The 554485-nt window shown below is 48.5% G+C and overlaps 59 protein-coding genes, 1 long non-coding RNA gene and 2 other non-coding genes across 90 annotated transcripts; 31 read left to right on the forward strand and 31 right to left on the reverse strand.

The window, feature by feature from the left end:
* Positions 1-1925: 1925 nt before the first annotated feature.
* LOC120897225 lies at positions 1926-23148 on the forward strand. Of its 2 annotated transcripts, none has more exons than XM_040301910.1 (5): positions 1926-3419; positions 16290-17124; positions 17209-17346; positions 17432-17658; positions 20509-23148. In XM_040301910.1, the coding sequence occupies exons 2-5, from the start codon at positions 16351-16353 to the stop codon at positions 20918-20920; spliced, it is 1551 nt and encodes a 516-aa protein (XP_040157844.1). In that variant the 5' UTR covers positions 1926-3419; positions 16290-16350; the 3' UTR covers positions 20921-23148. The 2 variants fall into 2 exon arrangements, with proteins under 2 accessions (XP_040157844.1, XP_040157843.1); XM_040301909.1 differs by having other exon boundaries at positions 1928-3419; positions 20506-23148.
* Positions 23149-34479: 11331 nt separating this feature from the next.
* LOC120908511 (probable nuclear hormone receptor HR38) lies at positions 34480-38028 on the forward strand. Its single transcript, XM_040319563.1, has 6 exons — positions 34480-34880; positions 34961-35047; positions 35131-35967; positions 36057-37481; positions 37547-37684; positions 37758-38028. The coding sequence occupies exons 1-4, from the start codon at positions 34850-34852 to the stop codon at positions 36365-36367; spliced, it is 1266 nt and encodes a 421-aa protein (XP_040175497.1). The 5' UTR covers positions 34480-34849; the 3' UTR covers positions 36368-37481; positions 37547-37684; positions 37758-38028.
* Positions 37156-39744, reverse strand: LOC120908506 (pachytene checkpoint protein 2 homolog). Its single transcript, XM_040319548.1, has 3 exons — positions 39491-39744; positions 38746-39422; positions 37156-38657 (listed from the first exon to the last, which is right to left on the reverse strand). Exons 1-3 carry the CDS (start codon positions 39541-39543, stop codon positions 38050-38052), a joined length of 1338 nt encoding a protein of 445 aa, XP_040175482.1. The 5' UTR covers positions 39544-39744; the 3' UTR covers positions 37156-38049.
* A 481-nt stretch (positions 39745-40225) lies between these two features.
* On the reverse strand, positions 40226-50996 carry LOC120908496 (ATP-binding cassette sub-family A member 3). Of its 3 annotated transcripts, XM_040319526.1 has the most exons (8): positions 50647-50996; positions 46240-46360; positions 44013-46140; positions 43188-43933; positions 42751-43083; positions 41338-42671; positions 41075-41269; positions 40226-41009 (listed from the first exon to the last, which is right to left on the reverse strand). In XM_040319526.1, the coding sequence occupies exons 1-7, from the start codon at positions 50824-50826 to the stop codon at positions 41102-41104; spliced, it is 5010 nt and encodes a 1669-aa protein (XP_040175460.1). In that variant the 5' UTR covers positions 50827-50996; the 3' UTR covers positions 40226-41009; positions 41075-41101. The 3 variants fall into 3 exon arrangements, with proteins under 3 accessions (XP_040175460.1, XP_040175450.1, XP_040175469.1); XM_040319516.1 differs by having other exon boundaries at positions 40226-41269; XM_040319535.1 differs by lacking the exon at positions 50647-50996 and having other exon boundaries at positions 40226-41269; positions 46207-46322.
* LOC120908513 lies at positions 47865-49829 on the forward strand. The gene has a single exon (XM_040319577.1). The coding sequence runs from the start codon at positions 48686-48688 to the stop codon at positions 49514-49516; it is 831 nt and encodes a 276-aa protein (XP_040175511.1). The 5' UTR covers positions 47865-48685; the 3' UTR covers positions 49517-49829.
* Positions 50997-52224: 1228 nt separating the features above from the next.
* Positions 52225-54149, reverse strand: LOC120896466 (zinc finger imprinted 3-like). The gene is made up of 3 exons (XM_040300602.1): positions 53920-54149; positions 53735-53853; positions 52225-53676 (listed from the first exon to the last, which is right to left on the reverse strand). The coding sequence occupies exons 1-3, from the start codon at positions 54043-54045 to the stop codon at positions 52323-52325; spliced, it is 1599 nt and encodes a 532-aa protein (XP_040156536.1). The 5' UTR covers positions 54046-54149; the 3' UTR covers positions 52225-52322.
* Positions 54150-54469: 320 nt separating this feature from the next.
* LOC120896302 (serine/threonine-protein kinase rio2) lies at positions 54470-56471 on the reverse strand. The gene is made up of 3 exons (XM_040300307.1): positions 56307-56471; positions 56085-56226; positions 54470-56007 (listed from the first exon to the last, which is right to left on the reverse strand). Exons 1-3 carry the CDS (start codon positions 56370-56372, stop codon positions 54557-54559), a joined length of 1659 nt encoding a protein of 552 aa, XP_040156241.1. The 5' UTR covers positions 56373-56471; the 3' UTR covers positions 54470-54556.
* Positions 56472-56726: 255 nt separating this feature from the next.
* LOC120893944 (Golgi-specific brefeldin A-resistance guanine nucleotide exchange factor 1) lies at positions 56727-64671 on the forward strand. Its single transcript, XM_040296235.1, has 7 exons — positions 56727-57038; positions 57206-59575; positions 59640-59848; positions 59917-62068; positions 62131-62400; positions 62473-62587; positions 62658-64671. Exons 1-7 carry the CDS (start codon positions 56937-56939, stop codon positions 63845-63847), a joined length of 6408 nt encoding a protein of 2135 aa, XP_040152169.1. The 5' UTR covers positions 56727-56936; the 3' UTR covers positions 63848-64671.
* On the reverse strand, positions 64656-65405 carry LOC120894366 (UPF0235 protein C15orf40 homolog). The gene is made up of 2 exons (XM_040296933.1): positions 64999-65405; positions 64656-64926 (listed from the first exon to the last, which is right to left on the reverse strand). The coding sequence occupies exons 1-2, from the start codon at positions 65288-65290 to the stop codon at positions 64724-64726; spliced, it is 495 nt and encodes a 164-aa protein (XP_040152867.1). The 5' UTR covers positions 65291-65405; the 3' UTR covers positions 64656-64723.
* Positions 65406-65409: 4 nt separating this feature from the next.
* Positions 65410-67467, forward strand: LOC120894008 (glyoxylate reductase/hydroxypyruvate reductase). Of its 2 annotated transcripts, XM_040296450.1 has the most exons (4): positions 65410-65525; positions 66168-66367; positions 66437-66604; positions 66692-67467. In XM_040296450.1, the coding sequence occupies exons 2-4, from the start codon at positions 66300-66302 to the stop codon at positions 67419-67421; spliced, it is 966 nt and encodes a 321-aa protein (XP_040152384.1). In that variant the 5' UTR covers positions 65410-65525; positions 66168-66299; the 3' UTR covers positions 67422-67467. The 2 variants fall into 2 exon arrangements, with proteins under 2 accessions (XP_040152384.1, XP_040152301.1); XM_040296367.1 differs by lacking the exon at positions 65410-65525 and having other exon boundaries at positions 65683-66367.
* On the reverse strand, positions 67454-68124 carry LOC120894278 (U6 snRNA-associated Sm-like protein LSm3). Its single transcript, XM_040296817.1, has 3 exons — positions 67970-68124; positions 67782-67889; positions 67454-67713 (listed from the first exon to the last, which is right to left on the reverse strand). Exons 1-3 carry the CDS (start codon positions 67985-67987, stop codon positions 67534-67536), a joined length of 306 nt encoding a protein of 101 aa, XP_040152751.1. The 5' UTR covers positions 67988-68124; the 3' UTR covers positions 67454-67533.
* Positions 68125-68622: 498 nt separating this feature from the next.
* On the forward strand, positions 68623-69972 carry LOC120894207 (probable H/ACA ribonucleoprotein complex subunit 1). The gene is made up of 2 exons (XM_040296697.1): positions 68623-68800; positions 69118-69972. Exon 2 carries the CDS (start codon positions 69128-69130, stop codon positions 69800-69802), a length of 675 nt encoding a protein of 224 aa, XP_040152631.1. The 5' UTR covers positions 68623-68800; positions 69118-69127; the 3' UTR covers positions 69803-69972.
* On the reverse strand, positions 69902-71178 carry LOC120894134. The gene is made up of 2 exons (XM_040296575.1): positions 70843-71178; positions 69902-70748 (listed from the first exon to the last, which is right to left on the reverse strand). The coding sequence occupies exons 1-2, from the start codon at positions 70847-70849 to the stop codon at positions 70042-70044; spliced, it is 714 nt and encodes a 237-aa protein (XP_040152509.1). The 5' UTR covers positions 70850-71178; the 3' UTR covers positions 69902-70041.
* Positions 71179-91867: 20689 nt separating this feature from the next.
* On the forward strand, positions 91868-94170 carry LOC120896893 (sodium-independent sulfate anion transporter-like). Its single transcript, XM_040301400.1, has 3 exons — positions 91868-92300; positions 92373-93104; positions 93180-94170. The coding sequence occupies exons 1-3, from the start codon at positions 91979-91981 to the stop codon at positions 93956-93958; spliced, it is 1833 nt and encodes a 610-aa protein (XP_040157334.1). The 5' UTR covers positions 91868-91978; the 3' UTR covers positions 93959-94170.
* Positions 94171-94654: 484 nt separating this feature from the next.
* Positions 94655-122610, reverse strand: LOC120896733 (gonadotropin-releasing hormone II receptor-like). Its single transcript, XM_040301113.1, has 9 exons — positions 121634-122610; positions 105076-105266; positions 103187-103414; positions 100931-101132; positions 100035-100188; positions 99753-99949; positions 98342-98485; positions 97069-97349; positions 94655-95749 (listed from the first exon to the last, which is right to left on the reverse strand). The coding sequence occupies exons 1-9, from the start codon at positions 121842-121844 to the stop codon at positions 95546-95548; spliced, it is 1812 nt and encodes a 603-aa protein (XP_040157047.1). The 5' UTR covers positions 121845-122610; the 3' UTR covers positions 94655-95545.
* A 7539-nt stretch (positions 122611-130149) lies between these two features.
* On the forward strand, positions 130150-135934 carry LOC120894886 (rab3 GTPase-activating protein regulatory subunit). The gene is made up of 5 exons (XM_040297742.1): positions 130150-130520; positions 130612-131395; positions 131468-134498; positions 134861-135058; positions 135310-135934. The coding sequence occupies exons 1-5, from the start codon at positions 130445-130447 to the stop codon at positions 135538-135540; spliced, it is 4320 nt and encodes a 1439-aa protein (XP_040153676.1). The 5' UTR covers positions 130150-130444; the 3' UTR covers positions 135541-135934.
* A 9424-nt stretch (positions 135935-145358) lies between these two features.
* LOC120896393 (lysosomal alpha-glucosidase-like) lies at positions 145359-149016 on the reverse strand. Its single transcript, XM_040300461.1, has 3 exons — positions 148721-149016; positions 147921-148664; positions 145359-147838 (listed from the first exon to the last, which is right to left on the reverse strand). Exons 1-3 carry the CDS (start codon positions 148839-148841, stop codon positions 145920-145922), a joined length of 2784 nt encoding a protein of 927 aa, XP_040156395.1. The 5' UTR covers positions 148842-149016; the 3' UTR covers positions 145359-145919.
* Positions 149017-149654: 638 nt separating this feature from the next.
* Positions 149655-167651, forward strand: LOC120903663 (histone-lysine N-methyltransferase ash1). Of its 5 annotated transcripts, none has more exons than XM_040313610.1 (8): positions 149655-151563; positions 152919-153328; positions 153402-154194; positions 154756-163069; positions 163138-164264; positions 164353-164559; positions 164827-164901; positions 165171-167651. In XM_040313610.1, the coding sequence occupies exons 2-8, from the start codon at positions 153084-153086 to the stop codon at positions 165336-165338; spliced, it is 10929 nt and encodes a 3642-aa protein (XP_040169544.1). In that variant the 5' UTR covers positions 149655-151563; positions 152919-153083; the 3' UTR covers positions 165339-167651. The 5 variants fall into 5 exon arrangements, with proteins under 5 accessions (XP_040169544.1, XP_040170339.1, XP_040171178.1 ...); XM_040314405.1 differs by having other exon boundaries at positions 149655-150102; XM_040315244.1 differs by having other exon boundaries at positions 149655-149878.
* Positions 167652-192817: 25166 nt separating this feature from the next.
* On the forward strand, positions 192818-249824 carry LOC120898810 (activating transcription factor 3). 4 transcript variants are annotated; one of them, XM_040305170.1, is made up of 7 exons: positions 192855-193105; positions 194669-195245; positions 215819-215950; positions 232798-234323; positions 238567-238692; positions 241829-242032; positions 242128-249824. In XM_040305170.1, the coding sequence occupies exons 4-7, from the start codon at positions 234183-234185 to the stop codon at positions 243943-243945; spliced, it is 2289 nt and encodes a 762-aa protein (XP_040161104.1). In that variant the 5' UTR covers positions 192855-193105; positions 194669-195245; positions 215819-215950; positions 232798-234182; the 3' UTR covers positions 243946-249824. The 4 variants fall into 4 exon arrangements, with proteins under 4 accessions (XP_040161107.1, XP_040161104.1, XP_040161103.1 ...); XM_040305173.1 differs by lacking the exon at positions 215819-215950 and having other exon boundaries at positions 192818-192946; XM_040305169.1 differs by lacking the exon at positions 215819-215950.
* LOC120898809 (ATP-dependent DNA helicase DDX11) lies at positions 249792-253007 on the reverse strand. The gene is made up of 3 exons (XM_040305168.1): positions 250914-253007; positions 250639-250836; positions 249792-250572 (listed from the first exon to the last, which is right to left on the reverse strand). The coding sequence occupies exons 1-3, from the start codon at positions 252780-252782 to the stop codon at positions 249904-249906; spliced, it is 2736 nt and encodes a 911-aa protein (XP_040161102.1). The 5' UTR covers positions 252783-253007; the 3' UTR covers positions 249792-249903.
* A 135-nt stretch (positions 253008-253142) lies between these two features.
* On the forward strand, positions 253143-254753 carry LOC120896177 (splicing factor 3B subunit 4). Its single transcript, XM_040300123.1, has 2 exons — positions 253143-253215; positions 253416-254753. The coding sequence occupies exons 1-2, from the start codon at positions 253182-253184 to the stop codon at positions 254606-254608; spliced, it is 1227 nt and encodes a 408-aa protein (XP_040156057.1). The 5' UTR covers positions 253143-253181; the 3' UTR covers positions 254609-254753.
* LOC120896176 (histone acetyltransferase Tip60) lies at positions 254750-257120 on the reverse strand. The gene is made up of 5 exons (XM_040300122.1): positions 257003-257120; positions 256561-256690; positions 255662-256483; positions 255416-255578; positions 254750-255341 (listed from the first exon to the last, which is right to left on the reverse strand). Exons 1-5 carry the CDS (start codon positions 257042-257044, stop codon positions 255125-255127), a joined length of 1374 nt encoding a protein of 457 aa, XP_040156056.1. The 5' UTR covers positions 257045-257120; the 3' UTR covers positions 254750-255124.
* A 440-nt stretch (positions 257121-257560) lies between these two features.
* On the reverse strand, positions 257561-272863 carry LOC120894499. Of its 3 annotated transcripts, none has more exons than XM_040297126.1 (10): positions 272579-272863; positions 267412-269200; positions 267157-267342; positions 266831-267085; positions 261032-261217; positions 260690-260953; positions 260334-260603; positions 260005-260268; positions 259721-259927; positions 257561-259586 (listed from the first exon to the last, which is right to left on the reverse strand). In XM_040297126.1, the coding sequence occupies exons 2-10, from the start codon at positions 269007-269009 to the stop codon at positions 259328-259330; spliced, it is 3489 nt and encodes a 1162-aa protein (XP_040153060.1). In that variant the 5' UTR covers positions 269010-269200; positions 272579-272863; the 3' UTR covers positions 257561-259327. The 3 variants fall into 3 exon arrangements, with proteins under 3 accessions (XP_040153060.1, XP_040153058.1, XP_040153059.1); XM_040297124.1 differs by having other exon boundaries at positions 257561-259589; XM_040297125.1 differs by having other exon boundaries at positions 257561-259589; positions 272832-272849.
* An 8509-nt stretch (positions 272864-281372) lies between these two features.
* On the forward strand, positions 281373-283234 carry LOC120894267 (homeotic protein female sterile-like). Its single transcript, XM_040296753.1, has one exon. It carries the CDS (start codon positions 281575-281577, stop codon positions 283048-283050), a length of 1476 nt encoding a protein of 491 aa, XP_040152687.1. The 5' UTR covers positions 281373-281574; the 3' UTR covers positions 283051-283234.
* Positions 283235-285004: 1770 nt separating this feature from the next.
* LOC120897629 (titin-like) lies at positions 285005-286494 on the reverse strand. The gene is made up of 2 exons (XM_040302641.1): positions 286227-286494; positions 285005-286080 (listed from the first exon to the last, which is right to left on the reverse strand). Exons 1-2 carry the CDS (start codon positions 286351-286353, stop codon positions 285674-285676), a joined length of 534 nt encoding a protein of 177 aa, XP_040158575.1. The 5' UTR covers positions 286354-286494; the 3' UTR covers positions 285005-285673.
* Positions 286495-296047: 9553 nt separating this feature from the next.
* LOC120896947 (E3 ubiquitin-protein ligase TRIM37-like) lies at positions 296048-300023 on the reverse strand. Of its 5 annotated transcripts, none has more exons than XM_040301484.1 (5): positions 299833-300023; positions 298726-298798; positions 296826-297896; positions 296553-296744; positions 296048-296492 (listed from the first exon to the last, which is right to left on the reverse strand). In XM_040301484.1, exons 3-5 carry the CDS (start codon positions 297875-297877, stop codon positions 296243-296245), a joined length of 1494 nt encoding a protein of 497 aa, XP_040157418.1. In that variant the 5' UTR covers positions 297878-297896; positions 298726-298798; positions 299833-300023; the 3' UTR covers positions 296048-296242. The 5 variants fall into 5 exon arrangements, with proteins under 5 accessions (XP_040157418.1, XP_040157419.1, XP_040157420.1 ...); XM_040301485.1 differs by having other exon boundaries at positions 299803-300023; XM_040301486.1 differs by lacking the exon at positions 299833-300023 and adding an exon at positions 299386-299503.
* Positions 300024-300451: 428 nt separating this feature from the next.
* Positions 300452-301417, forward strand: LOC120893972 (probable ribosome biogenesis protein RLP24). Its single transcript, XM_040296233.1, has 2 exons — positions 300452-300653; positions 300739-301417. Exons 1-2 carry the CDS (start codon positions 300573-300575, stop codon positions 301243-301245), a joined length of 588 nt encoding a protein of 195 aa, XP_040152167.1. The 5' UTR covers positions 300452-300572; the 3' UTR covers positions 301246-301417.
* Positions 301418-301551: 134 nt separating this feature from the next.
* On the forward strand, positions 301552-304673 carry LOC120893965 (neither inactivation nor afterpotential protein G). Its single transcript, XM_040296225.1, has 5 exons — positions 301552-301747; positions 301815-302017; positions 302080-302319; positions 302381-303588; positions 303655-304673. The coding sequence occupies exons 1-5, from the start codon at positions 301588-301590 to the stop codon at positions 303788-303790; spliced, it is 1947 nt and encodes a 648-aa protein (XP_040152159.1). The 5' UTR covers positions 301552-301587; the 3' UTR covers positions 303791-304673.
* Trnad-guc lies at positions 303867-303938 on the reverse strand. Its single transcript has one exon. It is a non-coding gene; the product is annotated as a tRNA-Asp (tRNA).
* LOC120893974 (stress-associated endoplasmic reticulum protein 2) lies at positions 304634-307157 on the reverse strand. 2 transcript variants are annotated; one of them, XM_040296236.1, is made up of 3 exons: positions 306956-307157; positions 306463-306540; positions 304634-306385 (listed from the first exon to the last, which is right to left on the reverse strand). In XM_040296236.1, exon 3 carries the CDS (start codon positions 306342-306344, stop codon positions 306150-306152), a length of 195 nt encoding a protein of 64 aa, XP_040152170.1. In that variant the 5' UTR covers positions 306345-306385; positions 306463-306540; positions 306956-307157; the 3' UTR covers positions 304634-306149. The 2 variants fall into 2 exon arrangements, with proteins under 2 accessions (XP_040152170.1, XP_040152171.1); XM_040296237.1 differs by lacking the exon at positions 306956-307157 and adding an exon at positions 306703-306891.
* Positions 307158-308261: 1104 nt separating this feature from the next.
* On the reverse strand, positions 308262-308920 carry LOC120893973 (40S ribosomal protein S23). Its single transcript, XM_040296234.1, has one exon. It carries the CDS (start codon positions 308865-308867, stop codon positions 308436-308438), a length of 432 nt encoding a protein of 143 aa, XP_040152168.1. The 5' UTR covers positions 308868-308920; the 3' UTR covers positions 308262-308435.
* Positions 308921-309234: 314 nt separating this feature from the next.
* Positions 309235-312593, forward strand: LOC120893964 (exonuclease 3'-5' domain-containing protein 2). Its single transcript, XM_040296224.1, has 6 exons — positions 309235-309776; positions 309850-310326; positions 310403-310540; positions 310628-310950; positions 311021-311561; positions 311633-312593. The coding sequence occupies exons 1-6, from the start codon at positions 309571-309573 to the stop codon at positions 312420-312422; spliced, it is 2475 nt and encodes an 824-aa protein (XP_040152158.1). The 5' UTR covers positions 309235-309570; the 3' UTR covers positions 312423-312593.
* A 1552-nt stretch (positions 312594-314145) lies between these two features.
* On the forward strand, positions 314146-318189 carry LOC120893967 (sodium-coupled monocarboxylate transporter 1). Its single transcript, XM_040296227.1, has 10 exons — positions 314146-314676; positions 314749-314908; positions 316061-316126; positions 316198-316249; positions 316390-316457; positions 316538-316692; positions 316755-317004; positions 317078-317458; positions 317530-317711; positions 317787-318189. Exons 1-10 carry the CDS (start codon positions 314471-314473, stop codon positions 318052-318054), a joined length of 1788 nt encoding a protein of 595 aa, XP_040152161.1. The 5' UTR covers positions 314146-314470; the 3' UTR covers positions 318055-318189.
* Positions 318190-319262: 1073 nt separating this feature from the next.
* LOC120893968 lies at positions 319263-326767 on the reverse strand. Its single transcript, XM_040296228.1, has 4 exons — positions 326156-326767; positions 324920-326032; positions 324393-324847; positions 319263-319369 (listed from the first exon to the last, which is right to left on the reverse strand). The coding sequence occupies exons 2-3, from the start codon at positions 325823-325825 to the stop codon at positions 324401-324403; spliced, it is 1353 nt and encodes a 450-aa protein (XP_040152162.1). The 5' UTR covers positions 325826-326032; positions 326156-326767; the 3' UTR covers positions 319263-319369; positions 324393-324400.
* LOC120893970 lies at positions 319477-320876 on the reverse strand. Its single transcript, XM_040296231.1, has 2 exons — positions 320032-320876; positions 319477-319958 (listed from the first exon to the last, which is right to left on the reverse strand). Exons 1-2 carry the CDS (start codon positions 320854-320856, stop codon positions 319521-319523), a joined length of 1263 nt encoding a protein of 420 aa, XP_040152165.1. The 5' UTR covers positions 320857-320876; the 3' UTR covers positions 319477-319520.
* Positions 320946-323387, reverse strand: LOC120893966. Its single transcript, XM_040296226.1, has 2 exons — positions 321840-323387; positions 320946-321779 (listed from the first exon to the last, which is right to left on the reverse strand). The coding sequence occupies exons 1-2, from the start codon at positions 323259-323261 to the stop codon at positions 321333-321335; spliced, it is 1869 nt and encodes a 622-aa protein (XP_040152160.1). The 5' UTR covers positions 323262-323387; the 3' UTR covers positions 320946-321332.
* Positions 326768-327050: 283 nt separating the features above from the next.
* Positions 327051-331158, forward strand: LOC120896461. The gene is made up of 5 exons (XM_040300593.1): positions 327051-328241; positions 328322-328767; positions 329140-329170; positions 329593-330489; positions 330559-331158. Exons 1-5 carry the CDS (start codon positions 327354-327356, stop codon positions 331018-331020), a joined length of 2724 nt encoding a protein of 907 aa, XP_040156527.1. The 5' UTR covers positions 327051-327353; the 3' UTR covers positions 331021-331158.
* Positions 331159-331267: 109 nt separating this feature from the next.
* Positions 331268-333375, forward strand: LOC120893969. The gene is made up of 2 exons (XM_040296229.1): positions 331268-332746; positions 332813-333375. The coding sequence occupies exons 1-2, from the start codon at positions 331931-331933 to the stop codon at positions 333272-333274; spliced, it is 1278 nt and encodes a 425-aa protein (XP_040152163.1). The 5' UTR covers positions 331268-331930; the 3' UTR covers positions 333275-333375.
* Positions 333376-333441: 66 nt separating this feature from the next.
* Positions 333442-335304, forward strand: LOC120893971. Its single transcript, XM_040296232.1, has 2 exons — positions 333442-333789; positions 333970-335304. Exon 2 carries the CDS (start codon positions 334031-334033, stop codon positions 335258-335260), a length of 1230 nt encoding a protein of 409 aa, XP_040152166.1. The 5' UTR covers positions 333442-333789; positions 333970-334030; the 3' UTR covers positions 335261-335304.
* A 1169-nt stretch (positions 335305-336473) lies between these two features.
* Positions 336474-338160, forward strand: LOC120895749 (putative nuclease HARBI1). Its single transcript, XM_040299338.1, has 3 exons — positions 336474-336829; positions 336896-336973; positions 337262-338160. The coding sequence occupies exons 1-3, from the start codon at positions 336587-336589 to the stop codon at positions 338015-338017; spliced, it is 1077 nt and encodes a 358-aa protein (XP_040155272.1). The 5' UTR covers positions 336474-336586; the 3' UTR covers positions 338018-338160.
* Positions 338161-338201: 41 nt separating this feature from the next.
* Positions 338202-341356, reverse strand: LOC120895748 (angiopoietin-2-like). The gene is made up of 5 exons (XM_040299337.1): positions 341281-341356; positions 340174-340514; positions 338981-340102; positions 338651-338914; positions 338202-338584 (listed from the first exon to the last, which is right to left on the reverse strand). Exons 2-5 carry the CDS (start codon positions 340512-340514, stop codon positions 338395-338397), a joined length of 1917 nt encoding a protein of 638 aa, XP_040155271.1. The 5' UTR covers positions 341281-341356; the 3' UTR covers positions 338202-338394.
* Positions 341357-342190: 834 nt separating this feature from the next.
* LOC120895750 lies at positions 342191-352362 on the forward strand. Its single transcript, XM_040299339.1, has 3 exons — positions 342191-343141; positions 348299-348427; positions 351593-352362. Exons 1-3 carry the CDS (start codon positions 342748-342750, stop codon positions 351712-351714), a joined length of 645 nt encoding a protein of 214 aa, XP_040155273.1. The 5' UTR covers positions 342191-342747; the 3' UTR covers positions 351715-352362.
* A 1443-nt stretch (positions 352363-353805) lies between these two features.
* On the forward strand, positions 353806-355435 carry LOC120894846 (proteoglycan 4-like). Its single transcript, XM_040297693.1, has 2 exons — positions 353806-353968; positions 354055-355435. The coding sequence occupies exon 2, from the start codon at positions 354063-354065 to the stop codon at positions 355395-355397; it is 1335 nt and encodes a 444-aa protein (XP_040153627.1). The 5' UTR covers positions 353806-353968; positions 354055-354062; the 3' UTR covers positions 355398-355435.
* Positions 355436-355535: 100 nt separating this feature from the next.
* Positions 355536-357750, reverse strand: LOC120893948. The gene is made up of 4 exons (XM_040296204.1): positions 357687-357750; positions 357288-357630; positions 356878-357185; positions 355536-356817 (listed from the first exon to the last, which is right to left on the reverse strand). Exons 3-4 carry the CDS (start codon positions 357158-357160, stop codon positions 355628-355630), a joined length of 1473 nt encoding a protein of 490 aa, XP_040152138.1. The 5' UTR covers positions 357161-357185; positions 357288-357630; positions 357687-357750; the 3' UTR covers positions 355536-355627.
* On the forward strand, positions 357469-358046 carry LOC120893950. Its single transcript, XR_005738165.1, has 2 exons — positions 357469-357527; positions 357592-358046. It is a non-coding gene; the product is annotated as an uncharacterized LOC120893950 (long non-coding RNA).
* Positions 358047-358237: 191 nt separating this feature from the next.
* On the forward strand, positions 358238-361709 carry LOC120893949. Its single transcript, XM_040296205.1, has 2 exons — positions 358238-358253; positions 358515-361709. The coding sequence occupies exon 2, from the start codon at positions 358759-358761 to the stop codon at positions 359833-359835; it is 1077 nt and encodes a 358-aa protein (XP_040152139.1). The 5' UTR covers positions 358238-358253; positions 358515-358758; the 3' UTR covers positions 359836-361709.
* On the reverse strand, positions 361700-364716 carry LOC120893947 (zinc finger protein 418-like). Its single transcript, XM_040296203.1, has 4 exons — positions 364173-364716; positions 363512-364103; positions 362469-363439; positions 361700-362398 (listed from the first exon to the last, which is right to left on the reverse strand). Exons 1-4 carry the CDS (start codon positions 364348-364350, stop codon positions 362157-362159), a joined length of 1983 nt encoding a protein of 660 aa, XP_040152137.1. The 5' UTR covers positions 364351-364716; the 3' UTR covers positions 361700-362156.
* Positions 364717-365135: 419 nt separating this feature from the next.
* Positions 365136-375840, forward strand: LOC120895385. Its single transcript, XM_040298696.1, has 7 exons — positions 365136-367206; positions 367295-367377; positions 373540-373774; positions 373906-374057; positions 374130-374742; positions 374817-375398; positions 375523-375840. The coding sequence occupies exons 1-7, from the start codon at positions 365272-365274 to the stop codon at positions 375742-375744; spliced, it is 3822 nt and encodes a 1273-aa protein (XP_040154630.1). The 5' UTR covers positions 365136-365271; the 3' UTR covers positions 375745-375840.
* Positions 367455-369835, reverse strand: LOC120895386 (general odorant-binding protein 69a). Its single transcript, XM_040298698.1, has 3 exons — positions 369532-369835; positions 367865-368141; positions 367455-367789 (listed from the first exon to the last, which is right to left on the reverse strand). The coding sequence occupies exons 1-3, from the start codon at positions 369625-369627 to the stop codon at positions 367689-367691; spliced, it is 474 nt and encodes a 157-aa protein (XP_040154632.1). The 5' UTR covers positions 369628-369835; the 3' UTR covers positions 367455-367688.
* A 6016-nt stretch (positions 375841-381856) lies between the features above and the next one.
* LOC120908400 (bumetanide-sensitive sodium-(potassium)-chloride cotransporter) lies at positions 381857-410541 on the forward strand. 3 transcript variants are annotated; one of them, XM_040319351.1, is made up of 9 exons: positions 381857-382015; positions 401728-402266; positions 402883-402997; positions 404538-405854; positions 405924-406725; positions 407155-407199; positions 407354-407430; positions 407508-407937; positions 408181-410541. In XM_040319351.1, exons 2-9 carry the CDS (start codon positions 401881-401883, stop codon positions 408432-408434), a joined length of 3426 nt encoding a protein of 1141 aa, XP_040175285.1. In that variant the 5' UTR covers positions 381857-382015; positions 401728-401880; the 3' UTR covers positions 408435-410541. The 3 variants fall into 3 exon arrangements, with proteins under 3 accessions (XP_040175285.1, XP_040175287.1, XP_040175286.1); XM_040319352.1 differs by lacking the exon at positions 381857-382015 and adding an exon at positions 384371-384435; XM_040319353.1 differs by lacking the exon at positions 407155-407199.
* A 2407-nt stretch (positions 410542-412948) lies between these two features.
* On the forward strand, positions 412949-450816 carry LOC120893465 (gonadotropin-releasing hormone receptor). Of its 2 annotated transcripts, none has more exons than XM_040295386.1 (6): positions 412949-415214; positions 429050-430018; positions 437103-437286; positions 445560-445768; positions 445867-445992; positions 449605-449802. In XM_040295386.1, the coding sequence occupies exons 2-6, from the start codon at positions 429077-429079 to the stop codon at positions 449761-449763; spliced, it is 1620 nt and encodes a 539-aa protein (XP_040151320.1). In that variant the 5' UTR covers positions 412949-415214; positions 429050-429076; the 3' UTR covers positions 449764-449802. The 2 variants fall into 2 exon arrangements, with proteins under 2 accessions (XP_040151320.1, XP_040151319.1); XM_040295385.1 differs by having other exon boundaries at positions 412951-415214; positions 445867-445997; positions 449605-450816.
* Positions 450817-450819: 3 nt separating this feature from the next.
* LOC120893464 (RNA polymerase-associated protein CTR9 homolog) lies at positions 450820-455063 on the reverse strand. The gene is made up of 4 exons (XM_040295383.1): positions 454778-455063; positions 454587-454685; positions 453586-454518; positions 450820-453504 (listed from the first exon to the last, which is right to left on the reverse strand). The coding sequence occupies exons 1-4, from the start codon at positions 454817-454819 to the stop codon at positions 450982-450984; spliced, it is 3597 nt and encodes a 1198-aa protein (XP_040151317.1). The 5' UTR covers positions 454820-455063; the 3' UTR covers positions 450820-450981.
* A 13395-nt stretch (positions 455064-468458) lies between these two features.
* On the forward strand, positions 468459-469532 carry LOC120894592 (GS homeobox 1-like). Its single transcript, XM_040297278.1, has one exon. It carries the CDS (start codon positions 468508-468510, stop codon positions 469513-469515), a length of 1008 nt encoding a protein of 335 aa, XP_040153212.1. The 5' UTR covers positions 468459-468507; the 3' UTR covers positions 469516-469532.
* An 8015-nt stretch (positions 469533-477547) lies between these two features.
* LOC120896880 (prostaglandin E2 receptor EP4 subtype) lies at positions 477548-480706 on the forward strand. Its single transcript, XM_040301384.1, has 5 exons — positions 477548-478294; positions 479326-479542; positions 479630-479813; positions 479898-480166; positions 480244-480706. The coding sequence occupies exons 1-5, from the start codon at positions 478002-478004 to the stop codon at positions 480496-480498; spliced, it is 1218 nt and encodes a 405-aa protein (XP_040157318.1). The 5' UTR covers positions 477548-478001; the 3' UTR covers positions 480499-480706.
* A 61-nt stretch (positions 480707-480767) lies between these two features.
* Positions 480768-487704, reverse strand: LOC120895648. 2 transcript variants are annotated; one of them, XM_040299172.1, is made up of 6 exons: positions 487116-487704; positions 486837-487036; positions 484657-484992; positions 484051-484565; positions 483260-483982; positions 480768-483185 (listed from the first exon to the last, which is right to left on the reverse strand). In XM_040299172.1, exons 2-6 carry the CDS (start codon positions 486898-486900, stop codon positions 482742-482744), a joined length of 2082 nt encoding a protein of 693 aa, XP_040155106.1. In that variant the 5' UTR covers positions 486901-487036; positions 487116-487704; the 3' UTR covers positions 480768-482741. The 2 variants fall into 2 exon arrangements, with proteins under 2 accessions (XP_040155106.1, XP_040155105.1); XM_040299171.1 differs by having other exon boundaries at positions 486837-487704.
* Positions 487705-487974: 270 nt separating this feature from the next.
* LOC120898624 (glycerol kinase) lies at positions 487975-494779 on the reverse strand. The gene is made up of 11 exons (XM_040304709.1): positions 494627-494779; positions 492592-492973; positions 492250-492508; positions 491638-492182; positions 491388-491552; positions 490846-490937; positions 489725-489838; positions 489554-489645; positions 489320-489416; positions 488931-489076; positions 487975-488852 (listed from the first exon to the last, which is right to left on the reverse strand). The coding sequence occupies exons 2-11, from the start codon at positions 492658-492660 to the stop codon at positions 488764-488766; spliced, it is 1668 nt and encodes a 555-aa protein (XP_040160643.1). The 5' UTR covers positions 492661-492973; positions 494627-494779; the 3' UTR covers positions 487975-488763.
* Positions 494780-495569: 790 nt separating this feature from the next.
* LOC120898623 (non-canonical poly(A) RNA polymerase protein Trf4-1) lies at positions 495570-515139 on the reverse strand. Of its 3 annotated transcripts, none has more exons than XM_040304706.1 (7): positions 514578-515139; positions 510234-512873; positions 501326-501504; positions 500786-501232; positions 500572-500706; positions 499742-500472; positions 495570-499651 (listed from the first exon to the last, which is right to left on the reverse strand). In XM_040304706.1, the coding sequence occupies exons 2-7, from the start codon at positions 511037-511039 to the stop codon at positions 498827-498829; spliced, it is 3123 nt and encodes a 1040-aa protein (XP_040160640.1). In that variant the 5' UTR covers positions 511040-512873; positions 514578-515139; the 3' UTR covers positions 495570-498826. The 3 variants fall into 3 exon arrangements, with proteins under 3 accessions (XP_040160640.1, XP_040160641.1, XP_040160642.1); XM_040304707.1 differs by lacking the exon at positions 514578-515139 and adding an exon at positions 514291-514492; XM_040304708.1 differs by lacking the exon at positions 514578-515139 and adding an exon at positions 513279-513428.
* A 301-nt stretch (positions 515140-515440) lies between these two features.
* On the forward strand, positions 515441-526934 carry LOC120902447 (vacuolar protein sorting-associated protein 72 homolog). 2 transcript variants are annotated; one of them, XM_040311203.1, is made up of 5 exons: positions 515441-515689; positions 515768-516201; positions 516274-516460; positions 516539-516959; positions 526822-526934. In XM_040311203.1, the coding sequence occupies exons 1-5, from the start codon at positions 515556-515558 to the stop codon at positions 526840-526842; spliced, it is 1197 nt and encodes a 398-aa protein (XP_040167137.1). In that variant the 5' UTR covers positions 515441-515555; the 3' UTR covers positions 526843-526934. The 2 variants fall into 2 exon arrangements, with proteins under 2 accessions (XP_040167137.1, XP_040167128.1); XM_040311194.1 differs by lacking the exon at positions 526822-526934 and having other exon boundaries at positions 516539-517086.
* LOC120902409 (protein unc-80 homolog) lies at positions 517892-538334 on the reverse strand. Of its 3 annotated transcripts, XM_040311132.1 has the most exons (35): positions 538085-538334; positions 535762-535946; positions 534782-534808; positions 533716-533736; positions 533494-533639; positions 533265-533418; positions 532983-533193; positions 532533-532894; positions 532274-532467; positions 531800-532199; positions 531607-531719; positions 531291-531308; positions 530779-530929; positions 530622-530718; positions 530279-530560; positions 530009-530206; positions 528904-529249; positions 528732-528828; positions 528221-528665; positions 527961-528151; positions 527533-527890; positions 527302-527467; positions 527027-527220; positions 526800-526943; positions 526610-526730; positions 526335-526530; positions 525692-525861; positions 525046-525613; positions 524416-524976; positions 524184-524349; positions 523026-524110; positions 522447-522595; positions 521069-522386; positions 520836-521004; positions 517892-520764 (listed from the first exon to the last, which is right to left on the reverse strand). In XM_040311132.1, exons 2-35 carry the CDS (start codon positions 535903-535905, stop codon positions 519677-519679), a joined length of 10050 nt encoding a protein of 3349 aa, XP_040167066.1. In that variant the 5' UTR covers positions 535906-535946; positions 538085-538334; the 3' UTR covers positions 517892-519676. The 3 variants fall into 3 exon arrangements, with proteins under 3 accessions (XP_040167066.1, XP_040167082.1, XP_040167074.1); XM_040311148.1 differs by lacking the exon at positions 531291-531308 and having other exon boundaries at positions 528221-528644; positions 528904-529192; XM_040311140.1 differs by lacking the exon at positions 531291-531308.
* On the reverse strand, positions 525950-526021 carry Trnat-cgu. Its single transcript has one exon. It is a non-coding gene; the product is annotated as a tRNA-Thr (tRNA).
* A 483-nt stretch (positions 538335-538817) lies between the features above and the next one.
* Positions 538818-541174, reverse strand: LOC120902440 (trichohyalin). The gene is made up of 2 exons (XM_040311180.1): positions 540389-541174; positions 538818-540303 (listed from the first exon to the last, which is right to left on the reverse strand). Exons 1-2 carry the CDS (start codon positions 540942-540944, stop codon positions 538904-538906), a joined length of 1956 nt encoding a protein of 651 aa, XP_040167114.1. The 5' UTR covers positions 540945-541174; the 3' UTR covers positions 538818-538903.
* Positions 541175-545338: 4164 nt separating this feature from the next.
* Positions 545339-547957, forward strand: LOC120902467 (myosin light chain alkali). 2 transcript variants are annotated; one of them, XM_040311225.1, is made up of 6 exons: positions 545339-545454; positions 545904-545934; positions 546032-546340; positions 546434-546520; positions 546861-546998; positions 547503-547957. In XM_040311225.1, the coding sequence occupies exons 1-5, from the start codon at positions 545452-545454 to the stop codon at positions 546911-546913; spliced, it is 483 nt and encodes a 160-aa protein (XP_040167159.1). In that variant the 5' UTR covers positions 545339-545451; the 3' UTR covers positions 546914-546998; positions 547503-547957. The 2 variants fall into 2 exon arrangements, with proteins under 2 accessions (XP_040167159.1, XP_040167168.1); XM_040311234.1 differs by lacking the exon at positions 546861-546998.
* Positions 547958-554485: the final 6528 nt, after the last annotated feature.

Below are 554485 nucleotides of genomic sequence, written 5' to 3' on the forward strand. Positions count from 1 at the left end.
TTAGACTGTCTTTATTTTTTTTTTTACTGTAATTCTGTTTTATGTGATATGTTCGGCCCGAGGGCTCCCGCAATGCATCAAATGCATCCCTACACTTTGTGATAATGGTTAGTGTGTATCGTGTTTGTGTATCTGTTTTCGGGTGCTACAAATCGAATACAGTGAATGATCGTGAATGATCTTTGCCACGGTGATCTACGAAGAGAAGCTGCTCTTGTAGTGCCATTTCACTGTACATTTACTTTACCTGATTCGGGTTCGGAGTCATCACCGCAATAAACGGATGCGGATAACACACGCAGCATATGAACCATTTTGTTTCTAGACAACTCGTCGCTTCGCAGGTTTGAACGTGTAGTAATGCCATGCGTGTTTCGATGTGTTATCAATAGGGCAGAGCGCTCTCACGTAACCTAACGCATCTGCCGTAGTGTCCCCATCACTGCGAACACAGTGTCACATATAGGTGTGTGAATCACGGGTCACACACTGCTTGTATGGGTTTGTGAGGTGTTTGAAATCGAAGCTTGAAGTGGTTTTAATTAGCCCAATGCCGGAAATGACTACCTCTACGAATGGTAGATAAATCGAACGAAGCTGTCGTGGTGTTGGGTATCCCTCAAGCCCATAGAGCACGTGCGTTACTTTAAATTAGCACGCGGAACACACCCCCTCGATCGATCGGACGAAAGCAGCCCGTGTGCATCTCTCGTACGATCGCCTTCGTCGACGGGATGGCACGAAATTCGGTTGGGCGGGGGGTGTTTGCTTCCAACAATAGACTCAAAACAACCATTATGCGAGATCGATGCACAGGTAAATCACAAATTTAGCCCACACTGCTGTTGACACTGTGCTGTGTACCTTGCCAGAGCTTGACGTTTGGGCTATTTAAAGGACACGCCCAAGTTCACTATTGCACACCTGTACACGCTGGCAAGTTATTGGCGCGCGTGTCTTACCATCCATCCTTTGCCGCGCATCTTTTTGCCAACAGCAGCAGCAGCAGAACCAGAGAAAACCAAACAAAAACAAAACCAGCTGAGACGATGTCACGATGTGACCTGGTGGGCTTACATCAGGACGGTACGGTGGTCCCGTAATGGGAAAAAGGGACGGCCCTGATCGTTCGCAGAGCGCGACGACGGCAAAGGGCGCGATAATGAACAGAAGCAGTGCTCAGGCGAAGTGGTGCACTCTTTACTCCCTCTTTCGTCATAATAACCGTTGTCTACCGATAATGGCCAATGCTATTTTCACAAACCTCGGCCTCTGCCGCCGCCACCACCACTGCACCGCTCGGTGGCAAAAGGGCATAAAATGCAGTGTCGCGCCCGGTTTAAGCGGCACTGATAAGCGGCCGCACTTGGCCAGATGCACGATAAGCATCACTCTTTTCCTCTCTCTCGCTAACTACCTCTTTCTTTCTTTCGCTTTCTCTCGTTCTCTCTCTCTCTCGCTCTCTCTCTGACCTTTGTTGATCGCATTCGAGTTGGGGTTTTCGCGATTGGACAGCACTTTCACGCCACGAGTGTGCCGGCTGCTGCTGATCCTTAAATTTAAACTACAACCTAAATCCTTGGCGCGGATCTTGGCGCAGAACTCGCTTATCTAAGCGCAAGATAAATCATGATGACATTGTGGGCGATGCACACACAGAGTGTTGCCCTGTCTTACTATCGGCTATGCATCGCAGCACTGTATGCAGTTTCGCCGAGAGTATAGAAGAGAGCGGTGAGAACATAAATGCTGCTCTCATGTGAAGGAGAAAGGAAAAAAATCATGTTTTATGGGTTACTTTGGAAGAATATTACACTAAATTAATGAATAATTACCAGAAGATGTAGAAGAACAATAAAAAAAGGATTTTATAGAATAAATTTACAACTGCAGTTGCAGATATTATCGAGAAGCATTCAAACACACGAAACGGAACCCTACAAATGTCTACGCGTTTGTCAGACTGTTGGCCGTTTCTACTCACTGATTCCCGTGGACGCTCACCTTTAGCGAGAGCGGACAAGTAGGCAACGACGCAGAGAACGAGAGAGCCACCACCCCTATCGCGCTCAGTTGGAAACGCTGTGCTGTATGCGATCGACAACGACCGCGGGGCCCTGTGCGCAATGAATGAAGGTAGTACCATTTAATTCCTTCGCTCGGCGCACCGAGGCATGAGTCTTCGATAAACGGTCGAAGCAAATGGACGTAGCTCGCTCTTCCCGCAACCATCACACGGCACCAAACACGACACAACAGCAACCCCGGAAAGCTGCTGCTGTTACTGCTACTGCTATATTACACACTCCCGGTCGTCTCAGCCTTTAGAGTTTGTGGCCTCTATCCCTGCAACGTGGTTACGGCGGAACAACATGAGCAACAGTGTAGGGGTCGTACAATTGCTCGCTAAGAAGGCGTCCTGAAGCAGCTACATCTGTGCCGTCCATTTCCTTCTAAAGTGTGTGTTGTGAAACCGTCTGTGAAGGATCTGCTCCGTACATCCTTCCTTTACACAAATCAAAAAAACGGGATGATACGATGGTGGTGGTGAAAGCGTGTGTAAGAAGTGAGCGTCCATTGTAAGAAGAAAAGGTCGGAAGTCACCGCAGGGTGTGTTCCGAAGGGCTCAACAGCTGACTGTGCAAAGGGAAGAAGGAACGGTGAAGGTGTTTGTGCAAGGATCCTTTTATTCCTCGTACAGAAAAAGAAAACACGCAGAGGAACAGTGGGTGAAACAAATCACGGCACGCCAATGAAAGTGAATCGCGGCAACTTGTTCCCGACCGATCCGTTCTAGCTCACCTTTCAAGTGCGTGACGTCGGCTGGTTGTCCGCGTGTTTGTGTGTGTGTGACGTGGCTTGCCTAAATTCCGTTATTTCTACTCCCACCGAAAAATCACTCAGCCGGGACACACAGCTGACTGACCATCGCCGGTGAACTTCAGCTAAAAATAAACCAGTGCTTTCCCCCCTTCCCCGCCATCGACTTGGTTGGCAACAGAGCAGTGCGTGTGTGCGATCGCAGCTTCAGTGCCGGTTTCGGGCGAGTGTGTCGTCGCCTGTTGTTCAACGGTTTCCTAACTTGCGTGTTTCGATGCATCCATCGTTCCGGCTAGCCGCGTTCCTTCCACGGGACAAGGCCCGAAAGAGCAAGTGAGCCCGACAGTGTAAGTGTCCGCGCCTGTGCGTGTGTGTGTGTGTGTTTGCGTATGAAAGTGTGTGCATAGTTTCGGGGTGTTTCACGCCGCCTGCTAGATTGTTAGGCGTTGTGTTAGGCAAGTGTCTGTCTGCATTGCTGAACGATTTCTGGCGTGAAGAAGTGCCCACTTCAAGTGAGTTTACCCGTGTGAGCTGACTTCTCAACGCGCAAAAGGCAAGGAAGCAGCAAACCCCGGCCCTTCTAGTTAGCCTGTCCTACGGTAAGTACCAGTAATAGTTGTAAGACCGAAGAGAAAACGCATTCTAACATAAGGCAAAACCTCGGTTTCTAGAACGAACCTAACACACTTTACACATTGATTTGCCTATACAAACATACACGTTCAACCTCCAAGCTGGCGTTCCAGTTAAGCTGCCCACTTTCCCCACCCCTGTTCAAAAGGAGAAGCCAGACCGAACACTAATCCAATTCGTCCCTTACAATTGGGCCACCACACCGGGAGTACACCACCATGCATGCACCAGTCAATGACATCGTCGTGGGCCTAGGGGTCGATGCAATTTATGCTTTCACCACGCACACACACCGCACACCTACGCCAATGCTCATCGCGAGAAAACATGGCTTCGCCAAGACGCCTACGGAAGATTAAAGGGGACACCGAAAACCAAGCACTCGGGACAGGCTTTACAGAATATATGTGTACTGGGCAGTTGAATTATGAATGAATGGTGGTACGCGTTTAATGCGCCGCGGAAAGAAAGGGCAACCGAGTGTGTTTGGTGAGCGCCTGGCTACAATGTTGCATCGGTACGCGTTGCCATGTGTGCTACAAAAAAGGCCTCGGGAGGATGATGATTATGTTGCGATGCGTAGTAGGCATGGTGGTGGAGGAGGGGCGCTAGTACCTGCAGGCTGCAGCGCATATTTATTGATCGCAGCCCGCACTCGCCTAGTAAAACGATCGCGATCCCGATCCCTGGGCACAACATTGGGCCGGGAAGTGGAACAATCTGCAATTTTGCCCTCTCTTGGCCATGGGGATGGGGGGGGGAGGGTGAGATAAATGAATGGCGATAAATTGGCACCATTTTCACGGACATTTGTTAAAACCTCCGCACGAACGTCCCTGGGTACGAATCCGCCTCCTACAGGAACATTATATTAAACGTACCATTTTGCTCAACGGGGCACCATGATTTACACATTCTGACCCCTCTTATCAGTTGTGCAATTATTTATTGGAATACTCCCACTTTTTCCCCTCCCACCATCACTCTGTGTGTGTGTGTGTTGTTTCTTCTTCTTCGCTTTCTTGTGATATGAGGCTCCTCTGCTACGGAACAGGGAAATTGTAAACAATCAATAAAAAGCCTCATCACAAAACCGTTAATTCTAATTGCCTGCCCGAACCTGATAACATGGCGTGTTACGACGGCCTTATTACTATAGGTGGGCACGAGGTGTGAGAAGATTTGTCGAATTCTCGATTGAAGACGATCCTTCCGCGGGGGCCCACGTCTACCAACGCTCCCGAAAGGTCATCGGAGGTGTAGTGTGGGGGCAACATTGATGCAGCCAAAGGGCCTGACGCGCCACCTTCTCGTACATGCTCGACTGTTAAACACAAAACGCAAACAAGCGCGCGCACAAACACACCCCACCCGTAAAAAGAAAACAAACGCGAACGAAAACTTATCAAACACACAGACACACACAGAGGCGAAGACAGCACAAGATTAAGAAAACAGTAAACAGCAAACAGGCGGCAGAAAGGTCACCACCATCACCGGTACAAACACTATTCCCCTGCGAGGTGGTGTGGTCGGGCCGGGCCGGGCCGGAGCCACTCTTGTATCATTCAGTGGCCGAGTGATTCACAGCGTGAGTGCGGTGTGTCGTTGGCGTATTTTTGGAAACAGGGAAATTGTAGTAACTCCGATTAGACGCCAGCTCGTTTCACGATTGGCAACTGGGTGTGCTTCAAACTCGGCTTTTACTACGGACGCCACGAATTGCCGAAAGAAATCGCAAACCTACACGCACCTTATCACTTTCGATTGCCAGTATCACACGACACAGGCGCAGGGTGATGGTGGTCTGGTGGCCGGGAGTGCAAGCAGAGCTTGTTAACGAATTCTAGCCGTATGTCAAATTTCACCTCAGTGTAGGGCAGTATACTTGTGCTCCTCTTATCTAATCGAAGCAGGCAGAGCAGTAATACAAAAGTAATTTTGGTGAGTTTGTTTTTTTCTTTGCTTTTGTCGCTGCCACGCTACTGCCCGGTCACCGACCGGCTCTGTGGCATGAAATTTAGGTAACGTAAATATCGGTTGTCAGGTCATGGGCAATTTATCTCGCTGACTAATCACCGCGCATAAAAAGAAGACAGGGGGGGCGGAGTGTTGGGCGACACGCAAACGATTAACGTCTAAATTGATGTGGTTTTGTTGGGGGAGGTAACCACAGCGCACAGCGGTCTTTCGCGCACCTAGCAACGGCTCACTAGACCGTTTGCACATTATGCCCGAACCCGAAACCTTGCAAATTGTGAGTGACATTGCGAGCTGAACTTGAAACATCAACGGATGCGCGTGTCGCCGCCGTCCGCAAAACTGTACATCTGCGAAAAGATGTCCCGAAAGAAAGCTCCTCCACTCAGCTGTTCACTCACCGCTAGAGCTGTCAAAGTGGTGGTGCGTTTGCCCCTCACCGTACGAGCCGTTTTTATAAATAATTCATAGACGCCAAAAGCCCCCGCCATTGTTGCTCCATGTGCTGTCCCCCACGCTCGCTCACTCGCTCGTTCGCTGTCACGATCGTTCGGTGGCTCGTGTGCGCGAAAGGTGTGCGCCAAACGCTTCCTCGTCACGCGACAAGCACGCGTAACCTAGTGTCGATCACGGTGGCGTTCGCAAGCGTCAAGTTCTTGGGGCTAATGGGGAGCGAGAGAAAAAAAACGCCGCCCCCTGGGACAGGTCATCAGTTCATCGGCTTTATCAGCCGTCTGGACAGGAACGGAACCAGTGTACACGTTACCTCTGTCACCCTGTTGGTGTTGATAACCTTACCATGCGTACAGAGCGTGTTAGACGCTGATTTGGGACCGAGCTGGCCTCTTTGAATGGCTTTAAACGTGTATCAACGTTTACATTTATAATTCGAGCTACTATTCCTGCGTGATCCAATAACTGTCACAAGGACAAGGTGGTGCGTGCAAGTTGGCCCATATGTAAACTATTCTGGTTGGTAGTGCCTTCTCAAGGACTGACACACATCCCCGCCGCTGTTCAAGTACGAATTCTGTTCTTATGTAAGACAATAACCATCATTTATTCTAGACAATTCTGACGTCCTTGCCAATGTGACAAAACTTCCGCCAAGAATGCCATCAACTATCAACCGTACAAGGATGTGTGTGTGTAAGGTGTAGAGGTTTCGAGCGACTTGCTCAGCTCGATCGAAGGCAAGCCTCCGCGATCTTTTAATGTCCCCGTGGCAAAACAAATGTGTTTGCGTGTGTGTATGAGCGCGTTGTTATTGTGCTTGTTGGTAGTTTATATTCGCTCCCTCCTCCCTCCCCCTCGAGGTTCCATTTTTGCAGGACATCCCAACCAACCGGGGGCGCCCACCATCGCCATCGCCACTTATCAGCGATTCCCGGTGACCTCTGCCTTTGGGGCTGGTCGCAGTACCGGTGACACTAGATTGCTGAGTGGCGAACGGGGGAACGAATGGATTGAAAACGGGGCGCGCGCGAATCCAGTGTCCATGCCGTGAGCACGATGCATTCGAATGCACGGCCGTATCATTTACACCCCCCGACGGGTCATGCAATGCCAAACCAGTAATTGATTTCGCTCCCGCTTGGGCACAATTAATGAGCGAGTTTGTTTTGAACAATAAAAAGCCTATTATAATTATAGATCTTTACCCGAACCCGAAATACTGCCAGAATGCAGTCGACAGCTTTCCCTCGTTAAGCTGGCTGCAGTGCGGGTATCACACCATACCATTAAGAGCTGCGCTGGAAATAAATGCTCGATCGCATCGGTGTCGTTCGCTTCGCCTCGAAAAACTCGTTCCTGCTCCTCTCATGATCTGGCCGGGGCGATAACGAAATCGATGGGTCTGCTTCAGATTTCAAGCCACACACGCACACACACACCCGCTCAACCTCAGCCAACGACGACCGGCGGCGGCAGTTCACGTGATCACCGCATGCACCAGCCAAAAGAGAGCCGAGGCAACGGCCCAAAACTGGCCGGATCATAATTTCCAACGATTGTTCCACCAAAATCGGCCCAGTGCGTACAAGCGGAGGGAAGCAGAGGACGGTCGGCACAGGCCGTTTCACCAATTAGACCGACCGAACTTGCTCCGAAACCCGCCACCACGGGAGACGCGACTGGCCGAACGTGTGGAGCAGGAACCAGCACCGTCAACTGGTCAAAGTGGGCAGGCGGAAGGGAGACTCGATCACAATTACTACTCGATCGTGGTGAGTGATGGTGGTGGTGGTGGTGAGCAGCGCGACTGTTGGCAGCGAAAACAGTCCGAATTACATAAACGATGGCGCCAGCGAACGAATGACCTGATCCGTGTCGTGTCAACTATATCGCCTCGTGGCAGAGCGTGGCACCAAAATGAAGATCGCCTGATGCCGATCTCAGTAGAAACCACGCTTGTATCGTTTCAGGCTATTTCCGGGGATCCAATAGCCAGACAACAAGTACCGAAGTACATTATTTCTTCAGTTATAGATTGCTGATACAGCTTGGCTGGAAAAATAGTTCAACCAGGGCCCGTGTCAAGCCAGTTCTGCGTGCGTAGGAAGTGGAATGCACCCAGGGGACTGTGTTGAATTCCCCCCCGTAGCTTCTCACCATACCAGTCTGCCTTTTTCCCACTTGAACGGCAGCAGACTTTACGTCTGACAATATGCCTGAGCGATTGATTTACGACATCTTACTATTCGATGACTTTACTGCGGAGCAGAGTACACGCAAGAGGCAAAAGATACGCCCTTCGTTGGGGTAGATTGGCGATGCTGCGCTATTAGCATATTGATGAAAAACGTCCAAGAAGGCAATTAACTTTCTCGTTGCCGTCCCATGTCTAGTGATGGGTTAGGGTGGGAAAAAATCCGGAGTCGACTCCGATTCGACTCCGACAATTTCGGAACCGACTCCGGAAGGTACGCCCACCACTATCCCGAGTCGTTCGAAATCATCTGAAGCCGTCCGGAATCGACCGGAGTCATCCATAGTCGTCTGGAGTCATCCGGAGACATCCGAAGGCATTCCGAGTCGTCTAGAGTCATCCGGAGTCATCCGGAATCTGCCACAGCCATACGGAATCTTTCGGAGAACGACTCCAGACGACTCCGGATGGCTCTGGAAGACACCGGACGACTCTGGACAAGCCCCGGACGACTCCGGATGACTCCGGATGACTCTAGACGACTCCGGGCGACTCCGGACTACTGAGGACGACTCCGACTTCGGACGGAACTAGTGGTTTCCATTTTTCCATAATCGGAATCTGACTAACAATAGTCGGAGAGTCGGATCGGAGTCGTGGGTGCTCTCTAGAGACCACATCACTACCCATGTCCCACTGTTTACCGTCGGCAAACGGTTCCCTTCTTTTTGCTGCTCTTGTACTGTTTTCCAGAGCGGGCTGTAAATGCAAAAATTCAATCATGTACAAATATAGAAATGTATATCAAAATCTGGCATGACAAGCGAAGAAAACACTACACCCCAATAGCACAGAGAAACGGGGGTGTTGGTGTGCGGGTGTGTTGGCATCCCGCAAACACACCCAATCCGCTTCCCGTGTGTGTGCTAAGTATATCTCTCCCCCGTATCTGTTTTCTGCACACACCCACTCGGCCACATTCCGAAGCACATTTGGTTTGGGTGCTATTTTTACGTGAAATGTTAAAAGGAAAAGAAAGAAAACTCAACCCCACCGACAACCACCTTCAAGCCGTTATAGCAACCGAAAGGTAGCCCCCCCCCCATATGCATATGCAAAGCCGTTGAGACGGTGTAAGCTGCGCTTAAATCAAACAGCTTGAAGTAGGAGAACGCTTCCAACGTGGGGTAGATTTATGCATGTAGAAGACTACCACCAGGCAAGACGGCATTTTTCCAAGACCTACCAGAAACTATATGTCTCTTGACTTCTCTCGATCTGTGTGCAGGAGGCGATTGTTGGAAATTGGAGTGATCGTTTGCGGTGTTGCCGCGTATTGAGCAATCCTTCATCCGGAGGTTCCAATTCCACGGGGGTCCCTAAGGGTTTTCCGCTTGCATCCCACCGGTTTTGTCGTCCAACATGCCGGTATGTACCGGTGTCACCGGTATGCAGCTCTCAACCGTTTCAAACTATCTACCTGACAACCACACACACACACACACACACACACACACACACACACACACACACACACACACACACACACACGCATGCACACATTGCGTGGGTTTGAAATGTTTCGATCCTCGATCCGGGCTCAGAAGCGAAAGGAAACAGGTTTCCCACCCGACCGTTGTTGCGTCTAGCGGGCACAAAAAATCCGAAGAAATAGATTGTCCAATTCTATCGGCACAGCATCACAGGCTTAAACAAACCAGCAGTCCCACAGCATCAAAAAGGGAAGCTGGAAAAGCGATTCAACGATCGTAAAACGGGACGCCATTAGAATGCATTCTCCGATGATGCGGTCGCTTTACCTGCGCGCGCGAGCCCCTTCAAAAGTGGTGCTTCATCCCTCGGCCTGCGACCTTCTTACATACGGTTACATTGACGGATGCTACCATGCCGTACCATGCGCCGTGCGCGTGATCATCACCGTCCCCGACACTGCGACTCGCCGAGCAAAGCGCGAGGCAATCGCACGTGTGTGGAAGCGTGGTGCCCCCGATGCCACCGAAGCCGTGGCCCGATCGGGACAGGATTAGTGGCGACGGGGTTAAAAAAAGAAATTCTACATCGTAATCTATAATTACCACCACCCGCCACACACACACACACACATACACCCATCATCAGCATCGGACAGTTTGCCGACTGCGCAGTAGTAGCGCGGACTGCATCGACTGACTTAGGAAGTGCACCGGCGTTTCGAGGGGCACAGAGATAAGTAGTGTACGCGTCATGATGGTAGGCCGCCACTATCTTCTGCTCAATGAAGCCTTGCCTGCGCGCACTGTTGTTTGATGCAACAAGGATCCTTCTCAACAAGGGAAGGATGGCGCCCAAGCTTTAGGGATGCGCGGGATGCCATAGACCATTCGAAGCCCCATTCGCTGACAGCTTCTCGAACTATTCTTCTTCCCTTTTTCGCTCTTTGACGTCATTCCGTCTTTCCCGGTACTCGGGCGCGTCTTCTAGTCAACCGGAACACTTTGACACACTTTCGGAATATCGCTGGGGCTGGTTCGAAGGTTAGTTTTGTGATTAAACTTCACCTCCTCTCCGGTATGAGCGTATGGCGTCTAGTGCAGACCCGAAGGTGCAGGGTCGTAGACCCATTCTTTTGAGCAGGCCCAAGTTTCGGTATACACCCGTGCACCCGTGGTAGAACAGTGCGGAACAAAACGTGTTTGTTGTGGATCGAACGATAAGCGCCAAACGTCAGAGATAAGCGTCAGCATCAAGCCCCGCTGCGTATCAGCGCGCTGATTGTACTCGTTGGCGTTGGACAGCCCATTCCAGGGGGAATGCTATGTGGGTCAAGGTGTTAGTATTTGTGCGAATGGAGATGTGTTGGGACGACGTCGTGGAAAACTCCCAACAGCTGTCAAAAGTAAAACAATCCTGAGCGGTTCCAAACATCCCACCCCGGTCCTTTCCTTTGGAGTCACTCACGACAAAAAGGATCTTCTCTGCAGAAATAGGCTCTCGATCGTATGACTTGCAACTCCGAAGCTCTTATCATGGCCGTCATGTCGGAAGTGGTTGCAATTGTAATATGAAATGGCAACAAAGTCTTCGCCTCGTGCAGCAGAATGTGTGCGCAAGGCGCCACCAGGCTCTGTTATGCTCTGTGCTGCACACTATCGTCGATCGTTGCGGTTTGCTCGATGCCGTTTTCACAACGCTCACCTCCACACGGTGATGAAACAAGGGCGCGATCATGTTTCCTACCTAACAGCCCATAAAAATAGCTCTCAATCGACGTGCGATAGAGACAGCGAGAGAGTGTGTGTGTGTAGCTATGCTGAAAGATTCGCACGAAGCAAAGCGAACGGCAGGACGCGTGCCAAAACACGCGGGTAGAGCGAGTACACACCAACAAAACAAACTAATTAAGATAAGATTGAGAGTCGTGTTTAGGGCCTGGGGGACATCAGGATGTGTTGGGTGAGTGACCATTGGCGGCACAGGGAACTCCGCAGAGGGCGCTGAGCCATTCGTCACAAGTTCAGCAGACACACGGAATTTCGGAGGTACGGAAGCCCATGCGGACATTCTGATCACTATGAGGAGCAGTGTTGGGCACGTTTGATGGCATGGTGTGCGAAAACCCGAATCGATCACCGCCTGCTCCTTCAATGTACAACAAAATGAGGTGTGAACCTTTTCGCATCATCACCAATCTAGACGACACAATGGAAGACGCCACCACACGGCTCAAAGTCTGCAAAGCGATGGTTATATTTTTAGCGAAACGATGAACCGTGGCCAACACGAACGCAACGACAGTTGCCCTAGTTGCCCATGTGAAAGGCGCGTGATAGCGGCGGATGCAACTATTGACACACTGCTACCACCCACCAGATCCTCATCGTAAAACGGGGGGTGGGAGTGAGGTACTAGTTGAGCGTGCCCGATCATCATCGGGGTGTCGTCCAAGATGCCTTTCTTGGCCGCTCTGCTTACCACGGCTGTACAAGTAAACAACGGGGCCATCCAAAACCGGGCAACAGTGTGACGACGGTGCAGGTCATTTGCCTCTCGATGATTGGATCGGAACCATCAAAGTGTAACAGGTGTGTATGTGTGTGTGATTGGTTGTTCCTGATAGTTGTCCGACCTGCGTTACATGAGATATTACGTTGGCAGACTCCAGGCTCCGATGACTCCGGGAAGGCAATAGGATACAGTATCGGTTGAAGTAACACGTTAAGTAACATGGCGCATTGCGCAACCGATCGAGCTAGATCGATGATGAGATGATGATCGCATGTCGCGGTAGAATAAACTCTCCAACCCCCATGCATAAGAAGATAAGTCGCTCGGCAACCCATGCATCTGCCACTTGTGCGGGCATACAAACGATTCTGAATTTATCATACGTCATTCGGCCTGAAGCCGAATACAAATAATCGAAACGCCGAACCAAATTCGCAAATTTGTTTTTTGCTTATCCCAAACAAAATTGCTCCAATAATCCGCGCATTTTGCTGCGTTTGACGTCAAACCGTGGACAGTGCCGTCCGGGCATTCGGTCAGATGCGGTTAGACATTATGCCGTGGTGGTGGATATAAGCCGACTGGATCGTAAAACAAGCAAAACTGAACCTTAAATTGCTCCCCGCCCATAGCAAATCATCCCCGTCGGTTCCCCGGTGCATCCCACCCCACTGCTTCAGACCGGTTGCAGAACCGACCGACCGTTGATAAGACCCGCCGTTGTTACTCGGTAGGTCGCGACCTCAACTCGGCTCCTCGGCTCGGTACGATCTGGATGGAAGTACGGTGCCGTGGGCAAACAAACATGAAGGGCGGAGCGGGCGGGTCGGGAAACGAGCTTTTGATAAGGAAATTGCCCACCGCTTTTAGCGAGCAACCGTACGTTTTGGGGCGCACAGTTTTCGAGGGCTTGCTCAGTTGAAGCCCCCGGGGGGAAGAGGAAAGGACGACACTCATTAATCACACACACCCCGACAATCCGGGATCGGATGATTCAAATGGTCTCTGGCGCACGACGCCCGAAGATCCCGGAGCCTACCATTGTTCGCGAGGAATGTAGCGCTGTCAAAACTTACCGGTCTGGGCGCGATAGGAGAAAGTGTAAACAATAGGGCGGGCTCTCCTGCCGTTGAGACAAACAAGCGTAGAACACTGATCCTGTGGCTGTGTTTACCTTTCCCGTTGTTAAGCCGCGCGATAAAAGCAAACACCTATCACACCGATAACCTCGTTTCGCACTTACACAGTGCTGTCGCGGTACTACTGCTGCAGCAATCGGGCGGTGTGGCGGCTTAAATTTTGTCGGCAAAAAGGAAGATCTTCGGTCGGCACTTGGCAGAACAATCGCACCCGACCCGAGGGACATGCGACAAATCCGATAAGTCCAGTAGAAACAATTCCAGCATTCTCGCCTCAGTATGCACACAATAACCCTTCGACACTCGACACAAATCCGCGCGATGGTTACTAGGATCAGATGGCTTTGCAGTCCAACTGACCACCAAACGGTGTATTGAAAAAAGTGAAAGGTGTGTGTGCCTGCATGAAGACTGCACTGCCTACTTTGGATGTCTCCTTTTAGTGACTTTCCCCACCCGAGTGGCCATTACTTCAATCGCCATCAATTGGAGTTGTCCATGGTTTGAAGGGGGCATGACCTTCCGTCTTTTCTGTGACTGTGAAGTAGATTGTAGTAAGCGATAGAGAGGGCGAGAGAGAGAGAGAGAGAGGGGGAGGGAGGGCAGAAGAACCGTTTAGTTTTGTGTCGGAGGCCGGTGTCCTAAAAACGACGATATATTGAAATAAATTGTTGCGATGCATTCGTGCGCGGCGCATTGCGGGTGCACCTTTCCATGCTCTGCGTGCTCAGAATGGTGCGTCTCCGAATGCTGTGCACAGTGCTGGGAAGGAGGAAAGGTTGGCATGGCAACTCCACACGATTGTCGCGCCGCCGATGAGACTGCGAGAGCTGGCGAGAGGAGCTTGCCGGATCCGATGTCGGCGCCGTACCGCGAAATGGAAACCAACCCGAACGGTGTCACCTTACTGTGAACACAAGCCCCTCCCCTCCTCCCCTTGCATACCGTTTCCAGCGCATTCCAGCGAAAAAAGGGAAAATGCAAGCATCTCCAACGGAAAAGCCAAAGTCTAGGGAGATTGTTTTTTGTTTGGGGAATTTGAATGTAAAACCCTACCGACTCAGTCTTCCAGCACTGTCACGTGTGGATCGGCTCGATGCACATGTCAATTCCTCACGGTGGCATGGTCCTTGCGAGTGCGCACGATAACCTTGCCTTGGAGGGAGCGCTCGAGTGATGGAAGCAAGAAAACGAATAAGAAAACAGCGAAAGTGCATCTCAGCAGTAGTACCCGGCCAGTAAACACAAGCAATTCCAACACGCTCACACACACATAGCCAGAGCCAGCCGTCCATTGCCGATCCTCGTGATCAACGCGGCGGTGGAAAACCTATTTATGGCACAGACTGTAGGCAACACATCACCACCACCACCACCACCACCACCAACTCTTTTGCAAATATGCTTATCACACCGTCGGTTTGTGGTCGTCGAACGGTGGCCGGTTGTGCGCTAATCATCTAATCACCGATCGACAGCGTATCATCACAAAACCGAGGGTTTGTGCGAGGATCGACGGCAGCAGCAATAGTCCCACGCCCTCTACTATACACACGCGCGGGCTGCCAAACGGTTGGCGCAGTGGCGCGCCATCACCTCTGGCGCCATCTCAAATCAATATTGCTGCTGTGGGGTGGAAAATTCCTCCGCTCGGCAACGAACCAAACAAAACACTTTGTGCCAGAGATCCGAGTGATCTGATGAGAGTGAGTTCTCAGTCGGAGGGATTTGGTTCGGGTACTAATTAATGAAATTGTCAACACGCACGTGGCACACATTGGGGAGGACAAAAAGAGGTCACCAGAGGAGGAGGAGAAGGAGCAGCAGGACGTCCCTCAGATCGTGCGTGTTTATTATTGCAGGAATGGTGTGATTTTCTAAATATACATCTACACATCTGCACATTATATCACATGTTTCTTCTTGCCCGGGTCATTGAATGGGCGACACGCGTGGGACATTTTTTGTCTGATCACACACACAGATTTTTGTTTTTAGCGGGAAAGCGCGGATTTCCGAGCGCCATAAGACACCCGATCGCTCAATGACGTGCGTACGGACAGCACGATCTACGGGCAGCAATCGGTGGGTAAACAAATAAATCACCAGAATTGGAAGCGTCATCCGGCCATCATGCATCTTGGGGCCTATCTTAACCAAACAATTTACCCCAGACCGAGCTGTTGTGCTGTGCACTGAAGCTTGTTGGGTAGGACGAGGAGAAGGAGCCAGTCGGGAGATGCACTTCCGGAGGGACAATTAATGGGGGCGATGTTTCATTCACTTGTCGTTGTCGTATGACGCCGTACGCAGAGGCAGCATGCATGCGTGATTCTTATTGGAAATGGATGTCATTCATTCCGAACGCCCTCACACCGGCTGGTGTCGCTCTTATCGTTCTGGAAAGAAGCTGTCAAAGGCTCTAAGGCATATTGTTGAAACGATGCACATCCCTCCATACCTTGGAGAATCGTACCGGACCTTGAATCGTACTTGATCATCTCACCCTCGGGTAGTTCTTCCACGCTGTGACCGTGCCCTACTTTACGCTGCTCCATCGCCATCGCGGTTTGAAATTCATTTTGCTCCCATCGACTCGAACGATTCAGCCGCATCCATTCAACGGAGGTTGGTTGGTGGTGGTTGTTGCAGTTTAAAAATAGATCTTTGCTCCACCTCGCACTGCACGTCCTTTAGTTGACTTTTGCGTGTGTGTTTTTTTGTTTGTTAAAAGATCGCATTTGCCAAGATTTTATCCTTTTTTGTGTGTCTCATCAACTCTGTCGAGCGGATGCATCTTTGTAGTGACACAAGTGGCAATGGCGTGACGTTTTACATACTTCTTACCTTGAACATCCATTATCCAAAATGCTCCCTTGAGGATGTCAATAGTCTCTCTCTCTTTCTCTCTCCAACTGCCTTAAATCCAAGCTGCCTAACCTCATAAATAGATTCCTGATCGTAATTGATTCTATAAATAGTCCTCCTACTTTGTTTTCCCATCACAAGCTGTCGGCAAATCGTCCTAATAACATATCGTTTCTCTACTCTCTACTCCGCAGACCGTCAAAACCGTTACCGTTCTTCTGCAAGCGTTACTTGGCCGCTTTCCCGCTCGTCTGAATGCCAGCGTTTGCCGAAATGTTAGTCTCGCAAAGCCCGCCGGTGTACAACCACTCGCTACAGACACCGGACTACAAGCCGGGGGGCGGTGGTTCATCACCCGGCTCCGACGGTAACACCAACGGCGGTGGCGGTGGTGGTTACTACTACCGACCCACGTCACTGCAGCTGACCCAAACACAGACGAACGGGGGACCACCGCCCTTCCAGCGGCAGCTGACGCCACCCTGCCTCAGTCCAACGGGCAAGCAGCTGCCAACGTCACCCCGTCGCTCCTGTCTGGTGGTACGGCCCGGGGACGACGCAACCACGCCGGAAGAGTCGGAACCACCGCACGCCGCCATGAAGCTGCTCACGATCGGCGAAGAAGACACGGGCTGCGCGCCCGGAGCCGGTCGGCACAAGAAGAAGGTCGTGTTTGCGGACGACCATGGCGGCCAGCTGACGCAGGTGCGCGTCATGCGCGAACCCTCCTACATGCCGCCGATCTGGAGCCTGCAGTTTTTGGCCCACGTCACCCAGGGCATGATCAGCCCGGTGCCGCAGGAGCAGTGGGTCGTCGACTTTGTCCAGCCGGCGAGCGATTACGTGCGCTTCCGGCAGAAGCTGGACGAGCGGAACGTGTCGCTCGAGAACGTGATCATCAAGGAGACGGAGCAGCTGATCGTCGGTACGGTGAAGGTGAAAAACCTCTCCTACCACAAGGAGGTCATCATCCGGTCGTCCTGCGACAGCTGGAAAACGCACGAGGACACCTTCTGCACGTACAGTGTGGTAAGTGGGAGGGAAATGAAAATCCCGACAAGCACGTAATTCATCGATCACTCTCTCTCTCTCTCTCTCTCATACTCGTTCCAGGTTGGCAATGGGGCAGCCTCGGCTTATCTGATATTCGATACCTTCTCCTTCAAGCTAACTCTTCCACCTAAGTCCAGACGGATTGAGTTTTGTGCCGCGTACAAGTGCGACGGCGTCGAGTACTGGGACAACAATGATGTAAGTGGGGTGCGCCCTTGACATTCTCCCTATGTGACTCAATCGTACTAATCGATTACGTGACCAAAATCTTCTCCTCTTCCAGGGCCGCAACTACTCGCTCACCAACCGTATCGCGCCCCGGGAAAACTCGGGCGCCTTCCTATCGTCCTCCTCTGCCAGCGCCTTCAACAGTGCCGCCCCGAACGGGCGCAACGGGCTGGCGGCGGCGGCGGCGGCTTCGGACGGCTTCATCTCCCCGTACGTCGACCCTGGCGCGGTGCTCGACACCTGGAGCGACATGAGCGTGGAAACGCAATCGGGGCCATACTGGTAAATGCAAAAATGCCAACTCTCGGGCACAACTCGGGCCACCAAACAGCAAAAATAGACAGCAACCAAAAGAAAACCGCTCTCCGCGCGCGCACACACAAACCATCCACCACTCACCACCACCACCACCCCATCCACCCAGTACCATCCACATCCCGGCTGGGACAATTGCGTCTTGAGCCGCGGGACTAAGGGGAACACAGGTTTGCACACCATGCCATGCGCACGCCATTCAGTAGAGTGTTGTTGTCAGCCGCCTCGGAAGTCCCGCCAGGATAAAGGAAAGCCCGTAACCGACTGCGTGATTGTGTGTGTGTGTAGACGACAACGTTCGCGTAATCCTTTTAGCAGGATCGTCAACAAACTGATCAGACCACTGTTGCTGCTGCTGCTGCTGCTGCTGCTGCTTTGCAAGAGAAACATTCCGCCATTCCGATGGCAATTTCCAAACATTTGCAAAAGCGAGATAATGAAACTAGTAGAGCTGCGGGCAGTTGTGGGCAGCGGTGTGGCAGCGATACGCGTGACTTTCTTGAAAAAAAGATGGACAAATGGTTCTCTTCCAAAAACGGGCAAACAGAGCAACAGAGCGGGTGGATGATGGTTGGAGTATGAGTAATCCAATTGGCAGATAAGATAACAAAACAGTGCGCGATCACAATTCAAACCTCCTGCATTAGTCACAGGGCATTAAGGTCTCTTAAGTTAAGCGGCAGAAATTGGCAAGGCTAGTTGCAAAAATCTAAGTGTATTCACACTCTCCATATCTCTCACCTCTCCGGGCGGGAAAGGACGGTATCATTTTGCGTGACAAGTGCACTTGCCCCCTAACCAAACCCATAGTGTGTAACCGGACAACGCGAAAGGACTCGCAGGAGACAAAAGGCTGCATCGTGAGACCGAGAAAGAGAGAGAGAGAGAGAGACAGAGAACGGGAGAGAGGGAGAGCTAAACATTTAAACGGTTTCTAGCATAGTGTGCCGGCTTAGTAACCGCTTCAGTGTGTACTTGGTTGGAGCGTTTATTCTTCATCGTAATTGTGTGTGTATGTGTGACCGGACAACAAAAAAGAAGGAAAAACATCAATGTGTGTGTGTGCGATTGTGGATCGAAAAAAAACAAATTCTCAAACAGAGCGAGAGAGAGAGAGAGCAAGGTGGAGAGAACGAGGAGCGGGAGACTAACGCATACTACACACAAACCACGCTCACACATTCGTACGCAATCGAAAGTGAAAGTGATTTTGCTCTGTTTGAAAAAGGTAATTTTTCAACATCCAATAATATTACCACCACCACCACCACCACTACCATCCTGCCATAATACATAGGCTTAGTCACACTTCCTGCTCCCCGCTCCTCGTCCACGCTCCACGTCGTTGTTTCACTGCTTGTTTGGTGGCCATCAATTCACCAAATACACATACAACCCGACTCTCACATACACACACACGCTTAAGTATTGGGACAAAACATTTCAAAGGGGTAGAGTAAAGAATGAAGAAGTAGGGGGTAGAAGATCACTTGCGTGTAGCTTAATTTCGTAACAGTTGGTAGCTTAAGATACTCTTAAGAACGCTTAACGAGACCTAATGGATAGAATGACGGTTAGTTATGTAGCAACGTTTAATGAAGAGATCACAAGTCTAGAAGGGGCGACACATTTCCTAAGCGGGGGTTCCCTCACTAACGTTACACATTACCTAATATGCATGCGCAACCGCGATCACACACTAGGTCAAGAGGTCGTATTCGTGTTCGTACGCAACGCCACCCAGTACGATCGTCGCGTGAGCGACGGAGCAGCTCAAAACCGGTTCTCCAACGTCCTTGGCGTCGGTCGAGCGGCCCATTCGAGCTCCTGCCATTGAGAGCTCTCCGAGATCTCCATAGCAACTTGCAAGGGTTGAATGATCTCGTGTTATTTTTTGCACTACTACTTCCGTTTTGGAGCAATCGGCTTCACTTCCGCCTGCAACTCACCTTGACAATCGAAGTGAAGTGAGTGAGCGAAATGGAGAGATGTTGTAGTTTGCGAGCACCACTCGATAACGAGGGATTTAAGGAGGAGACACACTCCAAATGTTTGTGTAATCGTGTGACTAACAGCACCGCTGCGCCGACGCTTCCATACAGAGCAGAGCGTGATCACGTGATCACTCTCCAGCGGGAACCACTCGCCACTCGAACAGTCAATGCCCATATCCCATCCTTTTGTCCCATTTTTTTCCCTGTGTTTTGGCCGATTAGCTGCCATATCGATCCCTTTCCTTCCTCCCGTTCCTGATCTCCCGCCCTTCCCCCCTCCCTCTTTTTCCACAGTCGCTTCCGGTGTTACTGGAGCAGTGTGCAGTCGGCGTTCAAGTGCTGGGTGCCTCCCCCGCAAGGAAAGGTCAAGAAACCGAAAGCTAACCCTTCACGTAGACGCTAGTAGAGAGTCGCGAGCAGTAAGTGACGCTAAGTGCCCTCCACCCTCCACCGCTCCCTGGTGTGTTCTCATTCGAATTATCTCATCGTCCGGGGGAGGAGACCGGCAATGCATAAACCTCACTGGCTCATTTTCACCTGACAATCCCATGTTGCTGTTTGTGTGTCGTATGTGGATTTGGGTTGTGCCGTGAATGATCACACCCATCCAAAGTGATCATTTTATACCGGGGTTAATATTGTTCATATCTGTGTTTGTGTTTGAGTGCCTTTTTCCCTTCTTTTCCCTTTCCCTTGCGATGCACAGCTCCACCAAACAAAACACACTACCCTCCCCCAACAACCCCCGTCCAGCGTGTAGCGAGGCGAAATTTATGTTTTTTTGGTTGTGTTTTTCTCTTCTCTCGGCATCTTTCTGCAGCAGTAGTACGTTTGACTGCTCGCTGAACCGTTGCTCCAACAACCGTGACACGGCGGCGATGCAGGACGAGCCGACGACGACGACTACCGGTCCCTCTCCGCAGATGAAGCCGATCAGTCTGAACATGCCCCCGTATCCACCGGAAGGGCCGCTGGATCTGCAGGCGGCCGGTGCCGGCGAACGGCGGGCCAGCACGGGAGAGTTTGCGGTGAAGCAGGGCTGCAATCACCATCACTACCACCACCAGCAGCATGCTGCTGGCACGAAACCGATCACGCCGCTGGGACGCACCGCCAGCAATGGCAAGCTGTTCTACATACGCGAACGGCACGAGGGTGAAGATTTGCTTGCCAATTTGCTCCGCTTGCGCAAGCTGATGATGGCGGGCGGGAACGAGAAGGCCGGACTAAACTGATAAGGAGGAGGAGGAGGAGGTGGAATCTGGTCCTCGGTTCCTAGTGGTGTTGGATGAACAAACCCATTTGCTAAGGCCACTAGGAAGAAGTGAGCAAGGCCAGGCGGCGAGCAGCAACGTTTTTCCTTTTTGTTTTGTTTTGTTTTGGGGTATTTGGGATGATCGATCGTCCACGATCGTGTGAACTTTAAGGCCGCAGCATTAGCTTCATTCCTCTTCCACCATACAACAAACAACTCCATATTGTACATATATACATTATCTCTCGTCCGTCTATTCTTAAACGATAACGATCGAATCGAGAGAATGCACCAAAACACTTACTGAAGAATACTCACAAAATTGACATTTGCAATCGGGACCTGGATACTGACCGTATGTATGAGCACGCGCGTGTCTGTGTGTGTCTGAGGGGGTGCGCGTTTTTAACCGTACCAGGAAAAAACAGGTTTAGGTTTACAATTTTCTGTTCCGTTTCGATTAATCAAGGGAAAATTGCAATAGAATTTAGAGCCGATGCTTCCGACATCCGCGTTTGACAGAAGGCAGAAGTATGCAGCTGAGTGAGAAAGAGAGTGATCCCGTTTGGGGGGGGGGGGATACTGCAACATGGATGAACGAATTTGGAAGAGGACAAATACGCTAGAGTGATAATACGCTTGTCAGACGGGCAAGCGGGTGATAAGAGCCAGGAGACCGAAGAGAGGAAAGGGAGAACAGATACGTAGGGCCCCCTATTTGTCGAATAGCTGGAATACGGAGAGACGAAGAATCATCGATCGGGGACGAAGGGTTTTGGGCGAGACAAACCAGGCAACGGCACAGAAAAAGAAGAAGAAGAAGAAGAAGAAGAAAACACGAGATAACAATACTAGTAATTTAATGTTCATATTTACATACGGAAACTAAAAGACTGAACGTGTCCACAAAGTAAATTAAATCTGGAACAAACAAACAAAAACAAGGATGTGTACGAGTGTTTAACAAAAATGGCAAAAGCGAACCAGCGCGCGGTGGAGCGGAGGCTGGAGAGGCTGGGCTGGGGTTCGAGGCGCGTAGAGCGTTCCGCCCCAAATCGGGAGACAGATCAGAAAGGCATGCAACCGAGTGAAATTAGTACGATTCGATTCGATATTATATGTGTAGGATGCGAAGCACAAATCATCCCCATCTTTTGTACAACCATGTAGCGTTGCAGTAGGAACGGGGACAAACAAACTCGTGTCAAAAGACGGAACGAACGGAGAACTTAATAAAAGTTTTCAACATTGCGGTGGTTGTGTGTGTGTGTGTGGCCGATACTTCGGCTGCCAGACACCAGAGTGGACCTAGTGAAAAGCTTCGTTTAGTGGCTTCGTTAATTTATGTATACAAACAGTAGTGTTAGACTCTATCCTCTACAACAACCAAGGACGGGGGAGTTGATTTTTATGTTTTATGTGTTAGTAAGTTAGTAGGTTAGTGTACATTTTCTGCGCACGTCTTGCACCGGCTTGCGGTGTAGTACCGTGGAGGGGGGACGGCCGTCGCCTTTCGTTGCTTGTTAGAGTTTTTGTAAGGCACAAACAGTGATTGTAGAATAACCAATTTATCGTTTAAGCAGGATGAAATGGAGGTAGAAAAATGGAAAGATCAAAGACAAGAAAGATCGCAGGAGAGGGGAGCGCTGTTGAAGCTAACGATCGCCATACCCGACGCAGGGCCGCGACTCATTTCAATCCAGCGCTGCGATTCGAACAACATACTAGACTTTGTAAAGCTGATCCTACGTAGAATATGTTTAGAGAACGTGTATACTCCCCACTAATCGGATAAGACTTCACATGCTGCTACTTTACCTTAGAGTGTAAACCCGTGCTTTACTAGAACTGTACGCAACTTGAACGAATCCTATCGGTGGTCCTGGACGAAGGGGGACACTACGTAAATGATGAGATTGGTAGAGCATGTGTTAGTATCTCTGCGTTTGGCTAGTGTAAGTGTTAGTTCGCGTATCCTTCGGCACAGCCAGTCTGTCGCGAAGATCTTGTGTATATAGATAAACATATTGTGAGGCACACACACACCCACTCCCCAAAACCCCCAGGGAAGGGGGGTGGTAGTGTGTTATCTGATCGTACATTATTAGTTTCGTAGTGCGTAGAGCCGGTAGAGTACATCGTTAACCCACTGTTTCATATGAATAGATCACCTCGATCGCAAATAAACTGAATAAGAATTTAAGAAAATGTGTGTGAGTCCAGGAATAGGAAGAAACATGAGAATATGAACCTGATCATTGTAGATAAGACACTTGGAGTGGTAAGTATTTGTTGGTACTTTTCTATGATTCCATTAAACCGATCCGATCCGACTATGTGTGTGCTAAGTATTTGCGAAAACTCCTTCCTCCCATTGATGTTGGTCCATATTGGGCTTGAACTCACGACGAGCATAGCACGACGAGCATAGCTGTTAGTTGACTGTCCTCAAATAAGCGCCTCTCACAGTACCCCAAGCTGTTGTATTCGATCATCCAAATTAGTGATGGGAAAAATGATGTTTTGGTCCTAATCGATTCCAACTAGCTCCCAAGTTTTCTGGGATCGATTCCGGAATTGGCTTGGAAATCGGAAATGACTCCGGAATCGGTTCCATAACCGACTCCGTAGTAGTTTTGATTTTGAGCTCCTACTGCTAATCCACATGTCATGATCTAGATAAACGAGCAGAAACGTTGTAGAACTTATAGATCGTTCCGGTGAATTCAATGAGTATGCTCAAGTCCTGTCTATCGGGAGATTTAATGGTCCACACCTAGGCTTAACCAATTCTAGCGACTAAGTAATAAGGGATGGTGTTAGGAATAGTTTATATTCAATTCACTTACCTTCGCTTCTGCCTGCTGTAGTGTAAACGGATTAATGCGATCGCTCCCTTCGTCAGATCGGTACACATTCTCAGTCTTGTTCCATTTAATAAGACCTACTAACTTACCTTCAGTGCTTGAGAAGCGCTGACTATGGAGGTTTTTACACACTTTATCTCAAGACGGAGAGACACTTTCCCGAATCGTTCTTAAATAATGCCAAGACTACGGAATGATTCTTCAAAACGTTGATATTTCCTGAATTTAACGGATGCAATGCGACGAACCTGTGGCACATTTCTCGAACAAATTGTTCCAAGGACATGCGGTCTATCAATTGTTTACACATATAAATCTGGTTGACATCAGTTTCCTGGAAACGCTGAATTATTCTTTTCCTGTTTTTATAAAAATAGACCATTTAATCAAAGGAAAGAAAGTAACATTTTCGAATAATAATGTAATTAAAGACACATGCGAGAACATTAGTTTAAACAAAACTTTATTCTTTACTCATGGAGTGTATAACGAACTGTTGGCTCGCTGACGGGTCGGTTGACTAGCTGGTTGGCTGGCTGGATGGCTGGCTGGTTGGCTGGCTGGTTGGCTGGCTGGTTGGCTGGCTGGTTGGCTGGCTGGTTGGCTGGCTGGTTGGCTGGCTGGTTGGCTGGCTGGTTGGCTGGCTTGTTGGCTGGTTCGATCGATTATGCGTCAGGTTAGCAATCAGGTTGCTGTTGCCGGATACGCAGCACATTGGTGTTGCGTTACTGTTGCTGGGGAGCGCGTGCACACGTGGCAGTAGCTGGGCACGTAACTCCTCCGGCGGGTGAAGACGCGTTTAAGGTATCGCTTTGCGATTCGCCTTTTCTTAGAGTTTAATGCTCTATCGATGGTCCCTATTGTTCTTCTGCAGTAAATAACGAGGTAAAATGTGAACGTAAGCATTGTTACGATGGGATTCAGTGTTCCTCCCGGTATACTCCACTTCCAGTAATCGATGTTGCTGAATTGCAGAAGCTTAACGTTGTTTCAGAATCATCCTATTAATGACATTGTTGCCAAAGGTTATTGGTATTTGGCGGTATTGCTGCTTGGGCACTCAATATGATTCCGATGTAATCGAAGGTGTTTTTGATGAGAAGGTGTATCGTTCCCAATTATAACTGTGCATTTGGAGAACTCCCATGGATCAAATAGATCCCATGGATTGTTCTATTGTTAGGAACGCATTTGCTCCGTTAGCTGATGCTGTTACCATTATTCAGTAATATTAGATGTTCAGCTACAGCTCTGAAGCTTGTTCTGTTTCTAACTAGGATGTACTGGGAATGTCTATCACGGCGCCTTGTTCTGCTAGTGTGGAACGTATCAAACTCATCTCGTGTGGTGCTGTGAGGAGTTTACTGTTGGTAACAGATTCGTGTACCCAAACTGCTGTGTTTTGGATGAATTCTATGAGGTGAATCATGCCGTTGATGTTAAATATGGGCTCTTGATAGCTTCAATGTCAGTAGAATGCGGATGTTTTCTCTTAATTATCTCGTCTTTGGAGTTGGTGAGGATTGCAAACGTTTGTTAAACTGCTCTCATTGATTCTAAATTGGAGGTCGTTGCCGTCAACCAGCTTGTTCATTGTTGCGTTAATCAGACGCAAATATTCAGCGACCTGGACTGCCAGTTATCCACTTCCACGGTTGACCGATGAGTTCGATGCTTCAGCTAAGTCAATGTTTTGGTACTATTTGTATAAAGTTCGAGTACAATTGTTTAATCTTCACACGATTTAGTTCATTAAATGTAATTGTTAGTTGTTTCGCATATCCACAGATGGGTTTTTAGTGTGTTAATATATTTTTCATGTTCCGAAATGTATTCTACATGATTTGGTTTTGACAAAACAATAATAGTTGCCTATTTAAATACGTAATTTCTATTTCTTGGCCGTAGCTTTTCATTTTAAGTAATGCTAATGTTGGTAGGATTAGCGATGATTGCTTTTTTCCTTTCTTTTTATGATTACTTTAGTTATTGGTTACTTCCGTAATGACAATAAAATGATGATTTTGATCGTTAAATTTGTTTTTGTTGTTCTCGACTGTTATGTCTATTGGTACTGCCCTATTGTTATTGATATTCATACATGTTTTCGCATTGAATCTGGGATCTTATGTTTTTTTACACCTTTCTTTACGTAGACTGCCTTCTCTGTCTCTATTTCTGATGGGTTTGCCTTATTGTCATTGTATCTTTACATGTCTCTATGGGTGTTTTGTATTTTTTTAAGATACTTTATTGTAAGCGTTCTTCATCTCTTATGTTGAAATGTGAAAATGGTTTTATTCTGTTGTATTCAATCAGTTGAATAATATTTCTTTAGCGGCGAACCCAATAGCGGAGTGTGCAGTTATCGTTGTATAAGGCTGTTACTATGTTCACTAACTCTGGTGAACTAAAATCTCCGAATGTTTGTTTGTTTGTATTGATCAGTTCTTTAATGGTACTGTGCGTTTGCTCTACTTGGCCATTGGATTCGGAAGAGAAAGTTTGTAGCTGAAGGCTTCTTCTAAATGTAGTTTCTAAATCACAAATTATTTTTCGTGGTGGGCTAAATACGCTAGTGTATTTTGAGACGGCGTTTCGGATGTCTGTAGGATTTCTTGATGGTATCTGAAGACATTTGAAAAAAGCGCATAATTGTGTTTATCAATTCCATGATTGTGTTGTTCGATTTTCGTTAAATCTTGTATCCTGAACCTCAACGGAGTAAGACGCCTTTCTGAAGCTCATCCGAAGCCCCTGTGCTAGTGTTAGGGAACCGTATAATTTCCCTAAAGTGGTTCCGGTACGCCACGAAGCATCGAAAGCACGGTTCGTGTACGTGTACGTGTGGATTGCTGGAAGGTTGCTGGTAGCTGGTAGCTGGTAACCTTTCAGCAGCGGGAACGGGCTGTGTTTCCGCATCCCTCCGGAACGCTACCAACAATCGACAGTACGGTTTTTTTTATTGTAAAAATAAATAAAAGTAAAGTTGTTAGCAGCACGGCTCGTCTTCTTGTTAAAGAAGCGAATGAGCTAGACCTCAAAGTCTTTTTATATAAAAATAAAAAAAGAAAGAAAGAAAAGTCTTTTTGTTCGGATAGATGGGAGGCTTGTCCTCGCCCCTTTTAGGTTGCGATTGGTGGCGCCGTGGCTTCCAGATTTTTGGCTAACGGTTAGCGCGTTAGTTTAGCATTACATTAATTATCTGATTATTATAGTACGGTACCGAGCACAATTGCGTATCTCGAGTATCACACGTATAGCGGACTCCTATGAAAACAATAGTTTACACTGCCGGCTTCGAGGGTTGAAATATATCGGCACAGAGGTTTGCATTAATGTTTTAGAGTTTGCCTCTAAAATTAATTTAACTATTTTATACGATTCTTACTGAATTTAACACAGAGTTTTTAGATTTAGAATATATTTTTTTTAATTGAATCAAACCGGAAGTTCGTTTTTAATTTTACTTTCGAATCTTGGAGCTCGAATTGATCAGCAAACTGTTATACCGCTTAGGTCCGTCAAATTGTCAAACTCGTCTAGTGGCCCACTGTCAAGCTGTCAAGCTGTCGTGTTGTCATAAAAAATAAGGCGTCCTTTTGTGAAGGTTAGTTTTAATATATATCTTTCGCGAGGTATTATTATAATTAAAATTACATTATAAGTGTAATAATTATAGATGATTATTAATTCGTGTTTTAATGTATATTCCATACAGGTAGCTCGCAACAAACGATCGACAGCACGGTTCTTGTACGTGGTCGGATTGATGGAATGCGCATCTTTGACTCTATTTTGTGTTAGAACAAAGTGTCCATGTTGGCTAAAGAGGCTGTTCTATAAACTTAGAACGATCCATAGAAGGAATACACAACTCACCGCCAGATGAAGACTTTGTCTGAACGACACCGCAACGACATCGAACGATAGCGAGCAGCCTAGAAGAGGAAGAGATTCCACTCGAGCACTAGATGAGAATTCTTCCTAACACCACCGCTGCATCACGTTCGGAGAGTGTTCGGTACGATCAGGCTTAGCTACGAGATAGGAGAGCAAGTGTTTAAGAGCGCCTCCAACAACACAAATTGCTCACACCCACGGAACGCCATAAAGTATCGACAGCACGTCTCGTCGCCGTTTTAGGGTGGAGGAGAGGCTTGTTCACGCGGTTTTCGCTTGCCATTGGTGGCTGCCGTGGCTGACGATTTTCAATAAACAAACAAATATTTTGGAAATCGATTGATCCGTTTATCTGTTATAAAACACCGGATCAAACTTTTTGAGTGCTTCGAAAATGAGCCAATGTACCCGCAACTCATTAGAACTGTAAAGAGCGAAATCATTGCTGAGGCACGTGAGATCCTCATCGTGGTTCCGGTACGCCACGAAGGCCTCAAAGTTTTTTGTTATATAAAAATAAACAAAAAGAAAGAAAGAAAAGTGTTTTGGAAAGAAAGAAAGGAAGAAAAGCAGCTGTCTGGTAGCTGCAGCTGCTGGTTTTTCATCGTTCCGGTACGCCACGAAGACCTCAAAGTTTTTTGTTATAGAAAAATAAACAAAAAGAAAAAAATAAAAAGTCATAAAAAATGAAGCGTCCTTTTGTGAAGGTTAGTTTTAATATATATCTCTCGCGAGGTATTATTATAATTAAAATTACATTATAAGTGTAATAATGAAGACTTTGTCTGAACGACACCGCAACGACATCGAACGATAGCGAGCAGCCTAGAAGAGGAAGAGATTCCACTCGAGCACTAGATGAGAATTCTTCCTAACACCACCGCTGCATCACGTTCGGAGAGTGTTCGGTACGATCAGGCTTAGCTAAGAGATAGGAGAGCAAGTGTTTAAGAGCGCCTCCAACAACATCTAAAATTTGTACCTCCGTTTCAGAGAATAAAATAAATTGCTCACACCCACGGAACGCCATAAAGGATCGAAAGAACGGCTCGTGGCCGTTTTAGGGTGGAGGAGAGGCTTGTCCACGCGGTTTTCGCTGCCGATTGGTGGCTGCCGTGGCTGACGTTTTTCAATAAACAACCCGGTACATAGAAGGACTAGGGGAAAACTTATCCACGATCGTAAGAAACCAAAAACCAGAGCCGTCCAGTGAACGAACATTCCAATTTTTCACACTATCTGTGAAAGAAGATAAATAATTTATAATTGACGAAGAATTAAATTCCCACGATTTTTCCATTCTGCCTGGTATCTACAGAGCAGAAAAATGGACAAGCAACAGTCGCTGTACAGATGCAACTTTCACCGACCGTGGCATAATGTCAGAAGAAGTACCTAGCACGTAAAGATATGTTAAAACAATATTTGGAGAACAATGAGACAACCCCGCTAACGGAACAAATTGAAGAAATGGAATTCCTACGCGATCATTTGGTAGACGACTTAGAAGGGGATGCAAAGATTGACACCATTGGTGGCTATTTCCGCACGACTTATCATAATGGAAATACTTATTAGGGCAGAATGCCAACTCTACTCAAAAGAGCACAGTAATAACGAGTAACTAGGTTAAGTCGGATACCGATAGTCGGTATTTGACCCATTAACTATAAGCAATCGCTTGCTTTCTAACCTAAGATTTAAAAAGACGAACAGCACACACTCCGAAACTCATCGAAGAGATCCGCAAACATCAATGCCTATACAATGGAGGGAATTATCGAAAGCACTTACGTTGCCGACTATCTGGACAGCTTCAAGACGGAAGAAGAAGCGGCGTGTCAGATATCGCTTGATGTAAGGGATATTTTTAGGAACGGCGGATTTGAGGGGAGGAACTGGACCTCTCCAATTCTTAAAGAATTGAGAAAGCTCCGCTCCAAATCCGCGGAAATACTTGACCGATCCAAAACAGTTCAAACCCGGTTGCAGCTTGCTCAAGAGCACTACGACTGGGCAGGTGAAAACCTGAACAAGTGGCGAAATGTACTGTGGTTGGATGAGTCCAAAGTGAATTTGGTAGGTTCGGATGGGAAACGCTGGGTGCGTCGTCCATTGTATACCGCCTTCCGGCCACAGTACACTGTAAAAACCGTGAAGCACGGCGGAGGCAACATCATGGTTTTGGGATGTTTCTCTTGGTACGGTGTCGGTCCTATCTTTTGGATAAAATATATCATGGACCAACACAGATACTAAGACATCATCCAAACTGTCATGCTGCCTCATGCAGAGTGGGAGATACCACTGAAATGGCAATTCATGCATGACAATGATCCGAAACATACCACAAAAGCGGTTAAAAAATGGTTTGTTGATCACAAAATTGACGTCATGAATTGGCCTGCACAATCGCCTCGAGGGACGCCGTCGAGCCTATTGTGAAAGCCGACGGAACAGTAGACGCCGTGAACCCCGTAAAAGATAAGAAAGCGCGAGGTAGAATAATATTACTGTTAGAACTGCATAATTATTACCATGTAAAGGATACACGAGCAGCTCAAGAAGCGTGGAAGAAGCGTTTGAAGAAACGGGCTTAGCGCGAGATCTGCTTTATAAGCTAATAAGAACCGACTCTGAGAGCTGTGGATCCACTGAACAGTATGCGAACAAAATGATTTCTATCTGCCGCCAATTAAACGCGATCGGTTTCACGATCGCAGAACGTTTGGTTTGGTGCGCTTCTCCTTGCTGCGAAAAAATTGTATATAGTGACATCTTGGGAATTAAATAAAAAATGGTCTACTCACGAGTTAGCCAAAAGCTTGGTTCAAAGTACCAGCTTCGAAAGTACAGTGCAGTGCGCGTATGCGCTTCCAAGCTGGAGTTTCGATGAATTTCAACATCTTCTGGACACGATAGTTTTGATCGTCAATAGAGTCGGGCTGTGCGTCGACGACAGTCAAGTTGGACTTGTGAGTGCCGCATGGAAATGCTTACAAAGGCAGAATGCCAACTCTACTCAGAAGAACATAATGCTATCGAGTAGTTAGGTTAAATCAGCAACCGATAGTCGGTAATTGACCCATTAACTATAAGCAATCGCTTGCTTTCTAACCTAAAATTTAAGATTTAAGAAGACGAACAGCACACACTCCGGGGTGGTTCACAAAAACAGTGCATTGTCAAACACAGAAAAGGAGTTTTTTACCTCAAAAGTTTTTTGAAAGGTGAACCGTTGACCACAGTGCAAGCTTGGTCGGCATTAGTGGAAAGATAAGTATCTTATCAAAAAGAAGCACGCGAACGAGCTTATTTTGTTTTCTAAGATGAAAAACCCCAACTGGGTGAGAATTCGCCCATTGATTAATTGTGGTGCAACGCACGCGAAAATGCTAGGGCAATTGGATGTAAGGCCTTATGGTTGGGGCATTTTGTTCGCACAGTTAATTGTGTACAAATTAGAGGGCAAAATGCAGAGGGAATGGGAGTATGTAGTCGATAACCCTGAGTCTGGTTATGACGAGTCGCTTGTTTAAAAGAGAGGTATTGCGGTATTGCACTTTATGATCCTCTTGGGCTGCTCGCGATGTTCGTGATTCACGGCAGGATCTATGGCGAACTGGCACGCAGTCGGATGAGGAGATTAATGACACGCAGTTGAGAGATTGGCGTAGCTAGATTGATCAGCTTTCGGCTATAGAAGACCTGCGCATTGGCGAATGTCGATGCAAGACGGCACGCGAATGCATGCGTCTTATATTCGAGGATATTCGACGATGCGGGAGAACCTTAGTGTACACTCATCGGTCGGAAAGCTAAGGAGGTGCCACTGAAGCCACTTACATTTCCTAAATGAAGGCCGAACTTCGACTTTGATGGAATCACAGCGGTACAAGAGCAGAGACACGTCAGAAGAGATACGGCAGGTAAATCTTCACGCGAAAAACTGTAACATCTGGCTACTACCTATCCGGTATGAACGTGTTTGCCGATTGGAAAGGCTACAAAGGACGATTGGTTGGATTGTCCGGTACGCAGGTAACATTCTGTAGAAGCAGACACAACTCGAGAACTATCCGAAAGAAGTTCGCATTCTTGCCATGGACGATGGCGATGGAAAACTAGGAAGAAGAACAGTATTATATGCGAAGCCACATTTACCATCTATTGCCGGTTGTAGACGGTGAAGGCGTGTTGCGATTATGATGGAGGATAGGTTCAGCGGCTGAACTAAAACTTTCGCCTTACAGGGTTTCCCACGATTTATTGGTTGGTTCCCATCAATTTTTGGTGGGTTCCCATATTTTTTTTGTGCGTTCCCACGATTTTTTGGTCGTTCCTTAGAATTTTTTGGTCCAATTGTATTGATATCCAATCGGAAAATACCAATAAATTATGGGAACGAACCAAAAATCTATGGGATACGACCAAAAAATCGTGGGAACGCACCAAAAAATCATGGGAACTGACCAATAAATCGTGGGAAACCCTGTATTGCTGTTTTCGCACTACTCCAACTATTTCAACACACCTAGAACTACCGACCCCAAAATGATCGACGGGCGAACTAGAACGAGACAAACAGTGGTAGCACGCTTTAACCGTCTTCTGATTATCTGGTGGCCTACTACGCATAATCTTTTCTACTACAGCTTTCGTCTGCACCTATATTTTGCGTCTCTCTCACTTATAAGCAATCGGTTGCTTTCTAACACAAGGTTTAAGATTTGTTAATAAAGCACAATGTCGTGAATGTTACAAACGGGTCGCGGACCATTTGCAGCATCCATAGCATCGAGGAATGCTACCATCCAGACGCTACCTGTTTCTTTTTGTTTGCGCCCTTCTTGATTTTTGCTTTTGCTTCGTGCTGCTCTTCGCTCGTGGATCAGCAGTTTATGACTTTAGCCTTGGGCAGCAGCAACCGGCTTGGCTTTTCATTATTCTTTTTTTTTTTTTGTTCTTCATTTATACCTGCGTGCCAGAAACCCTCCTTTCCCTATACTCTTCCACTTTTAGCATCCCTCTCGTAGTTTGACCCAACATGCCCGATCCCAACCGATGCCATCCTGCCTTTGCTCTATTTTTTCAAGCCTCTTCCTTACTTTTTCCATGTCCCACGTCTATCTGTTTCGTCGTTTTCGCATACAGTCCTCATCCTCGTCAAAGATGGCTGAGGTGGCGAGGGGGTGTTTTACGATCCTTTAAAACGTAGGTTTCGAGCAGATTACACGGCGTCGAAGCGACCAAAAAATGCACATTTAGTTATGCCACACGGATACGAATGCTAGCGGTCAAAGTATCGTATGATCGTGCAGCACAAACAGGATATTCATACTTCACCTTTACAAGTTGGCGCGAACGATAGCGTGTGGCTTATAAGCGAAAGACGCTACTCGAGGGCCGGTCGAAGACTTCCTCCCAACCTCACCTCAGCATCGCCGGAAGGCAACGGATGACGAGCTTCGCGGGTCATCCAGCAGCAGGCAATTCATCGTGGCCGTCGATACGTACTCCATCCGGCTGCGTCCGATCGCGTCTGGACTGCAAAGGTGTGCGTTTTCGTGTATCCGTGAGCAAGCCTCGGGAAAGATAAGCGGCTTGGTGTCGGATTGGTGACCGTCTTCATCGTGAAGGTACAGTAGCCATCTACCAGACCAGGTACAATGCTATGAGCAGATGCCACCATTATCACCATCACACACACATGTACACAAACTTATTTCGAATATTTTTTGAGCGGCAGGAGGGCACTATTATTTGTTAAAAGGACGCGAAGTCAACTGTGTTGTTAACACGCGTTGTTTCAGAATGCTATTGGCAGAATCTGAAATCGTACATGAGGCTGGTTCGCTTTCGCTCCCCAGACGTCAAACCAGCAGTCAATCAACGACTGTCAGTCGAGGGGTAGGCCACTGTCTTATTTCAACTATTTTGAAAATGAGGCGGTGCTCGGACACCAATCAAATAAGACCTACAAAACCAAAGTAGAACGTCGATTATCCGGGGACGGATTAACCGGCGGGCGGCTCAACCGTGCGCATAAAATTGACAGCTCTTCAATCGTGACAAACATTTGCAGCTATAGTCAAGTTCGCAAACAATTGTTTTTTTTTTTCAAGTTGGTAAACAGGAAATATTTGTATACGTCTCAAACCTCTATATTTTATGTTATGTGTAAATTTCATAAATCTTAAAACACCTGTTTTCTATCCGAATCTACAATGTAGATTAGCTTTTCTATATTTTATTTTTTTGACAGTTCATATGACATTTTACGTCAAGGTTGTTAGAACGAGACGGCAATATTTTAATACGGTACTTAAACTAAAGGTACGATCTCTGCCAAGGTGGACATATTATACAGATGGGATTTTATATATTCTACGTATGATTGATTGTTTGATTTGATTAAATGTTAATTAAAACTGTTTGACAGTCAAGGTATGCTCAGCATAGATGGATATCGAACATCACAGACAGAAACAATGTGTCGTTTTCAACAATATGTTTATGTAATTTGTTCCACAGTGTCTGATAGTGTACCCCCTTGTATAGTCCGAGCTCACTAGTTGAACTTCGAATCCCTGCCAACTATTGAACTTGTGCATTTTAGTCGGCACCGTTTTCCATACAAAAATATCTGAATTTATTGAATGAATCTTGTTCGATTGATGTCAGAGCGTCGCCTCATTGGCTGGAAATAGAAAATGGATCTACATTTGTGACAGTCCTACCCCCGTGGTTTTTGACAGCCAAAGCAGCTTTTTGACAGCGCCATTTGGTGAATGGAAGAAGTTTGTTGATCAATTTGCAACACCCATTCCTGCGTGTTTTGCTGCCGTGAAGAAGCCCGAAATTTTCCAATGTGCTAGCGCCGTCGCCTAAAACGCTTTGCTTGCACGTTCTGTACAAAACCCCACCAGCCGAAAAGTGCGACCACGGGCAGACAGCAAGCGGAAGTGTGTAGGGTGCCCCATTTCGCGCCCAGTCTATATGGTTGGTGCTGCGGCAGCACGGCACGGACGCAGCGGCGGGCGGATGCATTCTGTCTCGCACTGAAACCAAAACAACCCTAGCAACAGCAACGTCGCTAAACCCACACGGTGCAACTGCATTTGGGCGTAACACAAAGTATGGACAATTGCCACAACTATGCCACCACATGTAAGCCGTGCTCTAGCGCTTTCGCATTTCGCTGTGATGTTTTGTATTTACGAGTTTCCCCGCTTTTTCCTTCTCCACAGCGAAAAAGAAACGAATCCCCATCTCGGACGATATACACATCATAATCAAAAAGTTCCGAGACAAGGACAAGCACGATGAGAAGCCTTGTGAGTGTGTGTTTCCAATGGCCGAGTTTGCGTGGCCTAACGTTTGCTAATTTGGCCCGTTGTCTATTTTGTTTCCCTTGTAGCTACGTCAGGTGACCATGACTATGACGACGAGCACAGCATGGACTCGGAGGAGCTGCGACGCGTCCGGCACCAGGAACCGTCCTCCTCCTCCACACTAGTCGGCATCGCGTCGAACAGCAATAGTAATAGTACAACCTGCCCCAGCGGCAACTCGCTACAGACGGTTGGGGTGGCCAGCAACCACACGGTGCAGGTGCAGCTGCAGCCCCAGCAACACATCATATCGCTAGGCCAGACGCACACCGGTCTGGTGGCGAGTAGCAGCAGCGGCAGCAGCAGCAATGCCAACCTAGCATGCCAAAGCAGCAGCAGCAGCCAGTCGGAGGACATCAAACTCATCCTTCGGAAGCTGTCCAACATCGAGGAGCTGCTGAAGGTAGTTGCCGAACAGAGTCTAAGTCGTCTGACGACGATAAAGCAAGAGACTGGCGCCACACTGACGACTGCATCCGGTGGACAGCTGACGGCGGTCGAGGCGAATCAAGTAATTCAGCAACACCATCATCAGCAGCAACAGCCACAGCAGCAGCAGCACCATCAGCAGCAGCACCAGCAGCAAACGGTACCCCAGGGTGTGGAGCTTGAATCGTGCTTCAAGTTCCCGATCCGTACGCTCAAAGAGCTGATCGAGCTGAACAAGAGCATCTGCGGCGACGAGTCGCTGTACAACAAGCTGTTCGAGCATCTCACCAAAATAAGACTGGACTGTGACCAAAACATCGTCATCAACGCGCTAACGTCGATCGTCAGCGACGAGGTGCTGGATGCGGTTACGTGGGACACCGGCAAAAAGTTTAAGCTTTCCTCGGTCGTGCTGTTTAGCGATTCGCTGTACGGTGAGCATAACACATTACGGGAGAGGGCATTGCGCGTCGGGCGCAGGGCATTTGTTTTAATATTATCTTCCATTTCCCTTCTCTTGTAGTCGCTTGGTTTAAGGACAAGATGAAGTACGACGAGTACGTGACCGAGATGAAGGATGCCATCGAACGGTCGCACAAGCGGCACGCGAAGGTTAAAACGAAACGAAACCAACAGACCAACAGCAGCCACCAGGGATTGCAGCAGCAGCAACAGCAGCAGACACAGTCACTGCAACCGATCCTGCACTCGCCTTTGGGGACGAGCAACAGTGCCAGCACGACTGCCGTCGTCGGCGCTGCACCGCCCGGTACCGTCAGCTCGATCAGCTGCGACAATAGTGCATTAATTCTCAAGGTAGATTCTCTCGAATAGTAGTGAACCGCGTGTGCGTACGGTGCAGCATCCCAGGGCAGGGAGTTTAAACGGAACCAGAATTTGTTTGGACACTCCCCCCATCCCATTCATTACCCACCATCCCCTTGCGGTGATTGCGACACTCTGCACCGGTGTGTGTGTGTTTTTTAAAATAATGTTTGATTGTGTTTCACAAAACTATAATCAGACAGCCTACGGCAAATAGCAAAGCGTTGATTATTAATTCTATTTTCTCTAACATTCATTATTGCACACATCTGCAACGAAATGATGCTGCCAGTGTGTGTGTACGAGAGTGTGTGAGAGAGAGAGAATATTAATTTAGTTGCAATCTAGTGGATCACGGATCTAAGGGCAAAGTAAAGCAAAGCATGCTTAGAAGCGATCAGTGTCGACAAAAGGAGTGTGCCACCAAGGTTGCCACGCGGAAATGGCATCGGGATCGAAGAAATGAAACTCGGTTTCCCTTTTCATTAAATATCTGCAGGGCGCGCTGCAATAGTCATAGATTTGTTTTGTTTTGTTTTAGATACGTACTGTTTGAATGTTTTTTTTTTCCTTTTTCATGACCCCCATCATAGACCCCCTCCCATTTACAAGGTGTAGTAGAAACACACAAAAAACACGGGGAAAGGGACACACAACAGGGATACACATTTGGAATGAGCTAAGAACTAAAGCACTACCGGCGGCCCTCTCTCGCCATGCAACGGGCGGGAGAGGGAGCGGTACGTACACAAACTAAGTTTAACGTTTAGAAATATGAAACGCTGTAAAACAAAACCTTACGAATAAAACAAAGCAAGAAAGCACCACCCTCCTCCCTCTTGTGTCTAGCGGGAGCGGGCCTCGCACAGCATAATCAAAGCAACCGTTGGAATGGTGAGCCACCGCTAGAGTGGAAATAGGTGAGAGTGACACACTTACGGCGAAAATGAAGCTCAGCTTCGAGGCTCGGTTTTGTAGACGGCCTGCCGAATACTGGACGTATCCGTTAAACTTCGTCCCACTGTCGTCCGGCACGCGATTGTCGGCGTTCTGTTCGCGCTGGTTACCGTCCGAACCGGCAGATGTGAGAATTTTTCTACATTCCTGTTGCATACTGCTTTTGGTAAGCTTTCTACACCTTGCAGTTGCATTTCCAATCCCCATTTTCAATGGTGTTTGTTTAAATAGATCAACAGCATATCTACGTTTGTCTGTCTGCTGGCACGACGAGCCGTTCAGGAGCAGCAATGGTTGCACTATACGCTCATCATTTGGCAGATCCACTGCCTGCTGGCGCAGTTATACCTTTGGCATGCAATATCGAAGGTAAGTAAGATCCGCTGTAACTTGTGTAACATTAATTTTTTAATAATATTTTTTCTTTTTTTCTTCTTTGCAGTACCATCATGTAGCAGAGCTGGTACATCTGATCCCACTTTGCCTTGCCCTGCTTCCGCTGGACACTTGCTATTCGATAGCATTTCATGGTGGTTTGGGCGCAGTTTTCAACAGCCTTTACCGGACAGCGTTTGTCGTTCATCATGCTGCCGTATGGTTGATGCCGCTGCTCGGCTTAACGTGTGCGGTCCACAGGGAGTATGCTGATTGTATTTTTATTTCCTAACAAAATCTGCTTTAGAACAACAACACATGCTTTCATAATACAGCAATGGACGGCCATTCGTATGTTTTCACCACTTGGACAAGCATGATCCGTTTGACTCTTTCTCGGAAACGTCCGTAACCTCTTCGGCGGCGGAACGATCCTTGGCCAGTAGCAAGCGCTTATCGTTGCGCACCTTACGGATGGCTTGCCGCATAGCGGTTAGAAAGTTTAGCACGCTTTCCGTTTCCTTCTTCACGTACAAGGCGTGCGCAAGGAACGGAATTTTGCGCAACGTGCGCCCGCTCAGTCCTGCCGACAGCTTCACGACCTGCAGCAAAATGTCCAGCATGGTGCTGCTCGGTCTAGCCGGATCGGTCGCCTGCTCGTAGCTCGGTATACCATCCGTCGTGTTCGCCGCCGTTTGCGACAGTCGCCGGTTTGAAGTGTTCGCTTCCTTCTCCACAATACCGATGGATTGGAGGTTGTACAGTGCCGAGCGATAAATGTCATAAATAGCTGGCTCCGTCGGATGGCCAATGTACTGCACGAAGTCGGCTCGATCCATGAATGCTGCATCGATGCTGTCCGTCAGGTTGGATGTGGCAAGGATAAAGACGTTCGGGAAGCGACGTAACCGATCCAGCTGCGTTAGCACGGCGTTCACCACCCGTATACTGTCGCTCGGTTCGTTCGCTAAAATGAGAGGAAAATCAGAATGGTACGGTGGGAACAGGAATAGCAACCTGTCAATTACTGCCGCTTTCCACCGTCGCTTACTTACAGGAGATCCGATCCCTGGCGTACGCGATCGATTCAATCTCGTCCACCAGCACGCAAACCAAGGATCGTTCGTCCTCCAGCAGGGCAACGATTTCGCTGAACACCTTCTGCACCAACTTGCCGCTCTCGGAAAACCAGCGCGAAAACAAACTGTGACTGTTGATCTCCACCAGATGGGCATGTCGGTACTGCTCGTTCAGCCGTATCGACAGCTTCTGGGCGATGGCTTTGCACAGGCTCGTCTTGCCTGTCCCCGGTGGTCCGTGAAACAGTGCCAGCCGGTTGCATGTGATCAGATTCTTGTCCACACCCTTGCGTGCGAAGAGCATCGACGTTTCGGCAAACGCCAGCACGCTGTCCTTTATCCCCTCCTCGTAGATCAAACTCTCCCACAGGCCGTGCAGTTCGCGTGCCGGCAGCAGCATGTGGTGTGAGATTTCCATCTCCTCCGCACAGTGGGTAATGGTTTCCGTCACACCTTCCTGTTCCTGCAGCACGTAGAAGTTAAACTGGAGCGCCGATCGCGGCGTGTACTGGTCGACGTCGGTGCACACCTCCACCTGCAACACGGACAGCACCGGGATGGTGAAGGTGGTACCCATGCGAATCGTTTCCCGCTCCTCTATGATGTCGTGCACGTGCTGGTACACTTCACAGCTTTGCTGCGACTTGTTAAACCTGAGCCAGTGTGATAAGAGCAGCTTTACCTTCCATTTGCATTTGGTTGCGGATTTTGCATCACTTACCCGCGGGTGCAAGCCACCTCTATCCTGATCGTCGGCGCAGATATGTCGTTCATATTGACGCGAGTTATGTATAGTAATGGGTCTAGGTGCGACTAACAACCACTTTTGATGCCTAACAAATCAACAAACGTACAGTATTTCCAATGCAGTGGAACCGCTTTACAGACAGAGCGTACCTGCCTGATCACAATACCAACGGCGATGCTTACCCGTTTAGCCGTTTCATGACAACGGCCATATTGAAATATCGTGACACATGTCATGCATTGTCGATTTTTCCCCTCATGCCACAGGGTGGCGAAAAAACTACAAAAAAAGAAAAAATCATTTTTGAACACCTATAAAACGTAATTTTTACTCTTTTACAATAAAAGGAGAGGTATTCCGGGTATTCCTACAGGTCGAGCTGCCACACCACAGAGCGAAAAAACAACTTTAACGAAAAAATGGAAAGCTGTAATATAACGCATTGTAACGCTTCCTTTTTCGGTTGAACGATTTCCCGGCCCACCCAATGGCGAGCGAAATCCTAACGAAATTGCTGCTAATATGCTTCTGTACTGCAAGACATCAATTTAACACAAATTAAACTTAAGTTTTCCTATAATTTTTATTACATTTAAAAGAATAAAACTCACAATAACAAGCGTTACTTTTCGGTTGTCATTTTTTCCGTTACGGTTATTTTTCGGTGTGTCTGGCAGTGGCCTAACGAAATTGCTGTTAGTATAGGGGTGAACGGGGCAAAATGGATACCCTTTATTTAAGCATTATTTCACAGCAAGGATACATTTCCAAGGCTCAAAATTTATTCATTTTATTGAGAGTGGTGTACGGCGGCATTGAATGCGAACAAGACAATAGATTTCTATTGGTATGATCACCATGAACAGATGAAAAAGGTATGGAGAATTTAACAGGTTCGAGACGATGTTTCTCTTGTTTGTTCGAGATTTCTGACGGTGCTTTCCCATATAAATCATATAATGAATAAATAAATATACGTCCGTTTGTGTCGGATGTCTTGTTCGCTTGCTGCCAGTAAAAACGGTGCTGAAGCAGTATGTAACACTTGCAAAATATTAAAAATTCTGCTAATTCAATGAGATTCACAGAGCAGTTCAAACGATTGTCTATTTCAGGAATGTTTTTGAAGACATATATTTGAAAATGAATTATGTTCGTTTTATTCTCGATTGCTCGCCTTTTATCGTAAAGCTGCAATGAAGGAATGCCTCGCAAAGGGATGATGAGAATGATGATCTTTGGTTTTGTAATACTTTTGGATTTCCGTTCTTCCCAGAGTGTATAGGGATCCAGCGAACCCATACAAAATGGATGAATGGTTCTTAAAATTACTGGTCCACGATTTACAGTGCACCGATCATGCGAATTATTGCAAACATATTTAACCGTATCATTTGGGCATCATTAAAGTCCATGCCAACTTGACTCTGAGAACCATCACCACCTGGTCCTCCAGACACTTTGGTTCGAAGCGGAAATGGCAGGGCACGTACCGCGACGATGCTTGCTAAGCGCAAATCATCCTCGCGGCACGTGCCCTGCCTTAACCAAAGCGTATCACATTGGAACCAACTAAAATCATCGTTATGTTTGTCTACTTTTGGGACGAAAATTAAGAAAAATGTCCTCCAACGATGTTTCAGTAATCGAGTAGTACGAGATGTAATCCCCAAATTCCTCTTTCAGCGCAAAGGCTTGCTCAAACAGCTCGGAGAGTGCGAGAGAACGACTTACGATGAATTTCAACAATCCCTATGAAAAGCGAGAAAACAAGACGTTAGCTATCGTTCGTCGAGGCTTATTTAGCTCTTGGCTCTTACCTGATGGCCTTCCTGCAGCGATGCATTGAAGCGCTCTGTTACCGTCTGACGAATCTCCTGCTCGGTATTATTGCCACCGTCCGCTAGGGAAACATTCAGCTTAATCCACAGATTGTACCCATGCCCATGCCGTTTCTTCAGCTCTGGTATGGTTCCTACGCAACGGAGCCGCCCGCCAACCATGATCGACAGCCGATTGCACAGCTCTTCGCATTCGTCCATGCTGTGCGAGGTGAGCAGGATGGTTTGATGTTTACGCTGTATCGTTTTGATCGTTTTCCACAGGAAGCGGCGCGACTTTGGATCGACACCGGTGGTCGGTTCGTCCAGCAGCACCACCGACGGGCCCCCGAGCAATGCCAGTATCGTGTTGACCTTACGTTTCGTACCACCAGAACAATCACGCAACGCGTGATCCCGGTACTCCACGATGTCCAACTTTACCAGCCAGCTCATGATATGCTTGTCCCGTGCCTCTATCCCTTTAATTTGTGCAAAGTAATCGATCACCTCGTACACGGTCATAAAATCGAGCAGCACATCGAACTGCGGACAATAGCCGTACTGCCTGCGATACTGAAGCGCGTCCGCGGCCTGCACTTCGCATTGCTGGAGATAAATTTTCCCACCCGTCAAGGGTAGATTGCGCGACAGCATTTGGAAAACGGTCGTCTTGCCGGCCCCATTCATGCCGAGCAGTCCGAAGCACTCGCCCTGCTTCACGGCAAAGCTGACCGATTTCACCGCCTCGTGGTTGGTGTAAATTTTCTGCAATTCTTGCACCACGATAGCGTACTTCTTACCGGCGTCCGTTACCGAACCTCCTCCGTCCACCAAGCTCCTGACCAACTCCGTTTCCTGCGTCACATCGTCCGCGTTCACTGTCGCGAGGTCTGTTTGGTCAAATCCATCCGTGGACGAGCGCTTTCCCGAGCTGGGTGATCGGTCTTTCGTCCTCGACATCGTTCTGCTAACCTGCCGATACACTTTGCGCACACTTTGGCTCGCGGCTTCGCTACTCGTCTTCACCTTTTCGCGCGTGTAAATGTTTTCCACCACCTGGTTCAGGATAAGCATCTGTAGCGTTAAAAGTACCGGTGATATAATGTAAAACAACGTTGGCCGGATGCGCGGGTTGGCAAATGCGTGGCCGTCCGAATGGGCCCTGTTCTGCTCGGCGGATAGGCGCTCGTATAAGATCAATTTTTGATTTTCGTACACCACTCGGAGCGAGTGTTTCAGGCCGAATTCGGGCACGACATGCAACACCGTAATCCAGCCACTGTTATTTTTTATATCATCGTACCCGTTAGAAAGCAAGAAGACTCCTCCAACTGTTGTGAGATGGAATAAAAAAGGATTAACGGCACCATAGTGCAATTGCAACAAAATGTTGTAAAAATCCTTATTTACCTCCAACAATCATTAGATAGCTCATAATTGTAATTGCCGTGTTGGCGTTATCCACACACTGGCTGATGATATAGATGACCGGCAGGGCGATCACGCCGTACACCACCAACGTCCAGAATATCTCTCGCTCGGACGATTCAGTGAACGCATCGGTACGATCCAACAGGAGTACCAGCGCGAGCACTACCAAACATTCGGCCAAATGTATCGTCAGATCGAATGCGTACGTGCTGGCCCAGTAAAGATATCGGTTAATGTTTTGCAGCTGCCGGAAGCCGCTCAAATGCTCTTGCAACGGCACTTGCAGATACATCAGCACGTAGAAGTAGAACGCTGTGGGAGTGGTGAAGGTTAAACAAAAACATGCTAATTATATTCCCGTTCGTTTCGGTGGTTCGTTTCGGGGGGGCGGTGAAGGCCCCGCATTTGATTATTACCGATCGCAATCAGCTCCGTGAAATAGTAAGGCGTCTTAATGTCGATAAGCTGCTTGCGCGTCGAAGGAATGTTTCGCGTGTGGACCGTCGCGTCTGCTTCTCCTGCGTAGTAGCGCAGCAGCACGGTCGTGGTCACCGTTTCGGCAATGCCGGCACTGTGTAAGAGATTGTTGTTGTACAGTACCGCCACATGCACACCGTCGGCTGTAACGTTACATTCGATTCCAACCACCAGCCGGTCGCGATACGTGGTGTAGTCTTTATCGATAAGTTCCTGAAGCGCATCCGCCAGTGCGTAGTTTTCCAACAGCATCATCCGTACGCCATTCACTGGATGCCGTTCGAGGTCCAATTGGATGGCTTCTCGATCCCAGAACTCGTCGTCGCGATCACCGCGGTTCACTACTAGCACCCCGAATGCCTGATAGATGGAGTCCGCCGTTAGCGTTACCGCTGGGAGCGCTTTCGCTGCGTCGGTAATTCCGGACGTAAGCGTGAAGCAAAGTACCGTCACTAGCGGAGGCAGCACAGCCAGCCAACCGTACACGTGCGTGTTGCATTTAATGTGGATCCACTTTTTGCGCCATATTGCCATGAACGTATTCCTTGCCTCCGGGAACGTTAGTTTGGAGGGATGGAGTGCTACTTCGATTTCTATTAAATTTTCTGCCGCGGGACTCGTCGGACTGTCCACAAAGTCGACACTCTCGGGATGATGTTGGAGCTCTTTTCGGCGGTTGCTGGAACTGGAGGAATTGTAGATATAGCAACAAATTGTAATTGCAGCATTCAAAGGCGCTTCAAAGCAGCGATCGCTTAACATACTTCAGAAACACTTCCTCCAACGTTGCGTTGGCCATATCGATCGTTTCGATGCCAAGTTCCTGTTGGGTCGCCTCCAGCTCCTTTAGCAGCGGTGCGTACTTGCGAATCTCATCGTACGGCAGCGTGGCAGCAAATATTTCCTGAACCGTATCGCGCACAGTTGCGTTCGGTATGAGTTGCTGTATGCGTTGCCACGTTTCCCGCTTGTCGAATGTCGCGCCCTTTAGTAGCTTCAGCGTGTATCCTTTGCCATACTGTTGCTTCAGGAAAAGGGGCGATCCGAACGCTACCAGTTCGCCCTCCTCCATGATCGCTACCCAGTCGCCCAGCACGTCCGCCTCCTCCATAAAGTGGGTCGTCAGCAGGACCGTATGGTTTTGGCGCAGGTCCAGCAGAATGTCCCAAATGTCGCGACGCGATTCGGGATCCAGTCCGGACGTCGGCTCGTCCAGGATGAGCAGCTTCGTGGCACCGACGAGGGCGATCGCTAGGCTAAGCCGTCGCTTCATCCCACCGGACAGCGTGTGGACAAGCGCATCGCTTTTATCAAGCAGATGTACTTTTTCCAGCACGAGCTTGGCCTCCTTTTCCGCTTCCTCCCTACTGAGCCCTCTCAAGCAGCCGAAAAACACTAAATGCTCCAAACAACTTAGGTACGAGAAAAACACATCGTGCTGGGGACAAAAGCCAATCTTATGCCGGTACCGGTTAGCATCGTGCTCACCGTCGACAACGATCGTGCCGGACGTGCGCGGTACCATGCCGGTAATAATGTTCATCGTCGTCGTCTTGCCGGCCCCATTGTGCCCGAGCAGCACGGTGATGCTGTTGGAGTAGATGGAAAGGCCGAAATTCTTTACCACCACCTTTGCCCCACTCTTGCGGCTGTGAAACACTTTGGTCAGGTTGGCGATGCGCACGACCTGCTGCGTGTCAGCACCGGGCGCTTTGTTCGGCTCTGGTCCCTGATCCTCGAGCTCTAAATCGACAATGTTCGAGTTTTGTGCGGAATTGTTCAGACTTTCCGCTGTGATTTGGTTTCTACTGCTAGACCCGTGCCCGAGTTTGAGCGACCATCCGCACTGTGCCGGCAGGAAGAACCCCTTCGGCTTGGGTGTACCGTACCGGCCGGGGAAAACGTTTGAAACGTAATACCACATCAAGGACCAAACCAATGTACCGATCAGCTGAAAGCAGTATACCCACAACAGGCTAACCGGGGGCACCCCGGGATAGTCGGTCGTTGCTACATCACCGGCCCCGAACAGGTGACCGGACGATTTGAACGAGTGAAATATCGTTCCTCCATAGTACAGGCCGTTGGCGGGAAAAATAATACACAGCCACATCAACCCCGAGCTAAAGTGGGCCATTATCAGCGGTCCAAAAACGACCACCGGTACCACGGCCGTCGCAATGGCGGATGTTTCGAGCGTAGTGCTAAGAAAGAAGTTAAAAGTAACTAAATTAGCCACAAAAAACGTACCCAACAGGTACAGATAGACCACCTGTGCCGCGTTCGCATCCCACGTTCCATGGGCAAACGCTATGGCGTAGCACACGTACAGCACCGCACTTAGCTGGACAAAGTTGATCAGAAACAGTGCCACCTCCTTCCAGTAGCTTTGTAAGGTGGCTATTTTTAAAAACTCATTCATTCCATTCCCCCGATCTTCCACGATCACGAGCAGCAGAATGTACGTGCTGGAGGCTACCATCGTCACCATCATAGCTATGGTCGCGTCCAAGATCTTGGTCGGTTCCTGTGGCCCTCTGCTATCGTCCACGGGAACATGCCCGAATGCCAGCGCGAGTCGTGGCGCGTGCTCGTCTTGTTGACTTGCGTGTTTTTGCCGGTACGCCATGTCCACGTATGATTGTTCGACCGCATTCTGCAGCGCTAGAAACCCGCTCTCGACGTACTCGTTATCGCGCTTCTGATAAGCGGACAGCACATCTCGCGAGTAAACCATTTGCGTGCGAAAGTTGTTGTTTTTCGTTCGTACGACGTACTGCAGTGGATCCCCGCCGTGCTGGGAAAGGTTCTGAAAGCTCACGCCAAAACCAAGGTACGGGTCGCCGAGCAGTGTAAACTCCATCTCGGTATCACTATCGCAAGGCACAACTCCTGTGATAATAGAACAGAAAAGCAGATAAGGTCGGGCTGATAAAAGATCGTCGTTCGGGCATTTACAATCAGCTCTAAACATGTATATATGATCCATACGTTCATCCGCAATGAACAGCCGTTGGCGGACGGCTTCCATGAGAGTTTCGGTCTGCTCCGTTCGCGGGGTGTAGTAGATTTTGTTGATCAGCTCACCGGGAAAGTAGTCAGCCAAATCATCCTGCCAAATGAGAAAAACAAAACAAATTAATCCAATAAATCAACTGACAATCTGACGATCCTCTAACATCTAAATGCAAAAACCTAAATAAATAATTTAAAGAAACGTGTTAGACTTGGTAAATCGAATTGGAATTCGGCTCGAAAATCGATTCCAGCGAGCTTTATGACATTCGAATTCTTGTTTCTAGTGTCTCGCTGCGAATCTGAAATGGTATTTTTTGTTTCATTTTTTTCTGTTCGAACAACTTAAACGCTTGCTAACACGTTGAAAGCAAGTCTGGTTTTGATCAGCTTTGCATTTAGGGTAACTGTACCAGTTTTCGGCAGTGTACCTATTTTCGGCATAGTAGCTAAAAATGTGAAATTCTGCACAAATGCGGTAAAAAATTTCACAAAATACAATTTTGCAGTGAAACTGTACTTATTTGATATTCACATACGAAGTTTCACACCATTTCATTTCGTATTTTCCAAAATATCAAATAAATTGTGCTTTTTTCGGCAGCTTTGCTGTCAGCCAATCGTTCGGCAGGTTTTGTGATTAAGAGAATCAGAACAGTAAAACAATGAAAAAGTGATGTATATTAAAGATTTTATGCTTATTTAATTTATTCTAACTTGTTCGGAATTTTAAAAACACGATAAACAGGTTATTTTTCACTTTAAATGCTGCCGAAAATAGGTACACAGTAAATGTTCATTTTTGACAGCTCAATGTTGTGGGCTCCTGCCGAAACTCGGAACAATAACACACTTTGAATTTGGCTGAATATTCCTTTTAAAATTGATCAAAACACTACAATGCGTATGTCTACACATAATATGACCTTTCTTGTACCAAATATCACCAATTTTACGTTAAACAATGCACTAACTTAAGAGAAAAATAAATATTTGTAAGCCAGTTCGCACCGTACGCTATAACCATCAAACTGTCAATGGCTGCTCTGTTTAAACGTCGCATCAAAATGGCTGTCAAATCGGGCCAAAATAAGCAACATAAAATTATTAATTAAAATGCTTTTTAACACCAATCTTAGGAAAGTAAGAGTGTTAAATTGCTTTAAACATTTTTTTGTACATATTCACATTGGTACAAACATTTTCTGACCCGTATTCGCGCTGCCGAAAATAGGAACACAGCCTGCCGAAAATAGGAACAAACTGCCGAAAATAGGAGCAAAATCAATGTTTGCATTTTCGCGAATATTTATGAAAAAAGGATTTGAACCGGCAAATAAAAAATATTGTAACATACTATGATAGTTTATCAACCAGAATAACAACACTTTCAAGAAAAATAATGAAAAATATTGATGTGTGAGCAATTTTTGTGAAACTGCTGCACTAGCCTGCCGAAAACTGGTACAGTTACCCTAATTGAAAATGGGCTTTTATTTACGTTTGTTTTAGCTCTCTGACAGTTAGAATCCTCTCGCTACAGAGTCTACTTAGATAGAGCAATCCGAATCCATTTTTTGAGCCACAACTTTTAAAAGATGGTACTGCCAGTGCGTTGGCAACGATCTCGTTCAGCCGTCTGATAGAGCCGAAAAGGTGTTGCGAACGTATCCAAGTTTTACAATAATGCCCCCCTCCTCCCTTCACGATTCTAGTCAGCTTTTTTTATATGTAGTTTGACAGTTGGAGGCTGAAAACAAAAGTAGCCTGCGATTTTCAGCCTGGATCATTTTTGCCGCTAGAGCAAGCATTTGATTCGATTACCTGCTCTAAAAAATGGCCAAACAAGGTGGTGTTTATGTTTTTTTTTTATCCGAATCCGAAGGCAGCCTTAACTGACTAATGTTCGCCCACACGACCGTTCTGCCGCCCATCCGATCACCATCTGTTGCCCGTTTTGCCCGGGCGAACATTCGCTGTTCGGCGTGGGATGCACGATCGCTCACTCAGGGGCGCACAGTGGAACGCACCAGACCGAACCAATCCGGCAGCAATGCTTCAATGCTGCTGAACAGTGATCACATTGTAGTAACACCTTCTTCTCGCTCGCCTCCCCGCCAAAAGAAGTTGTTTCGCCGTTTTCCAGTGAAAAAAGAAAGGTGCCAAAGGAAAAAGCGTGTGCAGAAGTGCATTGTTTAGTGTACGTGTGAGAGAGTGTTACAGCTTTCAAATATTGCGAAAGTTAAACTGCAAGCCGTCGACGGCCAACCCAACTAGTTCATCCACGTTCCGTTCGTTTTTCATGGATCCCACCCCCATACTGGCTCGATCCGCGGTGTAGTTTCGCGCTCATACCCCGCAGCTGGTGAAATCCTCAATCCCACTTCAGTCGCTGCAGTTGTGTGTGGCGCAGTGTGTACCCATGGCGCAGCAAAAGTTCTTCTCCGGCCTGACCGAGGGCATGATCAAGCGGGCCGCGGGCGAGCGGCCGGACCGCCAAAAGACACAATTCTACTGGCCTGACGAGGACGCCCCCGATTCGGCAGCACCCACAGACACGGCCCCCTCACTCAATGGTCGCCCACACCAACTGAGCCGAAGGTCGTCGACGGCGAGCAGCGGTAGTACTGCCGTCGACTCGCCCGCCACACTCCACTATCGTCGCCGCCAATCAATTGGAGAGCCGATTGAGCGGGACCGCCATCCGAAGCACGCCGGATCGAACATCCAGTTCTATGACGGTGTTGGTTCCTCGTTCGCCGAGCTGGAGCGCACGCGGGCGCACGAGCGTCACCGGATCGAGCAGTTTCTGCGCCAGCAGTCAGAGGAGGAGACGGGCGGGGAGGCTCGGGCCAAGCGTCTCAGCACTTTGCAGTCCAATATCGCGTTTTACGACGACTGCACGTCTGTCGCGCTGCCAGTAGTGAACGGTAGCGGCGGAGATCGGCGAACGCACACAGAAGGCTGGGAGCGAGCGGACAAGCAGGACGTATCGGAGCTCAGTGAGCTCGATGATTTTGATGACCGCAGCAGTTACCGGTCGGGCTCGGTCTGCTCGTCCACCACCAGCGGTTACCGGCGGTCGACGTCCGTGATGCCCGAGCACAAGCGCAACTCCCAACGGCATCTGCGGTCCAGCATTAACTTCCACAACGGATGTGCGACTGCCGACGACCGAGAGGATACGCGGAAACCGGTCACCGTGCGCGAGTCGGCCACGGCCCGCGTGGTTGTCGGGTTGCCGAACCTGTAACCTCGCTCTCCCTGCAGCCAATTGCTGTAGGGGTGGACAGACCCTTGCCACTCCCCTTCCCTCGAGCTGCTGGGTGAGATGTTGCCGGCATCCTGGTGAGGGGGGCTCCGACACCATGCTCGCCAAAACAGCAAGAGTTGCACACCAGAACCTGCCACTGTGGATTGCTTTGTGGAACAGACGTTCATGGATGGCGACATAAACCCCTCCCTCCCTCTCTCTCTCTTTCGCTCTCTTTTTCTCTAAGCTTTGCTGTTAATAAACTGACAAATAAACTTTAAGATTACATTAACAAAACTAGCGACGCAGATTACATTTTTGTGTTTTGTTTACCATTTCTCTAACAAAGCTCTCTCCAATCGGTTACATTCGAAAGTAAGGTTTGCCGCTGTCTCCTCTGATTGTTAACTGGGTCTACCTTTTTCTTGTATCGATGTAACGATCGGCAGGTGATGCGATGTTGCTGATCAGCTGGCGTCTCTTCTCTCTTAAAATACAACATTGACCCATTTGTATGCGTGGTTTATCAAATTGGCTCTAAACTCTACGAGCATTTGGCTCTATCAGACCCCTCATAGCTGAGATCGCGCTTGAGGCGTTTGCCTGGACATTCGTTGAAGTTGTTTATTTTATACGTAAACATTGATTCGATTGACTTCAATGAGCACATTTCCGTTCCGTTTAGAAAAGATTACAGTGGGGAATATCCGGTTAAAAACGTGTCATGCTTGCAAAGCGTTTTAATCGCATGAGTGGACAGTTTTCATCAAAGTGTTTCCACAGAGCCCATTTGGTAGAAGTTAGTTGTTAGATTCTGCGCTTAATTCATTCACAAAATGCAAAGCTCATGAAAGTGGCGTCACCCTACATGAACCATCCATCCAGAGCAGAGTACAGTGGTACTAGATGAGTGTAACGGGATCAGGGCGTTGTTCTATATAAAGCAAAGCTCAGCACTAATCATCACCATTATCAGCTTTGTTTCCATGGGCCAGTATCGATCCCCTCATCTTTGCTTGAATATTCGATTCGCATCAACGTTGGCATCGGAACAGCATGTTTGGTTAAGTGGTGTTTTTATGCGGCCACAACTCTATAATTAAGCAACGACAAACTGTTTTATGACTCACCTGAAGAATAAGGTCATTTCCCGAGCTTTTGGTTCCAACGGAGGATCTTTTGCCGGTCGGTACAGCTACGATTAACACTGTGCACAAAATTGGCAAAAGACTATTGACACAGTTTCGTACCAAGTGCCGCCGCTTTTCCTTCAGTCCCATGCGAAGGAACAGCATCAGCAGTGGATTCATGGTGGCTATTTATTATCGATGCACATGGGTAAACATTTAAATATAGTTCACATTACCACACACCCGCAGAAAAGTTAGCAAACACATTTCAGATTCTTGATTGACGCAACAAAAATGCGAGGTGAACAGTATGGCCAAGCGATAGAACAACATGCAAGACAAGCATATTGCTAAGGCAGTGCTCTAGAATCTGTCGTATGCGACAACCGACAACGTCTGCCAATCTGTCGCCCAGCATTGTTTGTTTTCATTTTCAAGCAGCTATCAGTACACACCAGCATCAAACAAATCTTTTATAAATCCTTCACAATTTTCATTACATGCGCAAATACATACTTCTGGTTGCTTCCAGATGTTTTGGCGATCGAGTTTTATATGATTTGTATGATATTTACGTGCATTTGACATGTTTTGGACCAAGAGACATACAGTTTGTTCCCGAGTTATGCGGTTTGTGCGTTCCCGAGGAATCCGCATAACGCGAATTTCGCGTTTTTCAAACAAAATACAATTGGTTACTCGGAATTTTGTTTTCAATTTAGTAATTTTATACACTTTTTATTCATTATTAATTTATTAATTTTATACATATATTCTGATATATTCTGATATTAGAAATATCAAAATATTCTGATATTTTTTACTTGTAAGTGAATTAAATTTATTAGCAAAAATGCAATTTAAAGTGCAGTCGAAAATTCTTCAAGCAAATTGTCCTGATTTGTCACATTTAGAAAACCGCGTACAGGCGGTCCCCGAGATACACGGCTGGGGGACCGAAAACGAGCACAAAATACCTCGTATCTCGAATTTCCGCGGAAGTCGAATCTCGTAATTTCCAGCCAGGTTATTACTCATTTTTGTATATTTCTGCAAGTAGGGGGCGGTTTGAGCTACTTTATTAATTATTTGATATGATACTGACTGAATACAACAGTTTCAAACCTTTTGAAATAAAGAGAAATTATTTTGCATTCGTCAATTTATGAGTCAAATTAGTACAATTTGTCCATATAACTGTCAAATTTAGAAAACAGCGTATCTCCGAATCCTCGTATAAGAGGTACCGTGTATCTCGGAGACCGCCTGTATCTCCAATTCCACGTAAGTCGAGAACCGCGTAACTCGGGAACAGACTGTATATGCAAGATGTACCATGGACATGTTTTACGAGGTATATACGTTTAACTTTGTTGATTGTCGTATCGGACATCCGGTGCTAGAGCACTGCCTAATGGGAAATGCCAGCTCCGCCGTTTGACAGCCGCTTTTCATGAATCTTTGTTTCGTATAAAATAGGCAACAGTTGCTTTCACGTAAACTACAAATTTTTATGATGTAGCCAGCGCGACGCGGGCAGGGCGAATGTAGATGCCGTTTTCACAAGTCTTCCAAGGGTTTACTTTGAAGAGGGGTAGCTTTATTTTTTTAGGTGCTTTTTACAATTATTTCATGCATCATTTGAATTGCTGTATGTCCAGTACATATCCGAAAACCTACAGCTTCTCTCCTTTTTTGGCCCAATGGAATTTCATATTGTGCTTGCGGAGCGAGCTAGCGTCGCTACAACGGAAGTCACAGGTGGCGCATTCGAACGGTTTCTCGCCCGTATGCAACCGCACGTGCGTTATTAAGGTCGATTTTCTTTTGAAGCTCTTGGCGCAATACTTGCACGTGAAATTTTTCGCCTCACTGTGCACCACCTCCATGTGCCGATCGTACGAGCTTTTGTACGTGAAGCCCCGCCTGCACGTATCGCAGTGGTACTTCGTCTGGCCACGGTGAACGGTTTCGTGATCCACCAGCATGATGCGTTTGTTAAACCGGCGCCCACAGTACGAACAGCAGTACCGGGACTTCCGTGCCCGGTGCGTGTTATGCGTGTGCTTGTCCAGCTTTGCCTGGGAGGTAAACTGTCCATCGCACTGCGTGCATTGGTACAGCTCAATGGAAACGCCCGCATGTGCCGTTTCTAGATGCTGCAGCAGCTCGCGATGGTACTTGAACTCGGTACGGCAGATGGTGCATTCGTTCGATCCTTTCGTCTGATTCGCTTCTTTGCATTCTTTCGACAAAGATGTTTGATTTTTCCGCGGGAATTTTTGGAGTGTATGCAAGGCACGATGATGGCGGGCGGAGGCAAGCGAATAGAACTGTTTGGGGCACCGATCGCATCGATGCCACTTTACGTCGATCTCCTGGTGTGTTTCATGGATGTCCTCCGGCACTTCCTCATTGTAAGGGTATTCCTCGTTGCACACTGCACAACTCAATGGGTTTGTTTGCTCTTCGAGCAGATTGTCAGCGTTTAACAAGTGTTTAACATTTCGCAAACGATGCATTTTTCTACGCTTACACGACTTGTGCTTTAGCAGCTGTTGCAAAAAGGTGAAGCTCTGATTACAGCCACCACACTGATACTCTTCACAGCTTTCCCGATGCTGCTCTAAATCGGTCTGCGACGCGAATACCTCCGAGCAGTACAAGCATCCAAAACGGTTACCAGGCAAGGAGCCATTCCAATCGTTGTCGCTGTATAGCGTCAACCAACACTTGCCACATCGTGAGGATAAGGTATCATCTTCATGGGGCAATTCTAGCTGCTCCCTGATAGGGCGATTGGAATCGAGCGATGGTTCGCCGGCGGAATTAGTTTGTTTATCATCATTTTGCTCGTATGCAACCGAGTCCTCGTCTTCCAATTGTTCGTCCACTTCGTACAAATATTCTTCGTCGCTATATTCGATTTTCTCTATGCAAAGGCCAAGTACAGTTGGTCCGGCTGGCACGTCGTTATCATCTTCCGATTTGGCATCATTATCCTGGTGGAATTGTGCTTCGTTTTGCTGCCTGAAAGGAGAGGTGATGTAAAACAAAGATGCTACCGCTAACACGCAAATAAACCTACGATTGAAGGGCAAGGAAAAGCTTGTTGTTGCTTCGCATTTCACTAATAATGCTATAGACGATGGCGATGTTGTTTTCGCATTCCACACAAATATTCGTATACGCATCCGACGGATGAATCTGCAAATTGAAATTACATACGCATTATGTTCAGCACTTCGCAACAACAGGGTAGCTCTGACGCACCTCCATTTCTAGCAGAGCTAGCACTTTGTTACGTTCTTCTTTGCAAATGAATGCGTCGAAAAAGCATCTCGTGGATGGATCCTGCGCCAAACAAAACCGGCAAGTGGTTGGGAAAATTTCCGCCATCGTAAAACAACACAAACTCAAAGCACGCCACAAGCGTTGGGTACAGCTGCATGCAAAATTTACTTTCTGCAGACAGCGCTTCTTTCCGAAGTTGATTGGTTTACAGTCAGATACCCACATACGCGCGTTTTTTAGCTTGACAGCTGTCAAAGCAATTTCTACCGACATGAGCTGTCAAATTTCAATAAAAAATTGTTAAAAATGATATGTTTAGCAGAAATCACATGGAATAAGTTTTTTTTACGAAACGACTGAAATTTATCAAATTTACTCTTTTATGAAATGTATTTTGTCGCTAGAACGAGATATTTGAGGAACGTTGATGTTTTTGGAATGTTAACCGCGGTACTCGAGAGCAGACTGTGTCAGCCTGTCAGTTGCTGTCGGCTTCCCATGTGTCAAACCATGGATTTCAAACAAACTGTTTGATTGTTATATATAACTGGGTTATTTATTTATATGTTTGAGCCATCAAAACTCAAATGCATCATTAAACCAATATATTAGTACTCTAAAATTCCCAACCGCGATACTCCTTCATGATCGCATTGTTATCCTTGCGCATCCGCCGGACCGCGCTGGCCTCTCCCTTCGGTACGAGCCGTTTCTTCATGTCCTTCTTTTCGCGCAGCTGAATGTCGCCCTTGGTCCGTTCGCTGATTATCGTTGGCGCGATCGTACTGGCTGTGGTAGAGTACGAGCGGACACTGCGCGCATCGTCAAGCAATTTGCGCACCATCGCCATGCGGTACTGGCGCGAGTTGGTATCGATCGTTGCATCTTCCGGCTCGCTCTCCGGATCATCGGATTCTACATGGTCCCGGCCAGCGGCATCCGGCTGCACCAGTGGCTCGGCAGGAAAATAATCCTCCTCTTCCTGGCGCTGCTCGATGATGGACTGATTTTCCGGCTCGATCTCTCCGTCTTCATTGCGATCAGGCATTTCCAGCTCGCCCTGCCCTGACAGCGACTGTAGATAGCTGAGAATGGCTGCATTGTGCTCCTTCTTTTTAGTGTCCTTTTGTGGCTTTTCTTCAGACAGCTTTATCTCTTCCTCCAGCTTGCGGCGACACTCTTCGAGCTCTTTCTCATCCACAGCGGGCTGCTCGTGTTCTGTTGCCTCAACCTCAGCAACCGTACTGCCAGTGTCTGTATCTTCGTCCTCAGTGTCTGTTTGTTCGTCATCAGCATTGTCTGGCCTGTTGCCTTCGTGATACTCCTTGAAAAGATCCTCCTCCATTTCCTGCGTGAACCCGTATCCCGAGCAGAGCACTTCCCGATCGAGCTCGTCATCCCGCTCCAGATCGCTGAACCGTGGATAGTCCTCACTTTCGTACCCGAACTTCTTGCGGAACAGTTCCCGCACACCCTGCACGTCCCGGTCGAAGTACATCTCGGCGTTCAGGTGAGAGGTCGAAACCATCTGCGGAAAATCGATCAGCACTGGGCGCTGGTCGTCCGTTATCATGATGTTAAACTCGTTGAAATCGCCGTGAATGACGCCACAGTTGCCCAGCCGCACGATTAGATTCATCAAATCGTCGTACAGTGCCTCCACGTTGCCCACCTCGGACACATTCGTGAGCGGGTATCCGTTGACCAGCTCCATGATGACGCAGTGCCGGTTGAAATCGATTGGTTCCGGTACGGGAAAGCCACGCTCGTGCAGCGCCTTCATGTAGGCAAACTCGCGAGTGGCCGAAATACGCGACAGATACAGCCAGCTCATGGTGCGTCGCTTGCCGTGGTAGTCGCGCTTTTCACGCACATTGCGAAAGCACACACGGCCGAGCCGGTGCAGCTTCAGACACAGTGACTTGCCCTCCTCGTCCACCACGGTGTAGATGTTGGACTCCTTGCCGACGCCGATCTGATTGCCAAACCCGGAGATGGCTCCGCGCAATGTAAGGGACTTTAGAGCCAGATAATCGTACCCCAAGTTCGTCAACCGGTATCCATCAACTGGAAATGTAAGCAAACACGGTTATGATACGTACAAAGACCAGCTACATAGCGGAGGGGAAGTACACACTACTTACATCGTTTGCCTCGTTCGTATGAGAGAAGTTTATGCTTGCACAGTTCGCGCAACAATTTGTGGATTCCACCAGCCTTGAGACTGGCAATAGCCGCCACCAAAACTCCCGGCACAAGCTCGTGGTTCTTCATGCCCATCTCAATCTGCGCAGCAATGGTGGGAATGCAATGAACAAAACAAATGGCACACAATTTACCCACACAAACCAAAATCAACGACTTACCGCTGTTAGAATACGGAAATCCTCCTTTGTGAGGTACCGAAGTATTGTTACATCGAGTTTTCCCATGGTTTTCCCGTCTCGCTATGTATTTATTCCGTCCAGTTTGGGGAGATTTCTTGCTTCCTCGTGCTTTGCGTTTCTGTTTACGTTTTGCTGTCACAAGGAATGTGTCACATAGCCAAGATGGTTGCAAACGAGATGGCTCATTGACAGAGGTTTATATATACGTGATCAAAATGAAAATAATTCATCTTTGCTATTTGTTCATTCACGATCTAACTTGAGGCAGCTGCGAAAGAATTAACCTTTTTTTAAATTACCATGATCCATAAAAATAGCATAATTTTTAATCATTGCTCAACAATTCGCGGCCGGCTTGTCAACCAGTCGTCTGCTGGTGACATTGCTGTGCTTTGTTGTGGAAAAGAAAGACAGAAAGGGAAAAGGGTGTGTTGCAGATGGGAGGGCAACAGGCGGGAGAGAAAAAATAGTAAACGTCACTACTGTGAGTTGGAAGTTATGGTGGAAATAAGAAAAAAGTGACACCGATTCGTTCTATCCAAGCAAATTTCGCTCGCTGGTAACTGTTTCGCGTTTCGCGTTGGCCACCTTGCTGGCATCCAGGGGAAGATGTCACCGCCCGGGAATGGAATATTCGTCGTGCGGGGTGAAATGTCCACCCTGACGACGGCAATGCGCCGCGGGTCCAGGTGGAGCTTCAACACGTATCAGGTAGGCGCAGGGGCAGACTTGCAAAGGGGAGGGGGGGGGAGGGCTCCTGCCAGTCACCATCTGGAACGGTCCTGTGCACCCGTGGCGCAGTGGAATGCTGACCACGAACGGACGGGAGCGTTGTTTTACCGTAATTACACCCTTTCTCGACCGTCGTTTCATTGCAGGACGACGATAAGGATGTGCTGTTGAAGAGTTTCCAGGAGCTGAAAGAGGTGCTGCTGCAGGTGGAGGATCTTCGGCTGGTGGAACCGAACGTGTTTCTTTCGCCGTTTCTGGACGTGATCCGGTCGGAGGAAACGACCGGCCCCGTCACCAGCCTCGCCCTGTCGGCCGTGAACAAGTTCCTGTCGTACGGGCTGATCGATCCAACACACTCGACCCTGGCGGCCACGGTGGAAAACATTGCCGATGCGGTGACGCACGCACGGTTCGTCGGCACGGACCAAACGTCCGACGGGGTGGTGCTGATGAAGATCATACAGGTGCTCCGTACGCTGGTGCTCAGCCCGGAAGGCAGCGCCCTGTCGGACGAAAGCATGTGCGACATCATCCTGAGTTGCTTTCGGCTGTGCTTTGAGCCGCGCCTCAACGAGCTGGTGCGTCGCACGGCAGAGAATGCGCTGAAAGATATCGTGCTGCTGCTGTTCATGCGGCTGCCCCAGTTCGTCGAGGGTGGAAGCTACAACACGCTCAAGACGCTGAAGATGCGCTCCAGCTCGATGGATCAGTCGGGCAAGCGAAGAAAGTACAGCAAGACCAGCATGAAGGAGGAGCAGAAACCAGCCGCCGCCACTGCTGTGCCGAGCACGAACGTGGCTGCTCCGGTGGTTCCGAAAATCGTGACGGAAGACCCCACGAACGTGGCCGGCTCGGGAGAGGAACCGGTCACGCCAGTAATGCTAACGGCACCGAACCGTCTCAAGCCGATGCCACTGTCCACTACACCGGCCACACCAGCGGGTGTTATCGTCGATCTGCAGGGAACGATATCGCAAACGCCTAAAGCTCCTCTCCCATCGGAATCGGCCGAACGGCAGTCGGTTGCATCGGCGGAAGATGGCATTTCCAACGCAGAGACCGAGCTGGAAACCGTTACAGCGCAGGGCACAGAGGAGGGTACCACCGCCACCGACCCTTCGTTTGTGAACTCCGTTGGCGTGCGATTCACGTCCCAGCAGGCGGAAGAGGACGTTCCGCAGGTGGCGAATGGGGCCGCCACCGTTACACACCTCCCGTACGGATTGCCCTGCATACGGGAGCTGTTTCGGTTTCTGATTTCGCTGTGCAATCCCATGGACAAGCAGAACGGTGACGTCATGATCCACATGGGCCTGACGCTGCTGACCGTGACGTTCGAGGTGGGCGCCGACAGCATCGGTCGGTACGATTCGCTGATCGCGATCGTGAAGGACGACCTGTGCCGCAATCTGTTCGCGCTGCTCGCGACGGAGCGCATATCGATCTTTGCGGCCGGGTTGCAGCTGTCCTTTCTGCTGTTCGAGTCGCTCCGATCGCAGCTCAAGTTCCAGCTCGAGCACTACCTCACCCGCGTGGCGGACATGATCATGAACGACAGCCCCCGGATACTGTACGAGGCGCGCGAACTGGCGATGGACAATCTGCTGCAGCTGTGGCGCATTCCGGGCTTTGCGGCCGAGCTGTACATCAACTACGACTGCGACCTGTACTGTTCGAACCTGTTCGAGGACCTGACGAAGCTGCTGTCGAAAAACACGCTTTCCGCCACGCAAGCCATCTACAGCATCCACACCCTGTCGATGGACGCGCTGCTGACGATCGTCGAATCGATCGAACGCAACTGCGCGCAGGCGAAGAACGGCCAGAAGCCAAAGTACATGCGCCATTCGCGGAACAATTCCTACGCAACGGCAAAGATCGTGCTGGACGCCGGCGCGCCACAAGCCGCCCGTGAAGCCGGTGGCCAGGTAGCGCTCGAGCTGGAGGAAGGCGACCCGGAAGAAGGGGCCGGCAATACCGAACCGGCCGTGCTGGTGGAGAATATTAGCAAATTTCTACACTCTAGTCAAAGCGATCGCATTAGCCGGGTAGCGGCCGGGATCGGTACCGATGCATCCGGGGGGGAAAATCCCAGCACCGCTGCCGAGGGTGCCTCGCTCTCCGAAGCTGTGTCGCAGAAGCTGACGCACGAAGAGCTGGCGGCAATAAAGCGCAAAAAGCGCTTGCTAACGCAGGGAACGGATCTGTTTAACCAGCGGCCAGAAAAGGGCATACAGTTTCTGCAGGAGAACGGGCTGCTGAATCCGGTGCTCGACCCGCAGGAGGTGGCACAGTTTCTGCGCGAAAACTCGGGCCTCGACAAGAAGATGATTGGCGAGTACATTAGCAAGAAGAAGAACGTGGAAAGCCGCATTCTGGAGGTGTACGTGAAGTCGTTCGATTTTGCCGGCCTGACCATCGACCAGGCGCTGCGGTTGTATCTGGAAACGTTCCGTCTGCCCGGCGAAGCGCCGTTGATATCGCTCGTGATGGAACATTTTGCCGACCACTGGCATGTAAGTGGGGGAAGGAAGAAGGGTTCAAAGGATTTGATGCTATATGTACGCTTTTGTCTTTCAGGAATGCAACAACGAACCGTTCGCCAATACGGATGCTGCTTTCCGGCTGGCGTACGCAGTGATCATGCTCAACATGGACCAGCACAATCACAATGCGAAGCGGCTGAACGTGCCGATGACGGTAGAGGATTTCCTGCGCAATCTGCGCGGATTGAACGGAAACTCGGACTTTGATCAGGAAATGCTAACAAAGATTTATCACGCAATAAGGTAAATTGGAAGGGTGTAAAGGGAACTTCAGTGAACTCCAATAACGATTGAATTTTTCCTTCAAACAGAAACGAAGAAATCGTAATGCCCGCGGAACAGACGGGCCAGGTGCGTGAGAACTATCTGTGGAAGGTGCTGCTGCGCCGCGGTGCCACGAAGGACGGCATTTTCCATCACGTGTTTGGGCCCCAGCATGATCGCGAGCTGTATCGCGTCATCCAGGGCTCGACGCTGGCCGCCCTTAGCTTTGTGTTCGACAAATCGCTCGACAACGCATCGCTCTACCAGAAAGCGATCGGAGGATTCATGAAGTCGGCCGCCATTGCGGCCCACTTTCAGCTGCACGGCGATTTCGATGCGCTCGTGCTGACGCTGTGCAAGTTCACGACGCTGCTGACACCGCCGCCGAACGATGCGCACGAAATTACGGCGAGCGTAATGTTTGGCCAGAACGTGAAGGCGCAGCTGGCGATGCGCACCGTGTTCGGGCTGATCCACGAGCATGGCGATTGTATGCGCGAGGGCTGGCGGCACACGATGGATGTGCTGCTGCAGCTGTTCAAGCTGAAGCTGCTGCCAAAGGCGCTGATGGAGGCGGAAGACTTCTGCGAGGCAAGCGGCAAGGTGACCCTGCTGCGCGAGCCCAACCCACTGCCGAAGACGGAGGCGGGTCTGTTCAGCTCGCTGTACTCGTACCTGGCGAACGACGGGCAGCGGCAGCCATCGTACGAGGAGCAGGAGGTGATCAAGCTGTCGCGCAAGTGTGTCCGCGACTGCCAGATCGAGCAGATCGTGAACGAGTCCAAGTTTCTGCAGCTGGAATCGCTCGAAGAGCTGATCGGGTGCCTGCTGGCGATGATCGTACCGCCGGAAGCGCACAAATCGACCGCCCTGGCGTACGGCGAGTGTACGGTCGTGTTTCTGCTCGAGCTGCTGGTGAAGGTGCTGATACAGAATCGCGATCGCTTGCTGCCAGTTTGGGGCCGGGTGCAGGACAAGCTGTACACGCTGCTGGTGGGCGCCTCGGCGCACGAGTACACCTACCTGCTGCAGCGTACGACGGTGGCACTGCTCAAGCTGGCCATCTACCTGATGCGCAACGAGGAAATCTGCTCCACCATCCTGCAGAGCTTGCGGATGCTGCTGGCTCTGCGGCCGGCCGTTATACTGGCCATCTCGAAACCGATCTCGATCGGCATGTACGAGCTGCTGAAAACGAGCGCCCAAAACATCCACACCGAGGCGGACTGGGTGATCGTGTTCACGGTGCTGGAGTGCGTCGGGGCCGGTGCCGTGCCGCCGGAGTGCCACGCGGTCGAGCAGGTGGCAGCAGTGAGCGGTGCCAAGTCGGACGGGGCCTTGAGCAGCGAGGAAGACTCTGGCCTGCCGGACCGGGGCTACATTTCCGACTCGGAGCTCAGCTCGACGGCCACGATGCCGCTGGTGAAGACGGCGGCACCAACTCCACCGCCGGCACCGCTTCCCAGCAGCCCGTCCGCGGGCGATGCGTGGATAATGGTGAACAAGGACGCGATCGATCTAGTGTCCGGCGGGTCCGGCGGGCACTCGCCGGGGACGCCCGTTCGACACTCGATCCAGTACCACTGCAAGCTGCTCGAGCACTCGCCGTTCGCGCTGGTCAAGTGTTGGGAAAGTTTGGCGTTCATCGTGCGCAACGTAGCGCACATCACGCCGTACAACTTTGAGAGCTGTGTGCGCTGCATCCGCACCTTTGTCGAGGCTTCGATGGGCCAGACGCATCAACATCACCAGCAGCAGCGTGACTATCAGGCAGCCAAAAAGAAGCCCGGATCGGGCAAGGATCGTCAGCGGAAGCTGCGGGATGGAGCCTCCCACCAGGGGTCCGGGTTGTCCTCTTCGTCGTCCTCCTCGCTGGCCATGGACAGCAGTGACAGTGAGTCGGAGGAGCTGCCCGAGCGTTACCAGTCGATATCGATTCAGCTGCTCGATCTGATGCACACGCTGCACACGCGCACGGCACAAATCTTCCGCTGGTGGGCCGAGGAAGGTGGTGCCGTGCCACAGTGCTCTTCGCTCTGGTCGCAGGGCTGGTGTCCGCTGCTGCAGGGCATCGCACGACTCGCCACCGACCAGCGGCGCCAGGTGCGCACCAGTGCGATCACGTGCCTGCAGCGCGCACTGCTCGTCCAGGACCTTCAGACGCTGACTGGGCTGGAGTGGGCCGGATGTTTCAAGCAGGTAGGATAGAAATGCAGCCCCACTTTGTGTGGTCTTTTAGTTACCCCTTTCCCTGGCTTCAGGTGCTGTTCCCACTGCTCCAAGAGCTGCTGCAGGAAAAGGCAACCAGTCCGGTGGAGGTGTCGCTGCTAGAAGAATCCCGCATCAGGACGGCCACCATCATGTCGAAGGTGTTTCTGCACCACCTGACACCGTTGATCGCTTTGTCCAACTTCCAGGAGCTGTGGCTCGAGATACTGGACTATTTCGAGCGGTTCATGACGGCTGGCTCCGATATGTTGTACGAGGCAGTGCTGGAGAGCCTGAAAAACATGCTGCTTGTTATGCATTCGGTACGCACGGACTGACGCGCCTTACTGCCAGACTACTTGAACTTAACGTTGATTGTTACTGTTGCGTTTTAGGTATGCGTGTTTCACAATACCGACGGTGTTACCCATTCTATGCTGTGGGACATTACCTGGCAACGCATATCCGGATTTCTGCCCAACCTCAAGGATGAGCTGTTCAAACACGAAGGTAATGCTCTTTTTGTTCGCAGGAAGCTATGTTTATTGACTGTTGCTTTTTTGTCCTCTCGTTTGATTAGCCGTCCGATCGTCGGTTAGTATTAGTGGCGGAACAGGAGGAAATGCGAGTACCGGAGCGGCAAGCCCTACTGTACCACCCTCCCATACGACGGCTCCAACGGCTCCACCGTCACTTGCAGGAGAGCAGCAGCACATCCTGGAAGGTGGTCAGATAAACAACAGCTCCGCCGTTGGAGAAAGTATTAACCCGCGCGTCGTGCTACATCCGATCCCCGTATCGACCGCAGCGACGGGGTCTGTGCTTTCGGCCTCTCCTCCAAACTCTTATATTCCGCAGCTGCAACAGCCACAACCAATGCCGGTCCTTCCTGTGAGTCACTCCGTACCGGCAGTTGAGGTTCATCGTACTCCAGTGCATCGGGTAGCACCTTCAAACAATCTGCTAATGAGCAGTACCGCTACGAGTGATTTTAATGCACTTCCGATGGTGTTGCCACGTGTCTCAACGCTACCATCACCGACTGGAGCAGCAGAATCATCGATCACGGGGCTAGTGGAGCCTGCCAATCTACTCCTTTCGTCCCCTGCACGAGATGCTGTAACGCAGCCGCCGCCAGTGGTGTCCGCGCCTCCATCAGTTGCGCCAGCTGCATCGAACATAATTGAACTTCCCGGAATCGTAGGCACATCTTGTCCACCACCACCAGCACCACCGCAACAGTTGCCAATGGAGCGACGGGAAGAACAGGGACAGAGTGAAACAGGAAGCGAACGCGCCCCACTCGTCACCGATGTTGAGACAGGCAACGTTCCGATGAGCCATCTTCTGGCCGGTTCGCAGTACCCTTCGCTACAGCACGTACCGATCGGGATTGCGCAAAGCTTTGCGCCGATCTTCGTACAACCGAACCCGGCTCCAGCGGAAGCATCCGACATCTACTCGGACTACATTAATGATCCCTACAATCTGACACTGCAAATTGACAACGGAGCGCCGGGTAGCGCCCCTAGTAGTAGCGTTACTGCCCCAGAACCACCACCACCGCAATCGTCAACCGCCCAACCGGACTCGTTGTCAAGGACGCTTGAGGACGCGAAAACGGCTGGCCCGATGCTGACGGGCTCGACGACAGTGACAGCGACGCCGTCTGCCCAGCTGGCGAACGTGTTTCAGTCGGCGCAATACTTTAGCTTCCCGGCCAGTGGCCACATACCGCCCGGCTCGGAGATGCTTTTCGGGGAACCGTAAACACGCCAGACGGGTTGTACTACCGTGTACCGGTGTTCTATTCTTTCTATCGAACATTCCTACCCGACCCAGGTTGCCCGGTTAGGCACGACAAGTGGCAACTTTTAGCAAACATTTACCTTTTACTCCACTCGTGGAGAGCTGTATTGATAATCTGGAAGGCGTCTGGCAATTGAGTGAGACATACATACGGGCTCTCCGGTACTAGGGTAAGCGCTAGCGGTTGCTTTCCACAACGTTTTAAGTAAGCGCTTTGCTACACCTTCCTTCGAGCAGAAAGCTTCACTACGTCTCAACACAAGGTATTTATTCGGTGTAGATTTTGAAACATTCACCCCCCCCCCCCCCCCAGCCTCGTTCTCTGTCTGTTAAACACTAGCATTTAAAGTCGTATCGTTTATAACGCTAACCAGCCTGCGCGGCCCATTCTAGAGAGGGAAGGAAGGAGGAGTGTTGTAAAGGCTAAGCTGTTTGATTGTTGTTCAATTTTAATTCCACTGTTTGTTTGTTCTAGGTTTTTTGCTACTTTACTGTTCGTTCCAAATTCTCCTTCTTTTATTGTAATGTTATAGCGGAGAACGGAGAGAAAAGCACCATATTATTCGCAATAGGGGAGCAGAGGGTGCGTAGAATGCAGGAGCCTTATTTAGCCAAGCTCTGGTATATGTTTTTTTAATCCTAACTACACAACCTATTCCACCATTTCTAACGAGGTTACGCGCGCACGTGCACACGTCCCTAAGCAGTTTGTAACAAGATGGTTCAATAGCAAAATGAGATCAAACTTTAAGAAATAAATATATTACAATTATTATAGTAAAAAAGCATGTGTCTCTTTATTTATTGACGTTCAAAAGCTACCCTGAACCTTAGCAGTTACACACCGGCGGATGCTTCGTTGCGAAAAATCACCAACAACTGTTCCGGGCTGTGCCGACAACCGGCCTTATCGAGCACTATCGTCTTCTGGCGAGATTTGGATCCTCGATCGAGACTGATATCGCTTTTCCGTAGGTCGAGCAGTTTCGACAGATATTTGATCAGTTCCGTGTTTGCTTCACCATCGATCGGAGGAGCGGCTGAAAACGGTGGAAAGGATATTCAACTTCAACGAGGGCCACGGTCAACAAGCATTACACAGCATGACCTACCTATCTGACAACCGATGCCTTCCTCACTCACATCCGTGATACCGTTCGTCTTGGCGCCCGGTTTGGCCAGTATCTTAACGATCAAGTTGCCCGTCTTTCCGTCTACCAGCACAGGACCGGCGGCTGGGGCCGGTTTGACCTCATCTTTACTTGCTTTTGAATTTTTGCCGGTACCACCACCTTTGCCCGGCTTCTTGGACATACTGCTAACACTGGCCGCTGGTTCCGTCCACTGGCGTGCGTAATTCGACGGATTACCGAAGATTGCTTTCAGGCGCTGGTACTGGAGCATTCACGCGGGCAGATGGTACACGTACACGTATTTTGTTTACAAACAGCTGATTTTGACGTTTCTTAGAAGTGAGGAGATGCTTAGCGGTTCCGATTGGGCCGGTGAAAAGGGGTTGGAAACTTTCACTGTTTTGTTGATGTTAAATATATTAATCAATTTCCATAAATTCTTCTGCCTTGCAAGCTAGCCGGCAGGTACGACAGGGTAGTTTTGGAACTCAAAAGCGTAGATCGATGTAAGTACGTTTACAAAACGCCATAAATACACCTTATCAAAGTGAAAGTGCCCATATATGTTCGGGGCGGGGGAAATGGTTGGCCTGGCATCACCATGACATTGATTGGGGGTTGCTTTGTTGCGGGCTGACCTCATTCGTCATTCAAGACATTATCAAGGAGTTACAGAAAGTGCGCACCATCGATTGGCTTGAGCGAGGACCATCAGAACCACACGCTCAAAGTGCCATTTCCATTTAATTGTGGCAGGAGTTTTACGGTGTTTGACTAGGATTTAGGAACCATTGTGAGATAAAGTGTAGCTACAATTATCAGTCGCGATGCAGCTAATAGAAGCCACCTAGACGATTTGTTTTCCGTGTGTCATTTCGCAAACTGTTCAACGCGGTTCGGCCCTTTTCCTGAAAGGGCCGTTTTGCAACCGTAGGCGCAGTAGCGTGGTGTGGGGCAAGTGTACACAAACCTTACATAAGGCACTGCCTGAAGCGAGAGAGAGAGAGTCATATAGACAAACAAACATCGATTGACGATCACGATACGATCGCATCGAGACAATCCGTCCAGTGTGGCCAGCTAGGTTCCTTCCCCCGGGAGTGTGTTTGAACGTACGGTGCCGTGAAATGAATCCTGTGTTTCGTCAGCTTTCCGCAGCTCTTTCGAGTGGCAGCTTGAGAGGTACGATAAGATTAGGCTCGAACGATCTACGACAGCTGCTCGCCTTCACCGCTAGACCAGTCACTTGGGAACCCCATCGAAGGTACTGCTGCTTTGAGATGAAACCGAAAGTGTACGTAACGCGGAACGATTACGCCAGAATTGGGCTGGACCTGCTAAGGGAAGAGTAAGTGACTTGAAATTGTTTCCTTTCCGTTGGCTCCCTTGCTTTACCTGAGCTTCAATCTCACCGCAGATGTGATATTTCACTGTGGGATGAAGGCTATCCGGTGCCGAGGGACGAATTTCTTAAGAATGTTGCAGGGAAGGATGCGATCTACTGCTCGCTCAACGATCGCATCGACAAGGAGCTGCTCGACCAGGCAGGGCCCAATCTTAAAGTCATCTCAACCATCTCCGTCGGGTAGGTGGCTGCTGTGCTGTGTTGGTGTAAGATTCCAACTGACAATGTCAATGCATGCCTTTTGGATTGCCCCTCCGCCGTTCACAGGTACGATCACATCGATGTGAAGGAGTGCAAGCAGCGGGGCATCCGGGTCGGCTACACACCTGACGTGCTGACGGATGCAACGGCCGAACTGACGGTGGCACTACTGCTGGCAACGGCGCGCCGCATGTTCGAGGCCAACAAGCAAGTGCACACGGGCGGCTGGAAGTCTTGGTCGCCGATGTGGATGTGCGGTACGAGTGTGAAAAACTCCGTCGTCGGCATCTTCGGGTTCGGTCGCATCGGCCAGGAGGTGGCCAAGCGGCTGGCACCGTTCAAACCGTCGCGCATCCAGTTCACCAGCCGGACGGACAAGTTTCTCACGGCCGAGGATCTGAACGTTACGCAGGTTCCGTTCGATGAGCTGATCGAAACGAGCGACTTCCTCATCATCGCCTGCTCGTACAACGTGGAAACGGCCAACCTGTTCAACGATGCCGTGTTTTCGCGCATGAAACCGTCGGCCATACTGATCAACACCAGCCGGGGCGGAGTGGTCGAGCAGCACGATTTGATTCACGCGTTGCGGGCGGGCAAAATACAGGCCGCCGGGTTGGATGTTACCACACCGGAGCCGCTTCCGCTCGACAGCCCGCTGCTCACGCTACCGAACGTGGTGGTGCTGCCCCACATTGGCAGTGCGGACATCGAGACACGCATAGAAATGTCGCGCATCACCGCCTGCAACATACTGGCCGGACTGAAGGGCATCCGAATGCTGTCGGAAGTTTAGGGAGCTAGGGAAGCAGGGAAATAAAATACCGATTTTCACGCATCAAGCTTCGGTTTCGGGTCTGTTATTACGTTCTTAGCCACAGGGAAGGAGAGGGAGGGTTACAAAGCGTCTAGCTGCCCACGCGCATCGGTGGCGACACCAGGATGACGCCATCGCCGCGCACAAACAGCATCGGAATGGTGCGTTTCGTAGTTTTGTACACTTCTTCGTACGTTTCCTCGTCGATTTCCACCGTTGTGACGGTTTCTTCGGCATCACCCAGCACCATGTTGAGATGTTGATCGAAAGCCTGCACCGGAAAGGGAATGGTTAATGCTTTATGATATGCTATAAACGAACCGATTGTTAGTGGCTTACGTGCAGTCGACCCCGCAGTTCACGTTCGTAGCGCATTTTAACGTAGATTTTCTCATCCAAGCTGAGGCGAATAAGATCCAGTGGTTCCTTCACAGGGATGATGGGCATCTAGCAAGGGGGGAAGATAACGAAAATCCAACAATTAAACGACCTGAATTTTACGAGGAATGAAAGTGTTTCATTCAAACCTGTTCCTCTTCGGCCATTTTTATGCTGGAATAGAGTTGGAGAAGCAAAACTGTACGATAATGCAATGAAATGCCGCTAATTGCCTCTGCAAATTTGTCTTCTTTTCTGACTGAGACGCCGATTCGACGATTGGCAATGAAGTTTGAAGCGTAAACAAATCCCCCGTACACCCGTACAACATGGCGAGGGTTTTTGAAGTTCGAATATCGCTGCATCTCGCTCATTATCTCTACCCTTTCTTTACTTGCCCACAGTGCTAGTTTCAAAGTAAGTTTTTGTACCCTGTTCTCCCACTTCACTTCAAACAATTTATCCACCTTTGTCTATATGCCTTTCGATGTGTTGATGACAATTTAGGCAGCGGTCTAATGTTGTTGCGCGCAACATTGTTGCTCGGAAACATATCGCTGAGGTGATCTATGAATGTCGCTGGCAACATATGGTTACGACCCAGTGTCGTGGTACAGTCGTCAACACATACGACTTAACAACATGCCCGACATGGGTTCAAGCCCCGAATGGACCGTGCCGCCATACGTAGGACTGACTATCCTGCTACGGAGGGAAATCAATCCAAAAAGAAGAAGAAATGAGCGATGCAGCGATATTCGAACGTCAAAAACCCTCGCCATGTTGTACGGGGGTGTTGGCCTAATCGTGACAGTTGGCACATGTGCGTTTGACATTCGGCGTCGATGTAAACATGTGGTTCGTTGTTTAGAAAAGGACAACGTGCCATGAAAGTGCGAGCATCGTAATTTACAGAGCAGCAGAATTTCCAACAAAATTGAATACAATTGACTCAAGAAGGATCGTGTGTTTGGTAATTGGTAAGTATTGAATGTGGGCAGGCTTCGTTGTTTCGTTGAAATTATGGAAGTTTTCCCAAAGCCGGCTTCAATCGACTCATTGGTATGTTGTTGTCAGCGCTTGGGGTGTCCTTAGATTTCACGTAATATGTTGACTTTTTGGCCAAATTGTAAGTGCATAAAGTTATTTTCAGTAGTACTGGCCTGAAGGTAGCAATAGCACATCCCAACATTCAAAGCGAAGCCAGTTTTCGTATAAGAACAAGCTCGAAAGCAATCGCATCACTGAGCCTAACCTCACTTTATTGATTCGCTTGTTTACCTGTCCGTCGTTACAGTTTGTTCACTATGAGTTTCCGTGGCCGTGGTGGTGGTGGTGGCGGTGGTGGACGAGGCGGTGGCGGCAGCTGGGGTGGTCGTGGCGGCCGAGGAGGTGGCGGAGGAGGCCGTGGCGGGTTCAACAACCGTGGCAGCTTTGGCCAGCGGGACGACGGTCCGAAGAATATCATTCCCCTCGGGTACTATGACTACCCCTGCCAGGAGGATCTCGTCGCCAAGGTGGAGGTGGAAAATGTACCCTTCTTCAATGCGCCCATCTACATGGAGGGCGAAAAGCAGATCGGCAAGGTGGACGAAATCTTTGGCAATCTGAAGGACTTTTACGTGTCGATCAAGCTGAACGACAACATGAAGCCGGACGGATTCCAGCAGAAGCAGAAGCTGTTCATCGATTCGGCGAAACTGCTGCCGCTGGCACGCTTCCTGCCTGGCAATCAGACCCGCCGACCGGCTGGCAGGGTCGGTAAGCCCGGTGGTCGCGGAGGCCGTGGTGGTAGAGGTGGTGGCGGCGGCTTCGGTGGTGGCCGTGGCGGTGGTGGCTTCGGTGGTAGAGGCGGTGGCGGTGGTGGTTTCCGTGGCCGAGGCGGCGGCGGCGGCGGTGGCTTCGGTGGTGGCCGTGGCGGTGGAGGTGGATTCCGTGGCAATCGTGGAGGAGGCGGCGGAGGTGGAGGCAATCGGTGGTAATCGGTACGAGCGCTTCATCTGCCTAGTGCGTAGAGTCCCCCCAAACCCTAAGTGTATCATCATCCCGCATGGTACCACTGTCTTCGTAAGAAATTTGTGTATAAGTGCTTAACGTTTAAGGCCGTGGAAATATATGTGTTTCTTCCGGATTGTGAAGAAGTATCCTGAAAGATGCGACGGCAAGATTGAGTGTATTGATTCTTATCTTTACTCCATTTCGGGGACCATCCGTCCGTTGATCAGGAACAATCACACCTACAGACAGGGCAGCACTTCTTCTCCTCCAGCCACCGGTCGATACACTGGCCGTGGAACTGATGTGCACACAGCGCTAAACTTTTGCCTGATGCTGCATCGATATGCTCCAGACAGATGGGACACAGCACCGTGGGCGGCATTTGTTTTGCTGTGCTGAGGAGACGATCGTCATCGTTCCCATATCGCGCTACAACGTCCGAGCTGATGATGGCGGGCGGTAAAAACGTGGCCATAAATCGGATCAGCTCATACTCGCCGTCGCAACAGAAGTCACTGCGAAGCTTCAGCTCGTCCCGATACTGATGCGTGCTGGCAAAGCAATGCCTACTGAGCATGTGCTCCGATAGGCTGCCGGTGGTGTACGGTGGTCCCAGCAGGGCGGGCGACTTTTCCAACCGAAAGCACACACAAACGGGACAGTGTACGGCAGGGACATGCTCGACCCTCGCCGGAGGATGAGAATCGCGCGAATGCTCGTACAGTGCATCCACGGTCAGCCGGTCCAGAGCGCAGTAGGGACAGGTGTAGATACCGATCGGATCGTACTGATCTCTGTTCACCTTGCGGGCATACTTGGCGAGCAGCTCGTCGTACGAGATCAACCGCTGCAAAGGGTGGTGCTGCTCCGTGCAGGAGGGGCTGGACTTTGGACACACCAAACAGCTGTAGGTGCGTCCGTTCAGGAAAACTGGAACCGAAACCAGAAGGACACGAAACGCTGGTTGAATGGTGGGTGTTTTCGGGGTACAGATGTTACTGATGGCTGCATGACAGGTACTTACGATTCATTGTTGATTGAATAAAAAAAGAACGTTCCTTTCGCTAGAAAACACACGCTTGATGTGTGTGGTGTGTGGCTAGCTGGTTGGATGCTGGCTAGACTTATGGCTGGTCGAACGCGCTCGGTCGGCAATGGGCAATGCATTGATCCGTACAGCTGATAACGATAGTCAGTTACGGTTACGGGTTGACGATGATGCGCCCACCGCGTACACAAACGAACGAAAGGCGCGTAAACAAAACCATCCGCATGCTAGGCGGCGTACAGTGTGTAACGCATTGAGCGCGCGTGGCACGGCAGTTGCGTATTTTAAATCGCTTCCGCTTGGAGTGTGTTTTTATTCCATCAGAAACATGATAATAGTCACGGATTATAAGCGGCTGTAAATGTGCGTGTAATAAGCTTAAATGTGGTTTTGTTAGAATCCCAATTCGCCACACACAAGACGTCAACGATTACACGCTGATAAGAAGCAATCGAGCCAGCCATAACAAAACCAGCAATCAAAGTGCTGGGAAGAGCGTGTAATATTCGTGCAAATTTGTTATTTCTAAATTTTAATCTACGCACCGTGTGCATTATTTTTCCCGTTAAAAACAAACTGCTGGACGTCGAGGACGGTTTGTTGTTAAATGGCAAATATTGGCTTTGAATCAACCGAACTAATTGACTAGTTTCCCGATAGTGATTGATTGACTTTACGCTAGTTGCAACGGACGAAATACTGTGAATGCAAACTCATACCAAACAAATTCACCACATTTCCCCTACAGCGTGGAGGAGAAATTCACCACCACCTGGGGAAATTGTAAGGCATCTCCATCTCCCATCTGCATTTCACCAACCACGCAGCACGCGAGAACATTTGAATTGAATTGAATGAAGCGCCATAACGCAACTGCCTGCAGTGTCAATAAGTAAAGCCACATAAGCAAGTGTGCCTTGTAAGTAGTGATTTTGGGAATGGGAAAGCAAGGGAAAGCAATCCAATTCATCCCTCGAATGGTACTTTTAAATCACTCCTAAAATCACGTGGGATTTGAATTCAGTTTATCGCACCCCAAACCGCGTGGGTCTATCCCCTATTGCGTTGATCTTCTACGCAACAATTATTTATGCTTCACCGATAACTTCACCCACCACCCAATCGATAATGTAAATCGGTGTTTTTATTTGCGTTTTCTTTTCCGACCGAACGGTGCACCCGATTTCTGCGAGTATTTGACACGGCACACACAGCAACTGCCTTCGTCGCCGCGATATTTTGGGAATTGAAGCGATCACCGGCCGGGCAAGTGTGTTGAATAAATTTAAAACTTTTCGGTCGACGATGGTAGTCGACTTTGTACGAACCGTTTTTGTCAGCTGATGTGCTTGTGTGAATGGAAGAGGAGCGCGCCTTTAAAGGCCAGTGACAGGCGAGCCTGCTCCCAGTCTGATGGATGGTCAGAATAAGGGAAAACGGAAATAGGCACGAGATAACAATCGTTTTTTGAAAATTGAGTGCTTTGTTAAACTTGAAAACGGTTTTCAAATGCAGTTTAAAAAGCTCCTTTTTCCTCCTTTTATCTCTCTCTCTCTCTTTCTTTCTCTCTCTTTCTTTTTCTCACTCTTTAAGTATAACTTTGCTGCCTCACAAAAGTATGAGAGTAAATTAAGTAGAAAAATCTTCACCATCATCACTTTAAAACGTCGTTTACTATCGTCCATAAAAAAAGTCGCTGTAGTGTTGTTTGGACGGGTTGCACGTGGGCAAGGGTGCGCTTGCTCAGGACCATAAAATCCATTTCCTGTCGTCAAATGCCACCCTGATGCCATCCGAGAAAGTTGTTTGGCAACGGATGAGCACACATGCTTGCATGGAAAGCATCCAAACCCCGTTCCAGATGGCTAAGGTTTTCGGGATAGTTTGGCCCTTTTTGCATCTGGCATCTGGAGACTATCGGAATGCAAAAAGAAGCCTCACATTGCATGATTTTTCGTTTTCCTTCCACCGTTGTATGAGCCTCTTATGAATGTTTTGACGTTCGAATGGGGGAAAAATCGTTCAAAATTGAACTGTTACGGCGTCGGTGGGGAAGATGAGTTTGGGTAGAACATCCCAAGTATGATGGTGCACACTGCTACGAGTAGATAATATGACCATGTTACGATTTGTGTATGTTTTTTTGGGGCTTACAAGTAGACGATTGCATCTCTTGAAACCGCCCCGTTACGCCTCCTGTCTGTCAGTAGTGTGATAAATAAATAGTTGAAACAATTCCGACACATCAACCCTCGCTCCAAATCCACTCAGCTGTGAGATATTTAAACGAGCTTCCGCTTGCGCTCCGGGGCATACGGGCAAGCCGGGCGGACGCACTTTCCGGATCAATGCGTACGTGTTGAGCTAACGCTTAAAGGCGACCGCGTTTAGACTGGTTGGCTATGGTGTCTATCAACGTTGCCGAAGAAGGTCAAAACGTCGAACGACGACAGGCCTGACAGGCCGAGCATATCCTGTCCCTTATGATGGAGGCACAAATAAGGCGTTTCCCACAGCGCCAACCGTCCCCCGTTCATCTTCTCGCTCATCTATCCCGTGTATGATTTGTGTTAAAGTCAAACTACGCAACAAACAGCCTAAGGAAAAGCGGAAAAGCCAACAAAAAAAAAAAGAATAAATGTCGTCGGTAAATATTGACCGTCCGGGAAGGAGAAAACGGAGATGGTGCGATGGTGTGCCCGGATCCTTTTTGGACATTCTTGGGGCCATTCTTTATGTATCCATTTAGGGTGTAAGCCGTGCGCTTGGAGGTAGGCTCGATACGGACGGGTTGCGGGTCGAAAGGTAGCTCGAACGGTGAACAAAACCCAGCCACCCAGGTTCGGATGGCCGAGTAAGATAACGTACAATCAAGCGAAGCGGCGTTGGCTGGTAGCTGGTTTTATTTATTTGGCTATTCTTTTGAGCTATTTGCTTTGAGAATTCGTTTCGGGAATTGCGTTGCTCGGCTGGGATTCTACCCCACCGGGGGGAAGATGTCCTTGGAGTCGGATTGTTGCTGGCAGGTAGCCAGCAACGTTCCGCCAGTCCCACCACACAGAAAGGCCGTGAAAATGGCATAGAAATGTTTAGATCTCGCAAACTTAAACCGAAAGCGGTGCATTATTTACGCTAACGCCTTTTCACTTCCGATTTGCTGTCGATCGTTTCCGAATTTGTGTCCTCCCTAGGGGACAGGGGAAGTGTTTTCGCTCGTTCGTTGTCAGCGTGTCCATGAAATTCGAGATTTGTAATCACAGTGAGTGTGCAGAATTTGGCTGGATTGTTGGAACGAGTTACGGTCACGTGCTGGCAAGAGACGCGAGAGAGAGTGTAGGCTTCTCCCCACATGTCTAGTCGGTGGCCTTGATTGTTGGGTTCGGTGGCTCTTGTTTCGGGTTGCCCAAACATTGGAAGCTCTTGCCGGTGGCAACTGTAGCCAATAGTCAGGTTCACGCAATTGTGTAAATATGGTTTCACGCGAAAGCCCACGTACCCCGTCAGCTGGTGATTGATTGATACAGCATCGCAGCACTAGGTACGTTAGGGTGTCCGTTACCTTGAACCTGCTGAAAATGCGAGCAACGAAGAACTTGCTGGAGGCACGTATCACTACGATTTATGGCATAATGGTTTGGGTGTTATTTTTCGCTCTAAAAGAGATAGCAAGACAGGAGCAATGCACTTCCACTGTAAAAGGGATGGGCGGATATCAGATCCCGTCCATCATACAGGCCCGATGTGACGTGAAGTTGACGATTCAATACACCCGTGCAGCCATTGAAAGGCTCTCGAATGAACGGCTGTGTATAATGAAACATCCAGACAGGGCTTCGGCGAACGTACAAAACGGAACGAACCGATCCCCAACAGCAGCAAAGTCCTGGCAACAGAATGGACATCGCAATCTGCGATGGAAATGTTGAACGAAACTCGGTCAGAAGCCGAATGATAACGATGATGGTGCTTGCGAACCCCTTCCGACACACGCGTGCTGGGTTGGGAATGTGAATCGCTCCGCACCTGGGCAGCATCCGGTTACTGTGCGGCAGATAAGGCAGCACAACTTTTTCCGTTGAACTTGCCCGAAAGGAAGGTCACAAGTTGCCTTCTCGGAATCGAAACACTGCCGAAACATCGTCTCAATATTAAAGACAGGTGTGCAGGTGATCGGGAAATAAGGCAGCGCACGGTTCGAATTTCACCTCAATCCTTTGCTGCTCCAAAAAGGTATCTAGCCCAAAAGTAGGGATTATTGTTTTCTCAAGAAGGTGTAAATATTTATCATACCCAATGCCAAGTGTAATGCTGTGTGCCCTCGCGCAGCAGACACACCCTCAACGGATAAGATTAATTTTATTTGTTTATCACAGCACAATGTCAATTGATTTAGGCGTGTGTAATCAAATACATTTGGGCCGTAACGAGTGCGAGTATAATCAGTTTTCCCTTTCTCCCTTTGGCTGCGGGAAGGGAGATGATGCGCGGATTGCATAATGTAGGGGCGCATTCGTTCAACCGAACCCGTACGCGCGCGCTGAAGAATAGCGCCAAAAGTTATGCAATATGCGTAACAAATTAGTTTTTGCCTTTTCACGCATAGCTTGTTGCTGCCGTACTGCGTACGCCAAAAGCAGGGGGGAAACTGTTCAAACAACCATGCCACCGTAGCATGTGATGGAAAAACCATGAAAAATTGTCCCCCCCCCCATCTGACAGTGGGATCACCTGTTTTGACGCAAAGCTCACGTCGTTTGTCTGGCGATAGCGTACTGCTTTCCCTCAACGAGAGCATCAAATTCTCTTCATCCCGGCCGTGGCGGCCGCCCGTTCGTTCACCCGTCCCAATATAAAGCGTATGATCTTCTTTCGGGGATCTTATGAAAAATTGCAACCTTCCCCCTCCCCCCCCCCCCCCCCTCCTAGAAAGTATGTGCATACGTCAAGCGCCACAACGTAATCTAGGGAGCGCTCCCTCTACGTCTGTGTGTTTGGGGGTTGGAATGTGTCAACCAGCTCACACTCCCGCCACCTCCGGTCGCTCTTTACCGTTGCGTGTTGTCGTTGTGTCTGTAAAGAACAATTTATCACGTTTGTTGCGCGAATACGAGCCGTACATTAATTAGTGTACCGGCGTGACAATGGCAAAGAAATTGTTCTCGTTAGGTATTTGGAGGCTGAATGGGGCTTTCATTGCTTGTACTTAGGACTTTTATATCGATGAGAGAAAGAAAGAGAGGGAGGGAGAGAGAGAGGGGAGGAAAAGAGATAGGGAGAGAATTTGCTCATGTTTTTCCTTTTTTGGGCAACGTGGCGATTTTAATGGTGACAGGTCTCGTTAGACTGAGCGTCGTACGTTTATGTTTCACCGGTCTCGTTATTTCTTTAATGATTTGAAGTTGTATGAAAGCATCATTACACTCATGGTTGAGTGTCTTTTTTGTCGCGAAAGACCTGCCAGGCCTTTCTAGGTACTTGGTTTACTTAAGAAAAGGTTTCTAGTAGAGATTTCACCCAATATTCTGGGGTAAGTTAGCATTGCGGAAACAATTCAATTGCTTTTTACTAATTCTCCTGCATTCATCCGTTGGAAAATCGGCAATTTAGGTGGAAACTGTAACACACACACTAATACACAGCATAACGTTGACCGATAGGCATGAATTATGATGACATTTCAATTCTGGTCTGCCGCCACATTCACTTGATAAATGGTGACGTCTATTACCTTTTGCGCGAACGTTGGTCCCGGTTAGAGGTTGCGCGACCCACAAAACTCATCCGCCATCTGTGGCTGCTCATTTGTTTTATGCTTCCCGCGTCTGGCGCGTGTGATGCTTTATGTGAGCATAACTCACGTTCCTTGCCCTTCCCCGACTCCTTGCCCACCGGAAACCATTCCGCGTGTCAGTAAGTAGGCGGGGGGAGGTACACAAAAAACAAGCAAAAAAACACACACAATTAACTATACCGGCCGAACACATGACCGGTGGAACATTTTAAGCACGTGAACACATTTTTCACCAACACAAAAAAACACACAACCAAAACCGGTGACAAATATTTGCTTGCGAGTGCATTCTACATTTAATGAGCTTTATGCTAATTCACATTCGTCAGGTGTGTGCTGGTGTTGGCTTTCTCTCTCTCTTCGCGGCATCTCGTCTTCGTCTTTGCAGCTTTTTCGGAAGGAAATGTGCCGGAAGGTTCATCTTCATGGGTCATTTGCAGCACGGTGAGTCCACTTTTTGCCGTTCATTTTCATTCTCCCCGGATCACCATAAAAGAAGGCGAAGGCGTATAAAAATTAATAATCGTCGTAAATGGGCTCGTCGGGGAATTGTAGCTAAAATCTGAAGTGACCTTTTCCGTTTTTGTTGTCGCTGGCAGGGGACGGTGAAAGGCGATAAGAATGGATTGATGCTTTACCGGTGGTGCAGGACGTTAAAATGCCATTTCGATGGGCTGTGCTTAATTTGGGGGCCCCTTTTTTTAGAGGAAATCATTCGACGGCATTGATCAAGTTGAATGCGCATTCGTGGATGGATTTTTGTAGCTCTTAAGCTAATGGTTTTGCTTCAATTCCATTTAAAAGCATCAGCTCACTTGGGTTTGTTGTTGCAAAACACTGTTTAGATCATTTTTGAATGCCATGGCCCTAAATCAGCAGTTTATCCATTTATTCCGGAAGCGCAACGAGCAACTCTTTCACCTTCCCAGCACATTGTTTGAACGCCAGCTCGAGAAACCGGCACGGTACAAAGTTTTTCCCTTCGACTGCAGAAACAGGAACCAGAAATGCATAACGGCGCGTGGCTCAATTTGTATTAGAAACGCTTTTCCGGTTGCCGGGCCCCGACCTGTATGCTATGAAATAAGAATTTTCCACTGCTTATTGTTGCTTTACTTTTAACTTTCTCGTTTTTTCCACCTCTTTTAGTTCCTTTTAGTCCTCTAACCGGCTTTTTTTGCCAGCTTGCTTTACCTTTTTGAACGGGCCTGCCATCCTCACTTTCGTGGGTTTCGTTTTTACATCCCCCGGTTTGGGTCGGCAATCCTTTCGGGCGGAAAACAAGGAATTGGTGGTATTTTAAGTATTTTCTTCCGGGAACTATGCACAGCAGAGCAGAGGAAATTTGCTGAACGGTGAAAATCCAATAAAAGCCTTACGCGGTTGTTAGTCTCCGAGCGTACCGCGGCCATTCGCTCGACCGACTCAAGGTGGAAGGCATAAAACCATCACCATCAAAGCTAGAAACTTTATTCCCACGTTCAGAAATAGAAAACAGGATAGAGTCTGTTTTGATGTTCTAAACAAGAAACGAAGCAAGGGCGAACAAATTCGCCAAAAAGGTAATTTGTTGTGTGCCGCTTACAGGTGATGGAATGGTAATAGCTCTGCGAAGGCAGGACGTTTTGCTTTCTTTTGCTGGAATTTGGAATTTGCCAAAACAAGTACGATTAAAACGTTTATTTTAGTTCCCTTGTTTGCTCTCGACATAAATTGAGACTTTCTTGTATTGAATGTCATCGAGCAGGATCGTTCCCAAGAGATTCCTTTCCAGTAAAGGGTCACACTGCACAAAGGGTCACCCGAACGGCTGCCGGTCGAATGTGTTGCCGGTCGATAGAGGGTTATAATTGGATTTAAAAACCACCGGATGTCGAACAGCCCAAAACCGTGGACGCTTGTGTCGTGTCAAGGTTGGAGGTAAATTTAACTTCCTTTCATTAAATCGAACAAAGTGGAAAATTAAATCCATTCCGCTCGATGTATCCCGCCCGACCGCAAAACACCTTCGCCAGTGCAAGGATCGATTGACCCCTGGATTGTGGTCGTACCAATGGTAAATCAGATTACGCTTTGCATGGTTTCGCAATGGAGGTTGCGTGCGGGGAAAATCCCACCAAAATGAAAAACCACCAGCGCAATCCGAAAGCTTTTTTCTTCCGCTCCATTCGCTCCAGAGACTCATCGAAAGCTCATTTACATTCTATTTATGCTTTCGGGAGGGCGCATCACAATAACAATATGCTCCCGGGAAACACTTCTTCGTCCTAGGGCAGTAGTCCATAGCAGCAAAAGGTTGGAACAAGATTGGCCGACGATGAAGTACTAATTTATGTACGATCTGTTGTAGAGCCATTTTCATCCCGTCGAACGGGGCCGACGAGTGACACACCCTCTGCGCACGGTTGGCTGAGCTTGCTAAAGACCGAGCTAGATAGTAAAATGATTGAAAATCACGTGTGGGAGGTTGGGGGACGAGTGCTCTTTAATTATCGACATAGACAAGCACACACGCACACGCACGCAGGCAACTGTCTAGAGGCAGAGCCCTGAAGCTACCATAATTAAGGTTGACGGTGTGGAAAGTGGAAAAGATCATCTGCCGACGATCATTCGCGTGTGTGTGTCGGTGATGGTGATGGGAGCAAAATGGGAAAGATAATAGCTAACCGCCAAGGTCAGAGAGGCAAAAGGTAGCGGTAACGGTGGGAAAGTAGACGAAAAAGAAACAGACAATCACAACACACCGACGTCCTTTCCAGTGGACGGGGGGCGGCGGTGGACAGAGTGTTGATGCGTGTGTTTGCGTAGGAGTTTAGTGCGTAGACGAACGAGGGCGAACTTTTATCAAAGGACACTGATTGATCAAAAAGGGTGTAGAATGGGAAGCATCCACTGCTTCCAATGGGTCCAATAGGGTAGGGTAATGGTTTGTTTTGTTTACCTTTTGCCTTTTGCCACCCGAAATGTGGTTCGCTGGGGGGGGAAATGGACGTGGAGTGTTAAAAAGGTTCGGTTGTTCGGTGGAAAAACGCCATCGGTTTGGGAATATTTAATGTTTCACTATTTTGTTGATGTTTGGTACGATTATGAGACGCTTAGAGAATACATGAAGGCAAGGAGGAAGGACCGTTGTGCCTCATCAGACACAGACCGGTACTGGCTGTACACTGGAAGACATCGCCAGACTGTGGCCGTACTGTATGAGCATACAAATGGTTGTGAAGTTTCATCACGAACGAATGATATTTAATTACGCAATGGTGGAGAGATGCTTTGCAACTTTTCATTCCAGCTGAATGCATACACATTCAATTGTTTGGAAGGAAGCGAATGTTGAGCGACGTCTCCTGCAATGCGTGAAACAAGATCTCTTCCTGCCTTTTGTCTGCTTCGTTAAATGTACACGTGAACGGATTAAAAGTTTTCACCACTCCTCTTAGTTCGCCAAAGAGGATGGCTCTTGCAGTTGAATCCAGCAGAATGCGACAAGGAGACGATTAAAGCAGCTTTCGAATCGTATTTTTCATGTTCGGCTTTCGGTATCATGTTCGGCAAACCAATCGACAAGGTATTTGGCCAAGCGGTTTGTAGGTACAATTTCATAGCAACAAACAGGCGAATCTACCAGAGACACTATGACCGACAGACGCAATTTAAGTTCATTTGTGTGGCAGCACCGAAGCACCGAATAATAAATCCCCATTGTGCATTGGTACTCATTTGGAGTGCTTTTGTTGCTCAAACGTTGCTTTTGAATCATGGATGTTAATCTGTATGCAAATGTCACCCGTGATGGGAAGCGCTGTTGTGATAATGTTCTTTTTAAGGTACGGCAATTGCTCCGCACTCTATGGCAGATTAATTGTGTGCTGGAAATTCAACTTGCTTCGATCGTGTTGCGTTCTGCAATCGAAGCAAGCGCCTAAAGTTATGCAATATTTGTTCACCAACCTCATGTACGCGCGCGCCCGAAAGTTATGCAATGTAGTGAAACTTATCTCGAGTGAACATTCCCTAGCTAAGCTTTTTGCACATTTCTTTTACCTTTCCAACGCATGTTTCAAATGTTGACCCACATAACGAGAATGAAAATTGAATATCTTGAAGCGTGCAGGGAGTTCTTTCTCGGAAACCATTCGCATGGCGTCGGCGACAGCTCGATACGATTTCGACGGCTTCATCAGACCGCGTACAATCAGGCTTTGTGCCGTTTGATTCGATTTGTGCTCGTGTTGGGTGCCACAAGGCGAGCACAGGAAGTGGCCCGGTTTAAAGAAGAAAGAACAAAAAAACCGAAAGCAGATAGAGCAGTAGGAGCATTTTTTTGTGGTTTTATGCGCATGCATGAATTGTGGTTTATGGAATTGAAAAAGAGAGAATCGAACCGAAATGGTCATAGAATGATGGTGTGCCGAGTCTGCAGTGCGTGTGGCGCATAAGATTTATGTCACTATTGGCGGTGGTGTTTGCGGTTTTTTGGGGAATGTCATAAAAACAGATGAGCCAGATGAGGTTTTGACTTCACTTTTTTGTTTTTTTGTTGTTGCACCAACATAGGCTAAAATGTTGTGGTTTTCGAAAAAAAAGCGCAAGACATACAATTCATGCTCAATCGGTAGCGGCAGGCAGCATCGAAGCGAATACGATACCGTACCGTATGGCACACACACCGTCTGCGTAATGTTCATCGTGGGAGCAATATTCTAGGAAAAAAAAAACGCACACACCGTATGTGTTTGTATAATCAGCACAAACTCATGATTCAGCATTCAACGGCTTCTGTGGAAAAAAGCGCTTTTTGAAAAAAGACAATTTGTTTCAATAATGGCGTTCCATCTGATACGATTGATACAAGCTGCTAACTGTCAAAATGGGTAGAAGTTCAACTTGTTGATTGGGTTTTATCGCATTTTTGTCCCCGTTTCGATCAGAAGCCAGTATGTAAATGTGTGCAGAAGGATGAAGGACGTGAATGTACTGAATTTGTATCTTCCCCCAATCGTTTCATTGATCCCTGAGAGCTATCAGTGTCTGGCTGTGTTGGTAGAAGCGACGTGTTAAATGTATAGTCCACCATGGTCTACTGGTGGAGATGAGAATCCATAAATAAGTAAAAAAAAACCGTCAAAAATGTTTGTGTCAGCCAATGAAAAAGTTACTCCTTTTTAAAAAAATGATCAAAATGTTAAGCAGCTAAACGGTAAAAACAGAACTTCGGCCTTTGCCTGCGCTAGACACTGAAGCATACTTAACGAGCTTTCGTCTGCGTTATCCTTACGCTCTAAACCCAGATCCCTTGCCACCCATAATGCAACATGTATGAATTTCGGTCGATTGTGCTTGTCTGATGGGGCGCTTGAAAGCGTTGTACAGTACACCGGTATTTACGTTGTATCGACGGCGTGTTTTCCGTTTTCATTCGCCGCTTTCTGTTCTGTTTTTATTTGCCTTTCCAGTGCTGCACGATGTACGTACTTCGCTCGTTATGATACCGGCCGAAAATACGTCGAGTCGAGTGCGATTTCCCAAATGCGTGCATGGTGAAATATTCAAATTTATGCTACAACGCCGATCAGTGCCATGGCGTCGTATTCACCGGGGAAGGAAAAGAATGAAAATTATACATTGGCAGTACATTGGGAAGTACAATAGAAATTTACATTACAGGTACGGAGGGGGGCAAGCAACGCGTAGCGTTGTTCGAAGTTGTTGAATGCCGGCACAGCTGTTTGAGTCTTTCATTGGATTTTTAAGCATCGGAATACTGAAAAGCTTTCTAAAAAAAAAGAAGTCCTGGACACACTTTAAATTGGAATTACGTTGAGCGTGTGCAAAAGCGTAAAGAGCGTGTGGGTTTTCGCTTCATTTCAGGGCAGCAACGCGAGTACACGTTTTCCTTTCATCACAATGAGGTTGGATTTGGGTTTTGATAGACAAACAACGAAAACAGCTTGGGGAAAATCGCGTGCTAAACACTCGACGCCGCGTCGTGTTATATTGTGATAGAACGAAAACAACGAATAAACGATGCAACACAAACACTCCAAGGCAGCTCGATGGAAGGCTCTGGCCACATTTTCGATTCGGTTTCGGGCCACACCAAACGACGGGAGTGCACACACACACACACAGCAAATAAAAGCAAGCAAGCCCCCCAAGCCACTGTGAAAACAAACGTGCCCTCCGTTCGATGTGGTGATACTGCTCCTGCTGCTGCTGCAAGGGCTAAATATTTAATAAAATACAAGAGATTTACTTTACGGCACTCCTCTACCCTCTACGGGAATGATCATCATGTGGTGTGCGGTACGTCAGAGTGAGAGAAACAATTCCTGCTCCTTTTCTAGCACCCGAAAATCGTCTATTTCGCTTACATTCGACCGGTTCGCAATAAAAACTGATATCCACATTCCGATCGCTTGTCCTTGCTGGTGCTTGGTACATGATTGCCGTTTAAAGCAGGCAGGCCAAGACATGATGGTTGTTCCTGGTTGGTGGTCTGTCCCATTTTATGGCCACACGTTCCAGCGATCGCAAACACGATACTTTACAGTGCTGGGCTACGATTGACCGGATCGGGAAGGTGGTGGGGTTAAAGTAAACTAGTGATGGGTAAAGTTGGCAAAAATCCGGAGTCAACTCCGAAGCGACTCCGATAAAATCGGAATCGACTCCGGAAGGTAGGTCCGTGCTGTAATATCCAGAGTCGTTCGGAATCGTCCGAAATCGCCCGGAGTCGTCCGGAATCGCCCCGAGTCGCCCAGAGTCGGTGTCGTCCGGAGTTGCCCGGAGTCGTCCGGAGTCGCCCGGAGTTGGAGTCGTCCGGAGTCGTTAGGAATCGCCCGGAGTCGTCTGAAGTCATCCAGAATCGGCTGCAGACTGAGTCATCCGGAGTCGTCTGGATTCGGACGAGGTTGGCTTGTATAGGAAGTACACGCGCAAAGTGAAAGACAAAAAAACTCAAAGAAAGGAAATGTTTAATTACAGGCACATTAAACCACACGGCTCCTATTGACTACGGACGATAACCGACTCCAAACGGCTCCGGACGACTCCGGACGACTCCTAACGGCTCCGACTCCGGACGACTCCGGAAGACGCCGACTCCGGGCGACTCCGAGCGATTCCGGACGACTCCGAACGACTCCGAACGACTCCGGGCGTCACCGGGCGACTCTGGCCGATTCCAGATGACTCCGGATGACTCCGACTATGGGCGGATCTAGTGGTTTCATGTTTCCGGAGTCGGAATCGGACTAACAATAGTCGGAGTCGGATCGGAGTCGTGGGCGCTCTTCTCACAGCGCATCACTAAAGCAAACGCGCGCAAGTAGTGCTCGAGGGATCGAGGGAATCAAGTGGTGGACCGATTGGAGCCGTGTTTCCGAATGAAAGAAATAAATTGCAATCCAACACCAAACCAGCAGGAATGACAATCGAATGGTGTATTTGAGAGTTGTGCGCTACGTGTTGTTTCTTCGAACGACAAAGCACTATTTGGCACCACTTTCCCAAACGGCCCATGGAATGGTCAGTACATGGGTGGATGGGTGGTGTTGGTGGGATTCGATTTCATTTTCAATTTTTGACAGCGGGTCAACTTCCGGGCAACGTGTTCGGGCAGAGGTGCTTTATGGCATACCGGTTCTGTGTTATCTTATCATGTTCGTGTGTGTGTGTCTCTCTCTCTTTCATCCATCGTCCACTTTCAATCGTTTTGGGGGAATGTACTTATTACGCTTGATCATGAATCATTGCGTAGGACACAATGCGTAGGGAGGCCATGTTGCAGGCAAAACACGTGCCGCCAGTTGGCACGTGCAATGTGTTGTTTTGAGATGAAGAAATTGAAGCAAGAACAAGCTTGCTTTTGGGGCATTTAAGCATTTCTTGTGCTTTTCTAGCTGTGTTCTGGTAGTTGCGTCTTTTACACTGGAGCGACATGGGATCGAATCTCTTGGGGGGAAAAAGCGAAACAAGTCAAGCGAAATGTTATGTTGTGCAAATTTGATCTCAAAAACTTGAGTGTAACACAACTGCATCCACCCCTTTTCTTAAACAACTTCTCGCTGCCTTCGCCTTCATTGTGATGCACTAATTAACGATTCATATTCTAATGATGCTCCAAGGACGAGCCGTTGCTAGGAACCGGCTGATGCGAGCTGATGTTCCAGGTGGTAAGCTTAAAATTCCACCCAAACATTGCATCAGCAGTAGCTTCTTCTTCTCCCTCGGGAACTCGCTCTCGCCTGCGGGATATGTAAACTAGCTGTAATGTCGAACAAGCAGCAGATGCTTGCAGAAGTTGGATACCGGATACCGATCTTTCCTTTATTGTCCTTATAGTGCAAAACAGAAAATCTTAAGATGCGTTGTGCCGTTCCTACTACCCACGCAAGGTGCCCACACAGATAAAGATGCGACGAGCTTGTCAGTCATTTTTCCGTAGCTAAGGAGCTGTAAGGACATACAGACCCCGGACCCTGGGCGATGACGCTTCCGAGACTAATTAATTTATACCAATGGTCTGTCACGTTTGAGCATTACAGCGTAATTATGGTTAAGTTTCACCGAAAAACCCAACCCAATGGTTAGGGTTTTTCTTCCGGATGGGTTATTCATGAGCCCCCGTTCGTTTGGCAGCTCCCGGAACACTTTGTGCCAGTGGCCTGACACACTTCGACAGAAATGCTCCCAATAGTAGGAATAGAGCAGGAGATGACTGCTCTCAACCCGTCCGTGACGCATCCGGCCCGGATTCGGAGACGCTTCCCGGGCAGCCAGCCGCACCACCAGCCAAGGAGTTAAGCCCGCGTTACAGCGGATGTTTAGCGTGAAAGTTGATTAACTGCCTCGTTTTTCGTGGAAGCGAAACGAACTAAACGATGCGTCAGAGCTATCGAAAAGTGGGAGGGGAAAGGGGATATAGTTTCCGGTTTTTCTAGCGAAACAAGTTTTGAAGACTAAATGCTGCTCGATATTACGCGGAACTGTTGACGGTCGGAACGGATAAATTCAATATCCTTTCGACCAGGGACGTGCTCTGGCCGTCACACCGTTTTGTTACTTTTCCTTCGTGCTACAAACGCTTCGCTTCACAGTATTAAGAAATCAATCGCTTCTTTTCCCCCCTGATATGAATAATAACTAAACCGGTCTCCGTAAGTACACGGTAGAAAGGAAAGTTTTTAGCACTTAGCAGTTGGGATTGCTTTTTTGTTTTTTGTTGGTATGCTGTGTATTTTACTACCAGCGGGACCGGACGCAAGCAGAATGTAATGGAAAGGATCGAGAGATTTGCAGCGAGCAAAGTTCTCATTTTACACACCCTCGACTTTGAAATCTGATACAAAAATCGACAGTATGGCGGCTGTGTAGCGAATCCGAAACAGAGCCCTTGGGATTGGGAAATTAATTTCCCGTAAAGTGGACGGGGAGTTTGTGTTTTTTCATTCGTCACCGTCACATAGGTATGTAGGTAAAAAAGCCCTTGGGTTTCAATCTATGTAAATTACTAAATCCCACTTGCAAACGCTGGCACAGGTCGGGTCCGAATTTACTGTCCGTCGCACGGGCAAGCAGCTGCAAGTGTCATGTAGAACGGACAGATCGTAATTAAATTTGTCCTGTATTTCTTGTCCAGTAGGAAAAGGGAAAGGATCTCAATAATTAGTGTTGTTAGCATCCAAAGTAAGTAGAGGTGTACATAATTAAAGCTTGGCGTGTTTAGCGCACGTACGCAGACATGCTGATTAATGCAAAAGGATCTCGTGAGGTTGAAAGGCGTTTTTGTACAGTTGGTTAAGGTTTGAACGAGTCCAGGAAGCGCTGGAGCGCCTGTAGGTATGTAATATGTGTTTTTATTTTGATATAATTAGCTGGCATGTTTGTATTGATGCAGATGTTTGATTTAATTACTTTACTGTTGATTGTGCTGTGCAGAAACGTAAGCAGAAAAATCAACATATTGCATACTTGTAGGCGTTAAATAAATAAACCGAGATGTTATACACATTGCATACCTGCAGGGACAAAATTCTTGAAATCGTACCTCCATATCGTCAAGGAAATGAGATGGATTTGTTTGCTTCAGGCTTGAAACGAGAAGTGCACTTTTGCATATTATACCATCCTCCTGTACAAGAGCTACAAGACAACAAGACAGGCAAACAGAAAACGAGAGCTCCAATAATCTCAGCAGCCCGGTGGGGTGCCAAATGGGGCTGATTTTACAAATTAAATAAGCTAGCCTCATCCAGCCCCACGGAAATATGATATCTTGCTGCGTGCTTGCTCTCGACGCTTGAGCACGCGCATCTTGGCGAAGTCCTTGGCAGCTTGGCATCACAACCATAAAACAAGCTTGAATGTTTGGCCTTCCAAAGCGTAGCCGGGAAGTCTCATGGAGTGCTACGACTGAAGGTCACAGCACAGCGGTGCGGGCTGTTCGCCTAGTACTCGACACGTTCGTGGTGGAGTTTGTAGGAAAAAGCCTCTCTTCTGCAGGACGACAGCGGGACGTGGCTTTTTCACTTGCCTTTCCCTTACCACTCCACCAGCCACGAGGAGGGAGATTACAGATGCAGGCAGCCGAAAAACGAGATTAATTAGTGGGATAAGGCAGTCAGTCAGTCGGCGTCCGGTGATACGGTGGTGATGGTGGCAGTACTTGACATGCCGGTACAAATCTTTGGCTCTCGAGTGCAGGACACTTTTTTGGTTCCTTCCTGCTCGGGACGCGTCCAACTTTTAAGCCATTTCATGGCAATGTTTGAGGGTGGGGTTCTTCCAGAAACCGTTCCAATGCGCTGATGCTAGAAACATCGAAAGAAGAACATAATTTCCCATTATCCATTAGTGCCGCACGGTAACCGGTAGCTGCGAGGGTTTAGAGCGCTTTTGCTAATGAAAATGTAGATATGTCCGTGTAGGTGCCGGTATCCTTGAGCAGCAAGATGGGGGGAGGGGGGCCAGATGACGTTACCAAAAAGTTGCTCTCAAATGACAAGGGTCTTTACTCAACTTCACGGTGCGAGCCGGAGTCCCCGTTAGTATGTTCAATCTTTCGAACTTTGTGCCTTTCTTTAGCCAAGCGTTCGGGTGCACACGGCAGCACGCTTGTGCTTGGGTTGCTGAGTTGCTGGAAGGATAATATCTGTCCATTGCCGGGTAGGTACAATACCGTTCGATGAGCGTTTTTACACTGGACCCAAGTCATGGGACGGCTTTGTGTCAGGTGACGGGAGCGGGAACGGTACGAGCGTTCGGGCGTCACTTTCAGAAGGTGTACACCTTTGCCGTGTCGTCGTGTCGTCTGCGGGCTGCGTGAGTGGGGATAGTTGAAATGCTTGTAATGGTAGCACTTTTTAGCCGCATAATGACTGTAATTGCGCTGGAATCTGTATTTATGAACTTTCTCGTTCGCAAGATGTTGCAACCTTCTGTTTTGTGGGTTGTGGGAGGCTTAAGCTTGCCACGGAGCAAAAACAGTTGCTTTTGGTTGGTGTGTGTGTGTGTGTGTTATCAGCACAAGCATTGTGGTGGTGGAAACGAGTTGTGCTGTTTTTAAACCCTCAGCATTGTGTGAAACCAATTATGGGCGGTGTTTTTGTGATGTTTTTGCCCCATCACCGTCGGCATGAAATTTGAATTGAAAATGTGCACTGCGGCAATAATGCAAAACACGAGATAAGCTAATCCGTAGTTGAGTTTGAAGCGTTTTTCACAAGAAATAAGCATCAATATTACCACCAAGGTTCTGATTTTATAGCCACGAATTAGTGAGAAATGTGGTGAAATATGCTTCGCTAGCAAACAGTTAATAAGCCGCCATCGAATCAAAGTTTGAATGAAACTTTCAATTGCTTTATGCGGAGCAAATTAATTATCGATAGAATTGTTTCACTTTGCACTGTTTGTTCTTCGTCCGTTTTTTCCATTTTAATCGTTTCGCTGCATTTTCCATTCGCAAGCACGGTCGGCCTTCGGGCTCGTAGAATCTAATTTAAACTCTTTGCTTTGCTGGTGTCCTTTTCGATAGCTTTTCTCAGGCTCCAAGCTCTTCCATCGTGCCAGTTTGTAGTGAGCGATCGTTCGTAGAATGTTCCCAGCGCAGTGCTGCTTAACGACAGCCACGGGAATAGCTTTGCAATAGCAATAACATAACAAATTCTAGCACACGTTCGCACTCGTCGATAATGTTCCCACCTCTGCGCAAGCATCATCAATTAGTGCAGCGGAAATTTAAATGTGAACTGAGAGGTAAGATTGGAATTGAAATCTATTATTGATTCCATGGCGGATTTGCTACAGCGTGATGGCTGTATATGGCTGTAGCCGTGCGGGATGAAATAAACTACGAGTTGTTTATTGAACCAATCGATTAGGCAAATGTTGGGATGGTGGAAGCTATTCCTACGATTGAGTGATTTCAAGTACCGGTTATTGTGTCTGCCACTTTTCGCCTCGTTTGTAGGTACGTGCGAGGCGCGCTACATAAAACACTGATGATGTGTTTTGTCTGGTACGTTCCCACGAGAGTATAGAGCAAAAAGGACAGACGGTCAACACTGATTCGGGACTGTAGCGTCAAGGGTAATGTAATTTAATGATGTTTTTGCATTAGAATTTACGAGACAATACAACCATTAAGTCAGTTATGTCTACAGAGCGTATTCGTATTCGTTGATCGCTGCAGCCGACAACTAATTGCTAATTGTCGGCACTCTGATTTGGGAAATGGCATTTATGACCAAAACCATTGCTTCATTCTATCCCATACAATATGCATCAACCTACAGTACAATATAAATATGCTAATAAGCCGAAAAGGTTAAGGTTGTGCACGATACACGCCACATTATGGAAATGATTAGAAGCATCGAACAAACCCCCCAAAATCGCTTTTTGGGCGAGGGGACTCGTTTCGCAAAACACATTCCGGCCTGTTGAATTGGAGTTCGATATCGCTGGAATCGTTATTTATTGGACAGCCGGTAGCTTTCGTTGCCGTTGACAGCCGATCGATTTTCGAACGAATCGTACCCCTGATTCGTAGCCACCTTCAGCTGTCACGGGAAGTCGTTTATCCTTGTCGGATGGAATAGCACGGATAAGGAAGAATGAAAAGTGGCACACGAGCGTTCTATTTATTTAAAATTCAAACGCTGTTAGACAAAACATGAAGACGAATCGTATTTTTGAATGAAAAGCTACGTTTCTGGCAGTTTTGTGTGACAATTTTAAGGATAAAAAGGCTTTTAACAAAAAATAAAACGAGTGTTTTGATGTGCAAATTGCACAATTCTAATATCTGTATAATATAACCCAACGTTCACAACAAACCCACGACAAAATATGTTTATTTGAGACTTCCACTCCAAACAACATCTCCCTTGAATGATCCCCTTTTGTAGTAGGCTATGACTACGAAACAGTGGATTTTTCCTCAGCAGAATTTCGCTTCCTAAGCGTAGTAGCCCTTCTCCCTTCTTTTGTAATAAATCTGTTCATAGTTAACCACCAAGTTGGCTTTTACTTGCTCTCCGTTTGAACTGTAACACCCATACACCGTAATGGGCATGTCGGTGTAGTGTCGTGCCTTTTACAGCTGTACTACTAGACTGCCTGTTACAGATGGCTGCAATACTCCAACCTAAATGACGAACAGCGCCATTTTGTTGGATTCATCCCAAACTCATCGCAACCGTACAGTTAAGGTTAAACTGTAAGAGTTTCATCCCCGCGAATCCACCATAGTTGCGAAGGAGTTTTGCAAAAGCACTATATCCACAAGTACAGAGTAGACAAGCACGCTATTGCTTCGGTACCGCATCTCACCGCGTCACCGCGAGCCTCAAGAGGGGATGATAAGCATATCTACGAGAGCAGAAGGAAGTCGTAAATTGAGCAGCTCTTGCAACGATGTGATTGGGGACTGCACTGCCCCAACTGGGATGAGCAGGCGAGGAGAAAAAGTTGACGGCCCTAACCTGCGGAGAATCGGGGTTCTTTCCTTTAGCACGAGACACTGGTACCAGCACGGAATTAAGTGTTTTTTTTTTTTGGTTGCGTTTATCCACTGAGCACGTCCGTTTGTCTTGATAGTTCTAAACCAGCGGTCGGCCAACTTTTGAGATAAAGCGCTAACCTTGCTGAATGATCGAGAGCCGCGGATCAGGAGAATGCAGAGAAACAAACAATAACAAAATAATTGTTAAATTATGAATATTAAGCATTACAATGCGGTAATATTGTAAGTTTTATGTGATTATGTCAACCAAGCCTTTCCTATTATTAAATAACCGTGTTTGAAATTAATTTCAAAGATTCTTCAGTTGATTTCCGGCAACATATGCAAATGATCGGCAGGATGCAAGTGCATCCAGAATCTATTATAATGCTTTACCAACAAGTCAGACATATTGATAACTGATTCCTTTTCTTTTAAAAGCTCCCTGTCAATTGTTCAAATTCGCTAAAAAGCAATAGCGTTAAATCGTCGTAATATTCGTTCCTAATTTCAAATGGAGATAAGCAATGTCATGTAGAAGCAATGCTAGTGTTACATACGTGCAGTGTAACCCTGAGTTCGACTATATACATTAGGCAAATCTTTCCGCAGGCCGGTTTTAATGATGCGACGGGCCGCATTGGGCCGTACTTTGCCGACCGCTGTTCTAAACCAACAACGCCTCTCTCCGTTGGCTCGCTCCTCTTTAACCTGTAGCGAATTCGAGGGAGAGGATTGCTAAGAGGGCATCCACACGCTACGAGCTAGCGTACCGTTCCGTTCGTATTTGTAAGGAGAGTTTGAAAAGTACGGTGCGCCACACGAGCCCGGTACGTATGGAGGCCCGCTAAGAGTTCAATGTGTGGGGATGTGAGAGTTTAGATGAATACCTCCCGAGAGAGAAATGCAGAACATTCCAGAACCATTGTTTGTAGAATTTCTTCCCTTTCTGCCCCGCTGCGTGTCTGAAAAACGCGTTGAGACTTCCAGTCACTGCCTGAGCGAACGTTTTTGGCGCAAACAGCTGTTTAACCCTAATTACAACCGTGTGCGTGCGTGAGTGGAGATATCCAACCCCGTTGAGTAACTCAATCAGTTAATCCCCATCACTCACCTCTGTATCTAGCTGTGCAGCTCGCCACGGGCTGATAACAGGCTGTATCTTTGTTGTGTTTGCTTTGGCTTTGCGGGGTACGATCTCAACGATCTGGGTCGCTGGAACACCACGTGAAAGATGCGCAGATCTGCTGCTCGCTCCCGGGGCTGTGGAGTTGTTGCGCGTCGGTCGCGAGTGTTGCTTCGTGCGTATGGAGGAGGCGGAAGAATTGCGTGCTCTACGGCAGGAGCCGTCGGGCAGAAGGATCACCATTGGCCGGGAAGATCCGAACGATCGGAAGGATGACAGTCACACAACGACGACGAGCAAGCGCTGGGGAACGTTGCTGGAGGGCTTGAACCCCAAAAGACGCCTGCCAATCCTGACCTGGATCCGGAAGTACGATGGGGCGGACGCACTGTCCGATCTGATTGCCGGTGTGACGCTCGGGCTGACGATGATCCCGCAGAGCATTGCGTACGCCACAATCGCCGGCCTGCCGTCCCAGTACGGGCTGTACGCGGCCTTCATGGGTAAGTAGCTTAAGGTGCACTTGCGCCAGGCGGAGACACTTCTGAGACACCTTGTCGCCCTCTCCCGGACAGGATCGCTCGTGTACGTGTTCTGCGGCACGGTGCGCGAGGTGTCGATCGGCCCGACCAGCCTGATGTCGCTGTTGACGCTGGAGTATACGGCCGGCCGACCGGTCCAGTACGTGATCGTGCTGGCGTTCGCGGCCGGTCTGGTCGAGCTGGCGATGGGCGCCTTTCGGCTCGGATTTCTCGTCTGCTTCATCTCGGTACCGGTCACGTCCGCGTTCACGTCGGCCACCGCCCTCATCATCATCGGCGCCCAGCTCGGCAATCTGCTCGGGCTGCCTCGGACCGTGGACGGTGGCTTCTTCGCGACCGTCTGGAGTGTGCTGTCCCGGCTGGCGGACAGTGCCACCGGCGACACGCTGCTCGGGATTGGGTGCATGGTGCTGCTGCTCGCCTTGCAGTATCTGCCCCGCCTGGTGCCGGCCACTCGCAGCAGACCCGTCCACCGCGCCCTCTGGTACGTATCGCTCTCCCGGAATGCGCTGGTCGTGCTGCTGTCGGCGCTACTCGCCCACCATCTTGTTACCAGCAACACGGACGGCGGCAAAGCGACCGCTCCCTTCCGCCTGTCCGGCAGGATAGAGCCCGGTATCCCCGCCTTCGAGTGGCCGGTCCGTGACGTCACCGTGAACGGTACGACCGTCACCTTTCCGCAGATGCTGGGCGAGCTCGGCAGTGGACTGGTGCTGGTGCCGCTCGTAGCCGTCCTCGCGAACGTTGCCATCGCGAAAGCATTCGGTAAGACTTATCCCCCTCTCACCCAACTCTCTCAATGCCCCTCTCTCTCTCTCTGTCTCTAAAACACACACACAGCGTCCGATGGAGTGGTCGACGCCACGCAGGAACTGTTCGCTCTCGGGCTGTGCAATGTGATCGGTTCGTGCTTTCGGGCCATGCCGACCACCGGTGCGTTCACCCGGTCCGCTGTCAGCCATGCCAGCGGCGTCCGCACCCCTCTCGCCGGCCTCTATTCCGCCCTGCTCACCCTGCTCGCGCTCGGCGTACTGACGCCCTACTTCTACTACATACCGCGGGCCACCCTGGCTGCCGTGCTGATCGCCGCCGTCGCCTCCATGCTCGATATGGGCATCGTTCGCCGGCTGGCCCGGCCGCCCGCCCTCCGCACCGATTTGCTTGCCTGGACGGTGTGCTTTGCGGTTTGTCTGGTACAGGGCGTCGAGGTTGGTCTGCTGTGCGGTATGGCGGTCAGTCTGCTCGAACCGCTCCGCCACTGGGTGGGCGGGAGTGTGTCCACCAGTGGCATGACCCTGGCCGACAGCGCCACCGTCCACCGTTGCATCCGGCCCGAGGTTGGGCTGCTATATACGGGCGTGGATCGGTTGCGTACGGCCGTGCTGGCCGAGGCACGTCGCCAACCGTCGCTACCACTCGTGCTCGACTGCGAGCGGCTGGTGGTGCTCGACTACAGTGCGGCACGTGCGCTGCGCGAGCTGGCGGACGAGGTGGCTCGATACGGGGCGGGTCCGCTGGTACTGGTCAACGTACGATCCGGCTGGTGCCGTGCGCTGGAGCTGCATCAAACCGACGAGGGATATGTGTTTAAGCGCCCCGAGCCAGCGTCTAACGGGTGACCAACCTCAACCGCTTGAAGGTATCCTTCATCCCTCCTTCATCGCATTAAATGGAGTTTTTGTTCCAAAGAGGATCTGAGCTGTAGTCGTTCGCGATGTTCAATTCTTTTGTGTTCAAAATTAAATGTACGAGCTTTTGCTGCTTTTTATCTAAACAATCGTGTTATTTTATAAAGAATAAAAATTGGTCTTTGCTCCGCTGTAAAATTCAAGCCATAACATGCGTTATTCGTTGAGCTATTAGCAGCTTCAACTGCTTACAACTCTTTACGGTTTGGCGAACGGCGCTAAAACTCCTAAAGTTATGCAATGTACATGGCAACAGAATTACCTTCACAGCGCCTCGTTGACACAAACGTGAACACACTGCTCTCGGAAATGTTATTAAATAATCGTTGTAATTACATAGTGTTAACGATCAAAGTTTATCGATTTCCCCCCCTTCGGCATAGTTCCGCACGCGCGCGTGTCGGCTTCTGCAAAAACCCCGTTGCGTTAACTGGATCCATGCTGACCTTTACCGCACGTGTTGGGTGTAATTTGTACCGGGATGTACGTTCGGCAGTGTTGTAAGCCAGCTTTCATTATTATTATTATTACGCAAATTGCACCAAACGTAATCACGCCGTCAACCAACGCGTCGTAATGGAAATGAAAGTTTTCTTTCTCGCAAAAAAACAGGTGAGTACCATCAGGTTGGATTTAAATTTTGTTTTATTTCTCAGTATGTTTCGATCCTCTCGGAACGATACGATGCAAACTGGGAACAACTTTGTGCACTTTTGCTGCAGCTTATCGTAACACGCAACAATTCAAATGACACTGGCGCACGCTGGTGCGCACTGCTGCTTGCACCAAACATGCTCATTCCATCTAGCAGGAATATCTAGTTGATTGGATTTAAATTTCACTTATCAATTATCCATCGAGTTTGTACATTTACTATGTTAAGAGCTATTCGTAGGAAAAACGTATGCACTCCAGTTCAGCTGTATATAAATACCTATGCACACGACGGTCCTGCGGTTCTGGGTTTCGTGACACGACGTCTGCGTGTACCATTCCGATTTCATTTTCCGGGGCTTTTCCCTCTAATCGTAGGCTATCATTCCGTTGCTGCAAAATGGGGCTATGGTTTTGCTTAGCGTAGTAAGTTTGTATCTAGGTTTTCACTCATCACAAGTCACGTTTCGTCCTGCCATTCCGTCCTGCCATATCGCTGCACGCAATTCCTTTTTAATTGTACTTCATCCACTCAAACTCCTGCCTGAAACCTTCCCTTTATTCCTTCACTTTACGCCCATCACCGGCCCTTTATTTCTCCTTCTCGTTCGTTCAGCAATGTGAGTTAATAAAATTTGAAAAGTTGTTTAGCATCTGTTAACAATTCACATCCGCCAGCTAACACTAAAGCGGGTGCGCGGGTGAGCGCAACCCGTCTCACACCTGCTGCTCCATGCGTGCCGGTATCGACCGGTGATGCTGATGGCGGGCGTCGATGGTTTTAATGAGCCCGTTGCGTACGACTACCACCGTCGCGATCGCCAGCGAGTCGTACTGGGCGGCTCACCAGCAGCGCTGCGATCATCATCGCCAGCCGCCCGTGTCCAGGCTGCGGGTCAGTCCACACTCCACCGAGGAGTCGAGCTCGTGCGGTGTCGGATCGGAGTAGAAGGACGGTCGGGACAGCATCAGCGAATGCTCATCAGCCAGCATTGCGAACTCGCTGTAGCTCGGCTGGCATCCCTTTCCACTGCCGCCAGCCCAGTAGCCACCGGGCCGCGCGTTGTGCTGCGAACGAAAGCGAAAACGAACCATGCGTGAGCGGGATAGTTATGTTAATTCAGCCCTCTCCCCTCCCTCAAAAACCCAGCATGATGTGGTCCTGCCACGTGAGTCCACGTGGAATGTCTATTGCCAGCACCTCCCACGCCATCGACTCGCAGACCAGCACCGGAGCGTGTGAATCGGATGGTCCGAAGAAAGGAAAAAAAAAAAACCCGTAAAAAACGACTTCAATCAAAGTCCACTTGAGCTTAGAAGTGGCGAAGAGAAATTAACACACAAATTGAAACTGGTTTCTTTCATCTTTGTTTCGGTTTCGGTGGAATGGAATTTGCACAGGCGAGGCTCGTTAAAGAACTGTGGCGGTGCACACTGCGTAGAAACTTCAGGCTAACGAGGTTTTAAAGCAATTGAAGCTGTGCTTTACCGAAATAGAATGACATAATCGTACTTTTTCTCTGATCTGAAACTGTTAAACGCCTGAATGTATGCAAAATATCCGTTAAGTACATTTTATTCTTCCTTATCTTTTTAAGAATACTATCTAGGGTAAGGAGCTTTTGGATCTCTTTTGCCACTAGACTCACGTTGCCATTGAAGTCCGTAACACGTTTCATCGATGAATGGATTATACAACGAAGAGACAAAAATGCTTTGCATACATTTAGGCGCGCGAACATTAAACACGGACGAACGTTGAGCTAATCGCAGATATATTGCAAATATTGCAAAGATGGTAAAGATATGAAAAATGCGTTTGAGTGAGTCTAAGTTGGGTATCACAGTTTCAGCTCAAATTCAATCAAAGTACCTAGAGCTAGAAATGCTATTCTCGCTCTTCATTAGCTATGTGCAAACAGCTCGTAACGTCCAGTTCCGAGTACGTTGTGTTTGTTATTTCATCTGCTGCGATTGCTTCATTTTCCACCGTATCTTGCTCGATGAAATGGTACGGCACTTCAGGGCTCCCGTATCGATGCGAGTTCGATCATCTTGCGGGCACACGGGCACCCACGTCCGATGAAGAAACCAACCAGCTGCCGAGTTGCGAGATTAGCAATTGTAGAAACATTTACATTAACAGCACAGCGGTGAGTTCGAAGAAGTGTAATGAACCGTGCAAAAACGTCATAAAAGTGGAGGTGAACAAAAACAAAAACACGTGAACCAGGAAGAGCCTGGTGTGTCGTATTAGCTCAATCAAATGCCGTCATCGTGCCTTTCGGAATGTTTAGCTATCACACACTTACGCAGCAGATAGCGTAGGAAAAACAAAATGAGAAAATAAAAACACACACACACACACACCTACATCCCACACCTACCTCTTTTCCGCCACCCTTGCGATGGATTCCCAGTAAACCGCTCACCGATGGTCCTGTTTTGCTTCCTGTCGCTGACGTGTGCTTTGCCGTGTTGTTGTGATAGTTGCCGTTGTTGTTGGCGGTGTTGTTGGCAGTGTTGTTGCCACTGCTGAGCCGATTGTAGAAGCGGGTCGTTGCCGTCGTAGCCAGGCCGGAGCCACCGGCAATTACCCCGCTAGTGCCGGGACCGGCTGCACCCGCACCGGCGCCCGTCCCACCGCCCGTCGAACGCAGCAGGGATGCTGTGCGCAGCGAAGCCCATGGATGAAAGTAAAACAAAGTAAAACAAAAGAAAAAAACAGTCGAAGGAAAAAAGGAAGAGCGCAATCAGTAACAGTCGTTGTGCTGGTGGTGCTGGTCGATTGATTTTGTGCACAGTGGAGCGAGTTAACGAGCGGAAGGAGAGGAAGCTGCTAGCGTTCGTGCCCGAAAGGCTTCTTCGAGCTAGTTCCTCGAAACCCCTATCGGAAACTGGCTGGGAAGAGTTTAATCGGTGGCGTCAGATAATAGTGCCACTGTGTAGTTGTTGGGCCGTTGGGCATGAAACGTAGCATTAAAGCATAGCACGAGATCGAGTTTCCTAGAATCTTTGGGGATGACATACCAACCTAAGGGCTGTTGCCAGGCCGTTGAAAGAGTGAACACTTAGCTTCCCGAGCCACTCATGCGAAATGGGATGTTAATTACATTGCTCGAACAAATTGCCCTCAATAGATACAATATGTAAATTGCATTAGTTATGTGGAGAATCGAATTCCGTTCAACACATTAGCCCGATCATAAATTAATCGAGAATTATTGCTCCCGCAAGCGTTAATCCTGTGTATCAAAACATTCCCGTGGCATCACAACAACATGTACTGCAAACTGTGCACGGGACTTATCGCGCAACACTGAGTGGGAATGAAGTATAATAGAATCAATGCCAAAGCTAATGTTGTGACACATTCTATCACAAATTGGTTGGCTTGTTTTTAGTGTGCTAATCCATTGCTAATTCCAGCCACGATAGCACTTATGCCACACTGTGGCTGCTGTCTGACAACAGCATTGCAATCACGCACATACACCGACCGCTGTGCTCCATTGCCATCATTGCACAGCTTGAGTGCGTTGCAATCGTACCAGTCCTAGCTAGCGCCCAGAATGGAGACGCCCAGTAGCTCACGAGCGCACACGCGCTGTGGTGTGCACGCTTTTGCGGGACGATTTTGGGTTATGCCGAAGTGTGTACCTGTCGGTTGTAGCAGGGCAATGGTACCGTTTTGGTTGAGATGGTTCATCGTTATGCTCCGATGGTCCGCTACCAGCAGCTCATCCTTATTGTCCCGGCCGGTCAGACGGTCCGAGTGCGGTCCAATGATTCCCGAGACGGCATCTGCAATGAGAACGGGCGTTTGATAGGATGCATCACGGTGCCGCCCGATGTGCGGCAAGGAACGGGGATCTCGCTAATACTGTACTTGTTGCAGGGGGAGGGGGGATACAATCTACTATACAATATCGGTCTAAATGCAAATGCAAATCATCCAACGGTGAATAATGCGAACTGATTTGATTAGTGGATGCAGATTTGGGTAAATATTCACGAGCTGCTCTAGTTTGTGTCGCAAGTGGGTGGGATACTAAGAGACGAGGAACAAAAAGAAAGAAAAAAAAGACACCATGCATACCATGCGTATTCTATTCTACTTCGCAGGCAAGCTCGATTGATTAGTCGGAATAGGGTGGTGGAAGAGAGTGAAGCTAATCACTAGAGAGAGAGAGGGGGACAGAGAGTAGCACGGATAGTTCCGCATAGGATAGGTGATTAATGAACTGGAACTATCGATTAGGTTTATCACTAATACACACTTAATGCCGTTTAAAACATGAAAACTGCAATCAATTTAGCAAATGCGGAATTAATCTATTAATTACACAGGAGCGTTTTGTCGAACGCTTTCGTTCCGCACGTTGCTGACTTCCAGGCGCCGATAGAACGCCTAAAGTTATACAATGTGTCTTTCAATTTATGTGCGTACTTTGATTTGCAATCGTCGATGGGATTGTTTGAAAGTTTCTCATGAACTGTTCATTGAAATTATCCTGGCAATATGTGGTCCTGATAACCCTGGACAGTAGCAGGATAGTCCCTTGAACTGTTTTTAGCTTCCACTTCAAGGTGGAATCAAATTGCACCGTCCTAGCGATGAGTGTGTGTACAGTTGTAGAAAGCTGCATTATTATTGGGAACGTCTGCACATAGACACACGAGCTGATAGGCGAGTTCGAATGGACGGATCTAATATCCTGTTCATAGTCGGCGGCAAACAACATCCTCGTGCGAAACATTCTTCATGCAATTTTCTAACCATTTCCGTCGCAGTAGAAAGCAAGCACACTACCACAGTAATAACAAACTAAATGAGATGTTTTTCAAGAATACTCATGCAAAACCGAAGGTTCATTTGTGGATCCCATCGCTGTTGGCATCTCAACCCTTTTCCAAGAAAGGGAATTATAGTCAGAACATACACACAGTTTCCAAAATCTCGGACGGGAGCCGTGGCCCCGCCCCTTTCGACGTGGGAATTCTAGGGTCTGTTCTATGGGGAAGCATAGCACGTGCACTCGCATGCAGTCCCACCACCGCCCGTACGTACCAGTGGAGCGTCGCTGGGCTGCATTGGGTGTTTGGGCGCCACCGAGCGTGTTGCGGCGTCGACAGGGTAGCCGACACTTCATCGCGTACGAACCGTACACTAGCGGGTTCATGCACGAGTTCGAGACGGCCATCAAAAACAACCCGTCCTGGACGGCCACGTCCACCTTGGCGGCGCTTTCCCGGTCGAACATGTACCTGGAACGAACCAGCACCGGAAGTTTACCGTTAACACATGCTCCCATTTTCACGGGACCCGCCCAACCCTAACCAATGTACCTACCAGAGGGTCATCACGACGTACGGCGTCCAGCACCAAACGAACACGACCACAATCGTGATGGTAAGGCGCAAGGTGCGCTGCCGGGCGCGTTCGATGTGCGTTAGGTCGTTACATCGCAGCCGCATCGTTCCGGTGGAGTTGGAATCGCTCGTCTCTGTGTGCGAAGGGTGGAAATCGGAAATGGGAATACCGTTGTAATTAACTTCGCGAAACTCGTAAATGGTTTTTATAGCGTACATGGTGTTTCTATGGTTACAAAATTGCATATCTTTAGGCGCAGTATTTCTAAAACTGTGAGTGAGCAGCAGAAACGCCTAAAGTTATGCAAATGTTAATCAAATGCACTTTTTTTAATTATTATTAAGGGACTTTCGTTGCGCTTCTGCTGTAAGCAATAAATAAACATGTTGTTTAGTGAATTATTTACAATATTCGCAATGTGTGGATAAAGAGCAACATGAATGGACTAGAATTTGCCACTTAAATATCCAAAAAGATTAAGGCAGCAATTGAAACGAGCTAATTGAATGAGCTTTTGTGCTGTAACATGAAGCCCTCACAATACGGAGGCACTACAGCGCTCACACGTGTAGATAATACAGTTTATCTATGTAAGTGTGTGTGTGCGTGTGCGTTCTTCGTTCCGCCAGTGCAACCACTCGTAAACTTGACGCTCTTCACCGTTAGGTACGTTCGTGGTTTTAAGCACACTTGAACCCGTGGTCGAGTTTCACCCACGCCGCAGTGTTGGCATGAGCTACTCGCATGAACTAATCGTACAGAGGGGGCCCGGTGGAAAAAACGACAGAAATTGAAAACAGTGCGTGCTACCGCTCGCACTTTGAAAGCAAATAGGAATGTGAGCGTTTTACGTTGTGGACCCCTTAACGACTTACCCTTCTCCCGCGACCGGTTGGAGATTTCGCACAGGATCACAGTGTAGGCGCCACTGATGATCATCAGCGGCAGGAAGTACATGGCTATCACGCAGAACAGGTTGTAGGCCGTCTCGAGCCCTGGCGTAGCGAAGAAGCCGAAGGTGACGCACTGCGTAAACCCCGGCACCTGTGGATGTTGCTGCACGCGGAAAATGATACTCTGAAAGGGTCGAGAAGAGGTACAGAGTGATACAGAGAGCTGAACAAGCGGGAAACTCCGGCGAAACCCATCGACGTGGGATGTGAAAGTGTGGGAAAATTAGCTACTCGAAACGCAAGCAAAAGGATGTATTGCGGGTGACGCGTACGGTGATGGTTTAGGATGAAAATAAAACCAAAGTGAAACAGGACAGCAGCCCACCATGGTGCTCGTTCCAAACAGTGGCAGACAATGTTCATTTGTTTCGTTTTGCGGAAATGGTAAGCAACTAGGTACTGGAGGGGGCAGCAGCACGTACGAAATTCGGCACGACCCAAAATCTTATCCCGGTCCTTGATGATGAAGCACTTTCTGTCTTTTTTTCTCTTTCCTTCTCTCTTTTGTTGCAAATGCGATGCTGACCCATTACGTGCGTCTCATGCTTGTACGCAGCAAATGTACGCAGCACACGACCGAAACTCCACCACGACCAGGAGGACGTTTCTTCACAGAACACTCGACATTGTGGCCGGTGACAGAAGGATACATTCGTGCGGGATATTCATTTATATTCGTCTGTCGCTTCATACCAGTCGTACGAAGCTTGCTCTCGATAGCCAGTCAACAAGGGATTTTGGTCGGCCGACGTGTTCGGTTCGGAATGACGGGGACTACGGGACCATTGCATTAGACCTTGTAGCGTAGTGTACACTTGGTTGAAAAACAGAGAGCCCCATTAGCAATGGGACACAGCATAAGCTCTAATAATAACGGATATATTTGCCCCGTGGCATCAGGCGAAGGGGGCAAAAGCAGTTCAATTTTGCGACAACGGCCCTTGCCGAAGACGGCTGGCTGTGCGTACAGAAAAAGTATTGCAATGCCGGTGCCGCTTGCACACGCCATACACACTAAGCCAGCCTGTCAGAGAGCTTGCGGTTTTGGGAGCGTGTTTTATTTCCATCTTATTCCCATTTGCAGATGAAAAACGATCCTTTTTTTGGGGACTCCGGCGCACTACAACTGTGCCGGGGCTTGTTGGTCAGATAACTTTGTTTCTACCGAACGGTTGAACATACTATTGAGGTAATGAGTTTAATAAATTGGCATTGGGAAAGTTTTTTAATTACCTGCCCTGACCGACCGAGGGAGAGACACAGCGGCAAAGCTCGTTTTATGACTCTCGTCCGAAGCTTTCGCCATGTCCGAGCGAAGTTTAATTGGATTGTTCGTGCGGGATTTTTCGCTGCAGGTTTGTTTTGTTTTTAATGAGACGGGTCTAGTGTTGGTTTTTACTTTAGCGACAGACACCCATTAACTGTTTTTTTTTGCGCATTTGAAGGTTTTGTATTTCGAGAAGGCAACAGACCGAGATAAATCATCATGGTTGGTAGACAGGCACAAGGCTCCGGAACGAGCAAATGAAATTAATCGTATGAAGTTCAAATTCATTCCCCATCAAACATTCTCTAATGTACGTTCAAGTGATGCCAATTCAAATTTGCTGTAAATGCCATGTACAATCAAATCATTATTCCGCTTTGACGTCCTTGACTCGTGTGGAGTTCACAGAATGTGTCAATAAAAAAAATGAAATAAACACATATTTTCCCGAAACGGCGATTGATTGATTGCGCAAAGCATTTATTACGTGTGAAGTGACAGCTGTGCGCGTACAAAGCAGAAGTTCGACCGAATCCAGAATAGAAGTACAGCAACAGGAGTAATAATAGCTGCAGGGAGCTGCTAAAAGTGAGTCTGTAAGCAGTAAGCTTCATCCTTAGTCGGTTTGAGGCGAGGAGGATGGAAAAAAAATAATAATAACGAGCGCCTGTTTTCAACGAACTGTCGAGTGTGACGAGCAAAGCGATTGAACTTTGGGATAGCACAGCCGGGACGAGTGATAAAGTCAGATAATCGGCACAATCTCGTTACAAACTCGCTGAAAGGGAAATGCTACAGTCTCGTCGTCGCTGTTGTTGCCACTTTAAACTCTTGCATTACAATAAATGAAACCAAATCCTTTTACGGGGATGGCTCGGGGATGGTTTCGTGTGTGTGTGCAGCAGACCTACCTGTGGCATCGCGTTGACGAACGCGATGAACCAAGCGCCTCCGAGCATGATTTTGCCCCGCTTCCGGGCGGCCGACACGCGCAACGGATATATCACAGCAAAGCAGCGGTCGAGCGACACGCACACCAGCACGTTCGAGCTCAGATACAGACAGAAGGCGCGCATAAACAGGAACACCTTGCACGCGACGTTCCCGGCGTGCCACTGCACCGTGATGCGCCATCCCACCTGGAAAGACGGGAGAGGGAAAAAATGAAGCAAATTACAGACACACACACACACACAATGGGTACTGTAACGAGGAGAAATGGTTTTGCGTGAGTGGAGCATAGACAAAAAGAGCAAGAGGTGAAGAGGGTTTGGATGTCAAAGGAGACGAAAAGTGAAGCTGTAAGAGCAGAAAAGTAACACCGATCCTTCGTAGAAGCACGCCCCTTGCGAAAGGGCACATGGCCGTGAGGTCAAGGATCATTTCGGAAAGGACATTTCGATTATTCACACTTTTTTACATTTTGCCCCATCCAATTCAGTAGGGTAAACACATTAGCGAAACTAATGCAAAGACACTGAATTACAAATGGTTTTGTGATCGTGGAAAATCATCATCGCCAAGTGAAGCGTAACGTTCGTGAATGGTATTGTGTAGCTCAATTTAATAGCTATTGACATTCTTTTTTTCTGATTAAATTAAGTTGTGTTGTCATTGCAAATCAAAAAGTAAAAGGAAATAAGGTAAAGCAGCAGCTTTTCCGAACGGATACAAAAGGGAAAATGGCAGGATGCTTCCGCCACTGATGATTGATTGTGAAAGAGGAAATAGTTTGCATTGACTAGACTAGAGGCAGCACTTCCGTAGGGTTGGTTTCCGATTCCGATGGCAATGGTTGCAGCTGTAGCATTACAAGACGGGAATGGAATCGTATTGCCGTGACATTTTACCCGGCTGCAAATGTTGCACGAGGAAATGCAATTTCAGTCTGCCGTGTGAATCCGCTGGGTTGTAAAATGAAAAGCGACAATCAAACCAAATGTTTTGCCAACGAACGAGTTGCTCATGTGATATGAATTCCTGGATCTTGAGACTGTGTGTGTGGGTGTGTATGTGTGTATCGTTCGATGAAAATAATTCCATTATGTTCGCCGGAAGATACCCTTCTTTGTGTGTATGCACGTTGAACATGAACATGTGATGCAGCAATCCACCCACAAATTACGCTTGCGTAGGTAGACAAACACTCGACATTCGCTTTTGCAATTACTATGCCTCTAGGCACCAACAAACATCAGAGGAATGATGAATGGCGACGTCACTGCCGGACCGAGATGATGTGCTGATACAATATTAATTTATTTATAGCATAATCAATTACGGTGGCTGCTTCCTTTTCCGTTGAGTTTTCGTAGAAAATCGATTCTAGAATTAGGCGGCGTACAATCTTAGGATGGTTTGGTACGCTACACTACCTAGTAAATGAATTTCTCCATCGGAAAACGCATTTACTAACAGATGATGTTGATAGTAGAAACGTAAACATATTAACAAAACTAATCTCGGTAGAGCGATGCGTTGAGTGAAACTAAACGTATTTCTATCGTAACAAATATGCGAAAGCAAACAAATACTTTCCCAAGCGCACGAAGCTTTTTGCGCACACAAAAAGGAAACATGCGTTTGCATTTTAATGTGCGAATCGTGTTTCCATCTCGCACACCCGTGTTTTCACAACACTCATACACACACACATGCTACACGGTACGGTTAGTTTAATGCGAAAAGCACGTACCCGTGGTTATGCCACATTCAATCAAGGGGCCTTTCCCGAGCTTTTCCCCGTTTTGAGTAATTGGTGGTGGTTTCGCCACCAGCCCCACTGAAAACTTTCACTTACCTCCAGTGGAATCATGATGAACGCAACCATCAGATCGGCCACGGCCAGATGGCAGATCATGAGGCTGACGCGGGACCGGCGATGGCGCCTGGAGCGGAACAGTGTTATGACAACCGACAGATTGCCGCCGGCCGCTATCACAAATAGGACGCAGTACACGATGATCACGGCCACGGTGGAGTCGGTGTGCCCTGCGAACGAGAAGATGCAAGTGTGGGGTTCAGTGGTGGTGGCGGTTTTTGGCGTGCCCCGTTGCGGGGGTAAACTCTGCTGCAACTTGAAACGTATGCGCCACCGAGCGCAACAAGCTGTCTCGTCAGGCAGTGCTAGGGAAGGGGGGAAATCGGTTACAGCTTATGACAATGTTGCCCCAGTGAAGGGTAGGGTCGGATGCCGGGTTAGAATGTTTACTCCGTCTCACAGCGACAGACACGGCCTGTGTGTGTGTAGGGAGTGGACCAGTCTGAAGTATGTGTTTGCTGTTTGCTCGTCTTAAATATCTATCTCAAACAGTTGTCGGGTAAACTAGTCAGGAAAGAAAAAGCCTTGGGGAACTTCTGGAAAGATGGGTCGGATTAAGCAAAGCCATAAGCGGCTCACACGATCCGGTTCTTATGGTGTGTTGGCAAAGCCATTGCCAAGCCTTGCAACAGCTTATGGACTGTGGATACGAAAGAGCTGTGCGATAATTCAGATTATGTTGTTTTTTCAGGAGCAAGAACATTTTCATTACTAGTGTATATGATGACTTCCAATCTCGTGCTTTATCCGTTCCCAGAAATCAACCAGTAAACTAATCATTGCAACAATTCATTTGTATTTACACATTGTTGAAAGTGCCTGAAAGTATGCAATTTCCGTTACAAATCTAGTCGGTTAAAGTTAGTTATCGTACGTCCCGTGTTGCCATTCCCTTGCATGTATTTCACGCCTTGCTGATTGACCTTTCGTGACCACAAGTGGCTTTTCCAACTCTAAAGCACATGCTGGAACGAAGCCATGTTTGTTCTGGATGCTTTGTTATCCCCCACCAACCCTCTGTTGTGTAACTAATCGTGCCTGAAAACGATCTGCTCGGCTCGGAGCGTAAAATTATGCCTTTGTAAATAACCTGTATCGTTGAGGAGCTATTAGCCCGGAATGCATTTAATTGACTCTCTATCAGTTCCTGTCAATCGTTTTGTTATGGCTCAGATCGGGTTACACGAGCAAAGCTCAGTGAAAGAGGAATAGTGTTTACCTTTTTATCCAAAAACACTGCTCAAAATATGCTGAGAAACACGACATGTGTGTATGGGTGTGAAGTCGATTGGAACAGCAAAAAAACAACAGAAGTCAATCAGTGTGCAATAACGTCGATATGATCGAAAAAAAACTCATACAAACATGGTTTGCGCAATTTCTTTAGCATCAACTTTGGTTCGGCAAAAAGCAGCAAACTTGATACTGAGCCCTCCTACGAGATAAGATGAGAAAAATGCCTGCCGCTGGGTATGTTATTTTCCAGCATCATACTTTAGCCGCAATCGATGGGAGCGCACTTTAGCCTCAATTGATGTTTTTCTTACCTGAAATAATATGGTCGATTCAATAGCAACCGTGCGGCTGGTTTAAACCACTTTACCGGGAATTTCAGCATATTTCGATTGCCTCGCCATAGAAACATTCAATGGTCGTTGGCCACCTTGGCGACGCTATCAATCGAGAGGAATGTTTGATTTGGCGGTTCGCTTCCCCGTACTCTGGACGTGGACGTGTTTGATGGCGTTTCAAATGTATCTGATTCAGGATAATCATTTCCAATTGCTTCGCATTACTTGCAATTTTCCATTTCTTGGGCCATCGAACATTGTTTGCTTCTCGGTACGATCTGGGAGATACACGATAAGTGTTCCGATGAAAACAAACCTCACCGTACTGACAGGTGTGTCTGTGTGCCTTGTTAAAAGTGTAAAACAAGGTGCCACAAAACAAAGCCAGCGTAGCGCGGTAAGTCTTTTGTGTTGCGGATTGCATACTGCTTGGAGAAAAGACAGGCGCCTTACGGTATGCAATGTGCATGGCAATATTATCTAGATAGGATGTGTTTCTTTTTTACAGTTTGCTCGTCACTTTTATCAAAGCTGTCAGCTGGAGTGATTTTCCGGTTTGATTTGCTGATTGGGACCTTTTTTTATTCTTTTTATAACTAACAGTATTAAACGTGGCATATACAACACCGTTCACTAGACAGGTGTCACTGTTCGCACTCTTTGGCGGAGCTGCGTTGCAGGATTTTCTATGGGAAGAACGTAATTTATTTTTATTTATAAGATTCTCAAAAGACACAGCTTGCCCAACGATAATGGATCGTGACTGCGGAATAATGCCCGGTGCGTGCCGGATGTGCCTGAACTACGAACGGAAAGCATGACATCATACCCGCAAAGGTTAGGGCGAAATAGTCTAGCGGTGCTACGGTTTGATTCGTAGCCAGTTACAGTATTCTGCGTGGGCAAACCGAATGATAGGAAACAGCTAAACAGTAAGAGAGCTATCATCACACCTGTTTTTATGCTTGCCGAAACATCACTTCATCACTTGAAGTTTTTTCAGATGGTAAGATTTTTTGTTTGATACATTTGTGCTATCAATGGAAGCTTGATTTTCAAAAAAAAAAAAAATGATGCGATATCAAGCAACAGAAAAGTTACTTTCCATCCGTCTCCATTCGGAGTCGGCGACCATCAAAAGATGACAAGAAAGTTCATTATTTCGAGCAGTAAAGTGTGGGCAATTAGCTCTCGATGCCGTGAGTTCCATGGTTCAGGTTCGGGTGCGGGTGTGTAGATTGCCATAGTCACTGATGAGATTTGCATAATTGAAAAGCTTCATCGGGATTGCACCAAGCAAAAGACACAGCTTCATTCTTTATATAAGTTTGCGGAAGAAATTTGCGCCAGAAATGTGTAGAATTCAAAGAAAACCAACAAAGACAAACGATGACCACCAGCTCGCAAATGCTATTAGTCTTTCCATTTCGAAGTCGTTATTTGCCTTTTGGCACCTCGTAAATATCTTCGCCTCGTACCAGCTGACCGGGAAAAGATCAATGATTCTCTTCATCGTTTCCATTCGGTTGGATTGATTTGTGGTATTGGTGAACAAGCGTTTAATTGGGTTATTGCTACAGGTCGTGTATCAAGCTATGGCTTCGCCTTTGCGCACCAGGAAACCAGGGGCAATTATTTACCCTGATGGAGAACAGTCTGTGATTAGTGGTGCCTGGTGCTATTCACATTTAGTGTTGTTTGATCAGTGTCAGTGTGCCTCAACTTTATTTGCCCGTGGTAAGCGGTTTTCCTATGTGTTGTTGTATTTAACGTACGCTTGATGGTTTGTATACGAATCGTCCGATTTTGTATCCCAACCTCAGGGTAAAAAGTTTTGGAGGTACCTTTTCTTTGGTAGAATTCACCCTAACAGAGTAAAAATAGCACAAAATACACACACACACACACACACACACACACACACACACACACACACACACACACACACACACACACACACAAAATGATTTAAAACTTTAAGAATGTGCGTGTGTGTGTGTATGTACAAACGGACCAGCGATGAATAGAGTAATTTAAGCAGGAGTAGTGTGAATCCCGCAAACTGCTAAAAATACTTTTATGCACCATGTTCAAGAGTGGTTGAATCGTTCAGCAAATTGCATTAAGTTGCATAGGAATAAAAGTTTTTCCCGCACAAAGTTTCGGCATACAATTTATTGCAGTTGAATTGAACAAGCATATTGAAAAAGTTAGTGCCACACTCCTAACACTCCATGGCAGACATAACATACACTATGAGAGAGAGAGAGAGAAACGCTGTGAAAAGAACAATATTTTCCACATGTTGAGGTGCCTTATTTGATTAATACATTGTGCATGTCCCCCTAGCCAGAGCTACATGAATTTAGGGATGGATTTCAGAGGATTTCGTTTGCATTGAACGACCCTAAAATAACAAATCCATGCACAAACAAAATAACATTTAAACTTCATCCTCCGGGCCGCCGATAATGCTTCAACGATAATGGCACAAAATACAATACCCTTGATCACAAGCACAATTTATCGTCGTCATCTTAGCTGATCCTTGGACAAAGACTTTTTTTTGATGCGTTAACGAAAAGCTGTCGATTTTCAACGCGATTCACGCGATTGTTTTTACCCCCAGGCACACCGCCATCGATCGACCGTTTTCTAATCACGAAGGTAAATGGAAAGTTTCGCTTTTTATTTGACTTGTACGCCCCGTTCGCGCAATGTGCCCGGCATGCAAAGGTTCCTCCCTTTTTGCCGCGCGAAAGAATTGTTGTTTGCTCGCTCACGTCCTACACACTTCTGGCCCAACAAATTCTGCGCAAATTTTTATCAAAGTGTCACGAAAAAGAGCAACATGTTGGGTTGCGGAAAAGGAGCGAACCTCCGAAAAAGGAAAGTTTGTTTTTGCGCTTCTCCACTGCCCGCGCGTATGGAATCCGCTGTCAACATCGGGTGGTTCAGCACAGCTCACCTAAGAAAAAGTGATGAGTAGGTCGCAAAAGAAATTAAACTCTGTGAAAAGTGCGTTCGAAAATACCAAGTAAAATAAAATACTTGCTCGCTCACAAAATTGATACTTCGCTTCGTTGCGTTGAGTTGCGTGTGTTTTGGCGAGAAATGCTTAGAGTTCCACGGGGTGTATTACGCGTTCGTGATGGTTTGGGGCGTTGTTTGCTTTACCGCTTGAGTTTGGTGGCGGTTCAAAGAATCATAACTTTATTTTGCCATTGCTTTAGCCCACTGGCACGCAGTCATCTTGTTTTGGTCGGCGGTGATAAACTGTTCCGCCAGTAGATTGATGTAGATTGAAGATAAATTTTTCTCCTTCCCAAAATATAGCCCCGACCAGATAGTACACCAATCTCGCTGCGTGATTTACGAAACTTTTTGCACCGTTAGAGCACACACACATACACTTTTAGGTCACGCAGGGTGTACCCAGCGGTTTGGTGGGGAAACGACTGAACTTTAAGTGCTTTTCGGTTTCAATTTGGTGTACGAAACTTAAAGTGTCTAGAACGTAGCCAGGTTTCGGAAAGCCCTTGTGCCCAACACCATTCTGCTTGCCGAGGGTGCTCTGCATGGTCGATGATTGGTTGGTTCCTCCTTCGACGGTAAATCGTTTGATATTGGTCGCAAGTTCAAGCCGGCTCAGGACGTAAATTGTTCGGGTTTGTTTTGTTCGTTTTATGGCGCGGACAAACTCTCCAAGCCTCCAAAGCTGCAGTAGAACACACGAAAGCGCAAGGAGCGCATTTGTTTCGCCAGCGGGAGTGAAGAAACTTGTCCCATTCCGTTTAGAGTAGCGATGAAAGCGATAAAAAGTACCCGGAGTGCGACGAGATTTTCAAACACTGAACAATTAATTTTCATTCGCCTGGTCGCTCGGGATAAATTGCTACAATTTCTCTTCATAAATTTCTGCAGTTGGCGATTGTGCTTCCAGGCAACGTGGCTATTCACAGTGAGTTGCTGTGGTACAAGTGAGCCGTTACTTCACTGCCATTTGCACAGCCGGAAATGACAAAAAGTTGGTCTCTCTCCTCTTGGTAACAGGTTCGTTATCATCGACTTGGCGCGTACTGGTCTCAAGAAATCAAGACACAACTGCAAACCTGGGCAACTCATACGCCCTGGGCCCTGTACAACATCAAAGGAAAATCTCCATGGTACGTCCATGGTTTTACAATTACGTTTTCCATAAGCCAGGGGGGAAACATTAGCAGATTTCGGAAAGCTCTTTGCAGATATTATGAAAATGCTTCCTGCATGTCTTTTCCATGTGTTCTACAATAAATATTGCAGTAAGAAGTTTTTTGGATAGCTTTGAAATGCTTCAACTGTGCAATTTTTACGTAGGATTGTTTTCAACAAACCTGTACGTTAAATGCAAAAATGATCCTCACTAAAATATCTGAAGAGCACGCAATGATTTTAAAACTATACTATGCTTTCGATGCTTCAAATGAATTTCATACAGTGCTCTTTTGAATAAAGCTTTATCAATAAATATACTCCCAAGCTAGACGAAATTGCTTGTTTCATGTGGTGATCGGACAAAATGTAGGGATTAGATTTAAGTCTGCTTAATATTTTCCCCAACTACCCACAATTTAATAGAAATGAAATTGGTCAGCGAATTTTAATTACACACTAAAAAAGCTTCCCACCGCATGCAGAGCATATCACACATGCGGAACCATACGCCACTTGACAAAAACACGGCACAACCGCTAACGAGTTTGGGGGCTTTAATTTGAAACCCCATCATCATCACCCCCACCCAGCCCTACTAGTACGGTGCGAAAATGTATTGATAATGTTGCTGGCAAACGGGAAGCTAATCGGTTCGGCCGGGTTTTGTTTGGCATGCGACCAAACGGTTGCTGGCGACCAAAACCTAAAACCGCGCCAGTTCGTGATCGAAAATCGCTCGGCAGTGTTGCGTGCCAAACGACGGTTAATTTATGGCCATTTGCATCACGTGTCCAAACCCGGTTGCCAACCGAATGCGAACCGAATGGCCGAACAGCAGATAAACTTCGCCCACGCGAGAACGCGAGAACGTTGGCCCGGAACGTGCGCTTTAGCAAGAACCCATTACGTCCAACACTTTGCGGAATTAGTTTTACACTTTGAGATGAAGCCGGTCCGTGTGGGATTTGTGCACTCTGTACACCGTGAGTAACTAACTGCACAGTGCCAACCGGCAACGGCTGAGGTGTGACAGCGTTCTATGCGTCGAAGTGAACCACTGAATTAATGCGAAAGGAAATTAAGACAAAATTTACGGTCGTACATTTCGCACTCTAAGCGCGACACAAGGTGCAGAGTACAGGAATTTGCTCTCGTTGCGTTGCAACTTTCCTCTATTCCAGTAGCGAAAACTCATCTAAAACTGCGAATAAATGAGCTGCATTTCAGCATGGAGTAATGCGCAACACTGAATAGTTTGTCAACGACAGTGTTGATGAGTTTACTGATACTAGATGCTAGAACTGCTACGCAACATTAGCATCTGTTTCATTAGATTGCAAACATTTGCTCCAGCTTCCAACCAGTATTAACGAAATACATTAACCATAAATGACATGCTTTTGCTTAATGAACGATTCCTCTGCGAGTAACAACGTACCATTTCCCAATCGGCTAAGCCAGACGGACCGCTTTTTCACATTAACAAACGCGAACACAACAATTTCCATGTCCCGGTGCTGGAGCAGTCTGCCATCGAAATCGGAACCACAGCATCCAGCATCGTACACGCCGACTGTCCCGGCGCGAATAAGGGTATTTAATTAAGAACAGAGAAACCAGGCTGATGCTGGTAGCGCCACATACGCACACACACACGCCCGTTGGCACAGTTGGCAGCGCTTGGCAGTCGTTTGGGGAGCATCATTTCAGCCCTTAATGGGTTTGTCGCTTGCACACGGGACAGATCGGAGAGTTGGTTTCATGCTCCCCGCGATTGCGCGAATGGACAATTACAAAGCCAGGCTTTTTGTGTGAAGGAAATATTTTTTCTAGCCGATAAAGTAATCTGTTGGATTTTGTTTATTTGCTCCCCTGCGCGGCAGATATTCTGTTAGTGAAAATGACCAGATGGTACATAATGGCGAAGGCCACCGTTGTTGGTCATGTTGCTCCAGTGGGAGAATGTATTTTTTACGTACTCGGCAAGGTTTATTCCAATTACGAGAAATACGATTATTTGAACCTTGTGGCTCTCTTGCTTTTGTGTTACGTTGCCATTGACAGGACGTGTAAGCGTACGGATTATGCAGTTTGCTTTTAAGTACTTTGAACGTATTTACCCTTTGAAAGAAGCCGGATACCAGGGAGTGGTCCTGTGGTTCAGTAATGCCTGTTAAATAAGGCAACGTTTTTATTTACAGAGAAACCAATAAAACGAAACATTGGAAGATTTATATCAACAATGCTTGATGCTTTCTACACATTGCATACGTTGCCATGTGTGTTGCTGATACATCTCATCCTAAAAGTATGCAACCTGTTCAACAAACCCCCATGTAATCCGGTATTACGAAGCTTGTAAGCTTGATGAGGTTGCTTGTTTTGCTTTCGATCGAACAAAAACAAAACCAATCAATTTTCACCGCTAAAGCTCCCCCGACCCGAGAAATCAATTTGCAGTGCAAACCTTCGGTTTCTTAATTCGTTTGAAACTCATTTCTTGGAAGTATGTTTTTTAAAACTCTTCCAATTCGCTGCTATTATTAGAGTGATGTGCACTGGTACGATTTGGGATACGATTTCGTTTGAGCTGGTAAAATAAACACCACGCTCCGCCGGTTGAGCAGACGGTGTTGATGGTGGAACACCAATATTTGTATTTCATGTAACCGGCTCCCAGGTCTCCCCGCTTGATTGATCATACACGTGTCTTGTCTTGAGCTTGGTGGTGATAGAAAGCATTTTCAGAACTTTGCATCCAATGCGGGCAGTTGTTTTGCACGAACGACTGTTAATAATTTATGAGCCGTTTCAATTGATTAAATTGTTCATCGCTTGGGTGCACATGTGTGCTTAGTGGTTGCATTTGGGGATTAATGATACACGTATTTCACGTCCGGGATTTCAATCATGTTTAGTTCGATCCAGGACATGTTCCGCCTGTTACGTTTAATAATCTACGAGGTCTTTGTTGTGATGTCGTAGTGATTTGACAACATCGTTTGAATAGATTTCATTCCGAGCTCCAAGCACAACTGAAGACAGTGATTGTGTGCGTGTATTCGTTATTGATTGAAAGTTTATACGCTTCATTTCGCCGGCTCTGGTCGTTGACATCTTGGACGGTGCTCATCGCTTCCCGGGTCACGTTTTGCGCCTATTACATACTACACTAATGGGATAGAGAAGTACGAACAACTTATCACCCTGTCGGAGATGATGATGCCATGTTGTTGGTAAAACAAGTTACAGACAGCCGGCCGGGTAGATCAGTCTACCCTCGGAGGAGCGATGCTCATGTTACAGCTCCAAAAAGTTAGCACTCCGTTAACTCTTTCATGCAGAACTTTGTAGATTGAGATGTCACGAAAAAGAAAAAACGCGACTAGAAAGGTAACCTTTAAAATTGAAGGCTACAGGTTTGTCCCGCGAGCATTACCTACAACTCGTACGCCAGTTAGCAGCAGCGGTACTAGAACGTACAGCAAAATGGTACGATATCGTAACTAATCTGCTTTGCTTGACATAGCAGAGGCAGAGGATACAAAAAAACACCCATCAGCCGCTATAAAGTACGGCCATGGCATCTCTTCATGTATAATATGTTTAGACAGCGTCAGAATGGAGGCGCTCGCGAACAGAGATGTGCCCGGTCGGCTTGCAAAATCCCAAGAGTGCGGCTACCATTGCTTCGAAAAGTCAACCCAGGCACTACTGCTTCGCTTTTGAACTCGGCCCGGCCGAAAGGTTTTTTGCCCTTGTTTTCTTACCCTTGCTGCTTATTCAGCTCATGTTCATCTCAGCCCATGTCATCAGCTTTCAACCGCAAGCTATGCTTGGCAGAGAGGTGACTACTAAACGGATCACTAAAAGGATTAGAATGTGCTCTCGCACCGAGAAGACCAGACCAGAAGAAAGCGGCGAAATAAATACGGTACCGGTAAAAGTGGTTGTTCCCTTTCGGTTGTTTCGCCTTTCCCGGCTAACGTGGGTCTATCGGCATTGGACCGGCGAACGAAAGTGAACTGCTACTACCATGTCACGTAGAGCTAAAGAGATTTTCCACCACCTTAGCAGCACAATGCAGCACAAGTGATTTTACAGTGGCCCCCGCCACCGGCAAGTGGTAGTGCAGCTTTTCACCTGTCGCCGACAGGGCGAGGACGAGATAGGGAGCAGATGGTAAGAAATGGAAACTATTATTTAAAAACCCGAACAACCACTCCAACTCATCTCAGGAGGAGAGTCTTGAGTCAGGTTGGCAAAGAAAGTACTGTAGCGCCTGAAATTGTGCAATTTTACACGTCGCTCTGGTAGTTGTTTCTTTGGTTTGTACGTCTGCTCTAACAAGATGCTAGCTTCGAGTCACTTCAATGCCCCACCGGTGGTGAGCTAACGTGATTAACTTTTTGTTCTGGTTGGTTGTTGACGGTAGCTGGGTTTTTAGTTCATTTGTAATTTAATTATTATATCATATTAGCCAGAGAAGTTTTCCGAATGGAATAAACCGTTTGCATGGATAGTGGGAAAATGAATAGCCATTCGGAATAGCCATAAACAATGACTGGTTTTATCTTCATGTACGCTTATTAATTTTATACACGCAATTTATGTTGAAATACATTTTTGTTGTTGCTCTTTTAAATAACAATCCCAAACCCAAATGAACAATGGTAGTAAATTCGGTAAATGTAAATGGAAGATGCGGAAAAGTGGAACTCGTTTGCGAACCAATGCTTTACCTTTGTGTGAAAGTGCATTGTGAAACACAATCAGATAGAAGCGAAAAAAGAAAGATGACGAGAAGCTTAACCACAGGTTGGCATCGTTAGCATCATATACGACCAAAAATCTCTTAATTCTTACATACTGTGCCTGTAGCCCCACGTGAAGGGCAAACATTTCAAACCACACGAAAACTCTGTTTGTATTTCTCTATTTCTTTTTGGTCGCTCTCATCAAGAGCAATTCAACTCGAAAGTTATGCTACATGGCAGTGCCCTATGCCCAAGGCTGCACGAGCCACGTGGGTCGTGGGTTATTTTGTAGGTTCGAAAAAAAGAAACCAGCAATGCAAATGTTTTTTTGTCCAAATGATCCTTTGACCTTTCATATTTTTGTTTGCTTGTGGTTACCTTTGTTTAAATGGTGAGGAGTGTGGTTTCGTGCAATTCCGTGTTAGAACACTCTTGGTTCTACCATCCTTTGGGCAGTGAGGAGACAGGCATGGGAAAGGATGCCGGCCCACTCACGGACACTTCATTAAAGTCATCGCTCGGCACGACTTGGGGTGTGGTTTTATTAAACATTTGCCCAGGTTTGCTCTCCACTCGTGCCATACGCCTCTTTCAGTGTTTGCACAAAGCCTGTTGATTAAACACAGCCACCAGGCCGCATTTAAAGGTTCTTTTCTTCGTTCTTAAACCGCACAAAGCAAAGCACAAAGATGAAAGAAGTAAGCTTCCTTGTCAGCGGTGGCACATCGATCGAACAGTGTGTGTGTGTGTGTGTGTGTGTGTGTGTGTGTGTGTGTGGTTTTGGGGTGGTACGTTTCTGTGAATAAAGCTCGGATGTTTATTAGAATTTTCGTCGGCTTACAAGAATTACGCCAATGAGTGCTGCTGGAAGAGCACATACACTCACTCATGCTAGAGATTGCCAAGCCATTTCCCAGCAGACAGCCGATTATGATTGTCTAAGACAAACATGAAAGCCATGCATAAAAAAAGCTGCAAAAAATGAGCAACCAAAAACAAAAAAGACACCCTAAAATGGCCCGCGGCGCTAATTTCTTTTCATTTCATGCCTCGAGTCTTAACGCGCCAAAGACTCACAGCGCAATGCTCCGAGGCCCTGGCTGGAATGGGTGGCAAAATCGAGCCTGACGAGCGAATCTGGCTGAAGCTTAGCTTGTCATTTTAATTGCGAAATGTGCTCGAAAAGGATTCCGGCCGGAGGCGTAAAATTTAGCTAATGCATTGCAACGCGCTCAAGCACCGAAATCGTTGGCACGGCAGGCAGATGAGTCTTGGGTTTTTTTCTCTGTTGTTGCTTCCATGGAAGGGGCAACAATGGAGGAAACTGTTTTTTTGTTTTCTGACCGCAGTTGATGATGGTTTTTTCTCTTCTTCTCCTGAGAACTTTTCCCATTTTTATTTGGGCCGATGAAAGAATTTAATATTAATGCGCCTTTTAATTGGAGTGAAAGGGGCCGAGAAACTTCAATTTGTAAAAACTGGCTTGCCGAACAATAGAAAATGGCTTCATTAGCATGCAAGTTGCGGCGTGCGTCGGATGGGGGCAAAATGAGCAATTTACCAAAAATAAAGAAGAGTAATAAAACAGGTTTTTTTTTGGTAGTAGCTAAAGGATGTTGCTTCTGTAATGTTCTGGGTAGCATCTGCGTGCCTAACCGAAGGTGAATATTTCTACTTAGCAGAACATTCTATACATTTTTTAAATTTATTATACATATTAGTTACATTTCCATCCCATGTTTTGTTCTTCCTGCTTTTCCAAACCTTCATGGGTAGCTTTTCCCGCCAGGTTCAGCACGTTTGCCACCTTTCACAACAATTCACTGTCAGCACCAAATAGAGCAGTTGATGCTGAGAACGCAAGTCTCAGTAGAACGGGCGGAAACCCTCTTAAAAATAAATTATCCTCTAATGGAGGTGTAAATTAATTCTATTAATCGCCTCAACCTTTGCCATCACGCTCTTTAAATCCACTCGACGGTCGGGCACGTTCTCGAGGCTGCAGAACAAGTTGACCATAGGAAAAAACAGTGTAGCATCGTGCGTTTAACGCCGTGCCGTGTTGCACAGTGCCGCTGCTCCCCTCTAGGTTGCCATAAAAATTAAACGTGCTTCCGAATGGTGGCGCGGCTCTTGAGCAGATTTATTCCGTACCGATAAGGAGGATTGGAATTATCAAACACATTTGGCTTCGTTCTTACGGCAGCCGCCGGCGGCAACGAGGTTTACTTACATCAGCATAAAGCTGAAACCGCAAAAGAACGTGAGGATCATCGGAGTGATAGACGAAAGCTTGCGTCCGTGTGTGTGTGTGTGTGGTAATATAAATAATCTAAAAATAACACAAGCACACACACTCATGGCTGTTGACATTCATTTCGAACCAGGCAGATGGGTTATTGATATGTGTTAAGGGGTGGCGCACTGTCTGCCGCCCGGTCCTGACAGCTCGATGTATCCCTTTTAGATCCCATAAAAAAGGTTTCATTACATCCTGTGTAAACTTTCTGCTCGAACCTCAAACGAGCAGGAGGGTGATGGTGGGGCGGCAAATAAAGGAAAAAAAACACGATCCAAATAAATGCTCCACCTGCAAAAGCAAGCACCTACGTACAGCAACCTCCCTCTAGGATGGGGTTGTATCATGTACGATGAGAACATGATCGTGCTTACCTTACCGTTCCGTGCACTAACTTTATCTTTCCCCCGTGGTGTGTGTGTGTGTTTGCCTTCTAGAAAGGGATGTGTGTTGTGGTTGCGAGCCTGTAATACCACATGATAAATGCACCCAACGCATTTGTGGCAAGGGCCGTGTGGGAAATGGACCGACCATAAGTCTTCATCGAACGTTAGTCGGTAGCGTAGAGTCCGTGGCTGCTCTTCCGAATCAGCCTTAGCTCGGCTACATGCTTCTTGTACACGCAGGCCCAATGTACCTGCATTAAACACGGACCTTCACGTCGGAAAGGGTTTAGGTAGAATAGCATTTGAAGATGGTGTTTGTTTGTTTTTTTTCATATACTTTCTCAGACCAGCTGTGCTCATAGCCGGAATGTGAACATATTTTATAGCACACCGTTTGACAGCCAGTATGCGACCCGTGGGAGTCCGGGACCGATCGCAGCAACTCAAATAACGCTGGCCACCGCTCTTTTACTTCCCATGGCTGGGCGATAAGTATCATCTAATACCGATTGATGGTGCACTTTATGGCATAATCTTGAGACAGACCGGATTGCCCCTATCGGCATGAACACTCCCCGGGGGCGTGAGGAGATGGTACGTGTTTCATTCGCTGCGCTGTGTCTGGCCTCTGTGGCAAGGCTGGGTGGGTGTAAACGAGCCCACAGTATATTTCTTATTAATTTCAGGGCCCTTTTTTCGTTTGATCCCTGCTGGTAAATAAAACTGACGTCATGATTTATGACTGGCGTGGTTTTAATAACCTTCCGCCTTGCGGGCCTCGCGAGCTGTAAGGTTGTACTCATTGTGCATTGTTGGGAGAGGGCGAGGGATGTAGCATGCAACAGTAATTCTTGATTGCTTTTTTTTGATGAATTTCGTCGCAAACAATTGCATTTTTTTTGGCGCCCGAAAGGGTCGAGAAATGTGCAAAGAGTTACGGGCGTATTCTTTACGCGCAAAATGGTCAATTGAAGGTTAAGTTTAATAAGTATTTGAACACGAATTGTATTTCTTGGAGGCAAAAGCATCTCACATGCAACCTTGTTATAGCTGCTTCACGTCAGAAGAAAACATAAAAGGAAATGAAATGTTTGTGTACTGTGTTATTCACCGAAAATGAAACGAAACTTAAATAATAGATGATTGCTATTTAATTGTGATTGAGTTTTCCGAAAACTCCGGATGCTCTTTTCATCCGGAATTTGTAAGCAAATTCGGAGTATAATTTTGTCGCCTAGAATGGAGGTGGTGAGATCCTACAGGATGCTGTGGGACGTAATTGAGATTCTCGCTATCGTGCACCCGCCACACCGCATCGATTTCCTATAAATCGAAGCCATACTGCTGGTCTGGTGTGGTGTACGTTCTATGATAGGATGCTTCGGTGTTGACGTAAACGATTTTCTTATCCTGCACAGTGATCAGAGCATTCCCAACTACCCCCGTATGCGGTCATGTGTTTGATTGAACGTGCCACCCACAAGGTTGTTGTTGCGCACGGCGAGATATCGAACGCAAGCAATCCAATCGCGGTAAGATCGAAACTACCCATTAAAGCGAAAGCCTCTTGGAAGGTGGGTTTCTCCCACAGCCTTGAACAGCTTCCGTCTGTTACATCCGCTTGCCAGATTTTGATAGGGAGCGAGCGATGAGATTTCGATTTGAAGAGAACCGTTACGGCAAGCAATTCTTCCCGATTGGTGTCGGATGTGAACCGTTACGGCGGCTTCGGGGACAGTTTTCCACTGGTGATGTTTTTCCCGAATGAATTTCAGCCCCAGAAGGGGAAAGGGTTCAAATGCGATTAAATGTTATCACCAGCTACCCAGCAGGCACAACCAGTGTTGGATGGTAAAACGGAAAGCCACAGCCGTTAGGACTGGTTGGCTAGTTGTGTCAAACAGATTGCATAGCTGCGGGCGCTTTCTCTTGCTGACTTTGTGCGGGTAGTACGTCGATTGAACGCCTAAAATAACACAGCATTGTCTCACAATTAGACAGTTACGCTTGTTAACCCATAGTATCACAGACGGAGCTACTAAGATCAATGCTAATTGATACGATTACAATTGAAATTGCAACCCTGCCATGCCATGAACCCTTTTCCGTGCAAACACCGCGAGCAATATGCTGTGCTTTACATTTTAACGAGCTTCGATTCACTTTGTCTACTGGGTATTTAAGCGGAACAATATTCACACCGCACAATCAATGCTGCAATGGGTGATTAAGCATATTGGCTAAATAGAACGGTAACTATGCTTAAACCGATGGCACACCAACTACCTATTCAAATTCGAAATCTCACATCACACCATTTACGTGGAACTCAACAAACCTCGGGGCTTGGAGGTATATATTTGGGAGCGTAACTGGGGAATGTTTGGCCCTATCATTCAAACCGATAAGCGGTTGATTTGCACCCACGAGTTTTCCACATATTTTCAACGCAACTAATTAGTGTGGGCGTGTAATTGAAATTCCTGTTGCGTTATGTACGGGTGTATTGTGGGAATCAATTGCTTATTCCAGCTGATTGGCATTATCAGCTATTCTATAATTAATGCCGTTGCAATTGTAATTGATAAACAACTTCATTACAAATCATACTGAAAATTGGATGAACAAAATTCCAAACCATCTGGGTAAACGTTGTGAAAACTGTTTGTTGCACATCAATCAGTTCAACTGTGTCCCAGCAGCAGGAACGATTCAAAACCTACCGAATCTCACTTTGAACTTTGCCGACTTTGGTGCCGACTCGGTCCACCGTTTCACCTTTGCCGAGGAAAGTTTGTCCCCGCTAGTTGTTAAGCGAACTAATTTGTAACCATTGCATGGAACTTATTGTTATTGCTCCACACCGAGCTCATAAACCTCTTGGCGAAATGGTGTGGTGCGCTAACCTTTACCGCAGCGGAGCACCGAACGGGTTGGATCAGGACGGGAAGGAAGGTCGTATAATTTATGCCCTCAAATAAACTACAATGTGTACGAACAATCGGCTCCGGACACGATCGCAGCAGTTAGTGGCGACCTTTTAAACGCCCGTAAAGATTCGTAAACTTGTAGTAGGACATTTCCAAGATAAGACGTCCTCTATGCCTTGTTCCCCCCTTTGTATTGGAGTGCTGCGCTGGCAAAACGCACGACTGCGGATAGAGCGTTTTATGGTTTCCTGCAGTACGGACTCCACTCCTATCCCATATCCGAGCCGATCCGTTCCATCAGCCATCGTGAGTGAAATGTTACATGCTTGGCATCAATAATTTGCAGACTGACCCGCAAAACCGCGTCACCATGCTGTCATACCGCTATGGCCCTCGTTACCTGGCGCTGTGATGGTGACTTCGGTGCCATTCTTGTCCAGCCCGCCGAGCAGTCCGGTACCGTTCGGTGCGAGCCCCCCGAACCCGCCCAGTCCGTACGGGTTGGCGCCGGAAAAGTTGGCCATCGCGGCCGCACTTTGAAGATACTCCTGCAGATATTCATGCTGGAGGGAGATATCCATGATGTTGAGTAATCCGGCTGCCAGGTACATCCAGACTGGTTGGCTGCCTCCGTGCGGCAGCGAGTTCAGCAGCGAGCGCACAAATTCATACACACCGCGATGGGGAGAGCAGCTTCCACACCAAGGGGGCGGTTGTGGTGTTAATTTTCACTTGGTTTAGTGTAAATTGCTCACTTGCAACACCGGGATGAAGAGGCCATTCCACACTTTGCAAGATGGCCGGTGGGGAATTCTTTGGCAAGAGCACAAGCGACACGCACGGTCGCTGTTAGGCATCCGGCATTCATGCCACCATCGAAAGGGATGTTAGACACTTTATGAAACACTCTCGCACACAAACACACTTACACACAAACACCGTCACCACACAGCACTGAAATTGTGGTGGCACCGATGCCACACAGCCTACTCTGTTTTGATACCATCAATCGACCGAACGATAATCACTTTTCTCCCGCAATTGCAATGCGATTAAATCGATCCGTTTGCCCTATGTCGAACGTAATCCTACTGCACTCACTGCACCGAGTGGGCACCTCGATCGGAGGTCGATGATATGCCGCAGCATATCATGCTGCATCTGCAATCGAAACCACACAACGACACTGCACACTTCAGATACACTGGCAATGGCATCGTACTGCAGCGCTTCCGTTAACTTCCGGGAGGTTTGAATTCACGCGGGAAAGCAACGAACTAATCCGCTCGGATTGCATTTGAACGGTTGAGGCTCCTTCAATTTAATCTTTCTTCCACACACGACACAACACACGAGCTGTTTCGGCCACGGTCGAGACGGTGACTGAGCTGGCCATTGAAAGGTGTCGCAAGGATGAGCACCGACTGCGGGCTGGATGCTGGATTGGCTCCAGCCTCGGAAAGCCTTACCCGGCTGGGGAAATGGTACTCACAGGCAGCCACCGTTGGCGGTACATCCTGCGGCAGTGATTCCCCTGTTTTGCTGGCGCATGCGAAGTAACCATTTTAGCCCGAACAAGGAGGCAGCGAGGGGAGGGAATGGCACGAGTTGCCCACGAGGGGAAGGCTAGATTTATGTTCTAGCGTTACAGAAAATATGGGCCGCTTTATACTTTCCGGTCGGCCGTTTCCATTGCTGGCACAGACAGGCAACTGTTGCTCCGTTTTACAGCTTACTTCCCCTGGCCATCCTTCCCACTCCACCAGCCATTCAGCTTCATTATTGGCCTATTGTGTAGGGTGAACGATTGTAGGCGAACGGTCCTCAAGTTTGATCGAAAACATCGTTTAAGCCTCGTTCACACACAGACACACACACTCACATACACCCTGTGGCACAGATTGATTGATGTTGACAGTGGAGTATAATCTCCGCTTCCGGGTGTATTTAGCCGCATCACAGCAGCAAGCAAAAGAAGGTTTGCTCCTCGGCACACTCGGAACGGGCAACAATAAGCCGGCTGTCGCTGTATTTCCTTTCCAGGAAACGCAAACGCTACACCCAGTCCATGGTACGCAGTTTTCTAGTCTGATTTTTCCTTACTGCCCCGAAGGAAATAAAACCCTCTCGCCTCCCCCCCTGGGAAGCATGGACAATGCTTGCTGCGAAGTACCACCGGCAAGCGGCTTGTGCGTTTCCTTCCGTTGCTTTCAAACTCACTTGACAATGGTTGGCAGCTTTTATTGTTTGCCATTTGAAACGAGCAGTTTGCAGCGGTTTGTTCCAATTGATTCACCCATTCGGCCGTTGCTACTGCGAAGGATTTACCGCTTATCGATACCGAGCACCATACACGCACGGTCGAGTCAGTCGGCATCGAATGACCTAATAAAGTGTGTCTGTGTAAAATCTCGATCTGGATAGCGGGAAAAATCAAAACCGGGACCATAGTGGACCATCAGCCATTGGGCAGGGTCGTCGGTCGCCCGTCGAGTCGAGTCGAGTATCGGAATTCGAGATGCGGTTGCCGTAAGGTAGTTAGCTTTTACGTGATTGCCTCGTTACGTTCCGATTTGTTGGTGCAGGATCTTGGGAGGAAGCCGTCGCAAGCTAATCGAATGATATTCGTACGATGTGGTGTGTGTGTTTCTGTGTGCGTATGATTCGAATCCGAAGAGCTATAGCGGTTGGTATAACGTTTGATGGCGCCAAAATTTATGCAATGTCATTCGCGTGGCATTACAGCACCAAGCTTAACGGAAGCCTATCAATCTTTATTAGCGAAAACGGTTATAGTACTGATTTGTGACTGTGTGTGTCTATGCTGAGGATGAGTGGAATACAAGGAAAGGTAATATAGATGCTGAGCGGTGTTAAAACGTACTTCATCTTATAGCAAAATAGAGCAAAACGCTATCAAAAAAGAGAAGTTTTTACGAAGGCAAAGCTGTGACCACATAACGATTGAATTTCAATCGAAATGGATGCAGTCACGAAGCATATATAAACAAATCGGAGAGTAAAAAAATAGCATTACCACAAACACGTGTGAATACTGTCAATGAACCCAATTACCATCGTACGCCGTACGCGGAAGCCACAGCGCGATGAATGCAATTCGAATGGTACGTTTTAAATCTACTATAGATTGCGTATTTCAATTGGATTCTTTTTTATCGTCTCTAATGTTGTTTAGCGCTTTTCACACCGTACAAAGCATGGTCTAGCATGTTTCACTCGGGTATAGCGTTTTGTGTCAGCGTTGAAAAACAAAATTAATTCAACACCATCAACATCACGCAGCTTGCGGTTGGTACCGTTTTTGCTTTTGGATTCTGTTCGTTTTTGACGTCATTTCGTCATGACGTCATTGCCCAATCACCTTCGACTAGGGGGTTTTTAGGCTGGGAAAATTGCAAAATTGTTCGATTTTCAATAATCACTTTACAATTCCATCAGCGTAAAAAATCGTTTGAAACATGTACTAATTGCATACCTCTAGGCGTTTTGTAGTGTGGATTGCCTACATGCTTGACAGTTCAGGTCAGTACAGGAAAGCAAATACCAACCACTCTTATCGTTTGCTTACAGACAAGCAATGCAAAATCTACCTAGATTATTGTTGTTAAATCTCGCAACAACTTCCATTCCTTGAAAGGGATTTAACAAAATTCCCGAAACAAATGCTCGGAACCAAATACCACTGGCACAAATATGGTGGTAGCATCTTGGAATGAATTACTTCAGAATCCTCATTTGAAGTTGTTAGCAATAGCGAACAATTGTCTCTTAGTAGCCACCATACCCGGTGCAATGATATTATTTCAATGATAACAAGCTGGCGCATAAATTGGTGCATATGGATAATTATTGTACGAGCTTCGCAATATTGATATGACCATCGATGCCTCAGTTCTCGCAAATGGTTGCACCGATAGCAGCAAATTCAATAAGTTGCTGATGTAGACATTAGCAGCTAGTCAACACACCAACTGGACACTAATTAATGAAAACTAATGATGTACCGCTGACACATCCGCTGAACACTCTGACACTCTAGTCTACTGTTACTGCCCAAAACTATTCGACGAACAGCAGAGTTTCGTTCGTAATTGATTGTTCATCCAAATTGAAAGTCTGAATCCTATAAAACGCTTAAAATGTCGTAAGCTTAAACACAAATACTCATACTAACACAGCTAGATTCGTCTTCGTTACGGAGTGGGTGTGGAACAATGGACGGCTAAGTTCACTGTACCTGCCATCTGTCCATCTTGCTGCCGAGATTGTTTCACCCATTTGCATGCGAAAACCTTGCTAACTTGTTGCTATGCTGTCTTCGGCAACCGGGGGTTTGCTTTTGAACTCTTCGTTTTTTGTCGATGCGCAGTGATCTGAAAACGTCTACATCTGATGTGTTTGAGGCAAGCTCTATGGCGAAAGTTCAATCATCAATAACATTGCCATGCGCCGAGGCGTAAGGATGTAAAGGGTACATATGAAAAGGTCAACATTAAGGCACTAGTCAATGCAAAGTAACACGAACAGCAAACACAATGGTAACATTAAGGGGTAGTGTTTAAAATGCCGCTATATATTGTTCTCACGACAAACGATTGCATACTTTCAGGCTCTTTTTTTGATTAAAAACGCCTCAACGCATGCAATCTTCGGTTTTTGTTGAGTTATTTCCTTTATTGTAGGTACGACAGTATTTAGTTTAAAGCATTACAGTGGACGTTTCATCGTTTGAATTGCATCACATTCAATTGAGCGCACTATAGAGCGACGGCTCGAGTTCAATCCAAAACATCTTCCCACGATACTGTAACTCATAATTTCACGCTAATGATGAATTTCCAACAAAAGTCATCGTTGCTTTCATTGAACACCTCCACATTCCATTTGGCGTTGCGACTAATGCTGCAACAAAGCAAGGTTCTGCCGAACACAACCCATTCAAGCATAGAACGTTGTTGGCAACGTGCTGGCGTTCGATTGTTACGAAGTGCTTCAAAGCTGCCCGCTTCGCAGGAAATGAAAGAGTAATGAACTATGCGGGGGGGTTCTTTAAAAAACAAATTGTTCAAGCCTGTGCAATAACAGGTTTAAAAGAAGGTAAAGGTGAGTTACAATTCCAAACATTCGCCGAACTGTTACCGCACGTTTGTATGTAATGTGAATAGCCGAAAATGTGAAGGAAAGTTTAACAATACAAACAATTCCTGGAATACGTTTTCCAATACGTATGTATGCTAAACATTTCATAATCATTGATAACCTTACCCAATTGTGCATGCTGTGTTGGTTGCATTCCAATGCGCTTCGATGAAACACGGAGCAGCCATCTGGTACAAGACAAAAGTTATGAAATTTGATGGAAAATTCCTCCCGCTCAGCATGTTGCGTGAACGAAAAGAACGAAACTGATCACCGAAATTCCTGTATCGAGTAAGGATGCATATGGACCCTTTGTAAGCTTATAACTCCGCCTCAAAGTCTGCAATCGTTACAACAAAACGCTCGCGAATAGGACCAGTTTGCAACAATGCTTATAAAACTGAGAAAATCGTTGCTATTCTTGCAAACTTTAAAATTGTCCAACTTTAAAAGGACCATTTCCTAGAGCTTGTTTAATAATGGGAACGTATAAAGTAAGTTTGTCAAAATTTAAGGCTTACCCGAACAGAACTGTACCTTGAAAGAGAAGCACAATTTTTTGAAGCAAAATCCTTAATTCTTCTAGTTCCCACATTCTAGCTTTTAACCAGCTGACTATCTATTCAATACAGTACAAACGACAGTGGCCATTCAGATTGTGTTAGTTCCCAGTACTCTAGCACCAACACGAAGGTGGGAGGGGAGAGATTGCCATTGATTGCCGGCACAGCACAGGCAGTTCCAGAAACTCACGCTTCAACATGTTGCATTACTCACTATTTCGACAGGGAAATTGAAGAGGCGTATCCGATTGGAACAATAACTCCCAGCATGATCACACTATGCGTCGGAGGTGTTTGGTACAATGGTTTATAATTTCGTGCAGAGCATATTTCATTAACAAAGACATTGTGACCACGTTTCCCCCACAAACTGCAGACTATTTTCCAGGTAGTGATATGCATCCAATAGATTGAGTTAAACGAAGCTGCACAAATCGCTACACAAAGCTTCATGTGATGTTGTGTACGTTGCCCGGGAAGGATGAATAGGATATGCACCAACAAACCGCAGCGCATAAATGCTTCAATTTGATGTGTACATTGTTGCACACTGCCGCACACAGTGGCTAGAGATATTTACTTAATTTCTCAAATTAAATTAACTAGCTTTCGGCTATGTTTAAATCAATAGGCCAGTCGATACGAGTTATGGGGATTGGTTTTCAGCACAACATTCTAGCACGTTTCAGGAGCACCCATTCAAAATTGGTATTTTTTTCCGGAAATCAAGCGTGAACGGACGCTAACAAATCGCTCGTAGGAGAGTTGGCCTTATCGGCAGTGATCACTGTATCGTAGGTCAACCGTACCATGGACGGTGTTGTAGCGTAGGAAGTAGCGATATTCCCGAGTCCGGCCGGATATTGTGTAGCTTTATTCAGTCAGTCTATCTGTTGCGACCCACATCAAATTAGCCTATGCTTGTTCCATTTCCTTCTTGAATGTGCCCTAGAGCTGGATGGGTGGCGCCTTAACATTCGATGGACAGTGGACTTCATTCGTATATTTTGTATATATTTTTATCCAGAAGAGCAGAAATCGTTCAAGTTCAAGAGCATAACGGTGCAGCGCTTCGTGTTTTGGAATGACTTCGTCAAGGGTCCTCCAACGGCTGTTTGTTCCGGAAAAGCACCGACCAGTTTTTCATCGTAACATGGCTACGCATTCCATCTACTAAACACCTACGCTAAATCAGGACCGTCAGGACCGGCAGTTGGATTGCGCGAGCTCACAGTGAAATTTAATTTACATAGTTTAGCAACAATCTATTCCGCCAATTGGCTTCACTTGTTGAGATGAGTGTTAAAGAGAGAGAACTCGCATTTACTTTAAACGATTGACGGTTTTAGTAGAAAGATGCATGGAAAGAACGGCTTCTCAAACACATTTGTATCATTAAAAGTTTTGGTTTCGGGTTACACAGAGTAAAAGAACAAATTTAGGACGCATAATAAACGCATAGAATTGACTTGTGTTGCTGGGAACGTGTAAAAATAGACCTTCTTTCGAAGAGTCCGGATGTTAGTATTTTCCTAGAATGGCGCAGTAGAAACCATATAGTTGTTTTTCATAACGTAGTGACATTTTTTTCTATTATTAAAATCAATTTACTTGTGCGAAATTCTCGGAAAAACATTTCCTCTCTTAGAAGAGCACAAAAAATTGTTAAAAGCTGGATTCGATTCGAGAATGTTTTCCTTCAACACTTGTCACTATTTGAATGCGATTTTTGTAACCATCGAAATAAGTACATTCAATCTAGAGCAGTAGATATCAAAGTCACTTTTATTCATGGATTTCAATGCTATTCATTTAGCACCAGGCGTCTCCATTAAACTGAAAGCGCGCTTCATTCACAATTGAGCTATAAAGATTGTGCTATTTAGAAATGTTTCACTCAAATTCTTGGTCTTTGTTTATTGGTAGTAAAATTGTAACATAATCAAATATTGTAGATGCAAAAAAGCCTTTTACATACATGAACATCTTATTCGACAAACACAGCTATAAAAAGCAACAACATACTTCCGTTACAAGCCAGGCCCGCAAAAAACATCGAAAGGTTAAGCAAAGTAAAGGGCATTTGCAAATAAACCGATCATGGTTTGCATATATATACTGACACGCACATATTATACGCACAGCCTGGCACGTGTTTATTGGTTCATCGTCTGGATGTAATTTTAGCATTCCGAAAAGAAACTGGCAAATAACAAGTTTGCGTGTTGTGTTCTTCACATCCATTACAAGTCAAAATACCGTCTACCACGATACAAATATAGCGCATGGTAAACAGCCACAAAGAACTGTTCAAATAAATAAAAAAAAATTGATCAATTAGAATAGGCTTCGATGAAATAATACATATACGTAGATTTTGATGTTATTTGATTGAATTGAATAAAAGACAGGGTTTCACTGAAAAAGGATACATTTAAACAAATAGGCTGCACACACTCGTGTCGATTTTCCACTAACTCATTCGTATCATAGTTCACGGAAAGCTAACACGTTGTTAAATTATGTCTTCTTTGCCACTGCCCACGTCTTTCATCGAGATGAAGTGCATCCATTGTATATATTCCTCGAACTTTGTTCACCAGTCATGTATTGTTCAGTTCTTTGTTATTTTGATTTTCTTGTAATTTTGTGCAAATATGCGAAGCTCAATATTTCAAATGAATTGTGCTCTTTTAACGGGAGTACCGATGATAGGAATTGTGTGGTGTGATGCTATCGGGCAGCTAGTAATAACTGTTGCTGGGCATACATTTCGCAATACTTTGGCCGATTTCTGAAATGGTTGAAATTACTGAATCATATCGATATTTTTATGGTAGGACCGGGACCAGGATAATTCATTTTAGGGTTATTCCAGCTTGTTTCCTTCAGACTTTTCTGATTTGTTCAACTGTCTTTTGTGAAAAACCTGTACACACATTTTCAGTTGCACATTCAAGCCGATACGAGCTAGATACACCTTGCTTGAATTGTCGCATTTCGTTTTACAAATTGCACAATTGAAAAAATATAATCTTTATTGCGCTGCACGTGTTATTTATGTTCTAATTTGAACTAACCACGTGGCGGTTTTCAAATCCCGTAGGAGCGCGATTTGAAATCAATGGCTGCTGTCAAAGCAAAGTACCCGTGGCCGCTCCCACTGTGACATTGCTGTCAACAAAGCGAACTGTCAACACAACGAAACTGTTTGCGTAAATAAATTAGCTGTGCGATAAAGAATTTGCCCAAAAACATTGCATTTTGGAGCTGGAGACAGCTGTATTGCCTCATAGAAAGCTTCTAGAAAAGTGTACATATTTGCTAATTAACGAAGCACAACTCCTACTGTGCGCTTTGTAATTGGACTGACGGTGAAAGTGATTCGTCACGCTGCAGCTTTTGTCTACGATAGAATGATTGTTGTGAATAGTGTTTCCAAAAGCCAATGAAAGCGGGATCTAGCGCAGATCCAACGATCCTCCAACATGTCTTGCGAAGTAAAGGTTCTCGCCAGCATTGATAACCTGGACGAGGTGCAGGAACAGTTCGGTTTGAGCTCAGGTAAGCTGAGGCAGCGCAACAGCAACAGCAACAACAATTACAAAAATCGACATGTTTTGATGTTTCTTCCATAAATGAAAACTCTTCACAGAAGAAAACTGGCTGAATGCGATTTCCTACTCCCTGTCGCCTGCCGGAGACATTCTCGCCCTTGGGCACGGATCGATACTGGTGGTGCTAGCTTCCCGCTGGGATCGGCAACGGCAGCTCAATGTGTACAAGACGGCCTGGCGAGGGGCGATCGATAGTCCCAGTTGCATCATCACCAGCGTGCTCTGCACGCCCATCGTCGGCCAGGGCCAGAGCTCGCAAACCATGGTCGACTTCAGTTACATCATGGTCGGACTCGACGATGGGCAGGTGCTGTTTTATGGCGAAAACGGTACGCTCATCCATTCGCAAACCTTCCACCAAGAGCCGGTGCAAGCGATCAAGGCGCAGAGCGGCAAACATATCAACGAGGAGCTGTACGTCCAGCATCCGTCCTGCACTGTGATCTTGCAGGGGGCGCAGGTATTTCCGCTGCTTCGCAGCCTGCGCCAGCAGATCAATCGGTACGGCATCGGCAGCCCGAAGGTGAACGAAGCGCAGGAAACGATCGCTTGCCGCAAGTGGAGCTACGAGAAGGGCATGACGATCGTGGATGCCGTGGTCGTGGGGCCGCAGAAGAGCTGCACCTACGATCATCTGCTGACGGCCAGCCTGGAGGGAGGTTTTTTCGCCAAATATCGCCATGCGGCACCGCAGAACTCGCTCATCATTGCCGCGGGCAGCAAGCCTTACGTTGGGTTCCATTACGCCAAGGAAGGGTTCACGCAGCCTGTGCTGGCGGATGTGGCCCGTGCGGTGGCTAGCAAAATCAAATCTGCCTTGCCGTAAGTATTTTAAGCCTGTTCAGCACACCCGCAAGCACAACTGATTGTCATCCTCTCTTTTCCCGTATCTAGTTCCTGGTTGGGTGGTGGTGCTTCCGCCCAACAACAAACTGCCGCCGAACCACAGCTGCCCCCGTCGGAACCGTTGATTTGCCGGTTCGGATTGTGTGATTTGCAGCGGAACGCATTTGCCGTGTGGCTTGCACCGAACTACCAGCTGGCTGCCGTGGCGGACAATCTCGGGCGCGTGATCCTTGTCGACTGCCAGCGCGGCATTGCTTTGCGCATTTGGAAGGGCTACCGTGATGCGCAGTGTGGGTTCGTCGAGGTAGCGGAAAAGCTGCCGAAAGAATCGTCTTCGGCCGCCCCCGGTCGCAAGATGGACCGCCGGAAGGCACTGTTTCTCGTGATTTACGCACCCCGCCGATCGGTGCTCGAGATATGGTCGCTGCGTGCCGGTGGCCCCAAGGTGGCCGCCTTCAGTGCGGCCAAGAACGGGCAGCTCATCTACAACACCCACAGCCAGATGGGAGTGACCAGTGGGGCAAGCAAGGTGAAGTACACTGGGCACGGGTGTACGTTTTTCGATCCGTCCGACAGCAGCCTGAAGGAGATCGTGATACCGTTCCACTGTGCGCTGAGTGATTCCAAGTCGAAGCTGGCCAAAGATTTGCATTTGCTGAAGCGACTGAAGGTGTGCCTGAAGTCGGGCGACGGCAGCGAGTCGGAAGAGCTGGAGGAAATGACCGACATGTGTCGATGCTTCGAGACGGACGAGGTGCGGCAGCAGTGCGTGGAAATGTTGGCCAAACAGCGCAAGATTCGCCCGAAGCTGTTTGCAGCGGTGGTGGACATTTTTGCTGAGATTGCGGTCGAGGAATCGATCGTGAACAGTACCCTTGGCGTTTCGGAAGCTTCCGCAGGCGGTGACGATGATCAGCACGGTGATGAGGAACATCAGGATACGCGGTCCATCTGTTTGCCGGCGGGCAAAAGTCCGCTACAAGTGATGTGTGAAAATTATCAACGACTAGTCTTGTTTTATCTGCATCTGCACGGTGATAGGCCATCGATCGAGGATGGTAAAGCGGTCCAGCAGAGAAGTCAGGAAAAGTCGCTCGATGGCAATGATACCGAAGAACCCCACCCCGAATTGGTTGATCAGAAAGCTGACGCACAAAGCACCATCAATTTGCAACTATCCGATCAGGAGCTAACGGTGATCGAGCAGCTGATCGAGCTGATTCGGCTGAACGAAAGCGAAGGATCGCAGGCGGGGCAGAACGCCACCGTGGCAGGCAGTGCAGCATCGAAAGGCGTCAAGTTCGACGAGAGTGTCAGTTCGGGTGGGCGTAATTCCAGCTTCATGGAGTACCTATCATCGTTCAACGTAACAAACGAGGATCTTATACTGCTGCGGGATGAGAGTTCTCATGCAACGCTTGGCAAGATTATTTTCGACAAGCTGTATCGGACAGATTCGAGCCGGCTAGCTGGATTCGTGGAGGCGTCCGAAGCATGCGGTCTGATGCCCGAAGACTTGCTGCGAACGTTTCTCGCCTACTGGCTGCGCTTGCCGTTCAACTACAGCGACATGTCCACGCTGATCGAGGATTTAAACCGGTTCAATGCCGTGCTGCACCAGATATGCTTGGTGGCGCGTGATCGGATCTATTTCGAGAACAACGCCATTTGTCTGTGGTGGCAGTCGGTGCGTGAATATCTGCTGGAGTCGCCGTGCGCGTTGCGCGGTTTGCTAGCCGCGCTGATGTGCCGCAACGAGGCGCTGCGCCACGAAAGCCGCCGACGTAGCGATGAGGAGGAGCTTACAGCGACGGAACAGTTCGAGCAGGTCTCGCAGGAAGCGTGCCAGTGGATGCTGCTGATCTACAAGCTAGAGGACGTGGCTATCCTGGGGAAGATTCTGGGCGAAAGTGTGCGCTGCCGCAATCCGGGCTGGCCGACGCTGAAGTACCAGAAACCGGTAGTGAGCCTGAAAGAGATTCTCACCGGCGGCAAGGGCATAGTGTCGGAGCTGGTTGCGAAATGGATCGCGTCGACGGGAATCGATCCGCCGATGCTGGTGATCGAGGTGCCACCGGAAGCGACGGAGCTCGATATCAAGGCGGAGGAGTCTTCGCCCGGCAAGGGCACCGATCCGGAGAAGAGCAGCCGGCGGGAACGGAACCGGCGATTGGCGATGTTGAAGGCGAACCTGCTGCTCACGTCCGAGTACGGTCCGTCGAAGGACGGCGGCGGGGAGCAGGAAGAGCTCGATCCGGTGCTGTACAATCTGAACATTCTTCGGCTACATTTCCCGTTCAGTCTCGATTCCGGGCAGCTGCTGGCTCAGCTCGCCTGGGAGTACATCGGGGCGTGGAGCAGAAACATGGCGAACGTGGCCTGCCTGCAGGCCGGACTCGCCTCACTGAAAGCCATCCCGCGGCTGCAGTACTCCATCAAGCACGGTCTGTGCTGCATGATCTGGAATGCGCATTTGAAAATCCCGCTCGAGGCGACGAAGAAGCTGGTGAACAAGGTCGGCCGGCTGCCGAAGGAGAAGCTCTGCCTGCAGGACATCGGCATCAGTGATGCGCTGGTGCCGCAGTTTCTGGAGTGCTGTTTGGAGTTTTTCGACCAGTTTGGCGGCAGCCTCGATCACGACAAGCTGGAGCTACGCTTCGAGGACCTGCTGCAGGACGGGCCGGTACCGCTGACGACGCTCGCCACCCAGCAGTCGTCGGCCAATATGGCTTTGCTGCGGCTGCACCAGGAGCTGACGACCGTGCTGCTCATACTGACCTCGTTCAGCGTGCGCTATGCGAACAAACCGATCCAGCAGCTGTTTGACGGGATGTCGAATCAGGCGTTCTTTTCCGAAATCAATCGACAGCAGAACGCGACCAATGCGCTGCCGAAGGCGGACCAGCTGTTGCGGAAAACGCGGCTCGAGTTTCTGTGCCGCACGGTGACCGCCACGATGGAGCTTATCCACGAGGACATGGAGACGGTGTACTACGCGGACCATAACGGGTGGATGGACACGATCGAGCGGCTGGCCGGTGCCTGGGAGCTGGAGTTTGGCGACATTCGGAAGCATCAGGTAAGCGTGCAGGGGGGTTTACCATTAATTAAATCTGTTACTGCATTGAACATAATTAAACTGGTGGGTGGATAAATTCAATGCAAAAAGTCGAACCAATGTTCTGGGAACCATGCTTTGTTCTTTTGAAAAGTGATTCGTAAAATAATGCCAATTTGTTTTTCATGGCTTTTCAAGCGCTTGATTCAGATTATGCGATATTAATTACATGGTCTCCCTCAAATGAAATTAAATATCTTTGCCCACTATTATGTGTGCCTGTGGGTGCAAACCCGTAATGATAATTCCCCCCTTGAAATGAATGCAAATTCAAACGGGTTGAAACGGGTCGTACCTCATTAACGCTGCACAATGTGTTTCAGATAATTGAGCTGTACGCGTACGGCTGGGACACATATGCGCACGAGCTGCTGGAGAACGTCATTCCGGACCAAACCTTCTCGAACCTGCTGCTAACGATAGCGGGCCGCCGACTGGCATTGTACACCAAAGCGAACCCGACGGCCTGGGGCCAGATTGCTGCCGTCGGCCCCCTGCTCACCGACTATCTCGATACGCTTGTAAGTGTTGGTCAGGTTTACTATCTGAATCGGTGACGTGGAAGTTGCCCAGCAGGAGATGCTCTTCCTGCTTTTCTGTTGACTGATATATACTACTACTACTACTATTCGAACTTATCTCTCCTTCTCTTGCACAAAATTCCCCCCGCCATCTCCCGTTTCCCATCACATCACACTCGTGTTTCCTTCGGTCGGCGGGCGGGCGGTCATACCATTTTCTCTTGTGCACCCCACTCTTCCTCCCCATACAGGTAAGCAATAGCAATTACGGACCACCGCTGCGTTCCGTCGAGACGGACGAGACCGTGCTGGCGACGGCAGCCGGCAGTGATTTGTTCATCGAAAAGATAACGAAACTAACGGAGAAAGCGTTCAACTGTCTCTCGGCGCTGGCAGTCAACGCGAAGGGCACGGCCAAGGAGCTCCGCATCGCCGGGCTCATCTTTGACGCTTGCGCCACAATCAAAGATCATCGACATTAGCCAGCAGCAGCAAAAGTGAAAAAGTGTATGTGAGGGAGAGAGAGGAAGGGAGGGAGCGACAGAATGATAACCCGCGCGCCAAGCCACGTGATATTGATGTTCGCTGCTGTTTCTCCGCAGATTTCTGTCCGACTCTAAGTGTAAATAATTTTAACCAATTTACTAAGAACACAAAACCGTACAGGCACCGCGAATATGGTGCGAGGATGGTGCGAACGCGCTCGCGGGCGTTCTGTTTGGTACCGTCTGGGTTTTGCGCCGCCGTTAGGAACGATTCCGGTAATCCTTTTTTTATCCAACCTCTCCTCCATCCCAACTTGTTGCATAAGATAAATAATGTCTCGAAAATGTTAATAAAAAGCCTTGTTGACTTGAACAGAACGTGCCTTCCTAATGGACGAGTTTTCCAACATTGATTCTATCCGAAGCTGACGGTTCCGGTCTGGCAGCAGTTTCCTTTCTATTTGCCTACCCACGGCTTCCCAGACATTCAAGGCGAGAATGTATCCAGTTGCGATTAGTATCGTGATAAAGCCTCAGAAGAGGAAAGAAAAAAAAGCTTGATTAAACTAAATACTTACCTCGATCTCGGTTTGTATCTTGGCCATTGGGGCGGCCATCGGAAAAAAACGCTTCAAGCAGACTTCGCGGCAAACCCTCGGGAGCTGTGGCGCTGTGTGTTTCCAGGTTATTATTTTCTGTGCTGCAACCCGCTGATTCAATTATGTGGTAGCAAATATTTGCATTTTCCTTTCGTGCCAGACGACTGTGCCGCCGTCCCGGGGTCGACACTACGACACGGCATGGCATACTAAGTTGGTGGCAAACTAAAATGCCGGTTTGATGGCCATGGCAAGTGTTGACCAGCGAGCGTTTCAAAGGGAAAATAGCAAAACTCTGTCGTCGTGCAGCACACAATGTTGTCCAGAGGCTGGTGAAGAGTGAAGAGTTACAAACATACGTTGGAAAACAGTAATTAATTAACAATTCCGTCATCAGAGGTGGTTTGGTGTGTGTGTGCGGTAGATCGTTTGACGGAAATAGGAGCAAAGGGTTATCTGTTAAGATGCGTCGCTTAAAACGGAAGCTGGAAATAGCAGCCACTTTGAAGCATTTCCAATATGCTTCTCAGGGTTATTTATTAATTTCTATTTTCCAATTATTTATTTTTAGTTATTTTCGAAAGCTCACCCAACGTCTGCCATTTGCTAACCGGAAAAAGGAACGTCACAAGGGGTAAATGAACACGTTATGCTTGATGATTGCAACAAATAGCTTTCTAAATCGAAGCATTTTTGGTGATAAATCTCATCGCATTCGCAAATTCGATTATAACATGTAAATCAAGCCCGAAGTGTGCTAGGTGAGAGCAGAAGTAATCAAAAGCTTTCAACTCGAAACACCACCACCCATCGGACATTAGCGATTCGATTGGCATGGCGGAACGATTTGCCTGGTAAATTCAGTGAAGCCAAGGCTACGGGCAATATTTGGCAGTTAAGCAGTTAAGAAGGATCGAGGATAAGGGGGTAACAAACCGTGACCGTGCGATGGCGTGATTCCAGCGGCCTTTACCTCTTTTCTGCAGAAGAAATTACGCATTAAGGGCATTCAATAGTGCCTTTTCTCATTAATCAAATGAAATGCTATCCCATCCTTAGCGAGAGTGGAGTGCAAGGGTGTTTGCCCACGCGGGCTTTTCCCCCATCGGTGGCATTCACTGTCCGATACGTTCATCTGTCCGGAGATTGCCCAGCGAAAAGAGACACTAAAAATACTTACCACTCCTCCCGCACGAAGACTCGCAGTAGCCGATGGTTTCCATCCAACGCACGTCCATCTTCACGCACTCCGTTTCAGTAATAGTTGCCCTAGTTCGCGGTAGGTGGCGCTACTAAAAATAACTACTAACCGTCCGTTCTCGGAAGGGCACTAAAAAGCAAACATCAATAGGCTAACCGTCAATGACGTTTTAGATGTTTAGATGTGTGTGTATTTCTTGCTTAGTGATGCAGTACATTAATCAAATAAAAGCGATTAGTATCACTCTTTCGCACGAACGAGCTTCAAACCGTGGGCAGGACGAGCACACAATCACACCAACGTTTCATTACCCTCGGGAGGGGGCAGGCAAACGGTTAGGGTGTTTTTCTCGTGAAACTTTCCGACGACAACCCAGCGGGAGAAAAGTGAAAGATGTTAATTTCCGCATCGGTACCCCCCCTTTTCCCACAAGACAAAAATGCCTCCGGTTGAAAAATTAACAAGTATAAAGAAAGTTTTAAAATTTCTTCTGACCACGTCCGCGCGCACCCACTTGCGCGTCACGCAGTGTGTTGCGCCGGCGTTCGCCGCTCTTCGCATTATGCGCTCTGATGAAGCAACAAATTGGACGTTTTGGCGGCTGCTGGTGCTGCTGGTGCTTCCTGTCGCTGTCGCTTTTTTAGGCAGAGCAGGGCAGTGGGCAAAGGGAAATGTTTGCCGAAGCCAACAGCTCTCTTAAATCAACAACGCGCTGGTTCGATATAGATGTTACTGGCGCTGGTGGTCCGCCTTCTCCTCCAACTATTATCGGCTGCTCGTGCCTCATCCTCATGGAAAATACATTAGCCACCACCGTTAATGAACGTCACTCACGCAATGAATCAACGCGCGCGAGAGGAAGAATTCGTCGTTCAACGTCCTCCCCTCGCATTATTCGCTTACCTGTTGTGTATGCTGGGGTGGTCCTGGCTGGGGTGGTCCTGGCTGGGGCTCCTTTGCGGTGTAATGGGTTGAACTGTTGCACTAATTAAGCGTTAAATCGAACCCCCCTTGCGAGCGAACGTCACCATGGGAGGTAGTTGGTTGTGTGCAATCAACACCGCAAACGGCACCGAAATCGAACCACAGCAATCATGAGCCATCACGTTGGCAAGGGCGGTGGGTAGACGCAACCGCAATCGGTAAAAGGATGTGGTACGCATCAGTAAGCAGCAACGCGCTTGATTCAGTGGAGTCCTTTTATCTTTAACGGGGAGAAAGAGAGAGAGAGAAAGAGAGAGAGAGAGAGAGAGAGAGAGAGAGAGAGAGAGAGAGAGTTGTTACTGATTGCAGGTAAGGCAACAAGTAGTAAACTGACCAGAAACGTTTGTTTCAAGAGAAAGCCTACTTAGTCATCTTTAATTGAAGCGTTCTGTCAGCGCCTAAATGTAGATAAAGTTTTCAACTCGTCACTGCAGGAGAGTATCTTTTTTGTCCCATTGCCAGTGTTTTAGTGCATTTAGTGTGAAGTATGATGGAGACAAAACGCACTTAATTGCACAATTATTCACACATTGTTATTCATGAACACACACACACACACACACACACACACACACACACACACACACACACACACACACACACACACACACACACACACTTTTCGCAGACAAAAAACTTTAAATGCACCAACTGCCAAGCATGCAAAAAATAGAAAATTGTATTAAAAAAAACCATCAAATTGCGAACGAAAGCAATGAGAAGCAAATCTATAACGGTGTTTTCATTGCCAGCTTTTGAGGGGTCACGTCTCGTTTCGGATGGGAGATGGGTCGCACCGCGCTCCATATTTTATGGTCACGGGGTTTTGAGTCCTTCATCCGTAACAACTTCCGCAACATTGCCTTGAATAAAAGCATACAGGGAAAGAGAAGCATGCTGGGAACGACGGAGTGCAAGCAAGAAGAAAGAGAAAAAAACGGTGACACGTGGACCACCTACATGTGTGAGGATGAAAATAAGCTGAATTATGAATTATGGAATATGAATAACGCGTACGTGCGATAGGAAAAGATGGAAAAACCCGGCTCCATGAAAGGGAAATTGGGGTGAACAGAATGAACCCAAAAAAAAAAGAGAGAGAAAGAGCAAAGTGTGTGAGAAAATTATGTATTTTAAGTTATTTTTGTGCAGACAGCCAAGAGGGCAGGGGCAACAAATGATTTATTTTGATTGAAACACGGAACGCGACGGTGCGCACTAATGGACGTTTTGTTTGCAGGATGCATTCACGGCAGCAGGGCAATAAAAAGGACACATTGAATGGAGCTTTTTGTCGATGAACTCTGGAAAGCACATTAACCGACAGTCAAATGCTAGTGTACAATGGAAATAAAGCACAACATGCAGCAGCAGTTGACAAAAGGAACAACTCACCGCATTGCCAGCAGCAGACAGATTGTTTCGCTTTACCATCTTTGTTTTATGGTAAATGCTGTTTTATGCTTGCAGATTAGACTATTTACATTCTGTACACTTGCTACTGCGGCTGGTGGAGAGGGTCATGAAATATTCATGCTGCCTTCGTCAACATATTCTAGCCTTTGGGGGGCGTCCTACACATACCTTTCACTTCGCATCGATGGCAGAATCATTCATCCCGTCAACGACAAATTCCGGTTGATTCGCTGTTTACTTGTCGCTGGCTGATGCTTCTGTTACGGTTTCCGGTACCGGGTTCGAACACACACATACAGATATGGCACCCGAAGGCACTGCAGCCGGAAGCAAAAGTTCCTATTGCTTGACAAATAGCAGCTGCCTAGTGAGCTAAACACTTTCCGTCCTAGACGGCAACTCCGTCGTCTTCGTCTAGGTCAACCAACCTGCCAAAGGTTCACGATCCGGCCATCTGTGTATCCAACTGTCGCAACAGGAAATGCATGTAAATTTGGTTCAATTTACACCGCGACGTGCTGTTTTGTCGCAACGCGAGCCGGCAGCGGGCATGGTGCGAAAATCGTTTTACGTAAGACAGATTGCATACCTTCTGGCGCTTTTGTCAGCTTGACGACCGCGAACACGTCGGTTCGATTCGGTGTGTGCAGAATAATTTTCGTGCAATGAAAAAAAAATGTAGTGCAGTGGTTTCTGTTAGGATGGATAATTGAAAAAGGAGCTTGAAAAGAGAAACCTTTTGATGTGTGGAAAACTATTCCAATAATTACTATATCATGTATGAAACACGAAAGCTGAAATTATTTGATTAGTTTGGTTGAAAATTTCAACATGAACCGTTCTAACTGAAGTTGAAGGGAAAGTGCTAATTAAAATTAAAACGTAATTATTATGCATTCACACGAAAGGGGAAGTTCACGAGGCTGTCGAATAGAATGTGTGAAACATTTGGTCCACAAACTTTAAAAAATTCCCACCAGACGGCATTGTGCCAAACTTCCAAACAATCTAACCTAACTGAAAACTAAATGATACCTCAAACACCACACCATACAAAGCTTGTGTTGCTGGGCAGAAGGTATGAAATTAATTTTCCCATCATTGTGTTTGTTTTGTTCTTGTTGCCATTTTTAATTCAGTTTCGTTTTACCTTATCTGTTGACATTTGGCCTCCCCTCGTCACAACAAAAAACACTCAATCCCTTAAGGATCAAAGCGATAGAGAAAGAACACACACACACACACACACACACACACACACACACACACACACACACACACACACACACACACACACACACACACACACACACACACACACAGAGAGATGCCTGTTAAACTCGAAACACATGGCGGCCACCAGCCATGTGCTGATACAACGCGTCCTACCAAACAGTACAAGTTAATCCAGATGGGAAAACCGTATCATGTGTGGCTGCCATTCGTTCAGCGTCGCTTCCTCCTCCCTGCTGCCATTCCATCTGTTTGGGACAGAGATAACGGAGCGTGAAAAATGGTGAAAACTGTGCTTGCCAAAAGTTTCCATCCATCCTCACTGCGGCACAAGGTAGGGAAATTGGAGGAGTGTGTTGTGTGTCTGTCGGGCAGAAAATGAAACACATTAAAAGTGAACAATTTAGAATCCCTTTGGTGTGTGTGCCAGGCCCCGCCGGCACGGTTTAATGGGAGAAAGATGATATTATTTATCGCGATGGAGCCTATTTTTGTTTTGCACATTTGCTACCCTGACGACATTCATTTTAGGACTTTGTGGCGAAACGTGGCATTTAAAAATGTGGCATATTTTCAATACATTTTTGTTATGTTTTTAAATCAACCTCGAACACATCCATTCCTCACCTTTCGACATAACGGCCTCAGCAGCTCATTATGCAGCACAGCATTCCGCGTCTTCGCAGCGCTCGCCTCTCATCCACGTGTGATCAAAGCAGGCGTGTGAACACGCAAAACTTAACGAATGCGCCAGCGGAAACGGTGATGGCAACGATTTGCATAAATACGCTTCCTAATTTCACCATTCACCACGTTGAGCACTGTTGCTCGCCATTGTATACAGACCGCTCGTTGCACGCTCGTTTTCGTCCTCAAACCGGCACAAGGCACGAAGCGCCATCCCGATGTGTACAGACTGCCCTATCCTATCCTAGGGAATGTTCCAAAGCAACACCAGAACTGGAAGAAACAAATGCCACAATTCAGCAATTTTGAGGCAGCAAAAAGGGTAAAGTTCCATGCCCTGTTCCGCTTGGTGCGCGACATACCAGCGGTTTTGCCAATTATCACCTTTAATATGTATGATCTCCGCCCCCCATCGGGAACGCTTTATGAAAACGCTTACGCTTTGATTTGTTCCGCTTTGTTTGAGTTCTTTTTCCGCAAACTGGGTGGATCCGTACACCACCAGAGGAAATGAAATAAATGGAGAAAATCTCTGAAAAGAATTATTCATTTGCTTGCTCCCGTTTTTCCCTTGCTGTAATTATGAATTGTCATTAGCGACTGTCTATTTTTAAAAACCAACAATGTGCTTTTCGTTTCGTGTCTCGTGATGCGTTGCGATGTCAGTTTCCAGCCATGCCAAAGCTTCGTACATCTGTGCCAATGTGAAGCGGTGTGTACGTGATGGAGGAAAAAAAACAGTGCGTTACTGTAAAACAAAGTGTGCAACGCGAGTCTACATTTAGGCGCTTTTCGTGAACAGTTTTTAAATCCTTTTGGTTTAATGCGGAAATGAGTTTGGCGTACGCGAAATGGAAATGCTTTTAAATGGGTGATGATGCTGTTGCATTGCTATGTTACTTTGCTCGTTATTTTTCAATGCAAATGTTTTTTTTTACCGAGCAGTAAAAAGCGTAGTTAGCTAAAAACACTGTTTCTGTATAATGTTTGTATTCTTATTGCGAAGTTTTTGGTAACGTATTATGATGTGCAATGCATTGAAGTACCTTCCGGGAAATACACTGGAATGCCCCCTTTTTGGAATGTTGCCATGTACATTAGTTTCCAAATGAACCTACCACAGTAACAGCAGCATCGGCCGTATCGTATATGCAAATTCCACACGCTTGCAACATCAACCACGGTGAAACATACCAAAGAGCGCAAACACAGCCTCAAATACCTCACGCACGAGCGGCTACACACGCAAGCTTTGGCTGACTTTAACACAATTCGTCGAATATCGAATCCCTCGGTGGAAGTATGCGCTTTACGCTCAGGGTTACACCACAACCTGGACCCACGCATCCACACACACACACCCACACACAATCTAAATAATGCAAATACAGCTCATGAACCGAAGCTGATGAGCAGCATCCCGTCAAAAGGCTGTCTGTCCTGGGTAACGATGTCCTCCGCCGAGTGTACTAATAGCGAATTAATATACCCTCCGGGCACCGGCGTCGAACGAGAGCTCAGTATCGTTCGTGGAAAAGCTGCTCCCACGTGGTGGGTTTCAGCTGTACCTTATCACCGTAGTTTAAGTAGTGCGTAGTGCGTAGTGCGTCCTGTACCTTCACAGCCACCTCAGATTCCTGCCATCCTGCATCCTTCAGCGGTCAGGTGCGAAGGTATGCAATAAAGGGAGCACAGGAGCGAAGGATACACGTTATTTAAATCCTAAACATTGGCGCAAAAAAAAGCACCCTCCAGTGGCATGCAAGGGGAACGGATCGTAAAATGCAACACATTCCACGGTGGGCGAAAAATGAGCCCTCAAAAATGAACCAATTATGAGGGCGGATCTGCGGTGCGCTGTGGGTGCGTTCGTGGTATTCGATTAATTTCCGCTAGATGGCATCAAATCCTATCACGTTACGCCGCGCTGGACAACGCGTCCCGGGGTCCGGACAGCAGGAAGGACAAGGACCTTCGCAACAAGACATCGAGACCAAAAAGGCAACGACAAGGACGACAGCGTGACAACCGTGGGCTGCGCTTGGGTGGGTTTCGTGTGTCTGCCTTGTCTGAGGGTTTACGGTAATGGTGTTGAATGAAGTCCTTTCTACCAACAGCAAAGAAGAGCAAAACAAAAAATCCCCACGAAGGACAATATGACTCAAAGATGCGACTTCCAGAAGAAGAAAAAAACATATTTCATTCAGATTTCTCAAATTACAAACGGTTTTTCTCGTCTGCCTTTTGGACCCTTTTGTGGAAGAAGTCGGCAAAAAAGTTTCCATCTTTGTCGAAATTGCCCAACCACCCTTTGTGGGCCAGAGTTTTGCTCGTCGTTTGTTCGTTATTTCATTCCTCTACTAGCTAATTTAGTATATTTTGACTTTGCTTACTGTTCTAGGCACGAAACGAGTAATTTCCATCGCTAAAGTAACCGTCAATCGAACGCGCGTTCCAAGAATCCCGTGATCGAGATCCGTCTGGAGTACCTTGACGGATTTCCACCCTTCATTAAAGTGGATGTTCAAAAAGAGAGGAAAAAAACCAGGTCCCTCCAGACTCGTGTGCACGAAGGCCGTACCGTAGTCGGGTTCGAACTTGAACTTGTCATCCCATAGTTAACGTTTACTTTCATCCAGTCGCGGGGCTCTAGTCTAGTCACTCCTCACGCGGCTTATTCCCTCCAACCCAAAAGCCAGTCGCCGACCCACTTGTTGCTTTTGGACACGGATAACTTGCGCGAGACCCGCGACAACGACACGACCAACAGCCGAACGCACACTCAACTCCCCTCGCACGGTTGCGAGTGACGTTCTCCTTCGCCACGTGGTGAGTCTGCGCACAACGCTGGCGGTGCGTAATACGCGCGCAAGGGGAACATTCATTCAACTTGTAACCTTTGGCCATCCTCAACGCCCACTTTGCGCCAATGTCCGCACAGCGATCTCCGTTTGGTCGAGCAAATGTCCAGCCGTTGGCCCCTTTTGCGTAGGGATGAGCATTGCATTGCAACAGTGCCTTCTTCTTTGCGGTTGGATGGGGCGTTGGGGTTCTGGGGAAGTGGAATAGATATTTAAATTTTTATGAACCCTATATCGAGTGTAACGGGTACGCTTCGGTATAAATTAGCTAACGAACCATGTTGCTGAAGGCTCCCGGTTTCGTTTGGGTTAAGGTAGGTATCTTTCGGCGAACGGTGACGGTTCAGCGTCCCTGGAAGGTGCTGACGCCTCGGGCGTTTTAGAGCTGGGTTTTGATGTGTGTCCATTTCGAAATCCCGATAAAGCAACCCGACTACGAAGGTTCCAGCACAACCGTGAAGACAACTGTGTTGTTCACGTTCTGCCCAAACGGTCAGTCAATAATACGCCGTGTCTCCTGGGAGCTGGTGGAAAACTGCTGAGGATATTCACATAAATAATGCATGCGTGTCCGATCGTACGCTGGACGCAATGACGGTGCTGCTACTTATCACAAAATGGTGATGTTAATTTACTCCAAAAACCTTCAACGGTAAAATTTATATAGCTTTAATGAAACGTGTTTCGTCTGCCTGATTAATGCCTGAACCTCAGTTGCTGGAAATGATGCAGGGGCTCTTACGCCGTCAGTACACTTCAAGTACGCATTCAACGTGCGACAGCCATAACGCTGCCTTTTTGCATATGCCATTCAAAAGTAAAGCTTGCTGGGGCTTTAGTATAAAAAAAAGACTTTATTTCACTCGAATAGATGGTCGTTCATTCTTGGAAGTGCTTTGCATGTTAGGCGCCTCTTTGCACTACCTGCTCGTTTAAGGGCCTCCTTTAAGGTTAAGTGCGGTTTGGATCAGAAAATGAAGCATCGCGCGAGCGAACAAAAGAAAAAAAGTCCACTAGCTGTTTCAATTAAATATTTTTCTCACAAAAAGAACATCTGAGCGGATCTGCGGATCACCGGAGAAGAGTGGAAGAAAAAAAATGTGCGAAATACACAGTATGTACTGTACACTTTGAGATAAGATGAAGCCTGGAAGTGGATTGTGCACGCTGAATGCATAATAAAATTTCCAATTACCATAACTGTGTGTGAGGGCGTGCGCGACTGTGTGTGTGTGTGGATGACAGGACACGGATGCACGGCGTTCAAGTACAGGAATCTTGAAGAACAATCACCGCGCTGCTGTTGGGGAGGGCACGAAAGCGGCAGAGGAATTTTACGCCCTCCCATACTAATCCTTCGCCTCGCGCTTAGTCCGACAGGACGGGTGTCTCTCGTTAAACGTCGTCCCCGCCGTACGGATCCTCCACCGGCCCCTTGCAGTGTTCATTCACGTACTCCACCCGCTTGTCTGGCTGGGCGCAAAAGTCATAGCCAAGGTCAAACAGCAACGGTTGCGTCGTGTTCGGATGCCCATACAGCTGCACGTTGCCAATGGTAACGTTCAGCGTGGCACCATCGGAGCAAGCGAGCTGCTGCGCCTCCGGGCTAGTTACCGCCGCCTTAACACTGATCGTAACACGCTCATCCAGATCGACGCCAAAGTCTAGCCGAAAGCCGGGCAGGAACAGTACCCGGCCCGCCATCGTACACCTCCACCGGCGGACATTGCACTCGAACGCACCGACCAGATACAGGGGCTTCAGGCGGGACAGTTCCGCCGTCAGTGGCACCGCCGTTCCGTTCTCCAGATCCACCAACTCCTCCACAACGTGCCGCATCGGGACGAGATGCCCGGGGCGCAGAAACATCGGCAGATCGGACTCAACCACCGCGTACTGGAGCACATCGTTTCCCGGCATCTGCTGGCCTGCCCAAAGCTCGTAGAACGTTTCCGGAAAGTAGATGGCGATCTGTGTCATCTGGGGAAGCAGTACCGGCGCGACCAGGAGCGCCTCACCGAGCATAAACTGCTCCCACAGGTCCATCGTGTAGTTGGCTGCCTCCTCATAGTGGTAGAACATTGGCCGCAGGTAAGGGGCGTCCTCCAATAATAACAGCGTGTTCAGGTACTCGAGCAACGAGAACCGTCTCCTCAGTGCCGCATGCATTATGCGCTGTCCGAACCGGGTGAACTGGTTCGGTGTACGATCGGCCGCAACGCGTAGCAGAGGCAACAGTGAGCCGAACTGGTACCACCGGATGCAGAGCTCCTCGGACACGCTGGAACCGTTGGTCAGCGGTGCATTGCCACAGATCGGGGTGCCGGTGAAGCTGATGCCGACGATCGATAGGCCTATGCAGCGGTCCACCTCACGGCGCAACGAAATCCAGCTGGTGGAGATGTTGGCGGGAAGATTCGCTGCACGAGTGTGTATGTCATAGGCGGACGTTACAACCAGCGTGTTTGATGGGTCAATCTTTCGCTGGATCGCATCGAGCGCACGGACACCGATCATGTTGTGCTGGGAAAGGACGAGCTGGGAATCGTCCGACAGTAGCGTGTTCCACGGTAAAAGATCTACCAGCGTGTCGTTCAGTTGATCGGGTTGGTAAATCAGTTGCTTTACACGTGGCAGAGTGCTGTTGCGCTCGTCACGAGGGTTGGCTTCCTCCAGAACATACCCATCGGCTTGCAGGTTAAGAACACGCTGCCACTGTGCGTCCAACCAGTCGGTAAGATTCGCGGAACGGCTTGTTCGCCAGTCCACGTACACGGCAGTCCTGTTCCTCACACGACCCTGATAGGCGAGCTGATTCCCCGGGTGTCTCAGCAGTATGGCTTTCTCCCTGGCATCAATGAAGGTGGGATTGCCTCCGTAAGCTACGGTGAGAACCAGAGATGGAACGAACTTCTTGCCGGCATCTCGCAGAAGCTGCAACATTGACTCCGTATCCTTATCAAGAACCATCGTATCGGACAGCCAGAACATGTCGTTATGCAGACAGTGAGAATCGAACATGATCGTGTCGTTGAGCAGCAGTTCCAAATTCCGTCGCACGATCGTAAGATTGCGCTTCACCGACTGATCGCAAACGTGCACGCCGTACGCCCAGTACGGTGGGGTGTATTGGTTCTGAAGGATAGCCTTCGCCTGTCCATAGAGCAGGGAAGGCGTTGGTCCGGGCAAAAACTGCAAATCGAAGCTATCGCCCAACTGTGCACGTACGATAATGAGCCGGGAGCCTACGATTTCCACCTCGGTGAGGCCGGGCGCGTTAAACATCAACCCATTGAAGAGTTTCAGCTTTGCATCTGAAGAGAGACACGGACACTGTGTTACTACTTACAAGGCACTTCCTGTTGGTATCGAGCCTCCCCTCGCCCAGTCACTTACTGTAACCCATCACGATCGGCACGGTGGATGAGTTCTGCGTGTTTAGTAGTAGATACTTTGACCCAGGTTCGAGATAAGCCCGACCCAACCCAAACAGTATATCCGCACCGAGGTGCAGTGTCCACTCGAGAAAGTCCTCCGTCACGACCAGTGGTCCACGGGCCGTAGAAAAGATCACTTCCTGGTCGATCTTTCGCTTCACCTCTATAAAGAACGTAGGACTGTACACCTGTACCTGCAGATCGGCTGTTTCTAGTCCGAGGGAGACTTTCGAGGACATTGGAGCATCTTGGGTTGCGTTTATCTTTGAAAGCAGAAACCGAAACCGACCTCCCGTTTCCTCCGTAACGCTGACATCGAAGCGTACCTCACGCAAAGCCGCCTTATCGTACGAAGTAACCGGCCTGTAAGGGGACAGAATGGCCGGTTCTCCCACACTCCACTCGCTTCCGATGATGTACTGATGCTCGGACGGTAGTGAGTGATAGCAGGTGGCCAGACTGGTGTAACAACAGCCCAGCAGGTGGCACTCATCCTGCGTCAAGTTGCTCGGATACCCGCAGGGGATGTGATACAGCGTCGGATGGCCACAGGTACCGATGATGTCGCGCTTGCCACCGTGGCCGATTTCCTTCGAGAAGAAAAACAGATACGCAAACGCTGGTATTACGACGCTGGCCAAGGCAAGCACCACAAACAGGCGTATCGTTTTGTTCAGCAGCAGAATGTGTATTAGAGCTGGCCCTGGAAGCAAACGAGGGACGTTGATGGGATGCACGCACTAAACTGTTGAGGCTTACTTTTATCGAACTCCGGAATCGCTGTCGTATCGTAACCCATTTCCGGTGGGAAATTGTTTCCCGAACCGTACTGGCGTGACGTTTTTGTGGGGGCGGAATTTCCATCCTGCCGACGGAACATGGTTAGGTGTCAGAGGGGTGTCACTCACAGCTCGGGGGAAGATTAACGGGATATTATTGCGGCGTGTGCTTTAAAAATTCTATCAATCAAAGGCAATCGGTCGCTTCTGCACGACAGGTAGACGACGACAATAAACTAGTCACTAGCAACTGTGATTGGGTATTAATTACTTCCATTCGACAGATACTCACACCGACCGACCGTCTTCAAAGATAAGCTGCTATCAGCGCGGAAACATCACAACGATAAGGGACGGTACTGATGAAGTGGGACCGTTGCCGGTGCTGCCCGTTGTGGAACGTGTGTGGAGAAATATACAGGTGGAGTATCGCACAGGAAAGGGATTTTACATAGCTTAACAGCATGATCACATTTCAAATTGTTGAGGAGCATTTTCTCTTTCGTTGATGTTAATAAAACGTCGCAAAACATCGCAGAAGCAAAGAATTATGAAAAAAGCTGTAAATCATCAGATTCCAGGCAAATTTTGAATGAAAAGATAATCTTCACATCACTTTCCATTGAATTTTTGCAAAAGAATCCGTTTAAAATCAATCGATGCAGGTGATTTTTTAAATTTATTCTTGGATCCGTTACAACGTCCCTTTCAATATGGCGCGAGTGCACCGCCACACAGCTAACCAATGAGCTAACCTGTCCGTCACGAATTTTGCGCGTTCTAGCCTGCTTGCACGTTCGTACGTATGCCTCTGTGTGTGTGCGTATGTGTTGGCGCGTGTGAGGGAAAGAGCGCGCGTATGCTGCTGACAGTATGGCACACACAGCGCCCGTCCCGTTGGTGTTGGTGAGATCGGCTGCACTCGTTTGACTGCGCGCTCAGTCTGACGGTGGAAATGAGAAAAAATATTTTCCATCGCGAAAGTCGCGCCGTGCGAATCGGGAAAGAAAAAACCGCGATCGGTGCAGCAAAAGCGGTCGAACGTACGTAAAACTGCATTCGAAGCCGTTCCCAGCACTGCAGGTTAGTGATTGTGCATCGTGCGAGAGTGTGCAGTTTTGTGCGGAGTTGAGAAAAGGTAAAGAGTTACAGCACAGCAGCACAGATTACAGTGGTTTTGGCAGCGGTCGAGTAGAAAGAAGAAGAAGAAAAAGAAGGGAGAAGAAACAACAGCCCTTCGTCACCAGTGTGGTCCGTCGAAAATGGTCAGCAGGATGGGATGGAAAAAAGCCGATTCCATCACAGACGGTGTGATGCGCTAGGCCTACTGTTTGTGCGGAAAAATCAACCGTGTGAAATATGGTGAGCAAAAGTGGTGGTAAGCAGAACAGGGCTCGAAGGGTCGCCGTCACAACATGTCCCATCATAATTCTTGTGCTCTGACGACACCAATCGGGAGGGTGAGATAATTACAAATCCTGCTTGCGGTGCAGAATACAGAAGAAGTTCATAAAAAGTGCATCGAAATCGACCGAAAATCGCGCGAGCAAAGTGTGCGGCAATCGAATTCGCATGTTGTTCTACCGCTCGCCCGTGTGTGCCCGCAGTGTGGTGTCGTCTTGACGGTGAGACGCCATTTTAGAATTGATATTTATACGTACACAAGGGGGAGGGGGGAGAATAAACGGTTCAGCTGCATGCCGTCTGTCGTCGTCTGTCGTGCGTAAGCGAAACGGGTGGTGAGCGCGTGTGTGTGTGTGTCGCTCCCGCAGTCGGTTGCATTTTACAATAAAGTGTCCGCGGAGTGGAGTGAATTTCGCCGTGAGCAAAAAGCCTGACGGCGGGCGTGATTTCCGTGCGGGGTGTGTGTGCGATGCAGTTCAGGTGAGCGAGTCGCATTATGGCGCTGCTCGGCCGAACGCACAATTTGGGATGCAGTTTTTGCAGCAGTACGGCGGGGTGAAAGTGTGTGGCAGATAGTGAGCTACAGCGCAGGAAGAAGATTGGCGAGTGCGAGCGCGAGTGCGTGTGTGCGAGAGCGAGATGAAACGACAAGCAGCAGCAGCAGCAGCAGGGTCGTTCGCTTGTCGCGATTGAGTGAGCGTGTGTGCGTGAGATAGAGAATCCCCCTTCTGTTCGACGGAGATGCGAGTGTGTGTGCGTGCATGTCAGTTGTGTTGGGCCAGTTGGTGGTTTGTTTTGTTTCGCAACGTTAGAAGCAGACGGGGCAGCAGCAGCACGACGCATCTCAGCTCAGTGCCACGAAGCCCGGCGGAGGAAACCCTTTAAACAAAAAAGTCGTGAATGAAGAAAAGCAAAGCGGGATTTGTGTCTCTGTGTGAGCAAGTGTAAACACACATCGGGAGCTACTGAAGAACGCCAGCCGATGTTTTGATCTGAGAGCAGCAGCTGTCATACAGGCTGTGCCCTCCGTAAGACGCGTTCGGAATCGATCGTGGAGGGATTTGCGTGCATGAAATCGGTCAGTGTGTTTGTCGTTATCGCGAGTGTCGCTCGCAGTGTGCTGTGAAATAGATCGTAAAACCGTCAGTCAGTCCTTGTGCGGTGCGAGAAAATAAGCGCGCAAAGGCTGGTAATGTTTTGGTTGCTCCCAAGAGTGGTGTGCGTACTTGCTGTGTGTTGTCATCAGGCGTGTGCGCGTGTGTTGGTGAAATCTAACGCGCCAGTCAAAACAGGCGCCTTCTGCTGCACACCACTACCACACTGACGCAGTAGAACTGTGTGTGTTTGGGTGTGTGTGTGCGTGCGTGTGAGTGAGTGTGTGTGTTTGTGCGCTGGCACTGATTGATGTTCCATGTGCGGGTACGTTTATGTTTTTCCTACTATCCGTAACCCGTATTATAAACATTCCCCGCGCCAAAGATATTAGAGAGTTTCGTGCGTTTTTTTACTACCCTAATTTGTGTATTAAAAATAGATCTTTTTTTTATTATCTGCCGTTTGAAACATGGTAATTTCACCGACGAAGCAAACAGTGACCACATTCCTTCACATCCACAGCACAGCACACGCACACACTGCGCCCTACCAAGCCAGCCCGAACCCGAACCCCGAGAGAGGAATCGTTCACCCCAAAACGTGTCGTCATCACCGTCCACAGCCACAATCCCCTTAACTGTTATTATGACCCAAATAGTTTCCCACCGGTTTCCCACTGGTTTGAAGAAGTTGGGTTTGGAATTTATACGGGTTTTTGTGTACGATCGTGTGGAAAGAAAGTACACCGTTTGGTGTGCGTATTAGCATAACGTAAAGAAATGCGGACAAATCGAGTGAGTGGACGGGTGCTTGCGGCAGAGTGTAGTTGCAGAGGCATTTGACAATTTCTGCTGGTCTGTCTAAATGTAATTTATTTATGTTCTACCCTTCGTTATGTGGCTGAAGACAACCCGTCAGTTTGTGTACGTGTTCACTCGTTGCTCTTCAGTGAAGAAGGCACGAGATGTGTTTGTAAACCAAAACTGAGTAACAATTGTGTCAGCTGCGAGAATGCCCAACCACCAGCCGCCTAGCCTAGAAACTCGAGCGAGGGTGGCTACGTGACGTAATCCAAGGACGAATGCTTATCCTCGACATCTCTCATCGGTCCTCTCGCTGCTTGGTCCTCGACCTTGAGCACCACACGACCTATCGTGGCGTGGCCGCCTCTCCACGCTCTTCGTCGTTCCCGGGGGAAAAAAAGATTTATGATACCGTCTTCGACCCGGTCGGTCCCTTTTACCACCGCCGACGGCCGGACAGACACATGGAAAAAGAAGGCCCGCCACCGCCGGCTACCTGCCAAACGAGACGCATGGGCGGGTGCTGGGCTCTTGTAGCTGGAAATTATGTATGATGTATGAGGCACACAGTATCGGTGGGCTTGCTGGTCGGGCGGAAGAAAGGACACAACGTGCAGGACAACATATCTTTAGAAAACACTTCCAACGCTTTCGGAAGATAACTTTCATTGAGTAGGGATCACTTTCCTTTAGCAGATTGCTCGGTGTCATAACATAGCATCCATCATGCCCGAAGCGTAAAGCAGTTTGGATGGAGAAAAAAGGGTCGCTTCAAATAATAGGGATTATATCGGAGATTTATTGCTAAATTAGATTTAGATATGGTTACTCTAAGGTATTAATTTGTTTTTGTTTTTGGTTTTACTTTCATTGCAGATGCAAACAGCTATTACGAATTTAAAAACACAGTGAAGCTTTTAGGAACTGCTTGTGAATTGAAGTGAAATAAGCGCAAGCTACAGAGAAGCACTCGTGTGGCGAAGTGCTCGTGTGTTCTATTCTATTCGCAAAACTAGCATTTTTCCACAGCCGCCCAGCAAAATGACCATCGTGAAAAGCAATACAGCAGACGCGGCTGGCACCAATCCGGCGGACAATGCCAAATCGCCGCTCTCTTCATCGTCATCGTCCTCTTCCTCCTCCGACTCGGACGATGGCTCGGACTCGTCGAGCGATTCCGACTCGTCGTCGGCGTCCACGAGCAAAACCAGCAGCAAACAGAGCAGCGGCGGCGGAGGAGGAGGAGGAGTGCCACAAGAAAAACCACAACAATTTAGTGTTATGAGGTACGGCGACAAACGGAAAAAGACCAGTAAACGAAACAAACACTAATAACATTGATTTGACATTCCCCAACAGTTCCGATAGTGCCGGACTTCGAATGAAAATAGCCATTCCTCGAAGCCAATCGAACGCGACACCAACGCCTTCACCGACGGCGTCGCTCGGTTCCAACCATCAGCACCAGCAGCTGATGCAACAGGACAGCCTTCCTTCTGGTGGATCAGCAGCAGCTGATCGAAGGCAGAAAAATGCGGAAAACGTTCTCGGCGGCGAACGCGCATCGCCCGCGGGGCTAGTGCTACCCGCCGGATCCTCCACGAAAGTGGATTCGTTCAAGGACGGCGCCACGAAGAAAGGATCCAATACAGCAAAGAGTGCCATGGTGGCGGCGGTGGAGGCGAGTTCAACTCGCGCTAGAGCACCTCCAACCGCCCAGCAGCGTGTGTCGAGCGAAGGCGGTGGTAGCAAAGCGTTAACGGCAACGGCTGCCTCGCGCAAGCAGGGCAGTAGAATGCTGCCCGACGACAAACGGGAAGAGCGGGGCAGAACGATGCACACCAAGGCTAGGAAGCGACGGTCGTCGTCGGGCAACGATGGCAGCAGTGCGGGTCGCACGAAGAAAAGCGTCAGTGAAAGTGATTCCAGTTCGGCCAGCTCGTCCTTCTCGTCCTGCACGAGCAACAGCGATAGCGACACGAGCAGTACCGCTGGCGACAACAGCAATCATCATCATCAGCAGCAGCAGGACGATAAGGCGAAGCAAACGGTGGGTGGGGGACGCCATGCAAGGACAGCGTCGTCAGCGGCGGTCGCGTCTGGGAGTGCTATCGCAGCTGGCAAAAAGCAGAAAATTCTCAAGCGAAAGAAGGTATGTTTTTGGTTTTATGCGTACCGGAGGGAATAGGTCAAGCTTGAAAAAAACTGGAGCAGTTTATCGAGAAGTTTCTTAGACTTAGATGCATTCTTGCGGATCTGTTGGAGGACGTGATTTGGGTTATTGTTTAATGTGATTTTTTTAAATATTTAATCTTTGATAAACTCAACACAATCATGATAAAATCTTAAATGAGTGCGCTATTAGTTAAAGCCATAAAACATGTTTGATTTGCCTTTGTGTGGCTGTCATTTCAAAACCACAAACGACCGTGCGATGAACTCATATTCGGATGCATGCAGTTTTGTACGTGATGATTTAATGACCGCGCGGCTTTTTAAAATCACATAACGGGGACACATATGCAAATGATAAAATGTGGTTTTTCTCTCAACATTTGTTGCCTAGAATAACCTTTTATGAGTTCAGATGAATTCATTTTAGGTGAAACTAACCAAAACAGGAAAAACGAATCGATTTCTCGCATTTTTATACTTTAAATGTATTTTCCAATCGATGGTTAAAATAATTCCTCTTCCTTTCTTTTCGCTCCAGGCAAGCCGAACCGCTACATCCAGCAGTAGCGATGAGGAGGACGAGGAAGATCTGCCCAGCGGGCGCAGCGGGAGCAAGAGCGGTACGGCGAACCGGACAAACGAGTTCACCTCGTCCGACTCGAGCTCCTCAGACGAGGACGGCAAAGCATTCGCGGCAATGCGCACGAAAGCAAAGAGCTTACAGTCGACGAAGGGCAGCGGGAAGGACGGCAATGGCCTGCTAACGTTGACCGATGGCAGTGCGGGAGGGCTGCTGCTGAACCGGCCACCCCTCTCCACGTCCACACCGGCCAAACAGCACGGTGCGTTTCCACCGACACTCGGCGGTGGCATGTCGTCGGCCGGGGACGGTGGACTGACGGCCGAGGGCGGTTCGTGCTCGAGCGACAACGAGCTTCCGGCGCTAGTCAGTGCAGCCATTCGTCGGGTGGAAAGTGGTTCCGATGCCGAAAGTATCCGGGGGTTGTCCGCCCCGACGCAACAGTACACGTCCAGCCTGTTGCGGGATTTTGTCGTGAAGACGCAAATGCTTGGCACGGTTGGTGGGAGCGGCGCGGGAGCAATGCCGGCGGGTGTGAGCGGATCGGCTGCCAACAGTGCCGGTGGTGGTGGTGGTGGTGGAGGTGGTTCGCCATCCTCATCCTCCTCGTCCTCATCGTCGTCAGGCTCGTCCTCGTCGTCTTCCTCTTCCTCCATGGAGGAAGGGGCAGACCCAGCGATAGGAAGCGCCGGTCCAGGCCCGGGAGGTGGCGGTGGTGGTGGAGTGGCAGCATTTGAGTTGGATGTCCGCAAAATTAAGACTGAATCTCCCGTACCTTCAACGTTGCCGCCTGCCTCGGTGGGCCGTAACACTCCGCTAGTAAATGGGCTTACCACCGGGGGCATGAAAACGACGGACCTGCCGGTACCAGCCCCGGCACCGAAACGTCGCGGTCGTCCTCCAAAGTCAAGCTTGCAAGCAGCACCCGCCCCGCCACCCGCAGCCCGACCGACCGGTTCGTCCCGGTCGGTCACCATTCCGACCGTTAGCGAGTCGCCCGACTCGGGCATTCTGTCCACGCACAGCTCCACCGGTTCACCGAAGACGGATAAAACGAGATCGGCGTCTCACCTGCGATCGACGGTGGGAGCTACCGGTTCGTCCACCTCATCGCGCCGCAGCAAATCGGAAGCACGGGGAAGCGCTTCGAGTGCGTCGAGTGCCATACTGTCGGCCGGTGGAGCGGCGTACGCTGCCATCTCGGTCCTACCCGCGCCACCGGGAGCCGCCGGGAGCGGAAGCCGAACGTCCGGCGCCGCCGCGTCGTCCTACGCGCTCACCTCCTGTCTCGATCGCAACACGTACGCTACCGAGCGCGTCCTGTATCCTCCCCGGGGGCCGAAGAAACGGGGCGTCGGGAGACCGCCGAAGAAGGACACGGCAGCGCATCAGCAGCCAGCCGGCGCCGGACGGGGAGGCCCTGCGAACGATCCGGCCGCCCGGTCGCAGCAGCAAGCCGAAGATCGGCTCGATCCGCACTGGCAGAAGATCGATATTAGCAAAAAGTTTCACGAACCTCGGCTCAGCGGGTACAAGAGCGACGGTGGCCATTCGACGATCTGCTGCAGCAAGCGGCTTGCCTCGCAGAGCGGCTACATCAGCGACTATGGCGGCGTTGGAGCGAGCAGTGGGCGCAGCCGGCTGTCCGGCTACAAGTCGGACTTTAGCTCTCGCTCAAGGCGCAGCTGCAGCCGGGCGGGAGGCTACCGCAGCGACTACGGGCGGGCGAAGAGCTGCGGCTATCGCAGCGACTGCAGCACGCGGCATCGCAAACAGGTGCGGCGAAAACGGCGCAAGAAAATAGGCAGCCATCAGCAGTCGCAGCAGCAGCAGCACCATAACCAGCACGACCATCAGCATCACAACAACAATCTCAGCGATCGGAAAAACTACAACGCGTCGAGCGATGGGGGCGGCGGCGGTGGCAGCACCAAATCGGCCAGCGTTGGCGAGCTGGAAATTATGTTCATGGCGGGGCTGACGCTGGGCAGTACGAGCGACGAAGATAGCAGCAGCACGAGCAGCAGTACGAGCAGCAGCAGTGCCGAGAGTCGCGAGAGCTTATTCACGGACCATTCCGGTGTGGATCGTGGTGCGAACAGCAGCAGCGGAGCGGACAAGGTGAAGCGAGCAACGTCTGGCAGGGGAAGGAAAGCGAACGTCGCTACCACCAAACCGAACGCAAAGCTTCCGCGAACGCCCCGAAAACCCACCCCGCCGAAAACTGTCGCGAAAGGGCGTGGAGCAGCAAAAGCACCTCGAGGCAGACCGCCCTCCAGCACGACGATCGATCGGAGAAGGAAAGCGAATCACGCAAAGCACGGCAGCAACAAGCTCGACTCAGACGATGAGGACGAGGACGAGGAAGAAGAGGCAGAGTTGGTGGTAAAGCGACGGTTTGGTGACCGCGTCCGGACCAAACCACTGCAGCCCGCCCCGAAAGACCCGCCGACGAAGCCTTCGGTCGCTGCGACTGCTTCCGTCGCGCTGAAGCAAAAGTCGTCCGCGCTGGTGAAGAAACCGGGCCAGCGTGGTCGACCACCGGGCGTGAAAAAGCAACCGGGTGGGACGGGAAGTACGGCCACAGCCGCCGCCCTGCCCGCCGGCAAAACGCTCGGAAGTTTGGACGTTCTGCTCGCGCCGAAGAACAGCACCGCTCCGGTGCTGCCGGTCAACAACTTCGACCGGGTAGTTGCATCGATGAGTGGCAGCAGCAAGCAGCAGCCCGGGTCGAGCGAAGCGAAGAAATCCTCCATCTACACCTTCTCCAGCACGACCGTCGCGCCAAAGAATGCTTTTGCCGCGTTTCTGCTGCGTGGTGCGGCGGCCGACGATGCCGCCAAGGACGACGCGGAGGAAGGTGGCCGGCTGCTGGGGGTCAAGAAGCTTCCCCTCTCGAAAGCGAACGTGATCAAGAACTCGGAGGAGTGCAGTCGGCGGTTTCAGAAGTCCACGTCCTCGTTTGCGCTCGGCGGCATTGCCGGTTCGGTCGACCTGCTGGCGCGCATTGCCGACGGGACGATCCCGAAAGCATCGCCCACCAAGTCGGTCTGCTCGAAGCGCAGCCGAAGGAAGAGCTGCGCCAGCGATCGGCTGGAGGTGATGTCGGTCAAGAGCTACGGTGTGATCGGCAGCTGCGGCAAGATACGCCAGCGGCGCCTGAGCACGATGAGCCGGTGCAGCAGTCGTTCGGCCGGCTCGAGGCATGCGGCGGCCAGGATGAGGCGGCGCAAGAAGCGGCTACGTTCGATGTCGGTGGCACCCGGCACTACGGCGGAGATGGTGAGCGGAGGTGGCGGTGGTAATGGTGGTACTGCTGGTGGTGCGGCCAGTTCATCCGGGCTCGATTTGAAGCTGAACGTTGAGATCGATCGGCTGAGCGAAAGCTTCAGTGGCATGTGTCGCATTGTGGGTGGAACGGTTAACAATGAAGCTGGTCAAGCATCGTCCGGCGCTGGCCGATCAGTCAGCCCACCGGAGGAGGCAACGGCCACGAATGCACCTGCCGCCGCAACACCAACATCGGGCAAGGGGCACCAAACGAAGCGCTCGGTGAAGAAACGGAAAGCGTCCGAGCATGTGACGGACTCCCCCTCGACAGCGGGTGGGGCAAATGCACCGGGCGGTGGTGGTGGAGGTGCCGCTGCGTTGGGCAATGGTGGCGGAGCCGGCGGTGGTGGTGGTACGGGCAAGCGGCGGAACAAGAAAACCGTCCCAACGCAGAGCCCGGACGATCACAAACTTCCGCTCAAGAAACGGCACTACCTGTTGACACCGGGCGAGAAAGGCAACAACAGTGACAACAACAGTGGAGTGGATGAAGTGAAGACCGGTAGTAGTGGGGGTAACGGTGGTGGTGTTGGTGGTAGTAGCGCTACTGCCGCTGGAAGTAACGTTGATAGTGGGAATAGTTCTACGAGTGGCGCTACGGGGTCCGGTTCCGGGTCAGCAAATTCAAGCTTCACCGGCAGCCATACCGTGTTGAACCCGTGCGCCTTTGCGAGTGGCGCGAGATCATCGGCCAACTCGGCAGCGACTGGGTCTTCCATCTCGGGTGCAGCCACCAAGGCGGTGACGCCCAAGAAACGGCATCTACTGAAATCCCCCGAACCCGGTCCCGTCCCGACCGACACCGAGCTGCAGCTGCAGATTAAGTCGAGCGATTCTCCGCTGACGATCGTGAACGGAGGTGGAGCGTCGGGCACGGTGGGCGATGCAGGAAGCTCTCCTTCGGACGGACATACCGTTGGTCGAAAGGCGGCTGTTGATGGCGCTGTTGGTGGAAGTCCCTCTAATGCTGCTGGACAAGCGAATCCTCCTGTGGCTGGAAGCAAGAAAAAGACCAATCGCCAGCAGGAAGGATCGTCGATTTCGTCCTCGACCGTCAGTCGGGAGCGGCAAGCAACGGGAGCTTCCGGTCAAACTGGCACAACGAGTGAAAGTTCAGCCGGGCCCCAACATCGTTCAACGCCACCGGCACGGCCATCGGTTATACAATCGTCCGGATCGGTGCATCCCGCCGCATCTTCCGGTGCGTACTCCGCCTCGTCTGCCGGACCACCGCCGGGAGTGTTTGAGCCCACGGTCGATCTGGAGCTGGTGATACCGCCACCCTCCTCCATACCGTCGCTTATCGCAAAGGTTGAAATGCTCGATTCGCCCCGCTTGGGTGGCAAGGACGCTGCTGCTGCCGCCGGTGCCATTGGGTCCTCCTCCTCTGGCCCCTCGGGCAATGTGGCCACCAAGCTGGAATCGGAGGAACTGCAGGTGCTGACGGCTGCCCAGCGAAAAGCGGCCGGGCTGGGAGCGGGCAGCGCATTGCTGGCGACCATCTCGACCGCGTCCGCCTCCTCTGAGAAGGTGCTGGAGAAGCTGCTCACCAAAACCGGCGCCCATCATCTGCTGATGAAGAAAAAGCGCAAAAAGCCCAATCGCACTGGCTTTCCCACGGTGAAGAAGAAGAAGAAGAAGCTGCCCGAGAATGACCCTCTGGATGATGGGCTGTCGGTGCTGGATTTGAAGCCGGAAGTCGGGCCGGATCTGTTCGATTCGTCCAACCTAACGCGCCACGTACCGTCCGAGGCGGAAAAGACGCGTATGAAGGAAAGGCAGCAGCAGCACCACCCTTCTACGGGAAAGCATGCGGCGTGCGATCGCGTACCGAAGGAGGGCGAACCGACGGACTGCTTTATCGAGCGACACACGGGCGTTGGGCGACCTCGGCTGTCCGTGGTAAGCCTGGAGAAGCTGCAGGGCAAGCTGCCTCTACCGGGAGGAGGTTCTCGCGACGTTGCAACGACGCCACCGGCGACGGGAGGCCGTGGCCGTAAGTCCGTGATAAACCCACTGGCAGCGGAGCATCAGTTGGCGGCACATCGCTCGAGAGGACTCAGAGACGAACCATCGGCAGCAGCGGCCGGCACAGTAGGTCGCAAAGGCAAGAAGAGACAGGAAGTACCGAAGCCACTGCCCGAGACGGCAGTCGGTAAGCGTCAGAAGGCTTCGATGGACACGGAAATCCGATCGGCAAAGGAGCGAAACCGTAGCAAGAGTGTGTCGGTTGCGTCGGAGCAGCTGCCCAACATTGTGCGGCTGAGCGAAACCCTGTCCAAGGGTGCCGCGGCTAAGGAAAACAAGGAAAACAGCCGTCTACCACCCGGGAGGCCTCCTTCGGCAGCAAAGCGAGCCGGCAAAGAACCCGCCACGAGTGCGGAAACATCGCCGCAGGATGATGCCGCCGGAGTCATTCGTCGAACGCGCAGCTCCTCGGTGGCGCTGGATCCGTCCGAGGTGAAGAAACTGCACCACCATCACCACCACCACCACGAAGCAGAGCACGAGTCGGCCGGAAAGGGAGCGTCCCAGTCCAGCACACCGGTGCGTCCCCATTCCGGCGGAATTGCCGCACTGCACAACGAGGACTCGACGTCACTGGACTCGATGCCGCTGCTGAAGCGCCTCCATTCGCGCTCCATCTCGCGAATGCAGTCGGTCATCACGCCGACGGTGGTGATCGAACCGATTGCCACCTCGCCGAAGACACCCGGCCGACCGAGGGGCCGGCCGCGCACAACCTCACCCATTACGGCAACGGAAACGCCCAACTCGCCCACCGCCACTGCCGGACCCGGTCGTGGACGGCCTCGGACGGCGCTCGCCCTCACTGGCAACCCTTCGGCAGCGTCCATGCAGCGTACGCCCGCCTCTCCGCTCTCTTCGCCCAGCCCGACGGTGGCCGCGGCCGAGCGCACCGCTGGCAGAAAGAAGCAGCGACTGGACGGTCGCAAATCGGTGCCTCCCGGCCTTGCCGAACCGATCGAAAGCGCTCGTCTCGCGACCAGAGTGACGGCATCCAAGTCGGTCACGCCGACGCCTCCGGTGGGAACCGTCATTCCGACACGGTTGAAGCGCGGCAAAAGCGATGAAACGCTGCGAGCCCAACAGCTCGAAAAGCCCACCAAGAAGCCGCGAAAGGAGCTGCCGGGCTCGGCCGAACCATCGCCGGAAACGGCAGCCCATCTGTCCAAGCGATCGGCCATCGCGTCTCCCATCGTCGAGCCGGTCGATCCGGAGGAAACGGCGCACGTGCTGCAGCCGGCCAGCTCGACGGAGGAGCTGGAGCACGATCCGCTCCCACCGGACGAGGGACCGTCGGATTTCCTCCGGCTCACCGACACCCCCTCGCCGACGTCTTCCGGTGAAGCGCGGGAGCTTGCGATGGGTGGTGCTGCGGCCGGTGGTCGTGGTGCCGGCACGAGCAAGAAGCTGCCCCGCAAGAAGTACATTACGGCGGGCCTGTTCTCCGACTGCTACAAGGACGACGGTACGACGGGCGGGGAGGGCCGTTCGGGGCCGAAAACGCCCCCGGAAACGCTGCTCCCTCCGCCGGCCTACTGCGAGCGGTTCCTGCGCCGTACGGTGCGCGACTTCCAGCTGCCGTACGATCTCTGGTGGCTGCAGGAGAACGGCAAGCTGCCCGGCCGCAACTCGGTGCCGAGCTGGAACTATCGCAAGATCCGCACGAACGTGTACTACGACGTCAAGGCGAACCCGTCGACCGACAACAACACGCAGTGCAACTGCAAACCGGACAGCGGCTGCCAGGACGACTGCCTCAACCGGATGGTGTACACGGAGTGCGTGCCGGAGCAGTGCCCGTGCGGCGACCGGTGCCGCAACACGTGCATCCAGCGGCACGAGTACGCGCCCGGGCTGGAGCGCTTCATGACGGAGGAGAAGGGCTGGGGCATCCGGTCGCGGGAGCGCATCAGCAAGGGCACCTTCATCATGGAGTACCTCGGCGAGGTGGTGACCGAGCGAGAGTTTAAAGAGCGCATGCGCACGATGTACCTGAACGACACGCACCACTACTGTCTCAACCTGGACGGTGGTTTGGTGATCGACGGCCATCGGATGGGCAGCGACTGTCGCTTCGTCAACCATTCCTGCGCACCGAACTGCGAGATGCAGAAGTGGTCCGTGAACGGGCTGTTCCGGATGGCGCTGTTCGCTATGCGTGACATTCCGCCGAACGAGGAGCTTTGCTACGATTACAACTTCAGCCTGTTCAATCCCTCCGAGGGGCAACCGTGCCGCTGTGGCTCGGAACAGTGCCGTGGGGTGATTGGGGGCAAATCGCAGCGCATCAAACCGATCCCGCTCGGTTCTTCGGGTGGCGGCGCTGGTGGCCCTGGAGGCACCGGTGGCCAACGAAATGCTTCCGAGGCGGGTGCGGACACAGATGCGAGCAAAGCGGCCGGAGCAGATGGTACGGCGGGTGGAAATGGAGCGAGTGGAGCGCTGGTGGTCGAGTTGAGTCCACGGAGTGCGGCCCGATCGCGCAAACGGCAGGCGAAGAAGAACCAACCGATTGTGCACCTGAACGGTACGCCTCTGCCCACGTTCCATCCACCGTCGGTCAAGGAGCGGGCACTGATCGCCGAGCATCATTGCTTTTTGCTGCGCAATCTCAACAAAATCCGCCGGCAGAAGGAACGAGCCGCGACACTCGCATCGGCCGGTGGCGGTGGTAATGGTGGAGCAGGTGCAGCTGCGACAGAGAGCGGTGGCCAGGGAGCGGCTGCGGGAAGTGATCAGACAGCGGGCGGGTCGGGTAAACCGTCGCTTGCGTCACAAATCTCCGCCTTGCGCTGTCCGCGCAACATTCGCACCCGTGGACTTGCCTTTGTCGAGGACGATCCGGAGCTGGAGAAGACGGCCCGCATTGCGGTGGCGCTAAAGGATATTTGCACTGAAATTGCCACCTTGAAAGGTAAGTCTTGCGAGTCGCGAGAGAGTGAAATACAATGGACTTATGGTGCTTTTCCCCCCTTTTTTTAGATGATAAAGGAGTGCCGTTTATCAGCAAACTGCAGTTGCCATCGAAGAAGAAGACGCCCCTGTACTACGAGCGCATCCCGAAACCGATCGATCTGGCGCAGATCGAGACCAACATCGAGCAGGGCGTGTACCGCATGCCGAAGGTGTTCGAGGAAGATCTGCTGATCATGCTGAGCAACGCGATCAAGTACTACGGCATCAACTCGCCGGAAGGGATCGCCTCGGAAGCGCTCAAATCGCACTACTACACCTGCAAGCAGCAGCAGGTGCCGAAGCTGCAGGCGTACATCGGCGAGGAGAACGAGCTGCTGCGCGGGTTCGTGCCGAAGAAGGAACCGGCCGAGGATGCGGTGCCGCCGAAACCGAAGCGCGGCCGTCGCCAGGAGCAACCGGAAGACATTATCCGCTGCATCTGCGGGCTGTTCAAGGACGAGGGTTTGATGATCCAGTGCTCCAAGTGTCTCGTGTGGCAGCACATCGAGTGCACCAAGGCGGATCCGGCGGTCGAGAACTATCTGTGCGAAAAGTGCGATCCGCGCGAGGTAAACTACGAGATTCCGCTGAACGAGTTCACGGAGGAGGGCTACCAGTACTACGTGTCGCTGATGCGCGGCAAGCTGCAGATCCGCCAGACCGACACGGTGTACGTGCTGCGCGACATCCCGATGTCGCCCGATCCGAAGAACCCGAACGCGCCGGTCCGCAAGCACACGTACGAAACGATCGGCAAGATCGAGTACAGCGAGTGTGACATCTTTCGCGTGGAAAGCCTGTGGAAGGACAAGGAGGGGCGGCGCTTTGTGTACGGGCATCACTATCTGCGGCCGCACGAGACGTACCACGAGCCGACGCGCCGCTTCTACCCGAACGAGGTGATGCGCGTGCCGCTGTACGAGGTGATACCGATCGAGCTGGTGGTGGACCGGTGCTGGGTGCTCGATCCGATCACGTTCTGCAAGGGCCGGCCGGTCGACAGCTCCGAGCCGCACGTGTACATCTGCGAGCTGCGCGTCGACAAGAGTGCGCGGCTGTTTTCGAAGATTTCGCGCCACTCGCACCCGGTGTGCATGAAATCGTACGCGTTCCACAAGTTCGAGCAGAAGCTCAAGATAGCCAAAACGTTTGCGGTAAGTAATGATGAGTGTGGCGGCTGTGCAGCGGCGTACGTACAAAGGACAAATCACTGATTTATTGTGCTCTTTTACACATCAACAGCCGCATGATCTTGGTTCGCTGGCTCATCTACTGTCGATACGGGACAAGCAAAAGAAGGGTTCGAAGAAGGACGAAGGCAGTGGTGGACAAACGGCGGCCGGATCCGGTGCCGGCGGGTCGTCCGGTTTCGGTGGAGCCGGCGGAAGCCATTCCGGTGGTTCGAAGAAGATGACACCGATCATACAGCTGTTGCCACCGCCACCGAAGGTAAGTTGTGAGACAGTGCGCGAGCACGAATCATTCCGCTTAATCTCATACATCTCATCTCGTCATCTCATTTGTAAGGGTTTCACGATGTAATTGAATCCTTTTAAAGGATCATCTTCATTCACAATCAGTCATCATCATGCCACTGCCACTGTTACATTGCCCGCTCATACCATTGTGTTTTTTATATGAAACGCGTGGCGTCAACCTTTCCTTGATTGTTATTTTCTTCTTTCTCTCTATTTGTCTCTCTCCTGTATTTCCAAGACTGGCTTGAACACAGACCGCAGTACCCTCGCGGTTCAGCCTCCGACGGGTGGGGCAAAGCCGACCAGAACAAAGGTTCATACATACATAGTTCGATAAAGTAACGCTTTTTTACACATAAAAATGACAATTGGCTCCTTAAACAAGGATTCTAGACCAAACTATTGATCACCAGCTTCTTAGTTGTGTGCTGGTATAAATAATAATTGCTTTCGCTCTTTCAATAATGGTGGTCACTGGCGATCCAAAGAAGAAAGCCGCCTTTTCTGCCACATTTTAAGTGTTTTCCCCATCAAAATAATGTTTACATTTCCTATTTTTGTTTCCTTTACAAAACCCCACAGACGCTAGCGGAAAAGCGCAACCGACTGGAGCAGGTACTGGCACGGCTGATGCAAAAGCTAACGCTCAACCCGAACGCCCTGCCGGTGGTGGACATATCGTACCTGCTGACGGGACGCGGGGCACGACTGCGACGGACCAACAACTCGACGCCGGTGCCGATTATTTGAGAGTGGGTTCGCAAGAGGAGAAAACGGCGTCGCAAATGGAAGCGTTGCTACGACTGAGCGTCGTACGGTTACGGTTTTCAGGCCGCGTTCGTGGATTTTCTCCTCGCCGCCAACACTACTGCCACAGAATAATGGACCGACGGCATTACAAACAGGCGAGCCGGATCGCCCACGGGGTTTCCGCAGTAGGGGGAGAGTTTCCGCTGCCGAGGAAACCGCGCTGGACGATCAAGGCTCGCGGAAGCGACATGCAGCAGCAGCAGCAAGAGCACCAGCGAGACATGTGCATGATTTTATAAATACTTTTACTTTGTTGAACTATTTTTCGACCCTCGTCAGTATGCTGACGGTGGTGCTCTTGCGCATCGTTGCGGTCAAGCTCGAGGAAGCTGAGCTATTGGCGAAATTCGCCGCTATACTCACACCTGCATACGTACTATACACGCTATACACATGCAGCACATACGACGCACGCGGGATAGATGGTACACCCAACATACTCATACAATGCTTACACTACACCACCACTCCATGATGTACCTTTATGTTTGTATGTTATTTGCTATTTATTATTGTTAAATGCTTCTTCTTATTCATTTTAACGCGGATACACTATTTTTTTATCCGCTATAGGGGTTAGGTTTGTTGGCATTTTTTTTCTTTTCTTTTACGAAATCATTTCCTTCCCCCCCCCTCCCCAAAACATGATTGTGGACCGCGCGCGCTCGAGAGAACGGACGGGCGTAAAAGTGGGGGGGGGGGCAAAAGTTCGGCGCTCTGTTTGGATTTGTTATTTATTTGTACGAATGTAGACATAAATCTGTCCCGGATTATCTGCGCCTGAACTTTGTTTTGTTTTGTTAATAGAGTGCTAGAGGAATTTGTTCGAATTATTATGCATAGATGATTATAACCATTACGACTACGATCAGTAGTAGAATAGGGAGAAAGAGTATAGAATCGATCAGATCATGCAAGATCGATAGTATGAAGTTTTTTTTTCTTCTGAATTCTTTAACTTTAACTTTCTCCTGTACCTTTATCTTTGGTTTAACTGTAGTCAGATAAGAAACATATGCACACACACACACACAGTCGAAGGTGTGTTTTCGGTAAAAATCTATCCAAACGTAGAAGTGGATATTAAAATTGTAAATAGGAAACCGGAAACAAAAAAAAAAAGGCCATCAACGAAGCCAAAAGCATGCCGGGGAGGAGGTGGGTGCGCGATCGACAAGCAATGCAATTAGATTTCCTTCCTCTCTGCCGCGCGTATAAAATATGTTGCTGAGACACGTAAAAATCTCCCTTTTTGCAAGCACACACACACACACACACACTGTCAAATCAGCGTATCGAATGGACTGGATAATTATTAGGTATAAAAAAGGCTAGGGGGTCACATATATATATTAGGAATAGTATAGTGTTGTAAAAGAATTCACAAGAAATGCATCTATTTTTCTGCCAATAATAAATACCCACTCAAACATACTGGAAACAGAATAATTCACACACCAACCTTTATATGTGTATGTATATGTAACTGTAAGCTATAGGATAGGATCACTACTACTACTACTACTGCTATGCGAATACTAAGAAGCACTGGAAAACGAAGGGAACGAGGGAACATAAACATGAAATCACAAACAGATACAAAGCATAGATTTTTAATAACTTATAATGAATTAATAAAGAAACGAATTCGCGAAGGAAAACAAGTTGAAACGCTAAGCAAGTCAACGCACCTTTTATTAACCTTTAGGCAGGCTGACGCAGAAGAGTAAAACCGGGCACGCTTTATTTGAGGGATTTCCAACACTGTACACTGTAAATGGTACAGCGAAGCAAGGAACAAGAACAGAAGGGGAGGGAAGGCACAGGCCTCTTCTGACGTGAGAGTTATCGTTAAGCTCTGAGACACGATCATCTTTATAATATGCTTAATATATGCTAGTTTAAATTGAATGATTTGATAAGTGAGCGAGAGGCTTTCGTTGCGAGAGAGAGATAGGAGAAAGAGAGAGGGAGAGAGAGAGATAATGCGCAAGAAGGGAAGGATGGGAGAGAAAAAAATTAAAAAGGATAAAACAGGAAACCGTGGTGCTAGAGAGGAAATTAATTACAGATAACAAAAACATACACACAGACACATATGCAATTGCAGAAGCACTGAATTGAGACACATAGACACACTGACCCCACAACATGCAGTCACATACTAATGTTCTACTATTCTCTGGAAATAAAACACAAAAACTCCCCTCCCCGTTTTTGGATCTTTGTTCAGAAGTGAATTAAAGGAATGTATGTTTTCTTCTTTCTTTTCTGACTAAGAATCAGACTCATGATAATGTGAAAGAACCACTTCCCGATGCAAGAGTTTGGTGAAGCACTAACGCGTTCTTAGAAGTGTAGAATGAGCTGGCAGTCCCTTTCCCCTCCAAACAACCGACAGACCGACCGATCACCATCACGAGTTAATAACGTCATCAAGTGCACCGATCGCGTTGCACACACAAACACGGCAGTGTCGTCACCGATTATGCATATGATCGGTTGTTTTGCTGACTGATCGCACGAGTTTTGGATTACTCATCGACATGATGGCGGCTGCTACACGATCCAGGATTAAGATCTTGCCATCGATAGAGATATAGGCGTGATTGGATACACACGGAGCGAGGGGGTCTGAAGCTGACTGTGCAACCGACCTGTGCCAGTCCCGCAAACGTGAGCGGAGGCAACCTGCCATATTTAATATGCAATTGCATGTCCTCCCTCCACCGGAGTGGGTCATACGTGCTTCGGACGTGGTTGGACCATCGGCGGTTGGTGCGGTTTGGGCAAGGAATCCCGTGAGGGATAGAAAGAAAAGGTGAAACTGATATACCATTGCAAGTAGTGATGGGTAATACGGAGAGTCGTGGATCCAGTAAGACTCTGAAAAATTGAATGCGACTCCGATTCAAAATCAGATTCAACTCCGACTCAGGACGGCATCGCACTACTAGGGCAAGTTTAGATAAGTCGGGATACCTCCAGACGACTTTGGACAACTTCGGACGAGCCTGAATGACTTTGAACGAGCTCGGGTGGCTTATTTGCGACTGCGTACGGCTTCAACCGTTTCCAACAGACTCCGGATGATTCCAGATGAATCCAGATGACTCTCGGCGACTCCGGAAAACTTTGGAAAAGCTCAAATGAGTTCGTGAAAATCGTATGTTCATATGGCTCTGAACCTCTCCAAATGACTCCAAACGATTCCAGACAACTGTAGAAGACCTCAGACGACTTCAGACACCTCTAAACGACTCCAGACAAATCCAGACGACTCTGGACGACTCCGAACTATTCCAGAATCTAAATGAATCCGAATTGGGACTCACCCGAGACAATCGCTCCTCATCCCTCCGCTCTCTACCTTTCCTCGTTATCGGATCGATCCGAATCCGGCAAAATCTGCAAATCTACCCATCACTAAAATGCAAGATCTTGGCTGATGTGTGTTTATGTTTATTACACTACACATAAACTAACTGTTCGAAACACGATATTAATTCCAGCGAAGCAAACTCGTGAAACACTTTCCACGTGACTCACGTGATGCGGCGGGAGGGGAAAAAATTCTCCTAGAAAGAAAGTAGAAATTCAAGTTTCTACAATCAGGCTGAAAAGATCATCTCCCACGACGAAGCTCCAACACCACCGCCAAGAGCCGTTCGGCAGCATTTTGCGTCGTTTTATTTCGAATGCTGCGTCAAACAGAATCGTATTAGCATTCATACCCAATCCTGTGTCCCCCCCCCCCCAACAGGTCTCAGCCATTTGCCCGATCCGATCTTCCTTGCACTGCGCTCCTCCTACTCCGGCAGAAGCTCGATCGTAACGCAATGTGAAACAACTTTGTAGCCTGTGTAGAAGGGGGGGGGGAGGGGTGGTGGTAAGGTAACGGCAGCAACAACCCGGTCCCATGACTCACAGACACACACACAAACAAGCGCGCACACATAAGTGGTGTTAGGTCTCGGACGACACTCCGGGGTTCAGGTGCCGGATCCCTCTTGACAAGTCACTTCTCGTTCGGCAGCACACGGGTGACGAAGACTCGGTCCGCCGCCACACTCACGTGGTGCAGGGCAAAGCAGAAGGTGATGATGGAGAATGGTAAGTCCTCGCCTTTTCGACCGGCCCTTTTTGCACACACGCGTACGATCAGATACGAGCGTGAGATGATTTATAGCAAAGATGAATGCTAATTGCGACTGTATGTACACAGATGTGTACGATGACGGCGGGTGAGTGGTTTGTGAAATAATTTTACATACATTAAGGGGGGGAGGGTTTGGGTTATTTTGAGGTTATTCTAAGTTGTAGGATTGTTCAACTCTTTGAACCGCAGTTTTTGAGGATATAAAATGTAATAATGATTTTACGACTAAAGGGTTATTATTGATGTAAGCGGTGATGGCCTTTGACATTTGTAAAAAGGCAATTGACACATTAGATCATCCACCATTTTTGAGCTGCTTACTTGTCTTAGTAGGCGTAGGAGTACTATCGCCATTGCTGAGGATCGCTTCATACGTTTTTCCTTCTTCTGTTCGTCTCTTTCTCTCTCTCTCGCTCTCTCTCTATTACTGTGTTCTACCTCCTGATTCACTATTCACTATGGCATATGTTCGCGTCGTACCTTCTTGCTGTGCCTTCTGGTACAGATGGAGACGCGTGGTGAATCATCAATAAGAATCAATCATGCTCACGGTGAGGGTTGTTTCGTGCTCTCTCTCTTTCTCTCTCTCCATATTCTACCTATTAATTCTTTTCGGTAGAACCATCCTAACAATACGAAGAATTCGAATAATCGCGAAATATTAACGATTTGTAAATAACGGAGCTGTTGTGAGGAGGAAGGCTGTGTGGCGATGGATAAGCAGAATGCCCGCGGGTGTGTGTGGTTGGACTATTGGCATTGAGGTGTGAAAGCATTTCGTGAATTGCTGCGTTGAATGAATTCGTCTTTAAGTACATGAAGAGGGTGTGTGTATGTGTGTCAGTGATCGTCTTTTCTAATCAACAACCCGGATGCTGCTGGTTGGGACGGAATTCACCACCAAGCGCGTGGTGCTCGTAATCAAATTAGCACAGTGACGAATTCTACCGAGCGATCACTGTTAGCATTATTCCTTACAAGATGCACTGGAATGGTCACTGGACACATCCAACTCTGGTGAGCTTTTGACCATAGTTTGCATCGTGTTAAAACGTGTTAATTGAATAAGTTTCTTACGACGCTCATGAAATCGTTCAGCACACACAATGAAGACGCTCAATAAAACAAACTCTTCATGAACATGGAAATCATGCAAAACTGAGACTAGAAAGAAAAAAAAAGAGAGAAAAAGACTGCAAATCTCTTGATGTAATGCCACACACTGCTCGCCAGCACAAAACACCTTCATTACACCTTCATTTGCCATCATGCGAGTGCGGCGTCACGAATTCGGACCAGCCACACACGTGACTAATTTCTGTAATATATACTCCAGCCACCACCATCATGCGCCGTGACTCCAAATTGCGAATTAATCGAGCCTTAAAGCACAAACACACACACACACACAAATAGAGTGCAAAAACGTGAGACAACTGCATTTGGGGACCAATGCCACTACCAAGTGCATTTGCCAAGGGAGGGTAGCAACAGCAACCGCCATGCATTTGTGTGCAATGCTCCGCTGGATGTAAATGGGTTTATTAAGAGCGTGTCGAGTTTGTAAGATGGCGCATTTTAACACATTTTTCATAAGTAAAGTGATTTCTTTGCGCACCTTGTGTATTGTGTTTGAAGCTTGAGATAAACATGGATTGCACTTCCCTCCCATCGGCATGATCAAACGCTAATATCTATATCTATTAGCAATCAATTCCGTCACCTTTTTTTTTAATTCCCAAGATCAAAACAATCGCGTATAATTTGCTCCAATAGTATCGCTTCTCAATGTCACCGACGCCACTCCACACTCCACAAGGGGCTTGGCTTCCGTGCCCGAGCAATTACTGGATCTCTTATTTAGAAGCTTTCGGCCATAAAAGCACACCCCCCGCCAGCCATATTGTTCTATCATTTAAGCCCCCCCTAGAGGGGTTAATTTATCTGAAGACTTTAGATAAATTCCTAAACAAACAAACCGCTACAGACACGCGGAGCTACTGCTGTTGAGCTAAATAAATCAACCGTGTTTTGGTTACAGGCAAGACAGGCATAGCAATTCATTCATGCTAATAATGTGCAGTAGGGCAAGAGGGGCTAAGATACAAGGGAGGGGGAAGATAGCAGTTCCGCGTAGGAGTGTTGGCTACTAACGCCACCTCACGGCGAACTGAAGCCTTCAATTAAGCACGAGTTTGCACGAGTGTTTCTCTCGTGCAACGGCTACTAAGTGGAGGAGTGTATTAAGTAATGAGTAAATAATTGCTGACTGAGCTCGCGATCGATCGAGTGTGTGTGTGTGTGTGTGTCCGAGACCTACGATCGATCATCACCATCTGTTGGTTTTGTTAAGGAAGGAGAAGCTTCTTCCTTCGCAGTAGGCGGTGCAGTGCATCATCATTCAGTGCCCATGCAACATGCAAATAGTAGTATGGTGTTGTGAGGGGAGGGGGAAGGCTCTAAATAACATGTTATAAATTGCAACAGAAAATGCTGCATCGAGTGCTGGAGCTTGGCTGAGTGGGTGATATTGTCTTCACTTGTCGCAGAGCTGTATGGCGCGATTGGTGTTACGGGTTGTCCGATGTGTGTTCTTCCACTATCGCACGCTCGCGCGCGGTATATTGGCCTCGAATTTTTGCAAAAAAGGAACCGCAGGCATGATTTAGAATGTGTGTTTTAAATACCGAACAGTGCACTTGAAGGTGTAAAGCTATTAATGGGGGTGGTTTTTGAGTGCAACTTTTCGATTACTGTCGGGATGCATTGATACAGTGGGTACAACGACGACGACGATGAACACGTCCAATGTCGGGTGTATATGAATAAACATTTAAATAGTTTGTGGGGATAGGAAATTGGACGAACGAACAATATGCTAGACTGTCAGACACAGTGTGCATTCATGTGGCTTTCAATTGAAGTATAATATATTAACGAGGTTATCCTCTCCAGTTTCTTATCACCATCCATTCACAAAGTTTACAACATAAGCATTCCATTTCCCCTCCACACACAGAGAGAAAAAACTACATTAAAACTTCAAACTTGTCAAGCTAACCTACGAGCAAAAGAGCAAAAGTGTTGTGATTCATTTCAATAATTTCCATCAAAACCCTGGTCCCGTCTGGCGAGCTGCCGGGTGGAGGAGGAGATTAGTGTTGAAAATTAGCATTTTCCAATTTATCATACCAACCACCCAGTACCTACCCACCAAGAGGGGATAGATCGATATGAAACGCAAACGATCGACCGTTGGAACGCATAGGATTACAGTTCGTTCGTTGGTTGGTTCGTGTTTTTTTCCCCTTTCATTTTGCCGTGCAATATTCGCCCGGAGAAGTTGAATAATTGATTAAGCACCCGCAAACCCCGTACGGTGGTAATACAAATCGAATTGACTCGAGGATCAAGGTGTTGAACCAGTCCCCGGTGGGGCAACGGTGGAGCCTTGGACGTTGATTGGAAACGAAGAACTTTCCGAGAGGGAATAAGATATTACACACACACAAAAAAAAGACGGGATGCACCAAAGCCGCCTCCTTTGATCGGCAAAAGCTTCTCGCAGTGCCTCGCCGCGGTGGTGGTGATTCGAATCCAATCGAAGTAGCATCGGGGCCGACCGACCGACCCGAACACTATTAATATTCATGAACAATTTTCCAACATCGAAGCACGCCACGGTCGCCGCTGTCGTCGCCCGGAGGGTATGTTCCGTTGCGGCCGATGCGACTTTATCGCCAGCATCTGTTCCGAGATTGTGTGCGCGTGTTTTTGACCCAAGGTGGTGGCGGCTGATGAGACTGAAACATGAGCGCTACATCTCGCTGAAGTGCAAACCAAATTTCAAGCAATTCCGAGGCACGAGCTTTTAACAGACACATAAGGTGCATGTGTGTTTTTTTTCTGGTACTCCACTATCGGACTATCAGGTTGAGTTCGGCGCTCGATTTGGAGCAGTGAATCACAGGAGCGACATGTAAACCGCGAACGAACGAGACCGATGACGACCAACCGCGACCAACCAACCAGACCCGCCGACCCATTATCAACCATTCGCAAGTGTACGCAATGTAATTCGTGGGACGATGATTTGGGATCGACAAAAAAACAAAAAAAAAACACAGAAATCAAACCTCCCCAAAAATGCATTGATGATAAGACGACGGCATGTTTTCCTTCATTTTCTACCTCATTTGTAACCCCCTCCCTCCTCCGCTTCATCCGTCTTCCGGGGACTGATGAAAGACCTTGATAGGGGAAGGTCTTTCTAGCCCTTATCTGTTACTAGAGACGTTACTGGACATTCGGCGGGGTTTAATGGGTGTATAAAGGCCAAAAAAAAAAAACAACCACCTTCAGGCACGGGTAGGTTGTGATTAGAACGGGTGAACGGGAATGGACTTTAACTACACAAATCGTCATCATATCGGTCGGTTGGTTCAAGCGCTTCCCACCGTTCTGGGAAGCGCGCTTATCAACCCTTTAACACCTGATGTGGACTCGTTTGTGACGTTTGGATGGTGAAGATCTTGACAGGGGTGCACACGAACTGACGCAGAGGGGACACCCTTTTTAACGTCATCAACGGTCTCTGCTATCAGCTGTATCATTCTCGATTCCCGATTCCTGTCCCGGAATGAATGTTGTGAAAAATAAGATTGATTTACAGGTGTGTGACATCCTCTCCTTTGAAGGTCTTTATAACAGAAGCACATACACACGCTGTGGGAGTCCCGTTGGGTGAGAGGATTGGTTTAGAGTTAGAATTGGAATTCCTACGATAAGTAAAGCGAGATATTCGTGGGAATCACGATCAGTTATCGCTGAGCTTTAAGGGTTTGCGGTGTACTTCAATCTTAAATCCCTTCGAACTGTTCCTTCCCCACACTAAGAGCAAAAGTACACTTAATCGCTCTACACCAAGGTGTCAATAACGAATGTCAAAACATGCAACAAATTAAATAATAGAGAATAAGAGAGAGACAGAGAGAGAGAGAGAAAGAGAGAGAACACCCAACACACCCGTTCATTAGGCAAGTGAAGCGAAGTGAAGCGGTGTTTACATTAGCTTATCTCACCCCTACTACAGGCAGCAATCTAGCCCCCTGCCTCGAGGTGCATGTGCATCATCATCATCATCAGCAGCAGCAGCAGCAGCACCAGCCTTACACACGGAACACCACAGAATGCATCTCACTGTTTACTTCCTTCCCTTTTCGCTGCGACTAATTGCAAGCCGTCATGCTAATGATAATGTTGAAAATATAAACAGCTCGATCGAGCATCAGCGGCATCAGGATTAATGACCAGTTCCCTCTGATTTTTGTGTGTGTTTGTGTGTCTATGTGTTTTGCTGTTGTTTTTACCATTATCGATTGTCGGTCGTTTCAGTTTACTACCTTTAATTACACTTTTCAACGCTTAGAAACTTAGTTCTGAGCGCTATCCAGAAGTGCAGCAAGTTTGTAACGCAGGAGATGTTGCGTTTTTTTTACATTTATTTTAGCAGTTACTCATAACCCCGGCGTTTTTAATCAACCGTAGAAGAAGGACAACAAACGGTTAAGATTTATGTTTACCGATACGAAGCCCGGGGGAGAGAGTAGAGGTTTTGATCGCATAATTAATATTTACAACAGTTCAACAGGTTCAACGTTGCATACGAATTTCCATCGGTTCCGGTTTATTGGCCGTTGTTTGCCGTTGGATGCGGCTTATCATTAAAGGAGCCAGAGTCACATCGGACATAGGAATGACTGACTCGGGGTGCATGATGCCGCATGTTGTCCTCGTTTGGAGTCATGCTGATAATCGAATGGACGACATGGAGCAGCTATTATGAAATCGCAACCGCGCTGGGTAGAAAATGGTGTCACTTCGCTCGGGAAAGGAATTTTGAAATTCCCGTAATTCCCGATTCAAGAACTTTGCGATTGCATTTTGTTCACTACAACTGATCTTTTGAGCATGTGGTTAAAGTTTGTGCTAGTTAAGAACCACTAGAGAGCGTTGTGCATTGGCCTTACAAGTGTGTAAAGTTCAACACTTTATTGTCATCTTTCTTGTTACGCCGTGATGTTTGTTGCAACTTGTCACAGTTTGTCAGAACATTATGTTAAGCTCGCTGGATTTTACACACCATACTTGACTTTCATCCACCAAAAAATCTCACCCAAATATCCCCCTTTCACCGTTATTATGCAAAAAAAACGGAGCGCGACAAACTCCCCACAACGCCTCCAATTGAACCTAACGCGGCGGGCAACGCCATTAACGCGGTAAAGAAACTGGCTCACCATATGCGATCGCTGACACCTTCGTCTTCGTGCCGAACAGAACACCTACCGTGGACATCGACTCGGCTGCCATCGGAGATAAGACCGGAAATAAAGAACATGAGTTTACGCGCCCGCCACAGCCAGCCCGCACGCAACCACGGCTGACAGCAGCCTCGGTATGGCGTGGCGGGATCACAATTTGGTCAGTTCCCGGGCCATAAAATACGCAGTCGAGTTGAGGTGGTGGGACGATGAGAAGCTGGCCCTCGCCGTTGCAGAGATTTCCATGTTCTTAAGAAAAGGAAATGATTCGATTAGCAATGATAGTATGCCGCCGGATGATCGTGGTTCTGATCTGGTTTTGGTGCAGGTGCGATAAATTATTTCGCCTGCACTTATTACTTCGTGGGATGCCATTAGTCGATCGACAGATGCGATGCAATGAAGTTAGCGAATTAATAAGTCGCACCTGAACCGCTATCTGCAGTCGGCATCTTACTTGAAGGTTGCAAGTACGAAGAAGGAACACGCGTTTACATCCTCGTATTGTCTACGAGTGGTGCGAAACGAATTGCTTCATTTTCTGCATCAAATCTACTTTAAAATGCGTTTTAAATTATGTCTGCCATTGCTTCTACTAAATTGACCGTGTTGGGTTTCCGTTGTGGAGTCGAGTTGCTATATTAAAGACCTATAGAGCCGAGAAGCCACCAGGCGTCTGTGCAATGGTGGATAATTAATTAACAACCTCACTCCGACTGGACGATAAACAAGTGGCTTCTTTGGTGATACCCAGTGTCGCACCACCATCACCATCATCATCATCATCATCATCGCCATCACTCCGTCCCTTCTTCCTTGTGAGTTAAATAACGATAAAAGGGTTCTCCCCAAGTTCGCAGCTTCTTCGCTGACGGGACACCACCAGGCCAGGCAGGAATAATGGCTGTCAACGGCAACGTACGAGACGACGGCGGAAGGATGCGGCCAGTTTTGCGGTGAAGCAAATTATTTATGTCCGCTTTAAAACATACTAAACGAGCGCCACCCTGGCGACGGCAACGTACGCCTTCTCGGACCGTCCACAAATCCACCCATGCCCATTCTCCCCGGACGAGAGATGGCGCAAACCGATGTGAATCGATTACAAACCCCGGGTCCCGGGAGCGGTGCGAAGAAGCCATGCCAACTCACCAATCCAGGCCACACAATGAAACGACATAATTTATAATTAAAGTACGAGCTGCTGCTGCTGCTGATGCTTCGTCGTTGGTCCCGCTCGCGGAATTATCCTTGAAACGTGAGTTATGTGAAAGACGTCCTGGTCCGGGGCGAACCTACCCCTACTGCCTACTATCACGCCCGTGCTCTTGGAAGGAGTGGGATAATCGTGTTGCCTTTTTGGAATCGCTTAATTACGATACTTGGAGCAGAAAGAAAGTAGCCCTTTTACCTACCGTTGTTTGGGTGTATGGTGGTGTGTGGAGCAGCAGTGTGAAGCTTTCAATTTCTCACCGACTCACCGTGATGATGATGATGATGTCGGGCAGCCCCACACAGGCAATCATGCTGGAAAGAAGCCATATCCTGTGCCACACGAGCCCGAGACACAATGTCCTGTGACAACGGGGGCTCTCGGAATGCATGCGCCAACAATGGCGTTCAGCCGAGCGAATGTGCCTAGTAGTTGCAAATAAGTGGAACAAGTAATAAAGCACGAGCTGGCGCTCGAGTTCAATGTGCTTCCGTTTCGTTAGAATTTACAGATGGTGCCATAAAGGTGGAAGTAGAATTTGCTACTTTCGGAATATTGAACTGAATTTGTAGGAAAATAAACAATATTTCTTATTTACTTGTTTTCCCACCAGATGGCGCTCACTAAGCTGAATGCAGATACTAGCCAGCTATCTAATGTCAAATTGGTTTTGCAGGTTTTGCTCGCCAACCACCACTGTAAGTGACTCGCCTATTTTTCCGCATTGTTCTTGAGCTGGAGCCGTTCTAAATACCAATTGCCCATGGACCGGTGGGCCAGCCAAGGGGGAGGAGCTGTGAGATAACAATCTAGCGCCAGTTGAGATAGAGCCGTTCGTGAGTCGTGAGAAAATGTGCCGAAGGACGAAATGGGGGTGAAGCGGAAATCACGAAACGGTCTCCCACTTCCTGTGAAAGAAGCAAAACCCCATTACGGAAGCCTATGAAGTATATTTGTGTGTTTTTAGTGCTTAAAGTCGCGTTTCGGTTCCTGCCCCATGACGAATGTTACCTCGCTCGGTAGCAATTAGTCAACCGAAACCCATTTGTTTTTCTTCTATTTCCATAGGCAAACTGTATCCTTGGAGCATAACAAACAAAGGAAATCAATGAAGGAAGCCTTTTTGTTATGCATATAATTTTCATAATTATTATGCCTTATCGCAACATTCGGGTCATTAGCTAAAGGAGTCGTCCATTCCCTTACCACTCTTACTTTTATCGTACTCTGCTGCTTCTTCACACAACAACGAGCTGTTTCCGCTTTTTTTCTAATACATTCTGCCCCTTTCTGCCATTAAACGTGCATGCACACACACACACGCCTTGAGGTGGTGATGATAAATAAACAGAAGAAAACAAACCCCTCACAAGCGATAGATCTTGCCTTGTGGTGTATAACACTTTCCCACTCGTGAGGCTCGTGAGGAACCTTGAAATATTTCTCGTTAGACAGACTGGCTACACACAGACCGCGCGAAGCTGTGCGCGTACGTACCTTTACCCCGAGCCCGAGCAAGCGTACCAACCCAGCACGAGACATCCTACACCGCTCTCCCCGCTCTGTGACCGTGGCATGTTCTATGCTTCAACCCGATTTTGCGATTATAATTCCGAGTCGAGTCGTTCGGCTGCTGTTGATGCTGTGGGGAGACCCCGTTCTCATACCGATGAACAATCGTCTTAAGACTTCTCCTCTCCTAACTCTGCCTGTGTTGTCATACCCATTCCTCCACACCGCCCCCTCCGGACCTTTGCTACCACTTGGTCAGGGACAGGGAATTTAAATGTAAGCTCACCTATTCATATTCTCCTATCAGCGAATCAAGCACGTCTAACAACAACTTCAATAAACCGTCCCGCGTCCGAAGGTAACCACTAGCAACACTTCCCGATTTCGCTCACTATTCAAAAGCAGCGCCCTCTATAGAATGCAAAAATGCTTCGGGCAATCCCGTCAGGCGGTGGAGAATAGTTTTAGTTTTATGATTGTTTGAGTTTTGTTTTTGTTGTTGTTTTCTGTTCTCATTGCGCGACTGGCTCGCGCGGCGGGTCTTGGTTTAAAGCAACACGGTATGCCGGTTTACTGGCGATTAATCTTTTGCTTGGTTAGCGCTAAAAGGTCGCCAAAGGGGTTACAACCTGCTCCGTTGGTAGAACCTTGCGGGGCCGTACGGGCGCGATGATGGGACCGGGGGGGTTGAATCTCCCGGCCAGTAATTGATAGCTTTGAACTTATTGATCCGCGCCGAGAGGGGGACGACCTTACCTGTGGTGGATGCAAGATGCGCTTAAATTGTTACACCGAGTGCGAGAGCCGCATGGCCCGGAGACGATATTAGTCGAACGATTGTGTGGAATTGAATGTTGTCGAATTCAATATACGAAACGAGAGGCGTGTTGCTGCAGGACGCCGGACCTTTGACCGGCGATCAAAACTGAGCTAAAGATTTGATCAAAGTAGGCTACGATCGGCTAGTTTTGGCCGTTTCCCAGGAGAGGGCGCACTGCACTAATGGTGTCTTCGGTAGGGAACGATATATTTTTAGCACGTTCATGTGCTCAAGAGGTTAAAACACAATCGCAAATCGATTTATTTGATGGTAAAACAGAACGCTATGCGCATACACAGGTTGTACGCAGTCAGACGAGTGATAGGGTTAAGGTTTTTCGTTTGACCCCGTCTTGTTAGCGGCAGTACCACCAGCTGTCAGGATGTCAAGCGGTGATTTACTAGAAAAACGATCAACTCTTTTTATTTCCCTCTTCTTGAGGAGCTTGTGCTACAATTCGACCAAATAACAGGCACCGTTAATGAGCTGCAGCAAAATCATTCGGTGGTAAATAACTCTGCCACTGACTCTGAGTAACGAACCCCCCACGAACACGGTTGATTTGTTAAGCACCATAAGAAATCTTATAAATATTCCTGCCCGCGTCAGCACGCGCAAGCACGCTCGCGTATCAGGTGCATCTTCGAATGGGACCTTTGCAACGTTTGCACTGAAGGTCGCTTGGTGTTGTTCGTGAGTTTCGTTAGGAGTGCTGTGCTGGCATAAAAAAGCCACATCATAGAAAAGGCAGCACACGCAAGCACATGGGTTTTGGAGAGTTTATCGGACTGACTGACTGTTCGATGGATCATTCGTCACGATAGCCACTAATGATGGCTGAAATGTAGTTACGGTTTTTTACACCTCATTACCGCTCATTAAACAAGCGAGCAATTAACTGCGCTGACATTGTTGCACATTTGCATATCGCTGCATGATTTCTCATTGTTTTGCTGCTGTGTTCTGAATGGATGCGTTGTAAAAAGCGTAGGTAGTGTACTGCTGTTTTAGCTACCATCTGAAGGGATATTTAGGACACATTCCAAGGAACTTCTAAGTGTCGTTTTTGTTTGTCGCTTTTTAGTTTGCTGCATCCTTGAGATATGAGTTAATTGAATCACAGCACAGCCTTCAACCTCCACACTGGTGCCCTTTTAACACAGCCGCCTTTCCGTGCCAACGATCCGCGTAATACACCACGTGTCTTACATCATCGTTTGCCCGCCAAACATTATTCGCTCTGTGTGCCCCCAGAGCATGCTGTTATTGTCACAAGTCGTGAGGTAGCGAGAGCGAGCCCCCTACTTGCCTTTCGGCTGTCGATTTGTTTCGAGACATCTTGATCTGTGGTGCGATTCCCAGAACCCATCCGTAGCAAGCAACGACACCCATAATGTATGTACGGCGAATGGTAGGTCTATTTGTTTTGACAGGTTGTGAACAAACATAGGACAGTTTCGTTCACCCGTGCCATATTGGTGGTCAAACACACATCCATACATGATACGTGAGATGGTGCATGTAATAGAGCTGTTGGAGGGCTGCATAGATATTTGCGCGTTTGGAAGCATCTTCTGACATCTGGAAGCATCTGCTTCGAACTGATCACCACAGGTAACCGCTGCTGAGTCAGTCGGGTTGAAAAGGTTAATTGACTTCATTTAGCATGCCTCAAACCGGTGTACAGCTCAGCCCATAAGCCGTGATTGCATTACCACCTCCAAGAAGAAAGGATACCGAGGTTCCAAATTATGCCATCAGAAATCACACGCCTCTGCACGATGACTTCACGACACGGCTGCACAGCTGAAATGCGATTTGACACCTGAACATGGCCTCACTAAGGGCCACACAAATAAACGCACCATGTTTGGTAGAAGAACACGCGCCACACTACGCCACGGTGTCGCTTGTTCTATGCTACGCGCAAAGGCCACCAACCAACCAAACAACCTACAGACGCAGCAAGCAAGGGGGAATTGGAAACGCATTCGTCTGTCGCAGTGCAAAACACAACATTTATCATCGCGCACGCTTTGGCGCAAATGAATTCCACGTTTTTTTTTGTGCTGTTTTGTTTGCTTATGTCGATATTCGAACCCCCCGAAGCTGGTACGACGCAAACGGGTACCCCAATGATACGCCTCGAACATCGGATCTAGGCAGGCGTCGTCCTCCTTAGTCCACAAAACCCCAAACGGGCGTGACAAAGGCTCGTTTACCGACCAATGGGGCTGGCGCAAAAAGAAACGTGCACCACCGCCGCAAATGGGTTAGTAGAGGTAGATTCGGAACATGCACTTTGTGAGTAGTTTGCATTATGGTTGTTAGAAGTAGCTACCCGTGTTACGCACTATCCGGGCGCGGTGGCGACTTCTTGCGGCGCAAATTATGGAGTTTCGATGCGCCGGCGGTCGATTGGTTGGTGCGAGTGCGCAAAGCTGTGCGCGCAGTGTGACTAATTTTCATGCACAGAAGGAAACCCGTCCCGTCGATCACGAGTTCGTGCATGGTTGGACGATGTTTTGGGATGGACAGCGAGGGATTCGTATTGTTTGTGGCGTCGTTGTGGCGAAACTGTTACTGCGTGAACCTTGTATGGCAGCAGCATGTTTGTCGTTGCGTGAGTCGTAAAGTGAAGTTATTCGTAAGCAGCACCCCAACGGATGGGCACAACAAGGGACTAATCAAAAGACCAAAAAATTCTGGGTGTAAAATAAGTTAATCAGTCGACACGGTCATAAATCACCACTAATTGATTCCGTTTTTCTTTCACCCACTGTGCACTGTGTGGCTTCAATGGCACGGATCTGCCCTTCGACTGCAACTCCACTGGGCTGAACCCCTTTATTAACTGTGTCATACCAGTAGTAGGCAAGTTAATACATTCCAGCTCAATCCACACCCCGATGCAAGTATCGTCCCTGGACGGAGGAAACAATCAAGCCAATTCGCCGCGCTCCACAGATTAGACACAGCCTCGAAACCGGGCGCCCCAACGGGTTCTGTGCTAATCCATTCCTAAGGGCTGTGGATAATCGTCTATTTATAGCCGAGCTTTAAGTCATCCACCCTGGACAGCTCGACGATGGGAGGGGTGGAGAGGTTAGAGTCGTGTGTCTCATGAGGTGCACTCTCATGGTCAGAATATGTATATCTGCAGGACCTGCATTGCCTCCTTTTAGCCCCCGAGAGCCCCCGAGAACGATTGCGTTCAATTGAAACGCGCGAAATCGTGGCTCCCGGGGGGGAGGGTTTGGATGATGGTGTGATCTTGTGTGCCTACCGCACCCCTCGCCGATCACACTGTACGTGGGTTCATTAAGAATTGCGTCAAAAAAAAAAAAGAATGATCAAGCGACGAACCACCAAACATTGGGTAAAAAGAGGGAACTGGTAAAGATGCCACAAAACACACTTCTATTAAACAGTGAACTAAAGTTATTCTGAGCTCATTTTTTGACCGTTTACTGTTGTGTCACTGTGCCGCCACTGTGGAGTATGGCACACAGGCCTCACCGCAGTGACTCTCCAAATGATTGAACGTTCGAACGTGCCTCGTTGGCAGAGGGCTGCGTCGACGATTACACGCTTGTTTTCGTGTGTTCTTTTTTAAACAACCAAAATGACTAATGTTGATCGTTCACTTGTGTCTTGAGAGTCTTGCAAAGTGGCGGCACGGGAGCAGCAGGCAACAAGCAACAGCAGCATGGCCAAGCAATTGTGCGGTCATATTCCACGCGGATCGAATCGATAGCATCGCTACCGGAATTACACGGGACGCGAACGTCGTCGTGTGCTACTCGAGATGAACACACACTGCAATTTGTGTGTCAACCGCCTCAATTGCCATTTTGCATGTTTTTTTTTTAATAAATCTTTCAATTTTTTACGACTTAAACGGTTTCAATTGTAGGCGGTTAATTTTTGGGGGTTTTGAAGGGAAAAGCTTCTTGCTGGAGCAGGTTAAAGACAGGTGTGACAGGTTGATTATTGAGCTACCAAAGCGGAAATATCAGTTTCATGAAATCAAATGAAGCACTCCTGTTGTTTGCCTTCAAATTCGCCTTTTGAGAGACATTCTTTCACGTAAATGATTCATCATTTCACTGTGGCATACGGGAAGAAGTTTTGGAAACAAGCAGACAAACGCGGGAAGATCAATTCCACAATCGATTGGAGTTTCAAAAAAGGGGAATATTTTATGGGCAATAAATTTAAACATTATCGAAAAGTAATGAATAGTATAATCGAAGAGTGCTTCAAGTGTACAAAACTAAATGAAATTTTGCTGAAAACTGTCATAAAATGTCATATAAAACATGAAAGTTGGATGAATCATACCCAATTTCCGACTTTCATAAGATATCTTTTTAAGATTTAAAATGAAACATTCACTCCATGTGCAAACCACGGCACATTCTGGTGTAATGCTATTCGCTCGCATCCCGTATCCCAACATCCGTTCCGAAAAATTGTTAAACAAACTTATGATTAATCCTTTGCGCTGTTGCAATCTCTGTCCCAGGCGCAGGGAAAATGGTATGTGTGTGTGTGTGTTGCTCTTGCTCATATCTTCACGCCATATGCACGAAATTTGTCAAACATTGCCGTCCCGTGTGATGATTCTCTAGAGTGGCTCTGAGTTTGTGTGCGTGTATGCTGGAATGTACGCGAGTGGAGAGTGTTGTCTTCGAAAATTCAGTGCAACACGTGTTCTATCCCATGTTAAACCGCGCTAGGAATGTGAGGCGGCCGCGGTTGTGTAAGCTGTTTTTGTGCTCCGTGTAATAGAATTTTGAGATTTAATAGGTATTTTTAGATAGTAGAAAGTACCACCCACATTCGCTCACCACACCAAACAAATTACACTCCCGCGTCCACAACAGGTTTGGGATATGTAAATGTATGCTCCCGCAGCAATTAGCCAAAAGCCGTGACACTTTGAAATATAATACGCGCACGAACCGCGAAAACTAACGCCATTATGTATGCGCAACGGATGCGCAGATGCAGCGCTGCAGATAAGAAGGCGCGCATGGGAGGACACACAACTAAATTGGTGGAGAAACAAAAACACACACATCCAAACGCTTGGTGAACGTGTTTCGTTATGCATTGGTACCAATTTTTATGCTTCTGATTCACTGTTTGCTTGTTTCACTTCTCCCCGGCTAAGTGTGTAACGATGCGTGAAAACAGAACTGTGTCCGTAGCGATGGCAGAGGGGCATAAAAAATTGGCAGTAAAATTAAAACCATGTACCCCCGTGTCCGCGCACCAGTATCCGGGAAAAAATGGGAACCAGCACCTTCTGTTTTCGGGCCTGTCGCAGCCTTAAAGTGCATCTCATTTATTGTCAGTCCACATGGGACGACGATCAGATCAGCCCGAACATTTCGACACGCGGTGGCGCACACGCGCGGGTGCAAGAACACGCAGTCTGATTATGTTTAACTTTTGCTAACCACCATCGTTTTCCCACCACACGCATCCGCCCCAAACAACGGCGCATTTGTCATTCACCTTTTTTTGTTTTTTGTTTTTTGGTTGTCAACTGTGTCCCTCTGGTCCCTCTGCCAGGGAAACTCAATCAACGTCCCGAGCAGTGCGCCTAGACTTTAAGACGACAACGACGACGCAACATTTCGACGCGTTCTCAAGCAACTATTTATCATTTTTGGGAGATTTTTTGTGTTTGTCTCGTTGGTTTAAAAATATCATCACTAGAAGAAGAAGAAGGCCTCATTCTCCGCTCATGCAAACGATCAATTTTCCTACTTTGCATGTGTTACAGTTTTCTAACCGCACGGATTGGGATTGAGAGAAGAGGGCGAAGCGAAGAAAGCGAAACACAACCAACACACAAACTAAATTAGTCACCTACAATTTGTCAGCGAGCAACGGTTTCGGGGATGTGTGGGAAATTGTTTTTCGTGCGCTTTTTCATTCTCAAACTCAAACTTTAAATCTGGCTGGTGAGTTGTTGGCCCTAATTCTCTAGAAATTGAATCATTGGGATTTTTGATGTCACTTCAATATTTTCTCAAAATTACCAACTCCGCAGTATTAAACATTAATAGAGCAAATGTGTGAAAATAGCATCCCAATCCAAACTGCATCGAAAGATCACAACATTCCATCAGCCACGTGCGAAATGATCGCGTGCCTTCACTCCCGCCCTTCACTACGTAGTGTGAAACAGGTGACAAATGACCAATGTCAGCGACACTGTCACTGCCGAATCTCGCCGACCAGCGCGCCAAAGGTTCCAATAAATTGCTCAGGTGTTTTGAGTAATGTTCGCCGCACGCGGGTACAGGTTAATGCCGAAAATTAAATTGTTCCTACAAAACCTTCAACACACAGATAGCGTCACAACCCCTATCATCCCCTAATCAACCTTTCTTCCACTTGTGCTAGACAAATCAATGCTAGACAACGAGAGGGATGGGACACGCGCGCGCGGTTCGAGATTGATTTAGTACAATGGTTGATGGTGAATCTTGGAGTGGGTCAGGTTTTGTCATCATGGGGAGGGTGGTGTAGGTTTGCCTGATGTTCCCTTAATTGAGGTTAGGGGCGTTGTTTACCTTTGACAGACGATCCGTCAAAGCAAGCCGCGACCCGACGCGGTGCGTACGCTGCTGCGCGCAAACGATTACGTAGCTCTGCGTCTGTCGTGCGCAGCGCACTGGTCGTCGCTCGTGATCTTCACGCCGTTTTTCACGCGCTGAGCAGCGCTGAGAGTGTTGCGTTTGAGCGTGACTGGGGAGGAGAATGGAGACGCAACCAAATCATCTAACATGACAACAAAACGCAAACGGGATTTAGAAGAAGCAAACAGAAGAAAAAACGCACGAGGAAGGAAAGCCGTCGCGCGTTTGTTGTTGTTTTTTTCTCTTCCTCTCTCTCCCTCTCTCTCGCTCTTCATTTTCAAAACTGTTTGCCAGGCTAATTTGGAAAGATAAATGGACGATTATGCCTTTTAAAAATATTCCAAAAAGCCACTCATCAATCCGGCGTGGAACCGGCGTCGGCGGCGTCGTGCACGGTATTATGGTGCGATGGTGGTGCGCGGCAGAGGCAAATGGCATTGGGACAAATTTTCCCTCCGGGGGCCGACCGCCGAACCCAATGCCGAACGGTGGATTTTTCAATTTTGTGCTCTTCTCGATGCATCGATCGGTATTTATATACATTTTATTCACCGCGTTATGGCATTTCGGAAGAGAGGATTAGAGCTTGTGTTTGTTGTGTGCGTGTCGCGACTAATGGCTATCTCATAATTTTACGCATTTTGAGGCATGGTTTGGATGGTCGAGCAGGGAGAAAAGGATTAAAAATATAACAAAATATGAACCATTTCTGTGGTTTGTTAAATAAAGACTCATTTTTAATATTTTGTAGTTAAATACTTGCTGAAGCTAAAAAACAAACAATAATCGACCGATTTTAGCCAAACGATTGTAAACAAGACATGAAAATCAATCATAAAAAAGACGATCGTACCTGAAACTGCCATCATCGTCGACACCGTCACAACATCAACAGTGCCCCCACTCGTAAGCTTATCTTTATTTAAGGCCACTTTGCCATTGATTTTACAACGGATTAACGTCTCTTCTTCTGCCCTTGCCACGTCTCCATTTCCATAATAATCCCTCCCTCCTCGTGTCCAATGGCCGATGGGATTCTCTCGTATGCCATCCAATCAACCGATAATGCGCCAACCCTGGCAAGAAATTAATCAATTTCGTTCACCCGAAACCTGTGCCCTCCTCCTTCTCCGATAACCTGTCATTATCGTCACCGAAAAAGGGGACGAGGTGCGTGTGTGCCAACACTAATGCACGAGTGATTGCTAATGGGGCGCCATTTGTCTTGTGCGCTCGGGAAGCTTCATCACACCACAAGCCGTCAAAATTCGGCTCGGCTTTTCCTGCCGTTGGTTGCTCCACTTTTTCACCCGTTTTTTTTCAGCCCCGATGGTTGACAAATCTCACAAAAGGCATGGGAAAAAAGGGGAAAACCAAACTTCCTTTAATGAAGCGAAGCGTTTGCGCCGTCTTACACAGTAAGGGATGCAGTTTTTTTTTCTTTCTTGGGAGAAGTTATGATTGATTGTTAGCGTTACCTTGCAGCAGAAGGGTCTCACCTGTTCACACTGAATTATTACCATAAAAATAGGCTGAAGCCCTTCAGGGTGGCCTCCCTCTTTTCTGCAGCAGCAGCAGCAACAAAACCACTTCTAATGCGGAAACGCAAGAAAACAAAACAACAAAGACCTTCTTCCCCCGACCGACCTACCTAATCGGGACCGATCGGGCGAACCATCCGTGGCTAATGAATGGCTCTCGCTCAGTGGATGTGTGACCGTCGTGGGGTTTGAAAATGAATGAAAATTAGTGGAACAAAACGCGCAGCACCGAAATTATCGCATCGCACACAAAACGGTCCAGGGAGAGGAGGGTTGGCTGCAGATGAAGATGGATGGTGCCAGCCTGCCACACGGCGGAAGGCTTACGATTCCCTCACTTCCGATCGTCTCAAGGTAGGTCTGGCCCAAGCCACGATGGTTATTAAATTAATCGCCCGTCCACACATCTGGTCACACAAGACAGCAGGACGGAATGCCAGGGCCGTGTAAATTTTTGGAGGTGCTACCATACGTAATTTTTGTGCTTTTTTGTGCGAAGGGCGGCGATTCGAAAAATCGAGACACAAAAAAGCATTAATATTCGAATTGTGACACCGTGAAGGGCCGTCAGAGATGTGTCCCCCAAGCAGAAAGGGTTGATAAAATATTGGTTGGGGCGTGTGTGTTGTTTTTCCCCCCTTTTTTTCTTCTTCTCTCTTTACAGGAAACTTATTGATTTTCATAATCTGCTGGCAGTCGTCGCTCAAAACGGACCACCCCGAACAAAAGAGGATGGAGATCGCTCTCTGCGAACGGAGTGCAAAGGGCCTGCGACCTGTGCGGCTGGGGGTTGGTAGGTCCCATCAGCATGCGATGGGCCATCTAACTCGACGTGACATAATATGTAAATGCATAACAATCAACCAACGACATGAGCATTAATGGTTTTGTGATTGGAAATAGGGACATTTTATCAAGCATTGGGCACGAGGGCTTGATGGACTTTGTTTATCTAACGATAAATTATTATCTTTTCACAAATAACCTTCAAGAGTCTGCCAATAGCACAAACAAAATACAACCAAAGCGTCTTTCCAAAGCAACAAAACCCAAAAAAATGCTAAATATCCCAAAAGCAACTGCAGCGGAACCACACGAATGTCATAAATTCATTCAGTTTTAGCCTAAAAATGAACCCCCTGCCCGCCACAAAAGCTCGCTGAAAGCAATTAGTCTTCGGACAAACAGGACACTGCACAAACACTGACTGATTCACGGCGAACGCACGAAGGAATCAATAGCACAACACACATACACAAAATGTCAAATACAAAGACATCCCCCGCCTCCTCCCAAAAAACCTGGACCGATTTGCGCGGGACAGGTTTGCAGGAAGAGCCAAAAGAACAGCAAAAAGAAGGCAAAGAAACCTTCATCCCCCAAAACGCGAACGATCACCGTCCATACACGTCCGTTAGAGAAAGACGAGAGGGAAGCAAAAAAACAGGCGAAAGATGCGAAACGATCACCTCAGCAAGAAGAGTAAGAGTAAGTGGCCGAAAAAAGAGGAGAAAAAACGATCAACACAACGCACACGGGAATACATTTCGAGTTAACAAATGATAAAAAACGATCCATCCCTGTCAAAATAAGACAGTTTCCGAGGGGATGCAGATGGGAAGGGGTGTGATAGGGGGTGCAGCAAAAGCACCTACCCCCGTGCGGTCGCAAAAGCCGAGTGAGTGCTCCCCATCAACAATGGTGAGTGACAGCCGCAGATGAGTTCCGTTTTGGGGGAGAGAGCGAAGCAACGCCAGCAAACCAACGCCAAAATAGCAATCAACGAAATATGAAAATTTCGAAGACGCGCGCTTAGTTCGCTCACGTGTCAATTCTTCGCGGTCTCAACGTTGTCAATGTATGTGTGTGTGTCTGTGTGTGTGTGTGTGCACCCTTCGTTCACCCATCTGCCCACTGCTGCTCGGCGTCTTGTAACCCCGACGGAACGGTCGACGGTCGTAGCAGACACGTTGGCGCGAGCTGGCACGCTGGCAAGAAATCGCGTATCGCCAAGCCGAGTAGCCGAAATACAGGCAGCAAACACACACATTGACACACGGACACGGACATTAGGCCAGAGGAATGCAGGGGTTATCTTCCGCTCTCTATCAGTATGTGTGTTTTTTTGTATTCTTCTTTTTGTAGCCATTTGTGCGAGTTACACTAAACGGATGAGAAAAAAGAAGTGGAAACTGTGCCCACCCTTATCATATACACCGGAACAGGGGAGGGGTGGGGTTGGGGGGGGGGTTTAGAGGGCAGCACGATCAGCGGTAAAAGTAATGAAGCAAAAACACCACCCAGCACGAGGAGACGCAACAAACGAATCGATTAATTGAGGTTGCAAGTCCCGGGACCACAGCCAAATAACCTCTCTTTTTGGAGGGGACTACAAGGGAGGGGGTTGGGGGTTATGGTGGATAGTGTGTCTACCCCTTTTTTTAAAGCCCGGGCAATGGAATGTGAGGATGTGAGAAAGGGTGTGTTTAACACTAACCTCTTTTTTGAAGCAAAAAAAAAAATACACGAACAAACACTTGGCACAGAGATGAAAAGCAAAAAAATCTTCTCCCTCCACCCCCCCCCCCCGCCAAAAAATGTGCCTTTAAAGCTTACATTCAATCAAGCCAAGGGGGTTGATCGGGCAGCGGGAGGGTGGTTGGGAGTGCGGGATGCTGCGAAAGGAACGGCCTGCGAAGATCAAAAACTTGGCAACAAAACGATAAAGTAAAACTCAAGCAAACGAAACGAAGCGCAACAACAAACAGATCGAGCTCTCTTCTCTTGCTCTCTCTCTCTCTCCCTTTGCCTCCGGTACGAAACGTCCGAAAGCAATAATCTTGGATGGCGTTGGGGAGAGGTGGGATATGTAGATATGAAACAAATAGGCAGCATTGTAACAATGTTTCGAGAAGCCGCAAAAAAAAGTTCGTTTGCTCACATATTGCCTCCTCTCAAAAGAGAGAGAGAGAGAGAGAGAGAGAGAGAGAATTGTTAACATTTTATTTAAAAATTGATCGAACAATTCCACCAATTCTATGCTGGTGGAAACACACGCACGACACAGCGCACTTGTTGCTAGGCCGGGAAGGAGAAGGAGAACTCATTACATTACGTGACTGCAGCAGCAGCTGTGAGCGAGTGCGGGGTGCGAACAACATATCGATCGGCCGTTTGTTTTGATTTAAAATTTTATAAACAAGAAATCAATACCGCCGCTTTGCTATCTCGAATACCGAACACGCTCACCAAGCCAAGCCATCACCCCGCGGAAGCACGGAGCAGGTTGTGTTGGGATAAGAAAGGCGAGAGAAAAGAAGAAACGACACACAAAATCATTTGAACAATCTCAATAATCATCAAATCCGGTTCGATCCAGCTCAATTAGTTCTGAAAATTGATAAACACTACAGTGAAGGAGAACTCCCCTTCGTCTAATTATCCAACAAACAACGACACGACACACGAGAGCACCGGTGAGTTCGGCGAAACCGGCGTCCACCGAAACCAAAGTGCCACACAACGGACTTAAAAATAACAACAATAAAACCACGCATGTGGGTGTGTGGGCGAATTTGCGATACGTAAAGCGTGAGATGGTGGTGTGCTGCTGTCCCCGTCGCCGTCGGTTCGGTATCGCAAACGCGCGTGAGTGTACGGCAAATCCGACCGGATCTTGGACACTCCGATCGGGTTATGGTTTGGTTAGTAAAGCGGCAAGTGTGTGTGTGTGTGTTTTGGTGTGCGTTGTCGGGTGTGCGTCACACCCTTTCTGTGCGCCCTCACGTGTACTAACAACCGGGCAGCTCCACTGCCGCGCATCAGCTGCTGCGTTCGCGCGCGTGCATGAGAGAGAGCCTCGAGAGGGCGACCGCGCTACAGTCGGTATCTATCTGTATCTCCAGCATAGCGTGCACTTATCACAACAACTGTGCGTTGTTACTGTGACCCATATAGAGCCATTTTTGCTTCACTCCATTCCCTCACTATCAGTTGCGATCGAAGAAACATGAAACCGTTTAAAAAATGGGCAAAAATGTTTATTCACCCCTAATGAAAGTGGGAAAGGTTCTCAGGCGAGCCCTGCGCGTTGAGCCGCTCTCGAGAGATCGACCAGCGTGCGATAAGCAACCAATCGGAATGATAAGCAGATCGCGATAAAAAGCGATCTCCACTGTATGCGTTCGGTTCCGCTGCGCTCTCACGTGCTCACGCGCCTTTTCATTCGCTTTTTGTTGTTGCTGTTGTTGCCTGCTACTACTGTTTTTGTTGCTGTCGCTGTTGTTGGCACGATCGCCCGCACGCGAAATCTCCGGTCTCCGGTACCGATTTCACTATCAAACGGTGCGCTAGCTTCGAAGGTGGTGGACGACACCGCACACAACAACCCCGGACACACCGGCGTGGCTGGCACCGCGCCCCCTCAGCCACTCAGCCAAACGCACACGACGGAACGCGTATGAATATATATGCAACAAAAAAAGGTAAGCGGCATGCTTCCAACACAGCACAACAAATGCCGGTAACAGGGTACGCGATCGGCCAATCAGCGGCGAGTATGACGTTTTGGTCCACCAATGCCGCCGTGCCGATGATGACAACTGGTTGGGGTGCTATTTTTAGCCCCAATCGCACCGGCACTCACCATTTGTCGCGGGGGTTGCGCTGAGCGACCGGGGGGGAGCTATCAACGTGGAGTAAACCATTGCAGGGTTCGTGAGGGAATGTACCGATGGGTTACCCGAGGCACAAAGTTACATTGCAGACGTGTTGGAGGAGCCACAATTTGGGGCTTTTGATTGTTTTATATTGTAAAACTTCTTTCTTCCAATTACAGGTGCCTCTTTAAATACGAAATGAGAGTTAGAAAGACACATATCATAAAGCCGGACACCATGAACGGTCGCCTGAAGTTGTCGAGGGTTAGATACATCACAAAATTATCTGTTCTATTCCAATTCAAATCGAATACACAACAAATAACCCTGCACCACGCGCTGAGTGGCAACCAACATTGCACGCATTCGAAGTCCCCCGCAAGCACCCTAAACAGCTCCCCACATTCACGCGCTCACTCCGTCACTACGAAAGAGAGGGAGAGAGAGAGAGCAGCACGACACAAAACCCGAGCCGTCCGCTCTCTCGCGGCAGGCGCAAGAAGGCGCGCGCGTGGTCGTGTGTGTCGCTTTGGCCGCGCACCGACCGACCGAATGGATGCGAAACTCAGCGGCTGCCCGCCAGTTTACAATCGCACACGAAACGGACCGCACATGACGGCAGTGACCGGATCGCGAGCTTTGTCGCGCGAAACCCCAAAACCCGTACGCAAACCCGTGTCCCTGTTGTTGTCGTTTGCAGCTCGATGCACCAAGCGCGTGACGCGGCGGAAAAGCGCCGGGAAACTGTTAGCAGCCACGTTCAGTGTCGCGACCGTCAGCATCGACCGAGCGGACCGTCGGCCGCACTACCGGACGCTTCAGGTTGGGGCGGGGGAGAGAGGACACCGAATCGAAAATCATGTTGATGATGATGTGGGAAAGGAAAACACACACCTAACACACATTAGCGAAGGAGTAAAACAATCTTACCACGGAAATAAACCGCAAATGAACAAACACGGTTTTGTGGTGCAAAATTGGGAAGGAGCTTGCCTGGCCACGTCGAGTCGAATTTCCTCACGCACGGATGCACGCGGGCGAGTGTGTGAACGAAAACAAATGAATTTATTTGAGCACAAACATACCCACACGCACCAATGTGTAGGAAAATCGAATCCTACTCGGCGAAGCTGTGTGTGCATCACGAGGAAAACATTCGGTACAGATTGTTGCTTATTGGTTTTTTGTGTACAAATTCTTTAATAAGTCTACGAAAGTGTCTTACGAAGTGTCTAAGTAGTATCCATGTGTTGGTGACAAGTGAGCAGCTTGTTTAAAACGCTTATGATATCAAGTTGATATTTGTTTACGATAAAAAAAAAAAACAGGATTATCGGCGTCAAGTGTCAACAAATGTGAAACCGAGTGCAAATAACTCATTTTGAAAAGTTCTACTTTTATGTTTGCTTCATTTAATTTGAAATAATAAAAAAAAAATTAGATTTTAGTAAAATTTAGCTTTTTGTATCCAAATTATCCCAAAAGCAGCCCAATACATGCTGCCTTCGGCTAAGAATATCCCCAAAAAAGGATCATCTAGTACAATAATTAATCAATCAATTTTTAGTTAAACAATTTTGTTACAAAAAGGGATTCAGTGTACGTTTAAACGTGTGTGAGTGTGTGTGTTTTGTGTGAGAAAAATAAGAAAAAAAAATCGAACAGCGCACCAGCGCATACCAATAACAGCTCCATCGGTATTGAATTTTCCACTCGAAAAGCGAGAAAATGTTACCCCGATCGTGGTGGTGCAGCAGCAGCAGTAGTAATAGTAGTAGTAACAAGTAGTAACAAAGAAAGAAATCCCCCCAGAGGAACAATCCCTCCCCCAGTAATGGAAGGAGCGAGGATTGAGTTTTCGAGTGGCGGTGCCAAAAAAGAAAAGCTGGAAACCCTTCCCTCAGTCTCCCATCCCGGCGTAACACCGTGACATGCTAATTCTGGCACTCAGCGGGCAAAAACAACTGTACAAAAACGGCTGTTTCGTGCCGGTGAAGTAAAAACGGAAAAGCAAGGAAAAACACACATACACACTCACACACACACACACAGGGAGTGGAAAAATCGACTGACCGCCGGCAGCGCCGGCTCTCATGCGTTCGGCTCTGGACTGACCGGCGCCAATCGGGAAACACACTGCCGGCAACATTTCCCTACATCTCCCTCCCTCCCTCCTCCCTCATAACTCCTTTCCTGCTTGCTGTGGAAAATCGGCTTCGGAAAATCGGTTTTCGTGGAACTTTGCTCGGCGGTCGGTGCAGTGAGAGCGCAGTGTGGCCAAAGCGATGCGTGTGTTTGTGTGTGTGTGTTTTCCTTTTAGATGTGTGTGTGTATGAGTTTTTGGCATTAGCGGTTGATTGTTCTTATTCCTTATCTCTTCTCCAGCGAGTTGCAGCACTCAGTGAAAAACGGCACTGCCGCCGGCCAGCAGAATTACCACCCGGCTAGTGCGAACCACCACGACCCCCTGGGAGGGAAAAAGAGAAGTGCAAACCGTAAAGCGAAAGGTGAATACAAAATGTCACCCAGTGAATGGGGAGGGTGTGTTGTGTGTATGTTTGGTGCTAAATGTTAAGTGTTTTAGTGTTAGTGTTTATTTGCTAGCAGCAACAACCGAAAAAATAAAATAACGTAAAGTGTATAAAATACATACAGAAAAAAGAGAGGCAAAAGTGCAAAACAACACACAGTGATACTCGAGTGAGTGAGTGAGCGAGAGAGAGAGAGTGTGCAGCAGCATCGAATGAACCGAATCGGGCAGACGAAGTAGAGGATTAACACTGTGCCCGAAGGAAGTTGTGACAGCTCGGTTTTAGTGATTTTTCATCCAAGCAGGCCGCGTTCGTTCTGTTGTGTGCCGAGTGATCGCAGGATATCAACACACACCGGAAGTGCAAACGCTACACACACACACTGCTGCAAACGAGGACAACGGAGCAACGGTGACGACAGTGTCCAACAGGTGGTTTTTCCTTCTTTTTTGTTTATTGGCTCCTTTCTTACCCACTCCTAGAGCATTATTATTATCATCATTATTGCCACACCACACCGAGGAGAAGGAGGAGGTGCTCATAATTCACGATTAGAGCATTTGCAGTAAATGAAGCGAGCGAGCAAGCTTTGCCAATTTTGCACACCGAAAGAAAAGTAGCCAAACGTTTATTTTTTTCGTTTTTCCTCTCCCAAACATTTGTTGCATGTTTTTGGCAATGTGGCGTGACGTTTTGGCGACCAGGACGGAGCAAAAAAGCGGGGTGAAAAGGACACTGAAACCCCCCCTTCTACTTGGCCCACTGCCTGGATCAGTTTTCCGGTTTTCCGCCCGCGAGTTTGTGTGTGTGTGAAGAAAATAAATACAAAAACTACAGCGAACCATTGGAGATGGTCCAATTGCGTGTCGGTGCATGGTCCATAAGCACCGAGGGGTCTCACACTCCGAGCCATACACTGTAAAGAGAGTTTGAGTGTGCTACAAAAACATACAACATTTTGGCAACACTTGGCCACACAGCCGGCAAAACGAAGCTTCTGCGCAACTCAAAAGGGAACCACCGCGCGTTTGGGGCGATGTGGTCGGCGTTCCATGTTGTGGGCGTCGAACGGATCGTTACGAACGGTCTTGACAACTAGCTTGCGCTTGGCCGCCACCACTTTTTTTTTTCGTTCATTCATTTTTGGAGGTGCAAAAAACGCGCCCCCTTCGTAGGACCATCAACCAAAAGCCAAACTAGCCGGTTTTGTTTTCTTTTTTGTGTTCCTTGAAACCATGAAAAAGCTCAGTTATCCGCACCTTCTTGCGTCCGCGATGGTTCGAGAGTGTGTGCCCAGATTTATGATCAGCTCACGAGCAGCTCGAACGGACACGGCAAGGATAATTAATTTTACTTTGTAAAAACACAATCTGACGCGTTTGTTTTTTTTTTCTACTTCTTTGGAGATAGGTTGAGAGTTTGAAGGTGGGTTGCCGCACCGAAAGGATTAAGCATCCCAACCCCGTGGTACGCGAAACATAAACTCTCCGATCGGTCGGTCGGCTAAAAACGGTTTTACACCAAATAGTGCCCCCCGACGCACCATGTGTAGGCTGAAGTTTATCCCTTTGCTTAAAAGAGAGAAAGAGAGAAAGAGCATTGCTTTTTGCGCAGGCTTTTTTATTCTTTCCACGCACATGCTGGGTAGGTGGCGCGGAAGTGGGGTTGAAAAGAATTTATGGCTACCGCGCGCACGTTACTTCCAAATGGTTCGATCAAAAAACACTTTGGCGAAGTGCAAATTGCATCTTTAATCCTTCGTTTCCGGCAGACGGCCCCGCGTCGCGCGTGGATGCTAAATATGCTGCTTAATGTGAACCGGGTTTGGGGTAATTTGTTGTCCAAGAGTTTGCCGATTACACCCTTCTCCCTGCGCTTCATTTGCCATCGGAATCTGGAACACACCCTTCTGATTTGCTACACTGTAATCCATTTGTAGCCGTTTGGCAAACTCCCCTAACACACCCTAATTATTCCCGGCATTCACGCCGTGTCTCTTCACGCATGGTCGGACACACGCATCGAACTGTTCGCACTGTGCGCGAGGAAGCACACAACGCACCGCGAGAGAGAGGGAGAGTGGAGTCTAGCGCCTAGGTCATATTCATTAGCTTAATTCACCTACTCTCCGATGGCCGGGAATGGGCGGAATCACAAAAATAAAGCAGCCGAATGAATGCGAGGCCCGACTGGAAGTGCAGCGCGATGAAGGCTGCGCAAGATCACGAGAGGATGCCATACGATACACAGCGTGTAAATGAATTGCATAAATTTGCATCTTCGGGAGGAGTGACACGCGCTCCCAACCCCACCATCACCACACCACTGGGGTCATCTGCTGCTTGCACCGGACGCGCAAAGGGTTTGGCGCACATGGCACACAAGTGCTGGAATTAAAATCATATTAATAAAACGCATCTCGATCCACACGCACACGCTGGTTTGTCAGTCCGCAAAAGGAAGTGTGTGTGTGCGCATCTACCCCTTCACCCACCTCCACCACTGCAGGCATGAGGTCGTTCTATCTACCTCGAAGAAACCCGAAAGGCATCGGGTCGTTTAAAACACCCCACATTTCCCCACTCCCACCAGCTGCCCTTCCAGTACAGGTCGTCATCAACCGAAGCCACACATGATAATGGTGCGAGAAGATTGCGCCTCCGGCTACATAAAGTGGCACATAAAGTAGCACACTTTATGGGACATGTGGATGTGCGCGAGGAGTAGCTTCTTGTTTGGAGCGAGTGTTTGTGTTTAAGCTCCGTGCAGCGGTTCCTCTCCACACTGCCTCTGGTGGCTTAAAACATGCAAATTTTCTCGCAATTTAGGAAGAAGCTGGAGGATGGAGCGTTGCCGGTTCTCTTTTGCAGAATTTTGATCCGTTGGATTATCTCTTTGAGGAATTGATTGAGACAGCTTCTTTACGGATCTTAGGATCTTGTGCCTGTTGAGATATTCCCGGAGACCGGGAGACTCAACCATCAGCGTGAGGCTATTGGTAATGTATTAAACACATAAAGATCACAGATATTCAACACGATGATGCACTTACTAGTACACGCAATAAAAGTCCTCTGGTGCGAGGTTCTTCTGGAGTTCTTAAAGTCGCAACAACTTAATGTACTCTTCATGTAGATTCCATTGATGTAAACACATACAACAAGTACAGGTGTGTGTTGCAATGGGGGCTGGTCATTCATTCTCATTCACTCCATCGACAATCAATCGAACGTTACGATCTCGTTCTTGGAATTCCACGAGCAAAACATGTCTGTCCCTGGTGTCCGCCCGGTTTAAGGTTAGGTTCAGATGTTAGGGGGAGGTTCAGGAGCAAACAAACACACTGGAGCGGAGCAGAGCGTCTCAAGTCGTTTACATTCCTCAATGGAACTGCACTGCGCGCGAACCGAAGTTCAACTTCAATCAATCTATTTCATATTTGTTTCAATCATCATCGTCACCGGCATCGTCTCTTGCAAGAGCGAGAGACACGTGATCGTTGCATTCATCGGGGAGGGTTAAGAGGGGATACTGTAGCAAGCCGGACCTCTATTAGAATCAAATTACCCGCCGCGCAGTGTCATGAAGGGTGACATCGGGCGGACAGTAGGGCCGTTGTTCGCGCGGCAGCTGTCGATTGAGTTCGCCAATCGATGGGTCGTGATCGATGGGCAAAGATCAAGACACCTGATACATCGCAACTGTCGCTCGGGAAAAGGTGTAAAATTGGCAATTAGTCGCTCGATTGTGTAAACAGTGCATCCCCCTAATCATTTTGAAACGGCCGTGTAGTTGTAAGAATGATCACTCCGGCAAGACTCCGGTAAGATCGGACGCGCTTCAATCACAAACACACGTATCGCACATGCAATGCACGCGGCCACAAACCCATTTCGCCTTCGCACGAATGTCTCCTCCTACGCGTCACACACACACACACGCGCGCGCGTCATTTAATGAACCCCTCGCCGGGGTCCGATTTTCTTCACCCTCGCTCCGCGACACACTCATTTTCTATTAGCATTCTCCACACATAAACTTGCCCTGCCTACCATCACATCTTCCTCCATTTCTATCGCGCATGCTTTCCTTCTACCGCCCCCGTCTCTGACCCACCTCTAGCCCAGGCTCGATCAAATCAAATTAGGTTGATGGCTATTAGCGCACGGAGGAAGAGAAGACAACACAGACACACACATGATTGAAGTACACACCGGGGGCAAGTACGAGGTGAAACCCCCAAGAACATAAAATGTACGAGCCTGTGTGGCTGTATGTGTGTCTATCATTTACCACCCACAACCACCGTTACCACCGTCAGATTTCAACAACCCCAACAACTCCCCCTCCAAAAGGCTCCTTGCTCCTGCCCCGCGCTGCACGATCGACAAGATCGTGTCTCGAAGATTAGCACTCGAGCTTCTGAAAGAGGTCGTCTTAACGTGGTGGCGTCGTCGTGTGTGCGTGCGCTATCGGTTTGGAGAGGGGGGGAGCGGGAGATCAGCGATCGGGCGGTTTGTTGCCATTTGCTCAACCACACCTTTACCCACACAGCCTCGACAGCTCATGTGTGCTGCTGGGCGAGCAGTTTTGTAGACTCTTTTTTGCATGCGAAAAGACCCTTGCAAAACCCAAACCCCTCTGTTTGGGCGATCGACATCTGGTCGCACATTCCCCCCCCCCCTCGTTTGCAATCTGCCAAGGGCTTATCGAAGACAATGAATAAGAAATTTATGAGCTGGCGATCGCAAGACGCTGATAAGTGTATCTCCCGCTGCTTGGGGTTTGTGTTTTGACATATGAACACTATTTTTGTCTTTATTTTGACATATGGGCGTTGCGGTCGGTGCTGTCAAAAATGGGGTTTGATTGCTTTTCGTGGGGTTACACCACTGGTTTGTTTTGTTCCCTATTTCCTGCTTTTCACAGCAGAGCACCTCGGTTTGGGCTCGGTTATAAATCAAACATGAAAGGGTAACAAACATTTTTGTGTTTTTGAAGCCAGACACAGTAGACACAGTGGTAGGTGACATACTAAGATAGAAGCGATTTATAACAGCCGATGCTGATCTTTGCCTACGATCGTATGACTAAGCCAACTGAGAACCATATTGAGAGCCTAAAAATTGCCCTTTCTTTTCAATATTCTTATGAAATTCTGGTCGTTCTACCGGTGCTAACGACCGCAAATCGAATATCTAATTAAGAGCAATGCTGTTAGCGTGTTAGTTAATGGTGCCAGATAGCACAGAACTCCTTCCCCCTCCACTCAAATTTGCAGCTAAGCGCAACCCGCCCCAGACAAACGGTCTGGTCGACATCTTCGCCCTCATATCTCGGCCAGCCGGGGGCAGACGGTGTGCGCGATAGGCATCGGCCAGCCGTCGTCGTCGTCGTCGGACCTCGAATCGGTTAAACACTTGTCGCGCAAGAGCAGACGTGATTCTGATCTCGGTTAAGATGAACCAAGTAATTACCCATTGCTTGCAGCACGGCTGACCTACCTCCACACCCTCTGGTATGTGGGGAGTGAGCATCCGCGTCTCAGCACGCATCATCCTCACCTTGCTTCTGTGCTTATCGTTCTAGCAGATGTCTTTGTGGTCACACCGCCAATGACCTTTTATTGTTGGCGTTTCCCTTCCCTCCTTGGGGTGATAATCACCATTACCGCCGCTGCGTGTCATGATGATGTTGCCAATGCTGCCAACTTGAGAAAGTGATAAGATTGGCACACAAGGCACAAGCGAATGATAATTTGAATACGCTCATTAGGCGATCTTTACCCGCTACATTTTTGGGTTCAACACGGGCCGAACATGGGGCGACAGGAGACAAAGTCTAAAGACTCTGCCAGAGCCTGTGATAGGCTCGATTGTTTTGACTTTCTTTGACCACTTTGTAGAATGTTTTGTTTTCCACACACAGACAGAAAAAAAGAACTTCTATACTCACAGAACCACACAGAAAAAAAGAACTTCTATACTCCGTAGACGTGCAATTTGTCACGTACACACTACCGTGCACCGTTCTGCACCGTTCTGTGCCTATGCTTTTGATGTTGCCTGCTTTTCCAACACATTTCTAACAGTCGCCGTACGTAGTGAAGCAATCGTCGCGTTCGTTTTGAAATGCAAAAATTAGCATGTCTCAATAACGCTGTACGCTTCCCCGCTGCTGTTGCTGCTGCTGTTGCTGCTGTGCTTCTTATAGATGCACTTTGTTGCTGTGAGCTGCATTTGAAGTGTCTTTAGCTTTAGCTACCTCCCCCCCCCACTGAAACACTCGCACATGAGCTGCTTCCATCCAGCGGAACTTCAAACAGATGTAACAGCACCAGCTACGGACCAGTGAGCGAACGAGCGAGCGAGCGGCTCGCTCGGAAACAATATTTATTTCCATCAGTAAAATGTGTGCCATCAGCCGCTGCCAACACGCTGGTCCGGCTCCGTGGCCGTGTCAGGTCCGAGCCCTTTGCCAAATGCGGCACCACCTCCAACGCCACCATTGCCTACCATTAGTCATATTGCATAATCAAACGCACTTGCGCCAACGCGTCTACGCGAGAGGACGACAAGCGGTGATGACCGATTTGTGTGATTTATGTACGTGTGTGTGTGTGTGTGTTTGGTTGAAGTGTCCAAAGGTGGTGCACTTCCGTTACTTAAGCAAGCGGTAAAGTGTCACCACTGATAAAGAAGCGCACACACACAGGCACAGTTGAGCACACGGAGCACGCTCGATGGAGTAACCTGGTACTTCGTAGAAATTCATCGATAAGCGTCCACTTTTGAGCGGACATTGCGACTTCTTACTCACATAAACGCAACGTTTCACTGGAAAAAGGCCACTGAACAGATACACTTCGAAATCTGACTACTCAGAATTGTTATTCTTCCGCGGAAAACCACTCACAAAACCCGTTGTTGGCCTGCCCTGGGGATGTACGATCAAAACCATATTCTCTTGATTTCCCTTTCCCCCGTCGCTTTTCAAAACATTGACTGGAATCGATCAAAACATGTCGGTGTGATTCGGCTGTTAATTTTTTCGTTGCCGCTTTCCTCTCATGAAGTTTAGTTTAGGCTTGATACCGATGTGAAATGCTATTTTTAATGATTTAAGCCAGAGCCAGAGCGCAGCGGGATACTGCAGCAACATTGATCGAAAGCAGGACACACGGCAGCAGCAGCAGCAGAAGTGTGACTTTGATTTTTCGGTTTTTCATTTCGGGCGAACATTATTTACCCAAAGGTCGTCCGCGATTTTACTTGTTTTCATCGTAAACATACGACGGCCGACTGTTGTTATTCTTTCCGGTGGTGTCCCAGGGCCCGCCGTAACGTACCCCAGAATTTGTGACTGTGTGACTGTGCTGCTGCGAGATACGCGAGTTCGAGCGTCCGTCCGCACGAAGATCGCACGCGTTTTTGCCGCAATTCAAAAATAGCGCAAAAGCCCCCCTCGGGAAAGGGATTTTTTCCCCTCACTTCGAGAAGAACATGTGGAACAACGAGCGTGTGTGTGTGTATATGTGTATGGTAAAGTGGAATATTGCGCGAATAAAAAAAAACCCGGGTGTGTTATTTAATATCGCCCAGTGGCCCCGGCGTTCGGTTGCGAGACGGTTTGTTATCCATTTTGCGCACAGCCACACGGTGTGACGCCGTACGGCCTTTGGGGTTATCAAACGACACAGCAGCACACCACACACACACACACAATAGAAGAGGGCGAAGAAACAAAAAAAAACGAACTTTCATTCCTCCCTACTGCTGGCTTATCTTTTTCCCACTTTTTCCGTTTTGCATTCTTGCTCGGCGCAACGGCCTGTTTGTGTAACACTTGCTTAATTGATCGTTAGCGAGCGCACTGCGACCGAGCTGGTTAAGAAGTTGATTAAAGCGATTCCAATTTCTGTGTACGACGCTTACACTTACACAAACGAACACACTAAACAGTAAAAGCAACTGTCACTTGCCTGTTTATGCTCCTGTCAGGGAGAAAATTTCAAACAAGAAAGTTGATACCTATCAGTTACCGGTAAAGGGGCCAGGCGAGGACAAGTGACAGCGTCGGTGACGTTCTTGCGCGGGGAGGGGGGGAGGGCGGTCTTCTATTTGACCCGCTCCCTCTTCCACGGGTAAAAAACCGATCCTTGGTAAAGTTGTTTGTTTTTAACAAAAGGGAAGCTGTGGGCGGCTTGGTGTGCATGCGCGTGTTTGGGGGAAAAACTGAGAAGCGGAAGAAAGCGCCGGATATGTTTGTGTGATCTGACTGCCTGGAACACGTTCTTAGACGCTCCTAGAAAAGCAACACACACACACACACCAACGTCTGCCGATATGCTAATGCAGGAAAAGGCGTGCACGATGGCAAAAGGTCGTGCGAAGAAATTCGACGCAACAATGTCACCGAAATTTAGGCCAAGCAGCATGTTTTGCTACGGCTGGAGGGTAGTGGGCCATAACAACCAAATTGATGGCTTTTCTTTTCTTTTTTTTTTGCTTCGTTGTTTGCTTCGAGTTTGACGATAATGGAATCCGTTCTCAGGGAGAGTGGTACTGTGCGCTTTACAAACGGTTGGAATTAAGTTCAGACAGCGTGAATTGGCCCCTGATGTGGAGCGCATGATGGATTGGTGATTAGCCTAAACATTCAAAGATTCCATTAAATGGTTGCTTTAGTTTGACTTGCTTTTCAGTTAGGCCTTTCCATTGTTTCATTTTGTCTGCTCATACCAAAAACAAATTGATCAAAAATAATCATTCCATTCTTTGCTTTCCTCCTCCGAAAGCCAGAACATTCTCTTCTTCCCCAAACTTTCTCTGACGTTCTGACATTATTACCTTCTTCAGGACCACCCTGCCTGGAAAAAAGAATTAATTTATGCAAACTATGCTATTAAACCGTCACAACGATAATGCGTTTCTTATTTGCTTTCTTGGTCACAACAGGCGTATAATGTTTCCTCCTACTTCGATTTTATTGTTTTAGAAATCGATTTTTTTGTTCGCTAAAAGGCTAAATTGATGACTCAACCAGCCTCCCAGCGTACTTAATGGCCATTCTTTTCCAATTCATTTTTAACACAGTGTTTTTTTCTTCTCAAATATATGCCTGTTTTTATTGGTCTGACGATCAAACGATCTGATACGATCGGATGGCTCCTTCCTTCAATATTGAGGCACACGATGGAATGATCATGATTCCATAAATCACTCCTTTCCTCCAAAACACCATACCCAATGAGAAGCTTTTGCCTAAAAAATGTCCCATAAAAAGATACGGCCGCTGCAAACGGTCCGTTTAAACGATTGATCTTCATCAACCTCGCAGAGCGCATTTGCATCAAATTTGGATCGAAAAGCATTCGAAAAAGATCGGTATCGCGCGCGGTGATGTGTCCGGGGGACAGTACCAGGCATGCAGGCTTCTCTAAAAAGAAACCAAACACACACACACGCACACGAACGCACGCCCATCAACAGCCGAGAGGAAGTCATTAATAATGTCGTGTGTCTGTTCGAGATCAGCCCAACGCGATAAAAAAAACCGTGCCCACAACCAACGACAGCAGCACGACCACATTGCACATATCACCAACCTTCGAAACGCATGTACTTACAAATGATCACCCCGGGCAATCGGGGAGCACCCTGTCCAGTTCCGGATTTTGAGCGAGCGGAGCAAACTAAACAACAAAAAAATATGATAATTTCAAACGTCAAAACATTCACGGATGGAGTGTGGCGAATAAAGCCGCAACGCACCGCGCTCCTGCTCCACCACCACGACGAAACGAGCGAGCGCGTTACGCATAATTTGCACGGTTCTGTGTTCTGGTGGCGCCGGGGACGGGGGAATGGACGAAAGTGGGTGGTAAACTAGAGTAAAAGAGTCTCGCGATTTTTGTTGCCAGTTCACTGTCCGCGCGGTGCTTGCTGATGGCCGTAATTAATTTCGGCGAGGCGAACAGTAAATAAATTGATCCCATTTGTTAAGCACATCACAATTAACGAATGTCCGGGGCCTTTGGAGTGGTCCACAGCGGGATGAGTTGGACTTTAAAACCTCCAAACTGCTGTCAATTTCTAGCCAGAGGACAGAGATTGTCGTTGGAGTACGTGGAGAACAGCTTGCTAGCATTAGAATGGAACGAAAAGGCTTCATTGGAACTCGTTCTATGCATTACAATGTCTACAAAGACTATCAACCTCCCCCATGAAAATGGCTTCGAAAAAGAAACAATGTGCGATAATGATGCTCGTACTGTCGGGCACGTCCAGGCACACGGGGGCTACTCCCCTGCTTTCCGATCGTGCTGCCCTAACAGATGGAGCTGCTTTATCGCCTTCCCAGACTGCAGTGGCGCCCAAAGCGACCGGCGCGGATTCTTAAACCAGGGGCAGAGACGCGGATTGAACATTATCCACACCATACGCCAGTGGGAAAACGGTGCACGCAGGGAGGGAGAAAGTGCCCGAGACCCTATTGAGATAATTGATTTGTCACAAACGAGCATTGCTCGGCGAGCACGGACGTCCTTTGACAAGCAGCAGTGGGGGCAGCAGCAATGTGGCGGGTAGGTATGGTGAAATGTAAAACAATCGCACCACAAGCACACACATACACCACTTTTGCGTCGACACGCCGACGATCGTGCTCTCGTTTGTTATGGCGTCGAGGCGTCGTCATTACGGCGCGTCCGGCGACCATACACTGCTGAAGCCGAGACCAGCACAGATGGAAAGAGTTCGGAGAGCAAAAAGTGTCGAAGGAAAAGAAATTATATGCCATCGCTCAGTGTGGGAATGGGAAAAAGGGCACGGAAATGGTACGAAGGGCGCTGCAGTCTAATAAAAATGAATCGATGAAGAAAATATGGAGTGTCCCCCCGGTTTTGAACGTGGGGAAAACGATTCTGAACTATTTCTTGTGTAACAAAAAAAAATACACAGAAAAGGTCAATAGAATGCTGTTAATTAAAAATTCCACAAATGCTCGCTGGTGCTGGAGGCCACCGCACTAGCCTAACGCATAAATCACCACACGTCACACAGCCCAGCCCGACCTTCTGGGAACATTTCCGGATTCCCTGTCACCTATGGGACGCCATCTAGTCTGCCCTTTTTATTGGGGGCTTTTTAAGCACATCGCTTTATTCAGATTTTTTCTACCAATTCCCACCGAGCTTCTAGCCTTGCCCGGGCTTGGTAAATCTCGGTCAAAGCTATTTTGTTTGCAACGAAGCGAAAAAAAAAACAATAGTCACCTCGGTAGAAGCTCCAAAACGGACCCACTAAATCCTTCCAACAGGCATAACAGAAAAAAAGCATGCGTCCGTATGTCTTGATGCTTCCTCCGAAACCGAGATTAAGTGCCGCATAATTGGAATTGTGGTAGCGTAACGAACACACACACATACACAGTAAGGAAGGGGGCCAAACAAAAACACAAGCCAAGGAGGAGGACGCCGTAGAAGGCAACAAGCAGAAATCGCACAAAATTCCTCCAAAAAGCAGCAAAAAGCAACGCAAAGGACCGCGCGGATGCTGCAATACCGAAGGGTATGGATGCAAGGTATGAAGTTGCCTCTGTTGCCGGTTCACTCGGAAGGGAAGGTCACACCGAGTGGAAGATGCGTCGCAAACGGAGGGTTCAAGTTGGATAAAAACCCGCACCGCATTGGAACCATTTCTGCATACACACAGGTTGGCTGGCATCACTGCTTCTTCCCAACCCCAGCGAAGAAGACATCAAGGGAGGACAAAAAATATGCACACACACACACACACATACAAACATACTTCCAATGGCGCAAAAGTTGGCCATGAATCAGAAAAAAAACGAAGAGTACACTATACTCGCAGGCTGTTGCGCCGTTTGGTTGCGTTTGGCTTAGTGGCGCCATCTCGGGCGAATTTCTCGAAGGTATCTCTGGTGAGCCGTTTTTTAGTCGACTGTCCAAATGTTGACCCTTACTCCCCCTCTCCTCTTCAGCAATCAATGCCAACTTGACGGGTTTATGGAAAGTGTAGTTTGCCTAGCCGACCGATTGTTTTGCACTAAGCAGCGCCTCCACCCAATTCTTGGGTGGATTATGATGGCCGGGCGGCAGCGAATGCGCAGCCGCGTAGTACCGGCACCGCGATCGCGCGTGGTCGTCGTCGTGAACAGTACACCTCACCGGTGCTGCCCGCCACACAGCGCGTTGCAACATTGACCTTAATATCGGTGGGAAGTATAAATCAAATTCATCCATAAATAGTGCCAAAGTGGCAACGGGTGTGTATTTTTCATTCTGCTCTGTGCCTCTCTCCCTCCCCTTCTACTTCCATCTCAGAAGACATCGCTAAAGGCAACGGATACGCGTCCAATTGTGCTCAGTGAGCTTGCAGATCTAAGCCCGAAGTGCTGTGCCGATCTGCTTTACTTGCGATCGTTCCCACACAGTGCCAGTCAACCACTCTGCACTCCATTTGCAAGAAGACATTTCTGTTGACACATCTGGAAGCGACTCCCCCGAAGGTCACGTGCTGCCATTGCAGAGCAGAATGATAAATCACGCTCGCACAGTGGTGGTGGTGACTGGTTGGCTGTGAGACTTCAGTCAGCGCCCCAGGTGTGATGCTTTACCGACGTTGTTACGTTTTTCGCGCATCTACAAACATGGCATGGTAGCTGGTCAAATGCTACAACACTGTCAAGTTGTTAAATTACATTTTAAAGGGTGAAAATTGCGGCCATTAAATTATTGGCCGTTACGAGTGGCTGCAACCCCCCTTTACAATTCTTCGCCACCATCTTTAACGATCTCGCGCGCAATTGCAATCGAATCGCATCGCAGCATCGCTTTGCGCACGCGTTTCAGCAGTGGTTTGTCCTCTGCCCAATCCCACACTATCTTCCGCTCCTCTTCCCGCCCCACCAACCGCAACATCCGGTTTCACACGGGCGCACGTGAGGAGCAGCGGCCGTTTTGTCGTCTCTCTCGGCCCATCGCTCACTGTCAGCGCGTCATCATTAGCATCAAATGGCACGATATAAAATTTACAAATAATTATCGGCAATCTGTGGCGGTTGGTGGTGGTAGCAACGCAACAACAACAAAACGAAACGATGCACCCACCCACACAGCACACCCACACTAACCGGGCTGTTCCCGGGTTGCCCTTTTTGTGTTCCTTTCCTCGGTTTCGCCCCGTGTCGCCCGGTGTTTGAGAGTTTGACAGCCCCCGCGAGAGGTAATTAACTTTGACATTGAAAATCTCAGCCGCATGTGTATGTATGTTTGTTCTGTGTGGGGAAAGGAAGTGACACGGGGTGAGACTGCTTGAAGCGACATAAAACTCACCATTTACCTGAGCTGTGTGTGTGTGTGAGCGAGCGACAAGCGAGCCCTCCTCCACGCCGGGCGATACTGGTTAGGAGCGGTTCGCGCGTTGGGACAGATTTCATCTCAACTTCAAAGCGCCACTTCCGCCCTTGCCGAGCGTGACATTATGGCAGTGGTTGTGGTGGTGGTGGTGTTGGTGGTGGTTATGCACATGCTACCCCTTCCTCCCGTGGGTGTGCTTGATCGCATGTACATAAATTATTTAACTTTATTGTCCTCCTAAGCCACCGCGCACTGCGCTGACCATCGCACGCGGCCCACGACAGTTGCGCGCAATGGGATTAATCGATCGATCAAAAGCCCATACTTAAGCACGCTATTCGGTGGTTATGTATGTGTCCGTAGCTAACTCTCTTTATTTATCGGGATTTTTATCGACGCAGCAAAACACAAACCACAGAGCATGCCTCAAATATTTATTTTTATGGTGGCGTTGCCATCTTCAAAAATGTCTATTATGACCCAATCGCAGCGCAACTTTAATGCTTCCCCAGTGTGCCATCTTCAAAGCACACACACACACCAGTAAAACCTTGAATGCCTCAGCCACACGATCGCTAAAAGTATCACCAAACCGTGGCAGCCATATTTCACGCCTGTTTACCCCTATCAAACGTGACTTCTACCACCGAAATGTCAAATCTATCAATAAACTACCATTTCGCGATGCTTAATTTCGGCGATGCTTTACGTGTCACCCACCCTGTCCTGTAGCTCCCTCCTCCCAACAACACTATCACAAAAGAAACAATCGCCGACACGGTTGCATCATTCGTATTTTGGCTACATTATGCGCTACCGGCAGCCCGAGAGCGCAACTCCGTTAATGAACTGACCTCGCGCGGTTCGATCAAAATCGTTAAATTAAATTGACACGGGCGAGAGAGAGAAACCGGACGAAAGTGATAGTGCTTGACGATCACCCCATCCAGAAGAGCTATCCTAATTACGACGGAACGAAAAGATCTCCCCCCGATTGGGCGTAAAGATAAAGCGGAGCCACACAAAATGTGCCATTGCCGTGAAGTTGTAAACTTTGATCGATGGAGAAGGCCGCATGGTAGCATCAATCAAGCTCCTTTACCTCCGCCTGCACATAAAAGGCGTGGCGGCGGGAGCGAAATTGAAAAAATAGAGAAAAAAAAACACAACAAACGATAACATCACCTTTTGCGCTTGAAGTTTAGCATAACAACTCTATTTCTAGCACCGAATAGGACGCGGCTTGTCTGTTTTCCTCCTCTCGAGCTTCTCGAGAGCCTTTTTTACCTGTGTTTTGTCAATCCATTTTTCAAACCCCCAGTTTATGAAGATGCTCCAACAGCCGATGGGCACAGTGTCACAGTAAACAGTAGCATCACAAACGATACCGCCGTGGCGTAATTGATCGAACGCTCTCCAACGTTCCCGCTGATTGATCGTTTACCCGCTCTGCACGCTCAAATAGATCAATCTGATTTTGATTTGATTACTCTCTGTGTGCGTGCGTGTTTGTGTCCGACGAAGCATGACTGTAGATATTGATGGTGTCGTTATGCAACGCATTCGTTCAACGGAAACACACACGCGCCAAATGGCACTAAAAGAACAACATAATTGCATTATGCTTCCAAATTCGGCCCGATAAACGTCGCGATAAATGTAAATTTCTTTAAAAAGCACCCCTTTTTAGAAAACTAAAATACAAGCACCCACACATACACACATTTCACGACGTTTGGCTTGCAATTTTCGACCCGTTTTACGACCGTACAGCGACCGAAGCGAACCGAAGGGAACAGTGGAACATTTAGTTCAGAACGCTGGCGCCAGCCCGCACGATGGCGGCTTGGCGTGTGCTCAGTCAGTGTGACTTTTATGGCGTTATTGTTATTTCTAAATTAGGTCTTTAAGGCTCCCTGGCACCCCTCGGACCAGAGATTCGGGGATACACACACACACACAAACATACACACATGGTTGACCCCTTTCCCAGCCCTATATCTACTGACTGGCGACACACTGAGGGGCAGCACGCCATTTGGCACGCCATTGCCAACCAAACTGCACGCGCTGTTCCAGAGAAAAAAAAGACAGGGGAACGTGAAGGAAACACCTGTACGCCCTCCTAGGCGGGCAAACACGAACCCTATGATGTGGGGAGGAGAGCCACATTAAACTTACACAATGGCGAAGCACGGGGGAAAAAAGAAGCACCACAAAACGCTGGCCACGCTTCTCTCGCACACAGAGCAAACAACAACTAATCTACAGCCCCCGAGCGTCTGTGAAAGATCGAACTAGGAAACGAACCCACCTCCCAACCTCCCAGCAGCGCCAAACACAGGAAGAGCAGGCAGGAGAGAGAGGATGAAGCTAATAAAAAAGCGGTGCTTAATTTAATTTAGTTAATTGAATCGCCTCGCGCTCGTTGCGCCTTTTCCTCTGAAACCCCTCTCGACCGACCACCCAACTGGCACAACTGGTTGTGTGCAAAACGCAGCCGATGGACGCGCCAACATGGAAATGGCATTTGCAGAGGCATTTCCTCGTTCAATTCCGCCGTTGGGTCGGTTTTGAAGGTTGATCGTGCGATGCGATACATCGCCAAGAGGTCAAGCGAAGCAGTTCTGGGTGGTTTAAAGTGGGTCAGTATTTTGGAAATTACGCTACATGTGAATCGATCGAGGCAAAGGGCAACTAGAGCTAGGCATCATTGAATCATAGAAGCTCATAAATTGACCAATAAAATTAAGGAGAATTCAGGAAATTTTTAAAACAAATCTCACTCCCATTATCAGCGCAATCTTCCTGTGGCCCCATGTGTGGTCTCTGTTTGCTCGCCTAATTCGTTTGCCAATTAAATCCACATTGGGGCACAATGTTACACGAGGAGGAAGCTTTCCTTCGGTTTCGAAACTTACCTAACTTACCTTTTGTGTGTGTATGAGAGAGAGAAAGAGAGCTGTGTGTTTGCACTGTCAACAGACCTGGGCCACCGAGAAAGCGTCTTTCCTCCATTGCAAACTGCGCCCAGTGTGTATGTGCACTTCCGTTCCGCCAAACAGTTGCATCGTTGCAGCTACGTGTGCTTGTATAATAAGTTGTAATCCTCCATCCAGGACAGGCATCACAGAGAGAGAGAGAGGGAGAGAGAGAGAAAGAGAGAAAGGGGAAAGAGAGTTGTAACGATCGTCTGTGTTGCTTATACAGCCGGTCAATATGTTTGAGTTGCGTTGTATGCGAGACCGGGGAGCGTCGTCTTGTGCACTCTTTTCGACTTGGTATTTGAAGTAACCAACGAATACCAACGAATGTTATGGCAACTTACCATAAATTTCATCAAACCCTCACTACATAAGCCTGCTGTAAACGATCACACAGGCATCCAGTGCTGTTTACCCAATCGGCCACGATCCGTTGCTTCACGTGGTTAAATTGTATCAATATTTTGCTCTCCAATTTGCAACTTCGCAACAATGCCAATGCTCTAGGAAATATATTCTTCCTGCCTGTATCATCCACTCCACAATGGAGAGGGTTACATTGGTGCCTTACCGTGCGAAGAGCGCCTAACGAGAATTTGCTCAGCGTAATTGCTCTTCTCTTCCCTCCGGAACCCCTTTAATCCTAGCCCTTAACTTGCTGAAAACAATGCTCCAATTATCGGGATGATAGAAACCAATCTGTAGACTTTGCTATCTCCCAATAAAAGGAGACATTACATCGCGGATGGGAGTGTGCCCAGCACACTTTGTAATGGCATCGAATTTCATCACGTCTCTACACTTACCACCTTTTGCTCGCCAAGCGCTGGCTGCCAGCGACAGTTTGCGATGATGGGGCGAGGCGCCTCCAAGAACATCACAGCCGCGACACGACGGCTCGGGAAACAAGTACGTCTGGACGACGGACTGGAACGTGGCGCCGCCGTTGCACGCCTTGGCATTTCATCGTCACGGGGGTCTCTCTCTCATCGTCTCTGTCGCTCGACACGGTGAAGGCTTATTTAGCACGTCAGGTTTCCCGGATCTCGATTTCTCGTGAATCGAGAGGCTCTTGCGAAGTGGCGGGGAAGTTTTGTAAATAATTCTTCGGACGATATGGAATATGTTGAAGTTCTCAAAAACATCTCAATCACACTAGAACAGCAAATTCCCAGTGTGGAGAACAAAATGAAACTGATTCATGCTACGTAAAGCATAGACACTCATTTACTCTATCCATATCACACAACAATTAAAACGCTTTGTTTTCTCGTTTACCCTCCCTCCCTCTCTAGCTCTTCAATATTTCATTCATTGTATACAGTTATTGAAGCAGAGTTTTTTTAATCGTGATTATAACTCCTCACCGACTTGATACTTGAATTTATATCAAACGGGTTGGGGCAGTTCTTAGAAAACGTGTTCACATTACCCATCCCGTCACAACCAATAATGCTTCTTCCCTCCATTGTTTGTTCCACCTTGTTGCATGTCAGTCGGCGCTTGGGGGTGCGGAGAGTTGCATTTTTTAACACTGATAACACATCCTAACATGTTCCCCAACACACACACACACACCCTCTCCACATACTACCACGCAATGTTCGCGAGATTGGAAAACGATAACGTACTTTGGCGAGCTAACGCGAACGCAAATGCGATACGCAATGTTTGCGCAAATGGAAAATGGTTCCGCCACTCCAGGATGCACACCACCACCACCACTACTACCACTAGCTGGGAAGGTGAAGTGTACGAGTGTGAGTCGCTCGCTAAGTGCATGTGCTGCCGCTAAATAAGGGTGTGAATTTCTTTTTCGCCATTTCGCCTCCTCGCCAATGGCCGGCGACCGCGGCTGCTACCGAAATCCCGGCCACCATCGCGCATCGAAACGAGCATGATTCATCTGAGAACGTTCCGGAGGCTTGTGTGTGCTGGATAGCTGGCGAATGTGTGTTAGAGTGCTGCACCCTCGACGCACGTGTGAATTGTGTACCCATTGTACAGTTGATTGATTTCCGACGCTTCGCGAGGTGCATTGCGTCTGTCCGGTCCGCACGGCCTCCGTGTGATGGATGTGACGTAAAAAAAGGCAACCCCCACACGCCCCGATAACAGGTTCTTAATGGTTGGTTGGACTGCTTGCCGGGCGGACGATAAGAAAACACAGATTTCGAACACCATCGCGCTAGACACGAACAACCCCGTTGCGATAAGCAAACAACACACGTGACAAATTTTGACGATCGCACGCTCAATAACGACTCCATAATCTTTATAGACCATCTTTACCGGGCGCGCGATCGTTCTGGCTGCTCTGGGGTGGGTCGTAAATTTGCTGCTAATTTTTTATCACATTCCAGCGCTTGGAGTTGTAGTTGAAATAGGGAAAACATTGAGCCGATTTACTGCATTTGTGCAGCCCTTTCTAGAAACGCCGCACAACGCAATACATCTTCCGTCAGAATCGATAGAGGCGGCTCCAAATCTAGGGCAAACGGAAAGGGTTTCAGTGATCAAAGCACCGCGTCTTCCAGTTCGCCCCTTTTTCTGCACCCCCGAAAGAGCACGCCACAAACCACTCGACACGAAGCGCACCACCGCGTCCTTGTTTTCTTGTTCCCCCAAAAGGGGAAAGTGATCTTCAATAATAAAAACAAACCACAAGTGTTTCGCGCGATCTTCGGATGCGAAATTGAGTGGGAAAAAATAAACAACTGGCAGCAGCAGCAGCAGCAACTATCATATTCCCTCAGCCGCACGGCTTTTTATGTTTGAATGTGACGGGCTTTGCAAAACATGAAACGGCTCTTCGTAACATCCCGAGAAAAAGGGAGAAGAGGCGGCCCGAGGATCATTCTCCCATGTTCCATGTATTATTGATTTTTGAGACGTTGTAGCACTTAATTCTACCAAGCACACCAGCTGCATTCCCGGCGTGTCGTTTTACACCACACACACACAGAGACACCACAGAAGTGTTCGAGGCGCGCAAGTGGATGATGAGCGAAATAAAACTCAAACCATCGCCTGCCTGCCTGCCTGCCTGCCTGCCAGGGTCGATTAACACATTTTCGAACTCTTCATATGAGCAGAGCTGAGATGCATCGGGTGCTGAGGCAAAACTAAAACGAACCCGGGAGAAAATATTTCAAATAAATTTAAGCCGATGAGATCTTTCGAAACCACCCAGCCGGCTCTGCTGTACCTCTGGGTCCTCCTGCCCGCCACCAAGCTAGACGACGAACGTGTTAAAGCCCTCCCAAAAATGAGGTTAGAAATTAATAACTGTCAAAACGGTACAGCCGCTGCGTACTGCGGCGTCCGTGCGCGCGCGGGCGTTTAGGGGTGGCGTACGCGCGACTAGAGCCGCGCGCATCCTTACGCAGCGTGTTTTGTTTTGAACAACAATTTGTTTTCGTCGCTTGTTGCTTGCGCCCGTGCACGCACCAACACGCAGGGAGGCGGGTGCAATTTTTCATCTCAAAACACTCTGTATGAAAATTCCGATTTTTGTTTTTGCAATGGAACTGTGTCACGTGCAGTTGGATGGGGCATGAATCTTGAACAAGATCAAAATGGCAGCTGGGATGGAATTAGGATTTAGCTTAAAATTGTATGCATATTTAACGCAGCATATCTTTTCCGAATGCTCAATGCTGCTTTTGTGCGAAGGAAAAACGCTCTTCTTTGTGCTCCTTACAAACCCATAGACCAACAGATGAAACGTACACCATGCTGCCGAAGACGGGAACAGCATCGATCGTGCAAACACATGTGTTTGCAGTAAATTTCGTACATTCTTGTCAGCCTGCCAGCCAGCGGTGCAGCACCCATCGCCACACCGTGTGAAACCAATCGAGCATGGGATATGGAAAACTCGCCTACAAAAAGGGAGGACCCCACATGAGGCCCACCATTGATGCAGAGGAGCGAAACTAACTGCAGCCGATTTTTTTTTGTTTTTTCACTGCTCAAAGGCACTCAAATGCACACATTTACTGAGCGCTGCTTTGAAGCGAGCTCCAAATTACTCTTCTCTGCCCATTAAACACGCAAACGGGGTGCCCTTTTGTTTATTTTACGATTTTATGCCCTGCCTGCCCGTTGGTGGTGCCTTCGCACCGAAATGATTGTTTTGACAGTTGAGCAACAAACGATGCAATCGCGTGTGTGTGTGTGTGAGGATGGGGCAAATGTAAATCGCGCTCGCATCTTGCGTTGTAAGAAGTGCATTCTTTACAGGGGTAGTGGTGTTGAGTGGTTGAGAGGGGAAAAAAGGTCAAACGATCCGCACTTTCGGGCTACCGTGTTGCATTTTCAACACACACACACACATACAGAGAACGTGCGCTGATCTCTACAGTAATTCACTTTGACAAGCAATTGTCGACGGAGAATGTTGACAAATGCTTTCGGACGTAGCGATATCGTTCCTGTCAACACAGTTGGCTTTGACGTTTGGGTAGTGGTCGAATTAGTTGCACTAGCGGTCGAGCAGAACTGCCAGTCGAGTTCTATAAATAAAAATTTCGAACTAATTATCCTACTTTGTGATGTAACTTATCGTTTTTTTATGTCGATCGCTAATAGTTGCCCGATAAATAATATTCATTTTTTCCTCTCTCTTTACTTTCAGGTAATGCTGCGAATCCTTGACCCAAAACAGAAGGACATTTCCCTCATGTTCCCAATCCTCTTTCCGAACACGATTGTCAGCCGAAAGGGATTTATCATACGCCAGTGTAAGGGCGCACTTTGGGGGCGATAGGTAATTTTAATTTAAAACTACGCACCAACCCATTTGCAGTACAGCCACCAACCTCCCGCTAAGCCGCACCAATTTATTTGCCCACCCCAAAAGTGGAACACAGAACCCCATAATCACAATCACAATCCGCCCGGCGCAAACGGCTGCAGTGGCGCGATATGGAACGTTCTAACCTTTTTGCAAATAGCGTAAAGTTCAGGCGCGTTCGCGTACGTGCTTTGCCACTACGCTCTGCCTGCAGTGTGTACCGTCCGACACCTGTTTTCTAATCACGAGTACGAACAACCATAGCAAATGACTTATTTAATGGCTTCTACCTCTGCCTAGCCGTGCTGCATGCTCCCTCTCTATAGCACTGCTGGTGCGTTGTTTATTTTCTTTTCCACTCGCCACTCGCCCCACACAACCAAAAAACCGCAAACCGCAACAGCACTGAGCGCTGCTGCCTGAATCGATATTCGCCCATTAACTGTTTACACAGTGACTTTTTAATGTACACAGGGTTCCTCCATCCCTATCTACCCACGGACAAACCGTACACACATGCATTGCTAGGTGAGATTGTGGTTGTGGGATTTAAAACCAACCTAAAAGCGACAAAAAACCGGGCGTAAGCTTTCATGTTTCGCACCGCCTGTCCAAACGGTAGCATAAGTCATAAGTGAACTTGAACCACACCGCACCATGAATTGTGCGCATTTTAATCCGCACCGACACAGCGTGGCCGACGCGATACGCGCGAGCGCAAGCCGGTACGCAGCAGCAGCAGCAGCAGCAGCCATGATCGCACGCGATCCGGCGAGCCCCTACGCAAGCGGGAAAGCGTAATTGATTGATCTTGTGTCAATTTATTTCGCATTTATCTTCCAGCAGAAGACAAACCAAAAAAACACACACACACGCACTTTGCCTTGAACATAGTCGAATGGGAGGCAAAAAGTAACATTTTACGTCTTTTCTTCATAAAAAAACACGCACAATGAATCGAGCGTTCTGTGGCGTCTTTTTTGTTTTGCTTCGCTCCATTAAAACACACCGCCATGTGTCTTGGCACCACTTGCTTCTTTTCGCACTCCGGTGTGGCGCTAGCATAGTGTTGGCTATCCGATGGCCTTCACTAATCACTCCCTCGCGATCGTTATTAGGTTAATCTATCACCCCGTCCCCGAACACACTCCCGGCCATAGCTTTTACCGATTGAAGCTAAACACTACACCACCTTCGGGCGATGATCCATCAATCGAGCTCATTGACGTTAAGCAAATTATGACAGCTGCAGCTGGGTCGTCCCTCTGGCTCGCTCGTTGCTTCGTGCAATATATCTCCGCTTCCACACGTGCCTGTGTTGCGCCTTGTTTCTAGCGACGACGCCGTTGGAATGCTTTTGACGAGCTTGTTGATTATTTATATCCATTCCCTCGCCAGCCCGGGCTCTTGCTTCCTTTCTTCTCGTGCACTTCATGCTCGATGCATGTGTCTGGGGAATTCCTTTATTTTTTGTTGCTGCCTTTGCTGCTAATACTAGGCGGCTCCATCGGAAGGTTGGAACGTTGTTGGTTGGTTTTTTTTTTGTTGCCATCATGAATTGCATAACAGTTTCCCCTGACATCAATCGAAAGAATGCCACCATGATATCTGTATTAGTTGTCTTTGGCCAGCTTGTTTAGCGAACAAATCGTAATTCAACCCATCTTAGCGAGCAAACAACTTAAACAAGCTATAATACACAGCCATTCAGTCGCTCGCCTGCTGATTAAGAGCTCATGCGGCAAAAGTGCATCTTTCTCTCGCTCTAAAGTGCATCACGCTTTTGCTCGGAATGCATTCGCGCCACCACAATGCAATCCATTTAGTGTAACAGCTTCGCCGAATCGCACTTGCTGCTGCTGCTACCTCGCTGTCTCAAAACTTCACTTAAACACTTCAGTCCTCTCACGTGGTTGAGTGTGCAAACGAAATGGACAATCGGTTCGGTTCAGCGAGAGCAAACGAGGGAGGACGCTCCACACACACACACACACTGAGGGTCACCACTCTGGGCAGCACGTGACGTTTGAAAGATACCGCCACCATCGATAAACAGTGTCCCCGCGGGGCCAGAGGGCACACACACAACCGCTTCAAGCAACGAACGCAAAATTGCGAAGCGAAGCAACACGACGAACGGCAGAAGAAAGAAAAACAAGGCAACAAACACTCATGGCAAAAGAAAGGAACGCCATTCGGTGCGCCCGGTGCGGGAAATCGCCGGTGAACGGATGGACGGGTGGATTGGCAAGCGAGACACGCGCAACATGTGACATTCGATTAAAATTCCCACATCCGAAGGGCGCGCTGAACCGACGACCGTACCAGCTTCCAGCCAAGCTCCACCACCAGAGCATGTGCGGTGGGGTGGTTCGCCAATCTTCTACACCGGCTGCTGCTGCTGCTGCTGGCGTGGTGTGCGTGAGGCACGTTGCTGTTGACAAGTGCGACAATGTGGCGCGCCTCTGCCGGCCATTCGATCGACCGTTGACAGAGGCGTGTACAACGCAGTGGAGATATTTCGCCGGCCCCAGCAACATCGCTGGAAGGTGGATGCTGGTGGTTTCTCCGTTTCCATCGTTTCGCAACATCATTTGCTCGCTTCGTCTGCTAATGAATTTTGGGATGCAGGCAGCCAGGCAGCACCATACTTTGTTGGTGGCCTGCTTTTTGGGGGGGGGGGGAGAAGTGAAATTTTGCGCGACAAGCTTGAAGAATGTGTCGAGCAATTCGAGATATTCAAGTCTGATAATGCGTCTAATTGATGGCATTCCAGGGGAATAGTTCCGGTTACGAGAGAATCGATACCTTTTTATCTTTGATTTTGATACGAAATTGCGAGTGCCATAAATACCGTTATCAGCCCCTAATCAATGCGTAATCGATTTGATTGAGCAAATTGAGGTTGTGTACTTTCGAAACGAAATAATTTATGGGTGTTTTTGTACCTAAATCCCCTATCAACCTTTTCCATCTTCCCGTAATCGAAAAACAAAATATCGTTGACTAACGGGCTGAGTCGCCCACACACCCATCCCACGTCACACAGCAAACCAACAACACCATCGCCTTTGTTGACTTTCCTTTTGAATAAACAAAAGCAATTTACTTCAAGCATGTTCGTGACCTTGCAAGTTGTAGCGTGGCGAGTGAGAGAGTCGTTGTTCGGAAGCTATTAAGCAATGACTGCAAATCGGCAGCCATTGCTGACCCCGGGGCAGCCATTTTCAAATGCTTTTCCAACCCAAACCGAAGGCCACACACACACACACACACACACTCGGTCACATCTTTCCTGTGTTGCACAATGTTTGCTTTTGGCCGAAATTTCCTGCCAGTACCGTTCTTCTGCGCCAATCGATCGAAATGGCGTACCGCGTACGTCAACACGATATTGCTTTTCCGCCGGAGGAAGCTGCGGCCATCATGTGTGTAGAGAGAGGCAGAACGGAGGCAGAGACTGAAAGCACTCCTTCAGTCACCGACCGACCAGTGGAAACACAAAACATGTTCGACAGTTTAAAAATAGTTGCCCACCAGAAATGGGTTTAAAACCGTTTCGCTCACCACACCGCGACCACGTGGCCACCGTGCCGACGCACACAAGCGTCGGCAGCAAGTCTGCCAGCCTACTCGGGGCGGGATGGAAGGCGGGTGGCGGGAAGCTTTCCAAGAAATAAGTAAAACATACTTTTCTGATCACATTTTTTGGGGGCAGGCAACGATTTTCCCTAAAACGTTAAATTGCTGCATCCATAAACTGATCTGTCAGACTTGACAAAAAATCTGTCATGTTGAGGTGTCGTTTCCGGTCTTTCGCTAAATGGTTTTAGTCTAATTATAGGGGCCTTTGAGCGTCACATAAACCACAGCCGCAGGTTTTAGTGGTGATAGCACAGCACAAAAAAAGAGAACACCTCCTTTTATACGGCTCCCTCTGATTATCGATTTGACTCGCAATCAAACCATCCACCTAATACCTCCGAGCCCTATAACTTTACGAACCTCTCTGTCATCATCAAACAGCTATTCCCACACACACACGCACGGATGATGGCTCTTAAATGTGTTTAATCCGCTCCGTGTGGTTTGATGGGTTAATTGCAGCGCTTTTATCGAAGGCTAGAAGCGGATTATATCGAACCTGTTTCCCGCACTAATCGACGCACACCACCGCATCAAACGGTCATAAAATGCACCACACACACACACACGCATCCCACACCTCTCTTCGTCCAAACGCAATACAATTAGCGTAAAACCCTTTCTAACGCCCGCGACTGCCAAGGGCCCGGGCCACGTGGAGTGGTAAAGAGCATGAAAGTGCCGCCAACAGGCATCGCGGCTACTATTCATCTGTCATGCCACGGTAAGAGCGGTGACAGTTTACTCACAGGCAGGAGCGAGAGAGAGACAGAGAGAGCGAGCAACACTGAGTGCACAGAGAGGCAAGTCAAATGTCAAAGTCACCTGCGTCGTTCTCGGCGGGCATGCATAATCAGCCTTCGCGTCGCCGCGTACTTTTTGTATTAATATGTCAACAAATGCGTTTACACGACCAATTAGTGGATTGTCAGCAAATAGAGACGAAAAACAGAATCAGCTCGGGTTAGCGATAAGACACCGAAGATGGCTGTGTGGAGTGTGTTGACTAAAAGCTTCAAAAAGTGGCCCCTCTTTCTGTATCTTAACCTTCAGCGTGCTTCCTTTCGCTACGCTTTTCGGCTACGTCGTCTCTACAAGTCGTTCATGCGAATAAACACACACACATACGCGCTGGGGACCAATACAAACAGCCTCCGGGTTAAAATGGCGGTAAAATTTGTCGTGATTCAAAGAGGGTACATACATCTCGAGTACAAGTACTTGATGCTGCTTCCTTTACGCCGTGTGTCTACGCCGCTTTGGACTAAAATGCGCAAACGAAACGATCACGCTAGCCGGTGCAAGTCGTTATGTTGCAATACCTGCAGCCGAAACGGCAGTTGCGGCAAATGCACTTGCATCCCCGCATCCGGAGAGTGGCTGACGCGCTTCGACCTCGCTCGATCGTGAGCTTCCAGTTACAACAGGCCTTCCAAAAATCTTCTCATACTGCACCCGAAGGTCTTGCCAACCATTCCTGCAGGTTATGGCGCACTTCCTCCAACCCAATTGTGTATGCCGGCAATCAGCCCCCATTCCCCTGCCTCAACAAACAAACAAACAAACAAACAACAAACGCGATACGCGACTTCCTTTGCACGGGCGGAACTCACGAAAAAGGTTTCGTCGTCGGTTCGACCATCGAAGGCTCGCCGGTTTTACGACACTTTTTACCGCGTGTACTCGGTGCCCTCGGCTTGTGTGTGTGTGTGCTGATTATTTTCCCATCATAGGTCCCCGCTATTGCCACCCCTCAACTGCCGGTCGGCAAACGTTGGCGCGACCCTGACGCGGTTGGCACGGCACGGCGGCCATACTGCCGGCACGACGATCGCGACGACGATCGCTTTGATGTATGCCGTTTGGAGTTCAGGAGGGACGGAGGTAGGAGAGAGGTTTTGTTGTTATTCTTCTTCTTTTTATTGCAGTCGTTGTACAAGCGCGCGCAATCTTCGGTTGATGGAGCTCCGAATCGCTCGTCTGGTGGTGTGTTTTGCTTAGAACGGAGCTCTAAGTCGCTACTTACTCGTGAGTGGCGATTACGTCTCTGAAGTTGGTGTGTTTTAATGATTTTCAACTGAAGCTCTGACGCACACTTGTCATTTCAAGCTAAAACACTGACCTATTGAGCGTAAAAAAGCTCTAAAAAGATCGATAAGACAGGTGGAGAAGCTACTACAGTACTACAGCAACTACTAAAACTGAATCTCAAGCATTATACCATTGAATATCGAACAATTCGTTTGGATTTTCTAAAACTGGTTCATACAGCAACAAAATATGTCGCTTCAAAGCTCTAAACTATCAATGCTAAAGAACTTTAACACCTTTCAAGCATATCTCTTACATCTGTGGTTTAACTTCACCTATAAATAGACCCTGCAAATTCCACCAAACTTCAAACCACGCTCCAACTGACAAGAAGGAATGTACGCCGCGTGGCGCTCCAAGAATTTCATTCCCCCCGAACATCATATCCGTTGTAACATATGCAAAAACCTTATGTGCAACCATATGTGCATACTCAGATGGGTTGGTTGGTTCGGTTCAGGTCGTCCCTTTTTCGCCAATACCTCAAAAAGAGCAACAACAAAAAGCACCAGCGACACAAACCTTTCATCGGTGCATCGATCTCGAGGACGTGTGGGTGCAGCACCAGCACCAACGCCAACAGCGGCGGAGTCAATTTTATGCGCGAGTATTTGGGTCAACTGTGCCGACGCCGCGCCACACTATCGCATCGCTTGCATGTTGCCATAATTAGCGGCTTTCATTACTGTTTCATTAGCTCGCGCGTTCCGTACCGTTACCCTTTGCTGCTGCTGCATTCCTGCAGCGGACGGGACTGCACGGCTAGTGAGCGCGACGGTCGGTTCCTGCATCGACATTAATATGCTTCCGTTCCGTCGAGCGCGTGCACACCGTCGAAGGGATCGCGGCGCCTCTCAACTCTGCGTATGATGCACTTTGTATCGCGAAAATGTGTGTGCGCGTGTGCTTCATGTGTGAACGTGTTAATCTTTACTCTAAGTCGATGCACTTTTGGCCGATTAATTGTACTGTAGATAATGCAATTAAGGTAACATCCTTTATCACAGGCTTAGCGCTCTGGCCAGAAGATGTATGTTCCAACACCACCAACCGGTGTTGTGCATCATGCCTTCGTGTGCTCATTTCGGTAAGGAACACGCTCCCTTCCTTCGGTTCGTGGTTTGTTTCTTAATGAATTTTGATACCTTCTGACGACCACTCAGTCTTATCTTGATTGCTTTGAGTTTCACACCGTTGTTGAACATCTGGAAAACAGCACACACTTTGCATAATAAGATACCTGGCGTGTCTTGGGGGCCAAAGCTGCTTTTGACACCTTGCACATTTCGGCAGTCGGAGGAAGAGGAGCAGCCGGGGAAGCAGCCGAAATCCCCATAATGAAATCAGAGAAGCAATACACTTATCGTGGATTTTAAGTATTCTCGGTTGGCCGCTACAAACCGAAAGCTGGTGACTTCTCACGTTCTTACGTTCCATCCTTTCTTCAGAGAAAAAAAAACCACAAACCCTTCCAAAGAAGTAATTCTTGCCATGTTTTATTTTAAAACCGTTTTCTTGACATTTTCGCTTAAATTCTGTTCACTTCACGGCACGGCAGATTACGATGTCAACTCGATTTATTTACCAAACACTCCAACTCCGTTTCTGGTGATCTTATGCCAGGATCTTATGCCCAATGTACTGTCCGTAATCAATGTTTCCAAATGGTTTGTGTCTTACACGTTCCGCCGCTTATTATGCGCGTACGGGGTCTTTGTAAGTATCTTAGCACACTTACTTTGGTAATGGTGCGGTTTTTGTGTGTGTAAACGGTGTCGCCCATGGTGTCGCTTTTACAGAGTCACTTCATTTTGGGGGCGCGAGGCATTTCGCGCTGTCTGGGGGCTCACATACTTCAAACTTTGCACACACCGTTTAACGTCCAACCGAGCCGAGAGCCATTTTTAAGTGTCAAATATTTTCTGACCAGAATTCGGCATCCCGTGTGTATGTTTCACCCGGCGACAACCCATTCAAATGCAGATCAAGCGCAGATACACAGCCGCTCACCCAAGTGTTGAACTCTCAGACCGTACGACAACACAATTGACCGGGCGACCACCGACCACCACCGTCACGAGTTATTAAGAGTGACATAAATGGTACCTCCGAAAAACAGGAGGAAGGTATTTAGGAGGTTGGACGACTGGTGGAGCGAACAAAAATCATCAGAAGTAGCAGCATACACACATAAGCATCCATTGATGTCCGATACGAGTCGTATCCTCGAGAAAACGCAAGCACCTAAGCATGGAAGTAATCGCCACGTTGATGATATGTCAATGAACCAAAAAAAGAATTTGGTTTGCAAATTGTGCGGAAACACAATCGATACTCCAACGCGTACAACACTCCCCTTTTGCCTGGTGAAGATCTTCTCGAGATTCCGCACACAGTGACTCACGACTCACGGATTCTACGCTTCCAATCGAAATGGGGACAACATGTCTCTCGGATTAGCGCGTCTTTATGATCTTTCGAAACTATCATCAGGAAACTATTTTCCATGGCAATTTCTATTTCGAAAGAAGTTTACGACTTTACGACAAATTCAAAGTTACCAAACTCATCCTTCCGGATTTGAACAGTCCCTCGCGCACAGGATTCTTCTGCCGTACGCAAACCCGAAGCACGGAAAGGAGCGTTGTATTTGTTTGTTTGTTCTAACCGTGGCCCGGCACGGCACCAACATTCGATGTATGTGCCCCATGTATGTGCGCACACAGACACACCGCCATTACGACACACAGCTTCCCGGCACTGTCAATGACGGTCAGTGTTCGAATTTTCCCATCTCAACAGCAGCATTTTTCTGCCAGATGTCCGCTCGCTCCAAGGTCAAACCGAAATGTCTTAGCCCCCATATCTCCCCCCCAGTCGGAAGTGAACGAAACCGGAGGGAACCGGGGTCTCTTCCATTTTGAATCTTGAATCGACCATGCGTACCGAGATAACCCATGTCTCGAGCAAGGTTTGGGTTTGCACGGCGGAGATGGAAGACTTCACTTTTTTTTTTGGTTTATGGATCTGCCATCCCCTGCCGTACGAGTTTTTGGGGATGTTTAACTTTCCTTGTTTGCGCAGCTTCTTGGCTGTATTATTGCTTCGGTGTCGTCTTTGCGTCTTTGCGCGTCTTCTTCGGTGCTCCTTGAAGCGATCCGAGAATGCTGTATCCGCGTGCTGTGTTCCCCCATTTTTGGAGAACCACACGGCATGGCGAGGTGGCGTCGTTCCGTCAACTCCGAATCGGTGCGTTTTGGATTTCGTCTGGTCCGTGTGTGTGTGTGTATGTAGCATTGTCGTACTACGCCACCAGACTAGAGACCACAAGGGTTTGGGGCAGAGGACAGGCCTTTCAGTTCATTTATCATCGATTTTCGATTCTTTTTTCACCACGCGCGAAGATGAGTGTTGCATGCAAGAAGAGATTTTTCGTTACGGCCATTTGCTTATTTTTGGACGAATCTGATCACGGCCGTGTGGCTGTTTCCACACAAAGACATTCGGGGTTCGGTAATAGCGACTCGCAACACCGCTGGGATGCTTTCGTCTCCATCAGGAGTTTAGCTTTAAATGTTTTATTATTTTACCGTGATCTCTGTGCTAATAAAAACTTGTTCCGGGAAATGCATATGTTCCGTCGCGAAATGGTCAAGGCTCTCGTCCGTAATGGCTCACCCATTAATGGCGTGATTTACGATTATCTTCCATCGATTGATCGACAAAAAATCGCCACTAAATATGTATCATAATGGGTGCACCCCGCACGACTTGTTTGACTTAATCGATCGCCATAACGCCACCTCCACCCCACGCCTGTGCAAAAAACTCATCGCGAGCTCCAATTTGACTCATTTGGGGCGCCCCGCCGCAGTTCATTTGCATCTAACGTATCTCCGTTCCCACCTTTCGTCCCCCTCTAATAACTGCATGCTGGCGTGATCGAGCATACATCTCGGCCGAAACCAGTGCAAAAGCCTTGTGGCCATGGCGGCATTAATCACGGGCAGCATTTTTATGTGTCTGCACGCGATCGTTAACAATCAAGCATTCGTGTCTCAAATATCGCGATCGATGCGGGTGAAATTTGGAATGCAATGTTTATGGCACCACCGTGCACCGTGATCGTTTAGCCAGCAATGATGACTTCGGAGAAAAAGCGAAACCATCACCACCAAAACCATCAACATAAAGCACACACAAAGCGCCAGGGTTGCACAGCGGTTTTTGCAACATTCCTGCGGGAATGAGACCTGCAAATTATTAGAGCAACCTTCCAACGGCCAACCAGGTCGGCCCAATGTTGACGGGTATAAAAATCCGTGCATCCGTGGAAAGCAACCATTAGCCATAAACGATACAATCGATCTCCGGGCAACAGTTTGTCCCTATCGATACAAACCACACCTCGCGCACCAAACGGGGAGGGGAAAGGTGTATCGATCTAAGACGCTGACGAGGGTCGTTCAGAAATTATGATCCTCTCTTTCGTTTCCTTGGACGAGAGGATCATAAAAATCGAACCCGAGCCCGAACGTTGCACACTCCAAACTGGAACTGTACGAGAGGAGGAGAGCGACCTGGAGAAGGCGAATGCCTGCATTAGCGGTTGGAAAAGATTAATCGGCCCCATTAGCATGCGGCGATGAAGTTTGTTGCAATGGATCAGCGCGCGATTCGACAGTGGATGCAGATTTTCGGACACTTGAATCTTCCACCCCTCCGGAGCAGTTGTGAGGGAAGGCAGCAAACCCGAGAAAACATAAACAGGCACCATTCGCACCGTCCCAAACGAGTTGATGTGTTGTTATACATTAACTGAACTGCACAACGGGCACGTACATCAACAACAAAAGCAGCCAAAAAAGACACCTCCAAACAAGCTGAAGATGGTCATCAGGAAGGTGATATTGATTAAAATTAATAGCAATAATTAAGAGTCAATGTTGTTTTGAATGAAAAACATTCGGCAAGAGGAAAGCAAAGGAAACAAATAATGCCCGTAAGAAAAGGTGTTGATGTTCCTGTCCAGAAACTATGCTGTTTCCTTTTGCATTTCGTGTGACATTTCCGAAAACAGCGACACTCTCATAAGCCAAAAAAACCCCTTACAATCTTCCTCAACTAAACAGGCAATTTTAACGTGGTGATAATTTTAAATATCAACATATACCATATACCGTTCCGAAAAGGTATAGGCGCAACGCGAGACTCACTCTTGCTGCTGCATAGTTTGGAAAGGCCGAAAGATTGGAGGGACAGGTCAAAAGTCCTCGAGTCACCTTGACAAGCTGGAAGATTTTATGGCCACCATACGAGCGCGTCTTGCCGCGTCCAACAACAGCCAGCAGCGGCAGCAGTCAGTGTGCGCGAGACCACCACCACCACCACCAAACATCTGCCAACCACACCACACTCCGAAGCGACACATAAAAGATGCCGTGGGGATCAAGCTCCGAAAAGCCACTCCGTCCGCATCCACCAACAAACACACAAACGCACTCCCCCGAAGGAGGCCCAAAACGCAAAAACGAATAATACTCCAACCACTCGATGCTCAGCTTGATAGTTCGTTTTACGACCGCATAAAAAGATGAGATATTGGCCTTTTTAAATTGCCCCTTTTCTGCAGACTAGCAGAGGAGGGGGGAAAGGCCGCCGCATTGGATCGAGAGGTTGAATAAGGAGGGGGTGCATGGTCCAAAAGCGGCCAAACTATTATTGCTACCGCGCGCGCACTGCTTCTACTGCTCCTGCTTTGGCACACGGCGATGTCGAGCACGGTAGCCAAGTGGGATGGGAGAGAAGCGTTCGATGGTTCTTCACTCGCGAAGACAGTGCCGCCGCCGTAAGGATCTGCTGCTGATGCTCCCCCCTCAGCGACTCCGACCGGCATATCGCACCATGGACGAGTGTGTCTTCTCCTCAACTCATTTCATCTTCAAGCCGGTGAAGAAGACGGTGAAGATTACCCACAAAAGGTGCCGCACTGCAAACGACCCGAACGCTCGTTGCCAAAAAGTTTCCGTCTGTAAAACACGTTCTTGCTGTTGACATCAGCGACATTGTCCAACAGCACACGACGGCCCTTTTGCCCCGTCCCCATCTTCACCGAAGTGCACATTCCGGTAGCTAACAAGTGGTAGCCGCCGCTGCCGCGATGGTCAACATGTCACACGTCTTAAGGATCCAATCAAGACCGCACACTACCAGTATATTCCCGGCACAGCTACTAGACACATCGTTCGATCGATCGGCTCATAAATTCGAACTTGGCACGAGTCGCCGATTGCAATCTGAAAAAGGCAATCACGGAAGATGTCCAACTTTAGCGACGGGAAGAGAGCAAAACACAATTGCATTTGCGTATTCGTGACCGGGCCCCCGGGTCGTTCAAACTTCTGCACAATGGATAAAGAACGTCTCGAAGGGCGATGCTATCGGTGGCTGGGGTGGTGTTTGTCGTAAAACCCCGTTATCGAGATGTTTGCCACCTACCTCAGTGACACCTCAATTCGATCGGATTGGCCATTCGGAGACAAATGGTTGATTTATCTTGTTGAATTTAAGTGTTTGGCACCAGCGGACGGAAGCCATTGCGAGCTTGAGTGCATCAGGACCTGCTGATAATATGAACTGTCTGTCCTTGGTTTGACCACCTAGAATAGAGCAACGAGCAGTACGCGATATCTGAACACTTCTGCAAATGCAAACAACAACAAAATAATCCCCCAAAGACATCTTCCAACGTCTTCAGACTTTAACAACGTCCCCGGTGACCGAATGAATTATGTCACCTCGTTGTGATCCACGTTGGCCCCACTTTAGCTGGCGGATCTTTTTGTCTTGCTAATTGGAGAAGCAAACGTCGCCTATGAAGAGGGAGCGTTTTTGTTTTCCTGCTTTTCTGTTCTGTTAAATAAAAGCTCAATGTCACGGTGGTTGAAGATGAGCTAAAAGCGAAGTGGCTCACAATTATGGTGACGATTGAATTTGGATGCCATTCAAGATGCCATCTCTGAGATGGTAGTGTAAAAGCCATCAATGCGGCGTAACCACTATTCGACCACGACACGGTTTGACGACAGTAGTAGTAGACATCCGTTGGGTGGCGGTACGCACCAACAACAAAAGATTATGATTCTGCTATAAACATTCTAGTATGTCTCCATTTCAATTCTTTTCCGCCGAGAAAAGCTGAAAGATATTTCCTTTTCCTAGGCAAAGCAGAATCGCTAGCTCGAACTTCCCCGTTTCAAACCGACACCCAACGTAGGAAACTATAAAACAGTCCGAAGAAATAATCGTAAAAACCTATCTCCATACTAAAGAATTATGAGTAAAAAACTGCCTCACAGTCGACGCATCTCTCCTTCACGGAGGGTATATGGGAGAGGAAAACGCGCTCTCCACAACAAAGGAAAAACAAATGTGTGACGCGACATCGTACATATCAAACGTGTGTGCGCCACGTTTACAACTCTAAATAATGATACCCCATCAACATCCAGCTCACGCGACAATGCGTCGTCGTCAATGAGGTCTCTCTCTCTCTCTCTTTGTCTCGTCTTTATTGGAGTTACCATGGACACATTGGACATAGTTCCTAGGGCGCCTTGCTCAGACTCAGTCAGTCTTTTTGACGCACGGGACCCCGGAGACGCCACCGCGGCCGGCCACAGCCAGCAAAAAGATGAAGGGTGAAATTCCACACAAGAAGTATATGCGGGATGTTCATAACCCCTCTCTCGCTCTCCTGCATCCTCACGCAGATGTGAGTGTGTGTGTGTGTGTGTGTGTGTATAAATTCTCTGTCGCAATAAAAACTGCATTATATTGGAATTTGCATAACGCCTTCGTCTTGTGCGCATCGTCAAACAACGGTGGACCACCACCGGCGAATTGACGCTTTACGTACGAGTAGAAGCTCGTCCAAAAATGCACACACACACCCAGCAGGGTTTTGGTTGATGCGCTTTCCGGCATGCAGCACCGCATACGTACTGGATTTTACGCGTCCTTTTCCTACATGCGGGTGTGTCAAAACAAGCGCAGAACTCTGCAAACCTCATTTTAACCATTCTCATTCTACAGGTGGCATGTCGCAATGGACAGCAAACACACGCACACCCGTACAAGCTCATCGGAACAAAGAAAAACAATTACACAAAACGGAAGTGTGAATGAATATTTGCCACAAACTACTACCGAACTCTGGGGCCCTGGTGGTGCCCTGTTGTTCGACATCAATTTGCGTATGCCATTTGTACGCGACCCGCTTCCTCCCGGATGCGACCGGGCAGGGTGGTGGTGTACGGGGATACCACGTTAACCACGAAAAGCACTTTACCAACCAGCTCCTACACCGTCACTCTGTACCTACACCGTTCGCTTGTTGTTTGACGCGCGATTCTCTGTAACTCGGATTTTATTTATAAATTTCATATGGCTGACCACCTTCGGACCTGCGAGCGAGAGAAGTGCAGTTTTGCGACCCGCGCCTGACGTACATTAAGGGCAATGTTTGGTTACGTATTTCGGCAAAAGAAGCTGACAGAAGCTTCCGCACACAATGTACACAATGTCATTTCAAATGTTTGAATGCATTGAAAATGAATTATCTAATTCACCATCCTGTGGGATTATTTTCGTCATGCACTGTACTGTGCAAAAGCAGTGAAATAATTTATTTGTGCGTTTCTTTTCCATCCATTCCGTCCAAAAATACTAACTCACCGTTACAATCCGTTTCCCCATTTCTCTCCTTTACCCTAAACTGCGTCAGCAAGCGTAACAAGCAAGCTCCCTCGTTCGCGTAAAGAATGCATCGTTGCGTAAATTGCAATCCGCGCGGCGTACGGTCCGGGCGCGCTAAATTCACCACACGCGCGCCTACACACGTCCGTCCCTGGAACGGACGCGTATGGAGTAAACGGGACAATAAATTAAGTCCACAAAGTCCTGCCACACACTGTACGCGGGAATCCTCCACCACAAGTGCACACACAATGGCCATTCATATACGCGCCAGTGACACTTTCTGGCCGCTTATCCGAGATTTTGTTTTCACTTCTCCTTCTTTCCGCTTTTTTATGTGCCCGGACACGATGCTTCCGATACTCAAGCACTTGGCAAGTAGCACAGAAGTCAGGGGGAAAAAACTGCATCGTGCGCCACGCACCGCGACGCACTGCTGCACTGATTGAAATGAGGATACGGCAAAGACAATGCGTGTTTTGGAAAACAAATTATGTGAAGCGATTTCGACCGTAACAAACCACCGCTTCCACTTCCACTTTGTACAAACGATAGCAATCATATCAATTCAATTAGTCACTCTGGCATGTCATTGGCAAATAGTGCCGCCGGTATCGAGGCCTTTTGCGTCTGATAAGTGTTTTTTATCTTATTAGCAAACGTCACGTTTAGTTAAATCGAGCCAGATGCTGCTCCGATCCTGTTTACGTCCAAAACAAACCCTCTAATTATAACACGTTTACAAGTAAGCTTGGGACGTGTACACAGGTCGAGCACGTTTGAAATCTCAAACCATGGGGGGGGGGGCAGCTTGAAACGATCAATTCGAGATCGTTTACCATTCCGCCACAGTAACCTGCTCAAAATCAGGGTAGACGTCAGTAGAAGAAGTGGACGCCGGCAATTAATCATTCCGACACGGCGGCGTTCACCACAAAACTGACGATAATCTGTGCTCTCTTACTTGCAAACACCAACCCTGCATCACCTGCAACGAACCGATGCAATGCTCAACAGCGCAAACGAGTTTGATACGTTATCGTGTGCAAGTTTACGGAGCAAAAGGTAACAGTCGACGTCAAACATTCACACATCAAAGGGCGCAAGTTGTTCCAAAAACAGTTGGATTAATCATCTTCAAGCAGAGGCTGCCTATCTGCTCGGTTTTGACCTCTCGGTATAGCACCAATCACACACACACTTTAGACCGGGCATGACCATCTGTCACTGCGACTCACGAGCAGCAATCCTACGCTTTGGCACTTCGGCACCACTCAGCCGCAGCACCTGGATCCGCCTAGGGGGCGCCACCAGTTTCGTGCCAAGCCAAGTACTCGCTTACAGTCGCCCGTCCGTCGATTGTTTCGTTGTTTTGTCTGCCAAACAAGGCAGACACCCCACCAAAACGTGGAGGCGTTTGGGATTGGGGTGCTCCCAGGACGGGTGTTAACCTCAATATTATAGAGCCGAACTGCCTCTCGGCAACAGCAACACCACCGACCTGGCAGGCGGTGGGAATACGAAGCAGTACGACACGACAACAACCGGTCAGAAATGATCCCCTGAGCTGGTTGGGTTGGCTTTGGTTCTCGGTGGTGGGTGCGAAATCTGTTTTGTGTGGCCTTTTTTTTTCTTCCTCTGTTCTCGTTGGTTCCTGTCCTTTTCGTCAGTTCCTGCAGGAACCAACGCAAAAACGGGGCCACGGGAAGGAAATGAATGGTTAAATCGGCATGAATTGGGCTATTAAAAAGGCGGATAGCCTGTATCTGTGAGGCGAACATAGAGAATAATGGCTTGCCATTACATTTATGGAAGAACGAGGTCCAATTCCGGTCCACTACGGTGTGACATACATTACCGATGGATGATCTGTGCTGTTTGGAGCTCGGAAGCTCCTACGGCGGTGTGTGTTTGCGTGGAGCAGAACAGAGAGGAAGTCCACTCCAAATAGCCCATAGCTCATTTCAATTCCTCCCAGTTTGGTGAGTGGGTGAGGTTCGTCCCAAGCTTTGCGAGAATCTATTTTATGACCTTCACAACGAGAGCTCCCACCAACAACCTGAAGCTCAACCGGTACACAATCACTCCCCCTGAACGCCTCCAAGACTTTAAGCCGTTGGAGATGCGACTTTTTGAACCTCTTTTTTCTCATGTGCTGACTTGCTCCTCCGTAGTAACCCCTCGGGCTGCCGACTGTAGTTAAATTAATTATCGCTCCTTCGATAGCTCATCCCCACACGCAACAACAACAACAACAAAAACCCCACTTCACTCGATGTGCCGATGGCAATAATCATTAACCGAGTTTCTTTCCCAATTGCTTTCAGCGCTCTCGTTGCAGATAAGCTTCCGGATTCGTGGGCCGTGCGCGGATTCACGGACACACAGCAAGTGCATAAATCAATCAATCAAACCTCGCGGCGTTCGAGCCGCACCGACGAAAGCGGCAAACAGTGCAGAGGACGCAGAGCCTTGAGGGAGCCCGTTTTCGAACGATCCTATACGCAGTGCCTTTCCATATTCGCTCGGGGAAGCATTATTCGGGCAAAAGCTAATGTGCGCGCCCCAAATGCAGTGCCCGGCCAAAGCATCCGCGCGCCCTGGATGTTTGAAGTGATCGTAGTGCCAACGCGTTAATGTCTGTGAACAAGAGTGCCGTTAAAGCGTACAATTCTTTATACGACGGAAAGTGCCGTGTATGCTGTGTAGATCAGGAACCGCTTTCTAGGCTCCAAGAGCTGCTGTGAAGTGGTTACAAAACAAAAACAAGGAACGAAATCAGTCTTTCAGTCAACGACTGGCGCTGAGAGCAGCAAGCATATTGTGATTTAAGTTAATTTTGTACAGCAACAATACCTTCATATACAACCACGCACACATACATACACATATACGCACAGAAACGTACAATCAGTACTATTTAAACATACAACCCTATTTAAACCTATCGACGTCGACAGTTTGTGCATTTGTGCTCGTCCCTGTCAGCATCATTCAGCACTAACAGTTTCATCAATAAGCGCATTGTACATCCCTGGTGCACTCAAAACTACCCAAAACCAAACTCGAAACACAAACACACACACATTCGCGTGACACTAAGTGTACCAAAACACGTGCCCTTTATTTCTGCAAGTGAACCACTTTGCGGCTAAAGCAAGAAGACACAAGGAAGGCACAAGGAATATTCTTCCCAGTTCAAAAGTGTGCAAAGTGCAGAGTGCATTCGAAAAAAAAGAAAAATCTGTGATTAGAATAATTCTGTTTATTTTGTGTGTTTGTTTGCTTTATTTTAGTGACGGTCCTGAAAGTGTGTGTCTTTCGATTTATGTTTTCTTGTTTTCTATACGATCCGTTGCGACGCTGGTTTCAACGAAGTTTTTTGTTAAAAGTGCCACGCCATTACAAAGCGAACGAAACGAACAAACGACTCGACTTTTTTTACCAAGTTAAGTGCACATTAGTATACGCGTCGAAACAAGCAAGTGTTTGCAGTACAAGTACAAGACAACGGGTCCGATCTTTCGAAGATTTGGCGATACGCGCGATACAACTTAAGCCGGGAGAATCTAATTCGCCCGCCATTTTTAGTCATCCAGTCACCGCGGTCAGTTGCTAAGCAACGAAGCAGTGCATCCCCAGCGCATCATCACCAAAACGACACGATCGAGCGCGATCGAACAGGGAACAAACGCAACCCACACATCAAAACATGTTCAACACAAACCTCAGCCTCACCGTGCCATCGCTCCTTATCATGGACGGTGGCACGCCCAGGACGCCGGAGATCCTCAACTCCCTGATGGCCATGACAAACCCGCTCGAGTACTCGTTTCCAGTGAACAACTCACAGGTGAGTGACAGATGTTTCAGTAGTATGTGTTAGTATCATCCAATTCTCGCCACGATCGTCAGAACCGATCATACTTCTAGCAGCACCTCATTCCGATCACGCTCTCGGCATGTTTTCCACCATTGCCGCCCACATGTTTGCTATATTTTTCTTCCAAATGGCGTTTACTAAATAATGGGTGACAATAATGCATGGGTCGCTTTTTTTCAAAACATTCTCTCGGTTGGTCTCGGATAGAACACCGACCTAGTAGCCGAGATACATTGTTGCAAACCCTTTCCAAATGCTTTCTACCATGCTTCACACATCATAAATATCGTGTACGTGAGGTTTGCTCTATATTCGTGCTAGAACGGGCAGACACCAGAACACGATGCCGTTTTTTCCAATTTTATAGTAGTATGCCTAGTTTTAATACACATAACCTCCCTGTGTCTGTACTAAAACCTCAATTTAGATCATGACAATCAAAGAAACTCATTTGCATACCCTACCAACGTGCAGGGCATTGTTGGAAATGGTGTTGATAACATCTTAAATACACCGCCCACAGTGTACCCCAACGTGCGCGATTAACAAACTTCATTTTCTCCTATGCTAACGCCACTAACTACTGCCGCCAACAATGTAATGCAATCGTGACCCCAAGGAGAATTGTCCCATTGTGTGTACATGCGCCGTGTGTGTGTATGCCTAGACCTACCGTCCGCATAGTGCAATTCTGGGCGCTCTCTTTCCCGTTGTTCGTTTCGGTGCGGTAATTCAATCAAATACCGATAAAAATCACTCAACGAATAAAATCTAATTTACTACTACGTCGTGTAACCCTGTGTGTGTGTGCGTGTTTGGAGCAGCGAAACTTAGTACCACAAGCGAGCAGGCCACCTTCAGCTGCCATTGTATGGTATGTCACCCCGAACACGTACACATCTGATTAAATCCAGAGCATTTAAGCTCGTCGGAACGCTGGAATTTCGGTCAAAGTCTACCGACACGCCGGAAGATGCCAACATGAAGACACAATTCGCCTCTCAACGACAACAAAGACACACCGTACAGACAGACATTGTCGATTGTCGACATGGTTTTTTTCAAATATTCAAATAGTCGTTGATAGAGATGGAGAGACAGACAGATCACGGTAATGCGACCATTATGGCATGACCTTACAAAACTAACCCAAATAAATCACAATCAATCCTCCTCTGGCCTAGAGCGTGATCTTTCCGTTTTTTTTCTTCTTAGAAATAGAGACATATTCCATGCAACTAACCACACACTTCTACACATCATAGAAGGGCTTAGGCGTCTTACTTCATTACTTCGGCTACTAGCAATCTATTGAGAGTGAATCCCACCACCATCAACCCTCCACTATCAGAGGTCACTTTACCATCTTGATGAAGCTCAAAGGAAATTGCCGCGACCATGATGGTTTTATTCCGTCGGGTGGCGTCGTCCAGCCGACACGCTGGGACCTCCACTTCCGACGACTTTGAACCTTTTCGTAGCCGTACTCCCACTCATTTAGGTAGCGGCGGCGAGCGCTCTCGAACGCCGCACATGATCGTGACAGCGCCCAGCCTGTGCAAGAGTTCGGGTGGCTGTGCTGTGTATGGTGGAGTGTGTGATGTGGAGTCCATAAATCTTCCTACACGCGCCTAATCGCGTGGTACATGCAACAGTTCCTGCTCTTCTAGCCTCCCTCCCGCAAGCTATCTCCACAACAGGCGTGTCACCTCCCCTAGCTGCCACCTGCCATTTCACGTAGGTAGCGGCAGGCGCCATACAGTACCCCGTTGGCACGAAGACACGAACCCTCTGTTCCGATACACAAGTGCGTGCTAGGGGTGTTTTTTTAGCAAAACGTACCAACTCCAGAGAAAGAGCGTGGCAGGGAAAGAAGCCACTAACTGCAATAGCAAAACGAACGAAATAATCATTCAAACAACCCTGACCCTTTCGCGGTACGACCTCCCGAACCGATTGGAGAGTGTACAACTCCACCACCGACCGTGCAGCAGCGCACCTGTGTGCGCCTGTGTTGGTTCCGGCTGGTCCCTAGCAATCCCAATTACATGGCAGCCCAACCCTACCCACTGGTCGTCCTCTATCGTTATCGGCGTTCCCTTTGCAGCGCTAGAAATACACCTGCGCGGGAAAGCGCCACCACACTCCCCCTCCCGTGTGGTCCCTTCAATAACTTCCGCCGCGCGATGAAACGAACGAACGAACGGGGTTTAGGTCCGGTACTGGCCCAGAATGGAAGCACAAAAAAGAAAAACCCGCGCTTAGTTCCAGTCATGGCGCCGCCATCAGACGGACTGCACCACACCCTGCTCTGGCCCCTGTCCACCATCGTTTGCACACCGCACAGCATTCCCTGGGGGCATTCTTCCGTGCTGGGGACTTGTTTCAAACAATGTTGTATTAGATTTTATTACCTTCCTAACCTTCCTGTTTTTTTTTCTTTGCGTCGATTAGGGCGAACACGAAGGGTGCGGTGAACGTGTGTGTGTTGGGCGTAGGGTGGATTGGGTTAGGTTGGATTTTTTCACACCTTGGCGTCAAACCGCATGTCTGAGGGTAATTCTACGCTAGCGCACAATCGTGCTGCTATCGCGGTGTATTCCGCTTCTGCGGTCCAGCACGTGAAGCGCCTAATGAGCATGAGTACTCCGAGCATCCCAACTGCCACCCAGTTGCCATCATGCAACACAATCTACCGATGTGACAGACTACCATTTTGTCGTAGATGGAAAGCTTAAAACAATGAGAACTTTACTTGTGCCGGATATAGTTTGAAAGATTGGAGAAAAAAAAACTGCAAAGCGTAATCTCTTCCCTACCGGAATTACTACACAGCACACACGTTTCCCAAACCCTTCTCCTACTCATTGTTTTCTTAATTTAATTTAATTTTCCAAGATAGCAACCAAAACCACCGTTCGCTGTTCGCAGCACAAATTGCATTCTGCTGTAAAATGAACCCTTCCCACCATTGGGCATTGGCAGTGTTGGAACGGTGGAACACAACACAAACAAGACACCCATACCCGTTAGGGCGGGATGGTGTGTTTGACAGGCGCGACAAGGTTGAATGTAACATTAATTTATGTCGCACATTTGCCTCCCGGCTTGGGCCCTGCTTCCTGCCCTGCCATCCATCGACTCGCCGCCGCCGATCGATTCACCGCCTCGCGGATGATAGATTTCCCAAAAAGGCGGCCCATTTCCGTTGCCGGCGCGCATATCCGGCCCCCCGCCCGGGAGCCCCGATTGGTTTGGGGGAGGGTCGCCGTTAAACAAAGCGCAGGGCCCGATTCGAACGAACTGATAACGAGCGCACACGCGGGCACACCCCTGGCAGCTTCGTTTCGGTATGCCCGGTGGTGTCAACGAACCGCGCAAAGGGAATTCCTTCGCACGGGCCACAGCACTACTCTTTTTCCCCGCCAGAGGCTTCCCCACGATATCCATCTTTTTATTTCATTTCCTTTTATCAGTGGCAGTATCGGCAGTGGCCAATTCCTATGACCCACAAATGGGGGGCGCTTCCTCTCGCCATGCCTGTTTTACCCGGAACGGATTGTGTGATTTGTGGGTTTATTTTCTGCAACAGCAGTTAAAGATGCGTTGTTTGAGATAAGCGCTACACACCTCACCGTAAAGTGCGGCTCGCACAAACGACAAACCACGTTACCGCTTGTCCTCTGTTTGTCGTGGAAACAACAGCCACGTGGTGTGCGCTTTTTTGTTTCAAACAAAAGCACATTGAAAATGACCGTTGATTAATTATTTCTCGCACGAACACCACCGCCAAACGGCCTCATTTCCATAGAATGTGTCGTGAAATGTATTGGCGTATTGTGTTTGGGAGAAGGCACCACTTTATGGGTGGGGGGTTAGAAAAGTGGAGGGACGGTGCGGCGATTAATGAATGGGAAGCAAATGCAAAATGGAAATAGAATAATGTCATAAAACAACGGGTTCAATTAATTGGAGAAATAACACTGAATAATAGAATCGGTAGTCTTGACACAAAAACAATGTCAATTGAAGCGTGTTCTTTTCAAAAGCTAACTACTAAACAACACAGAATAGTAACGCTTTGAAACATTTCAAAGGCGTGCTGAAACATTTCATGCAATTTGACAAATGTTTATTTTAACCAATCGATAAACTTCCAAATTTGATTAACATCCTCTTTATTCTCTTCTCTTTTATCTCTTTCTCGCGACAGACCTCACTGAACGACAGTCATTCCAACAGCTCCGACTCTCCGCTGGACTCGCCCGCCAGCCAGCAACATCAATCGCACCAGCAGCAGCTACACCTTCACACCGGCAAGACGCCGAGCGTACAACAGGTAAATGAACTCCGAAACAAAACAAACCCCCACCCCACAGTCCCTTCTTCCCTCTTGGGGTTTTTCGGGTCGTCAGCTAACAGCAAGGATTCTCAACGCCAATGCAAATAACTCTTAAATCGTAAGCAACAGAGACCGTCCCGGCCAGTTTTGGGCAACATTTGCATGGCCTCATCGAAATAGCTGGGCAAGCTGCTTTCTACTTTTGGAGAATCTGGCCATAAAGCACAAACAATAACACAGTAACGACCCACAAACAAATGTGTTGGAGGAGATGGGAAAAGAGATGCGGAGGAGTTCTTCAAGAGAGATGGCGAATTGTTTGGCAATAACGCTTTTAAGGGAAATGTAGAAAATTGGGAATTTGAAGATGTTGCGCCATAAAGCAATTGTTCTGACCGATCAATACACTCTACTACACAATGATCTTGTGTCTCTCGCTTTATCCTCATCTATTTGAGAACTCTAACACCATCCAGCGTTGTACTAGCCTGTGCGCTTACCCACGACTCTATCGGTCCAATCGTCTGGAGCCACCCTGTTGTGGCGTTTTTATAATTCAATGGCACAAAAACTCCTCCTTAAATTCATGTTTTTTTTCAAACAGATGTCTTCTGTTTTTTTATCCACTAACTCCATCCTGAATAGCCGGCAATCAAGAACCCCTGCACCCGGTAGGAAGTGATCAATTTGTTCACCATTCAATCACTAATGACGATAATTACGAATATTGACAGCGATCCCAACCGGGGGAGGAAGGTTTTCGATTAATCAGCAGCCCGTTAAGCATTTTTACATATTTTGGTATTCAAATGGCGTTAGCTTAGGCGCGATGAACATCTTGTGCTTGCCGTTTTGAAGTTCATTCGTTATCCTGGACGGTAAAGGCAGTCCAAGATGTTCCTTGTTTATGTGGCAATACGATTTTTTTACACATATCCGTAGGATAGTGGTTTGCCTTGTAGTATGTACCAAATAAAAAATTAATTTCCGAATGATTCACTTCACTACAAGAAGTACATTTAGGTCATGCAAGCACACCATTCAACTCGACCCGAATAGCTTCTCTCCCCCCGGGTGGGTTCTCTGAATCTCAATCCGCAAAAGTCGTTCTGCAACTTCTGTTTCCGGCCACGCACTACGTACGGGAGAGATCGCATTTTCGGAACAATCCAATCCTCCTCCCTGCGCCGAGAGAGGTCAATCATCCGCGAGCTGTTTGCTTTTCAACTTCTCGATCAACTTCTACCTTTACCACTTCCTCCTTCACTTCCCCTTCCCCCATGCCCAGTTCGTTCACACTTGGCAAGCTTCGAGAAATGCTGATTGATGAGACGACCGCAAACATCCCGCGAACCAAACCAAATTCGACGCCCACAGTGCGACAATACGTACACGCAACCGAGCCACCAACCATTTCGGACCCTTCACACACACACACACCCCGAAACGCCGATCTTCTTTCGCGGGCGCAATCTTTACATTCGCGTACAGCCGCACCAACAAAAAAAAAACCAATCTTCAACCCGGGACACGTTCGCGTCCCTGCCATCCACCGAAACACACATTTGCATACAAAAATATCAAGTGAAGAAGAAAGGAACAATTCGATACCCCGCTCGCGCACGGTCGGACACACCAGCAACGCCGTTCCGCTTTCTTTCCGCTCCCTGCGCAACGACGGCACCCTTTTGCGTCTTCTGACGGAACCAAACGCGCGCGCAGCAAACGATCTCTCACGCGGTGTGCGCGCGAGACGACAAATGCCACATGCGAGCGTGATTTTGAAAGCATTTCGTGCTCCTCCCGGGCACTTGTTGTTGGTTTGTTCCCCTCCCAGCTCACTCTCGCTGTGTGGGGAGGGTGCTGGAAAATGTGATCCTTCACCCCCGGCGACCACAGTGATATCCGATCTTGATCTTCACATCACAGACGAGATTTCTCATTACTCTTGCCTGCACCCCAAGCCGGGATTTACGCCCTTACACAAAAGTTAATCGCCAAAAAAAAAAACTTTCCAAATGCAACCCCCACGCGCGTGCAAAACCTGCTACATGCAAACGCAAAACGCAAGAGAGCACACCGCAGCACAACACAGATAACGACACGCAGATAACCAACGCCTGCCGTCCTGAAATGATGCGAAATGATTTTTCATGCCGCACTGCCGCCGGAAAGGTGGAAAGCAAGACGAAATGGAAAAGAGAGATGTTCCCTTCGAAATAAATAAAACCCGCAAATAAGTCACCCGACCCAGAAGCATTTTACCGGCACCCTCGAGCCGACCGACCGGCCGACCGGCCGGGTTGTGCTGGTTCAATTATGTTTCACGACTTTTGGCCACGTTTCGGGCGTTGAATTATGATTATGGCCGCCGTACCACATTACTCTTGGAGCCAGGGGTTTTGATCTTCCTTTCCTTACACTTCTTTGCCCAAGCAGGAGAAATATAATTCACTGCTTGCTTCTGTTTGTCATATTAATTTTTACCCGGCTGCTGCTGCTGCTGCTGCAGAGCCTCTCTCGCGGGCAAACATATGGTTTACTTGTTCAAATATTCGAATCATGGCGACCATTTGAATGAATAATTCAAAATCCTTATAAACTGCTGCCTAATCGTCACATAGTTAAGCAGAAGTTTGTCTCTTCCCTAAGAAATAACATTCTCGATCGCAGTTAGAGACAAACAAATGGCATTTGGGCCATCTGACGATCACATTTCCTCAACGCCATCAACAAAACAACAAGACAAGACACAAAGTGTTAGACCCGTGCCCCGTAACTGTTCCGAATTCTTCGCATTTTAGATACCCAGAGTTTATTTCCCGAACCATACGATCAAAACAACTAACATTTCTAACATTTCAAACTCAAATATCGCACACTCTAGTACCGGCGACAGGAAACGATTTGCACGGCATCTTTCGCCTGTCGTAGCTGTCCCGCACTTCGTTTTAGATCAGCTAGCAAATTACACTTCCAACGCAAAGAATTGTAATCACAAACCGCTTTGCGATAAATAGAATCAGCACGCAGTGCGCGTGATCGCCATTACGTGACGGCTTCTCTTTTCACGACTCAATTTGTTTGTTTTTTTTTTTTGCCCTTTCTTTTGCGTTTCCTCACCCACACCCAGACATGCTCGCAACTGATCAAGGAAGGCGTGAAGCTGCTAATTCAGAGCAAGCGCAAGCACAGCGGCGGAGACTCGAGCGACGGGAATGAATCCAGCACACCGAAGGCGAAGGTAGCGCGACGGCGTGATGCCTCCATGACCGACCACCGGGAGACGAGTGAAGATGACATCGACTTCAAGTCGAGTCCTCGCTCGACTGTTGCGGTAAGCATTGCCATAACCTTCGGTGCCCAACGCTATATCACTAGACAATCTATCTACAATCGTTTTGTGATTCTTCTGTTCTCCCTTTGCTACAGCTAACACCGGAAGACGAGGACCGGCGACGGCGACGCCGCGAAAGGAACAAAATCGCCGCCACCAAGTGTCGCATGAAGAAGCGCGAACGTACGGTGAACCTGATCAACGAATCGGAGACGCTCGACGCCCAGAACAGGGAGCTAAAGTCGCAGGTCAGCAAGCTGGAGACGGAGTATCGGAAGTTGGTGGAGATCCTGCAGGCGCACGGTCCAACGTGCGTTCATCAGAATGGCTATCAACCGCTTCCCTCCCTGTCGACCATTATTGGAGCCGGTGTAGCTAGTACCAGCACCAGCACCAGTAGCAGCAGCAGCACCAGCAGCAGCAACAACAGCAACAAGTATCTGAACGATTTGACCTATCTCGATCAGGACCAAGCGAGCGGCCAGGGAGAGATCAAGTACTCGGAGTGCTTGAAGTCTGGAGTCGCCTCCAGTACCGGATCACCAATGGATGGCTTCCACAACCAAGACTCTCTGCTTCCGCCCGGATACTGTAAGCTTTCTCCAACGGAACCCAACAGCTTCCTGCTAGAATCACCATCCGAGTTACCCGGCACGGGAGATCAAACGGCCAAATCGGAATACATTCCCGGTCCGGCAGTGTCTGTCGCATCCTCCACCACTGCTCCCCAACCTGCTCCCAAGAATGGACGTTCGAAACCTGGACCTAAGCCGCGACAGTCTAGAGCCCAGAACAAAATCACTCCCTCAGCGACAGCCACATCTACTACCGCAACGAATCTTCCCTCTCTGAAGAGCAACGCCAGCATCATCAACACTACTACGACCACCACTACTACCACCCCGTTCGGCACGAAAGGAAACCCACTCATTGCAGCCACCCTCATGACCACGACGCCCTCCTCTTCGCCCTCATCCGTACCTTCACCCCTAACTGGATCCCACTCTTTGTCGACGGTGAATCCAATCATCAATTCTATCGGAGGCCTCGGCACGACGGACGACGATGACTTCATACTGAAAAACGAACTCATCGACACGCACAGCCCCTACACGACGGTGCAGAGTGCGGATCGGTTCCTGTTCGATGCCACGCTCGATCTGTACAACAACAACGCGCACAGCCCGCTGACCGCAGGGCTCAACTGTGCCACCTCACACCAGCAACACCAGCATGCACAACAGTCGCAACACAACCATCATATGCAGCAACAGCAGCAGCAGCAGCAACATAGTGCCACACTCAACAACAACAACCCCAGCATGGTAAACGAAAATGACAAACTCAATCACCTGAACGCGATTAAAGACAACACCTCCAACACGCTGCTCGAGTTCGGTGCCAGCTTCGAGACGCTTAAACCCGCCACAGTTGACTACACGCAGCATCAGCAGCAAGCCCAACACTCCAACGGAATGCATCATCAGCAACAGCAGCAACAGTCACAGCAACAGCTAGATAGCCTGCTAGTCGTTGGGGACCCTACCCTTGGGCATCTTCTTCATCATCAACACCAACAAAACCATCACCAGCACCATCACCACCAACAACAGCAGCAGCAGCAGCAGCAGCAACACCAACAACAGCAACATCATCAACACCAGATGCAACACCAGCAACAACATCACCAACTGCAGCATCATCTCCAACAACATCACCTTCAGCAACAGCAACAGCAACAACATCAACATCACCTACATCAGCAGCAGCAACAACTCGTCAGCAACACGTTGGATCTGCTCGGATCGGCTGCGAACGATATGTTCCTACTGGCCGACGATGATCCGACAGGTTTCACCGATCTCGACAGCGGTATAACGGCGTACAACAGCATCAACGGGTGTCTGGCGTGACCCACATCTTTCGATCTGTAAGATCCTCCCCAAGCACAAACGAACCCTCAAACCCTTGGGGAGATGATCCTTTAGAGATCTTGTGGAGACTATCTGAGCTCTAATCGTGTCTAATCGTTAAACGTGATCAATTTACCGCAAGTATCTCTCGAAATGTCTATTCTACTACACTGCGGAGGTGCGTCTTTCCCGAAGCCTAATGTACTTGTTTCGCCTGTTTTAAAAGCTGCTGCTGCTCCCGCTGTGTCCCTTTCCTTTACGAGTTCCTTACTTGACCGTCTTCCATCACGCCCGATAGGTTAGCACGCAAACGACTTTTTTCCTACTGAATCGTCTCTTTGGACTCTACAACTTTACTACTAACCAGTCAGCTATTTGTACAACAGGTTGTTATATGTACGAAATTGAGGTAAGGTGTCATCTTCGCTAAACCAACCGAGACCACACTCTGAAGACCCAGAGATGTCCCCAACATTACCCACCATTGAGTCGTAATGTCTCCAAAATACTCTCGCACATACATACAACATTCATCAAACATTTGATCGTTGTGAGTTTTGTGTCTTGTGTAACTTCCATAATGCGTCCCAGGAAATTACTTTCTTTTTTTCTGTTCTGCAATGGAATTTGTTGCGTTTTGGTTTGGTGTCTACCAGCTATAACCCTGACCATGTCAAGTAAATGACAGCGTGGAAGAACACAACAAAGCACACACAATAACGCTGAATGGAAACAGAGGAAATGAGATGGCGAAAATGTAAAGATCGGAAATGCATTCCTTTTTCGTGTGTAAGGTTCAATAATCGTATCTCATTTTATGACTACTATTGTATGGTACACTATTACTGAATGTTATTAATATTATTATTATTATTATTACTATTATTATTCTCTTATTCCTACTACTGACTATTATTCTTATTGTGGCTATCTTGTTTACCGTTTTCTTTACCTTTTCGGTTCTGCTCTTTCCATTCGACACATGTTTCCGAAACGTTGTGTGCGCTTGTTGTTGTTTTTTTGTGTTTCTTTCCACTGCCATTTTACTTGCTGGTTTTGGCTGCACTGTGTTCCGTTCTTTCCGTCGTATTTTGCATACCCCCGAAAGAGCGGGAAAGATAATCGGAATTTTGCATATATATATCTCCCACTTTTGGCGTTGTTGTGTTCATGTTCTTGTGCTTCTTCACACCCGCAAGCTAATTTTTGTCAACCAGCAGAATATTTATCTTCCCAAAAGCTACATCTCCCTACCCCCTTGTTTATATATGGTGGTCTTTCCTTCTTTTTTGGCAAATTTGAATACTGTCCAAACCTTTTTTTTTAGTTTTCAAAGGTATAAAACTCAGCTTGCATGTGGCACTGTTGTCAAAAGTCTACCGTGGGCTCGCGCCATAAGACGAGTGCTGGAAATGGAAGTTAAAAACGTTGCATGGTAACTGGACGGAGCATTCAACCTCGCGTGAGAGGTGCGTTCGCACGCGCTCTGTACCTTATCATGCAACTGCATGGAAAAGACACGAAAAAAGTATTTTCAACCTTATGTTGACATTTTCTGCTGGTTTCGGTATAGCGGTGTATGTCTGTCAATGTAAATTCATTAATTAAATTACCATTTGCACGGTACGCTGTCTCCCCTCTGCTGAGTAGGAGCCGGGGACGGCACTGGCACAAAAAAACTGGCACAAGATTAAACCATATTTGACGGTCCATTATTGGGATTATCGGCAGAGTAATGCTGATTGATGTACGACGGAAAGCAATGGTAGAAGAATCTCACAAACAACATCAACCAAAAAACAAACGCTCAGTTTCCGTTTATGACGATCTACTGCAAACGAGAAGTATCCCCGATTGGTCCTCAAACCTCAACATTCCAAGCGCGAAACCGAAAACGACACCTTTTACTACTAGCACTGCACTGCAGCGACGAGTACACGAGGCGCAGATGGCGGAAGCGTGGTTCAAAGCAAATCTAATTAACTTAATGCATAATCATAACGATACCAATAATTACCATTCGTTCGCGAGTTCTGACTACTATCGTATTTGTGAAAAAATGAAGAAGAGCTGTAGCTCTTTCTTCTACTTCGGACTGATCCTTAAATGTCACTTACAAGCACCAACGGAAAGTTACCAACTACTTGTACATCTCTCTATCTCTCTGGTGGTCTGTAGAAGCCAAACGGAAAGTTACCAACCGATTGAAGCAAACAAACAAACAAAAATGTAGAAACTATAATGTTTCATTGTGTTAAGTTTTTTTTTCTAGATATAATCCTGTATTAAATGGATTAAAACAAACCTTTTTGATGGACCCATATGGATAAGGGCTGAGGAGTTTGTTGCTGAAGTGTTGCTGCCCCATAAGGGCAAATCACAAAATCTACGGGTGCCATACTATTATCGTGTAAGTGTACGGATACACACTACCAGTACACGAGAGCATACAATACCAGTCAATTAGTATTAGCCGTTTTCTCGTTCATGACTTGATGAGGTCTTGTTTTGTTTTTTTTTTTTAATTTACATTTCATCTATTTACCCTTAATCTCACCTAGTGATTAGTTACGGTACATCAATCTCGTTTAATGTAAAACGGTAAATACTTAGTCTTCCTCTTAGCGTTCTACCCGTTTTGTGTTGCGCCGGGAGTGTTACATTTGCCATGCAATCGGACTACAACGCGCATTTGTTAACCGGTTAAGATGTTTTGTTTAAATAATTAATATATTCTTGCTTTGAACTTACGCGCGCCATCTGTTCCACGTACTCGTACTTGCACACTCAAGAAGATCCCCCCGACAAGACGCTAGGGCCCTCTTTCTTCCCGGTTAGATCTCCCATCCCTTCGTTCTAAAGGCCATTTAACAGCAACAGCCTCCACAAACAGCAACAACAACAACCAAGACCAATTTAATATTAGCTAGATTTGGATTACTGTAAACGTACTATTTAAGCGTAACAATCGACCGAAAGCTTACTGTGAAATCTAGGATATAGGATATGATAGAGGTACGATAATTGCTGTAGTGCTGCATTTCAAACCCAACTGCAGCGAAACTGCACACCCACAGAAGCCGACTGCAATGTGCAATGTGTGTTCGTCGTGCAGTGTGTGTGCACTACGACACTACGAGTATATATTATATATATTTATCAAACTAACACTGGTCAGGAGCCTTAAGCAGAAAAGGAAAGGAGAGGCCTTCTGTTACGCTGGGCAAGTGAGCAGCTTCCCAAGGTGGTTTATAGCATAGAAGGTAAAGTGTCGGCTAAGGCAAACATTCAAACTGTATACCATTTTAAAAGCAAACTCATCTCGTTCACCTCCCCTTCCCATTGGAACAATTAGAGCCTTTCAAACAGCCTTTGAGAGCAGTGTGTGTGTATTTGCTGCTGCTTGGTTGGTCTTCTCAGTTGGTTATATACTCAGGTGGCTGGGCGTGCTGCTTTTGGCACGAATATTTGGAAGCTTCACTTGTTTTGTCCCAAACCATCCACATTCCCTCTTTCTCATCTTCTTACCGCAGAGGGGAGGAAGGGCAGGAAAGGAAGACGGCTTAATCGAACCACCTATTCCTTCCGATCCATCCAGAAGACGAGAATTGGGAATGGAGGATGCAAACAAAAATGCAAAATGTGTGAAGCTAACATCAAATCCATTCGAAAAGCTGCCACTAACGCCACCAAATCCATCGCATGCCTTACTGTAAGAACTGTGAGCGGAAAAAAAGATATTTAGCAGTACAGTTTAAAATTCATTATCAAAACTGGATAAAATGCCTTCCTATTTGGATGAATAGGTTATAATGCATGTTACTAGTTATTTCGTCAAAAGAGAAACAAACAAACCCGAACGAAACAGAATTTAAAAAAAAAAAACAACAACGCCAAGAAGCAAGAAAACATTACTAAACAAAACATAAATATACAAAACAAAAAACGAGAGAAAAATAGACAAAAAATATTAACATTCAAATGCTATTCCCATACACGTTTTGCGCTATAGGCCTTAGCTGTTTACACGCCAAACGGGCGTACGTGTCGTTGGGTAGATGTTTTATTCTTATGGTTTAATGCAATGCATTATACACTCGGGGCAGGACCAACTTCAAAGCGCTTTACCTTTTCTTTTACCTTGTACCAATCGATAAGATGATACGCTGAAGGCGAAGGATAAAAACAAACAAACTATTGGAAAAAACCCATTCAAATGTTTTGTTTTCTAAAATATTAAGTGTGATATAGAAAAGAAAGAACGCAGGCATACGAAAATTGGAAGACAACAGAACGAAGGATATTAGCAGAGGAGCTAGGGGGGCGATCGGTGAAGGCGATCGGTCTTATTCTAAAAGGGTGATATATTACTTCTTAAATCAACAAGTTGCAAAAACGAGTTACGATATTTGATATTCTTAATTTCATTCAGTGGATCGTAAAATCAATAGAGCTTTTCCTTAAAAGTACACCCAATTTCCCCTAGAGCGTTCTTTGACCCAAAAATAGAACAGGAAGAAGCTTCCAACGATCCCGAGCGCCGCGGCTAGTCGACCTCTGTCCACGTTATTTCGTATGCGCACGGGGAAGCGAAAACTATCGAATGAAATTTATTATTCTACTTTGTACCTGGCTACCGTTGGCCTCGTGTGTTCACCGTTGGCGAACGAAACACACCGCCGTTGCATACGGGCGGAAAAGAAAAACAGAACAAAAAGTGGGTAAAATCAGAAAAAGGACTCACATCGAATACGAAAATCTCCTCCCCTGACACAACTTAATCGCTTTGTGCGCGCACAAACACACCAACACACAGTAAAGACAGTAGAATGGATCATAATCCGTTAGGAAACTAAAAGACAGCCATCACTTTCACGCACTATAGGATCGATCCTTGGATCCATTGCATAGGGTTTGCCTGGAGCATGGAGCCATCAAATGAAGTACAATATTTATAGCCAAACGTCTGTGCTTGGAATAAAGAAGCTAACATTGTCTTTCTATCCCGTATCTTGTGTGCTTCAGTTGTTAATGCTAAAACAAATATGCGTAAGGCAATAAAGGGAAACACAATATGCTACAATACAAGCGAAAGAAAGGGCTGCCTTAGGAAGCATTCTAGTAAAAGCATAGCTATCGTGTAATGTAAAAGGAGTAAAAATGTTAACGATAAACAGAATGCACACTAAACAGTATTGTGTTATCTCTAAAGTGACCGTTAGTGTGTCCACTGTCCTAAACTAACGTTCACAATGTCTTTGTGTGGCCCATTTGTCTCAAAGCCTCAGCATATTCGTCGCAGCTTCCATGTACGCACAAAACATACGCACACACACAGTAAACCAGGGAGGTGTTCGCGCATAACTGTTGCTAATGTGTCTTACATCAACCCGCAAACTTAGTACGCAAAAGGGTATATGACAGCATAGCTGACAACAGCACAGAAACGATTAGAATGGGAAAGGAAAGCCTTGAGAGGATTTAAAAAGGAAACGAGAATGAGTCACGATATTCTTCCGCCTTGTTAGAAAGATTGCAAAAAACAATCAATAATAATTCAAATCGGTCGATATACATGGTGTGCTGGCGTGCAAGTCTATTTACAAATCAGCAAATGTGCAGCAATACCAAGCCTCACAATGTTCGATAATGCTCGTGTGATGAAACAGTATCAAACGCGGTGTAGTGTGTGTTAAGAAAACAGCAACAACAAAAACGAAACAAGCAGACGCGTTATTATCTCGTATCGTAAAATGGTAAAAGTGTTTCAAAGCGCAACCACATTTCAAAAAACCAAGCTGTGTCACGAAATCGAAACCATGAAGGAGAAAAAATATATACACATAAACAACATCGGACTAAAATAGCCCAATATAACAGCAACTATCCCTCCCACAGCAGGAGGGGGGCTTTGATTGTACTTACTGCGCACGTTTCATCCGAAAATACGCATCGCTTTCATTGAGTTTCTTCCACGTGTTTGGCTTTATGGTCGCGGAAAAACTTCACCAACTTCCCGTGCGCCTGCCCGTACCGTTCGGCGCACTCCATTCGCTCCGAAATCCACACGGGCAGCTTTCGGCGGATGCGCTCGCCGGTACAGTACCGGGTGTCGAGCAGTATCACCGCAGCGTAGTCCCGTATATGGCGCACAGCACGGCCAATGCACTGATTGACGGCTTTCATGCAAAGATTCTCATAGTACTCGTTTCCGGCGGAGGACGCACCAGACGTGGCACCGGCCAAACTACGATCCAGGTAGCGCATCCGTTCGCACAGCTCCGGGCTGGTACGATTCGGATAGGGCAACCCCACCACCACCACACAGCGCCCGAGCTGGTCGGAAAAGTTCAACCCTTCGCTAAGCTTACCCCCGACCACACTGAACAGTATGGCCCCGGTTGCCGATCGTGCTGCCCGGCCGTACTCGGACAGAGTTTTCTCCACCTGACCGGACGTTTTCGGCTCACGGAACACTTTCTTGCGCTCTTCCAGCCGTGCCCGATTGCCCGACTCTTCCAGCTTTCGGGTGAACAGGTCGAGAAAGTCGTACGAGCTGAAGAACACCACCACACCGTGCGGCACAACCTGGCCGATGTTTAGCAACGTTGACTGAAGTTCGTCGAGCTGGAAACAATATTTGGGGCGAATGTTAGCTTTTTCTCCTCGATCTGGATCGCAAAATGGACCTACCATTTCCACATTGTGCTTGTTGTTGTAGTTGAACAGAAACTCTTTCCCGGTCGGCCCTCGACCAAGGGCGATCGGAAGGACGGCATCTTTTGGCACCACGTGTGGATAGCTTTTAATCGTTACTCGCTCCCGGCAGTTGCGAAATACCTGTTCCGTCAGCTCTTCGGTCGGTTGCATCGTACCACCGGCCAGCACAACCTGCAAAAAACAAGAGCAAAATCGACAAATTAGCTAACCTTACTCCAGGGATAGTTGCACACTGTCTGCCTCCGTACCGAACGACAGCTTTGAACGATATCCTCAAACTTTCCACCCGGATTCAACAGCAGATACTTCATGATCGCCTGCGACGGATCCTTCTCATCGAACGAAATCATCACCCGACTATCACCACTTCCACCACTGGCATCCTCCACCAGACACTCGAGAAAGTTTATCAACGGCCGAATCGCATTTGTGACAGAAGGTTTGCTTTGCAACTGTTGATCGTTTTCCTGGTTGCTAACAGGAGCAGGCTCCACAGCCTGCTTGGACGCTGGTCGGCCTGCTTTCTTCTTCTGTGATTTGTTTTTGTAGTCTTCTTCGAGGTTTTTCAGAAGTGATTTCAGCTCACTCGTTGATCCTTTCGATGTCGTGCCGACCTTCGACCGGATGGATTGCGCATTCTGTTCCAGCAGTTCCGGCGCTGCGCTCTGAGCGAACCCGTGCACCTTCTGCGCAATGCGCGATCGCTCGCAGAACGAAAGTATGTCCGATAAGTTCAAATTAAATATATCCGCCTCAAGTAACAGCTCCTGTGTTTCGAGCATGCGAGATCGATTGGTGCTGCTCCCTTCTGGGAATAACACTTTCCCCAGCCGAGTGGCAATGAAGATGAGCTGATTGATGCGAAGCAGGTTTTTCGTGGAGAAGCGCGAGAAGTACCGAGCTTTGTAGGCGGAAAGGTGCACCTTTGCCAGTCGCAGCTGCTCCAGCCGCACTTCCTGACTGTGTATGGCTGAAATCGTGTCCAGCAGGTTGTGTGCCTCGTCGATGATCAAGATCGCATCCTGCAGACGAATGCCGGACTGTTGCCGTGTGCGCCGGTGCAAGATCAGCTGGTAGGGAACCATCAGCACCTGTGCATCGGGAATAGCGGCGCGGGAGGCGTAATAAGGACACGCTTGTTCGCGCTTTCCTGCCTTTACCAGATCCTCGATGTCGGGCACTTCGAATAGGATGCCATTTTTCAATCCTTCTATTGCACGCTGATTGTAGTAGGGGCACGATTGGGTAAGCTTTCTTCGTTTCTTGACACTTCGCCCGTCGTCTCCTTCGTCGCCGGCACTTGTTTTACTCTTTCCTCCTTTGTTTAGCAACTCCAGACACCGCTCGTTGATCAGCGTACTCGACTTTAGCTTGCGTACGTCCGCATTGATGCAAAGACTTTGGCGTGAGGCGAGCGACATCAGTCGAAGATCCTTGGAATGTTCCGTTTCCTTCACTTCGCTAACAACCTGCGAGAGCTGCGAATGTGTACGACTGCAAAATATCACCTGCACTGGACGGTATCGCTCCTCATCATTCTCACGATCGGCTTCGGGTTCTTCATCGCTGCCGTCACTGTCTTCCGGGAGCAAAAACTCGTCCTCATCGATTGTGACATCCTGCTGGAGCGGTTCAGCTTCCCTCAACGTGTCATCCTTGGGGCGAATCTTCTCCAACCGAATCTTGTGCAACGCCGCACGATCCTTCATCCGCAGCAGATGCTTCTTATACTCTTCAATCGATTGCTTGAAATGATTCAGCACATCCAACTCCTTTCGTTGGCCCATTGCGCTGTACTGTCCCGAGATCCAATCGCTGGAGCTTTCGTTCTCCTTCTCCAGCCGGGCTATTTCTGCTCGCAACCGTGCAATCTTTTCCTGCAGCTCCGCTTCCATCAGTCGAACATAATCTTTCAGCCAGGTAAGGGTGCCACAGGTTAAACTTAACGATTTTCCGGTTCCAGTAGGGCTTTCGAAGATTCCGATACCTCCGCTGTGTATCACCGTGTAGAGTGTCTTCATAAAATCTAACTGAATATCGTACGGCAGAAAGGGAAATGCAAAATCTGACCCTTTCTCCGGTGGATGTAGCTGCTTTTCTGGCTTGAACGATGCCATTTTTAGCAGGATGTTGCACAAAAAATCACAGAATATCACAGAACATGTAGCAACGCACGATCGCCCGAACACGACTTTGTTTACGTTTACGTTTGAATGCTAGCAGAAACGATTGGCGCCATTTTCGTTGTCATAATTTCAAACCCTGTACGAACTTTCAACATCGTTCCTGGCGTGAGAATTAATAACACAAGAGGTTTAAAGAAAACGCGAATCATTGCCATTTTAATCGGAATTATAATTGCACAAAATTCCCGAAAGAATATTTTTTTCAGTTATTTCAATAACACCGACCTGTCGGCATAAAACAAATGTCAAAGTGTCGGTATAAAATGCTCGTTGACACTTCTGCTTGACGTTTGCTGTGCGTCGTTTTTGTTCAGAAAAAAGAAAGAAACCATGGCGGCCGGTCCGATAGCAGAAAGAAATCAAGGTAATTTTGGGTGAAATTCGGTATAAAGTGCATAAATTATCACGTTGAACGCGTCTTCAAAGTACGGCACACGTGCTTTGTGTGTAGACACTCCATTTTACTCCGAGTTTCCGTCTTATTCAACCGAACGAGACGCTGTGTATCTCGGTTGTTTACCTTCACTCGCTGATGTTTTCTCATTGCACATTCCCTCTTTCCAGATGCAACGATTTACGTTGGTGGACTGGACGATAAGGTTACGGAGACGCTGCTTTGGGAACTGTTCGTCCAGAGCGGACCCGTGGTGAACGTGCACATGCCGAAGGATCGTGTCACACAGATGCACCAGGGTTACGGGTTCGTCGAGTTTCTGGGCGAGGAAGACGCCGACTATGCGATCAAAATCATGAACATGATCAAGCTGTACGGCAAACCGATCCGTGTGAACAAGGCTTCCGCCCACCAGAAGAGCCTGGATGTGGGGGCGAACATTTTCATCGGCAACCTGGATCTGGAGGTGGACGAGAAGCTGCTGTACGACACGTTCTCCGCCTTCGGAGTGATCCTGCAGACGCCAAAGATTATGCGCGATCCGGAGACGGGCAACTCGAAGGGATTTGCTTTCATAAACTTCGCCAGCTTCGAAGCGTCGGATGCGGCCATGGATGCCATGAACGGACAGTACCTTTGCAATCGCCCCATATCGGTTTCGTACGCGTTCAAGAAGGATTCGAAAGGCGAACGGCACGGATCGGCCGCAGAGCGCTTGCTGGCGGCACAGAACCCGCTGTCGCACGCGGACCGACCGCATCAGCTGTTTGCCGATGCTCCCGCCCCGCCCTCGATGCATCCGGGTATGATGGGTCATCCGATGATGCCACCGCCACTGCTGGCACCACCGCCGCCACCCACGAATCCGGTAATACCGCAACCGCCCATCATGCCGCCACCGCAAGCTCCCAGCGGATACGGTGGCCCAGGAGCAATCCCTCCGCCCCCGTTGCCACCGCCACTCGGCGTTCAACCGCAACCTCCACTGCCAGCTGCCCCGATGGGCATTCCGCCGCCACCACGCATGATTCCGCCACCGCCGTGGCAACAACCGGGCGCCCCGGCACCTCCCGCCCCCGTCGGCGCTCCTCCACCAGCTCCATCGGCACCATTTCCACCGCCGCCGCCATCGTTTCCTCCCGCGGGCAGCGCCGCTGGTGGACAGTTTCCACCACCACCGCCCGCACCCAGCACGCCTCGGCCACCTCCTCCGGGTGGGGTAAGGCCACCGCAACCGCCACCACCACAAATGGCCGGTTTTCCGCCAAGACCCCCGCCAGGGGGTGGATTCCCGCCCCAGCCGAGACTACCACCGCCACCACCCTCGACCAACTACACAACGGACGGTTACGGAGCGTACTGAAGAGTTGTCTAGAGAGCGAACATTTCACTACCGCCACCAAACGGACAACATCCCTTCCTTCCCTTTTGCTGACACCGCGCTGCGTTTTCGTTTCGCTCGTTTGGTACAAACATAAAATCAAATAAAACAACAACCGAAAACTGGATTTATCAACACCGCTTTGTTTCTTCCCGGCTCTCTTTGCCTATCTCCACCATCCTACCGACTCTATGGCGCTTCATCGTCCCCTTTTTTCGCAGCCTCAAGAGGCCAGCCGCAGGTAGCTCTTCCACTGCGTAGGTGCTTGCCCTGCACATTTTCTACTCTCGCAAAAAGCTTACTCATCTAAGGTACACGCACGCCCGCACGCACGAATGCAGACATAAACACACAATACATACACAGTTATGCAAGAAAGGAGATCATCAGGAGATACAACCCCTTCCCAGCGTACAGAGAACGTCTGGTCGCCGCTAAACAGTCTGTGGCTCCTTTGATTGATTGGTACACTATGCGGTCCGTGCCGCCGGGGTGGCTCTACCATTTCGATCGCTTCGACCAGTCCTTGGGCGTCCAGTGGAGACACTTCGAGTCGATGCGAATCTTTCGCTTCTCCATCGCCTTTTTGTGCTGGTCGATCGTTTCCTTGTTGATGCAGATTATGTACTGGCCCTTGTAGTAGTTTATTAGATTCAGTATCTGCAGCGTCGAGATGACGTCCTCTTTTTTTATACTGGTGAGTTCGCATATTTCACTAAAAGCAATTAAAGCAAAAAAAATCCAGTTAGCAACCTTAAGCGCAGAGAAAAAACACTTGCTAACACTTACTTTATCGTTATTTGTGGCTTTTCGTTGTCGCCGGTTGGCTTTTGGAGGATTAATATTTCTAGTATCGTCTGCGCCCAATAGCTGCGGTACGACAGTAAACCTAAATCGGACAATGGCTTCTCCGGTGAACCCGTTTTTCCTTCGAACTTGGATAATTCGTAACCTGTTCAAAAGGCAATTCATGATTAGTGGTGAGATCCTCCCGTGAGAGGAAGCGTTTTGTCCTGTCCGCCCATCGTTACTTACTAAATTCTATTAGTAGCTTTCCGTAGCCTTTTCGCTGGTACGGTGGAATAGTCAATATGCACGCCACGTTGTAGTCTTCCGTGCTTTCCTTCTCCTTCGAGAAGTACCCGACGATGTGGAACCCGCTCGTGTCGTACTCGGTCATCACGTAGAACAGGAACGGATCCGTGTCGTAGTACAGCGTCTTGTGGTCGAGAAACAGCTTCGCCAGCAGGCAGAGGTTTTGAGCGTAGCTTTTGTTTTTCCGCCCATCAATCTCGAAAAAGCTGATCGTGCTCTTGCGATAGATCTCGTTCCCGGGCGGATGGCGCAGGTTGCACTTTTTCGTGTGCCGCTCCAGACACTTGCGACTCTTCCGGTACTTGAGACAGAACTCACAGATGTAGATACACGACATCGTGCACATCTCCTGCGGGTAGGGCGCAAAGTACCACGGTTTGATCCGGTGCCGGCCGAGCTCGATCAGCTGCACGTTTTTCATGCGCGTCACCACATCGTCGTGGTGCGCCACCATACTGCCCGACTGGCGCGGCGTCGGCGTCGAGGGCACATCCTCCGAGTCCTCGTTTTCGGTGGAGGTCGCTTTCCGCTTGCGGCTGATTTTCTTCTGCAGTGCCGCCTCGAGCACGGCACCACCGTTGACCGTGATTTCGGGCGTCTGGACGGGACTGGCAGGCCGGGAGCAGGTCAGCGCGGGAGGTAATCGTTTCGGTGTCGTTACGCCGGTATTCTGCCCCGTCGTTATGCCGTCCTTGCGGGGGAACTGTACCTTCCGCATGTCCAAAAACTCCTCCGTCACCCATTCGTCTAGTCGTTTGTTAACTAAAAAAGGGAGGGAACACGATTACGATTCGTATGCCGGGAATGGCGCGAACTCTGCTGCCAGCTCTGCTACTCACAATCTACATAATGTACGTAGTAATAGCATTTTCTATCCGATCCCTCCCTAATGCTGATAATTTCTGCTAGTGGCCAATCGTTCGTCCCGCTCATTTTCACCGGTAACCGGCAACCTTCCACCAGCGAGGACTGTAACAAAACGTAAACAAACAATTGTAATCACTCGCTGTACCGCACGGAATGTTGCGTTTTTCGCGCCGCTGGTCATATTCGCTTCATATCAGCGAGCTCTTCGCTCATCCATATGCGCAACCATGGTGGAAAACAGGAAAAGCCAACAATTCGGTAAAACTTTGCATGCTTCCAGAGTCATCCTCGGAAGAGACACGGGAACACCACCGTCAATGTTTACATCGCGCACAGCGCAAACGGAATCGCTCGCGACGAGGCTACGGAAAGGAAAGACACCATTTCAGTGGCTGCAGTACGTGGCCAACTTACCGCCGAATCGAAAATTGTTTGTGCTGCATCTTCGGAATCCATTTTTCTGTGAATATTTTACGGAAAAATAAACCCAAAGCCAGCCCGCAGTTTACTTTCTGTATTGTTGTTTCCTAATTTTGACAGCTACCGAGCGAGAGAGCGCGAGGCGTTGGAACGAGAGGGAACGAAAGCCGAACCGCGCACGACTTCAAGGGTTGACGTTCGAACTTGCTTTGGGCTGTAAATTAGAACATATCGGAAATGGAAAAATAGTTTATGTTTACGCTCATATTTTCTCCACACTCGTATTTCAAGTTGTTTTTATGCTATGAACAACAGTTAAAACGTATAGATTTTGTATTTTTACCTTAATTGCAGCATGCAGAACATTGGATTTTGAAGCATTGTAACGGTTTTTCGAACATAAATTTAAACTTTCCTCATTGTACTAAAATTTGAATTTTAGAACCAACCACGTGCTTTTACAACGGATTTCATACAATTTAACTATTAACTATCATACAATTTGATATTTTTTTGTATTAAGTTCGGAAAAAGGACACCACATACACTAGCCATGTTTGCAAAATATTCTTTTATTGTATTTTTGCTCTCGTTCACTGAGACATGAAAACCAATCTCATCATGGTGCACAATTGTAATAGAAAAGAAAAAAAACTAACCCTCCCCCAGTATTCCCCCTTCCTAAGCCGCGCCAAATCGCACGATACCGCACGGCAAGAACACATAAACGTGGATGAAACGCAAAAGAGAAAATATTAATAAATTTATAACCCACTCTTTTCTCCCACTTACCGCGAGGACAGTCGGCGGTAAACAACAAAAGGAAAAACAAAAAACAAAGACATCTTTTCGACTACTTAAACGCTCCTCCTCCCGCACCCTTCAAAGAGTGGAACAGGAAAGGAACAGGCTACACGTTACGCCCGTTACGAATCTACCAGTCAAAGATACGGGCGGCCAAAAAAACAGTCTAAACCATAATATACAAAAAAAAAGCATACCGTGTCCACCGTGATACCGTTCGGTGCGATATTTATCCTAAACTTCATACAAGGCCCCACTCACTCTCCCCCGTACTTCCCGCGCACACGCCCCCAGGGACGTGAACGCAAGCAGTGACACGAAAACTAAAACCGAGCAAAATAAATATAATATACAATCTACACATACGCTCCCTGCGTCCCCGTGGTCAGCGTGCAGCGAGTCGATCATAAAACGGGAGGAACATAAAGCACCTCCCAAGCCACTTACCAACGGTTTGGCTACAAGTTACCGTACGACATTTCACTCCCCAAACCCTCGTTTTATGACTTTTGTTTTTGTTCGTCTCCTCTCTCGCTCGCTTCGTTCGTTCCGTTTCCAAGCGCGAGTACACTTGCGCTTCCGGTTTGTATCTTTGGTCAGTTCGTCGATGGCACACTAGAACGCCTCTACATCCATGAGTGAGTGTATATGTGTGTGGCTGACCCGTCGTCGCTTCTGATTTCATTTCGCCCCATCTCGCCGGTGATCTTGCGCTAACCGCAGCAGCATCATCACCATCATCAGCATGATCATCATCATGATCGCCGGTGTCGCGTATCGAATTCCTTACACTTTTATGCTAAAAATATAGAAACGGCTACCAGCCCCCGCCCCACATTTCAAAACCGTCTCCCCCCCCCCCCCCCCTTATCTTCGCTTTCTTTTGCGAGAGCTATCAACCACCGCTACCATGTTCTTCGCTCATGCTCATGCTTTTGGGTTTGTTCGAACATTAGCTTTGATTTATATATCAACGCTCGGGCCCGTGCACGGCGCGCGGTGTCGGAAAGAAAATTTATACTAACAAAAAAATCCGCACAGTACACCGAAACTCCTCCCCCAACCTCCCTACCCCATAACGAAGGTGTCCAAAAACGATGCAACGACACACTAGGAACGTGTTCATTTCATTTTCATTCCCGCGCGCACTCAAACACATTCTCTTCTGTGCGCATCCCATCCATCCGCACACACACACACACACTCGGTTGCGTAAACTCGTTGTACGCGATAAGCTCGGCGCGCGTGTTTTCTGCTTCATCGCGCGTGCACGCTGCTCCTAACCACCAAACATGGTGGATGACTTCCGAGGACGCCACGGGTTTTGTCCGGCTTGTTCGATTCGTTCGAGTGTTCATGTTCCCCAGTGGCCCAGTGTACATCTAAACACGACACATTCTCTTCGAAACTCCTCACCATTTACACACTGCCCTTACCCGACAAGCCACCTCGGACTGGCAGTTTTAAGGCTGACCGTTGTAGTTTTTTTTTGGTTTGTTTCTCGACGCTAATCCACTATTTCTGATTTTCCTTAAGCTTGCGTATAAACTCCTGCTGATATTCACACTTCAGCTTAATGTCCGGCGGGCACATGGACAGGCGGAACTCGAGCGTGTCGGCCGACTGGTCGAGGTAGCCCTCCTCCTGCAGCCGCTCGTGATCCATAAACTGTGGCCAGCCCCAGATCTTCTTCAGCTTGAACACGTTCACGCCCTCCATCTTGATGTTGGCGGTCGGATTTTGGGGATGTAGCAGCTCCACCCGGTACTCGAACCTGCTGCACGAAAAGTTGAGAAGGGGGGAATACAAATTGGCAAGACAAGAACAACGTATGAGAATGGACTCGATCGGCTGTTGGTTTAGATGTAGCCAAGTGGACATGAACGTTCGAGCGGACGAGTGCCTTACCTGGCAGATACACCTTCGAATAGTATCAGATAGATGCTGAGATGATTGCCACGCGCCTCATTGTGTCCGTTGGCGTAGATTAGCAGTCTCCAGGTGAATCCTAGATCGTCCACCAGTGGGTCCGAATAGATGAAGCTATCCTTGCGCTGCATCTCCGAAAAGTTGCGTAACGTGTATGTCTTCGTGCTGTACGACGGTATCAGTTCACTGTGGCAAAGAAAAGAGCGCAGCGTGTTGTTCCAGTCAGCAAAGTGTGGACGAAACCTAGAACTTGGACAAATTACCGCTTCAGTAGTTCACATTCCCGCTTCGCTTCCAGCCGCAGCAGATGGTGATATTCGCACTTTGCCTTGTAGTTCGGTGGCCGGAGGGAAAATCGAAAGTACAGCGCGTCCTGCTCCTCGCTGACGAACCCATTCGCACAGATCCAGTCCAGCCGGGCGAAGCGCGTCCAGCCAAAGCGCTCCTGTATGTCGAACGACTGTGTCCCCTCCATTTTGACCGTCTTGGCAGCGTCGTTGTGCAACAGCTCCACGCAGTACTCGTAGCTGGTAAGCAGATGATTACATTACCAACCAACGATACAACGACCAACTCTGAGCAACTAACTTACCTTCCCGGAATGCCTTCTAGCAGTCTCAGGTACACGCTTAGCCACTCATCGCGTCCCTCCTTATCACCGTTCGCGTACACGATCAGCCGCCAGCAGCACCCCAGATCGTCGTACGCATTGTCCGAGCAGATGTCCTCCTGGGCCTCCCGCAGGGCACTGAAGTTGCGCACCACGAAGATGTTGGACGCGTACTCCGGATAGACTAGCGCCTGCAGGGACGCATTGTCGTCGCGCAGGCTCTTTATCCTGGTTAGGTTTTGGTTCAGCTGGCTGGAAAGATCGAAAGCACAGTGCAGAACCATCAGTTGTCGTCCGGAGTATGAAAGACCAACCACCAACTCCAACGTTACACTTACGCATTGAACTGTGTGCGCAGTTTGTCCTCCTTAAGCGTTTGGTACTCCTCCTGATACTGGCAGCGCAACGCAAGGTTGGCCGGTCGAATCGAGAGGCGAATCAGAATCGAGCCCTCCTCGTTCAGATAGCCCTCCTCCAGTAGCCGTCGCACGCGGATAAACTTCTGGTAGCCCTGTATATCGCCCACCTTGAAGTGGTCCTCCGACTGGAACTTTACCTGGCGCGTCACATCATCGTGCAGCAGCTCCACCGTGTACTGATATCTACCGAGTGAGTCCGATCGATCGCCCGTGTCAAACATGTGATCTTCCCCCGCGAAATCGTCCACAATCGTTGCTTACCTGCCCGCGATACCATCGCACAGCTCCACATACGTGCTCAGGTAGCGCTGGTTGGTGTTGTTCCCCTTCGGATACACGTTCAGCCGCCACCGGGAGCCGACCGTGTCGGTGTACTGCTTCGACAGTACGATCGACGTCGTGGGATCGCGAATGTTGCAGATCGTGATTACGTTGCTGTCGTATTCGCTGCAAAACGAGATAAGCTTGATGAAAGGTGGCAGGCAGTAGGCACTAGCGTTTGTGCTTAAATTTTAACGAGAAATCAACAACCGCCATTAGTAAACGGTCAAGGTAAAATAAAAGCTCGATGCTTATCGGCAATGCGATCTCCGTGTGTTTTAAAAACGTTTAGACACTCTCTTTTCTTTTCCCGTTTTTTTTACAGTCCCGCTATAACGATCATTATTAGTGTCCATTAGGCTTCTTCCCACTGTGGAGTACACGCTGATCGTGCGTGGATAGCCTTGGCCAGGCACACAAATTATCACCATCATAATTAGGAACCGCTGCGGTCGGTGGTCACAGCTCGTTCTTGCTGCCACAGCTGTCACATGGTATGCATAATTACTTAAATCCACCTTTCACCTCTACGTCTCTTTCGCTCTCAATCTCTCTCTCATAGTGTGTACTAAATCCAACACCCCCCTCTTCGCAAGGTCATCAGAAGATCTAATAAGCCGCCCCAAAACCCGACCCCGCTTTTGATCTTCGGAATCGGCCAGTCATCGACACAATCTGTCAGTCCCGGATCACTGTCCAAGCGGCCAGACGGAACGCACACGCACTGAAACAGTACACCACCGCCACCACCTTGGCGTCATGGCTGGTAGTTGGGAACCAACTCTAATGGAGCATGAAACAGACCCTTTTTTGGGGACACCACCACTGTGCGGTGCGCACAGCAAAGAAAGTACCAAAATGCCAATTTGCCGCGTAGCCGCGGGTGGGTAGCCGATACTTAAACCACCAACTTTGGCCGTAATTATGATGCAAACGGTTTGCTGCAAATGGTTATTGGAGGAGACGGCCTCCTCAGCTTGCTTCTTGTGTGGTTTTGCTCGCTTCCCTCCAACTGTGTTCGTCCCCATCGGCTTCGATTGTTTCGATTCGGGCAGGCAAATTGATGGTTTCGGACGATGGACGATGATTGGCAGCAGTTAATCTTCCTCGCGACTACACAATAGATTCATGTTTGGAGCCCTAATCGTTTTGTGTGTGTGTGTGTGTGTGGCACGGCAGTCTTCGTTGCTTTGGGATATTTGATCGGAGGTTTCGACAATGCACCGCAACCGATGGATCATCCTCGTTGCACGCTGGCGCTGGGTGTAAGCATAACCGATGCTACCCAATTTGGAGCATTCAATTAACGCAAGGCTACAACAGTTCCCAACCTGCCTGTACACGGAATGGCTAAAACCACAGACCCAGAAGGGTGTTCGCGGTTCGATTCGCTTCACTCTCGGAAGCGTGCACAGCCCGATCCTGTTGCAAAGAGTGCCTACAATTTGCATTGGTTGGGTTTTTTTTGGGGAGCTTTTCTCACCTATTAGGTGTACTGAGTTCGAACCTTCGAATCCACACGGGACAAGTGGGTCAAGTACTTGCCCTGTATCCACCAATGTCTGACAGTTTAACCACGAACAATAACACAGCCAACATGACACAACGCACAGCGGATCAATTAATTGGCCCCAATTTTCTAGCTACAGGGCTTGAGAGATTTATGATTTCAATTATTGCCCGTAATGGGTCATTTTGTTATCATGTCGTGTAATGTAGACCCTTAAAAGGTTCGCTGAGGAAATTGATTAGCTACGGCATGAGCCCACATCAACCTATTAGTATCTAATGGAATGACATCGAGCAGGAATTTTGGATACCGCTCCATTCAAGTGCTTTTATACAAGCGTTTATAATTATTGTGCAAGCAAAACAGTGCCGAAAAAAGCTTCACTCATCAACATCAACGAACCAATAAATCACAACGGCTTGGCCGAATTGATTCGTGCTGATGGCAAACGGAACCGATCGTTCTGTCCAATGGCAAACACGTTACCATTAAAAACTTAATTGTCTGTTCAACAACCCAATATCCCCACCACCAACAAACTAATTAGCGAACCAACACACTCACACGCTCACCCAGTCAAGGACCCACTGTGGGTTGGCGATTCTGGCGGCCCCGAATTGCCCGAACCCGTCCTGACCATCAACCGGCCCAAAAATGGCGTTAAACGGCACTAAAAATGGTGCAAATTATAGCACCCCACTTATCGTGCCGCGATCGATCAATTGACGCGGGGGGGGGGGGAGAAGGCACGCAGTATGCTGCTTACATATGCTGCCGGTCTCCGCATATATACAGAAAACAGAAGGGAGCACAAGATTATTCATATTGGTGCCGGTGTCTTTTAGTCGTATTCTCTGAAGAGTGTGAGTGGGTCTAAAGGCAACTCCCGTAAATCAACGCTCACTTTCATCCAACCATCCATCTCTTGTCGGATGCTCTTTTGAATGTACGATCCTGAGTGGTGCGGTCCGACGAGTGATCTGCAGATTCAAGGCCTGAATTATGATCTCCCAGGGTTTCCGTGACGCGTTGTCCCCTAATGATTGTGCGGCTATTATTTGGGTGTGTAACAAATATATTTATCTAAAAGTGCTCTTTGTTAGGCTGCTAACACACAACACGATGCTTGCAAACAGCACAAAACAGCCGCTTTAAACTAGATTGAATGCCGAAAAAACCGCCTGGCGTCGTCGCTGAGGAAAGAAACCATGCCAATCGATCGCTAATAAATAGCACCAAGCAAAGATGCAAAGATGTTGTCGCTAACAAGCTAATTGTAAGCCGCGATTGGGGCAGAGGTGGCTGTGGGTGTGGCAAACCGAAACGCCCTTGTGGTGATTGCAGGCGAAAAAACGCAAGACAAATGAGAATTTGGTCGAATCGAACGGAGCAGTTCAAAATGAAAACGTCACGCAAGGGCATGAAAATAGCGATCGATTGGGTCGGCAGTGCAAGTGATAGCTTACTTTAGCTTTGTTTGAGCCACAAACGGACTGTAGTTCCTCTAAAAACCCCCGCAAAACTCAATTCAAACAATCGATCTCCATAAATCATTACCACACTTAGCCGGTGGGGTGCCGATGTCCGCCCTGAAACATCACAAAGTCGCTCGTCGCCCACAACACAGTCGGGTACGTACAAGGTACGCAAGCGATAGCATAATGCGCAGGGAGATGAATGCATTAAAAATAAATAAAATAAACATTCATCACCAAAAAAACCCCCCCGAGGCGGCTAAAACCACAACGGGACCCGCCGTTGTGAAAATATCGTGGCCTCCCGTGGCCCACAGAAATACTCGTACGGGCGGGCACAAATGTACACAGTGTAAATAAAACATAATTAACACACCATTTAAATATGCACCCAACACACCCCCGTCCCCCCGGCAGCAGCTGCAGGCAGGGAGGACCAATTTACTGAAGCGAGCGCAGGACCAAAGAAGCCGAAAAGACGTTCAAGCCGACACACTCTCCCTCTGCAAACGAGTTGGTTCGCCGCTTCGGTTTCGGCATTGTTACCCCGTTGCGATTGGATCGGAAGCTCACGAAGGACGGGCAGGGAGTTTGCTTGTCACCGTGGCTGGGGCTGGGCTGGGAAATTTAATATAAAAATCTACCCACTAATCTGGACCATGCTAAACAGCGGGCGGGAGGTAACGAGAGAATTGGGCCATAAATTGCACTTTGCTTTGGGTGATGTAAAGAAATGATTTACAGCTGCACATCATAATGGCGCAAGATGGTGGAGAGGGTGAAGAATTGTTTGGAGCAAGGAGCGTCGAGGGAACGGCCAAAACTGAAACACACTTGGACAGGGATGCAAACATAGGCATAAGGCAAAGCGCTCACACTAGCGAATTTTAATTAACTCTTCCACCCAACACCTCCCCCGGGCCGGCCGAGAGTTGTTCTTTGAGTTGTTCAAACATTTCCCAACGCTTTTGCTTTCCTTAATTATGATTATTTTTATTCCCGCTGCCTGCTGCAGGAGTGATCTTCAGGCAGCAGCTCTTTTTCGTCCCTTTTTTGTTTTGTTTTTGTTTAAATTAATTAAACGCGCTTCAGGCACCCCAGAATATCAAAGAAAAGTAACAGTTCGATGAACAAGACGTCACCACCTGAGCACCCAGGCACTCCACTTTCACCAATCTTCTGGCGTCACCGCACCGAAGAAGCCTCACATTGTTTGCCTGTTTCGCACCAGATTGGCATAGGAGGGGGGGAGGGGTCTCGGAGGACAGGTCTATTTTCTTGCCAAACGACCCCCCCCCCCTCTCCTCCTGTACCACCGAGCAGGGAATGGAGACGGCGTTGGAAGGACGGGCGGCTTGTATGCGCCGGCATTAAGGTTCTGTGGCCCCGGCCGAAAACCTTTGCGCGCCGCACGGTGTTCGCGGGTGGCCCAGTATGCGCTAATTGACTTCACGCCAACAACGCACGTCAGAGCAGCGTTGCAGAAGGAAAACGAAGAGGAAGAAAAAAAACACCCAACGCTCGCGTCGCGCTCGCCCAAACACCACCGAACGTCACCGAGCCGGGTTGAGTGTGAGCGAACACGGCAAGGCACCGCGTACATCAAGTCGATCCGCACGTGAAGATGGGGCGCACTATCGCAAAGCGGGGCAAGCCAACAGAAGAAGAAGAAGAAGAAGAAGAAGGGGATCTCTCTGCCGTCTAGCGATCGGAACAGTACTTTCCCTCGCATTGTTCTTGCAGAGCCTTGTGCAAGGAGGGGGAGCAATTTTGTTTGCGGACGCATGATAATTAGCGTTACATTAAATTAATATGTTCCATTGGTGACTTCAATTACTCCGCAGCTCGGCCCACCGGCTCCTGCGTGCCAGCTGAGACTTGCAAGGTGTATCACGTGAGCCACGCCACGCTTCCCAAGGTTCACCAACGGGGTTTGGCTCTGTGAATCATGAAGCTCTGACAGAGCCAAACGCCAAACACTTCACGAACGAGCGTAAGGTGTGCTTGGCTCACGTGGTTAGCATACCTCACCGCGATGATGCCACGGTGCTCTCCCACGGTGCGATCTTCCGACGGGGACAGGCGAGTGGGGTAGGGGTTAGAGCTATTTTTAGTGGCAACACGATTGGACTCCCGCAGACGTGTCGTTTTCCACCCTTCGAACGCAGATATAGATGGCACGCAAGCTGCTGCAACCAACACGTCCGGGAGGTGTTTGACGATGCTCCACTTGTGTCCCATCCTCCCAGTCCACTCTCTCCCCCAGTGGGTGACCAATTAAAATTTCTCGTGATTGATCCCGGGCTGCACTTTCGCGCATTTGCTAACGCAGAGGTTCAGGACGCCCTTCCCTTTTCCCAATGGCGACTATACACGAACTCTTCAATGCGACGATCGCCGTTCGCGGCTCGTACGGCATCGCAAACGACCCGCGTCGCCGCACCACTTTGGAATGAGGATCATTTAATTCTAGCCCCAAATCTGGCCGTCCCGGTGCAGGGCGTTTGAGCGTGTGTAACCTGCCAGGAAGTACATTACGTACTAACAAGCGTGTGCTTGAGATGTTTGCCCTGGGCATTGGGCGGGAGTTTGGCAAATTAGGGCCCACCTTGTACTAGGAATAGTTTTCTGCCGGCATCTGCTTGCTGGTTGGAATTTGGAGCTCTCCTCGCGGTAGGATCAAGCTAATTGGATGATTAGTTTCCGGCATCCGGCCGGAAGACTTGATGTAGATTTGCCAGTAGCCATACTTACTTGATGTTATCCTTCATGAAGCGATCGATAAACTCCTGCTGGTACCGGCTCACCATGACGATCGTGGGCGGACGGACGGAGAACTTGATCTGCAGCGAGTCGTCCTCCGGATTGAGGAAGCCTTCCACCTCGAGCTGCTCGTTCTCGATCAGATCGTGTACCGGGCCGGTTTGGTGCAGCTCGAAGTGATCGATCTGTGTTAGCCTGATCGCTTTCGCCGGATCCTCGTGCATTAGCTCGATGCAGTATTCGTATCTGTAGAAAGAAGCACAAAAAATTAAGATTACGATCCAGAGATGCTCCCTTCCGTCACTAATCTTCCAAACCTTCCAATAACGCCGTCCGTCATGATGAGCGTCACCGAGAGATGATCACTCTTCCAGATGTGTAGACGCCACCCGAACCCGACCACATCGCGCAACACATCCGAGGTTCGGCATTCTTCCATCGGTTCGATCGCGTGATAGTTCTTGATGACGAACACCTCCGACCGGAACTCGGGCACAAACTCACTGGAAAGTCCAATTACAAAAAAACGGCATGTTACCCAGAATCACGCTTTTATCTTCAACTCCACTTACCAATCCAGATCCACCGGGACGTGCTCGTGGCGGAACGACTTCGAGGCGGGTGTTTCAATCAACCGAGCACAGCGCTGCAGAAAGTCACCGTCCTTGAAGAGTAGCTCCGGTTTCGGGCACGCCTTCAGTTCACTCTCCAACCGCCGGTAAGCGCCGGTGACGCGCGCAATCTCGCCCGCCACCGAGTCCTTCTGGCGCTGGAGCAGCGTCAGCTTGGCCTGTATCTGGCGCTCTATGTTTTCCGCCTCGGTGTGCAGCAGCTGGCTCAGCTCCTGCAGCTTCCGTGCCTTGGACGCCCGCACCCAGTCAATGTTCTGCTCGATGGCACGCAGCACCGTACCGACGTCGGCCAGATACTCCCTGATGCCACCGAACTCGTGCCGGATCTTCTCCACCTTACTGTCGTACATGGTGGTGATCTTCTTGAACGTGTGCTCGGCATGCGTGTCGTCGTGCAGGGCGCAGGTCTCGCAGATGCATCCATTACAAGACAGACAGAAGAACAGCATCGGCAGCGCGTGCGTTGGACAGAGGTTATCGGAGACCCCGGCAGTAGAGGAGTCATCGTCCCGCACAACCCTTTCCGGCGAAGCTGCAGTCACGGGTGAGGATCTCGCCAGGCTTGCCTGGTCGTCAATCGGAGGCGATGGTTGCTTTTCAACGACCGTAGCCTTTGCACTCTCAGCCGCCTGTTTGCTACGGTAGCCGTTTCGGCGTGTTGGCTTTGCTTCCTCGAACGTCACCGTGGGTCTTCCATTGCTTTGGTTTGCGCTTTTGCGCTCCTTGGACGTCGTCTCCGGATGCACCCCGTTACAGATGATGGGCTGTGGTGGTTTTGGTTTGTTTCGTCCGTTTTCCAACGGGCCGGAACCTGCCTGCTTCCCGACAGGGTCCAATTCCGTACCGTTCTGCTGCGGTGATGTGTTATCTTTTCGCTTGTCATGCTGCTTCACCGGCTGCTGCTGCTGCTGCTGCTGCTTGCCGTTCGTCATCGGTGGATGCATCTTTTCCGAGCTGGAACCGTTCGGCAGGGCACAGTCGGCCGCCGTAACCGTTCCGTTCGTGAGCACGGTCTGTGAGCCGTTCGGTATCGCATCGGCATCGCTTTCCAGCACCTTCACCACCACGCGAATCGTACCCTTCTCGGCGGTCGGTGGTGGTGTGGCCGACCCATTGCCGTTCAGCTTAAGTGACCCATTGCAGGCGTCCCCGTTGCTGAGGTGGACCGGTTCACAGGCGCCACTGGCCAGCTTATCATGCACCGCGGCCGCACACTGCACCAGATTCTCGAGCGGTAGCTTCGCGTGACAGTTGGGACAGTCGATGCCACCGTCGGGCGTTTGGGCCCGCTTCGCACCGAACCACTTGGTGATGCACTGCAGACAGTACTGGCGGGCACAGTTCGGACAGCGGCTCGGATCTTGCGGCTGGTTCCAGCACAGCAGACACTCGTTCAGGGCGGCCGTATCCGACTTGGGCCGGCGGTTCAGAATCACACCGTTCGGCAGGACGATCTGGGGCGATGCGCTGTGTAGGATGCTGGTGGTGGTGCCGTTGCTCTTGTGGTTCGCCGCACGTCCGACGCAATCTCCCATCATCGAGTGTTAGATAACGGCATGCACTACAGGTCGGGGTGAGCACTAAGGGGTTTTCAATGTTTATCGATACGCGCACATCAAGCAGTGGCACTGCGGCACCGCACACATTCCGAGCACTGTGGCACTACACACAACTCTGCACCGCACACCACCACCAGCGCCTGTTGATGCACTCCGCTGTCGGGAAAGGACTAAAGAAGAAGGAAATTACCGCTCACACCAAACGATCGACCAACACACACAGAGACTGACACAGAGTGCACGCCTCATTTGCAAAAACCTCATTAACCATTTGCATCATGCTCAATAATCCTCAGCGTCGGGTGCACTTTACCCGCGACCAAGGAAGGCTGGCTTTACACAATTTACATCACAATTTAGCGCTTCTGCTTCATGCAAAACGCTCTCCAAACGCGTTTTCTCGCCACGTACAAACACACATCCGGTGGGTGAGTGGAAAACGAAACACAGAGATCTTAAGTAGAGACAGCGAAGATGCACTTGCATCGTAAAGGTTTTAGCTCGAGATGAGGTGGAGGATCACAACGGTGCTGCACTGGCGAATTTCCGAGCGAATGTCCAAACAAGCTGTCCCGAAGTGGAGGGTGATTTACATCTTGTTGATCCTGAAACAACAGGCCCTCACAGGCGGTCGCGGTATTCCGTATTCTTCAAGAAACAATAACAAAACCAGTGGCGGAACACAACGTTCGCCGTTACACAACACTGCCTCTGCAACGTGATCCAAGCTGCAGTTTATTTGATCTTGGTGTGAGATCACACACACACACAGTCATCGGTGCGAGCTCATTTCCTGTAGGAGGAGTACAGATTAGCTGAAATGCTGGCAATGATTCGCAAAACATGTCATTCTCACTCAAGTGTACATTTGGACAAATTGGAAACGGTTTAGTTTAATAAATGTGCTGCTCGTGCTTCCCACTCTGTAGCGTCCTTCTTGCACCTTGCGATTGAACCTCTCCCCCGAAGTACCGAAAACGGAGGATCAAGTTTTGTATCTATCTGTTTTTCTTCTTCTTCTTCTTCTTCTTCTTCTTTTTTTGCACATACATTCGCTATTTTAGCTCGATTAGTACACCCAGCCCTCCTCTCCAATTTTTTGTTGTAGTTGTTGTTGAGGGAAATCATACCCCAAGTAGTGAACCCATGCCAAGTGCGTTTTGCCGCGGTATGATTTCAACACCAAAACCCCAACCAAACTCCTCCTCTCCTCGTGTCTCCAACCTCTCCGTCATCCCGTTTCGGTCCAATCTCTTTGGCACACCAGCAAAACAGGCATCTTGTGCCTCACCCGTTGGGAAGGTGGTGTTGGTGACACTGCAGGGTGGCTGGCTAGGTGTGTGTGGAGGATGCGTGTTACCATGCCGCTTGCCCGTGCCCGTTCGCGGTAGTGGCAGAAATTTGAGACGAGACTAATGACTGCTCGACACAAATAGTTGTACCATGTTATAGTGCAATCACTGTGCCGTGTGTTTGGTAGCGGGAAAGCTTTGGAAAGAGGAAACGGAGGGACACTTTGCAAACGGGGTCATGCGCAATCAGTAGCCAAGGGGATTGCAGGGCTCGGTCGTGAGGTTGCATTTTTCCGCCTGATTAATTAAGATGTTTCAGGTTTGCTGCTAGACCTAGCGACTGGCACAGTCAGCATTGTCGACGCCATACTTAAGAGTCGTCAGGTTTGGGACTGATAGCGAGAACAGGAGCTAAGGAAGCAACTACCACAGGTATGTGAATGGTTTTTGTGTACATACAGGGCTTTCCAGGAGTTTTCATAGCTGTGGGACACTTTATTGACTCCTTCTTAAGTAAAATCTTAAATGTAATGGGAATTGGTCTCTATGGCACGCTTGTTGGACAAATCCAATAAGAATTCCCAAGGAGTCCGTCTAAGTAGGATGCCATAGAGTCTAATTCCCACAATATGAAGTTCACTTCCAATAAGAAACAGTCAAGGAAGTGTCCGACAACTATGAGAATCCCTGGAAACCCCTGTAAACGAGACTTTCTGGTCTCTAATATTGTCCTGTGGTATAGTCGTCAATCGAACGACGTCATGGGTTCAAGCTCCATATGGACCGCGCCGCTAATACTTGCAGGAATAAATAAACCATAGAACATTACTGGTTTATGACACTGATCAAGACCAACAGCCTGTGGTTGGAACAAGAACCTCAAATTCAATGTATCCAGATATTCAACTACATCTGCAGTGTTCGATAAAATGGAATCGAAGCTGCTGTCAACAATACTATCAACAAAAGTCAGTGATATCATCAAGTATATCCATTTCCTTCTGTTAGATGCTCTAACGGCATGATCATTCTCATGCTGTTTGTATGCCAATGCTCGTCTCAAACCGCATTTCGCTCCTTTTCTCTCCTTGAACTCGTGAAAATGGGAGGAAAACTAGCTCTCATTTCCGTCACATTCTATAATTTCTCACACTTGCTACGCTCTCCCTTTCTCTCTCTCTCTCTCACACACGCACACATTTTTCCACACGATCACTAACACACACACACTCGAAGGAAAAGCCCGCTCTCGCGGGAAAATCAACATCGACACGGTCGTTACTCCACTAAGATGGCGCTGTAGCGAACCGAACCGAACACACACACCAGGCACGGCAGCACGCCTCAGTGCGTGAAAATCTCGCGAGCCCGCCAGCCGACCCAGGTGTCGCGATGTGTGCGTGATCGTGATCGTCACTCGGGGGATCACTGCCGCGCGACCACCACCACCACCACCGCCCGGTGGTGCGCCGATGGAGGTGAAAGAAAAAAAATATTTTTAACCCACTGCTGTCGCCGATTTTCGTGCGCGAGATGTGTTTTTCTACCCCGCAACCGTACCGCATCGCATCCGCCTGCCACCAACACCACCATTCAGGCTCAACTGTGTCACGTTTTTCTTCTCTGCTTCTTGCCTCTAAATCTTGTATTCTTATGGAAATAATTAAGAAAAACCACTCATCGGGCCTTCCTTTGCAGCTCGGCCGTATTAGAAGTGGAAACTCTGGCCGACCGTTTTCACACATTTTGAGCACGCCAATGTCACCAATTTTCACTTCAATTCGGTGACATCCTTCGACACCTTCACACCCATTCCATTTCCCATTCTTTGACACTGCACAGAGACTACATACACACACACACAGAGCGAGAGCACGCACGCACGGTATTGAATGAGGTTTTCCGCATTTCACGCACCCGCCGCGTTGGCTTAGCCGTGAGGAAAACCGCACACACAGATCAACCCCTAATAAATTGGGCCACGCATACACTTGCACACATCATGCTAAGCACAAACACACACACAAACACACGTTCATCCACTGCACAGGTCGTTCGCACACCAGCAAACACACTAGACTGTGTAATCCGACATGTTCTGAGCTTGAGAAAAATTCACTTTTCCATGCAATTTAACCCACAAGGCTCAGCTCCAACTCGCTTGGATGAAGGTAAAGATGACACTATGCATCCCCCTCTTTTCAAACACCTCCCCCCGTAACAACCGGGTGTCAAATGATATTAGAATGAACTAACACTTTGCATGATCGCTGCGGTCGATCGATCCTCTTAGCGCATGGTTCCGCACGAATCACTCGAAAAACTCTGGGTCGTATTCAAGGTGGGGGAAAATCGAAATATAACACTCAAAACTAACAAATAACACCCGCAAAAACGGGAAAAGAACAAAAGAAAAACGAGGGGAAAAAACGCAACCGAAGCTCCCGACGATTTGGTGCGGTTTTTTTTTTTTTGGAGATGGAACCAAATTCAGAAAAACGACCCAGACCCAGAGCGACCACCCCGAACCGAAACCGTAGAACGACCACCGAGAACTGAGATGATTTCGGAAAGTTGGAAAGTTGGTGAGAAAATTATTTTGCACTAATCGCTCACACTCACTCCTCGCCAGCGCTCATACATACACAGTCGCCCCGAATTCTAACCAATTCTTTGGCTAACACGCGGGGCGGAGAAAATAGATCCTCGCTTCGATGATACAGTGTGAGAGAGAGGATGTGTGTGTGTATGTGATCAGTTTTTCTCACCAGCATTACAGATGTGAGAGAACTCTCTCTCTCTCATTTTCTAATGGTGCGTAAAGCAATCGGATGCACGATGGGGAAGATGCACGTAACAATCGATCACGATCTTGGGTGGGTTGTAACACACCTCCGCGCCCGGCAAGCCGGCTGATAGTAATCAATATACTCTCGCACCTCCCTTCTGTAACGTCATGATCAGGCCGATGCGTGTCACTGGGTATGTGTGCAGTAGGAGTTTTTTGCGTGTGTGTGTTTTATGAACGCCCACTGGGAGCTCCCAGCTCGTCCCTTTCGCAGGCTCGCACCTTGGCGCGCCGCTTCCCACGCAACCGATAATATACACTTAATAAAGTTTTATTTTTAGCACGCACGAAACGTCAGATCGTCTTTCCTTCGCATCGGCTCTGTTGTGCACAGTGCGTGACAGTTCGGTGCGTTTCCGATGTGTCGCGATCGCCCGCACGCTGCACGCACTACGGCTCATCCAGCACAGGCGAAGCGTGAAGTGGGTGAGCGCCAGCAGGCCACGATCGATACACGCTATCGATGGGTGTCTATGCGGGATTAGAGAACCTGGAAAGATGACGCTTGGTGGTGACGGTAGATGACAGTTTTATCATATCATTTTGTAGCTCTGTTCCGAGTTTTGAGAGGAACATTAAAAATTTGCAAATTATTATTATCTAAAGACTTCGATTGCCTGCTACGGATTTTATGTAAGCACGATCACTTTCACTGAAGGACATTCCGAGCATGCCAATTTCGACCATCAATTATTCTCACCACAAAGATCATTACTCATACGCACAGTAGGGGCTATGTCTCCTTCGTTAGTCTCCTTTGATTAAGATCGCCCATTCTTCCATCACTTCTGGTGGAATGATCTCTCCCTGTGCCTCGCGGTCACCAACCTCCCTGATTGATCCGACGGGCGTGTTTTTGATCGAGCTAGATAACCACAGCTACCGCTCCGGGACCGATCCGGATCCGATTACACAAGCGGCAACAAAATACGCGACCGGCATTGGACGCGGTTCTTTTGACCCGCTCTCCGGCTGGCTAATGAATTATCGAATCAAACTGTTCGCCAAAATGCTGGCACTAGGTATCTGGTATCGGCTAACGCTAACAACACGATATCAACGCTAATAACACCCTGTCGGTGAGCTATTTAAGGTTCAATCTGCGCCATTGTTTTAGTCACCCCTTTTGGGCGGTGGGGAAACCCGGGGGTTGTGGTGGTAATATAAACCGGGCCTCCACAGCAGCTGTAACCCAGTTGGCTTCGTCACGATCAAACACAAGACCCCTTGCAGAGTTCCATCACCTTACTTCTCTTTCTCCTTTCTCTTGGCGGAAGATACCAAGGCAGAGTCAAACGATACACACAGCCACACACACACACACCCCGCCCAGACCGACCCAGGGCTTATGGACGCGCTAAAAATAACCCCCCCGGCGGGTATACATTTCCGATTGCATAAGTTTTGGAGATTCTATAAATATGTCGATTACTGCGGTTCAGGCAGCGCAGCGTGCTCATTTGTTCGACTCGGTCACGATCTCACTCGATCGCCTTTGCACACTCTCTATTTATCGCTCTCTCTCTCTTGCTCGTTCGCTCGCTCAGGTACTTCACCAGTTAGGCAGAAGGTGTCCCAGGATCCCAACTCCCAAAAACATCCCGCCAAGTGTGTTTGTCCCCCGGCTTTTCAGCCATTATGATGTGTTGTGTTGTGAATGTGGATCGGAGTCTAACGAGAGCTGGGCCCGGGGATTACGACTCCACGACACACACACACACACACACACACACACCCTGCACGTGCAGCAGTGCACGGGATCGGCAGCTATTCGATCATTAGTCATTCGTCGCCGTCAGCTACTTGAGCGCGTGCTTGCACTTCTAGCGGCAGGATTAGACGAGGCGCGTGATTTGTATTTGTTTTATAGATGCCGTTTTGTATATTTCAAGTCGCCGAAGGGAGACAACATTTCAATTAGATCCAAAGCCGTCGAAGCTGGAAGTTGCTGGAAGTGATGATGTGTAATTAAATTAAAATAGCTTCTGAATAACGCCTATTGGCTCACATTTGAATTTCCAAGTTCCTGAGAAGTCTGATATTCCTTTAGTCACAGGCGTGTGGTTTGTAACACTGTAGCTAATCCATAGCGCATTCGGGTCTAGAAATGATCCTCACACTTCTACTACTCTTACTTACTGCCACTGTCTTTATCCAGCAAGATAACATACCAAACCGACCATCAAACCACATCAAATCTCTCCCACAATCAGCGAAAAAAGGTGAAGAATTTCCTCTTTCCCAACATCCAAATCAAATTAGTATCCCAAGCACTCTCACCTTCCGGTACTCTGTGTCTGGTCTCACCCACTCTCTTCCGGCATGGTTTTGAAACGAATTGATTTGCTTTCAGATTACCTACGCCGACTTCTGGTGCTTTCCGTTTGGGTAACGATTCGGTCGTTTGTTTTATTGCCGGTTACCTTTCACGATATGATCGGTTCGCTGTTTAGCAAACAATGTTTCTGTAACCATGTCAAAAAGCCATTCCCCCCGCTCTGTAGCGGGAATGGACAGCGTGAACAGCGGCCCGGTAGCTCGTGACAGAGAGCTTTTGTCCAAATTTCATCAGCCAGTGGAATTCACAGATCCAGTGGATCTGCGCGCTCCAATGGGTCCAAATGGGTTCGTTAACTTTAGCGCTCTTGTGCTAAAATAAAGCACACCGTATTGCTGCGCAAATCGTCTCACGCGCCCGATCGTTCGGGTCCAACTCCTTCCCATCATGATCCCATCGCGGTGGATAGTAGTAGCATCGCCGCCGCCTTTGACCGGTGCCGCGGCAATTTAAGTGCAAACAAATGAAACGAAAATTAAAACATTGCCGATCTTTCCGCTCTTTTTCTTTTTCTTCTGCCCACTGCGCCCCAAAGCAATTGCACGCTGTTATTTATGCAACTCAGTCGAGCGAGCGCAAAAAAACCAACACCGAAGTAAAAGTGGCCAACGAAATAATGAACTTCTCGCTACCGTTGTCTCTTTCTCACTGGGAAAGCCAGCCTGGTGCTAAATTAGTTTCTCATCTTTTATGGAAAACCGGCACCGTTGCACCATTACAGAGGGACGGATGCATTCCGATTTCGCTACAATGTCACCCGCCCGGCTTTGCTTTAATTATTTCTCCGGTCTATTAATCTTGCAAGATGGATGCACCTTCGTGGAATGGGTGAACGGGACACGGCGGTGACAGTGGCCAGCACGACTTATGACAGAATGCACTTTAAAAGTGCGGAGGCGAAACGTGCCTGCACTTATTACCATTGAATCAAATACATCCCATCTGGAGAGCAGATCGCAGCGTGCCGAACCGTGACCGAATGCGTGACCTGGTGTAGTTGTAGCTCCCCCTCCGCACGAAGAACAATTCGCCGGTGAGCTTGCTGGACACATAAGGCATGAGAAATGTGTGCACTTTCAAGGATGCCAAAGAACGAGAGCCACTCACCTTAAAGCGAGTCAATGTTCTAATGCAATACTCTTGTTGTTCTACAAGGTCTCCGTAGGAGATGCTGTTAGTGAGGGAGTCATTTGTTACTAAGTATCTTTCTTCTTCATCATCTTCTTATTTGGCCCTGACGTGACTTACTAGTTTACTCGTGAAAAGGCAAATAGAGCTCTGTCAATTCAAGATTTGAACACTTGACGACCTTGTTGTAAAGTCCTACACCTTGATGACTGTACCACAGATCCAACGCACAAGTAGCGTTGCTATTTGCTATAAAGATAAAAGTCAAATAAACATGATTAACACTGATCTTTGATAATGCATGCCCATAATTCAGCACTCACTCGCATAAAAATCGATTGACCTGTGCCGACCTGTTGATGCTACTGAGTCTCCTACCTGGTTCTCTCCACCTTTACGAGCATCGCGTCCAGCGGGAAATTAAAGTCTTACAGGGTAATTTACATCGCATTCAAAATCTCTCACCACCGACGACTTCAACCTGCGCCTGAACGATTCAAAACAGATGCACTCCATTTCGGGGGGTTTTATCGCGCACACAATCGCACAAGTGCACACCACTTTATGTTCCCATAAACCAACCTTCCGCAGCAGACATCCCCAGAAGGAGAGGAGAGTGGGAAGCGACAACGAGTTAACGAGTTAAATTTGGCTTTCAAATTAAACTGTCTCATAAATAACAATAACATTATATTTCGCTGACAACTTGTTGAATCGAATCCAAAAGGTGCGGCACGATCTTCAACAGCGAAGTAAGATGAATGTGTAGACCCTTGGGGGGTGAGTAGCTTTTGCGATCGTCGGGCTGCTGTAATAATTTCGTCTGATATAATTCCAACGATCACGATCGGCAGATCAACTCCGTAACGCTGTGTAATGAAGCCGACAGTGCGTGTGTGTGATAAGCCGTAAAGAATCGTTCACAATCATCGAAACGGTACTACCAGCTCACGTCATCGGACTCTCAGGACTGTTGTGGACAGCTGAAGCCAAGGCGCCACGCACTTCTGGTAATTCCTGGCTTCCTCCATCCTTCCAATTTGTCCCTTCGCCCCGAATTACGCAATTCATGGTGCTCTTCTGCCCTTGTTCCACCTTCCATCGCCAACCGAAAAGGGCTTCTCGGCACTGCACTGCCACCGTTGACAGGGTTTTGGCTACATCGGCCACACCAACCTGAACCTGTCAGCCGACCATCGCGACGTGAAACCAACTGTTCTGCATCTTCGTGCCTTTCACTGATGCATTCAGCTGTCGCGGTGACGTTTTGAAGTGCGCTGCGCACCCCCCAAGTGCGCCAATCAGGCTAGCGTGCGAGCTGGCTTTTGGCACTTTCGAAACTCGCGCACTCAGGATTTCCTGGGTGTTTATTTTCGCGCCCAATTCCAACTGCCTGCCTTGGGTTGGGACTTTCATCGGACAAGGACGGCCCATTGCACGTAGAGTGCTAGAGCTAGGCCAGTGCCTGGTGGTGTACGGTTGATGACAATCTTTTATTTCCGCTCAATTTGAGCTGAACCCGATCTGGCCGCCAGCCCCCCCCCCCCCTGGTTTGTTCGGATGGCGTGACACGATCCGGCCGGTCCGCAAATGTCAAGTCTACCACCGTTGCGATGTACCGACGTAAATTGGGTGCGGAAAATGCATCGCGGTTCGGTCAAAATTTTATGACGACGACGATGTGCTGCGTGTGTGTGTGTCTGTGTCCTGTGTCCGACCTGCAGCAAACTGCACCGCAGGGCAGGGTCGAGGGTGTGCTAGCATCTCGAGCTCGCACACGGGAAGCCATAACCTAGATATTGGATGATATTTTCATTTCACGCCGGGCTGCACTTTTTCCTCCCCATAGCCCCAGCTAGCAAAGGGATAGGAAAGAAGCACAGCGCCAAGAAGCACGGGCGGACGTTTTGTCTCGCTTGTGATGCGAAACATCGATCAAGCGATGATCAGAGCATGATGGACGTAAATGCGTCGAGGTAGATTTGCAACAAATGACGACGGTTAAGGCCATTTGCTTAGAGACAGTTAACATAGCTCGATCGCTTCTAAGTTTTTCGCAGTTGTAGATGAAGCATCCATTTTATTGGCTTTCACGCGATTGGAACAAGACAACGTGTTTTTCTTTTTGTAAGAAGCTCCATTCTATCCCAATCATCACCCCTCGTGTCCCTTGACAAGATCCACTACGCACGGTGCGCGGATGGCGCCACTCAACCGGTTTCGGGAGCAAAACACTCACCCACCCGATCGGCCAAGAATGCGCCGAACACGCCGGAGAAGAAACTGGGACAGGCGTACTGTTTGCGTGCGTGCGTGTATTACCTGTTGCTGCTGCTCAAAGCTGCGAGACAATCGCTTCGAACGTCGAACGTAAGGAACGCAGGGCGGCTCCCTGTTCGATCGCGCCCACCAGATGACACCGGAACGCGAACGCGCTCTACGCAACGGACGCGACCGCAGAAACGAGGTTAGCTATTCTTGGAGCAGAACACCGTACGATTTCCACCGTACTGTCTCCGGCGATGCATCCAATACCAATACCGAACCCGGTCGCACCCGGTGTCACCCAGGGAGGAGTCGGAAAATGACCAGAACGACCTTGCGCCATCGTATCGAATTACCAATCAGCATACTACGCGGGTAGTGCGGGTGGTCAAGAATCGAGCATATCATCTCCCCCAGAAAAGGGTACAATTTGCCTCTTTTGCACCTCATCAGCGTGTGTTCGTCCGGGTGTGGTGTGTAATTTCAGGGCCAGCTTGTCGAGACGCCCGTAATTAATCGATCGGTCGGTTTTCTTTCCCACTTTCCGTTCGTTCGTTCCAAGCAATTTGAAGTAAAGGAAGCGAACAGCCTGGTCGGACGGTTTTCGTCGTCCGTCAAGGTGCAATCGTTGCGTGTCCTCTAAATTTCTTCCTTTTCTGACACGACCTGCCCCGAATGCCCAGCGGGTAGGTCACTCTGATTGGTACGAGCTTTCGCGCTTCCAACTTCACAAGTGATCTGTGATCATAAGAGTGAGAGTGATCATAAACATGTCACAAGAATTCCATCGCTTACATTCACCTGAAATTGAAAGTGCGTTTCTCACAGTGTAAAGTTCTTGCGTCGATCACGGTACAGAGCAACATCTGGAGCTACCAACGATTGGCTGTTATCACCGAAAACCCCATTCCATAAGTCAACTCCCTCAGCTTTCGGTGCAGACATTCCAAGGACAGACCACTTTTACCGCTTCAGTACAACATCCCGTTTGTCCATAGCCCCGAAGAGAACACGACGACTCGCCAAGGCCAAACACTATCTCGGATCACGCGGTGTAATGTGAAAGAGACAGGTGAGTGGCCACTTTCCGATCTTCCTGGAATCTTCGAAACGAAAGGACCACGGACTGTTACGCAAGTGATCTGTTCTTAAGATTACCTCTTCGGGATTCGCGCGCATAAAAAGGGAACGGAAATAATAAGGAGCTTGCTGGCTCTTACGTCACCGATTGCCAAATTCATCGAAACCGAAGAAAGTGTACTCCCTTTCGAATTTTACCTACATCGGGAGCCGCGTTACAGCGCCGTTACCACTCACCGGGCGCCGGATCCGGTGGGAAAGAGAGTGCGGGAATCGCCACCCGGGTGACAGGTGAGTGGTGACCTCGTAAGACTTGTCCGGTTAGGCAGCACGGTCGTCCGCTGGTACGCCATAAATCAAACACACAATCAAACGTATGCACCGAGGTCCGTTCCGAGGCGCGGACTAATGCGTGTGTGACACAATTGGGCGCGTTATGCATAATCGGTTGATTGATTCGGTGCAGGGAATAGCAGCCGGCCGTCAATTAGGTCTGATAAAGCTGACACGTTACCCGAGAGCGCTGATACGCCCTTCAGCACCCACTGAAGAACCGTGAGCCCAAGGGTAGCCCTCTCTTCTGCTCTGGCTCCTGATGTCATCTCGCACCAGACGACGACCCAGAGGCCGAGAGATTTCCGAGCTGACCTCGAACAGATAATCCACCCCAGACCCGGCATGGGGACCCCTCTTGCTCCTTGGGCGACGGAAAACGCATGCAAGAAGATCAAAACAAAAGGTAAATGAGTGCCAACTCGTTGCAGACTCCAATGCGCCTTGCGGCGGGACATTTGTCTTTCGTATGCAGTCACTTTCCTTCTCGCTTTCTGCTTTCGAACTTCGAACGCAAGAAACCAATCAGTCCTGCTGCTGATGTGGGGGGTGGGGACCACAAACACCCCCCTTAGCAGGAATGCCGTGCAGTGTCCGTGGGCGCGAAGCTGACTTCGGTTAATTTGATCTCCTTTCCTCCTCCCGTTTGCAGGGCTCGGAGCGAGAGGCGCAGAGCAGGAAGGCCTTAACGGGGCCGACAACAAACCGACCCTCTGATACCGTTTCACTTACTCGCACATTTTTGCTTCAGTTTTCGTTTTGTTTGCGTTTTTTGGGGTTGTTGGCACAACCTGGTGGCCTGGGCCTGGTTGTTATTATGTAATGCGCGCCCGAACCACCGATGCCGATGCTGACCATGATGTCCTTCCGAATATCGAACGAAACCGACGCGGGGGGGGGGGGAAGCGTTCGAGTACAAATCGAAAACCGGACTACCAAACACCAAGGAGGGTGATAATCTGAGCTTCGGACAAGGGGGACCCAGAGGCGCGCAGGAGAGAAGGACGTGGAGGACGAATTCGGTGCGCCATATAAAACTGGAGCAGTTGTGCCTTTTTTTGGACAGTACCCAGGGAGTGTCCGTTGGCATACGTTGACGGTTGTTGAGTTTTGGAGTTTTTGAGATACTAACCTCACACAGTGACTCAGTTGAACTTTTGAAGCGAGTGCGTCTGCGGACCCACATCAAATAGTGCGCAATTGGTGGCTGTGAGTTGAGCTAGTTCTCGCTGGAAGTAGGTGCCATACTGAAGCTCTAAGATGAAGTGTTTTGTGGTGTTAAGTGCCTTGGCGCTGGCACTGGCTAGTGCCAGACCCGAAGGTTACAGTTACTTCACGCCCCATGGATCCAGCTCGGGCCACGGTGGTCATTCGGCTACCTCGAGTGCTAGTGTACTGTTTACTTCCGCCGGCACGGGTGCATCCGCTGCCGCCAGTGCGGTGGACGACTGTGAAGAGCCCGTGCACGAGCAGCTGTCACCGTTCCAGCACAGCCAGGTACACTTTTACGCACCACAAACCGCTACTCATGGCGAGTCTTCGTCGTACCTCAGTGCTTCTTCTGGACATCAGCAGCAGGAGCAGCAGCAGCATCATTTGTCGCTGCCAGTAGCTCACGCTCAGGTGGCCGTGTCTGGTGGATCTTCCAGTGCCGGACACTACCACTACCAGCATCAGGAGCAGCAACAGCAGCACCACCAACAAGAACATCATCACCAACAACATCAGACCGTTGAACATCAGGTGCATCATCACGTTGAGCCACAGGTCGAATACTTCACCAACGTGCATCAGCACCAATCCCAGCAGGCGCATCATCACCAGCAGCAGCAACAGCACCATCATCAACACCACGAAGCATCCGTGCACTACGTGCAGCAGCCCGTCGTCAAGGAGGAGGTCCACAAGCACGTGTACGTCCATGTCGCACCGGAAGAGAAGGAAGAAATCCACCAGAAAGTGATACTGCCGACCTACACCAAGCAGAAGCATTACAAGATCATCTTCATCAAGGCGCCGTCTCCGCCGACCGTCAGCAAGGTCGTGCTGCCCCAGCCACCGGTCAACGAGGAGAAGACGCTCGTCTACGTCCTGCACAAGAAGCCCGAGCTGGAGCAGGAGATCGTTGTGCCAGCACCAGCGACTGCCAAGCCCAGCAAGCCGGAGGTGTACTTCATCAAGTACAAGACCAAGAAGCAGGAGCAACACTCCTACCACCATCACGAGGAGCAGCACTCATCTGCCGGTACGTTCGGTAGCGGCAGCAGCAGCAGCAGCACCCTCAGCAGTGGTGCTAGCGCCGGTGCCTACGAAGCGGCCGATCTGTCCGGATACGGTGGAGTGTACAGCAGCAGCTTTGCACCGATCGTCGTTCCGGAGGGATCGTACTACAGCACGACGCCGGCACCGGTCAAGGTGACCACCGTCCACTCCGTTGCGTCGTCTTCCACGTTGGCACCGTCCTCGTCGTACGTGAGCAGCACGGCCAGCAGCAACAGCGCCCACAAGGCGCAGAGCATTAAAGTGACCAACATTGGCCTGTCTGGCTATTCTTCTGGTGGAACGGGATACGGCTCAAGCACGGGCTTGAGCTCGAGCTTGAGTTCTAGCAGCAGCAGCAACAGCAGTGGTCGTCAGCGTGGTTCGAAGAAGTCGTGCGGCAAGTGCAGCAAGACCAACAGTGCGCCACTGGCCGTCGGTGGCACACTCGACGCATTCGTGTCGAACGTGTACTAGGGATGGAAAGTCCATTCTTCATTAGCTTTAGTCAAACTCACAGATCTTCTAGCTCAGTTAGGGACCCGTCCGCACAAAAGGAAAGGCACTCCTGCAGTCCATCCACTAATATCTGCCAACACTTACACGAATCTTGAACATTCTTCTGGTGTTGTGTGTTAATAAAACAAAGAAAAAACCCATAGCTAATACAACAACGAACTCCTCTACCGTGTTGCCATCTCCTCGTCCCCACGGCGCCTTATGCAATCGAAATCGAGCCGGCCGAAGCACATTGTCCAGGTGGGCCGATGCAGGTGGTTGCGTACCTACCAAGGAACGGGACCGTTGTGAAAGGGCCCTCGACGGCGCTGATCGATAACGATGATCGGATCCGCTCGCGAAAGAGAATGTATGGCGATGGCACTCCTGTCCCGCCTGCCCCGTTCCCGGGCCCCGTTGATAATGTTGATGTTCTGCTCGTCCTTTCCCCCGCCCTTCCCTCTGCATGGTATGTAATTAGTGGTGCGAATTGGCCACGATTTGTCGCCTCGGGACGGCGCTGAAGCGATCAAGTGGGGTTGGCCGGACAATCACCGAGCCCGATGTTTGGGTTTCGGTTGTTTTCTTTGCAATCTTTTTTGTTGTGTGTGTTGGGGGGGTTTTTGCAATGTTCATTCCCTTCACCATCCGTCCGTTGTCCAACCCCCGAGACTCCCAGCGAGTACCGAGATGCGTGTTAATCATCCTAATGTTCACCATCAGCGGCGATGTCTGCCTGCCTAGCATAAATTGCCCGTTCAAAGTCACGTATCGCGAAGGTGCAGCTCGACGTTCCCCAACAGGTGCCCGATAATCGAGTACACACACACACACACATACGATCGCGATCGCGATCAGCATCTTTTGAATTTCCCCTTCCTTTTTCTATGTCTGTGGCCTTTCTCTTCATCTCTTTTCCTCATCCGGGGGGTTGTAATCAAATGTATGTAACCAGGCTGGCCACTCACATGATGATGAGACTGGGTTTTTTTATTCCTCGCCAAACCCGGACAAATCGCCACTCGATTATCAATTTGCCAGCACCAAGTCAGGCTGAAGGTAAACCGGTCGAAAATTAACCCATTACTTTGCCCATTTCATCTGACCCCCCCGGGAAGGCCGTCGCCGGGGAGCAATTATGCCCAAAACATCCTAAACGAGGTATTACTGGACTTTGCTGCAAATCATTGTTTTGTAAGAGGATCGTTTAAGCTCCTGCACATGCTGCTAGGTTCGGCACATCTTCCAACATCGATTTGTACCATTCTGAGGAGTTTTTGTTTTTCCTACGTCCATTTCCATCCAGCCTTGAGCATCCATCAACGAAACTACGCATACGCATCGGAAAGTGACCGAAAAGTGGTGCACCAATCCTCTGCACAGCACAGAACCATTGCGATCGCTTCCACCCGGGTCCCATTCCAACTCTCAATCCCCGCTTCTCCAGCCACGATATTTACGTGAGTGTGTAATAGAAATTACACTTTTCCTTGACGCGCGTATAGCGCCCCGATGTCGTCATGTCGGCGCTCATCCGCTCTTCACGGCGCTCTTCCTAATGTAGAGTTAAGATTGCAGCGACCGCAAACGGATCAAAACAGAACCACATTCCGCGCGCGCGCACGTTACGCGTTGTGCAAGTTACGAAGCATCTCGAACCACTCAATCGCACGAAGGTCTCATGCAGATTTTTCACTCCTCCTTCTTCTTCTCCTCTTCTTTTTCTACCGCAGCAGAGCTTTGAAATGGTGTGTGCCTTTTGACCTCTTTCGCTTCCGCAGTTTGGTAAAATTAACTCAAATTAACTCCGGACCCAGTGGCGAGGGGTTACAGTGGGTCGCTGTTATACCATCTCCCATCTCAGCACCATTAAACCATCGTTCGTAAATGAATTGGAGCAGCAAACCAGAGTAAATAAAGACTTTGCAGCATGTTTTGTTTAAATAAAAAAATTGTCACCGTTACTTTTTTTTATTCTACTTGAGGGACGCCTCGATGCCTCGATCAACCTGGAGGGGCCAGCTCGGGCAACAGAAACGCTCGCTCAGTGTGTATGCGATATCCTTACCGTAATAAATAACAAATGGTAACGACTATGGCTTTCTCTCTATCTCTCTTTGCCTGGTCCTGGTTGTCTCATACTTTCCCTCCCTCTCTCTCTCTTCCTTTTTTTTCAAAATTTGCCAGCTCGAAACCGTACCAACTGTTTCCTATTTTAGCTACCGTCGTTTTACTAATCCTTTCGTCGTCTATCGTTTCTTGTTATCTCTCTCTATGTCTCTCTCTTGATATAAGATTCTTCTCTTCGCTAAAGAACAGTAGATGGAAAGAAAGGATGAATAAGGGAAAACAATACGTATCGAAATAAGAAAACAAAGCAATACATGATCTATATACAGGCACCAGAACGCTAGTCCGTTCCTGAGCAGCGAAACAGCAGGAATGGTAGCGTTCGGTTCGCGATCGAGCGATCGACTCGATCCCGTCTCTAATCTCGTTGGTCCTTCTTCGGAGTACGGCATGAAAAATGCATGATTTCCTGGCTGATGTGTGGTGGTCTTGTATGGATGAGCGTGCAGGATGAGAACAGCAGCGGGCGGATTTAGTACGGTCCCGACTGGCCGGGCGGTCCGTATTCGGGCTTGGGCTGCGACTGCTCCTTCTGGGTCTTGTACTTGATGAAGTACACCTCCGGCTTGCTGGGCTTGGTCGGTGGCGGCGTCGGGATGACGATGTCCTGCGGCTCCTCCGGCTTCTTGTGCAGCACGTAGACCAGCGTCTTCTCCTCGTTCTGGGGCTGCACCGGGATGATCGGGGCCTTCGGGGCCGGCGGGGACGGCGCCTTGATGAAGATGATCTTGTAGTGCTTCTGGGCCGGCGCTACCGGGCTCACACGCGGATAGTGGACCTCCTCCTTCTCCGGCGGCGGCACGTGCACGTAGATGTGCTTCTGCACGATCTGTGGCGCCGGGTTGTAGTTGTAGCCGGAGCTTCCGCCCGAGCTGCTACCTGTTGGATCGAGACACAAGAAGGTGCTTTCTTTAGTTTACAGGCACAGTTGAATTGGTCTAAAACATTCTCAACTGGAGACCGAGTTCTCCTTGCAGGACATTCGAAGATCACTATTTACACGATTTACAGACACGGTTACGGACCTGAGTAGGGGCCACCAAAGTCGCCGACCGAGGTGAACGACGGGGCCGACGAGTAGGACGAGAATCCGGCTTCCGGACGGGCGGCAGCGCACGCCAGCACTACACTTAGCACCACAAACACCTTCATCGCTTTGATTGCTTCCTTCGAGCGAAACACACAAAACAAGAAACACAGGACACACAAACGGGGTGTATTCCACCGATTTTTCTAGACGACTTGGTTGGTGCTGCTGCTGCTGCTGCTACTGCTGCTGGAACAATGCACAATTTGAAACTGTTGCTGAGTCTTGAAGTGCAATGATTATTTATACCAGGCGCATCCGACCCCTCATCAGCATCCGAAGACGCCACGAGTGGCGGCATCATTCCCCCCTCCCCAGCACACACACACGCACACCACGATCGGTTCAAACGGCTAGGGGCTTCAAAACCCCGCCGCGAAAAGCCGCTGTCGGAGACCGTCGGCCGTCAAGTCGGTGGAAGATGAGTTCGGACGCCATTCATGGTGGCGCGCATCCGCCGACCCACAGCGTAGCCCTTCTCCCCGGCGCCCGGCGTGAACGAATCGTAACCGACGAACCGACGCCAACCTGGGAACCTTCCCCTCGTTTTAGCGCGATGAAGAGGGTTGAGGTTGTGTTTTTTTTTTTTTTATTCGGAACGCAATGCCCCAAAATCACCGTCACCAGCTCTGGGTTGTCTGGGAGAGTGGATTTAATTTCGCACGTTTTTTTTTTTGTTTTTTAGCTTGCCTGCTTTGAAGGAAGTCTGAAGTACGCTTGTGCCTGGAGAGTGCCCCCGGTCCTAACCGGCAGCAGATAGCCGATCGTTGGGCCTGAGACCTGTTTGGAATTAATTCGATAGTTTGGCTAATCACCACTGACAAATGCGATAACGCAATGTCACAAGGCCATCGCGCACGGTAGCCCAGGTACGATCGAACGGGGGACCCCAGGGGGGGGGGGTTTCACTTTCTCACCATCGATTTGGAGGGACGTTCAGAGGGGTTCTCGGTGATTCTTCGGACAAATTACGATTCGGAGGATGGCTGATGTTTGATGCCATGCCATGTACCGAGTGATTGTGTGTGTGTGCCCATGTGTTTGGTGAAAGGTAACCAGTCTCTTCCGTAAGCCATCCAAAACCATCCGGGAAGGGAAGATTCGCAATCGTGTGGTCCCCGCAGAGGGTCGCGGATGCAAGTACAACCGAGTGGAATGTGCGTTATGAAGCCTCTCCCTGCCTGCCTGTCTGTCTGTGTCGATTTAGCATAGTTGGGCAGTAGGCAAAATGGCCAGCAGAAGAAGGAAAAACACAACAACACACAACAGTACCATTAATACGTTACGAAATAGTGGCTGCGACTAATGTTTTGCTTGAGTGTTTTTATTTTCTTCGCCGTGTGTGAGATAAGCCACCGGGGAGGGCTGTAGCGTACTAGTGTTGTGGATTGTAGTAAATGGTCCCCCCGGTACGGTCCGTTTATACGACCGGTTCGAGCCGAATCAAGCGCAGAGACGTTACGCGCTCGATGGCGCTTGATTGATTGCATTCCAACGCCACCGAGACGGGACGGACGTTCTTTAAGTGCGAGAGTGGTTTAATTTAAATTCATACGTGTTTTGGGGGTACGACAGGGTCAGACCCTTTCCAAATGTTTGGTGACATAAATTGATTGCACGCACTTTCTCAAACAAGATCACCTTCGTAGCGCAGCAGCATTTCAAAGATTTGACATGACCCTTCCCTCCACGTTTCCACGAATGATAGTTTTTATTAATTTTCATCGTCTTGAGCTACATTTAAGTGATCCGATCTCAATTCCATACTCTCCTTTGTGACCTTTCTGAAATGCGGACACGATCTTCCTGCTTTTGTTAGCTTTACGGCTGGGGAAGTCTTCTCCCTGGAACGCTCCATCCACATCGCTTTCCCAATTTAACGATATTCTATTTCCCTCGCTTGCAGATGGACACGACTTGCTCCTTCGATTATGCAAACGGACATCTCTCTCCCTCTCTTAATCTCCCCCTCTCTCTAGCATCTCGCTGCATGCGCCTAAAGGTCGCCCTTCAACATCACTTATCGTCTACGGGGCAAACGGCCAGTGCGTAGAAAAGGCGGCATGTTGCAATCCCTTTTTACGCGAACCGTACATTACGTATCTGCATTTCCTCCCCGTGCACATTTGCGGTAGATTTATATGAATGGTTGCCCACGCTAATGGTGGCCCGGTTGGGCTTTTTGTGCTTTCGTTCTGATGCCATTTTGTGCGCGCGCGTGTTGCCGGGGGATGCGCAAAAGAAAGATCTTTCCAGCATTGGCCGGAGCGTTGGCTCTGTGGTGGCGGATGTATAATCGCTTAGCGGGATTGAATAACGACTGGGCAAACTGTCAGTCAGGCGACATGGTTCCTGGTGTAGGTCTCGGCTGCAGCTCGTCCGATCTCCCGCCGCCGTCTGACCGACAATTCAATCAAATCTTCTACCCCTTTCCGAAACGGCCAATCGGTCCATAGAGGCATAAGACGAAACAAAGCCAAACAAATCGGGCAGACGATATCGGTTTCGCTTCAGACGCTTCAAGACGACTTGGCGATGGTCGACGAGAAGCAGAATAAATCGATTTTACGCTCGTACTACAGTGGGTGGGTTTTGGGAGAAGCCATTCGGTTCGGTCTAAATCTCGGATGCTTTCGGGGGCCCTCCGAATTTACATAACTTCAAACCGATGATCCCCCCCCAGAAAGCATCCATGATGTTTCCTCGCTAGGTCATGCCGTGCCATGGTCCGTTTCGCCCAACTGAACTGATTCCAAACGGCCGACCTAACATGCCCGAGGTGCCAGTAGGCCAGCGCAAGAAAACAACCGGGTTAGCCAGCCTTTGAAAGCGAATGGTACACCAATTTCCCCTTTTGCGCGTCGGACGGACAAACACACAGCGTGTTCGACCCTCGCGCGCCCGAATTTGACAGACCGGGCTGCCGCTGCCGCTGCTGCTGATCCGCTACGCAAATCATCACTTTGTTCCATCAATCTTCCAGCTTCACCCTCTCCAGTGCGGGCACTGCGGAGGCACCAGCGAACAGGTCAACACACAAATTCGTACGTGGCTGCCGGAGTTGCCGGAGTTTGAAAGCGAGAGTCTTAACCGTTTGACCTTGCATAATTACATACTCCGCACGACGCTACGCACGCTGCTCCGGCGCTCCACCACAGCAGCATCGTTTTGCGGTTACGTTTCGTACCGATGATCGCGCGCGCGCGCTCGTTTTTGCTTCCTACGATCATCGACTAAGCAAGCCGATTCCCTTCACTCGGAATTCCCGCCACTACCTGGAAGGCGCGCAGCAGCACGGTATGGGAGGGTTTTTTAGAACTGACCCACTACTGTCTTGGCACACCGACAAGCAGGCGCGCTTCAAGAAGTCCTCGGCAAACAGTGAAACATCTCTTGAGGATCATTGTTACGCTTATTAAATGGCCATTTTTTTGGTTTTGGTGCCTTATGCCAAACAAAACGTTCGAGAAGTTCGCCGTGTTTGCATGGAGCGACACGGAAAGGTGTTAAGACTGTTCAAGTAGTTCACAGACGTCCGATGGTCAACTGGTCATGCGTGACGAGAGAGAGAGAGAGACAGAGAGAAAGAGAGTGTTTCTCAACCCCTTGTAAAGCCTAGTAGCACCCGATTTCGACCACTTACGGTGTCATAAATGGGTCTATCGATCAATCGATCGATTGGGGTGTTTCAGTAAGTGGCTCTACATAAAATCTGACCCGCTAAGCTGAGGTTGAGGCAGATGAAGCATCGTCCCAACCTACCTTGGCCCCGAGGAGAGCCTGCGGACCTAATACATGCCCGGCAGAGTAGGTGAAAGATGTCGTCGCTGACAAACGCAGCAGGTTCGTAGGTTCGTCCGACAGTCCGACAGGGCGGAAAGGGAAATTTGGCCCGAGGGAGTTTCGGAGTCAGCAAAGCCATACCGACAATCCACAGTGCCATTTGGCAGACCTTGTAACGACTTCCAAGAGTGTGAGTGTGAGTCAAGTGCATGTCCACCTGGTACTTCACACACAGGCAGAGACAGAGAGAGAGCACAGAGATGGAGTGGAAAAGTATAACCAAATTAAATTCAACTTATTTCTCGCGCATCACCCGCAGTGCAGGTGCGCCAAGGTCGATGCGCAAAAGGACGGACATCGGCACACGCAGCAGCCTCCGCAGAAGCCGCAGAGTTCAACCAACAATTCGTGTGGCCAATCAAATCAACCCCCCTCCCCTTTCACACACGCACACACATCCACTATCTTGGCTGGTCGGTTTTTGTGGATCCGATGTCCGCGCACATTTGCAGGAAGTGGCATCGTTTGGCACACGGAGGTCCGATGCCGCCACTGGGTTGCATAATTACCGCGACTTCAATTGCGCTCGCTTCGGCTTCGAAGCTTCGGCTGAATGGGGCTTGCTAATGAGCAGCAGGTTGGAATGAAGCTGTAGCCGCTTCTCAAACCGTGTTTCCTCGAACACTTCTAGTAGCGTCGATTGAGCGTATCATCGGCGCGCTGGGCTCCACTCGTTGGCAAAGAGAAATGGGCTCTTGTCTTGTGAATGGGCCACGGGTTTTCGGAAGTCTCTCGGGCCGGGCTACGGTTACGTTCACCTCGTCAATCAATTAGTTCTCATACCGCCTCACTAGTGGCCACTGGCCACTTGATAGTTTGGGGTGGATTAACGGCCTTACGTGTGCCTGCACGAGACGAGGGGGCTTTTTGGAGGAGTGCTTTCGTCCAGCGATGCAGGGGCACTTTTTAATAATGACTGTGTGATTCCTTCGTACCTTGGAGCCTTGGCCAAGACGGCCAATAATTCTATCACCTGTCTAATACTTCAGCAAGCTACTTTCTAGGGAAAATAGGGCCATAATTGAATGGTTGCAGTGACCTTACAGTAACCATGGTGTTGCGCTGAGTGCGCGGGTTAGATAAATCAAACCAGTACACGGTGTACTTAGCACAATAGTCAAAGGCTTCTCAGTTACCCAACACATAGATGCAATGTCTTTTTTTGACAACTGTTTTAGCTAGCACGGCACGCGTTTCATCGTAGCTCCAATTTGTTCAACCATAAAAACAGGGCCAAAAAGGCATCCCATTCAAAAGGCATCTGCCCCTCGGCCCGTAACGGTGATCTTATCGGTCGTAAGTCTTTTCATACCTCCCGGCGCACTAATTGCCCCTTTTGGCGGACGGCGTTGGGCAACCGTGGAGGGTCTTGTAATTTCGAGAGACCCGTCAACTCATTAAAGAATAAATCAAATGACAGAAAATTGGTAAAATGACACCCGTTTCTCCGAAGCGACTTGCAGCCCGACTTGCAGCGGGGATATCTCACGCAATTATCGAGCTCTGTTTTAAAGTACATTTCTTACTAATGCAATCAAAAAATTCCGAGTTGCTTTGTACTTCTGTTTGAACCATCATCACCATCATCATCGCAGCAACAGCAGCAACAGCAGCAGCAGATTCAAATCGTACATAATTTAAGCATGAATAATGCATAATAACGATACTATCTCCTATCGTCCGACCCGATCGTCGACTCCGGTACTTCCTCCGACTCCCGACTAGCGATCGCTCCACGCGCTGCAATGATCGTAATGATCACCGGCAGAAAAAGTCTTTTGGCAAGCCTCTTTCTTTGCCAGCCGGCCACCCGCAATCTTTCACCCGAGGAGTTCACGGAGGTTTTGGGGATTTTTCCTCCCAACCTCTAAGATCGTCTCTCCCAAAAAAGGGGAAAACACCAAAGAGGGAAGGGAAGAGGGCTAGAAAATTATATCACACCATCATTCATTTACATTAACCATTGCGTCATTACCAGGCTAAGCCCATCTTTAGACATCTATTTCTTTCATCGACAATGTCGACAACGAAGACACAGCACAGCTTCTTACAATTGCATTTTTCGCATTTGGGACCGTTTCGCTGCAGCTCAGAATTGAGTGGTGTCATTTTACCGGTTTTTCCAATGTTCGGTGGTCGGGGGGGAGGTTGTGCTTATGTACACATCCTCCCCCGAAGCGAGCAAATGGAACAATCATAAAGCCGGGGGAAAGAGGAGGCACAGCAAAAGAGAAAGAAAAAAACTAGATCTTCCTCCACCTTTCACCTCAACCTCAGATGAAGAATGCATCAGCTCAGAGATCGGTCGTGCCACCGCTGTTCGCTAAGACAAATCGCTTTCATACCATTCGTAAGCCGTGGACTGTTTGGCGAGCTCCATCTGCAGTGGTAGTGAAGATCAGCTCGATCACAGCGTTTGCGCGGACCTAATAGCGAGATTATAATTATTTAAAGCTTGCCTGTGTTTACTACGCTGGGAGAGTTGGAAAGCGATTCAGAAGGGAAAAGCGGGATGGAAATGTCTGGAAATTGCATTACTTAAGCCCTCTGTCAAATTGAGTGCAATGAAAAAAACCCTTTAAAATCCTAAAACTTATTGTAAAATGTCTACGCAAGACATTCCTGAATGCATTACTGAAAACAACTGAGTCACTCCGTACACTGGACCGTTTGTCAATCAAAGGTAAAGGGAAAGCACTACACTACATACACACTCACGAGACAATAAGAGCGAAACAATTGCCACTGAAGAATAGCAAGATTCGTCACAGCAAGTGCTGCTAACCCTTGCAGTGTACGCAGTGTAAAATTGTACATAAAAAGTAGTGGTGGGAGCTCGGAATCGGACCTAAGCGATTCCGATTCCGTGTTCGGAATCAATTCCGGAGCCGATTCCGATGCTGGATTCCGGATTCCAATTCCGGAGTCGATTCCGAAAAATTGATTCTTGCCGCTATCTACTCGTAGCATCATTGGACCCAAACGCCTATTCCTATGAAGATGATAAAACCCGATTCCGTTTCGAAGCCGATTTTGATTCCGAAATTAATTCCGGAATCGATTCCGATTCCGGAGCTGATTCTGATTCCGGAGTCAAATCCGATTCCGGAGCCAATTCCGATTCCGCAGCCGATTCCGAAACAAATTCTGGAGCCGATTCCGGAACCAACTCCGGAGCCGATTCCGGAACTAATTCCGAAGCCGATTCCGGAATCGATTTCGGAAACTGATTCCGGACCTACTATCCGGAATCGATTCCAGAAAACTTCGGAGCTATCCGGAATCGATTCCGACGAAATCTTCATTTTTCCCATCACTAATAAAAAAGCAATAATTAAATTCCTTCTAGGGAATTCATGTCTTTTAATGTTTGGTACTTATATTTTATCAATTTATTTACTTCCTTCACAAACAACTTAAATGCACAGTTGTGCAGTTAAAGGTTAATCCCACAATGGAACCCCACACTGACGACACACGCTCGCTAAATCCCGCAGTGGGTCTGTAGGGCAGTAAAGCGAATGGAACACACACACAGTCTGATGGCCACAAAGTGATAGTCACAAAGCCCTCTAACGATGCACAATTGTGCAGCTTTACGGGCTGCGTATTAAGCACAGAAGGCCCCCCTAATACAAGTACCATTAGGCAACCGGTAATCTTTAAATCGAACGCTCTCAACCCTCTTCATTCATCTTCAACTCCATCTCCAACATACATGTCAGCAGAATCTGCCTAAATCTGTATCGATTGTGTGAAGCAAAAGATCATCTAATTATTTTCGACCATTTCGGGGCACTTTGCATCCGCTCCGGCTTCACCACTGCCACGGGTTGAAGGCCAATGGGGGGGGGGACTCGAAACGTTTCGTTTGCTTTTAAAACTAAAGCGCTTTTAATGGTTCGGCACGGAATGCTCACTGTTTTCGCACATTTTAGCGAACGACTGTGAAATCCACTTTGAATGAGGGATCGCAAAAAAACAAGAAAATCTAATAGGAAGAGCAGAAGAACCGAAACAAAAGACATCAATGCGCACCAAAGCGAGTGAGCGTGGTTCGTCGCTTTCGGGACTAGATGTTGAAGTATGGAAAGAGTCCTTTCAAGACATCCAAACATGAGCATATCGATTCAGCTAAATCTCTTGATGTGTGTACACGAAATGCTTCACTAATTCTACACTACTCTATCCCGATGTGATCTGGCTATCTCGATCCTCCTCATCCACACCTGCCCTACTAATTACTAGCCGAAAACGGCAAACCGAACATTTCGCTTTCAGCTTCTTTTCGTGGAAATTCCCAACCTTACTGTTGGTGCTGACTTTTCGTCCATCCAACCCAGAAATAACAGCAAAAAAAAAAAACAAAAAACAATCAACTAACGAAGGTAACAGTGCGCCAATATCAACACAGCAATAAGTGCCCGTTGCCGACCGGGAAAGGTAGCTTTATTTTCATCCTGAAAGTGAATGGCATGAGCATGGGGGTACCGAAATGAGCAAACAAACAAACGAAACATACAACTTCAGCAAACAAAAAAAACGGCCAAGTATCATCCCCCGTTCGCTGCATGCGCCGCCGGATCGTTAATTTTATTACGCATCCTCCTGTTCGCAATCGTCCAGACCAGACAGTCGTTCGGATAGGTCAGTTTATACCTTCCCCCCCCCGGTTAGGCGTAGCAGGCGTAGAGATAAAACACCCGACCACGAGGCTCTCCTATCAATCAACTGCCACGACCTGCCACCCCTCCCCCTCCCCTTTCTAACGGATGGAGCAGGGTTTTAATCTACGGTCGCTCGTCTTTTAAGTGAACTGATGGGAGAAGGAGCTCTATTCCCCGAAGGTGGCATCCTATAAAACCAAATTATGTCACAGCAGTGCACTCGGAGCGGACAAAAAACCAAAAACAACTCGAAAGTAATTTACTTCTAATTGAGATTTCAATTGCACAAGATGTTATGAGACGGTCAATTCCTGCTCCTCCGTATCTTTCTTGATGTTCCTTTCGTGTAGTAGAAAGTCCCATTTCGTCTCATATCCTACTTGACTCCTGTGGCCAACCTCCTGTGGTGTTAAAACATCACAACGCTCATCTTCATCCAATCCACCGCAATTCCTGTGTCATCATTTTTATCTGACTTTTTAATTTCTCTAAAAAGTGTCTTTCTTTCCCTTTCCATCGTCCACTTCCGCGACGCTTCCCACCGCCACAGCAACCACCCACGCGTGATCCTGCCTAAACTCCCACGTGTGATCATGGACACAACAAAAATTAATCGTAAATCCCGCCACTCCATGCAAAAACTCCGGGTCCATTCCTGGGGCTCCTTTCACAACCGGGCGCCGATGATGGTAATCGAAGCATCTTCAGCGCAACCTTCACGCACACCACACCACAGAACGGGTTAGCGCGCGCAGAGTTCAACTCCTTGCGTATGTGATCTTCTCTCTAGTTGTGGGGGGGGGGAGCAGCCTGTATAACCACGAACCGAGAGGGCTCGCTTTGCTTATCGTGCATTCGTTCGTGGCCTTAAAGATGCACATGCCAGCCTCGACTCGATTGCAAACCTCAAGCGGCCGCCAGCTCAAAGCGCAATGGCTTGGTGGCTTAGAGCTCTCAGTACACGGTGGGAACTCCGGATAAGAAAAGATCGGGAAAGAAACGCCACTAGAAACACAGGCACACACGGTGCTGTGGTCAAGCCGCAAATCAAAGACACTTTGGCGGTAGCGAGACGGCGAGCGATTACTTTTACTTTTGCTCACCACCACCATCGTCATCATCGTCATCATCATAGCGTTTTACGGAGAGACCCTGCCACAACAGCATAACAATAAATATGATTTTTACATCCCATTTCCACTGTCCCGCTCCTAATCTCCGCAACGAATCGAACCGAAGGCTTGGTGGCTACACTTTACGATATAATTTTATTTTAATCTTACGACACTAATGCATCCATCACTCTCCTGCCTCTTCATCAGTCTTGTAAACAAAACATAAAAAAAACAAAAGCAAACAAACAGTACAATAATGTTAATAGAACAAAATGACAGAATAATGGCACTGAGGGCTTTCCAGGATCTTCTCCTTCTCCGCCTCCTCCTCAATGTTCGCTCGACGATTCGTCTGCATCCAGCGCATGGTCCGTCTCGGTCGGCGAGCAGGGCCGTATGTTGTACAGCAGCTCGATCGAATCGTTCAGCCGCAGATAGTTTTCCTCCAGTATCGTTTGCAGCGTGACAAAGTCCCGCAAACCCCAGCCCTTCTGGGGCGTCCGGTCGAAGTACTGGCGGATCGTCTTGCTGATCGTCTTCTCCGGCTCGAGGTGTATCAGCTGGAAGGTACACTCCATCCTGCGAGTGGGAGCGATCCGATCAATAGTCACAAAAGGATCTACAAAATACAACGCTTACCAGCAGGGACTGCCGTGCACCAGCTCCAGATAGATGCCGAAGTGATCCTCCGATATGACGCACCACGCCATGATGCGCCAGGTGCGCCCCATGCAGTCGGAAAACTCGTTCGAGTACACCACCTTGTTGTCGCCGAAGGTGGAAAAGTTCTGCACCACAAAGACGCCCGTCTCGAACAGGTGCGGAATTTCACTGAAATTCCAAAAATGAAACGAAATTGTGCTGTTTAAGATGCCCTTCCCGCTCTGATCTGCTAGCACCTGCCGCACTCACATCTTCAGGCTGGCCGGCACGCAGATCTGCTGAAAGTCGCGGATCGGCGGCAGCCGGATCGCGTTGCAGGCGGCCACAATCTTCGGCTTCATCTGTATCAGCTGCGGCTTGCTGTGGAACTCCATGTCGTAGCGCATCGCCTGCAGCTTCCCGTTCACCTTCTCGATCTCGGTCATCAGTTTGAACTGGTGGACGCGCAGCTTGGTCAGCTTTTGCTCCTCCTGCCGGTCGAGGCTGTTCAGTGCGGCGACCATGATCGCCTCCAGCTCCTTGTGCTTGGCGGTCTTCACCAGCCGGATCAGCTCCACGTTCCGGTCGATCTTGTCCAGCAGCAGCGACATCTTGTCCCGGTAGTGCTCCACCTTCTCCAGCTCGCCGTCCAGCAGGGCCACGTGCTGCTCGTACGTCACCTGCAGCGCCTTGAACGTGTGGTCCCGGTGCTGTCCCGCATCGCCGTCCCCGCCGGTCGCGCACTCCTCACACACGCACTGCTCGCAGGTGGAGCAGTAGAAGTTCACCCGCTTGCGATGCTTCGGACAGAGGTCGGCCGCGGCCACGATGCTTTCCTCCCCTGGCTTGCCGCAGGTCAGCGCAACCAGGCTGCGCTGCAGCTGCTGGATGTCGTCGAACCAGCGCACCTTCACGAGCTGATCGAGCTGCAGGAAGATCTTGCAGTTCGGGCAGCTCTGGCTGCTGCCCGAATCGAGCCACTCGCCGATACAGTCGTAGCAGTACAGCTTCGAGCACTGGGGGCACAGGTGCGGATCCTCCAGCCGGCCGAAGCAGATCGTACACTTGAAGATGTCGTAGATGTGCGAAAGGACGTGCCGGTGGGAGGGAGCGTCCCGGGCCGAGGAGCTGCTGGCCGACAGGGACAGCGTCGCGTTGGGCGAGTCGGGCGGCGACAAGCTCATCAATCTGTGGTAGGAGGTGGTAGCAGCGCCGGAGGAGGACGTGGAGGCAGAAGAGCTGCCTGGAATGGTGCTCGAATGGGCGGAAGCGGTGGAGGATGCGTGCCGGCGCGAGTCGCTTCGATTGCTGGAGCTAGCCATACCGACGAGGGATAAATCTCTGCCAAAAGGAAAAAAAAGGTAGGAATGGTTAGGTTAGGTGGACGGCAACCGTCACCACGATATCAATTTTGGATGCATACTGGACTAGCGAACGATGCATCTTCACTTGTACAAACAACCATTAAAACACACACTAAAATAGCGCCGAAATGTTAAACGCAGAAAACACACACTCACTCTCTTCGTGCTGGGGTAAAATGGCGACTAGCACCGCACTATCGCCGATCGATCGAAACACGAACGAATCCACAGCACGCACGTTCGTTAAGTTAGAAAAAATGCCCAATCGGCATTGCCATAAACCTCCTCGAAAGCTCTAGATACGTGTGAGGTGGGCACAGAAAAGTGGCTGTATCATTTTATTTTTTAAATAATTACTAGGCCATAAAACGAAAAGGTTCATCTTCATTCTTGGCGCTGTCGTTGCAAACAAAGTCACTAATTAAAAGAGGCTCCAAAATCGCCGGGCCAAGGTCTGGTAGGAAAGAAGGAAGGTGAAGCCGACACAGGCACGAAATACACGCCCCAGTTGTCATGAGGTAATTCCAGGCTGATGGAGTGAATTTTCAAGTACATTGTCATGCAAATTTGATGAAAAATAGCAACAAAAAACGAAGAAAAAAAACAGGTGCGTGAGGTGTACTTGCCATCTCTGCTGGTTGTACTGTTGTAGTAAAAGCAATCAGTGCATGAACAGTGCGAACAACGAGCAAGCAATTAAGTTACGAGAAAATGATCTCGTTTTGCAATTTAGCATCCGGTTGAAGGTAAAGGTGGTGTGTGCCTCTGTGTGCCATTGTCGGTTGTCATCTTACCGTAGTACTCACCTTATTACGACATGAATTGCAGTGTTTTCAGCGACTGTTTTGGTACTTGACCAGTTAGCAAAGGATTAGAAAGCTGTAAGTAAATTTAAAAAAAATGCGAGAAATTAGAAGAAAATGAGTTTAGAAGCAAACACGACTGTGAGCAAATAGGAATAAATTAAACGATCAAGCGAAAGGGGGGCACTATACTCAACACTACACGATCATGATCGATCTGCAACTAAACGTATTAACCAACAATAATAAACTAAACATACAAATTAGCACAATTCAGAAGGGAGAAGTAAAAGCATTCACCACGTTATATTGCAACCCCCGCCCTTTACAGTCCCTCGAAACGGAAGGGGAGTGATGCAAACGGTACGATCACGAAACAAAGAGATCCACGGATCATTGCGCGGTCTCACCAAGCGGCGAGCACGCAGCATCCCGCCCCATTTCCCACTTTCGCTGTCAGCGCAGTGAGATGAATGGGTGGTTGGTGCACTGTATCAACCCCCTCTTTTGTGTGTTTGTGTGGGGTAGAATAGGGTGGATGAGAAGGAAGAAGATTATTAGCATTTTCTCACTGAAGATGAAATTTATGCTTCTCGCTAACAGCCTAGTTACCCCACGATCAATATTGCTCGGTTAAGACACGTTACGTTAGCACACATTTACCCGAAACCGAAACAGAACTACTGCTACTGATTTCCGGGATTTTCCGCCGCATTTCCCGCATCATCACACATCATCGTGCACGCACACACGGGCGCGCGCGGTACTTATATGAACAAACACAACGTACACGCACTGCACATGCAATTCACATCTACTAGTGCACGACCACGGGTGGGATGGACCAATGCGCTGGCTAATTTTATCGATATCTTCGGTGTTGGCCAACGCGTTGTTCACGCGCACTGGTTACGCACGTGTACGGGCTCATACTTGCCCGTTTGGCGAGGGAATTTTCACACACCAACACAGTGAGCGCACACGGTCTGGTTGCCCCAAGTTCATGGCCCAAGGGCATTAAACTCTCACGCACACAGGAACGGGTTTATTTTTTTAAAATTATCCTGCTGGAGAACGAACCTTTCGAGCTGGAGTTGAACGAGCCCTTACCATGTGACACTTTGACTGCACTGTAGAGTTGTTCACACAGCGACAAGCACGGGGGTTTGAAATCAATGTGGTTCTGTGCGTCTAATCTCGATTGCTGTTGGCGTTCTCTTCTCGGACTAACGTTACTAAACCAATTTCCCAACGATCGGTCGTCACAGACCGCCGAGCGTCTACCAACACCAATGACGGTGACGCTTGCAAACTGTTTTTGTTCTTCTTAAGTTCTTTGGCACACGCTTATTCACGCACGACTTTATTATAGATTTCTTTGTTCTGTATCGACAGGCAGCATTAGTAGTGGGTAATTTTAAAATAACCTTTGAAAGCGTTTACTGGTTAATTTGAATCTTCATTATGAGGGTTTCGAAATCCACCAACAGATGGCGTTGTTGTATCGCTAATCATCAAATTCATTTCGAATCTTTGAGATAATTCGAGGAAAATTAGTAATATTATTCAAAACAAGGGCATTTTGTCTCGTTTCACACTCATATTACATGAGATATGTTAACTTTTAAGGATTTTCAATGTTTTATTTACAACATTTCGTGTCGGTTCACAATACCTTCTCCATTCAATATGGCCGCCCGCTCCTTGCTTTAACCAACCTGCTCATCTATAGACCGTTCTTTTTGACAGCAACAACACGCGGCTCCGGACGGCACAAATGTTGAAATAGAAAATTTCAACAGCAAATTCTTCAACGTTTGTGTTAAAATCGTCCCCAATACGCCACCAAAATGCGTATCGAGACGTGTTTCTTCTGCTCCAACAAAATCTATCCCGGCCATGGGATGGTTTTCGTGCGCAACGACTGCAAGGTGAGCGAAGTTTGCTCTCGGTTTGTTTACCTCCTTCTTGTGCACTAATCTGGCATTGTTTCCCCCCCCCCCCCACCCCGGTTAGGTGTTCCGATTCTGTCGGTCCAAGTGTCGCCGTGCGTTCAACAAAAAGAAGAACCCGCGCAAGATCCGCTGGACCAAGGCGTACCGCAAGACGAACGCGAAGGAGCTGACGGTCGACCCGAGCTTCGAGTTCGAGAAGCGGCGCAACGTCCCGGTCAAGTACGATCGCGAGCTGTGGAACAAGACGATCGAGGCGGTGAAGAAGATCAACGAAATCAAGCACCGGCGCGAGTGCCACTTCGTGATGGAGCGGCTGCGCAAGGCGCGCGAACACGAGATCCATCGCGACATTGTGGACGTGCAGAAGAACATTTCACTGATCCGCTCACCCGCCATCGGACTGAAGGAGCGGCGGGCGAAGGAGGAAGCACAGGAATCGGCCCTGCTCATGGATGTGGAGGACGGCGAGGGCGAGGAGGAGATCCAGTACGTCGATGCCCGCAAGCTGGAGAAACAGCTCGAAGAGTCGGCCAACCTTACGGATGATGAGGAAATGCTTCGCGCCTGAACGCTCTAGCCCGTTCCAGGTGCCGGCAGAGTGTTGTTCTGTGTGCTCCCGCTTCTCGTTCGATAAGGATTTAGTGTGTAAGGAAAATCGTTGTAAAAAAAAATGCTTTGCCACTGTGCGATTGTAAACGGTTGAAGCAATAAAGGTGTTTCAACAAACCGGAACAACAGAGCGAGAGAGAGGTACTGGATGTGTTGGTTGAGGTAAAAATAGCGCACTCGCGGGGTTTTTCGCACGTAATAGGATTAAAGGGAAAACGCCATCGGTCGATCGATTTTCCGTACGCAGTTTCGATACGGTAACGCCATTCCAGGGTCAGTATCAAGTGAACAACTGGGAACGATGGGTTGCCTGAAGAAACTGGTGCTTGCTTCACTCGTGACGACCGCACTGTGTTGTGGTGCATTGCTTGCGCTGTGGATATGGCTCGGTGTGGAAATCATTCCCAATCAAATCCGCGATCCACGCCTACTGCAAGATCGTTCGTTCGATTACATTATCGGTAAGACAGGTAGTAGCAAGCTGTATGAATAGGTTTTAGGTCGCTAACGACAATCCTTTCCCTCCAGTCGGTGCTGGAACTGCGGGATGTGTGTTGGCCAATCGGCTGTCCGAAAATCCGAACGTAACCGTGCTGCTGGTGGAAGCTGGTGATACGTTTGGGGCCGCTTCCATCATCCCCCTGATCAGCACGGCCATGCAGGGTACGAAGTACGATTGGGCATTCCGGACGACACCACAGAAATACTCCTCCCATGGTCTAGGGAACAATGTAAGTGTGCAAGTGAACTCGGGCATTTTGGTCATTAATTAACGCTTGGACCGTGGTTACAGCAACAACTGCTACCACGCGGCAAAGGACTGGGCGGCTCGGGACAAATTAACTACATGTTGCATTTTACGGGCATACGGGAGGATTTTGACCGTTGGGAGCGGCTAGGTGCACGTGATTGGAGCTGGCACGCGATGAAACCTTATCTGGATAAGCTGAACCGTCCGGTGGATGGTGAACGGGAGGACGAGGATGAGACGAGTGAATGCAATCAGCAACTGACTGGCGAAGAGCTGTATGAGGTAAGCTACGTGGACATCTTCGAATGCTGTAAATAAGTTACTTTCATCCTTATTCTTTCAGACCAACAACCACTACGCCTCAATTCTATCGGACAGTGACAAGCATGGTGCAAGCATTACCTTTTGTTCGAGAAAACCTACCCAAATCCACCCAACAGCGGAAGGTTTGCACATAACCGAGGTGGACACGCGGGACTCGCTACTAGCGAAAGTGTTCACCGAGGCACCGCTAGAGCTTGGCTCGGAGTATCTTTTCAAACCCGCCCGGTACACCATCCGGAACGGAATCCGTTGGAGTAGCTACCATGCTTACCTTCGTCCCGCCTTCCGACGACCCAATCTGACCATTCTTACCTCCACGTCCGTTGCAAAGGTTCTGTTCGATGAAACCAATCGAACGAGGGGCATCCTCGTGCAGCAAGCCACTGGAAACGGTCCCAATGCACAATCAGTCACCATTGCCGCTAAGCAGGAGGTGATTCTCAGCGCAGGGGCACTGCATACACCGCAGCTGCTGAAACTGTCCGGCATTGGGCCGAAACTGGAGCTCAAGCGACACGGTATCGCTCTGGTGCACGATTCCCCGCACGTGGGCAACAACTATTTCGATCACCTCAATCTACCACTGTTCGTCAGCATCAACGCCACGGCCAGCGTAACGATGGATAAGGTCCTTTCGGTGGATACGATCAGCCAGTACCTCCAGCACGGTCAGGGTGTGCTGGCCACGACCGCCATCGCCGGCATTGGTAGCCCTCGCGGTGGTCGGTTCGGTATCATCCTCTTCGGGATGGGCAGTGTCGACGAGCAAGCGTTGCGCCACGTGTCGAACATGAAGCAGGACACGTTTCGAGCGTTTTTCCCCTCCTACCAAAACACCAGCCAGGAGGGTTTCCTGTTTCTGAGCACCTGCCATCAACCGGCCAGTCGGGGTGCAATTTTTCTCCGCGATCGACACATCGACAGTGAACCGTTCTTCAATCCCAACTATCTGAAGGATCGGACCGACATCGAGTGTATGATCGAGGCGATCCGACTGGCCGCTCGAACGGTACGCACGGCAGCGTTCCGTCGGATCGGGGCCCATCTGCACTGGCCAAACGTGAAACGATGTTCAAACTTTGGTCCACCCGTGGATGGGTCGCAGGAGGAACCGTCGGATCGGTTTTTGGAGTGTATCCTCCGTACCTCGGCACTGACCGGGCATCATCCCGGTGGGACGGCAGCGATCGGGCTGCACAACGAGGCTGTGGTTGACAATCAGCTAAGGTTAGTATGGGAAAACAATTTCAATTGGAGCGAAATTTTCATTTATTTTTCTTTCCATCATAACAGAGTCAACGGAGTGAAAGGATTGCGAGTGGTGGATGCAAGCATTTTCCCCGCACCCGTGTCCGGTACGCCGAACTCGGTAGTGATTGCGGTGGCCGAGAAAGGGAGCGATATAATACTGCAAGGAGCTGGTGATTAATGTTTTATTTCGGTACGGTAAGAAAGCTGTTTGTAAAAAAAAGTTGTGAAAAAGGAAACGAGAAAAAAAGAATCGCCTCCCCGACGGGGAATCGAACCCCGGTCTCCCGCGTGACAGGCGGGGATACTGACCACTATACTATCGAGGACATGTGAGAAGGGGCGCTCAAAGCGCTATATAAACACAATCTACGACTGAAAACTTCAATTCGTTGAGTGCGTAATCTTTACCGATTACACGTGGTTTAGAATTTTTACGAACATTCTTATTACCAATTTAATATGGATATCAACATACACTCCTATTAACCACATATAATTTCACACTTTTGGTAATGGCTTGAACCATTTTGGCAACAGGGGCAAACTTGAAGACCAAAATAACCAATCATTGCCAATTACGATAGTGTGTGGTGGTGTATACGACGTAACAGATATGAGGTTCTCAACCTGCTATCAGCGCAATTCCCCGACCGGCAATAATCACCACCACCACCCGGTGGTCATTCCTGTTGCTGCCCAGTCCGTCATCCCCCTCGCGCACCTACTTGAAACTCTCGAATGTTTTCTCAATGTCAACGACACGGTTGGGAGATAACGGAGTGGCCACGTTGTGGAGCAACTGCGCCATCAGTACAACACCTCCGCCTCGATCCAAACATATTTGAAACGCAGTTACTACACTCGTTGTTGATACAGGCGGTTTGATGTAGGATACACACTTTCGATCGTCTATAACCCAAATTCCTGGAGGGGGGACTAAACTTGTTCTACCATTTCGGATGACTTTCAGAGGAGGACGAAGCGAGATTGATTAAAAAAACACAACTTTTAGGCATATAAGTTATTTTGTTTCACATTGATAATATATAATTTTCACCAAATCAGTGTTTTTGTCAGTTGAAGTAGTGCTCTCTCTCTCTCTCTTTCTTCCCACACTTCACTTAATGTGTATATACTGCAATTTCCCTTTTGCGACTGTTTTTCGCATCGCGTTCCGCATTTGAAAGAATACGCAAGACAAAAAAAAAAGAATGGAGTTGTCTGAGTGGGGGGCCATTGTTTGTTTGTTTTGTGTTGTGAGTGTTTCTTTTTACTATTTTTTTGTTAAAGTATTTTCTTCATTATTTATGCTCTATCCACCCCCCCAACATACATGGGTTTGCTCCGCGCCGGCCGTAAACGTTTTAACACGTTGGTCAAGAAAAGCAACACATTTCTTGTTTGGTCTTTAAAAGATTCGGAAACAGCTGTCTCCTCCCCCTTGTGTCTAGAGCGTGGTTTTCTGTCTCTTTTCCCAACACCTTTCTCTATTTGTCTCGCATGTATCTTGTAAGCTGCTTCGATGCGCATTCGATTAGATTCGGCTTAGAGGCTAGAGGATCGCGCAGATCGGTTGAGGCATTTGCGTTGTTTACACACACTCATTGATTGCACGCTTCCCACACACTCTGTGACACACACATTCACATGTGTTCTCACCTGTTATCTCCCACTTTTTTTCTTAACACGTGTGCAAACAGAAGGTTCTAGAGATTGGAAACTGCATCGTCGTCTACTGAGTGTGGCGTCTGACGGATACGCCACCCGACCGACCGTACGGGGTGTTGTATTGTGCGAAAGATCATGAAACATCGTCCTCCTGACAGTTTTAGACAGGGTAGAATCATAAAAGCATAGCTGGAATTGGAAGGTGCCTACCACCCCGTCCTACTTTCGATGTAATTTACTATGGTGTGTACGCTAGGCGGGACGACATTTCGCGTGGTTTTGCGACTCACGCCTCGCGCCGCCTCAAGGCCAACTACGTCATCCAAACCGCAAAACAAAAGGTGGCAAAAGCAAACTAAACAGTTTCAGTCAGTGCGTGGAAGATTTACTTCCAAAACATATAAAGTCACGATCACAATATTTTACAAACACAGGCTGGGAAAAGCGTACACACACACGCACACAAAAAAAAGAAACATTGTATATCAAGCGGTCTTGGAAATGACGCCTCGTAGAGACACGTACACTTAAAAGCAAAAAACGTTACATTTACACCTCATTCGATCCGATTTGCCCCGCGATTTAGCTACAATTAAGGAGAGAAGGAAGGGGTTGTGTAGCACACTTGCGGGAGCGGAAAATCGAACCAAATGCAAAAGAAAAAGACTACAACAGTGGAAAAAGCAATATGCGCTTTTCTCCACCACAAAAAAAAAGAAAAGAAAACACAATTTTCCGGGACAGTACACGAACGGAGGCGGGCGGCGATTGGTTCCCTTTGTGATCAAGACGATGGTTGTGTTGTTGTTGTTGTAGTTGTTGTTAGCGTCTGGCAGCAGATCTCGTTAGCCTTTCTCCTCCACCTCCTCTTATGCTATGCGAATCGACTGAATGATCTGGAATATCGCCGAGCCGCACACGACAAAGATGAACAGGGCCAGCAGCCACGGTCCGACCGGGTACTTTTCCTCGGTGTTCTTGGACGATTTGGGCACGTTGCCACGCATCGTGATGTTCTTGCTGGCCTTCTCGTTGGCAATGCGGATTCGCTGCTGCGGGGCCATCTTTCTGTTTTTTAGCTGTGAGGTTTTTTCGGCTGTGAACACTGCACGGGGAAAAGGAAGACGGTACAACATTAGCATTAGGTAGGGATGGTGTATGCAATGAGGGGTGACCACTTACCTAAATCAGGAAATGTTTTGTGCGTTGCTGAGGCGCTTCAGTTTCAGCAGCAGCAAACAGGTAGGCTATGGATTGTTTCTGTATGGAAAAAACGAGACAAGCACGAAACAGAAACACATCAGTAAACGTTGCAAAAATGGAAAACTCTGGGGGGGGGAAACACGCCACACGCATCCAGATGATTCTATCGCTCCCACTTTCACCCGCGTTCATCAGACACCCTGGTTTACTACAACGCACTTTTTTTGGTTTGATCTATTTTCTTGTTGTAGGACGAACACAGCAACGACGTGGCGCGCTAGACACGATGATGGTATTAAATGTGCACCATACAAATAAATGGAAAGACCACGGAACAGAAGTGAATGTTTGCGAAAGGGAATGGCAATCCAGCCGAACGGGGGCGAAAGTGGGCCTACTACGTGTTTGATGGGGGCATGAGAAGTAAACTGTTCACGTTTGCTTACAGCACACAATAATCGGTAACACTAACGTGAGTACGTACGACTGGAGTTGTTTGCTTGCCGAGGAAGAGCACTTACTGCAACTGACTGGATGCTGGAAACACTTGCGCGATAAATAGACGGTCCTGATTTATTTGGTCTACGCTCTTGTGTTCGTTGTGAAAATGCCGAAAATGAAACAAGCAAATGCGACGTGGCGACGAAGAAAATACACACACCATGACACGTAGTCCCTGTGGACAGTGGGATCGGCATCGGGTCTGCATGAGATTGACAATTGTGTTTCTGGGGATTTTACGCTTATTTATGATAGCATCGGGATGTTGAAGGCAAATTGAAATCCATACGGAAATTTAAAATATTTCATACTGAAGCAATAGCTCGATAACGATTTTATTTCTTTGCATAAAAGGAAGCAAATTCACAAGACAAACGACTTTTATTCGATACACCTTGGTTTACCTCATACACCGTGATAGTCAAGAAAATAATATACACTATTTGGGGTTTCAAGATAATCGATACAGTAAGAATCTTGTTTATTTATTTGGCCAAAATTTCTAATTGGTTTTAATGGAACGTAGCAGAATAGCTCCATAACAACAAAACTAGAATATGTCCTCTACGATAAAATGCCTTCTGTTTCAGCAATTCATGCTTTAAACTTAAGTCGGTTATGCCCAATATGCAACTTACAGATGAAGAGAACCATTTCCATGAAGACATGTTAAACACATAATAATTATCGCACAAGAAGTTTCTCCAAACACTCTAGCATATGTATATTATGGAATGAGGGCGTGAAGGCGATGAGAAGCTTATCAAGCTCAAGAACCACTAGTAAAAAAGTATCCTCAATTTCCCCATAAAATAAGAAACTGCTTCGTCTACGCAAATAGCAAAGAAAGCAAAGAATCCAACGGAGAGTGCGACTTGTAAACAAACGAACCGGGCGCACCATATCAACAAAGATGCAACTTCAGCTCATGGATTGATCTGCCTACATACTCATAAACCGTCGATAATGTTTTGTATTGACAATTATTGCTTTACTTGTCTATATTCAACAGCTCGAAATGAGCGAATTAAAGCCATCAAATTTCTCATGATGACGGGGAAATTAACTTCTTGCTGCTTCGATGGTTCTCTCCCAATACTGCCGGCTTCGTGTAATCCCACACTCCCATAGATCGTTAATTAATTAACAAGAAAGGTGATTTCCATTGAAAGCCGCCAAAATTGATCCGCTCGTATCTCGTACCAATCCTAAAAATAAACAACTTTCTCAATGTAACAGCGCCGACAAAACCATACACATACATACACTACACATTATTTAAGGGGTACAAGATCCTTCCAGGTAGCTTGTATTTCTTCCGTTTCGCACTCGGCTTACATTAATCGAACCCTTGTCCCGTCTCCGATGTCTCCGAAATGGGTATTCGATGGCCATCAGCAACCATCAGAACCGCACCAGCTGGACCATCGCAACTCCACACCAAGTAGCGCTTACGAACGCGGGCGCTCCTTCTTCTCCTTGTACAGCGCCAACAGCGAAACGTTGGCCACCTTCACCACCTTGAAGCGGACTCCGGGAATATCACCGACGGCGTGACCCTTACGACCGAAACCGGCAACCAGCACCTCGTCGTTCTCCTCGATGTAGTTGAGGCAACCGTCCCGGGGCACGAACGCGGTGATCTTCTTGCCGTTCTTGATGAGCTGCACACGGACGCACTTGCGGATGGCGGAGTTCGGCTGCTTGGCTTCGACGCCCACCTTCTCGAGCACGATTCCCTTGGCGTGGGACGCTCCGGCGAACGGGTTGGACTTCCAGCGGGTGCCCAAATGGGCCTTCTTGTAGTCCTTGTCCGCCCAGCGCTGGTCGCGCCGGTGGCGGATGTGTTTGCGAGCGGTACGAATTCCACGTGGTTTACCCATGTTTAATGGCGTCTGAACCGAACGAAAAGTTGCGACGAAAAGAGCTCCCAGCGGGCTGACAGCACCGAACGAGGTCCGCTTTGACGGGCAGCCGGACTTTGACAGCTTGACGGATGTCACCCAAGGTGCTTATAGAAGATGTGTCCGAAACACCAATTTCATCAATTTACATTTTTTTGAATACTCACGCTATAAATAGGGATTTTTGGTATGAAAAAGTAAAAAATATCAAATAAGTTAATTTTCCTTCAATTTACAGCTTCTTATTGTGTAGTAAAAGCGATTTTTTTAGACATTTGCTGTTCCCGTAGTGCCCTGATGGATCTCCAGCGATAGAGCACATTTGACGTTCCTGCACTGTCACAACAATACACACATACCCACATACGCACGAAATCCCATGAGCTGCGCACAAGATTTGCTTTCTCTACGCACTGGTGACTGTGGAAGAAAATCGTGCCAGACAAGAAAGCGGCCCCGTCTTGCTGCTCTTTTCTTGAGGTGATTGATTTATTTTCCCGATCTCCGGGCCATCCTTGGTTTGTTTTTGATGTTAAAAGCGAGCAGGCGACCATTCGCAGCGCCTGCGAACACTGCGACACCAAGTGCTGAATAATCGACTACAAACTAGCGAAGGAGTAGAAAATCCTGCCTTCATGTTGGGAACGTTGGCGGTCCGCTGACCGACCTGGGGGTGTTATAAATGTTGACTCAGCGTGAGAAAACCGTGGTCTCTACTGCCGTCATAGCAGCCGTTGGTGTCGGTGTACTGTTCGTACTTTCGCGCTACCGTCGGGGCATCATGAGCCGGCTGAAGGCACTGAACCAGCGGGATCCGCTCCGTGGCCAGCAGGTACACATCATCAACACGGCCGACGACTGTCGCATGATAGTGGAGAAGCTGCAAAGGTACGTATCGATCGGCCGGTTGGTTGCCGTGCCATTGGCAAGCTCGACGCTAATCGGCCACCATTTCCCACAGACACTGTCAGGAGTACAATGTGCTGGGGTTCGACTGTGAGTGGGTGAGCAATCAGGGCAAGCGGCGCCCGGTGGCGCTGCTGCAGCTTGCCTCACATCGTGGCCTCTGCGCGCTGATACGGCTGTGCATGATCAACAGGATACCGCAGGAGCTGTACGACCTGCTGAATGACGACAATATTATCAAGGTCGGCGTTTCTCCGTACGAGGACGCTCGCGTCCTACGGGAAGATTACCGGCTGAAGGTGGAGAGCACGCTCGATTTGCGCTACATGGCCGAACGGGCAGGACTGGAACCGCTCGGAATAGCGCGACTGGCCAACGAGGTGCTCGGGCTTACGCTGGACAAGCATTGGAAAGTCCGCTGCTCCGATTGGGAGTCGCCGGAGCTGTCCGATCGACAGATTAAGTACGCCGCCAGTGATGCCCATGTGGCAGTGGAGATGTTTAAAAAGCTCTCCTACAAACTAGTCCCTCAGTAAGTGCATTCTTTTTTTAACGTTTTATCTTGTCGGACGATGATCCTTTACGAGCCGAATTGCTTTACCCTCTAGCTATCCATGGACAAGCCGCAAGGTTGTACTGGAGCAAGTTCTGGAGGAGATGGACTGCTTCATGGATCAGCCGCACAACAATCGCAAAGCGAAATCGGGCGGAAGCTCCAAATCCAAGAAGCTCCTCGCACCACAAAAGTAAGTAAGAGCACAAGACTGTCACTTTCAGTGGCAACGAAAGACGTTCAATACTTCATTCTATTCCTTCCATTTATCGTTTTTTAGTAATCAAAAAGGGAACAAACGTTACCATTCGACGCGCACGAAGCCACTGTACCACAACTGTTTGATGCAGGCTCCGGACGGTGAGTTGCTGTGCACGTGCGATCGCCGCAAGGCGGAATGGTATGTTCAGCGAGAGCTAGGCGATCTTGTGTGTGAGAATCCGTACACCGTCCGGTTGCGCTTTGAGCCGGCCGGTCGGGCCGTGGACGAGGCCGGCAAATATTATCTACAGGCGAAGGAAAACATATGCGTGGTGTGCGGGGCGAATTCAAGCTTCAATCGTAAAAATATAGTCCCGCGCGACTATCGCAAACATTTCCCTGGTATGTGTGCGCGGATGTTGCTTATTTGTGGATGGGGCTTACGTTTACATTTTACTCGTCTTCCATACAGTGGTAATGAAGGAGCACGTCTCACACGATGTGCTGCTGCTGTGTGCCGACTGTCATCAGCGGAGCAGCATGTACGACGAACGTCTGCGCCAGGAGCTGGCCGAACTTTGCAATGCACCCCTGCCCGGCCAGAAGAACGGTACGAAGGAGATCCGGCTCGAGTCGATGGCCGAAATCCGGAAAGCGGCCCGTGCCCTGCTGAACTTTGCCGCCAAGATTCCACCGGAGCGCAAGCAGGAGCTTGAGCAGCGACTGCTTACGCTGCTGAACAGTCTGGGCAGTGAGGGTGACGCGTCGTCCGAGGCTCCGAATGAGCCACAAATTACGGAGCTTACGCCGGCACTGCTCGAGGAGTACAGCAACATCGACGTGTCGGTGCGCAATGAGCTGTACTGTGCGCACGGGGAGCGCGTGGTGGAGCACTACAAGAAGGCGCCGGGCGGCTTGATGCAGTTGGAGCGTAGATGGCGCGAAAATTTCCTCCAAACCATGCGTCCCAAGCACCTGCCGCAGCTGTGGTCGGTCGATCACAACTACAAACGGTAAGCGACAAACAACATCATCAACTGCACTGGGAGGTTCCCTTTGAATGAACAATTTGCTTTATCTCCAGACTGGAAATACGGGCCGTAGAGGGGAGAGTAAATGTGGAAGATTTGACGATTGCGGGCATCAGCCTCAATTCATCGCCCTCCACCTCGGCCACGTACTCGAGCCGATCGTACACGAGCAACTCGAACAACTCATACACCAACGGCAGCCGCACGTACAGCGGCCTGGCCAATACCGATAATCCCGCAACATCGACGCGATTCTACTCCAACGTACAGTCGCAAGCCACCAACGGCGGTGACACGGGCACTACTATGACGGGCGGTTCGCCCTACACAACGACGCAGTACAAATCCATTCTACAACAACCAGTACAACCGACGGATGGTCGATGGGTGCCGGGAAGCGATGACACTATGTCGGGCGGATCGACCGAGTTTAAAACTGCCCACAACCAAACGACGCTTCTGGCGTACGGTGCCGATCAGGAGGGTGGCGGCGTCGGTTCACTGCTAGACAGCGAGCCGGCAACTGAGCGTGATTTTGCTTCGCTCCAACTCACCTACGATAGTGACGATTCTAACTCGACTCTTTCGCAACCGTCATCCACGCTGCTGAACTCCAACGGTGTATTCCCGGATGAGGACGAGGAGGAAGAGGAAGAGGAGGATGTGGCGGCGGGTGTACAGGAGGAGGACGCGGACGAACGTAGCCTAAACGCGGTGGACAGTTTAGCCACCGACAGTTCTTCCTCGTCGAACGTGCCGAAGGTGCAGCGGGATGGCGCACCGCAAGGAAGCAGCCCCAGCGCCGCCCGGCTAGACCACCACGATCAGCAGCGGGCTTGGTAGGCGACACCGGAATACGAAAGAGGCAATACATATATATTTTTGAAACCGAAACAACGCTAACAACAGGCGACCACGATTCACACAAATGTAACAAACAAATAACGAGACAAAACCACACAACAAGTATGAATTATATTCTAGCGCGTTGGTTGTAAACCGCAAAACCCAAAACCAACGGGTGTTTCGTACTGTTTTTTTCACTTCCTAACACCTGGTGTGCCGCGATGGTTCTGACTGGTTTGAGACCGAAAGTGAATTTCCTCACACCGAAATTGCACGCCAACAGATTGTGGGCACGAGGCCAAACCACTGGCGCGTTGCACTGTACTTGCAACGTGAGAAGGAGACGAAATTTGAATGAGAATTGTCGCTGTCGGGGCTACAGATAAATGGTAGTGTTGGTGGTAACGGACAGGAAAAACACTACCCGCACATACGAACTACGTTGCAGAACGCGCGGTATAATTTTAGCTTCATTCACGAAACACGTTACAGCAGCTTGGGTGCATTCCTCGGCAAATTGGACCATTAACTATCGATATTTCCACCTGCGCGCCGCCTTCCGGGCTGGTCTCAGCGGCCGGGACAAACCTTGACCTTCAAGTAATGGGGGAAGGCGAATGTACCGCCTGTTCTGGCATCGCTCAGGTTCAAACAACATTGTATGGCTGGCAACCGTTTACAGGAGCGATGTGGGGCACACAAAAACCGTTACAACTAGCAGCAGCATCCCGCGGTAGACCAAACCACCACATGCATAGCAGCGAAAGAACGACCGGGTTGTGTTGTACAGGGCTTTTGGGGGGTATGGGGCAAAGGGACACACTTTTGCTGGCTCGATGTGGCGGGACGTCACACACAATTGGACGTAATTCATTCAAGTTAAACTAAATCCGTTTATGTACTTAACTGCGCGCGCTCGTCACACATCGGTGGACGGGTCCGAGGTGGAAGTCCGAGACAAAACAATCAGACCCCTTTTCTCCGGGTGAGGGTGTGCTGCAGTTTTGTGCAGGGTTAATTGTGAAGGGTGCATAAACAACAGATAGCATACAAGTTCTTCTTTTTCTTCTATTTGGCGCAACGTCGTCCTACGTGGACATGTCCCGAGCCCAAAATAGGCTTTCGAGACTTAATTCATTACCACACAGCCGGAAAGATAATCAAAATCCTTGCTACGATAGAGGACGGCCTATTCTAGGCTTGAACCAATAACGGGCATATTATCGAGTCGTACGAGTTGACGACTGTACCACGGGACCCCATACAAGTATACTCGTTAGAAAGTAATTAAAAACATTCTCTAAAACAATTGTAAAGTGTGTATCCTTAGTCTACGAATGTATGGGTGGCTTGAAGCCACTTACTACTTTCATCGAAAACCATTTTGAAGAACCCGGTATCCATGGCAACACGTGCCAGCGCTGTGCAAATCAGGGCAAAGTCAGTTTATTGGGACAATCTTCAACCGCTGTCGCTACCGCTCGCCAGGACAGACATGTCCCTTATCCCCCTCCCCCCCCCCTGCCCACAACCCATGACGGCTGCCAGATTATATTGCCCGTGGCCGTGTGCCTTCGAAGGGGGCAACCATCGTACACACCACTTTAATAGTTTCTCTCGCCCCTCTGTTTGGTCGGTGGAGGTGAATTCGTAGTTGTGAGTTGGGTAAGCCGTTTACCGCATCACCGTCGATTGGTGGTGGTTCCGCGATGTTCAAACGGGATCCCGCTCGGCAGTTGCCAGCTGTTCGCGGGCGAGGATCGAACATTCGCTGCGCCACGACGGATAGATAAAGGATTGTCCCTTTATCGCGAACACGTTTCTGACGCGCATCTGATGTCCGCCGGTGGTGTAGCAGCTTCCGAAACCGATACGGTAGTGCTTTCCTTCCCTCCCCTTAATCGATAGTATCGGTGATTTGTGTGTTTGTGTGTGTGTGTACATGAATAAAACGCCCATCGTCCTGGCGTGTCGCTTGGGGTGATTGTTCGCGCAGGTGCTCTTCCTTCCCGATACACGAACCACGGCGATCAAAGGCGAAGATCATGGCAACGGATCTGGAGGACATTGTGGAGCACATGAGGCGGTTCGCCTGGCCGGACTACCTGGTGTTCGTGTCGATGCTGATGCTCTGCATCCTGATAGGCGTTTACTTTGGTTTTGTGCAACGGAAACCCAACACCGAGTCCGAGTATCTGATGGGTGGCCGGACAATGATGGTCTTCCCGATCGCCCTTTCCCTCATCGCTAGGTGAGTGACGACAACGAGGGGAAAAACGGTTGTGATCGAACGCTCACGTGTGCATGTCGTGTTGTATTCCAGCTTCATTTCCGGCATTACCCTGCTCGGGCTACCGACGGAGGTGTATTCGTTCGGCATTCAGTACGTGTATGTGGCGCTCGGCGTAACGCTGATGGGCTTCGTGATGGGCTTCATCTACCTGCCGGTGTTTCACAAGCTCAACATCACATCCACGTACGAGGTAGGTGGTAAAGCGTTTTAAATAAAGCGTCCTTTCACGCTCTGCACAGTGACGAAGGCTTCCATGAATAAGCCAGTGTACCGGGTGGTGTGTCATGTGTGCCTTTCCCAAACCCCAATTTCCCGCCCGGCGATTACCTAATTGAATCAAATTTAAATTTATACCCGTTTTCGTGTATTACGGATTGCGCGCCAATTGCAACCCACTCGCCCCCGGTGCCGGTGGGGAGGAACGGTGCCGGTGGGGAAGTGTAGCGACCCTAACCGAACGCCCAGAACTATCTCGACTCCCATCCAGAACGCCCCAACGTGGTTATAAGTTCAAATGATCGTGAATTGCATTAGATTATGATGCATGCACACCCTTCTATCGGTGCCCTAAAATGCAACAACACTGTTGTGGGGGGGGGGGAAGAGTGAAATAGTAAAGGACCGTTTGTGCATACTAGCACCCTTACGATTGCCCTGAGTACGAACACATGCTCGTGTGCCAAGCCGGAAATAGTGAAAGTGTGCCCGCGTTTTCGAATTTGCGCACAGTCACGGCGCCCTGTTTCTGTGGCGATCTTCAATTAGAAGCCAACCAACCGATCGATCGATGTTTCGGGTCGCGTGCATTGTGTGTCCGATTGTTTGGCAGTTTTCATGTGCGTCGGGGGAAAAGGGAAAACAAATCCGTTACGTCCCGTGCTTTAATCGCGATGACGACACGAAGACAGAGAGGGAGAAGGACACCCGTCATCATCACACGACGAGCAGTTGGCACTCAATTAGATTGATTGTTTTTAAGCCACTTGTGGTGTGTGGATAGGGAAGGGAGGGAGTCAGGGTGGTGGTGGTGGTGGTGAAGATAATCTGATGCTTCATGCTTCGTTAGTAGAAGATTTACCGGTCCATTTTGACTGGTTTCGGGGAGGACGTGAGGGTTGGGGGCTAATTTGAACCGTGGTCCAAGTGGTCCGAATGTATGATGGATGACGGGTTTTACGATGTGCAATGGGAAGATTTGGCCTCCAAGGAATTCCCCCATTACACGGCTTAACGTGGCCCTATTTTGCATGCAGTCGTAAAGTAAGATCCGGCTCATCATGGCCGGAAGTTGTAAAGCAGGAATGATGAGAACATAAAATTAATCAACTCACACTCTTTCCAGTATCTGGAGACACGTTTTGACCGCCGGTTACGCATGTTCGGTTCGATAATGTTTACGATTATGAATGTAAGTATAACGGACGATTATCCATTCCACCTTCCTTACCTTATCATTAATTTGACTGGTTTTCTTTGAAGATCGGCTACCTTCCCATCGTCATTTACGTACCGGCGTTGGCGTTTAATCAAGGTAATTTATCCGTTAACTTCACTCCGTCCAACCATTCGGTGGGTTCAATCTTCCCTTCTGTTGTATCTTTCCTATCAAACATACGTTCTATGTTTCCGTTGTGCGTTGTTGTGCTGTCCCGTCCTGTGTTTCGTGTCCAGTAACCGGAGTCAACATACACGTGATAACGCCGATCGTTTGTATTGTCTGCGTGTTCTACACCTGTGTGGTAGGTTTATGGGGCGCTTTCAAATTCCATGTTCTGTCCTCGGTTCCGAGAGTAATTGCTATTGCCATTCCCATCCACAGGGTGGCCTGAAAGCGGTAGTGTGGACCGATGTGGTGCAAACGTTTTCCATGTTCGGTGCGCTGGTACTGGTCGCCGTCAAGGGTACGATCGATCTGGGCGGATCGGATGTCGTGTTCCGCAGTGCGTGGAATACGGGACGGCTGGAACGGCCCAAGTGAGTGGCGCTGTACTGCAAAAAAAGGAAAATTGGTCTATTTGTTTCGTTCTACTCGACAGTTTTGACATCAATCCAACCACCCGGCACACCTTCTGGTCGCAGCTGATCGGTGGGTTCGTGTACTGGCTGCAAACGAACGCCGTCAGCCAGAATATGATACAGCGGTATCTGTCGCTTCCGTCGGTCGCTGCCGGCCGGCGAGCATTGTGGATTTTTGTGTTTGGCGTGTGTCTGCTCATGTCGCTGTGCAGCTACTGTGGTCTGTTGATTTATGCCACCTACCAAAACTGTGATCCTCTTACGACGAAGGTAGGTGTCCTTGTCGCTCTTTTACTCCCTGCTCCCTTTTATAGCCTTGTATATCGTATTTTCCCCTGTACAGCTCGCCCGGGCCAAGGATCAACTGTTGCCGCTGTTTGTGATGGACATTCTGCGAGATCTGCCCGGGCTGCCGGGTCTGTTCGTGGCCGGTGTGTTCAGTGCGGCGCTCAGCTCGCTCTCCACCTGTCTCAACTCGATGTCGGCCGTCATCCTGGAGGACTTTGTCAAACCGTTCGTCCACAAACCACTGTCGCAGCGAACGATCAACTGGATCATGCGGTCGGTCGTCGTTGGCGTCGGTGCGCTCTGTGCGGCGCTCGTGTTTGTCGTGGAAAAGATGGGCACGGTACTGCAGCTGACGATGAGCCTGGAAGCGATCACGAACGGCCCTCTGCTGGGAACGTTTACCATCGGCATACTGATCCCGTGGGTCGAATCTAGGGTAGGTTGGGGAGCTGGAACATGAATGTTTTGAATGAATGAATGAATAGTTAATTGGGAACACCGTTTCAGAGTGCACTTACCGGTGGCATTTTCGGGGTGATATTCATGTCGTGGCTGAGCCTGAAGGCCCAGTACTGGGTGGCAACCGGCACGATAGTGTTCCCGCACAAACCAATGTCCGTTGATGGCTGCACGTACGAGTTTGACCGTTCATTGGCAAACGCAACCAGTACGAGCGTGTACACGACGGAGTAAGTAAACGGCACGAGAGAACGGTCCACTGCTCGACTTGAACGCTGATCCTTTTTCTTGTGATATCTTTTCAGTGATATTTTCCCACTGTTCCGCGTGTCCTACATGTGGTATACATTCCTCGGAGCGGCCGTTACCATCCTGGTTTCGTTGCTCTGTTCCGTGCTGATCTTTGGACGCCAGGATCCAAAGACAGTATCGCCCGACCTGATGGCCGGTTTTGTGCGCCGTTACATCCACGGACCGGATGTCCCGTCGGTGCAGGGAAATGCGCGCGTCGTCGTCCTCATGCCGAACGCGTACGGTAAAAATGGCAAAACGTCACATGAATCTGCATTGTAAGAAGTTCCCAGCGAGATGGTGGGGAAGGAAAGGCTCGGATAATCATAACTGTAAGTGAAAGTGTTTAAGAATAGCTCGCTGTGTAACTTGAACTAGAGTGATGTGCCAACTATTGAATAAAATCTTGTACTGTAATGACGTGTTCATGATCCTGATCCGTGTTGCGTGCCTGCGGGATGACAAAAAGGGGTTACATCCAGATCATCCAGAATTTGAAAGCTGAGATACATCTTAACAATCTATTAACGGAAGAAGGGAATATTTCCTAAATTCGGTTGATATTTGGAGATAAACAGTGCCAAATGTCTTCTTCGTGTAGTACGCTCCTGATTGAGCAGATTTCATGTTTGTGATTCATTTTCCAGGATTGATTGCTGGTGGTCTTGGAGAGACGGTGCTATTTCTACAAAGTTGGAAGAGGATCCTCTCTTTTATCACGCATCATTCGAATGTTCACAAGTAAATTAAATTGCATTACTATCTATTTTAATGTTGTGTATTTTGTTTTCTAGAAGATCATCACACCTAAATAAAAAAGAATAAAAAATGAAATACCCTAGATGTAGAGAAGTTCCTCAAACACGATGGTTTCAAGGGATCTCATATTCAAAAAAAAATCGGTCCATATTAACGTCCCTTTACGGATGTTTTTCTGTAGTGTCCATTTCCAACAAAAACATCCTGGCTACGATCGACTGCGCGAACGACTACGCGGTCGCTTTTTCTTCTTTGTTTTCTTCTTGTGCACCTTACCATCGGAAGTGTCCGAGCCGGATGAACTTGGTCTCCGATGGCGGCTGCTTCGCGACGACTCTCGCCGATTATCGCGATAATCGTCCCGGTGGTCCCGGCGTTGCTTGTATTTGTGTGATTTTTTCTTCGTCCCCGATGAGGTGCGGTGAGTATGATGGTCCTTATGCTTTATTTGCCTATGTTTTCTTCGCTCATCTTCACTGTTGCTGCTACTTTCCGTGTGGTCACCATTGTGGCGACCACCGCTTCTACTACTCTCGGGCGGAAAGGGCCTACTAAGCTTAAGCGGTGCTGGTTCCGGTTTGCTTGTTGAGGTGCCGCTTTTCTCGCGATCCTTATACTGCTCGTATTTGACACTGTCTGTAAGTAGCGGTAAGAAAGATAAATAAGTGAATACCCGGGCATATAACAAATAAACTAATTACCTACTTATAACTTTTGAGTTTTTATTATATTCTTGCATTGTTACTAGTTGTACCGCATGCTCGTTTAACCATTCCCGGTCCTTTCCGATGGCCATTTCAATCAACACACGGCTTGCGTCTTCATCGAAGCTTTTAATCTGAAATATAGAATAATGAGAACAATATAGATGGATTGTACTAAACCATTAATTTAATGTCATCACCAACCATTTAATTAATTCGAATACAAAAAAGGCTAAGAGCATTTCAATAACTTGTCAAATTTTAATTATTTTTTATTGCCAAACGCTATAGAAAGCCTAATCGGAACACGTCCTTCAGCAGACCGGCCATACGTGACTGGTACTTCGCGTCGGTTGTATCGCTTATCCGCACCGATCCCGAATCTTCATCCTCTTCCCCCGGTTCCCCCTCCACGATGGCGGCCTCCTCGCTTGCCACCGTCAGCGGAATGTGCAACAGTCCCAGCACGAGCGCTTGACGCGCCTGCAGCTTGATCAGGCGCATTAGCACGGTGAGCGGGAACCACTCCGTTGCGCTATCGTCCCCGAGCCGCTCCAGATGGCTGAGCAGGGCGTTGTGGTACGTTTGCAGCATGTTGTCGTAGTGGTTGCGACGGAACGATTCGTCCGTCGACAGAAACACGGTATGCACAAAATCCAGCGCCGGCGATCCGTACTTGGCCAGCTGCCAGTCGAGCATTACCATCCGGCTGGGGAATCCGCCCTGCAGGAGAATACATATCGTGATATCGGAAGCGATCAGATTTCGGTGCACAGCCATCGCTGATGACACTTACATTGTAGGAAAACATCATATTATCGCCCGCGTAATCCCCATGGCAAACGACACAGAACGGTTCCGACAGGGCCGTATCGCTGATGTTTTGCAGCTCCTCGGCAAAGCATCCCCGAAGGCGTGCCAACTTTTCGCGCCTAGCCGCATCGCCCGCCGGCAGTGTGGCGGCCGCATTTTCAAACGCTTGCTCCATGGTTTGCTCGAACCCTTCCATCGCTAGGACACGCTCACCGGTGACGTCGCCCATGTACCGGTACTGCTCGAACAGCTCCGGCTGGTGCTTCTTGAGTGCGAGCGAGGTGGCATGGAAGCGCCCCAGCTGTACCATCGCCAACCGGGCATGGTCGTAATCCATCGGTTCAAATTTGTGACGGTTGGAAAATCCACGCCGCTGCACATCCTCCAGTATAATGATGCCTTCGCCCTTTTTCGCATCACAGTGCGCATGGTAGCAGGACGGGGCAAAGGGCACCGACGACTCCTCCCGGTCGCCGGCCGTAGTCGGTGTGGCGGCCGTTCCTTCCTGTCGGGTGCGCTGGAATTGCTCCAGCGCAGGCAAAAGCTTACCATACACAAACACCTCACGCTCGAACAGCGCCAGCAGCGTGTCGTCGGCATCGGGCGGTGGCACTTTACACAGCACGGTCGCTTCCCGTGGCTCTTCGCGAAATGTCACCCGGTACAGCACCGACACTACCGAGCGATTGTTTTCCAACACGCGGAAATCGTAATCCACCGAGTGCTGATTGCTGGTGAAGCCTAACCGTTGGGCCACACCGGCCAGCGCATCTCGCACGTACTCGGGAACGTTTAAGGAGCTTTTCATTCTCACTGTGACTGAATGACTGCTGAATGAAGCTACGGGATGTACACATGTGGGTACAGGTGTCAAGTTTATTTAAAAACAATTTAAGATAAGATAACTCCACACACACGATAGCAGGAGGCTTATCGGTACGGTACGTTTTATCGACATTAAGCGTCATATACACGGGCAGGTGGGAATAAGTTTACAATTACTTCGTTTTCATTCTCCGTTTGTCTCCATAAATGATCTACGGTGTGCTTTTATTTGCGCACAGCAAACAGCTGTATTTACATCCTCTGCATGTGTCTCTCAAAAAGCTTTCCTGCGAGGGGGTTTTCCTAAATCTAAAAGTACACCGACTCTTGCTAAGCTCGTGCACACTTTCGAGCCTTCCCACCATTGCCTTGTGCGATGAACACGTCACGCGTACACATATCGCAATGTTATCGCAAATTCCATTGGAGGTGGCCAGATGCGCCGATGCCCCCGAGAGCTTACAGGTAGCCATATTGCACCATGTCCCGTATCGCCGAGCTCATGCGCTCCCGGTACGCCCTCTGGTTCGCATTCAGCGTCATCGCGTTCAAATCCATCTCATTCGTTTCGCGATACTTTTCGGCCGCCTCGTCCATATCGGGCAGATCTTCGTTGCGCGTGCACAGCATGGGCACCAGGAAGATGGCCATCAGTATGCCGAACCGACCGAAGCGGCGCAGCTGTCGCATCAGTGCCGTCCGCGGGAACACTTCCTGCGGATTGTGGCCAAGCTTTTCGAGCAGTGCTTCCAGCGAGTTGTAGTAGATGCTCATCATCTCGTCGTAGTGCCGCCGCCGGAACTCTCCGTCCGTGCAGCAGAAGATGAAGTACGACAGGTCCGTGACCGGCGAGACGTACCGCGTGATCTGCCAGTCGAGCAGAATTACATGCTCTGGGGCGCCGTTCTGCATAGAAAAACGAAGATATAGCTTAGGAATTGTGTGTGTGTATGCCTCCTAACCTACCTTATAGTGAAACATAAAGTTGTTCACCCAACAGTCACCGTGACCGAGCACGGCATAGGGCTCCGCCAGCGCACCATCCGTACAGGTTTTCATCTCCTGCCGCATATTGTCAATCAGCTTCTGCATCTTCGTTCGTTCCTTGGTTTCGTGCGGTTCAAGCGTTTCCTTCGCATCGGTGAGCATTTTAATCATCATCGCCTCGAACGGACTACCTTCCGGCATCATCACCTCCAGCGGGTCCGGCACCTTAAACTGCTCGAAATCGGCCGGCCGGTCACGCTTCATCGCAAGCGATACGGCATGCAGTCGACCCAACTGCTGCATGGTTAGCCGCGCATGTTCGTAGTTCACAGGCACCAGCTTATTCCACATGCGATAGTCCTTCAGCCGCAGATCCTCCATGATGATGACCGACTGTTCGGTGGTTTCGTCACACTCGGCATAGTAACATTTCGGCACGTTAAAGAACCCATCCTCCCTACTGATGCCCTTCTCCTCCTGGTAGGTGAATATCAGCGGTAGTAGACTCTTGTAAGCAAGCGTTTCGCGGCTAAAGATAGTCATCGATTGGAACTGCTGACGGCGTGCCTCGTTCAGCGGTGGAATCTTGCACAGAAACACCTCCCGTCGTTCGCCCTCTTGCAGGAAAGCTTTGAACATTTGTCCCACGAAACCATCGCCCTTGTTGGAACCGACGTCAAACTCAATCTTGAACTTGCCCACCGTAAAGCCCTGCTCTATTGCCACCTGTTCCATGGCATTGTACAGATACTGGGGAAGCTCACCAGAGCTAGTGGCAGCATCAGCGACTGCTGGTGGAGCGGTAGAGCTTTCTTCACTGGCAACAGGATGCTCGGCAACGTCTGTTTCACCATTTAATTCAGCGGATTTCTCCAGTTCACTATTTGCTTGCTCCGTCGTCACGTTGTTTTCCACTGCCTCTGTCTGTTCCGTAACTGCAGATACATCAGCTACCGCTTCCTCCTTTACGGACACGTCTGGTGAGTCTTCGTGGTGCGGTTCTTCTACTATTTCTTGCACTGCTACACTGGTTTCCTCCATCATTCCACCATCCACCAGCATTTTTTCGACCGATGCTTCCCGTAATGCATCCTGCACTGTTTCCTGCTGCTGTTCAGGCTTCTCCTCCACAACTACCTCAGCAATATTTTCTTCCCGTACATGATCTTGCACTATTTCCTGCTGCTGTTCAGGCTTCTCCTCTTCAACTACGTCAGCAATTAACTCCTGCTGCACTGTTTCCTGCTGCTGATCAACCTTCTTTTCCTCAACTATTTCCACGGCAGTATCAACAGCATCGGACGACTTTTCAACTGATGCCTCCATCGGTGTAGCTGCTGTTGCTCGCTCGGAGACTACGGGCTGTTCCGTACCGGATTCCGTATTGTGTTCCCCTGCCATCTTGCGATATACTTTCTCACACCTATACGGCTGTGCTTAGCGAAACTGGAGCTCTCTGCGTCAGTAGCTTCGCGTCCAGAGTGGGTACACCGTGACCGATCAACTGAATCGCGACGACCAATTGACGAGCTGTTATATTTAGATCCCCAGCCGAGATGCGAGGTTCCTGTCACGGTACTCGGCCGAGGAGAAGAACCGATAACAGCGTACCGTCGTCGTACGTAAACGTAGCTAGAATCACATTTCCCAGCAACGGAATATGTGATTTATCTAATCACACCCCCCCACCACCACCACATACGCTGTAGTGTTTTTCCCTCCCTGGACCCTAGACACCACTACTTCGATAGCTTATCACGTCCATCAAAAGGAGGTCTATCTTCATAGCGCTACCGCGAACACTGACTTTGTCTTTGCAGCCCCTCTAAAGACCTCGAGCTGTAGCAAAACGGTACGGTAACGATAACACATCACCAATCTACTCCCCATCGTTATGAAGCGTTCGGACGAGCATAAGCTCAAATTCCAAGATTACCCAAGAGTCCTTGATTCCCCGACCGGCTACCACCAGCACCACCACCGACCGGAAGTTTGAGTCATCGGAACGCGTTACAACCATTGCAAAACTGAGCATTGGCGGCGCTGCTAGGGGTCCTCTTGGTGGCCCCGTTTGGCCGTAGGGCCGTAGGGTCATTAAAAAAGTGCGCCGTACACTCACGATGACTGAATGTTTTTTTTCTTCTAATCGCAGCGAATTTTGCGCCACACGACTGCCACCCTTATATGGAAATGGGAATGGAAGCGGATACCCCGTTTGGCCACGAGACTGTCGCACGTCGATGCACATTATCTTATCGGTGTGGGCATGGACGCCGGTCTATTGTTGCTTTTAGATTGCATACGCACCTCTGTTGGGAAGTGTGTGTTGTGGCGGAGGGGGGGGGGGTCTTTGGGAAGTAGCAAACCATTTTCGGCATACACAATTCATTATTTATGGCGAAACATATTGTGAAATTAATACATACACGATACAGTAGTAGTTGTGTGGCGGACACAATCATACGAAATACTACATTTAAAATGTCCCAAAGCTAATAAACTAAAAAAAAAAAAACATGATAAAAATGTTACCAAGCCAATCAAATGTAGCCATATCGCACGGTATCCCGTATCACCGCCCTCATGCGCTTACGGTAAGCGCTCTGATTTGTGTGCTTCGTGTAGATAGCGATATCAACGTTATCCGTGTCGCGGAACATTTCAGCGGTCGCGTTCATGTCGGGCAGATCCTCGTTGCGCGTACACAACATCGGCACGAGAAACACGGCCAGCATCAATCCAAACCGACCGTACTGCCGCAGCTGACGCAGAAAAGCGGTGCGCGGGAACACTTCCTGCGGGCTGTGGCCGAGCTTTTCGAGCAGCGTTGCGAGCGAGTTGTAGTAGATGCTCATCATCTCGTCGTAGTGCCGGCGTCGAAATTCCTCATCCGTACAGCAGAAGATGAAGTACGCCAGGTCGAGTATGGGCGAGCAGTACCGGGCCACCTGCCAGTCCAGCAGAACAATGTGCTCGGGTGTTCCGTTCTGAAATCCAGGCGATCGATTTAATTGTACGTACACGACCGATATTTTGCTTCCTGAGCGCTCACCACTCACCTTATACCGGTACATCATGTTATTGATCCAGCAGTCACCATGCCCGAGTACCGCGTACGGTTCTGCCAGTTCAAAGTTGGCGTATCGGTCCACATCAGCCAGCATGCCGTCGAGCAGTTTTTGCATCTTGTTTCGCTCCCTCGATTCATGCGGCTCGAGCGTTTCCATCGCATCGCGTGTCGTTTTCTGCAGCATGACGATGAATGGATGCTCCGGACCCATACTCTCCTTCATCGAATCCTGCATCTTGAACTGTTCAAACTGCTCGGGCCGGTCGTGCTTCATCGCCAACGATACCGCATTGTAACGGCCCAGCTGCTCCATCGTTAGCCGGGCGTGCTCGTAGTCTACCGGTTTGTCCTTGTTAAACATACTGTAGTGGTTCAGGCGCAAATCTTCCATCACAATGATCGCTTCCGCCGACTGGCCATCGTAGTGTGCGTGGTAACATTTCGGGATGCAGAAAAATCCATCCCCACGACCCACTCCCTTTGCCTCCTGGTAAGCGAACATGAGCGGAAGGAGCTTGTTGTACATCAGTACCTCTCGCTCGAAGATCTCCATCGTTCCAAACTGCTGACGGCGTGCTTCGTTCAGCGGGGGTATCTTGCACAGGTACGTCTCCCGTCGATCACCCTCGGAAAGGTAGGCTCGGAACAATTCTCCGATAAACCCGTCACCTTTGCTCGACCCATCCTCCGTTTCGATGGTGTACTGTCCGGCGGTGAATCCTTCATCGCGAGCCACTTGCTCCATGGCCGTGTAAAAGAATGCAGGAAGCTCACGTGCGGCGGCATCCCTCGTTACTTCACTCACGTTCGGTTGCGTCACATGATTTTCAGTCATTGCTTTGTCAATTGCTGCTTCTTCCGGAATTGTTACTTGCTCTAGTGATTCAAGCACCATTTTCACCTTCTCTTTCACTCAACTAACCCGGGCACTGTTCAAGACGATTGCCGTTGTGTGCTGTTAAACCGGCGTATCGAGAGCAACTAGTCCGAGGTCCGATCAGAACCAGGCAGAAGGTGTGACAAAGACAAATGCTTCCTTACAAAATACGAGTGTTGCAATACGAACGGGGCGAGATATCTTATCGTGCAGGATTGGCAATGACTTAAAGATTATAAAAAAAAGGATTTTGGAATGCTTTAGTAAGGAAAAAGAAACTACAGTTTCATATTCTGAAAAATCGTTGAACTGTTTTGTTATATCATCTAAAACAGTAACTTTCAACACCATTAAACTGTACAATCATTATAGGCTACACTGTGCAATTTCTGCGGAGGGTTTGCTGTGCCGTGACTTGCAAAAGACTGATGTGTTTAAAATCGCAAATCAGTCTCCACGGGTACGCGCGAAACCGGCTGACCACCACCCCCAGAGAGCAGCGCTAGATGATAACAAGTAAATTAATAGAACTGCTCAGTCATTGGCCATGACCGGGGCGGCTTCCAAACACAATGGAATAATTTCACCGCCCTGGACCGCTCGCCCGCGGTGTACCGGCGGCACAAACTGCGAGGGAAGAAGATATGTTTTGGGATGCAAAACTCTTTGCCCGCGCATCTTATCTTATCTGATGTGTGTGCGACCGGGCCCGTGTGCGCATGAAATTCAAACAAAAAATCATCCCATCAACATCAAACAGTGTGTTTGAACACTGTGACAATAGTGGTGGTTAGCTTAATGGTTAGCCAAATTTCACATCAATCTTCATAAACAAAACGAACGTCTCATCAGCGGCACGGGACGACCAAATCATCAAATCAATCGCCTCTCTTCATCCAGCACACCCATCCATAACCACTACTACATCGATCGTTAGGGACCACTCATGGTTATTGACACGAAAACGGACCTATCGCACAGCATCACGATCTATTGCGATTTGAAAAAAAGCAGTGGCACGACCTTGGCAACATATTAAAACAACGCTAACGACGGCCAGGGGTCCGAAAGGTGGACCTCTACTGTAGATGTTGGCAGTCTGTGTTGAGCAGCGCGTAGTCAGCACTAGCACCCTTCTAATCAGCGGTCGTCAAACCCGGAAGGTAGGCTTGAAACACAGGCCCATACGGGGGACAACGAGGGCTGCGACACGAGTGAATCTGGGCGGTAGATGGGGGGAACACTCGTTGAAAGATAGAAATGTATGTATATCACGTCTGTTCGTGCCACGACAATGTTCCGACAAGTGTGTTTGTATCTTGTCCACCGACCATTCACACAAACTCATACGATCAAGATACAACACCTCCGGTGTTACCCTTGCTCAGAATGGTGGAGTAGAACCCCTTGGGCGGGAATTTCTCGGTCAAGTGCACGCGCCGCTCAGTACTGATTTGGTCGTCGCTGTGTGAGCAATCGTACCGGCATCGCCGTTCGTGAAACATCAATTTGCCATTTGGTGACATCACTGGAGCTTCGAAGAGCCATGGCAGATCAAGCACTCTCGTCAGCGATCGCGGAAACGTCCACCACCACCACCAACGGACATGGTGAAGAACGCACCGAAAGTGTAAGCGAACAAGTGCCGGAATTACCCGCGTATCTGCACGCAGCGCTCAAGCAGCTCGCCCCAAAGGAAGGCTTCACGGAGGGCAACTTTACGATCGAGTTCGATTTCGGATCGAGCAAGGGCGATGGGTTCGTGGGACAGATGTTCAAGGCCACCATCAGCGAGGGCGACAGGCGGGAAGTGTACTTGTGCAAAATACCCCCACTGGACGATGCTCGCCGCGAGCAGTTCAGCTCGATGGCTGCCTTCGCCCGGGAGGTGCTGGTGTACGATCGCTTCCTCCCTACCATCTACGAGTACCAGCGAGCGAAGGGCATCCTGAGCCGGGATGATGGGTTTTTCCATACGCCCCGCTGCTACCATGCGCACTGTGATGAGACGGCCCAGGAATCGGTCATCATCATGGAGGATCTTCGGTTGCGCGAGTTTCAGCTGTGGAACAAGCACAACATTATCGATTACGCGCACGGCACGCTCTTTATGACACACCTCGGTCGATTGCATGCGATTTCGCTGGCAATGAAGCGTGACCAGCCGGAGAGGTTCGCACCATTCAAGCTGCCGAACCCGTTCGATCCGATGCTGAAGGCGGACGGGCCGTTTCGAAACATGATCCTCTCGCAGCTGCAGATGGTGATCGATGCGCTGCGCGAGCAGGACACGATCGAGCGGGCCAAGATGGAGCAGCTAAAGGAGGACGTGTTCGACGAGCTTGCGCGCTGCGGCAAGGCTGAATTGGCCGAACCGTACGCGGTGGTAGGACATGGCGACTGCTGGACCAACAACATGATGTTCCGATATGAGGTAAGTGGGCTTTGAGTGTGAAGGTACGCAAGAATCAACATTACCATAAGGTGCTGTTATCATTCCACTCACATTCGCAGGAGGGAATCCCGAAGGAAATCGTGCTGTTCGATTGGCAGGTGATGCGCTACGTTACGCCGGTGCAGGACCTGATGTACTTTATCTTTTGCTGCACCGATGGCGAGTTCCGGCGCAAATATTATCACGAAATGATTGACATCTACTATGACTCGTTGTCGACCATGTTGACCAAGTTGCAGCATGATGCGAGTGAGCTTTTCCCTCGTGCAGTGCTCGACGAACAGTTGCTCGTCTTTGGTCGGTATGGGATATTGATGGGCATGTTCCTGGTGCCGATGATGTGTACCCGAAACGACGAACTACCCGACATTGAAGCGTTGGCACAAAAGATGACGGAAACGCAGCAGCTGGATGAAAGTTTCTTCAAAACTACCGAATCCAACCAGGAAGCGTATGCCACACGCATCAGAGCCGTGGTTCAAGATTCCATACGGTATGGATATTTGTGAGCGTACATGTGACGTACAAGCATCGTTGCTTTGAACGAACTACGTAAATCTACGCGCAGCACCAGAGATTGAATATTCCTTTCGTGATTCGAAGAACTCTTCATTAAAGATCCATATGAATGAACCTTCTCAAATGATCGATTATAAAGTATAACAGTACTCACTCAGGGGCATGGACTAGGCTTTAAATCTACCGCGCTTTATGCATGAAAATCATGATGACAGAGGGAAAAATTGATTGACTCCAAACATTGAGATTTCACCATCCACACAATCTACCATGACTGCTGTAAAAAAACGAATGGTAGATATCCCGGCATCACTCTGCTCTTAAAAATCCATAGAACGACACCCCCCCACCCATACAGGACGTGTGACCTGAACAGTCATTTTCGGACAGTATATTCTTATCTTAGTCTTTACCTATATGCCCAACAATTTCTGGATCGAGTTGCTACTTTCAAGCTTATCAGTCACTAATGGCAAGTCATTTGGCATCGAGCTGTGCCACGCGAACTCGGCACCATTTACTGCAAATGCTATTGTTTGTGCGAAAGTCTGCACAAAAAAGGAGATTTGTGGAATGATGCCAGTCACGCGTCGCCTCTGGCGTGTGAACTGGGTATAGGCGGTATTATCAATGTTAGTAACATGTTATCAGCATTTACCACACATTTACCGGTGGGGGGGCAGCAGCACGCAAACCATATCTGGTATCGATATCTTTTCGCATCGGTCCCAGGTAGACGGCAATTTTGTTTTAAAAACTGACCTCCCGTGGTGCTCCAGCTTCATTGACCAAACAGTGAACGTGTAAGTAGCTACTCCGAACCGCACAAACAACGTCTGCAACAAACGGTACAATTTCAGTTCGAAAGGCAAACCCAACTAAGAATTACAAGATGCCGGAACTGCTCGCTACATCCTTACCGGAGTACATCGCTGCCGGACTTAAGGAGGTCGCCCAAGAACAAGGATTTACGGAGGGCTTGTACCGCCTCGAAAGTGAATCCGGTTCCAACATGGGCGATGGATTCGTAGGTCAGCTGTTGAAAGTGTTTATACGCGAGGCCGATCGTGAGCTCGTAGTGCTGTGTAAACTGCTTCCGGAGAGTGAAATGCGTAAACAGCAGGGCATATCACTGTTTGACAGAGAAACGGAAGCTTACATGCAAATTCTTCCCCTGCTGACAAAGTTCCAAGATGAAAAGGCTCTCGCGAAGCATTTGCCCCGGTTTGACAATGTGCCTCGGTGTTACTACGCCAAGACTACGCTCGACAAGATGGAATCCGTGATCATTATGGAGGATTTGCGCCTGCAGGCGTACCGTATGTGGGACAAGGCGAACCCTGTCGATTTCGAGCATGCCCGGCTACTCATGACCACCTTGGGTCGGCTTCATGCTCTTTCGTTTGCGATGAAAGATCAACAGCCAGAAGAGTTTGCCAAGTGCCGAGCGTTCGAAGATCCAATGGGTAAAATGTTGGAGCTCGATCCTACCAAAGGATTTGAGGTGATGATGGCCGGTATGTGCCGTAGAGCAATCGAAACACTGGACCAGCACGATAACTTCCGGCGGGAGAAACTGAAGCAGATACAGGATCGGTGCGTGCAAGAAATTGTTGCCTGTACGGATGGCAAAGCAGCCGAGCCGTACGCTATTGTAGGTCACGGTGACTGTTGGTCCAACAACATGATGTTCCAGTATGCAGAAGATGTAAGCAATGCTTGGATTGCACCTTGCAGCACAACATTTAACGCCTGTTGACACCTTCTTTTTTTCTAGAATAAAACACCTTCAAATATTAAATTGATCGACTGGCAACTCTCCCGGTACGGTTCACCCGTGCTCGATCTGGTCTACTTCATCTTCAACTGTACCGACGAGGAGATGCGTTCCCATAGCTACCAACGGCTACTGAGCATCTATTACCACAGCCTTAGCGAGCATCTGCACAACCTGGGAGGAGACGTTGAGCGGCAGTATCCACGCATCGCTTTCCGAGAGCAGTTGAAAAAGTTTGGCCGGTACGGACTTGTGATGTCCATGATGGTGCTACCGATCATTTGCACTCCGAACGATGAGCTGCCCGATACGGACACGGCAATGGAGGGTTTCATGAATGACATGACTAATGGAAACACCAACGCTGAGCTGGCGTACGGCACGACGGAAAAGGCCGCAATTCGCTATCGGAAACGAATGTCCGGATGCATTCGCGATACCATACGCTATGGATATATTTAAGTTGGTGCAACGGAGATATTCGATAAGTAATGATATTGTGCTAGCCCTAGATGGTTTACTCGTGATATGATTTAATTTACTCAGCTATAGTTTCACGCGAATTTCAATGAGTAAAAGAGTGTTCATAGAGTACATTAACGAAAAGACGCCCATATATTAATGCTCTAAAATGGATTGAGAAATCTACACTCATTTTTGAGGTAGACAAGAAGCAGAAGAATAAATAGAATAAATAGAAATAAGCTAATTGCAGGAAGATAAACGATCACGATGGTCTGAAACACCGCTAATACACAATACTTCCGTCACAAAAACATGTTCGCAAACCTTAATCAATGCTCGCAAATACCCTAACATTAGGCACGATACATGCTTTTGTGTTGGTTTCATTGGGTATGGTACACCTTATTATCTCGGTGTGGGAAAGAAAACTTGTTATCTCGATCTTTTTGCTGAAATTGTTCTTTAAAGTCTATCTAATCATGTGTGCGTGAATGTGTACCTTGCCAAAGTACCACCACGACAAATACAAGTTACGAAAACGCTCGACGAGATTTGGCCCCGCAGTGCGTTCAGACGCGTTTGGCATGTGTTTAGTTGCAGCATTATCAATGTGGCTGTCGCAACGCTTATCAGCATCCAACGTGGACATAGGGGTAGTATAGAAACTTTGAACCGAGTGGTGTTTGATTCATTGGAAGAATACAAGTGAAAAGGAAAAAAACGCCTGATATCTTAAAAACGTTTGGCGGTCAACGTCTAGGTGTAGTTATAAAAGCTTAAAAATCCCTTCAAACGCACCTGCCAACCAATCCGACCAATCAGTTGCGGCTAAGTTACACGACGCAAAGCATCTGTTGTGCGAAGTTTGTTTCAATTGAGTGGTTTGAAAAGATTAAATAAAAAAAATATGTCCGCTAATCAAAATACCGCTTTTCCGCGCTGCTTCTCTGGTGCACTGAAGGAGGTCGCCCGGGAACAAGGGTTTACGGAAGGCTTGTACCGCCTCGAAAGCGAATCCGGTAGCAAATTTGGGGATGGTTTTGCTGGTGATTTAGTGAAGGTGTTCATTCGCGAGGGTGACCGAGAGCTGGTAATTCTGTGCAAGCTGTTGCCGGAGAATGAAACGCGCAAACAGCAGGGAATTTCTCTGTTTGCTAGAGAAACGGTAGCGTACATGCAAATTCTGCCCTTGCTGCTTAAGTTCCAAGATGAAAAGGCTCTCGCGAAGCATTTGCCCCGGTTTGACAATGTGCCTCGATGTTACTACGCCAAGACTACGCTCGATAGCATGGAGTCTGTGGTCATCATGGAGGATTTGCGCTTGCAGGCGTACCGTATGTGGGACAAGGCGAACCCTGTCGATTTCGAGCATGCACGGCTGCTCATGGCCACCTTGGGTCGGCTTCATGCTCTTTCGTTTGCGATGAAAGATCAACAGCCGGAAGAGTTTGCGCAGTGCCGGGAGTTTACTGACCCAATGACCAAAATGCTTGCGCTCGACCCAAAGAAGACATTCCCGAAGATGGCGGCTAGTATGTGCCGTAGAGCAATCGATACGCTCGAAAAAGATGATACATACCGACGGGGAAAACTGGAGCTGCTACAAGACCGATGCGTGCAGGAGATCGAAGCTTGCGTCGATGCAAATGCAGCCGAGCCGTACGCGGTAATAGGCCACGGTGACTGTTGGTCCAACAATGTGATGTTCCAGTATGCAGAAGATGTAAGTAACACACTACCGTTCTCTTCACTGAGCTTATTTTGAAGACGATGTTGTGCTTCGTTCTAGAATCAGACACCTTCCAAAATTAAACTTATCGACTGGCAGCTGTCCCGGTACGGTTCACCCGTGCTGGATCTGGTCTACTTCATCTTCAACTGTACTGATGAGGAGATGCGTTCCCATAGCTACCAACGGCTACTGAGCATCTATTACCAGAGCCTTAGCGAGCATCTGCACAACCTGGGAGGAGACGTCGAGCGACAGTTCCCACGTAGCGCTTTCCGAGAGCAGTTGAAAAAGTTTGGCCGGTACGGACTTCTTATTGCGATGTTGATATTGCCGATGATTTGTACGCCCAACGATGAGCTACCCGATACGAATAAGGCAATGGAAGGACTAGTGAAAGAAAATCCCGATGGAGATGATGAGGTTCATTTCGAGTACGGAACGACGGAAAAAGCCGCGATTCGCTATCAAAAGCGAATGTCTGGATGCATTCGGGATATGGTTCGGTTGGGGTATATTTAAACTGTTGTGGAATAAAGCGCATCCATTGCTGCTGGGATGGTATTAGAATAAGGATTGGGATGGTACAGTGATGCAAATAAAATTATTTAAGCAATATTGAATGTCCATATAGTTTGCCATATGCGATCTGTATCCACGCTTTTAATAAAATGGTGGTAGCCTAAGTAAAAATCCTCCTCTATAACGTTCTACAATAGTCTAAATTTCAAAATTGTTTAAGAAAAAAGTGTGTCGCGAGACCATTGAGAACCATTTTCGTGTTTCCTACCCGAATACGGCTTGAAAGAGTCGCTTAACGCCTGCAATCCGGCGTAAAATCACCGGCAAATGACAGATCGTATAAACCACAAAGCCGAGATTTCTGTTATACGTGGCGGTAACGGATTTTGGTTGCCGGGGTCGGGAACAGACTGCAGGTGAAAGTAACAATATGTATGTCTCGCAAGCAACAAGAGTCTCCACGCAGTCTTCACATCGTAAAGTGACTTGTGAAACCCTGTAACAAACAAGAGTGTGTGAGTTTCATATCAATTTGCACACACAATAAACAATTTAATGTTTTAGAGCGTCACCACCTTGATGTTGTGTGCTGTTGTTGATAATGATTACAGTAAAAGAATTTGACCACTCGGTCTCTGAATGCTGTTGTTGAGGACTAATGTCACTTTGTTCTGCTTATCTCTTGCCAAATTTAGCAACTATCGTGCAGATCTTCAAACCCGTTCCATCGTGTAACAAACGGCACTTGTGTCAAGGATGGCGTCCACGGTAAACGTTCCAGCGTACGTACAGCAACGACTCCTAATTGTAGCAAAAGAGGAAGGATTTGCCCCGGAGCAGCTCTCCATCCAGTACGAGCCGGGTTCCAAAACGGGAGACGGATACATTGGACTTATTGTGCGGGCTCGATTCATTAGCTCAGTGCAACCAACACTAACGGTAATATGCAAATTCCCACCCGAAGATCGACAGCAACGGGAGCGCTTCAATGCAATGCTGCTGTTCGAGCGGGAGCTTTTTATCTACCAGCATGTGCTGCCAGCGTTCGAGGAGCTTCAGCTACAGCACGGTATTGACCGACAGGATGAAACATACTTTGGCAACTATCCGAAGTGTTACCACGCATACTGCGATAGCGACCGGGGAGAGGCTGTGCTGATACTGGAAGACTTGTTAGCCCTTCAGCGACCACCAATGAAGCTGCTCGATCAGTACGTACCAGTGGATTATGACCATGTGTGTGTACTGATGGAAGCGTTGGGCCGGCTCAATGCGTGTTCCTTTGCGCTCAAGCACCATCGACCGGAAATGTTTGAGAAGCTTCGCCAGCTGAACGATCTTTTGTCCGTCGTACTGGACACGGAACAAACGCGCCCTTTGACGCCTCGCAACTGTCAGCTGGCAGCATCGGCCTTTGATGTGGACACGGAACCAAGGCATCATCGTGATTTGCTCGATTTGTCCCACTCCATGTGGCCTAGGACGGGAGCGCATGTTCGAGGTGCTCGAGCCGAACCGTACGCTGCCCTGAATCATGGGGACTGTTGGACCAATAACGTTATGTTCGGTTATGACGCCAACGGTCATGTGAAGGATGTTTGTCTGTTCGATTGGCAGATGGCTCGCTATGGCTCACCCGTGCTGGATTACACGCTGTTCATTTTCCTTTGCGGAGAGCTCGATCTACGCCGTAGCAAATTCGACAGTCTTGTAACAGCGTTTTACGATGCTTTCTCTGCCACTTTACAGCGAATGGGTGGCAGTGCTGAAAGTGACCTGCCACGGGAAGAGCTCGAACGGCAGTTGAAGCAATTTGGAAGGTTGGCTCTCGTTATGGGCACCTACGCGATACCAAACGTTGCTCAACTACCTCCGGCAGTGTGTGAAAATCCGACCTTACATCAGGCAGATAAACGTTTACAACATTACTACGCACTGATGCGAGAACTGGTACAGGATACTGATGGTTTTGATGCGATAGTATGATAAATGGACAGAAGGAAGTATTAATAAAGTTCTATCACTTACCAGGCCGTACTTTCCTTGAAGTTTACCCATTGCAATTTTCACCGGTGCGCCGCATTTCATCACTAGATTTTCATCCGGCGCCGCTGATCGGTTGTTGCCCGTCCCAACGGTTCCCTTGATAGTTTTATCCGCACCAAGCCCTAGTCCTTTCGGTCGCAGCTCTGGACCGGGCGTTAATTTATCACTTTCACTCGTTGGATCCCCGGTGAAACCCATACCACGCAGCATCGCCATACCGAACTGTTCGATCGGCACGGACTCATAATCGTCCAGATTGCTTTGCCGTGCACTATCCTCGAGCCGCAGTTCTGCCCGCAACGGTACGACGAAATTAGCCGCTTGTTCTTTTTTCACAATTGCGTCCGCTGTTTGTTCCACTATTTCCCGGGCGGCTCGTTGTTCGAGCGTTTCGCTGCCATCGGGTGCACTTTGGGATGCTTCCTGTGGATTCGGTTGTTTTGATTGACCAGCGTTAGCTGGGGGCGCAACCGGTATCACCGGTTTGTTTGGCTTCGGTAGTGGAATAACCAGGAGCTTGGGAGCTTCATCTTGCTGCTTGCTAGAATGATCGACATTTCAAGGGTTGAACAGGATTGGTTTGGATTATCGGAGCCGCACAACTTACCCGGTTGTTTTTATTGTATTGTTTTCTATAAAATCAATTTTTTCTCTGCCATCATGCTTTTTAGGGATGAAATTTGCTGCCGGGCTTTTTCCCAGCGGTCCTTTCGGTTTGGAGAATAAGGAGAATTTTATTTTACCGTCACTAGAAGCCATCCTAATGAGTATCCGTTCTAAGATCAACACATTTATTTTAACCTTTTCCCAACAAAATATCGCCAAGCATCATGTTGAAAATCGTGTTGAATTTACAGGGTTTGCGACGATTTCTTGTTCGGTTCCCATAATTTTTGGGTTGCTTCCCATATTTTGTTGGTGTGTTTCTACGATTTGTTGGTCGTTTCCCAGAATTTTTGGTTCAATTGTATTGATATCCAATCAGACGATACCAAAAAAATATGAAAACGAACAATGCGATACGATGAATAAATCGTGAGACGAGCTCAAAAAGTTATGGGAAATGACCAATAAATTGTGGCGAACCCTGTAAATTGTGGTTTCGGCTGTCTACACCTTGGGCGTTTTGACAGTCCGTATGACATGTAAACAAACGATCGGGCGGCCGGCAATTGCTGTAAACAAATCAACAATCTCTCTCTAAATTCTTTACCAAAAGTATCTCCAAAAGATGTTAAATATGCGTACAACTATCGCTAGTAAAGTATGGATAATAGCACAGTGAGTGAAATGCCGACTGCTTCGGAGGAAATGTCCGATGAGACCGTGCGGGAATTGTTAGGCATGAGTGAGGAAGACTTCAACTATCTGTTGAATGAAATATCCGGCAAAATCAGCAGACGAGATACGTTTATGCGAAAAGCATTTACGGCTAAAGAGCGGCTTATCGTAACACTACGCTTTCTTGCCACCGGAGAGTCCTTCATGGCCCTCGCTAGTTTGTATGACGTAAGTATATAGAACACTAGTATTCATGATGATGCGTTTAGTAAAGCTCTCCCCTTTTCCTCCCAGATATCTGCTTCGTCGATCAGAACCATCATACCGGAGGTGTGCGAGTGTTTGATAAAAGCATTGAAACGTTATGTTCAGGTGAGTTTTGTTGTCGTAATTAAAACCAGAAATATTCTATCATTTTCCTTGCCGTGGGGTCTGCGGAGACTTCTCCTCGGGTGTATGGTCGGGGTAGTAATTTGCCCATTTTGTAGGATCCTGTTAGGATCTTAGGAGTACTTTTACAATCGGAAAACCCCTAACTTTATCTCCTGTTGTAGAATTGGTATATCTGGGACATGTTATGCTGCAACATTGAGCTCATTTCAAGCGAAAGAGAATGCAAGCGTGTTTGTTTGCTAAAACGTGTCCTCTCTTTCATTGCAGTTTCCGCCAAGTGAAGCTGGATGGCTGCGCGTTTCAGAGGCATTCCAAGATAGGTGGCAGTTTCCCCATGCAATCGGCGTGATTGACGCACGGCATGTTAAAATCCGGAAACCGTTACACACCGACAAAGACTACCTCAACTACAAGGGCTTCTACAGCATAGTACTGCTTGCCGTAGTAGATGCCAGTGCCAACTTTATGTACGTTTGCGTGGGAGGAAAGGGCAGCATTGCGGATGGTGGGATGTTAAGGAATGCTAGCTACCATTCAAAATTTGAACACCACGAGCTGAACGTTCCACCGCCAGCGGTGTTAGATGAATGGCACGCGGTAAAAATTCCCTACATGCTGTTAGGTGATAAATCGTTCCTCTTCACAGAGTATTGTATACGCCCGTTTGGAGGACATATTAAACCGGACAGTCCGGAAAGTACATTTAATTACCGTATGTCGCAAGCCCGCACACCGGCAGCGGTGGCGTTTGATGGTTTGTGTAGTAGGTTTAAAATTTTTGGCACAATTATTAATCTGCAGCCGGACAAGGCCGGCAAGGTTGTGATGGCAGCAGTGTATTTGTTTAATTTTTTAAGGAGGAAAAACAGCACCGAGGAGACGTTGGGATGTGGGAAGGGTGTGCCTGATTCGTCATACATTTTGCCTAGATTGCAAAGCAAACCGATCAAACCTGCCTCCAGGTTGGCGAACATTCGTTTACAGATAGCAAACTATATGATGGAGAATAGACGCTTAGAGTAGAGGAAGATCGTTTGGAAGAAATATCCAAAAGTGTTAGGAATTGCTTATGTTTTGTTAAGCTGATGGAGCACTCGCTAGTTCATGAGATTGATCACAAGACAAAAGGAATACGCTGAATATAATGTAGTGTTTCTATGCATTGATCTCCAGGTCGTGATATTATCCTTGCTTTTGTCAAAATTCTTATAAACTCAGAGTTCTCACCCATGTTTCCTTATGACGTTAGGACTATGAAGCCTTTTGGGATAGAGATTATATTTGTTATATCTTGAATATTCGCTCAATTTTGGTAAAAAATAATATAAACATTATAATAGTATATTTTATGTGCAACCTATGCTACTCACCGGCAGCAGTTGCTAGTGGTTACACTCATTTTACGGATCCACGGGAGTGTCGTTCTCCGATTGCTCCTCATCCCTAGTCCACGTGTCTTTCGGGCGTATCATCATCTTTGCCGCCTTGAGCGAATAATCTCCCAACCATGATTCCCACAGAATGCCGGTGGATTTGTGGCTGCGTGGATGCTCCAGATAGTACTTCCCGTTCAGGTTGGACTCTGCACAGCTGTGGGCAAAAAGAAGATCCAATGGTGAGAAAATTATGAACATTTACCCAGAAGTTTCCACCTACCTGTTAAACCACCAGCCACTGCCAAACGTAAGAGCACACGGGAAACCTCCATTCGATTTATCGTTCGCACGATCGTACGTACTGAAATCATGATCGTTATGGTAAGCTAACGCGTCCGACGCATTGCCGTGGTAGTCCGCCACCATCAGATTGTAGTTAAACTTTTCCGACTCCATGCGGAACGTGCCATAGCCGGCGTACGCTCGCTGTCCTTCAAAGTCTTCCAACTCGATCCGCAGCTCCACATTGTCGTCGTAGCTCAATCTGTAAGCAATCGACCAGCGTGTTATGAAGATATTGTACTTGGACTATTATCGTCGTCGTTCTCACCTGTGGATGAAATCATTTCCCAACCAAAACTCGTACCCAAGATCACCAAACCCGTACTTGTACTCGTTCCAGGAGCGGTTGAAGTTCTCCTGCAAGTCGTACCAATTGCGCCGCTGCACCACTGTCCACGCGGGCCCGCCCGTTGCAAACTCACAGTACCGGCGGTTGAAATCCCGCCGCGCCTCGTTCAGCTCAACCTCCGCGAAGGTGTACACACCGCTGAAACGCTTCAGCAGCTGATGACACCCATCCTTGTCCGGATGGTGGAAGCTGATCTCCTCGTGCTGATCGATCGCGCCCGAGCTTATGACGGTGGCATCGGCCATCGATTCCTCGCTACCACTTCCAATATCGACATCGGGCAAGCTGTCGTCGACACTCTCCTTCCGTGTTGCATTCACTTTACTGGCAGGCTGTTCGGGAGGCTTCCCTTCCTCCACATGCGCCTGCCTGTCACAGTACAGATTGTTTCGCTTCTCCACCTTCCGGTCAACGTCCAGCACCAGGTGCTCGATGCGCTTCAGCAGAATGTCCGCACTGTTGGTGAAGGTCGTTACCTCGTTGTTCGTCCGCTGGCAGCAGGACAGTATCTGCTCGAACTGGTTCGCCTCCAGGTCGTAGATGCGTACCGTGCGATCCTCGACCGATCGCACCAAGCTCGTGAGCACGTCTAACGAACGGCACTGCTTGCGGTTGGACACCATTTCGCGCAACTTTTTCGTCGTCAGCTTGTCGAGAAAGTCATCCATCTCTTCGTCCGAGTCGGAGGTGTCCTTTCGAAACTTGGCCGTCGCGCCTGTGCGACCGTTTCCCTGCTGCTGCTGCTGCTGTCCGTTCGCTTTGCTCTGGCAACCATTCCCGTTGCTCTCGATGCGATTGATTTGCTTTTGAAGGTGGCCGATTTTCGTAAGGATTGCGGCCTGCTCGGCGGCAGCAGCAGACTCCAACCGGTCGTTGCGCCGTCCTCGATTGTTTGCGCTGCTGCTCGACAGGGCGTAGACGGTTTTGGTGATATCGTGCAGCTTTTCGTTGATCACGTCGACCTTCTCGAAGATGTGCTGGACCTTAAAGTCCAGACTGGAGAGACGCGTCTCGAGCGTCGGGGAAGGTGTTTCGTGCGTCCTGGGGGGTGAAGAAAGGACAAAAGATTGGCAAGACTGGTAACGTCCAGTAACCACAGTCATCACACTTACTTCCTCAATATTTCGAGCTTGTTGTCCACGGACTTGATATGTTCGCTCCACGCCCCTATGTGGTGCTGGAAGACGTCCCAAACTTGAGACTTTTCCTGCAGCGTCTTCACGTTCGCATCCAGGCTCGTCATCGTGGTCAGCAGCGACACGATCCGCTGCTCCAGATTGATCAGGTAGTGGGAATTGAAACGGTTCAGATGAGACTTCACGTCGTCCAGCAGCGTGCGCATGTCCTGCCCGATCGTTGCGACTTCACCAGACTGCACGGGATCTGCTTTGATCGGCCCCGTGGCCATTAACAGCACCATCAACAGAAGTGGTGTCTTCCGCATCGCGATCATCTAGCAGAAGGAAGAGCGGGAGAAGGAAGGGAAGATCGGATTACAACGACGGAAGAAAGAGAGATCACGGGGAACACGGTGGCGCTTCCAGTGGCGTTAAAATACGATAATAGGTCCCTGTAATCGTCGAGTCAATTCATCATTCCTCGCACTTGTGGGAGATTTGAAAACCATCTTTCCGCCTTCCCTTTGTGCAGTGGCAGGCACACGCACGGCACGTGGTTTGCGCGTTAGAACGATCGCTTTGTTTACAAGCTGCCGGGCCCACCCACTCGACGGGTGCTCTTGTGCGCGCAACATCGTACTCATCCGACGGGGAAGGGAAGTTGGCTAGCATAAACATAAGAAAGATACACGCGTGGAAACACACACACAGACACACAGGCACACGTATGCATACGACTCTCCAAAAAAGTCCACGGCGCTAATCCGCAAAGAGCCGCGTAAAGATTATAATGGGTTTAAAAATAGCGCCATCGATCGGTAATTACGCTGATTTACGATCGCGCACGATCGCGGACACGGAACTTCACTTTGATCGCTTTTTATCCGCTTACAAATTTCAAATCTTCAAACACTTCCGAGCACCGAAACTATCGAGCGCCGCGTGTCCACGCTGTGCTCCGGCTAAATTTGGCACACTTTTTAGTGGCACACTTCTTATCGGTATGTGGCGAAATAGGAGAACAATGCTCTATCAATGCAACACTGCTTTACGGGATGTGGGGGTTTTATTACGCCTTTTTGCTGTGCTTCTAAACCGTACCAGTGAATGAGTCGTCTTCTCCAACAACTGAACCGGCTTGTTCTGCTGCCGAAATAACACTAACTGAGCTGTGCTATGCTTTGTCCCGGGTGGAGCAGATGTTGGAAGTCGGATGCGCTGTGTGCCGAACTCCATCCGCGTCTCCACCAACACAACATATGCTGAAGAGTGTTTTTGAACTTGAACATTTTGGTGCGTTATGCGGCCATGTCATGTGGATGATCGTACGCTTACCGGAAAAGACATTTGAAAACATTATTTTACATACTTTTGCTACGTATGCATTGCAAGCGTACGTTACATACGGAATTTAAATTCAAATGTGTGGACAAAATGTTTGGACAAAATACATAAACAATAAATTCTGTCGAGTTTAATCAGCAAACTCACTGGAAAAGCCAGCAAAGTAAAAAAAAATTGCTTCACTTACAATGTAACAGTTGCATTTTATTTGAAATAACAATTTAAATGTGCAAGGAATAATTTCAAAACCGTTGCACGTTTTTCATCGCCTACCGAAGCGATGTTTTCGATGCGCGAATGTACGGGCGAACGCACTATGGGTCATTAAAATGGACAAAAGCAAATTTTAAAATTTTTATTTAGAAAATGTGGATCTCGAACTATCTATAAAAAAATCTAAATCTATCTATAAATAATCTATAAATCTATCTTGTATAAAAAGCAGTACAAGTTCAGTACAGCAATTTTTCAAAAAAAAAAAACATCAATTGAATTAAACAAACCACGCATGAAATGCGCTATAAATGTGTTCTTTTCCCATTTTAATTTAAGACATGTTTTTGTAAAAAGTAAAAAAAAAACATCCCAACCCTACGCTGTGGGGTTTGACGCACCTGATTTCATTTTTTCTCGTGTGCCGCGCTCACAGTAAAACTAGCCGGCACACGAGCGTGCATTCTCTGCCCGACCGTGGTCGCGTAAACGTGGTATTGCTCAGTGCGTAGTGAACATAGGGCGTTTGGTTACGGACACGTGCTAGAGGCCTCCCTTTTTTTCTTCCCTAACATTTTTGTGCGCCTGTATGAGTGTTAAATAAAGTGATAGTGTGCGTGTGTGTGCGTGTGATGTGATTGTGCGTTCATTTCCCTCGTTGCCTAGGGGAGAAGGAAGTGGGCAAGTGTTTGTGGCATGATTGTATCCTTGCAGGAGCAAACTCGGAAAAAAAACACACGCAAGGGGATGAAGTTATTTATGATTAAGCGGTGAATTTCCTTCCAGTGCTAGAATGTTTTGGGAGGAAGGGGGTTGGTATTTTCTAATCATTTCAAGTTGAAGTTGTGAGTGTTATTTGGTGTGGCGTTAAACATTACAGTGATTCGCACCGAAAAAGGGAGCACCAACTCTACATAATCCCAGTTCGGAAGTTTCGTTTCGAAGGCGGTAAACGCACAAACCTTCCGAAAAATCAAACACACAAACACACACACAGCTAGACCAGTTGCCATGACGCTCGCGATTTCGCGTTTGCTGCCAGTGTTGGTGTTAGTTTGTGGCGCCCGTTTGTCGCAGGTGGCGCGGGCCGCCCTAGCAACGAACGAGGTGCACCTTCCGGAGGAGCAAAGCACGCACCGGCACCACGCACACCACGCGGGCCAGAAAGAGTCGCCGGAAGTACACGGCGGCAAGGTGACCTATGCATCGCCCAATCCGGTCGCCGTTTATCACATCGAGCACAACCAGAGTGAATCGGGCGCGCGCCAATATCTGGCCGGCATGGAGGAGGCGGAACTGCGGGTGCCGGGCTGGTGCAAGCAGTGCAACGAGACAGTGATGGAATACTGTCGCTCGGGCCGATTTCTGAACGACCATTGCTGCTGTGAAAACTCGTACGCAATAGGTAAGCGAGCAGGGAAAGCAAAGAAGCGTGAGTCATTCTTAGTCGATGCGCTAGCAGTGCGCAAAGCAGCATGGTGGTGGCGTAGTGTGGCGGATTTACATACAAGCGGTCCCAGGAGAAGGAAGGACACGGTGTCCTATTAAGCACGAACAGGAAAATTATGCTTTAAATGAGCAGTTTGCCTGTTAGTTTTCCCTTTCCACTGCTCCCTCGTGGAAAGCAAAATAGGTCACGCAATACACGTGTTGCTAGGCGATGATGTCATAAGGACACAAGTGCCTCTAAAATCGATTGCTGGCGTGGCGTTTGCCCTTTTTTCCCCCGTGGGTGTTTGTTGGCGATTTCTTAACCTGCTAATCGTAGTGTGCGATTATTTTCACGCACGCCGAGATTTGTTTTTTGTTTTGGTTTTGTGACGAAGGTGTGGGATTTGCTCCGTTGGTAAGAAGAAGTGCTCAATTCGTGCGCCGTCGATGCTGTTTACCCTAAACATCCGATGCGTCGACCTCTTTTCTCCTTCTTCCTCTCGCTCGCTCGGGGTGCGGTGCAGTATGCAAAAATGCATTCCTCCTATTGCTCTCTCTCTTTCACTCACACATAACCTTGATCTATTTAGTGTGTGCTTGGGATTCGTGAACGGATTAAGTTACAATTTAGCTACGCAAGCGGAGGGTGTTTGACGATAATAGACATCCGGTTTGGGAGGGAACCATACGCAACAGTTTTGTGGTGCACAGTTGTGTGTGTGTGTGCGCATAAAACGTGCATAAATGTGCGTATTAGAGGAAGATTGCAGACGCGCCTCTCCATCACCTCCACAGCCTCTACGCTCTAAGAACAAGAGGTTTTAATAGGGAGCGAAAGAGAGAGTGAGAGAGAGAGAGAGAGAGAGAGAGAGAGAGAGAGAGAGAGAGAGAGAGAGAGAGAGAGAGAGAGAGAGAGAGTGGCAAATTGCGAATCGTTGCGTCATGTGTCCAGCGTTTTTAAACGGGACGCCTTTTTATTTAAACGGTCGCCTGCGGTGCTAACCTACTGGGTCGTCGTCTGACGGGTGTAACCTTGCCAGTGGAAAACAGGTCTCCCAATAATGCTACCCCCGCGTCGCGTGTGTGCATGTGGAAAATGATGCAGCAAATGACGACAAATTGGCCACGGGGAAACAAAAGGCTCAGGCGCCCGTGGCGGCACGACGCAAGGGAGATTCACTCTTTCACCCTCACTGTCTCGCTCTCTCTCTGTCTGTCGTTCCCTCGTGATGTGTCTCGTGCATGCTGCCCATTGGACAGCTCTTCCCTTCCCCACCAACGGATAACGATAACGAGACACTAACGCACTAAATTGCATTTACAATTGCAAAGTTGATTAGTCGTTTGTTGTTTTCTTTCTGCTGTTTTTGTGTTGTTGTTGTTGTTTGGTTGAGAGGGAAATTGGCCCGGTCATGCCGTTTCATGCGGCGCGTGGTGGTGGTGCATCGGTACACGCGTTTTCTGCCCCATCCCACACGATGCACACGATGTTCAACCGTTTAAGGTGGACAAATGGCGCACCCCATTTCGTTGCTTTTTTCTTCTCACCACCATGGGGTGAAGAACACCTTTCTTATTCTTTTCGTTCTGCTTCGGTTCCCTTTTTCCTTGGCACAGAGCCCAATCGGGTTCGGGGCGAACCTGTGCGCGCACTCTGAGCTCTTATTGCGCAAAGCGGAGACACACGCGCGCGACACGCCGAATGTGCGGCAAAGAGCAGATGCGCGCAAGCAAACACACAATCGATTTGCATGACAAAATATCGAAACGATACTAAAACCCCGTAACTCGCTTTTGGGTTTGGTTCGTTCGCGGGGAAGATGAGGGGAGGTCGGGGAGACAACGGTAACCGTCTGGAAGTCAAGAAACGCAGCAAAGGAAGCATCGTTTTGCGAGTGCGATTTGAAGCGCAAACAACACGCGACTATTTGTGTGCTGTGTGAGTGAGTAACGGGGTCGAAAAAGGAACTTAAAAAAGAACACAAACCGGTGGCGATACATTAGCGCTTCCTTCGCGGCTTTCAAACGAGGGGTGAGTTAGATGTTGCTCGATGGCTTTCTCGGAAGATATGGGGGGGGGAGAGGGGGGCACGGGGGTAAACGTTGCCGATCGCTCTATCTATCGAATGTACGTGACCATCTCGCAGCACGAGTGGCAGTGGCGTTTTCGTGCATCAGCATGGGAGTTTCCTGCAAATCTTATCAAAAAGTCAACAAATGAAGGCAAAAATCCAGCATTTTTTCCTTCGCCTGGGTAACAAGCAGGGAGCACCATCGCGGGAGTCTCTGTCTAAACCAAGCCCTATTTTACCTTATCAAAATAACGCTACCAATTCTACCGCATTGGGCAATCGAGTCTCCTTGGCGGTAGTGTGTTCCAGGTTCTATTTTGTTACGAATCTCTCGTCTCTATCCCTTTGGGTGTGTGTGTCTGGGTGCAAGGACACAAAGAAATCATACATTTTATGCTTTTTGGGGGGGTGAGATTAATTTATGCAACATGCGCACGACACGTGTCCGTGCGCTAAGTCACGCAGCAACGTCAAAAAGACACGGGGAAGGTCGTTGAACTGGAAGCTAGCACCTCGCAGACTGTCGGCCAGCAGCTCCCTCACAGTGCACCGTTTTACCCTAGGGTCCCTAATGAGACAGGAAAAAGTAGGTCTCTCCGGAGCGTCCTTCTCCTCATCACCACGGGACCAAGTGACGAACTCAACCCAGTGAAGGAAACAGACAAAAAACCCTTCAGAACAGATGTTGGTGTGTGGGACCGCATCGAAAGAAGGGGAAAAAAGAAACGCACACACACACCGTTTGTGGTTTGTGCGGCGTAATAAAGTGTCTGCGGACAGGAACTACAGAACGGACAGCGGGAAGGTAGTACGTGGAGTCATGTTTGAACGTTTGTGGGGCTCTTAGTGTGTGTGAGTGTGTGTTGGTTTGAAATACGGCACAAGGACACACTTTCGACCGTTCCTTGTTTCGTGGCCGACTGCTCGCACCACTTTAAGGTAAGCGACAAACCTTTGATTCTCTACCACCAATTAAACATTCCAATCACACAACCATCGCGTTTGATTCGATCAGCAGCAGCAATAAACTCTGGCTTCATTGAATTACTGTGCAGGCTCTCCTCCATCCCAGACACTATTATGCATCACGCGGGAGAGTCGTCTTGTCCACACTGCAGGCGACTCACAGCTGTGACGTCGGCCGTTGCTTCTTAATCTAACGCTCCGGCGCAGATTGATTATGACAGTTTAGAACGTGCCCAAGAGCGGCGCCGTCCACACACAGCCACACCGGCTCACAAACAATAGCTCCACATGTGTCGGGGGGAGGAAAGAGAGAGAGAGAGAGGACAAACGGCCATAACCCATAGGTAAGACCGTTAACAGTTGATCAAGCTGTCATGGCAACTCAACAAAAACGCTCCGAACCCGGGCGATGACAATCGAAGCAGGCGTGTGCACATCTTCCGCTTCACTCGGTACGTACGCGGCCGCCATTCTCATCTTGATGCTCGTGCCCTTATTCTTGGGTGCACATACACGCACGCACACATTTATGAACACACCAACATTCCACGGCCCTTTCGGTGTGCGATTTTGCAGTCGTTCAAATTTCACGATCAGTTGATCACGTCGATCCCCTCCCCCGGAGGAGTCCCCGGCCCCTCGGGTGTAGGTAATGCGATTTCTGGCTTCCTCGCCATTAGTTACACCCAATTGTGGCCTCCCGTGTGCCCGTGGCCCGGAACAGAAGCTTCACCCCGACGACGAAGACGGAGACGTCATTGGACATGCAGCGCACGCACGCGTTCCGTTGGAGAGAAGCGACCGACGGCACGCGTCCGACCTAGTGTCCGACCCACGCTGTAACTGGATGCCCTTCGGAATCCGGCGTTGCCCCTCCTGTAATCTGATACCTAGATATTCTCGATATCGATATTATCTAATTCTTTTACCCCTTGTTCCTTCCTCTCGTTGCTTTACAGCCGCGCAAGACGCAAAAAACGACGCATCGCGCACTGGCACTGAAGTTTTAATCCGCTTCTGATGAGTTTACGCGCATTACACCGCTGCTCTGGTCTGACGGTGCGCATCAGCAGTAGCAGCAGCAGCACAATTAGTGAAAGATAATAACAATAATAATAACGATAAGAAATTCATGTACGCATCGGCCAACGGTGGCCAATGGTGGATTTTCACCCTCATTAGCAATTCCGGGGTCGTTTCTTGTTGGCATCGGCATCCCGTAATCGGAGACGGCCGATCGAACGCTTCTGAATTAGACGAAGACCCTCACACACACAAGCGCACACGTTGGCTTAGGTTAGGTTGGTTGTGAGGGGTCGGTTTGGTCGACCGGGCGAAAGTAGCGCCACAGTAGCGCGCGCATTTGGTGGCCGTGGCGCTTACGGTGGGAATTTGATGCGATACTCAGTAGCTATTAAGAGGAAGGATAATGTAAAGAGGCATATTTAATTAAATGGTCATAGGAAATTCTTTTCTTTCAAGCATATCTTCTCTCTTTCTCTCTGGCTTTTCATTTCACATCTTAACGGCAACAAAACACTCCTCGCAACCGTTTGTGAGGGAAGTTCAGCTCATGATCGCTTCTCGGAGTTAATTTGAACTCGTTCCAAAACAGACACACACAAATTGGCATACTTCAAGTTAATATTTAAATTCCAGTAGTCCAGTGAAACGTCCTCCTCCTCCTCCACTTCTCTTTCCTTTCTCTAATGCTACCCCCTTTCCTCCCATTGCTGCTGTTCGCTGTGTTCCCATTTGCGCACTGGTGTTGAAACGATTTTCGATAGAGAATGTAAATTAAAGCATTTTCCCTTCCACTTTCCCAAAACCAAAACAAATTCCCTCCATCCTTTCTTTGTAGCATGGGTGAAGAAGAAGAAGGAGAAGAGAGGAAAGAAACTCCTCCAAACATCCCAAAAACACGTGCTGTTACTGCTGTTGCGTTTGATTTTTTCACAGCGCGTCCGCGCCATCGAGGAACACGACGATCCCTATGCCCCAGACACACAGCGCGTAGAGTGACTCATGTCCCTTTGTTGCCTCTGCCTTAGTGATTATCGTGTTTTTTCTCCTGCTTTTTTTTTTCCTTCCAGAGCAACTGCCATGGATACCTCACACCTGCTACCGTGAGCAGAACCCAAAGTGTGAGGTGAACGCCGGATCTTGCCCGAAGTATCGCGCGATCAAAGTGTGCTGCTGCGATCCGGCTACCAAGCAGGAATGTAAGTAACCAACGTTAAACTCCAAAATCTTCGGATCGAGAGATGGGGAGAGGTGTTTATTTAACCTTAAATAGATCGATAACGAGCAAACACACACTCACACGAAGCGGGAGTTTTTCCTTTGGGGCAGGAGAACACTTTTCCGATATGAACTTCACCCAGATTAGCATCTCTTTCATCCCGGGAGAGGGCGTGTGGTGGCTTAACCACACAGAGACACAAACCAGAAGCCGTGCGATTCCCGCTTAAAAGGCACACGGCCCTCCCCTGCACATCTTCAATGGAACAAGTGGAGGCTCATAATCATCATCATCATCATCATCGCAGCTCATAATTAAAGGAAGGATCTCGGCAGCAGATACAGCAGAGGAGAAGAAGACGAAGGAAAACGATTTAGTTTAATAGTTGGCCCTCTTGTGGGTGGAGAACTGCTACTGCAACCCACAAACCTCAATACATTGCGGGGGGTGGCCCTCAGTAGTAGGTCGTCTTTTGGAGTGCAAATTGCATCTCCCCCCGGGGCCAAACCAGCCCTCCCGATAGTTGTGTGCTGCAAAAACTGATCGTCAGATCGCCGTTTTTCGGAAGATCATGATGATTGCATTGGCGCGCTTTATCTCGAGGCAATGTAAGGGGGGTTGATGAGCTCTGTGTGTGTGTGAGGAGAGGGTGTAAATATTTACGCACATAAAACCCGGGCGGGTACGGGATTTAGAATCGACACAGTTTCATTTTCGGCTAATGATTGCAACCTCCCCGAAAGAACTGCACATCCTCGTCCGGTGCTGGTTGGTGTAAAGATTTTACGACACGACTGCAGGCATGTATTGAGCTGTATTGTTTACGAGGCAAGCGCACAGAACAAGCGGCTTGTCTAATTTCCCTGTACACCCAGGAGGGGAACCCTTGGGACATACCTACGCGCCACCGCGCGCACTGGTTGGTTGGGAGCGCGATGATTACGATGTTGTGTGGTGTGTTCCGGAGAGCGCGGGAAGAGAAAAGCAAAAAAAAGGAAATAGATCCGGTTTTACGACGCCACAAAACCAAAACCACGTACAAGCGTAAAGCCCGGCGCGTGAACGACGACAGTTGGCAAAATAGCTGCTAAATACGTCGGTGCGAACCGTGAGCCGCATGGGTCTTTCTTCCCCCCCGGCCGGTTAGTTTAATTTATGATTGATTTTTGAACATACATTTGTGGGTGATAAAACCCCGTCCCGGCGACTGTTTTGGAGCATACACGTAACCAAGGGCAGCAATGGGGAGGAGAGTTTATGGAATGTTTCTTTGCCTTACATTCCAATTTCACGACCGTGGTGTGCTCATGATCATGTCATGATCACACGGGCTTTAGCACAGCACAGAACGTTCTAAAAAGGTGTAGAAGGGAAGGAGGATAGGAGGATGACGTTGGATTTGGGTCGCGGTTGCGAAAAAAAGACATTGGGAAGAAAATATTTAAATCACCGTTTACCCTCGCCCATCTTTCGTCAGCTGGATTGAAAACCTCCGGGCAGTGGTTTTTGTGAGTGTGTGTGGGGAACGCACATTTCCAACAAGACGTTAATCATTATTTTCCATCAGAGACGCGAGTGTCTGTGGCGTATCAAAGGGGGGGGGGGGGGATAGATTTGTGAACTGCCGACAGACTCAACGCCGGCACAGATCGGAGTCGGTGGACGGGTTTTCCTTCAGATGCATCACCACTTCCAACCCCATGCCAAGTGCCGGTGTGTTACTCTGCCGGGCGAGCATTTAACACCTCAGTGTTTATTGGAGGACTTTACCTTCAACTGCGGCACTCGATTGACTGCTGCTGCTGCTGCTGGTGAGGTACACAAGGGGGTAAAAAGGGATGATGTTCTGTCGGGCGCTAGAGAGCGCTCTTAAACAAACAACCTGTATGCCAAACCAGTGGTGGTAACATACAACAACACTGGAAATAGATCATGTGACGACGACGACGACGACGATCCGATCATCAAAGAAGAAAGGGACGGGGGAGAAGAGAAGCGTTAGGGGATGCGAACGAAAGGATGGTAACCGTTTGTCACTTGGTGTGGTAAATATTGGGAATGTGGAATCCGTTCTCGGTTGGGATGTTGTTGTGTGCACTGTCCGATCAGCGATCGTAACATCGCGCTGTGATCTTTGGGGAGAGATAGATGAGCAGTAAGATATGGTACCAGAATTTAATGATACACTATATGTAGATGAGAATCAAATATAAGAACGTTTTTCTGCTATTAATGCTCTGCCCCCAGACCGCTTTATAGGGCCAAGTATATGCAAGGAGTTTAAAAAAAAGAGCTAAAAGGCGTGTTATCACATAGCGCATTTTGGTACGCATGCAAACAAACCTCTCCGAAGCACCAATCTTGCAGTAGGGGGGAGAGTCCTATACAACCACCATTAATCATGAGTAATGATATCATGCTAAACGGATTGTAAAAATGGCCCCTTATCACCAACCCAACTCCAATTGTTCATATCTCGCCATGTGTGGGGTTAGAGTTTTGCATCATTCGTAGAGATTGTAGAAAAAAACAAACACAAAAGCAAGTTAATTTTCGTTTCATTTCGCATCTCGTTCTCCTGCGCTTCTATTTCTATTCTCCTGCGGGCGAAAGGTGACTAAACCATAAGCCACGTGCTGCTCGCGCGCTGATATTACGGCGCCCCTGATGCGTACTGACAGCAAAGCGGCTGGTCGCGTTAACATTCGCGCATTTGGTGGTGACCACCGCAAAGCCTGTGATTGCTTTGATCCATATTCTTCGAACCGGAGACCTTGGCGCATGGCTTCCTTTTCACGTTAGAGAGGGGGAGAGAAAAATAAAACTAATCCATTAGTAGTGTTAGTTTTGCATTTTTTCACATTTCGTAACCTAATGCCTAGTTGTCCAAGGGCCACAGCGTGCGGTTTTTCAGTCCCGCCGTTGCCGGCAAATGGTTCGTATCAGTGTGGCATAGGGTTTAAGTGAGTCGTTTTGTGTTTTGTTTCCCCCCCCCCCCCCTCTAACCTCCACGATCTGTGTGAAGGTTTTAGAAAAGGGTCTCAGGTTGAGAAAACATTTAACATGATTAGATCAGTGCCCTGTTTCGCGTCATCTTTCTTCCCGTTGGAGACTTATTCCTCTTTTTTCAATTTTTCTTCCACAGATAAAAACAAATATTCGTCCGCCATCAAACCGGTGGGAGCAGGTACCGGACAGCTACTTACACTGGTATGCGTTCTGCATTTCGTCGCCCAGTTTGTGCCATCGCTGGTTGATCGGAGCTAGCCAGCAGCTTCCTAGTGGATCCGGCTGACGTCCGAAATAGGAAGGAAAGCTGTTCGCGCGTACTTAAAGTGACCTTAGGAACGCTTTGCCTTCGCGCTCGTGATGGAAGGTTGCAGATTTTTATTTTATACGTTTGAACGAAACAGTTGGACGGGATTCGAACATTCACGCGTGATGTAACGGCAGCATTCCTTGTGTGATTATTGCAATAATTGGAACCCAGTATCGAAAAGTGCTCGCGATTGGTGTACAACACCATTGCGGGCGGTGTAAAAATGCACTAACTTTTTGTTCGTTTTTTTTTGCTCTTGTTTGTTTTGTTGATTTGTTCTGTGCTCTCGAACACGATCACCACACATCGAAATTGTGGAGAGATGATTTAATTTTAAAAAAAATAATCCACCGAACAGTGTGTGTTTGGTCCTGTAACAAAATTATTGCATCTAGATCATTAGTAATTAGCATAAGTTACCGAAACGAAGCTTTGTCTGAGGACTTTGGTTGAATACAGCAATACCAAAGCAATGCCAAAACAGATAAGTAAATGTAACGAGAGAAGCTAGTTCAATTGGCGTATTGTACGAAACTAAAGTAAATAAACTAAACAAGATCTATGTGATCCATAAATGTGATGTATAAACTAGTTAATTTATAGTTTGTTTTTTTTTTAATGGAATAGATTTTAAGAAAAATGATGACATTTACCTTATTTCCATGTTTAAATGCAGCAGTTTTGGAAACGCAAGTTTCACATCAGGATGTCTTGGCATTGTGACTTGGCTACAACGAGAAAAAAAAAACAGAAAACAATCCATCATAAACGGCTATTTTAAAATTAGACCAGTATGGCTCGCATGGCGACGTGCAACTCACGTATAGATGGCGCTCGCACTGTGGGTGATTGCCCACCAAGCAATTTGACATGTCGGCCGACGTCGGATTTGTGCAAATTTGCCCAGTCGGTTTGTATCAAGATTGGAGTCAAATGGCAGTAGGTTTTGACTGAATTGAGTGGCACGAACACTCACGGTAACTCATTTTTCATCTTGGCGGTTTTGCTTTGGCGGTGTGTTTGTATGTGTAGCTCGTGGTACCCTCTCATCCCTCTCTCATCCTCATACCCCGCTCGCCTTACAGTCAATTGCAGGAGAGAGCAAAAAAAATGAACAAGGCTCGCTCGCGCACAGCCTAGCCACGGCTCGCGCGTAGCTTAGCCACGGCTCTTTAAATGTGTGTGTATGCACATGTGTATGATAGTACTGTGTCGCCTGCCTGCGTTGGCTTGCGCGCTCATATGGCCCCATATGGTGGTATTATTTCGCTCACATGTATCGGCTGCTGTATGAGGAGAAGTGGGAGGAGAAGAATGAATATGAATGATCAGCTGATGGGTTTTGTTGGGGTTAAAGCTTATGCAGACGGAATGAGAAATGTACTTACTGCGATCCCGATCCTGGCGATTGTTATACCGGCACGATACTGCGTAGACCATCCGAGTGTTGTGCGGCTGGCGTGTTAGGATTGCAATATAATGCATTGAGATGGATTGCATGATAGCTTGATATTTTTTTATATGTACTTTTTTTGCCCTTTGGAGCAAGCAAGTACAATTGTGCACACTTTCTCCGTAGAATTAGTCAATTCTTTGGCACGCATGGAAATGTTACGGAAGGAGCATTGGGCACAAAACGCGCACTGGTATGGCACACAAGGCACACTTGATATTTTTTTAATGTGTGTTTTTTTGCCCTTTGGAACAAGCAAGTACAATTGTGCACCCTTTTTCCTTAGAATTTGTCCATTCTTTGGCACGCATGGAAATGTTACGGAAGGAGCTTTCGGCACAAAACGCGCACTGGTGGGCACACAACGCACACGCATTTTTCGTGGAATTTCATTCATTGATCTGCACCGAGCACAAGGGAGGAAGGGATGGGGTGGCGAGAAAGGTTTGTTGTGCGCGTCGATGGAAAACAGGGCACACTTGTTTTTCCTCGAATTAGTCCATTCATTGATGCATACGCTTTGCAATAAAGCGATCCCTGCGTTTGGTGCTGCATTGTGGGGCAAAATTTTCGCCGAATTTTTCATTCAGCTGTCCACACGTGTTTAGGGTTTGGGGATAAAAGACATTAGTTCCCTGATCTTAGTGTCCGTTCATTAACGATTTGACTCTCGAGCAGTGCAGTCCTACGTGCAGTCGACAGTGGGGAAAATTTTTCAAGTGTGTCATTTTTTTGCCAACAACAAGCAGGTAAGTTAGAAATAAAATTTTGTGATGTGATATTTGTTGGTAGTGCGAATTAACAACGTGTGATGTATGCGTGAACTGTTTTACAGATCCCAAAATGTCTAAGGACCTAGACCCGGACTTCTGCAATTTATCAGCAACACCACCATCATCCCTCGAAGATTCTCCCACTTCAACTGCTGTACCTCCCGAGAAACGCAAAAAAATTGTTTTCATTCAACCAGGACAACCCCGTACATCCGTGCCTATATCGATCCCAGCTACTTCCACCCGCATACCACAAATCACACGCACAATAGAACCACGAGCATCATCGTCAAATGAACCAACCGTGCCTACCAAGCAATCGAAACTTATATTAGCTAGAACTATACCCACCACATCCGTGCCGCAGCGAAAATTATCCACGCAACCTCGTATCACAACAAAAGTTCCGGAAAAATCATCCCTTCCTCTACCGATGAATGTTGCGCAGCATACACATAAAAAAGTAATATTGGTAGGGAGAAAAGTGCCCACCAAATCATCGCTAGGAATCCAGCAAACCACTACAGCCATACCCTCCGTGCAGCAACCATCTTCACGTAATCCTAATCAGCCAACAAGAAAAGTGCCAGAGCGATTCGTGTACCAACCACTGAAACAGCAACCAACATCGGCCCTGAAAAAAGTACCCCCAACAACATCCTTACCTGTGCAGCCAACCACTCTCACATCTACCGTAGTGCAACCACGAGCAATGCCACAGCCGACCAAGCCACTTCCAACAGAACCACTTCCGCCAGAACCACTTCCGACAGAGCCACTTCCGGCAGAGCCACAACCACCCACGATTAACAGCAAGCTCGATGCAATAATGCGACAGCTAGATGGACTGCAAATGTCGGTGGAAAATTTAGATAAACGCTCCAGGCGGATTGAAAAATCAGTGGGGCTGGTTCAGGTAACGACCGACCAGGTGAAAAATTGTGTTTGCAATAGAGTACTCCAAGCCCATCAGGAAGAAGAATTTGAGTTTGAACTACTGAATAATGTGGAAGAATTAAAAGAATTTAATGAAAAGCTGTCTGATCCCCAGTACGAGGTTAAAATATTTACATGGGCGAACGGGCGCATTGCCAGCGAAGCTCCCGAGACGAGGATGCAGGAAGCATTGAACTTTTTGTTCACGAAGGAGCTTCTCGCGCAATGCAGTTGGACTGGTGGTGGCAGACCAGTAAAAAAATTTCCGTTTCGCGAGCTACGAAGGGTGGTAAAGCTTTTTAAAATGATTGGCAGCAATCGATTCTATGCCATCAATGAAACAATGGTTGCAAATTTTATCGGCAAAAAGCTTCGCTACGCTCCGGACCAGGTGAAAGCCGAAAAAACGCGGAAAGCCACAAATCCATCTTGTCTAGATGTCGAAGAAAATGTAGATGAAAACGCGTGAAATAATGTAAATATTGTGTGTGTGTGTGTGTGTGTGTGTGTGTGTGTGTGTGTGTGTGTGTGTGTGAGAGAGAGAGAGAGAGAGAGAGGGGGGGGGGAGGAGAGAATTTTGAATTTATGTAAATATAAAAAAATAATGTTTAGACGGTAATATGCAACGAAATATATTATGAATTTTGAACATGGAATACCTTATGCTTCTCTTTTTAGTGTTGAGAAAAAAAATATATTTTACGCCATACTATGAGGCACCGGAACGAACATGTAAATTTCAACTGTTTTGGTTTTTACCGCAACAAGTTTGAACTTTACCTCTTCAATTGGTATACGTACCAACGATGAAAGGTCTAAATGTAACATGTTTGCTCTCCGTATATTCATTATGTATGAAGAGCATGGATAGTCAAACTGTTCACTGGTTTCACTAAATAGATGGCAATGTACAACAATCGAACCCTGTTCGCGTGATGCTGTGCTGTACATTCCTATATTCTTATTTTTCAACATAAACCAGCAATTTTTTTTATCATTTTTTAATGTGCAATTAGCCATCACATAAGCAGTAACATCATTTCCTTTGTTGACTATGTACGGAAACGAAGGCTCGTTAGAGGGCCGTGCGTAGTTAATGTGTTGCAGCTCGGTTAACCTGTTCACAGCTTGTGCTAAACAATTTCTACCGTTTCGTAGTAAATTTTTGGGCTCTTGAAGATGGCTTTCAAATTTGTAGGCAGAAATGTTGTGTAGTGGTCCAAACCGAACAACATCTTCGTAAACATGCAACAGGTAATGGACATTACTAGACAAAAACGTGACGCCATAAACGGTGGCAAAATCGAAAACAAATTTTCGCAACATCTGATCTGCCATTGGCCAATCATCTTCGTATTCAGCTGAGCTGAACAGAGTCATGCCACAGAAGTACAGCATGAAATGGTTATACTCAACATCGCTTATTCTTCCCTTAAGGACAATCAAGCTAATGTTGTGCAAGAAGTAGTTGTACTCCAAACCTTTCCAAAAGCGTAAATATTTAAGGCTCCGCACACTTCGTTGAAACTCTGACGGCAGAAGCAGTTCCCGAATCTCGTTGGAAACTGCTTCGCGTATCGGTTCCGTCCACCTACGACTCGTTCCAAATATTCCTTCAGTCCAATTTAGCATTAGTCTGCGCGTAACTCCGTGATCTCGTACATGCAGAGGTTCTGAGGTAATTATATCTTTGATAATGTCGCAATTGTCTAGCTTAACCAAAGGTGTAGTGGTTTTGCAATGGTCGACGTATGCACCATTACAGAACTCTTCATGGGTCCGTCGCGCAGCACCAAACTGCCCGTAGTAGGTGCGTTTCGTTGTTGGATCCTTTGTGGCACGGGTCTTGCATTTAATGCACCCGTAACGAGCGTTAAATGATTTAACACCTGCAATGTGATATACAGCCATGAATAATCGTTGCGAAAGTAGAAGCTAACTATTCGTACCTTTGATGTAAGCTCGAGCTGGTGTATCTGCTATCATGGCCCGGAACCATATTTTATATGGGCGACCGTTTATCAGTAGTCCATTGGCTTGCAAGTAGTTTAGTTCCGTGACAAATGGTTGCAAGTAACCTTGAAGGCTTCCCGGCTTACTTTCCCCACAAAAAATTGCCACCGTCATTACCGGTACATTTGGCATGTCATGAATTCTCATCAGGATGGGCCAAAACTGAGTTAAACCACTTCTGTGAAGTGGTAGCCCATCCACAAAGAAAATTAGCTCCATTTCATTGACGTCCGGTGTCACAAGTCTAAAACAGCGAAGAAACCGGATTAATGTAATATGAACTGAACAAATGTGCCATTTGAGGGATCATCGTACCAGTCGCTTGTGCTACAACAATTATAATTACCTAAAGTACGATTTAAGGCTGCTAGCAATCCCCTGATACCATAATTGACCACCCGAGATAGTAGAGACCAGACTCCGTGTGGTATTCGCTGAGGGAGTCTCTAAAAAAGTTCTTGCATCCCTCGGCAGCTCAGGATGGTTGTGTTTGCGAAGCAAATCTAGCAACACATTTGTGCGGCGATGCGAAATGTTGGCCTCCAACACCCATACGCGAAGAGCATCCTTGAAGGACAAATCGTCGGTAAGGAAAGGTTGGTCACCTTCGTCATCTCCATCGTCAAATTCCGTTGCATTATTATCCTCAGGGTCCGAAAAAGACGCATCACTATCAGAACAGTGTGCAGCTGAAAACAAGCAACATTAAAAACACTGCAACAAATCCAATCATAGCAAACAATACCTAATTCATCCCCCGACAATGGAATATCATGCTCAATCACTGGAGCAGCGGATTGAGCAAGTGGCTCTGGTGTTGCTGTAAGAATTTTTGGTTAGTAATATTAGCATCAGTCCACCACGGTCCGTCTACACAAGCTTTTTACCAGTCGGTGCCGAATATTGGTAGCTACATCCTGCTTCCTCCATATCCATGTCCCATTCCCTTGCATATTGCTTCAACAAGCTATCACGCTTCCGATACGAGGAACCAGTCTTTTTATCACGCTGTGCTGCCATCGTAAAGTTTTAGTTTTTTCCAAAATTAACTGATCACGGTGAAAAATAAATATATTTGTGTTGCTTCGAGCTGCTGTCAAACGAATTTTTCAAAATGGTGCGTGCGCCAGTTGTGCCAGAAAGAATAAAACTGATAAAAGAACGAGAGAGAATGATTGAGCACCAAGGTTGTCATCGGTTTCCATAGGAGTCGCTCAAGCGCTGCTTGAATGTGTGTGTAAGCCGCCGCAGCTGTGAGTTGCTTGTATGGAAAAGGTCGCTCAATTCAGTCGGCTCTTGGTCAAATTGCTTGGTGGGTGGTGGGAAATTGCTTGGTGGGCGTCGCCAGCGACTCGAAATCGCTACGAATTTCCCTCGCCGGCGATGTCGCTTATAAGTACTTGCGACGTCGGTTTTGACGTCTCCCGACGGTTTTGCAACGGTGTGCCTGTCCTTCCCTCCCCTCCCATCGGGTTTTGTTTACATTCCGCCATTTGTGTAATCACGCTTGGGCAGTAAAATGTGATACAATTGAACCGGCTCATAACACCATGATTTCGCTTACCTTTCGTAGTTTTTCACTCGTCTGCTTATTGCTTGCCGTGTGCCGGACAGTTGATTGCAAGCACGATCCGAAATGGATAAAACCGGGCGCCCTGGATCGTTGGAGACAGCAGCAGCAGCAGAAGGAGCGCTCACGAGAAAACCATCCCAACGATGCGTCATGCGAGGCGGAACCAACGGTATGTGATTGTCTGCCTGTGGTTGAATCAGCATCGTCCATACCCTGCAGCCCAGACATCAGCGAAGATCAACGAATGGCCTTGGTTTACTACCGGAAGCTAGTTCAAACGCTATTTGGACGCAACACTCCCGAACCACCGACGAAGAATGTCCACACAATCGATCTATCCCTACGCATCTCAGCGCGCGAACAAGCGAAGCTGCTGGACGAATCGACCTCGGCCCGTGAGCTCAATTGGATAGTGTCAGCAATCTTGGAACAGTCGGACAACACCCGGCAGTGGGTAGCTTTCCGCGAAAATCAATGTGAACGTTTGTACGGCTTTCTGATGCAACTGTTCGAGTCGCAGTTCTTGCAGTACATACTGCCAGTGCTGCTGATGATTGCCGGTTGCTACGCTCTCCGGGTGATTGCTCGCATTACACATCTGCATCCCTTCATAGTGTTCCTGCTGCTCAGCTTAAGCATCACGGTGTGCAAGAAGTGGAAGGAATGCAACGAAAATTTGGCCCGCAAAACGTTGGAAAGTATGGAAGCTCCTCCTACGACCCGCTGGACGTCTATATTTGGAACGTTACGTTCCCGGCAGGATGGCGCTACGCCGCTTCTGATATGTGATCCGCTGCAGGTGCTGGTGCAATCAACCGTTTCGATACAGGCCGACTTCTTCAAGAGCATGTTCAGTGAGTTCTATGGCGCATACACCGAATACACAAAGGATGCTGGATGGCTTGAGAGATCAATGATCGGCCTACTGATGCTGGGATTTGCGTACATTCTCATCACGGCACTCGTTAACGTGGGTATAAGCAGTGGCTTTCAGATGTTCGGTACCATAGTTACCAGCACATTGCGATCATCCGGACCAGCCAACAATAATGGCCAGCAGCAGCAGCAGCAACAACAATTGCCAACGGTGAATTTAAACTTTCATATCAGTGACGGAGCCGCACGATCGATTTCGGTGGCCGAAATGTTGCGACAAGAGAGCCAGCAGCGAATCGAGGTAGTGTCGGAGGAAGTCGCCGCGCCGGTGCAAGCGATTGAGGAAGCTACAACCGTGGAGGCATACTCTTCGGAAGCCACCACTAAGGAAGCTACGAAGAAATCAGAAGAAGTGCCCACGGAAAACGCAAACGATGTAAAGTGATTATTTTGTGTTTAAGATAAGGCTAGTGCGTAATGCTTAGGTGTGGCCATTAATGAGATAAGTGCCGCCTAGTGCTGTCTTAGATTGTTAGTGCTTTCTTCAACGTGTATTGTACCCCTTTTTTCTATGAAACAGTTATCAAATCGTTAGGGATAAGCTCTCCCCCTGTATATTATACCCGGCATGGTCCGATGTGTGAGTAGTGTAATCGTGCGCGGCACTGTAGAGCAACGCGAATCGAAACAACATGCTTCCGCTCACCATTCGTAGTGTATCGTTCGTCTGCATGTTGCTTGTCGTGTGTCTTCGCATAGTGGATTGCAGACATGACCCGAAATGGATCAAAACTGGCGCCCTGGATCGTTGGGGACAGCAACAGCAGCAGAAGGAGCGCTCACGAGAAAACCATCCCAACGATGCGTCATGCGAGGCGGAACCAACGGTATGTGATTGTCTGCCTGTGGTTGAATCAGCATCGTCCATACCCTGCAGCCCAGACATCAGCGAAGATCAACGAATGGCCTTGGTTTACTACCGGAAGCTAGTTCAAACGCTATTTGGACGCAACACTCCCGAACCACCGACGAAGAATGTCCACACAATCGATCTATCCCTACGCATCTCAGCGCGCGAACAAGCGAAGCTGCTGGACGAATCGACCTCGGCCCGTGAGCTCAATTGGATAGTGTCGGCAGTACTGCAGCAGTCCGACGAAGCTCGGCATTTGTCGCTTATCCGCGAGCAGCAATGCGAACGTTTGTACGACTTTCTGATGCAACTGTTCGAGTCAAAAATTGTGGACGGTTTACTACTGCCAGCGTTCCTGCTTATCGCCGGTTGTTACGCTATCCGGGTGATTGCTCGCATCACACGACTCAAGCATTTCACAGTATTCCTGCTGCTCATCTTAAGCATCACGGTGTGCAAGAAGTGGAAGGAATGCAACGAAAATTTGGCCCGACAATCGTTGGAAGGCATGGAAACAACGCCTCCGAGCCGCTGGACGTCTATATTTGGAATGTTTCGTTCCCGGAAGGATGGCGCTGGGGCGCTCCCAATCTGTGACCCATTGCAGGTGCTGGTGGAATCAACCGTTTGGATACAGGCCGTCTACTTCAAGAGCTTGTTCAGGGAGTACATCAATACATACACCGAAATCACAAACGATGTAGTATGGTGGCAGGCGATACTTATCGGTCTGTTAATGTTGGGATTTACGTACATTATAATCACGACTCTCGTTCCCATAAGCATTCGCAGTGGATTTGAAATGTTCGGGACGGTAGTTTCCAGCAGATTCCGATCATCTAGGCCACTCGATAATAATGGCCAACAGCAGCAGCAGCAGCAGCAACCACTACCAACGGTTAATTTGAACTTCAACATCCGTGACGGACCAGCACGATCGGTTACGGTGAGCGAAATGTTGCCACATGAAGGCCAGCGCATCGAGATAGTGTCGGAGCAGGTAGCGGCACCAGTGCAACCACTCGAAGCAACTAAACCGTCTAACGTAGGGGCAAAGTGTGTACGGAGAAACCGGAAAAAGTGACGACCCTGTAAAACCAAAGCGATGTAAAGTGACTCATTTGTGTTAGAATAGGGCGGGGATGTAAAGGCGATTTATGTTTGTGTCGGTTGAGATAAGTGACGCTTGTGTTCTTTGACTATGTATATATAGCGCTTGTCTGAATGTGTTATTGTAGCCCCCTTTCGGATGCGTTTTACGACATGTCCACAGCGCAAACAATCGTGTAATTTCTCGTTTCTCTTCAGATCGAATGCTTCTTTATGTTTGTTTGTAAAAAAAAAATATCTGCCAATGGTGTGCTTTATGTTTCAAAATAATAATAATATACGTTCCTTTCGATTTTTTATAAAATGTGTCATTATTTCGTACGCTAAGGATAAAGTTCCATCTATTACTTCGTTTGGTACAGTTCGCGCATTTAAGTTTGTTAATGTTCAGTTCAGTATGACGTCAACGTCATTTTATGTTACGTTTATAAAATAGAAAATTCTCTCATCCTTTCTCACGCACACACACACACTTGGAATAGAATCCGAAATGTCTCGTAAATGCCTCTTTTGCACTGTTTATCTAATCACTAGCCTATTAATGGACTTACAAGAATTCTGCTGAATTGAGCAGGTGGATTTCGATAAGATAGAATATCTAAAAAGTATACCTCACGCCAATAATCCAGTTCGCATCGTCCCCATATGATTTTTCAATCGATTTGGTATCAAGACGCAAGACCAATCTCTGCCACTGTTTGGTAAACATCCTGTGGGTTTGCCTTCCCAGCAATCCTTTACCGTCATTCGCCAATCGAAACCGGAACGGTACCACTGTCCGATGGCAACTTGGAGCTTCCGGCGAGAAACGGTGCGGGATTGGTCAGGTGTATAAAGTGTGGATTGATAAGCCGAAACTGTTGCTCCTCGCTGCTGTTGCTGCAGAACGATACCATAGCGGGCAGAATGGGTAGATGTGCATCGTACAGTAGCGTACCACTGAACGTTTCTTCCTCGCAGCTCGACAATGCATTGCTGGGGAGTTCTGTGTAAAAGGAAAAGCGGAAAAGTGTAAGCAAACTTCTAGTAGTTACTTTTGAAAAAGCTTCCTCTACCTTGCGTGATGAGATCGTTGCAAACGCTGGACTGGTCCGCCATCGGGCTTCTTACACTAAAATCACAATCCACTTCCGGTTGAAGCAGACTACCACCGTTGAGCGGTACGTCGACGGCATTGGTGCCGCCGCCAAGCTGCTCCAACGGCTCCGGAATGCTAAGCTTCGATTCGTCGGACGGTAAGCACTGAAAGATGTCCTCCATCTCATCTGCCAGCGGCTGCAGCAGATCTTCCTTACAAACTAGATTGAGATCAATGTTGGAACTTTCGCTAAAGTACGGCAACGATTCGTCCTTCAGCACGTCGGGCAACGGTATGATGGGCCGTTGCTTAACCGCCGCTCGCTTTTTCCCCTTTTCGCCCGCACCACCGGCGGTTACGCTCGCTTCGGGCAGGGCCGGCGGTTGCTCCTTCTTGCGCACCACCCGATCGACGGGTAGCTTTTTCTTCGTCATAAACTTCGGCACACTGTCCAGCTTTTCGCCGGTCCGGTGGTCCACTTTGTGCCGGCGACGGATGTGCTTCAGCCAGTTCGGGAAGTTGGTGAAATCGCGCGTACAATATTTGCACTTGAACGGCCGCAGCCCCGAGTGGATGTTGCTGTGCTGCCGCAGCTTGGAGCTGCTGAGAAAGCCTTTGTTGCACTCGGTGCACACGAACGGCCGCTCGTTGTTGTGGACGGCGGAGTGTACCTTGAGGCAGCGCTCCGTTTTGTAGCACTTGCCGCACAGCTCACAGCGGTAGGGCCGCTCCTGGGAGTGGTAGTTGAGGTGCCGCTGCAGGTGTGCCTTTTCGCAGAACGCTTTATCACACTGGCCGCACTGGAAGGGCCGCTCCGTGAGGTGCGTTTTGTGGTGATGAATGAGGTTGATCTTCTGCACGAACGTGCGGTCACACTCGGGGCACGAGAACTTTGGGCTTTCGGAGTGTATTTTACGATGCGAGTAAAGGCTACCGGTGGAAAGCAATCTGAATGGGGTGAGAAAGAAAGAAAGAATTTAACTATTGCATTTCGAGCTTGCAGATCATTTCCACACGTACTTTCCACAGTCCGGACACTCGACCAGCTGCTTTGGTGTGCGATGAAGCTTTCGGGAATGTTCCTTGAATTCGGCCTGCGTAGCAAAGGTGGCATCACAGCGGGGGCAGGGTATGACTTGCTCGTTCCCATTCTCCCCACCATTCTTCGCCGCACTGCGCTCCTTGGACGTGCCGGAACCGTTGCTGCCAGGGGGCTGGTGGATGTTTTGGTGGCGCGTGAGATCAGACTTTTGGTGGAACGTTTTGGAGCACTCGGGACAGGTAAAGCGCTGGTTGGCGCTGTGCCGGTAGCTATGCAGCTGGTACGCCCGGTACTGTTTGATGCGCTTGTCGCACACCGGACACTCGTAAACCGGTTCCTGTTGATAGTTGGTGCGATAGTGCAGCTCATACGCCGCACGGGAGGTAAACGTTTTCTCACAGTTACAGCATTTGATGGTCACTTTGCTCGGCTTCTTATCGAGCCCTTCCCTGTCCGCCGTTTGCTCGAAGTTCCCTTCCTCTACCGCCTTGCGCAGCGGTACACCGTTCGTGTCGAAATACTTGGTGGGGGAAGGGTTTTGCGGTTCCATCACCAGCTTCAAGTCATTGCCTGAAGAAAAACGAAACAGAATAAACGTGAAACAACTGCAGCATACTCACAGGCAGCGACAATACCTACCACCAACGAGTTCCTTTTGCTTGCTGCTACCATTGACAACGCTTTTCTTCACTTTCTCATCCTGTGTTGCCGTTTTAGGTCCTCGCGGGGGCGACTCTTTCCGTTCTTCGTGCGATATTTCCGGCGGGCACTTCACCGTAACCGCATCTTCCATGGTGTGTTTGCCCAAAAGGTGCATAGGACTTGTAATGTGCCCCTCCCCTTCTAACCAAAATCAAAACAAACAAACCGGGAAATCGCCGCAGACGGACACGAACGCAATCAAAACACCACACACACACACACACCCTCCGCACCCAACCGCGAAAAGTGAGGTTAGGTTTGGTGCGAGCGGAAAAACTTTGCCCCCGCTTAGATTGCCTTCAACTGGACTGTATCGGATGAACTTTATGCTCCCCACACACTTGTTAACTTGCGCAACAATAATACACTAATATTATCCGGAACGGTTGCATAGAACACAGAAAAAAACGTATTATTTTACACACAACATCAAAACAAACAATCACTGGCGGGTAGCCATCTTTCTTTTCCACCACTTGCTCTTCTCCCGTCCCTTTTCTTCTTCTTCGTTGGCAAACTGTCAAACGGTGCGGTTTGTTTGAGCAGAGTGACCAGAAATACCGATTTATCTGTATTCCTACCGATTTTTATATGTTTACCAACTCACAGATGGACGCCTCTTAAAACTACCGATTTTTCATTCGGTCGTTTAGTGGCCGTTGATTGGATTTGTGGCACTTGGGTTACCAATTCATACAAATAATCGAAATAGCTGCTGACAGCACATTCGATTTAGCACTGTCCTAAGCGACTGCGAGGAGCCCCGAAAACAGGGAGTCCTCAACGCTCAGAAGCAAAAGTGCATCTAAATCATTCGTTGAGTTAGAATTCCTAAATTCACCCCCCCCCCCAACACCGGGTCAACGCTTCAAAACCTACCAAAAATTATCGAAAAAATATTAAACTCCTACCGAAAACTGCCAGATTATTCTGGTCACACTGTGTTTGAGAGCGGCAATAAGCGCGTAAATTGTAAACAAACAGTTTCTTCGCACATCGTACGGTGGAAAGAAAGGTGTTCAGCGTTTCCGACAAGATGATTAAACGACCCTCAAAAAAGGATAGTGAAAATGAGATCCTGCGCATGCAGCAAGAGTTCTACGCGGAGCAAAACCGGGACGCAAACTTCCAGCCCGCAGCGAAGGTTGTGCGAGTGCAGCGCGATGGCGAAACGCCGGCAGCCAGCAGTTCATCGTCCTCGGCCGGTGGAACCGTCCGCCAGTCGGAGTTTGCCAAACGTCGAGCCCAACGGCTGCAGGCACAGCAGGCTACAACCCCAGCAACCGCTGCAGAAAACATGGCTACCGATGATGAGGCAGAAGCGCCCACTGAAGAGCAACCACCACCGTCGACGGAATCGTTGGTTATGGGAGAGGTTGTGGAGCGAAAGCCGGAGCAGACGTTTGCGGCCGATGTAATTCCGTCGACGGTGGAAGGGTCGTTCCCGAAGACGATGCACATTACGGCGTACCCGACAAAGTCACAGGCGGATGGACCAAAGAAAAGCATTTTTGCGCAAATGATTTCCAAGGGAAAGGCGGCCGAACCGCAGAAGAGTGAAGCGGTCGAGTCGAAAGACAAGATCGAGTTTGAGGAGCCGTCTGGCAGCGCACTGCTCGAGGGCTGGGACGCAACGGAAATACACAATGAAAACTTACGCAAGCTGAATCAGATGTCGATCGAGGAGATTAGCAAAGAGAGAAGCCACCTGTTGAACACGCTCGATCCGAAGCTGGTCGGGTTTCTTAAAGCGCGTAAAAAACCGACTGCTGCTGATGCTGCCCCGGTTGCTAAGGAACCTGCTCTGTCTGAAAAAGCAAAGGAAAAGTGTAAGCCGGTGGCGAATGCCGGTCTAGTTCCCGCCGGCATGGAGGTGCTGAAGGAGAAGGGCTCGGAACAGTGGATCAACTTTGACGTGCTGGAACCGGAGAAGCTCGAATGGACCAAGGACATTGAACGTAGCGTGAAAGAACTGAAACCGGGTGAATCGTACGAGGCGCGTTTCGATTGGAAGGGCGTTTTGCAGCCGTACGTGGCGGATACGAACCCGCAGCAAATGGACGACCGGGAGCTGTACCTGCACGGGGAGGACGCTCAACGGCCCGGTTACACGCTGCAGGAGCTGTTCCGCCTGGCCCGCTCGAACGTGCTGCAGCAGCGCATTTCCGCCCTGGGAGCCATCGCCGGTATGCTGAACATACTGAACCAAGGCTTTTACGATGGCGTACTGGAGCTGCCCGTTTCGAAGGTGTTCTTTTTCCTTCGCTTTGCGCTGGACGAAAACACACCGTCGGTGGTTGAGGTAGCTTCCCGTGCGCTAGCCAGCCTGTTCTACAACGATACCGACGAGATTCTGCTCGATACGGTGTTCGATACGGAGTACGGTATGGTGCAGCCGGAACTGGCACTCAACATCACCCACAGCCACGAAGAGGAACGGCGACAGCGCGAGCAAGAGATGGCGGCAGGTTTTGGGGCGATGAATCTTAGCGGAGGTAAGGGATCCCGCCCGCCACGTAAGGCCCACTTTAAGGCGAATCTGCCCGATCCGGACGATCCGGACGATGTGCACAATCGTGAGACGATGAACGATTTCCATCTGGCCGAGACGGACCTGATGGAGTGTCTGGTGCGTACGAACATACTGGAGCGCATCCGGTACATTCTGTTTGCGATGAAGCCGGAGGGTGCGACCGTCATCAATTGTACCAAGATGTTGATCCGTTTGGCACGCACCAGCGAGCAGATGGCGCTGAAGATTGCGACGAACGAGGCGCTGATCGGTGGGTTGGTGAAGAACTATCTTACCTCGATCGAGAGCCCGGAGCGTGAGCATCAGCCACAGCACGTGGTGTTGAAGTTGGTGCGAGTGTTGTGTGGCTATGGGGCCCATTTCTATGACCTGTATCTGAACCGGTTTCATGTGGTGCAGCTCGCGAAGCGTTACGTCTTCAGCAGGAAGGATATCGATGTGAGTAGCGGAGGGGAAGCCGAAAACGTTGCCCAATACTTTGCTGTATGCTAATAATTGTTTTTGTTTTTGCTTTCTGGTTTTATAGATGAGAATGATTCAAGTACAAATTGAAGCATTTCGGTTCTTTCGTTTGCTGTTGGACTGTAAGCCGGAAGACGAACTGTACAGGTAGGTGGAATTTCGTTTTAAACCAAACAAAAACATTTCTTTTCCAATCTTACTACGTAAATTAATAACATCTACAATTTCTCAAACATCTTGTCGTTTAATGAAATGATTAATAGCTGATTAATGCATTGCTTAATAACAAAAATCACATGGGTCCTGTACGCGTTGGTTGTCCTTTACTGTTAAACCTAGAGCAAAATTGCCTTCCCTAGCATGGAGCTGCAAACGTATCGCTAATGCTGAAACTGTACATTAAGTGAGATAGAAAGGTAAAACAAACACATTGGCAACGTTGGTCACGTGCTGCCGATTCACTCCAGCACCAGTAGGTGGCAGAATTTGATCACCTCGTCGTGCGCATTGAAATAACATTTGACCGTCTCGTAGGCGGTTTCGCACTTATCCGGCGTTACTGCAGCAAAAAAAAAACAAACAAACCAATTTTATCATTTCATCAACCCTGCAAAACACGGCCACGGTCACTTACCGATGTGGCTACATTCGCGCGTTAAATGGTCCACCGCTGCCTTCACGTCGTCCGGGATGATGTAAAGCAGCCGGTCGAGCAGGATGCGCCCGGTCGCCTCGTCCACCACGTCGATCTTGTCGAACAGGCAGTGGATGTAGCACTTGGCGGCCGGAGCTGTCGGTACGGTTCCATTGAGACAGGTGCGCAGCTGCTCCTCCGAGGCGCCCGACTCGGCGATACAAATTTCGTGCAACATTTTAGCCGGCTTTTTGTACCGGTCCGGTATTTCGAATGGCTGTCGACCGGTGGTGAGAGAAAAGGGATGGGAAGGGAAAGTTAGTCCGGTGCAGGAATAAAAAAAAAACATACTAAATACGACAGATGGGGAGAGTGTTTGCTGACAGAGCCCAGCTTGGCACTGAAAAGGTAAAACTAAACCATTCGGCTACTGTGATGTCGTTGGGAGCAGGGACAAAATCGGGTTTAAAATGAACGTTGGTGCAGCACGACGTGGAGACGTGTTTTTCCCCCTCCGTGAACTTGTCATGTAGCACTACGGGAGACGAGCAGGAAGGCTCAGCTGAAACCCGCACCTACTTCGATGTGCACTTTGCTAGATTGTATGAACTTCAGTTCTCGTCGTGTTGCAATATGGTAAACGAAAAAGTAGTCGCACCAAACTAGCAGAACGTGTAAATATTGAACTTGTGTAGCTGCAGGACATCCCCCGGATCCGGTAACACCTTGTTCGATAGAAGCAAGAGAGGGGGAAAAGTAACGTTTCCATTCGTTGGCAGAACCACAAAACCGAACGCTCTTTACCGGCTGCTGCAAAGAGCCTTATGACGCATAAGAGCCCAAACAAGAAGCAAGCAACTAAGGTAGCATGGTAAACGAAAATAAAGAAACTTCTTCTCGCTTGCAGATGCCGCGCCGGGAAGTTTTGGGCAAGTTTGACACGTGGGTAGCAGCACTATCGTATGGCATTGGGTGGGAAGAGGACATTTCCCATGGCATTTCCCGATGTGCGACATCGATAAACGCTCGGACGTCGTCGAACGCATAAAGCTCATTAAAGGCCTCCGTGGTCGATGATTACACGGAAGTAGCACCATAATTCCCGGGAAGATTGTTATCCCCGTGTTGATGTTTTCCCACCAATTACATTCGTTGTATCGTGTCGTCCGAGACGTAGACACTTCCCAGAAAAATGTTGAGAACCGTCCCCAAATCAGGCACGGAGATTGGGCGAAACTTTGTCGTAAGAAGTTTGTTTTTTACCCAAAGCAGTGAACATTTTCAAACTCCGTTCGATGTTGTGGGTAGAATTTCTTCGTTGGAAAGTCACGCATGAACCAGCGTGTTGTGGTGCTGTATGTGCTCCCCCTCCCTCAGAATGTTGTTTATGCCCGTGTCCGGGGATAAAGAACCATAACTTCCGTGAAAGGTTACGCTTTTGATGCGGAAGCGTGTCATGGTTTGATTTTTTAGATTTCTGTTTCTGAACAAGGATGCATGATACGGGGGGGGGGCAAAACTTTTTACCGAACAAATCCTGTTCCGTTTTGTAACTTTTGCGGTATCTTTTTCGTATTCGCACAGATTGGAAGAAGACGATCCGTAAATCCGTATGCAAACAGCGTACGGCACACACACTATCCAAAACGCGTGCTTATCAAACTTACGGCCGAAAGCACAATGTACATCGTCAGCAGGACGAGGACGACGACCAGGTTGCTCATCTTGTTGCGCGTATTCGAATATTCACACATCTTCCACATACGTACGCAGTCACACTTCCGGCAGCTTTCGCAGCTCGTTCGACGGCATCGGCATGATCCGATTCGACAGCACAGGCACAGGCACAGAACAGAGCGCAGAGTTCACGCCGCGGCGTAGAACGTTTCAATGTAATACGCGAGAGAACAAGTGCGCTTCCGGCGGCGGCGGCGTATACGGTGTGCTTTTACGCAAATTTTGTCACTTCATCTGTTGCGCTGGTCGGTTTTATGTGGGTGGGGCATGATTTGGGAGGTAAAACTCAACACGAATCTGCATATCATTTGCGTGAGAGTGCAACTTTAACACACCGACGCTCGTCAGGGTGATCATTCTGTTGGCCAAGTGCTTCCGGCACTAGGAATTGAGTGTTTTTTTTGAATATTGAACAATATTTCCGCTATGTTGTAAGGTTGTATGTAACTTTTAAAGAGTTCTCCCTAGAAGACGGATCAAAACACTTTGCAAAAGTGCAACTGCAAAAACAAAAAGCTGTGTGTGTGTGTGAACAATGACACAACAATCAATTACCATCGGTGCGTTACGAATGACCTCCCCCCTCACGCCAACCCATGCCCACCGAAAAGGGGACAGATCATAACCAACCACGTCGATTACCGCGGTGGTTCAATTGAATATTGATTAGAAAGTGGCGGTTTCATCGAGATGATTTCGCTTCCATTTTCGTTCGGTAATAACAGAGCACGGGAAGGCTGGGTGATGGGAGTGATTTGCATAAAACACCCTCTCTCACCCTCTCGCCGGTGACGTCCTTCGATAAATCACGACTGCACCTGTGGCGTACACGCGCGAACAGAGTTTCATTACGCAGCCAAACATTGCGCCGTGGAATAGTAAAACCGAGCAGTTCTGTCGGGGTACGCGTGTACTGATTGCGTGATTTTTGTGTGCGGGGCGCGTTTGGTAATGGTGATGGAAAGAGAGCTGCTTTTTAGGGATTTCCTATGAAACCCAGCCGATGTTTATTGTTTGCCATAAATCAATACGTAACACCGTGCAATTCAACATCGTGGCAAGTTGTCAGAGCTTTGGACTGCGGTACAAGTGTCCTGAATTGGTCTTATCGGTGGATCGAGCCACTTCAGTTACGACGTGCCAGAGCTTTGCTGCGCTTTTGTAAGGTATAGAAAGGACTTTACAGGGATTGATAGACCGATGCTATGCTAGCTGGTGCGCTTGACGATAAGAGAATTGTAATAGATAAGGAAATATCATCAACGTTGGATGGGATCTTTGTCATAAACGCGTAGATTACTAAAAACATGTTAAAAGTAAGATGCAGCTTCAAGCCAGCTTCGTGACAAGTGACTGAAGGATAAGTATTTCCTTGGGAATCCCTGAAAGTATTTCCTAATTTTAGAATAACCCGTTGACCAGGCCATCCTCTGCAAGTCATTCCAGATGCGATGATGATACAGAATACATTGATCTAAGGCGCTCATGTATAGCTGAAGGCTACAAAAGAAAACTGGCGGTAAAGAACCTGTGATTTTAGATAAACGAAGCGAAAATCAAACAAATGGTAGTACCACCAGTGGCTGTTCTAACAAATCCACACCTAAGTAAGGATGACATACAGATATATAGGACGCAGGTTTGAAACCGGCCAAGATTTTACCTTTGTCGGGTCAAAGGTCAACACCGTAAACACCATGGAAGCTAAGTTACGCGAAACGAGGCTGGCTGCTATCCATAGGAAATCTCGATAGTTTGAGGAAGCAGTTCACCTCAAAGAACCAGTTGTTAAGGCCGGGCTACATTGATCGTACTCGCAAGCGTAATTTCGATTTTTACTAGCGCATCTGGCGGCGGCTGACCGAAGCATTTTGTCAAACAATTTGGAGCCGCTTCAGAAAATACGTTAATTTTCCATGTTTTTTACTTAAATCGGAGGAGAAAAGTTTTGTAAAAAGTAGATGCACATGTCCTGCACGCATTGCATCCATTTACATGACAAAAAACGATGGAAAAACTACTTAATTAAAAGATTCAGCATGACCATTCTCTCGATGACCAAAAAAAGCTTCCACCAGCCGCCGCCAGATGCGCTAGTGAAAATCAAAATTACGCTTGCGAGTACGATCAATGTAGCCCGGCCTTTATGGTTGAAGTTGGGTGTATATCGTACCTTAATTATAGTACCAGTGCTCACATACGCATCTGAGACATGGACACTGTTCAAATCTGTTTGTGTGGAAGACATTGGACGAGCCGCTAAAACGACTAGCTATATCAGCTATAAAATATCAAGCTCGCCAAGCTCTGGTAAGCTTGCCACGCATGAAACCGGACGACCCAGTCCGTAACGTCCTGTTAGGTCGTCCACAACTACAGAGGCAAGATTGCGTGACCTTTAGACCAAGGTGCGGGACTGTTAGTGGGCTCGGATACACCTATAGAAGGCCAAGATCTCAAACCAGCGGTAGTATCGCATAAGTAACTAAGTTGACTAGACAGTGTCTTTACCATCGGACCAAGATGTTTTCATAGCTTCAGTACTCGGGAGCTGGGCTGACTTACTTAAGCTTCAAAAGGTTCTCCAATACCAACATGTGGATGTTTAGTGAAGATTTAGTGAAGGTATTCTGAGGAGCTTGGCAGTTGTTCTGGATACCAAAAGAGGTCATGTAAAATACTTCTGAATGAATTCAATTTTTTTTCGTATCAGTGGAATGACAAGGTCTTCTGCGACAAGATCTTCGTCCTCCAAGACCATCTCTCTCTCTCTCTCTCTTGTTGGCCTGCTCACGATAGAGCACTTCGACGTGACATGACCACGTCAACGGTCATTCTCTAGGATGGTCGGTCTCCGACAGGTCTCGCTTCACCTAGTCCAGCCATCGAGTTCGCTGTGCTCCCCTGCGCCTTAGGCCGAACTGGGGATCTCTGTCGAACACTTTCTTGGTGGGGCATGAGTCGGCCATCCTCTTGACATGCCCCAGCCTTCGTCATCGTCAGGATGCTCGGTTCGCCGTACATCTCAGCAAGCTCGTGGTTCATCCTTCTCCTCCATGCTTTATGCTCGAACACACCGCTAAAGATGGTCCGTAGGATGCGTCGCACAAACACGTCCAGAGTGTTTGCATCCTCCGCTCGGATTGTCAAAAACTCTTGTCCACAGAGGACCACCGGGCGAATCAATGTGCGATATATCTCACATTTGGTGCGGGCTTTAAGTCTTCTGAAGCTCAGCAGTCGGCCATAGTATTGACGATTCCCCTGTACAATGCGTCTCCCGATTTCGCTGCTGATGTCGTTGTCCGAAGTAACGACTGTTCCAAGATAGCAGAACTCCTTTACTACCTCGAGATTGTCGCCGTTAACGAATACACTGCTTCCCAGATGGTCTGAGTCTCCGGCACGTCTTCAACCATATCCCTATCTTATCTACCGATCACAGATGTCTATATCTACAGACCATTTTAGGATATATTCTGACTTATAAAAGTTCCATACAAAAGTATGAATGACCCTTTCCAATGCCAAGTAGAAGAGGAGCTAATCAAGCTCATCCTCATTGTGGTGTCCTGTGATATTAGCAAAAGACCTAAAGAGTTTTCCATCCACATTCGCAAGGACATAGTGATGGTTTTGATGATTCTAACAAGCCTGGTAGTTCTAATTCAATTACGAAGCTAAAAGAGGTGATTTTATTCAACATCAGTCCCCCAAAATGCGGTCCGTTTCCACATCTCAATGATCCTGTTGTTCCTGTGTACTTCAAAAGCTTCTCATTGTGGCGACTTACGCCTACTACGTTGAACAGTTTGATGAGCAACCATTATGTGGCTCATTGCTTCCCTTATTAGATGCTCAATCGTTTCGTTTATTCATACTGCTCACCTTTCTCTTCCTCTCTCTCTCTTTTTTCTTCCCCAATCCACCACCACTAGCGATCTTTGGCCCGCCCTGTGCTACCTGCTCCAGTGGCACTATCAGCATCTCATTTTCGACGAGAGTGGCCCATTTATCATCCGCCAGCATGCCGTCGCCTTGTTAGCCCTAATTGGCCCGGGGCTGCAGCGGGATGCAGTTTGCTCCCGTGGCGATGCATCGTCGTTTGGCGAAAAACTGTTCGCCTGCTGCTCGAAATGGTTCACCGCGGCCGAACGGAACGGTGCTAACGAGGTAATTAATTATCCAAGCAGCAGCGCACTCGGAATAAAATAAGCTTTGCTGACACATCCGCAGAACGGTTTCGGTTCGAACATCCCGAGGAACTTGTTAACTTATGGTGTTGTTCTTCTTCTCGTTCTCAGTTCTCGCAAAAGATCCTGCTGGCCGGATGTCTTTGGATGGTGGGCCGAGCCCGGGCAGCGGTTGGCATGGAAGCGTACAGAACGTTCCGGGCGAAATATCTCGCTCCCTTCGTGCGCAGTTCGCGGTTCCGTGAAATCATCCAAACAATAAGGTATGTTTGTGGTGCTGTGGATAGCAATTACTTCGATACTGACAACGCTTTTTTGTCCAATATCCTCTAAAGTTCATCTTCGCTACTGCTGACGCACTTTGAAGACCGTTCGCAATACGGTATCGAGTCGCTGCCAACGCTGGGTGCGGTACAGGTGCGTCGAAACCAAACCGTCCCGACACTAATCGTTACGAGCAGCTATCCGGTGTTTCTGCTCCATGCGCTACTTCATCTAACCGGACAGAAGAAGGAGGAGCTGGAGGAGGTGGACACACGATTGCGGGAAGACATCTTTGGGAGTGCTTCACCCCACCGGTCCTACCTGGAAGCAGTCTGCCGACGAACTCATAATGCGGAACAACAACAGAGTTTGATTGGAAATTGGTTTGTCCAAACGATCGAACAGCGCTATCTGCTTGATGTGTTGGAGTTCGGTTTGGTGGACTCTCCAGCACTGGAGTCGGAGAGAAGCGCAGTTCGTTCGTGCCGTCTTCAGCTCGCGTTCTTCCTAACCTTCTCGCTTAGTGAAGCGTTTTATCCCGCAATCGTGAAGCTGTTTGATGATATCATTTTCAAGCTCGACTACTACGGCTGCCGGGCGGCGGAGCTCGCCGTTACCGGGGCGGACATGCAGCGGTGGAAGTTTAACTACAAACTACTGACCCAACGCGCGATACAGAACGAGGTGGGAAATTTCAATCAAACATTTACTTCGCCCCCCAAAAAATCGATACGCTCACCTCTGTGTTTGCTCAACAGGTCAATCTCGCACCGGCACGGGCCGGATTAACGGCAGCAGAATGGAAAACGCCCCTTCTACGGAGCACCTGGCCCTACAGCCCACTGTACCTGCTGGTAGAAAAGCTGGAGAAAGGTCCGGCCCACCGGCTGGAGCAGCTTACCGAAACCGCCATCATTGGGAGTGGGTTGCGGTTCTCCGAGCTGCTGGAACGGGCTGGCGGTATGGCAATTGCCAGCCCAACCGAACGGTTGATGTATCTGATGGCAGCGTTTCTTGGCCCGGACTCAAAATTCCTCGAACCGGACCTTTCCGCACTGATCGAACGGCGGCTGGCGGAGCTGCGGACCTTCGCCAGGAAGGAGGCAGGACAGCGGAAGGAGGTGTTTGAGTTCGAAACGGCCAAAATGGAAAACCGTAAAAGCTACTACGGGCTGTACCAGCTCGCGCTGGACACGTTCCAAAGCTCGAGCTACGGGCACGGTGGGTTCGGGTGTCTGCTGATGGTACCGCTCGCCCAACGGTACGACGTTCGCTGGCGCAACATGGTCTGGTCGGAGTACGTTGCCGTGCTGCGATTTATCACCTGTGACGAACGGGAGGTAAGGAAGTCAACTTCACCCGGTATCGATGGGTGGTTCGATTTGATTATCCTGCCTATTCTCTATCTCTCTCCTCTCTCTCTCTCTCTCTCTCTCTCTCTCTCTCTCTCTCTTTTTTTGTCAGCTGTTTGGTGCGCTGGAGGAGTACTTGGAGCCGGCGGAGACGGACATCGTGCTGCTACGGTCGTACGGGCAGGCACTGAACTCGAACCTGCTACGACCCGGATCGATACCGCATCGGGTGGCCAATCACCACGTTCAGGCGTACCGCTCGAAGGTGAAAGTGATGCCGGAGCAGGAGCAACAGGACAACGGTAGCAGCAGCAGCAGGAGCTACTGTCACTAATGAAAGCAAACGGTGCGAGAAAGTATCGGGTGCGATAAATAAAGCGTAAATTACGCTGGGCCCTAGTTGGTTGGCCTCTTCGCAGCACCAGCACCAGTGGGTGTGTTTTGTGTGTGTGTGTAGAGTGGGGTGGGATGGGGGATGTATCCGGAGGTGAATTTATCACGCGTCCTTGTGGCCTGCTTTTTGCGAGTGAGTGACACGCTCGAGTGCCACATAAGCTTTAATGGGCTGGGAAAGAGCAACCAGACTGGGTGTTGCAGCATTGCGTAGCGAAGCCTAGTAAGGCTTAAGGTGCGTTCAGCTGGTGCTGGTGAAACAAATGCCGGAACATTATCGTTGCGTATCTTCGGTTCGTTAGCGCTTAGGGCAATGCTTTATATAAACCATCATTCAAATACTATGGATCGCTGGGGAATTAAAGGCAATATCCTTGCTGCTTGCGATGTTGAATGCTTCCCACTAAAGAGAGAGGGAAAAAGAGAGAAAAAGAGAACTGTAAGTCATATTTATTGTATCGTATCGACCCATTTGTTCGACAATGTCGTATGTCGAAGTGCTATTCCGTGCCCTCAATGTCTTCTCGTTTGATAGAGTCTGGCGTCCGAAGGGCAGCATCCGACCGGGGGGTGGGCGCTGCGACCGATAATACTGCGTTCCAGTGTGCTGCGACAGATTGCGCGTTGTGGTAGCTGTTTTGCACCACCTTTAAACCGCTTCGTCCCACAATCTACCCCTCCCTACTACATGGTACAGCGTAAAGCACGCGCGTTCGAACTTACCGAGGCGTGAAGCTCGTGGCATTCCGAAGGATGAAATTTCGCAATGCTCACCTCCCTACACGGCCCCCCCCCACGTTGTCGTTGGCGTATTATCCGTCGCGGTACCGAAATCCCGCCATCTCGGCAATCGGTTGACTGACTTTGGGCGTACGGTCTCGGTTGTGATGCTGCTGCTGTTGGCACAACGCTTTCACGCTTCCATGCCGAACGGAAAACATCCGATTCCCATCCACCCGATGGGGAATGGGGGAGGGGGGGACCAGGAGACCAACGTTCCCTTATCCCGCCGCATTTTACACCTTGCGAGGAGTGTACTTGTGCCTTGGGCTTCTTCTTTTCATCGAATAATGTACTTGGGAAGCTATCGAGAGAAAGAAAGTGGTGGAAAGTCTTGGGCTGATAAGGCGCATCCGAAAATAAAGTTATGCTAGCTGGTGTTGTGTCTCGATGGGTGTAAATGGGGAACGGGAGGTGGGTGTTTTCGCGCTCGACACCAAAGCACGTGCAAGCCAGAAGCCCGATGTCGGTTCGGTGTCTCTTCAGGTCGAAATCAAACGATAAAGCGGATGGAATGGGGCAGAGGGAGTTAGAAAAAAGTTGCTCGCTAGAATAAAAATACACACCGCCAGAGGCTTGGAGCTGTCCTTTGCTGCTTTGGTTCTCCCGCGTTTGCCGTCACCTTGGGTGAGATAATTTAATTTAAAGATTAAATGTCTGGAACTGAACTGCGGTGGTATGCTGCCGGGTGTATCGTGTTCCGATTGTAAGACAATAATCCCACGCTTGGCGCTTTTGTGTTCAGCTTCCTGTAGCAGCGATCAATTGTGTGTGATAAAACAAAAAATATAAAATCCTCAGATAATGCTCGTGGCAGGGAAATCCCACAAATAGCTCTTGCTGTCGCTTGGTAAAGGCCGTTCCGGTGTCCTGATTTTATAAAAATCAGGCGAAAGGGATAAATTAATTCATAAATGCACACATCATTGTTGCAGCAACAATCGCACAGCTCCAAAGCCCCCCGGAGTGGTCCAATCGATCGGTTAATCATGCGTCACACTAAACGGTTAATTATTCCCGCCCATTAAAAACGGCGACAACATCACATAATCGGCAAACAATACTGGAGGATGTCTGTCGGACGGGCCAAAGAGCCATCCATTTATCATTCGTGTGCAATTAATTATCATCAATTGGCGCTTCACGGCGTTCAAACGATGAATGAAATGCTCCGAACCCCGGGTACGCGGTGTGAAATCGGATTCCGAGATGAGACGGCGTGTGTGTGAATGTGTGTCACTGAAGCACCTCACTCCACCCGATTGGATGACTCAAATATCGTCTCCTAAAAGGGGTCAAAGATGGGGTGCTAAGGTTAAGTGCTTAATGTGTAGACCTGAGTCGGTCTGTTTGAGGGAGGGTGGTGGGAGGTCGAATTAGTCACGATGGAATTGACACCGCCACCAATACCCCGCGCGCGCTATGTTGGAATTTGGGAGTGCCAAGCACCAACGCGGCAACAAGTAGCAACCAGCACGGTTCGTTGCCTACTACAACGCTTGTTATGAGTTTTCTCTGTGCGTGTATGTTTACTATCATGTTTCCATCGCAGCATGCTGGATTTGTGATGGAGGATGAATGCAATCGTTCTTGTTTGGAAGTTGTTGTCGAAGATGCCGAAGACTGTTGTGTGTGTGTTGTTGGGAATTAGTCAAACAGACCAGGCAGGAGCCTGCACAGGTTAATACTACGTACAAGTGTTTCCAATTTCGTGCCACTCCAATTGCTCGGGGTTTCGGCATTCAGCTTTCCTTTGAACAACTTGCAAAACCGTGGCAGATGGACGCTTACCGTTTCCCGAGTTCTGCGCCGAATGTTGATTCTATTTCGGTACAACATCAAAGGGCAAGCAAGAATGAATTTAATTTTCAACATTGAATTAGGACCATTTACGGGTAAGACCTGTCGAACGCTTGCCGTGGAGTGGCTTTTATTTTGGTCTTTTGCTGTTTCTTGTAAAATCCATTTTTAATCCTCCATTCCAGCAACAGGAGCCTACAAATTGAATCACCACTCGGTTACGTTGACATACGAAACAACTCTCCAAAATATTGAATCTTATTTAGTGTTTTTGTTTTTTTTCTTCTTCCAAGTCATCGTCTCATTTGGGATTAATTACGTAAGACAGACCTTCCCATCAAAACGTTACTAGCGGTTTAGGGAAGACATTGAAACCACCTGCCTGTATGGGTCCCACATCCCCCATCAAGAGAGCAGTTAACCCCCGGTTCTGACGTCACATAGGCAGCATATGGGAGCATATTGACTTCACGTGCCTTGGTGACCCTACCGAACGGAGCAGTGCGTGTCAGTATTGAGTTTCGCATGTCGCGCACATCGCACCCACTAACACCATCACCACCCACAGCCGTCACAGTGAAATTTATTACAATTCGCTTGTAACGAAGAGCGGAGGCACTCCACAGCGTCGGAAGAAGGTTCATGGGTTTGCGAAAGCAAAAAAGGCTGCTAATTAATCATCATCAGGAGAAAAAGACGAGGTATGTTGGGCTGTTTCACCCAACACACACACACGCACAGAATTGGGACTGTAACCGCATAGATCCCTCAGCATCATCTCCGTTGCTTGGTGTGGCAAGCCACAACATTGCCCACCAGCACATGTGATGATGATGACCCATCCATCCAGCCGGTCGAATCGATTTTCTGCCCAACCCAAAGGAACCCCACGCGGCTCTAAGAGTCAATGAAGTCACGTGCCTGGTCCGTCGCTGTCGTTGTGCTTTGGCGCCAGGTGGGGGATACAGCCGGTTGCGTTTTGGTCTCACGTGAAGCCTTTCGAGAATGGTAGCCAGCTGGCAAATCGAGAATAAGAATGATGTAACACCGGGCCGTCGTTCGTCGAGGGCTTGCCAAGCACGTCTGGCTGGGCACACAGACGGCGAAGAAGGAACCGAAGCGTGAAAATGCTGTGTGATGCATTTTTTACACCGAGTGCACTTTTAATAGTTTCGTTGACCGTGAAACGGCGAACGGTGGCGCGGACACGATAGGATGAAAGCAAAGCATAAATCACCCAACCGGGTTGATTGATGTTTTGCTTTCGGGGGTGAGCATTGCATTAAATTTGATTTTACTCCATGCGGCGCTGCTTTAAACTTTAACCCGTAGCTGTGCTGGCAGCGATAGATTATTGTCCTTCTAGGATCGTCCATAAATGATAATATTTGAGGAACGGAAAAATCCACCGAAAGAAAGAAGATGAAATTGAATTCATATCGTGGTGCGTTTCAAATAAGGATGGCAATATTCGGACCGAATATTATGGCTAAAACGGCCGATAAACAAACAAGTTCGGGAAGGATACCGTGGCAGACTCATACTGATCGCAAAAGAGGCCCTTTTTGCGTGGGAAGCGCAAAACCGAAAACAATAGCTTCATGGAACTTGGCTTCGATTCAACGCCCACAGAAGTAACGATGCCGTTCTTCTACTCGGAGCAACGGAGTGCGTAACCAGTACGCAAGCACGTGTCCAGGATCGGATATGTATTGGGTAAGTATACGTTTATATTGTTTGCAAACCCTACGGAATCCGCCCAGTCGCCGCAGCACGACGTTTCATAAACAAAACGCCTAAAGTTATGCATCTGTCATGTCAAAACTAGCTCTTTTAGATAGTGGCTATCAATTGCTTCTTTTCTTCTACACATAATACAATTTAAAGATCATTTGTTCTTCGTTTGCATATGACGAATGTAACCATACTTGAAGGTTATGAGATAGCTTTCGTATTACTCATAGCGAATTCCCAGCCATGACGAAACAGGAAGTAGTAAATCCGAGCCATTGCGTCACCAACCGCTGGCCGTCTTGAGTTGGTGCATTATTATTGTATGTTATTTAAATTTATAACGCTCGACAGTAATAAAAAGCACGGAAAACAAAAGATAAGCGACACTGCTCATACACCCGGTAGCACACCATCTTCTGTGGTCGTGTGTCGCTTACTGCTAAAGAGGACCAAATATATGTTGCCAAATGGCAAAGCGGTGTTAAAACGGGCCGCTGCCAAAATCGGTTCCAGTTCGTTGATATTCTCCCGGCAGGTTCGCCAACGGTGATCGATTCGGTCGGCGCACTTGGCTGATCACGATTCATTGAACCTGGGAGCTCTTTCTCTCTCTCGCTCTTTCTCTCTTTGCACTGGTCCGCGGCATGTTTATTTTATCGCGGCTTTAAATTTTGTTTACCACCACTCACCAGTGACATCACAATTAATTATTCTCTAACACTCGTTGCCGCCGTCGCACGTGCTACGGGGCGGCTCGTTCGATCGAATGAATGAGGAGCTATCCCCCGATTGAGACGATTAGATGAATCAATTTACATACAATCATCATTGCCTGATTGCTTGCCCCCGTGTGCTAGACATTAGACAGAACCGAGGCGAGGGATCGAGCTGCAGCGCACACCAGAAGCGTTTCTTCTCAAGCGTGAGAGCTCATCCGTCAGTTTGGATTAATTATCGCATGACAAGATCGCTTCGCACGTGCTTCCGATGTTTTGCTCTTGCCTGGCGGGACCGTTGCCGAGCCACAGGATAAGGAGTTAGTGTGCATTTGGGGTATGCCGACGGACCGACGCCAGGAACCGGAAGTGCGCGCGGAACACTCTGCGCAAACTTCAGTGTGTAAGGCAACGCAGACCAGGCATGGTGTTAGTGCCGCGCTTTAGAAAAGGCGAATGTTTTTTTGTTGGTGTGTGCTTGTGCGTAATTTTGAAAATATGAACTGACAAAACGTCAACTCGGTAACGCAATCAACGGTCACTTCTTTCCCCTCATCGCAGCAGGCGCAGGGAAATATATTGTTCTTGTCCGTTCCTGTTCCGTGTGTGCGTGTTTCTATTGTTTAGTGTGTGTTTTCTACCATATTTTTGTGCTGTGGTGTTAGTTTGGAAGGACGCAGGGGGATTTCCATTCGCCGGGGTCCAAACCGGGTTCTGCAGTGTTGGAACATGGAAATGCAAAAAAATAAAAGAAGGGCTAAAATGATTCCTTTGCAACAGCGCCGGAATATCTGCATGCGTTGCGCGTTGTAAACAAAATGCAAGAGAGTGTGTGAGAGAGAGAGCGCGCGCGCGCTCGCGACCGGTAAAGGGGCGAGCGAAAGAGTTGAGCGATTGCTGGAGCGAGAGAGAGCGCGCGCGCGCTTGCTGGAAGAGAACATTCGGCGAACCGATTACGAGAGTGAGAGAAGCACCAGCGGCGTTGAGTGCGCGTTTGACTTTACACGCGTATAAAACTGCTGTTGCGCGAAATCGGCGGCTTTTGTTCGAGCGTGTCCCTCGTCAGTGCGGTTTGGCGACGCTTTTGGTGTCCCGTTTTTCGACGTGCGGACGTGCCTCAAATCCAACAAGCAAAAAAAAAGGCAAGTGAAGCCGGATCCCGCAGCCCGCCGGATCGCGCAGGTTAGTTTTGCGGTGGTAAATTGAGCGTGACCAGACAGCGATGCGCGACAGTGAACCGTCCGCCGGCGTGGTGGCAAATCGTGGCCAATAGTTTGGCGTCAAAGTTGTGCTATCGCAATCGAAACACAAAACTACCGGCGAAACCGGGGATTAGTCAGTAAGAATGTAAACTCGTCATCGGAGACTCTCTCGAGTGCCGCGTGTGTTTGTGTGTCATCAAGTGCAAGGGTGATTACACAGCGCGCGATGTTCCCTGATAGTGCGTGTTCTCTGGCAGGAAGAAATCTCGATTCTGTTCCCTGCCCAGTAAAGATGTACATGTGTGTGTGCGTGTGTTTGTGTGTGTTGTTTTCCCTTCTTTTTAAACTCGAACAAACGGAACATTCGGACCTATCGTTCCTTCCCCGCTCATTCCACCGAGCCAGTTTATGAATGATAGTGGAGGGTCCAAGCGAAGGAGAAACGGGTTTTTGCCACGGTTCAAGGCAGCGGCGGCCGGTTGAGTGGACTTTGAGTTTGAGAGTTCGATTCGAAGCTCGAACAACGTGCCGATGGCCACGCGGGAATGGGCGGGAAGAGAGTCCCAATTGGCCTGGACGGGCAGAGTCGCGCAGTCAGTGCAGAAGGTTTCTTTTTTATTGCATTGCGCAAACTGTGTCTGTGTGTGGCGGTGAAAGTTTCGGGTCCGAATCGAAGGTTCAAGTTCGCCCCTAAAGTGTCCTACAGAGGAGTCATCGAAAAGCAAGAAAAACTGATCGCCGCTGAAAAGGAAACCCTCAGTGTGTGTGTGTGTCTTTCCGTTTGTCTGAGCCGTTTTTGTTTCGGTTGTTTGTCACACGCGCCCAAACTACCCTTTGCCGAAGTGGCTTCCGGTTTCCGGTTGGCTCTGCCCCCCCTTCCGTTGCAATGGCTTCCGGGATGTTGTATGGGTTTTTTGTTCCGCTAGCGCTTGCACGGTCCCATTTCGTCCCAACTGTCATGTTGTTTTGGTGTTTTTTGCCCGTTTGTTTCCCTTTTGACAACTCCCATGGTTTCCTTTGATGTAGTTTTTGTTGTTGTTGCTCCACGAGCCTTCTCCCGGACATGGCAACCAAGAGTAGTCACTCCAGAAGAATGTACCTTATTATTTTTTGCGTTAACAACACTGCGTACAAATCGGATATGAGTTTAGCGATCGAAGAAGCCGGAGACACGGGCCACGGAAGCACAAATACCAATGGCAAAGAATCCATACGAATAAGCGAGAACATGAGTCACGCGAATGTTTGGGAAAGACCTAAAATTGGAACACAACATTCGGCAAAGCAAAGGGGGTCACAAGAGCAGAGCAGTGTGAGCGTGTGTGAGCGGACTCGTGTGTGGACCATGTGGGGGAGCGGGAACAGGCTTGTAATACGAACCGGCGATTAAACCCATCATCAGCGGGCGTGTGCAATCATCTGTGAAGGTTCCATTTCCGCCCGGCTCTCATAGAGGGGGGCGCACCCAGCAGAGGTTCTTCCCGCGGCAAAGAATGGCGCCAAAAACTGTGGTGGTGGTGCGGCTTTTAATCCGCAGTGTGTGTGAGTGTAGCGTTTTAAAAATTTGAAGAAGTTACACACGCGTGTGTGTCGGTTGGCCACGACCTAACGCCAGAACAGTGGGACAGCGGAAACAGTATAAACCACATGCCGGGAGTGTATGTTAGTGACTGGAAAGAACTGTGTTAAAGAACGAAGAAAAGCAGCATAGCATACTGCGATCTATAGGCGAAGAGTGGCGTGAAATGGACGTGTGTGTGTATGTTGGGCAATCCCTTTCGGTGTTTCGAGTGTTTGGCCGTCGTGAGTGCGTATGTGTTTGATGTTGATGTGGTGTTTTTTTCTGTGTCTTTCACGGCGAGACAGATCTTTTTAAACGGTCTTGCTTTATTTCCCATTTGACCCTTTCGGGTACTTGACGCGGTTTTTTTTGTTGGAACGTGGTATAATTGTTGGAATTCGATTTTTTCTCACCCTTTACCGTATGTGTTACGAGTGTGTATCGCCGTTTTCTTTTATTTATTTCGTTGTTTTTGTGTGTGTGTGTGTGTGGATGTTGTGAGATGTTTTCATTCCTTTCGGCGGATGTGTTACAAGTGTTTGTTTGGTGTTTTTTTGTTTGTTGCTCTTTCCTTTCTCCATATTCAGTGCGAAACTTTATTCGCCAAACCTCGGGCGATTAGCATCGAACGATACACACGCACAAACAGAGAGACAGCAGCGAATTGTATGCTGTGTAGCATAATATTGACACAGTTTGTATTACTCGCGCGCGCACTACTACCACGTGGGGGAGGGGAGGGGAGGGGGTGGTTGGGTGGTGGGTCGAATCCCTTTCTTCTGCGCGGAGCAACAAACAAATAGTCGCGAACAACCCAAAAACTTCTCCCCACAATTCATGTAAGTTTTATGCTTTTTGCCTACCGATTTCATCCGAATCATTATGATGCAGGCCTTTTGTGCAGAAAGCTTTCTTTTTTTTCTCCCGTGCACACAACAAACAAAACCTTTGAGGTCATGTTTGTCCCGGGCCCCATTCTTCGTTCGCCGAAGAAGATAAATAACGCCAATCGGCCCCAAGCGGACCCCAGCGGCCGTTGGCGCCCTTCCACTTTACAATGACGTCAGAGAGCGAAACGAAAGGTTCGCTGTCTAGGGGAAGAGGCTGATTTGCGGGGGCTTTTTTCCCGAAAATATGACTACCAAGAAAAGATCACAATAAACCCCAATTCCTTCTCAAAGGGATGTGTTTGGGATGGATTGCTTTCCCTTTGCGGAATCAATTCTGCGTAGTTATCTCGTTTTTCAACGTAGTTCTCATGCTTCGTTCTAGCTAAGCGTTGGAAAAAGTATGTAGCGTTTCATTCTACTTTATCGCTTCAAGTTCGATAGCTCGATCGAGCCGATTCTCTACCGTGGGTGGCATACTGCAAACAAACTGGCACCGTACAATGTATTTGAATGGCCTCACCGGACGTTACACACAACGGGCACACAACAGCGCTGATGCAGGGGATATGCGGTGTTTATGTCAACGTGCTTAGAACTACACATTTGCACAATGCATACCTTCTTGATCGGCTTGATGGCACCCCCTACATCACCTGCCCCAGAGTGAGGGCCTTTTGGGCAGCCGAGGGGAACCGGAGGAGGCTTACGTCAGTTCTGGCACACTGTTCAATTGTCATCTGTGGCCGCTCGATTGTTAGTACAGTTTTATGAGCTCCACATGCCCGTCTTCTACCGGTAATGCTCTTCTCCCCGTAGTCATCGATTTACACTTACAGCGGCGAGTGCAATAATTGTTGAAATGATGTGCCCTCCGCGACTTATAAATAGCGTTTTAAGTTGATATGGCCGCAGTAGTACGGTGGGAAGGAAGAGCGGCCGGCTGGGTGTGGGGTATTAATCGCAAATAATGAGCCGCTAATGCTTCCTCCGCCACAACTATCCGCTGGAAGTACTAACACTGGTCCCCGTGGCTGAAGCATTGCACATTAACCTTTTGTTGCGGCGGCGGCGGCGGCGGCTGGGTGATAAAAAAACGACGGGGTTTGAAATTAAAAGCAGTTTCGATGGCATTTTCGATTGCAGGCAAAGTTTGATGTCGTTCGTGGTTAATCTGCTTCTGCTGTGCAGTGGGATATGTCGCAAAATGTCGTAAAACTATAACACCATAATGAAGCGTTTGTTGCATTGTTGTGGCTCATTAGATGCATTGGTAGGGGAAGCAAATTGAAGGGAGCTCCTTATTTTTAGTTTTGGAGTTTGTAAAAAAAGGTCAACCTTACTTGCCTTTAATGCTCTTTCACTTCAAACGAGACCGCAAACCGCACTCACGTTTTGCGCTTCTCCCGCGTCTCACTAATTAGCGTAATGAAATTCAAACTGTCTCCCCGTAATGACTGTTTGGGGTTTGCTGTTTTATTGTTTAAATGTTGTAAGCGAAACGAACGACAATGTTGCTGTATCAACACTTTGATGATGTGTTTAAAAAAAGGACCGAGCAGAACAGCAGTCCATCCAGCATGTCAACCGAACCCTCTTGTCCCTCTTGCGTAAGGTTTGGGTCGTAAGATTAATCTATTTTAAATTGACATGTCCTCTTGACGCTTGCTCGCTATCCTTGTTTAATTCCTTGCTCGGCAGAGATTGGCCCGATGTGTGCGTGTGTGTGAATGTCTGTGTTGATTAAATCTTTAACCCTGATGTTTCATCTCAAAACGTTCGTGTCCTGAGGTCGATTAAGACACTTTGCATTGTTTGGCCGTAAGGGCCACCAGCTCTCACTTCCTCAAGGTATCAATTCTCAGCACGAATACAAAACCTCCCGTTCAGGCAAAACCTTCGTGGTTCCGTGGTTCACCCCATTCGTGGACAGTTCAGAAGTCATGCAATTGACTGGCTGTGTGCGTTTGCCCTGCTGTGTGCACAGGGAGATGTGAGCACCTAATCGAGCACTAGACACGCGCCCGCGCCCTGCCCAACGATAAACGGCCTGTTTGGCCAAAGACAAAACTACGGCACGTTTCCTTCGTGTACTTAATTCGACCCGAGGGTGACGATGACCGGGTTGCTGCTGCTGCCGGTTGTCTCAGTCTGTTCGTCCGGTCGGCAGTGGGGTCTATTCGCGCTCTGGCCAAACCGCACCACACCACGAGAAAGGAAATTATCAATAAACGTAAATAAACCGGCCATACCTTGCGGTGGGTTGCGGTAAGAGAGATCGCTCCAAACGATCGCCGCCCCTTGTGCGCTTGTGTCTTACCGAACACCGGGGTCCGTGTAATGGGGAGCTGGTGATCTCCTCGTCCTCGGTCACCGTTTGCCGGTCCCCATGTTAAGCTGATAACGCTGAAGGCGGACTAGAACATTAGCATTTTGGAGAGAGAGGTTGGTGAGATGTCGATGTGCTTCTGGGATGTAGGTCGTCACCAATACGCCGATGTCGGAGGGCGAAGGAAATTTGAGGCGAAAAGTGAAACACAGAAGGGGAGGACCTAGTGGTTACGAAACGTGGCCAAACAATGTCAAGAGCGAAAGTCACCTAAGCGTGCATGTTTGTGTGAAGTTCCAGTGTGGAGCTATCGTAGATCTCGCGTACTGATCCGCTTCCGATTTGTGCCTAATATTAGTCCCTTTTAAGCCGCTGAACCTCCTGAGGGGGTCTGAGCAAAACCGGTGCAACCGGAGGAAGTGGAAGTTAAATTCTTTCGCCCCTGCAAGCTCGGCAGCAAAATCGCAAACTAGCCGACAAACACCGGATGGTGGTTGGATTGAGGGAGAATTTGAAATTTAAATTTTCGTCTAACCAACTTAATGAACGGTGGCGACGCGCGCCCGCGTTTTGGTGTGTTTGACGGGAGCGGCCGCGAAGATGCCGCGAGGTTGGTTGGGACAAGGCACGGGAAAGGTAAAAGAACGGTCTAGTTTAGCCTTTGGGCGGCGGTTGATTTGATTTTTTGTTTCGCTTTAGTTTTGGTGAAGGGGGAGGGCCCCGCAGGGGTGATTCGCTGGTCGGATTTATGATTATGAACAAGAAATCCGTTTATTGTTGGGGAGATAGCCAAGAGCCGGCAGGGAAAATGAATGCCCAGTGGGTGCCCCGTGCTGAAGACATGGCAGGAGCAGGCATTAAACTTTTCCTGGAATGCCGTGTCTACACCCGAAGCTAAACGTGCTAAAGTATGCGATTAGGAGCAAATTATTTCCTACCGAAATTCAAAGCTTCGCAACGAGCTACGAGAGAGCTTTGGACATGATGCCAGGTGGTGGCACGGCTATTAGCTGTCTATTAATTAGAGTTTATTGGATTACCAAAATGCTTACCATCCATCCCCCCCAAAACTGACAGAGCGGTGGAGCCTGTGAAACGTCGGAAATGATACGCCATTCCGCGGTTAAAATCCAATCAGGGGTGTAAAACTTTTCCAACCAATCGAACCGATTATGGAAAACGGGGTTTAAAGTGTCCCACAGTCCGCGCTACTGGCCGCGCATGGATGGCGTAACTGGCGCCATTAGCATGGTTCGTTTCCTTGTGCCCAATTCGCGCTAGATTGCAATTGCGTTTGCCTAGAAGGACGTCGCCAAAGTTTATCATCATCATCATCCACCAGAGCTCACCTCGAAGGGAGAAGGCACGTTGTACCTGCGGCATTTGAGGCTGATTGAGCCGCAGCTTGTGTTTGTCTCGTTTGTCGATAAATCGTACCACCTTTTCGCGAACCGTCGGCACAGAAGAGGAGGGTGGTTGGATTCGAACACGCACGATCGTTGGCAATAGAAGGTGAGGGTTTGCCATTTATGGGCTTTGCGCGAGCGCGCGTGAGAGCACCAAGAACGTAAATAATGATGAATGCTGTGGACGCGAATTTGCTTGCCGATATTGTAAACCATTTATTAAACCACCATCCGCGCCGGATGTTGTTAGCGTTTGTTGACGATGCAATTGGGTTGGCTTCGACTTTTGAGCGAGTGTCAAACAAACAGCGCACAAACGGCATATTACTCAACCTTGTCTAAACAACAAACGCGGATCAACACGCGTACCATCCAGGTCAGGCCTCCCAGGACCAGGACTCCAAACGGTTTGCAAGGTACACACTGCTTCTATGCAAACGGTTCATGGTTGGGGGGGCGGCAAAAAAGCGCTTAGTGGCAGGTCCAAATAAAACAAAAAAACTTTTGATCTGTACACGGATGAGGATGTATGTGCTCCAACATGCACAAACATCAGGCTCAAATGGTGTGTGAGCGCGCAATTTCATCGCCACAGGCCAAACACACTGCAGAAAACATTCAGTTGTTGGGGCGTGAGTGTTACGCGGGGCAACGGGTCCATATGCTTGTTCATGTTGCCCTTTTTTGTTTATTTTGTTTGTAAACTGTGCGCTTTTTTGTGTTCCGAAATCAACCGTTATCCTCCTGGTACGGTATTGGGTTATAAAATGGGCAACCCATCATGTGCACACATACACGTTTTCTCCCTTGGCAGTATCGAGTTGATGACTGTGAGAACCACCTAAAAGCACTCCCCAGGTTCGGTGGTTCTTGGAACGATATACAACAACATGCACACAGAGTTTCAGGTGTCACCGAGAGCACACGAACGAACGTTAGAAGGTTCACATAGATGGTGAAGCAAAAAAGACTAGTCCGTATGAAGAGGAGCTGATTGGATTGAGAAGTAAATGTTTCAACTAAACAGTTCCAATACCTTCAACTAATTCAATAAACTTAACAAATATAATTGCTGACGACGACACACCGGAGGACATATTTCCTGTAAACTTCTAAATTAATTCGGGAAGCAATCAAACACACAGCAATACTCTATTTGCTGAGATTTGAACCATTGACTTATCCGTCGCCAAATTCTCACCGTATTGACTGCTCCATTCGAGGCAGGCGCTGGAAGCAAACTTAAAATTCGTTCTGTATCGTCGCCAAGCGCTCTCGGTTGTCAATAATTTCGCACCAACCATCACTGTCGTCCGCTGCCTACGGGTCAACCATATGGAAGAAACGTTGCCTTATCGAGCAGGCAGGCTGGCACCAACAAACACAGCAACAGGTAGTTTATTTCGCAACCTGTAACGGCAGCAAATCGGTCAGTCAGCCAACCAGCCAGCTGACGGGGTTCGTTTCGATTAAACGTTGAACGACGGGACACGGGCTTGGCATATAAAGATGGGTCAGCTTGCCTGCTTGTTGGTCGATGGTGGCAAGTGTGTGCACTGTGATACCTGAGCGGATGGCACTTGGACGTATGGATGCAAATAAAATGCAAATCCGGTACGATATGCCCTTCCTCCCATCGTACTGGGAGAGATGGGGTTGGGCCAGTATTGAATCAACATGTTATTGCTGGAAAGAGCGGACGGAAGACGGGTCTTACAGACCGGAAGAAACCGAGAGGAGTGGACGAAGCGAATGGAGTAGGTAAGAGGGGGGGGGGGGGGGTGAGTATTATGTTGACAGACTCTGGCCTTTTCCTCTCTTCGCGTGGCACATAAATAATGGATGAGTGTGTGTGTGTGTAGTTTGTTTGAATTTAATCGGTGGTGAGCAAAAAGAAATAACAACGCCTCTCCTGTGTGTGTACCTTAGGACGAGGCGAGTGAAGATGCGACAAACATACACATAAACACACACACCCATACCCCCATGCTTGTGTGATGGATGGACTGCTCCGATGCTTCACGACGATGCTTGATAGTTTCGCGGAGATGATAACGACCGGCGACGGTAAACATTATCGCAACAACGGATAGTGGCCGCCAAGCATCGTTTGCTGCTGCTGCTGCTGCTGCTGCCGGAGCGACCGCGCACTATCAGCTCGTTTACAATCAATTTCTTCTGAATCGGTTCTCCGGTGTGTACGGCTACGATGACGACGAAGATGATGATGATGATGATGCGGTCAATCCTGCCAGGGGCTGGAACACAACGGTTGCATCCATGGCGAGCGAGCGATGCACCGTGACCTTGGAAACATTTATGCAGTTGCGCTGGTTGGGAAGGATGGTTTCCGATGTAACACGACGGAGTGTTGTGTATCGTTGGTCGTTACAGCTTCATTCCCAGCATTTGTATTTGTTTACCTTTGGCAGAGCGTTCCTTAGGTGGCCACCAGAGCCAGGTCAGGTGAGCGGACAGTTATTGTTGTGCGAGGTTTCTGCCAACTTTGTAACTGTTTTGCTAAGTCGCTCACTGACTTTGTTGTTTGCGGTAAGGATTATCTCCGTGTAGGAGAGATGAGCTGTATTGTCTTTTTTTTATTCAACAAAATATGTGATGTAAAAAAATGAGAGATTTATATCAAATGAGATTACCAATATCGCCGGAAATAAAAAGAAACGAAGAAACTAAAAAATCTGTGCCAACAGTTTTGCATGATACTGCCGTTTCATTCATGCTTTTGTTTGGAGAATAAAAATCTGCATACTGGCCAAAATGGACTGGCCGTGGGTCGAGAATGTGGGGAAAAAACAATTCGCCGGGGATAATAGGCACTTCAAACGCGCTCAACCGTGGAAGATTTAGGCGGCGTGGGTACTGGTCGGAAACGGAAACGCGCACTGTGCGCTGCGCCGTGTTGCGTGAATTCTGGTAGCAAATATTTCCCATACCGGAAAATATGCAGCACAATACAGGCACACGACACACGTCCATCCCCGTATCCGCAAGGTTCATTGATGTCAACAAGGCAGCATTACAAAACGTCGGGAGGCACAAGCGCCGAGGGCCGGGAGGGAGCCAATTAAAGGTGAACAACAGATGGTGCCGTACTTGTCACCAGCTCTCGGGTGTATCTATGGGTGAAACGTAAAAATCGGCCAATTCAACAGGCCCATCCGGCCGACCGACCTGTACATTGGGCTAGCTGCTTTTAATGAACGGACATCCAATTATTCGCGTACATGGATATTTGCGTAATAAAGCGGTGCCTGCCTGCCTGCCTGCCAGGTTTGTGAGCTTTACTATTTTGCACCTCTCTCTGACCTCTGTCAATTGATACCGTTTGGTCGGATTTCAGTTGTTGTTTTTCTGTACACTTTGGCTTGATATTTGGCTCTCACAATGTTATGAAAAAGGTTTTTGGAGTGGAGGAGTTCACTAAAATTCCTCACTCAGTACGGCGCATGCAATTAATTAGTACAGCAGCACAGTGAAGCAGCATTCCGCCATTAATTTCCATTCGCTCGCTCGTATCGCTTTTAATCAATGAATATGCCCCGCGCGCGTTTGGCACGTGACAATGGGAGGCGGCCTTCCGGTGGAAGCGCCAATAGGGATTATTCAATGTGTCAATGTTGGGACACGATCACGGTGGGACAGTTGGTGTGGCATAGAAAAATTGCTTTTTAAATCACGTACGTAATTGGTTGAATAAACGAACATATATGATTAAGAAGGTAACCTTTTTATCCATCGAAAAGTTTTTGCATCAGGGTTGTTTGGCGCTGTCAGTAGTCTTCTTCTTCTATTTGGCGTAAAGTCCTAACGCGGACATGTAGGCCTATACAGGCTTTTGAGACTTCATTCATTCCCACGTAGCCGGATAAGTCAATCCTTTCTACGGGGGGACGGGTCCGTTCGAGGCTTGAACCCATGGCGGGCATGTTATTGAGTCGTTCGAGTTGACGACTGTACCACGGGACCGCCACTGTCAGTGGTAGCGAAGGTAATTCAACATTCTTGACCTTTTTGGAATAATTTCATGTTGAAACCCTACCAATGCTTAGCATTTACTTTCAGCTGCTAAAACAACACTATGAGACAGTTCGCTCTTTAGTTGATTCTGGGTGTGATATTAAATGCATTGTTTTTTTTTCTTGTTCATTCCACCGTTTGTTTCCAGCGTTCATTTCGCCAATCTGCATCTGCTCAATCTTCGGTGCCGCTTGTTTTTGCTATTGCTGGTTCCCTGTTGGCCTTGCCTTGCGCCTGTGTGTAGCGTTCTGTGTGCCGCAGCAAAGCAAAGCAAAAATGGGTACAGAGAGGCGAATCTACGAGATGATGGTAATTTGCCTTCGCGATGGGATTGGGTTGCTTGCTGTGCACACCGATGAGCATAAATTGCATATTGATTGTTAACGAGCCAGTAAAGGGAAGCTGGACCAGGGGAAAAGGACACTGGACGTAGATGGGGTTTTACTGCTCTGCTTCGCCCAGCTCCTGCTTCGAGTTTCGTACCCGGGCCAAGGCCGAGGATGAAATATTAATTACAAATCTTTCTTCTCCTTGTGCACCGCGTGGTGTTCCCGAAAGGGTTTATGCAATTTGCCCGGACGAAGAGCCATCATGCCTGGTGCTCCATAGGTACCTTGTACTCCACCAGCACAGCAACAGGTTAGGGAAAGGATGGCGCGTTAAAGTTGGTATACGTTTGCAGCGCGCAAAGCTCCTGTTTTCAAGTGTCCTTGTAGTCGTTGGCTAATGAGAGCGGATGCTGCTAAAAGGGGGATTTGTTGAGTTTGTGCCATTTTTCAGTAATATCTTAAAGGAAGAAGCATCGGAGACTGAGCTGATGGGTTGGGTGTTGCATATATGTATATGTAAGAGGATCTCTTTTCCAAGGAATTAGCAGCCCCAAGTGTTGAGAACGAATTCATCCAATTAATGGCGTGCAATCTTACAACGAAGTTTATGTACATAAAATCGTCCTACAATGTAAGCATTGCGTTTTAGCAGTCACCATCACCGCGCTATGTTATAACATCCATCTTTGCATAAACGGTTAAGTCACTGTAATTACTAAACGATTTCTTACAAAAACAACCCATCAAAGCGACATTAGTCATCGGGATGTGGCTGACTGAGCGCAGGACCTTTATCATGCTCTTATCGTAACTGCGCAAAAAAGCGATGCTTATAAATTATGTACACGCTTTAACCGTTTCTTTAAGCGCAACAAAAGCACAGAAATTACTTCTACAGCCGGGGTACTGTTTGTGTTGTGCTGACAGCCAAACCTATTAAGAACCTTGAAACAACAGTTCGGCGAAATTCGGTGTTCGGGAATTTGTTGGCGAACATCCTTGGTACTAGGAATCGTAAGCACAACAACACCGCCCTTCGCTGCCAGCAACGCCCGACAGGGGTCCCATGTGATCCGTTTAGCCCAAAAAAGGGGCTAATGTTTGGAAGATTGCTTTCTTCCAGTGAACAAGCTGTTTCGTGCCTTGTTTTTCACCACTCGTGTGTCGTATTTCGACGCGTACTCTGGTTTGTAGCTGTTGGGGAGGAACTTTTTCTGGAACATCGGCAGCAGGTGATTTAGTTCGTTCGGAAAAGGCGCTCGTCATTGTCTTCCTTTCGAAACCATCCCCCCCCCTGCCCATTGTGGTGAGGGTGCCAACCGATCGAGCTAGTTCGGCGGAGTTTAAGCTCCGGTTGATTAAATGCATCGCCATAAATCATAGCTTCGCCGAGTGGAGTGAGAGAACGCTCGCGGAGTCTGGGCGCACCTGAAACGTGTGCCTCTTGACACGGTGGGGCCCCGGTGCCATTGCCGGGTGACTTTGTAACTTTCCTGACCGGGGCGGGGGGGTTGTTCAGAGGTAAGGAGTTTGGTCGTAAATCAGGTCAACCCGTTAGTCATTTTAATCGCTTGCGAAGGGGTAAGGCGGTGGGGAGTAAATTTGCATGCAGAAAAATTGACACCGAGTGACACGCGGTGGACAGACAGCCAGCCAGCCAGCCAGCCAGCTAGCTTGCCGAACGGAGGTTAACGCACTGCACTGGTGGATAGTGAAGGTCGCGCCGAGACACGTGGGTCTCCACGGGTTCAGTTTTGGGTAATGTCATCCGTTATGGACATGTCTTGAGTCGATCGATCGGCATGTCTAAAGTTATGGTAATGGGATCGTAATGAGTTTTTTTTCTGTTGGGGCCGTCATGGAACTGGCTGTGGGCGGGTGTGAACATGGTGCGATTTAGGTCGGATTAGCTGTTTGTTGGTGTCATAAAGAAGAGGAATCTTTTCATTGTATAATAGCTCCACTTTATGACACATTTATCATATACAGTGGAGCGCCGTTTATCCGGGCTTCTCGGGACTTGACCTCGCCCGGATATGCGAATAACACGGAAAATGAGTCAAATGATATATTTAATCACAAATTCCTGAAAAAGTTTTGGAAAAATTAACTTATTTTTTGAATATTGAGAATATTTGAAAATTACCATTAATTATAGTGTTTTTTGTTATGACAATGTGCTCTTATAACCGCTTCTTCAAATATCGTCCTCATGACGCAATGTCACCTTTATATTGAACTGTCATTTCTCACCGGTCCGGTCTCGTAGTACAGTCGTCAACTCGTACGACTTAACAACATGCCCGTCATGGGTTCGATCCCCAAATAGACCGTGCCGCCATACGTAGGATTGACTATCCTGCTATGGGGGGGGGGGGGGAAATCAATTAGTCACTGAAAGCCAAAGCCCACACTAGTGGTACAGGCAGGCCTTGACCGACAACGGTTGTTGAGCCAAAGAAGAAGAAGAAGAAGTCATTTCTCAACAGCACGGATAAACGGACAGCCGGATAAAAGGCACCGGGATAAACGGCGCTCCACTGTACTTTTGCCTTCGGGAAGTCGATGTGTTTATCGATACATTTGTCGGCTTTGTTGCATTTCTAATTTATAAACTATCTTATTGTTTACTTTGGAACAGTATATCAGGTTTGTTGTAAATATTTTGATTAGAATTTGTTAAAACAGTATAACACGAAAGAATATAAACACTCTATAAACTCCCTGCGAAGTCATCGCGTTTTGAATGTAATTGCCTTCACGACGTAAACTACCTGCACCATGTGTGTATACCCCACATTGTTAAATATTTATTATTTACGATGCATTTTATCTTATTGAGCAATTATTAGCATACAGCGATCGCCAATCACGGCATCAAAAAGGGGCCCGTTTATTATGGATCGCCACTTGTAAACATTTAAGTGGCTGCGTACACTAATTTATATGCTTTTTATAGCCCAACCTAATCAATAACCACCGGCGGCCAGTTGGTGTGCCACCCCCTCGATAAGTGCGTCGATCAATTGTCGTCTTGTTGAGCAAGAAACAAGAGTTCAGAGCAAACATTTGATTAACTTGTTAACGTGCACCACCATCACCACCTAATCCGTCCCGACAATGCCCGTTAGTAGCCGCTTGGGCGACGTGTGAACATAGTGCGCTGAGTTGTGTCTTGTGTTTTTCGTCCTGTTTGGCCAGCAAGACCTAGCAAAGTTTTCATGAACGAGCCACTAACCAGTGTCGTTTTGTCTGGCACCGTCGCACCGTACGGTGGGAGTGCATTAATTAGAGCTCAAGATGCCGTCTTGGTGCGTGCGTCGACATACGCGGAGCGACAAGTAGGGGGGTAAGCGCCGTGGTAAAAGGTGATCTGGCGCACATGGCGAACCAGTTCTCTGCTCGGAGAGTTTTTGGGAAGGAAGGTAGTACGAGAAGTCAACTTTGAGGCTTGCATAATTACACGCAAGCTTGCTGTGTTGTTTGTGTACGACTGAGGCTGACCGTAGACGACGGGGCTGATAAGGTTTTTTGAGGTGTACGGTCCAAAATTCTCGGCCACCACCACCCGGCGACCATGTGTGCATAATCGAGACGGATTTTAAGTTGCTCGACTCAGCCGCCAAGGGGAGTCGGAACTAGTTCGCCGCTCGATATAGTCATAAACTGCATTGTAAGAGGGCACTAGCAGTAGTCACCCCAAAACCCTACCTTGGGCTAACCTTGACCAAGAGAACTATCCAAAGCGCGAGGAGTGTTTGACTGGGACGGAGTACCTTGTTGGGGTTGGTGGCAGTGCACTCGAGTGGTGGACCCGTTCGCAAACACGGTGCGTAAATACTCAGGGCAAACGGGCAACACTAACAGCACCCTCTCCCCCGCCCCGCGACAAAGGTCACTGTGTGTGCAGCGGTCTTGTGTTGTCTCGGGCGCTCTCTAAATGCTTCGAATGTACACCCAACCACCCATCCAGCGGTGGAAGACTGCAGTTTGCTCGAGCATGGAGAAAAACATAGATTTTCCATTTACTTGCAACCACAGAGCTGTGTTGGCGGGGAGAATGAAGTTATTTTCTGCTATCTTGATAGTAGTGCAGCAGCACAAATTTGAAGCCTTCCGGAGTGCATTTTATTTTTACAAAAGCAAATTTACTTTGATGTAGTCAAACATGCAATTAGTAGTAGTAGTTTTTGAATTTAGAATGGTTTTTGAAGGCGCAGTCGTTCGTACTTCCGTGTAAATGTAATTAAAATTACATTTATTTCCGGAAGAGCACTATTTCCAGAGGAATATTAAAAAAACAATGCAGTATGGTGGTGGTGGTAGAGAAGAAGAGAAGATGGGTTTATTTATATTTGTGTAAGCGCGTTTGCACGTTGCAAGTCAAGATCAGTTTAAACTTGGAAAAAGGCGTAGATAGTCGTTGCAATCGAGAGTTGAACTCAGCGCTTGTGTGTTGTTGCCCGTTACACTTACCATGTACACTATGAGGGACGCTTCGTCTAGGGTTGCTTATTCCCAATATCATGTTTACGTTATATCTCTGTCACTTGTTTTAATTCACTGTTCCAATCCATTTCTTCGATTGATAAGAGGTCACATTGGCAAAATGGGATGTATAAGCAGCGCCAGCATAATTTCGAAACTGTGCTGGTGAAACAAACGGTGAAACAAACCATTATCGCATCGTCATTTTGCATGCGTTATGACAATTGTTACATGCGTGTAAATTATTTCCCGCCCTGCTCGCTAGCAATTGACGACTGTTCTTGTGGTATGCAATCCATTGCATTCCGGTTATTTCCCACCGGCAACAACAACCGCGCTGGTGGCAAACGGGACCATCCAGCAGCTGTTATCAATATTTCCCCTTTCCCGGCTCATTAACCCCATAGGTTGGGGAGGCATCATAGGGAGCAGCATTATCTGTTAGGTCAACATTTGTTTTACGTTTAATTACCGTACCTTGGGCGCGACCGCAGACCGCCCCGTGCAGCGGTCCCGTGGTGCACGAAATGTTTCACATGCAAATTGGCGTGTGCGTGGCTTAGAAGCTCTCCACGCTGACGCTGACCGTTTGTGTTTTGCAAACGCAGTTTTTAATTTTATTATTTTACTGGCGTGTGTATGCTGCTACACCAGCATAATATAAATAAATGTTGCGCAAACATGCTGCGTGCGTGGAGGGAGAAAGAGAGGAGTAACAATGGGCGCATCAACCTGTGGCACAATCACACTGCATTCGTGGCGAAAGTTGGCAGTTGGCAAAGAAGAGGAAACAAAACAAAAAAGCGAACACACAAATTGAAATAAATTCCAATTTATGTTTCATCGCCACCGAAACCCGAACCGAAACGATCGATTGTGCATATTGATGCGCGCGCTGTAAATTGAATACACTCTTTCGCTACACAATTTTAAAGCATAAATATTCGCTTTTGCGCGAAATGTGAATAATCTTGTTTCTCTCTCCCTCTCTCTCTCCGTTTTATGTTGCATTGCGTGAAGTAAAAGGACAACAAGAACGTGTTCGGCGTTGCGTCCGATTAGAAATTAGCAGCCATTCGCACCGCGCTGTTGTGCCCTAATCAGCGGGTCCTTTCGGGTGTCATTAAGCATCGTCAACTTTCCGAGCACGTGTCGGCAAGTCGAGCTTTGTGGCGGCCGTAGACCCGGGTGACACCGGTCAGAGTTTGTCACTCTCTACCTGGGGGGAAGAGACTGTTGCCTACGACCATACTGCCAGGATACAAAACGAATTCACTTTCAACGCTGTGCTGGGATTTGTGTTGCTGTAGCTTCTGTATCACTTCCTTCGTTTTCGTATCATATTTTTCGACACAAAGTGAGGTCTGGTCCCAAAAAAAAGGTCTCAAGAGAGCGATGCAAAGCTTCCGAGGTGAAGACAGTGCCGAAATCTTATGCATACAAATGTGGCCGAGGTCGACCGCGGGGCGTGTGTGTACCCCTCCCCCTATCGGGAAGAAGGTTGGCGTCAGTGTCCTGAATGTTAATTCGGCACCGAGCAGCTCCCCGAGCTGCTGCTGCTGCTGGCCGGGGTTTGAAGCTTTTCCGTGCCATGCGCCATGCTGCTGGGACAAAAACGGCTCACATAAAGACAGACAAATAGCGAAAGTACGCACGCGTTTTGTGTGTCGATGGGGGCAGCACTATACCAGACAAGCGGACAGATCGATTACACAACGTTTTGTGCCAAACCTCGGAATATGGTGCAACACATTTTTCCGATTCAATTTAAAATTTAATCATTGCCGGCGTGTACCGGTTGCGTGACGTTCGGTCAATGCGTAAAACTATGCGAGAACAAGGAAATGAAATGCAAAAAAAAACATACATTCACACACAGACAAGTACTTACATATCCCGGATTACTGGAATTCATTCATTCCTCTATCAAGGTTTCGTTGAGGTTCGCGAACGTGTGTGGGCTCAGATCAAACGTCCTTTTATTTTAAATGGATAGCAGAGATTTGCTTAATCAATTGCGCTTCAGTTTTTGCCGGAAAGCTGATCCTTGTTGTAGTGATACTCGGTTTAGGGGGTTGTCGTTTGGTGCTAAACGAACACTAAACCCCACAGGCATCACATAAAGCACCGGTAAATTCACCGGAAAAAAGCATTTTATTCTACATCCAAACGGTCAAACTGTTGCAACGGAGAACCAGAATCATTCGCTCGCATTGTGCTGTTGCATCGCTCGTCGACCACGATTTCGTCACTATCTGCTAATTGTTCGACTGTTACGCGTTACATATGCCTACGGTACAGAGTGAGATACGTGCGTACGATCTATGTGGAACCCTGGCTGAGATAAGCACCACTGCTGAGGGCCCGCGTAGCCCAGTCGGCACCAGTTCGATGCAGCTTACGCCTGCGGTTGATTGATTGGACCGGGATGACGTTTAATGCAAATATGTGTAATGCAAAGCGCCCAAAAATGGAGGCGCCTGTCACACCTTGATTGCATTGTGTAAATTTGACGTCTCATGGGCGCCATGGGCGGGCGGGTCTACAACCCTAGCAGCAGGAAGGCGTATGTTTTGGTGTATCGAAATCGATGCTAAAACGTGCTAAAACTACTCCACAATGGTTCGAAATTTGTCCATTAATTATAGAACACTGCTCCAAAGGTCCCTAAACTCTAAAAAAAGTCCTAAAAAGTGTTCCTTATCCGTTGATGTGAAATGTTCGTAAATTTCGTACATCCATCCACACAAATCTTCCTGATAACTGTGCGAGTAGAAGCGGCTTCGCGGTCAGGACAAACACAACCCTCGTAAATTCGTCCTCCCAAGCCTAGGTAGCGGTATCCTTTGTTTCATTGGGTTGAGTTACACCGGCAAGAATATCCTTTTCGGACTCTATTTGGCACACATACACATAGCGATCGTATCTCGGATTCGATACCTCGAGCGTCAAACATCAATGCGTCTGTTCCCAGGTGGAACAGAAGGTTCGATGCAGGTGGTGATGGAGGAACTTGTGTGGGATGGTATGGAAAAAGCAATTCGGGATTGTCATAGCACCGAGATACACCAGGATGTTCTGTTTCCAGGTGTATGCTCAGTGGTTACGCGCTTAATGGTTAAACAAAGTCACAGTGTGGAAATAGAGTTCCGCCAGCCCAGGCACAAAACCGACCAAATCGGTTCGGGTGTGTGTGTGTGTGTGTGTGGGACATTATTAGCATTATTTGGGTGGGTGGAGAGTGGGAAATCAATTCCCTTTCCCTTAACCGACAAGCAGCCATTAAAATTAATTGAAAAATCTCTTCGCACCGGCACACAGGCCGCTCGGTGAAGATTCCGTTGGTTGTGTGGTTTCGATAATGAGCGAAGTTTGCCGTCCTGAAAAGGATACTTCGATGATTATTTTACCTTTCGTTGTGGAGGTATATTTCGACGTTTCGAACCTCTGACGGCAGAGGGACGGGGTGTAGCTGGGATGGTGCAGAATAAAGGGTGAATGAACCACCGTTGAAGTGTGTTGAAGTGTCCTATATGTCTCTGGAAAACAGACACACACATAGGACATACCCGTTCGTAGCAAATGCCGGTGGTAGCAATGTTTGCTGACGGTGAGGTGGACATGTGGACAGCTTGCTGTCTACAATGTGAGAATGGTCGGGCTAGTGCTATCAATCATTTTTGTAACAGTCCTCAATAAAGCATCCAAACCGAAGCGTTACATTGTTATGTGAAGAGAGCGAGATAGAAATAGAGAGGGAGTGTGTGTGTCCTTGGTGTCCTCGTAGGATGTAGTCGGAAATGCCCGCTCGATGCTGGGATACTAAACTGTGTGCACAAACCAACCCTTACCTATATCAACGTGAATGCCATCCTGACCACCAAATGTGGACAGTATTGGTCAGCCGTAACAGAGGTTCTCCGTGTACGTGTGAATTCACTAACATAGTCCGTGATGTTTTAATCGCCTTTAGGATCTCCCTATGACTCTTCGTGCGCTTTTCGCCTCAGAGGATACTCTCCTATTTTTCGGGGGATTCAGGATTCAGCAGAAGGACGTCGGCTGTGATGTGATTGATTGGTTATAGACATACTGTTCGATGGGGGGCACAAATAGGCTTATTTCAGTGGAGGCGTTGAACGTGTTCTGACGAGTGCCGTTGTGTTGTGCCAAGCCGATTCTCAGTACTTCCGGTCACGAAATCTGGACCGATGGCGCCGAAAATAACACGCCCTCATACAGATTTTCTGTTTGTTCCGAAAAAAGTATGGAGAATTGAACGCTTTCTGTCTGTGAATGAGAAAGAGCATTCACTTTATACGATAAATATAGCTTTCTTCGCGTAATGGATGATCCTTAAGAGATGCTTTCGATGTGGGTTTGTGCGAGACGTTAAAGTACAATGTTATCTTTGTTTATAGCAATTCTACTGGGCAGAGGAAAAGCAACGAAATGCAATAAAAATAAGCTTTTTTTCATCAATACCCCAATTTATCTTTTATTGAGAGGAGAGAGCATCCCGAAAACATAATCCCACACCGACAGACACTTTTTGCGCTCCGGCTGATTGTGTTTCAGAAGTCAAAGTCTTATTCATTGCTTTATTTTGATGTTGTTTTTTCCTTCTCCCTCTTTCTCTCTCTCTCTCTTTCTGCAGCCTCTTTGGACCGATCCGACCAACCGTGCGCGATAAATAATCTTCGCCCAGTTCGCCCTTCTGCGTCTTGGCGATAAAAGAAGGGGAACAAAACTCATCAACCACAACCTTCGGCTGTTCGATATCCATTCCAGAAGTGCCCATTCACACAGCATGACAGATCCAAAGGGTGGCGGTGGCGGTGGCGGCGGTGCTGCAAATGACGTGGAAATGAATGCCCTGCCGCGCAATCAGTCAGTGAACCGGTTCCAGGTTAACCTTGTCAATCATGACGATCCGGCCGGGCACGGCACGGGCAACGGTACGGCCCCCGAGCCGGTCACCGAGGACGACCTGTTCCCGGAGGAGATGGTCAAGCGGCGAACCTCCCGGCTGCAGTCGCTGCGCAGCAGCTTCCGCACCGACCGGGACCGGGATCCGGAGCAGCCGCGGCAGCGCAAACCCTCGACGCGCTTCAACGTCGAGGGGGGCGAATCGGACTCGAACGACGACGAGGAGGATAATCTGATCGACGAGAATCGATACGCCCGTAGCTTCCGGTAAGTATGTGTGTGTGCGTGATTTGAGTGGCGACTTCTTGGTTTTTTTTTTTGCTAGATGTGTTGTTGCGGGATTAAAATGTGGGATTTTAGCTGGAAATCATTCCCTTACGGAATGAGTGACACGGTTCACTTGCATTCGGAGAATGCTGCTGGCTCCAGGGTAACACATGCAGGCCCATCTTTGGCAAAGGATACCCGACCCCAGTAAACGTGGGTTAAGCATCCAATGAAGCGATATGGCGCTACGTGGAGTTACCCCTTTCAGTTCTGTGGAAGTAGACAGCCCGAAACAGATTCGCCTGAAGAGACGTTGAAGATGGTTGGGAACGAGATTGATTATACTTCACCCCAAGGTAGCTCGGAAAACGACTTATGCTTATGATTTAGACCATCGACATCGGCCAAAAGCACGTACACATCCAAATAAGGGCTGCGTTCGCGGAATCGTATAATGGTGGGGAGCCTTTTTCGTTTCCCGCATTGCTGACAGCCAGAAGAAGCTGTTTACAATTTCGATGAATAAATTATGCGATTTCCTTCGTAGCGTATTCGGTATCTAACTTTGGTTGTTTCGGACCACTTCTGGCCCTCTTCTTCCTTTGCCCTTTTACAGACACTTTACCCGGGAAGCGCTGCCACGGATGGACAACTATCGCAACATTCTGTCGTTCCAGGGCAACCAGAGACCGACGCTGGACGAGCTGCACGACGCCTCCATCACCAACAAGGTAGGCCGTACCTTCAACAAAGGGGAAATGATGCCATTTTCTCACAAGCAAAAGTGTTCCAAAACCACCAGCCCGTTTGCGCTTTGGGTGGGGCCCACGCCCACGCGTACGCCGTGCATCGGAATTGATTAATTTATTTAATCTAACCGACCCTGCGGGTCAAACTCTCTGGTTAATTGATCAAATGGATTCGTTTAGTGCCATTACTCCCCGACCCTTCTTCGTCGACGGTGGCGCCCTGTGAAGGGGGGGGGGGGGTGGAGGGGGTTCCACTAGCTGGGTGCGACAAGGGCGTTTAATGTGCCTTTTCGCGCATCACAGTAATGTATGTGTGTGTGTGTTTGAAGGACAGCAAGAAGAGAGGATACTGAAGGTTAATTAAAACAGACTGCTGCGCACGGCTGTACACGGCGGGTGTGTGTGTGTTGCGCGCGGAACAACCCTTCGCGTGTCTCCAATCGCGTGTGCCCAATGCGAGAGGTTTCCAATTAATACCAATCAAATGGTAGTACTTGATTGGACTTCTGGCCAGTGTGTTGGCGTGTGTGCTGCGTGCCTCCGATACCGCAGTTCGCAAATGGAATGCGCATTTTTTGCACGGCGATGAAAGCGTGTTTGGTTTTATTCTGGCGGCTCCATAAAAATCGTATTGTAAAAGTAGAGGAATTACATTTTGATATCCTGAAGAGCGTCACAGTGCTCCATGAGGGGAAGCATGCAATTGATACTACATTTATAGCGCAGTGAGCTAAAATTAAATCGGATATAGTAGGAAAGTTGCAGCTCTTGTGAAGAGCACCGCAACCAATGCAGGTGCCACGTTTCGCGCCTGCAAGGTATGCAATCCGCGCGCGCGAGGAATTTAATTTCGCCCCATACACTGTACAGGTATCGGTTTTAATTGAACTTTTACAACCCCTGCGGGCACCACAACGGGTTTTCGGGACAAGGGGGGAGGGGGGGACCATTTCTTGGTAACATTTACACCTGTCCCGGGTGTGCTTGTGCCGTGTTGCTATGGTTGGTTGGGCAGTAGAGTGTAACGGAAACGAAAAGAAGGAGTACGTGCTTCGTTTCGGTCGTTCTGTTTGCCCCCCCATTTTCCCCGAACGCGCATCTTGAAAGATGCTTGGATAAGCTTTCCTTTTCAGTTTCCCTTCCGGCGCAAAATTGAATCGAGACAGCGAGTTTTGCGGCGCTCGGACTATCGGATAGCACTCGAGATGGATAGAACTGTGCCGGCATTGACCGGGGTTTCCCCCGCTGTATCCGAGAACGGTCAATTACTGGGACCCAATCAATAGTCCTTATTGAGTTAGGGATAACTGGCCGGGTTGGGGTGTCAGTCAGCTTGAAGAGTAGTGGGATTTTTGTGTTGCTTCGTCGAATCGGAGTGAAGAATGGTATTTTCTGGTTCGAAAAATGTACGTGAAAAGCGCTCTGTTCGGGGGGAAATGAACACGACATACCAGATGGTTTAAATCACTCACTTTTAATCTGGTTCTAATCGCTCTCTTCTTGCTCTGCTCCCTCCATGCAGGAAACAATGCGCCGCGGTACGGTGCACGAACCGGCCGAGCTGGACGGATCCATTAAGTTCGGCTGGATTAAGGGCGTCCTGATGCGCTGCCTGCTAAACATCTGGGGCGTGATGCTGTTCCTGCGACTGAGCTGGGTCGTCGGCCAGGCCGGTATCGTGCAGGGCGTCGTGCTGATCTGCATGACCACCGTGGTGACGACGATCACAGCCCTCTCGATGTCTGCCATCAGCACGAACGGTGTGATCAAGGGCGGCGGCACGTACTACATGATATCGCGCTCGCTCGGGCCCGAGTTTGGCGGCTCGATCGGGCTAATCTTCTCGCTGGCGAACGCGGTCGCCTGCGCGATGTACGTGGTCGGGTTCTGCGAGTCCATGATCGATCTGCTCGCCTCGTTCGGCGTGGCGATCGTGGACGGGGCCGTGAACGATGTGCGCATCATCGGCTGCATCACGATCGTGCTGCTGCTGTGCATCGTCGTCGTCGGGATGGAGTGGGAGGCGAAGGCCCAGATCGTGCTGCTCATCATCCTGCTGGTGGCGATCGTGGACTTTTGCGTCGGCTCGCTGTGGGGTCCAAAGTCGGAGCTGGACGTGGCGCGCGGCTTCGTCGGCTACAATGCGACGGTACTGATGGAGAACATGCAATCGGCGTACCGCGTGTCGAAGGGCACGCAGCACGATTTCTTCTCCGTGTTTTCCATCTTCTTCCCGGCCGCGACGGGCATACTGGCGGGGGCGAACATTAGCGGCGATCTGAAGGACCCGTCGTCCTCCATCCCGAAGGGCACGATACTGGCGATCGCGATTACGTCCGCGTCGTACATCGGCATGGCGGTGGTGGCCGGCGCAACGGTGCTGCGCGACGCGACCGGCAACGTGACGGACGTCGTGAACGGGACGTGGGACTTTTCCGCGTGCGAGGAGACGAGCTGCGCGTACGGACTGCACAACTCGTTCCAGGTGATGGAGCTGGTGTCGGTGTTTGGGCCGCTGATCTATGCCGGCTGCTTCGCGGCCACGCTGTCGTCCGCGCTGGCCAGCCTCGTGTCGGCGCCGAAGGTGTTCCAGGCGCTGTGCAAGGACAAGCTGTACCCGAAGATCAGCTGGTTCGGCAAGGGCTTCGGCAAGAACAACGAGCCGGTGCGCGGGTACATACTGACGTTCGTCATCTCGGTGGCGGTGATTCTGGTGGGCGATCTGAACATGATCGCGCCGCTCATCTCCAACTTCTTCCTGGCCGCTTACTGTCTGGTGAACTTCAGCACGTTCCATGCCAGCTTGGCCAAACCGGTCGGCTGGCGGCCCACTTTTAAGGTATGGAAAAGGAAAATGCTCCCTTTTCTTTCTTTCTTATGAAACTCAAGTTTGCTTCCTTTTTTACAGTATTATAACATGTGGCTGAGTCTGCTGGGTGCTATTTTCTGTATCGCGGTAATGTTCCTGATCTCCTGGCCCACGGCACTGATCACCTTTGCGGCCGTGCTGTCACTGTACCTGATCGTGTCGTACCGCAAGCCCGACGTTAACTGGGGCTCCACCACCCAAGCCCAAACGTACAAAAACGCACTCCTCTCGGTGCAGCAGCTGAACAATGTGGAGGAGCACGTCAAGAACTACCGGCCCCAGATACTGGTCCTGTGCGGGCATCCAAGCTCCCGGCCACTGCTCGTCAACTTTGCCTACCTGCTCACCAAGAAGCTGTCCCTGCTCGTCTGTGGCCACGTGACCAAGACGCACGTGTCGCAGAAGTACCGCAACCATCTGCAGAAGAAGGCGGCCGAGTGGTTCCGCCGGCACAAGGTGAAGGGTTTCTACTCGCTGATCGACGATAACGATTTCGAGACCGGGTCGCGCGCCATCATGCAAGCGTCCGGCATCGGCAAGCTGCGCCCGAACGTGCTGCTGATGGGCTTCAAGGGCGACTGGGATCGGTGCGAGCCGGCCGAGCTGGAGCAGTACTTTAACGTCGTGCACAAGGCGCTCGACATGTACTTATCGGTGGCGATACTGCGCGTCGGCAAGGGCTTCGACTACTCGCAGGTGCTCGGCGAGGACACGGTCAAGTTCATCTCGGAGTACCCGCGCACGCTGGTGGCGAACGACAGCACGAACGATCTGCTCGCCCACAACAAGGTCAGCTCGCTGCACGGCAGCTGCGATTCGCTCAGTCGCAACGTTTCGCAAGGTAAGTGGTTAGAGCTCCTGAACACAACACTGAACGTTGAGCTGATATAATCTTTTATTTTATTTTAATCTGTCGCCTCGTTGCATGTTACGCACCAAAATCGAATCCCCAAAAAAAACACACACACACACACACCCTTATACCAACCATCTTGCCTGTTCTAATAACAATGTGCACCTGCTCCTCCGGAACGTTCTCACACTCCAACACTCCAAACACAACTCTTCTGCACCCACCAAAACAACGGCCTTTGCTGATGCTGATGCCCCCGGAATGATGACGACCGTTCGACATCGGCATGGAATGGAATGTGGAATGCCCAAAACAAACCCCAACCACACCCCTCCCCCGAAATGCACTTGTGGAACGCGCACGGCACACACGGACGCGCATCTCGTCGGCTTTCCCCCGTTCGCTTCCCATCGCTAGACCAAACTAATGACGTTAACGAGAAGAATGCGAAAAATCTCAAGGGTAAGTGACGAGCGCCGTAGCAATGCTGTACATACTGTAGCCATTTGCGCATGAAGAGCGAAGCGACCGTTTTGTCGTTGAATGCAGCAGTTGTAACGATGGCGCTGGCGCTTGGAATGAATTGTTATTGATGCCTTTTTTGTCCATCCTTTAGCAAGCAGTACCAGCGATCTGAGCAAAACCATCTCCGTAGCACCAGACCCGATCGATATCAATGCCAAGCTGATTACGGTACGCTGCTGTGTTTACCTTTCCTACCCCCCCGAGTCCTTTTCGTTCGCTTTATCAACCCCACTTTCTCACCGCAGGAATCTGGCCAGCGGTCACTGAAACGGGGCGATCCGTCCCTGCTGTACCGCGGACCGGGCGGCGCCGAACTGCCCACCGAGGTGCTGGACGAGCTGACGCAGTTCACCTCGAAAAAGAAGACGGGCATCATCGACGTGTACTGGCTGTACGATGACGGTGGGCTGACGCTGCTGCTGCCGTACATTATCAGCACCCGGCGGAACTGGGCGTCGTGCAAGCTGCGCGTGTTCGCGCTCGCCAACCGCAAGACGGAGCTGGAGTTTGAGCAGCGCAACATGGCGAGCCTGCTGGCCAAGTTCCGCATCGACTACTCCGATCTGCAGCTGCTGCCGGACGTCACCAAGAAGCCGAACCAGGAGATGGCCGACTTTTTCAAGGGATTAATCAAAGAGTTTACGGCGAAGGATGATGCCGCGGATGCTAGCACAGGTAAGGGCAGGGCAGCTCTCCATTGGAATAAGTGTTTGCAATTAAAACTTTGCCCATCATTATGCGCCAACCGAGTTTGGCTTAATGGGAACTAGTTACCCGGTACGGTACGGCCCACTTTGCGGGTGCAAGTTGCTGCGAATTGTTGCTTCTCCAACTCGGAAGATCTCGGTCTGCTGTCGCTTCAAGCGTAACTCTTCCTTCTGACATTCATTGACTCTTTCTTCTTCTTCTCGTTCACAGCGGGAACTTCGACCATCTCGAAGGCGGAATTGCTCGCGGTACAGGACAAGACGAACCGCCACCTGAACCTGCGCGAGTATCTGCTCCAGCACTCCAGCAAGTCCGACCTGGTCGTGATGACGCTGCCGATGCCGCGCAAGGGTGTCGTCTCCGCTCCGCTCTACATGGCGTGGCTGGAAGCGTTGAGCCGCGATTTGCCCCCGTTCCTGTTTGTCCGCGGCAATCAGACGTCCGTGCTGACGTTCTACTCTTAACCGCCGCGCGGGGAAACCACTTGACCGATCCTTTCCTTCCCTCTCCCCATCACCATTTCATTTTGCTTTTCGTCTATTCACACGTTGTTTGTAGTTTTGTAAGAGTTTCTTCTATTTGGCTTCTCAATCTGATGCCCCCATCTGGCCATGCCTTGATTGAGACCTGTATTTCATAATTAATTTATTGCTTCTAAGGGGATAGTGGTGTGTGTGTGTATTTGGCTCTTGTTAGCCTGTTCCCACAAGCTCATCGACCACGTAACCCAAGATGGTAACCAAGGTAACAGAAAAGCGCATTAGCAAAATCCATTTCGAGCAGTCGCCCGGCGAGTACCGCGAACCCTTTTTTGAACAGGGGAAAGTTTTTCCCCCCAAACGGAACGGGAAACCCCTTTTCACCGATCCGCACTAATGGTGTGGCATTGTGTAGCAGCAACCATTCGGACCATTCGGATGGACGGGATAGGTGAAAAGTCAGAGCAGTAGCGGTTATTGGTTTAGAGGTGTATTTGGTTTCATCGGTTTCTATTACATTGCTACTTTTGCTCTCTCTCTTACCGACGAAGTCATCCGGTTGACGCGTAACGTCCATTACCACCGGGCAAAAGCTGCTGGTTGGCATAACTTTTTCTCTATTTTTACATTCTCACTCTGCTGAACCTTCCTTCCCGAGACTGCTGAAGGTTTCCTTCTTCCTACTCTGAGCGGTGGAGGAAGAAATAGAAGAATAAGAATGAAATCTGGCTGCACCAGAGAGTAGAGGACGTCGCGGTTGAAATTGCACCCGTCAAGAGCGGTCGTGGCAACGGAAGAGAGAGAAAGAGAGAGAGTCGGATATCCTTTTTTTTGTTGTTGCGCATCTTTGTCACGCGTCAGATGGCAATTGTTGCGGATTCAGGGGTGGATTGGGTTTTGTGGGTTTAGATGTTTTGATTGTGCGATTGTATTTTCCTGTTATCGCCCCCCCCCCCCCCCCCATTGCTCTCTATGCTGTCTTCCACACACCGGTCTGGGGGAGAAGGGCGCATACGTGTGTGCTTGTGTCCGTCCGAGTGTGTGCTGTAGCAATCCGATTTGCCGGTTTGTTTCGCTCCCCTGTAGCACACTGTGTCCAATGTCAATGGCGGAAGCCACCAAACGGAGTGAAAAATGCATCTTTTATTACATTGCATGCATAGCGTAGTGAAGTGGTGGAGAAGCGAACGGCCAATCCCTTGCGGAAAGCGGATTGTAGCGAAATAGTCATGGAACAACATGCAGGCCATTCTCTCCCGTTCCTCACCTCCATCAGCTCTCCCAGTGGTTTGCACTTGACCTTTTGCGAAGTGTCCGACCGGTCACCGGCTTAGGAATGGGGACGACATTCCACCCCACAAGCACGAAACTATCCCCCCTCCCTCTGAAACACATTCCATACCGCATAGACGCTTCTCATCGCCGGCTTGCAGCATCGCTGTCACGTTCAGAGACGATTGGTGGAGAGGGGAGGGGGAGGGAACAGAACACGAGCGCCCGGGAGCAGTGCATATAAGTATTAATTTTCTCAACATCCCTTTTGTGTGTGTGTGTGTGAAGAAGATGGAAGTTGTTGTCCGTGCAGATTTCAGCAAACAGAGGAAACTCTGGTCGCGCCGTGTGCATGCTGGATGCTGTTTTTTTTTTGTTTGTTTTGTTATTTATAGTATTATTATTTCATTTACGGCTAGAATTAGGACTGCACTGTGCGAGAGGCGGGAGGACACTTTCCACTGATGGAGTGACCGCGAGCTGGGGATGGAAAGGAAAGAACATGAGACAGCAGGGAGAGGGGAGGGGGGGGGTAAGTGGATCAGCTTAAGCTCTTAGATTAGCCCGCGATGTCGGGAAGTGCCTTTATTGTTTGTGTGCCGCTGTTCTGGACTGGTGTAAAAGGCGAAGTAGTAGTAGTTCGCTGGTGGCGAAGTGTACACATTTTTACATTGACAACACAAATTGACAACACAAACACACTGAAAGTGAGAGGATAGAGTATTCGCTTAGAACAGTTGCATAGAATTCGTATCGTATCGTATTGTGCTTGTAAAAGCTACCTTTGTTACAATAAAATTGATTCCAGTAAAAATGTTTATGTGCGTGTGTGTGTTTTCGTTGAAGTGACCTTTTAGATTTGCTGTGGGAAAACCCGGGATAAAAATAGAGAGCGGAAATTGTTGTGGATATTTACAGCATTCCTTGCTTTTGTCTGTCGCCCGGCACCGGAAACCGCGGTGGCGTTCAACCGTAGCAGCGATTGTCGCAGTCGGAGAGCCCCCCCCTCATCAAAACGGAGAACCAGTTCCGGGAATCGAACACACAACACAGGGATAGCGATGGAAAACATAAATGTGATTTATTTGCTAAACGAAGTACGCGCAGACAGCAAGACAGCAAGCTGCAAAGACGGTTTAGGTGAACGCTCGAACAGCATTTGTCGAAATAACAAGCGAATGATGGGTGAAAGGTGTGTGAAAGGGCACGAGGCACGAACAAAAGAAAAACAAACTTTGTGTAAGTCCGATTCCGATGCAAACATTTCGAATGGTTCGAATTTTATATTTGCAAACGGTTTGCTTCGCTCACCCGGTAAAAATCCACAAAGCTTAGTTTCCGGAAGTTGCGCTCACAATGCGCAATGTAGCAGTACAAGCGAGCGAGCTGTAAAAATTGTTCCAAAACCGGCAGCTGGGAGGTATTTTATTCTACGCCTGGGTGGAGTGTTTCCGGGATGGAAATTGATTTTACAAATTTTCACCCGGTTTCACCAGCCAGCAGGTGCACGATAGTTATCGATCGGGAGACCGCAAACTCTCCAGAGCGTGATTGGAACATGAAACTACAATGACCTAACCTTCTTCAATTATTGGCTGTATTAGCAATCCGAAGGTCGAAGGTTGGCCCGGGCGGAAGGTAATAAAAATTGCAACTACAAAGCAGTGTAAACGGTGGTCCGAAATGGGCTTCATGGCTTCGTGAGCTAATAAATCCAACAGTAAGTCAGCCATCAATCGATAGGTTTAATGTCTATTGAGAGCCGGGATTTGAAGATTTTGTCTTGTAAGGTAATCCCATAAATCATACTAGCTAAGTTTTATAGTCATGCGATAGCACGAGCATTACAGGGTTTTCCAGGAGTTCTCATAGCTGTGGGACACTTTACTGAGTTTTTCTTACGTGAAATGAAGCTAATGTAATGGGAATTGGACTCTATAGCACCCTTGTTGGACAATTCTAATAGGATTGTCCAAGGAGCCTGTCCAATAAGGATGCCATAGAATCGAATTTCCATCAAATGAAGTTCACTTCCCGTATGAAAGAGTCAAGGAAGTGTTCCACAAGTATGAGAACCCCTGGAAAACCCTGTAACGTGTCGCTGTACCGCTGTACGAGTGTTAAGTACTGCGGCACGTGGCCCTGCGGTAGCGGTGCATTTCGGTTTTCCCTTTGGTTGCTTTGATTGATTTAGTAAAGTTCATCGCCTACTTCGACGCTATATTGTTGCTTGCAATGCTGAAAGCTATCGAACTAGACCAAGTTCCTGGTACCTCATTAGCCGCCGAGGAGTGATTGAATGCAGCAGACACGAACGGGCAATTTCCTGTCAGGTGCATTATTACGATCCTGTGGTGGAAGCAGAAGGTTAGTGTGTGAAGAGGAACAAATGCCTCATGCTCATGAAGCCTAAGCTGGCAAAGCCCATGCTCATCACCATCGTGGTGTTGAATTATTTGCACCACCGGAAGATCGATTTCATTTTGTAACATTTAAACCCATAATAATTTCATTGTGCACTGTTCCTAAACGCTTCTTCTGCTGTCGCCCATCAATCACGGCACATCGAACACATTTTACGCCAACATGCCACGTGGGGCAGCAGCAGCATAGCGCGGGCCCAGGTACAGGTCGTGTCGAGAATTTCGAGAAATTCAGCATAAGCTGCTTTAAAGATTGCTGCTTATTTTCCTTCACGCTCCTTCGCTCATCACCGCCGCAATTCCAATGATTACGGATCAAAACAAAGGCATGTGTTTCCCCCCCCCCCCTTTATTTTTTCTTTCTTTCGCTGTTGTGGTGCGTGGTGCGTCTTTAAGCTCCCTGCTCTAATAAAATATTGATACGCGGGATGAGCATCAGCAAAAACTGGTGGAAAAAAGGGAAAAGTTCATCGGAGCATAAGTCGGATTAAATGTTGTTCTTTTTTTTCTGTTCAGAGGGGGAGATTTTGAGCGATTGTGAAAGGGACGTGGTCGCTATTTTCAAACCGGCAGAATTTGGAAGTAATTAACTGAATAATGGGGGAATATTAGAGCCTTTCGCTGCGGCTTGCCGTGTCGGTGAACTTCGGATTTTTGTTTTTCGTATTAGTAGACGGCACATTGTTTAAAGTTTGAGCAACAAAAAAAAAACTGGCAAAGTTATTTTCAAGCTTATCTTCACCCTTATCAACAAAGCGTTTTTAGGCTTTTTATCTGTCACTCGGGCCATTAACTCAATTTATATGCCTAATGTCCTCAAACCGGTTCACCCAACTCCAATCGTCGGAAGCAGTTGGCACTCCGTCACACGTGCTTTCTCCGTTGCGGTCCCAACTTTAAATGCTGAACGTGAACATGCAAATCCCAATGCTCCCAACGCAACGCGATAAAATGATTGCCAAAATTTCTCTTCCACCGAAAACCGGCTTAAAGTGTGTGCATTTATTCATCTCCACCACTTCCGCATCATAAAAATCTTCCACGGTGGGCTGACTGAAACTAAAAATTCATCAGAGCACAGGCACAGGCCACAGTGCCAGCGGTCTTAGTGTACTGTTGCTTCGTTCGGTATTCGGTGGAGAGCACGAACGTGAAAGCTTTTCCCGGCGAGCTTTAATGCGAACCGAAATCAGCACGAACCGGTGGCGGAGCGCACGTTCGGCAGCACAGTGCGAGCAATGCGGTGAGGTAAAATGTCATAAATTCGGATATATGTTATTTTACATACGCTATACATAGGCTACATATTACATACGAGGGACGATATGATGATGGACTAATCGCAAATTTGGGACATGGAGTCCAACAAGCAAGCTTTCTACAACTTCAAATCAACTGATCAAAATTCCAATTTGTTTCCCTAGCAATCATTCAACCTTTTTGCAATCATAGCAACCTCTGATGAGCTCTCTATAAGACAGTTCGTGTCTGCTCTGTGATCTGTAGAAACATCAAGTCAAACCAATCGTAAGGAACATCTGCACCACGAAACCAAACGTGTTGGCCACTAATCCTCTCCCAACAGCTCATAGTGCGCGTAAGTTGGCGCGCTTTCGACGATGGAGCCGTCGTCGCACACGTTTGGCGCCGTTCAGCTTGCCAGCCGTCCGTTAGTAAACATTCAAACGGCGCGGGCATCACATCGTCGGAGCGTCGCTTTGAGCTGGTTTGAGCGGCAAAGATAGAGTGCGTGTGCGTGTACTGTACGGCGTGCAAGCTTCTTGTTTCGTCCTCATTCCCGATGGGAAATAAATCTTCTGTCCGCCGGGATTGAGATCGCAATTTAAATTGCTTCCCACGGGGAGCCGAAACAACGAAGCAAACGACGAAAGTTGGGGAACGCTGTGAGCTCAAATTCTTACAGCCAAGCAAGCAGGCCCTTATCGTAGAGTGCCGTGAAGGTGTGCAAACTGGGCATTAATCCCTTCGGAAGCCACCGAGATGGAATCATTTGTTGCGAATGCGTTGTGACGGTTGAAAGTGCAGCGCTTGATATTTCGGGGATTATTAGAACGAGTTTCCGCCGCCGAACACCTTTGCCGAAAGGGATTACACCGGAAAGTGTCCCGCTGTCACAAGAATGCCCTTATCCCGGTGCAGATTTGTCTTCCCAAATGAAGCAGTCAAGTGCCGCTGCTGATCGGGTACGAAAGGAAGAGAGCAAAGTGTGGCTACTAAACGTAGCAGGCCGTTTCCAAAAAAGTGTTGTAACTTGGAGGAAGAAAGTGCGTTTGTGTCTGTGTTTGTGTGTGCTTGGGTGTCGGTGTTACAACTGGGGTTGATTGAGAGCAATTCGCGTCGCTTGTGTCTTTTGCATCTTCCGAATTCCAAATCCGAATATCTTCCCACTTTCCGGCATGATTGGTACACCGGCCTGGTTCGGTGTGTCGCATTAGTGTGTCTGCACGCTTGAGTAGCGTTCGGTTACGGTTGCGTGCGTGTGTGTGTGTACGTGTGTGGTGAATTATGCTAATTTGGGTCGCGTTTCCAGGGGCAAGATATTCCGTAACGATCCGCAAGTGATAGTGAGAGCGATTCCGGTGTGCGATAAGCATTGTGTGTGTGTAGTGGTGTGGGGTGGAGGTGGTTAAAGGTGAAGGTAACAGCAGGGTGGCAAAATGATCGGTCGGTGAAGCATAAATTACACTGACGCCGGGCCGATTGCCACGATTTGGGGTCGTTCAGTGATCGCTCCTAGGCGCCCTAAGCACTTACCTACACCCTATTCTGTGTTGTGAAAAATCACTGGTACCAAAAAAAAAAAAAGATCGTTCCACACCGTGTGATTGATTGATGCCGATGTCTAGCAGAAACCGCATTGATTACCTTCTACCCTGCCGTGTGCAACGTGTGTACTTCACCCTTCAATTGTTTGATGTGTTTTTGCGGAAGTTTACCAGCGAAGCGATTGTAAGGAGCCACTAATTAACGCACTTAGACATTCGGTGCCCCCAAAAATAGACGAACAAACAAACGTCTGGCCGACTGGTAGTGCTAAAAACAAACAACGGTAAGTGCTTTCGGGGGAGCTATAATGTTGGGGAGGAAATTCCCAACATCCTTTCAATATCTTTCTGACAAAGTAATGATCGTTAAAACGGCAATATTAGAGCGCGTGTTATGCATTATACAACTTAATTAAACACACAACATCCTTGCCAACCCACAAGAACACAAGCAGCTTTTGGCGGGGGTTGATGTTTTGTAGCACTTAACAACCGGGAAATCCCCGGAACAAAGTTCATCATTCTAACTGGCAACGCTGGCTTAAGTGGTCATAAACAGGGAGCAGAGGGGGAAAAAGACCTATACACACATCACCAACCATCATAACAATCGCAACAAAAACAAAACAGTTTCCAAAGCCGTGCAGCAACAAGTTATAATTCAAGACGAGACAGTTTCTTTGAAAACGTGAACTTTTTCTTCTTCCTACCGACCGAGAGGCCTTGCTCCGGCCAGACTTGATGACTACTTTGATGGACTGTGTGTGTGTGTGCCACGCGCGCTACCTTGTTAAAAAGGTATTAACATTCAAAGATGCCGACTAGATCCCTAGCAGTTTCGTGTTTTTCTTCGGTATTTTATCTAGTTTGCCATGGGGATCATTGGGGATGTGTAAAACCGTAAACCCAACACGTTGGTGCAAATTTCGACGATCCCGCCCGGGGAGCTACAAATGTTCGCGAGGTGGCAATAATGGGACAGCAGAGCTACGCATAGATGGCAATATAATTATCGAAATCTCACCGGGCTTAATCATCGCGGGGTTTCCGCTTCACAGTTCGCTTCAGATCAGTTGGCCACTGAGAGGCGAGTGAGTGCTCTGGAAGGAGCTTCTGATTTGACGAGGGGATCCCTCCCAGGAGTTGATGATTAATGATGAAACATGAGTGAAAATGGAAATGGCTTGCTTTCATGTTTTTGGCGCCTTTGGGGGACATGCGTTTGATGAAGTTTCGTGTTGAGTCGCTTGATAAATATACGTTCGGACTTGGCGCATAATTGAAGGGTAGGGACAGGTCTCTGTCCAGCGCGGAGTTCAAACCATGACCGCCAACTACCGATGATCATGTGTCATCTTTTTTGGAGCATTCAGTATTTGCGTTGTTCGGGACATTTCATCACGTTAGCGCGAGAAAGTGGTTGCGCAAAGTCTCATATGCTAAAATGATGATACATTTGCAATAGATAAAACCTTTTATTTATCTCATTGTGCACACCAATGATTGAAATAGTGCTGTTGCTTGCGATTGGAACATTCATTACAATATTCTCCCGGGCAGTTTAAAAAATATCACAGATAGTCTCCCTTTATCATTGTCTATAGAGGGAGCGACGTTTGAGACCCGATTGTTATCATGCCCGTATTATGTAAACTCATTTCACACGACATAGAGCCAAACAAAGCTCCTGATGTTAATCGTTCGCTCGATTAAATCACAAATCCGATAAAAAGGTCAGCTTTATTATAACCCGCCCCATAAAATGCACGATAAGCGTGAACTGTTGGGGGCTGATTTTTAATTTCCATTTTCAACATTGTAATCGTTCCCGCCTCTCTGGTTCTGGTGTCTAGCCGATCGTTCGTGAACTCGGCTGCATCCTTTCTGCTGTGTATCGACACACCAAGCACAAGGGAGGTAAACGTTTTCCCGATCGAGACACACACACACAAACAAGCCGAGACGCACCGAGCAAATAACTTCAACTAAAATTGTCTAGCAAGTACCACCCGGCGATCGGATGTTAATGACTCCAGGGGCTGCCATCGGCCTATTGTGATTTGTTTTCTAACAATACATTCCCACCGCACGCACGCACCGCCGCCACTGGGTCAAGCTTAATGGGACAAATGTAATTATGATGAATATTTAACCCTGCAATTGCACCGATAATGCAGCGAAAAGGCCGACCAACTAATGCAATGCAGCAGCAGTTCACACTCTCTCTATGTTTCTATCTTTCTCTCTCTCTCTCATGGGACAATGGAAATGCCCTTACGAGAGGTGCCCAGGGTACACACCCTCCGTGTTGAAGCCCGCAGGTCAACAGCAGAGTTCAACGGGGTGTGCTCCCGGCTGAAGCATTCTAGGGAAATTGTTTTCCATTTCCATCATATCGACAGCGTACATAGATGGCGCTGTGGCGCTCCGTGCACGGTTCACCCTGGACGGCTCAGCGCCCTCTTTTAACTGAGCAAACAAAAAAAAACATTTGAGCATGCTTTTTCTCCCCCCGGACCGTACCTTCCCAGAAAATCACTTTTCGTTTGTGTATTTTTCTTTTCCACTTTTGTGCGCGTCGTGTTTGTAAAACGATATGTCGGTACTGTTCGTTTCGTTGTCGGAAAAAAACGATTGCAAGCATCTCCGAAGAAACGGTTCAAGTTATTTGAATCGCAATTAAAATCGGAAGCAGCTACAGCCGAAAAAAAGGCAGTTGACAGGTCGCTGCAGAGCAAAAAACAAGCGCACCGACTGACACACACCTAACTGCCAAAGTTGAAATAAGGATCCGTTGCCTAGCAATGGGGAGCGCTTTTTCTTGAAACGGTGGTGCGTAAGGACTCTTAAGGAGTGACAACAACAACAGCAACAAAAGAAACGAGGGCCACCGATTTAGAATTTACGGGTCCGGGGGTCAGGCCGGGTGTTTATATTACTTTCCGAGCAAGCAATTAGTTTCACACTCTGCTCTACATCGCGAATACCGTTGCTTGGATTGTGGAATGGTTTTTATTGTCCACCTGTGTCAAGCGCATCGGGAGCAGCGGAAAACGGACTGGAGAAAAGAACTCGAGCTTATTATGATACTAATTAGTTGGGTAAGATAAGGGAAAATAGGCTAGATTGTTTGCGTCCTCACTGGGCAAGTGGTCACGTTCCGCAACGATACGATCGCGACACCTTTCGTTACTTACAGCAGGGCACTGGATACCATCTTCCTCCAGTGGCAATACGCAGTACCAGGACACGGGCCTTACTGACCAGGCCGTCTTGACGACAGTAAAAAGTCGCTCCACAGAAGCTACATCCGCCTAGTGACAGCAAAAAATGAGCAAACTGTTGCAGGCGGCGTTCTTGGAAATGGAAAATTAGCACCAATTTACCCACTGTCCCGCTCGACACGACCCACTTTACTTTATCCCCAGGTCCGGCCATAGAGCGGGCCGGCGAATTGTTTAGGAGAGCGAGGAAGCGTTATTATTGTGGGGACAGGGGGAGTAGTACACACATTTTCACCTCCTGTCCTGGGGAGGTTTTCCACGTGCTCGGAGAGTATGTGCGGGGCCTTTTGTTTATCATTTCAGCACTTGGAAGCGTTCGTTCCGTAAGCCCTGCTCCCACGGTGACGGCGGAAAATTGATCCACGCGTGGAAATGCCCTTTCAATGTAAATCGTTTCCTGCTAATCCCACTACAATCGTACGCAGCTCCAGCACAATCGATTGCGGTCGGCATAATACACACACAAATGGCAATCGAGCTTTTCAAAACTGTTGTGCCAAATCTGATGGATTATGTGGTACAGATTGTTTTCGATACCTACTTGACTCCGCACTTGTCATGTAATGTACTTCCGGGTAGTCTAATGGTAAACGCGGCGGCTGCTGTAAATATCGGTTGTAGTTCAAATCTCAGTCGAATCTCAGTACCATTGCAAACCTTGACAGATTATCCAGTCCAGGCCCCCAGCATGTTCGCTTATGGGTCGTTCTAAGACGAAAAGCAAACTTCTGAATGGGCGTGGAAAACAACCTTCAATGGAGGCATGATTTCAGCAGATGATGATGTGCTGTGCACCGAACAGCCAGCTCTTCCCTTAATTGGTTCTCTTTACCACTTTCCATCTGTTTTACCACGGTAGTCAAGGTATTGCTACTGGATGGGAAAGATTCCATCATGACGTCGTACCGCACAAACCAATTTCGCCTGACCTTCAGTTCGTTCACACTTTCGTTTTGTGTTACCTAAGAATTATCCTATTATCTATCCATCTGGAACTTGCAGCGTTTATCGATTCACGTCCCGTGGCGCTTCTCTAGTTTCTTTCTTTCCTCGGGTGCTTACCGACGAAAAGGTAACCTAATTTGCGGACGCTGTACAGAATACCCAATGATGAGAATCGGCAATTGATCGATTCTTCCTATGAGAAACATCGGGCCAGAGAACAAACCGAAAGAATTACCTCCTTAACGCATGTATCCTACAATTCCTATCTGTTTCTTTAATGAACTGCGCATTTATGTCGTTTTTCTTCTTCGCCGGAAGCTTTTCTGAAGGAGCAACAACTTTAAAATGTTCTTAAATGTTATTTAAGTCCCAAAAAGCAGTACAACTGTAGCAGTGCTCTGTTCTGCATGGTGCAGCACGCACCACGGTTTGATACCGTAATTCGACTGTCAAACGCTGCCAAAGTGACACAACATTCGGAACGAGTGATGTCATCTGCAGGCGGTGGAGTTAACGCTCTTGAAAACTCGACTCCCGGCAAAGCCAAACAACTTCACGTCGTCATCTTGGTCGTCGTTCAGCAAACTGCGGCAGGTGTACGGTACGAGATGTTGTACCTTCCGACATCTGACAACGTTATTACAAGCTCCAGTCAAGCAGTGTGCGCTCACATTTTTAGACTCGCAAACATACGTCCAGCACGCAAAAGATAAATACTTGGAGAGATGGAGCACGAAAAACGAAGATCCTAAAATACGAGGAATGTTTTGTCGGATTTCGATTTGTTGTCGGATGCCGAATCGACCGGTCGGTTCTTCAATATTCTATTCCAATCATCATCATCATCATCAATAACGAATAGGATGATAATTTAAAACATGGTTCTACGAAAAGCTGGATGCCCCATGTTTACAAACGCAAGCGAAGCGTACCCATAAATCGGCCCTTCCATTTTGGCAGTTTTAGCTAATGTTTTTTTGGGGCGAGACCGATCAGATATCGCAAATCCCATTTGCCTGGTGATGAATATTATCGGACAATGTTTGGGAAAGCGACGGTAGATAAACGGGAAAACCTTATGGTTGAGTGGAGCTACGTTTCCCTCAATGCACACACATTGAAATAATTTACATCCAATGCCGGCCCAGACCTGCTACTCGGTAAGTACTTTCCAAGTGCCCGAACGCTGCCAGATTTAAACTGACAGTTGGCCATTACGTTCATCGCAGTCGATCTATTTCCCGTGTTCCACCGCCGCTCCTGCTCGTGCTTTCCCCGTCGGTGCGATAATCCAACACCGGTCGAAAGTAAACAACAGTGTTACGAATTAAGAATGCATTGGGCGTAAACCTTGCCGAGGGATTAGGCCAAATTGAGCAGAAAACGGAAAACAATTAACCGAACGTTGAGCGCCCGGTGATGAGTGTGTGCACTGCTTCTTTTATCACACGCTTGCCAAACGATGTCGATGTTGCCCAGCGAGGTTTTGAGGAAACGCTTTTCAGTATTCTGTATCCAAACACGTTCGTTATTCGCATTTTACTGCCTTTGCTACCAGGGCACACCGAGAGCATTTAAAATTCCGCTTCCATCGTTCTGTTGAAGCGGCGGTCACGCTAATCGTCACATTGGCCCACCGCCGTGGGTGTTATTTACGCGCGCGCCACGGTCTGATTGACGATTATGTTTGTCACCGTTTGCTGACCTTATCCTGGCTCCAACAAATCGATCGATCTTTGAAACATTACTTAACTTAACATGACAGCACTACAGCAGTCTTTGGAGTGTCTTTCGGTCGGGGGTAGTTTTCCACCCCATTGTACCGTTATGTGTAATGAAAGGACCAGGATGTTGAATCTTTAATGCACTCCCGAGGGGTTCCGAGCGGCAAGTAAAGAGAAAAAAAGCTTCCAAATTATAATTGTTGATGCGATCCGCTTCGTTAGCATGGCTTCGCGTCTCGTGTTCTCGTGCTTGATCGGGGTATGTTTCTCCAACTGTTTTTTTCCAACGCGGTCTGGAATCGATCAGTGTAGGCCGTTGCCGCTGCAAAAACACTCCAGCTCCAAAGTCCACGAGCCGCTTGTCGCCGAAGATGAGCCGTCACACAGAAAAGAACAAAACAAAGCTGTGAAAGAAGCGATAAACATGCAAAAACAAAAAAAGTGAACATCAATCCTTGCGCAGTCATCCGGAACAGGCATGTTCTGCCTTGTTGGCTGTCTACCGCCCCCCCCACCATGGTTAATGCGCGTAAATATTCAACAGAATCAATTGACTCGTTTTGGCATGACAAATCCTGCATGTTTCAGAAGCTACCGGTGGGTCTTCCTCGTTACGTTGTGCAAAGGCTGGGCTTGGCTTTATTCTGTTTATCAAATTGTCATCGTGAGTGTGGGTCTTTTGGGAGGCAAATGAAACCTAAAGGCAAAGCCTTATCTGTGTGTCGTTACAAGTGTCGCTTTCGTTCAATTTGATCTCTTGCGAGGCTTTAAGAATGAATAATCTCTCAAAGAATTTTACAATACTTTTTTGTGGCCTCGCTCGACTCTGTTTGGAGTTGATGAATTTTCACATATTATATCATGTGTCGTCCTAGACGTATGGTGATTATCTCACTTAATCTTGTTTCTCCAAGGTAAGGCTCTACCTCGACTGTTTGTTGAGGCTGAGGTAATTTGGAAAGTAATGAACCCCTCATAATAACCTATTGACATTTTACGCTCTTTTTGCGTTGGAAGGCGGATGAAAATAGAACTCATAAAAATGTATGCTTTTCATTCCTCAAATTCAAAGTGGGAGAAAATCATTCCCGCACGGCACTGTGTGCGTGTGTGTGTGGCAGCATCCCATCAGACATACTTTGTCATCAGATCGTCCTTGTTCCTGCTGACGTCAACTTTTGGATCCATTTTTTTTTGGCACAGGAAGAATAATTTGTCAACGCATTTCGAATGCGCGCTTTCGTTTGAAACAATGTTACGCGACCCATGGTGGCGAAGTCTTGAGCGAACCCGTCTGACAGTTATGGGTATGATTTATTGTCAGAAATGTGCACCAGAGAGGGTTTTTTTTGTTGCTCTTGAATTACACGCGCGTGGTTTGAAAAAGCGTTATTTATGGCATTACTTAATTTTCCACGTGCAATACGTGCCGACCGCGGACTGGAAGGCTGGAAGGCCACAGAACATCGTAATAGGCTCAAGTAGCTGGTATATTGTATCGCTTTTTGGCGGTCGGTTCGGGAATCGAACCAAAGAGAAAAAAATCAATCTACAATTTCCCTAGCAAAAAAACAAGCTTACAATGTTGCACAAACACAACCCAAGACAGATTGTTTCGCAGACTGTGCCGCCTGCCATCTGCCATGATTTCACTTTTCCCTTGGTACACACACACATACACAGACGCACGTGTCGAGCACAATCTTGAATGAATAGCGGGGGAAAACCCTTACACAAACGTGCCAAGAGCCACAAAAAGTCATCATCACAAAAAATCAATCTAGCTTAACTCACCACACATCGAACGTGACCCCCCATCCCCGTTCAATCCTCCGCCCCAAATCTGACGCACATGACTGACAGATCATCTATCATCAATGCCACTCGTCACCAAAGCGATAGCGGCTTGATTGTGCGTGCGCGCCCAGCCGGTATGCAAGTGTCTCGCCTTTGCACGTTTTGTCAGCTTCAATATATGAGCAAATATTGATAACAACAGGCGTGCGTTCGTGCGTGCGTGTGGTTTTGGGGATGATACGATGTGTTTGTGTGCTTGTTTGAATGCTCAATTTGGCCAAACAATACACGAAAAGCCAGCTCTCGTGCTGGTGCTCTCGTATAGAGATTGATTTTCCATTGCAAAGAGGGTAAAGTGCGTTACTTCCAGCGACGGCGACAGCTTACCGGGGAGAGAGGGTGAGAAAAGGTTCAATTGTACCAACGGTACACATCAACACACCGGTACCCTTGCTCTATCTTGATGCATAAACATGACCCCGCGGTGCTCAATCGATCGTGACAACGCACCCGATACATCGCACAAATCGTTCAACCCCGACAATTGCGTGCCTTCGTTAGGGTTGTCTTCTTCTCGAAAGCGGAATCCGGAGGTATCTGTGTTTTGTCATTACATTCGGCCCCGTCAGGTTCCCCGTCTGGCAGATAAGGGATAAATAAATATTGTTCGACAGCAAAGCTAAAGCCAAAGAAAGCGTTCATTCGATGGAAAGCTCATCAAGTTGCAAGGCTCGAAAAAATGTGCGTTCAGACTTCAAACACGATCCTAACATGTTGTACAGCATGGTAAAGCTTGGCACCGGATTGATGGGCTCTCTACCCACCCGATTCTAATGCCAACCAAAACGGATCAAAAGAATGAACCGTGTGGTGCAATAACTCACTGCGCGATTTAGTGAGACAGAGAGAGAGAGAGAGAGAGAGAGAGAGAGAGAGAGAGAGAGTTTGCCCTCCATCCCCAGAGCAGCGAATGTAATTTTGAAGCAAATGTAATAATACCAAACGCAATCATCTAAACGGCATGCGCTTGAAAGCTTCAAAAAACGGGCGTTCGCGTTCTATGTGAACGGAAAAAGGGAAGCAGAAACCCGAATGGTGCAATAAATAATGTATCTCATTTTAGACAGTTTACCACCACCAGCCAGCGGTAATCCAAGTAAAGTACAGACGCTTTCTCGCACCCCAAAAAAACCCCTCCTGCTGGAAGCTATTTTTGTAAACGCTTTTCATCTTCAACGCCTGTTTCAACTTTCCTTGAGCGTGTTGGAAGTGTTGGAAAAACACACACACTCACAAAACAGCCTCAAACTCCATTACCATGCACGATATATGGACCTTTTGTCGTCAATTCGAATGTAATTACGTCCCGCAGGAAGCCAACAAACCGCAGTATCACAATCGTTATGGGAAAATAGAGATGTGTAAATAATGTTGGGGTCATATTTTTTGGTGGGGGGAGGGGGGGACATGAGTGGAGGGCGAAAGGGATCGGAATCACACATAAACATACGAGTCGTTTCTATCGTTAATTGAAATGCTAATCCTAGGGAGGTCTGGGCATGTTCACTCGTGCGTACGAAAAGGGACAACTTCTGGTTTCCTTTTTGTGGGGCCCATGTGTGACCCTCTGTGTGTGTGTATGTGTGTGTGGGGGGGGGAGAGTTCTAGAAGGGTCAACTTTTCTATTGAGTTGAATGCTGTCAATCCGATGGCCTGCAAGGGTGAAAGTTGTTGATGTTGCTTTTCTCCAAAGCTCGCATGTGCCTGCTACCTGCCTGTTCTAATGGAACGAGAAAGTGAACTAGCCTTTCTACTTAAATATGGGAAGCCTAATAGGGTTTTCTGGGAGCTTCTTTTTTATTTTTTTGGATGTATTTGTATATGCTCAAAACACAATTTCAAACAATTTTGAATAAATTACCGATCATCCCTGTGTACCTTTACTGACACAGGTATTGCGCAAAGTTTACTTGAAACATTGCATAGTGTTTTCCCCCTTCTAACGAGTCTTAAATGATATTAATTGCAACTGTCAGGGTTAATCAACCGCTTATGGGAAGTGTTTTGTGAAAAAAAATCCATTGCGTTCTCATTACGCTCACGCTAATGTTCTCGCGAGCACTTCGCATCGCACACACACACACACTGGGTCATTAAATTATAAAGTAGCGATCTGCTTGGGATGAGAAGCTTTCCCTCCTACCACTCCTGCTCAGCTGACAACTGACCGAAAGCAACCGACAACCTGCTAATGGCTTTGCCGCGGTGCCCCCAGTCAGGGTGCGTGTGGCTCGTCCACCAGCCGATGAAGTGATTTTGGTTAATTGCGCTTTTTGTTTAGTTTTTCTACTTTGCCCGCACCTCATCCCAATTTCTTTGGATGTTGTAAAATCTGCGCTGGATTTTGTCCCACAGCAGAGCTTTGCTTGTTGTTTTTCTTTCGGGGTTTTTTTTTTGTTGTCAAAAATGTAGGAAAAAAGCGTCGACCACAAAGGCATTGTGTACCTTTACACGCTTCATTGGTTGGCTGGCTAGAACGAAACCGTTGACCTCGGGGAGGGTCGAGCGAAAACTTGCGGACAAAATTCGTTCGTCTCGCATTCTGCTTGGCTGAAATTAAATTACTGCTAAGGTTTCTTATAAACTTGTTCGTGTTCTACTTCCTCCAACCTGTGTGTTTGTGTGGAAGGCCTTTGAGAAGAAAGCCATTAACCAGATGAAACACACACCTGAGAAAGTCTCCGTCTGTCCCTGTTGCTGCAGCTCAAACGACCACACGATCAAGCACCGCAGCACTGGTCTAATGTAGTGTGCAGTATAAAAATAAACCAAAGCACTTGTCCGCATGTTTATAGTGTGTTTCAATCTCTTCCCCTTTTTTTTATTGCACTCGCTAACACCGAAAAAAACGACCCAAAAACCACATTCAAATGATCCATTACGTTTGCACAACATCAGCCACAACAGATCCCCTCCCCAGCAGCTTCTCGATTACTCTTAACAACTTTGCGAAAGCTCGCCAGCGGGCTGACAACAACGACCCGGCTGGATAGAATAACGTTGCCGTGTTGCTCGGAGCATCTTTGCGCTTTGTAGGCCTGTTGTCCGGTAAACCCATACTCCCAGACAAGAAGCTTACATGGGATGCGCTGTTGTTTGCGATTGGAGATTGAGACAGGGCGCGACCGTTATCTTTCTGCGCACGACGAACGAGCTTCGGCGGCGGCAAGCTTTCTATGAAACCGTGTGTCCATTATGTACCGGCATTTCGGTGACGAAGTTTTCCCGGAATCAATTAATCGCTGTGACACGAAAATGCTGAACCCCCGGGATGGACGACAGTTGTGCTGACATCGCAGCTCCAACTCCGCTAACCCCCTCCCCCTAAGGTATGCGGTTTGCTCGCGTGTCTTCATCGAGCTGCTGCTGCTGCTTGGTTTATGTTTGCTGGTTATTTTTGGCTGCAGCCAACATGTGGTGGTTATGCAAGATTGTAATCCAGTTTGACGATGAGATTCCAGGCGATTAATGGTTGCTTTTTTCGGAGGGGGAATCATGCAATCTTCTCGTTGAGCCGACTTTTGGTTGCAATTAGATAGAGCAAATAAAACAAAACAAACAGAGTTTTATATTTTAAGCGATTCAGTTGAAGCTGTCTACAGCTTAATGAGTTATTTGACTTTCAAAGTCTTTGGATACACTTGAAGATGTATTTAAAAAAGAGACATTGAGGCAAAATCAATTCATATTCATAACTTGCGGCACCCTAACACCGAGATATCACGTGTTTGCTCAAGCCTTATTGGCCTTCGTAGAATTTACGCCACGGTGAAGATGTGAACATATTTACATAACTGAACCAAAATTGTCATTTTATTTTATCATCACCATGGGATCTGCATTTCCAAGCATGACAAGCCTAAGCATGAATATTTTATGTCTTTTTTTTTTGGGCACTCCGTCAACGCCAATAAAGCCCTCGAGAAAGAACGGAGCGAACCAAGAACGGACGACGTATTATTAAAAAAATTTGCTGAAAAGTTTAACGAAAGTGACAAACTTGCTTCAAAGTGGTGGACCCTCCGGCTGACGGGTTTTGGAGGCAAGCGGCGCGTGTAAGGTACATCATATTTTCCCCAGAACCGTTGTCCAATTTCCAACCTACTTCTTGGAGACTGGCTCATCGATGTTTTTAGCAGAACTGCCATACCACTGCCTGTTCTGTTATTCTGAGACGAAGGATCCGAGTTTCCTATTTCGAATACATCCCATGTGTATTGTTTAACCCAGACGTCCATAACGCGCTGTGGTGTGAGGTACATACCTTTCGGCAGTTACCCATCTGCTAATCCAATGAACCCAAGGCTACATCGTCTTTGTCGTCCTTGCCGGGGAAGTGTAATTGAATTACATCGAAATGTCCATTTCTTTTCGCCACCGTGTGCAGTGATCCGTTCACCATTAGCCGAAGGTTAGGTTTAACTGAGGTCAGGCGCGGTAAACGGTGGGCTCATCATCCACTCGCTTCAAGTTTCATCCCCAGTATTAGACGCCGTCCCAAACAACGAGGAGGTGGAAAAATGCTGCTTTCATACGCACCCTGCGCACCATTAGTGTGCGTGATGTGTCAGAGGGATCGAATCAACAAATAGCTCACCCGTGCCGTGGGAGTAATCACGTACGACAGCGAATGTGTTGATTTCGAGCCGGGAAAGTACCTAACTTTGAGCGGTTTAGTTACATACTAGGGAGAGCAAAACCAAATCGTTTTGTACTTTAGGTAAGTAAAACGGAGAGTGTATTGCTAAACTTTCCCATGATTGAAATATTGTCGACGAACTGTCAAACTGTATTATATACCAGAAAGCGACGGAGAAACTTTCCTGCTTGATGGGAGCGCACGCAGAACCTGTTTGTTTCGAACAAAAAAAACCACCGGCTTCCTGTGCCGGCAAAGAACTTTTTGCACCACATACGCCACAGATACAACATTTTGTTGATGGATGGTGTCATAAGTATTTACCACCGACCGGTAGCGCGATAACGAGCGTACCTTGAAATCTGCCGAAAAGTTCTTCCACCCAGAGCGCCCATAACGGAGTATCATACCGTTACGCGTCGGTTACACGCCACTCGTGATAAACGTTCCGCCGGGTGTACTAATTTATGGAGCAGATTGTTTATCACCGCGAGAGCATTACGGTTACGGCTGTTGAGACATTGACCACTTCTTGTGTGTCGTTCTTGGGTGAATGGGTTGGGCAAGAATGTTGGAAAAATAATGGAAAACATTGTCCATGTTGTGTATGGGATGCGGATTGGCTTCAACTACGTATGCACGGTGAGGCACGTTGCAACATCGAATGAAAAATGTATGGTTTGACTTAAGTGTCGGCGAATGACAATGACTTGGAACGTGTCGGCAGTATTATGGTGGAAGCTTGCGCTTGGCTGTATATGCATTCTGGACCTGCTGGGAACCTTTTGCTCAACTCCCAACATGGACACTAATGCCACTCTGGAGAGCTATGAAAAATGTAACCTTTTTTCTCCTCCTCTCAGAAGCTTTAAGATGTTACTCGACCTTTTTTCCTTAGAAACGTGAAGGAATTAAACAGTCATACCATCCCCAAAAACCCATCATTCCGGCAGAAATGATGAAACTAACGATACACCATTCTCAAGCAGCATTCAACAAATCGTTCTAAGGTTTCTGCATTCATTTATCTTTTGGCATTTCTGGGTAAAACAAACAGTAACAATGTGCCCAATCCCACGGGTCCGATGGGACACATCCTGTCCTCGGTAAAGATAAAATGGTGAATGTTTCAAACTGTTTGGTCCCGGGAATAGAGCCCTAGGGTCAAATAATGTTTTCGGCAGCTGGATGCTTTAGGGGGGGATGTTTGGCATTTGCTGCCAAAGAATTGTCGGAGTTTTAGCAAATCAAGCAATGTTTCTAGCAACGCAGTAGCAAAGCTGGAAGGCATTAAGATCATTCTTGTAACCATAGGTCACTGGATAGGGATTCTTGGAATGTGTTGAATCGCATTAGCTAACAATTGAGATGTAACAACTGTAATCTTTTTGACTAGAAATAAGAAGTGCGTCCAATTAGCGAACATCAATTGCCGACACGTTTCTGCGAGGAATTCGCACACTAAAACAAATCAGCTGAAAGTGGCGTAGGACGTAGATCCACCCACAAAGGGCGTTGAGAGATAACGTTGATTTGTTTTGTCGACGTAAGGGCAATACAGAAATAAAAATACCGGTAGGTTTTCATGCCGTGAGATGTTTTCCCCTAAATTCATTCAGTATCTGTAAATGCCACACACTAACTGCTGTTTCCCATTGGTTTCACTTCAGATTTCTGATCAGGCCGGTAGCGGCAAAATGCCGCCATCGTTTAACCTCTCCACGGTCACGTATGAGTTGATCTCGGGAAATGTATCTGCAGCGCTGGAAAACTTCACCGCCTCGATGGCGGGAGCGTTTCCATTGGAGGACCAACATGATCCGGCTTCGTCCATTGCCCGCAACGCTTCCTTCACGCTCGGATTGGGTCTTGCGAATGTCATCCAACTGCAGCAGCAGCAGCAACAGCTGCACCATTCGCCCCATCAGTACCACCAACAGGTACAGCACCAACCACAGCCGCCTAGCACACCCTTTGCCAACGTAAGCACCGGCCAGAACGAAAGCCTCGCCAATCTGCTGCTGCACCCGGGCGTCCATCAACTGTCTAGCGGGCTGGTAACGCTCGTCGGCGACATTATGGCCCAGTCGGGCGATACGATACTGCCGCGGGAAGAGTGCGACCGGCTGAACATCAGCTACGCGTTCGAGAACGGTACCGCGCTGGAGATACCGGGCCTGAGCTGCTACGAGCATGCCCCGACCCTGTCCAAGTCGGGCGTGATCCGGGTGATCGTCCTGTCGGCGATGGCGATCGTGTCGCTGCTCGGCAACGTCGCCACCATGTGGAACATCCAGAAGAACCGCAAGTCGCGGCGCGTCACGCGCCACAACTGGAGCGCCATCTACTCGCTCATCTTTCACCTCTCGATCGCGGACGTGCTGGTGACGGGGTTCTGCCTGATCGGGGAGGCCGCCTGGTACTACACGGTGGACTGGGTCGCGGGCAACCTGTTCTGCAAGCTGTTCAAGCTGTGCCAGATGTTCAGCCTGTACCTGTCCACGTACGTGCTGGTGCTGGTCGGCGTCGATCGCTGGGTCGCGGTCAAGTATCCGATGAAGTCGCTCAACACGGCCCGCCGCTGCCATCGGTTTCTGTTCGTCGCCTATCTGCTATCGTTTCTGCTCAGCACACCACAGGTAAGGGAAGCTCTCTGCATGTTATGTTGAAGGGTTTTCGCTTTGTAAAGCCCAAAGACTTTGAGCTACACCAAAAATAGAACATCCCAAAATAAATGATAGCAACACCTTCGCGCGAAACCCTTCTCGAAACCCTTGGGACCGGGTGTTGGGGATGACGTTAGCTCCAACCATTTTCGGCTGCCTTTTTCAGTTCATTCATGCTGCTCGACTCGCAATAACATGTAACCGCCATTAGGCGCTTGCTGGCTTCTGTTTAAAGGGGTAATTTCTCCGTCTCAACCCACAATCAAACGCAACCATCTGGGTCCATGTCGGGAGCTGATCTTTACGGTTCGAAATTACCCTCCTGGCAGCGTCCCATGTCATTAAGCTCAATTTCACGTTGTTGTGATGAGGGGCTTTATCGTCGGCAACATTCGGCAAGACGCCCAACCCGCGCACAACCCTTTGGCAGTGGCAAACCCATCCCAAAAGGGACTAGCTTATCGGTTTATCATCTTTAAGCTTCATAAATATGTAGAATCTGTAGCTCGTTAGGTGTAGACGCTTGATGGCGACTTGATTTCAACGACTGAACCGATCTATTTCGGTAGCTTTTCCCCAAACGTTAAGAGGATAAATAATTTGAGCCGTTTTTAATAAACGTGTGCAGTGCCAACCCGGTTCGCCTGTCCGCTTTAGCTCGTGTGCGCTTCAGCCCATGTGATGAGCCTTAATGTCCGGCCTTAATCGTCATTAGTGGCGGCGGAGGCATTTTGCATTTTATTGTCCCAAATTTACACCGCTCTCGCACTCGCATCGGTTCGGTGGGCAAAACAAAACATTGAAAAAAACTTCCAAAACTCCAGAGCTTTCGTGTGAAGCTCGTGACTGATGGCGAGTAATTAATCTGTTTTTCGTTCGACCTGCAATAGTGTCAAACCCTGTCCATGCGAGTCCGAGGGCCTGAGATTATATGCTCAGCCAAGCTCATCGCGCACCGTACTATTAATTGCCCAGCCGGGGACCGACACAGACAGGCTCAAGGTCAGCAGCAGGGGAGGGGGAGAGGTTTGCATTAATTCATTTCATTATTAGTGAATCTCTACGAAATAACCGCGGGAGTGGGGTTGGAGGTGTTGGATGAGTCGGCGTCTAACTTCGGTTTGCCACAGTTTTGCAGATAAAGTGATGGAATTGGGCTTCGCCGAAAATCGCTGATATTGATGGCTAATTTGCAGGGTCGATGCGTTTTACCATGCGGCGGTAGGTAAATTGGTGGATTTGGCGGTGGCATTCAATTAGTGTGATTTTGTGTGAAGCTTTCCCGGCGCTTACGTGTCGGTTGGAATTCGTCTAGTTGGACCATCCATGCCAATCAAATTGAGCATCAATTTCTCTGTTCCGTCCTGTATGCAAAGGAGGGCGTAAATGATCTAATGAATCAGTTGCATACGCTGCTGAAATTATACGGCCGATTTAGTCAAACAGTGTTTCTTTTATGTTATATTTTGTGGATGTTTTCAGCAATGTTTTCAAGAAAGAATGTTAGACATTTTACGCATTTATCGTGAGAACGCCCCAGCGAGTTCATAGAAAGTGACAGCTTGTTTCATCAAAAGCGCTGGACCAACTCTTACATACAATACTCGTTTGTTAGAAAGGTTTTAATTGGGCTAGAATCCTGAAGGTGGGATGTTTGGATAATTTAAAGAGCATCAAATTTATCATGTTTAGTCTGCACAACATTGAAGACAACCAATCAACAAACAGCCGTGTAACATCTTTCACCTACCTCATCCTATCATTTCTAAACATCAAACAATTTTGTGTCCAATCATTCTCGTACATTTCGCTGACAGATGAGTGACATTAGCATCAAGCGATGAGTACCCCACCGCTATCCAGGTAGTACTACACTACCGCCCTAAATCAAAGCTACCTGAGTGCCTCTTGATGTTTACAAACCTACTAAACGCTCACCAGCGAGCCAGCGCGCCCTTTCCTATCGATTGGCTGGCGTGTATCGAGCCCCCTGTGGGAGAATGGTTGGGCATGAACATTGTGCCCACTTCCCACAGTCCACTTCTCGTAGCTGCGAGCGTGTCCAAAGCATTCAATTCGCAGAGCCCTTGGCTGCTACTGGGGAAGAGGGGATACGTTGGCTTTGTGCATTTTAATACACACCCGCGTTAAGCGTCTGCGCGTGTAGCTGCGTGTGAGAACACTCTTGTGCCACCCTTTGACCCGATGCACCCTTCCCTTCCCCGTGACATTGTTCTCGGGAAGCGCTCTCAATCGTTCGAGAACCAGGGTCCGGATATCTGGCAAATTGTGCACCGAGTCGAGCATTATGCACTTGATTGCAATTGCTATTATCGGCACACTGGTTTCCGATGCGGCTGCTGAACAACGAGCTGGTGGTAAATTAATTTCGTAACCATCCCCCGCGCACTCCGCTCTGGGACACTACTACGATATGTAGAAGAAGGCGGCACTGTGTGTGTGGCTGGGTTAAGGAAGATGGCCCAAAGCCAGTCGGTCGGATGCAAAGCGAGGGAAAGCAATTATGCAACCAACCGTTTGGCAGTGGAAGTGTGCAATCAGTGCGAGACAGTCGGCAACAAGTGCGTTACATCAACCGATCCTGTCACAAGTCCAGCTGCAGCCGGAGTTGGCCAGGCCGTTCGACTGAAAGGGGACCAATGTTCAACGAATACTCTTGCACTCGCTCCGGTGGTGTTGTCCGTTCAACTACTAATCAAGGAAGCAGAAGAAGCGTATGGTCTGCACGATACAGGAAGCTCGTTTGTGTTAGAAAACAAATTGCAAAACAGAGAAAAGGTCAAATGCTTTGACTGCTTCTCTGGGGGACTGAGTAGTAGTCGGGTTCTAGTGGTAAAGTTCATTGAGTTAGCAAGCATGCGCAACGTTGCAACTGTTTGATGGCAATAGACACTTGTTTCGTCGTAGTTTGTGGTTCACTTCCTGGTAAATGATGCTGATGACAATTGGCAACTATTGATATTGATTTTCAGAACTATGCTAGTATGCGCACTTCATGCGTTCGCTTCAAAAAACGAGTACATCAGAATGAGAGCAGCAATCATAAGGTCCTTAAACGAAGCGAGTGTAAAGTGATAATAGCTTACCAATCGAATTGCACGGTTAATTTTTGAAGAAAGAGTAATTGCAAGCAAACCAAGCACTTGATACAATTTAAATGACAATCTAAGCATCCCCAGGCCTAGAACATCCCTTAATAAAGTGGATGATAACCAACCATTGGATAGAGAAGCCCTTGGAAACCTCCTGAGATGGGTCCAGACAACCGAAACATCGATGCAATATAACTAATCGGCGCATGATAATTCAATAGCTTTGTGCTAACCTTACACGAACGATCCTGCTCCAAGCAGACAGCCGCTGGCAGGCAATCTCGGTGTCAATTTACATGGTAATTTAGACGCTCAACCACTTTATCTATCGTCTGCAATGAAGTCTTCATAAATGTACAGTAAAATGAAATTTTCCAACCAATGGTTGGTGAAATCACTGAGAAAATTGACATTATCGGTGGTTAACGGAGGAGTCTTTCCTTTTTTCTTTTCCACAAAATAATGATTCTATTTACACGTGTTTGTCGCTAGGGCACGCACCGATTTGTTTTCGTTATCGGGTATGCGATGTGTTTCATTCAAAAGTACAAAAGATAAAAGCAATATAATGTACCTGTATTCTAACAACCAGAAGGAGACAATTACTTCAGTTTCAAAATTCCAATAAAATGTTGGGAAATAAAAGCACAATAGCAAAGCATACGATTCCACAATACTAACCAACCAAACAAGAACAAGATTACTTAGTAAGCTACAGTGTTGCATACGTTTAGGCTGTATCGCGCCAAAAGTTATTTGTGTTATTAAGCGCCCAATTTCCAGCACATGTACACAGAATGCAAATTTTCTTTGGAAACAGGTCTTGATAGGAAAAATAATATCCTCATAGTCACACCTACTTGCTGTGCACCTAACGGTTGTGCCAGAGATAGGTAGGCAGCCTGTCATCTGATGCACACACGCATCTGCCGTTTTCTGCGTAAATGTCTTCAATAAAGCTCGTTTTCCGTGTACTCCAGATTCATTGTCAACAAGAAGAGCAATACCCACCAACTGTTATCTGCCTCGGCCTTGCTGTTATCAACCCACGCCAACGATCCGAGAGGTTTTCGAGAGAGCACCACCTCAAGCACCATCCTACCCAAACGGAACAGTGTGCCAAGGATGTAAGGCTCCAGATTCCAGATTATTGACGCGCACCAGCTACAATGCGCCACGCCGTACTGTGTGCCGCGCGCTCTTTTACGCCCAAACGCAATACCCGGGCACCAAATCAATTGCCAATCAAATTCAATAACGAAATCAAATATGCACACTCACACACACACAAAGCTCCAACCAGAAATGATCCATTTTTGGCCAGTTTTGGGAAAGATTGCGAAGTGCAAGCTCTCTGCTACCATTCGAGCAATCACGCTTTCCCCTCGAATGCTGTGCGTTATCCTGTGTTCTATGGCGGCGTTTGACGCGGAGCCGCGGGTTTTTTTTCCATGGAAATAATGGGTTGGCTTTTCGCCAGGAACAAATCTTTATCCCTTATACTCTCGGTCTTTATGGCCGGATATGGTTGACTGGCTGAGGCGGGATGAAATGCCACTTCGAACAGATTGGTTTTGGTGATTTAGAGTGCCGTGTTTTGACGCAACCACGCAATCAGTGCCTTTTTCGCAGGAACCAGTTCCTACCATTTGTTGTTCGGTTGTTCCTAGAACGTGTTTCATTGAATGGCACCACTAGAGTCGTTAATACAGCGAATTATGTAAAACCGGCAATTTAACGAATTGAAACCAATTTCGCTCGTTTTCTGTGTGATGTCTGGGAATGCTGTGGGGATCATTAGTTTCCCGAGATTTTGTTATTTAACTCTACCGTTTGAAAAGGTTCTAGTTACCAACATGCTTACAGCAACCCAGCTTTGTAATGTAGAGTTCCCAATTTTACAGAGCATTTCACTCGAACACAGCTTGACTTGTTGAGTCCATTCAGTACAAGCTTACAAAAACACGAACTGAACCATTGATGAACCCAACGCAGAAGTACGCAGGAAGGTTCGTAGTTGTTGACGTAGTGTCCTTTTTAACGCTTGGTGCTGATCTGTCTTCTGAGGGTACGTCGATAAGAGGGGACGTTGACGTTGCCTGCACCGAATCGTTCAAAACATCGAAAGTCCCTTTTCCTTTCATTCCTACCCAATATTTACGAAAATTACGCGTCCCTTTCAAAATCAAAACCTGTCAAGATCACATCGTTGTGCTGTTGTTGTTTGTGTGCGAGCTGCTGCCCCTTCCATGGCGCTCATCATGCCACGTCACGTTTCGCTTATTCTGCCGGCAGTGTTCCCGCTGGGCTGCTGAAGACCCACTGCAAAAGGAATGGCTTTCCGGCGGCTTAGATGCCAAGGTTATCGATGCTGCCAATCACTCAATTATGAAGTATCATTATTGACCGGTATCAAACGCAGGACACCCCTCGAATGATGGGGAGGGGGCGGGGGATTGGTGCAAGGATTTTTTGCGTAACATGATCCTTGCTTGCTCTTTCCGCCTACGCAACAGACGCGCTTGGGGTTCTCAGTTGACACTGTATACGCCTTACGCATTTGTTTACGCACGACGGTTACGTATTTGCTACCGCCCAGCATCTTCGATGCATCATTCATTCTAGAATGTGCTTAAGAAAACGAGAAATGTTACTTAATTTTGTTTGTAATTGTTGGGCGAAAAAGATGCTTCAAAAAGTCAGAACCGTGGACGGGTTTATTAAAACCGATGGGTGCTGAACGTCACCGTGTGCTGATTAATATTTAATTAGCGCAAACGCTGTACCTTCTGCGAAGACAAAACAGTAGCGACAAAATTGCCCGATGCCGCCAGCTCGTGCACTGACTGGAAAATCTCAAGTGTTTATTGTCTCGAAGGGACGGCAACATTCCGAAGAGTTGGAAAGCTATTATTAAACCAAGAGGACAATATTGGATTAGTCCAAAAATCACAGAAACCGGGCACGCAATTGTAAACAGGTCTAAAGGTGAGGTAAACTAGATTACTGATTTTTTCTCTCCTTCTCCATCTATTGTACGTCGAGGGTAGTATCATCGCCCACTCGTTCGGACTAGATAGTACCTGGAGTCTGGTAAAGAATGTACCGAAATTTTACATTTAGATTGTCTGCTATACAGTATTCAAGTCCTTTTTGGATCCTTGGCACGTTGGTTGGCGAATGATTTTCTAAAGCAAAGTTAACAGCAAAGGCATAGCATCAAAAACGCCGGAACATGCTCCTATCTTAAGATGCTACAGATCTTTTCAGATTGTTGTGTTTGCCCTCTAGACAAGTAACCTGTTGCCCGCTTTTCAGCCAACCGTTGCTCGATGGATCCTCGGCAGAGCTTTGCCCACACTCTGGGGAGGAGGATATGATTAGCCTTCAACATCGCCACTCTTCGGTCCAAATAACAACAACGCGCCGGGAATCAATTAAACTTTTGCGCACAAGCATCATTCATCCGCAATTCAGACCATCCCGAGTGTGCTTTCAGACACGCTCTCCATAAAACCGCGTACGGGGGGGGGGGGGGGGGTTAAATTTCGAACTTGTACAAACATAAAATCTACCACAAAGCACACGCACACGTGCGCACACCCCAACTAGTACAAGTTCAAAGCGCTCTCGATGTCCCCGCCAAGTCCTGGGCGCAACAAGATAAGAGCACAACGGCAAGCCCACCATCGTCATGATGGTGTATGAGATGCGGTAGGGCGTTCGATAGCCCACAACAGGGTGTACGTTTTGGACCGTTTGGGAGTTTGGGCCGTTCTCGGAGGATGCAGCGGCCACAGACAGTGAGCTGTAACCGGGTCCGGAGTTATGAATTTAAACCATACCAACTCGGGCGTTGGCGCTCACCCCTATCGCACAACCATACAATCGGTTTCTATCCCATTTTCTCATCTCATGGTATCCCTCTCTCCCTCTCTTTCTAGTGGATGATATTTCGGGTGGCAAAAGGACCGTTTGTGGAGGACTTTTACCAGTGCGTAACCCACGGCTTCTACACCGACCGATGGCAGGAGCAGCTCTACACGACCTTCACGCTGGTGTTTATGTTCATCATTCCGCTGCTGATATTAATCGGCACCTATTTATCAACGTTCATGACGATCTCAAGTAAGTATCAAGCTCCGGTAAAAGCCACGTTTTGCCCACTCGACCCACACAAAACAGAGGTCTCCCTCCGCCAACGAACGCTGCTGTGGAGGGCAGCAACTATAACGCCGCCTGCCGCCGGCTCGTGTTGCTTCCTTTAAACGATTCGATAATTCCTTTAAATTTCGTTAAATATTTAATGCCATCGTCGAAGCGTGCAGAAATCAAGACTGCCTCACAATTAGAGGCAGCGCTTGCTTTCCGTACGATGCACAGAGGTTCTGCTTTCTGCGCTGTTTGTGTTTGGCTTCCACTGCAAAGCCCCCCGAGCGAAGGTGATTAATTGCCCGGGCAACAATTAATTTAGCAAATTGAGATTTTCCCAAGCTATTTTTTCGTGGGAGGCGGCAAGGGACCATCCTTCCAATTGGAAGTTGCTCTGCATTGGAAGCGTTTTGGTTGTCCGGACTGGTGGCGTGCTCTGGAGTGGAATCAATCTCACTTTCTTCCTCACTTTCGATTTGTTTTTGCGAATTTTCGCTTAATGGTATGCACGGTACGGTTTCGATCTACTCATCCATTACGGTGTGTTTGCGTTCTTGGGAGGAATTCTTGTTTGTTGGGTCAGGCTTTTTGGGTACGCAAAGCTAAAGCAACTCTCAGCTCACAGTTGACGGGGGCCGAACGGTTCAATTTAATCAATTCGAACCTCGAACTCGAGCAACTTTTTAGCTAATTATTTAAATAAAAGTCCACTCTCCTTCCCTTTTACCGGTGGCAGCGAGTGTCGGGTTGGGTAAAGTTTTCCCGCCAAACTGATTTTATCGCGTTAATTGTGTAAGTGTGACGCAATTCTCGCTAAATGTCACGGTATTTTTCATTACAATACCCGCACCCTGGTATACCGCAGGTGGATGCGTTTGCAAGATAAACCATTAGTTTGGTGTGGGGGCCGTTTCGGTTAGGATTTCTTCCCGCTCGCTCCCAGGCAGAGGAGTGATTTACGCTCTGGCGCGGGATGAATGGCAACCAACAACGCGCTCGGCTGAATACTCTTTCCAAAGGGGAAACGAAACACTACCCACCGGCCAAGAAGCTTTATCATCGCTGTGCGAAACGCGGCCGCAAACGAAACGATTTTCGCTATCTAACCTCAGACCGTGACACACCATCCATCACGCGGTCGAGCATGAGCGGCTGTCATTAATTAGTTCTATTGGCACAAAATGAGGCCCACTCACGACACGTGGGCAGCACAATACTTTCAGGTTTAATGGTGTTGTTTTCACGTTGGTAGAAAATGCCACCGAAAGCAGCATAATACCGTGTTGCTTGCAGCAATGGTTTAATGATGCGTTGATTGCACGAAACACACGACCCCCCCACGGATGGCTGTGGAGCAACCAGATTCGGGAAGCTTCTTGTGCACGCCATTTCACTCGCCACTGGAGATAATAAACTCCACTCGAAATCATAGTCATAAAATATGTAAGCAAGACCTCTGTGTGTGTGTGATTGCATGCATGTGTGCTTTACTATTTGTTGCAAATTAATTAATTTGTTTCAAGAAAGATACAAACATACTTCATTGCATCACTTGCGCTTCCCAGACAGATTGTCTGAAGGATTTTCAAATCCGCCCTAATGTAGGCAATCCGCATTACAGAACGTTTGTTATAAAAAAGCAATAAGCACTAACTATTTCAAAGAAATGTTTGCTTTCTGCACTGTTGGAAAAGTAGCCTTCAAGCCATTAGAGCATAACCGTTGTCCTTCACTCGCTCGGCTTCACCTTTTCCAGCTAAAATGCCAGCACAAAAAGATCGAGCGAGTTAGACAGAAATTCGGTCTGTCTATTTGTAGGAACGTTTCTCTTTTACAAACACTTCTCAAGAACTACGCACTATTGGATTGGGGTTTTAATTAAAGAAGAGCACGGGGTTTTTGGTTGGAAAATTATTAACAAACGCTTACCAAAAACCATTCGCCCCTTGTTTCGAGGAATCATTCACGGCTTCAGGCCAGGTGAGAGCATAAAAGATCGCAGGGTTATGGACCGATCAAGGTGAACGCTTTGCCTAGCTTTCCATTCCGAACCCGGTAAACAACTTCCCTTTTGCAATTTTCCTCTCTCCCGAGATGCTGCTTCGGTTGGTGCAAATTGTGTAATTTTTATTTGCTCTCCGCACGCCATTGCACTGCACACAAAGGACCATGGCCCTGGTTCAGCTGCTGCTCGATGGCATGGTTTGCTGTACAGGGGCAGGCAAGGCAAAACGCAAACAACTGAGCTTGCGTTTGTAAACTGACCTTTTTGCAATAATGAATTCATTCCTGTTCCACGCTCGGCACATCGGAAGCACAGAAGTCCATCCCGCATGCTTTGCTACATACTTCTTAAAGCGTTCTCGATTTCAACCTTTTTGGGTAACCATCCAGAACCTTTTCCCCCGTTTCCATTCGAGTTTATTTAGGTTACGTCAGTGGCCCAATCTTTTTCTTCGTAGACAACCGAAAAAAGCCTATTCATAACCGTTTCGTTTTCACCCGATTTGCATCCGATCCAAAGCTCCATGGCAGACTCCATCAATCAGCAGAAGGGACGTTCGTCGTTTGCATTGGACGTCCGGCATACCTTTTTCTACGCTTGGGAGTGGCGTGTCCTACCATTCGCATACCGGGCGACAACGCCGAAAGGCAAGCAGGCAGTGGGGCAATTTGATCCGACAAATTAATGCCATATCATCACCGGGAGTGGGGTTGTTTTTGCCGACCCGGGCCAATCTAAATTGGTCCCCTTTTTCTGCGATGAAGCGCAAAAGCGGGGGGCTTCACCAGAACAACACTTTAAGTATTATGCGACAAACGATTCTCGCAAATGGCCCATAAAAAAGGGAATAAAATGCTCGAACCCTCGAACTAACAGTATCACCAGTCGGTTCATATTAAATTGGTGGAAAATTTAATTTCCTGAAAATGGCTGAAACTTTTACTGAAACTTTCTCGTTCATCATTGCAAAGCGAAGCGACTTACTGGTGCAAAAGCCATCCCATTGGCATCCAAATGTGTTAGTTCAATGGTCGCGCTGTCCCAGCAGTAGAAAGCTCACTTTCTAAGATGTTACTTTGCCAATGATCTCTCGCCAGCTGTTAAATCAATTATCTCCAGCTGCTGGACGCAACAATATCCATCGACAACCAGTGCAGCAACGAAGCCAATCAATTGGCACTGTCAAACGGTGAAATGGTGCAGCAACAGCTATGTTGCACCTGGTTAGTTTCGGTGCATGCATGCAACACGCTTTTCTCACAGCCTTTTTCCGTTGCCTTTTTTCCTACTGTGTAATACAACGCTATACGCTTCCATTTCAATTAACTTGTACCTGCAAGCTAAAAGCTGTTGCTGCCTGAATGATGGTCCAGCGCTCAACATATGCACCGAGCTGGAAGTAAAGACAACGATAATTGAAATGTACGACACGCCGTTTCGCACGCCAGAATGGTTGCTGGAAATTCATTCGACGCTTTTAACCTCAACGGTTGGTGCTTTTTTGGAATGTATTCTTTTAAAAGCTTTCTGCAGGTGGAACCTAAAAAACCTGTCCATACGTTAGGAGAGAATGTTATTGTGGGTTGCAAAGTGTTGAACGCTGATATGGGCAAAATAATTTCAAGAATCTATGCAAAAATGCGTCCGAAATGGGTTAAAAATTCATTTTAAATTCATAAGGAATTATACTTTCTAATTACGAACCCGACCAAGCTAAGCCAACCATGAGTGTGTAGCACAAAGCGTCGAAGCAAATAAAGTTTTTGCAACACGCCGTGCGGGTCGATGTAAATTCATACTACTCCCCGAGGGTCAGATCGGGACCATTCTCGGAAAATGTCCAAACTCACCTTATCTTCCCCATATGTCGACACTATGCGTCTCGGGAAAGTTCAACACAAAAAAAAAGGTCAGCAAAAACCGTGTAAAAAGGGACGTCCCCGGTTGGCTCATTTTCCTAGAATTCGGCCAATAAATCAAGGAAGCAAGCCTAACATAACCAGCAACAGCTGAAGTGGACCAAAAATATATCAACCACACACACACACATACGCTATCTGTTTCCGGGAGCGTCGGGAACGGCACACACAGGGTGAAGGACAATGCTACGAGTCACACAAACACGCACAGTTTCTCCCACCAAAGACGTACGAGAGCCAAACCCCCACTCACTGTTATGCCCGTACGCATACTACAGCGAATGTATGTTCTATTTTTAGTTTTATCCGAAATGTTTGCCCCTCGTTTTTATCTGTATCTGGATGTGGGGGGGATGGATTGTTGTTTTATGCTGTGCGCACTTTACAAACTGTCTGTTACAATATGTTCCTTTATCCACATTCCCGTACACATACATGCATGCACTCACACGCGCAGGGATACAAATTCACCCGCATACAACCGGGAATCGCATCAGCCGAAACGCGTCCGTGGAGCGTGGATGTGTGGAAACTTTCTTCGCCGACATTCTTTAACCTTTCCCGGGGAACTTTATAATTCCAGCGCCCAAGCAGGAGCGCGAGGGAAGAGCGGGAAGGGAAATCTGCCTCGCCCAGACCCGAATTCGTTGCTGCTGACACTTATTTATGTTCGAAACCCATCGCCCCGCATACAGCATCGCGCGCAGCTCAACAGCTTGCGGAAAGGGAGCAAAAAAAATAATAATAAAATGGCGCTACGGGTACTCGTGCGAGACGTACACTTAAACTTTCAGTAAAGCATCGCTTTGCGTGTCGATTTTACGGATTTTACGTTGCGTTGCGGCAAATTGTCGCTGCAACAGGCGCCAAACGCTTGGATAAGTTATTGCAGCATTCACTCAGCAGGCTGTTTTCCGCCGAATGCGCCTGACATGTATATGTATGTGTGTGTGTTTGTGTGAGACAGTAGCATAAATTAGATTATTTTGGGATCGAATCGTATTTCGATTTCGATTTCTGCGAAAAATCAAAACCAACACATTGAGCTCGTTTTATTGTGTGTGCAAAATGTGTACATGTTGCCTTCCTGGAAACCACCCGTAAAGAAAAAATGTGATAAAAAGCGTGAAAATTGTATTAAAAACGAAAACTTGTTCCTTTTACATTTTTCACACATCACACAGACCCAAAAGCAAATATTGAGGCATCACATTTACAAACAACGCCACCGGCACACGGTCGGTCCCGCCCCGAGCCACGTTTGCCGATGGAGCCGCCTGGTACGTTTCGGCGCACACGATGGCTGTGTGTGTGTGTTTTTTTTTTTTCGCAAAATGCCGCATAATCCGATTATTATAGTGTAATAGAAATAGGCTGCAAATGTGTGGTTCATTTCCACTGTGAGGGGAGGTATGCGGAAATGAATAAAAATCAATCATACTCATATCAAAGCGTTTCCCCCATTTTCAATATTTCCCGCTTCACGCTGACATCTCTCACCCGGACTGGATTTACTTGTTGACAGTGAATAGGATTGTGTACGGGCCTCCGGGCCCATGCCCCTAATCAAATTTTGTTGCTCACCATAGCGAGTTTTTTTTCTCTCTTCCTAGTATCTTCATAGTAGTTCGTCGCATGATAAATGATTTATTGCATGCCGCTCTCCGGCGGCTTTCGTGGCACGTAATTTAATTTGACCGTTTTGTTCTTATATTTATGAAGCGTGCTGTACTACCGACCGACCGACCGCTTTATTTATAACTGTATCACAAAGTGTAAGCCTTTTCGGCAGCTTTTGAATATGAAATTGTGTTGCGGTACACGCACATGCCTCCAACATTGTAAAAGCACGAGTGTGTGTGTGTACCACCACCGTCACAGCAGTGAGTTACAGGGTTTTCCAGGGGACGATCATAGTTGTGGGACACTTCCTTGACTCTTTCCTACTAGACTCTATGGCACCCTTTTTGGACAGGCTCCTTCGAAATTCGTATTGGATTTGTCCAACAAGGGTGCTATAGAGTCCAATTCCCATTACATTAAGTTCATTTCACGTTAGAAAGAGTTCATTAAGTGTCTCACGGCTATGAGAACTCGTGGAAAACCTTGTATTACTTTGGGCGAACGTTCTCACACCACCGCTCACCTCAAGCGTGTGTTAATCGGGTTAGCCCGCGTACAAACTTTCAGTGGAACTCATTTGCGGTCTCAAATCTTCTCAAAACCTGCCAGCAAATGGTTAGTGATGAGGAATTGTGCCACACTCCTTAATTCGATAAACGAATGTGATGAAACTTTCACTGCTCGAGACACGCTCGTTTCGCGGCAAACGTCAGCACTTGATTCATCAGAATTCTACCAGAATTCCCCGTAACTCATCCGTGAGTGGAAAATCAAATTTCGTTCTCCACACCACCGCGCAAACTTCATGCAAATGGTTTGAAAATTGTACAAAATTGTAGACGCTCGGTCAATGGAATGCTGCGAAATCGTTCCGAAAGGTTAATGGCGTCCCGGTGGCATTACTCGAGAAAGCGCTTAGGCAGCCCCATTTGTCTCGACGCTCACACACACACACTTTCAGTGACCAGACCAGTCGGTACGATGGTGGAAAACGGTGACGGAAACTGATCTACGTCCATAAATTTTCCACCACGCATCTGCACCGCCGTGTATTAACAAGCGGCAAGAATATGGTACCCGCAGTAGTTGAGACGACTTTAGATGGTAGCACTTCCCATCCTTATTGCCACCTCCTTGCCGTTACAGATTGTCCTTTTCGGTCGGCAATGGGTAATGGTTGGTTCTGGCTTTTAAATTGCTTGGTGTTTTCCCAGCCTCGGTTTGGTTAGCATAATTCCCGCTTCGAGTTGACAGCAAAACGTGGCTAAACGTGTCTCTTAGCATTGCGGCTTAAAATTCTCGTTGCGTTTTCCCCATTGCGCACTGGATGCTGTGTGTGTTTGTATGTGTTTTTCTTCCGGTTGCTATGGCACGCCACCTTTTTTCCATCTTTGCATCCATCCAGCCACCGACAGCATCATGAAATACGACACGCCTTGCAAAGTTTGACATTTCTAGACCATATTTCCCGCTTGCGCAAGGGGCAATATGCTGTGCGTGCGTATAGTAAATTAAATTTCCGCACAGGTACAAACGGACCGGTACGGAAGGAAGCCAAAACGAAAAAAAAAACAAAAAACAAAAAAAGATATGCCACTGTAAAGCCTGGAGAAAGGCGTGCGAGCAAAAGTGTTTCGGTGGATGGTAGCGCCTGCAGTGCTTCCGAAAATAGAACTTTTTCAGATATTTTTACGTGCACGCTCCCCGTTGCTAGCGCTTCACGGCATCGTAATTAATTAATAAACAGTTTCCTTTTTACTGAGAATGAGTTCGGTTCACTTTTTTGTAATGTTTATCATAACAAACAGCTCCACCCTTGTGACTCTCTCGGAACAGAGTTATGCATGCAGTTCTGGTGGCTGGCGGCATGTGTCGAACTCACAGCGTGATGCAGCACGTGTGAGACCTGCACGCCACAACGGGGCGATGTGTTACACATGTCCGCAAGGATATTAAATTTTCCCAGAAACGGAATGTAATCAAGCTCAATGTGAGGATCATTTTTATGACTAACAACCAGTACACGAGGCGTGTCGGAATCAGAAGAGCGACCCGGAACGTGCTAAATTAGTTTAATGAAACTTCAAACGGTACAGTTGTACGATCCAAACAGAAATCAAACGATTCCTCAACACCAAGTAGTGTCCATTTGCAATCGTATAAATTTTCGTTTAATATAAATCATCTCCCAACCGCAAAGATTAACGTATTTTTTCAATCATTCTGGATCATGCCGATGGTTGATGGTGTGTTGCAGCGCCTGCTTTGACCGGTAATGTTGTAATCTTCCCCGCAACGAACGATACTCACCCAGCCCAGGATGTGTATCGTCCGGGCTGCCGGGTTCACGATCCCGGGTGCCATTAAGCTGCCTTCTTTTTTCGGCCTCTCTTTTGGGACGTCCATTTCCTCCAAAACCACTGCATAACCTAAACCATTCCATAAATTATTGCCAAAAATTGGCATCGCATCACGGAATCGATCCATTTTTTATGTGTGCGGCAGGCGAGAAGATGATTCCGTTTTCGCTTCAAATTGCTATCAGTTTCACCTCCCCAAAAATACACACAACAGAAAGCTTCCTGTTCTTTTTTTTTTGTTGCTTTGGGCTTGTCTTTTAGTGGGTTTAATGTTCCTCTGGTGGGTTGTTTTTTCGTGCCTTACTCTGAACCATATTTTTTTTGCTCGTGAACGTTTTACAGGTAGTGAAAAAATCTTCCGCATCGATACGTCGGCCGTCGACCGGACGACGTACTATCGGCGCTCCGACACGAACCGTCAGCGGCTGATACACAAGGCGAAGATGAAGTCCCTCCGGATATCCGTCGTCATCGTGGTGGCATTCGTCGTGTGCTGGACACCGTACTACATCATGATGCTGATATTCATGTTCCTGAATCCGACCGAGCGTGTAAGTGCCCCCTCACCCCCCCGGTTGAAGGGGTTTGTCCGTGCGCCAATGTTTACTAACACCCTGTTTCCCGCCCTCTCTTTCCACCGCGCTTACAGTTCGGCGAGGATCTGCAGTCGGGCATCTTCTTCTTCGGCATGTCGAACAGCCTGATCAACCCGCTGATTTACGGTGCGTTTCACCTGGTGCCGATACGACAGCGACGCAATCAGTACAATCAACATGTAAGGTACATATACGCTCGTTGGCTCTAGTTTCGGTGTTGCCCCGCGCTAATGCTGCATTGCCGTCGCTTCGCTGCTTGTGTGCTGTGCGTCTATGTGTGCATATCAATCGCTATGGTGTTCGTCGCTTGCTTCTAAGTGTTGACCAGCGTTCTCGAGTTTGGGGCTTTATGTGGGTAAAGTTAAACAAATGGATTGCGGGCGTGCCGGGTGCCATTAGATTGATGCGTGCTCGTTCGAATCCGAAGGCGGCACATTAACGCCTGTGCTTATGCAACACTCATAGCACGGAATGACCATTCGTTCGGTAGTTACGCACGTTGGGAACGGGATGCAGCCGATGCTGATGCTCCATTGCCTAAAGTGTCTTCTGAACGAGCGGCCGAGCAAAACCGTGAATGGAATCCGTAAAGAGGGCTCTTGAGAAATGCCCAATGCAGCCCAAGGAGGATGGGTTTGATTTTGTCCCTGAAATAGTATTCTACTTCGTGCTATACTTATTCCCCTGTTGGTTAGATCGATTAGTAGACATTCTGGAGGGATAGGTAAAGTTTGAGCTGCTTTTGCTTCAAATTTTTACAATTTTGCCTAACAAGCATCCTCCTAAATTGAAATTGCAAAGCAGCTTTGCATACCTTCAGGCGCTTCACAAACACCAGAAATAATACTCTTCTATTTGGCGTAACGTGCTACGCGGATATGCCAGTCTATATAGGTTTTCGAGACTTAATTCAGTACCACGCAGCCGGATAGTCAATCCTTGCTACGGGGGGACGGTCCATTCTAGGCTTGAACTCATGACGGGCATGTTATTGAGTCGTTCGAGTTGACGACTGCACCTCGGGACTGCCACGGGAGAAAGAATACTACTTTAGCTAATTACGCTACGCAGTAAACAATCAATTTGCATACTTTAAGGGGGAGTAGCAAGTGGACAAAAACGCCTCAAGTTATGCAACCTACAACACCAAACCACCGTTTCATGTCCTTGTCAATGTGCTTATGTTTCCTTCTGCGTGGCTTTTGTCGATTCGGACTAATTCCATCAAAGGAAATCGAAGTAGTTTTCCGAATATGTCGTTGGCATTACATTAACGGTTCTTTGGCGGGGCGGATGACAATGCTATCGATGACGACGCACAAACTTGTCGAATTAGCAACCATAATTAGCTGGGTAAGAGCTCTTAAGCTACCTCGGAGCTCTTGCTTGCTAAATGGAATCGATTGCTAATTGCGTCCCATCCAATATCATCCAATACGACGTTATCGCTTCTCTTCGAGCTTCCTGGCTGTGGTCCAGTTATAAAAGTGGTCGTGAGAGATCATAGATGTACAACAAAAATCAACTCCAACTTTGCTGCAAAAGAAAACACCACAACGCTACGGCGAACAAAATCCCTTGCCGGAAACGCAATCCCTCCCATTAACAAAACCGCATGCAAAACGGGTTGATAGATGGATGAAAAGGACTCAACTTTTGCTTCCCCCTAACGAGGGGGGGGGGCAAATTTTGATAACAACTTTCCCTTTATGTGCGACGCTCGAGAGCGTTTGTGTTTCGGTGCAAAGTTGGTGCGCTTTCTGTCACGTGCCCCTTTTGATCCAAACAAATGGTTTCCTTGTGCCTGTGAAACAGAAAAGTGTTATCCGGGACCAAAGTTTGTCTTCCATCGTGATGGAATCACAGCTCGAGCTTGCGAAGATGCAAGAGAAAATATGCACAAAACTTCCTTCCAATTCGGAGACGCAAAACTTCTCCCGAATGATCTTGCCTTGGTGGGTTTGACCCGTTGCTTCGTCCCTTCATTAAGTGCCGCTACGCTACGGTACAACTTTAATGGAAACATATGATTGTCGCTCGATGGAAGGTGGAAAACCTCACAAACAATTTCAATTACCACGATATCCCATGCACCCGTCGTCGTCCACACATTGTGGCGGAACTTATGATTAAAAGATAAAATGAGCGTAACGACCATTATCACCCATTGTCGGTTCCGTGTGAGCTGGCCGGTCTTTGTCGCTGTTTTGCGCGATGCGATGTGTGATATGCTGCTCTTGAATGGTCGTATTTTTCTGCTTTTAGTGCTTTCGTTACAGCGTTTTCATATTTTACCCGTTACCTTTTTGTGTTGCCGCTTGTGAAACCATCCTCCGCTACCGTAGAAAACAATCTTGCTTATCTTACCTATCTCCTCTCCTAATCTAGCTTGTATATTATTTTGTCTGGAACATGGAACGAAGGCCAACCGCCCAAGGATAACATGCACGTTATCTTTGGCGGAATTTCTTGGAAATATTTTTCATTTTTCCCGCTACAAGGGGACGAAGGGTTGAGTTCTGCCGTTATCCTGCTTTCTCTACTAGACTGAAAAACAATATAAAAAAGGGACTAGCGGATATCCGCTGGGATGAAAAGCCCACAATCGCATGGTTGGCCATCCAAACTCCCTTCATTTCTACTTACCATCCAAACCGCTGCGGAAGCACCATCTGGTGCACGCTACCTCGAAGGACCGAACGTCGCACGCCCAACAATTACCATACTTTCCCTTTTAGATGTGCCAAAGAAAAGGCACCGAAAGGATTGGCCAAATCTTTTGATCAGCTCAGTTGCATAAAAAGCTCACGCGTTAAGCAAGCAAACCCCCAGAAATTACACCAACCTGCTGGGACATCATTCCGCTTATCAGACAAACAAAGAGCATCTTGCCCCGCTTGCCGGCTATCCCTTCAATGCTTCTGCTCCTAGGTGTTTTTGGGAAAGGAACAGAACAGCGTCTTAAAAGGATTACAGAAAAAGGTTAATAGACGGAGTGAAATGCGAAGCCATTAACAAAACCATAAACGAAACAACTTTGTCATTGCGATTTGCATAGCTTTAGGCGTTCTGTGTTGTGCTGTCTTGCGCTTCGCTGCCAAAAGGCGCCCCAAAGTATGCAACGCGTAGTACAGTGTGGTGACAAATTTAATGCATTTCACGCCGTTAAAAGCGTGTTTTGTGGGGGAAAGAAAGAGAGTTCTTTGACAACACGGACAGTTCACCATCGGTGCTGTAGTACTTTGCGCAAAAATCAATTACGCCGTACATCAAACTATAGTTACACCGTGTAATGTGGAAATTATTTAGATAACGCGCGTTTCTTTGCTTGGTTGTTTCGCTTTTACGCTGATTGATTTTAGACGTTGCCACAAAGGGATGTGAAGTTCAATTTCGTTATCGTATCACATGTACCCGAAGCTTCTGCTAGTCGTGTACTTCATCGGTTGGGCGTTTGCTCGGCAAGCTAGAAAAGGGGTGCCACGCCGTGATATGGATTATGTTGATCTACACTAACACACATACACATCCACACAGGGCTGACTTTGCACAACTGATGCGATCTCATCATTTTCGCATCAGCGCACTTCTTTAACGCTAGACATATTGTGTTCGTGTTGAATGGCCATCAAAAAAGGGGAACCAGAGAACAAATCCTTCTATCGTAGATGCCCTGAAACCATTAAATATTGAAAAGAAAAAAAAACATGCTGAAACCATCTGTTGATCATTTGCTTTTTCTCTTTCTTTTTTCTGTTGGATTGCTCTTTTCCTTTCCGCTCTGTTTGCAGGGAAGGCTCTGTGTACTTTCAGCGGTCGTCCACCTTCAACCATCACAATGGCCACCAGCGGAACCTCAACCCGCACATCAAGTTTTCCAACTCGCACTCCAACCTGCCGGAGGAGATATCGCTCATGTCGCTGGAAAAGGATCTCCGCAGCCTGGATGAGAACGTGAACCAAATCCACCAGAAAGGTGGTGGTGGTGGTGGGGGAGGAGGAGGCGGAGGAGGCGGAGGAGGTGTTGGCGGTGGGATCGGGCTCAGCCTAGGCGGAGCGGCCGGTGTCGACGGGTCACGGCGGATCAAGCGGCGCAGCTTTGCCAGCAAGTTCCTGTCCTTTTCCCGTCTGCTGCAACGAAACCATCCGACTAAGCTTTAAACCGGGGCTTAAAGCTTGCACACGAAAGACAAGGCGCATCGATCGTGACCGCGCTCGTGTTTGTACATACAAGGCAAGGTGATACCATGGCATGGCAAATGGAAGTTAGTTGCTCTCTCGCTTAGGTTTAGTGTATCGTTTAGACAGGTTAATTGATGTAGAAGTAAGCGAATTAAGTGTTAAGCTCACTCTCTCTCGCTACGGAGACACTACAGGCAGGGCCTGAGATTAACGAGCGTATATGTGTGTTTGTCAGTATCGACGCTTAGTGCCACGTGGCAAGTACTTGTTGGGTTGTAAACCACCAAAACAATCAAGGGCAGCTAAAGGGACGAGCAGAAGGAGTAGTAACGCATTTTAACGCATTCCAGAGTCTATTACTGTGTTTTTGTACAGCATTGCGGAAGTTGTGTTTGAATTCAGAGAGGTCTATTGCCGCAGCCGCAAAAAAGACAGGCGAACGCATCAAAACTGCTAAATAGAAATGTTACAAAAATGAGAAGAACAAAAACTAGCATCTATGTGTGTTAAGGAGATGTGGAACAAACGGTTTAATGCAGGGAAATGTCAACAGTGAGTGTAGAAGAAGAATGCACGTGACGAGAGAAAAAAAAACGAAAGCAAACTGATGTAAAGAGGAATTGCACCCAAAAAGGCTTAAAAAAGCTCTTACAAACATAACATAAAACAGGTTGTTGAACTGATGAATTGCCCGCGCCCGCGGGGCAAAGAAGCGTTGTTGTACAATGTTCCTTCGTCGCGGAGAGGGAGAAGGAAGGCGGCAGAAGGCGGAAAACATATATACATATATATTTTTTAATAAAACTAAACTACAATTACAACCCTGCCGTTGTTTGGATGCTGTTTCCAGTTGGCTTAACTTTATTCGATTCAATACGATCGGTTTGCTAAAATCTAGCTGTCTTCTTTACACTTAAAAACTGCACACACTACCGACGACACCCCCTGGCACCCGTGCGTCCGGAGGGTGGACGAAGAACCACCATTCACTCCGATTCCGAGCCCGAGACGGACTTGCGCGAGATCGGCGATGCCTGTCTACTGCCCGAGCCCGACCGCGACCTGGACCGCGATCCGGACCGCGAGCGGGACCGCGAACGGGACCGGCGACTTCCCCGGCTTCCGCTGCGGCTGCGGCTGCGGCTACGGCTGCCGCTCTTACGGCTTCCAGCGCTCTGGCTGCGGCTACGCGACCGGCTACGGCTGCGACTTCCGCCCGATCCGGAGCGGCTTCTCGAGCGCGATCCTTTCGCACTGCCCGATCGGCTACGGGAGCGGCTGCGCGAACGGCTACGACTACGCGAGCCACTGCCGGCACGGCTACCGGCCCGGCTGCCCGAGCCCGACCGCGACCGGGACCGTGAGCCCGACCCGGACCGCGACCGGGACCGCGATCGACGCTGCGACCCATCCGAATCTTCTTCGTCCGACGCGATGCGGCGCTTGCGCTTCGTTGCCGGCGCGCCCGACTCACCGCCCGACTCGTCCCCGCTCGCTATCTTCAGCCGGCTGTCGTCGCTGTCCGACTCGCTCGTCGACACGGTGGCCTTCGACAGGATGCGCCCCTTCTGCTTCTGCGACAGCCCTTCGTCCATCGCCTTCTGGCGCTTCTTCTGCCCGCCGGATGCGCCCTTCTTCTTGCGCTTGCGCGAACCTTCGCCCTCCTCCTCCTCGCTGTCCGAATCGCCACCACTTCCGCGGCGTGCCTTCTCCTTGCGCTTCCGACTGCCGCCGCCCTGCGATTTGCGCGGCTTCTTCTCGCCCTTGCGCTTCCGCTCCTTGGGCGCTCCCGAGCCCTCCTCGCCGCCGCTACCACCGCCCCCACCGACCTCACCGCCGCTTGCATCCGAGTCGGAAATGTAGTCCTTCCGTCCACGGCCACCCTTCTTCTTCGCCTCCGGCGCCGGCTCGGCAAAGAACAGTGCGTTCTTCGTCTTCTCCTTGTACTCCTGGCGCTTGAGCAGCATCTCCTCGTGCGCCTTGCGGCGCATCTCCTCCATCCGGCGGCGATCCTCCGCCTGGCGGCGCTTGAACTCTTCCCGCTCCAGCTCCTGCTTCTGGCGCAGCGAGCGCTCCTCTTCGTCGATCTTGCGCGCCCGCGACACGTGGTACTGCGCCTGCTGCAGCAGATCCTGGCACTGGTTCGCTTCCGTCTCGGCCAGCGCAATGTTGTACCGCGTCTTGTCCCCGTGCACGGACAGGTAGGTAAAGTACTTGTGCGCCAGTCCGAGCTCGTGCACCGCCTGCAGCACCACGCTCAGGACGGACTTCTCGTCGCGCAGCACAAACGTGGCGAGCCGCTGCAGCACGAGCGCAATGTTGAACAGCAGCACCGTGTCCTGCGGCGCAACCCGCCGCGCCTTCAGCAGCGTCATCTTCGCCTCCTTCAGCTTGCCCGCCCGGAAGTAGGCCCGGGCCAGGTACTGCATCACCTCTACGTTGTTGTGGCGGTAGAACTTCTTCAGGCAGTTTTCGTACATCTGGATCGCGCTAATGTACTGCTTCTGCTCCACGTAGATGTGCGCAATGTTGATCCACACGTCGCAAAAGTCGGCCGTCGCTTCGCGCACCTGCGCAAAGATGTCGCGCGCCTCAATGATGCAGCCCTTGTGCGCGAGCACGGCGCCGATCCCGTTCGCCGCCCATATGTTCTTCGGATCGTTGCGCAGCACCTGCTTGTAGATGGCGAGCGCCTTCTCCTGGTGCTTCTTTTCCTTCTCCTTGTCCCGGTTCGGCTGGTGCAAGCTTTGCAGCCAAAAGTTGCCGAGCGCGATGAGCGAATAGGCGTCGCTCGAGGTGGCCGGATTCTTCAGAATCGTCTCAAAGTTCTTCTGGCCCAGCGTCCACTGCATCTTGGCGAGATGCAGGTTGCCGAGCAGCGACCGGGTGTCCGGGTTTTCCATGTTAATCTTCAGCGCGTCCTTGAAGAAATCGGACGCCACGAAAATCAAACCCTTGTCGCGGGCCATACACCCCAGCCGCAGGTAGCAGTCGATGTAGTTCGGGTGCTCCTTCAGGATGTCCTTGTACAGCTTGTCCGCCTTGTCGAACACGGCCATCGCTTCGTACAGCCGGGCCAGATTGTACGTCATCGAGACGGAGATGGAATCGTAGTACTGTGCGTCGTGCTGCGCCTCAATCTTGGCCCGCTCGATCGCCTGCTCCAGCTTCGACATCGCCTCGTCCAGATTGCCCAACCGGTAGTGCAGGGCGGCCACGTTGTTCAGTATCTCGGGCGGTATGTCCGCGTTCACCTTCTCCGTCAGGATGCTCGTAGCGGTGCCGTACGCCTGCAGCGAGCCTTGCAGATCGTTCTGCTCCAGGATTTGGGCCAGCTCGATCCACGCCTCCACATCGTCCGGGAACTGCTCCGTTACCTTCTTCAGGTGGTTCTTGGCAATGTCACGCTTCGACTGCGAGGAGGAAGTCGCGTACAGGGAGCCCAAAATCTTCATCGTCTCGTAATTGCCCGGCTGTGCTTTCAGCACCTTCTCGAAACACTGTGCAGCCTGCAATCAAAACCAAAAAGCCCCGTTAGCTCTCACCGTTCGTCCGTCCGTCCGTCCCGCACCCTGTTTTCACCGACTTACATTTTCCGAATCGCCACGATAGATGTACATCTGTCCGAGACCGAAGTGGGGCAGCACAAAGTTCACCGGCGCAAACTGCGTCGACTGATAGTAGTACTGGAACGCCTGATCGTAGTCGCGCTGCACGTGGAAGGCGCGTGCCAGCTGGTAGCAGCTTTCCGCACGCATCGCTTCGTTTTCCGTATTGTGGAAGGCGTGCAGCGCCAAATGCTGCACCTTCTGGTAATCCTTCTTGAAGAAGAAATGGTTCGCCAGATGGTTCAGCACCATCGGGTTGGTCGAATCGATCGTGTACGCCTTCGACAGCATCTGCACGCCCATCCGGTTCGATTCGGGCTCGTGCAGGTTCAGCTTCAGGATGGCCAGCCCGACCAACGCACCAACGCACTGCGGCTCGAGGTCGAGCGCCCGCTGGAACGCTAGCTTCGCCTTGTCCGGATTGCTCAGCTTCAGAAAGCAGTGCCCCATACCGAGCCGTACCGCGGCCGGACAGTTCGGGTTGGTCCGAAGCGCCTTCTTGTAGAACGCCAGCGCACCCCGATAGTCCTTCTTGTTGAACGCGATGCACGCCTTGCCGAGCAGCGACGGTATGTTGGAGGGCGATTGGTTCAGCACAAAGTTGAACTGTGCATCGGCCTGGTCCATCTTGTCGCCCTCCAGCAGACAGAAGTACGCACGGCCGAGCAGATGGTTCTGATCGTACATGATGATCTTGTCCGCGGTCGTGTAGAGGAGCGTCGCCTTCAGGAACAGGTCGCGCTTCTTGTCCTTCGACTTTTCCCGGTTGGCTTCCTGCACGTAGTACGCGGCCAGCATATCGTACGCACGCATCTGGTCCTTCTCAAAGTCCCGATAGTGGATGTTGGCGTCCACGCGGGACGCCTCGAGGATTTTGATGAAATCATCTGTTTTCTTTTGCTTGTAGTACGCCAACTGAAAACGGGGGAGGGGGGGGGGATGATTACCATCGAAAATCCGGTGCAAAACGCGCCTGCACTTACCGCGACCGTCACCCACGTATTGAGCTGGGAGCGCTCCTGCCGCAAGATGCCAAGCACCTCTTCACCCTCGGGAAGCTGTTCCGGATCGAGCTCTATAACCTGTTGTGGGAATATGCGACACGGCAAACGTTGGAAAGTAAGTATCGGTCGAGAAGACCGCCATACAACTCGCAGAAATCCTGGCATCATACCTCGTCCGTGTCCCTCAGCGGGATTTCAATCGGTGCAGCCATGATGTTTGCCGCGCGGCCTTCCGCACAGAAGACGACGTAATAAACACACTCTCAGCGCACCCACGTACACAATCTTACTTGCTATCAGGAAGAACTGCACCACTGTGTGCAAATATCACTAAACTAAGCACCAAGTTTTCGTCGCTTTTGTAAAACACTTCAAACTTTAAGATAAATTTTCACCAAACCACAAACAACGCACCAAACGGTGTGGAAAGGGCCGTGTGTTTGTGTGTGTGTGTTGTGACAGTTTCGTGCGGCTAATGTCAAATCAATTTAAAGCGATGGGTTGATTTCTGGCGTTCGTTTCAACAGCGCCATCTGTGAGTGAGGTTGAGATTCTGTGGATTAGGCTCCTCCCATTTTTTGAAATGGCAATGGTGGTTGCATCTTGAATTTAAAAAATATTCAATATCCTTAAAACGTGATGTTCTGAATCGACTTAACTTTTTCATTTATTTACATTTTACTTCAGGCACACGCTATATTTCTCAAGGTTATTTAAAATATTTAAGGAAAAACAATAACAATAAAAATAAATGAATCAGAACAATCCAAATCCATGCTAAGGGACAGTAAGAATACGAAATAATCCAAAACAATGCTCTTTTTTACCTACAACTATCGCTTTCCAGTCATTGGAATTAACTTTGGTTGCCATTTAACGGATCAGACATTTTACCTCGCCCAACATTTCACCTCGCCCGCTTCATTCCTTTGATTTGGTTGATAAATAATTGTTGCCCATTTACGACGGTCCTCCCGGAAAATGGGCAACCGATCGGGAAGCAACACCATATTTCCGTCGTTCCGCAGCTGCCAACGATTAGATACAGCCGGAACGAATCAACCAAACTCATCTCAACCTTCCCCTCAATCGCCCTCAGCGCGCGCACACGGTCCTCTCCCCGAGTGCTAAGTACTTTTTATTTGGCGTTAAATTTCCAAATCAATAGCATTAAAGCAAATAATGATGAGTGCGACTGCGTTCCGTGTGTCTGTTTCAATAAAAGCATCCCCATTTTGTCCTGCGCTAACCGGGGCCTGAATTGCGCACAATTCTTTACGCAGCAACGATTCGGCGATGTCCTTTCGATTGCGTTGTCCTTTTGTGCTTGCGCGTTCGTTCTGTGTGCTTGCGCAGGACACAGCACAGGCGAGAACATAGCAGCCTCGGGCCACGAATTTCATTAGAAACATAAAAGGGCGATCTGTTGGCAGGAATGAAAGGAAAACGATTAATGCCAATTATATAAAAAAAAAACCCCGAGAGAGAGAGGATGAACGACGAGTGCGTTTGTCCTTCTTCTTTTTCATTACAAATACTAGAAATATGTACAATTTCCTTTCCTTTTTTTTCACGTAAAAGTCATCCTACACAAATCATCCGCCAGCGCAACGCGCATTGTTCACATGTTTTCGGCGTACGATCTCGTGCGCGGCACAGGCTTTAACCGGCTTGCACGATCAAGATCCTCACCACACCAAAACACCAGGCCAGGTGCAGCTGAAAAAATCTGTCCTGCCAGCGCGCACACACACACACATGGCCATGCCACTTTCGGCAATTTTATTGATAAACACCCCTGGCTGCCCCCACACCGTTTCGAATGCTGGGCATTCGATCAAACCTTGACAAAGCGCTCAGGGACAGCGCATCACATTCAAAAGGATTGCTAACAATTGGCAGCCACCGTTGGGCCTGTTGGGCCTGGTCCTTTGAGGGTTTCCCTTCCACTCTCCGCTCGAGCCATTTTTGGATATGTGTAAACAAATGTTATTTTATTGCGGCACGATTGGCCTTTAATCCATTGGCCTGGGCAGGGTAGTGCAGGGGGTAACAGGAACGTCTGTTGTTGATGGTGAATTCGTAATCGAACAACCTATTAAATGCATTAAGATTTTCTTCATTGTTCGAATAGATTTGGGTGGAAGGATGGAAGAGGATCACTCTTATATGGAACCGTTTCGTTTTCTAATTTAATTTGTTGATTTTTATGTTTTCTTTACAACACATTTTCCCATTCTTTATTGTATATTTTTAGATGTTATCAAACATTTGGTATGAGTTTTGCATAGTTTCTTCACATTTCTTGCTTTATATACTAACTATTAATCTATTATTTTCCAGTTTTGGTTTATTTTTAATATACAAGAGACCTTTTAGAGACTTTTGAGTTTGTGTGCATATTATTTTTCTAATTTCTTTGCTTTACTCCAACAGCCTCTAGCAATCCCATTCATTTACCTTTATATTGCCATTTATCTTTTGCCCTTTCCTTATCGATTGCCACATTTTGAAGGTATTTGGGGACGCATTTTCGTGTATATTTTTAAATGTATTATTACCGAAAATAAACCCCCATCAAAAGTACAATTTAACTAAAAGTCTATAATTACTCACTTGTGCCGATTAAAATGCTCCCATTGAAATACGTACGTTTGTGTTGTGATTTACGGAGCCAATTGATTTAATATTTCAATGTCCTTCCTTTGCGGGCACACTTCACCAGCAAAACAAAACAAAAAAAAAACTCCTAAAAAAACCCGTGAAAGTAAGAAAGTCACCAGTAGATTTGAATGTGGGAAAATTCAACGTTCAAGAAAGCCGAAAGCCACCTCCATCTTCCCGATTGAGCAGCAGCAGCAGCTTGAGTTGACATTGATAGGGGTGCTTGAAAAAAGGGTTCGCGTTTTGTGCTAAGAAAACTGCACCAAACAAATGCCAACAGCAGCGGCAGCAACAGGCGCTGGTGACATGCAAAGGAGTCACCGTTGAAGTGGTGCGAGTCGTGGTGACATTCGGTTAAGAGAGCCCCACTCGAAACCCATTCCCGGTGTACGTTCCCACAAGTCAAAGGACACAGCAATGCCGAAAGGTCCCGCTTGCTCCTTCTCGCTTGGACCTTTGGACCTATGAACGTGCATAATTAATCAATATTTACAAAACATCGGTGCACTGGGAAGTTAGTCGCAAGTAATAAATCCCCCCCTCGCTGGTGCCAATGTCTCGACCAACAACTCGACACCACTTGTGGAGTGGCTCGATTACTGGCGTTTTTGGTTGGATTGTGCTGCTGTAACGTGATACGCGAGTCAACTTGATGTCAAACATTGCACCGACAACAAACCACACGAATGCTGAGCCTTTTTCCATCCATCCTCCCGATCTCCTCTCCTTTTTGCGGCGCAGAATAATCCGTTAAACGGTGGCCTTTCGCTTTCGATACATCGACAGCGGTGGGACCACCGTGGCTGGACCCGGTCGTCGTGCTCTATTATTATGGTTGTACATTAATCCAATAATTATGGTAGCTCAGTTCGGCTAGAAAGGCTTTGAAATGAATCCCATCGGCACGGGGTTTCACGCGACCCTTCACACGGACAATGCAGTGGCTGTTTAGAGGTTTAGAGCGTTCTTTGAGCGTGGTTTGGAGCGTGGAGAGAAGCAGAGAGAATCTCCCGATAATATTTCACCTAATGAATACAAAAAGGAGCACATTTAAACGAAACAATGTAGATTAAACAGACTACAAAGTTCCACTCTGCACGTTTGTAAGACCGCTATCGATCTGCTACTAAACGAACCCTTCCAACTCGTGTCCAAGCAATAAACTCGCGATCTTGAACCCATTCCGCTGCTTGGGGGGAAAAACAGCGTGTCTATCCTTCCGACAATGTATCCTTCATTGCCGACAAAAACGTTACATCCCCTTCCCGGCAACATTGTTGTTATCAACATGCATTCATTTTCTCGTCAGCAGTTGCAGTCAAGCGACGCATGGCAGACAAATATTTACCAAACAAAACCTCAACCACCACCCGTAGCTTCGTCGCTGTTGGTCGGTTTTTAGGGCTTGGGAATACACACACATAGAAACCCTCCCGTAATCAATGGCCAGAGTAGACGGAGTGGAAAATCTTTTTAATTGAAAAGCGATGGAAAAGTGGGAAAGCCTTCATTATCGTGGATTCACTACTGGGTGTAAGAGGAAGGCCATGCACGATGGCTAGGGCCGATAGAAATCCTAGCCATCGTTCTGCTACCGAATCCTATCTATTATCATCATCAGGACGCGTGACCTTTCTTTCCCTGCAGGGAGAGGGAGTCGTTACGGGGAGGAAAAAAGATGGCCAACCGACGGGCAATTCGACGGGTTTAGTAAAGGAGAACTCGGCGGAAGGTCATTATTAATTTGGAAGTTTATTTTGCGCATAATTAATCCAATCGGGAATTGTCATGTACGATCTATTTATACATTCATTACATCTTTTAAAGCCTTCTTCAATTGTACCCACACTACAATTGGTTGTCGTCTAACTGTATGGTTTAATAGCGAAACTTCAATAGCAAAGTTGATCGTATCGTTCTATATCGGGATGATAATTCTGCAATTAATTACAGAACTGCTGAAAAAGCACGCTGGTGACAAAAAAAATTGAGTTTCACAAAAAATTGATCACTTTTTGGAGGTAACTTCAAGCAAATCAAATTATTATAATTAATAAATATGTCTCCTTGATATACCAGTCGTTCAAAGTACAATCGAACGATATCAAAATCCATCACCTGAGTTGGTTTGGGATGCTATATCGACAAAAAGACATTGACAGAGACGTAAAACTAAGCAATTAATACTGTTTGCACCACATTTTCAAAAGCCATTTCAAACCATGCACTATAATACTTTATGGAAAAGATTAAGTTTTTGCTTGCAGCAGGATTCAGCTCCAGTCTCCAGGATAAGGAATTTGCCTTCATTTTCAACAAGTCATCAGTATGGCGTGCAGTTTTTTCATCTTTGAAGCCATTAACTTTAGTTTTTTGGAGATATATGCTAGGAAAGATCGACACCATTAAGCATTTGAGTTAGTACGAATTCAAGCATTGTTCGTTTGCAGAAGATTTAGTACGATTGAAGTTATGCGTGCGACTTGCAATGACTTTGCGAAAGCGTTGACAAATGGTTTGCAAATGCAAGGAAGAGCTAGTTGAACTCAACTAAGTACAATGTAATGTTACTGCTGCAAGGGGTTGAAGTAGACATCGATTTGAAGTGTGGAGCCGGTCTGGTGGTACAGTTGGCAACTAGTAAGACTCAATAACATGCCCATCATGGGTTCATGGGTTCAAGCCTAGAATGGACCGTCCCCCCGTAGCAAGGATTGATACAATATATCAGTTAAATAGCAACATGATTGAATAATAACCACCCATTGCAAGCAAAAGGAAAAGAAACTTAAATATATAATGGCTGAAAATCGCTTCTTCACGATTTGCGTTAATAGCGTATCTCAGGTACAGCCTGTATAGTTTGTTGCAAGTTCCCTTCATTCAAGACTTAATAAGCATTTAATAAGATCAGATGATCTTGATGTCCCAGTCTCAAATAACGAGTCTTAAAACATGCTTAAGAATACGTTTACTGGATGGTTAAAGCCAGGCATCTTTTAAGTCTTATAAGACAGTCTTATAATCGCCTTCAGAACGGTTTAACAACTTTAAAGACTGTTAAGCATCTTTAAAAGATATGTTAAAACTATAAGGCTTAGTACACCCATAGTAAAACATTCTTTAGACATGTTTTAAGTAAAAGCTATAGGAAATGTTTCTTGGGTATCCTCCTATGTGTTAGGAGTAAGTCACTGAAAGCCAAGCCCACTTAGTGGCTACAGGAGCAGACCTTGACGGATAACGGTTGTAGTGCCAAAAGAGGAAGAAGAAGACATCGATTCTGCAGATAAATAAATAAAATTAGCTTTCAATTTTATGACATAATCCAACCCTGTACATAGAAGAGTTCTTCTTTGCTTTATTCAATCGCATAGCTACGATCGTTCTTTATGAATTAATAATATATCAATTTAAAGAAGCTTCTCCTAAGGTAATACGGCAAATTTTCATAATATAAGACTCCAAGGACATCATTTTCATCAACCTTACTTACTATCTAACAGAATTTAACCTATTTCGAATGTGATAAAGGTTAAAGTAAATCCCAAAAATAAAATTGAAAGAACATCATATTTCTGCTAATTTAACGTATCTCCAACTAATCAATAAGAGACTCTTTGTATCATACGCCAACTCTATGAAGCTACTTGATAATACGCTAATAAGTTTCATTAATCCCTCCATCCCAGAAACTTCCCATCAACCTTTTCACCCGTGCGCGTCTAAAACACTCCCAACACTTAGTTAACAGAAGTGGAAAATTGAACCAGTCAAACCCGTGTTCCAGTGGCCCAAACCCCCCCCCCCTCGGCTCTCTCATGTCATACACATCCGCAGCAGCAGTCGAAGCCGAACATTACAGCATTAGCTTACCATCTTGTACTAAATTAAAAACTACTTCAAACACACATACGCATCGGTATAATTTACCCTCTCTCCCGGGAACAGAAGTCTCATACCACCACCACCACCAGGATTCCCGGTCCGCAGATGCACAGAAACATGAAAATTAACTTCCAAACCACCATTTTAGCGGCCTCGACTCGAGCGACCGGCCTCGACCACAGTTACTTGCGCGCAATCCACAAGAAGAAGGGAGAGATACGCGCAGATGAGCATGCCAAAACGAGTTCATTAATTGACAAAAATAAGATGGCTAATGTAAAGCCCTTGGGCAACCCCGGCTGTGGCTGTCTATTAACTGACAGTACCAGTTACTCGCAACAAATTTGAATATTAACCGCAAAGTAACAGAGATACGAAAAAAGAGAGAGAGATAATGCTCACGTGGAAAGCGCCCGTCCAGTTTTTTCCCTTTCACTCATACTCATTTTCAATGAAAAATCATTCAAAGGGGATTGAAAGGATCGGCGAGAGAGTGAGCATGATTAAGAAGGGAGAAAACTTGCCACCTCGTCACCAAATGCATGCAATTACACCGTTTTATGAACCTATCACTTTCGAACGTGCGTCACAGCGGCAAAAACGACTCGCCAGAAACACACATACCGGGACCGGGGATGATAGGAGTAGCCATCTTTAGTGAAGATGGCTGCATGTTTTTCCCCTACTTCTTTTATGGCACCACTAGCCGACCACTGCGTCCCGACAAGGGCCAACGACATGACCGCAGCACCGAGGCAGTTAGGAGGAAATGGGAAGCGAGGTTCGCCGGTACTCTACGGTGCTTTGGTGCCCTGCCCTACCCGAACACAGGAGGGAACACAGAGCATATGCGCCATCGGTACGGTACCCTCCGTATCGTTTTAATTTGAAAAGTATCCCAGAAACATTATCTCTCCCGTGTTCTGTCCCGTGCGTGTAATAGTGTTATGGGCGGAAAAACAGTTCCCAAAAGCAGCTTTTCCCAATCTTTTCCTTTTCCCCGTTGCAGCCGGTGAGGAACTGTGCAAATATCAATTCTATAAAGTACACTCGCTTCGGAATGGCTTCGGTGCTCGGGTTCGGTACATTATGATGATAGCTTCCACTGCGATGCGTACGGTACCATCGAAGGGGGAAACTGTTTTCCTATTGTTGCAGAATAATAAATAAATTATCTAATACAATCCGTGGAAAAAGGTTCGCGAGGCGAACCTGAGTGGTTTCTGCTGAAGGGGAAAAGCGGAGGAACAACGCGCGTTGTGTCGTGTCATCATCGTGTCCTTTTATAGCGGAACAGCAGAACGGTTTTATTGAAGTGTCTAGAGAGAGGAGACAGCAACAGCGACAAAAAAGAGACCCCTCCAACCCCCTGCAAGTAGCAAACAGAAGCAAGGCAGTAATAAAACACATGGACTCTCGCTCTCTTGAGTGGGAAAGCTCTTGAGGTGGGTTGGCATTTTTTTTTTGCTTTACCCCCCACTTCCATGTTTGCATCCTCACCGTGATCCTCGACAAAAGTGATTGACAAATCACCCAAACTTTACAAATTAACCCTAATTTGTGTGTGATGGCAGAGAGGCGATCGAGGGTTCTGCTAACGCAATGTTACAAATCATTAAAACATACATTAAACGGTTATGTTTGCTTTATTGCAGTTGTCTCCTTTTTATGGTCTGTATCTCTCTCTCTCCTAGTTAGCAGAATAGTACTATGAAGTAGGGTGTGTGCGCAGGGACATGCAGTGGATGTCATTAATTAGATAAGATAATAAAATAGATAAATGATGCCATCTATCGTTGTCATCAGTCTCTGCATGAAAGGGATGTTTTGCTTCATGCGAATGTTAAGATTCGAGTTAGTTGTGTCGTCTATTTATTCATTGCCCATTGATTGGATTGGTCAGTTGTATAAGTCCAAAATCATTATTTTCTTCTTCTTCTTCTTCTTCTTCTTAGCTTGGCATGGGATTGGTTATAAGTTATTGATCATCTGTAGTAGGATGGAAGGTACAGGCCTACCTTATAGAAGCCACGATCCACATGGAAAATGAACCCATGACGTATGTGTTGTTAAAGCCATGCGAGTTGACGACTTTACCACGGGTCCGATTCCTAACTCATACTCTCTATCTTTCTCTCTCTCCCTCTTGTTGGCCTACTCACGATATAGCACATCGACGTGATATGGCCCGGTCAACAGTCATTCTACAGGATGCTCGGTCCCTGGTTGCCCTGGCTCCCATCCATGTAGACACCCGATCTCCGACAGGTCTCGCTTCACCTGATCCTTATCCTTATGCCTCATGCGCCTTATGCTCAACTGGAGATTGCTGTCGAACACCTTCTTGGCGGGGCATGAGTCCAGCATCTTTGTAACATGCCCCAGCCATCGTATCCTGCCATACTTCGCCACCGTCTGGATGCTCCGTTCGCCGTACAGCTCAGGAAAGCTCGTGGTTCATCCTTCTCCTCCAAAATCCATGCTCGAACACACCGCCAAAGATGGTCCAGAGGATGCGTCGCTCAAACACGCCCAGAGCGTTTGCATCCTCCGCTCGGATGGTCCAGGATTCGTGTCCATTGAGGACCACCGAGCGAATCAATTTGCGATACATTTGGTGCGGGCTTGAAATCTTCTGGACCTCAGTAGTCAGCCATAGTATTGACGATTCCCCTGTATAATGCGTCTCCGGATATCGCTGCTGATGTCGTTGTCCGAAGTAACGACCGTTCCAAGATAGCAAAACTCCTTTACTACCTCGAGATTGTTGCCGTCAACTAATACACTGCTTCCCAGTTGGGCGCTATCACGGACAGAGCCTCTGGCAAGCAGGTACTTCGCCTTCGTCGCATTGATTCTCACACACCTTCGCTGTTGTCCTGCCGATGATCAAGAAATTGGACAGACCGGTAGAGGATCGTGCCATGGATGTCGTTGTCTAGCCCCGCGCTTCGAATGACACCTTCCATGGCGATGTTGAAGAGCAGACAGGTGATTCCGCCTCAGACTCATACATAACTCATACAAAAAGATTCAAAATAAAGCTATTGTGAACAGTAATAAGAGCTTAAACTTGGTATTTGTGGTCAAATGTTTCGTTTTGTGTCAAATATCTAAATCAAAAGCAAACCATTGCATCTTAAGTGTCGGTTATTCGGTGTCGGTGTTGCATCCACGTTCTAAACGATCAACTAAAGAAGCTAACAATTTCTTCATGATTATCCCCTCCTGTGTGATTAAAACTTCTGCTATTAGTCTGACATTATAAAGACTTGTATATGGCTTTACCGGGCAATCAGTTAGCATTACACCGATCTTGTATCATTGCTTGACGAGTGCCATTCACAGGATTAACTATCCATGAGTTATAGATCATCATCATCAGCTTAACAAGAGGATATGAACGATGATTGAACATATTTTAGACAATTCTGATTGTCCTTTTGTTATGTACTACTTCTAATTTAAACTAAAAGATCCATAAGCCCGTAAGATATCCTCATCACTACAACATTGCCGTTTTCCTCACCTAAAATCTGCTACAAAAGAAAGCGTCCAACCATAGCCAAAAATTACTTAAATCATTCCTTGAACTACTGCACCATGAATGCCCTTACAGCTATATCAACGAATCAAGAAATCAACAACTCAACAGAAGATTGATTCTCATTTCCATCCATGATTTATGAGCTCTTATTGCGTTTATCACTTCATCAAACCAAGCTCCAGCCCTTGCTTAACACATTCATCTGACTACGCCTCTAATCTACACGCTCGTCCTACTTTTACGACCGTCTATAAACATCCTGCAGAGCTTGTAAGCACAGAGTGTCATAAAACTCCACTTTCCACGCTCAGCAAAATCGAGTTCGCTCGATCTTAATCCACACGCGCTTCCAACCAGCTCCCTTCATTCAATGAGTTTATGATTTTACAACTGTTTGATTTACCCTATAGGATCGTTTGTATGCTTTCTTAAAAAGATTCCATTCCATTCTCTACCAGCGCCCGACACGACAAAGTCGTCCACGTATATGTTCAACACAATGTGCACTCGATTGCACAAAACCGGCGGCTACAGTGGGCTGTTTCCTTTCTTCCTGACTACAAAAAAGCAGCTCCCTTGTTGTTCGCAAATGAAATAATGCCGATCCCGAATCACGGTTACGGAATGTGCATAAAATTGTTACCTTTTTATGGCCGGCTTGTCGCGTTTACACACACACACACACTATTGTATCCCTTTTGCATGGACTGTTGTTTGTTGCGTGTACGACGCTGTATCGATGATCTGTATCGGAAAGCTAGGAATGAAGACTAGCCGAAAATTGCAGCGATCAATTGTGCACGAGAACGAATGCAATTTCGTGCCTACACACTTGAGCAAAAGGAAGAGACACACACCGACCAAATCAAACCAAAAAGAAAGATAGAGAAAGAGAGAGAGAGAAGATTGTATCAGACAACCCGGCCGTAGATGCATCTTCACATTGTGCATCGCAAAAAAAACCGATCGATCGATCCTTGCCGTGGCGAGCGTCTTCTGAGCCGTGAAGCGAGAAAAGGGGCGTACGGGGACAATTTATCACGCTGCTGGAGTGATGCTTGTTTAAATGTTTTGTGGCATTTGACAACGGGCCTGCACTTCGAAAAGGCAAAAAAAAAGTGCATCCCATTCACTGCATCCCATTCACTCCATTCATGCGCTCGATTGAGTGCGTCCGTTTGTGTGTATGTGTAACAATGCGCAAAAAAATGGGAAGAGAAGAGGCCGTATCGAAGTAATGCACGACATTTCGTCCCTCTTGGTTGGGCCACTTCTAGTGGTCTTTCCGTTTTCTTTCCGTGGTCCTTTTAGCACTTCTTCCCCTACCGTCACGGTATTTAAGGCTAGGGGGGGTTTGAAGATCTAAGAATCAATAAAATTAATTGATTGATAGTGTTTGACGAGCGAAGGACCGCTCGCTGTGAGGCCCACTAGAGCGGACGTGACCACTCGAGCCGAAGCCTTAAGATTGTGGTTGATGTGTAGTGCTTGTGACAATTTTGGTCGAACGAACGAAGGTGATCTTTAAGCCCCTCTCTCAGTATTTAGTTTAATTTGTAACAAAATTCACAATAAAATAATGTTGCACACTACAAAAAAAACTCATTTTATCATCTTGTTTTTTCTCCTTTCCAAGGTACACAACTTGTAGGACAATCCTTTCGTATCCAAGTCGGTCGATTTGATCGACCGTGCAGCTTGTCGGCAAAAAAAGGACTCTCTCCCACTCCAGCGACAACTCACCCAGAAAGGCTTTCACTGCAGCCAGGGAAGAAAGCAAAGCGGGACAAACATAGCTTTTAAAAGTCGTTTGTCGGTTGCTTTCAATGCAATGCAGTGGGAGCGCTGAAGTGGCTCTTAACACTTGAGTGTAGAGGACGAGCCAATGCTCGGAACGTTTTCTTTGATAACGATCAACTGTCAACAACTGTGGCGCGCTGATGATGATGATGTGATCGAACCATATTGTCACTTCCCACGCAAATTTGGACATTCTTGCCACCAAAAAAAGGATTATAAAATGTAATTTAAGCATGTAATGCTAAAGAAAGTATGAGATTGCTTACCATTGGAATACAAACTAAGCACTATTTGACTGCATCTCGAAACACAAAAAAGATTTCCGAAATTAATTTCATTTTCAATCACGCTTCAATAGCGGAAAGCGGATGCTTTCCTTGCCGATCTCCGTCAAAAGCAAACAATTCTTTCCTTCCACATATCCCACACACCGATCCCAAGCCCCACAAAGTGCAAACGAAAAGAGCTTAACGCGCGGGTTGCTTTGATTCGGTTTTGCAACACATCCAAACAAAACGCACGCCCGTTTGCAATCACTGTACCGTGTCGGTGGGGAACCAAAAGCAAAAACAGCCATGTTGTTGTGGCAAAGATGATCAGCATCAGCGGATCTTTCCGATTCGCTGCAAACGGTTTCATAGAGAGAAAAGGATTAACTCCTTTTGTATAGAATGAAAAGGAAAGTATAATAACAAACGCACACGAACAATCCTTTCGCGGATGTGGCAAAAGCTGCCAAATTTGGGCGGATGATGAGGATGAGGTTTTTTCTTCTTTTGTGTGCAATTATGCACACATTATCAGTAGAAAGTCTGACTCATTTTTTTAATAAAAAATACTATTCATTTTAACTAGCATCTTTGATATCAAAAGCATGTTAAACACATTTTCGATTAATAATTGCCAGCGCATGGCATTAAATTGCCCTTTAAGATCTCATCGACACGCACAAAGCAATGTTTTGATTTGTGCGCTTTTGTCACCTACCCCGGGGGCACTCCCGAAGCCAGCATTCAACACGAGCCAGCCAGCCAGCCAGCCCGTATTGCTGTCCAACTTCACCATCGTCCTTTTCTTCATCATAGTAAGCCACTCCACAGAAAATGCCGTGCCAGACACACTGGCGGCTGACTGCTGTCGCGCCGAACTGTCTACCAAAGACGCAACTTACAAGACAGCACACAGTGGGTTTCTTTTGTTTGTAGCCTTTTACCGAAAGGTTTGCTACTTTGCACAGTACTTCTTTTTCCTCCCCGTAGAACACCGTGCGTACCTTCCTTCAGGATCGTTTCAGGGTTCCTCCTGTAGGCCTATAGGCTTCCTATTTCAACAACGGGGCGGAGTTCAGCACGCTCGAGTGTGTAGATCATCCGTCTTGTCGTCAGTTCGATTCGACCGAGAGTTCGTTTTTATGGCATCATGATAGACACTGGAAAGTGCAATGAATGACTAATGGAAAGAACAAGAAGAAGAGAAGCAGGATAGCGAGATAGGGCGAGCGAGATGGGGGAAGGGATCAAAACCATCGACCATCTGTTAAACTGGTAGGTGACGAATCGCTGTTGTATTGCTGATGGGGGAAGTGGGCTGCCTTAGTTTCCCTGCTTTGCTACCGGGACCTAGGGACTATCAGCACTCCCTGTCGAGGTTTTCCCTATGCCAGGTATCGCCCTCTACCGTTGTTGACCTATCCCTCATCATGCCATCCTCATCGTTATCCCTCCCGACCAATGGTAGCTTCTGTCCGGAATTAACCGTAACGTAGGGGAAAAGGTCCTTTTTTCTGTTGGCTTTCGGTAGTTTGTTTGTGTGAAGGCCGCCTATAAATACCCTTCCCACCATGGGATCTTCACTGCAGTCTGAGATTTGAGCTAGCGAAGTGAAGTTCTCGTGTGTCCCGAGAACGTGCTTGTGCTTGAGAGTTCCGTCGAACAGTTTCTGTGATCTTCAAACCTCATACCTCAGTGCCTACCCAAAAACCAGTGAACACAAACAGCGAAAATGTCGCGATCGTTTCTAGTGGACTCGTTAATCAGTGATAAGCCGGCGCCGGTGAAGAAAAGCTTCCCTTACGTGGGACCGTTCACACAACTGCCCGTAACACCGCCGGGAGCAGCCGCCCTGCCCTACTCCGCCTGCTACGTTGGCAACTATCTGTTCTCGCTCGGATTACAACAGCAGCAGCAGCAGCAGCAACAGCTCCTCCAACAACATCCCCCGAGTGTGTTTCCCCACGCCGCACTACCTCACACACCCACCAACCAGCCCATTGTGCCGTTCTGGCAAGCGGACTTGAAGCCCGAACTGTCCCCGAAGCTGTACCAACCGACGGACGTTTCGCCGCCGAAGCTATCGCCCAAGGAAGACTACTACCGCAAGCTGTACCGGTGCGAGAAGACACCGGAACGGTACGCCCCGTACCTAGCCGTCCGTCCAGTAGAGTCACTGACCAGCGGGAGTAACGTGGCAGCAGGAGCAGCCGGAGCATCAGCCAGTACACCGCCCACCATTCCCTCGGCCAGCCCTTCACCGACGCGCTCCACCGATCTGTCCCAGACGTACGCGATCGACGATGAGCTGTCGAGCAAGCGCATCCGTACGGCGTTCACCAGCACGCAGCTGCTCGAGCTGGAGCGCGAGTTTGCCGGCAACATGTACCTAACCCGATTGCGTCGCATCGAGATCGCCACGCGGCTTCGGCTGTCCGAGAAGCAGGTCAAGATCTGGTTCCAGAACCGGCGCGTTAAGCGCAAGAAGGGAGACGCACCGTTCGGGGCCGAGCTGACCGGTGGAGTGTCATCGCCCGTCGGTGGTCGGAATTCGCCCAAAGAGCAGCAGCAGCTGCACGGTCAGCATTGTTGCTGCCGAGGATCACACTGCGGTGGTGGTGGATCCGATTCCGAGGATCTACCCCAACGATCAGCAGAAGAGCGTACGCACTCTCCCGTCGGCAGTCAGCAGCAGCAGGAAAAGGCGTGGGACTTTAGCAAAGCCTATCCAAGTCATTAGAAGACATGCGGACGAGGTCGTCAGTCCAGTGATGTGTGTGCGTGTAAATAGTAGCAAGTCGTTGTAGATAAGAGGAGCAGACAGAGATGTATATTTTATCTATAAAAGAAACATGTTTTCTCTTTACAAAGAGTTTTGATACGTTGCGATACCAGTTTAGATGTTACAGATCAATAAACACACTTATGTAAAACAAAGCTAATGAAAGGTTATATTAATTGTAATGGTAAACAGTGGGTTTTCTTATATCACATCTGACTTCACCAAGATATTGTGGTGCTTTTTGTACCAGCATTGGGGTTTGAGGTCTTCTTTTTAACAGAATGAGCCTTTTATGCTGTTGAAGTTGAAATGTTTGAAATATTCCTTTTTAAATACTTTGTACTAAGGATAACGTAACTTCCTTCTACCTTGAAGTATAGAGTCCATATTTCATGGGTCATGGGTTCAAGCCTAGAATGGACCGTCCCCCGATAGCAAGGATTGACTATCCGGCTGCGTGGTAATGAATTAAGTCTTGAAAGCCTGTATAGGCCGGCATGTCCGCGTAGGATGTTACGCCAAACAGAAGATAGAGTCTATACTATAAATCTATATATAAAGTTGTACCAAATAAATAAATAAACGAAGCGAATATTATGTTCCAGATCTGACGAGATCTACGATCATCGATTTTGAGCGATAAAACATGATTTGTCTAAGAAGTTATGACGGATTATCCTAATCTTCTTCTTTGGTACAACACAACAACCGTTGTCGGTCAAGGCCTGCCTGTACCCCCGCTTAGTGGGCTTGACTTTCAGTGACTTACTGCTAACACATAGAAGGATAGTCAGTCCTACGTATGGGGGCATGGGCTATTCGGGGCTTGAACCCATGACGGGCATGTTGTTAAGTCGTACGAGTTGACGACTGTATCACCAGACCGGCCAAGGATTGTCATAATAAAAGATGCAATAACAGCAAACATGAAGAATATGAAGATTTGATGATCAATTCTCTATCTAACATCATTCAACAACAAATATATACAATATTTCCAAAACTCCATAACAATATGGTAGCTTTAAAACTGCTTACCACGGCATCCCTTCAAACGATTCTTTACTGTTGCTGCATCAAACCCATACAAGAAATCGACAGTTCCGTCAATTTGATACGCATTCTTCCTTCCTAAATATGGTTCGATTTTTGCAAAATCATCCATCAAACAAACAGCCGATGATATCTTCAACTCACATCAAAACCATATTGCTTTGTAAGGTATAATTTTTCGTCGAGAGAGAAAAAAAACCTCCCATCATTGACCGCCCTGCCCTAAACGAGTCAATTAGTATCCTATCGAAACTACACGCTTCTAAGGGCGGAAATGATATTTGTTCTCCACTTTCCAGTGCATCACCTTGGATAAAAAGGAAAGGAAAGCCATGCGAGTAGATTTTAATTTTCACGCTCGTCATCACATTATATCGGGTGCTTCCGGTGCCGCCCGGTGAGTTCCGTCCGTGCCCGGTTTCCATTAAATTTGCCTAAGTTGCTGTTTGCAACATTCATATGGTATGTTTTTTTTTTTGTGTTCGAACATGAAATGAAATCGGAAGAGGATGCTTTCAGGCTTTTGCAGTGCCCCAGGTACGTTAAAGTCAATAAGGATCCGGTTTGCCGTTGTTTGTCGATCGATCGCTTTGTCGATGCTAATGAAGTTGCCAATCTTCCGGATTTTCTGCTGCACCGCAGCGAGTAGGTAGGAACAAGCCAGCTAACAACTGCTATTTACAACACCGAAGACCATGATAATCACATTTCATTCAAAACGCTTTCCGTGGACTCCGTGGGTCGTTTTGACGAGTGACGTTTATGACGAAGGGCCACTTTCCGCCAGCCAAGGATCAATTATGTGGGCGAAACTCGGTGTGTAGCAGGCTCAGAGCAGAGCAGAGTCCTTCCGGAGGAACTACACAGTTGAGCGTAGGTCAAGGAAATAGGCGCAGTCATGCGTTAGGAATTGTTGCTTGCCTTTTGTCCATTGTGCTTCGGTGAAGCATCCGATCGGAAGAACCGATCACGAATGGACGGATTACATGCCGGCCGGAGTTGTTGACACAGTGTGAGTGAAGTGAGCCGACGGACGGGTGGTCAATTTTGCCGACGTTAAGCTGCTTACACCGACCGAGGGACTCGGGGTCCAGTGTGCGCACAACCACATCCGGAAGTTCTTGAAAGGAAGTTTCGGAAGAGAGCTTCTTTTTTAATTTGGAGTGCTTTATTAAAATCTCCGCCACGGGTACCTCGGGTTGGATAATGGAATAGAAATAGCAAACAGGTTGGCACACTTTCCACTTACACCGGCCTGGTAACACGTGACCGGGGACGGAGGTGCGGATTAGTGTGGATTGTATTACGAAAGAACGCTATTACCACGTGGCAGCTGAGACTCTCGGTGTTTCTGTGTGGTCTTTCCGTTTTAAATTTACTGTATGTCCTCGAACTTCATCGAACGATTCAACGGAATAAACGAAGGTCATGGTTATCCTTCCGAATATTTACAAAATGAAGGACGTTAGAGAAGAGTGACCGCTTAAAGTCCGATAAAGGTAACTCATTCATTGAATCTGTCTCCTCTGCCGTCGCGGATTCTTGGAAATCGCTGGAAGCAAACATCAATTTATCGAAAATCCTACCCATTTATCATTCCACGCGTCAAGGTCCGAACACTTCGAACGCGATAAATTGCGCTATTGAAACGCGCTAAAACGCAATAGGCCTCGCTGTCCCAGCAGGAGCTCCCTTAGCGCAAACGATTAATAGGACGCTGATGGGCAAGAAACACGAAGAAAAGCCAAAACAAACACAAGTGCTGCCCCCATTTGCCCCGAGTTGCAGTGTCAACAAACCACAAATCAACAGAAAAACCCGATTGAAACCCCGATCGGTGAAGGAAAAAACCCCTAATCCAAACCGCAACGACGCACAAAATGGGAATTTAGACCGTGCACTTGGAATGGAACAAACAACGAAAACAACCACAAAAAAACGCTTTCCAAAACAACGCCGCATATCGATTTATCATCAAACGGCCATTCGCCTTCGAGGCGCTTTTCCCCAGGCCACAAACACCGACGGCGGTCGAGTTGGTCAGCGTCGCGTTTGTAGCGTGAGTCCAGAAGACGATCATAAAAAAGGTGTCCACCGGCCACGCGATGTGTAAACAAACATTGCCTCTGTCCTTTGGTTGCCACACACAAAAAAAAACGCACCTTTGACCAGCAGCAGCAGCAGCACCTTGAAGACCGAAAACACGCGGAGCGCGGCCTCAATTAAAGTGAAATTCGAAGGAATAAACCACCGAAAGCTACCTCGATTCAACCATCGACTCAACAACAACAGACCAAAACGTGTCCTGAAGCAGGCCATGAAGCGCGACCAGCAACGAAAAGCCAGCCCCGCTCCCGCAACCTTGCCGGAGTTATAATTTGTGTTTTGTTTGGTTACTCTGAAGGCACCAAAAAAAAGGGAAGTTAATTTATTATCATTACACCCGCCAATGATTCCAGACCCAAGTTCAGCTCGAGACGCTTTTGATGCTTTTGTCGGCGAAAATTCGATGGAAGAAGAGACGCAGGAGACACACTGTCTGGCCCGACTCTGGCAAGCGATATTCGTCAATGAATGCTTGGATGCTTGTACACGGAGCGTATCCTTTGCTACTTCTAAACTACCTGCCCGTAAAGCAGCAAACATCGAAACAACCGATCGACGACACAAGAGAGGATCGCGCTGTGCTTGATCCTTTTCGCATTGGCACAGGTAGGTTACGCTTTTTTTGTTAATTTATTTTGCTTTCCTACACCCTCAACGCTCAATTGTAAGTGCCTATTCCATTCATGAAAAGTGTCTTCAAGCTTCATTCATCGCTTTTCGGGGCCCGTTGTTCGCGCACCCATTCATGGGCACCCGAGGCACCGCCACAAAAGGCAGACGAATAGAGCTGAGCATTCTCCTGCCCGATGACAATGGACATTCCTGTACAGTGCGAGAGTCTCTCTGTGTGTGTGTGTGTCCTTTTCTCCCTATTGTCTTCTGCCTTCGAACCTGTTACATGGCGTAGGAAAGGAGAGAAAATGACACTTACCTAAGGCGGGCGGACACATGCCGGGCGGAAAATAGCTCAACACACACCCCGACTGACTTTGGCTAACTAGGTGTATCGCGGAACATTAGAACAGAGAGGAGACGGCCTCTCCAGCCCCCGGTAGGGTGTCCTTCGATGTCTCCCGGTGCGTCTGGTGCGACACAAACTGCCAGCCCATCCTCACCAGTCACCTCTCAGAGGACTGAACATAAACCCACACAAGGACACATCCTTGTTCACTTGACTTGGCCGGACTGCCTCCCTGCAGAGTCCCTGGAGCGTTTCTGGAGTGGAGTGTTCTTCTGCTATTGGATTTGAATTTGTCACCACCCGCCGGGAGCCCGGAATGGAATGCCAAGTTTCGATGGAAGCGTCCTGCACCACGGGAAGTCATTGCTGGTGATGTAAAATTTTGGTGACCTGCAGGAATTATAAGAACCTGAGAGTGGCTTTTGCCGTACTTCAATGTAACAACGATAATATCGTGGGAACGCATTCGCAACCGGTCGGCGTTGGTGCTGTGTGGTAATGTGCATGCAATTTTCATTCGTATTCCCAAAGTGCGGAAGAGAGGACAACCAACCTGGGCGAAACTGCTTCATCATGCACTTTGGTGCTTTGGTTTGTTGCGGACCTGTTGTACTGACTGTTTATCAATGGCAAAGACAATCCATCATCTCCAGGAAAAAATGCTCAATGTTTGCGGAAAAGTTGCTTTGATAAATCGATCGAAATCGATTGTTAAGCACCATAAAGAAACGATCAAGCGGAGGACTCACTTTCCAATAGTCATCTTGGAAAGGGAGTACCTTGTCCTCACTTCAAGTAGGCCTTGGGAACGGCTTTTTGCACAAAGATCTGCGAAAAAAGCGGACAAATTCTCGCACAAATTGCTGTCATCCACTTGCAACTTCATTAAGATCAGTTTCGGGATGATCTCTTGTGTCTTCCCAACAGAAAAAGGACCAATAATTCCCACCGGAGTGATCCGCACGACTTTTACAAATCCGTACTTCCTTCCTAAATGTTGGAATTGCTGCAAAAAAACCAGGTAAGCTTGCATTCTCCCACGCCAGTCCACTTTTGAGTTATTGGTAGGAACATCCCGCAAAAAAGAAGAGAGTGTCTTCAGTGTAATTATGTGCTGTGCTTTTTTTTTGACTCCTTTCCAACAGTTTTTCCCTCGTCAAAATGCATTCAACAAGTATAAAGGACTGCAATGAGCAGGAAACTCCTACTGAACATCGCATCTCAGAAATGTCCGAAAGGTGAATTCCCGAGAAAGGTTTCCACAAAAGACATCCTAATAAGCTACCAATAGTTCCACCCGTTCCAAAGGCATGGCAATCGCGCCAGGAAGTGGTTGAAGGAACAAAACTGATCACTTTCGTTGAAAAGTTGCGTCCTCAACTGTCCATTCTACGTGCAACGTCAAATGACACAGCTAAGGGTTTGTGACTCTGTTGAGGTAAGATTTACAACCCCTTTTGCAAGTTGTTACGTCCAGTAGTAACAGCGTGAGATTGTGCGCACATTCGATGGCGTAACAAGGAAGGAATTGATATCTTACGCCCTACAAGCACCCTCGAAAGGATATGTTCAGGACACCAACCAACTCCTTCCTCTGTTACGAATTGTTTATTGCCTTCATCAAGATCACCACAGCAAAGGTGTGCTGGTTGCCAGGCTGCTCACTCTGGGCCAAAAAGGGCTCACCACACTCGGAAGGATCCAGCTGAGCGCGCTCCGAAACGGCTGGAGATGTTTTGGAAAGCAATTTTCACTCCTCCCCAGCCAACCACTCGAGCAGCGTGTCGAAATTAAGCTCTAAATACGTTCTTGCAACGGCCGACACCGGTACGGCACCCGGAACCTTCCGAGACCGGTGTTCGTTCCGGTCGATTTTCCTCTTCACACCACGACCGTTTTTTCTTCTTCTGTGGGCTTCTCATGGTCAAACGCAACCCAGGACAGCAGGACGGCACGCAGAGCCGTGCTCCAGCCGTGCTTGTTTGTGCCTGCTGCTGCTGCTGCTTACTCACCTTTTGTCGGAAGGAAGAGCAGCGAGCAATAGAAACACGATTTTTGGAAAGCAAGCTCACCGACAACAACAACTAAAAAAAAAGGTACGCGGCCCTTTTGCTTAATCCAATTAACGATGAAATTAAGATAACAAACAAATTTCATTAAAATTATAAACTGATATCAAATTAAATTGGACACGGTGCGCGCGCGATGGAAGTTCCGCGTGTGTTTGCCGCTTTTTGACAGCTCACACGGTGCCGCAGTAAATGGGACGCTTCTGTGTCGGTAACCATGGCAACGCATTTGCCCTCGGGATAGGAGAAAAGGAAGCCCTAGCAGCGCTAGAACGATTACATCGAGATCACTCTTTTCGGGATCGTTTACTGTTTGCTTTTCACAGGCATCCAACAAACGAGTGTAATATCCCGTCCTGGCGGGACTTGCGCTTGTTTACAAGAGCTGCGGGCTGCGGGCTTTTGTCACCGTGAGCCGTGGTTCGGGAGGGTGTGTTTTTTTTTGTTGTTGTTTGTCCATCCCGTGTGTCAATAGCGATCGGCAAATCGATCACCAGCCTCCTACACGATCGATCGTATCGCTTTTTTTTTGTTGAAATCATCCTTTGATAGATGGTGTAATGCACTGAGCCGTTTGTTTGGGTTTGGTTTTTCGGAAGCTCGAAGGAACAAGATGGGAAAAACCAAAATATTTTCATAGCCCCAGAGTTAATCGTATCCTTTCACACGGTTCGTCGGAGTGAGAAGGTCTTTTGATCCTATTTTTTATTTATGCTGGATTCGATCTGTCTTGAAGCCAATCAACAGGTACATATACAGTGGTGGGAAGATGTTTTGTACGTGTTTACAGTTTGATTTAATGTAAAAAAGATTGAAGAGGACGTTTTAGAATTCTCATCCAAATTCGATTGATCTATTTGAAGAAAACACGTTTACACTCTTAATGTCACACAACATAAAGACTTTGGTTCGACCTATTAACAAGTCATCCTGTGTGCTGTATCTACCGATAAACAATAACAATATCTAATGACAAGGTCACTACAAAGTCCAGCTCCAAAGAGTCTGGCATCATTCGATGGTTTGCTCATTGATGCCAGCGCTACGTGGCTCGATGCCATTATTATTTATAATCAGTTATATCGTATTTTATTGACCTCAACTAATCAACAAAGCAACTCCCGAGCTTCCACCCATCACCCCATTTAGATGCCAACAAGTGTTTCAAGCAGCGAGCTACAAACAACAATCCTGTAACAGCGTGCTACGGCTACTCGTATTGCATTCCTCGCCCGTAAGACCGGAAGCACACCCTAATGCGCTCACTCGGACCACACCCCCTATAGCTTCTTTCCCTTTACAGAAAACAAGAAGCTAACGAACAACTTCTTCTGCATTCGCGGCGTGCCGCGCTCCAGTAACAACACCATCAATGGGCACGATTTCCGTTTTCAGCTCGCGGACCACGCGTCGCCAAAACACTCCCCTCCTGCTAGCGTGGGACTTGTGGGACAAATTGTGCACCAATTTGCACGAAGTACTTAGTCCCACCACCAACCACCCACCCATCCACCCACCTAAACTGTTCACGTCCATCGACATGGATCGATTTTGCATTCTTATCTTCTACGAAGAGGTGCGTCTCGGTCAGTGTCGTTCGATAATGCATTCGGGTATGGAATTATGGAGAGCAACAACAACAACAACAAAAAAAAACACTGTAAAACAATAAGCAATGATAAAGGGGACGAAATGGATGAAGCGAGGTAAAAAGGTATCGCATTTCAATTTAATTTAAATACAAACGATCAATAAAGCTAGTCCACACGATCATTCTCCTTCTGCCCATCGGCATCATCGGCAACAGTCGGCGTGGTTCTGTCCTGTGTGTTTGCGGTAAACTTCCAGAAGGCATGTGCCCATCCTTGCCACATTAAGTGGTTGTGCCGGGCTAGGAGTAGCTTCTGCCACCTCCCAAAGACTCCCAGCACAAGCGCGATCCATTCGGTGTCCAGCTTACGCGGCTGCAACGCCGAAGAGACGCGCTCAGTAACGCTTCGGGTTTGATGCCGTGCGGTTGCACGAGCTAACGCGAGCTGAATCATCCCCAAAGGGGTATTTGATAGACAAAGTTGAAGACGGTGGAGTCTTTAAGTTGTCTCGAGTGTGCGTGTGTGTGTTACTGCAAACAAATCAGCATCATGAACTTTCCCGTGGAATAATAATCAGTCTAACATACGAAGTACGAACAAGTGAAGTGTACTCCGCCAACGATCAAACGTGCGAATACTTCCCTGAACGTAAAGGCATTGGTCATGGCATCGCACAGTTTCCTTCCTGGAGTGTCCGTGAACGGGACGGTTCTGACCAACTATACACAGCTTGCTGCTGCTGCCGCCGCCGCCCTGGCCACCACCATCAGCAATGGTACGGAGGCCGGCGAGCTGGCGGCCGGCAATCGGACGCAACCAAAGAGTGGACCCTCGCTGACGACGCCCTGCATGGTGATAGTGATGCTTTCGTACATTTTCGGCTGCGTTGGGAACCTGATGGCCCTCATCCATCTGTGGCGCAACGTGCGGAACACGAAACATGCGCTAATGCTGAAGTAAGTTGTGCGAAACGGAACGCGGATTAGTTAGTTAATCCACCAAAAGCCAAACGGGAATAAGTAGCGCTTTGCATGCCGGGCACGTTTGCTACGGGAACTGGTTTGCTGCTGTTGCTATCCCCGCAACGGGGCAGACTAAGATCTTAGCAGCAAGCTAAGAACTGAGAATGCTTCCAAATGCCCGGTTGGAATTCTGGTTTTATTCTCCTTAGTTTTCAAACTCCAAACAGATAACAGATAACAGTTTGCGAATGAAGCATTTCGCTTGCCCTTTGACGCCATACACCAGTAGGACACCCCCCGTAGCGATAGCCAATCAAATGTGTGGCGTCTTAACACGTCCAATATCGATGATGGATAGACTCATCAAGCAATGCAAGCAGCAGTGTGTGTTGGGTGCCGCTTTGGCGAGCAGAAAATCAATATCACTGAAGCGATAAACGATTTTATAGTCAATGGCGTTAATGACTCCCATGAAAGAGGGAGTAAAAACACACACATCTAGTGGAATGTCCGTAGGATTGTTCCGACCCATTTGGTTGTGTTTGGTAATTAAGGATCACATTACACACCGTTAAGCGTAATCGGTTTCATTTTGGGATAAAGCTATTATTATTACAGGATGTGTAAAAATTGTTTACACTAGCAATCAAATGTTTGGTGAAAAATGTGATTTTTATCGTGTAAAGAAGGGATGTGATACCATTGAAGGTGCATTGCTGTAGCCTCCTTTGATAGTGTTGTAACGTAGTTGCTTTCAAGCGCTGTTACAGTCCCGCTGAGCTGATAGCCGTACACGTAGAGACAAGTGTGTAGTAACTAGTGACAATGCTCGCATGAGGTTCGAATCTCGGACTTGATTGGAGGGGAACAATCGTTTCATTCTGCAAATTTCTTCCCTCACTGTTATTATATCTTTCTAATTAACTTAATTTGCCTTCGCGCACGCTTGCTTTTTTGCTCATTTCCATTCCCTTTTCCTGTGCTCCTCCCTCCAATGTGTGCACTTTTACTCTTGCGCTTTTCAGATGTTTACTCACGAACGATCTCATCGGCTTGAGCGGCATGTTTGTCCAGATGTGTTTGCATCTTTACCTTTCGCCCGACGTGGTGCAGGCGAACATTCACAACCTTTGCGTCCTGCGCGTAATTTGGCGTGTATTCGGCATCAGTTCCGGCTGCGTCGCGTTCGTCATGGCCCTGGAACGCTACATAGCGCTGGCGAAACCGTTCTTCTATCATAAGGTAAGAAAGCAACAGAGAGAGAAAGAGAGTTCCTTAAATCCTCTAACGGTGTTTGTTGCTGCTGCTCTTTCTTACGGGCCCCCACAGTACGTGACGGATAAGCTGATCCGCAAATCGATCTTTATCCTGTGGGGCATCGGAGCGTTCATAACGTTTCTGCCCCTGTTTGGGTTCGGTGTGTACTTTGACGAACGGAAGCAAACGTGTGTCCGGTACCGGAGCGCCACCGAACCGATCGACGTGGCGTACGCATATTTGTTCTTCGCTGTTGGTAAGCTTCCATCGTGTTCCTGTTGGGTTGTTCGGATTCCAATTGGCAAAACCTATTATTTGTGTACCAATTCCTTCCCATTAGGAACGTTGCTGTGCGTGGGGATCGTGATCTGTAATCTTAGCGTAAGGAAGGTGCTGTACCAATCGCACCGCAAGATGTGCCGCCAGTTTGGTTCGATCAAACCGACCCCCATGCTGAACCGCTCCATGAGCCAAACGCCCAAATCGTCTAGCTTTACCGACTCCAACATTATACGCATGTTTAACGAGCCCACGACGGAGGAGATACGCTTCGCCAAGCTGATGACCGTTCTCAGTGTGTTCTTCATCATCTGCTGGCTTCCACAGATGGTCAGTAAAGGGGTGGATCTACCCAAAAACAGAAGTCCTGCTATTGAAGTCTTCCCCTTTTGGTCTATCTTCCCCAGATCTCAATCATCTTGTTGCAACAGCTCAGCGCTGCCATGAAGCTGAAGCTATCCTGGGTGTTCCGCGTGTCGGACATACTGATACTGGTGCACTTTATGCTCGATCCGTACATCTACGTGCTGCTGAAGAAGAGCCGCCGCAGCGATCTGCGCACCATGATACGCTACATGTTTAGTCGCAACCAGCGGTTCAACATGGTGGATGCCGCCCTATCACCGATGCAGAAATCGACCAACTCATCGCCACTTCCGTAGCCGGTTTTGACAGCAAGGGAAGGAGAGTTTGTGGATTTTTGTGTCAAAGCAAAGTTACGAAGCGACGATGTGTCTGTTTGCGACACAAAAACCTCGAGCGGTGACTGACATTTTGGGAAACAATTCAATTTTAAGAGTTGCGTTAAAAGATATTGAAAATAAATAACTTACTAGAACAGTTCAGTGCTGGCTTTTAGTAAATCTGAAATATCTTGCCGATCGTTTGATGAAGAAACCCTAAAAACAAAAGGAAAGAAAACCAAGCTCAGCATTGTTTGCTACACTCGTCTAATATCTTTATTTCAATGTAAATATTATCACTAGGATACTTCACCTTTGGAGAAATAGTTCGTCACTACGTTTTTGTTTTGCTTCAATAAACCGGAACCACGACCATAATGGAGTTGGATATCAGTTTGTTTGTTTTCTATGCCAGCTAAGGTGGTAGGTAGCCTTTGCCAGAACACACAAACAAAATCGTTAACCCAAACCCCATAACAAGACGATTTCGATGGAGCAATTTGCATAACTCCGAAACGAGCACAATAAAGCGCCCGAAGTTATGCAACACGCAACACAAAAGTCGTCTTTTATGGCTTTGGAGAATGATTTTGTTTGTATCACCTGTTTTTCTGAAGACTCAAACCTTCCTATTCGAACGTGTTTCGAAGGGATATGGGAACGAACAGTTCAACACGTTTCGCTTGTCACACACACACCATGGCCTGGCTGGCAGCAAACAGTATATCCTAAAGTACGGTGTAACGGTATCCTGCTACAAATTGGTTCAAACTGGAGAAACAAGTTATAGGAGTACAAAGTCTGAATATGTTTGTGTGTGTGTGTGGGTGTGTTTGTGGGTGTGAGTTTTAGTTTTGCTTCACAAAGGTGCGTATTTGAGAGATTCGCTAAGTACAACATTACGCTCTATGATTAGGACTGCTGAAATGGATTACGTGAAACGGTGGCGCTGGCTGACTGAGCCTCTCCAGTACCGAGACCAGTTGTAGTATAGGTATCTAGTATAAATTGATATATTCGATTAAGACGGTCGTTTGTTTCTTCACAATCATGATTGCAGAATTGGTTTTCCTCGCGCACCTCAAAGTGTTATCGCCTCCACGGGGAGCAAGACGCTTCGTTTCGTTTCATGTTCTTCTCCACTCCAATGATTGGGGAATTCTGCTACTGTTACACCAACGCCAACTGTGTCTCACTGTTCGTAGTGTGGTTTTGCTCGTATTAGAATATCGTTTGTACTATCAGTGGCAATGCACCAATCAAAGAAAACTTTACAACTTTACTGGTTTTGTGTTATCCGCTGCAACTCCGACATGCTGCCAGTAGCAGCTACCTGATCAAAAGGTTTAACTGGAGGACCTGCGATTCTGTGTGGAGTGTTGTTGGAAGGTGTTAGTTTCTACCATCGTTCGGCGCTCTACTCCCGCCAGCCTTAGTCTCACAGTAATGGATGTGGATAAAAACTGCTCTACTAGACAGTGTGCGCTCTTTACAGAGACTCGTTCACTACTAAAGGTGTGTCCAAACATGTTCCTTCCCCTTTTCTGGTATAATATTGCTTAAAACCCGTCACCGAACGTGGGTGAAGTGTGCTTGCACTGATAGGTGATGGAGAAATCACATTGCTCTTTCCTTAATGCGTGTCCCAAGAGGAGATGTTAGAGAAAAGGTTGTTCGAAACTATGTACAGTTTAAAACCATCATGATTCATTCAAACTATAGGAAAAAACAAAAGCAAACTGTTTAAAAAATGTTTAGCTTAAGTTCCAAATTTTCAGCTTTAAAGAATCCAATTTCACTTGACTTTTCTGCAGGCCCAAAAGAGTTTGTGCTAACTCCACATCCGCTTGCTCTAAATACTTGCACTCTCTTGCGCATCAATTTGAATATGTTTAAATGGTTCGCGCTTAGTGCTGAAAAAGGATATTTAGCTCTGGCGCATATTTGCAAATGCAATTTGCTAGCGAAGCGACCATTTGATAACGATCGGCAAAACGAACTACGCTACTACAACTGTTTTTTATCACAAACAAAGAGCCGCCGGCCTATCTATCTGCGATGATCTAAGATCAAAACCCCGCCGGCGGCTAAAAAGCATATCGCCCTGTCAAAACTACGAGGAATATCGTGCTTGATATGGTTCCTTTGTTTCCAATTTCCTTAGTCTCCTGCGATCGAGTTGTGACAATTCCAATAAAAACACAAATGCTCGGCCCAAGGTTTCAGTTGCTGATCGTGCTGATGCAGTCCGCGTTCTTCGTTTCGTGCAGATGGTACGCGCCGAGATCGATGCTCGATTCCCACGACATGGGCATGTTGGTGGTGCCGATAAAGTTACTGTAAAAGAGGGGCTGCTGCTGCTGCTGCTCGTCGGTGATGGAAGTGGCAGAGAACTTGCGTGGCAGGGTGGCCACCGTCGCACCCTTACGCATAGGGCAGACGGTAGCGTTCGGGCTGATGACAGTGGACCCACTGTTGGAAGCACAAAGCAACGGTATCGTATCGGTGCACAGATTCGCCTGTGACGCGTCATTATCTCCACCGGGGCCGACGGTACCGTTGAGCGATTCGCCGCACGATCCTGCCTGCTGGCTGTCGAGCGTTTTCTCCATCGTGGAGCTCACGTACGGGCACACGTTGGAGGAACGTACCAGCATGCACCAGTTCTGCCAGAGAAAAAGAACCGTTCGATAAGAATCGACCACGGGCTAGCACTCCGTGCGTCCATCCCGGCACTCACCAGTATGTTGAAGCAGATGGCAAATATCACCGGCATCACGCAGGAATGCACGTTCTCGAGCGCAATCACCTCCAGGAACCAGCACACCGAGAAGATTGGCTGGAAGAACAGCCCGAACTTGATCGCCCGCTTGAACTCGGTAAAGTCCTGCACGTCCGACGCCATGCTCGGCGTGGTCAGCTCGGCCAGCGACAGCTGCCCGAGATCGATGCGCGTATCGTACGAACAGTCGAACGACCGTTTCGCCGCATTCATCGCGTACTGGCTGACGGCGCCGGTGCCGCACTGAAGACCCGGCGTGAACGGCACCACCACACCACCGCCCGCCGCCATGACGGGCTGGGGCAGCGTCACCACCGAGTGGCGATTAGCACAGTCGGCATACTCCTGGCAGCAGATGGGACGATCCTGCTTCACCTGCTCTAGCTGCGGGTAGCTGTTGCTGCGGCACACCATCGCCATATTGACGCCGGCCAGCGACGGCAACCGCGGATAGATGATGTCGTTGCACTTGGACGTCGTTTCGATGATGCTCTCGATGCTTTCGCACAGCAGCTCCGTCTGCTTGGTGGAGATGCGCTTCAGGCTGAGCGTCCCGAGCACGGTGGTCAGTATGATTAGGAACGAGATCGGCACCATGAAGCTCACGATCATGCCCTTCTGGATCGACATCCAGCAGTACCGGTGCACCTCGAACCGATCAATCGAGGAAGCGTACGAGAACTGGATTGAGAAGAAGAGGGAAGACAATTATAACCTTCGCAAGAGGACGCACCTTCAACCGAACCTACCAGCACGTACACCGCCGGAATGCCGTACCCCATCAGGTAGTGGTACTTCAGCTTCGGCGTACACTCGTTCGCGATCAGATCGTAGATCACGTAGATGTAGATGAAGCACCAGATGCTCGTGCTCAGGTGCAGATAGTGCAGCAGCAGCGCGATCAGCTCGCAGCGGATCACGTTCCGGGTCGCCTGCACGCCCAAAATGAAGCACAGATTGGACGCGATCAGCGCCAGCAGCAGATTCAAACAGATCGGATAGAACGCGTTGAAGTGGCGCAGCCGGCGATTGCGCAGGAACAGTATGATGATGGTCAGTATCTGGGGCGCCAGGGCAAACACTGCCCCGATCACGATCACGTTGCCGCCGAGATCCTTGCGCAGATTGCCATTGGTGCCGTAGTAGATGTACATGATGTTGTCGATAAAGTCGTGCCCCTTCATGTCGTTGTTCAGGTTGTCGAACGAGCTCTCGTCGTCCGTCGTGTGTGCTTGGGGCGATTTGCGCAACGACTTCGAGGAATCTAGCGAATGGAAAGCGCAAGAGCGTTCCTATTACTGTCCCTGGAATTCACCCCAAATCTCCACTCCACTCAGAAAATACTTCATACTTACACACTTTGATCACATTCTCCTCCCCGGGGTAGTGGTTCCGCTTCATCGTGCTCTTGTTGATGAAGGAGGCGTAGATTTTGTCCGGATCGGGAAAGATGTCCGGGGGGCGCGTTACCTCCCCAGCCGCTGCGGCCCGGACCGGATTGCCGGCCGTTTCCTCCGGTATCGGTAGCCCACCGAGCGTCATGCCCGTCTCGTAGTCGGCCGTTTTGGTGCCACCGTCGTAGTCGTAGTAGATCGGCTCCATGATATCACCGGCCGGGCGGGTAAAGTTGATAAAGTCGTTGATAAACTTCGTCTCGTAGTTGGCGAACTTGGCCCGTATGCCTTCACATTCTGGGAATGGGAAGGAAAAAAATGATTTCAGTGATTACACACACGCATACACACACATACACAGGATCAAGATTATAGAAAGCATAAAGAGGACCTCCTCTTCACGGGTTGTTAAGCTGCGTCGGTTCGGTAACAGCTCTTCAAAAGCTCCTAAATGACGTCATGAGCCATGTGGGAATTCAGTAGGAAAATCTAGCGTGCATAATTTGTAAGAAAAGAGTGGGAAGCTTCAACCAATTCTGTCTGAATCATCCACAAAAAGGAATTTAAAAAAAACTGCTGCATTCCAACGGTGTCATCCACAGCCGGGTCTCGCCCGCTTTTATCTTGCTTCATTTATTATTGAATATCCTCTGGCGTGACAATGCTCCCGTACAGCACAGCAAGCCACGGACATAAATTGCATTGCAATCTCGCCCACGTTCGGAGGACTAGGCAGCCTTTCTCCCTCCAACATGCTTCTGGCTACTCATTGCAATTATACTCCCGATAAAGTGCATTATTGTTGAGTGCATTCCAAAAATATCCCACAAAGAACGGGGCCGCCAGAAGGAACTGGGCAAAGGAAGAACACAAAAACGCAAATGTGCTTCCTATTCTCGAGGCTACGTTCGGTGGCTCTGTTCTCGACTGTGACACAATTGTTCTTCCCTCCCACCCAATTGTCCTCGCTTCTTGCTAGAGGACTCTCTTTCTTCGTACCCTTCATTCATTCATTCATTCATGCTTCACTAGGACGACATTTCCTGCGGGGCCTGGAAGTGCTGCGACATTGGCAAGTGTCTTGGCGCGCGTCGCATCCTTCTTTTTTCACTCCTGCGGGGGCTTTAGCAGCGTAAGCGCAATCTGCTTCAAAGGATGCTCTCCTGCCGCTCCATTGACGCAGGCTATCAAAGGACCAGTTGTGATACGTTGTGGAGCACACTCCAACAGTAGGAGCCAGGGGACAATCGAAGCCCAACGACGGTTCCCGGGGCTACAAGAGCGTTTCGAGTGGCGCTCAGTTAATGTGTAACACTTGTCACGTACCCAGTGTTGGTGGTATGCCCCAAGGATATTGGGTGGTTTTGCAGGTGTTTTCCATACAGCACACCTGCTTCACTGCAGTAAGGATTGCGTTAAAACGACATTCGAACCGGAAGAACATATTTGTCGTGTGAGTCCATCGTTGCGTCCATTTTCAGCCCGCCACAGAAAGGCGGCGACCCACTTGAGCCTGACCCACTTTAGTGGGAAGAAGAGGACGCACGCAAACCACCAGCAACACGCGCTCGTGCGAAAATTGATCAAACACGGCGCAACCCGCGCATAACCACCGTTGCCGTTGCCGGTCAGTTCGAGTTGGCTTGTAAATTCTAATTTTGTATGTTTTATATATTACACCCCAAAAACGGGAAATTGATTTTTTCTGAGTGGCGCTTTCCGCAACCGCGAACTACACGAAATGACTGGCGAACCCGTATGGGGGATTTTCCGGCGGGGGATGCGGTTTATTGCGTAGACACCATTAAACCCCTCAGGCCCCCGGGTTGGCACTCAACCTCCCCCCCTCGCAAGTCAAAACGGTTAAGTGTTTTGTTGCCCCGTAAAGCTATGACACATCTAGCAGGCTGTGGTGGGTGATAGCGCGAAGCGTGATGACAGCTCACAGACAGCCCAAGACGACGGAACCAGAAAGGAAGCAACAAGAGCATTCGGTTCGGTTCGGTTCGTGCCTGGCTGTGGAGAACCGCTGTGGCGGCGGCAGCGGTTGTTACTTATGCATGCAAATTGAATCCAGTTGATTTCAGCACCTCCAACAACACCTCCACGCCTTTTGATTACAATCTCGTGCCTGTACTCACGTAGTCGGCCGGAAAATTGAACCACCAGCAACAGCAGCACCGGAAACAGAATCCTTGACAACATGGTGATGATGATGATGATGAGGCTGATGTCTGCCGTAGGTAGAGCCCAGATCCCGGATGAAGGTGTACGCTTGCACACAGGAACGCTAGATTAGATGTGGAGCGGGATAGATAGGAAGTCGCAGAGTTCTTCCACCCTGCGAGTAGGATTCAATTAAAAACACCAGCTATCAGTCCGTTCACATCTCACAATCACTCTCGGCTTCATCAACGTACTACTCGATAGAACAGCCACACACGCATACACATACACAGAGACACGCTAAACTCTCGCTTTATCCTATAGTAAACACATCAACTAGTGAACACACTACTGCGCCTGCTACTTGGAAGACCAGGACCAGAAATACGGCAGACGACACCGCGCGCGCGTCCTCACCGCCTGCTGTTCTTCAGGTTTTGGGCAAGCAGGTTTTCAGGTCATCAGACTCTCCCCGGTCCATCGATACACCAAACAGTGCCCCGAGAGTGCCTCCACCAGGCTAGGTCATTTTCCCGCACGCGATACGCATAATCGATACTGGCAGGCAGGTTCTAGCAAGGGCCCTGAGACTGGGAATCCAGGGGGTTAGGATGCTCCCAACAACAACAAAAAAGCGTTTATCACATTAGCACGCCTCACAAACCACAGCTCCGACTAGTGCACTAAAGCCGTCGTCCACACGGGGTGGTGATAAATTTTCATCTTATCCTTGTGCACCGCGTTGCCGTTCCTCTTCAAGTGTGTGCTTTTTCATCGTTATCCTCCACTCTCACTCACACACGGCAGGCAACACCAAAGGAATGGGCCCGTCCGCCCCACAAAACGTTTCACTGGAGCAGGCTGCCACCAGCCAGAAACCATGCGTCTCCATCGCAACCGCGGCCAATGCCAATCGGGCGCGCGTGAGCACTCTTCCCCCACGGAGTGCGAGCAGCGAGCGGTGCTGAGCGACTCACACACAGCGACACTCACAGACCGGTACCGCGTCCGATAAGAGTTACAGTGCGTGATGCAAAACCATCCACAGTGGTGGAAATATTCCTCCAATATTTATTTCGAATCTTAATTACAGCGCAGTATCTAAAGAGCAAATTGTTCTTCATTTATACTATTTGATTTATTAACTTTGAAAACAGTTTCTTTTAATAATACAATAGGCCTCTCAACACAGCTTGTTTGTGTGTTTTGTTTCGTAAAGTACCGCGAAGAGGGGGAAAAAAGCACTATCTAAACAACCCATAAATAACAATTTAAAAAAAAAAAACAACCTTCCGCTACTCCAAAAACAACATCGTTGCCGTAACAAACAAATCTACGCTAATTCTGCTGCCACATTGGAATCTAGCCCGTTTCTAGCTAATAATGTACGTCTGCCTCTGACTGGTTTGCGGTTATCACTATTAATATCTAAAGATCGCGCGTCCCGGCTACCCCTCCCTCTCTTCCACCCACATTAAGCACACGTTTTGGAATATATATGTGTCGATTGTTGAGCGAATCGTTTGCCACAGCAACCTACTGTGTCTCTCTGTTACTTCTCTTACCCACTAGTGAATGGGTACACGTTAAAGTACATTCTACGGAACAAAAGGTATGTCAAAAGTAGCACCTTTTGAGAACGGGCTTAGTTTTAGCATATAAACTTTTTCCTGAGTAGCTTTTAACAACAGCAGCAACGATTTGCAAGTTCGTTGCAGCATCTAAGCTAGCTATAGCACCTGGGCACGCGCTTTGGCCATTGTGGCCCTGTCTTTTATCGCGACGAATGTGTACGGAACGTATCCGAAACTGGATTGTTAACGGGTTTAACAGACTAGTTGAAAGCAGGTCGACATACACCTGCTCGTTGTATGTCGCCTTTGTGTCGGTCGATGCACCTAATCACCGCCGTTGCGAGTGAACCAGCATCAAGAAGGTCGTGGCCAGGAACAGACCGGCCGGTATCGAGGCAAGCAAGCTGTAGCGTTCGTCTGCAAATTTAAAAGAAAGAATCCACAAAATAGTGACCACGATTGATGCTGAAAACTGCCCGCCAATTGTCCGCTTACCCGTCATTGCTTCACTCTTCTTCGAAACTGCCCAGCCCAAACTGCGCTGCACTGCCATTTTCCACTTGGTGTACCGAGCGTTCCGTTCCTCCTCGGTGGTGGTCGGAAGGAATGTTTCATGGTGCGATTGAACACCTGCGTAGCCACTGCCAAAAGAACACAACAAAAAACACACGCACAATGCCGTTCATTATCTAGCTCGAGTGTGGTTGCCAAAAAAAAAAAAGAAAGAGGGAAAACAGCAGCAACAAAGCACGCCACTATCGGGAAACCCAATACCAATTCCATCGCTAAGGTCTTATCTTTATCGAGCAGTAGGCAGTGATGGTGGGAAAATAATTATTCCGCTTTACGTAGATAAACGCACACACACGCAGTCATTCACTTACCGGATTTCCGCCTCCAGCTTGTACAGATCCACCCCGTTCGCCTGTGCAGCGGCCATCGCCGTCCCGAGAGCAGCCGGTTCGTGCACCTCCGTCCTCACTGCCGGTTACAAACAAAATGAAAGAGCGTTGAGCGATGGTAGTGCGCCGATCGTTCGTGGAAGGGCGGCGGCGCACGACAGATAATACGTAACAACCCGTCGTGTCCCGCGAGAGCTTGCTCGCTCGTCTACTTACACACAGGAATGCCGCTCAGATCCGCCTGCAGCTGCATTAGAAGGCTGTTGCTCGCCATGATACCGTCCGTGTGGAGCTTGTTAAGGTTTATGCTGTAAAATAGGGAACGAAAGGAACATTCATAAGACCGGTGGTAATGCAGCACTTTGCGCCTCGAACGCACACACTTACCCGCAGTCTTTCTTCATCGCCTCGATAATGTCGCGCGTCTGGAAGCAGACCGCCTCCAAGGCGGCCCGCACGAAATGATGCTTGGTAGTGAAACTGGTCAAACCACAAAATATGCTGCAAATATGGGAAACACCGACCGTCAGACATTCAGAGCGAATCGTGATCGTGTGTGATAGTGAACGAGTACGAGAGAGGAAGCAGGAGCGACTGTGTACATGAAAGCTATCATTAAGCTGACTTAAGAAGAGCAAAAACAAAAATCCCCCACTACAACCCGACAAAGGGCACGATCAAGTCATGTAGAAAAACCCGCGACTCAACACCCGTGGGGGGAACCACACATACCCCCCACAACCCCTGTGCTAATCGATCGGGGTTGGTTTGGTGTGGTTTGGTCTCGTGACGGTTTCGTTTACGGAAGCACGAAACGTGTCTGGGGCTTGGCTTCGAAGCACCGAGCGCAACCTTTAGTTGCCCCTTCCCCTGTTGCACCTCCGGCGCTGTCACCAACGTTCGCTTTAAGATCGCTTTAACCTTAAGCAGGAATAAAAATAGTCAATCACGAAACGGGGAAAACATCACGCAATCCTGCGCTAGCGTCATCTCACCCTCATCGGACGTGCGCGACTACATCGTTAGCGCAAGGTTTTGTGTGCGCGATCGTGGTAGTCTGTCGCTAACATACATTAAATTGTAACGAAATTCTTGCTTCTTCATGCGTCACATATTATAACACACACAAAACAAAAAAATCCCAAAAAAAACGGTCTAACATCTTGCGCTTTTCCCAACGGTAATTATTATCTCCCGCGTGCTCTTGCCCGCGGTATTGCTGGTGCTGCTATCTTAATAAGAGAGTGGTACCGCATTTACAACCTAACACTATGGGCAATATATTGATGGTTCGTGCGATTGGCACTTGACGGCGTCAATTTGCCAAGCCCAACATCACCCTCTCTCCTTCTTCTTCTTCTGGCGCTCATCATTCGCTTTTAATCTAACTCAACCTTTAATGCCTTTGATAACGGGGAACGTGAATTTATGAGTGGAACGTGGGGTGAGAACGAACGAACGGAAAAACAAAAAAATAAACAAACAAAACGACACACGACGACACCTACCCTCGCGCGTCCTTTCGCCAGTAGGGGGCGTACAGGCCGGTGAATGCAGGTACAAAGTAGACATCGCCCGTCGATGACACGCTGCCAGCGATCTGCAAAAAAAGGGACAAAGTCGTTAGAAATCACACAAGTCGTAATTATTAGAGCACGAGGAGTCCATCAAACATTTTGCTAACACACGTACACAATTGTCTTACAAATAATGGGGAAGGATGCAAAACAGCGCACTGGTTTGCTATACGACCTAATGCACATTGTAAAGCTGTAATCACACTGATAACTCCCCGATAGAACGACATCAAAGGCACACCACAAATTACTTTACCAACGTCTTTTGATCTTGGTGCTGTACTCAGTTTGCACTAAATTAACATGGTCTAATAAGCGTTCGCTTCTTCCATCTTTAAATTGTCTTTGTCACACTAATAAAGCACGATCGTTGGACGAACACCATCACCACCATCATCACCAGAACACCACCACTCACAGAAGGCGTCGCCTACTGTTACTGCACCAACATCACTCGCGCGTCACACACTTACCTCTTCGGAGTCTTTAATGTCCTTGATGATTTTCAGGTTGTCGCGCAGCCAGTTCATGGCCACGCCGGCGACCGCTACCGAACCTTCCAGCGCGTAGATCGGTGGCGCGTTTCGTCCCATCTGGTACGCCACCGTCGTCACCAGGCCGTGGGTGGATTGCACGCACTACAGAAGAAAAAAGGGAGCAACCAACCAACGTTATTTCATTATCAGCCACACCTCAACCGTGGAGCCAGCCAACGCAACCTACCCTGGTGCCCGTGTTGTACAGCAGAAAGCATCCCTTCCGGTACGTGTTCTTCGCCTGGCCCTCCTTCAAGCACCGCTGCCCGACCAAGCTCGCCTGCTGGTTGCCCAGGATCGCACTGATCGGTATGCCGTCCAGCACGCTGCTATCCTTCACCTTGCCGTAAATCTCGGACGAGCTGCGTATCTCCGGCAGCATGTCCGGATGCACCGAGAACGTTTTCGTCAGCAGCGGATCCCAGTGCAGCGTCTCGATGTTCATCAGCAGCGTGCGCGACGCGTTCGTTACGTCCGTCACGAACGCGCCGCCCTGCGGCCCACCGGTCAGGTTCCACACCAGCCACGTGTCGATCGTGCCGGCATAGCAGCGCCGCTCCCGGCACGCCTTCCGCACCGCCACCACGTTGTCCTTCAGCCAGTTTAGCTTGAGGGCGGAGAAGTACGGCGAGATCGGCAGCCCGGACAGCGCACGGAAGTGGTTGTGGTTTTGCTCGGGCAGGCGGGCCAACACCCGGTCCACCGTTTTGTCCGTACGTATATCGTTCCATACTGCAACGAAGAGGGGGAGTTGAAATGAAATCGTTGCTTTATTGGTGCGCCTTCCTTCGCTTCTTACCGATGGCATTGTAGAGCGGTTCGCCTGTGTTCTTGTCCCACACGACGGTCGTTTCGCGCTGGTTCGTGATACCGATGGCAGCGATATCCTTCACGAGAAAGCCGAGCTTTTCCACCTGATGGCATGCCTCGACCGCGCAGAGCCGTACCGCTTCCAGCACCTCCACCGGGTTGTGCTCCGTCCAGCCATCGCGCGGCACTATCTGCGTAATGCGGATCTGGTGCGATGCAATCTCCTCGAACTCGGGCAATTTGAAGATCTGCAGAAGGAGGGGAAAGCAAATGTAATCGCAGAACGTGTCTCAAGAGATGTTGAATGGATTGAGGTTGCTCTTCTGCTTACCACAAATCGCACACTGTTGGTGCCCGCATCGATCACACCGATCAGCTTGCTGCGCTCCAAGGAGGCCATGCCGTCGTCGCTGTATGTGTCCGAATCACTACTGTCTAGTGTGCCGCTTCTTTCTCCTTCTCTCTGTCTCTCTCTTTCTCTCTCTCTCTTTCTCTCGGTAGAGCTGTGTCTCGTCCGGACGGTCACCTCGCACCCCGTATCGGCAGTTCTAGCACACACAAACGCGTTATGTATCGGACACCGCTTCTGCTCGTCTGTGCGCACGTTGCATAATGTCACTCTCCGACGACGACGACGACGACGTTGCTCCTCCGCGTGCTGCACGTGCCGTGTTGTGCAGCGCACAGCGAAGAACCCTGCCAAGAAGGTGTGTCTGTCGAGTGTAGGAAACTTATCATCACCTCGTCCACGTTATCATGATGATGCACCGCACTGCTCAACCGAGGCGACCGTGCCGCATGTCCGCGCTAGACTGAGCTGAGTCAGCTTGCTCGCGAAAACGACATTCCTTCAGTGCAAAAACCGGCCGCGTAATCGAAACAAACACATGTCGCCCGTCCCTTCCCCTCTACACTGTCTGCACTGATCGGCCGTCGCACTAGCGGCAACCCAAATCCCAAACCGGCTTGGCGCGCTCAACCGATGATCGTGACGGTTTTATCACCTCTCCTCCCCTCTCTAAGCAGACACAAACACACACACACGGTTTTGGCGGTGCGGCGGTACAGACACACTGCTATGACGTGTTGACCACCACCGACAACACTGATTATCGCAGCAGCTACCGTCGCCGGTTCCGGTTTTTGCCGCAATGATGCCGACGGCCAGACGGGCAGACAGGCAGGCAGAGAGCGGGCGCCGGATCTCGGTTCCGGGCAATTTGGTTCGGGTTCCACCAGAATCGCACCACGCACGTTGACAGCCACGTTGAGAAAGCCGTGGAAAAGCCCGAAGAAAAACACGCACATACATCACACTCACTGACGCACGCATGTCAAGTACGGGCGAACACAACGGGCCAAGGGCCCGTGTTTTTATGGTGCGTTAAATCATTGGGTTGTATTTTTAGATTGTGGAAAAAAAAAGAAATATGGAGAGAGTGATGCAAACAATGACGTGACTTTTTCACTATTATTGGTAAGAAAAGTAACATTCATTCTGCATCGCTCAGATTTGCTGTACGCTTTACAGTTCAGCTGTACCTTCGACGTCACTGCGGTGGTGGTGGGGACCCAGCTGACAAAAGAAGGTTGTATGGCGCTGTTAAGGCCGTAACAAGACGTAAGCGTTGAAATCGCATCATTTTGATGCACAAAGCTTGAAACATTATTTGATGAAAAACAAAATCACCAGTATAATTGAGGGACCCACTTTTCAATGGGAGCCAAACCAAAGCAACATTTTGTTATGGACCTGTCAATGCCTTAACAGCAGTCTGAACAGTGCCATTGTACACTGGGCATACTACACAGTTGCATACGTCATTTACACCGGCGCAAAACAAACACATCCAAAGCGAGGACGAGCCTCCAAAACGCCATTCGACGACGTGTGGCGAATCACGGTGGCCACCGAATTAAAAAGTAAAAAGCTCTCACAAGGGAGAGTGGTGTGACCTAGTTCACGTCATACGAACATTCACTCACAGCTATACTTTCTTGTCGAGGATGCGAAATTAAAAAAAAAGTGCACTGTGCAGGTTTCAAACCTTCTCTTCCACCCAGCTGTTACACGTGTTCTTTCGGCTTTGCATAAAAAAGGGGGCAAAGTTTACACACGCGACGTGCTACCAGAGCTTAATGCCGGCACAGCTGCAAAGATAATGCAAGTTTTAAAATTCACTCCCCACCGATAAGATAACGCAAACCAATCGGACACGCCTATATATTGGCGCCGCATAGGAAATGGTACGGGGGCAAAGAGGGCAAAGTACACGCTTAATGACCGGATACGTCCCACTGAGACACACGCACACACACACGCAGATTGTCGACGACACTTTTCGACGGTTTAAATATTTACATACCGAAAGGGCTAATTAAATAACACGCACCACCACACCACGGGTGGTCTTCTCTGTCTGGCGTGTTATGCGGCGATGGCTACGGCGGCACTTCGTCGTATCGACAAGCCAGAGTGTAATGAGTTTAAATTGTAGCGATTATTTCGTCCCCAGCCGAACCGACACGCACGGGCGACACTCAACAACTGAAGGGAGTAGTAATCGAAGATTGGCTGTAAAGCTGGCCTAATCTTGCACAGTGTGTGCTTGTCGACCTTGCCGCCGCTCGCCACATTCCACCGGTGGTTTTGGGTGCGCGATAAAACGTTGTACCCTGGGTATCGGTTTTGGTGCCCATCGGTCAAAACGCGCGGCTGGTTAATGATGTGAAGGGATCGGTGTCGAGAACGATCACACACCAGGTACGCGGCGCGTACGCAGCCGCCCTTGACGTCAGTATCAAAGTTCAAACTGCGGGTTCGCGGAAATTATCTCGGCCAACTTTGGGCCAACGCGCGGAACACGAAATCCATTAACACGCGCATCTTCCAGTTTCTTTTCTTAGGAGGAAAGAATGAAACAACTGAAACAACAGTAATATTCCTTTCCATTTGGCATTTTAGTGCCATAACGGGATTTTTTTTTTTGTAATCGTCGTTGGTTTTTTTTTATTTTTATTTTCATCGCATTCCTGTCCGCATTCTCATATGTACACGTTTTGCCTTACGGTATGTATCTAAAGGTATTTTTACTTTACACATAAATTATGGTGCATCTTTGTACTCAAAATGACTGGGTTTTTTTAACTGTTGTTTGTTGCTGTGTTTGTCGTTTTCGCTTGCGTCCCCTAGTTTTGCTCACTGCACACGCTACAGATTTACGATTTTTAGTAGATGTCTTCTTGGCGTCTTATATCGGGTTTGGGAGCGGATGGCCGCGTCGATCGATCTTGTGCACTCTTGCTTAGTAGTAGTGGTGGTGGTGGTGTTGTTTTTTTTTTTTTGGGGAACCTTTATGTGGCTACAATCTGTTACTAGCTATGAAACGGAGCTGGCGGAGGATTACGACCGAACTGTCCGACCGAAAAACGTTCATAACGAAACGGGATGATCATTCTTCGCATTGGCAACACAGGTTGCTTGCTTACTCGGCAGCTACAAAAGGGGGGGAAAGAAAACCGGCCATTTTGCGAGGAACGATAGATATCATTCCATCCTAAACACTACTACTTTTCCTACTCATAATCACTGCGCTATTTGGGATGGGGGGTTGTTTCCGCACACAACCGCACCATGATCACCTTTTGCCGTTTCTCTGAGCACTATATCTTGGGTACGCGTATGATCGTTTTTTTTTAACGTTTTTTTTTTCTTCCTTTGATCATTATGATAACTACACTAAACCATAACGCACGCGTGCCTGTACGAGTTGTGTTGTCTGTGTGTTTTGTGTAAACCTAAAGGTTGATGGAACTTTTATTGCCTTTCTACCACACTAGCACGTGTTGCTCCACGCGCGTATAAAACACAGCATTTCCAGTTCCCTTTCCTAGTCTATGATTTTCATTCATTGCGAACATATTTGTGATTTCTATAAGTATTGTAAATGCTTTTGCCAGGAGATTGAAACACACCCCCCTCTTTTGCTTTCAACTTCGTTCAAGTAGCAACAACAAACCCTTACACACACACACACACACACACACACCGACGACAACAAATGGCAGTTTGATGATCGTGCAGCATGCTCACGATGATCACGTGTGTGAGAGAGGTTCAGTGTTACGTATATGTTTTGATTGCAATCTTGTTGATATTGGAACGCGTGGTTTGATGATTCTATTATTATTCTCTCTCTCTCTTATCCTTCCCTCCTTCGTATCAATGCTAAAATGTACGCACTACTACTAAAAGGTTAGGCAGAAGAGATGGAGTGTTTGTTTCGCTTCTTTTCTTCTGTTGTGGTGTGTGAGTGGGTTTGTAATTGAGAAGGATCATTCTTGGTGAGAGAGTTTGATAGAATGCATCCAGTGTATGTTGTAACAATGTAACTCTCTCTCTCTCTCTCGACTGCCTTCTGCTTCCCAGTTTCGACTATTATCAGCAATGCATAGTAGCACACGGAGGACACGCACAAACACACAAACACACATACCGACACACCCTGAACGCAAAGTAGGAGCCGCCGAACAGAAGGCTAAACAATCTCAAACAACGATGCATGAAAACAATTTCCGAATAATTCTATATGTATATGTACACATCAACAGCTCTTGAAAGCGAAGATAGTTGAATGATGTTGTTGTTTTTTTTTTTTGAGTGAAAATAAACATACAGTTTCATGCTTCACGGGGCCGTATCGGAACACGTTCCACAGCGCACGGTGAAGGATTAAACTCCGGGGGTTTTGGTTTATCTCCTCTACCTAGGCCGGGGGGGAGGGGGGAGGGGGGGAGGGGTCGATGATATAAAGCGATATAGGTTTGCTTCAGAAGCACATCGGTAGGATTATTAGCGATAGTAGCGCTTCTACAGTAGTTGATCCTTGTCCTAGGCGCGATAGTAGTAGTGGTAGTAGTAGTAGTAGTAGTAATAGAAGCAATAGTACTTGCACGCAACTAGTAGTGGTTGTGGTAGCCGAATATGCAAGAGCCTACATATTACTCTGGCCAAGCACCTTATGCACCGTCCACACGCCGTGGAATATATCTCATATTTACATACAACACTCGCAAAATCAAATAGCAAAACTTTACAAACTGCTGCTGCCCTCGATTCGACCACTAACGACGCGTACCCCATCGTTCACGGCATAATGGTGGCAAATGATTTATCAACGTAACGTTTAACCAAAAAAAAAAAACCTTCCGCCATACAGGCTTCCGTTGCCCTTTTTTCCGTAAGGTTCATTTTACGCGTGATTCTGTACGTTTGCGCTACTCAAATGATATACCTTTCTACCTACAACGATCCGTAACAGTAACAGTCAGAGACAATCGATAGAAAACGTAGTTCTCATGCACACGCAAACACACACACACACAAGCATATACAAAACTTTGTAAGATTGGATTGTGGGATCACAACGTCTGGCAACGCTAGAGCTTATCATCATCGAACAATAATAGGGACAAAACAAAACAGTTCCAAAAATCTTTGCTCATTATATAGTCCTACAGTAAGCACTAATTGCATGATTTCACTGTATTTTTACGCCTTACTTACGCCTACAAGAACGTGGTTTTGTGTTCGAGTTTTATGCCGGTTCTCGGTTCTACTACTTATGCCTAGGTTAGTGTAGCTGTATCTCTGCCGGATGTTGCTCGCAAACACGTTGCACATGTAAATTTAAACATGCGAGGACTCTAAGCCTAACCTCAATACGCGCAATACGGAACATAATTGTTACGGTTGGTTAAGGCCCAACTGCCCAAAGAATCATTCCACGTCGCTGTACACAGAAATAGAACAACTTTGCGTGAGGTAAAGCAAGCAAAAAGTACACCACTTTCCAACACAAAACACAAAGTGAACGTGAAGCGTTGATTGAAATACGGCCAGTTAAAATCATCGAACGGCCGGGGATACGGGCGATTGAGTGACGGGAGGAGAGGAGGCTCGTAAACATCAATCATGCGTAAAAATTTCAAATCCAACGGTCAAAGTGATCGGCGCACAACACACGGACCAGCAGCACAACAACACGGGAAGATCGGCAGCACTAGCAAACCAGCGGCAACTATCCGTCGCAATGGCAGCCAGAATAACATCAGTAATAATATATACGTTTAAAAATAAGTAATGTAGCTTGGCTAGTGGTGTGAGTGAATGTAAAGAGTTGCGCTGCTAATCTCTCTTGTCCAGGCATCGCGCCGTAGTAGTAGTACAATGGCCTTGCCGAAGGCCATCGGACAACACACCCCGTCACGCGCTTCTCGCTGCTTTTGCTCCTTTTTTCACTGTTTCCCTACCATTTTCGATATAACTACACTATTTAATCCCTCGCGCATCACATTCTTGCATATCGCGCGTTCTGCTGCCGTGCCTAGCGTGGCAGCAATGAACATTCGCTCCTCTTCTGACTGTCTCTCTCTCTCTAGGTTCACACTAAAATTGGAAGGCGCCTAAGTGGAGGGATGGAGGGAACGCTGCGCACCCAACACACAACTGTTTAATAGTGATAGTAGCGGAACCTTTGCTGGTACCCCCCTACCACGGATGGCTATCATCGGCTGTCCAGGCTGGCCGGTACCGGACCGTTGGACACACTGCCGGCCGCACCGGCCATCGTCAAGCCGTAGCTAATGGCCGTCGCTGACGGTGGTCCTCCCGCCGCCATTGGGCCGCCACGGTCCTTCTTCTCCCCGGGCGAGACGGTCTTCTTGCGCTTCGAGGAGTTTGTACCACTGTGGGAGGACTTTTTGCCGCTACTGCTAGAGGAGTTGGTGTTGCTGCTGATGGTGCTACCAGCGCCACCGGCACTACCACCACCACCACCACCGACGCCCGTCATGATGACTCCGTTATTGCCCGCGAGCGCATTCGATGGCAGCAGCGGTAGCCCGCCAGCGACGGTCGCTTTCGGGCTTGCCGATCGGTGGTAGTGCAGATTGTTTTCATCATTTATGACCATCCCGGCGGCGACTAGGTTGCTACTGCTACTGTTATTGCTCGCAAGACCGCTTACTACTACAACGTCGGGGGAAGGATAGGACGAGGGGGACGAGTTGCTGCTGGGTGGCATTTTCAGCATGCCGCCGGTGGTGGTGATCAACCGGCGGCTTTTGCTATTGTGACGCACCAGCCCGTTGCTGTTACTGACCGCGGACGGTTGGTGGTGCTGCTGTTGCTGCTGCTGATGTGACTGCATGCTGTACGCACTATTGGTGCTGTTGTTACCGGTCGCACCGCTCGGAAGCATGCGCTCCGAGCTGTTGCGACTGTACAGGGTGTTCTTGCCAACGATCTGCTGCTGCTGCTGCAGATGGTGGTGATGGTGCTGTTGCTGTTGTTGCTGATTCGGTGACGGTACGATGCGCCGATTGTTCATCTACCGAGAGGTAAAACAACATTGGGATCGTGCATCTTTGCGCAAATGCTTTATTATCGTATTGCGCGTGGCCGGCCGCTTGTTACTTACGTTGTTGTAGCTGATCACCTGTGGCGCATCGACGATACCGTTTGGGTCCGCCGACAGTTGCTGCTGCTGGTGCTGATGTTGATGGTGCGTCATGTTTAGCATATTGTTCTCCTCTATTAGCAGATCGTGCGGATGGTGCGGGCCCGTCGTCGATATCATCATAATCGTAGCCGTGGGGCCTCCGTTCTGTTGCTGCTGCTGCTGCAGCTCGTGCAGCTCGATCGGTGGCGAACGGGTCGTTAGGCCGGCTGCCGACGCTGACGGCGAGATATCACGGCCGGTCGCCGACGGGAGACAGTGGAAATCCCCACTAGCGCCGCCCCCGTCGCTATCCATGCTTTCTTCCGACAGCTCCACGCTCGACGTACTGGGCCGCCTGTGAATCACCTGCCGCGGGTACTGCTGCTGGTGGATGTGATGGATGGCCTGTTGCTGAGGTAAGTGACGTGCCTGCTGCTGCTGCTGCTGCTGCTGCTGTAGTGGAAGGTAATGGTCGCTCAGCAGTACCGTCGTTGTGGTAAGCGGCTGTTGTAAGCTCGGCTGCCGGATCAGCTTGTCCTCGAACGTATCCTTTATCCACTTGCGGTACTCGATCACTTCGTCCGTCACGCGTATTATTCGCCCCAGTATGCTTTGGCGGTTGCAGTCGTTCAGATTCTTGTCCAGCGGTAGCACCGCTTGGACCAGCACGATGTAAGCGTACTCGAACGCTTGCTTCACGTGTAACGCACCTGTACAGAAAACATGGAACAAATGGATATCAATAACAATTGGACAAACAAAAAATCGGACAAATAACAAGCTTATTAGACATTCCCCGGGAAGCCTACCATAGGAAGAACGTCCAATATCATTGCCCGGCGTTAGCGGATCCTCTATGCACAGCAAGCTTGGCCGATGCCCGTCAATCATTTCCCGCTGCAGCTCTTCCTTCGGTATGTATCGTCCCGATTTTACACTAATGCCTGCAAAGCGAAGAAAAGGACAGTTCCCCATTAGCACCACAACTCTCCACTGTACCACGGGCCGTTTCCCGCCACTTACCAATCTTCATGTAGTTAAACTTGCGACCGTATAGCTCGAAGAACTCGATCAGCAGCACGCCCAGATTGGAGCAGGCGTTTGGCTTTTGGTGGTGCTGCTGCAGGAAGCTAATGCACATCAGTATCAGCGAGTAGGAGGAAATGCCACCGGTAAACACCTCGTTCAGGTCGCGCTGCAGCAGGAATTGCTTCAGCACCAGCACCAGCTTCTCCAACACCGGATATTCGCGCTTGAAGCCCTTGATCAGCTTGGCCGACTGGACGCCCGACTCCATGTTGAAGGAAATGTCCACCTTGACCTGCGTCTGGCGGTCCGTCAGCTTCACGATCGGCACCGACGCTTTGTCGAGCACGCGGACCGAGTTCGGCTCCGCAATGCCCTGGCTGATCAGCTCCATCTCGAGCGTTCGCAGCGGCAGCATCGTCCATTGCCCGATCACAACCAAATCTGGAGAGGATGAGAGGGAGAGAGAGAGAAGCGCCGTTTGAATATGCCATTTTTTTAGTCTGCCACCACAATTGATGCGAAGACGGTACTTACCGATATCGCTGGTTGGTAGGTACAGCCCGGTACGGAACGAACCGAACATTTCCACCCTTGCCGATGGCCAGAGATTCTGCACGATCTTCTCTATCCGGCTGACCACCATGACGCGCAGCGCGTGCTCGGTTGGAGTGGCGATCATGTGCGCATAGAATTGCTCTATCTCCTGGTGCAGTCTGTGAGTTGGTAAAGGAAGAGACACAACACTTTTAGTAACATACGATCCTATTAAATAGTAAGAATTCGTACAAAGAAAACCGCATTCAAGCGTTATGTCACACATCTGCACAATCTCATCGGACGGCCTTGAAAAGAAAATTCCAAACTCTTCTCTGCTTACGTCTCGAGGTCACACACATATACACCCACTTGTTGATAAACGACCGGATGATGATGACCGCATTGTGCTCTGTCCACACACACACACACACACATGTGGGACAGCAGCTCGTCTTTCGCATAACCGGAGCACACAGTAACGTTTACAATAAGAAAGCCGCACGCCTCGACACGTCGACGTGTGCAAAGAAAATGTCTGCTTCTTCCCATTATTGTAATACCGTACTGTTGTGGACCCAAAAACACGTGGGATTTGGGTAGCTGTGGTATGGGGGGGGGGGGGGGATCGTTATTTAACACCGGATGATTCATAAACAAATGGCCAACACCAAATTCCCCGCGCGCATCCTTGGCGTATGGTTATGGACTTTTTTTCTCTTTTCTTGTTGCTGTGCTGCTGTGTTTGGCCACCTGTTCAATGCTTGGAAAATGGAAAAATTCACCACAGCGGGTGATTCTACAACGTTCCAAAACGGAAGGGAAAAGCAGAGAGAAAATCATCTCAATGTGGCCCTGGCAAGCGGCGCAGTTCGATTATCATGTGATCATCATCTTTTTGCAATATTTATTATGAAAGTTGAGATTAGCATATTAAGTCCAACTCATCCAGTCCAAACTAATGGTTAAAGCTTTATACGTTTAAAATGGCTTGAAAATTTTAATATCTTAATCTCAAAGCAATTTCGCCTATCAACTGGAATAACGAATTAATTGTACAAAGGGGTGAGAGATTGATAACGATAACAACCCTTTTTCCTTACACGCTTTATCAACGAAATTTGCGAACTTTCCAAGGCGCAAACCCTCTAGTACCATACGACCTCGACAGTGATCGAGAGAGTGTTTGTGTGTGTGCGTTCCGACCACCTGTTGCAATAATTAATCGTGTACGAATTTGCGGATCAATGATAGCAGCGAGCGTAATCTTGCCCGAATGCCCAAGCAACCCAACGTACGAATGAAACGGGGGGAAGCGGAAGGATGGAGGAGAAGCAAGAGATTTCGTTTCATTAGATCGTTTCAAATGCGATTGCTACAGCTCCAATCCAATCACGCGCTCCCGCGTATAGTAATGAATCTTTTAATCGAAGAAAATGGATATCGTCTTCGGTTCTGTTGTTTGCGTTGTTTGTTCATCTTTTTTCTTCAGCTGTGCGGGGCACTGTGTTCAGCTGCATTCATTTCCTTTCCATTTGGTTGTTTTGGGGGGAAGAGGGTTTTTAATTTTCCAATTTTACTCTTCTCGATTGATTGTTACCACTGTTTACAATCCACCCATAATAAGGCAAAAGCGCGCACATCAACTTGATCGCCATTCATTTGATCCCCTTCTCGATCCTATTTCGTGGAAAGATTCGTGTTAATGAAATACAGCTGAAACGATCTTTTTTTATGTTTTCTTTACACAATTCATTATATACCACTCCCTCTCCTCAAAACACCACAATTCTCCTTCGCAATGGAGAAAGCGCAACTGGGCCCGCACACCCAAAAAAACGAAAAACCATTCACGGTAAGCGTCTTCCGAACGTGATCGTTTCTCTTCCTTTCTCTTCCCCGATGTGCCACACACACATACATACACAGCAGCACTAGCGATACAATAAAATTGCTATTTTGGCTGTGGAAAACTAAGTTAATAAGTTACGGCGCTGCACCTTAAGCGCACAACACCAACAGGGTGTGATAATGGTTGAGCGCTGTGAACCCTCTTAAGCACACACACACACACACACACACACAGACACAGACGTATTATAAAATAAAGTAGCGAACGCTTCAGTGATTAGAGACGACGGTACCGCGCAACTGCATAACTGGCTGCACCGGCGATGCGTTTCCGGCCGGACTCCAGCCAGAGCACAATAGCAGCGCAACGCGACACGCACGAAACATGCGCGGCGGCAGAGCACATGGTGAAAGGGTGATCGCGCGCGCGCCCATCGTCAGGCGCATTAACTAGCCGACCGAATTGGACGAATTATGTGCGCGATGGTGAATGGGGCTCCCGACCACCATCACCACCTCTACCACCACACACACATGTGGCTCTGTTAGCCTGCGCATGCTTTGCTGCCCTTTTCCGGCACCTTGCGGCACGCGTGTTTTGAGGTGCGTTTCTCGTTTGGATTCACAGTGATATCTCCTCGCCCGGGCTACAATTAGGTGTAAACCACCCTTTTTTCAACCCTTTTGTTGCCCAATTAACTCATGCTCAGTAAGTTTGTGGCAGTTGTGTGGCTTTCATTTTCGAATGGAGAAAAGAACCCGCGTAATCGACAAGCATGAGGCGACGCTCAAGCCATCTCCTTTCGTACGTTTCTCTTCTGGAGATCTTCCTAAAAATTAAAAAGAAAATAATTATCATCAGTCAGTGGCATTCAATCGAGAAGTTCAATAGCTTGCGAATTGACGAGAGCTAGAGTTCGATGAAACCCAACCGAGACGTAACAGTAACGGTGTGCATCATCTCTCGTCTGTGTTGTTTTACTTGTACAACTGTGTTACACCCACCCCCCGTACAACGTACACTTTTTGCTGGCACAGGATGGCAAACAAATTAATTCTAGAACGGGCAATTAGAACCTGCAAACGAAACGAAATGAATTGCACACCTTCTGACAAATAAGGAAGAGCACACACAGAGCAAACCAAAATCGTGTTGTTTTCCAACAACTGACAAAACACCCATACACACACACAGACAGCACAAGCGCACAAGCTCCACACTTCCGGTTACGCGTGAATAATGCGTGCACGAAACGCGAGCATAGAATACCCATAACGCTCCCTTCCACTAACAAGATCATGACGATCATTTGCCATTCTACATGACGGCCACATTCGCGTCACAGAATCGTGCCGATCTTTGGACCAACAACAACAACAACACTGTTTGAGCAAAAAGGGGAAATACAAGTAAAAACAGCGCACACAAACGCCCATCCAACACTATGCAGTGCGCGAACAAACAACAACTGGATAAACAAAGTACACACAAACACACACACACACACACACACACACACACACACACACACACACACACACACACACACACACACACACACACACACACACACACACACACACACACACACACACACACACACACACACACACACACACACACACACACACACACACACACACACGAATGTATGTATCTGTCTGGGCTAGCTTCCCGGCAACCCACCACCGACCCAGTCCCGAGGCCTGGACGGACGGATCTCGTACATTCCGTGCCCCGTTTCCAACCCCTTGAGCAGGAGAAGGATGATGGATGATTAGTTGGTTGGTTGTTCTTACGTCTGCACTTGCCTGAACCACAACAAGGCTTCCCTTTGACGTACATTCGCCGTCCGCACGGACGCTTGCTTGGATTTGGGAGCCCTCCTGGTTGGGTGTTCGCTTTTTAAAACAACCCACCACACACACACACAACCATCTGTTGCAATCGTAGCCTGCTAAGGTGCATTATTATTTTCACCGTCATCATTGACGCAAGGAAGAAGCGTTTGTTTGGGGCCAATGGTCCAATACGACAGCACTGCTATTTACTTTGCAGAAAATAACTACACACGCCGCAGATTTGCAGGTTCTCACACACTGGAGTTTGCTACAACAATTGCAAATTACATCGACAATCATCGATGGGGAGTTTTTTTGCTTCTTTTTCTTCTTATTTTGGTGATGTTATTCAGCGAGATTCAGGGAGATCGTCCGCTACGATCGGAGGATGAGATCAATCATCTGCATCCGTCGCACCGGGGGACGACACCTTTCGCATCACCAGCAACAAACGGGACAATGCTGCATTTAAAACAGATAAATTAATCTCGATTGCTTGAATGCATTATTGCATGTGGATGTAGTACGTAAACAAACAAACAAACAAACACTCCGTACTTTACTATCGTTTCAAATCGTTGAAGAGCTTTTAACGCCCAGCAAAAAAAAGGGCACCACACAATCATTCATAACACAACGGGGTTCATTCTCCATTCATGATTACAGCAACCAGAGCCCGCCGCCGACCATTCTAGCAACAATACTACACCACGTGACGTCACATTGTCATCCGGAAGCCTCTCCCCTCGCCTCGGCTACCGTGAGACGTCTCTGTGGCCGACACTTTCGCACAGCGATGTATTAGTTGTAGTAGTAGTAGTAGCAGTAGGCCGTATCGTTTCCGGTTCATCAGCATGACAAGGACGGGCGGAACTGTCAAGAGCACGGTGAACCGTTTTTTTTGTTTTTGTTGCTTCTCAATAGACACGCAAACGTGCTGGCTATTATTACGGGCACGGGTCGGTACATGCGTTTTTCAAGTGTAAGCCAACACACACTCACTTGCTCGGGTTCGAGTAGCTGTTTGAGAACGTGTTGATGTTTTAAAAACATTTTTGAAAAATATCTCATGCGGAGTTGTAAATGTGTAATTAATTCTCCCTAAAGGTGGTGTGTGCTAAACCCCTGTTCCTTGTACGTCCGCCTGTCAGGTGTAACTTGTCGAGTTAATTGTGATTTTTGGTACGTTTCTTTGCTTGCCAGTCAGCTATCGGTTTCAGTTATCGACCGATCAGTGCGTACAAGTGAGAAGAACACGCTTGACACACAGTGGCACAAACGACCGCATGTGTTTTTACACACCAGGGTGGAAGAAAATAGGTCAACACAGATTATGCGTTAATTCTTTGCTCCTTCTTTTGTAGCATCATCTTCAACACCAACACTGAGAGAGGGAGAGAAAGACAGGGAACCAACATGGTCAGTTTAAATGTCTAACCGTGTCTCTTTCTGTTACATCCGACATTCATTTTCTCTGATGGCTGTTCCATGTTTTATTCTTCTATTTTATTAAAAGGCAAGCGCAGGAACAGGAACAGGCAGTAGTGCGCTATATGAAAATGACCATGAAGTTTTGCCGATATCCTGCGATAATGTGGATTCAACGACAATGACGACGATATTTGCCTGACTGATTATCTGACCTGTTCGAGACCAACTCCCTAATAAAAGCGACATCCGCGACAGCTGAGGGTCACCGGACCCGATTTCTTCTGCAGCCCGAGTCGACATCCTTGACTTGCTAACTGGCTCTCGTCTGACGCTGATTGGCCACCCCGCCCCATCATTGCACGTCACCGAAGGGAAAGGAAAGGCCATCGCACGGTGTACAGGTTTTTAAATATGAACTTATCGCTCGTACCCACCACTTTTAATGGAAGCCAATACACGAAAGGCAACGAAAAGTCGGGGGGGTTGAAAAACTGTTCTGCTAGAGCGTTGATAACTTTTTGATGACATTGGCAAAACAACAGCCACTCCAGGTTCCAACATCAGGGGGGTGGGGATTCGGTCTTTCAGTATGTTTCAAAATCAGTTTTACAGCAATCTTATCTGCGGCTTCTTGCTTGTTGCCCCGGCATAAAGCAGTACCACATATTTGTGTTTGGATTTTTCTCTCCCTGCGCTACTCACTCTACTACGTCAGAGGGAAGCTCGTGTGTAATAGGGTAGCAGCAAACTACAGAGAGGTAAGGTAAACTATAAGGTCAGCATTAGCTACCACATGCTAATGATAAGAGTGCACACACGAATGGGCACTGCTTTGCTCGAATTTCGAAACCATTCGTACACTGTAACGTATGCTGCTGGTGCTGCTGCTATCTCAGACCCATATCTAAGGTGTGTGCTTTGGTGAGGGGCGGTGGTACGGACGGTCCTGCTGCCTGATTGTCAACCAAGCATCACATACCGTGTAGAGAAAAAGGGGGAAAGGTAGGGCAGTAGCAGTGTACAACCGGGCCCGGAAGCGCAACGGCACCAAACGGACGGAAGGTGCTAAAATGATGGACGAAAACATACACCCACCCACCCACCCACTTTTGTGCATAATCGACAGCGATACCGTGGTGTGTCGTCTGCCGCCAGCAAACCGACCGCGCGTAACAACGTTTGCGCACACAACAGGCAAAGAAAAGAGTGAAACTAGAGCAAAGGAGCAGAGAGCGTTACCGGGTCACATATACACATTATACTCTTTCTCTATAGCCAGTGGCCACGGCCGCGCATCGTCAGTAATGAACAGCGAACAGGTTGTAAATCGCCAAACAGTGCGAACGTACACCACGACCGACCGCGTTCTTCCCCGGCTGATTATAGAATCGCGCAAAATAATCCGCGTGCGCAGTGAGGTGTTGGGCGTGATACGCGGGGACCCCGGGGGGTGGTTGTTCGGTTGGTAATCTTTTACATATTTTTCTTCCCTGACCTCTTCTTGCGCGCTTTGCGGTATGCCGATGGTAGCAGCACGAGACAAACCAGTCAGTCAACGACAACGCCAAGAAGATTGGGGTAGCAACAAGGGAATTTACGGCACGGATTGAATGAAACTCGCCGGTCCGTGTCGCGTGTGTGTGTGTGCGTGTTTCCTTTTTCTTCCGAGCGCCAGCGAGCGGCAGCAGCAGAGCTTAATATTGGAAAACGAAAAAATCAAACTATATACATCTAGATGACATTTGCGGACAACAGTGCAAGGCGAAGGAGCCTTGAGCGGGTTGAACTTCAGGAAATGGATGGCGTGTGATTGAGTGAGGGCGATACTGACGTGCAATTATAATCTGCATGGTTTTTTTTGGGGGGTAGTAATCGCTGGGATCGATCTTGTAGTGTCATACGTCACCAGTACACATTATACACAGGGCCTTATTGTGTTGACTTTGTGCTTAAAATCGTTCCCAAACACGGCTCTAAATATCAAAATTAACAATTCCGTACCTAAAGCTGAATCCTTTCCCCAACCAATAGGCCTCAAGGTACAACAAGCTACTAAGAAACGACACCCTCTGTGTCCTCCATTTACTCAAGCGATGTTGATACAACTGCATAAAAAAAGAAGCGATGCAAGACAACAGTTTCACCTGATACTGCGCCTTGCGGAGATGCTTTCGACCACAATTTGAACGCACTACCCATTCTCCCACCCATTGATGACAATCGTACATTCAGTGTCACATGCAGCAGCAGAGATAGCCTCGCCCGTGTTATCAAGACACACACGGCGGAAGGTGGTAGTAGATATAGCAGTAGTAGACGAAACGCAATGGGCTGGTGTAAAAGCATTACGCCAAATTTCCTACTCTCTCACACACACGGCGCCGACCATTACACCACAGCGGGCAAAATTGTATAATAACAATCAGGTGTGTGTCTCTTATCGTGGGCCCGCGAGTAGTAAAACGCGATCGTGAACCTCCGAAAACGGGAAGTGCGCACAAACTGGACGCTTGTCATTTGAACGTTCGCTTGCGCTTATCGAGTGCGCGCGTTCACGGTTTCGGAGGGTTCGGCGGACCTGCGTTCCAGTCCTTTCGAGCCACCTGGGGAAGAAGTGCAAATCATCACACATCCTTTCCGACTTTCCTTACTGCGTCATCATTACTCTTGCCGGTCCCTCTTGTTTTCTGATTCTGTTTTGCACATTGCTTGCCGATAATCGTTTATCACGGATTGGTGGGGGTCGTAGCGGCTACAAGTTACTGGCTGACATTTAATTGCGTTGTTTTTCGATGCCCACACTTTTACGCTAAGCAAAAAACCATTTCCCGTGTTATCCAGTGTATCAAAACATCCGGTGACGAGAACGATAGCAGCAACTCAGCTGATCGGGAATTGAACAGCCATCTTACTTCTTATTCTGCCACTACAATGTAACGAAAAAAAGATTAACCACCTTTTTTGTTTGGCTTTCCCATTGCGTGCTAAGGCCCGAAGAGCGGAGCAGATTCGTGAGCCGATGCTAGCGCGGCATATAAGAGGAGAGCAAGGCAAAAAAAAAAACAACAAACCACCCATTCCTCGCGCAGTGCCGCGAGATACTTATGGTCGCGAACGAAGGTCATCGAGTTCCTTTTGTTTGTCTTTTTGGCCCCTTTTTCTGTTCGTTCGTTCTCGCCTCCCCTCCCCCTTCCTAAGCTCTCTATCTCTTTCCCATTTGCCATAGTTGTTCTGGAATATGCGCCTTTGGCTCGCGGGGTGGAGGAACAATCATCATTCGCCTGCCGACGTCCGAAAAACTGCGCTGCAACTTTTTTCGACACTTTGTATCCGCGTTGCGCCATGTTCGCCATGTTTCGCGCGAGATGGTGTTGGTGTTGGTGTGCTGTGTTCTGCATCATCTCTTTGGGAATCATTGACACGTATGCAAGTGCATACACGATCACTCTACTTGGGCGTGGTAAAGGTACGATCGATTGCAAATCGTCACCCCAACATTTGCTGATCTTCAAAGTAATAAATTTGTTTCAACCGCACTGAGTTCGGTAAGATGACGGCTTCTAGCGCTGCCTAAAACGACAACAAAAGCTTAAAAGCAAAATGTTTAAAGCAAGAAAAACCCCAAACGCACCGAATATCAGCCCACCAACCGTCCTTCCGACTCCGATCGGGCGACTACTACTACTAAACGCGCCAAGATAAGATAAAAGCACGCTAACGTAATATGTATTATTGCCCCCCCCCTCTCCCCCCTTGCTCTGCCCACCCCTCATCAACCACTCACCCAATAATGCCTCGACCGTACTTAAAGTTGGGCGGACGCCAGGGACATCCACCGTGGACGCCGGTCAGCCGCTGCTGCTGCTTGTTCATGTTGAACGTGCTGGCCTTATTTTCCGTCATCATGCTGCCCAGTTTCTTGCGCACCGGGTTGTAGTTCTTCTCGCTGCTACTGACTAGACCACCGCCGGTTCCGGTTCCGCCGCCGCCCGCCTTGGTGCAACCGTTGGTACCGCCGCCCGTCGTCAACTCGCCTCCGCCGTTCGTCGTACCATTGTTGCTAGTATTACTGCTAACGTGGTTATTACAGCTGCTGCTAGAATTACTATTATTATTATTATTGCTTCCCCCGTTGCCGTTGCCCGGGTTAGTCGGGGTGGTGGTGGTGGTGGTGGCGCTGCCGCTATTACTTCCGTTCAGTACACTACTATTTGACAGTGCGGCGTTACTACTGCCACTGTTGACAGTTGCACCGGCGTTAGAGCCGTTGTTGTTGTTGTTGTTATTGTTCGTTTTCCCCGTGCCTTCGTTCACAGGGGACGGTTGTTGCTGGTGATTGCCGACACCGTTGTTGTTGTTGTTGTTGTTGTTCCCACTGTTACCGGTATTGCCCAGCGGCAGGTCGAATTGCTTCAGCTCACCGCGCGCGCCTCCCGGACCCTTCAGCCCTTCCTGGCCGTTATTGCTGCCCGGACCGTAGTTGGCGTGCAGTGGGCCGTACAGATCGGAATTGCTCTCCCAAATGCGCATCCAGGTGTGCTTTGCCGGACCGTCCTGTTCCTCCTGATACCAAGCCACAGCAGGGTCCATCGTGTGCGCAAATGGCTGTGCACTTTCGCTTCGCGTTTGCGCGACTTTGCGCGTCAACTGATCTTGCTTTATCGTACTACACACACACACGCACACCAGAGCGCTATCCCAAAACGGGGTTACACATTGACTTTGTGGGGCAAACACACACACAGTTTTCACGTGCACATACACAAACACACACACTTTCAAACGCGTGAGAAAATGACACTTTGCGTCGATACGTTGTGGAAAACGACTTACGTTGCTTATATGCTTAAAATCGCACTACACACGATCACACACGTACACCACTTTACAGTTCGCTACTTAAACACTACTGTAAAACCGATCTCCACACGTGAAAACAAACAGGATATCCGGTTGAAGATCGCACCCTACTACTGCCTAGTACACTATTAAAGGTAATGTTTTTACACTAAGTTAACCAACGAAGGATAACGCACGCGATATACACACTATACTTATGCTGCTTGGAATCACTCGCTCGCTCGACACACGTGTGATGAGGCTGGCCCACGACACGACACACAAACGAATTAGGTGGAGAAAAAATATGTTCGCTTATCACATGATTTTGAATATTTGATTTTCACACGCCTTTTGCGTCACGGTAGAACCTTTTCCTACTTTCGAAGAGAAACCATCCAAAACGATGGCAAAGTTCCACTGCATTCAACTCCTTCACTGCACCTTTTTTGCGCACAAAATAACACACACACGACGTGCTTTCGTGCGTGCGTGCGTGCGTGTTTGCAGGCGCTATATTACACTATTCAAGGGCGGGAACGTTTTGGGAGGGGGTTGGTAAGCTAGCCCCGAATCGCGCCTCAATGATGATCTTGCTATCTCAACAGAGGACGAGATCACGCTTTAATTATGCCCGCGCACAGACACTCACACACTTTTTCCCTTTCTTGCACACACACACACACACGTGCTCACTGGGTCGACAATGCAAGGTCGATGAAGGGTTTTTGGCTGGGCCAGAGAGAGCTTTAGTGTGTCTGTCACTCTCTATCTCTCTCTCACTGCGGGCGCTTTTTTAATTCGTCTGGCTGGCAGTTTTGTTTAACCTTTACCACACACACTAAGGGCACTCTACTACCCCCGTTTTTCCGTACGTTCGATCGTTCTTACGATTGGGCCACGAGACACGGCGCGTCAAAGGAGAAACAGAACCATCTCCCTGCAGGTGCGACAGCACACTAAGGCTGTACGTACGATTGCGTACGACGCGACCACGGCCGCCCTGTTGCGCTGCTTCCTCGCGCGCGCGACAGGTGCTGCCGCTGTGCTCGCTGCTGATGTGCGATGTGCGTGTATGCGCGTACGCCCCAGCAACCCTCCAATGGAAAGGGTGGCGGCTCGCCCTCCGGTCGGTCAGTTGGGTTTTCCTAGGCGCCTTCGGCTTACTGCGCGCTGCTCAGTACGATATGTGTGTGTGTAACTGCGCTGTATTGCTGCGTTGCGCGCCCGTCGACGTGCTTGTGTTGGTGATGTGTTTTTCGAAGGGATTCCACACTCCCTCTCCCTTTCTATCTCTTTCTCTTGTAATGCACTCGCGAGATGATTGCACCGTCGTCTCGTGCACCGCTTTCAGGGTCGTTTCGTGTGTGCACTACACCTCACTCTCGGTGCGCTTGCCTCGGACCAAAGCCTTTCGGAAATGCGGGCGGGGGGAATGCGCGTTTAGCACAAACGGTCCTCGCGCGATCAGCAGGCTCTTACGCACTTGGGGGTGGGGGACACCTTCTTTTCCCTCTTTCTTCTGGTTGCCCCGTTGTCAGCACCACAGACGTCAGAGTTTACCTCGCTTGAGCGGTATCGGTATCTGAGGAGGAAAGAAAAGATGGCAAAGCATGAGACACGATTGTAGAGAACTAGAACTCCACACGGACCAGCGCGCACCGTCGCGCCGCCCCGTTGCATGAAAAGTGAATGTCGGTGGTAAAGAGATTCTTCATGTATCGGGGTGTGTGTGTGTGTGTGCTTGTGTGCAGCACAAATATGGGAAACAACTGCTGCCGGCATGATTTTCGGTCGGGTTAGTAGTTGGTTAATGCGGCGCTGTACACACTTGAGCGATTCTGTTGCTGAGCGATCCGTGACAAACAGGTTCTACGCTTTTTCTCAATGCCAACTACTACTGCTGCTGCTGCTCCTTCTCTACCAAAACCTTTCGGTGCTATATTTTGTGCATCGTTTCCCACCACCTTCTCCCCTCCGACAAACTTACCACCGTCCTGTCGACATTCTAAAATGCAAGCACGAATAACATTGAAAGTAAACGGAGCTGTGTAAAAACTTTATCAAAAGTGTTTGCGCACGTGTTATCCCGCTGATGTTTTTGTGTGTGCAAAGAAATGTGTGTTCTTTTTATGGTGAGATATTTCTTTTTTGACAACAGCATCGCTCTGTCCCTTTCACGCTAATCGTGTGGTCTTGTTTACTCGCTCAAAACCATAGCTAAAGTGCAGTTTTAACACGCACAGTGCGAGCGGACGTATAAAGTTGTATATTAATGATAAACATCATACTTGTTTTACAATATTACATTATTTCCCTAAAACAATGATAATTTAACATTACAGCAATTTAAAATGCATCATAAATGGTGTCAAATCCGAAGCGAATTTGTTCATAACAAAGTTTTCTAACATTCGGCCATTTTTATCCACATGTCAGAATTAGACCGAAACCAACACTACTACAACCTCTACCCGGCACGTGCTCGCTCAGTAGCGCACACTACCACTACTACACCACTACACACACAGGGACTGCACCCCATGGCAGAGTGGTGTTCCACTTGCCGTAACACTTCGGTACGTGTCTAGACGGCGCTTGAGCTGCTTCCCGTGCTAGTGTGCGTGTGCGTGCACAGCAAGCAGCGAGATCAGCAAATCGCCTGGAAATTTCCGCTATCTCCCTTGCACACACACGCACGCACACCAGCAACAGCATCGAAAACGCACGTCGATGTCGTCGATCGTGGTGTGTCGTGCGGAGATTTCGGGAGCAGATTGCACATCCAAATGACAGCTAAATACAATTAGAGGAGAAAAAACCCTTGTCCTTGTATTAGCTGAATTACGCTCCCGTTGACACTTAGCAGCCGGATTTTGGCCTGCCGAACAGTTCCGTTCTACACACTCCTTTCTCTTTCCTTCTTCTCCTTCTTTCCTTTCACCCACAAACTGTTTGCTGCTGCTGCTGCTGCACCTCTTCTTTGCCTTCTTCACACACACCTTCTTTTCAAAAACCTGGTTTGTTCTAAATGAAATGCATCGCTCCGGCACGCAAAAGTATACTCTTTTCGTAATGCACAACTTGCGGTAGGTGTTAATTTCTTCCCCGTTCTGCTAGCTCCACACCACAAGGCACAGCGCGACGTGTAATGTTCGCCTAATCTCTCGGACAGCGCGGAGATAGAACACCACCACCACCCCTGCTGCAGCCACACACACACACACACACACGCGAAGAAGAATCGACTAACGACAAAAAAGGAATACAATTGCGAAAATTTTCTCACCTCCACCCGCAGCTTCACCCACTCTCTTTGCACCACTTCGCGAAATCACTAACACACACCCTCACACGCACTCCGTTCCGCTTATAAAGTCCCGCTCTGATTGTCTAATGTTAGAAATATCAGGTGGTAAAGATTCGGCCACACAGTGGGGTGTAGAAGAAGAAAAAAACCCTCCGAATCCCCTGTTCCCAAAAACCGAACTTTTCTCTTCTTCTGTGTTGCCTTCTGACACACACACAGCGGGTCGGCTCTTTCCTTCCTGAAGTCTCCTCTCGCGGGTACACACGCTTGGCAGACGTACCAGGCTGCTGTGAACTATTATTTCACACACGCCAGCCCAGCCGGAAACGCCAACAAAAGGGGATGGCCCTGCCGAATAACAGCCGCCGCCACCGCCGCCGATAGTATGCTTTTATCACGCCAGCCCAACCGCACACGGTGCCCGTTTTTTCCTGCTGGTATTTTATCACAAATTCGGTGCTACTTTGCGAAATGGTTTTACCATGCGACCCGATGGAAGGCGAAAAAATATGGCATGGCAGACGGGCACTTTCCTCAGAATGCGAGATCAAGGTTGCTGTGGGCTGAGGGATGACAAGGGAGCGCAGGTTTTGAAGGGCAGGGCTCGTTGCCGGTTTGAATGATGCCGATAACTAATATTATTCTGAGTGAAGATTATGATACAAGCAGATCCATTTTTAAAGCTCAGAAATCACAAATTTTGCATGTGAATTTCAATTGATCCCAGCTTTTTGGCATGCCAAACAGAAACGTCCTCTTTGTTTGTCAGATTCCCAACCGGGCATAGCTGTCATGCAGCAACCTTGGTCACACCGAACGCCTTGCTGATGTCAAACCGAAGGTTTGGGCGGATTGTTTACAAAGAGAAAAGTTGTTTACGGAACCAGACAAGCCGCATAAGGTTTATTCTAATTTTTAGCAGCAAATACAGCAATTACCCTAACTAGCCTGTGCCGAATGGCTGCCACACGGGAACGCCGCTCAAATGCCGGCCGACGGATGGCCACCCTGCTGAACGAGGAGGAAGAGGACGAATTTTACAAAACTTCCTACGGCGGCTTCAGCGAGACGGCGGACGATGGCGACTACGTGTAGGTGAAGCCAAACGGCCAAAGCCAGTGTACAATGTTTCTCATTTGTCTTCATGCCCTCCTTCTGTTTTTGCGCAGTCAAAAGAATGATGACGAGGAAGATATCGTCGATTCCGACTTCAGCATTGACGAAAACGATGAGCCCATTTCCGACGCGGAGGAGGAACCGGCGAAAGGTAGCAAACGCCGGAAGGTGGGCACGGTGACGAAGGCGTATCGGGAACCGGCCCCCAAGAAGCAGACCCCCGCCAAAGCGAAGGAACCGAAGGCAAAAGCCGAACGACAGTCGACGCTGCGCAAGCGGCCCAAGTTTACCGTGATCGACTCGGGGCGCAAATCATTCCGCAAGTCGACGGCGGCCAAAACGGCCGCCACGCAGAGCCGGCTCAAGCAGCGGTTCGAGGCGGAACGGAAGCGGACGCGAGTCATCCGAACGGAGGAGTACATCCCGACGCAGGAGGAGCTGCTGGAGGAGGCGGAAATTACCGAGCGGGAAAATATTAAATCTTTGGGTATGTTCAATGAGCGGGTTTTCTGGTTCATTTTTGGTATAAAACTCTCGTCTAATGGCATGCTATTTTTAGAACGCTTCCGAAGGATGGAGCTAGAAAAGCAGAAAATTAGACCGACGAAAAAGAAGTTCACCGGACCGACGATTCGCTACTTCTCCACCGCCATGCCCATCATCGAGGAGGTGTACGATAGCAACACCGAGGTGGACCCACTCAGCATAAGCGACCCGAAGGAGGCGGAGGATACGAACGACAAAACGTAAGCTAGTTGGATCATCCCATAAAAACGGGTACCGAAAAAATCACAAAATAATTCTGTTTTGCTCCCCCGCTGCAGCGCGAGAGAAAAGACTGTAAAACGAAGCAGAAGCAAGAAAACCACCCTGATGGAGGTAACCGGCCAGTACGAGCGCACGTTCATCACATTCGAGAACGACATCGACAACAAGCTGTTCGAGTCGTACTTCCCCACGCCGGACGCGGCCCGCAAGCATCGGCAGGTCTGTGCCGTCACGCGGCTACCGGCCCGCTACTACGACCCGATCACGCAGCTGCCCTACCGCAACATGCAGGCGTTTAAAATCCTGCGCGAAGCGTACTACCAGCAGCTAGAGGAGCGCGGCAACACGGACAATCCGGACGTGGCGCGATGGTTGGAGTGGCGCAAAAAGATCAAGGAGTATCGGATGACCGCAATGAAGAAGCTGCAGCCTCCGAAACCTCCGACGACGGTGGCGGCGGCAGCGACAACGACGGCGGTAAGTGCAACCGGGAGTGTGGGAAAATGAATCTTCTTTCCTTGTTTTTTTTATTTTAGAGATAATTTTTAAGAACGAAAAACACCCGATGCGATAGTAAAATAAAGTGGCTGTAACGGGAGAGAAACTGAACGCTTCACATTTTTAAGCTAAATTGGCAATTTATTTGTTTAAATATGTGTGTGTGTGTGCGGTGTGTCCCTCCCTTTTTCCAGGGGGCCTTTTGCGCCACTTACGATCGACGGTATTAAAAAGCCACACAAAACCGAAAAACAAAACACACAATGCAACTATCACATTCACATCAGACTATCTCCTTTTCCCTAGGGTGCTGGCTGGCTAGCGTTCGCTCTCTAAATGGGGGGTGGAACACCCACTCTTACTACCCTCCACGAACACTAGCTCTAGCTCAACACTATCTATCTATTAATCAACGACACATCAACGGCAACAAGTTACACACAGGATAGGCGGTGTTTATATTGGTTGTTTTTGCTAGACAAAAGTGCTGCAGGGGCTGTGTGCTGGATGCAACTACCCTTTTGGCGGCTTTAGCATTAAAATGCGCAAATATTTTTCTATGTTTTTTGTTAATATGATTTCATCATAGAGTCGGTCTGTGACAATCCTTTCCAAAGTTGATAGTTTGTTTTTACTTTGCATCAACAGCGCTAATAATACAATTCTTTTGGTTATGGCACATCTAAAACACATCTTCCTCCATCATGGCATTTTAAAACACGTAAAACACGGTAATCATACAATGTGTAACACTTGTCCATTTGGTATATATAGTAATATATATAAAAAAAAACAACACGAAAATCATTCCCCATTATTCTACCCACAAAGTTAACTATTTGCTTCTGTTCTATTCCGGTGGCTGGGTGTAGTAGCTAGCTAGCTGCTAATCGATGTATGATTTCCTTTTATTTCTTGTTTGTTTTGGACTAAAAACTGGTGCCTGGTGCAGTTTGAACAGTCGTTTAGATGGATTTGTTTTTTTTTTCCTATTAAAACGCTCTATTTTCAATGCAACAACACATCAACTGGAGCGAGCGCGGGAGAGTTTGGCTCTAGCCAAATAAAAGAATGCTAATAAATCTTCCACAGAGAAAACAAGGTTTACCCGTTTTGGACGGAAACCGAGACACACGGTTCAAATCAACAACAACAATTAACAGTAATTTCTAAACATTTGTTTGTAACATTGAGGAAAAATACTTATCAAACCAATATTTAGTCAAACTCTCCAGTGATGTCCGCTATTTATCTCTCTCATTGTTTCAAGTGTTCCTGCTGAATTGATTGTTTTTGGTACGGTTTATCTATTGCCTTTCTTCCGGTTGTCACTAACTCACTCCACAAAAAACTGCTACTATCTACTGTAAAAAAAACAAACCAACAACCACCAAAGACTTCATTACTACTAACCACAATTAACGGACAACAGATAGCGGCTAACACGTGCTCCAACCAACATCAACTCTAAGTATAACACACCAACCCTAAGATTTGTATATGTATAAATCTCGTACCGTGTACAAAATAACGCACGAAAAAACAAACCCTATCAAACTTGTTGTTACATCGGAGGTGTTTTAATCTTATCATCGGAACAACATCTTCAGCCGGCGAGTCGAGTGTGTACTAAAAACCCTCCTGTGTCCTCTGGCCTGGCACCTCTCAATACTCCATCGATGCTCTCTCTCTCGGGTGGGATGTTATGGTATGATGGCATCGCACAAAACGGAGGGAAGTACCATTGGTTGTAGCTATTTCCGTTGCTATTGGTTACGTGTAGTGTGTTAGTTTCGTTAAAATCTAACCCTCGCTCGTCCCTATAAAAACCCGGCGGCGGAAACCCAGCACCGGTTCTAAAATGTAACTAAGTAAAACCTTCGTTCGTTCCGCATTCGTTTTTCAACGCTCACTAGTCGCGCCAATTGGCGCTATGGTGGATACGGTTTTTGCTATTTTATCATGTCGGTTATCATTCGTTTTCCCATTTCGCAGTTGTTTAAAATACTGATTGAGTGTGTACTACTGTGTGTGTATGTGTGTAACACTTCTCTAAACATCTGGCTATCAACATGAAATATGTTTTTCGTTACACTACACGCTTAGTCAGGCGTTTTTAATACTGAATACAATACTTCCGGCGACACACTAAACAACGACGCTTTTACACAAACGCACACACACATTTGTTCTCTTTTCCCTACTTTTACTAACATTTCCTACACCACAAAAATCCAGTGTTCCAGTGTGTCCAAATTCTTCAAACAAACAACGCTATTTTCACCCAAAACTACAAAAAACGTTAACGTCGTGTCATTTGACGGTGTGGCGTTGTTCTAAGTGGATAGACGCCTACCGCTACTAACCCTATTTGGACGTACACTTTCGTCGCACAAAATGTGTCGTGTTGTAAGTAGTAGTATTGGTGGAGTCTGTAAGTGCTTTGATTATTAAAAAGTTATTCGTTTCACTTTGTTAACGCTTGTGTGTTCATCAATCAATCTCTGTCCACTATTCGGTGTGTCGCCTCTTACTCCTCTGCTTGGTTGGATAAAATACCGAAGATATCGATCGTTAAGTAGAGAGTGAAAGAGTGGCCATAGTAAAACCAAAACAATTGGGCTGTCCACATCAAATGACAGGGTCCACATCCCTCGTACTACTGTGGTGGGTTCAAACTGGGGTTGACGAATCGCTTAAATCAGTGTATCTTCGTCCTGCGTTTCGAACAGCATCAGCAGCGAATGCTGGGACGAGGAGCGACCGCCCATCGCATTGCCGGAAAGTGAACCGTCCGGTGAGAGCAGCCCCGTCTGCAGGCTGTAATTGTCCCGGTAGCCGGACGTGGAAGACGTTTGCGATACCGAATCCCAGCTCAGATCGCCCAGCGTGGCGATCGCACGGTTCAGTGGCTCCACGTACGGCGGCTCATTAACGATCGGTGGCATTGCCGAAGGGGCACCACCACTGGCAGCGGCGGCGGCCGGTAGGCCCGATCCTGGCACAACGGCAACACCTGCCACTCCTCCCGCCCCCGGTACGGTTGAACTAGCGGCGCCAACCATCGCCAGCCCAGCGCCACCGGCAACGGTGGGAATGGCGTAGCTCGGTTCGCTGAAGTTGTTCGACCGCATGCCACGCCGATTGCGGAACGTTTTGCGGCTCTGGGCGCGTGACCGTTGCAGCCGGTGCTTGTTGTGGTTTTCGCCCGAACTGTCGTCCGCCAGGCTGTCGGGGGACAGGGGCGTGGTGGACGTTTCCCCAGACGACGTTTTAAACTCGACCGAGGAGACGAAGCGCAGTCGGGGTGGTTGCGTTTTGACGGACGCTTGCAGCGAGACGGAGTGGGATAGGTGGGGAATGCTACCACCGATGCCGGAACCTTCGCGACCTACTGGCGTTGCCGGTGGTTGCAGATCGACCGAGCCTGCGTCGGCCAGCGTGCAGGAGGTTAACGTCAGGTCGGCACTTTGCGAGTCAGCAATCAGACCGCCGTCCCGGTTGTTGGTAGTGGTTGTGGTGGAGCTGGACAGAGACTCACCCTTCGGCGCTTGGAGTGTCTGCTGGGACAGGGTGTCGCTGGAGGTGCAGATACCGGTGCTGCTGCGGGCATCTTGCTGTTGCTGTTGCTGCTGCAGCGAGCCGGGGAATCCGCCCGGCGGCTGGACGCCGGTCAGCATCGATATCAGCGACGGGCGCTGCTGATGACGTACGGGCTGTTGCTCGGGTGCCGGTGGGATGTTGGGAATGTCTCGTTTGGACGTTTCCGTGGACATGTCGCGATCTGTGGAAGGGAGGACCGAAAAAGCGGCTTAGACACATGTGGACATCTGGGACATAATGGGGCAATCATACCATATCGTCTTGCTTCAAGCTCTTCCCGAAGCTCACGCAACTCCCGCGACAGTTCCAGCAGGATGGCACCGCGTGACTTAGTCCCTCCAATGGGTTGAGTGCCGCGCATTCGCTCGCGTATCAGGAACTGCATGTGCCGCTCGTGATCTCCAATCGGTGGTTGTGAGATCTGAAAAGAAGCGAATGGCATGAAAGAGGACTCCAAAAAAACGGGACTAGAAAGCTCCCACTACCTTATGCATAATGAACGGCATCAGCACGATGTACAGCGGAGTGCGCTGCGTGACGACAAACTCCAGGAAACTCCACAGCTCCGGCGCAGCCTCATTGCGGCGGCCCAGATCGCGCATCACCCGCGCAATCCGTGGCCACTCGTTGGACAGTCGCGTCTCGAAGCAGATGCAAAGTACACGCAGCGCCAAAAATGTGGCCTGATACAGGGAGCTGGAAATCTTCGACGGTCGCTTCGCATCTCTGCTGCCAGTGAACGTTAAGGAACCGGCCCGCAAGTCCGCCCCGGTACGGTTTGTCTGCATGCCCATCTGTGTGGTCCGTCCAGCGACGGGGCTCATGGCGTTCAGCACGGCCGTCACGAGGAACGAAATGTCCGACTGTTTCAGCTCTCCCACGTCAAAGATACCGCGCCCACTGCACACCTTCAGACAGAGCGGCATCAGCAGATGCATCAGGAAGTTTTCCGCCTTCTCCTGCGACGGGAAATCGGCACTTCCGCCACAGATTTGCTCCAACCCGTGGGAGATGGAATCGATCGGGCTGACCACCTGCAGCGCGACCAGCCGCACCACGTTGGAGCAGAAAAAGGCGGGCGGACTTTTGGACATCAGGGCGGCACCCGCACCGGACACACCTTCCGGGAAGTTGCCCGGCTCGTTCACGATCAGGTTCTGCACGTTCGTGAGCAGGGCCTTCATTTCGCGCCAGTGCAGTATGTGCGGGTAGCGGATGATGGCTTCCGATACGCCCTTCAACAAACCGGCCGCTGCCTCCCAGTTGGTGTTCCGCCGGACAGACGACTTTTTCGAGATCTTCAGAAACACCTTGTCGAGCCGGCGCAGGATGGTTACGAGCGTCGGCTTCATGCCGTGATCGTCGGCCCACTCGGCACGCGGGAAGATGCACTGCATGTACCGCTGCAGGCCCCGGCAGGCCATCGACTCACGGTCGTACGGGGAAACTTTCAGCAGGGAGTGGGCAATCTCTGCCAGCCGGACGTGACACTTGACGTCGAGCAGTTCCATCGGTTTCGGTTCGCCCTGCTTGCGCGCCAGCTCGGCTAGCCGGGTCGAGGCCTGGATGATAAACTCCCCAACCACCGAGAGCAGCACATCGCGCGGGCGGCGATATTCGCGGATCGTTTCCGAATCATCGACCGATTCGTTCAGCATCTTCGAGCGGCCTATGTCGCTGACGTACTTGGCGTGTGACTCGTCGTCATAATCGAGCCCTGGCGAGCAGGGCGGACCGCGGGAACAGTTGCGCTGGCTGGATCCTTTATGCTCCGGGCTGTTACGGAACGGTCCATTGTAGCTCCTGCAGAGTGAAGAGCGAGGATTAGTATCAAGAAGCTTAAGCAAGCCGTAAGATACATACTTGGACAATCCTTCACAGTTGTGCACCATGGTGCGAATCGTAACGGCCAGCTGCAGTATGATATCCCGTTCGCACTTTCCCTCCAGCGGGATGTAGGACGAGGATTGGATCTGCTGCATGTAGCATGGCAAAATGGCTTCCAAAATGATCTGCAAATGATCGGTGATAAGGTGGGTAAGGCGATGGCTTATAAGTAGTGTTGTGATTCATTAATCTTTTTTAAAGATTCATTCATAAAAATCTTCAGTGATGAATGATTTGAATCCCAATAGATTGATGAATCTTTTCATTTTCAGTTTTACATTATCCATTACACGTGTAGCTGTAATCTTCGGACAAATGGGCCCTTTTATTCATGAATAGTTGGAGATTCATGGACTTTTAGAGAACCATGAGCCTGTAGATATTCATGAATCTTCAGAAATTCATAAATCTTCAGATTCCTGAATCTCAAGGCATAAGATTCACATTCATAGAAAGACTTTGAAGATTAATTCTGATTTATGGTTATGAATCAGTGCTACTCATCCCTAGTTACTAATGAATTTCCCCTAGTCCCCTGAACGCATCTTCACTTACCAGCATCTGATATCCCCGGGTACTCTCCGCCGAATACGACACTACCATCACGCAAAGCGTAATGCAATCCAGCACCGTCACCATCTCGTCCTCATCGTGGTAGCAAAAATCGATCGCTTTCAGTGGCTTCGGCTCTTTCACCAACTCCGCTATGTTCAGTGGATCCGGCGATGGCGTTTCCAAACTGAGCAGCAAATTGAACAAACAGCTCGACTGCACCTTGTGCGCCTCGCCGTACGTCCCATTCTCATCCGTATCGAGAATGGCCGACACCGAGCCGAACATTTGCAGTATGAAAGGCTTCCGGTTGAGCAGATAGAACTGCTTCACCGCATACTCGATCGTGGTGGTGACCAGCTTGTTCGTTTGGTGCAGCGAGTACACCTGCAGCATCGCCGGCATGATCATGAAGTATCCGTTGGTGGAGAAAATGTTCTTAAAGTTGGACGCCGCGTTAATGAACGTGGCCGTCACGTAGCGCATGATGCACGAGTCTTCCGAGTGGAGCAATGCCGCCCCGGACAGCACGTTCAGGAAGAGCTGAATGTCGGCGGAGTAGGCAAAGTTGCCGGCCATCGCCTCGAACATGCGCGCTATCAACCGTACCCACATGAACTTGTGCAACACGTCCAGCCCGAGCAGCTCCTTGCCCAGCTCGCCGCCCTGGTGCAGATCGAGATCCACCTCGAGCGCTTTGCGCGGAAAGGAGGGCAGCTTCATGAGCTCTTCGTGCAGGAACACGACCCGCTGGACGACCATGTCCACGTTCTTCAGGATGGCCCAGGTCAGGTGGACCTTACCGATCTCGACAAACTTCTTGCACAGCTCCTGGCGCTGGAGCGCATTGAACGACTCCTCCGGTTTCATCTCCACCAGCCGCAGCTGGGGGTACTGGGAGCGCTTGAAGAAGTACAGATCGCGCACGTACCAGTTGGGGTTCAGTATCTGGTGGCTCTTGTAGTCGACCAGCACGTGCTGGGCGTGCTTTTTCTCGTCGATGCCGAAGAAATCGAGCGACTCGCTGAGCAGCTGCGAGAACTGCGTGTCTTCCTGCACCGGGAACTGGGACGGTATGCCGCCTTCGTCTGTGGGAACAGAGTGAAGCCGATGGAGGATGAAGGGTAAAGATAACCTTTTATTGAGGATGGAGTGTCCTACCTTCTGGTCCATGTACGATGATTTTCTTCGCCGAAGGAACGTTGGCTGTCAGCAGGATCGATGCATCACACTGCTCTTTGCGCAGGATCTGCTTCAAATCCTTAAACATAATGCCGTGCACACTGTGCACGACCATCCACAGCACCGACAGTGCAGATCCTACCAGCTAGAAAGGAAATGTTTGTATTTAGTGTGTTTCTTCGTTCAAAACCACTCCCCCTGAAACACTTACCTGCTGGCTGCATTCATGCGTCGAGCGTACGTAAAACATTACGTACCCGATAATGTAGTTGTACAGGGCGAACGCTGCCTGCTGGGGCAACCGCGGCACAAACCGTATCAGGTGCCGCAGCAGCTTAAACATCTGATCTTGATGATCGCGCGTCAACCGCTCGAGCACGTAGCGCAGAAACAGCGCCGAATCCTCTACCAAACAGATCCAGATGACCTGGTACGCCACCTCGTACACGGCGCAACCGTCCGAGTTGACTGCAGCATCATCCAAGCAGGCCACGATCTGCATCACGGACGAACACAGACAGGAGGGGAAGAGCGAATGGGCCGCATGCATGTGAATGGCCGACCGGGTACCGTCCTCTTCCTCCTCGACGTGATCTTCCGCTGGACCATGATCGAGACCCGGCTCGTGCGCAGCCTGCTGCGTGATGGGAATCGTGGTGATCAAGAAACTTTGACGCTCCGAGCGTTGCTTGTCCTCCTGCTGCAGCATAGCGTGGCGAATTGCTTCCGTTTGTTGCTTCTTGCGCGTTTTGGTCGCTGTTACCAACGAACGCTATATTGAAAGGAAAAGACGATCATGAAGATCTTCCACTTCTAAAAAACAGGTTTCGCGTTTACTTACGTGCCGCTCCTGGTTCAGTGTAACCTCCATGTCCTTGTTCTGCTGACGAGGCATCCAGGGCGGATCAACAACGGGCAGACTTTCGATGCCGATCTTCGGTGACGGCAGCGTAAACTCGATACCGGGCGGTGGCACCTTGAATGAGAGGTGTGCACCCTCTTCCATACGTGGCCACACCTGGAAGCGGTTCTTCCACAGCACCTGGTAGCGCAGAATCGCCTGAATGCGAGTGTTGGGACACTTGTTCTTGAGCGAACGCTGCATAATGTCGGTGGCAGTGTTGGGTGCCTTCACCGACGCCAGTATGAAGAGGGCGGCGGAAGCTGCCGAGACTTCCTGGTCGGTTTCGAGCAGCAGTTCCCAGGCAATCGGAATGACCTCCACGAACTGTTCCTCGGTCAGCACGGCCGCACCCTTGACGAGCGAAGCGATGGGAGCGTGAAAAACATCGCGGACCTGATTTTTGATGTACTTCAGTACCGGTGGATCCTCCTGGTGATGTTTCGGCTCGTGGATGAACGTAGAGTACTGGGAGGTGTTTGGTTCGGACTCGTCCTGCAGTATGATTCTATATTTTGAAAAGATAAGAGAGAGTGTGTGTTAGATGGGAGGTAAGACAGGGAGTTTTGTGGAGCATAAAACCTACCTATCACGCTTCGTTACGCTGTCCTTGCGCTTGGAGGGTGAAGTTTGGGACGAACTTTGGTCCGACACTTTGCGGCCCTGCTTGGACCGTTCGCGACGTGTTGTTCCCTTGGCGGACTCGCTTGGCTGAGCGTAGGTAACCGGTGTGACACCAAACTCGTCGCCATAGATCTGCAAAAAGTAATGTAAGCACACGTTCAGTAGAGTGTATACGGGGAGTTTCAATAAAAGTGAGATTGATAAAAAAGTTTCTCAGAGCTGCCTCCTGTGAGGATTGAACTCACGACCGCTGGTTTACGAGACCAGCGCTCTACCACTGAGCTAAAGAGGCCCGATGAGAGACGCACACTCATTACGCTATATAAACATAGCTACGTGAGCGCATGCGTCATTCACGCTTGCATGCTTTCTGGTCTGTTTCTGTTTCTTCCCCTGCGCTTTGTTTACAGCGGTACCCGACCACTGTAAACATTTCGGCAAATTTAGGAAAGAGAAGGGGAAAAGCAGCCACAGTGGGATTGCAGTGGACAATATATTTTTAAAAGTATAAAATACACTTCGTATGCTAAAAATTAAATAATTTGTAACTTTATGAAAACTCTTTTTTACATGCAAAATATACATTTAAAATAAAAATAAATTACCTTGCGAATTGCTCGGATCAGCTTGGTTGCAGCACGCATATGCCGTCGGTAGCAGTACGGGTGGCAAAAGTTCTGATGGTCGCAGTAATAGTTGAACGAGCCGAGGAAGTTCGACACCGACTTTAGCCACGGCAAGTTCTTGGTCGTTTCATCCGAATCGTTTGAATCGCATGGAGACTCCGGCGGTTGATCGTCACTGTGGAGAGTGTGTGAAACACATCACAGTAAAATGCATAACACAGTTCCAAATAAAAAGGATAAATGGCTCAACCCACCTCAAAATGCCTGGCGACTCTTCTCCGCCACTGATTTGTCCCGGTTCGGAGTTGTCGCTTCTGTCGGAGAGTGAAGACACCTTGCGTTTCGATTGTATGGAGTCAGTACGTCTTACCGGGTCTAGAAAAGAGGGGAAAAAATGAACAATTATCATCACAAACCATTCCAAACCCTGCCTCTAATTCTTACATTCATTCTCCACTTCCTTCAGATCTTTGGCACCGCGGCGTAGCTTCAGCGAACGTCGCTTGAACGAACCACCGGCCGGTGTTGCGGAAGTTCCACGGCGCAACAGAAAGTTTCTCGATGTAGCCAACGTACGCTTCTGACCTTCTGCAATGAGACGGACGCAACAAAAAAAAACGGACTCCCAGTTAACCATCTATCACACGGAACAACCGTTCCCAACTACATACGCTGAACGTTTTCCTCGCCCTGAATGGTAAGTGTGGTGTTGCTACTGTTCTCGGACTCGTTGTCCGGTTCCTGCAGTACGAAGGAGATCTTACGCTCCGTCTGGCCCGCTATCGACTGCAGGCTCTGAGCAGACGTCTGCGAATGGCCACCCATCGAGCTGAGTGCCATAGACCAACGGCGATTGGTTTCTCCACTGCAAGGACAAGCAAAGGGCGGGCGTCAGGTAAGTGAACAAAAACACATTGAAGCTTCTATTCAGGTTGGATTTCCTTACCGGCACACTTTATCCCACGGTGTGTGCTTCTCTTTGGTGGACAGTCGCGATGCTTTCGGCAGCGTTTGGTATGTTTCCCTCAAGAACGCAGTGATCTCGAGCAACAGCACACAGGCAATCAGTTTCAGTGCCGGTGGACAATCATTTCCGTGGGGATTAACACTTGCTGCAATGGAAAATTTGGCAGAAAATGACATGCATCTTCCTCGGATGCTGCACTCCCACACTTACTCTCGTCAAGAAAGTCCTCCTCTTCATCCTGCTGCAGCAGCTGCTTCTGCTTTTCGGGATCGGATAAAGTGGCCGCCATCTGCTCCGAGGTTAACTTATCGTTGTTGACCATCTCGTTCAGCCGAGCGCCCAAAGCTTCACCCCACTGGTGGAACATTTTGCCGGCCGACCGTTGCAGCACGTGTGCACGACGCGTCCCGGCTGCCATTGCCGTCCTGGGGCCCATTGCCGGCCCCGAAGGACGAAAGGTTGGTAGGTTTTGCTTCATCCACGACGGCCACTGGCCCCGATTGCACAGATGCACAAAGTGGGCACACTCGATCAGGAATGCCGCCCGGGCAACGATCGGAGCTTGAGGCTGTGGAACAGGTGAATTTGTGTTGTAGTTGACGACTTCTTCGATCGCAAACTTCTGCAAAATCACTTACCAGATCAAGAAGTGCAGTGATCAGTGCAGGATCGGGAACGGAACCAGGAGCGCACACTTCCAGCAGCAATGCAAACCGAGCCATTCCTTCCCGTACCGGTGTTATCGGAATGAGACGACGCTCCTTCAGCACCACCACCTCCGACTCGCGTGGTCCATCACTGACGTCAAGCGAACTTCTTCTGCTAAAATCTGTGAAAAACGTACCAATGATGTTCGCACTCTTCCCCCAGACTTACACCACTCAAAACCACAACTTACAACTACCGCCAACATCCTCGGTGCCGCCCGTTTTCTTCTTGCCCTTGCCGAGCCCCAACCGGTTGAGCCGTCGCTTTGCCTTCTGTATCGACCGCCCGATGCCCTCCGTCGCCCGGTTGCGCGTCTGGAAGTTGAGCGAACCCTTGCGCATGAAGTTTGCCATCGACTCCGACCCACTCGCCGCCAGTATGCCCGACTCCAGGTCCACGGACTCGCGGTCCTTCGAGCGGCGGAACCATCGCACGATCCCCGTCAGCCGGCCGACCGAGTTGCGCTCCGAGCTGGAAGTAGAGTCAGAAAGTAAAGCCCGCTCGCTGTGGCGAGGGGTAAGGGTGGGCCGCACTTGCGGCCCCTTACGGCGCAGATTGCTTAACGGGCTCTGGCTGGCCCGGCTCGGCTCCTCAAACCCTTCCGTCTCTAACAGCTGCAACAGGAAAGGAACGATCTACGTGTTTAAGCAATTTACTTATTGAGAGTCACGTACACCAAGAGGACATTTAGCTCTACTTACGACACACGTCGAGGAGGTGCTCTTCTTCTTGAACAGCAGCTTGCGCTGCGCCTTCTCATCCTGCTGTATCAGCTGGATGTCGTTGGTCGGCAGGTGACTGTGGGAAGAAGCATAGAGGGAATTAGAGAGAGCTGTTGCGTTATGAAGACTCGTCCAAGACTCATCGTCTTACCGTATCACCCGCGTCGTCTGCATGTTAGGCGCTTGCTTGTGCGGACGGGGAGTTACAGCCAAGATGCCGCTGAGCGCTACCACGCGGAACGGACCGCCGTGAGCTCCCTTGACGTACGTGATCAGCTGCCGAACGTCGCAGTAGAGCGAGAGGTTGTCCTGGGACTTGAGCTCCTTGAGCGACTGCACCAGCCGGGTGGCGAGCGTCTTGAAGATGGCCCCGATCAGCTGGCTCTCGGTGCCGCCGGTCAGCCCGCTGCCGAAGTTGGTCGCGTACCCGCCCTGGCCGCCTGATATACCGCCAAAGTCAGCGTTGAACGATTTTATGCCAGATGATCTCTTATGGTCTGAATCAGGTGAAGATGAAACACATATACGTGCAAGCTTTCTACTTCGGACCAAGCAACAGGAAACAGTGGTATATATGTGTGTGTAACATATTAGTGAGCGTGTGTGTGTCTGTGTGTTAGGCAGATCAAATACACGATCAAATACAACGATGAGTATGGCTGGCTGTCTGTGTATGTTGTGTCTGTGAATTAAGGACTAACGAAATGCGATAGTTTCGCGCTTGAAGAAACAACAGAAACTGCCAAATGAATGATACCCAATCAATACAGACCAGATCAAGTGGCTACACTCTTACAGGTAGCACATATTTCGCTCCAAATGCTACTGCAGCACGCACAGGAAGCAACAGAGGTTTTAAAGGTGGAGCGTTTACATACGGCATAAGCATTCGTTTGCGACGTTTTTTAAAGGTGAATTTCGAAAAAAGCAGATGACATTTTATGGAACTCGAGCTATAAAACAAGTAAAGTAACACACCTAGATAATAAAAAAATGGTACAGTGGAGGCGACAGTGGAGAATGGGTGTGTGTGTACAAAATTACGAACGAATACTTTAGCAATGCAGCAAACAGTATGGAAAAACTCTGGAAACACGGTACAACTTTCTCATCCTTCTTATAACGGCAAGAAGTGTGTACGACATCGAGCAGGAAAGAAGCAAAGGCTGGCGTGGCGCCAAGAGTTCCAAAGGCACCTCTTGCGCACGTGTTCAACACAGTTAATCACAGGTGCTCACACTACTAGCTCTACTTACTCAACGGTGACAGCAGCGAGCTGGGATCCACGCAAAAGCCCAGATACGCGTGGAAGAAGTCGGTGATTTCGTGCATCGGCGACTCCTTGATGAAGGCGCGCAGGTTCGCTTTCAGAATTTTGCCATTCTGGCGCAGCAGCCGCGAGAGGATCGAGTTGCAGGTGGTTCGCAACACTTCGGCCGGTGGGCCACGGTTTGCTGGAATGGAATGGGTGTGCAACATTAGCCGTGGAATAGTTCTGGGAATTGGGTTTAGTTCAGCTTGCATACCATCATTACACCCATGCGGACAGCCCAGATGCATGAAGGCACGCTTCACGATACCGATCGCAAGCGAGTGTGCATGATCGCCAAACTTCAGCACGCCTAGATCTAGCAAGATCTCGCAGATGTTCAGGCCCGCTTCCAGGACGCGCAGAGTGCAGACGCTCGAGTCGCGCTTGAACACGCAGTGTACGGCAAGCAGGACAACTTCGTAGTCAATCGTACCTTCCTTGGTGATGTAGAAACACGACCCGGGTGCTTCCGTTTCATCCGAGATGCAAGTGTAACCTAAGCGGGAAAGCGTGCAAATGGTTAGCCGTGATCACGTCAACGCTCAACGCTAACCTACCGATGTGCGAGTCTGTGTGGGAGCGTAACATCTGCGACTTGAACATCCCAGTACTACCACCAGCACTCAATGCATCTAGCTGAGAATCGATGGAACCCTAAGAACCGGCTTGGGATTAGTCTTTGGAACGTATTTTGGAGGTAAGTAGTCTACTTACCTGACGTTTCATGTAGTCCGGTGACGGAGTCGGTGTATGCTCTGTGACGGTAATGATCGGATACTTCGGCGTTGTGCTCGATTGTCTCGACGGCACAGTTGACTGGACGTTGCGTATAACCTTCGGCGGTGGTTCGATGTTGCGATGGCATCTGTGGATCGGAGCGAAACTTTGTTAACCTGACAACTACAATACGCCACGTACTATCGCTGAAGGATCAAGGGGAAGGGAACACAACACAAACCAACTATGTATAAAGGAATAACGGCCAGAAAGAAACAAGTATGAATTTAGAAAATGCATATCAAACATTCCAAAACCGGGGTCATTTCCAACGTGTCAACAAGCAGGTTGTGGGGATATTCCAATTAAAACGTGGACACAAACAGAAAACGTCAGCTATCCCGATGTAGGATGTGCACAATCAATGAACGGGAACGGTACACAAACAGGGGGTTGAGGTTTGATTTTTGGAGGATTCGTTCTCGGTTCGAGTTCGTAAAGAAACTTACCCGCTATCAATGAGACAGCTGGGATAGATTTACAGATGGTTAAGGGAATAGATACGACAGACAGAAGGCGTAAAGTAGAGATAGAAAATGGTTTTATATGTTGTGATCTTGCTACACATAAACACACTTCAGATGATCAATAGATGAGCTTCACAACTCACAACTTGACTCGGCTAGACAGATACTAACTAACCACAGATCTAGTCGATTACCCATTGAGTAGTCTTAACCAATGTTCCACCAACCACTGATACATGCTCCGATGATGACAATGATGGTGAAGCAATGATATCGCCTATCACAATACAATACATACCTTAAGCTAGGCATACTTTTGCCCTTCACCAGGTTCGTTGATGGAGCCCGCGATATCATTGACGCTGAGCGGGATAGCTGTCGCTCGCCCGTGTCCAAGCTACGGTGGCACTCCTGTCAAAGCAACGTCACGTTAGTGCACATCAAGCTCATCTTATTTCTTCCCCCCCCCCCCCCCCCTCTCAAAACCATACCATCTGCTGTAGCCGCTTTCCGTTGGTGTTAGCATCGAGGCCAATCTTTTCCAGCCCCCGGTCCGACTTGGACAGGATGCGCGTCTCGATCAGTGTCCGAAGGTCGGCCATCTTGACACGGCGCTTCTTCTCGCTACCCTTCCGTTCGCTCAACGGCCCCAGAGAGGACTCGTCCGAGGGCAGTTTCGAAACGTAGTACGGTGCATCGGCCAGCAGGGCAGGGATGGGTGGGTCCGGTATCTCGATGTAGTCCTTGTTGGCCGACCCGATGCTGGGACTGTCGCGGCTGCTGGTTGGACCTTGATAGAGCGATATCTCAATCTGCGGTATGGGCAACGAGTTGGAGCGTCGTCTCGGGTGCGACGGAAGGGCTGAAGTTTCTTCGCTAATGTCGCGCAAGCTGTAGGGTGGGGAAAATAACAAACTCTTCTCAAAATAGCTGTGTCGAGATGACGTCGTCCTTAACTTTCTTACCGATTGTAGAGATAGTGTAGACTCCAGTAGACACCTTCCTCCTGCCAGTGTGAGATGAACAGACAACGTAGTACGGCAACGTCGAGAAAGGTGGCAGCGACCACATCACACTTGTGACCTTGGGACAGCTTGGGATCCGTGTCGAAGGACTCACGCTCCGTTGAGGAGCTTGTCTTTGGCTTAGAGTCCTTTTGCTAATGGAGAGAAACGTTGATTCCAGAACGAATTTCTTTGGCTTCAGTGTCACCAATACACTTACACTGTACGTGTCGATCCTGTCGAAATCAAAGCTGGTAGGTTCTGCGCGATGATCCGGTTGGTATAGTGGATGCGTCCTCGAGCCGATCCCACTGCTGGTCGGCGTTTGGTGTGCGGGTTTGTTAAACTTGGCACCATGATGCAGCAGACTAGCGTCGGCCGTATAGTACGACGGGTCCGGCACGCCACCATCCATCGGTAGGCGGAAGATGACGACACGCTCCTCCTCAACACTGGACGCCTCCTCGGGGATGGTTTCCGGAAAGACGGAATCCTTCGGCGACGACACAAACGACAGCTCGTCATCGTGCTTGATGATGCCGGAGTAGATGCTTGGCGGAGATTCAATGTTTTCCATTTTCTCTACAAATGGAGCAGAATGGTAGAATCGTAAATAGTGGCTTACAAGCTGCTGATTACCACAATCGATCACTTCATCAGTTCAGCTTACTGGGCGAGAACACCTCCGGCGATGGAGTGGTGCTGACGGAGCTCAGCAGATTGCGTGCCTTCGGTTTGACCGGTGCGGTAAAGCAGGGCGCATTCGGGGCTCGGTACTCCCACATACCCTGCCACATCTTCAACCCGTTCTCGAGACGAAAGTTTTGGAAATCGGACTCCTTCAGCATGTGTGCGATGGGAGCGAACAGAAAGACGAACAGCTGTGACAAACATGGGAAAGCGGAATCATTTATCAAACGGATCAATCGGAGGGTGGTCGAGGATATCGTACCGATATGGTGGGTATCGAGAAGAGGTAATTGTTCGTCGTGTTATCCTTGTCCGTATCGGCATCGGCACACTCCTCGGCGGCAAACAGCAGTATCCAGTGCAGCGTGTAGAGTATTTTGGTTTCCGCCGACCCAAGCGCCTGGAGATCTTTCACACTTGGGAAGACCAAAGAGAAGTGCCAAGGTTAAAATCACATCCTACAGGGTAGCATTGGTAGGTTTTCCTCTTACCGATTGTGCATCAGCGCACCGGCACAGTGTATGACGTGCGGTAAGGCAGCCTGCACGATGCGCCATCTTGGGATCGACTCCAGCGCGGACGTTAGCGACGGCGACAGTCCGAACTGAATGTTCTGCACAAGCACTTTCTCGAAAGACTGCGAAAGAGAAAACCGAAAAGGGTTCAGAGGGTGTGTGAGTTGATCTGAGGCGTCGCTCACAGATCACGCTTACCTTGCACGCTTCCTTCAGCTCCTGTGGATGAAAGCTTGAATTAGTAAACATGGCTTTGGACCAGTGTTGTTGATTGTTTGGGATAGGGGGACGTTTGGACCGAAGTTATCGATATACATATCGTTTTACCGGGGCTCTATTGTACGCTTGCAAGACGTAACAGGGTAACGTACACATGCATGCGTCGCTACAGGATAGAACGGTACTGACGCTGGCGATAGTTCAAGCAGTTTACAAGACGATGATGCTAAAACTATTTCTAATATTCAATTCTACTTAAAGCAACGAATGCGCTTCACATATTTTAAAGGCTAGAATACACAAGCAAGGATTGCATAACGACAGGCGCTTTGTGACACGGAGTGCATACTTTGTTGGCTCCGTTTGTATGTGCCCCTCAAAGTATGCAATCTCCAGCACAAGGTTACGTTTTTACGGCATTATTGAGAATATATCATGCGGTATGAACAATGTTAGTAGGAAAAATGAAGTAGATTTACTTGTAAAGCACTGCACTACGCATACTAATCGTTACCATGAAGTTTATGTGGCGTGATGTTTAAAGAAATGGGAATTGGAAAACAGACCGTGTACGTAGATGTCTAATGTGTATGGAGCTATGAAGTGTAGGAAAGAAATACTGCAAATCTCGTTACTTCTATTGTGCTGTCTAACAACAACCATCTTATCTACTGATGAAGGTGATGATGGTGATGGTATGAAATGCTCATTTAGACATGTGCTTTACTGACGCAGGATGAAAGCTTCACATTACTGGACGTATTGGAAGGAAAATCCAACTGCTCTAATGGACGAGAGAGATAAACACAAACAAATGTGGTAATGATAAACTCAAGATAGCAACTACTTGTACACTCGTCAACGCTGTGGCTCTACCGGGCCCTACTAGGTGGATGTTTAATGGCAATCGACAAACAAAATCCAGCACTATCTATTTCCTAGTACCAGAAAGCTAAGAAGAAGAAAAAAAAGACTACAAAACGAAGATGTACAAAGCATAAGCTTTTTGCAGCACATTATCCGACATGTACTTATTTACACTTACATGGTGTCCTGGTGCGTGTTGACAGAACTATCGTACACAAAATTTTGTATTGCATCGTTCGAATTGAGTGTTTAGCATTTGTGTTTTTTTTTTAATGTTATTTTGGTTGTGTGGTTGTTTGTTGGATTACACCATGAGCACAAGGAGTGTTTGTTTGTTTATTTGGAAGGACGCATGGGTGGTTGATGTTTTTGTATTTGTTTTAAGTGTCGGTGGTTTCAGTTGTTCATGTTGTTTGTTGTTGTTTAGGGGTTTTTGGCACACATGATGACAATAGCGACACGCACACACACACAGAAAGAGAGAAAGAGATAAGGATATGGTGTTTTTTTTTGTTTTCGTTTTTTGTGTTTTTTGGTTTTGGCGGAAAGGAAAAAAGAAAAAAGAAGCAATAAAACCAACATCAATTCACACGGCTATATGTTCAATATGTTTGAGGGGTATGTTTTTTGTTTTGTTTGTAATATGAGCATGAAAAATGCGTTTTTTTAAATGTATATTTGTAATGCAATTTTGAACCTGTCCTGTCCGTCACCAACGCTTCGTTTTTTCCATATTATTTACACCGATTTGTCACACTGTTAACACACATATGGAAACAATTAGAGAGCTTGAGAGCGCTATTTGTTTATGTTTGTTTGTTGGTAAAGAAACAAATACGTCGAAACACGAATAATTGACATAGAACAGAATGGAATGTTAAAGCATTTTTTTTACTATGGTTGATCGCTTTGTTTTATCAAATTAAGGCTCAAAACAAGAGGTGACGCTCGTTGCCACATGAAATACGAGAGCTCTCTCTCTCTCTATGTCTCTCTGTCACTCTCTATCTCGTATGATTATTTACAATTTGCATTCTTCCACACCGGACGCAGATGGTGATGATAGTTAGTGATAATAATTCACTGTGGGAATGGCCTTCCCTTTTTTGCCAGATAGGAAGAACTGTGTTGGACCGTGTTCGGCAACGTGTTACGTACCATGCAGCTAGCCTCGTGCAGTTTGCCCAGCTTCGGCCGGATGAAGGGCGCTATCTGTTGCCACAGGAACGTCTGCACCGGCACCGGGACGCCCAGGTCCTGCAGGCCCTCGTCGATGGGATTGGTGGACGAAGCGTTCGCCATGGTTTTAGCGTATGCGTAGATAACGGGGATGACGAAGAGTTCTGTCGAACGAGGAAAAGGACATAACTTATGCAGTTCAACCCTCAAACAACTCTCCATAGTAATGTTCTTGCACACTTAAAATCGGATTAAATTTCACACCCTCTTCCCCCTTTAATAGAGCTCCAATAAAGTGCGCAAACATTGTTCCCACTAAAGCAGCCTCCAATAACGAGATAATTAACTTATCGGTCCCCCGGACTCGATGATTGGCATCAAGTTTCAACTTGCGCAAATAAACACGGACGGCGTTTCAGTGCCACCGGTGCCCAAAGAACAACAAATTAATTTATCTTCAATCATGAAGCCGCCACCAACCGCGGTAATTGCATTCGGGCATGCTCTCATCCGGTGCCAAGTTTCCCAGGCCAAACATGCGCCGTACCACGCTGCGACCGAAACCGCATTCATCAAGTAGTTGAAATGTCCAGCCGCTAGTTGACACACATGCATATACATTTTTTTCACCCCTATCCCCTCTCCACTCTCCCACTGTATACACTTGAACCTGTTGAGCTAGCGGTCGTACAACTCCAACCGAATGGGGGGGTATTTTACAAAACAAGCAAAAAGCAAAAGACACTCAGAAATTTTGGCACCCAACATAAAGCTTCATTTTTGTGTGTCTCGTTTTTTTTTCTTCATTTTTTTCTATGAGCAAATTGCCCACCACCACCAATACCCGCACAGCAACAGATGGGGCCGCATCGTTTATGCGCTCACGCTCGTTCCGGGGGTAATGAAATGCGAGGGATTATCTGATTCGATTTTCATCGATTATGTCCCCCGTACATCCCTGGTTTATGGTTTTCTTCTCTCACCCCCCCCTCCTCCCCTCCAGATCGTAGCGTTTTATTCATCTCGGACAAAAATGGCAATTGCATTGAAAAGTAGTTGCTGGCCGTTGGTATTGGTTACCGTGGCACGGCCGCCTGTGCTGTTGCTGCTCGATGTTGTTATGCCGTACTGGGCGCCTCCACCATCAATGGAGAAGCCGAGTGTGTCGTGCACTTCGGTGTGTGTGTGTGGTTGTGTGTGTGCACAGTTGGAGCGAACCCGAGAGAGCGCTAGCAAGTGTCAAATTCAACAGCTGATTTTATCGATCCAGGTTGCTTTTATCATTTGCTGGCTGGAGATGTCGTCGTTTCCGTGAGCGTAACTGTGTGCGATGCTTGTGCTTGGGGTGTTTTTTTTCCTCCCCTGGTGCTCAGTTTTCCTTCGCAGCACGGAAACGTTGCTGTGCGCGTGATGCGTTTTACATGCCATACACACACAAACACGAATTCGTCCAGCAGAGCTGGTTTGGATGGACCGATAGATGGATGGATCTGGCCGTGTATGACCTGCCCCCCCGAAATGGGGTGAAATTGGGGCGAGAGAATGGGGCAAGAGCAACTCTTCTTCGGGGAGTGGTTCAATTTTTACTGTCTGTTGAGCATAAAAGTTTTATGTAACACACACGGCCTTCACGGGGCGCTCTACTACTCGCTACTTCTAATCCCGTCGTTGTTTTTTTTTTTTTGATAGCGTGTGGGGGGGTGGGCGATGGTTATTGTTTGCCAGCACTTTCACTTCCCAGCGGTCATTCACTTGGCAAATTCGATTTTTATCATCGCTTCACCCGCTCAAGGCTAATCAAATCTTCCAACATTCGCACGGATTTGGAAGCGTTTTGCGTGTAACTCTTTAACGCGTTAGCGCTGAAAGGAGGCGCTTTTTACAGATACGTCCCATCGCCATTACAACTTCCCGTCCGCCATATTAGAAAACACGGAAGTGATGGACAAGAGGGGGATGAAAATGGCTTGGGAAAATTTTTTACCAGCATCACTGCACGATTTTCTCACATTTCACAGCATTTTCTGCACAATTTTTTGCGATTTTTCGCAACCACCCGTTCGCTCCAGTAAGGTAAGCAGCTGGAGAGAAATTATATAACCATTACACCGTGCAGATAAAATCGCTGCCACATACACACACACACACGCCCACGGCCTGACATGGCCGTGTGGATATTCGCTTGTAATTTTTATCACACAAGCACACACGCACACACACGCGCACTTGACCACGTCCGCACATTTTCCTTGGCCAGCAAATTGCAGCTTCCATCCGATCCAAAAGGGATTGAAACACTTACCGAGAAATGTGTGTGCACACGCGAAAACAGAAGCACGGTTACATGATGGAATGGAGAAGGAAACTGAAACCAGTAAACTGCACAACCAACGTTCCCCCTCTTTATAGGGAGTGGGGGTGGGGGGCTGAAAAAACGGTGAAACGGCAGAGTGAACCCGCAGCTAGAGCGTAGGGTAAAACACACCCCCGTCCCGGGACGATGTAATGGCTGCACTGTGTGCGCTGCACGGTTTGCTGGAAAAATTGTTGAATCTGTGCCTGAAAACGCTGAAACGTCGAACGTCGAGTTTCGCTCGCACGTTCGCTCGCTCGCGCGCGGTTCCGCTCGCTCGCAGTAAGTGGGTCCGCGCCGGCGCACGGCTGCCCCCCGACATGGCTCCCGATTTTGGAAGGGTTTTATTTACAAACAAATGCACGTGATTTCGGCCGATGCTGCCGTTGCCGTGGACTCGGTGCCGGCTGTTTGACGCTTCCCTGGCGGTCCTCGTGTCACGGGAGAGAGTGAGCGAGCGAAAAGAGAAGCTTTACTCAGCCGGAAATATAAAGCAGTTGTGGGGAGGGGAAGCACAGTGGTTGAAGCGGGAATGACATTTTGCAGGGATAAGTCAGTTCGGAGATAACGATAAGCAGGTCAATTGACATACCCTCCAATCCGATGACAACACGTACCACATTACTTCGGGAGCAACTGTCAGTTTGAAATTGAAAAACAAACGGCCATTTTAAAATGGTGCATCATTTTCACACTTTTCGTTGCGGTGCGCAGCTTTATTACGAGCAGTACAAAATTACAAAATTACACAAGAAATGGAATGTACGTTCAGACAACAGCTTTCGGGTCGTCGCCCGACGGTGTACTGCCATCCTTGTCATTCGCCTCCTTCGGTTCGTCCTTCACGAGCGCTTCCAGCGCCTTCGGTGCATTGCGCTTGGGCAGCACGAGCGCCTTCTGCCGGGCCGGCAGCGCGTCCAGCAGCCCCTGCTCCATCAGCTTGTTGTGGATGGGCACGCGGGACAGCAGATGCTGGGGCAGCACGTCCGCCTCCTTAAAGTCGTGATAGTGCTCGCGCTTGTAGCTCTGCACCGTCTTGAGTAGGGGGAGGATCGGCCGGCCCTTCACCTTCGCGTCGCTGATCAGATCCTGCGCGTACTGCAGAAAGTGGCGGTTCTCCTTGTCCGCGTGCTCCTTCGCGTACCGCAGCTCGGCCGCCGTGTCCGCCTCGCGCCGCTCGCGCACCTCCTTCTCCACCATCTGGCCGAGCAGCAGCTTGCGCTGGGCGTACGTTTTCACCGTCTTGTCCGCCACCTTGTGCCGGTCGAACCCGAACGTGACGTCGATGTTGCGCAGCCGCTCCTCGTACTCGCGCCGCGTCAGCACCGCCTCCTCCGCCTCCCGCTGCCGCTGCCACTCGATCTCGTCCAGGTGGGCCTGCATGCGGGCCGCCCGCAGCTGGCGCTGCTGCTCCGTCTGCTCCCGCTCCTTGATCGACGCGATGCGGTCCTTCTCCTCGGCCGCCCGGGCCTGGTTGCGCTCCTCCTGCGCGAGGGCCGCCCGCTGCCGCTCGAGCGCGTCCACCAGCTGGTGCGAGTTGTCCCGCAACCGGTGCTTGTTCACGTGTATCGCCTGCTTGAAGCTGGCAATGTTCTGCTGCCCCTCGCAGTAGATCTGCAGCAGCGCGTCCTCTATCTCCGACTCGCGGCGCAACCGGGTGCGCCTGTCCTCGGCCATGCGGATCGCTTCCAGCGCATTCTTGCGCCGCATCTCCTTGCTCGCCTCCAGGGCCGCCCGGTCCTGCTCCTGCTGCCGGCGCATCTCGCCCTCAATCACCTCCAGGCTTTGCTGCTCCTCCGCGATCAGCTCCTGCTTGCGCTGGCGCTGCAGCTGCTGGTTGCGGATCATCGTTTCCTTCAGCTCGCGCTTGTAGTTGTCGAAGCGCTGCCGATCCTCGAGCAGCCGGTCGCCGTGCGACTTCAGCCAGTGGTTCGCCTGCGACAGCGTTTGCGTGTCGACCGACTGCTTGCGCATCTGCTGGAGCTGCTCCTGCTCCAGCCGGAACTGGCGCTGCATCTCCCGGCCCTTCAGCACCTCGCAGAACTTGGCCGCACTCTCCAGCACCCGCGGGCCCACCTTGTCCTTCTGGATGAGATCCTCCGCCTTCTGTATCAGCTCCCGGCGCTTGATCTCGTCCGCCGCCTTCAGCTCACGGTAGTGACGTTGGTCTGTTGAAATATTCACAACAACGCGAAAAAAACACCATTCTTAGCATCACAAAAGACCCCATCTTCCCTCCCCTATCTAACACACCTTCCTCCACCTTGGCCTTGTCGCGGCGCAACCGCTCCGCCTCCTTCTTGTCCCGTATGTTCTGCACCGTGTTCTCCCACGTGCTGGTCATCTTCTTCGACCCGTTCCTGAGGTACTCGCGGAACTCGCGCTCCTGCTGGCACAGCACCTCCGTTTCCTTCTCCGCCGGGCTGACCACCTTCTTCCACATCTGCTCCCACTTGGCACTGCTCAGCAGGACCGCCTTGTTGGCGTAGCTCGGCCGGTGTGACTTCGGTTCCGTCTGCTGGTACAGCTCCTTTATCATTCTGGACCGCTTGTCACCGCTCCGTCCGTGGCGTATACTGTGCCGATACCCTGGTGCTGGAGAGCCTCGAGCGCTGCCGAGCCCCGAAACGATGCGCCGATACCGATTTGGCTCGATAAACAGGTTACCAATGGACACCGACCACACCACCGTTGCCATGCGGGCTCTGTTGTGGCTCTGGAGGGGTGAAAGAGGCGATGGAAAGAGCAATAATATATATATCTCCCCCATCCTCTTCCAAAAACAGGGACACTTGATGGACAGAGGCATATATTCTTAGCCGTGGTGCATTGCCGTCGGTCGGTGTATGTTATGCCGTCGATTGTGGAGCTTCCTCGCAGCTGCACTCTGCATTCTGGCATCGATCTAGCGGCATACATGCAACATGCAACATCGATTGCTGTGCTTTGTTTGGTAATGAAATTGCAGTGGCGGAAATGCTTCTTGTGCTGTTGCATAAATCGGGCCTTTAACCTTGCTTCCGTTGGAGGTTGAAGTTGTTTTTGGCTTGCATACAGATTAAAGCTGAAGAATGTAGATTGGTTTTGAGCGAAATGTTTCCTCAGCATTATGTTATTAATCCAAATGTTTTTGTAATGCGACAATGTGGACTCACTAAACAGGTTACAGGAGGAGTTTTTGGAAGGGAAATAAAAGTAATTGGTTTCTGATTGGTTTCTAAAAAGCAATTGGAATTCTAATGGTATAGAATGCATGAAAACTTAGCTCCAATCAAGATGGATGACATTTGGACATGTACTTTCGGTTGTTTGGTGCCATCGTAATGACTTGCCTAAGCCCTTGTTTCTAATTGGTTTATTTAAAGTACCATTCCTGCATAAATGGCTTGTAGTCTTTTTGCTTTATTCATCTTCATCATGCATCAAGCTTAAGCCCCTAACAAACGCAGCGCCATTACACGTACCAGCCGTAACTAAGGCTACACAGCGACGGAGCTGGGGCATTTCAATATTTCACTTAAATTTGTCATGTTTTCATGACAATTTTCAACCCCTCGCGTAACAAACTGGTAGTTTTCCGCTTTCCATTTTTGGATAGCAGTCTCTCTCTTGGCCATGGGGGAGAGGTGGATGGGAGGAGTCGGGAGGAGAAGTAAAAAAAAACAAAATCGATAATTTAGGTTGCGGACAAACTGTGTCATCGCAAAGCGCCAATCTGGTACGGACGGCTGGGGTCGTTACCGACGTAAGTCAGGTCTTTTTTTTTGCGCGTGTGTGTGTGAGTGCTGGGTGGGTCTCTGCCGCGCTGATAAGAGCTGCCACGTCGCTGCCCAAGCCCTGCCGTGGTGTCAGTTTGGGAGGCCTTTCCCCGTCACTGCCTATTTCTATCGTTTGCTGCGTCGATGCGTCGTACGCGTGTGAGTGCGAAGTTGGTGGTTACTTTCTTTCCTTGCCACACCGTACCGAGGATCGAGGCTTCTTCTTCTTCTTATTCGTTTGGTGTGTGCCGGACGACCTCCATTTTTTCGACCGGCTTCAAACCACTGTGCAACGGTGTGTCGACGCGCTCGCCCGATAGGGAAGGATTATTTATAGAATCTGTGCTACGCAATTTTTGCCTCAGCGTTTCACCGCAACCGCCTTTGCACACACACACACACACACGCACACCAAGATCGCCAAGGGGGAGCACAACACACGCCGGTGAATCACGGAGGTATTATTTTCGTACATTCCGTGCCACCGTGTAGACACCACCAGGGTGTGTGTTTGTATGCCCGTGCGTACTAAAACCGAGCATCAAAAATCCGCCCGGGTTCACATTGCGGCCAGAACTGAATGGGATTGGTCGGCAGGTTTTGGATGAGGTTTGGGTGTGTGTGTGTGATGGGGGAGAGGGGTGCCCTTTTGCTTCTGTGCTCGGTATTTTCCGCTTTCCTCCCACAAGTGGGGATGTGTGTGTGTGGGTGGGTGGATGTGCACAACAGCATGCGCCCGTATTATTACATCGGTTACAGGTGTGTGGACGAGTCGACAAGCTCTACGTGACGTTGATCGCGGGTGTCTATGTAGAAGAAGGAGATGGCGATAGGAATTCTGTTGGGAAGCGAGTGAAGATGTCCAGCCGAAAGCAACTTCAGCTTTTTTTTTTCGTCATTCGCTTCGATGTGATTTAATTTGTCTTCATATATCATCTTACCCGGTTAGGGCATGCGACAGCCTCAGCCTCTCTAATGCTCTAATGGGTGGACATTTATTTTTGCACCATCACACGATCGCGCTTCAACTGCATATCCAAGCGTACTCGGGTCCATATTTCCTCCATCGAGCGGCAATTAATGTCGGCCACTAATGCGGAGGACGACTCAGCAGTGTCCGAATCGAATGTGCAGAGAGTGGTATAGGAAGCAACATTAATTAAATTACAGCTGACCAGTAGTGTGGAAAGCTTCGGTTTCGGTTTCTAAATATATTGTGTCCGAGGCGCAACGACTGTGGCGTGAGACTGGCTGCAATCGGTTCTGTTGTGATGGTTGGTTCAGCTTAGAACTGGTTGGAAACGGTTGCTTGCATTTCATTTTGTATAATTTACATCTTTACGTTCGTTGCCATTAAATGTGTCCCTCTAAAGTGTCAGTTTTGGTCTCGTTGCCATCAATTTGCTTCCAAAATTAGTGAATTTAGGTCCAAATAAATAAACAGACACGAAAATAGTATGATTAACATTGAGAATTTGAACCTTTCAGAGGAGTCCGCTATGTAGTCGTGCATTTAAGCACTACAAATTTCCATCGAAATCAGCTAATAATAATAATAATAATAATAATAATAATAATAATAATAATAATAATAATAATAATAATAATAATAATAATAATAATAATAATAATAATAATAATAATAATAATAATAATAATAATAATAATAATAATAATAATAATAATAATAATAATAATAATAATAATAATAATAATAATAATAATAATAATAATAATAATAATAATAATAATAATAATAATAATAATAATAATAATAATAATAATAATAATAATAATAATAATAATAATAAAAACAATAATAAAAAATATTCTTATTAATTCTTTATGAATATATCATGATTTTTGCTATATTTAAAACAAACGGACAAAAATAAAAGCGTTAGAGACAAACATTGATGCATCCGTCAAGAATTTGCACTTTAGAATCCACATTTAGCCGCAAACGTCTATACGTATAAGTTTGTCCGTGTAATACGGCTTTTAAGGACGTTCTTTTCGAATAATATGTGTCTGTTTAGGAACTGTTGAATATCATACATAATTAAAACCTAAATCCAATAACTCATCATGTAAGTTCTAAATTCACACAACCTAAAGCTACTCGAGGGTCTTTTCATGTAGAGGTGAAAAACCACCAGCGACTTGTTTACGTTTCGCACATTTTTCAAAGTGATTTCTGTTCCACCTTGTTTTTTTTAATGCCGCTGCCATGCCCAACACCAAGGCCAAATGCCTCACTATGTGCGTTTGTTTTTCTCCCGACCAACCATCGTTCCCACCGTTGAAGAAGTATTATAATGCTACTTATTATTGAGCAGCAAAAAACTGAAATTTCCAAAAAAAAAACGCCATCATCCATCATAACGCCCTTTACCCCCGAATAATGCGGTTGCACTTTGCCATCCGAGCGACGATCGCAGTACATTCCGATGCAGCCAATCATCTTCATTCCGGGCAGATGGCCCAACATAGCTGCTGCTGCTGCTGTTGCCCGATGCCAAGGATGCGATCGTCATCCATCCTCCTCTGACCCCTTGCATTCCCCAGCCTTCCCCCCCCCCCCCCCCCCGACCCATTGCAACGCTGTGTTGTGTTTTTGGCCATAGACTCTCGTAAAAATAGTCGCTGGTCGGCGATCGGCTCAGATCCAGAACACTCCGTCAATGGGGAGAGGGGGCAAAGCGGGAGTGGTAGCGGCGGGTCTGTTCTTCCCTGCCGATAAATACTAGCCCCGTGTGTGTGTGTGTGTGTTTGCCATGGTACGGCCAGTGCGGCACAGTTTGCCTTCGGGATTAAAAATAGACCAGCGAGCGCGCGGTGGCACCAAACGCCCAAGCCGGCATAAGAGATGCTTAGAGAGGAGATGCAAACGCGATCGACGAATCCGTTTCTGGGCAAATGCGGGGCCTTTCGCCGGCCGTCTGCGGGAATGAGGAAGTGAGACAGACAACTGCAAAGAGCAGTTGGGAGCATGGGAGCAGGAAAAGATAGGAACGATTACGCACACCTTTGGTTCGCTAAATAGCTCAAAAAACTCTGTTACGAAAGCGAGAGAAAACATCAACTCCCGCCCCAGATCAACACAGCGCACAGAAAAAAACAAGTCCCACAAACCTAGACGACGACGGCGGTTCAAAAAGGGGAGGGGGACGACGGAGACTAGCCCGAAAATGTCCGTTGGAAACGCCACCCCATCACATCGTGTCTAATGGCTTGACCAACACACTGTGCGAACAGTGCCAAGGAACCCCACCCCCAACCTTCCCTTTGCCGCGTGGATGGGACAGAGATGGGCAAGAAACGGTGTGCGCGCACACCAACGGCGCGCGTGCAGGGCGCATGTCCGACGGTCGGGCGCACCCGACAGGGAAGCGCAGCGGACCGACCGATCGGGTTCGGGGTCGGGCCACCGTCTACCCAACCTGCGAATGCTAAATATATTTCGTGAATGTGATCACTTCAGTGCTCTGTGAACAGTGGTTTGGAAAAGTACGCAGTTGAGTCCGAGTCGGTCCGCGAGCTACACAAGATCACAAAATGGTGAGTTTGGCGCAAAGGCATCCAAAAGGGAGTTGATGTCTTGCTACAGCGCAGCATCCAAAGTATTGGATGGAGAATACACGCGCGACGTCTGATTGTTTGTTCAATTGGAAGACTTACTGTTCGATTTGATTCAGTGCTGACTGACTGATAAGTGTGATAGCAAAAGACGCGAAAGTACGAAATACGCTGCTGTGTGGTTTAGAAGTTAAGAAGCGAAGAAACGGAATGGAAGTTTCCGTTTGGTGTGACCTTATATGGCAGTCGCTAGATGACTCAAGCCCCTCCCGCCCCAGCAATAGGCATGCGCATACAGAAAATGAAGTTGCTAACGTTGGTTTCTATCTTTCTTTTCCCCCTGTCTTTGGGGGACACTTTTTTCCCATTCCCGGCCGCGGTATCCCGGTATTCCCTGAACATCTGGCTGAATATCCGTTCCCCACTGTCAGGCCAACGATCTGAAGGATGTTGAAATTGAGAGTGAGTAGTGTAGCTAGTAGCTAGAGTGTATACAGTGGTGGTGGTTTTTGGATGGTTTTTGTTTTTACTAACGCGGTGTTAAACGCACCTCTTGCAGAGGCGCAGTTCGTCTTCTCCGTCTACGATTGGGAAGGTTCCGGCCAGATGGATGCCATGGATCTTGGCAACGCTCTTCGCGCCCTGAACCTGAACCCAACCATCGAGCTGATCGGCAAGATGGGCGGCACCCAGAAGCGCGGTGAGAAGAAGATCAAGTTCGAGGAATTCCTGCCAATCTTCTCGCAGGTCAAGAAGGAGAAGGAACAGGGCTGCTACGAGGACTTCCTGGAGTGTCTGAAGCTGTACGACAAGAATGAGGATGGCACCATGCTGCTCGCAGAACTGACCCACAGCTTAACGGCTCTCGGTAAGTGGACGGGGGAGGACTGCTAATGACGTTCGCCCAGGAAGTCAAACGTTAACCGACCCTGTATTTGCATCCCTGTCTCCTCCGCCGCAGGTGAGCGACTGGATGATGTGGAGCTGGACAACGTCATGAAGGACTGCATGGACCCGGAGGATGATGACGGCAACATCCCATACGCACGTAAGTATCGCCACCAAGAGCTTCCCATATATATATATATACTTCAGACTGTCTGTCAGTCAGTTAGCGTTGTCAGTGCCTGTTGAAGGCCAGTATTCTTGGGATCTAGGGGGAAAAGCCTGGGAATCTGTGCTAATTACGACCATCTATATCTATTTACATGTACATGTATCTGACACACTGGAACAAAACTGTTTGTAACCTCGCCACCACGTATCTCCTCCCTCATCCTGTTGTGTTATACCACAAACCTAAATGTGACACATACACCTTCCATGTTGTATGTAAAACCATGAATGTATGTAACGAATCGGACGGAACTTCGATCGGCGCCCAACAGCGTTCCTCAAGAAGATGATGGACAACATGGTCGTCATTGACCACGTCAAGTAAATTCGTCGCTAACTCAATTGTGTACTTTTCAAAAGTCTCCACGTAATATGTCATCATACAAGCAAACACACACAAAAGAGTATTCGTAAGTATATGTTTTAAAATACTTTGTTTCGCTTATGCGCTTGCTCCTCGTCGGCTGTATGAGGAATTCATCTCCACCATCTTCAAAAACCGCACACCAAACTCTCCTGTGCTAATTTTGTGATACGCTAAGAAAACTTCCACCCTTCATCTTTCATCCCACTTGTTCTTCCCATTACCGAGCCTGCTCCCCCCTCCCCTTCTCAACCCAATTACTCGCACTGCTCGCCCAGATTGCGTGGGTGCGGAGCAGTAGGCAGCAGCGGTTGCCAAAAATGGGGCGACCAAAACTCGCGCAATCCTGCCTGTCTTACGCAATCGCTTATGCGGCGCGCTCGTGCGCCGTCGCAAAATAACGCATCATGCGCACGGGGCGTTCGTGCTTGCGCGAAGGAAAAACGCTCAGCCTATCGCCCTATTTGCCCTCTCTCTCTTTCTCTCTCATTTACACAAATAACACATTTCTTCTTCTTCTTTTCCTCTCTCCCATCTTTGCTATTTTCAGCATTTCTTCAGAGATTGTGTGACCACAAGCCTTAAGCGAGCTATTTATATAATACAAAATATCAAAAGAGAGAACAACACCATCCTCACTATCGGAAACAAGACAGACAGCAACGATGGAAACAACCTGGCGAACTTGACAACACCAGCAACACATCTGCGAACAACACCAGCAAAACACTGAGTTTTTCCAGTTGAAGTCAGCAGCAACAGCAGCAGCAAAGTGAACACACATACAAACGCAAAAACAAACAAACCAAAAAAAAAAGAAAAACAAACCAAGAATAAGAAGCAAACACAAACGCTGAACAACAAACAAAGTGCAGCAGCAATATTTGTGCAAAACAGCAAAGCAAAACGATTTCACCGTGTTTACCAACAAGATCGGGAACATGCGGAAACGGTTATTACTATTTTTCTGTTAAGATTTAAATAAATTTCTACATAAAGAGGTCATCGTGCCGGTTGCGCCGTGCGTTTGTTGGTTTGGGGAAAAGGGGGGAGGGTGCAACATGTCCGAACACTTGGGGCTTGGAGTTTTGATAATCAATGTGGGATCAAAAATGGTTTTTCTCTATTTCTAAGATGATGCACATAAGTAGTTGAGAAAACCTCGAGTTTAAAGAATATTCATATTTATTCTATTATGTTATGGTCGTATTTAGAATATTTGCATTTCAATAACTTTCCTGCAACTATATTGCTCGAAAAAGATGCCTTAGATTACCAGTAACAATTGGGATTTATTTTTAAGTTCAATTGATTGTGTTTTAAATTTAAAAGGCATTTTATTTACTTCTGTTGAAAATTTAGCTAAATGAAAAAAGAACAGTGAAAAAGCTTAGAAGGCAAAAACCCCCCAGAATGAATAAAAAGTAAAAGAAACGGTTAGAAAACAAAGAATTTTGCACGAGAGTGTGCAAAGTTTAAGCAAAAGCAGCATTTTCCCCGAAGCTTCCCACGAAATAGTGCTTTTTTGCGACGCCAGCGCCATCTGTCGCTGGGTGCGCGAGAAACGCCAAAGAAGCGTTACATGTTTTGAAATTGGTTTGAATGCTGCTGTACAAATGCTTCGATTTAGTGAATGTGGTACTTAATCTTTATTTTTAATAATGTATTTATCATGAATTCCGTTGTTTCACAGGCCTATTTTTAACATAAATATATTTTAACTCATTTGAACAATTATCATTTCAATTGTTAATTGACAAAAAAGTAACGTTTGTTTTTGATTTTTGAAGTCTTTTTGATCACGTTACAGAATCCAATAATCAAGCTGACTTTTTGTTGTTGTTTTGAGCAATTGTTCACACGAAACGTGCCATCTAAACCGTAAACCTTGTAAACAAATGCATCTCCCAGACGCTCAAGCAAAAAGCGATAATGAGTTCAATGATTATCGCTTCCTCATTTGTGACTTGTCTATCAACGAATGCGTGAGAAGCGTTACCGCCATAGTGAGCATACAGGCAGAGTGAAACAACACTTCCTTGTTGTTGCTCATCTCATCTCATGCCATAGGACGAGACCATAGAAGACGGATCCCCCAGAACAACGCGCGTGCGCACCTGGTCCGCGGGCATCCGTCCAACACGGTCCCCACGCTCACGCTGCTCTGTCCTCTGTGCTCATCAACGTTTTATCATTCGCTCTTGGCGGTGTTATCGGACAAGCCCTAAACGCTTTCCATAATTTCGCTCTCTCGCACTCTCTTAAACCCTTACGCGAACGGTAGTGTGTCCCCAAGCGGTTTGCTTCACACAAAGCATTTCAACTCCAGCAGCCAGCCGAGACATCCGAGCGCAAGATACAAACGGTTAGCGTGCTACAAGGTAAAACCCGCACAATAGGTGGAAATTCAAACAGTGTGCAGTACTGCTGTCCGTTGTCCGTTTGAAATTGTGGTCCATCCGGTCCCCGAAACATACGTGTGTTCCCCCGAGGGTCGACGAGTCGGGGCGTCAAAAACAACCCAACCGTGCATACACACACAGAAACAACAACGAAGCGCGCGCGCGAGATTGAGTGAGGGGGGGTTGGAGAGACACCTTGCGGATGCTGTGTATCAACCCCACTTGGCTGCCATTTACGATTTGCATTTCGAATCTTCACGGCACGGTTTGCCTGTGCTCCCGTGTGTCCTCGGTAGCATCGGTTCGAGTCATCGCGACGCTTTGCTTTGGAGTGAAGTTTTGTTAAAGTGAGGTGAAGTTCAGACAAAAAGCGACGTGTGTGTGTGTGTAGGGAGGGTTGAAATATTAACGCGCCATCAACGGAGCAGGGGGAGGCGGATGACGACGGATTGCGTCCCAACTGCAGAGTGCGCGTATGGTAGGGGGATAAAAAATTAAATAAAAAATACATACCCACACACACACACTCGCTCATATCGCGCCCTAGTGTGACAGTGCCCTAGTGGTCACAGCGCCAATACGCCAAAGCGGCCAATTTAAAAATAGTTCCCGACGACACAATCGACACCGACATTCAAAGCCAAACAACGAGGGGCACCAAGTGAGAGAGGGTTGGCTGTCGGTAAATGTGAAACGTGCAAAAGCAACGCCATAAAAAGGCACAATACACCAGCGGGCCAACAAAAAATAAAGTGCCAGGATACAGAGACAAAGTGTGTTTGTGAAGGTGTGTTTGTGAGGAAAAAGTAGTGTCGACTGGCGGTTCTAGAGTGTTCTATCGTGTCCCCGCGCGCGCTCTCTTTCTCTCTATCGCTCTGTCGTGTCGGCGTCAGGCAAGATAGAAAGCAAAACAACAACAACCAAAAGGAACCAGACGGATCAGCCACCGAGAGACACACACAAACACACACAACACCGTGCGTCTCCATCGTGCGGTAAAACGGGATAGGAGGGAACACATCCACAACGTCCGCTTCCGTCCACTGTACAGCATCTCGCACCAGAGAGAGAAAGAGAGAGAGCAAGAAAAAACAAGGAAAGAGAGCCAATAAAAGGAAGTACACGCTCGACTGGGAGAAAGGTCTCCAAGCACCATGGCGACGGCAAGTGAGAACAAACCAGCAGCAGCAGCAGCAGCGCCTCTACCGGATGCTGCGAGCTTCCAGCGCCATAATACAGGTAAGGATCTGAGGTTGATGTTATGAAACAGCTTAAAACTCAATTGAGAGTTAATTATTGTAGAAATATTGCGCAAATGATGGGTTGCATAGGGCTAGCTCAGAAACTCGACACAAAGAATGATATACTAAGATACTAAGTGAAGTAGTGCAACTGTCAAAATGTGACAGATGCACTAAATAAACAATCGACAGACAGCTGTTTACGTGAGATGTTACAATACTCGATTCTTAACAATACTTGGTAACATGTACTGACACTCATTTGTACAGGCACTGTCACCGCTGTCACGTCTCATTTGCATTAGTGACTTCGTAGAGCAAAACAACCCTGGTTTGCTTGCAAAACATCTCCGTCCACCGTTCTCTTGTGCCGGCCGGCTCGCGCATTACTTGTAGCGATTGATTAAATGTGCTGATTATGCCGGATTTTGACAAGCACCGCACTCGCCGTGGAGGGTGCCGATCATGACCATAAACTGGTATCACTGATGATCATTGCGCCCATCAAAATTGCGCTTGATAAGCGCAAGCGAATGGAACCACCCACGATGTGGTCGCTAGTTTTTTGTTTTGCCATACCCGCTACCCGAACAGGGGTTTCCAGCTGTGTTTCTGGCAAACTTTTACGATAGAAAGCAGCGTCGTGTTTTGTTCCAGTTTCTACGGAGCAAACCGTTCCGTCGAACTGAAAATGCTTTGGCACAGCGTAGCACGCGACTTGGTGAATGAACTTCCTTGTTAATGACACTAAACCCGTAGTTTATCGCCGAAAACAACGGTTGCCCCACGGTTGCTAGGTTACGTGGGGGCCCCCGGTTTCCGATCCATGCTATACATGCACTCTAATGACCGCGGGAAGCTCCCCGTTTTATGTCTGCCCCGGGGAAGTTTAGGTGAATCCGAAATTCAAGCCTCCCAACCTTCTCCCCTTCTGCTTCTGCTATTGATTTCGCCCAAGCGTTCTCTAGCGATGTATCCATCGTAGGTTGGGAGGGGGAAGGGGAGGGGGTCTTAAAACAGTGCCCAAGTTTCCCGTCTGCCATGTCTCCACCATCACCACGCCATGCGTTGTGCCTAAGGGATTAACGTAGTGCGTGTAAGGGCAGGTGCAAAAGAGAGAATCCAACCCGTTCCTCGGTTTTCCTCGATGACTATCGGATCGTGGCGTGCCGTGTGTGTGTCTCGGAGGGCTAGGTTTTGCCAGCATTTGCCAAAGCGACAGCAACAACAGGCTTGCGGGTCGGGGGAGCTGGAAACCGGACATGGTTTACGCTCTGCCAGAAAGCCTCGGCACGCGTAGATTGTTTCTCGGCACGGTGGACTAGTTGTCCCGTGCTGTCAGTAAGTGTCGTGTGTCGTCCGTGTCCGCCACGAAACGAGCCTGGTTGCAACCAAAAGGGGGTCCTAAAAAAGTGCGACCGTTTTGTGGCCAATTTGTTTTTACTTCGTCAAACGCGCACATTAAGGTATCTTTTCATCAGGGAGAAGACAGCTTTAGAAAAGGGTCACTTTTGCGCACCGTTTGTGCACCAACAAGTGGTTAATTTAATTAGAATACTACAGCCCCGTCCCCGAATGTTGGATAATGTCCGTACTAGCCCCGGGCTAATGTCGTGATGTAATTGCTGTTTAAGTATTTGCCTTTCGAAGGGCTTCGTCGAATCGTCAAAGTACCCAGGCTGCATGCAAGGCATTATGTTATGGCCTTTCCCCCCCGCAGTCTGTGCAGTGATTTCGGTTATCGATTTCGGCTCCTTCAACTCCTTTTGCTATCATTTGTTGCCGGTGCTTCTGTGCTTTTTGCTGCTGCTGTGTTCTAAGTGAAAGTGGCAGACATGTTGCAGGAATGTGCCCCGTTATCGGTGTTGTACGCTGGAGAGGATGGCTTATTACAGAAATAGCCGCGTTCGACATCGATTTATTTCGCGTGCCGCGCGTCAACGTCTTCCGCGTGGTGGCCACTACCACCGTCCGCTTGCCATCTAGCAGGCCCCTGTGCAACGGGTACAAGATAAGGCGTGGTCACGATCGTTAGTAGCGATAGAGCTTCACTCATTAGTTTAATCGATTTCGAAAGCACGAGCGCAACATTAGCGGTCGGAGGAGAGCGGTTAGGGAAAGGGTTGTGGGAGAAAGCAGCCTATTTTTGTCTTCCGGATTTTCCTCGCAAAGTCTTTAATGGGTTATGAAGGGGCATTGCATTGTGAAAGCTTAAAAAATGCTGCCAAGCGTTGAGAACAATGAACTAATACGAGCTTCTGTTTTGCTTTTTTCTCCTTTCAGGTATGATCCAACATAAATGCTCCATTGAATAATAACAGAGAAAGAGGATGTTCAACAAACTCAAATCGATTGCTTAACATATTCGCATAGTCATTTAACGAATTACAACATTTCAGATAACTTTGTACATATCCTCTATATCTAATGTATTCGCCAACATCTAGTGTAGCAACTACATCTCCCTTCGACCTCGTCAGTCATTACAAAACTAGCTCCAAAAGACGCAGAATTCGGGATGGGCATTCAAATCTTCCATCGCCATCAAACTCTGAACGTGGGTGCTGCAAATTACGGAAGCTTCCACCTCGTTCCGGAACGGGTAAATGTTGGTTGCGTGACACCCGAAGGCACAGCAGTCATCGTCCTATCTGTCCCGCATGAAGCCGCACATACCCGGTTCCCATAGGGAGTCAAAACACATAAAAAAGGCTAACCGTGATTCTCTCACGCCAAAACGCAATGTGCACGTATGCTGCTTCCAATTATGTTGCTAGCAGGAAATAATCGATGAGTGGCATAATCACCCAGTCACGACAGGTGGAATTCCGAGGGACGCAACTGCTATACACATACCACTCTTTTCTTTGATGTCTTTGCGCCACTTCTGACACAGTTTTGCGCGGTACTTTCGGGAGCCTTGGTTTGTGCTGATAGGCGTAAAGTTTTGCTAATGGACGTGTCGAAGCGCAAGCTAGTAATGTCAAAATGGGAGTATATAATAACCGTTTTGATGAATTTGGCGATAGCGATGTATTTTCCGCTACTGCCGGAATTCTAAAAGGATGGGCCGGGAAAATTGGGTTGTTTTTGATGATAGATGATAGAAATACAGCGCAAGAGAGGGTGAGGAGGAAGTTAAATTGAAACAGAGAGAGAGAGAAAGAGAGAGAGAGAGAGAGAGAGAGAGAGAGAAAAGGAAGTAGAAAATACACCATCATGCATCATCATATCATGTTGAACCCTTGGAATCGGATTTGATCTTGCGACGTGCGATTTAGCACCCCCATGCGCTACTGATTACACCATCGAATCTGCCAGCGTTACGTTAGCTTAATATCTAATAGGTGGTTAAACGCCCATCATCAGAAAGCGTTAATTGATACCTAATTAAGAAGATCACAATGTGCTCTATAATTGGACATAACGTCAAAAAAGATAATTGAACCATACGTATAGATTTATCGCCCATTAAAGCAACGTCGAGGGGAATGGCAGCCATGAACTTAATGAGGGTTAATTCCTAAATAGCTCAAGAAGCTAAAGTTTGCCGTCGTGTGTTTGGGGAAGATAATTAAGACATTATCTAATTATCGTCGAACCTTTTTGACCTACTTTACTTTTCAAACAGAACCATTACATTCTAATATGCCGAATTGTTATTCGGTTTGGTAAAAAAGCACATGTTTTCACTGCATTACATATTGACAGTGTAAACTTAATTCATGGTCACCCTGTGGCAACAATTCTCCCCCATCGCACAACAGAAAGCTCCATCTCTCCATGTGGAGCCAGGAAAACCATTATTAGCCCTACTTTCTTTCGTATGCGAGTCCGCGCCCTTTAGCATACCCGAAAACCCAGAACCGCTCGGGTCCGGTACCGAGTTT

The sequence above is a fragment of the Anopheles arabiensis genome, chromosome 2, assembly GCF_016920715.1.
Source record: "Anopheles arabiensis isolate DONGOLA chromosome 2, AaraD3, whole genome shotgun sequence".
NCBI classification, from domain to species: domain Eukaryota; kingdom Metazoa; phylum Arthropoda; class Insecta; order Diptera; family Culicidae; genus Anopheles; species Anopheles arabiensis.

Bases quoted from the DNA above. Each gene is read 5' to 3' on its own strand.
- LOC120893968 (XM_040296228.1), bottom strand. From the start codon at position 325,825: ATGGTGCTTGAATCACTAGAGCAAGTAACAATTCCGGAAGAAGCAGCA. The intron at 324,848-324,919 runs GTGAGTGGTGAG...CCTGGATTTCAG, and splicing joins ACATGATGTACCGGTATAAG to AACGGAACACCCGAGCACAT.
- LOC120908496 (XM_040319526.1), bottom strand. From the start codon at position 50,826: ATGAATCCACTGCTGATGCTGTTCCTTCGCATGGGACTGAAGGAAAAG. The intron at 46,141-46,239 runs GTATGGATCATA...CTATTATCACAG, and splicing joins GCTGTTCATTGCGGATGAAC to GAGTTGTGCCTTGCGATAGT. The intron at 42,672-42,750 runs GTAAATAAGGAT...ATCTCACAACAG, and splicing joins CTATCTAATGATTGTTGGAG to TTGGAGGAGTCTTCTTGCTT.
- LOC120893949 (XM_040296205.1), top strand. From the start codon at position 358,759: ATGGCCTTGGTTTACTACCGGAAGCTAGTTCAAACGCTATTTGGACGC.
- LOC120893974 (XM_040296236.1), bottom strand. From the start codon at position 306,344: ATGGCCCCGCAGCAGCGAATCCGCATTGCCAACGAGAAGGCCAGCAAG.
- LOC120896177 (XM_040300123.1), top strand. From the start codon at position 253,182: ATGGCGGCCGGTCCGATAGCAGAAAGAAATCAAG. The intron at 253,216-253,415 runs GTAATTTTGGGT...CCCTCTTTCCAG, and splicing joins GATAGCAGAAAGAAATCAAG to ATGCAACGATTTACGTTGGT.
- LOC120908400 (XM_040319351.1), top strand. From the start codon at position 401,881: ATGACAGATCCAAAGGGTGGCGGTGGCGGTGGCGGCGGTGCTGCAAAT. The intron at 402,998-404,537 runs GTAGGCCGTACC...CCCTCCATGCAG, and splicing joins ACGCCTCCATCACCAACAAG to GAAACAATGCGCCGCGGTAC. The intron at 407,200-407,353 runs GTAAGTGACGAG...TCCATCCTTTAG, and splicing joins GAATGCGAAAAATCTCAAGG to CAAGCAGTACCAGCGATCTG.
- LOC120908513 (XM_040319577.1), top strand. From the start codon at position 48,686: ATGGCGCAGCAAAAGTTCTTCTCCGGCCTGACCGAGGGCATGATCAAG.
- LOC120893964 (XM_040296224.1), top strand. From the start codon at position 309,571: ATGTTGACTCAGCGTGAGAAAACCGTGGTCTCTACTGCCGTCATAGCA. The intron at 309,777-309,849 runs GTACGTATCGAT...CATTTCCCACAG, and splicing joins ATAGTGGAGAAGCTGCAAAG to ACACTGTCAGGAGTACAATG. The intron at 310,327-310,402 runs GTAAGTGCATTC...TTTACCCTCTAG, and splicing joins TCCTACAAACTAGTCCCTCA to CTATCCATGGACAAGCCGCA.
- LOC120902409 (XM_040311132.1), bottom strand. From the start codon at position 535,905: ATGGCGAACGCTTCGTCCACCAATCCCATCGACGAGGGCCTGCAGGAC. The intron at 533,419-533,493 runs GTAAGAGGAAAA...GGTCTTCCCAAG, and splicing joins GGTGCGCTGATGCACAATCG to TGTGAAAGATCTCCAGGCGC. The intron at 527,221-527,301 runs GTAAGGAAATCC...TTGTCCTTGCAG, and splicing joins CCGTGGGATAAAGTGTGCCG to TGGAGAAACCAATCGCCGTT.
- LOC120893465 (XM_040295385.1), top strand. From the start codon at position 429,077: ATGCCGCCATCGTTTAACCTCTCCACGGTCACGTATGAGTTGATCTCG. The intron at 445,769-445,866 runs GTAAGTGCCCCC...CCGCGCTTACAG, and splicing joins TCCTGAATCCGACCGAGCGT to TTCGGCGAGGATCTGCAGTC. The intron at 445,998-449,604 runs GTACATATACGC...CTCTGTTTGCAG, and splicing joins CAGTACAATCAACATGTAAG to GGAAGGCTCTGTGTACTTTC.
- LOC120894008 (XM_040296367.1), top strand. From the start codon at position 66,147: ATGAATCCTGTGTTTCGTCAGCTTTCCGCAGCTCTTTCGAGTGGCAGC. The intron at 66,368-66,436 runs GTAAGTGACTTG...ATCTCACCGCAG, and splicing joins CTGGACCTGCTAAGGGAAGA to ATGTGATATTTCACTGTGGG. The intron at 66,605-66,691 runs GTAGGTGGCTGC...CGCCGTTCACAG, and splicing joins ATCTCAACCATCTCCGTCGG to GTACGATCACATCGATGTGA.
- LOC120894207 (XM_040296697.1), top strand. From the start codon at position 69,128: ATGAGTTTCCGTGGCCGTGGTGGTGGTGGTGGCGGTGGTGGACGAGGC.
- LOC120895648 (XM_040299172.1), bottom strand. From the start codon at position 486,900: ATGTTGTCAAGGATTCTGTTTCCGGTGCTGCTGTTGCTGGTGGTTCAA. The intron at 484,993-486,836 runs GTGAGTACAGGC...TCCCATTCCCAG, and splicing joins TCAATTTTCCGGCCGACTAC to AATGTGAAGGCATACGGGCC. The intron at 484,566-484,656 runs GTAAGTATGAAG...TCCATTCGCTAG, and splicing joins GGAGAATGTGATCAAAGTGT to ATTCCTCGAAGTCGTTGCGC.
- LOC120896733 (XM_040301113.1), bottom strand. From the start codon at position 121,844: ATGTACCTGGCAGCCGGATTACTCAACATCATGGATATCTCCCTCCAG. The intron at 99,950-100,034 runs GTAGGTACATTG...GGTTCGTTCCAG, and splicing joins TACGTCGTGATGACCCTCTG to GTACATGTTCGACCGGGAAA. The intron at 98,486-99,752 runs GTACGTACGGGC...TTCTCATTGCAG, and splicing joins AGCCCAGCGACGCTCCACTG to ATGCCGTCTCGGGAATCATT.
- LOC120894366 (XM_040296933.1), bottom strand. From the start codon at position 65,290: ATGCTCCAGTACCAGCGCCTGAAAGCAATCTTCGGTAATCCGTCGAAT. The intron at 64,927-64,998 runs GTAGGTCATGCT...CACCGTTTTCAG, and splicing joins AGGCATCGGTTGTCAGATAG to CCGCTCCTCCGATCGATGGT.
- LOC120903663 (XM_040313610.1), top strand. From the start codon at position 153,084: ATGACCATCGTGAAAAGCAATACAGCAGACGCGGCTGGCACCAATCCG. The intron at 154,195-154,755 runs GTATGTTTTTGG...TTTTCGCTCCAG, and splicing joins AAATTCTCAAGCGAAAGAAG to GCAAGCCGAACCGCTACATC. The intron at 163,070-163,137 runs GTAAGTCTTGCG...CCCTTTTTTTAG, and splicing joins TGAAATTGCCACCTTGAAAG to ATGATAAAGGAGTGCCGTTT.
- LOC120902447 (XM_040311194.1), top strand. From the start codon at position 515,556: ATGGCTGCCACACGGGAACGCCGCTCAAATGCCGGCCGACGGATGGCC. The intron at 516,202-516,273 runs GTATGTTCAATG...TGCTATTTTTAG, and splicing joins GGAAAATATTAAATCTTTGG to AACGCTTCCGAAGGATGGAG. The intron at 516,461-516,538 runs GTAAGCTAGTTG...CCCCCGCTGCAG, and splicing joins GAGGATACGAACGACAAAAC to CGCGAGAGAAAAGACTGTAA.
- LOC120893967 (XM_040296227.1), top strand. From the start codon at position 314,471: ATGGCAACGGATCTGGAGGACATTGTGGAGCACATGAGGCGGTTCGCC. The intron at 314,677-314,748 runs GTGAGTGACGAC...GTTGTATTCCAG, and splicing joins GCCCTTTCCCTCATCGCTAG to CTTCATTTCCGGCATTACCC. The intron at 317,712-317,786 runs GTAAGTAAACGG...ATATCTTTTCAG, and splicing joins ACGAGCGTGTACACGACGGA to TGATATTTTCCCACTGTTCC.
- LOC120896880 (XM_040301384.1), top strand. From the start codon at position 478,002: ATGGCATCGCACAGTTTCCTTCCTGGAGTGTCCGTGAACGGGACGGTT. The intron at 479,543-479,629 runs GTAAGAAAGCAA...GGGCCCCCACAG, and splicing joins AACCGTTCTTCTATCATAAG to TACGTGACGGATAAGCTGAT. The intron at 480,167-480,243 runs GTCAGTAAAGGG...TATCTTCCCCAG, and splicing joins TCTGCTGGCTTCCACAGATG to ATCTCAATCATCTTGTTGCA.
- LOC120893947 (XM_040296203.1), bottom strand. From the start codon at position 364,350: ATGCACCTTTTGGGCAAACACACCATGGAAGATGCGGTTACGGTGAAG. The intron at 364,104-364,172 runs GTAGGTATTGTC...GTTTTTCTTCAG, and splicing joins GCAAAAGGAACTCGTTGGTG to GCAATGACTTGAAGCTGGTG. The intron at 362,399-362,468 runs GTAGAGGAAGCT...CCTTTTACACAG, and splicing joins CAACGATCTCATCACGCAAG to AACTCCCCAGCAATGCATTG.
- LOC120893973 (XM_040296234.1), bottom strand. From the start codon at position 308,867: ATGGGTAAACCACGTGGAATTCGTACCGCTCGCAAACACATCCGCCAC.
- LOC120908506 (XM_040319548.1), bottom strand. From the start codon at position 39,543: ATGAACGACATATCTGCGCCGACGATCAGGATAGAGGTGGCTTGCACC. The intron at 39,423-39,490 runs GTAAGTGATGCA...ACACTGGCTCAG, and splicing joins GAGGTGGCTTGCACCCGCGG to GTTTAACAAGTCGCAGCAAA. The intron at 38,658-38,745 runs GTAAGTAAGCGA...CTCTCATTTTAG, and splicing joins CGCCAGGGATCGGATCTCCT to CGAACGAACCGAGCGACAGT.
- LOC120895750 (XM_040299339.1), top strand. From the start codon at position 342,748: ATGACGCTCGCGATTTCGCGTTTGCTGCCAGTGTTGGTGTTAGTTTGT. The intron at 343,142-348,298 runs GTAAGCGAGCAG...TTTTCCTTCCAG, and splicing joins TGAAAACTCGTACGCAATAG to AGCAACTGCCATGGATACCT. The intron at 348,428-351,592 runs GTAAGTAACCAA...TTTCTTCCACAG, and splicing joins TCCGGCTACCAAGCAGGAAT to ATAAAAACAAATATTCGTCC.
- LOC120896893 (XM_040301400.1), top strand. From the start codon at position 91,979: ATGGAGGAGGCGGAAGAATTGCGTGCTCTACGGCAGGAGCCGTCGGGC. The intron at 92,301-92,372 runs GTAAGTAGCTTA...TCTCCCGGACAG, and splicing joins GCTGTACGCGGCCTTCATGG to GATCGCTCGTGTACGTGTTC. The intron at 93,105-93,179 runs GTAAGACTTATC...ACACACACACAG, and splicing joins TGCCATCGCGAAAGCATTCG to CGTCCGATGGAGTGGTCGAC.
- LOC120893969 (XM_040296229.1), top strand. From the start codon at position 331,931: ATGTCCGCTAATCAAAATACCGCTTTTCCGCGCTGCTTCTCTGGTGCA. The intron at 332,747-332,812 runs GTAAGTAACACA...GCTTCGTTCTAG, and splicing joins TGTTCCAGTATGCAGAAGAT to AATCAGACACCTTCCAAAAT.
- LOC120902467 (XM_040311225.1), top strand. The intron at 545,935-546,031 runs GTGAGTAGTGTA...CACCTCTTGCAG, and splicing joins GAAGGATGTTGAAATTGAGA to AGGCGCAGTTCGTCTTCTCC. The intron at 546,341-546,433 runs GTAAGTGGACGG...CCTCCGCCGCAG, and splicing joins CCACAGCTTAACGGCTCTCG to GTGAGCGACTGGATGATGTG.
- LOC120893464 (XM_040295383.1), bottom strand. From the start codon at position 454,819: ATGGCTGCACCGATTGAAATCCCGCTGAGGGACACGGACGAG. The intron at 454,686-454,777 runs GTATGATGCCAG...TTCCCACAACAG, and splicing joins CGCTGAGGGACACGGACGAG to GTTATAGAGCTCGATCCGGA. The intron at 453,505-453,585 runs GTAAGTCGGTGA...TTTTGATTGCAG, and splicing joins ATCGTGGCGATTCGGAAAAT to GCTGCACAGTGTTTCGAGAA.
- LOC120896302 (XM_040300307.1), bottom strand. From the start codon at position 56,372: ATGGGAAAACTCGATGTAACAATACTTCGGTACCTCACAAAGGAGGAT. The intron at 56,227-56,306 runs GTAAGTCGTTGA...ATTGCTGCGCAG, and splicing joins ATTTCCGTATTCTAACAGCG to ATTGAGATGGGCATGAAGAA. The intron at 56,008-56,084 runs GTAAGTAGTGTG...TTACATTTCCAG, and splicing joins ATACGAACGAGGCAAACGAT to TTGATGGATACCGGTTGACG.
- LOC120898810 (XM_040305173.1), top strand. From the start codon at position 234,183: ATGTTCAACACAAACCTCAGCCTCACCGTGCCATCGCTCCTTATCATG. The intron at 234,324-238,566 runs GTGAGTGACAGA...TTCTCGCGACAG, and splicing joins TTCCAGTGAACAACTCACAG to ACCTCACTGAACGACAGTCA. The intron at 242,033-242,127 runs GTAAGCATTGCC...CCTTTGCTACAG, and splicing joins GTCCTCGCTCGACTGTTGCG to CTAACACCGGAAGACGAGGA.
- LOC120894592 (XM_040297278.1), top strand. From the start codon at position 468,508: ATGTCGCGATCGTTTCTAGTGGACTCGTTAATCAGTGATAAGCCGGCG.
- LOC120893970 (XM_040296231.1), bottom strand. From the start codon at position 320,856: ATGAAAAGCTCCTTAAACGTTCCCGAGTACGTGCGAGATGCGCTGGCC. The intron at 319,959-320,031 runs GTAAGTGTCATC...ATTCTCCTGCAG, and splicing joins ATATGATGTTTTCCTACAAT to GGCGGATTCCCCAGCCGGAT.
- LOC120898809 (XM_040305168.1), bottom strand. From the start codon at position 252,782: ATGGCATCGTTCAAGCCAGAAAAGCAGCTACATCCACCGGAGAAAGGG. The intron at 250,837-250,913 runs GTACGGAGGCAG...TGTTTTTTGCAG, and splicing joins TCGTTCAAAGCTGTCGTTCG to GTTGTGCTGGCCGGTGGTAC. The intron at 250,573-250,638 runs GTAGGTCCATTT...TATTGTTTCCAG, and splicing joins ACAAGCACAATGTGGAAATG to CTCGACGAACTTCAGTCAAC.
- LOC120895749 (XM_040299338.1), top strand. From the start codon at position 336,587: ATGGATAATAGCACAGTGAGTGAAATGCCGACTGCTTCGGAGGAAATG. The intron at 336,830-336,895 runs GTAAGTATATAG...TTTTCCTCCCAG, and splicing joins CCCTCGCTAGTTTGTATGAC to ATATCTGCTTCGTCGATCAG. The intron at 336,974-337,261 runs GTGAGTTTTGTT...CTTTCATTGCAG, and splicing joins CATTGAAACGTTATGTTCAG to TTTCCGCCAAGTGAAGCTGG.
- LOC120893944 (XM_040296235.1), top strand. From the start codon at position 56,937: ATGTCACCGCCCGGGAATGGAATATTCGTCGTGCGGGGTGAAATGTCC. The intron at 57,039-57,205 runs GTAGGCGCAGGG...GTTTCATTGCAG, and splicing joins GGAGCTTCAACACGTATCAG to GACGACGATAAGGATGTGCT. The intron at 59,849-59,916 runs GTAAATTGGAAG...TCCTTCAAACAG, and splicing joins AAGATTTATCACGCAATAAG to AAACGAAGAAATCGTAATGC.
- LOC120896947 (XM_040301483.1), bottom strand. From the start codon at position 297,998: ATGCATCGTTCGCTAGTCCA. The intron at 296,745-296,825 runs GTGAGTGCGGCA...TTGGAATTTCAG, and splicing joins GTGCCGGCCAGCCTGAAGAT to TGAAATTCCGCACCTGTTCG. The intron at 296,493-296,552 runs GTAAGCGTTGTA...TCCCACTCGCAG, and splicing joins GTGCACGGCAGTCCCTGCTG to GATGGAGTGTACCTTCCAGC.
- LOC120898623 (XM_040304706.1), bottom strand. From the start codon at position 511,039: ATGGACCCTGCTGTGGCTTGGTATCAGGAGGAACAGGACGGTCCGGCA. The intron at 501,233-501,325 runs GTAAGTACCGTC...CATCCTCTCCAG, and splicing joins CCTACCAACCAGCGATATCG to ATTTGGTTGTGATCGGGCAA. The intron at 500,473-500,571 runs GTAGGCTTCCCG...TTTTCTGTACAG, and splicing joins TATTGGACGTTCTTCCTATG to GTGCGTTACACGTGAAGCAA.
- LOC120896176 (XM_040300122.1), bottom strand. From the start codon at position 257,044: ATGGATTCCGAAGATGCAGCACAAACAATTTTCGATTCGGCG. The intron at 256,691-257,002 runs GTAAGTTGGCCA...GTTTTGTTACAG, and splicing joins AAACAATTTTCGATTCGGCG to TCCTCGCTGGTGGAAGGTTG. The intron at 256,484-256,560 runs GTGAGTAGCAGA...TCCCTTTTTTAG, and splicing joins CTACGTACATTATGTAGATT to TTAACAAACGACTAGACGAA.
- LOC120893948 (XM_040296204.1), bottom strand. From the start codon at position 357,160: ATGGAGCTAATTTTCTTTGTGGATGGGCTACCACTTCACAGAAGTGGT. The intron at 356,818-356,877 runs GTACGAATAGTT...ATCACATTGCAG, and splicing joins AGCTCGAGCTTACATCAAAG to GTGTTAAATCATTTAACGCT.
- LOC120893971 (XM_040296232.1), top strand. From the start codon at position 334,031: ATGGCGTCCACGGTAAACGTTCCAGCGTACGTACAGCAACGACTCCTA.
- LOC120902440 (XM_040311180.1), bottom strand. From the start codon at position 540,944: ATGCCTCTGTCCATCAAGTGTCCCTGTTTTTGGAAGAGGATGGGGGAG. The intron at 540,304-540,388 runs GTGTGTTAGATA...ATATTTCAACAG, and splicing joins CAAGGCCAAGGTGGAGGAAG to ACCAACGTCACTACCGTGAG.
- LOC120908511 (XM_040319563.1), top strand. From the start codon at position 34,850: ATGGACAATTGCCACAACTATGCCACCACAT. The intron at 35,048-35,130 runs GTGAGTGTGTGT...TTTCCCTTGTAG, and splicing joins CAAGCACGATGAGAAGCCTT to CTACGTCAGGTGACCATGAC. The intron at 35,968-36,056 runs GTGAGCATAACA...CTTCTCTTGTAG, and splicing joins GTTTAGCGATTCGCTGTACG to TCGCTTGGTTTAAGGACAAG.
- LOC120893965 (XM_040296225.1), top strand. From the start codon at position 301,588: ATGGGTTGCCTGAAGAAACTGGTGCTTGCTTCACTCGTGACGACCGCA. The intron at 302,018-302,079 runs GTAAGTGTGCAA...CCGTGGTTACAG, and splicing joins CCCATGGTCTAGGGAACAAT to CAACAACTGCTACCACGCGG. The intron at 303,589-303,654 runs GTTAGTATGGGA...CCATCATAACAG, and splicing joins GTGGTTGACAATCAGCTAAG to AGTCAACGGAGTGAAAGGAT.
- LOC120896466 (XM_040300602.1), bottom strand. From the start codon at position 54,045: ATGGCGGAAATTTTCCCAACCACTTGCCGGTTTTGTTTGGCGCAGGAT. The intron at 53,854-53,919 runs GTGCGTCAGAGC...TTCAATTTGCAG, and splicing joins TAGCTCTGCTAGAAATGGAG to ATTCATCCGTCGGATGCGTA. The intron at 53,677-53,734 runs GTAGGTTTATTT...CTCTCCTTTCAG, and splicing joins CTTTTCCTTGCCCTTCAATC to GCAGCAAAACGAAGCACAAT.
- LOC120894886 (XM_040297742.1), top strand. From the start codon at position 130,445: ATGTCTTGCGAAGTAAAGGTTCTCGCCAGCATTGATAACCTGGACGAG. The intron at 130,521-130,611 runs GTAAGCTGAGGC...AACTCTTCACAG, and splicing joins ACAGTTCGGTTTGAGCTCAG to AAGAAAACTGGCTGAATGCG. The intron at 131,396-131,467 runs GTAAGTATTTTA...TCCCGTATCTAG, and splicing joins AAAATCAAATCTGCCTTGCC to TTCCTGGTTGGGTGGTGGTG.
- LOC120895386 (XM_040298698.1), bottom strand. From the start codon at position 369,627: ATGTGGAAGATGTGTGAATATTCGAATACGCGCAACAAGATGAGCAAC. The intron at 368,142-369,531 runs GTAAGTTTGATA...ACCGGTCGACAG, and splicing joins TGTACATTGTGCTTTCGGCC to CCATTCGAAATACCGGACCG. The intron at 367,790-367,864 runs GTAAGTGACCGT...TTTTTGCTGCAG, and splicing joins GCGCGAATGTAGCCACATCG to TAACGCCGGATAAGTGCGAA.
- LOC120893972 (XM_040296233.1), top strand. From the start codon at position 300,573: ATGCGTATCGAGACGTGTTTCTTCTGCTCCAACAAAATCTATCCCGGC. The intron at 300,654-300,738 runs GTGAGCGAAGTT...CACCCCGGTTAG, and splicing joins TCGTGCGCAACGACTGCAAG to GTGTTCCGATTCTGTCGGTC.
- LOC120896461 (XM_040300593.1), top strand. From the start codon at position 327,354: ATGGCAGATCAAGCACTCTCGTCAGCGATCGCGGAAACGTCCACCACC. The intron at 328,768-329,139 runs GTGAGCGTACAT...CCACCCATACAG, and splicing joins TCCATACGGTATGGATATTT to GACGTGTGACCTGAACAGTC. The intron at 330,490-330,558 runs GTAAGCAATGCT...CTTTTTTTCTAG, and splicing joins TGTTCCAGTATGCAGAAGAT to AATAAAACACCTTCAAATAT.
- LOC120895748 (XM_040299337.1), bottom strand. From the start codon at position 340,514: ATGATCGCGATGCGGAAGACACCACTTCTGTTGATGGTGCTGTTAATG. The intron at 340,103-340,173 runs GTAAGTGTGATG...TTCACCCCCCAG, and splicing joins AAGCTCGAAATATTGAGGAA to GACGCACGAAACACCTTCCC. The intron at 338,585-338,650 runs GTAGGTGGAAAC...TTTTGCCCACAG, and splicing joins AGTGGCTGGTGGTTTAACAG to CTGTGCAGAGTCCAACCTGA.
- LOC120893966 (XM_040296226.1), bottom strand. From the start codon at position 323,261: ATGGCAGGGGAACACAATACGGAATCCGGTACGGAACAGCCCGTAGTC. The intron at 321,780-321,839 runs GTAGGTTAGGAG...TTTTCTATGCAG, and splicing joins ACTTTATGTTTCACTATAAG to AACGGCGCCCCAGAGCATGT.
- LOC120894267 (XM_040296753.1), top strand. From the start codon at position 281,575: ATGAAGTGTTTTGTGGTGTTAAGTGCCTTGGCGCTGGCACTGGCTAGT.
- LOC120894278 (XM_040296817.1), bottom strand. The intron at 67,714-67,781 runs GTAAGCCACTAA...TTTCCGGTGCAG, and splicing joins AACTGCGGGGTCGACTGCAC to GCTTTCGATCAACATCTCAA.
- LOC120894846 (XM_040297693.1), top strand. From the start codon at position 354,063: ATGTCTAAGGACCTAGACCCGGACTTCTGCAATTTATCAGCAACACCA.
- LOC120894499 (XM_040297124.1), bottom strand. From the start codon at position 269,009: ATGATGGGAGATTGCGTCGGACGTGCGGCGAACCACAAGAGCAACGGC. The intron at 267,086-267,156 runs GTTTGGAAGATT...TTCTTTCTACAG, and splicing joins ACGGACGGCGTTATTGGAAG to ATACGAATACTGCATCGAGC. The intron at 260,269-260,333 runs GTAAGTTAGTTG...TCTGCTTACCAG, and splicing joins CTAGAAGGCATTCCGGGAAG to CTACGAGTACTGCGTGGAGC.
- LOC120895385 (XM_040298696.1), top strand. From the start codon at position 365,272: ATGATTAAACGACCCTCAAAAAAGGATAGTGAAAATGAGATCCTGCGC. The intron at 367,207-367,294 runs GTGAGTAGCGGA...CTGGTTTTATAG, and splicing joins TCAGCAGGAAGGATATCGAT to ATGAGAATGATTCAAGTACA. The intron at 367,378-373,539 runs GTAGGTGGAATT...CACCACCACTAG, and splicing joins CCGGAAGACGAACTGTACAG to CGATCTTTGGCCCGCCCTGT.
- LOC120897629 (XM_040302641.1), bottom strand. From the start codon at position 286,353: ATGAAGGTGTTTGTGGTGCTAAGTGTAGTGCTGGCGTGCGCTGCCGCC. The intron at 286,081-286,226 runs GTCCGTAACCGT...TCGATCCAACAG, and splicing joins CTTTGGTGGCCCCTACTCAG to GTAGCAGCTCGGGCGGAAGC.
- LOC120898624 (XM_040304709.1), bottom strand. From the start codon at position 492,660: ATGGCCTCCTTGGAGCGCAGCAAGCTGATCGGTGTGATCGATGCGGGC. The intron at 492,183-492,249 runs GTAAGAAGCGAA...TCTTCGTTGCAG, and splicing joins ACCGCTCTACAATGCCATCG to TATGGAACGATATACGTACG. The intron at 489,646-489,724 runs GTAAGTGTGTGC...CCTATTTTACAG, and splicing joins GCGATGAAGAAAGACTGCGG to CATAAACCTTAACAAGCTCC.
- LOC120897225 (XM_040301909.1), top strand. From the start codon at position 16,351: ATGCCAGCGTTTGCCGAAATGTTAGTCTCGCAAAGCCCGCCGGTGTAC. The intron at 17,125-17,208 runs GTAAGTGGGAGG...TACTCGTTCCAG, and splicing joins CCTTCTGCACGTACAGTGTG to GTTGGCAATGGGGCAGCCTC. The intron at 17,659-20,505 runs GTAAATGCAAAA...ATCTTTCTGCAG, and splicing joins ACGCAATCGGGGCCATACTG to CAGTAGTACGTTTGACTGCT.
- LOC120896393 (XM_040300461.1), bottom strand. From the start codon at position 148,841: ATGTTCCGTCGGCAGGATGGAAATTCCGCCCCCACAAAAACGTCACGC. The intron at 148,665-148,720 runs GTAAGCCTCAAC...GTTTGCTTCCAG, and splicing joins GATTCCGGAGTTCGATAAAA to GGCCAGCTCTAATACACATT. The intron at 147,839-147,920 runs GTAAGTGACTGG...GTCTCTCTTCAG, and splicing joins GCCGATCGTGATGGGTTACA to ATGCAAAGCTGAAACTCTTC.